General features: G+C 33.8%; 30 protein-coding genes and 1 long non-coding RNA gene across 67 annotated transcripts in view; 18 read left to right on the top strand and 13 right to left on the bottom strand.

The window, feature by feature from the left end:
• The first annotated feature begins 23,122 nt into the window (after positions 1-23,122).
• Spt4 (Transcription elongation factor subunit spt4) lies at positions 23,123-24,688 on the top strand. The gene is made up of 4 exons (XM_083038057.1): positions 23,123-23,394; positions 23,506-23,612; positions 23,899-23,954; positions 24,435-24,688. The coding sequence occupies exons 1-4, from the start codon at positions 23,326-23,328 to the stop codon at positions 24,551-24,553; spliced, it is 351 nt and encodes a 116-aa protein (XP_082894183.1). The 5' UTR covers positions 23,123-23,325; the 3' UTR covers positions 24,554-24,688.
• Positions 24,689-24,784: 96 nt separating this feature from the next.
• LOC145936155 (uncharacterized) lies at positions 24,785-28,215 on the bottom strand. Its single transcript, XM_083038056.1, has 6 exons — positions 26,605-28,215; positions 26,059-26,452; positions 25,808-25,971; positions 25,578-25,719; positions 25,355-25,497; positions 24,785-25,241 (listed from the first exon to the last, which is right to left on the bottom strand). The coding sequence occupies exons 1-6, from the start codon at positions 27,724-27,726 to the stop codon at positions 25,023-25,025; spliced, it is 2,184 nt and encodes a 727-aa protein (XP_082894182.1). The 5' UTR covers positions 27,727-28,215; the 3' UTR covers positions 24,785-25,022.
• A 499-nt stretch (positions 28,216-28,714) lies between these two features.
• Mago (mago, exon junction complex subunit) lies at positions 28,715-29,351 on the top strand. Its single transcript, XM_083037906.1, has one exon. The coding sequence runs from the start codon at positions 28,828-28,830 to the stop codon at positions 29,266-29,268; it is 441 nt and encodes a 146-aa protein (XP_082894032.1). The 5' UTR covers positions 28,715-28,827; the 3' UTR covers positions 29,269-29,351.
• A 126-nt stretch (positions 29,352-29,477) lies between these two features.
• LOC145936034 (uncharacterized) lies at positions 29,478-31,757 on the top strand. The gene is made up of 2 exons (XM_083037905.1): positions 29,478-29,633; positions 30,015-31,757. Exons 1-2 carry the CDS (start codon positions 29,505-29,507, stop codon positions 30,366-30,368), a joined length of 483 nt encoding a protein of 160 aa, XP_082894031.1. The 5' UTR covers positions 29,478-29,504; the 3' UTR covers positions 30,369-31,757.
• A 397-nt stretch (positions 31,758-32,154) lies between these two features.
• On the bottom strand, positions 32,155-37,760 carry LOC145936033 (lysophospholipase D GDPD1). 2 transcript variants are annotated; one of them, XM_083037903.1, is made up of 7 exons: positions 37,454-37,760; positions 37,172-37,214; positions 35,435-35,616; positions 35,142-35,362; positions 34,029-34,162; positions 33,824-33,941; positions 32,155-33,733 (listed from the first exon to the last, which is right to left on the bottom strand). In XM_083037903.1, exons 1-7 carry the CDS (start codon positions 37,575-37,577, stop codon positions 33,608-33,610), a joined length of 948 nt encoding a protein of 315 aa, XP_082894029.1. In that variant the 5' UTR covers positions 37,578-37,760; the 3' UTR covers positions 32,155-33,607. The 2 variants fall into 2 exon arrangements, with proteins under 2 accessions (XP_082894029.1, XP_082894030.1); XM_083037904.1 differs by lacking the exon at positions 37,172-37,214.
• A 450-nt stretch (positions 37,761-38,210) lies between these two features.
• On the top strand, positions 38,211-43,137 carry Etl1 (SWI/SNF-related, matrix-associated actin-dependent regulator of chromatin, subfamily a, containing DEAD/H box 1). The gene is made up of 12 exons (XM_083037946.1): positions 38,211-38,476; positions 38,920-39,101; positions 39,395-39,585; positions 39,748-39,976; positions 40,142-40,475; positions 40,547-40,821; positions 40,897-41,034; positions 41,160-41,477; positions 41,563-41,864; positions 41,940-42,152; positions 42,273-42,379; positions 42,459-43,137. The coding sequence occupies exons 1-12, from the start codon at positions 38,380-38,382 to the stop codon at positions 42,599-42,601; spliced, it is 2,529 nt and encodes an 842-aa protein (XP_082894072.1). The 5' UTR covers positions 38,211-38,379; the 3' UTR covers positions 42,602-43,137.
• On the bottom strand, positions 42,718-46,987 carry Nup54 (nuclear pore complex protein Nup54). The gene is made up of 5 exons (XM_083037947.1): positions 46,790-46,987; positions 44,741-45,262; positions 43,756-44,660; positions 43,443-43,670; positions 42,718-43,364 (listed from the first exon to the last, which is right to left on the bottom strand). Exons 1-5 carry the CDS (start codon positions 46,887-46,889, stop codon positions 43,242-43,244), a joined length of 1,878 nt encoding a protein of 625 aa, XP_082894073.1. The 5' UTR covers positions 46,890-46,987; the 3' UTR covers positions 42,718-43,241.
• LOC145936070 (uncharacterized) lies at positions 46,190-46,830 on the top strand. Its single transcript, XM_083037948.1, has 2 exons — positions 46,190-46,611; positions 46,706-46,830. Exon 1 carries the CDS (start codon positions 46,190-46,192, stop codon positions 46,586-46,588), a length of 399 nt encoding a protein of 132 aa, XP_082894074.1. The 3' UTR covers positions 46,589-46,611; positions 46,706-46,830.
• A 610-nt stretch (positions 46,988-47,597) lies between the features above and the next one.
• Positions 47,598-57,500, bottom strand: Gaba-b-r1 (gamma-aminobutyric acid type B receptor subunit 1). Of its 4 annotated transcripts, none has more exons than XM_083039276.1 (13): positions 56,870-57,500; positions 56,589-56,695; positions 54,735-54,833; positions 54,476-54,610; positions 54,138-54,308; positions 53,120-53,618; positions 52,889-53,016; positions 52,524-52,816; positions 52,139-52,382; positions 51,611-51,854; positions 51,146-51,540; positions 50,898-51,054; positions 47,598-50,834 (listed from the first exon to the last, which is right to left on the bottom strand). In XM_083039276.1, exons 1-13 carry the CDS (start codon positions 56,937-56,939, stop codon positions 50,821-50,823), a joined length of 2,556 nt encoding a protein of 851 aa, XP_082895402.1. In that variant the 5' UTR covers positions 56,940-57,500; the 3' UTR covers positions 47,598-50,820. The 4 variants fall into 4 exon arrangements, with proteins under 4 accessions (XP_082895402.1, XP_082895398.1, XP_082895401.1 ...); XM_083039273.1 differs by having other exon boundaries at positions 47,606-48,632; positions 56,870-57,499; XM_083039272.1 differs by having other exon boundaries at positions 47,599-51,054.
• Positions 57,501-57,809: 309 nt separating this feature from the next.
• On the top strand, positions 57,810-59,255 carry LOC145936761 (mediator of RNA polymerase II transcription subunit 22). Of its 2 annotated transcripts, XM_083039278.1 has the most exons (3): positions 57,810-57,944; positions 58,107-58,228; positions 58,716-59,255. In XM_083039278.1, the coding sequence occupies exons 1-3, from the start codon at positions 57,922-57,924 to the stop codon at positions 59,033-59,035; spliced, it is 465 nt and encodes a 154-aa protein (XP_082895404.1). In that variant the 5' UTR covers positions 57,810-57,921; the 3' UTR covers positions 59,036-59,255. The 2 variants fall into 2 exon arrangements, with proteins under 2 accessions (XP_082895404.1, XP_082895403.1); XM_083039277.1 differs by lacking the exon at positions 57,810-57,944 and having other exon boundaries at positions 57,974-58,228.
• A 145-nt stretch (positions 59,256-59,400) lies between these two features.
• On the bottom strand, positions 59,401-97,773 carry Bif (protein phosphatase 1-binding protein bifocal). 2 transcript variants are annotated; one of them, XM_083039271.1, is made up of 4 exons: positions 94,026-97,773; positions 76,946-77,119; positions 61,969-62,143; positions 59,401-61,724 (listed from the first exon to the last, which is right to left on the bottom strand). In XM_083039271.1, the coding sequence occupies exons 1-4, from the start codon at positions 97,053-97,055 to the stop codon at positions 61,522-61,524; spliced, it is 3,582 nt and encodes a 1,193-aa protein (XP_082895397.1). In that variant the 5' UTR covers positions 97,056-97,773; the 3' UTR covers positions 59,401-61,521. The 2 variants fall into 2 exon arrangements, with proteins under 2 accessions (XP_082895397.1, XP_082895396.1); XM_083039270.1 differs by having other exon boundaries at positions 61,951-62,143; positions 94,026-97,769.
• Positions 97,774-102,153: 4,380 nt separating this feature from the next.
• Positions 102,154-104,344, top strand: LOC145935984 (uncharacterized). The gene is made up of 2 exons (XM_083037829.1): positions 102,154-102,562; positions 103,083-104,344. Exons 1-2 carry the CDS (start codon positions 102,538-102,540, stop codon positions 103,910-103,912), a joined length of 855 nt encoding a protein of 284 aa, XP_082893955.1. The 5' UTR covers positions 102,154-102,537; the 3' UTR covers positions 103,913-104,344.
• Positions 104,345-109,234: 4,890 nt separating this feature from the next.
• LOC145935772 (uncharacterized) lies at positions 109,235-251,547 on the top strand. 5 transcript variants are annotated; one of them, XM_083037355.1, is made up of 6 exons: positions 109,235-109,608; positions 111,595-112,052; positions 244,251-244,461; positions 247,180-247,487; positions 248,190-248,526; positions 248,794-251,547. In XM_083037355.1, exons 2-6 carry the CDS (start codon positions 112,027-112,029, stop codon positions 248,974-248,976), a joined length of 1,065 nt encoding a protein of 354 aa, XP_082893481.1. In that variant the 5' UTR covers positions 109,235-109,608; positions 111,595-112,026; the 3' UTR covers positions 248,977-251,547. The 5 variants fall into 5 exon arrangements, with proteins under 5 accessions (XP_082893481.1, XP_082893480.1, XP_082893482.1 ...); XM_083037354.1 differs by lacking the exon at positions 109,235-109,608 and adding an exon at positions 109,784-110,531; XM_083037356.1 differs by lacking the exons at positions 109,235-109,608; positions 111,595-112,052 and adding exons at positions 212,641-212,849; positions 223,499-227,773.
• A 1,526-nt stretch (positions 251,548-253,073) lies between these two features.
• Positions 253,074-258,503, top strand: Hen1 (Hen1 methyltransferase). The gene is made up of 5 exons (XM_083037518.1): positions 253,074-253,512; positions 253,697-253,944; positions 254,080-254,262; positions 254,343-257,047; positions 257,181-258,503. The coding sequence occupies exons 1-5, from the start codon at positions 253,228-253,230 to the stop codon at positions 257,249-257,251; spliced, it is 3,492 nt and encodes a 1,163-aa protein (XP_082893644.1). The 5' UTR covers positions 253,074-253,227; the 3' UTR covers positions 257,252-258,503.
• A 1,979-nt stretch (positions 258,504-260,482) lies between these two features.
• Positions 260,483-269,531, bottom strand: Gapcena (GTPase activating protein and centrosome-associated). 2 transcript variants are annotated; one of them, XM_083037520.1, is made up of 17 exons: positions 268,795-269,530; positions 268,298-268,476; positions 268,003-268,177; positions 267,721-267,919; positions 267,445-267,628; positions 266,767-267,132; positions 266,410-266,685; positions 266,128-266,296; positions 265,808-266,049; positions 265,530-265,718; positions 265,276-265,401; positions 264,995-265,180; positions 264,581-264,755; positions 261,228-261,418; positions 261,080-261,139; positions 260,812-261,003; positions 260,483-260,720 (listed from the first exon to the last, which is right to left on the bottom strand). In XM_083037520.1, the coding sequence occupies exons 2-17, from the start codon at positions 268,466-268,468 to the stop codon at positions 260,487-260,489; spliced, it is 3,135 nt and encodes a 1,044-aa protein (XP_082893646.1). In that variant the 5' UTR covers positions 268,469-268,476; positions 268,795-269,530; the 3' UTR covers positions 260,483-260,486. The 2 variants fall into 2 exon arrangements, with proteins under 2 accessions (XP_082893646.1, XP_082893645.1); XM_083037519.1 differs by having other exon boundaries at positions 266,410-267,132; positions 268,795-269,531.
• A 2,097-nt stretch (positions 269,532-271,628) lies between these two features.
• LOC145935815 (uncharacterized) lies at positions 271,629-341,557 on the top strand. Of its 4 annotated transcripts, XM_083037436.1 has the most exons (11): positions 271,629-271,994; positions 275,276-276,062; positions 328,567-328,687; positions 329,201-329,391; positions 329,777-329,985; positions 330,189-330,408; positions 331,264-331,341; positions 331,442-332,155; positions 333,882-334,034; positions 336,724-336,929; positions 337,457-341,557. In XM_083037436.1, exons 2-11 carry the CDS (start codon positions 275,917-275,919, stop codon positions 337,576-337,578), a joined length of 2,160 nt encoding a protein of 719 aa, XP_082893562.1. In that variant the 5' UTR covers positions 271,629-271,994; positions 275,276-275,916; the 3' UTR covers positions 337,579-341,557. The 4 variants fall into 4 exon arrangements, with proteins under 4 accessions (XP_082893562.1, XP_082893563.1, XP_082893564.1 ...); XM_083037437.1 differs by lacking the exon at positions 331,264-331,341 and having other exon boundaries at positions 271,649-271,994; XM_083037438.1 differs by lacking the exon at positions 333,882-334,034 and having other exon boundaries at positions 271,652-271,994.
• A 465-nt stretch (positions 341,558-342,022) lies between these two features.
• On the top strand, positions 342,023-344,729 carry LOC145936461 (uncharacterized). Of its 5 annotated transcripts, none has more exons than XR_014425400.1 (5): positions 342,023-342,691; positions 342,769-342,952; positions 343,116-343,290; positions 343,405-343,628; positions 343,989-344,229. It is a non-coding gene; the product is annotated as an uncharacterized LOC145936461 (long non-coding RNA). The 5 variants fall into 5 exon arrangements; XR_014425401.1 differs by lacking the exon at positions 343,989-344,229 and having other exon boundaries at positions 342,023-342,171; positions 342,512-342,691; positions 343,405-343,952; XR_014425397.1 differs by lacking the exon at positions 343,989-344,229 and having other exon boundaries at positions 343,405-343,952.
• Positions 344,730-373,432: 28,703 nt separating this feature from the next.
• LOC145936758 (nose resistant to fluoxetine protein 6) lies at positions 373,433-380,079 on the top strand. The gene is given in 13 exon segments (XM_083039268.1): positions 373,433-373,993; positions 375,416-375,660; positions 376,761-376,951; positions 377,172-377,275; positions 377,521-377,745; positions 377,848-378,061; positions 378,245-378,410; positions 378,512-378,591; positions 378,681-378,776; positions 378,852-378,981; positions 379,214-379,388; positions 379,597-379,788; positions 379,791-380,079. Coding segments are annotated over 13 exon segments (2,256 nt in total). The 5' UTR covers positions 373,433-373,746; the 3' UTR covers positions 379,982-380,079.
• Positions 380,080-380,226: 147 nt separating this feature from the next.
• Mtm (phosphatidylinositol-3-phosphate phosphatase) lies at positions 380,227-384,178 on the bottom strand. 4 transcript variants are annotated; one of them, XM_083039258.1, is made up of 10 exons: positions 384,070-384,178; positions 383,335-383,569; positions 383,120-383,227; positions 382,377-382,829; positions 381,774-382,221; positions 381,517-381,692; positions 381,325-381,432; positions 381,023-381,207; positions 380,635-380,839; positions 380,227-380,544 (listed from the first exon to the last, which is right to left on the bottom strand). In XM_083039258.1, the coding sequence occupies exons 2-10, from the start codon at positions 383,458-383,460 to the stop codon at positions 380,392-380,394; spliced, it is 1,962 nt and encodes a 653-aa protein (XP_082895384.1). In that variant the 5' UTR covers positions 383,461-383,569; positions 384,070-384,178; the 3' UTR covers positions 380,227-380,391. The 4 variants fall into 4 exon arrangements, with proteins under 4 accessions (XP_082895384.1, XP_082895385.1, XP_082895386.1 ...); XM_083039259.1 differs by having other exon boundaries at positions 384,085-384,162; XM_083039260.1 differs by lacking the exon at positions 384,070-384,178 and adding an exon at positions 383,933-384,044.
• Positions 384,179-386,030: 1,852 nt separating this feature from the next.
• Positions 386,031-435,465, bottom strand: Tow (target of wingless). 6 transcript variants are annotated; one of them, XM_083039264.1, is made up of 6 exons: positions 435,279-435,465; positions 429,582-431,343; positions 420,707-421,359; positions 390,816-390,990; positions 389,250-389,307; positions 386,031-387,865 (listed from the first exon to the last, which is right to left on the bottom strand). In XM_083039264.1, exons 3-6 carry the CDS (start codon positions 420,912-420,914, stop codon positions 387,146-387,148), a joined length of 1,161 nt encoding a protein of 386 aa, XP_082895390.1. In that variant the 5' UTR covers positions 420,915-421,359; positions 429,582-431,343; positions 435,279-435,465; the 3' UTR covers positions 386,031-387,145. The 6 variants fall into 6 exon arrangements, with proteins under 6 accessions (XP_082895390.1, XP_082895391.1, XP_082895388.1 ...); XM_083039265.1 differs by lacking the exon at positions 420,707-421,359; XM_083039262.1 differs by lacking the exons at positions 386,031-387,865; positions 389,250-389,307; positions 390,816-390,990; positions 429,582-431,343; positions 435,279-435,465 and adding an exon at positions 422,808-426,714 and having other exon boundaries at positions 420,918-421,359.
• A 7,755-nt stretch (positions 435,466-443,220) lies between these two features.
• Positions 443,221-447,617, bottom strand: LOC145936816 (raf homolog serine/threonine-protein kinase Raf-like). The gene has a single exon (XM_083039407.1). It carries the CDS (start codon positions 446,437-446,439, stop codon positions 444,007-444,009), a length of 2,433 nt encoding a protein of 810 aa, XP_082895533.1. The 5' UTR covers positions 446,440-447,617; the 3' UTR covers positions 443,221-444,006.
• Positions 447,618-447,882: 265 nt separating this feature from the next.
• Positions 447,883-449,738, top strand: LOC145936828 ((3R)-3-hydroxyacyl-CoA dehydrogenase). Its single transcript, XM_083039435.1, has 4 exons — positions 447,883-448,072; positions 448,253-448,369; positions 448,560-448,935; positions 449,017-449,738. The coding sequence occupies exons 1-4, from the start codon at positions 448,033-448,035 to the stop codon at positions 449,231-449,233; spliced, it is 750 nt and encodes a 249-aa protein (XP_082895561.1). The 5' UTR covers positions 447,883-448,032; the 3' UTR covers positions 449,234-449,738.
• Positions 449,739-449,949: 211 nt separating this feature from the next.
• On the bottom strand, positions 449,950-451,340 carry LOC145936829 (deoxynucleotidyltransferase terminal-interacting protein 2). 2 transcript variants are annotated; one of them, XM_083039437.1, is made up of 2 exons: positions 451,177-451,340; positions 449,950-450,737 (listed from the first exon to the last, which is right to left on the bottom strand). In XM_083039437.1, the coding sequence occupies exons 1-2, from the start codon at positions 451,229-451,231 to the stop codon at positions 450,088-450,090; spliced, it is 705 nt and encodes a 234-aa protein (XP_082895563.1). In that variant the 5' UTR covers positions 451,232-451,340; the 3' UTR covers positions 449,950-450,087. The 2 variants fall into 2 exon arrangements, with proteins under 2 accessions (XP_082895563.1, XP_082895562.1); XM_083039436.1 differs by having other exon boundaries at positions 449,950-450,767.
• Positions 451,341-454,171: 2,831 nt separating this feature from the next.
• On the bottom strand, positions 454,172-490,194 carry LOC145936821 (26S proteasome non-ATPase regulatory subunit 5). 2 transcript variants are annotated; one of them, XM_083039417.1, is made up of 5 exons: positions 489,706-490,194; positions 485,284-489,275; positions 483,426-483,581; positions 481,917-482,054; positions 454,172-454,694 (listed from the first exon to the last, which is right to left on the bottom strand). In XM_083039417.1, exons 1-2 carry the CDS (start codon positions 489,885-489,887, stop codon positions 487,946-487,948), a joined length of 1,512 nt encoding a protein of 503 aa, XP_082895543.1. In that variant the 5' UTR covers positions 489,888-490,194; the 3' UTR covers positions 454,172-454,694; positions 481,917-482,054; positions 483,426-483,581; positions 485,284-487,945. The 2 variants fall into 2 exon arrangements, with proteins under 2 accessions (XP_082895543.1, XP_082895544.1); XM_083039418.1 differs by lacking the exons at positions 454,172-454,694; positions 481,917-482,054; positions 483,426-483,581 and having other exon boundaries at positions 485,994-487,178; positions 487,270-489,275.
• LOC145936830 (nose resistant to fluoxetine protein 6-like) lies at positions 458,840-466,928 on the top strand. The gene is made up of 10 exons (XM_083039438.1): positions 458,840-458,960; positions 459,179-459,373; positions 459,455-459,548; positions 459,909-460,203; positions 460,679-460,758; positions 460,853-460,948; positions 461,090-461,219; positions 462,091-462,265; positions 463,120-463,262; positions 466,715-466,928. Exons 1-10 carry the CDS (start codon positions 458,864-458,866, stop codon positions 466,841-466,843), a joined length of 1,434 nt encoding a protein of 477 aa, XP_082895564.1. The 5' UTR covers positions 458,840-458,863; the 3' UTR covers positions 466,844-466,928.
• On the top strand, positions 469,111-487,373 carry LOC145936817 (O-acyltransferase like protein). Of its 2 annotated transcripts, none has more exons than XM_083039408.1 (10): positions 469,111-470,050; positions 482,337-482,632; positions 483,411-483,586; positions 483,816-483,973; positions 484,765-484,896; positions 485,310-485,869; positions 486,275-486,580; positions 486,753-486,927; positions 487,026-487,168; positions 487,234-487,373. In XM_083039408.1, the coding sequence occupies exons 1-10, from the start codon at positions 469,741-469,743 to the stop codon at positions 487,357-487,359; spliced, it is 2,382 nt and encodes a 793-aa protein (XP_082895534.1). In that variant the 5' UTR covers positions 469,111-469,740; the 3' UTR covers positions 487,360-487,373. The 2 variants fall into 2 exon arrangements, with proteins under 2 accessions (XP_082895534.1, XP_082895537.1); XM_083039411.1 differs by having other exon boundaries at positions 484,798-484,896.
• An 852-nt stretch (positions 490,195-491,046) lies between the features above and the next one.
• LOC145936140 (LETM1 domain-containing protein 1) lies at positions 491,047-492,779 on the top strand. The gene is made up of 3 exons (XM_083038040.1): positions 491,047-491,870; positions 491,957-492,106; positions 492,348-492,779. The coding sequence occupies exons 1-3, from the start codon at positions 491,148-491,150 to the stop codon at positions 492,525-492,527; spliced, it is 1,053 nt and encodes a 350-aa protein (XP_082894166.1). The 5' UTR covers positions 491,047-491,147; the 3' UTR covers positions 492,528-492,779.
• Positions 492,780-493,016: 237 nt separating this feature from the next.
• Zc3h3 (zinc finger CCCH domain-containing protein 3) lies at positions 493,017-497,808 on the bottom strand. Of its 2 annotated transcripts, none has more exons than XM_083038038.1 (7): positions 497,384-497,807; positions 496,250-497,201; positions 496,075-496,175; positions 495,787-495,943; positions 495,110-495,268; positions 494,685-494,880; positions 493,017-494,202 (listed from the first exon to the last, which is right to left on the bottom strand). In XM_083038038.1, exons 1-7 carry the CDS (start codon positions 497,445-497,447, stop codon positions 493,786-493,788), a joined length of 2,046 nt encoding a protein of 681 aa, XP_082894164.1. In that variant the 5' UTR covers positions 497,448-497,807; the 3' UTR covers positions 493,017-493,785. The 2 variants fall into 2 exon arrangements, with proteins under 2 accessions (XP_082894164.1, XP_082894165.1); XM_083038039.1 differs by lacking the exon at positions 493,017-494,202 and adding an exon at positions 494,423-494,573 and having other exon boundaries at positions 497,384-497,808.
• Positions 497,809-498,278: 470 nt separating this feature from the next.
• Positions 498,279-501,355, top strand: LOC145936823 (ankyrin repeat domain-containing protein 54). Of its 2 annotated transcripts, XM_083039421.1 has the most exons (6): positions 498,279-498,426; positions 498,518-498,982; positions 499,084-499,540; positions 499,880-499,943; positions 500,177-500,387; positions 500,802-501,355. In XM_083039421.1, exons 2-6 carry the CDS (start codon positions 498,858-498,860, stop codon positions 501,229-501,231), a joined length of 1,287 nt encoding a protein of 428 aa, XP_082895547.1. In that variant the 5' UTR covers positions 498,279-498,426; positions 498,518-498,857; the 3' UTR covers positions 501,232-501,355. The 2 variants fall into 2 exon arrangements, with proteins under 2 accessions (XP_082895547.1, XP_082895548.1); XM_083039422.1 differs by lacking the exon at positions 498,279-498,426 and having other exon boundaries at positions 498,849-498,986; positions 500,802-501,352.
• Positions 501,356-502,700: 1,345 nt separating this feature from the next.
• Positions 502,701-507,685, top strand: Smo (smoothened, frizzled class receptor). 3 transcript variants are annotated; one of them, XM_083039404.1, is made up of 8 exons: positions 502,701-502,936; positions 503,189-503,503; positions 503,917-504,357; positions 504,448-504,620; positions 504,698-505,035; positions 505,229-505,430; positions 505,593-505,763; positions 505,839-507,685. In XM_083039404.1, exons 2-8 carry the CDS (start codon positions 503,189-503,191, stop codon positions 507,136-507,138), a joined length of 2,940 nt encoding a protein of 979 aa, XP_082895530.1. In that variant the 5' UTR covers positions 502,701-502,936; the 3' UTR covers positions 507,139-507,685. The 3 variants fall into 3 exon arrangements, with proteins under 3 accessions (XP_082895530.1, XP_082895531.1, XP_082895532.1); XM_083039405.1 differs by having other exon boundaries at positions 505,863-507,685; XM_083039406.1 differs by lacking the exon at positions 502,701-502,936 and adding an exon at positions 503,574-503,701 and having other exon boundaries at positions 503,363-503,503.
• Positions 507,686-507,832: 147 nt separating this feature from the next.
• Positions 507,833-521,441, bottom strand: part of LOC145936827 (androgen-induced gene 1 protein) — a 26,567-nt gene continuing 12,958 nt past the window's right edge. For 2 of the 4 annotated variants that reach the window (XM_083039433.1, XM_083039434.1), the window contains exons 2-5: positions 518,658-518,838; positions 515,270-515,407; positions 510,962-511,179; positions 509,481-509,876 (exon numbers count right to left, since the gene is read on the bottom strand). In XM_083039433.1, the coding sequence (XP_082895559.1) occupies positions 509,678-509,876; positions 510,962-511,179; positions 515,270-515,407; positions 518,658-518,816 (714 nt within the window). In that variant the 5' untranslated portion in view covers positions 518,817-518,838 and the 3' untranslated portion in view covers positions 509,481-509,677. Of the gene's footprint in view, positions 508,989-509,480; positions 509,877-510,961; positions 511,180-515,269; positions 515,408-518,657; positions 518,839-520,224; positions 520,262-521,441 lie in introns of those variants that run through there. The other 2 variants (XM_083039430.1, XM_083039431.1) reach the window with 2 other exon arrangements.

Consider the following 521,441-nt stretch of genomic DNA (forward strand, 5'->3'; position numbering starts at 1 on the left):
ATCGTATTAAAAAATTTGTACGCTGGTGTCTGTTTGGTACAAAATGATTCTGTAATCAATGTACTATTAAAATGTATAATCTATGAATTTTTGGCTCGTCTCAAAATATTAGAAATCGATACTTTTTTGACGCGGACCCTGTGCGACGCATCCTTAATTTATGTATAGCAAATGAAAAAGTTTGTACGCTGTTGTCTGCTTGGTACCAAATGATTCTGTAATAAATGTACTATTAAAATGTATAATCGATGAATTTTTGGCTCGTCTTAAAATATTAGAAATTGATACTTTTTTACCGCTGACCCTATGCGACGCAACATTATTTTATGTTTATCGTATTAAAAAATTTGTACGCTGGTGTCAGCATGGTACCAAAAGATTCTGTAATCAATGTACTATTAAAATGTATAATCGATGAATTTTTGGCTCGTCTTAAAATATTAGAAATCTATACTTTTTTACCGCTGACCCTATGCGACGCAACATTATTTTATGTATATCAAGTTAAAAAATTTGTACGCTGGTGTCTGTTTGGTACCAAAAGATTCTGTAATCAATGTACTACTAAAATGTATAATCGATGAATTTTTGGCTCGTCTCAAAATATTAGAAATCGATACTTTTTTGACGCGGACCCTGTGCGACGCATCCTTATTTTATGTTTATCGTATTAAAAAATTTGTACGCTGGTGTCTGTTTGGTACCAAATGATTCTGTAATAAATGTACTATTAAAATGTATAATCGATGAATTTTTGGCTCGTCTTAAAATATTAGAAATCTATACTTTTTTACCGCTGACCCTATGCGACGCAACATTATTTTATGTATATCAAGTTAAAAAATTTGTACGCTGGTGTCTGTTTGGTACCAAAAGATTCTGTAATCAATGTACTACTAAAATGTATAATCGATGAATTTTTGGCTCGTCTCAAAATATTAGAAATCGATACTTTTTTGACGCGGACCCTGTGCGACGCATCCTTATTTTATGTTTATCGTATTAAAAAATTTGTACGCTGTTGTCTGCTTGGTACCAAAAGATTCTGTAATTAATGTACTATTAAAATGTATAATCGATGAATTTTTGGCTCGTCTTAAAATATTAGAAATTGATACTTTTTTGACGCGGACCCTGTGCGACGCATCCTTAATTTATGTATAGCAAATGAAAAAGTTTGTACGCTGTTGTCTGCTTGGTACCAAATGATTCTGTAATATATGTACTATTAAAATGTATAATCGATGAATTTTTGGCTCGTCTTAAAATATTAGAAATTGATACTTTTTTACCGCTGACCCTATGTGACGCAACATTATTTTATGTTTATCGTATTAAAAAATTTGTACGCTGGTGTCTGCATGGTACCAAAAGATTCTGTAATCAATGTACTATTAAAATGTATAATCGATGAAATTTTGGCACGTCTTAAAATATTAGAAATCTATACTTTTTTACCGCTGACCCTATGCGACGCAACATTATTTTATGTATATCAAGTTAAAAAATTTGTACGCTGGTGTCTGTTTGGTACCAAAAGATTCTGTAATCAATGTACTACTAAAATGTATAATCGATGAATTTTTGGCTCGTCTCAAAATATTAGAAATCGATACTTTTTTGACGCGGACCCTGTGCGACGCATCCTTATTTTATGTTTATCGTATTAAAAAATTTGTACGCTGGTGTCTGTTTGGTACCAAATGATTCTGTAATAAATGTACTATTAAAATGTATAATCGATGAATTTTTGGCTCGTCTTAAAATATTAGAAATCTATACTTTTTTACAGCTGACCCTATGCGACGCAACATTATTTTATGTATATCAAGTTAAAAAATTTGTACGCTGGTGTCTGTTTGGTACCAAAAGATTCTGTAATCAATGTACTACTAAAATGTATAATCGATGAATTTTTGGCTCGTCTCAAAATATTAGAAATCGATACTTTTTTGACGCGGACCCTGTGCGACGCATCCTTATTTTATGTTTATCGTATTAAAAAATTTGTACGCTGTTGTCTGCTTGGTACCAAAAGATTCTGTAATTAATGTACTATTAAAATGTATAATCGATGAATTTTTGGCTCGTCTTAAAATATTAGAAATTGATACTTTTTTGACGCGGACCCTGTGCGACGCATCCTTAATTTATGTATAGCAAATGAAAAAGTTTGTACGCTGTTGTCTGCTTGGTACCAAATGATTCTGTAATATATGTACTATTAAAATGTATAATCGATGAATTTTTGGCTCGTCTTAAAATATTAGAAAATGATACTTTTTTACCGCTGACCCTATGCGACGCAACATTATTTTATGTTTATCGTATTAAAAAATTTGTACGCTGGTGTCTGCATGGTACCAAAAGATTCTGTAATCAATGTACTATTAAAATGTATAATCGATGAATTTTTGGCACGTCTTAAAATATTAGAAATCTATACTTTTTTACCGCTGACCCTATGCGACGCAACATTATTTTATGTATATCAAGTTAAAAAATTTGTACGCTGGTGTCTGTTTGGTACCAAAAGATTCTGTAATCAATGTACTACTAAAATGTATAATCGATGAATTTTTGGCTCGTCTCAAAATATTAGAAATCGATACTTTTTTGACGCGGACCCTGTGCGACGCATCCTTATTTTATGTTTATCGTATTAAAAAATTTGTACGCTGTTGTCTGCTTGGTACCAAAAGATTCTGTAATTAATGTACTATTAAAATGTATAATCGATGAATTTTTGGCTCGTCTTAAAATATTAGAAATTGATACTTTTTTGACGCGGACCCTGTGCGACGCATCCTTAATTTATGTATAGCAAATGAAAAAGTTTGTACGCTGTTGTCTGCTTGGTACCAAATGATTCTGTAATATATGTACTATTAAAATGTATAATCGATGAATTTTTGGCTCGTCTTAAAATATTAGAAATTGATACTTTTTTACCGCTGACCCTATGCGACGCAACATTATTTTATGTTTATCGTATTAAAAAATTTGTACGCTGGTGTCTGCATGGTACCAAAAGATTCTGTAATCAATGTACTATTAAAATGTATAATCGATGAATTTTTGGCTCGTCTTAAAATATTAGAAATTTATACTTTTTTACCGCTGACCCTATGCGACGCAACATTATTTTATGTATATCAAGTTAAAAAATTTGTACGCTGGTGTCTGTTTGGTACCAAAAGATTCTGTAATCAATGTACTACTAAAATGTATAATCGATGAATTTTTGGCTCGTCTCAAAATATTAGAAATCGATACTTTTTTGACGCGGACCCTGTGCGACGCATCCTTATTTTATGTTTATCGTATTAAAAAATTTGTACGCTGTTGTCTGCTTGGTACCAAAAGATTCTGTAATCAATGTACTATTAAAATGTATAATCGATGAATTTTTGGCTCGTCTTAAAATATTAGAAATTGATACTTTTTTGACGCGAACCCTGTGCGACGCATACTTATTTTATGTTTATCGTATTAAAAAATTTGTACGCTGTTGTCTGTTTGGTACCAAATGATTCTGTAATCAATGTACTATTAAAATGTATAATCGATGAATTTTTGGCTCGTCTTAAAATATTAGAAATTGATACTTTTTTGGCGCGGACCCTGTGCGAAGCATCCTTATTTTATGTTTATCGTATTAAAAAATTTGTACGCTGGTGTCTGCATGGTACCAAAAGATTCTGTACTCAATGTACTATTAAAATGTATAATCGATGAATTTTTGGCTCGTCTTAAAATATTAGAAATCGATACTTTTTTACCGCTGACCCTATGCGACGCATCCTTAATTAATGTTTAGCAAATGAAAAAGTTTGTACGCTGTTGTCTGCTTGGTACCGAAGGATTCTGTACTCAATGTACTATTAAAATGTATAATCGATGAATTTTTGGCTCGTCTTAAAATATTAGAAATCGATACTTTTTTACCGCTGACCCTATGCGACGCATCCTTAATTTATGTATAGCAAATGAAAAAGTTTGTACGCTGTTGTCTGCTTGGTACCAAAAGATTCTGTAATCAATGTACTATTAAAATGTATAATCGATGAATTTTTGGCTCGTCTTAAAATATTTGAAATCGATACTTTTTTGACGCGGACGCTGTGCGACGCATCCTTATTTTATGTTTATCGTATTAAAAAATTTGTACGCTGGTGTCTGCATGGTACCAAAAGATTCTGTACTCAATGTACTATTAAAATGTATAATCGATGTATTTTTGGCTCGTCTCAAAATATTAGAAATCGATACTTTTTTACCGCTGACCCTATGCGACGTATCCTTAATTTATGTATAGCAAATGAAAAAGTTTGTACGCTGTTGTCTGCTTGGTACCAAAAGATTCTGTAATCAATGTACTATTAAAATGTATAATCGATGAATTTTTGGCTCGTCTTAAAATATTAGCAATCGTTACTTTTTTACCGCTGACCCTATGCGACGCAACATTATTTTATGTATATCAAGTTAAAAATTTTGTACGCTGGTGTCTGCTTGGTACCAAATAATTCTGTAATCAATGTACTATTAAAATGTATAATCGATGAATTTTTGGCTCGTCTTAAAATATTGGAAATCGATACATTTTACCGCTGACCCTATGCGACGCAACATTATTTTAAGTATATCAAGTTAAAAAATTTGTACGCTGGTGTCTGTTTGGTACCAAATGATTCTGTACTCAATGTACTATTAAAATGTATAATCGATGAATTTTTGGCTCGTCTTAAAATATTAGAAATCGATACTTTTTTGACGCGGACCCTGTGCGTCGCATCCTTATTTTAAGTATATCAAGTTAAAAAATTTGTACGCTGGTGTCTGTTTGGTACGAAATGATTCTGTACTCAATGTACTATTAAAATGTATAATCGATTAATTTTTGGCTCGTCTTAAAATATTGGAAATTGATATTATTTACCGCTGACCCTATGCGACGCAATTTTATTTTATGTATATCAAGTTAAAAAATTTGTACGCTGGTGTCTGTTTGGTACCAAATGATTCTGTAATCAATGTACTATTAAAATGTATAATCGATGAATTTTTGGCTCGTCTTAAAATATTAGAAATCGATACTTTTTTACCGCTGACCCTATGCGACGCATCCTTAATTTATGTATAGCAAATGAAAAAGTTTGTACGCTGTTGTCTGCTTGGTACCAAAAGATTCTGTAATCAATGTACTATTAAAATGTATTATCGATGAATTTTTGGCTCGTCTTAAAATATTGGAAATCGATACTTTTTACCGCTGACCCTATGCGACGCAACCTTATTTTAAGTATATCAAGTTAAAAAATTTGTACGCTGGTGTCTGCATGGTACCAAAAGATTCTGTACTCAATGTACTATTAAAATGTATAATCGATGAATTTTTGGCTCGTCTTAAAATATTTGAAATCGATACTTTTTTGACGCGGACGCTGTGCGACGCAACATTATTTTATGTATATCAAGTTAAAAAATTTGTACGCTGGTGTCTGTTTGGTACCAAATGATTCTGTACTCAATGTACTATTAAAATGTATAATCGATGAATTTTTGGCTCGTCTTAAAATATTAGAAATTGATACTTTTTTGGCGCGGACCCTGTGCGACGCATCCTTATTTTATGTTTATCGTATTAAAAAATTTGTACGCTGGTGTCTGCATGGTACCGAATGATTCTGTAATCAATGTACTATTAAAATGTATAATCGATGAATTTTTGGCTCGTCTTAAAATATTAGAAATCGATACTTTTTTGACGCGGACCCTGTGCGACGCATCCTTATTTTATGTTTATCGTATTAAGAAATTTGTACGCTGGTGTCTGCATGGTACCGAAAGATTCTGTAATCAATGTACTATTAAAATGTATAATCGATGAATTTTTGGCTCGTCTTAAAATATTAGAAATCGATACTTTTTTACCGCTGACCCTATGCGACGCATCCTTAATTTATGTATAGCAAATGAAAAAGTTTGTACGCTGTTGTCTGCTTGGTACCAAAAGATTCTGTAATCAATGTACTATTAAAATGTATAATCGATGAATTTTTGGCTCGTCTTAAAATATTTGAAATCGATACTTTTTTGACGCGGACGCTGTGCGACGCATCCTTATTTTATGTTTATCGTATTAAAAAATTTGTACGCTGGTGTCTGCATGGTACCAAAAGATTCTGTACTCAATGTACTATTAAAATGTATAATCGATGTATTTTTGGCTCGTCTCAAAATATTAGAAATCGATACTTTTTTACCGCTGACCCTATGCGACGTATCCTTAATTTATGTATAGCAAATGAAAAAGTTTGTACGCTGTTGTCTGCTTGGTACCAAAAGATTCTGTAATCAATGTACTATTAAAATGTATAATCGATGAATTTTTGGCTCGTCTTAAAATATTAGCAATCGTTACTTTTTTACCGCTGACCCTATGCGACGCAACATTATTTTATGTATATCAAGTTAAAAATTTTGTACGCTGGTGTCTGCTTGGTACCAAATAATTCTGTAATCAATGTACTATTAAAATGTATAATCGATGAATTTTTGGCTCGTCTTAAAATATTGGAAATCGATACATTTTACCGCTGACCCTATGCGACGCAACATTATTTTAAGTATATCAAGTTAAAAAATTTGTACGCTGGTGTCTGTTTGGTACCAAATGATTCTGTACTCAATGTACTATTAAAATGTATAATCGATGAATTTTTGGCTCGTCTTAAAATATTAGAAATCGATACTTTTTTGACGCGGACCCTGTGCGTCGCATCCTTATTTTAAGTATATCAAGTTAAAAAATTTGTACGCTGGTGTCTGTTTGGTACGAAATGATTCTGTACTCAATGTACTATTAAAATGTATAATCGATTAATTTTTGGCTCGTCTTAAAATATTGGAAATTGATATTATTTACCGCTGACCCTATGCGACGCAATTTTATTTTATGTATATCAAGTTAAAAAATTTGTACGCTGGTGTCTGTTTGGTACCAAATGATTCTGTAATCAATGTACTATTAAAATGTATAATCGATGAATTTTTGGCTCGTCTTAAAATATTAGAAATCGATACTTTTTTACCGCTGACCCTATGCGACGCATCCTTAATTTATGTATAGCAAATGAAAAAGTTTGTACGCTGTTGTCTGCTTGGTACCAAAAGATTCTGTAATCAATGTACTATTAAAATGTATTATCGATGAATTTTTGGCTCGTCTTAAAATATTGGAAATCGATACTTTTTACCGCTGACCCTATGCGACGCAACCTTATTTTAAGTATATCAAGTTAAAAAATTTGTACGCTGGTGTCTGCATGGTACCAAAAGATTCTGTACTCAATGTACTATTAAAATGTATAATCGATGAATTTTTGGCTCGTCTTAAAATATTTGAAATCGATACTTTTTTGACGCGGACGCTGTGCGACGCAACATTATTTTATGTATATCAAGTTAAAAAATTTGTACGCTGGTGTCTGTTTGGTACCAAATGATTCTGTACTCAATGTACTATTAAAATGTATAATCGATGAATTTTTGGCTCGTCTTAAAATATTAGAAATTGATACTTTTTTGGCGCGGACCCTGTGCGACGCATCCTTATTTTATGTTTATCGTATTAAAAAATTTGTACGCTGGTGTCTGCATGGTACCGAATGATTCTGTAATCAATGTACTATTAAAATGTATAATCGATGAATTTTTGGCTCGTCTTAAAATATTAGAAATCGATACTTTTTTGACGCGGACCCTGTGCGACGCATCCTTATTTTATGTTTATCGTATTAAGAAATTTGTACGCTGGTGTCTGCATGGTACCGAAAGATTCTGTAATCAATGTACTATTAAAATGTATAATCGATGAATTTTTGGCTCGTCTTAAAATATTAGAAATCGATACTTTTTTGACGCGGACCCTGTGCGACGCATCCTTATTTTATGTTTATCGTATTAAAAAATTTGTACGCTGATTTCTGCATGGTACCAAAAGATTCTGTAATCAATGTACTATTAAAATGTATAATCGATGAATTTTTGGCTCGTCTTAAAATATTAGCAATCATTACTTTTTTACCGCTGACCCTATGCGACGCAACATTATTTTATGTATATCAAGTTAAAAATTTTGTACGCTGGTGTCTGCTTGGTACCAAATAATTCTGTAATTAATGTACTATTAAAATGTATAATCGATGAATTTTTGGCTCGTCTTAAAATATTAGAAATCGATTTTTTTTTGACGCGGACCCTGTGCGACGCATCCTTATTTTATGTTTATCGTTAAAAAATTTGTACGCTGGTGTCTGCATGGTACCAAAAGATTCTGTAATCAATGTACTATTAAAATATATAATCGATGAATTTTTGGCTCGTCTTAAAATATTAGAAATTGGTACTTTTTTGGCGCGGACCCTGTGCGACGCATCCTTATTTTATGTTTATCGTATTAAAAAATTTGTACGCTGGTGTCTGCATGGTACCAAAAGATTCTGTACTCAATGTACTATTAAAATGTATAATCGATGAATTTTTGGCTCGTCTTAAAATATTTGAAATCGATACTTTTTTACCGCTGACCCTATGCGACGCATCCTTAATTTATGTATAGCAAATGAAAAAGTTTGTACGCTGTTGTCTGCTTGGTACCAAAAGATTCTGTACTCAATGTACTATTAAAATGTATAATCGATGAATTTTTGGCTCGTCTTAAAATATTAGAAATCGATACTTTTTTACCGCTGACCCTATGCGACGCATCCTTAATTTATGTATAGCAAATGAAAAAGTTTGTACGCTGTTGTCTGCTTGGTACCAAAAGATTCTGTATTCAATGTACTATTAAAATGTATAATCGATGAATTTTTGGCTCGTCTTAAAATATTTGAAATCGATACTTTTTTGACGCGGACGCTGTGCGACGCATCCTTATTTTATGTTTATCGTATTAAAAAATTTGTACGCAGGTGTCTGCATGGTACCAAAAGATTCTGTAATCAATATACTATTAAAATGTATAATCGATGAATTTTTGGCTCGTTTTAAAATATTAGAAATCGATACTTTTTTACCGCTGACCCTATGCGACGCATCCTTAATTTATGTATAGCAAATGAAAAAGTTTGTACGCTGTTGTCTGCTTGGTACCAAAAGATTCTGTAATCAATGTACTATTAAAATGTATAATCGATGAATTTTTGGCTCGTCTTAAAATATTTGAAATCGATACTTTTTTGACGCGGACGCTGTGCGACGCATCCTTATTTTATGTTTATCGTATTAAAAAATTTGTACGCTGATGTCTGCATGGTACCAAAAGATTCTGTAATCAATGTACTATTAAAATGTATAATCGATGAATTTTTGGCTCGACTTAAAATATTAGCAATCGTTACTTTTTTACCGCTGACCCTATGCGACGCAACATTATTTTATGTATATCAAGTTAAAAAATTTGTACGCTGGTGTCTGTTTGGTACCAAATGATTCTGTACTCAATGTACTATTAAAATGTATAATCGATGAATTTTTGGCTCGTCTTAAAATATTAGAAATTGATACTTTTTTGGCGCGGACCCTGTGCGAAGCATCCTTATTTTATGTTTATCGTATTAAAAAATTTGTACGCTGGTGTCTGCATGGTACCAAAAGATTCTGTACTCAATGTACTATTAAAATGTATAATCGATGAATTTTTGGCTCGTCTTAAAATATTAGAAATCGATACTTTTTTACCGCTGACCCTATGCGACGCATCCTTAATTAATGTTTAGCAAATGAAAAAGTTTGTACGCTGTTGTCTGCTTGGTACCGAAAGATTCTGTACTCAATGTACTATTAAAATGTATAATCGATGAATTTTTGGCTCGTCTTAAAATATTAGAAATCGATACTTTTTTACCGCTGACCCTATGCGACGCATCCTTAATTTATGTATAGCAAATGAAAAAGTTTGTACGCTGTTGTCTGCTTGGTACCAAAAGATTCTGTAATCAATGTACTATTAAAATGTATAATCGATGAATTTTTGGCTCGTCTTAAAATATTTGAAATCGATACTTTTTTGACGCGGACGCTGTGCGACGCATCCTTATTTTATGTTTATCGTATTAAAAAATTTGTACGCTGGTGTCTGCATGGTACCAAAAGATTCTGTACTCAATGTACTATTAAAATGTATAATCGATGTATTTTTGGCTCGTCTCAAAATATTAGAAATCGATACTTTTTTACCGCTGACCCTATGCGACGTATCCTTAATTTATGTATAGCAAATGAAAAAGTTTGTACGCTGTTGTCTGCTTGGTACCAAAAGATTCTGTAATCAATGTACTATTAAAATGTATAATCGATGAATTTTTGGCTCGTCTTAAAATATTAGCAATCGTTACTTTTTTACCGCTGACCCTATGCGACGCAACATTATTTTATGTATATCAAGTTAAAAATTTTGTACGCTGGTGTCTGCTTGGTACCAAATAATTCTGTAATCAATGTACTATTAAAATGTATAATCGATGAATTTTTGGCTCGTCTTAAAATATTGGAAATCGATACATTTTACCGCTGACCCTATGCGACGCAACATTATTTTAAGTATATCAAGTTAAAAAATTTGTACGCTGGTGTCTGTTTGGTACCAAATGATTCTGTACTCAATGTACTATTAAAATGTATAATCGATGAATTTTTGGCTCGTCTTAAAATATTAGAAATCGATACTTTTTTGACGCGGACCCTGTGCGTCGCATCCTTATTTTAAGTATATCAAGTTAAAAAATTTGTACGCTGGTGTCTGTTTGGTACGAAATGATTCTGTACTCAATGTACTATTAAAATGTATAATCGATTAATTTTTGGCTCGTCTTAAAATATTGGAAATTGATATTATTTACCGCTGACCCTATGCGACGCAATTTTATTTTATGTATATCAAGTTAAAAAATTTGTACGCTGGTGTCTGTTTGGTACCAAATGATTCTGTAATCAATGTACTATTAAAATGTATAATCGATGAATTTTTGGCTCGTCTTAAAATATTAGAAATCGATACTTTTTTACCGCTGACCCTATGCGACGCATCCTTAATTTATGTATAGCAAATGAAAAAGTTTGTACGCTGTTGTCTGCTTGGTACCAAAAGATTCTGTAATCAATGTACTATTAAAATGTATTATCGATGAATTTTTGGCTCGTCTTAAAATATTGGAAATCGATACTTTTTACCGCTGACCCTATGCGACGCAACCTTATTTTAAGTATATCAAGTTAAAAAATTTGTACGCTGGTGTCTGCATGGTACCAAAAGATTCTGTACTCAATGTACTATTAAAATGTATAATCGATGAATTTTTGGCTCGTCTTAAAATATTTGAAATCGATACTTTTTTGACGCGGACGCTGTGCGACGCAACATTATTTTATGTATATCAAGTTAAAAAATTTGTACGCTGGTGTCTGTTTGGTACCAAATGATTCTGTACTCAATGTACTATTAAAATGTATAATCGATGAATTTTTGGCTCGTCTTAAAATATTAGAAATTGATACTTTTTTGGCGCGGACCCTGTGCGACGCATCCTTATTTTATGTTTATCGTATTAAAAAATTTGTACGCTGGTGTCTGCATGGTACCGAATGATTCTGTAATCAATGTACTATTAAAATGTATAATCGATGAATTTTTGGCTCGTCTTAAAATATTAGAAATCGATACTTTTTTGACGCGGACCCTGTGCGACGCATCCTTATTTTATGTTTATCGTATTAAGAAATTTGTACGCTGGTGTCTGCATGGTACCGAAAGATTCTGTAATCAATGTACTATTAAAATGTATAATCGATGAATTTTTGGCTCGTCTTAAAATATTAGAAATCGATACTTTTTTACCGCTGACCCTATGCGACGCATCCTTAATTTATGTATAGCAAATGAAAAAGTTTGTACGCTGTTGTCTGCTTGGTACCAAAAGATTCTGTAATCAATGTACTATTAAAATGTATAATCGATGAATTTTTGGCTCGTCTTAAAATATTTGAAATCGATACTTTTTTGACGCGGACGCTGTGCGACGCATCCTTATTTTATGTTTATCGTATTAAAAAATTTGTACGCTGGTGTCTGCATGGTACCAAAAGATTCTGTACTCAATGTACTATTAAAATGTATAATCGATGTATTTTTGGCTCGTCTCAAAATATTAGAAATCGATACTTTTTTACCGCTGACCCTATGCGACGTATCCTTAATTTATGTATAGCAAATGAAAAAGTTTGTACGCTGTTGTCTGCTTGGTACCAAAAGATTCTGTAATCAATGTACTATTAAAATGTATAATCGATGAATTTTTGGCTCGTCTTAAAATATTAGCAATCGTTACTTTTTTACCGCTGACCCTATGCGACGCAACATTATTTTATGTATATCAAGTTAAAAATTTTGTACGCTGGTGTCTGCTTGGTACCAAATAATTCTGTAATCAATGTACTATTAAAATGTATAATCGATGAATTTTTGGCTCGTCTTAAAATATTGGAAATCGATACATTTTACCGCTGACCCTATGCGACGCAACATTATTTTAAGTATATCAAGTTAAAAAATTTGTACGCTGGTGTCTGTTTGGTACCAAATGATTCTGTACTCAATGTACTATTAAAATGTATAATCGATGAATTTTTGGCTCGTCTTAAAATATTAGAAATCGATACTTTTTTGACGCGGACCCTGTGCGTCGCATCCTTATTTTAAGTATATCAAGTTAAAAAATTTGTACGCTGGTGTCTGTTTGGTACGAAATGATTCTGTACTCAATGTACTATTAAAATGTATAATCGATTAATTTTTGGCTCGTCTTAAAATATTGGAAATTGATATTATTTACCGCTGACCCTATGCGACGCAATTTTATTTTATGTATATCAAGTTAAAAAATTTGTACGCTGGTGTCTGTTTGGTACCAAATGATTCTGTAATCAATGTACTATTAAAATGTATAATCGATGAATTTTTGGCTCGTCTTAAAATATTAGAAATCGATACTTTTTTACCGCTGACCCTATGCGACGCATCCTTAATTTATGTATAGCAAATGAAAAAGTTTGTACGCTGTTGTCTGCTTGGTACCAAAAGATTCTGTAATCAATGTACTATTAAAATGTATTATCGATGAATTTTTGGCTCGTCTTAAAATATTGGAAATCGATACTTTTTACCGCTGACCCTATGCGACGCAACCTTATTTTAAGTATATCAAGTTAAAAAATTTGTACGCTGGTGTCTGCATGGTACCAAAAGATTCTGTACTCAATGTACTATTAAAATGTATAATCGATGAATTTTTGGCTCGTCTTAAAATATTTGAAATCGATACTTTTTTGACGCGGACGCTGTGCGACGCAACATTATTTTATGTATATCAAGTTAAAAAATTTGTACGCTGGTGTCTGTTTGGTACCAAATGATTCTGTACTCAATGTACTATTAAAATGTATAATCGATGAATTTTTGGCTCGTCTTAAAATATTAGAAATTGATACTTTTTTGGCGCGGACCCTGTGCGACGCATCCTTATTTTATGTTTATCGTATTAAAAAATTTGTACGCTGGTGTCTGCATGGTACCGAATGATTCTGTAATCAATGTACTATTAAAATGTATAATCGATGAATTTTTGGCTCGTCTTAAAATATTAGAAATCGATACTTTTTTGACGCGGACCCTGTGCGACGCATCCTTATTTTATGTTTATCGTATTAAGAAATTTGTACGCTGGTGTCTGCATGGTACCGAAAGATTCTGTAATCAATGTACTATTAAAATGTATAATCGATGAATTTTTGGCTCGTCTTAAAATATTAGAAATCGATACTTTTTTGACGCGGACCCTGTGCGACGCATCCTTATTTTATGTTTATCGTATTAAAAAATTTGTACGCTGATTTCTGCATGGTACCAAAAGATTCTGTAATCAATGTACTATTAAAATGTATAATCGATGAATTTTTGGCTCGTCTTAAAATATTAGCAATCATTACTTTTTTACCGCTGACCCTATGCGACGCAACATTATTTTATGTATATCAAGTTAAAAATTTTGTACGCTGGTGTCTGCTTGGTACCAAATAATTCTGTAATTAATGTACTATTAAAATGTATAATCGATGAATTTTTGGCTCGTCTTAAAATATTAGAAATCGATTTTTTTTTGACGCGGACCCTGTGCGACGCATCCTTATTTTATGTTTATCGTTAAAAAATTTGTACGCTGGTGTCTGCATGGTACCAAAAGATTCTGTAATCAATGTACTATTAAAATATATAATCGATGAATTTTTGGCTCGTCTTAAAATATTAGAAATTGGTACTTTTTTGGCGCGGACCCTGTGCGACGCATCCTTATTTTATGTTTATCGTATTAAAAAATTTGTACGCTGGTGTCTGCATGGTACCAAAAGATTCTGTACTCAATGTACTATTAAAATGTATAATCGATGAATTTTTGGCTCGTCTTAAAATATTTGAAATCGATACTTTTTTACCGCTGACCCTATGCGACGCATCCTTAATTTATGTATAGCAAATGAAAAAGTTTGTACGCTGTTGTCTGCTTGGTACCAAAAGATTCTGTACTCAATGTACTATTAAAATGTATAATCGATGAATTTTTGGCTCGTCTTAAAATATTAGAAATCGATACTTTTTTACCGCTGACCCTATGCGACGCATCCTTAATTTATGTATAGCAAATGAAAAAGTTTGTACGCTGTTGTCTGCTTGGTACCAAAAGATTCTGTATTCAATGTACTATTAAAATGTATAATCGATGAATTTTTGGCTCGTCTTAAAATATTTGAAATCGATACTTTTTTGACGCGGACGCTGTGCGACGCATCCTTATTTTATGTTTATCGTATTAAAAAATTTGTACGCAGGTGTCTGCATGGTACCAAAAGATTCTGTAATCAATATACTATTAAAATGTATAATCGATGAATTTTTGGCTCGTTTTAAAATATTAGAAATCGATACTTTTTTACCGCTGACCCTATGCGACGCATCCTTAATTTATGTATAGCAAATGAAAAAGTTTGTACGCTGTTGTCTGCTTGGTACCAAAAGATTCTGTAATCAATGTACTATTAAAATGTATAATCGATGAATTTTTGGCTCGTCTTAAAATATTTGAAATCGATACTTTTTTGACGCGGACGCTGTGCGACGCATCCTTATTTTATGTTTATCGTATTAAAAAATTTGTACGCTGATGTCTGCATGGTACCAAAAGATTCTGTAATCAATGTACTATTAAAATGTATAATCGATGAATTTTTGGCTCGACTTAAAATATTAGCAATCGTTACTTTTTTACCGCTGACCCTATGCGACGCAACATTATTTTATGTATATCAAGTTAAAAAATTTGTACGCTGGTGTCTGTTTGGTACCAAATGATTCTGTACTCAATGTACTATTAAAATGTATAATCGATGAATTTTTGGCTCGTCTTAAAATATTAGAAATTGATACTTTTTTGGCGCGGACCCTGTGCGAAGCATCCTTATTTTATGTTTATCGTATTAAAAAATTTGTACGCTGGTGTCTGCATGGTACCAAAAGATTCTGTACTCAATGTACTATTAAAATGTATAATCGATGAATTTTTGGCTCGTCTTAAAATATTAGAAATCGATACTTTTTTACCGCTGACCCTATGCGACGCATCCTTAATTAATGTTTAGCAAATGAAAAAGTTTGTACGCTGTTGTCTGCTTGGTACCGAAAGATTCTGTACTCAATGTACTATTAAAATGTATAATCGATGAATTTTTGGCTCGTCTTAAAATATTAGAAATCGATACTTTTTTACCGCTGACCCTATGCGACGCATCCTTAATTTATGTATAGCAAATGAAAAAGTTTGTACGCTGTTGTCTGCTTGGTACCAAAAGATTCTGTAATCAATGTACTATTAAAATGTATAATCGATGAATTTTTGGCTCGTCTTAAAATATTTGAAATCGATACTTTTTTGACGCGGACGCTGTGCGACGCATCCTTATTTTATGTTTATCGTATTAAAAAATTTGTACGCTGGTGTCTGCATGGTACCAAAAGATTCTGTACTCAATGTACTATTAAAATGTATAATCGATGTATTTTTGGCTCGTCTCAAAATATTAGAAATCGATACTTTTTTACCGCTGACCCTATGCGACGTATCCTTAATTTATGTATAGCAAATGAAAAAGTTTGTACGCTGTTGTCTGCTTGGTACCAAAAGATTCTGTAATCAATGTACTATTAAAATGTATAATCGATGAATTTTTGGCTCGTCTTAAAATATTAGCAATCGTTACTTTTTTACCGCTGACCCTATGCGACGCAACATTATTTTATGTATATCAAGTTAAAAATTTTGTACGCTGGTGTCTGCTTGGTACCAAATAATTCTGTAATCAATGTACTATTAAAATGTATAATCGATGAATTTTTGGCTCGTCTTAAAATATTGGAAATCGATACATTTTACCGCTGACCCTATGCGACGCAACATTATTTTAAGTATATCAAGTTAAAAAATTTGTACGCTGGTGTCTGTTTGGTACCAAATGATTCTGTACTCAATGTACTATTAAAATGTATAATCGATGAATTTTTGGCTCGTCTTAAAATATTAGAAATCGATACTTTTTTGACGCGGACCCTGTGCGTCGCATCCTTATTTTAAGTATATCAAGTTAAAAAATTTGTACGCTGGTGTCTGTTTGGTACGAAATGATTCTGTACTCAATGTACTATTAAAATGTATAATCGATTAATTTTTGGCTCGTCTTAAAATATTGGAAATTGATATTATTTACCGCTGACCCTATGCGACGCAATTTTATTTTATGTATATCAAGTTAAAAAATTTGTACGCTGGTGTCTGTTTGGTACCAAATGATTCTGTAATCAATGTACTATTAAAATGTATAATCGATGAATTTTTGGCTCGTCTTAAAATATTAGAAATCGATACTTTTTTACCGCTGACCCTATGCGACGCATCCTTAATTTATGTATAGCAAATGAAAAAGTTTGTACGCTGTTGTCTGCTTGGTACCAAAAGATTCTGTAATCAATGTACTATTAAAATGTATTATCGATGAATTTTTGGCTCGTCTTAAAATATTTGAAATCGATACTTTTTTGACGCGGACGCTGTGCGACGCATCCTTATTTTATGTTTATCGTATTAAAAAATTTGTACGCTGATGTCTGCATGGTACCAAAAGATTCTGTAATCAATGTACTATTAAAATGTATAATCGATGAATTTTTGGCTCGACTTAAAATATTAGCAATCGTTACTTTTTTACCGCTGACCCTATGCGACGCAACATTATTTTATGTATATCAAGTTAAAAAATTTGTACGCTGGTGTCTGTTTGGTACCAAATGATTCTGTACTCAATGTACTATTAAAATGTATAATCGATGAATTTTTGGCTCGTCTTAAAATATTAGAAATTGATACTTTTTTGGCGCGGACCCTGTGCGAAGCATCCTTATTTTATGTTTATCGTATTAAAAAATTTGTACGCTGGTGTCTGCATGGTACCAAAAGATTCTGTACTCAATGTACTATTAAAATGTATAATCGATGAATTTTTGGCTCGTCTTAAAATATTAGAAATCGATACTTTTTTACCGCTGACCCTATGCGACGCATCCTTAATTAATGTTTAGCAAATGAAAAAGTTTGTACGCTGTTGTCTGCTTGGTACCGAAAGATTCTGTACTCAATGTACTATTAAAATGTATAATCGATGAATTTTTGGCTCGTCTTAAAATATTAGAAATCGATACTTTTTTACCGCTGACCCTATGCGACGCATCCTTAATTTATGTATAGCAAATGAAAAAGTTTGTACGCTGTTGTCTGCTTGGTACCAAAAGATTCTGTAATCAATGTACTATTAAAATGTATAATCGATGAATTTTTGGCTCGTCTTAAAATATTTGAAATCGATACTTTTTTGACGCGGACGCTGTGCGACGCATCCTTATTTTATGTTTATCGTATTAAAAAATTTGTACGCTGGTGTCTGCATGGTACCAAAAGATTCTGTACTCAATGTACTATTAAAATGTATAATCGATGTATTTTTGGCTCGTCTCAAAATATTAGAAATCGATACTTTTTTACCGCTGACCCTATGCGACGTATCCTTAATTTATGTATAGCAAATGAAAAAGTTTGTACGCTGTTGTCTGCTTGGTACCAAAAGATTCTGTAATCAATGTACTATTAAAATGTATAATCGATGAATTTTTGGCTCGTCTTAAAATATTAGCAATCGTTACTTTTTTACCGCTGACCCTATGCGACGCAACATTATTTTATGTATATCAAGTTAAAAATTTTGTACGCTGGTGTCTGCTTGGTACCAAATAATTCTGTAATCAATGTACTATTAAAATGTATAATCGATGAATTTTTGGCTCGTCTTAAAATATTGGAAATCGATACATTTTACCGCTGACCCTATGCGACGCAACATTATTTTAAGTATATCAAGTTAAAAAATTTGTACGCTGGTGTCTGTTTGGTACCAAATGATTCTGTACTCAATGTACTATTAAAATGTATAATCGATGAATTTTTGGCTCGTCTTAAAATATTAGAAATCGATACTTTTTTGACGCGGACCCTGTGCGTCGCATCCTTATTTTAAGTATATCAAGTTAAAAAATTTGTACGCTGGTGTCTGTTTGGTACGAAATGATTCTGTACTCAATGTACTATTAAAATGTATAATCGATTAATTTTTGGCTCGTCTTAAAATATTGGAAATTGATATTATTTACCGCTGACCCTATGCGACGCAATTTTATTTTATGTATATCAAGTTAAAAAATTTGTACGCTGGTGTCTGTTTGGTACCAAATGATTCTGTAATCAATGTACTATTAAAATGTATAATCGATGAATTTTTGGCTCGTCTTAAAATATTAGAAATCGATACTTTTTTACCGCTGACCCTATGCGACGCATCCTTAATTTATGTATAGCAAATGAAAAAGTTTGTACGCTGTTGTCTGCTTGGTACCAAAAGATTCTGTAATCAATGTACTATTAAAATGTATTATCGATGAATTTTTGGCTCGTCTTAAAATATTGGAAATCGATACTTTTTACCGCTGACCCTATGCGACGCAACCTTATTTTAAGTATATCAAGTTAAAAAATTTGTACGCTGGTGTCTGCATGGTACCAAAAGATTCTGTACTCAATGTACTATTAAAATGTATAATCGATGAATTTTTGGCTCGTCTTAAAATATTTGAAATCGATACTTTTTTGACGCGGACGCTGTGCGACGCAACATTATTTTATGTATATCAAGTTAAAAAATTTGTACGCTGGTGTCTGTTTGGTACCAAATGATTCTGTACTCAATGTACTATTAAAATGTATAATCGATGAATTTTTGGCTCGTCTTAAAATATTAGAAATTGATACTTTTTTGGCGCGGACCCTGTGCGACGCATCCTTATTTTATGTTTATCGTATTAAAAAATTTGTACGCTGGTGTCTGCATGGTACCGAATGATTCTGTAATCAATGTACTATTAAAATGTATAATCGATGAATTTTTGGCTCGTCTTAAAATATTAGAAATCGATACTTTTTTGACGCGGACCCTGTGCGACGCATCCTTATTTTATGTTTATCGTATTAAGAAATTTGTACGCTGGTGTCTGCATGGTACCGAAAGATTCTGTAATCAATGTACTATTAAAATGTATAATCGATGAATTTTTGGCTCGTCTTAAAATATTAGAAATCGATACTTTTTTACCGCTGACCCTATGCGACGCATCCTTAATTTATGTATAGCAAATGAAAAAGTTTGTACGCTGTTGTCTGCTTGGTACCAAAAGATTCTGTAATCAATGTACTATTAAAATGTATAATCGATGAATTTTTGGCTCGTCTTAAAATATTTGAAATCGATACTTTTTTGACGCGGACGCTGTGCGACGCATCCTTATTTTATGTTTATCGTATTAAAAAATTTGTACGCTGGTGTCTGCATGGTACCAAAAGATTCTGTACTCAATGTACTATTAAAATGTATAATCGATGTATTTTTGGCTCGTCTCAAAATATTAGAAATCGATACTTTTTTACCGCTGACCCTATGCGACGTATCCTTAATTTATGTATAGCAAATGAAAAAGTTTGTACGCTGTTGTCTGCTTGGTACCAAAAGATTCTGTAATCAATGTACTATTAAAATGTATAATCGATGAATTTTTGGCTCGTCTTAAAATATTAGCAATCGTTACTTTTTTACCGCTGACCCTATGCGACGCAACATTATTTTATGTATATCAAGTTAAAAATTTTGTACGCTGGTGTCTGCTTGGTACCAAATAATTCTGTAATCAATGTACTATTAAAATGTATAATCGATGAATTTTTGGCTCGTCTTAAAATATTGGAAATCGATACATTTTACCGCTGACCCTATGCGACGCAACATTATTTTAAGTATATCAAGTTAAAAAATTTGTACGCTGGTGTCTGTTTGGTACCAAATGATTCTGTACTCAATGTACTATTAAAATGTATAATCGATGAATTTTTGGCTCGTCTTAAAATATTAGAAATCGATACTTTTTTGACGCGGACCCTGTGCGTCGCATCCTTATTTTAAGTATATCAAGTTAAAAAATTTGTACGCTGGTGTCTGTTTGGTACGAAATGATTCTGTACTCAATGTACTATTAAAATGTATAATCGATTAATTTTTGGCTCGTCTTAAAATATTGGAAATTGATATTATTTACCGCTGACCCTATGCGACGCAATTTTATTTTATGTATATCAAGTTAAAAAATTTGTACGCTGGTGTCTGTTTGGTACCAAATGATTCTGTAATCAATGTACTATTAAAATGTATAATCGATGAATTTTTGGCTCGTCTTAAAATATTAGAAATCGATACTTTTTTACCGCTGACCCTATGCGACGCATCCTTAATTTATGTATAGCAAATGAAAAAGTTTGTACGCTGTTGTCTGCTTGGTACCAAAAGATTCTGTAATCAATGTACTATTAAAATGTATTATCGATGAATTTTTGGCTCGTCTTAAAATATTGGAAATCGATACTTTTTACCGCTGACCCTATGCGACGCAACCTTATTTTAAGTATATCAAGTTAAAAAATTTGTACGCTGGTGTCTGCATGGTACCAAAAGATTCTGTACTCAATGTACTATTAAAATGTATAATCGATGAATTTTTGGCTCGTCTTAAAATATTTGAAATCGATACTTTTTTGACGCGGACGCTGTGCGACGCAACATTATTTTATGTATATCAAGTTAAAAAATTTGTACGCTGGTGTCTGTTTGGTACCAAATGATTCTGTACTCAATGTACTATTAAAATGTATAATCGATGAATTTTTGGCTCGTCTTAAAATATTAGAAATTGATACTTTTTTGGCGCGGACCCTGTGCGACGCATCCTTATTTTATGTTTATCGTATTAAAAAATTTGTACGCTGGTGTCTGCATGGTACCGAATGATTCTGTAATCAATGTACTATTAAAATGTATAATCGATGAATTTTTGGCTCGTCTTAAAATATTAGAAATCGATACTTTTTTGACGCGGACCCTGTGCGACGCATCCTTATTTTATGTTTATCGTATTAAGAAATTTGTACGCTGGTGTCTGCATGGTACCGAAAGATTCTGTAATCAATGTACTATTAAAATGTATAATCGATGAATTTTTGGCTCGTCTTAAAATATTAGAAATCGATACTTTTTTGACGCGGACCCTGTGCGACGCATCCTTATTTTATGTTTATCGTATTAAAAAATTTGTACGCTGATTTCTGCATGGTACCAAAAGATTCTGTAATCAATGTACTATTAAAATGTATAATCGATGAATTTTTGGCTCGTCTTAAAATATTAGCAATCATTACTTTTTTACCGCTGACCCTATGCGACGCAACATTATTTTATGTATATCAAGTTAAAAATTTTGTACGCTGGTGTCTGCTTGGTACCAAATAATTCTGTAATTAATGTACTATTAAAATGTATAATCGATGAATTTTTGGCTCGTCTTAAAATATTAGAAATCGATTTTTTTTTGACGCGGACCCTGTGCGACGCATCCTTATTTTATGTTTATCGTTAAAAAATTTGTACGCTGGTGTCTGCATGGTACCAAAAGATTCTGTAATCAATGTACTATTAAAATATATAATCGATGAATTTTTGGCTCGTCTTAAAATATTAGAAATTGGTACTTTTTTGGCGCGGACCCTGTGCGACGCATCCTTATTTTATGTTTATCATATTAAAAAATTTGTACGCTGGTGTCTGAATGGTACCAAAAGATGAAAAGATAAATATTATAATTATTGTATATTATGTAATTAACGTACAAGCTTTGGATCGAGAATGCGCTACGAATAATTCGAAACATCATTCTATCTTTGTTCCATATTAGTAGCACATTCTCGACCGCAGCTTATATTGTATAGTTGAAGGAAATAAATGGCGCGCGCGAAGCGCGCGCTTTGTAGTGTTCTAGTCAGTCTAAAAAGCTAATTGTAAATACAGGTAAAATAAATAAATGGCGATTTTCCTTTTGTTTTGTCGTATATACGACAATAATATAAACTCTTTACTAAAAGGTTACGGTTATATAAAACAATCGCGCGCGCATTCTTAAAATTTTCTAATATTTATTTCGTTTATATATTCATATTAATTTGCATTTCTAATGTAGAACAGAAAATGAAATGTAAATAAACAAATATCGTACCTTATTCGTTATTTATTTTTGTCAAGATGAGACTGTATTCCATAATATATTACACTGACACTATATACATTACACACATATGAATGAAAATTTATAATAATATATAAATAATTTTCCAATATACTTGCAGTCCATCGATGCGTTCTTCGACATGATATTAGTTTCGAGTAGTCTCTTTGGTCTCTGATTAATCGAATCAATCGATTAATCGAATCTATCGCTCAATCGATCAATTGCTTCGAAACTTTTGTAGAGCTAAGAGCAACGCCCAAAAAGACCAAACCTAACCTTACCTAATCATAACCACCGCAACTATCTAACCTTTTTATACAACGTAGCGTCTTGTAAATTTTAGAAAGATTTCGTACTTGAGTGATTACAAAACGGTTCAAGCTAAACTTCTTCACATTTGTAAATAATTATAAATAAAATTGTATTATATATTACGATATATAAGAATAATAATGTCCATGGAGACCGTACCGAAAGATTTGCGTGGATTAAGAGCATGTTTGGTATGCTCCTTAATTAAGGTATTTTATCTCAAGTGTTGCGTCCAATAATCAATTCTTCAACTAAGCCGATACGTACAGAGTTTATTTATATTTTCGAAATAATTGCATTTGTAATTTTGCTTCAAACAGACCTTTGACCAATTCGAGTTTGACGGATGTGACAACTGCGACGAGTTTCTTCGTATGAAGAACAATAAGGATAATGTTTTCGATTGTACGAGTTCCAACTTTGACGGGTAATACGCAATAATACATATACAATTGCTTAGAGTAATTTTTTAAACGCATATAGTAGTATATTTCTGTGAATATTTAACATCATCGGCATAAGTTTTTTTTATTTGCAAAGAATACAAAGAAAAATTATTAAAGATATGTATACAAAAAAATTGATTATAAATTATAATATATAATTTAAGTATATAAATTAACAATATACAACTTAATAAATAATTCTATTGTAAAAGATAAAGTGACAATTTTAATACAATTTATTTTCTCTGTTTACACTTTGTTTTCTAGAATGATCGCTGCAATGAGTCCAGAAGATAGCTGGGTGTCCAAATGGCAAAGGATAAGTAAGTGGATTTTGAAAATGATATTAGTTAAGAGTAACTAATATCTTCTATAATTGTACTTTTTATATTACATACTTTTTTTATTTTATCTCAAGAAACTTTTTTAAAAGTTCTATTTCAAAGTTGCATAATAAAATAAAAATATCACTGATATATATATAAGTCTCACTACATATATAATACATGTTTATAAGTTATTTATATAATATATATTTCTCTCTATAGATACTTTAATAAATATATTTATTTCTGAGATTTTAACTTAAATGTATAATACATTTATCCACATATATTTTATTCTTATATGTAAATGTCGATATATATTTATCAAGGAACATATTTATCTGCGTACATACAACTCTTTCTTACAGTCAAAATTTAGTTAAATAGAATGATGCACAGTCGTCTTTTAGGAATTGAAGTTTCCTACCTAATTTCTTCAATTATGGCCAACATTGATAGAGATTCTATTTGCTTCAGATCGTTTTACCAAAGGTGTTTACGCTATATCAGTATCAGGACGGTTACCAGCTGGTGTCATTAGAGAAATGAAAAGCAGAGGAATAGTATATAGGCCACGCGATACGAGTCAACGTTAAGTGTTCATTAGAATAATTATAAGAAATTTTGTATGTGTAAAATAATATAATAAATTAAAATCCTTTTGTAATGCTGCATTAATTGTGTGAAATGCATTATCCATCATTATGTTAAAATAAATATATAAATATATTTGTATACTCTTAAATATATAAATGTAATTCTCTTTATATGTCATTGTACATATGTTAAGAATTTTTTGAAAATATAAGAACTTAATAAATAATTGGCATAAACATTAAGTATCTTTTTTTTTACTTATGCACATGTAGATGATTTTATTAGATTAATTAAAATTTTATTTACTTTTAGAGATCTACTTTTATCTCTACTTTTAGAGATTATTTTTAATATTAATTCTTGAATTTGAATTTACGAATTTTCTATTAATAAGATATGTATGTGAAATGTGTATTCTTAATCTAAATTAGAAAATGTCGCATCTGTGTGCAGATTGGCATTTTTTTTTTAAATGTGGCTTCCTGGACATATATTTGGTTGATAAAGTAAAGAATATCGCATTACCGGCAACTGATTGTTTACGCAATTAAGCCACAAATTCGCGCATGTTACGTGATAATTATTATCATTATAAATAACTCGACCACTTGTAATAACTGTTAAACACAGGGAACAAGACACACATTCTCTCTGATGCAACGGCCAAGCTGGTAGCTCAGTGACAATCTGAAATATACAAATAGATATTCTATATAAATTTGATACAAATGGATATTCTATAATAATAGTAAAAAGTATATATAGATAAAAACATTAACATTTATATTATCAATACTTACTGGTATATTAGCGTAAAAAGGTTCCATTTCAGCCCAGATCCGATCAATATCCACCAAAAGATCATCAAATCCAATAATGTTTATGTCCAACTCTTTGTATGAAAAATTAACACGTCTACAAACAGCTGCAACTTCAGCTAATTCTAAAAACAAATTATTATATGTCTTATGTGTGTGAATAGTGATATATTGTATATTTTTAAAAATTTAATAAAACACTTACGGCAAAGAAAGTTATATCCTTGGGCTGAATTTAAAACTTCCTGCAAAACTAATTCTGATGTTATATTGGTAAATATGTTGGCTGCAACTTGTAGCAGTAAAACACAACTTTCCATATATTGTTTCCATTCCCAATACATAGTCTGTAATAGAGAAGTACTTGATAAAATATGATCAAATCAATATTCCTTTTACATTTTAACATTTTAATATTTCGATTACAGTGTGTACCTGCTGTGTAGCTTCTACAACTTGATCTTCCTCTATGTTTGAAGGTAAAAATGATTTAAGATCTAAGCTAGGCACAGATCCTGATCGTGGCAGTGCTTCGGATGGACCACTAATCAACTCTACACTATTTATCGAAATAGCATCCTCTTTCTGAACATTCTTTCCTAAGAATAATATACTACTTGATTTAAATGAAATGAGACGCAAGCAAAAATAAAATTGCAGCATGTGTTGTGAAAAAATGCACTAACCTGATTCTACCAATTGTGCTTCAATTCCGTCATCGAGTTTTAAATTATTAAACGACTCAGATACTTCAGATATGAAGTTCGGATCTACTAAATTATTGTTGTCAGCACTAGAGTACGCTTTACTAAACTCAAAATCTGCAAATATATTGTTAAAGCTCTCAGTATCTGAAGTATCTGATATGTTCGTGGGATGATTAGCAGGTGGTTGTTCCGCAGACATAAATTCTCCGAATTCGTCGGCCGGAGATTGATTATTAAAAGTTATATCTAAACTTGCATCATTCACAACAGACGTTTCCTGAACTAATGCACGCAATGCACTGTATTTATCTTCGCTTTGTTGCAAGCTCATTAAATCTTGTTGAACAGAATTAGACATATCTACTGTGACAGCCTACAGATAAATTTACACACATATATATATATTATATATATATTATATGTATATATATAAAAGCAAAAAATATATATTAACTTTCAACTTATATATAAATATATAAAGATGTATATTTGCTACAATTATGTTTAATTGACATATTTATTTACCTTTGGTATTAAGTCCACTTTAGGCAGTATCTCTTTATCGTTGCTAAGAGATATAGGCTCTATTACACTTGCCAGACTGGTAAAACTGTCATTGTAATCCTTAGGCGAATCGTTATTTCTGATCACAGTGTCTTTGAGTATTACTGTTTTCGACTGATTCTTTACTCCGCATTTAGGAAATAGATCCAATGAAGCCTCTATCGTGGACTGATCCTTACTTTGATATTGTAAACTTGCGAGTGTACGAATTTGAGTATTAATATGTACAGTTTTAGTTCCAGGAGCAGCTTTCTTGACTTTGTCGACTGTCTTCTTCACTCCTAGATTGTGATTAGCGAGTCTGCTGCCAATTGCGGAACCTTGTTTACTATCCCAGATAGGTGTGGCAGAGACACTAGAGATTGGTGCACTTTGAAACTCGGTAAATTCATCGCAGGACTCGTCAAAGGATGATGTAGGTGGAACATCGGTTTGAATACGCGGAGTTTGTTTTAGATCTTTCGACAGGTTGTTGAAACTATTTGGGACTGCACCAGACATTAGAGTCTTGCTATCGGAACATGATAATTTTCCAGGTATATTGTTCGAGAAGAGTATACTTGCATCAGACACGTGAGCTCTACCTTTAGCTTTTCCCTTAACATCAGGAATATACTTTCCCTCTACACTATTGAACTCGTCATTGCCATAATACTGAAGTTTCTGCATGTTTGTCTGTGCGCTGGGTTGCAAATTCATCAAACATTCTATGTTTAAGTACGGCGTAGGCGGGAAAGGAAGTAAATGCAGTATGTCGAGACTGTTGAAGGTGTAAGAGGTCTGCGCAGCAGCGACTAGAGCCAGCACGACGTACAGCTCTTGCTCGGTCAGCTGTCCAGCGTACTTCTGGTTGGCCAAACTCCATATGTGACCCAGCACCTCCGTGGGCAGCTGGCTGGTGAGCAGCAGCGGAAATACCTTGTTGGTGTCGACCAGCAGTTCGGCCTGCATCCCATTCGACCTGACACGATCATCCCGCACCGCCTCCCACACCATCTTGTAAACAGGCGGCAAGGTGGTCGAGTTGGTCCACAGCCAACTCGGCAGCTGATTCAGTCTCTTGTTCGTGTGGCTCTTATTCATGTTTGCGAGGAATCAGGAATCACGCCGCTACGAATCACGTCGAGGATAACGTAAACTCATCGAGCTCGCGTAAGAGGTCATTCTGGGTCAGCTGAACTACCTGACGTGTACATTATTAACATCGAAGACAATGTCGAAGGTCCATTTAAGGTCGAGGTCGCGAAGAAGAATTTATAGCGTGAATATCATTTTTTCTTTCTGCTGATGCAAACAAAAAGTGTACATACACAATTCAACCTCTACGTCAACTGACACGATTGACGTCAACTTCATCTGTCGTCTGTCGTCCCCGCCCTCAGATGAGGGTTAGATATTGTCAGATCGGGTCCAAATGTTCGTTCATCGTAATCGTTATTTAAAAAGTTTAACTATACCTTTTATCAAATAATTTTAAATCATGTAACTTTGAATCTGACATTTAATCCTCCGCACCTGTCAAACGTTTAAAAATACTGTAGACAAAGGAAACGTAAGAAATAGGTGTAATTGTACGCGCTATATTTTGAAAGACCAATGACAACCAATGACGCTTCGAGACGGCGCTTCGGTTCAACAATATGGCTTAGCCAATAGGAGCCCGCCGTTCGATCGCGTAAATAAAAACGTCGCCGAACGATATATTAGAAATGGACTTACGCTGGGTCCACAATAGGTGATTTAAGCCCTAAGCCTTAAGAAATTGATCAATCGCAGTCAAGTATGAGGAGAAAACTCGACTGTGATTGGTCAATTTCTTAAGGCTTAGGACTTAAATTACCTATTGTGGACCCAGCGTTAAGCCTAGTCTACAATAGAGTCGTAAGGTCGTAAACGTAAGAAATTGACCAATCACAGTCGATTATTCTCCTCGAATTCAACTGTGATTGGTCAATTTCTTACGTTTACGACCTTACGACTCTATTGTAGACTAGCCCTTAGGGCTTAAATCACCTATTGTGGACCCAGCCTTAAGATGATCTTAAATATAAGATCGGACTATGAATACCGGCCTTAATGTTTGGTTACGGCAGACCGGGCAGACGACGATTGTCATCGACGATCGAGACACCTCGTACCGAGAAAGCGTTGTTGAGACCCGAAGCTGAATAATCGCGGTCCAGGATGTCGACGGACTTTTACATACGCTATTACGTCGGTCACAAGGGCAAGTTCGGACACGAGTTTTTGGAATTTGAGTTCCGGCCGGATGGCAAACTGCGTTATGCCAACAACTCCAACTACAAGAACGACACGATGATCCGCAAAGAGGCGTACGTGCACCAGTGCGTGATGGAGGAGCTGAAGCGGATCATCCAGGACTCGGAGATCATGCAGGAGGACGACTCGCTGTGGCCGCAGCCGGACCGAGTCGGCCGACAGGAGCTGGAGATCGTGATCGGCGACGAGCACATATCGTTCACCACGTCCAAGACCGGCTCCCTCCTGGACGTCAATCAGTCACGGGACCCGGAGGGATTGCGTTGCTTCTACTACCTCGTACAGGATCTCAAATGTCTCGTGTTCTCTCTCATAGGGCTGCATTTCAAGATCAAGCCTATATAAGATCCCCGAACCTCGCGTCCAGATCCTATAATTGTAACGACTCTTTTCTATTCCAATAAAGTATAATATAATGTTTACTTGTACTTTGTGTTTTTTATTTATTTACGACCATCAACGAATTTGCGAGAGAGATTAAATGAACATATAATTAAATGTATTAATAATTTTTTAATTTGACCTTAGGGCGGAATAAAATGAGATAGATATATATACATTTAGAAGTTGGATAGAAAGTGATGATAAACAAAAGTGCAAGAAGTTCAGCTCGCGAAGAATTAACCTCTTATCCGAGAAAAACGCGTTCCTTTCCCGCTAAAGTAATCGGCAAATGGATAGATATATTATTGACATATACATACACCGAGGTGAGATATCGTGAAATATAATTTCAAATGAATGATAATTGCACGCGTATATGTGCTATTGTTGTAGCACGTGACAACAATGCATTGTGCATCATGTAGCATATGTCATTATTCCATTATAATCTTGTATAGCAAGTATTTTGTTGCATATATATATTTTTTAACCTTCATAAAAGGTCTATAAATATATAAATAATACTTATAATAAATATATCCTAATATAAATTCGTCTGAAAAAGCAATTTCTCCTAAAAATAAAAATTTGTCGAGATAAATTTTTTATTTTTTATATGATAAATTTCAAATAACTTAATAATTTTATTTCAGAAAATGGAATACATATAGACATATTTCGTTAATTTCGAGCAATCTTAATTGCAGATACAAGACAGCTGCAAGATGTCGAGATATCCTGCCAGGCAAGGTACGATAAACAATATTAACGATCAGGATCGTAGAACTCAAACCGACTCCATCCATGGAAGATTTCGTTCGGATTTTTATGTTTATTGTGACGATTGCAAGAACATGATTGAACCAAACAAAGTCGCTATAGAAAAGCACTATGAAAATAAATTACATCCCTCGAACAAAACTTGCAGCTATTGCAAAGGCAAAGTATTTATATATCAAAAGATAGCAAATGGTATTGTTGATGGCCAAAGTTATACATTTCATAGATGCAAGCACAATTGTTTTCCAGAAGAAAAGAGCACAGATGATGAATCATCATGAATCTCTTTATAACTTCCTCTTGTCTAAGTTTTCTGAATTCAGAATCTTTAATGAAACTGTTTCTAAAAGATCTGTATAAGTTAGATATTAGATAATTTGATAACTCTATACACAATATGAATATTAGAAAATATAGCTATTTAACATTATTTACATATTTATATTTTTAAAATAACATTTATTGTTATTTAATTCAACATTTCTCATACATTATACATTTCAAATGTGTTTTGTATAGAATAGACACAAAAAATTTAGGAGATATTCTGCATAAATTTATTAATTTCTCCTTTTGAATATGATATGTAAAAAAAGTATAATTTTATAAAAGCAAAATGTAAAAGATGTAATCTTTTATATATAATTTTATATTTTGTTTACACATACATAAATTATTTGTAAATTTATGTATTCTACATTGATATGCATCTTTATATAGAAAGTATACAATTAAAAACATAAAAAGTTATAATGGTTGTTTTTAAAAATTTTGTAAAAATGTAATATATATATATGCATATCTATAGAGGGAGAATTTTTTTACAGAATATACCACTTAAATATAATTTATAGCAACAATTATTATGTATACACAATTTCATATTTTAATAAAATAAATTAAAAAATATTAAAAGATATAACTACATATATATATATATATATATATATATATATATATATGATTTCTGGATTTTATATTCATAAGTTTAACGTAAAATTATTGTTTTTACATGCGCATGTAATCTTTTTAAAGATGTTACTTTTAGAAATTTTAGAAAATTGCGATGGATATAAAAAAAACTTATTACTAAATATATATATATATATATATATATATATATATATATATATAAAGAAAACAGTTTTCTTATTTATTATAGAATGAAAACTTATATTTTAAACTTTGAGCTTACAAATACACAAAAATCGATTTCAAGTACAAAGGTACATGAATTTGTACATAGTTTATTTTTCTATAATTAACATTCATTGTAAAACATTTCCGACATTTTAATTACACATTATAGAACTCTGATTATTTAATAGAAGCAATTTTTAACAAAATTTTTTTATTATATCACTTATTTAACCTCTTTCATTGTATGAAGTACAATTCGTAAAGTCAAATACAGACAATTTACTTAAATACATACAGCATTCCTTTCTCTTTTTGATACCTACATATATACGTGCATAAATTTAATAACATTTATACACAGTCACATTTCATATGCTCTTTTTTATTAAAATTTGAAGAAATAAATAAACTTATACCCAGGATTTATATATTTAGCATAAATAAAAGATTATATATTTAGCATAAATAAAAGATTATTGTGCTATTTAAAGACAAAAAATATTAGGTTTGTAAGTATAATAATTGTATAGTATATCTTCAAAGATTTGATACAACATAATTTCAATAAATTAAAATTACTAACTAAAAATAAATATATGTATATTACATGAATTTATATGATCCTGTCCTATTAAACAGAATATAATGTGTATATCATCGATCTTTCTTATTTTTTAGTCATAAATACTGATATCCTTCGCATCTCTTTGGTATTTCTTTGTTTATATACGCTGTTATTTTTTTATCTTTTTATCTGAATATGTATATTGCATACATATATAATGGCACATATACACACAGATCTTTTATAAAAGAAATCTAGTTGTATAAATTATATATAATACATACAAGTTAGAAAAGATGTGTTATCATTATACTTTTTATAAATGTGTGCGATGAGCTTCAGTAAATATGTTATTAACATAATATTTTTAATGTGTATATTCCTTCTACATTTAAAGGATTAGAAAAGTACATATATCCAACATATAGATATCCATATAGACAATTATATCAATTATATTAGCTGTAAAATGCCCTGTATGCAAACACATGATGTAGCTTTGTTTCAGGAATAGATTGATTCAAAGAAACTGATAAGTCCTGAAATATGTCCTACATACACTGACTTGTAGAATGTTAATACTGGTATCATACTGTAACTATCAAACATACCATACTCATCAAATACAGAATTTGCAAGTGTACATAAATTTATATCTTTATTTAATAGGACTCTAGTCACATATGATAGGGCTTTCAATTTCAATTTCTCAATAATATGAGACTGACACTACTTTTTATCACATTCATTTTACGAAAAGGGAATTCCTTATATCACACCCATATATACTAAGGACATATCACGATCAGCATAGCTCGATTTTTCTTTTCTCATACATAAAAAATTTTTTTTTTTTTTTTTTTCATGAAAATGTTAAAAATTATTTAACAAATGCACCATAGATCAGACTATTTGTTATTTCAAACCTTTGAATGCTGGGTTAAGCTAACACTGGCCCCAGAGAGATATATATTAATCAATAGATATTTTGTACTAAAAATTGGGATATGCACGCACGCACGCATATTGTTTCCTCACAATAATTTTATAAATGTGAAAAGGGAGATATCGTAAAAAGTTTTGATGAAGAAATTCTTTCATCAGATTACAAAATATTAACTTGTCAGATTATGAGGAGACAAAGCATGCCTATCCCATAAATAAATAAAGATATTCCAATATACGGAATCTGAGACCATAATAAATAGATTTATACAAATTATATACAAGTGCGTATATATGACTGTATTACATACTATAAAAAAATCTCAATTAAATTAAATTATTAATCACAAACTGTCGCTTAATTACTCATTGTGCTCAAAATATTGATCAATATTGATAATCAATATATTAGTTTAGGCTTCTAAATTAATTATAATTTAATTTTAAAAAAGCCTGATTACGCTTCATCAATAAAAAAAACTGAGAAGATGGATAAATTAGAGATTTGCGAGGCCAGAGCAATCTTATTCCGTGAATGGACGCTTGCATGATTGATGTAACAATAATATAGTAAACTACAGTGCGTGTGCAATATATTGTATATGTAATTTCACTAATGAATCGATTTGTACGGACTGTCGCAATTCTGGCAAAATTTGTTCGAGTTGGCATTTATACACAGAACATAAGCAAATAGTTCTGCTTTGCTTATAAAAAATATACTACTTTGTCCTTTCCGTATAATATAGATTATATATCTTCACACACATTATGTGGCAGATATCTCTTTATAGACATAAATAACTTTGCGAATTCCCTCAACAGTTCGTGTTATCTGATGTATAACCTTTAAAAATGTAACCATGCACTTCATTCCATTGTATGGTTCTTTAAAAATAATTTTAATTTTGTTGGATAATCTGTCATAACACCAGTTGCTCCTAACTCAAACGCTTTCTTGAATTCTTCATCTTTGTTCAAAACCCAAAAGTAAACCTATACATAGATATGTATAATAAACTCAATAGTGTTAAAAAGTTGTAATTAAGTGTATAATATAGTATTAATTGTAATGCGTATACTTACATGTATGCCTCGTGCTCTTAGATGATTAAATAAGCACGGCCTCATTAATAGCAAATTCATTGTACGTACTACAAATTTTTCCAATGGTAAAAATGTCGGACTTGGCCCGCCTTTGCGCCTAGAATAAAAACATAACAGATGTAATTCGTTTGTGTATCATAACTCCATTGTAATTATAAGGAAATATAGTGAAATTATAAATTACCGTAAATAGATTGAAGGTAAGAAAATTTCAAGATGTGTTTCCTTTAGTGGTACAAACGGCAGCAAACCAGTATACATGAGGAATATCAACATTGTCACACGTTGCATTGAAAATAACAGATTTACATTTGGATTCTATAATAAAACATCGAGATTATTAAGAACAAAATCAACAATCTATAAAAAAAACATTCTATTCAATTTTTTATACTTTAAAAAATAAATTATTAGGCTTTATCAGATCGCAATTTCTTCTGATAACACTATATAATGTAACAAATATGTCTATGACAAATTAAATGTATCAATTTGCTCATGAGTGAGTGTCTGTGAAGTTGGCACGACATTTTACGAATTTTTAAAAAATAGTAAGAGTTCTTATAGCACTTTTCATAGTTCTACAGTTCCTGATAAAAAATTAAAAAGAGTTCCGCATTTTTTTATATTAAAAAATCAAAATTGAAAAAATGTGCTAACTTCGCGAATCTAGCACGACACCTTCCCTCTAAAGTACTAAAACGCGTTGAATAATATTATTTTTGGAAAGAGTTCCCGATAGTTCTACGCAAGATTAGCATATATATGCAATTTCAGATCGACGGAAAATACTACGGAAAATCATCAGCACGACACATTTTCACTAAATGTCGTGCTGGACGTAGATATTAAAAATCGATTAAAAATTATTAATTGATGAATATCGATCTGAAATTGCATATATATGCTGAACTTGTGCAGAACTATCGGGAACTCTTCCCGAAAATGATATTATTCAACGCGTTTTAGTACTTTAGAGGGAAGGTGTCGTGCTAGATTCGTGAAGTTAGCACATTTTTTCAATTTTGATTTTTTAATATAAAAAATGCGGAACTTTTTTTAATTTTTATCAGGAACTGTAGAACTATGAAAAGTGCTATAAGAACTCTTACTATTTTTTTAAAATTCGTAAAATGTCGTGCCAACTTCACAGACACCATGAGTGAGACATGTGTAACAAATATCTTATCCTGAAAACTAAGTAAAAATTATCAAGTTTTTTATAAAATATTATCCACATTTTTTCAAAGATATATTGAATTAAATTTTAAAAGTTTGATAGATTTGTGTATCATACCATTTTATAACATTTCTGTGTGACCTCATCACTAAAGTTTCCCCAAACTGTATATTCTTCTCTATTGTATTGTTTTATAAGATTAGAAACTTTTGATATAAGCCGATCGTCATTGATTTTAATATCAATATTAATAGGGATAGTGGGAAATGCCTCAAAGACTTCTCGTAACAAGGCAAATCGTCGATCTTCTTCCCTCGCAGACCCAACATACTCCACATCTGTTCAACTACAGCTTTTAAATACTTTTGTTCAAAGGTATAATTATTTCTTAAAATAATAAATAACAATACCTGGCTCAAAATCAATTGGTAACCGTTGCTTTAAGAGTGGCAAATCTTTGTAATCCAATTCAGAGATATTTTTATTTACACCAGTGCTGCGTGAAAGATTGTGATCGTGAGAGACTACTACTTCACCATCTCTTGTAAGATGACAATCTAATTCCAACATTTGGGTTCCAATAGCCACTGCTCTGTAATTGTAAGTAAAAATGTTAATATCCTGTTGCAAGCATATGCAAGTTTTGTTGTGTTATTATTAAATTATTAATACACTTTCAAATAAATATAAGTATCAATCAATAATTAATCAAATAAATAGCTAAATCATAAGTGTTCTTATGCAGTTTTATTGCAGTTAAAATAATTTAATAATACACATAAAAAGCTGCAGAAATAAACATTAATTCAAATATATTATAGTATATTTGGTGCTATTATAAAAATATGTATTTCAAGTAACTTAACTTTTTTAATACTTACAACTATCAATTTTATCCTATATATTTAATAACATATTTGATATAAATCAATGTTAATATAATTCTTATTTTCTGTATGTCTAATTTTTTGTTTAATGTTAATATTAATATTGCATAATAATGTTAGAAACAATTACTAGAGTTCACAATGCATTTCTTGATTTTAAAATGTAAGAGTTGTGTACCAAATAGATTGTTTGTATATATGTGTTTGTGTATAAATAAAAAAAAAATATATATATACAGTGTTGGATAATATCTAGATACATTTTGTATATCTGAGCTGGTATCTGAGATATATTCGAATTGAAATATCTGTATCTCTGTATCTAAATACAAAACATAGTATCTAATTGCTTTTCTCAGATACATTTTTAGATACATTTTCACATATTTTTTGGAATTGACAACTCTTTAAAGTTTTAAAAAATCAAGACCACATAGAAACAGCTGACAATGTTATCGACATTATTCTCTATTTGTTAGATAAGCAAACAGATTGCATCAACATATCGCACGTTTTCCTCGTATGAAACATTTGTTTTTAAGTTCAAAGTTTAACAGAATTATATATTGTCATCAACACCGGTTGAGCAACTATTTTGCATTGGTGATTAAATTGTTTCGCACAGAAATAGTTTGAGTGATAATATCTTTGACACATTTTTGATGAGTTAAGACTAATGAATAAAGTCGTAAAGAAAAAATATTAATATATAAAAGATTTATTCAGTATATCTTGCATATTTATCATTATTATGATAAAATATAATTTAAAAGTATCTGATATGTATCTAGATACATGTTTTCACATGTATCTGTATCGAGATTCATTTTAAATGTATCTTACTGTATATATTATTATTATCACTATATATATATACATATATATATCTTGTGTATATAATTCTATTTTTATTGCATTACTATTATATTCTATATACAAATTTTTATATTATTTAGTTGTGCAAAACAAACTTTTAACGAGGATATAAAATCATCAATGTTAGATCATAAAAAAATTAAACATGGGAACAAAAGATTTTTAATTTTTTTATATCTCTGTTATATCAATATACGAAATATGTAAATTTTGGATAAAAAATTATTTACAAGAACGTCAAAATACGTATCTGGTGGATAATAATAAGAGATCACTATTATTCACAACTGGCAACAATCATGATGAAAATTCTCGCAGTTCTTAGATATATCATAAGCACACAAGAGAGACAGAGTCTCGAGTAAACAATATATTTTAACTAACCGTCTAAATGCGCACATCGTGTTCTCATAGCTCTCGCCCGCTCCTAAAAGGGTTCACACACAGCATAAAATTAATGAGATTGCACAGAGAGAGAGAGGACACTCATACGCGCGTCACACATATCGAAAAGAATGATCGCACGCGAGAAGAGATCCGACAAGGTAAACAAAGGGGGATGGGAGAGGAGAAGAAGGGGGGAGGAGGAGGAGGAGGAGGAGGAGGAGGAGGAGGAGGAGGAGGAGGAGGAGAAGAAGAAGAGAGAAGGAAATGACGACGACTCACCGCCCCGATGGCTGATATGCTGGCACAGAAACTTCACCCTCTTTTTCTTGTGTAACAGGGTGGGATACTTGAACAGTATCACCGAGGTGAGCATGTAGCCTCCGATCAACGTGTACAGCAACATTCTTTCTCGTTCGCGCTCGTTTTCTCTCACTCCGGCCCGCGTACAAATCTTATCTTATCCGCCGTCGAATGACATATCAGACATATCGAATGCACCTGACCGCGCGCGGCCAAACAATAGACACAAATAAACGGATGGAGCAGACGACGTCGGGCGCGAGAGAGCGAGACCCCGAATGATGCATTCTCGAGAAGCTCCGCGCGAGTTTGCGAAAAGAGCTGCGCCTGCGCACTTTTCGCGCGGCTTTTTCCTCTCTTCTTCGCGATCGGCCAATCGAAAAACGCGATAGCCTTTTTTTACTAATAAATGATTAGAGAGAAAGGGAAGTAAGCATCTTTCGAGAAAGAAAGAAAAAAGTTTAATATCGACCTGTAGATAATTTCTCTCTCTATATATATGCTCAAATGTCACTGCTCGATTCGAAATGTAAAAGAAGAAAAATAAAATTGCGTAATTTAATTTTAAAGAAATCCTCCTTTCGCGTAAGAAAATTGAACTCGGCTGTGTTATTTTCTAACAACTTTGTGAGAAGATTATTTATGATAATTTATGATAATTTATGATAATTGAAGTGTTTTGAGAAAATGTTAAAGAAATGTCATATGAAAATCAGGCATTAATATAATGGCGCGCGCGCGCGCGCGTTACTTTACACGTCTACGTTCTACATATATTTCTACGTAGAGCTCGACGCGTTCTATCTCTACATAGCGGTTCCGAATGCACCTGCCATACGTCTTTATTCTTGAAAGTTCCTTTATAAAAATGCGCTCTCGTCAGCGTCCCTTGCACGGTTGACGCGATGTCCGAGTCGAATTCGCCTAAAACGGACACCAGCAGTTCCAGCCTCCTGCGGCAATTTCGCTTTCAAAAAAAACAAACGAAAGCAATAAACATGTGTAAGATCTTCTCGCGCACGTCTCTTGTTTCTTTATCCAGTTAATCGAATGCAACCGGTATGATGCGCGTATCCTTTGGATTTGTCCTTTGGATTCTTTGTCACGTTTCTGCAAATGATAACACTCTCGGAACACGTGTGAAACGTCAATTTATTCCGATTTAGCGGTTCGATTATTTAAAAATTAATAATTTTGACTCGAATAATTTATATTGAATAATTTTCAATTTGTATATTTATCTATTATAAATTATAAACTTGTTATATAAATTTATAATAACACCGTGACGAGAAAATGACATCTAATTTGTGTGATACAGTTTTTCATTTCGTATAAATATAAATTAATTTTATTTATCATTTTTAACAAGAGAATTATATATATATAATATATAAATATATATAAATCTATGTATATTATTATTTTTTTAAATTTTATTTTAGCTGACGATGACAGTAATTTGGTAAGTCCTGATATACAAGTACGCCGTAAACCTGTAAATCGCATTGAGGATAGTGACAGTGATATTGGTAGTCCAGCTAAGCCAAGTGTAGACTGTAATGCCAAAGGTAAAGAAAACAAGTTAAAGTACCTGACAGCTTTGTATCCACAGAATGATGTATTGGTAAGTATATTCATTTTAGATAATTTATTTGATAATTCACCTAATTATATTTTATTTATTTTTTTTATATTACATGTAAACTTTTATTTTTTTTATTAGATACAGATAAATCTTCTTTCTGTCTTTAAAATACAAGCTAAATTAAACTTGATTAAAGCATAAATAGTGTAACAGTAAAATGTTAAATTATTTATTAATAGCAAAAAAATATAATTTTTAATATGCAGCATAATTTTTAATATATCTTTACTAATATATACATATATATAATAATTATATAATTTCTTTTTTAGCATATAGAGGAAGTACTTAGTAGTACCAATTGGAATGTCGAAGAGGCTGAAGAGAAACTCAAAAATAATAAAAAAAGGAGTTTGCAGGGATCTGCAAAAACTAGTAAAAAGAAAAGAAGAAAATTGAATGTAGATGAAGATGTAGATATTGATTCAGATGAAGGAAATTATAAAGACAAAGTATTCAATAGGTACATAATTTTACAATACCTGTTATTCACAATTATATCTGTTCTTTTTTTATTCATAATTAACTATTTTATTCACACACACACACACATATATATATATATATATATATATATATATATATATATATATAAAGTGCTAAGATAAATACCATTTTTTTATAGTGACGAAGACTCGGACATAGAGATATCTAATGAGCTCACAGGTGATAAAAAGTCAGTTCTAGAGTTTATGCAAACTGCTATGACTTCAGAGTTACTTCTCATGTCCCAATGTTCTCAGAAGCGGGCTAATGCTATTGTAGAAGTAAGACCATTTACAGATTGGAGAGACTTAGTGAATAAATTCCAAAATACAAAATACTTGGACACAGAATTATTAAATGCAGCTCAGGTAAATTTCTATCAAAAATAGATGTATGTATACATTTTAACAGCATTTAATTTTTAACTTCTTAAGATATAAAAAGTATTTTTTGTATATAAAATTTTGTAAAAAGTGACATGTGTTTGGTTATTATTAATTTTTTAATCCATTTTATTTTTAATATATTCAAAGGTATTATTATCTACACGTCATGTGGTGGAGAATCTATTGAAAAAATGCCTTCGTTTGTCCACTAATATGGAAAAAGCTGTGGCTGCTGGTGTGTCAGCTATAACACAACAGCCAAAAACATTATCATCAGATTTAACATTAGCTCCATACCAAATGGTTGGCTTAAATTGGCTAGCCGTTATGCATGCACAGAATGTAAATGGTATATTAGCTGATGAAATGGGTCTAGGAAAGACGATACAAGTGATAGCATTTCTAACATATCTGAAAGAAGCTCGTCTTCTCAATGAAATGGACGGACCTCATTTAATTGTTGTTCCCAGTTCAACTATGGGTAATGTGTTTTACAATGTTTAATAGTAATTTAAAAATAGGCTCTTATCATATATATATATTTTTTTATAGAAAATTGGTGGAATGAGTTAGAAAAATGGTCACCCGACTTGAAAGTCGTACAATATTACGGCTCTCAAGAAGAACGAAAAGATATGCGAATGGGTTGGCGAAACGGTGACCTCGATGATGTTGACATTTTGTTAACTACATACAATTTAATTTGTAGTACTCCAGAGGAGCGTAGATTATTTCGCGTTATGGGGCTTAACTATGTAATTTTTGATGAAGCTCATATGCTCAAAAACATGAGCACTGTTAGATACGAAAATCTTGTTAGAATTAACGTACGTATATTTATTTTATATGTACATGTGATTAAGAAAATCTTTTTTGTAACAAAATTTTAATTGCTTTTAAAGGCTAAACATCGGATTTTATTGACCGGTACACCTCTACAAAATAATTTATTGGAATTAATGTCTTTGTTGATATTCGTAATGCCTTCACTGTTTGCTGGCAAGCAAGCAGATATAAAAAGCTTATTCTCCAAAAATCCTGTAAGTCATTAATTAATTATTAAAAATATGTCACAGACATATAATCACATTATACATATATATATATATATTTTTTTTTTTTTACTATGTTATTGTAATTCATGTATTTGAAAATAAATTTTCAGAAAGGCGATAAAAAGGATAGAGAACAGCCACTGTTCGAAAGAGAACAAATTAAGAATGCAAAAGAAATTATGCAACCATTTGTCCTTCGGCGACTTAAAACTCAAGTTTTAAGTGATTTGCCTCATAAAAAAGACGAAATCATACGATGCGCATTAATTGAGAAACAGCAAAGTATGTATAACAAATTAGTCGCACAATTTTCAGCAGAGGCTAGTGGAATTGATGGCGTGAATGGAATTGGTATGATGATGCAATTTAGAAAGCTTGCCAATCATCCCCTTCTCATACGCGATTATTACGATGAGAAAAAACTTAAAGTAATTATTATTTTTATATGATTAAAAAAAGATCTACTTTTGTTTCTTTAATCCGTTTCTAATTTATATCAATGCATCATATTAGGCTATAGCAAACAGATTGGTGAAAGAACCAGGTTACAAACAGAAAAATCCAGAGTATGTCTTTGAAGAGCTGATCTGGACATCTGATTACCAAGTAAATCAATTAACACGTATGTACAAAGGTATAGCTGGCTTTGGTCTGCCCCAGGAGCTTATTCCTCAAGCTGGTAAATTAAAAGAATTGGACAAGTTGCTACCAGAATTGAAAAGAGATGATCATAGAGTGCTCATCTTTAGCCAATTTACTATGATGTTAGACATACTAGAAGAATACTTGACTATTAGGGGACACACATTCTTAAGGTTTGCAATAATTACAAGATTTTAATTGCATGTTAATCTCAATTTGATTATTAATAAATTTAACATTCAAATTAGGCTAGATGGTAGTACACCTGTGACTGAAAGACAGACTCTTATAAATGAATACACACAAGATTCAAGTATATTCATATTTTTGCTATCTACACGAGCCGGTGGTTTGGGGATCAATTTAACAGCTGCTGATACAGTTATAATTCACGATATAGATTTCAATCCTTACAACGACAAGCAAGCAGAAGATCGATGTCATCGTGTTGGGCAAAATAAGTATGTATCATTATATACGATCAGAGTACATTTAAGTTGGAAAAAATATATATTTATTATTATATATAAAACGAATTTATAATTAAATTAATTAAAACAATTCTAAATTTTTCTTTACAGACCGGTTACAATAATTAGATTATTAAGTGAAGGCACAATAGAGGAAAGCATGTATGAGATAGCGCAAGAAAAATTGCAACTTGAACAACAAATTACTGGAAATGAAGGTGAGTGCAAGATATATAAGTGCATAAGCGTTTCATCTTAATTGCAAAAAATATTAACAAGATGCATTTCTACTCACAGAAAATGATAATACAGATAAGAAATCTGTTTTAAAATTACTAAAAATGACCATAGGTCAGGATGCTCACAATAAATCTTTATCATCAACGAAAAATACCTGTAAAGCATTTGATGTAATAGCAAATAATGAAAATTGTAAATAGCTTATTACTCTATTTGTATTTAAATAGTCATAATTTTGATATATTCCAATTGTATTTATACTGAAAATGTCAAATCATCATAAACACGTACAGGGATAATAATATTTTATAAAATATCCAATTTTTTACTTATTTAATCTGATAGATTCAGAAAGTATAAAATCATGATACTTATGTAACACTAAATTTGTAGATTTTCTATTTATAATACACACTGTAGAATGTTCTTCGTGATTTTGTATATCTATTAAATCGTTCTTTTTGTATTATTTATCGATACAATGCATTTTTTATCCTGTTAGGAGTATGCTTTACACATATTCTTTTATTTGCATTGTATTTTACAAAATATAAAAATATGCAGAATGTGAAATAAAGTAAGAAACATGTTAAACAATACAATTTTCTGTATAAGCAGGCAAAAATCATAAACTGACAAAATTTATTAAATAAACAAAATTCGTCAACATTAAAGTACAAAAAAATTGTAGAATTTGCGTATAAATGAAATAAATATGGCACAATTTTGTGAAAGATATTTTAATTTATATATTAATCATATTCCCGATAATGTTGATAATGTTAATTCTTATCTGTAAGGAAGGCATGTGAAAAAGTTTTTTATTATACATTACAATCCTCAGGATATACTTTGGCTCATTAAAAGATCCGACATTCCGTCTTTGATAATTTTTAAGCTTTCTAAATCGGTATTTATTGTTGCAATAAGTTGCGCCATGCCCTGTTGTTCCATACTCAGGTACTAAAATGATAGAAAAAACAATTGTCTCTAGACTATTCGATAATATCCTATTTTGAAAATAAAAAAACATTCTCTTACCGCTTTAATATCATCCTGTGCTATAGGGTCCATTGAATATCTCTCCTGATTTTGAATATCGATATGCCGCCTCATTCTAAGCTGGGAGAGCATCTCGCTAATTCTACCTTTATATTGTGTCGGAGCACTGATTTGCGAATGCATCGCTTCAAATCTGCGCGTTAAAACTTCTTCTTCCGGTTGCAAGGACAATCCAACTTTGCGTGTAGTTTCTTGTCGAACTAGCACCTTTAAGTAGAATTTAGGCGTTAAATAGGCAAAAACGTGATACATGATTATACAATTAATGAACAATAATTAACCGTCATTATACCTGCAGAACTCGATGTTGAAGTTCCAATAATGTACGTCTATGTTCCTTGAGCCGAGCCTGCGTAGCTGTATGCTGTCTCTGCAAGCCCTGTATTTTTTCCGCTGCCATATCTAAGAACGCTCTGTGTCTAGCAGTCTCCTCTTCTTGGCATTTCAATCTGTGTTTAACTTGTTGAAAACCAATCATAGGAACTGGGATATACAGTTCTGGATTGGGATTGTCCAATTGCGCTTGCTTCCATAATCTGGCATCGATAGCGCAAGGTGGATTATCTAGGTACTCTTTCAGCTGCGACGGATCGAGTTTCATCAGTGGAAATATATCTTCAACCCCATTCTGTAGCAGCTGTTGCTTTTGCATCATCTGCGACAGATACGCGACCAATTCGTTGGCAGGAATTTTTCTGTAGCCAGTAATTCCTTTTTCCGATACATATATTGTCACTTGACTCTTATTCTCTCCCGTAGATTTAATATTGTCAATAGTTACTGTTAGATTGGACCTATTCCCCAGCAAACCACTCAGAAATACAATTAATTGTTGTTTGCCATCCTGTACGTCTTTTTCTTTTTTATTGAAGCACAACACCACTAAACCATCATTGTTGTCAGCATCAGGTATACGGCTATACCCGATGGCTTTGAATCTGCACAACGAATTTTCCTGAGTAAGATCTATAGGTGGGGCATTTACGGAATAATAAGCCTTTCCTGTACCCCATAATGCTTGAATGAGATTCCACCTGGCAATAGTATTGTCTCGCTCGTCGTTGTATAATTGACAATTGAACACAGCATTATAGAGAGCTTCCGAAACACTATTTGCAGGTGGCTGTTGTTGTTGTTGTTGCTGCTGCTGTTGTTGCTGTTGAGGTTGTGTCAATCCAGTACCAAATCCAGTGAATCCTATTTATATGCATACAAATGTACATATTAGTGAAAATATTGTAGCATCAAGAGTATCGATCTATGATAAAATAAATCACCTGTTCCAAATCCACCAAATCCAGGAGCACTACTGGTGGTGGCTGGTTTACTTCCAAATGCACCAAAACCTGTAGATGCACCGAAACCGGTTGACGGGGTACTTGTAGTACCGAATCCACCAAATAAGCTAGGGGCAGATGTAGTAGTGGTTGTGCCAAATCCACCGAAACTTCCAAAACTCAATGACGATGTTGTCGTCGCTGTTCCAAATCCACCGAAGCCGGTTGCGGGGGCTGGGGTACTGCCAAAAGTCGAAGTTGTACCAAATCCAGTGGTTGCGGAGGAAGCGGGAGTACTCCCAAAAGCTGGCGCTGAACCAAAGGCACTGGTCGATGCGGTACCAAATGTAGGAGCAGATCCAAAACCTGTGGTCGACGTACCGCCGAATCCTGTAGCCGCTGGAGTACCAAATCCCGTTCCAGTACCAAATCCTGTAGTCTGAGTCGATGGAGAACCAAACAAACTTGGCGTTGAAGTAGTCGGTGTACTAAATCCGAATGAGGGTGTCCCAAATCCTGCCACTTAAAAATTTCAACATACATTAGTGCGCTTTCAGCAAAAGCAGATTTAAAAAAATTTATTTGTAACTTAAATTATAAAAAAAATTATAAATATTAATTTTCCATTTGGCTATATATGTATAAAATAATATATCAAAATTGTATTGATGTATTTAAATTTATACAATCTGATAAATTTGAATAACTATACCAGTGAGCACACAGTATGATATTATCTGAATTTTAAATATAACAATAAATATCAAATCCATCTTCTTTTGTTTGATATGAAGTTGGATAAAACATGTCAATGTATAAAAGGTATTTGCTTTTATTTGTTACTTATTTTATGGCAACAATTTTAAATATAACACATATACATTGAAAGATATTGTATGGACATATTTAATTCTATCCCTATTATAATATAAATATCTAATAAAATTTCAATATACAAAAATTCAACAGTCAATCACATAATATACACAGTTACATAAAAAATATTAAATAAAGAATGACATTTCTAAGTCATCAGAATGAAATACAGGTAAATATTTAACGGCAAAAAAGTAAGCTATCGTACGAGACAAAATTAGAAATATAATTCAAGTCCATTCTTTTACTTTATAAATAAAATATAATTTATGTATATTAATGTAATGTGCATTTTTAAAAATCATTAACAGACTAGTTTCTATGCACAACTAGCGCGCGATTCGTTTAAGATAGGTTCTGTATCCAGCACCAATATCATCTTTCGTCGCATTAAATCAGCACAAGACTCTTCCACTCAAATTTCAAACGAACTTGGCACTACGGATGTAGCAATTGAGGTATATATATATATATATATATATATATATAATAATACAATTTTTCTCTATTTATAACGTTATATTGTGATAATTCAATCCAATTATCTTTATACAGGATGCAACCGCAGAAATTATGATTACGACACTTGGGAAGATACCAAATGAAATGTATTATTTGGAGGATACAACTTCCAATAGCAAAACTGCTGTTTACAATACCGAGTTGCACACGACACTTGACAACAGTCAAACTACGCTGGCTCCAATCGAAACTGTGAAATCTGACGAATACACAGAACGTTCGACGCTGCTACTTATTTTGCTGACTGCGCTCTTGATCATCCTATTCATGTGCTGCATCACCGCGTGCATAATCGCGAGATCCAGAAGCAGACACGCTTTCTTCATGAAGAGGAGCGACATGGAGTGCGATCCGGAATGCAGCGGCGTGAGTCAGCCCTTGCTAGGTTTAGACAGGGTGAACAAGACTTCCGATACCACCAGGACCAGCGATAATTCCAGGAAGAACTGAGAAGAGGACTTCTCCCTCTCGAGGTTATCCGCGTTAATGTTTACGTAGACGTTACAGAATGTTAGAAAAATAACTGTCATAAAATATTAATGTCATTATTACTTTTATATTCGACAGAGAGGCGAGGAGAACATTTTCGCGAAAGAGAAGAGACGAGAAACTGCGAACTTTTACAATTCGAATGTAACCATGACAGCTTACCAGGTTTAACCGGCGTCGCCGTGGAAGCCGGCGTGGTGCCGAAAGCGAACGAGGGTGCGGGCGTTGACGTGGACGTTCCGAAGCCGCTGCCGAACGACATCTCGGGGATCGTCGCGATTTGAATAATAAACACAGGTTAAAACAACGACAACGCGTCGCGTCGTCGACGACGGGCCGCGAGCTGCAACATGGCCGCCTCACGTGTGACGTGTGAGGAGCAAGAGTCGTGTTCGAGAATCTACCGCGTCGAATAAAACACGTTTGCTTCGACCAATCGGAACGTGAGAATTTTCGCCCCCTCCGTTCCGATTGGTCGGTCGAACTCCGCGACGCGTAGGTTTTACGAACGCATTTGACGCGCATGCGCGGGAGATTTCAGAGAGACCTGCGCAGAAGATCTGCGCGACGCTGCAAATTTCCCGAAATAGCGCGCATCGCATCGTTTAAAAAATAAATGTAATGTATAAACCACGTATTTATTTATATTTAGCTCTTTTTTATGATAATCCCTTACTTTTGATTTTCGGTATTTGTACCATGTATTTTAATATATGCATCCGCAATATGTACACACTATATATATATATATATATATATATATATATATATATATATATATATATATGTATAATAATAAATTATATATGCATTTCTCTTAAACACTTCTGTTGGTATTCGCGCGCGCTGATAATTATATGTTTAATCGAACGAATATAAATATATATATATGCATCGCAAAATGTATGTCAATGTAAATTCTGAGATATATATAATTCTCTCGCTCCTTGTTAAGAGTTCCTTTATTAAAATCTCAATTCTAAAAACAATGTAGAGGTGATAACGTTCGCGTTACACACGATTCGTGTCGCATTTTTTTTAATAAACAATTTCACAGAGGGTTCAATAATAGATAAAACCTTCGATATTTTTATAACGGATTTTTATAATTCAAAAACTTAAAAATAAATATCTCTCCATAATATCTAACGTACATATATGTGATACTTTCGTTCAACAGTTCGATAGGACTATCGTATATGTAATAATTATACGTAATAATGCTAGACTTATTGAAAGCGCCGTTTTGCGCGGCAGTTGATCAAATGAGTAACAGTAAAAAATACTGCACATAGGATGTAGGGAGAAGAGGAGAGGAACGAGGGAGGGAAAGAGGAGGGCGCGTGGGGTGGAATGCAGAGTAATAACGAGAAATTAATGTACATTCCATTGACAAACTTCGTCTACGACACACGGGATTTATACGGGATGATGTACGATGACTGAATTTTTTTTTACGACGCATACTCTGTTTTCCTTCTTCTCGATTTTTCTCCTTGTCCTCTAAGGCGCAGTCGAATCGCGTATTTATACACCGTATCGAAACATATAAAACAATTCCACACGCGCTATAAACTAACTTACACTTTAGGTACGTGACAATCTTTTTTTTTCTTCATTCATCGACGCGCGAAATCACATTTCGCGCGTTCTTCGCTTTTCTTTGGCGTTATTTTTTTCTTCCTTTCTTTCTTTCTATCTGAGAGATTTATTTTTCATATATAATATATAATTATAATTATAATATAGTTATAATATAATTATATTATAATTATAATTATATTATAATTATAATTATATTATATAATATATAATTATAATATATATATATATATATATATATATATATATATATATAATATATAATTCACATATTGACCGTGCACGTAGATTTAATACTAGTTTTAGAAGAGAGTTTTGTCGCAAGCGTAGCGCTCGTTTGCTTGTGTATTGCTTTGGCATCATAGTCGGTGCAGTTCGTACATTTCGGCGACGTGCTGCGTGCCTGAAAAACAGAAAGTCAAATACCATAAATCTCTCTTTTCCTCCCTCTCGAACAAACTCTTTCGCTTTTCATAGACACAATTTGTCGATCCGTCCGTGAATGATTTGGAAGTCGAGAATATTTGTACGCATCTTTTTCAGCCTAAGTAAGGGGATGAAATAATAATCTCACACGCGATAAACGATTTTCCATCAAATAATTTTAACAAACACGCATCCAGCGAGAGACAGACTTACGAAATTTATAAACTGAACAATAACGTGTGTATAAGACTTTACCTCATCAAGACTCCCAAATTATAAACGAACGACATAAGATTCGTCAGCATTTAAATCTCGTTAGCATAAATATAATTTCGCGTTTACGGTATAGAATTATTAATCCGATTGGAACCGAATTATAAACTTTTTTTGATAGTCATTTTCAAATTTGGGAGTGCGCTTCATGAGGTTCACAATTTGATACGGTATTTGATTTACTGTATACAATTAACACGACACTTTTCTAACGAGATTTAACTGCAATATAACGTATAATAATCGTAAAGATTATTTTAGGCCTAACGTAATAAATATTAAAATATTTTATACATATATATGTGCTCTGCAACAAATAATAAGCATATATTATAAACATCATCCTGAGAGCCAGTCAAGTTCAATTTGTAATTATAGTCGCAGTATTTATACCGGATTAATGATCAACTTGTCTTTATATTCCAATTAACGCATGTCTATCGTAATTATATATATATATATTGTGCGTTCTAAAATATTTTTATATTCTTTCTTATTATCTCGTTTCAAATTGAAAATATATAAATACTTTTACAAGAGAATAATATTAGTTACACGAGAAAACGTATCCGATATAAGAAGAACGTATTAATTATTATTTTCTTCCTCTCTGCTTTTCATTTATAGAAACAATATGACGATTTCGCATTCAGATACGAAGAATTTATCATTCAAACAAACACGTTTCGCATTTATATCTCTTGTATAATTCTTATTATATTATTAAATTTAAAAAAAGTATCTAGATATATTCTAACTAAAAATTATAATAAAAAGCTTCGTTCATTATGTTTTTTCCCCCGAACATATATTTTCTTTCTCGATAAAAGTTAAAAGTTAAGATATAAAATACTCAAAAGCTCTGTCCCTGAAAAACGTTATTTCATATGGGATAACTTGGTCCATAGGGTAAGATTGTATGACGCTAAGAATCTGGTTGAATACTTTCTCACAGTGCTGAAAAAATGCACCTGATAAACTCTCATAAACATTCAATATTGGATATATATATATATATATATATATATATATATATATATATCTATAAAACAGTTAAATTTTTAAACGGGAAAAATGTACTATATATAAATATAATAAATAATTATAGAAAAAAGAACACATTCATTGTGTGTGTGTCTGTGTGTCATCAAAAAGATAGGGCCAGCTTTTACATAGGCCTGATTTTAATCGATTGTGTGTATTTCTCGTATTTAAATATATACGCGCGAAATTACTAATTTGTTTTTTAGATGAAAGAGTCACTAGTTCTCGTTATTAACGACACTTGCGTATTCAACATTTAAAGAAGTACGCTAAAACTACGAAAATAATTACATTCTTACAAAAGCGACGTACTATACGAGATTATATTATCTATCGTATTATCTACCGAAAAAATTCTCTAAACAATTAGAACTAACATTTATGACATTAACATTTCTCTCATTATAATTTCGTTATTGTATTAATATAGATTACTTTTTGTCGTTCACTTTTGTGTAACAATAAAGTATCAACAAAGACAATACAATTTATTGTGCGCTGATTGCGTAAAAAAAGATACGTGCTCTCCTGTCGTTTCATCGTTTTTTTTTTAATTTCATTGTGCAAACAGAGTCGATATTTCATCGTTGTAATACACTGTTCATTTGCAACGAGACATTGTCCCGTGAGTGCATTATGAAGAAACGGAAAAGTACATACCCATCAATACTTACGACAAATAATAAATTGGAAATACGTTCGATCATAAGCTTTTAAAAGCGAAGCATATAACGATAATCATCGAGAGATCGAGTGAAAAGAACTTTAGGTCCCAAATGTATATCGCGCGGTCGCGCGAAAAGATGTCCGGCAACGATGGCACGATTTTACTCGTATTTGCGGAGAGATTATAAGTACGTCTCTGAAAACTCAACATCAGAAGCGGAAGCGCGAGATGATTTTGTACAAATGGAAATACCCCCACCGATAGCACTGTCCGACGTCCCCTCGCCGGTCGGATAATCGGCAACGATGAAGGATTGCTTGGGTTGACCTTGTCTGCAACGACTCGTCATTCCGGTTCCCTTCAAGGCATCGCGTTCGGCCAGCTTCTGCTTGATGACTTGAATCTTTTCCTCCTTCTGAATTATACAGACAAGATAGGCATCTCATATATATATTATACGCGTAATAATTAATCGAATATATTGTAGGATTGTAGGGGATCCTTACCGCGGCGATAAGCTTCTGAAGCTCATCGTTTTCGTTGAGTAGTTTCTGATACTTCTCTTCCTCCTCCTTGGACACCGCGCCGTCCGGGTTGTATCTCGACTCGGACTTGTCTCTGGGATGCCTAATCACCTCGATTACTTTCGGCACAAAGATGAGCGCCATGCTGAGGAAGCAACAAAATAGAGTGGCCAACGCCGAGAAGGCGTAACTCGCGTCCTGTTGGCTAGAGATAACCATTACCACGGGTACCGTTATTAGACACAGAACTACGATATTATATATCGACATGCCCACGTATCTGGAATCGTTGATCAGTTTGATTTTAAGGCTTCTCGTCTCGTAAGATAGAAAGAGCCCGAAAGCTAGGACAATGCCCTTGTAACCGTAGATCAAACCTGGAAGAATATTTGGATATTTACATCCGACACGCGTTTCTTCTCGGCGAATCAGGATGTATTTACTCACCGAGCCACAAGCTATTGTGCTCGCTCTCGCAATGTTCCAATTCGGGCTTGATCATTGCGTCCTCGTCTCCGTAAGGAGGCAGCTCCAGCGAGAAGGTCTCGATTCTTCTACGCAACGGATCAACCATCTGCCAAGTGAGAAGGAGGATGATATCCACCGACAGCAATCCGCTCAGCATAACGTACAGCTTCCACGGCTCAATCTTCTTCTGTATAGACGAAACTTTTTGTTTAGCCGTCAATGACTAAAAGGAATCGAGAATAGGTTAAAGATGCGGGACATACAGATGCGGGAACAGCAAACCATGCAGGATGGTTCCATCTTCGTGAAAAAAAACTAAAAATTAGTCTCATTACTAATGAGGAAAACTAAGAGGAAAAGCGGTACGATTGTAAGAGTTCTATGAAAAAGGAATATTAAAAAGCGCGTAAAATTTTTTTAAAAATATATTGCAATAGTAAAGATCCTTTCGTACCACTTTGCCGATTGAGAGACTCGACTACTATTCGCGATTAGCTTACAACTTACTTTTCCCTGATCGGCTTTGGCCTTTGTAGAGAGTCGGTGGACTCTCCAAACTTTACTAAACATAGCGCCGAACGCAAGAGTGAAGCCGATCGACATCAACCACGCTCTAGCTTGGCAGAACATCAAAAACTGCCACGGTGTCACGAACCTACCGTCGATCCCTATGCACAACACGGCCAAGAAGCAGCCTATTATTCCCATTAGCATTATCGTGTTGGCGGTGGGATGAGACGAATATATAACTCTGGAAAGTAGACATTGCATCTATCGATTGTAGACGGTGTGGCTCGATCCGCAGTACGTCGAATAACGTATTAACGAATGCGGAGCACGATGAAGTATACATATATATATATATATATAGTAGAGTAGGAGTATAGTATACCTCCGGTGTCTATTATAGACGTTAAATACGATCAATCCGAGGGCTATCACGATACCAAGCGCCGACAAGGTCGCCATACTTATAAATAAGGGCAGTGACACCGTTCTCAAAACGGTTCTTATTATCGTTCTGTCTTGCGGCACCTTCCCGCCGATCCATCGCTCCACATTTCGCCATGTCAAATTGTCGCTTTGCGTATCGTAATATCCTAACTTAACGTACTTTCCGTCGATCACTTGCTCGATCTGCGTCAGAGCGATCCTGTCGCCCTGCGAGCTGAACGCCACGTATCCCTGTACAAAAAAGAAGCGCTGTTTTCGAACGAAAGGAGCAATTTTCAAGCTGTAACGAAATAGTCTACGTACGGAAACCCCGAGAAACTGAGTCGAGTTTACCGCCGCGTATATCTCATCGGCGATCTCTTTGTTGTCGTATGTAAAGTTCTTCAAGCTCTTTCCCATCTTGTTTAGTCTCTCCATGGTTCTATTAAACGCTGACGGTAGAGACGGACGAGAAGAAAGGAGAAGAAACGATAAACCGATTATTGCAATCACCGTAAATTTGCTAAAATTCACGAGCATATCCAAGAAACTCACCTAACGCGACGGACCAGACCGCGTCGTAGGCGAGAGGCGCCTCCTGATATCCTTCAGGATATCGATTGTTGTCTATATCGTAACCGTCGTCCTTCAGCAGTTTGTTCAATCTCTTTCGGAAGTCCTCGGCCGTCATGCCGCTGATTGTCGTGTCATTGTTTTGATTCCACATGAGCGCCTCGGTGGTCAGGTGTCCTTCAGCCGCCTGCCGCATCTGCTCCTTCGTGCAGCTAATACCCTCTTTCTCCAGGTTGATCTCGAACCAGTCGTCCTCGTACCAGCCGATGAAGAACCACACATAGGTCTTGCCGTACAGTTTCTGATGATAGAGCTCGCAAAGTACCCGTCTTGCGGCGGTCACGTAGAACAGCCCGACGATTATCCGCGCGTCCTGACGCCGTAGATTCTTCACCGCGTCCGTTGGATCCGACAAGAAGCTCTGACGAGTGACTATCTCTATCCCAGCTTCTTTACACCGAGATTCTAGATCTTCGACCGTCTGCGATAAAGCAAATTCATATTCATTTTTATCTTTTATAAATAGCAACTCTTTTTATAAAACATCAATCTCCATTCCCAATCAATTTTTGGTACAAAAATAGACAAAGTGTGTATTATATATATATGCTAGATCATATAAAAAAATTCAATATATCATATAAAAAATTCATTATAAAGAATAATAAATTTATAAAATAAAAATTTGTTATAAAGCTTTAAATTTTTAATTTAAGTTTAAATTTTATTTTTGAAAAACATATGGAGTATATTTTTTTAGAAATACACGTATCTGAACAGATAAGGGTTTAATCGAGGAGTGTCTCACTCACCAAAATTTGTAATTAAAATTAAAAATTAAAATTATAAATAAAAAAAAATATCTTCGACTTGTAAATCAATGCAAAGTAATGTGAAATAATGCGTAATTTTAAAAAATGTACATTGTGACACTGAGACACTCCTCGTTTAATGACATATAAAGTGATATTCATTAACGTGTTATTATATTAATTTTTACCGATATGAACACTTCTTCGGCTTGCTGTAATATCGCTACCCGTGACCAGCCAAACTTTTGCAGCAATTTGATTCTCGTGGGATTGTGTACCGTGGCGGAAGGATGAGTCCTGAAGAGGGTCGGGAATCGATTTCGGTCGGACAACGCTGGCGACGAGGCACCGTAACAGAGCTAACAATAAAAAAAATACGTGTTTTTTCAGCTGTGTTTTTAATTTCCATTTGTTATACGCGTGCCGAATAGAATTTTGCAACTGGAAAAATTCGAGATATCCTCGGGAGAAAAAAAATAAAATAAAATAAAATAAAGTAAAATATCTTCTGAACGAAGACACTCACCACTACTAAATTCCACATCTTGGCTGCCTCGGCGACCGTAGTACAGACCGTGCTGCAACCGGCTAACAGCATTAATTTATAGGGTGGAAAGTACAGTAAGTTGTACATCACGGATGCGCCGAGACCGGGTTCGCACTGGAAGCGAAATGCAATAAATTACAGCGGTAATTTCATCGCGCCAGCCGGCGCAAAAGGAGGAGAGAAAAGGGGGATATAATCCACTATTATAATGTCATTAAACGCATCTTGGTGAATTTACCTCGCTATCGTTGGAATGAAGATGCAGTCTATATCCGCGTAACAAGTTCTTTTCGCGATTAACGTCCTCTAAGGCCAAACGCGCAGCTGGCATGCAAGCCTGTTGAATAAATGATAATGCAATTCAGTTTGATTAACTCCCTAATTTGATAAACAAATTTACATGCAGGCTCAAAAGCGGTGCCGTTCAATAAATATATATTATTTGCGGGCTAGAAGTTCCTATAGGAGCGCTATTTCTTCATTTCAAAAGACACAATCAAAGAATAAATATTTATAACAATTATCGAAAGAAATTAGATTTTATTACACAATAACGCAAACGGTCCAAAAGATATCTGTAAAATTAAAAATACATATCTTTTAGACATATTCTGTTCTGTTTGAATAAATGACAACCTCATAGTTTATTAAATTTCTTCGTGCATGCTTGTAGAAATTTTATACCATCATAAAATGATATCAGAAATAAATAAACCTTTCCGATAAACTTTTTTGGGCAGCTAAAATGAATCATTATTATTATATTATGTCGCGTATAATTTTCTTATCGCATATATAGATCAATTTATTGTGATTTTTTTATTCTATATTATTTATTATACACAATACACTGTATAAATAATATGAAAATATAAATTATTATAAATTTATATTTCAATTTATATATTTCATTTAAATATTTTATTTTTAATGTTTAGATATAAAGCCAAGTCTTTTAAATACATTTCTTTATATTTAATAAAAGTGTTGCCAATAATTTTATAAAATTTTATAGAATTATTCTGTTTTCTCTGTTCTCATGTTACTGTGATTATCTATTATAATAATAAAATACTTCAGAAAAAAATATACACGTGTATCATTAAATTTATTAAGGATTTTGCTTTTTTTTCTCTGCAAAATTCTGATATTTCAAAAAATACTTTATATTAGACTTCGCGATAAAATGCAAAGAGAAAAATATCAATAAAATCAATCAATTCAATTTCTATCAATAAACTTGTTTGTGTTCTAAAATCTGATCCCCAAAGTGAGAAGTTTCGAAGCGTCTCGCAAAGTTTTCCTGGGAATTTATTCGTTCTATCAATGTCACAGGATATCGAACACTTTGAGAGAAGTGAAAGATAGAAGATAAGCAAAATGAAGAAAGTCAACAAGTCACATTCTTCCTTGTAAATAATATTTTATTTAAGAAAAATGGAAGTTTGAACAACGGAAAACACACACACACGATATGTAAAATTCTTAACAAATCTAAAAATACTACTGCGAAATGATGGCAATAAATAAAGTAGTTTCCGCGAGTGTAAAAGTTCGGAACGAAAAGAATTATTAATCCGATCGCCAATTATTCATGATATCGCGTCACATCGCATACACATTTATTTATCTAGCGTTAAATATTTTGTTTCTATTTCAACAGAGTGTATTATTCAACTTGAGCCCTACTTTCATAATAAGAGAGGCACCTCGGAGAATTATTGTAACATACGTATATATATCTTTGCACTTTCTTGACCTAAAAAACTTTAGATGCAAAGTGTTGCCAAAATTTTATAGAATTTTATAAAATTTTTAAAATTTTCTTTGTTCTCATTACTGTGTGATTCTCAAATAATAATACTTTAGAAAAAAATATGCACGCGTATCACTAAATTTACTAAGGATTTCGATTTTTATTCTCTGCAAAATTCTCTGATATTTCAAAAAATTATATTAAATTATATTAAAATAAAAATACGAAATATTTCCGGACAATCAAGCAATTCGAGCAACAATATTACGTCACTCGTCCCTCGCATTATTCGCGTTTTCGCGGGCTTTCGGGATGAAAGAAGAATGAAATTCTTACCTGGCCTCCCTGCCAGCCGCCCTCGCCGGCGATGGGGAAGATACCGCCGATGTGCAGGACGTTGTCCTCCTCTTCTTCGGGCGGTAGCGACGCCTCGGTCCAGAGCGCTGCCATTAAAATCACAATTAAGCCCAACAACATCGCGCATTGCCGAAGAGAGCCGCTCGCCATTCCGCCAGCAGCGTCTTGCTCTCGCTAAAATCTTACGTTCCTCTCTCTCTCGCTCGCTCGCTCGCGCTCTCTCTCTCTCTCGCTCTCTTTCTTTCTCTCCTACGACATACCGGGTGTAGTGGGACACGTAGTGGCAAAATCGGTGGTAGGTAATGCCGTCGAGAAAGCGCTCACTGCCATCGTCCTCGTCCGATTGACCTCGTCGTCCGATTAATCGAACTCTTATCTCTCTCTTTCTCTCTCTCTCTTTTGGGATCGCGACCCCGGGTTACGTACGAATCTAATCTCGCCTCGCAAACGTCACGAAGTCTTCCTCGTCCTTACTCCACTTCTCGAGAATCGAGATTCCGCGATGTCAATCTTTATCTCTCTCAGAATCGCGGATTGAAGAATCTTCCACGTTGCCCGGTCGCTCTTCCGCGATGCTCTCTCTTTCTCTCTCTCCACCTGCGAGTCTTCTTCGTCGTATCTCCAAGGTCGTAATCGACGAGGATTAGAAACTATCACCCCCTCGTGTTACGTTCTCGCGTGCCCGGAGAAGATATATATTTGCGAGAGAAGTGTCGACCGCGACTCGATCCCTCCGTCCGTTTCGGCCGCGGAGACGGATGACAGATGACAGCTGACAGCTGACAGCTCGCGCGTGTCTCGCCGCGAAAATACGGAATACGCTCTGCCTTCCCGCGCGGCTCTCGCGTGGTCGGGATTTTCGCGTGCAAGCGGACAATTCAGCGACGAGCGCGCTTCGCGGGCGTATTCATATTGATTCCCAACCCTGGAAGGCCTCGCGAGTGGGGCTGGTTAGGGAATGTGGGTGGGGGATGACGACTCCGCGAAAACGGCGCTCGCCTTCGCGTTTCGCGTGAAAATCAATATGACGCGGTCAATTCGAGAACGACAAAACATAACAAATTTTTTTATTAATTCTTTTTGAAAGATTCTTTTTTTCCAAATTTTCGTGAAAAATGAGATATAGGGAGCGTTCCAACAAGGACACAATGTGACACAGAGTATCATTCTATCTTTGTTGTTCACTGGTATTGAAAGAAAATAGAATAAATAACCCTGTGTCCTTGTTGGAAAGCTCCCATATTTGGACAATCAAGGTTTCTTTACCTTTATAGAGGGAGAGAAAGAGAAAGAGAGAAGAGAGCTGCGATCGATGAACGGAGGCTCTGATGAAGGGTAAGAATATGAGACTTCGAAGTATTGTGAACTAGTATTGTGACTTACGTCAGATTTGCGCAAGCGATAGAAGTTCATCAGCTGATTCTTTCAAAATGGCCGACGCGTCTGTGCGTGAAATGTTGTGACGTGATGTATGAATAGTATTCTATGTTATTTTAGTTGTCTTGTTCGAAAAGAAATGGCCACGCAACGTGCGCTTCCGCAAAGTAAAGAAGCTTTATTGAAATCGTACACGACAAGATTGAAGGACGATGTGAAGTCGATGCTAGAAAATTTCGAAGGTACCTTAACCTATATTCTAACCTATATTTGTCATGTTTCTAATCTGAATTTTTATTTAAATCATATATTCTTCGATTTTAATGTAAAGCACCTTTTTCAATATGCGGGCTTATTTTACAGGTCAAAATTATCTTACAAAAAATGTTTACACACATGTTTATCTTCTCTTTCTGTTTGAATGTTTTCGCTTTCAATAATTATCGTACTTTCACAATTTCGATTATAATCTTCAGTTAAAAGTTGAGAAAATTTAGGAAATTCTTACTTAAATTCAAAGTTTGAATTTTTGTATTTATTTTTAATCATTCCCAACCAGTGATTGTAACAAACAAGTTAAAGATTTTGAAATATTGAGAATGATCTGAGATAAAATTGTTCAATCAATATTAAATGATGAGAAATACATGTAAATACATATAATGAATAAAATACGAGTAATTATTCTTATTCGTCTTAATAATTTTAATCCGTTTTTGTTATTTTCAGAGATAATTAAGCTCGCGAAAGGAGAAAATGAATCACAATTATCTCGGATGACACAATGCGAACAAGATACATACGAAATGCAAGTCAGAGCGGCCAATATAGTGCGCGCTGGCGAATCATTAATGAAGCTGGTCTCCGATATAAAGCAGTATTTAATCTTGAATGATTTCCCCTCTGTAAATGACGCTATAATACAAAATGGCAAGTTATTTAGGACTAAACAAGTGGAGTGTGATCAAAAGTTGGCATCGCTGAGGGATGACATGGCTGCGGATTTGTATGATTTAGAAGAGGAATATTACACTTCGATATACAAATAACATTAGTTTAGAATCTTACAATATGAGACTGTGTTATAACTTGAATCATGATTTGTTAAGATGTGATTTATCAACTTATACAGATGGAATTATTAATGTCTAACTCTTATCAATTTATGAAGTATATACATCGATGTATGCATAAATGCGCAATGCATGTTGCATTAATGACGCCATGTGTATATTACATATTTAAATAAATAAGATTAATTTTCTATAACATGTTCTTGTATCCTCTTAATTTTGCAGAGAGTTGTAGACAAAGTTCCGAATGAGGAGTAAGGAGTAATTGTCTTTTTTTATTACTTTGATATTTAGTAACACACAGACAGTACATCACACGATACTTTTACATGGTATAAGTATATTTAAAAAGGTAGTAATATATATTTATAGAGAGAGAAATATACATATCCAAGCTTCTCTCAATAATTAATAGTAACCTCACAATTGTTTCTGCTTATTATTGTTTACTCGAAAGATGGTATCTTGTGATACTGTACAATGGTAATTTACAAAACTGTTACACAGCTCTCTCCTGTATTGGAGCAAGGAGATTACAACGGATTACACAAATAATTGACAAATCTGAAAATGAAAAATACTTATACATACACGATTTGAATTTGGAATGTTGCGCAAATGTAATCTTTTCATTTCCTCCTTGCAGTATTCTCATGTATTATAATAATGAGATATACAAAGAATATCGGCGACTTATTACATATGCCTGACAAAAAATTGAATTATGTTTTATACTAAGAAAAATTAACAAAAATATCACAATGTAAGATACCACGCTGTGACATAAGAACAGGTCTTTTGAACAATGCAATTGCAAAAAATTTGACGGATACAACATCTAAATAAAGAGTAAATATATTTGAAATTTTAATACAAAAACGCGACAGCAGTTTTACTTCATACAACTTTGTAATATTTAATACATATTTGTAATAAATTAATTTTCTTATTGAATTTTTTCGCTTTAATTAGTTCACTGTCCAAGTCATAAAATTATAACCATATTAACTACATATATTGCTACAATCATACATTTTTAAATAACTACACGAAAATTTAACACTTGATGATTCAAAACAATGTCGAATATTTGTAGTAATGCATCTGAGACGCTGCAATAGACAATAGAAAGAAATTAATACAAAAAAGAACAAAGATAATACAAGAAAGCTGATCTTAAAGCAATATAATTTCTTTTTTCTCTCGAATTTTTGACTCAACTTATCTCAGATGACTTTTTAAGACCCGCACAACAATTTAGTATATACAAAATTTAATCGCTTAAAAGTAACAATTAATATTAAACTATCGTTTTCTCTTTTATGTCTCCTATGCTGGAGAAAGTTACTAGTTTCATGTATTATATATACTTGAAAAAATAAATGCAACCTTAAAATGTGAAAAAACACATATGCTGTAATGGCTTAACTTATTTGCAAGGCATACTTATAGTATGATTTGCTATATATTCGGTACAAATGACAATGTTTTGAAATTTACAATTCTTACAGTTTTGCCGAACTCTGAAACACTTATTGTACATATACATTATTAAATATACTAAGTAGACTTACGTTCTACTTTGGCAAAAACGTTTACAAATCTAAACTCGAAATGTTTCTCTTGAACTTCTTTTCCTTCCCATTGAATCTCTGAGACATTCAATCGTTCGTCTCTTTTTCTACAAAAACTCTCGCATAAAACCCTGGCCTTTTACTGGCAGCTTGAACATTCACAGCTTAACATTAAAGTAATCTCAAAAAGGTTACAAAACTCTCGATTTCTGCATTGATTTCTTTTTTATCATATATAGTGTGCCAGAAAGATAATATGCTCTCTTTCTTATTTTTTTCTCTACACAACAAAGTATCAATATCACTGAGCTTTTCCTTCCGAATGTTACTACAAAAGAGACAGCGCTAATGTTTCTTGGCAGTTTCGATGATTCATTGTCTAGGAAAAGTCCATTCATTTATAGCATAAATACAAAGTAAATGCATATACTTGGAATGATACTGTTAGTTCTTACTTAATCTAAATAAACTCGGCTTTTTCAGTATATCTTTTTCGAAGCGTTCATGAACGGAGATCGCATTTTTTATTTTCTTCGTAATCGAAGAAAAAAAAGTTCATCTATAGCTTAATTGCAAATATTTAAACTCATTTGTGGTCCAGCATATTCGTCCGATCACGAACGCGACATCTAACTCGTTTTCTACAAAAAATTTTCTTTATATAATTGTGTGAGCATTCGTCATAAATCTTTTTATTAAACTTCGGTATAACATTGATGGTTGCGTTTGTGGTTTCTCGCGATTTCGTCGACGCTAGAAAAAAAAAAAGAAAATACTTTTCAAGTCTTATAAGTTTCATTTTCGTTTCTTTCATTCTATTGCTGCGGAGAGACGTTGAGCTGTTAATGGAGTAAAGCTTGCAGAGTTTGCATTTCTTCCTTTGTCTCTTCAATAAAGAAGATCCCCGGTCGTTTCCGAACCCCACGCGCCTGCGTCTTGAGCCGGTCTCAAGTATTCCACGTCGCTCGCATTTTCAGTTTGCCCGGTTGCTGCTGTTGGCGAAGAAACTATCGGTACAGCTCTAGTGATACCCAGCTCGAAACCTTCCGATGTCAGATCCACTTTACTGGGTGTGTAACTGGCTAAGCCACCTGCAAACAATTAAATATTTATCCTCTGTGTCTATCTTTTCTATCCATCGATTATATCAAAAAGATTATTGTATGCATATTTCTGAAATATTGATGCAGATAATATAATAATATAATTATGTCTTTTTTAGCTTGCTTTTTAATCGTTAATTATTACAGTACGTATTGAAATAATTGCAAAACTGTCTTGCCAAGTCTAGCGAACGAGACTCAAGTTTGATTTTACCGAGAAGAGACGGCATACTTGTCGTCGTCGAGCTGGTCGTCGTCGAGGAGGTTTTATTGTTGCTCGGCGTAGACTGTTGCTCGATGGAACCGGAAGTTTCGCCATCCACACTACTGGTCTCGCCTTCGAGGATCGATGCTTCGCTAGGATACTCGAAAGTACGAGTCGCGGTGTCGTCGAACTGTATTCGATGCTGAAATTACGACGATTCAATTAAGATACGAGCCGAGTATTATATATATAAAACAACAATTCGCACGCAAATGTATTATAATGATCACAGCAGGTAAATTAATTCAACAGCGACGTGTGGCGTGAAAAATTGCTCCGAGCAAGAGCCTCTGTATCTCGAGAGTATATTCGCAAATATGTAAACACATGTTAGAAGTAGCCAGCGGCTTGATTTACGGCCTTTATATGCCTTTAGCGGAACAGTTATTCGCGGAAAAATTTTGCAAGGCGTCTACCTCTTGGAGTAATAAGCGTTGCTGCTGCGCGTGGTACAAATGAGATGCGAGGAGAACAAACAACAGCAAGCGCATGTAATGTAGCCTCCGTATAACAGTAACCGGTCACACTCGCTGCTTTTTCGATTGCGAGCGGTGAGCGGAGACGACCACCCGTCGTCGTCGTCGTCATCGTTGTCTTCGTCCGTCGTGTATACATACGCGAATTATCGCCGGAGAAAGCGCTTTTTTTTTTATACATTGTTGATTAAACGCCAGTCGTTTTAATATGCGACAAGAGTTGCAGGAGATGATACTTTTCGCGGTGGTTTGATTAAGTACTTTCATCTCTCTTAAAATTTTATATATCCTACTTCTCTTGCGTGATAAATAATATTTATAGAAAGCTTAGAACTCTCTCTCTTTTAGCTTTTTATGTGAAGAATATGCAATTTGCAATTAAATTATTAATTTTTTATATAAAAAATGTAAATCATCCTGAAGTAAAAAAATATTTACTTTTTGTATTTTATTTAAAAGATTATATATTTTATAAATATTTCTGGAATTGAATAAATTATCAATTTTATACATCCCAAAGTACACTGCAAGTTAAACAAATTTTTTTAACTTAAGGCTCCTGGGTGCTCACCGCGGCCATATTGGATTGTGACGTCAGAGGCGAGAAAGCACACGCTGAAAATTCTTAGATGCCATTTTTGAATGAAAAGATATTTCGATTAAACAGCACTTCAGATGGCTTTAGCACACTCTTAAAAACTCCCGAAAACTATCCTTTTCCCTTTATAATCAACATCTGTAAAATGATCGAGATGTCAGACTTTGACATGCGGAATGACTGCGCATGTGCAAAGACCAGACGGACTGGGCTTCATAATATTACATTTTACAGCTGTTGATTGATTATAAAGGGGAAACGATAGTTTTCGGGGTTTTTTAAGAATGTGCTAAAGCCATCTGAAGTGCTGTTTCATCGAAATATTTTTTTATTTCGAAATGGCATCTAAGAAATTTTAGCGTGTGTTTTCTCGCCTCTGACGTCACGATTTCGACATGGTCGGAAAGGAGCCAGGAGCCTTAAATAGAGAAAGAAATTATACAACATTGTATATCTTGTCATCTCGTATCGTGCGTGTATTATAAACCGAATAAATTTCAAACGCAATTTGACGTAAAGCAAAGTTTTGTTATATGAATCTGCGAACCTTCGCGACTACGTTAGTCTAGCAATAACAGTACCGACGATTATTTCAACTAGGGGTTAACTGCTCGCTTCGTATAATTATATATGTATACACCGTTCTCTCTTCCCGAGGCGTCGTGAGATCATTCTTAAACAAAAATCAAATCGGCAGGATTAATCTCGAACGTGTTGCAGTACATTTTCTTAGGGGAACGCGATCCTGTACTCTCAATCGCGCGCTCATGACCCTATAGGTCTGTCGATTAAATCGTCATGCGTTGCCTTCTTTCGCGAATGGTCAATAAAAGAGATTCCAAAATAAATGAACACGACGCTTAACAGACTCGAAAAGTCACTTTAAGCGTAAAAAAAAACGCGCTTTCTAAAGCGGCGCCCCACTTTTCCGGAGGAACTTCTTCTTGCACTCGTCGCAAATTGCAATTAGCATTTTCTCACTGAGCGAGTGAATGCGACAATCGTGGATCGTTCCGGCTAGCTGGTTAAGTGGCATTAACAGCAAAATTTACGCAAAGGAATGACGCGCGGGACTTTCCAGTCATCTCTTTCAAAGTTCAACTTTGAATTTAAATACGCGATACTTTACTATTTCAATTCGATTCACCTTGATATTCGTCATCGATTATAGATATAAATGTATCGAAGAGCTTGAAAATAATCATACCATTACAGTTGATAAAATTGATAATGAAAGTGGAAAGTTCAGTAAATATCTTTGATAATCAAATTATGTATATACAAGATATGGCAGAAATATATTGTTTTTTTCTATGTGTCACTGCTTAATCTAACCGATAAGATATTTTAATTAATTAATTAAAATAATTATCGCTTTCGATTTTATGATGAAATCAAATGTTGGGGATTTCAATATATTGCAATTACGTAACTCACACTGTTGCGTACTTTGCAATTATATGGTTTATTGTTGTGTATTTTTATAATCATGTGATTCATTATTTTACGTTTGGTTCTAATTCATCAAAAATACAATTCTTGAAGCTAATTATCTCGATATTTTATATTGAAAGCAAAAGTAGATTTGTATATCAGCTATTGTGTGATAAGTTAATAACGAGTAAGATATAGAGATACCATAAAGTTATTATATAATAATTCATTATATAAAGATTATTAAAATAATGAAAAAGAATATCGGAAAAAGAGATAGTCTTTGGAGTAAATATAAAATATATAGAAATTATAAATATATAATTATATTTTTTCAAATATTGTAACTTTACATGAAGAAAGTCTTTAATATATATTAAATAAAATTTGCTAATGAAAGTAAAATATTCAAAACGGAAACATATATAAATAATGATTGAAATTCTAATAAAAACAAAATTATTTTAAATTATAATTATATGTTAATTAAAATTTTGTGTAATAATTTATGTTTTTGAAATAATATAAATATATAGCTTAGAGATACACACAGAAAAATAATAACTTTAACAGTAATTAATTGATAAGTAAAACATCACTGGTTAATTATTTCACAGACAATCTAATGATAATAAGACAAGAATTATTGCTCCGGTATACTTTATATACTTTCATCTATCGACAATATTGCCGTAAAGGTGTCATAATTTTCTATCAGCATCGACATAATGAAAACCCACCCGGAGCGGCTTCATTATAGCCCGTTTTCTCTTTTAATTTGTGATCGAAGATGCTTATTTATTCGTCGGGAAAAGATGCCCGAGAATATTAAAACAAAGACGCCGCGAGAGACTTTCTTCTCTCGCATAGGAAATAGTGTTATCGATGAACGTGATGGTGATTGATTAAAAGCGGATATGAAAAATTAAAGATCCTATCTCCGACGTGCGTTAGCAGAACGAGTGTGAATAGAACGAATATGCGTGAAATTGGCACCCCAAACTGTTCCAGAAGATGCATGCAAACCATCGTGCAAAGGCGTGCATTCATTGGTCGTCGTGATATTGATTTTTTTTTTTACGAAGAACACCGTGTGGACTGTTGCCGATCGATGGAGGGGTATACTTTCGTTAGCAGTCGCACAAAGTGACCATATTTTACCCTTTCGCTGACACGGGAAATTAAAAAAATAATTCTTCATTTTTTATTGCAATTTTCGATCACAAGACTTCATTTCTTACGTCATTTATTACCACGAACAATCAAATGTTTCTTGTCAGAAAAGAAGAGATAGAAAATAATTTTTTGAAATTTATATACGTGACAACAAAAAAGTTGACAAGTCAGCGAAGAATGTTGCTTTATTAATGATCTATTTTTTATGATATACAAAAATTACAGAAAATAATCTGCTAATGATCAAATGATATAATATATGATTGCATATTAATAAAATATATAAGAAATAATAATTATAATATTTTTATATACTCTCTGTGATGATTGATGCAGATTTCGAAGATTAAAATTTCATACAATATGGTTGGAGAACTATGTAGAATCGAAACGTGAATTCTATGCGGGGAAAATATCAGGATGACCTTTAAAACAGAAGGATACAGAATTCTTGCAACAGCTATGCGATATACATATATCGTTCTTCCTGAAATACGAAGGCTTACTACAGAAGAGATAACGTAAAAGCACCAGGAAATTTATAGTCTCACGGCTTGTATCCTGGTTAGGGTCCACGTGCTCGAACTCGCTGGTATCTCTCGGAGTTTTCCACGACAGTAGTAAATGAAACGTGCGCATAAAGGTCATGTTACACGGCAAAAACTGGACGCAGACGCATCCGTTATGTCCTAATAAGATACCGGAGTACGTGCGGGTAATCCCTTACGCACTTACGTGCACGCGTTTCTGATGCAATTAAGCCGCAGCGGCAGATTGCTCGATCAAGCCGGGTCGAGCGGTTTCGAGAAATGCCAGGTGAACCACCTACTAGAATAGATGTAGCTAGAATAGATAAAGCTTTCCGTACTTTGTTTCTCGTTCCTTCTCACATCTGATTTTATATCTTTTCTTATCTCGATACAATGTTTATCTTGAAGATACTAGGTCTTCCATTCATTGGACTGTTTCGCCAATAAATCAAGCGATTCTTTTTATTACCGAAATTATTCGATTTGTAGAAATAAATCATATATATGTATATTTCGGAAATAAAGAAAATATTTAATAGATTAAATGATATATCGTAAAACCTCGTTCAAGTATCGCATCGCATATTGATTAGAAGATAACAGCCTTCTACATATAGTCATCGCGACAGGCCCTTCGACTTAATTATACTTGATAGCGAACAAGGCTATTAAAATTTATAGCCAGTTTACAGACAATAATTAATCGATGTTCATAACTTGGCGAGGCCGCAATTACGCGATCGAGCACTTAAGACGCAAAAATGACTTATTGTTAGTAAGAGAACACTGTTTTGAAATTAAATTAATTTATCATCGAAAGTCGCGATATGCCACTTTGTAGCAGGGTTTGAAAAAACCCGGGTTTTTTTTAAAAAGCCCAGCCCAGTGGGTTTTTTTTTTTAAACCAGGTTTTTTGGGGTTTATTGGGTTTTTTTGGGTTTTATTGAGTTTTTTGGGATTTTGTTGGGTTTTTTAATTTTTTTAATTTTATTTTTTATAATTCGCTAATGATTAAGAAAATTGGCTATTTAATTGGCACAATTCCTTATTATATGAATTAATTTTTATTTAATTTTTTTTATTTATTAATGTAATAGACGTATATAATACATAGTCTATAGTCTATATACTGTATAGACTTCATTTATAATATTATTAAATTTTTAGCATTTTTGGATGGGTTTTATAAATGGGTTTTTAAGTAAGTTTTTTAAAGTGGGTTTAACTCAATAAAACCCACCGGGTTTTATTGGGTTGGGCCCACTTAGTCAAACCCCGCTTTGTAGAGACAAAAAAGCTAAAAAAAATTCTGTCGTATATATATAATTTAATAATTTATAATTTATATGTGTTGGGGAATTTGTGAGAATCACGAATATATTACTCGCTCATTTCATTAAGTATTGCCAGCACACTTTGGCGATCAGAAGTCCGATAAGCAATGTCGCGAATCGCATAACATATTCGCAAGAGGCCACGTTTCAACACCTCGTTTTTACGTGACGTGAATTCGAATCAACTTATATTGAAACGCGCAGATATAGATATAGATATTGGCTATGTTAATCGTCGCAAATTTAAATGCTCGACCGAAGAGCGATCAGAATGTTTACCGCGGACAAGGCGAATTACTATATATCCCGTTATTTGCGCGCCGCCGAGATGATTACGCGCGTGTTCTATGCGTGTCTACGCACTCGCTTAATTTGCCAAATGACTTAGCCGACGACGGTGCATAAATGCGTCGTGTAAAAGGGAAGCTTTTCCGCTCGGAAGCTTTCACCGATTAAGCAAATGCTTTTACGTCGATTCGAAGAAAGCGGAATTTATTTTAACCGTGGATTTAGCGATTTCTCTCTGGTAAAATTATTCAAAAAATTTTACAGAAATGTCAATACATAACCGAATGTTAAGAAATGTGTACGAAACTGAATACGAAAATTTTTTTATTATTTTTGTGTAATATTTGCGAAATTGTGTTAATTCAAAAAATAAATCGCACAAAATTCAATCGGTTCGATCCTTGTGAAACAATCAACATGTTCCGCAACGTGACGATAAAAATTATTGTTTAAACACGCAAGCTTAATTCCTTTCCAAGGGCGCAAAACTAGATCGTTGGTATTCAAAACAACTTACGATCGGTTACGATCAATTTGTAAATACAAGCTCAACGTCGCGTCGCTCGAATTTCACTGACTCAGTGAAAACTCGTGCAGCATTACACGATCGCGAATGCGATTACCAAAAATTTACCATTAAATTAATGCAACGTCATCACTAATTGACGTAACGTTTATGATACATCTGATAATCCCATAATTATTATTATTGTGCGAATGGTAAAGACTTTCGAATAAAATATGTATAAAATAACGTACGCATTATTTTACATATAAGCATTACAATTTTTTGGAAGAGAAACAAATATGATTTTTTATTATTATATACGAGGGAAAAACAATTTCGCGATAATAAAAGATATAATTAAATTTTCAGATTAATAATAAATTAATATTATGATAAATTGTAATAAATTGTGAAAGATAGTATTTGTACTCTATAAACTATTTTGTACACGCGTTCGTATCTATCTATATTTACACGAGTTTTGAAAGCGCGAGTATTTCTTCTATCATTCCTCAATAATGACTAAAATTCAATTCAATCCGCGATATGTAAATATTTGGCACATTAAATGTCAGGTGAAGTATGATAGGAGTGATCGAAACATGGATCCCACATGTTGGAGGGATGGCACGACATAATTATAATTGCCTAAATAACCTTGCCCTCACCGTTTCCTATACTTCGCAATTTGCTAGATTTATATCTCATTCCTTATATTCTACCCATAATGCTGATAAAACGCTTATGTTACGCTGCAAGAAAAATTTCGTGACGAATTTCCTGTCTATCTATTTTACCCACAGCAATTTCGAAGGATTTACTATGTAATATATAATACAGGATGCTGTAAAATTACCATTCTGCCTCTTCCTAAATATAATATACAAATAAATTATTTAATCCTTCGAAGGAACATCACTCAACTGCACCTTACTTTACATCATTAAAGCCTATAGCACACGGTACGATTTTTCGTACTGGATCTGATAAGATTTAGTAACATACTAAAAATGCACCAATCAGAATGCAGCATTTCCAATATCTTACTAAATCTTATCAAATCCAGTACGAAAAATCGTATCGTGTGCCGTAGGCTTAAGTTTCTTCTGACATCTTACAACGTATCCTCTTACACAGAGAGAATTTTCTCTTAGAATTTACCCTGAAAATCATGGTAATCATGAAACAATATAGTAGGGAAAGAATTTTATGAGAATTTCTCTGATTAATATTTATCAATAAAAATAATATCTATTACAATAAAATATAAAATATGTTTGATAATATGATTGATTTTACTATGCAGTTTAGTTAAAATTAATCATAACACGTTTTATATTTTATTGTGATAGATATTAATCAGAGAAATTCTCATAAAATTCTTTTCATACCATATTGTCCCACAATTACCATGATTTTCAGGGTAAATTCTAAGAGAAAATTCTCTCAGAGTATGTATGCATTTGTAATGCTTTGCGTTTTTAATCTCTTTATATAGAAAATATATCGAAAACGCCGTTTAGTCCTTCCAAGTTGATAAAAAAAACTGCGATCAATTATTAACAAAAAAAGTCAGCGATTTCAAGATTTCTCGACACGACGTAAATCAATCGATCGGTTTCCCGCCAAATATTTGACATACCAACGAGAATTTCCTATTATTTAGCTCCGTGTGTGCAGTGTGTGAGTTATGAGACGTTGTGTCTTGAACTGTGAATGAAAAAAAATGTGTGGCTAACGCCGAAAGGTGTCAGTCGGTCGGATATTCGGTGTCATTCGGTATAAGAGTCGAGGAGAACAGCGTGTTGATGCGTGTGCACACACGCAACCCTGCTGGCAATGTATACATTATCGAATATTACGAATAGCGCAATATTAGTCATTATTTAACAGTCATGTACTAAGCATCTAGCCAAGAGGCTATTAATAGTCTTCATTGTAACATGGGTACGCGGCGCGAGATTATGATTTGTTTCGCGAGACTCGAGGCAAGGATTGAAATATATAGCTTGTGCAAAGTATAGGCACGAGGTATATTTCTGACGATTTAAGTCGTGTGAAAGAAAGATGCAGTCGAGTGTTTGCATCCTAATTTATTCAAATTTAAAATTATTATCAACTAAAAAAATTGAATGAGAAGAAAGATGTATAATGAAACCAAGAGATAAAATGGAAACCAAGTATCTTTTAATAATAATAAAAAAAAGTATGTTGAGAGTAAAATTTTAAAAAAGAAATTCGAGAAGAAACTTTCTCAATTATAGTATACGTAACATACTTTATATATTTTCAATTTTCATGAAGCAATAATATAATATATACAACACTCTTGTGTCATTCGAAAGTATTATCTAATGCACATAGAATTTATTATGTAAAACACGGAGGAGACATTTATGTGTGCTATATTAGATAGTACCGGCATAATATATGGCATATTCTCTGCTTCACTCCTCTCGCAATTAACTATTAACAGACACGAGCGAGTCTGTTGCGTGTGTCGTGTCACGCGCGGCGTGAAGTCGCAGAACGTCCGTAAATTATGTACGTCGCGATCCTCTTTTATTACCGCGATCCCGACGACTATTGTCTAGCGTATGTCTAAGCTTCGGATATGCGGGTATACGCCTGTTGATAAACGTACAACTACGTTTACGCGGAAAAAAGAGACCTAGACCGTAGGTCGTTTACATAGTGAGAGGCGGAAGAAAATAATTATTAACGAGTCTCTTGAATGAATGAATGAATGTATGAATGAAAGAATGAATACACTATGTTGATATTATAAGGGAGATATCAAGTTGAAAATAATTTTGCAATTTTTTTTATCGCGTGCATTCTCGATGTGAATATAAATCTTTTAAGTGTGAAAGCAGCGTAATGTGCAACGAACGTAAATATCGTTTACATTTTTTAATTGAGTATTCAAGTAAAACTACGATAAGAAGTAAATTACGATAAAAATTGTTAATGTAATTTTTTTTAAATGAATTTTGTATGAGAATTTATGAAACGAGCGTTTTGTGCATCAATAAATTTTTTTACATCATTATATCTTTTGTAATAAAAAATACAAACTTTTGTAGTGTAAATTAATAAGAGATTATCACTTTGTTAATATACATTATCAAAAAAAGATGTCCATTTGTCCTAATTTAATAATTTACAAGTTCATTATGTAGATATAGTATTATACCTTTCTCTTTCTACGAGCAATTATTATTACTATATTTTCGCAGGAAACATTCAAACTGGTCTGATAGAGAGGCACTGGAGAAAATGCTTAAGCATATAATAAACGGACGCTTTTTTACGCGGCCACGATATAGCGTGAGAGAAATTGCAAGTCGGATTACTCCCGCGCCTTGCATAACGCATTTTACATCAAACTCTCCTAAGGACTCTCCTCGCTCGCGCGAGGAAACGAGGTCCCAGTCACTCGATAAGCTTATCGTTCGGCCTTGCAGGACCTCGATTGGTCCACACGCTCTCTTCCGTCCCGATTTTCCATCGCGGCCATTTAAAAGCCGGAGGAAAGGTTTACCACTCGATGGCCGGGAATCCGCGCGTGACAAGTATTAGCTGTCCGCCCGATTGTTTGGCGAAGTGAAATTGCACGACGCACCGTAATACAAAGTGAATCGTAAAGTACACATTATCCTCGCACGACGTGCCGCAACGAATCTCGGTGAACGAGAGAAGAAAATCTTGGAGAACTCCATTCTCCGATGGCATTTTTTTCAAACATTGTGCCTTTAAGCGCTGCTTGCAAGAGGTTTTCAATTTCTCTTTGCGTTTTGTTAAAATTTCGTTTCTCTCTTTTTACTCTTTTCGCGTTTTAAAGTTAGAGATATCGTTTCCATTACATTTGTCATCCACAATAGAAATTGAAATAAAACCTCGTTGTGAATATCTTTTATTTTATATTACTTCGTAAGCTTGAGATGGGATATCGTCGTGTACAAAATGTAGCTACTTGTCAAATATATTTTTAGACTCTACTTGTGTATTTAGCTTGTTGAAAACGCAAAATAAGCGCCAATCTCGGAAACATCAACGGCATTAAATCGTATCGCGATTAAAGTACAATAAAGCTAAAACGTTGTGCATAAACGAGAAGAACGAGTTTCTTCCTATGCGAGAGCAAGATACGCGGAGACGATAGTATGTACGAAGAATTCCTTGGATATGCTTTTAAGAGAAATGTGTGGAAACCGACATGTTTTTACCTCAAGCGTATAGTTTGTGATTTGACTAAAGTTCTATTTTATTATTACTCAAATATATTTCTAATAATTATTTTTTTTAGATATATTTTTCATACATTATTCTTTAGCTTCTTCTCGAACTGACAACACATGGGTGATGATATTCGTTATTCGATAAAAATACGCGATAGTTATCTCCCATATATTTTATGGAGATCGTAAAAATTAAAATAAACGACGAATATTTGCTAAATTATTTCCAACGCGGAGCTCAAGGATAAAAGTAACGATATATCATTTTCAGCGCTTTCTATAAAATTCCTTTAGCCGATCTTTCCGCCGTCTTCTCGAAGGCGACGACGAGCCCGAGAGGTAAACTCAATTCTCTCGTCTCGATCGGTGGCTCCCAGGAGCAACGTCCGCGTTTTCTAACCGGGACTCATTGACTCGTGATAAGTCGCGGAAAGGAATTTCACGTCATTTATAATGCGCGATCGGTTATATTCCAGCGTTTTCATCAATCCGACACGGTATACGAACACTGAAATAAATCTCAGAGAAAACATGACGCGATGTCGTGCGATCCAGGAAGCACATCAAGCTCTCCTGAGACGAATAGCGTGATCTTGTAAGAACACAATGGACGATATAAAACAGAGCGATCCGAAGCTATCGGCGCTGCCTTTATCTACGAATACCGTGGCTGTTGTATCGTATCAATTTATCCGCGACAAAGAACGTCGACAGTAAACCGAATTGAAGATCTGAAGATTTTAACCGAATCGAATACGAAAAAAATATTAGCCACCATAGCTACATTTTAGCTGTCCCTATTATATATTATACCTCAAAGTTACCATGCCTAAATTTTAGCTATAGTACACGGAGAGAATTTTCTCTTAGAATTTACTCTCTTGAAAATTATGGTAATCATGGGACAATATGGTATGGAAAGAATTTTATGAGAATTTCTCTGATTAATATTTATCACAATAAAAATAATAATATCTACACACTAAACTAAAATATAAAACATGTTTGATTAATTTTACTGCATGGTAAAGTTAATCAAACATATTTTATATTTTATTGTGATAGATATTATTATTTTTATTGTGATAAATATTAATCAAAGAAATTCTCATAAAATTCTTTCCATACTATATTGTCCAACGATTACCATGATTTTCAGGGTAAATTCTAAGAGAAAATTCTCTCTGTGTAGCTAATATTTTTGTCAGTAAATTTGGAGATTTAAAAGTGAAAGTAAATTCTCTCATATTATTAATTTCCAACATGTATTAATTTATCATAATTGTAATTTTGCATTACTAAGTTTAATACTTGATGTTAAAAATAAATGCGACGCGAGAATTGCGCGATCGATTATTTACCAAGGAAAACGTCAATTTTAGATTGATTAAGCGACTGATTAATCCGTTCGGAGAAAATGCGTTATATTTTATCTCGATCAAAAGTATAGATGCAATATTATAGCCGAGACAGTATCTTTTCATATTTTTTTCGAATATTTACTTCTTTCGAGATACACGGTTTCTCTCTTCGTAGCTCGTCATTTGCGTTCCCTGTAGCAAAGAGCATAACAGCGGGATTGCTCATCCACGATTATTCCCATGATGCACGGTAGATTAACCTTGTCGACGAGGCGCTCGAAAATTATTGCTGGTCCACGGACACGATACTTTTACTTACAAATTGGCACTTTATCGGTGTCAGTAATAGAGTGGCCCCCCTCCTGCGTCGCAACATCAAATCGACGTGATCGCGTGAGAAAGTCGCGAATGAAGTGAAAACACTGATGATTGCGTGGGAATTATTGCGTCTTTAATGATTTAATGGAAACGATTGAACATTCCGCAAGAACTTTTAGGTGCAATTATGCACGGTTATTACAGAGATTTAGATTGGACGTTTGCAAAACACCACATTTATTTAGAATATGATTGTGTTGCTATACATGAAATTATATTGCGATTATTAATTTTTGTGGAAATTATTACAAAAATCACGCTCATATAAAGAATTGCAAAAATTACGATAATGTTGTTAATTATTACACAAAAGCTTTAGAGAACTTTTTAATTAAGAAAAAAGAAAAATATGTGCGATAAAAGACAGATAATAACAAAGCAATAATATTCAGATCTGTTATTATTATGAGAATTAATATCGATAATAAATAAAATAAGAGAAATTTAAAATTATGAAATAAATGTACAATTTTTTATGCTGATATACAAGAAATAGTGTAAAAATGAATAAAATATTGTATACAATATTATTATTGAGGAAATTCAGTTACGTACACTTCAATATATTATATTTTACATTCCACACATTTAATCAGCTGATCAATGTTGACATTTAGACCAGCTCTATTCTCGAACACATGTCTTTTAAAACATGAATGTTTTGCAAATTCATTCTTTTCACGGCAATATTTCCAAAGTGTTCCCTTAAAATTGCTTAAATGGTAGCTGAACGAAATATCGTAACGTTTCCAGTATTAATATCAATATTTGTACACAATTGCGTTTTATACGGAACGATTCTAAATCCCGCGATACGTTATCGGTGCGACGAGAACCTATATTGCAACGTGTAATGCACCGCGCATTATTGCATGATTCGACTATTTCCCGCACATTACGTTCGTATCTTGCATCTTTTATAAGCGACGCTTTGTTCGCTTATCTGCTTGACGTCTATCGTTAATAGATTACATCAAAGTTACATCGTGCGAGAAGATCTTAATTTTTTATTACTGCACAATTTGGTATAACGCAATAAACGTCCAGAACGTCATAAACCATAAATGATTTTAACACACACAGATGTATCTAACTGTAATATATATCTAGAACTGTAATATCTCTAAATATAGAATATATATGTGCATCTGTATAGAGCATATATATATAATTTTATTATAATTTTAAATAGAATAGAAACTCTGCTGTAAATAATATTAGAATAAACAGATGTTTGATCGTGCAGCGAAGGTATGATTCTAATAAACGTGTAACGTCTAATTAATATATGAAAGTCTACTAGTGAGTGATATTTCGAAAACAAGACAATCCTGAGAATTCTAAGTCTGAAGAAATAATATGGCGTTGAGAATTTATAGCGTTAACAAAGACAGAGATACAAAGTATGTATGCGTACAGAAAATGTCTGCGACTTTGATTTTTATATATATATAAACAATTTTTAAATACTTATCTATAAAAAACACGGATTCATGTATCTGTGAATGACATTAATAAATTGTGCGAGTTAAGTTCTACGATACGATCTTTTTTAAATTGTACGCGGACAAAGAATGTTTTCTTTAACGCATATTATAAATTATAAGCGGAACATGTTTCTGGCGCCAAGAGGCGTGAAACATTGACGTTTGTCATCTCGCGAGCTAAAAATATATTACGTGACGGCATGGATTAGTACAATCCTTTTTTCTTTCTCTCTTTCTCCCTTTTTCCTTCGAGGGTAAAAAAAATTTCCTCGAGCCACATGGGAGTCAAGCAGACACATTGTGTACATCCGATCTCACGAATAGTTATGAGGCAGGTTTTCTCACGCCGCGCGCGCGATCTTGAAAGTACATAATATTACGCTGTACGCTTTTTGATTTAGTAAGGTAGCCGGGTCATGATCCACGAATAATTGCAGTACAGTTGATTAGATTAGATAGAGACACGTAATGCCATGGGGCAAGCGGAATAAGAGATGTTGATAAGGTTTGTCGTATCAAAACGTCGATGCGTTTAAAACAACATGAATACAGACCTTTAAATGTTTCTGCTAACTGAGTTACTGATGATTGATATAGTTTGATTACACTAAATTTGTCCTATATCTAACTTTTTCATTAAAACGTGAGATTTTGAATAAAAAATTTCAAAAAAATACTAAATTATTTTTTTTTTAGATATATGTATAATAAAAATCATGATTTATACTATCATAATTATTCCTACTATTTATTGAAAACATTCGTACGTTTTATACTAAATTTTATACGCGAACCACTTTAAACGTGGCAATAATTTATTTTTTAATTTTCTGAGATAAAAATTATGTGTTCTTTTTTCTATTATAAAGTTTGTTTGTATTTTTAAATACAAATTTAATTTAAATGATAATTTAATAGATATTTTTCTTTATTACGATTTGTAGAGAAATATGTTATCAATCGTTGAAATATTTCTCTATAAAAGCTGCCGTGATTGCAGAATAAAGACACGTAGAAGCAATAATAATTTTAAACACTGACTTGAATTCTGACGCAACTTTTCTCTCTACAAAACCAGTTCGAACAAAGTGCCGCTTGGAAAAGCTACATAATCACAGCAAGAGTTCACTCACCTTATGATTTCGTGGCGTCCTCGAGAGGTTGCTGCGTCCGTTGATGAGGACATTGTCGTTGAGAAACGATACATCGCAGGGTGATGGCGGACCCCCGGAGATCTCCCACTCGGCATCGTCGGTCGTAGACGCATCCAAAGTGGCATCGAGCACTATAATACTGCCGTCGCCAACCTATAACAAAAACAAAAATAAAAATATGATGAATTTTGAAAAATATTGCCATCGCTATAGAAACAATAAAAAGAACAATAAGAAATATTGCAATGTCGAAGTTAGAGTGTTTTTTTCTGCTTATTATACAAAATCTATTATTTAAGTCAATTTACAAATTTATTTTCTGCATAAATATAATCAAATATAATAATTCTGAGCAGTTATACTATTTCTTTACAAACATATTTTTAATGATTAATAATATTATTATATCTATTAATTATATAAACACATCATTTTACTATACATTTTAATATTTAGTATTATACCTCAATTTTTTTTAAATTAAATAAAATTATTATATACCTAAAAAATATATTTATTAACAAATTCCTCAGTTTAAAATTGTTATCTTTAAAACAGTACGCATTTTTACATTATTATCTGGACATATAAAGATAAACAAGTTATTAACATACAAGATGTCGTACATTATTGATGCGAAAATATCGGTAAAGTGTTTAACTCCGTTGTTTGCTGAACTTTCAATTTAATGGAGATTTAAAGAAAACGTGGAAATATCGATATCTTAAAACGGTCTTCTCGGTGTCGATTGTAAACAGAATGTTCGTCACTTGCGCGAAGTCGATTTTTTTGCAAGTCACACGTATAAATCTTTCCTGCCTGCGAATGCACTCTAACATTTCGATAGATTGAGATATGTATTGGTGTTATATTCGAATGCAAATATAAGCGCACGTGTGTGAGCAAATACGCAATCCTTTACGACCCGAGAAATTTCCGTGGTGATTCGGGAAAGTTGTTTCTGCGTGAAAATATGAGGGTCTGCTCGAAAAAATTGCACCATTCCTACCCACATTTAATGCACACGACTGTGGCAATCTATTCTACCTCTAGTTTACATTTTGCGTTTGCATACAAACTCACAAGCTTCGTCGAGCTTTCGCTATGGGAATTTACATAGCGATCTACCTCTACGATCGTTGCTTTTATATTTTAAAAATTATTCTCTCTCAAAAATTTATATCGCGAGTATAACAGACCCCTGTAATTCTTTAAACGTGTCAAAAATAAAATATTGTTTATATATAATTTTTAGTTTTAGTTTTAAATATTTCAAAGACGCATCTTAATTATTAACAATCTCGTTCTAAATTTATACTTAAATCTCATTGTTATGCCTTTATTGATTTTATTGAAGATGACATGAAAGTTTTATTTGAAAGTGAGTATAAAAATTATGAAGCAAGAAAATAAAAAAAAATATAGATACTGAAAATATTTTTCTTTCGTTTTTTAAGAGGTAAAAAACGAAGAAATTGAAGATTTGAAGCAAAGAAGAAAGAAAATACCCCCCCATATACGAGGCAGATCCGCATAAATGTTTTTACCATTTCTTTTTGTACTGAAAAAGAGCATACGAAGAATTTACTTTTCAACCGAGCCATCGTGGATCGAAAAAATTCTTTGAAAAAAATGTTTTTATTGCCCGCACAATCGAAAACGTACGGGCTAAATTACAGCCTTGCGAATCATCTCGCGCGCTGCGGGATCTTATATTATATGTAGTGACGTTTTCTCCACGTATGTACAATTGCAAATTATCCCGAAACGATCTTCGAACAAGCCATCCTTGCTGGCCTTACTTTTCTCCTTTCGTTAACAATGGAGATGTTAACTGCGGAGACGGACTCGAAGGTGCTTTCAAACGTGCCGTGACGACGATTACATTCACGCGATACGTCAGTCGGTCAGTTACGATTACCGGCTTTCAAGACACTCGTGAATGGGACATCCTGTCGAGACGAAGAAAAGAGGGAAACGCGAAACGTGAGTGATGCAAGGCAATATGGATATAAAATACCTTCGCGCCGAGTCGCCCTTCGAGAGAGGGCGTATCTCCCCTCCGGTCTTTCTTCGCTCAAGTAGACTCCCTTGCGAAACGCGGCAACAGGATATGCGAAAAAAAAAACAACACGTCATAACTTTGCCGCGAACCTTAAACTTGTCCGACATCTGTCGCATCCGTGTTTTTTTTTATTTCTTCAAGAAAAATGTAATATTTTTTTTCTTTCATGCAAACATCCCCAAAATATCAAGCTTATAGTTACAATATGGAGACAACTAGTAATTAATGAAATATTATATTATCGAATGACCATCGATTTTTAGAAAAATATAAATAAACAGAAATATACTTTTTTTTTAGAGATATTAGATTTTTAAATTAAAAATGATTTCATTGTATATATATAGTTTAGTTTAGTTTTAATCTTGGTTTTAATCAATACGATAACATTTTTCAAAAAATAATATATGTCAAAAATAACATCTTAAATATAAATCAGTCAAAAAATTAAACAACGTTTGAAATAATATGTAAATATGTATGTCGTCTCGATAAAAATTCAATATACGCCTATATACTCTATGCTTGACAACTATCAATTAATACAGCTATATGTAATAATTTCGCTGCGAAACAATGTATAATAAATAATATTCTTGAAACTATCAATGTAAATTCCACGTTCACGCAGCGGAGATCCGCGTGTGAAATCGAATGGCCTTACAGCGGGACGACCGATTTCCGGTCCACTTCCGGCGATCGCCGCAGGGGAATCGCTCGGCGATTTTCGAAAGTGATTTTTTTAGTGGTAATCTGCCTCGCGCTACCTTTCTTCTTCGAGTCGCGCGACGATTTGGGTTGAACGTTCGTTAATCCAAAGAAAAATGCGGTCACGGATCATAAGACGCAGCCGCATTACGGACGAGCAACGATCGAGGCCGAGCAACATAATATCTGTATTTGAATATAAAACGTGGCGTGCCACGTGAAACGAGAGGAGCGAAAAAATATGTAGCGATTTCGTATCAGTCGTCCATTATTATCTCAGCGATAGTCACACTTTGACGTTATTTGCAGAAACTCTAAAAATTATATTTATGTATCTAAAAAAAATTTCTCGGCAGTGTCACTTCTTTTTCAAGGACATAAGAAATTTTCATCGAAATGACAGTTCCATTATTATTAATGCGACACAACAATAGCTTAAAGATATAAACAATTGATAATTAAATTGATAATTTAACTAATATACGTTCAAGACTATAAGTTGATGATAAAATATTAATCAAATATTTCAATGAAATTCTATTTTAACAAATTTCGACTGTTTGAGTGTCTTATCTAAAAATTTAATTTCAAAATTAAAGATTTTTTGCTAAGAAAGAACTTTAACTATATTCGTCAAAGAGTATGTCGGTCGAGAGAAAGTGCACACAATTTTTCTAAGTTATACATCTTATAATTAGTTGAAACTTATAATTTAACTTTATTAAGACAGTGTTAATAAATTTCTGATATTGATAAATGCTAATGATAGTGTATAAATTAAAATATCAATATAATTTTATATAATTTAACCGTGTTGCAGACTTGTAACGATTTCGCGAGTATGACACAAGGAGAAAGATTAATTAACTCGCACGTAAACTTTCTATCTTATATAGATCAGTAGATCTCAGATAGTAATTAGTAATTACTCGTGATTGATTGCAAAGATGGGGAGAAAAAAATCTATGTGATATATTTCTGCCAGACCGCGTTAACTGCCGCAGATTAATACTCATATAACGCGGATAATTCCTACGGATAAAATATCGTGAGAAAAAGTGCGCACTCGACACCTAGCGTATAATCTCGCATTACGTCTAAGTAAGTAAATGGGCGGATTAAATCTGACAACTTGGAATTAACGCTAATGCGGGGCACGACTTAAATAAGTTGTCGATACTACGTGCGCGGTAGAGCAATTAGAGTCTTGGTGATAAAACAATGCTTCGTCTCTACAAATTAATATATATTATCCACTTATGATTTAAGTTGCGAGCAATGATTACGTTATCTCATATAATTTTACTGTATTTATGCTCACATGTGCGTGACACCGTATCGCAGGAAAGAATCAATGTTTTATGGAGAAATAACTGAATGCTCGATACTTATATGAGGTCAATAAACGAATATAAAGGCTATTGTTGAAATATAAAAAAAATACTATCTCTTTCTTCTTGTATATTTTAATATGGTATACCAACTTATATTATATATAAATTTTCATCTGTTATAAATCCATAAATACCCATAAATATCAGAATAACATAATATTATAATTAATTTTGTCCTAATAATTTGTATTTTATTTTTCTTTATTATTTATTCTTTTGTAATTCCACAATTTTTTGCCTCTAATTTTCTAAAAGTACTCGGTTATATAAATTCGTTTACTTGTTTATTAAATAAATAATTTTAACTATATCTTTATATTTTCGTGAACCGGAAGCGAATTTTTCGATATTAAAATGTACATTTATTTTTCCATTTTTCAAGTAATTATATCAAAATTGACGTAGGAAAATGTATCTGAAAACAGAATAAAATACACGTATAACTAACTAGGAACATCTCGTATAAGATCGGGACCAGTTCGAGACCGCGTCGCGGACGCAAAGGTATCGAATAATGAAAACGGGTTATACGGCGGTTTAAAGGGACATCAAAAGAATGCAGATATAAAAGGGGGAAGTTGCGGCAATGAACCTGGGGACGCGCGGTCCCTGACTCCATGAGAAACTCCCAGGACGGTTCTTTTCATTATTCCGACCGCAGTGAAGTATCCACTCCCGCAGGTGGACCTTGAACCGCGAGGATGATGAGCAGGAGAGACCATCGACTGTCGCATGCGAACGCACTCCTCGCAGGAGTAACGCGCTTTACGCGCTTTACGCTTGCACGTGCAGCGAGTGGATCGAAGCGTAAACATCCATCCTCCTGAGAGGTAATACTTGCTATATAACCGTTAAAAAAACACGGGAAATGAATTTATCGGCATTTACAGTATTAGTCTCGTCTGTATTTCGATCGTGAGTTCAGAGAAACTGTTATAAAATGTCCAAGAATTATAATCGTTTATCTTAATTAGATGTCAGAAGACTACCTGTATAAGACAAGAGTTTTAAAACACGAGATAGAAAGTCGAAGAAGTTTTATCAAATAAATTTTATCAGTATAAAGTAGTTTACAAATTTTAAGTTATAGAGAATTAAATATGTATAAAGTTGGTGTGTGTCTAATTGAAAATTATTAGAAACTTATTGCACGACGTAATCGTTCTTATATGCGTATTTCCTTTCGATTTTATGCTCACCCCAACCGCCCTCAACGAGTTCATTTCCTCCCTCAACCTCCGATCCGATTCATGGTCGATCGTAAGTCTCTCTTAAAGTGTTAAAATGCGAAATCTTTGGAAATCATTTTAAAAATTTCAATAGCTAATTCATCTTGAATTTCAGCAAAATTTCAATATTTATTTAATTCTTTCAAAGCAAAAATTAAATTTGTTTATTTATTTAATAGACATCAAGAAAGAAAAATCGATATATATAATTTGTTAAAATTGATATCTTCAATTTATCTTCGTCAATTATTCTCACTTTCGATTTGAATAATTAAATACAATTGTTATAAACAGACAATACGAAATAAAAAAAATATAGAAAAAAAAGAAGGGTTCAGATAAATCAATTTTTTTTTCAAATTTCTCTCAATTAAGTAATTTAAATACAATAAATCTCAGTATTTTGGACTACAATGACCATGTTCTATATTTGCACGCACAGTCACCGGAATCACTTCCCGCCCACTCATGAACTTTATTAATGCATATACATGTCTCGTCAGCGAGGGATCAGTTTACATGAATCATCCTAAATTCGCTTGGTCAAACCGATCAAAGTTTTCTGCAGAGACGCGGACATTCTCATTTTTCACTTTATCGCTACCGTTTGCAAAAACTATACTTTTTTTTAATATCGTCAAAGAGGTCATTTCTTATCGTGCAAGAGATATAATAGTGCATCCTTAATGAGCTCCTTAAGTCATTCGACATCGCGTAAGTCAACTATTAAATAGACAGATAATATCGAAATTACTATAAATAGCATGCTTTTATTGCCCATTGTTTACTAATGTATCTCTATCTGCCATATGTCCGCCTGTTGTAAAGAGGCTTTTTGTAGCAGCTATGTGCGTCTATTGTTCTTATCAGAGATCAACACGGACAATTCAAACATCTACTTTATAAAGTGGATAAACTGCGGGTCGATATATGAGATTATAATTAATTGTAGTCGCGCTTGGGGATATATAATAAGAACATTTTTCGCTGATCGTACTTCAAACTGTACATCGCGAAAATAAACAATAGTTAAAAAATAATTCTCATATTTTTTGCGTAGAAATTTTTCATAATATTCTTTATTTAGATAATGAATAATTTTTAAATTCTTTCGTTTATGTATATCAAGATTTTAAAAATTTTGGATGAGATGCAGACCGTAAGATATGATGTGCGATCTCGGCAAAATTTTCGAAAAATTATTTAGATCGCTTTCGAATCAAATGGCACATAATCACAACGTAAATTCGAAAGCATTACCAATCGGTATAAGATATAAAAAATTGACAGTTGTCCTGCTGCCGTTTTGCAGGAGTAGAGTTTCGGTCAAGGTCAAAGGAGGTCAGGTATCTTGCATTTCACCGGGGAAACCCTTTCACGCCCGTTCGCGATGGAGAACGACGAGATTTCACCATCGCGATCGAAGTCATCGAGAGAGGCCTTGCCTCAGGGGTTTATTCACGCGGGAATTAATTAGCCCAATTTGCGAGAGGAAAAAAATGTAGTGGCAGGTACCATAAGGCGCGGATCATCCTAAAGTACATACACGCGCGAATAAGAAAAAATAAACCGTACACTTGTTCGAGAAAACATACATAGCATTTTTAACTTTTTTATATCTACTCTAACAAATGTAGAAAGATATTGCATATTTTGAGCTAATTAAAGTTTAAGTTATATTTTTTCATCATTATGTCATTTGATTAATATGTTGACTGACGATAGGTGATAGCTGGCTACCGTTACGTAAAGCTGATCTTAGCTTCTGATATGAGGACTAGTACCGTACACTTACAAATTATGTCAGTCGAACTGAAATATTCTTTTACATTTTAACACGTCGTCGTTTCGTACAAAACAAAAAATTGAAAATAAATTTTATTTTTCCATTGCTCTCGCCAATTTGTTAAAGTATCGAACAAAAAATGTATTAAATTAAATTAATAATAAAGCAGACGATTATATTAAAATTCTCGAATTAAAATATATATTAAAAATTATTTAAAAAATATATATTATAAATAACTATACATTTTCCAACTATATTGTAAATTACAGATACGATCTAAAGAGGAAAGTTTGTAAAGTATAGTGAACGAACTAATGGCTTATTCTGTGAATGAATATACTTGCCCAAACGTACAATAATGTTATACATAAATTTAGGTAATTATTATAGATTATTGCTAATGAAGATAATGCAACTAATATTTCAAAAATTGATACGTGATAGTTGATGCCAGCAAAATACTTTCTTAGCAAATATGTTCTTTTTAATCGTATAAAAAAATTACGAGATAAATATTTGGCGAATAAAAAATTTGTCCACTATCATGTATTATACTTTATATGTATATCAGTAACTGCGGATATGATTGCAAAACGTTAATTCGAGTGTAATATTCCTTAGAAGGCTTGAGTCGAGAAAACTTGAAAGATACTAACGGACTTCATGCTCCTCTACTAGGTGTCCTGATTGTGCTTCTCTAGGACAGCCATATATGAGAAGAGATCCGCGTATTATGTCGCGGAATGTTATCGATCTACTAGAGTTTCTCCCCTTCTTTTCTAGTTCATTCGATCTCTATCGATCCGATGTTAAATTTTTCTCAGTCAGCGAATTCGTCTACTATTACTTGTGAAATAATGTGATAAACAGAAATCAAATTGATCTATGAATTCATATATTTTTGTAATAAATATTAATAACAATCGGCCAATCGTATATAATTGAAGAAGGTCCAAAGTAGATGCAAAAAGTATAATCAGAATTCGTCAATAAGTCTGATAAATTATCAATGAACGCGATAAGATTAAACCAATTCATTCCTTCTCTGAAATCATCAAACGCACTGTAAAATGAGGTATATCTTATTTTTACAAAAAATTTCTGCCTTTAATAACATGGACATACATTTTAATCAAACTCAGATGTCAAGGATGGAGAAGTTGAGAGAGAATTATGAGATACCGTAATAATTACCGAATAAGAGGATGTCAAGGATAATCCTCTCTCCGAATGTACTCAATCCTCTGCAGTATAAAGCGAATGCATAGTGCAACAAATATTACGTTTAAACTTTAAAAAAAATATATAGTTAATTATCAAACATAATTTCAAAGAAATCGTACTATATGATTTATAATTTGACATGTTTAAATATAATTTTTTCATTTGCTATCGAGTTATTTCAAGCGTTAGCATTATTTCGTGTATAATTTCGTATATAAAAGATAAAATTAGATTTAAAAGTGAATTTTTGTAGAAACTAAAGAGGGAAAAAAATAATGTTTCAAAATAAAGATATGATTAACACTATAGATAGTCGACATCCAATATCAGTAACGTTTAATGTGGTGGGGTCTTAATTTCCAATCGATAAACCGATAACTCGATGAGTCATATTAGAGGTGCGATGTCGAGTGTGACCAATGTTTATGTAAGGATAAAGCTTACGACAGAAAATGCAACAACATTGTATTCTTTGCTGTCACAGATAGGTGAGGCTTACTCGCGTTTTTCTTTTACATGAAACGCATAAGTCTAGGAAGAGCGTAAGTTGATCGTCGAAGCTGACTCGAGAGTGCTCGTTTTCCGACTGAATTCGCTACGGTTGGCACAAATTGTGTGTCATTAAACGCTCCCGTGAATACATTGAGATGACTCGATAGAATGGAAATCAATGATTTATGAAAAAAGAAAAAGTGATTACTTCCGTCCGGCAAGCTTTTATAATATATGTGTGATACATATGAAAAAAAAATATAGATTATATAATAGAAATTGAATTTTTTCAATAACATTATATATCTTATATCTAAATAATATATCTCGCCTCATTATTAAATCATTTCCTTTAAAGTGTCTATTCATTCATTAGCCTTATTCTTATGTTTGCTTCAATCTTTCTTATTTCTCAAACGATAATATCTTGCAAGAAATAAATACAACACCAAGAGTGGCAATTAAAATTAACTAATTAATTAGCTAATAAATTAACATTTACTTATATTATTATATTTACTATTATATAAATTAAGATTTTCTTAATTTATATGATGTGCAAAAATAAATTATAAAATATTATTTTTTATTTAATTATCGGTTGTCTAGTAATCTTGTGACATTAATAATATCATGCGGTTTACGAAATTATCGCTTAATTAAAATCCCTAATGATAAAACTGATCTAATCACGCGATTTCTGTACATTTTCGAGTCTTTCACTGACATAATGAAGAGACACAAATAAAATGCATTTTAGCTATTAAATTTAATGGACATATAATATGTCTACAAATATCTATTTTTTTGCTCTACTTAATTAACAAACGGAAATTGACACGCACTTTCCCTGGGAAATTTCACGAATATTATGAAAGATGCACAGAAAGAATTTTCTCTTAGAATTTACCCTGAAAATCATAGTAATAACGGGACAATATAGTATGGAAAGAATTTTATGAAAATTTCTCTGATTAATATTTATCACTATAAAAATAATATCAATCACAATAAAATATAAAATATGTTTGATTAATTTTATTGTGATAGATACTATTATTTTTTATTATGATAAATATTAATTAGAGAAATTCTCATAAAATTCTTTCCATACCATATTGTCCCACGATTACCATGATTTTCAGAGTAAATTCTAAGAAAAAATTTTCTCCGTGTGCTAACAATATTATAAAATATATTGGCGGCTTCATTATAAGTATGATGTTAAACAACTTCTTACTTGGTTTTAATAGATGCATATAAAAACATGCATATAAAAAGTTTGCCGCCCAAAAAAAGAAGACTGACAAGAAATTATATCTAGCGAAAAAAGAGGAAAGCCGAGAGAGACGAAAGGACGTAGACGGAAGGAGGATGTGGCGTTATCAAGCGGCGTTTTAAAAATGAAACAGGACGTTGCACTAACGTTCGACCGGATGATAGCCAGCTGACGTATGTATATACGCGCCAATATACTTGTGTCGGTTGCTTTGTTTAAATTCCTCTGGGTGTCCCAGTTAATAATTATGCATATCAAACGAATGAATATATATATATATATATATATGTATATATATATATATATGTTTGTCGTAACAACCCTGCAATGACGTACGATTGGCTAATTAAAGGTCTTTGTACGTCAAATGTCTCATTAGACGTTTTCATCTGAGAGTTGCAGAATAAAAAAGGATTAATAAAAGAAACCAAACAAAAAACGCTTTCTTTCACATCATTAATAAGAATTTAAATAAATAAAATAATGTGGGAATGTGTTTCTGAAATTTCAACATATTTTCAACACATTAATTTCATCGAGATTTTACAGTAATGCATCGAATAAGCAGAATAATATTTATGGATTTTTTTACGTCAACGGATATAAATTGTACTTCCTATGATTATATACATAAATATAAACAACGAAGTTTAAGTTCAATGTACTGACTGGAGGATATAAAGACTTTCTCTAAAGAAAATGAAGAATAATTCACTACAATTCATCACCATTCTAAAACCAGCGACATTACCACATAAGAAAACATATTACGTATCATATTTTATCGTATTGTAACTTATGCGAATGCAATGCTCAAGATTATGCAATTTATTATAGGGTCATGAAGATTAATTAGACGATAGCTACGAATAAATTTGATATAATCCTATACAATTAAATAACCGCAATAATTCAATGGGAATAATTTTTTAATCATATGCACACATTAATACAATCAATGTATAAATGTAACCACTAACTTTTTTTATATTTTTACTATTTATTTTCTAAGTGACACATTTGTATGTGTATAAACTCGGATATAGTTTCTCTGTCCAGCTAATTTGTTTTTTTTTATCATTTCGAAATATTTTTTCGTGTATATATATATATTATTGCTGCATTATTTATGCGCTGTTATAAAATCAATGATATAATAGCAAGATTCATATATTAAATATGTTAGATTATTATCGAAACTTATCTTTCAAAATAACACCGATAAGGATGAGATGCAAAGTATTCTATTGCTCGTTTTAAAATAATATTCATGACATATCTTTACGCGGAAATTATTTTCGAACCAACATTCATTTACGTCAAAGACCGATGCATATTTCTCGATATCATGCACAATCTACTCTAGTTCAATCTATCTAGCTAATTAGCTAAGCTAATTATTGTCAAATAAGTTGAAACTCAAAGTGGTAGCATAGGATATAAGCGTATCACGTGCTTCTATAAGTAACGAGACAAAGTAAACTCCGCGAGATTCGCGATCGTGCACTCTTGACGTATACATCGCAAATCGAGTTAGCTTGTCGCAAAAATTTTGCTTCATGCTGTTTACGCGAACCACAGAGCTTCGCACATACACACATATACCAGTACACATTCTCACGATCTTGTAAAACCGGGTTTGTTGCGACTAACGATGTCGTGGAAGCTACATAATTACATCGCTCTGCGGATATCGGCGATCAAATCTGATGAAATCTTAATAGCAGCAAAAAATTTATATACGTCCCCGTACATTTAACAAACTCGTAACGTCATTTATGTAAACTCGACGCTAACTCGAAATATCTTGTATATTTGCATTATTAACAAAAAAAATTAAATTATTATACATAAAGATTATATACATATATATGAAAAACCGCGCGTGATCGTAAGAATTTGTATAATAAAAAAATGATTTAAATACAGCCTTCTATTATAAGACCTAACTTTATCAACAAGGTTGGTTTTAGAATTTTAAAGCCTTTTTTTTATTCATGCGAGCTTTAAAGTCAATCCAAGGCTTTTCTCGCTTATCAAACTCTTTAGGTAAACACACGGTTGAAAAATATTTTCTACGTCGCACATGGCAAGGTTATCATTGCATAATCTATATTACATCACAGAAAATGCGATCCTCGAAAATGTCGTAAAATGTTAATATAAAAAGCGATAAGCCATAGTTTTGATACAACACAAGTCGAATTTTATATTGTATCTCATGCACACCGAATCTTATCAGTCGTTAACATTAAAAGTTTAAAATCTGCTTTTTTTGCTTGAACTTGAACAAAACGGATAAACAACGCGCATTTCTCGCGATCCCCCCCGTGAACCTTTGTGCAAGTTGACGAAGATTATGCCATCCTAATGTGTGTATTCCAGTTTCTAGTTCGTTAAGCGATTGCTTTTACGTTTAGCCCAGGAATCGGGCAAGGATATTTATTCTTCCTCAGTATTCGCGGATGCACCGTTACGTCGATTAGATGGAGCAGAAGCAATTTCGCAAATAAAATATGAAAATTGTGCACGCGCATGAAAATGAAAATTGTGCAAGAAAGCCCTCGCGGCTGTAAACGTGCTTTGTCTGTATTCCTTTGTCCATAATATTATTCAGTAACGCGCGGCCATTAGATAAGGCAGAGATGTATCATTTCATAAATGAATATTAAATAACCTGAATTGTATATCTGGGAGAAAAAGACACTAACCACGATTCTAATTTACCACAATCATGTTTGTCGTCGTCAAAATGTTAGAAAATGCTTTTACTATGTTCTCATATTGCCATCTCGTGTTTACTGTACATTGATTCATTTTTCGTTAAAGTATTTTAGTACAAACCTAGCATATATACGCACAAAGACAATGATTAGTTGTCACATTGAATTAAAAATTATTTAAAATAATTGAATTTAATGAAATTTTTCTTATATTATTAAATGTCATCTCATAAATATTTTCATGGTTATAAAAGACCGTAGGCAATTTGGAAATTAATTACTCAAAAACATTCTTAATTCAAGTTTTTACTATACTTACTATGCTTACTTTTACCATATTATTTATAATTAATTCATCGATAACTTTTGAATTTTTAATTGCTTACAGTTTGTAAAAAGGCATTGTTCTTAATACTAATATCATTCAATCGCGATAAACTGGGATACCATAATAATAAAATAAAAAGACAGTTGGCTGTTCTGGTATCCATATTTGATATTAAAAAAGAAATGATTTATCTACAATATTGTACTAAATTTTATTAAAGCGTAAATAAATATATTGCTATATTTATTTTATATATTATTTAATTTTACAATCAGAGAATATCTAAATTTTGAATGAAATCCAAAAGCTTTTTTTTATAATCTTAAAAAACGGAATAAAACAGCAGACAATAATGTCCTCGAAGATTTGGAACACTTCGATTTCACAGTAATCCATTATGATATTTAATACGATAATACGTTAAGTACCGATAAAAGGCGTATTTTTTAAATAAAAACAAAACGAAGAATGATCGACAAGCGATATCATAAGGCTTTATCATAAAATTAATGTCGAAATTGATTCCATCATTATTCTGCGAAAACAATCTATCTGGGAGCAAAGGTTTAAATTGACTTGTGTTCTGCGAGATACATATAAATATTCGTTATTCATCTTTAAAATAAAAACTTAATTTTGTTCTGATATTACTCATCGCAATAATTGATCCCGGTGAAAAGCAGACACGAATTACTAATCACCAGTACATATCGCGATGTATCAAGTGTTTGCGTGAGAAGCGACTATTAGACATGTAACAGCCTCGTTCTAAACGTGTATTAAAAACGTGCAGATTAAACGTTAGAATCTTTGATTATATCGTCAAGAATAATAATAATCGTTATTCGCGCTCTCGCGCACTTCCGGATTATCTAATACGGGAAAGTAACGACCCTCGGTAAGTAAATCGCTCGCGACGATCGTGTGCTTAATTTCTCTCATTTTCCGCTGAATGTCGGACGCCTTCTTCGGTTTCACTTCGGTTCATCGCCAAGGCGCGATGATGCGTTTTATGAGAAGCCGGGAAATGAACGTTCGAGCGAGACAGACATTTTTACGTCCAACATTTTAGAAAGCGCCTTCGCAACGATTTCGGAATATGATTTCGATTTTACTTTGCGCAGTCAGCGCGATAACGATTTTATATCGAAAACCGATACAATGCTCATTGATATCTAATCGAACGATCTGATCTTACTCGACGACGTTCCTAGCGTTTTTTTTTATGTGTTAGAATTAGAAGTACTCTTTATTGCGTATCGCCGTGAGAAATAAAAAAAGTCGATTTTACATAAAGTCAAAATAACTTGGTCACGTGAAGAATATAGAAAATTGCATGAAAAGCATGTGATATGATCTTATTTACATATGATAGTCTAATTTAAAATGTAATAACTAAACTTTAGTTGGAAGAGAATTATATAATTTATCCAGCTATTGTTCTCCCGAGCTACGCTAGATGATATAGCTGTACTATACAATAAATAAACAGGTTTCATTCTACACAGAGAGAATTTTCTCTTAGAATTTACCCTGAAAATCATGGTAATCGTGGGACAATATGGTATGGAAAGAATTTTATGAGAATTTTATGAGAATTTCTTTGATTAATATTTATCACAATAAAATATAAAACATGTTTGATTAATTTTACTAAACTGCATAGTAAAATTAATCAAACATATTTTATATTTTATTGTAATAGATATTATTATTTTTATTGTGATAAATATTAATCAGAGAAATTCTCATAAAATTCTTTCCATACCTACCATATTGTCCCACGATTACCATGATTTTCAGGGTAAATTCTAAGAGAAAATTCTCTCTGCGTGTACCAAACTCTTGCTGATACTTTATCCGAACTTGTGAGTAAGCAGTATTATACATATAATGAAAAGATTAGATTATTTTTGTCATTCTGCTGAAGAAAATCGCGATAAACCCAGTGCACGTCGTCAAAGACTGGAAGCTGCTAAATCGACGCGTATCTCGAGATGTTTTCGAGAGCGATAATTAATTCATTCTAAGCGCAATTGTCTAAACGCGAACAATAGCGTTCAGCTAGGTTTAGGGCACGCGACGACACCGTTACACGTGTGTCGTACATTGCTTAACAAGGATTCTCGGAGCTCGCAACGCAAGCGGAAGCGAGATACAAAATCGAGGCCGAATAAGTCACGGAGTATACAGGATGACACGCGATTTTCCCGCGTTCCCTTTCAGCCGTGAATTTTTTGATCAACTTCGAGAGACGACTTCTTCACAAATATTTCATTTCATTCTAAATATTTTCGTCAATTGATCTACGAATTAAAATTCTTTTCAATTAAAATTTAATGAAAAATATATAAATTTTTTTAATTATTATATTTAATTAATTAATATATTTATCTCTTTTTTAATTTATAAAAACTCAAAAATAAAAATTTCTCATACTCGTAATTCCAAAATTATTGACATGACAATTGACAATTGTTTATTGGTTTGTTGGAAAAAATATAAGTCGATCAGACTTTGTAGATAAAAAGAAGACATGCGAGACACTCTGTACATGTTTAAAACGTGCGTGTTTGAAATATTTATAATCAATTGAAATTCAACAGTTGACGTCGTAGGTGCAAACAACATCCGTCTTCGTCGCGATCGACGCTTCTATCCGGCGTATTAAAGAAAGTGAAATAGCCAAACTATCTTACGCGCGTGAAAAGAAAGTTGCCGGTACTAGATTTCTATCGAACTGTATCGACCGTTGTGCATCTTCCTCGACGGCGGTAACAAGCGATTTAACGAATTTGATTTAATAAATATTAGCTCTCTCATAGATGAAAAACGTTAAGAGGGTAGGAAAAACCTGTGAGTACCTTATTAAGCGATGCTGCGGTAATAAAATTATTCGCGCTACCAGTTTTTGCTATCTCAGGCTAATTTAATTCAAGGAAAAATCTGTTCCATGCGAGATATTTCCCTAACAAAGTATTATCGTTACATATGTAATCATAATAATAAATGAATAAAATTCCACATCTTAAATGTAATATTTAAAAATCATTTTTTTAAGATTTAATTAATATAATTAAATTTAATATAACTGTATTAATTATATATTTTTTCAATGTAACGAGATTACATTCTTCTATAAATAAATGTCTATAAATCAATTTTATTATGGAATATCGCACTTTAAATTAATGGCTTGACAATCATTTTTCTATACAAATTACTCGATTTGCGTAGAAAGATCGTAAAAAAATATTTTAACTACCACTTCTTTAATTACTGCAGTTATTATGGCTATTATTTATAATATATAATTTTTATATACTTTTGTAAAAATAAATATCTATAGAGAGAGTGTATGAAAAGTATAATCATATGTATAAATGCAATCTATTATAGATAGATATTTTTTTTGCATAGTTGGCCTTTCAATAAATGAGATATTTATTTCATGCATATTATTTTATATTTATTAATTCAATAAAAATAAATTATTTATATATCAAAAAAGCGGAAATATTGCATAAACAAGCCTGATTTCTGATTCGCTTATTTATACAGATGAAAAAATTAGTTAATTAAATGTTATTTCCGTATCTATGAAACATTATATCTTATCCAACTTACACACATACTTAAAAAAATAGAGATATTACACGCACCTTTATACTAGGAAAAGGAGTCTTTAAGCATCCTAACATCCTAACAATAAAAATTGATCAGTTATCGTAATCGCGATAGATAGGTTGTAGAACTGAAGCGAGTACCTGACGCATTCCTTACATTTTTGGAAAGAATGCAATAATGGCAATAATAATAATGACTCACCTTCGGCTTGTCTCGCTTTCTCCTGATGATGAGACCATCGTTCTCGATGTAATCCGGCACGTCCTTTCGGTTACTGAAGTTGAACACCATCGTATTGTTTTGCTGGTTCCATGGCTTCGTATCCCAGAGGCCCCCGCCTCCCGCGCTCGTCTTCTTCGTCGGCTGTATCTCGTCGGCGCTCTTCAGGCTCACCACCACCTTGGTCGGCTGCTCGATGCTCTTGACCCGATTGATCAGGTTCTTCTCGAGCTCGCGATTACTTAGGCTCTGCTGCGGATGCTGCGTCTTCTGCGTGGAGACGAGCGGCCGGATGATGCCGATCTGCTTCTGGGGCGGCGAGAACTCGCTCTTCTGCGGGTACCTTATCGTCTTCGTCTCATTGTTGCTTTGCGGATACGTTTTGATCAAGCCCAGACTGCAGATGGCGCCGATAGGTTTGCTCTCCGGCACGATCAGCTGTTTCTCCTCGACGTCCTCCTTGCTATCGTCCTGCTCGAGTCTCTCCTGCAATCTGTACGTCGTCTCCGAGGTCGTCGTCAAGATGCCAGCAGACGCGTCGGAAGGAATGATCGTTTTACTCTTGGATTCCGTTTTCGTGCAGCAATCGTCCTCGGACACTCGCTCGTCCACCGATCTCTGCCCGTTTTGCTTCGCACCAGGTAGATAAGTCTTATCGGTCACGGACTTGTCGCCGAAGTTGAACTGCATCGTTATGCCGGCTCTGCCGATGTTGTCCAGGGCGAGCTTGGAGACGGTTTTCGGCCCGTCGACGATCTCCTCTTCCTCGACATCGTTGGACTCTACTCGACTCGATTCCCTGGCATCCTCTTTTCGTTCCTCTTTCGTTTTGACGGATGATTCTGGACTCTCGACGTTCGTCCTCGAAGGCTCCTTCTCGATCTGCGGACGAGGAACTTTGAACGACTCCGGCTCCGGGGTCTTGGAGGATTCCCTGACGGGACTCGGCAGTGGCGGTTTGTGGAACGGACTCGGGATCTGAACCCGAATCGAGTCTTTGACGGGAGAGGACGGACTCTGCGAGCCCTGTCGGGCTTGATCCTTGATCGATGGCGATGGCGGGCTCTGCAGTCTAGGTGATGAGATCCTCGGCGAGTGCACCGGCGTGGCTGGTGGCGACTTGACGGCGATCTCGAGAGCAGCGGTAGACTTGGACAGCTTGCACGTCTGCGGCGGCGGTTCGGGACTGTTCGCTGGCGAGAACTTGAGCTTGTAGCACGAGGGTTCCGGCGACGGCGAGGGCGAGTGCGACTTTTCGATCTGCTGGAACTTACTCACCACCGAGGACACCGATTGCGCGAGCGGTTCCGTGATCACGCCGTCCATATGATACTCCTCCTTGCCGACCTGCGTCTCGATCAGCTGCGCCGTGGGTTTGTGCGGCAACACGATCTTCTTCGGAGAACCAAGATTTCCGGGGCGAGCAGCGCCATTGACAAAAGGCTTGGGTTGTAACGGCGGCTTCGGCATCAGCTTCTTCTGCGCCTTGAACGTGTCGTTGATGGTCTTGAAAGTGGCGACCTTCGCGGCGACCTCGCCCTTGGGTCTCACCTTCTTCGCGGAGCCTTCGAAGATTCTCATCGTGGTCTTGACTAGATCAGGCGGCGGCCGTTCCGTTTCCGCCAGCACCGGCTTGATCCTCTTGGGCTTGTTGATCGGTTTCGGCCGTTCAAGTTCGCCCAGACGACTCTCGATCTTCACGGACGTGCGATCCACCAGAATAATGTGGTCGTTGACCGGCTCCTGGCGCACGCCGTTCGTCGCCGGTCGTGCAGCAACCGGAACAAGCTGGCGCGTAATCGGCTCGTCCGTCGTCACGCTGTTGTACCTCATCAAGGTTTCGACGCTACGCGCCCGCTTCATCGAGTCGTTGCCCCGCGTGGCATTTCGGTACCTGTCGGTCTTCGGTGGGACGACACCACCACCGCCGCTGTTCCGCTTCGCGTACTTCCGATTACCGATAGCGGGCTGCTTCTCCTGATGATGACCCGACGACGCCTCGTCGTCGTCGCGGTCCAGAAGATCCTCGAGGCTGGCCGCTCGCCGAAATCGCTGCACCGACGCGCGACTCTTGTTCGTCTCGCGCAGAGTTAGGTTAAGATACTTACTCTTCAGCTTGTTGACGATCCCCGGCCCGTACTGGAGCTCCTCGGAGCTGTCGCTCTCCGCGTCCTCGCTGGACACGTGGCGGCGACCACCGCCGCCGCTCGTCGACAATTCTTTCAACATCCTGATGTTTCCCCCGAGAATGTCCTTCCCGCGCCCGGTGCTCACAATGGCGCGAACCTCGTTACCGCGTTGCGACGACTCGTTGTTCGCACTCTCGTTGCTACTCATCCTCGCTCCTCTCGCACCCTTGCCAGCGTCCGGCGTTCTCGACGCCGTCTCCTCGTCTCTCTCGCCGTACTCTGAAAACTTGCGCTCGTCCGCGAACTTGTTCGGCGCGCCGTTCAAAACATCCTCCGCGTCCGAGCAGAGCGACGGATCCACCTCGAGACGCATGTTGTACGCGACTGACGACGCGAAGTCGGCAACCGTCGACGCCGCTGCTACGCCGGCGCCGCTGGCGGCGCCACTAGTCGGCGGCGGCCTTCTCGCGGAATAGGTGGAGGGGGAAGAAAGCAGCGCGCTATTGTCACCACTACCACTACTGTTACCACTACCACTGTCACCGGCACCGCAAACCGCGACGGTCGGAGCCGCGATTTCCTCGCTGCTGGTCGTTGCCGATGTTGTTATTAGACGTTGCGTCGCTCGAAACGTACCGGCGACGGGGCAATGTTCCTGGAGCGTTGGCGCGTTTTGCTCGACGACGACGTTATGATCGCACGACGCGCTTCCCGACGTGCCGATCACCGCGCTGCACAGTTTGACACTCGCGCCGCTGTTGGCGAGGACCTTGCTCTGCTGACGACGACGTTGTATCAGATCGCGCTTCCATTGCGGCACGTTGCTGCTAGCACTGTTATTCGCTGCCTCGTTGCCGGCGTTGCTGCTGCCGGTGGTAGCCATGTTGGACGCGCGCCGTCGATAGCTCTCGCGTTCTCTCTCTCTCCGTTGCTTTCTCTCCTGCCTTCTCCTTCGCCTTTCGCGACACGAGACGACGACGTGCCTCGTAGGTACGTACGTAGCTCTTTTCACGCGCGACCGTTAATCCTCTTCATAATCCCGTTCGCGATTCCTACCGGCGACACGGGTCGTACACAATCGCCGAAAAATCGATGACACGCCGAGCCATACGGTCAAAGCACGCGCGCGCGCGCGCGCACACACAAGATTCGATAGAGGGAGGCGGTGACGAGAGAGTACAAGATTACGTTCTCCGGGTGATATCTGCATGCATGCTTTCGTTCGCTGTCTCTCGGTCCGATCGCCGTGAAAGGATCCTGTTAGCCTTCTGCGAAAATCGATGTCTTTCCATTCCCACTACCGAGAGCGCGACGTTCCACCTGTCGTGGTCTCTCACTCCTAACGAGCGATTGACGTAAATCGTAGACACCTGTGCGATAACGAGCCTCACGTTCGCGTCACGCGCACGACACTCTTTGACAGCGCCGAGCCGATGCTGTCGTCCCGCGCGAGCGCGAATAATATACTCTGTCGCGCGACGAAACTACTACTGGCATGCTCGCCTCCTAGTGGAGAGCCGTCGCGCCGGCCTACTCGACGAAATCGAAAGTATATGTCCGCGGCCCGCTCGCTCGGTCGCGCGCGCGCGCCCGCTCGCTCGCTCGCGAGTACACAAAACCCCTCACGAACGAAAGCGCCTGTCTCGCGCTACCATCTGCCCCGCGATCCCGCCATCGTCGTGTCGTTCGCTAGCTGCAGATCGCCTTCTCTCTCTCTCTCTCGCGCGCGCACCAGGTCCTCCCGCCCTTCCTGCGTGCGCGCCGGATCGCCTTTCTTGCTTCCACGAACCTTGCGAACACAGTATCTTGTTCCTTCTCTTTTTCTCCCCCTCTCTTTCTCTTCCTCTTTCCCTCTTCGTCCCGCTCCAGGCGCGTTCAACCACTCCGATCCGTGACATTACTCCGGCGAACGACGGAGGCGCTTCTATCGAGTACATGAGCGAGACAAAAAATCGAAACGTATAGGGTTGCCGCGGTGACCGGACCTTAGGCTTTTAAGGGTTGATTCCTTGTACCATCTTGTAAGATGTATACAAATGGATTTCGATAATTCGCGATTATTCCTTCGTATTTTCAAATAAATAGAGGATTTGACTGATCGATTGGAACCTGTTAATAATTCATTTGTTTAGATGATAAATATGAAAGAAAAATAATAATGATAATAATGAAGTATAGAGCACAGTTCTCTTATTCGAAATGAACTTTGTAAATATTATTTTAAACGTTCCTGACCCTGTCATTTTAATTCATCTGTTCGACATTCGATTGAAACGTGATTAAAGATATATTACACGATGTTGAATGGCTTCCTCGTATTTTGTGTCTGCGCGCGTGTAATGAAGAAATATTTACAATTAAAAAAATCCTGTTCTCATTAAAAGAGTTTAATTAAACGATAACTTTTACAACGTGACATTTTAATTTTATTTTTTTAAAATTCTATCCTAAACTAGCGCTCTCACTTTTTTTAATGAGCGACCGATCGTTCGTTTTACTCGTTATACCTTGAAATTATTTCCTGCACGCCGGAAGGCGTGGTGATTGGTGATAGTGATGGCTAAGGGTGATGCAGCTTTTGTCTTTTCCGATCTGCTTTCTGCGTCCATCGTGGACTACATATTACACATCCGCGTGTAGGTGTTATTATGCCGTCCCTTCCTTCCCGTAATTTACATGCGCTCTGCCCTAGACGAGACTCGCGCGAAATGGACTGCTTCCTGCGCTGTCGGCACTCGCAATCATGACAAAGTTTATTTGCAATAATGCACACGCTGAAACGTGCAACGCACCGTGCATTACACTCCGCGAGAATACACGACAAGATAGAGATCGCTGTATTGTTCTTCCAGCTCTCAATAAATTTCCTAGAGAACAGTAGCACACAATCGCGGCTACAATAAACTACAATCCTTAAGTTTTTATATAAAAACTTGTTTTATAGGATTCTTGCTCGATTTATAAAATATATTAATTTTAAATATACATATTTTAATATTTATTATCAAAGTTACAACGTAATGTTGAAGAAATTTAGTCTGCAAAGTCTATCGAAATAACATCAAAATGTGTTAATTTCTAATCTAATATTTATTAAAATAATAATTAAATTCAATATTGATAAAAAAATGTAAAATATTCTGTTTTAAAAATTCTATTTCTTTCATACATTTTCTGTCTTCAATTTCTGTGTTTATTATGTCGTGAGAATTAAAATTATCACAATATGTATGATATTTATCTGAAGTTCAAAAAGTATTCGATATTCAAAGGGAAAGTAAATTGATGCATAACTTTTGTATGTCAAGATTGATACCTTTCCATAATCGCATAACAACGTAATATCAGAGAGCTATACTTGCCAAGGTATAATTGAACAAAATTGCTATATTGAATGCCATTTTTCGGATAAAAATAATTAAGATTATATTAAATTCGAAAAAGTTTGAATTTATACAAAAGTTTTAAGTACACACTTCAAAACGAATGCTTTTAAGAAAGAAAATATAGTGATTTAATTTGTTTTAAAAAAAACTTTGACTTAAACTTTTACATTAGAATTTTCAATTCGAAAGCTATTCTTTTCTAGAAAAATTAAATTTATTAATAATTTTTATCACATATTTAGATAATAAAATTTAAAATAAAAAATTCTAAAACCAAACTGGCAAAAAACAAAGAGAGAATTCTAATAAATAATAATTATTTGTTACTCAACTATATAAATTGCATACAAATACATAAGTTATTATTTTAATAATAAGTATTTCAGCTTTTATGCGAGTTACAATATGCCAATTTACTCTACCTTGTATCAACATTGATGTCACATGATTCACTTCCTTAATGCTACACAGTTCCGTAATACAGTTCGGCAATTGTCCGAGGTATGTTAAAGGAGTATATAATTATCAGTAAACACAGTGAAAGGTTCGTCTTGATGTGATTATCTACAGCTGATCGTTACATCGCCCGCGATTACTTACTCTTGCGTGATTCAATCGTTTTCATATTACACCAACTTTCGCGTAATCCCTATTCTTAATCTCCTTGCAATTACGTAGGAAAATACAACGGTTGTTGCTATTACGCGAATAAAAATACGATTATGCGTTTTGAAATTAAATTGCGCCAGAGAAGTGTTTCACAGATATTTACGAGATGTATCACAAAGGTACCGCATTTTATTTAAGAAAATAATTATTATATGTATCTGAACAATAAATATTATAAGCCAGAAAATATCTAAAAAGTACTTTACAATATTTATCTTTTATATATTTAAATATTATAAAAGTCATAAGATAGAGTACTAGTTTCAAAATCGAGACGTCATAAATTTACATAAATTAAAGAAAAAATAGAAAAATCAATTTATATTATAAATTAATTACACACATAAAAGATCGACATTGTAACAACTTTCTTTTAAATAAAAGAAATAAAGAAATGTAAAATTTAAAATTTATGAAAAAAAAAAATATATATATCCAATATATATATTCTCGATATAATAAAATAATATACCAGTAATATTATTATAAAAACTATTTGATCAAAAGTTTTAACTGTTAAAAATTAAATTCTCTTTGTCGAGAAATTTATATAATATAATAAAATAGATTCTCCAATACTATTTATTTATTCAAATTAATTTATACAACTATTGTTAAGAAATGCTTAAGAAATGCTTAAGAAATGCTTATATAGATATTTATTTTCCCTATTCTGTTTCTGACTGCACCGATGCGGGAATCCCGCTAACTTTATTCCTTCTTGACGAGGTACAAAAGTTGTCCTAAACCGCGAACGGTACGCGCATTCTTATGCATCCATACGTCACGTAAATTGTTTATACCGCAACTATGCATTTTCCGAACATGTTAAGGTAAAATCACTTTTATGCCCGTAAGAAACTCGTTAACGCGCATTCCGAGCGAATGTTTTGACTCAACCGGAATGAAAGTATCGAAACACGATTGATTTTTTTCACGTATGAGAAATATAAAGATAATGTAAGATTTTTCTACTTCAATTTTAGTAGAATATTTTCATCAGAAAGAATCCTTCAAGAATCTTCGTCCATCGAGTTGCTGGTTAGCGTAAGTAATGACTCTCATTGGATTGCGTCACGAGTTTTATGAAAGCATTACATAATCAAAAGTACATAAGCGAGGAATTACTTATGTTAGACTTTCAGAACGTAAATTAGTTTAAAATGTTAGAAGTGACGAGGACTTTCAAGTAACGGAAGATATGTATATCGTGTAAAATTAATATTTAGATTATACAATAAGAAAGTTACAATATAGTTTAAGCAAGTTCTCTCTTGTAGAAATTTTAATAAATATAAGGCACAATTTTAAAATTATTTATAAGAAAAAACAGTAATAAAATTGACATTTTAAAGGATCATTTAAAAGGAATTTACTCCAGATCACAATGTCTATTTTGAAAATGTAATCATTTTATAAAAAGCAAAAATAGATCAAGTTTGTAATTTGTTTATATATCAAGTTTTTTATATCTATAGAAATGTTTGAAAGAAAAATCACTATGTTAACGCTAATAATTTAATGAAAGGTAAGATTTAAATTAGTAATTATACAAATTGAAAAGATTCGTTAGTTCACGAAAATTATATATTGTTTTCGCGCTTCGCGTGCGAGCGTTAATATATAATTGAGGATCGCGCTAATCTCACTTTCTACTGATAAGAAATAAATTTATCTCAATAAATACAAAATTAAGATCCTAATTGGATGTTTAGGGATAAATACGATCATGCTCTCTTATCCGATAATAATCTTTTCATGAAATAAATATAACTCGAGAAAATTCGAAAAGTTATGCATTTATAGAGCTGCGTTACTCGATGTTTCAACTTGTATTAGAAAGTATCCCCGCCCGAACATTCGCTTTAAAAACTAGTTAGCTCGATAACAGGTTTCCATTCAAAGTGAAACAGTTTCGACGAACGGTTTGCGCAAATTCATATCTGTCTGCGCAATAGGTATATAATCTCTGCGAAACAAATGGAAGCGCATCGCCGGGTTTCCTGGTTCAGAATGCGTCCGAAACTCGTGCAAGACGATCGACGATTTCGCGCCGCATCGCGCAGATGTTCGCTCCTCGAGGAACAGGATGTGACGGAGGAAAGGGGGGAGGGACAAACATGGCCGTCATCAGTTCGTGACGCGTACGGAACCAGTTTCACAACGAGGCCGGTTTGGAACTAGTTTCCTTCGGTTTTTCGGGTCCGGATGAGAGTCGCGCACGCTGTCGGCGACAACAACTTTCACAGACCAAGTTGCTGGGTGTGATCGCAACGTCGTTGACGACGTACATGGATTTCTATTTCTATTATGGCCGAGAATGAGAAGCGAGAAGGTAAGGAAATTGTTTTTCATTTGATACTTGATACGATTGCTTAAGCTTTTCGAACGATCCGTGAACATGCTTGTCGCTTTCGTCGACCTGCATTTTCAAAGATGTCATGAGTGTACATGAGTTACCTTTGACTTCCGTAACGCGGGAGAATTCAAATCGGATAAAATTCACGGTTGTTGAGTGCGCAATGATTAGTCGATGATGAAAAGTACAGAAAACTTTGGACATTGAAATATATCATACAGAAAGTGTTGGAAATGCTTTTGCTTCCGGTTTTAATTTTATTTTTTAATCTAATGCATTGTATCTAGATATGCACGCGTTATAATTATTGGTGAAACGTATCGACAATTAATTAATATTACGAATTTTCAAATATTAATATGTTCACAAATTTGCACACATATATTTTTATATTTTTATATTTATGTGATTGTAAATATATATTCTTTCACGTTACCATTTATGCTCACTATATCTTTTCGCGCGTATAACGTTTTTTAATTATTATTTTTGACAGAAAACGAGGAGATAGAAATAAAGATGGAACCAACTGCTCAATGTTACATCGAGGAGAAACAGAATGACCTTCCAGATTTCGAGAATGTCAATGCGATATCGTCAAATGCCGATGTATCGCAGAATCTATGGACCAGCAAAGCCACTACATGCCTGATCAATCAGTACAAAAAATATCGATCGCAGGTCGGACAATCGACGCAAATTAGGAGTCTGCGAGAGATGTTCGAGATGATATCTATGGAGATGCAGAAATACGGCTTTTACTTCAGTCCGCAGAAGTGCGAGAACAAATGGCGAGTTCTGGAACGCAAGTACAAAAACCTCGTATTCCGCGAGCGACTAAAAAAACCCGGTAGAATGAGACACTACGGACAGTGGGAGCACAAACGCGCCTTGGACGAGATCTTCAACGAGAAGAAGAAATACGTATATCTGGAAAAGAATGAAGATCCGCAGTCGTCGAGCGGATCAGCGAAATATCCTTTAATTGTATTGAGACGTACCTGCGATCAGGGCAGCAATTTGTTGGTCAATCAACAACAACAAGATTCTTTGGCGCCGAAGAAAGCTACGACGAGTGAAGAAAACGAGACATTGGATTTTAAACAAACTTTGGCGATATTGTTTGAAAAATTCACCGAAGAAATGGAAAAGCATTTTACCGTGGCTGAGAAAAACAAAGAGAGGCGACACAAGGAGAAAATGGCTGTGAGACACAAAGAATTGGAGTTGAAGAAGCAGCTTGTCAAGTTGAAAGAACAGAAAATGGAATTGCAAAGATGCCAAATATTTGCTGCCGCGCAAAATTTACGTTTGAATATCCAATAATAACACGTGACGTCCAAAGTACGAAGAATCGATATCTTAAATGTTTATATAATATAATCATACATTTTTCTGTATTTTTCAAAATTTAAAAGGTTTAAAATTGATATTTCGTTTAATTTTTTATATAATAGTAATATAGTATAACTTTAATTAAATATAACTAAGAATATATTAAAATTTAAAATAAAATAAAATAAGTAAATTTTATGAAGATTACTTGTTTCTCATTCTTGACAATCATGTGCACACACTTTATTTATTATCGTAGCACATGCCTTCAAATATTTACTTTGTATTTATATCTTCAGATGGCAGTATACGTTAGAAGAAATTTCGTATGCATATATAATCATCGAAATATCATTAAAGATTTAAATTAGAATAGAGTTAAGTAAATCTGTTACGTTAATTGTTGATTATATGCGCAATAAACTAGTTTCTCGCAAATGTTTTATTAAAATTGATCAAATTGAATTTATCATCCAAATAATCAGACAAAAGACAAGATGCACTAATCAAACCAAAAAGTGCAAAATTTCAGAGGATTGCATTCAAGCGACATAATGAAAGCAACACCAAAAAGAAAGAATAAAGGTATCAATTATCAAATTGTCTCGACAGGTGAGATAAATGAAGAATCTCGATATGACCGATCGTCGATACAACAAGTATGCATGTAGTTAGCTTGTAGCTTTTTATTTTAACCCTTATTTACCAAGAGGACGTTAGTGTACAACTGTTCGAAAAGATAGACTTACCGTATATCGTATATCATATATGCAAGTTTGAATTTGGCGTCTTTTTACACCGACATACTATTTCCAACATGAAAATAAATCCGTGAGTTTGACAGGGATTCCAGCCATAGAATGTTGATATGTACTGGCCAGATGGCGAAGCCAAGGCCTATTCTTTTTTCTCAAATAAAAAAAATAAATAAATAAAAAAAGGGATAGACTTACCCGATTTGCATCGGAAAAAGTGTTCGCGTTGGAGCGAGAAGGATAGAGCTTGACGAAGTTCGCTGTCCTTTTCTGATGCTCGACACCCGTTGATTGTTCCTCCTCGATGTTCCTCCGAACACTCACTGTTCGTATATTCGCGTATCGAACACTCGCGCCACATACGAGATCGAAAAAACGCGGCTATTTTTTACGATCGCACGAAAAAAAAACAGATTAATTAGCGCGATCCGGCTTCACTGATTCACCGGCATCCACGCGCCGCCCTCTTGTCATCCCACCGCTTTGTTTTCGCGTTCATTCGCTCGCGGGATACGAATCGAATTAATATGCGACACCATAACCGTTTTTGATACTTGGCGCGATGCTCCCGATACTCCGTTATACGTGTCGGACGAATAAATCACGCGAATACGAAAAATCGCTTGTTGCACGACGCGATGCTTGAACCTTCGATAAATTTGGACCGACACGAGGGATACCAACTGTGAACGATCGAATAGTGAGAGTTTTTTTGTTGCAAAGTTACATATGATATTGCATATAATCGATTCGAGAGCGATTAATGACGTCATTGACCAATCACAGTCCTTTCTCTGAGGAGTAAATGGCTGTGATTGGTTAATCACGTCATTGATCGATCTCATTGGTCGATGAAACCTGCCTTAATCGAAAATGTTAATAGATTGACCCTAACCTGCACCGTAAGTGCAAAGTATCTGCACTAGTGAAAAGAGAAGAGCTACTATATAGAGTCAGATATACGTAAGTCATCGTCGTATCAATATATTATTCTTATATAGGTTTTAAACATTATTAATATTTCAATTCTGCAACGGTCAGTATATATTATACTACTCCATTTCAGAAGATTATTTGACGCTATTCAATGTTCCGAGTCATCGCGCACAATCGATAAGATAAAATACTTTCCGAAACTCCGTTATCATGTTAAACTATCTGTTGCAAAACCACATATACATAATAATCGGCGCAACGTAGGTCTTCGCAGGTATGTATATACATATATATGTAAAGCTGCAGTTCTGAATACAGTTCTAAATGTTTCTCAAAAGTTGATAATACATTCCACGCGAAGGCCGTATTTTACTGAACATTTCACTTTTCTGTTTTTGACAAAGAACTTGTCGACCGGATGTTTTCGAGAACCCATTTTCAAGGACATTTTGTGACGAGCGAGAAAAATTGTGGCGAGTACGCGCAAACTTTGTTTCATTTTTCAGAAGCTGCGAGCACCGACACTTTATCGTGTCGGATTGCGAGGATTATTCACACCGTAGATTATTTGCGTTATACATACGTTCCCCGTCCGAAACCTCTAACGACTCAATTTATTTAATGCAACATCAAAAGATCGCCGGTTTACCCTTCGTATACCCTTGAATATTCGTTAATGCTTCGTTCAATAACGCGACAAACAACGCACCAATAAAAATAGAAACGAGTTTAAAATCTCGAGACACTGTACCTATATATTCTTTTGTTAAAGTAACAATATTTTATCAAGAACAGATAACTCTATAAAAGATAAATAAAATTTAAAACATTGGGTAAAAATCTAGGTATTATTGAAAATCTATTTAGTGAAACTATAATTGTTCGAAATAAGCAATTTTTGTCTAAAATTTTTTGCTATCTCTTTGTCTGTTTTTAAGACGTCTACATGATAATGATTTTATTCTTAATTTAATTAAATTAATTTATATTTTATCCTATTTAATCTATTTTCAGCGTTAAATCGTTCGAAATTAATTATCTTTTGGCGCAGATATATAATATTCTACAAATCTAATTAACGATGCAATATTGAAAATTTTATTAAGAAAATATAAATTTTATTAAATACGTTGCGTTATACTGCATATACTACAAAATTTGATTGAATTAAACTCTATAATTCACATCCTATAAAGTTATAATAACAACTGATGTATATGTTAATTGTTTTCAGAAAACAACGAAATGGGATATTCACTATGACAAAATTCGCTGTCAATTATTATGCCACTGGATCTCCGTTATTGGTTCGAAGTTTCATGGAGCGTGTAAACCTTTCATCGAAATGGCTAAAAAAATTCGAAATCTAATGTTCACCGGACCGAGAATATAGTTGTGCGATATTACCAATAGTCATCGGTATCAATAATATTCGGTAAGGAAGTTAATTGTGTTCTATCGATTCAATAGAAATTGTAATGAGAATTATATAATTATATCTTATTGCATAATATGATTCAGTAATTGTTCAGTCGCGACTTTTATTGACATCATTAAATAATAGATTAGATTCTAATACTTCACTTAAATTTTCGTTAATTTATAACAACAAGAACAAAAATAAATATATGCATTGTTTGATTATTAATTGATGAATAATTACTGTTTCATAAATTTACGATTTAATCTTTTATTTACATAAATTTCTTGTATAAAATGCTTAATAATTTCCTAATTCAATAATCTTTTATAATTATAAATACTAATCGATAATTAATTATTTATTTAATATTTAATATGCATACTTAATTTTAACTAATTATGTTAAAAGATATGAAATGATATATTTATCAGCAAAAATGCATGATTATTAGATATGACTGTTATATTTACTCTCATATTACAAACATGAATTGCAGCAAAGCATAATATTACTAAAATTTTCGCTAACTTTATCTTCCTTTTTAATTATGATATTGCTATAATTTATTCATGCATTATACTTGTTCCATTATTTTATTAAAAAATTACAAGTTTCGATTACAAGCTGCTGCGAGCTTTTTGCGGCTCAACATATTTTATGCAAATAGTGTATGTGCACCAGACTCTTACAATTCTATTACAAAATTTCCTTGAGAATTTATCTTTCATAATTTCTTCAATATCGTGTATATGCTAAATTATTCAACAATATAGGTACAAATATATTAAAATATTCTGTTATTTTTTTGCAGTCTATACATTATTTCGAATAATTTTCGAATTCTGAGAGGAAAATGTTGCGGTCTTTTGAGGGATCCAATATTGCAAAAATGATGCGGATAAAGCCATCTCTTCTATATCCTTCGGAGCCTCGCAAACGTCGAAACATCGCGCTCGTTCGGGTTAAGCGTTCGAATGCACACGCATATAGCGATGTCCAACGACGACGACAAAGGGTATGTACAATTTTATAAAGCTTCGCGAGTACTTTTCGTGAAAAAATCGCGTTGGAACCGGTTACACCCGCTCACCTCACGCTCTCGCGCACAGCCTACTTTACTGTTTACGCGAGAACACGCGCAGGTATGTATACATACGCGTGCACCTCTCTCGCTTTGCTGTACCTAATAAAGATCAGCGGATCGACGTTCTAAAATTGCAAGAGTCAGCCTAAAGGAGAGTCGTTTTGAAGAATAAGATATAAACGCAGTTTATCTGTTTTCATATTATGTGTATTTACATATGTATATTTAAACGACGTTGTTTTGATACACTGTGAGAGAATATTTACGATTTCTTTTTTAAAACATCTCTAGAATCAGTATTTATTATTTATAAACGTCGTATCTAAAAATTCTTATTTTTTACATCTAAAAAAAGTCTTTTATTACAACTTTATTTAATTTAATTAATTATTTAATAATGTAATTAATACTATATATACATTCGTGTGAAGAATATATACATATATTATAATGTATTAGTTGAGAAAAGCTATAACAGAAAACTTTTCTTATTGTTAGACAAAGTAAAATTGTTTAAATATATGACGTTTATATATATAAATAATAAATATTGATTCTAGAGATGTTTTTAAAAACGAAAATCGTATATTCTTTCTGATTCTAGAGATATTTTAGAAACGAATCGTATACATTCTTTCACAGTGTATCAAAACGACGTCGTTTATTTTGATCGAGACATTTTAAGTCATTCCGAAAAGAATCATGTTCAATTCTCATAAATGTGTTTTTATTCAATATTCATTTTGTCATAAAATCACGATCGTATAAGAACAGTTTCAATTTTGCGATGTTTAATATAGTTTTTAAATTTTCCCTGGAATCTGGTCAAGACAAAGGGAGCTTTCCAACAAGGACACAGTGAGACACAGAGTATCATTCTATCTTTAAAAAAGATAGAATCATACTCTGTGTCTCACTGTGTCCTTGTTAGGAAGCTCCCAAAATTTGTCTCACGTGCCTGCTATTTAATTCGCGCGTGATTCGGGAATTCTCTTATCGTTATCGTACGATTCAAGCTCCGGGGGGTACGCGCGAGTTACGGGGGGCGCCGGCTTACGTGCTACGAGAGTGAGGCGCGACAAGGAACGGCGCGGAGGTGGTCGGTCGTTCAGTCGAGCCGCGACCGCCGAGCGGTGAATACTACATATCGCGCGCTCCGCGACAGAGTCAGTGGGTGAAAGAAAGAGAAAGAGAGATTTGTGTGGACAAGACTGCGTGCGATCCACACACGCGTGCGTACCTACGAACGTTTCCTCGTCGACGAGGTGAGAAACGAGAACGTTTCGTGGAAAGAAAAGGCGACGACGCAAGAGAAAGAGAGAGAGAGAAGGAGCAGCAGCACCGGTCGAGAGCGTCCACGTCCACCCGCACGTGTACGTGCGGGATTAAAACAGGTGGAGCGAATCCGGGATCCGCGGCGCGACGTGCCGTTACGCCAGGAGTGCGTACGTATATACGTACGATACGATACGAGTTTGGAGCACTCAAGGTAAACATTCCGAATACTCAAAACATTCGCCCGCGTGCGAGACCAAGTTTGTTTACAGACCGCAGTGGCGCCGCATTACCTTCTCCCCTCTCTTACTATTATATATCCCTTGTGTTTTCTCTAGTCGAGCGGGAAGTCGCGTTCGGTTACACGTCAAGAAGACACGATGCGAAGTCGCGCGGCGTCGATGCTCCGGAAAATAATTCCGATTTCCGTGTTTTAATACTCATGGTGATTCGTGTGTGCGTCTTTCGCGGAAAAGAGAGAGAGAGAGAGAGAGAGAGAAACGTCAAGTCGCTTATCATCCCGTAGACGCAAACGCTACCTGCCATCGCGGAACAGCTACAAATAAGATTCTCTTGTTCAAAGTATATAACAGGTGTCCCTCTCGCGCGAGTGGAAACCAGCCCTTCAGTAGGAAAGAAAACTACTTGTCCCACGAAATTACATGCAGCGCGGGTCGCGTCGTCCCGGTCCTCCCCCTCCCTCCGGGCCCCATCTAAGTAACAGTACTTGCTCGCGCTCAGTGGAATAAGCCTCTTTCCGTGGAACGGGACCCACCGCGCGCGTGCGCGCGCGCGCGCGACCGCCGCCATCTCTCTCTCTCTCTCTCTCTTCTCGCCGCCTTCAAGCAACGACAGTCGTTCTCCGTCTCGCTCGCGCGTCAGCCGCTCCGGGCGCTCGCCGTCCCGTGCTATCGCCTCCCGAAGTAGTCTGGCCGGTCGGGCACACGGGGGAGAGCATCGTCGAAACCAGTCCTCGCGTACGTATATACTCGCGCCGGAGTAGAGGAGGCTTGCGGTCGCCTCTCTACTCAAACCGAGCTCCTTCCGCACCTGTGCGACCTGCGCGAGGATTTTTCGGCGCCCGGGAAACGATTTACGGGAAGGATCTGCATAGATTGCATCGCAGGAATCGAACAGGTGATATAAATAATGTGTGAACGCCGGGAGAGAATAAAATCGTATTGAATATTGTCGTTACTTACATACGACGGAAATCCGCCGCCATATTTGAGTTTTTTCCCGGAAATCCGCGGGAATTTTTGTGAAAGATCCGCGACAGGTGTCAGATCAATCAGCGCCGACTTCGCGACTTTCGCAGTATCGACTTGAACGCATCAGTTATCGATTATCAAAGAAATTACTAAAAGGGACAAAAGTTGGAGAAAATATCGAGTGAAAAGATATCAACGATATATATCTCGCGCGTTTATGTGTGTATATATGCGCGTCGCCGGGCGAATTCGGAGAAACGAGTGCTCGCCGGTTTTCTCTCGAAATTCGTTGAAACGCGTCGAGACAGGTTAACGGCGATGTTCGCGTCGGCGCGCGACGCCGTTTCGTCGACTCTCTTCTCCGCGCGCGCATCGTGTCCACGGAACAAACGCGGGTGATGCGCGAGGGCGCGTGTGCGATCATCTTCCCGTGCCGATTCGTGCGAATTTAATCTTTAATCTCGGCGACGAAGTCGGTTAGGGAGACGGACAATCTCGACTCGTCGCGTCTTAAAGAGAGGATCCTCCGAGACGAAGGAAAGTGAGGTTAGAGAAGAGTTAGAGACCAACACCTGCGAAAACGTTGGAGAAATAAAATCACGCGATAAAAATACTGTGCTTTAACAATATATACGAGATCTGGGAAGATTGCGTAAGAGAGATAACAGCGCAGATAACGAAGATATCGTGAAATTCGGGGAGTTTAACGTGCGCGAAAAACGGGAGTAAAACTACGAAGATCGAAAGGGGGGGGGGAACGGGAAATATATATATTTTTGCAAATTCGGACGTCGACGAGCGAGAATGAGAAAAGGTGGAGAAAGATAGAGGAGGGACAGCTTGCACACGAGGCCTTTCGCCGACTCGCGACCCAAGTTTCTCGGTCGCCCGCGAGTCCCACTGATCTAATTCGCGGCGTTCCTTTGCACCTCGCGGTCGAAGCCGCGGACGAAGACGTCCTCCAGCTGTGTCTCGCATTTGTGTTTCAGAGAGAGGATCTCGGAGAAGGATGACCCGGGGACATCTTCGGTCAATTAAATCTCGAATTCCGTTGTGACAGCTCCAATAAGAGATCTAGAGGGGAGGGATACGATAATCTCGTCGTGAAAAAAGTGACGCGTCGCGAGTGTAACTTTTCTTTTTATGCAGTAGTGTTTCGCGGTTTCGATGAATGAAATTATAACACCGTAATTTTCGCGTGTGATTTCAAGTGCGGGAAATACGATCCTTTTACGCGAGTGAAGTAAGAAACTGTGTAACTGTTTCGTTCGGACACATATCGTTGGCGATATACCGCAAGAAACCTCTCGTAGTGCGACGAATCTTCGTGGGATAGCAGCTGAGAGGACAGAGCGAGACGAGGAGGAAAACGGAGTAGGAATATCAGCATTCGGAGCGAGAAGATAAGGAGCTCATCCAAGATGAAGACCACACAACGAGCTTTAAGGTGAGTCTCTCTTCTCTCTTCCTCTTTATGCGAAAATTCTACGAACAGTTCGCGGTTTCGTCTCGCTTCCGTATTCGCACCGCATGTGTGCTTGACGATAACAGTTACGTACCAACTATTCGTAATGAAGACCCGTTGTTCCGCCATAATCAGTCGCACGTGCCGAGATGAAAATCCGCCGGAGAGAATTCGGCGGTTAAACGATTTTTCATTTAAACACTATCTCAAACGACATTTTTTTCTCCTTTATTAAAATCTTTTAAATTTCAAATCAAAGTGATATTAAGATGATGAGATTCTTAAAAGACACGCAGTCATCCTTGTTCAAAATAAATATATAATATATATATATTATATATATTAGAGAAATGTAAAGTGTGTATTTATAATCTAATTTAAGAAGAACAGACATTTAAATTTTATACGATTTTATATATATAAACGAAGAGTCGTACTTGTTAGCAGTTTTCTCTATCAAAGGATTATTTCAGTATATGTATATAAAATGTATATTTTCTCTCTTGAATAATTTATCATGCGATTAGCGACGCCTCTCTCGTGTTATTCTCTCAACTTTGAAATTCGCTTTCGATGCTTATCACACATGACTTGAAGTTTAACTAGAAAAGACGGCACTAATAATTAACAAATTCAAGATGATTTATCAATGTTGCATGCCTGCCAATCTTATACATACGTATGATAGGGAATATAATAACGAATAGCGCTTCGAGAGCTTTATTTCGATAATTATTTATTTTCGTTAAAAGTAAACTAGTCACGTCGCAGTAATTGGCCGCCAATCAAAGTAATTGCGTACTGCTATATAACTATAGCATAATACTTGCCAACGATTCGCGACGCCTATGGGGCGCATTTACTTTTTCTTACCGTATGTATATAGAACTTGATTACTTACGTATGTCTCTCTCTTTTTCCCTCTTGTTGCTCAGTTAATTGAAGTTGAGCATTTAAAACGACTGAAATATCGTCGGTCGCTTTCCATCACTTTTATATTCCGGATATTTATTTCGTCATATATATCTCACTGTCGATCATTTCGCTCATTCTTCTTTTATATATGATGACGACGTAGTAGAGAGATATATAAACGTCGATCGTTTATGAGGTAAATATCGCTGGCAATTAAGAATACAGGATAATTTAATGCTGTAAAGATGCCAACAATAATAATTTTCTATTTCTTGCGAGAAAATTGTGATATATTTTATTGGATTAGTTAGTCGTGTGAAATAGAGAAACAGGTGTGTAATTAAAATACAAGAGTAGAAATTGACGAGGAAAATAATATTATAATACACGCACGTACATTTATATTCATGAGTACAGGGATTATAGCTTTCCCCATTTGTAAATATTCATGAATCAAATCGAAAATTTCTAGAGACTAAATCGGATAATTTAATAACTGCATATATCATGTGGTTTATATAATATGTTACATAAGAAATTAGATATGTTATATGAAGATATTAGGCATATTTCACACTAATTATTTCATTAATTATCTGAAAAAAGTTTTTTTGGTAATTTCTACACATTGACTCATATTATTCGAGTGTTATTATTGCTGAATATGATGTCAATGTTTAAAATTCTCAACGCACGCGGATTTCAAGATATATGACATTTTGTTTTTGGAGAAACTGATGTCATTCGTGAAGGAATCTGATTAAATCAACAAAATTATAATATTTGAGATCGTCACGAAATCAATATTCTATTTTTAGAATTTCGATTTTATTGTAAAATTTTTTATTATTATTCGTTTATTTTTATTAGAATTATTAATTGCCAGAAGCATATCAGGGATTCTAGAATTCATTAGAAATAAATCAGGATTCTATCAATATTTTAAAAATAATATGCTTTCTTCATACATGACTGACAAGTAAGGAATAATATGATTATGAAAAAATACTTAACGAAATATAATGAAAGAGTGCCGCGTTGTAACACTATGTACGTATGTACAAACTTTATTTCAACTTACGACAATGTTACTGATAAATAAATGCTACTGATAAGACGAACAGCTGTTGTAATCCCAAGACTGTTATTGAATGTCGAGGAAATTCAATGCGGATTAAAGGGAAATTCAAATCAATGTAAATCTTGTAAGTTTAGATTCCAAACACTCTCTCTCTCTCTAAAAAGCTTTGTAAAAATAAAAACACAAATATTAGATACGTTTTTTCTCGTATCTATATTCGGTAAGAAAGATAAGAGGACATTTCATTGATGTTAGCAGGAATTAACGAGAATTGAGCGATATTGATTTTAAAATACTAATCAAATATAAATCAATACTCTTGTTCGTTACTTTAATATTTATTTGTCTTTTATTTAATCAATTTTTAAATTTTGCAAAATATTTATTTTAAAAAAATATATAAAAAAGGAAGGGCACAAAAATAAAACATTATCACAATCTCTCTCACTACACACATACACAAGATCAATAATAACATTATATAATAAATAAAACATAACATTATTTTCTGTGTATTATTAGAAAAATTATTATTATATAGAAATTATTTTCTAATACTCAAATATTTTGTTCACGTTCTTAACTCATAAAGCTAGTGATTTTCTCGCGATGTAAACTTCGAGACCTATCGTCAAATTTGATTCAAACTTTCGACGAGATTCATCAGATACAATTCAGCCGAAAAATAGCGATCAAGGATTATTGGACCGTGAACTTCTCTCTCAGATACGATACGACAAACGCCGCGTGCCGGGTATATATATATATATACATATATATACAATATATGTATGTAAATGTCACGTTTTCCCCGCTTCACCGTCGGTGGCTTTGCATCGAAAATGTCAGGTGGCGGATGACGACTCGACTCTCCGGCTTCGGCTCAGCTCGATTGTTCTCGTTTGACTCGCGGCTGCAACACGCGGGACACCTGCGCGGCAAATTGAAATGCTAATTTGAAAGATGGTGTATATAGGTACGCGCGCGCACGAATGGTCGGCCATCCGTATAGTTTTCTCCCGTCGAACAAAAAAATTCCGTCTGTATTTTTGTAAATATCCATTTACGCGAGAGCGAAAGAAAGAAAGATATAGAGGAGGGGTTGGGTGGAGGAAGAGGAGAAAGAGAGAAAGAAGATTCCCCAGATAGACTGCCAATATGACGATTGTTAATACTGGAAAAGCTGCGTGGGTTTGCATCAGTTACGGGAACGTTGGAAAATCTCTATACGTAGGGAAACAAATCCGCTCGTTATATTGTTCCTTCTGCAATGTTGCGTAACGCTACATTTGCTCGCAGCTGATATTTTTTATTCAGCTTTTAAATAGATTGGATTATCGACAAAAATCCTATCATTTTATTTGAGTTATATATTTTGAAATGCATTTTTTTTCATTTAAATTTTTAACCTTCTATGACATAATGCGCACTATGATATTTGCGAATTTTACAACGCACGTCTAAAATATCATATACTATAGTATTTATAGTATTTTTATTATTTGAGGGATGACATATAGAATATGCAACTTTGTATAGGTATCATTTTTTTAAAGTTTGCAGAAAAAGAAATTAAAATTTTACATGTTATTTTACATTTGTTAAAAGTAGTAATTATGCAATCAGATTACATAGAAATAATTTTATATTGTTAAATCTTTCTTTAAATATAATTTTTTTTATATGATATTTTTTCAATTTTATTATAACATCTCACAAAATAAAGAAAGGAACGATACAACAATCGGCGGATAAAAGTCGCAATGTTTTACTTTGAATTGGAAAATGATATGTTAATGGTTAATCCCAAAGATTGACTTTATTAGTGAGAGATAGGAAGTAAGAAAAATGTTAGTAAGAATGATAGGCGTCGCAACGATCGCAATGAACGAAACTGGAAAAGCGTCGTTGAAAAAAAACTAAAAAAACGACAAGTTTTGTGTCGTGCCGTGAAAAAGTTTTCACAGATTTTTATTTCCACTCGTACATAATGGAGTATCCTTCTGCGAAACACTTTTCCATTCCAATTTTATCGTGATTCTTTTTTTTCGGAGAAAATAAAATGAACTTTGGGAAACTTGACATCGCTTCCATGAATAACTTTTCTGAAAAGTGCGAATTTATTTCGAAGTTATTGATTAATGTAAAGAGAATCTATCTTTGTTATATATGCAGAATATTTGAAAGATAATATTGAAAGATAAATTATGGGGCAACAATTTTTTCTTATCAATTTTGTAATTTTTTCGGAAAGTTTTTTTAATAATACAGAATAATATAAGCTAATATTAGTAATGTTTAGTATTATTAACGCCTTATAAATTGCTCATAGATATTTGTGCACAAGACTTTTCAAAGCAATCTTTTTTTACGGTAAAAAAGCTTATCTTATTTTGTATCAACTGACAGCATTGATAATAATTGATACAAATTGTTTTTCACATGAGAACAGCATTCTTTGACATTATAACATGCAGATACTTTTGTACTTTTTCTCGTAATAGAGGAGATTTTCTGCATCCCAATATTTTTATTGAGCATTAGTAAAATGTTTCATTGTTCATTTGAAAATGTTTGTTATGTATTTGCCATTTTAATGTAAAGTAATAGCGGTATATATTTGATGCCCCGCGACAGTCACAGGTTATCTGAATTGAGTAGATGAATTAATATTAATATATTGTAACAATTAATCAACTGTCAATTTATTTATTGACATCAATATGATTTTAAGCGTATAATATATGGAAATTATATTAGACAGTGGGAACAAATAAAATAATATGTTGATCACACTATTAAATCAATATTAACTTTGTTTATCACAATTATCGGGAAACAGATACGTATACTGAATTTGAAGTCCAATCAGTATTGCTGATATTCATCTGCATAATATTAATTATAATGTTAAACATATACTTTATAAGATTGACATACATGTTTATTTAGGCAATATATTTTCCAAATATAAATAGTCTGTATTATATTTCTCTCTCTTAGAAAAGATATAACAATTACTTTATGTAATCTGCTTCATACAATTATAGATTACATAGCTTCTTATATATAAGCAGATTTATTTTAGGAAGCAATTTTAATTTAACTTTTAATAAATCTGTATATATTAAAATTTTTTAATTTAATTATATATAATAACATATTAAATTAAATTTATATAATATAATATAAATGGATTTAAGTGTAATTTTAATATACATATTAAAATTTAAATTATAAAATGCTTATATAATAAGCTTAATTCGACTTATTTGAATAAGAGTTTTAATTTTTAAAATCTATACTTTTTCTCGGCTACATAATTTCGTCTTTCGCATTTCGCATAAGATTGCGACGGTTTTCTCTTGTCGTCATACTTTTAACGAAGACGGAGACGATAACGTCTAATTAAGCAGTCGTTCCTAATTAACGCGGGAATCGGCAGGCTATTGTGCGGGATCGATTGCGAGATATAGAGAGTACGCGTTGCGTGGTAACTTTCTTTTCTCGTTTTGAGTAAAAAAAAATAGTCTCTCCTGGAAGTCGACATAATAGAAGCTCCTTCGCTTTTGTCGTTCGCGCTCGCGTACGCAACCATATAATTAAAGCATTTCAATTAAGATCAGTTGGCCATTGTGTTTTCTCAGAAAGACCGAGAAAGATTTTCCGTCGAGTCTCGGGATTTGAGAGAATGCTATATAATTAATTAAAATTAATAATTACAGAAAGCTGTAATCTCTGTCGCCGACATTATACGAGAAGATCGCACTATATTTTCTCTTTGCGGTATTAGCTTTGAAGTTTCTGTCATTATCCGTTCTTCGTAATAAGAAGTCATACAATTACTTGTCATTACGTAGTACCGAAATTGTTTACTAATACAAGCCATATTTTATTATTTATATTTATCTGAAATTTAATCTTAAAATTATAAATCTGATTCATATTTTCAAAACATTTAAAGTTTCATTATTTCTTTTGAGAATTAAAAATTATTTTCAATGTTAATAATAATATCTCTCCTAAAATATATCTAGTGATATAATAATAGATATATTTTTTTCTAAAAATATATCTTTATTTTGTTGGAATAATGAAAAAAATCGGGGGGGGGGGGCAAAGTGCCTTTATCGCCTATCTTTTTAATGATAATTGATAATTTAGTTACTTCGAAGCTGCGATTATTATGATCGTGGGAATTATATCCGTGGGTGCATATAATGGCGATAATATCGTCTCAGATATCTCCTCGGGTCAGGTCAATTAGTAGCAGTACACAATGCAGAAATCCATTGAGCAAAACTTTGTTAATTTAATGGATAAGCATAAATTGTAGATATCGCTTTGAATTTCTGTAAATGATTGTAGATTTGCACATCCCGCATTTAAATTAATGATAAGTTTAACTATATAACGAACAAAGTTAAAACGAATGTTATACAAACAAAATTAATTAACGGATATATAATATACATAGTATCATACAAAATATATTTTGCTTTTAATTTTTTATAAATTTTTAACATTTAATTCATAATCGAGTTTTTTTTAAAATAATATGTCATCCTTTGTTGAAAATTTTTAATATTTAATATTAGTTTGTGATAATTGTAAATCTTAGTATTATAGTTTATATTCTTAGTAATATAGTTTATATTCTTATGAAAAAAAACGTTTAATTTTATTAATGTTAAATTTAATTAAATTATAACATTTTATAATTTTATTGCATTCGCATAAAATTTTTTATTTTTAATTATTCACAACTCGGACAGTATTTACAATAAAAAAATTATTTAAAAAAATCTGTTATTAAAAAAAAGAGATGAAAACTTGTAGAACGTGCTGTTTATTTATACGTGGACACAGTAAACAATAATAAACCAAAATCGAATGACTGTAGACTGAGATTTTAATTATTACAAAATTGTGTTATTGCTATCCGACAAATAATAACGATTACGTTAACGCATTAAAAATGTAGCAAACAATTTGACTCGTATCTTTTTATTATATCTGCGCAAAGAAACGTTATCTAAAATGACAGATGGCAAATGTATCGATCGTACGTGCAAAGTCCAAATAGAAAAAGAAATATACGCCATTGTTTATCGAGTCAGACTTCGAACTCGGCGATGCGGTATCGGCAGGATGCAGGAATAGGTGCTTAAAAAACACGTGCGCTCGCGATAACATTGTTTTCACACATCGCGTTTAAAGCCCGCACGCGGTCTTAACGCGGCTCGTCCATGGACGAATTAGTATCTGAGTCACGGGTGACTCATGTACTTTTCGACGGGGCAACCTGTTGGCAAAAAAACTCACGTACGAGTTCCGTGTTCGCACAAAATCTGCGACGTTACCGCGGAACGTTTAAACACGATCGCGCGTTGCTTTAAACGACAAGCTCCTTCGTCCGTTTATCTTTCTCGCGCACGTCTCGGGCAAAACACGAGCTTCATCGCCACACGACAAATTTTGTCTACATAATGGCCTGACAGAGCGGAATACAAACAAAAAAAAAAAAAGAAAAAAATTCGACGTTTGAATTTTAAATGTTGCTGTGATTCCTTTTTTTTCTCTTTTTCTTTCTTCTCGCGCACAGGAATTTTTTCTCAGTCGACAACGCGAATATTTCGCTCCTTTTCGAATTCAAGAACTAAATTCGAGAAGTAAATTCGAATTTAAAAGAGACTAAAAGCAACAATCTTCAGACGATAAATTTTACGCTGTTTCGCTTGTATAAATCTGTAAATGTGAAAATTTTACCCAAATTTTAAATAAAAATATAAATGTAAAACATTATTTTTGCTCGCATTAAAAAAATAATATATTGGATTATAAAAATTTATTTTATAACGCATGTTTTTCGAGCACATAAGCTTGACAAAGTAATTTAATATTGGAACGGATTTTAAACTATTAAAATCTCATTTCTCGAAAATTTACGTTGGATCCGGACGTTGAGATAGTGATATTTCTTTATTTTTCCCAAAAGGCGCTGATGAATAATGAAGAGTACTACGAGATTCGATGCTTCGTCGGGTAGAAAATGCGGGAGAGATGGTTTGCGCGCAGACAAAATAGTAGTGAGAAGTCGAGAACGACTTTAAAGAATTTAAAGAAGCCGCGTTCTCGACTTTTCACTACTGTTTACAGCTAAATAATTCGTTATTAATTGAAATATTTATCCATTTTCTCTTTTAAAGCCTAGTTTTTGCTAAATGTCAATTAAATTTTTGCTAAATGTTAATTAAATTTTAATTTATTTTTATTAAATAAATTTGATTATTTCTCTTGATATATGATTTTATATCTATATGAAATTGGAGCATCCTATAACTAGACTTTTTTTCCAAGAATAGAATATTATTGATTTAAGCGTCAATATAATGCTCAATTAAATATAGCGTGTGTATGTATGTGCACAGAGCATTTTCCTGGAGAGCGAACTTGCGGGTTATGATACATCCGGGTACGCATATATCTCGATCTTGTCGGTCGTTCTATGCCACAATGCCGTAAAACAATCGATCGCTCGATATTTCCGGCTTGCCTTGTACGTACGCTTCATAACTCTGTATATGCACAGCGATGCGTATATCAATGCTGATACATTTCGATTCGCGATTCAGAATAAAACAACGCAGAATGCAGCGGTGTAATTATATGTATGTTCGAAATACGGAACACACACGATATAATTTAATTTTTAATATTAAAGATCTTGTGCAGTAATTGAAGCTATAATAATTATAGTTATCTGATGCAAATAAATATATGCGAGCAAAGATAAGATTATGTAAGGTTACTAGGAGAAATATGCAGAATTTTTTTTTCAGAATAATTATTAAAAAAAAAAATGAATATTCGCTTTTGCAAGTCAACGAAAGTATATACGATTAATGTTAAATATTAATATTTAATATTAAAGATATTGTGTAGTAATTGAAGCTATAATAATTATAATTCTCTGATGCAATATAAATATATGCACACAAGTAAAGATAAGATTAGGTAAAGTTACTTGGGGAAATGTGCAGAATCTTTTTTTCAGAATAAGTCGTTATTAAAAAAAAATGAAGATCCTCTCTGCCAGGTCAAGGAAAGTATATGCGATTCTTACGATGCTTTATTTATATTACATCCCTGAACGGGACACGACCTGAGTGGGTTGCAGTGACGCGAACGAGCGAGCGGAGAGTATGTGAAGTTAGCCCCCCATTTTCTAAATTTTGAAAAAATTATTAGAGTTCTGGCTGCCCCCTCAAGAATTCTAGAGTTCTCTATCGATTTTAGAAATAGTTCCGTCGTTTAAAGCATCGAAAATATCACTTGAAGTTATGGGGGGCTAACTTCACATTTTTTCACAACTTTAAAGCCGTATAACTTTTTTATTATTAACTTTAGCACTATGGTTGATTAAGGATAATTGATTCTGGGGGGGGCTATCAGAACTCTCAATTAAATTGCCGGTTGTCGACAAAAATCGAAAATTTTCATAGCGTTTAAAAGGGATTCGCGAAACGTATAAACGTGACGATACGACACGATATGACGATGTGGCGATATGCTTGCACGGGCTTATCGGCGATTCGATTGCCGGATTAGCCTTGACATACTCGTAGAGTCCCTCGTGACAACAAAACGTTACGCGGTTAACCGGTGTCGCGATTGCTCGAATGATTGTGAGATCTCAATTTTATACCTTGGACGAACGTGTCTGATTAAATTCGAAAAATTTAAGATGCTCTTATAAACATCTTTACCCTGGTATTTAAAAAATTAAGAAAATTTCTTAGATTATGAAACGATTAGGCTCATTTATCTTCTTCTATATAAAAATAATTTATTATTATGTATAGTAATTATCGCCAAGATTAATACAATTATCTCTAAATTAATGGTTTAATATTATACGAAGAAAGCTTCGAGAAAATATATATTTTTTACAATTAATTATATATAAAATTAAATTTTATACTTTCTCTAAACTTTTTATCATCTAAAGTAATAAACATTTTTATTATTTTTATTTATCCTTGATTATGTGAGGCATTGAAGTATATATTTAGAAAATATGAAGGATATATATTTTATTCGGTGCAATCAATGACATTGATCGATGTATAATTTATCGTCACTTTCATCACATATACATATGTTGCAGTGGCATTAAAATCCGTGACGATGCATCCGCGATCGGTAATTACTTCACATAACAAATTATTTTGCGGACAGGATAAATCTCTCTGTTATCGCGATTAATATTCGTGATTATATGATTTATAATATATGCGATGCGTTGAAGCAGCAGCGAGTATTAGGAAACAATTGATTTTTTTTAATTAAATACTTTATAATTGTGTCACAAACATACACACTTTTAGATTATAACACATACGTATGTATACGTATTATATATCCGATAATTACTTCTAATCGAACTTCTAATTACATCTTTTATTAGCCATTCCTGTTATGAGAATTTTTTAATTCAATAAGATAAATGAAAGCTGACGCATATCCTTTCAGAAGAAACTCCAAGAAACTCTCTCTTTCTCTCCCATAAAGCTTTAAAAATAATATGTATACACTTCTATTAAGCTAATACCCTCGTCGTTCGGAATACAATTCAGCGAATTCAGCGAACCATAACGATGTATCCGACTTTGATCGTTCGAATGCATGACGTTGCGATCCGCGCAACACCTTATATCGCGCTACATTATCGCTTCGGGTTTGCATAGGAGCGATACGACGTATGCGCAAGTACGGAGTACTTCTACGCCGAATTGCTAAGCGAAAGAAACGCCATTTTTGCGCAACGCAAATAAAGTGCTTGCGATCTAAAAATAATAAAAAAAATAAACATTAAGAATTTAAAGGCTCCTCTATATTAAATATAAATTGAGAATTAAATAGGCTATAGGAAAAAAAATAAAATTGAATTTTTTAATTTTGCGACAAGGATGCGAATGTCGTCGAATGTTATAATACAGTCATGATATTTTTAATTTTTGAAAGAAGTTTGATACGTCTATTTTTATGAGGTTAAAGAAGATATATTATATATCCTTTTTAAATTTATAAAAATATATGCATCAAACTTTATACACATATATGTATATACAACCATATATTTATTGAACTATATTAAACTTTTATTATTTATTTAAATCTATATTTATTAATATTTATTAAACCATTATTTATTTAAATTGATTCTGAGAATAAAAGCATTAAAGATGCGTCTAAAAATACAAAATATCCTGTTACATCGTTTTACATACGGAAAGGCAGGATGCAGTTGCATAGAAATTGCAACGCATTACGTTTTCCATGATTCCGAGATGTGCTTGCTTGCGTCATATCGTGCGAATTTTTAATCGGTCTGAATCTTTGAGCGTGAGTTTTTTTGTAAGATGCGCTCCTTTCTCTCTCTCTCTCTCTCTCTCTCTCTCTCTCTCTCTCTCTCTCTCTCTCTCTCTCTCTCTCTCTCGCGTGTGTAGAATGTGAATTTTTTTTTCTTTTTTCTCTCCGGCGAAGAGACTTCTGCGGGGCTTCCCATAATCTGCATATCGAATGTCTTCTATCCGGGCACGTGCGAAAAAGTCTAGACGATGGGGTTGTGCACGCTCGCGACTTTGCGCATACTTTCGCTTTATTCCGGATGCGGAATATCGCGTACGTGCCGGAAAATACGTATATCCGTGTCACGACTCTGGCGGCGATCCACGAATCGATACGAACGTCCGTAACATTATACGGGAGATGCGCGTAAAAAGGAATCATATTAATAAAACTTTATGCCCGAAATAATTTTCGGTTAATTTACTCTCTCCTCTCTTCAGCATAATCGATATTTAAATTTCAAGTACCTTGTGAGAGGGAGATTAAATTTTATATTTTATAAATTATTAAAAGAGAAGTGCATGATTTATAATTCTCTAGGTTATTACGTATTTTTTTAGCTACTATATAATTTTAGGTGATTATTATTATTTTTATTTATTATGTGAAAATATACACATAAACAAAAAACGAGATAAAACTGAACGATTTCCAATCCACTTTGGATATACATATAACGTTATATAATTATATTAAAGATGACCTTATATATATGGGGATTAAATATAGATAAATATTTTATCACATCACTTTTTACTCATCACTGTATTATCAGAAAATTTTTATATAATTTAAATTTATGTCAAAAGAGGTTCATCAAGAGATTTATATAAAAAAAATATCTGTCTATGGCCTATATGTTATTGTTTTATTAAGCTATAACTATTATTCGCTCGTTTCACATATACTGTTAGTTGCTTTGAATGTATTTTGAATGTAGCCTCCTCTCTATATCGTCTATTCATTACATGCATTAATGACGAACGTAATGAGAAATGTATGAAGCCAACATTCCAAAATTAATCAACGCCTTGCCATGCCTATTCAGCAACTGAAATGTACACGCCTGACGTACACATCGCGGTTAATTTTAAGCTTAAAAATAGGCAGGGACGGACTTTTAGGGACCTGAAATTTGAGTTTTGTCAAAATTTCCATTTTTAGATCACTCTCTCATTAATGAGAGTGAGATAATGGTCGAAAATGGGCTTAAGGTTTCTCTTACATCGGATATCTTCCCGGATATATGTATATGTTGTAACTCATCTTTTAAAGAACGCTTGCGGTATATCGCTATCATTTTGTTTCACGTGACTCGTCGCATGCAACTCGTTGTAACGCGATTGTAACGCGGTGTAATGCGATATCGCGTGTGTGTCGTTTCGCGTGCCGATTTTATTTCCGTGTAAACGAAATATCGGTGCGTTCTGCCAATCCGCGTATGATTGTCTCGTCGAAATGTATTCTTATTCCCTGGGGGAGCATATACATACACGCACACATATGTATATATAGTCGAAACGAAACGAGATCCCGTTGGTTTTCTCATCGAGAGAGGTTTCGACGTTCGACTGTTGCAAGGCAGAAACCTGAAACCGCCGATCGATCCGCCGCCACTCGTCTCGATATGCCTTGTTTAGAGTTTCCAGCGTGGTAGTACATAATTACCGGTGGGATCGCGAAACCGGCGAGAGGCGGCTTCTTCCTCGAGCCTCCATGTCGAACTTTTGTCCGAAGCCGGTCAGGGTTGCGCGTCAGCCAGACCCGTCTTGAAACGTCAAAGTGCCCTGCTGTAACAAAGGTATCGATAAGCCGCTAACTTACAAGTGCTATCATGCGATTTATATCGTTCAAACAAAAGCATTTGAAAATAAAAAATATCAAGTGAATTATCGCTGCGTTGTTTACATCGGAGGACAGACACAAATACTTAAAATTTTATTAGATTAGATCTTAATCTGATTTTATTTAAATCAATTTTGATCGAATTTATCTTTAAGTAATTTTAATTTTAATTCGATTTCAATTTTAATTTGATCTAATTTAATTTTAGAATTTTAAATGTATCGCCCGTCTACAAAACTAAATTTAAAGAAAAATATTAGAATTATGTATATATATATCTTTAAAATGATTCGTTGTGGTCCATTTCGTCTATACGATTACGATATCCTTTATGTAGGTGAGTAAAAAGATTAGGGGGCTCTCAGGGCAAGCGGGTTTTCGGCGAGATCAATCGCGAAAGGTTTCTCGCTCTTTCCAATTTTTTTTTTGTTTTTTTTTTGGTTCTCTCTTGTCCGCCTCTCGTTTCAATCTACCTGGAACTTTATATCCGCGCGAATCCATAGGCCGTGTCAAAGCCGCGCGCGTTAGCCGACAAACCGACTTGTTATGGCTCGTTTCATCTTGATACTTTGTGTTCCAACAACAAACCGCAACGACGAGTCAATTAAGGGTCCTCGATACCTACATCAACCGGGAATATAACGTCAGAATTGAGGATGGTGCAAGAAAACGAGAATAACTTTTCAGATAAAGTTCCATTCACATCGAAACATTAATGAATCCTTCACGCGTGCTCGCAAGTCCGCCCATAAAATTATAGGAAAATAAAAAAGAATAAATAAATTACTAACCCTTGAATTTACCTCGGCGAAATCGTGAGAATAGTCGAAGTGCCTTAAGCCTTCCAAAGTAAATTTCTGTGGTCTGCCACTAGTCTATATTTTGAATAATGCTGTACCAATCATATAATCTTTTAAATTTGATGAAAATCTGGCTAGTTATTTTTGTTTATTGCGATAACAAAAAAACATTTTTTTTCTCTATTTTACATATATAAAAATTATTTTTCCTGGTTATAAAAAAAAAGAAACGATCTTCTCTATATCAATCACAATTTTAATCAAACTTATAACGAGTTTGATATAAATTCACCTTGAAAATAACTTTTTCCAATCAGCGAAACAGTTTTAAATTCATAGAAATTAATTATATCCGTATGTCGAGTATTTAAAGATTCAAATTGAATATTGTCTGAAATATTTTTACAATGCGTCAAAGTAATTAATTATATGGATTACTAGATTTCTCATTTATTATCATTTTTATTAGCTACTTCTGTGTTTTTTTTATTTGCAGCAGTGAATCGTAAATTCTTGCGATTTTTTTAAAGATCTTGCAAACTTATGACAATGAAAATTGTTTTATTGTTATATTAAGTTATACTACACGATATGCTGCAATATTTTGTAGAAAACATTTCTTAATAAGAAAAACTTGTGTGTCGACAAATGATCGTTACCGCGATAAACATTGTTGGTCTTGCAACGATGTGTTAATTGCGACCGTGAATTTCTTTCGCAAAAGCTAACGACGGCGGTGCGCCGGGAGTTAATTGGAATTCGAGTCTGACGCGGCGTCAAAAAGACACGCGACTTCGTGCGAGCGTTAACGCAAAATCGCGCGAGGTTATACTTGGCACGCGAATCTGCGCGAGGCGAGGCCTTCTCGTCTTGGAAATTTTCTTCCTTGCGAGTTTCTTTCACACGCTCCTCGCTCCCAGGCGGTTTCTTCTTTTCGTGTCTCTGCTTGCCGCCTCCCTCCCTCTCTTCATCTCTTTCTCTCGCGAGTAATAACGAAAACAACGCGCGTGATCGACGTCCCATCGACCGGCAGAAAGGATGAGAGGAAGAAAAACGAAAGAGTAGAAAACGACCCCCCTGAAGGCACGTATGTTGCTTCTCTCCGTTCTGCTCCGATCCTCGGCTGCTCTCTCTTTCTCTCCTCTCTTCGCCTTTCCTATTCCCTTTTTCCCACCCCGTCTGGAAGGGAAGAGACTTTTGCGAAGATCATCTACAATTTAAATACGTAGATTCTCCGTACGTGCATTCGCGTACTTACCCTGCGCGAACTTCTTCGTATCTTCTTCTCCTTCCTCTTCCTCTTCCTCTTCCTCTTCTGCTGCATCTTGTGCTTCGTTTATGCGAAAAATTTTATGCAAATTTATTCATGCGTCGTCTATTAGACTGGTGCTTCCCCCGCATAGTTTCTCTACCAGCGTTGCAGAAATATCTCTCTCGATATATTATTAGAAAAACTTAACTGAAGCTTTTTTCCTAGCTCTTTTTTTCAAGATGTAAAGCGTATAATATCGATAAGTTAATACTTATCGATAAGTTGAATGATCGGAGATATTGCGCAAGAAGAAATAATCTGGAAATGTTACTTAAATATTATAGAAAAACTTATTTCTTCGCGAAGCAGTTATCGCGAGCAAACGGTTTATTCATGTTGAATCTCGGTAATAGATTATCCTTGCTTTATTTTTTATATATAATCATATTTTGTCGAGAAAATGGGATGATTGAAACTGGCTTCCAGTGACATGATATGTGCAGGAAAAAAAGAAGAACCCATACATGTTCGTACAAGAATGAAATGAGTTTCTCTGTTCACGTTCGATCGATCATTCCTCCGTCTGTAGGAAAATAGCACTGTCTAGAAGCTGTCAGTTGAAATGATAAGAATCGATCGGCGAAAAATAAATTGCGCAGTATACATACAGTAAATAAGTTATTCGACATCTATTAATTTATTATTGGCTATACACACACATATTAAATACAAAGTTTGACCTTTTAATTTGAAATATGTAAGATAGAATAAATAAATATAATATTTGAAATAAAACTTATAAATTTATCTATATATGTACGCGGAAGATATAATAATATTCACTTAATTAATTATTTTTCGCGATATTACATTATATATTTCCGTTAATCTGCTCGATATCGGAATATAAATTTTATTATTATTATTATTGAAATATATTCATTCAAGTAGAATATATTTGAGAGTGCAAATTTGTAATTCGTTACGATTTTACACGAAATGTTTACGACCTAGCTATTTTTACATGCCGTTTCGGTTGTATCGTCGAAGAAATCTCGCAACCCGGAGCTCTCGCGCATTAAAATTCGCCACGCATTAAAAAGACGTCACGTCGCGAAATACTTTTCTCATTACTTACGTATGAAACTTGTCTTCCGTATAGCCCTCGACGGATCGTAATTCGAAAAAACAAAACAGGAGCAATAGGATCCCGTTGTTGCTGCTCGACCAAGTCGAAGGTCGATCTTAATGAGGGACCCGTGGCCGTAGTGCACGTAAAAGTGATATACAGCCACGAGGAATTGCTTTTAATTGTTCTTCGACGGCGGTTGCCTTCTTCCCCTCTTCTTCCGACTTTATTTTCGAGCCTCTCTTTCGCTCTGTTCGCTTCGCGCCAATTAAATTCTCATCGAAAGTTATTTCCGCGAAGGAGAAAAAAATTATTTTCTGCATATGTATGTATATCGGGATGTCCTTGTGCAGCTCGTGATAAATTTATCTAGAATTGACTTTTCTTCAACTCAGATTTTGTGAGAAGTTATCATTTCTTTGTAAAAATATTTAATCTTTCACATGAAATATTTTTATTATCAAGTCTGTGAAATATGAGATTTCTGATTCGATTAATTTGATTTGAAATTAAAAAAAAATAATTGTGTAAAGAATTATTATTATATATTTAATATTATATATAATATATATTTTAATAAAATATACATTATATATATACATATATATATATATATATATATATATATATATATATATAAAGTCTAATTAGAGTTAAGTATGTTAATGTATTATGTACTCATCCTCGCAAGCGAATACTTTTTGCAATATATATACGTATCGATCTTCCTCTTTAATACTTCAGCCGGAGCATGTATACCTACCTTTTCCATCGACGTAAATCGAAGTTGCTGTGCTCATTCATTATTACACATCGGAATTCATTGCGTTCCTTGTTTCTTTCCTTGTAAACCGCTCTTTTCTTTGATTTCGCATTTATATTTAAGTTTGTTCAGAAAGCATCGAATCTATTGACATTTTTATATAATATCTTGTCTGTTGTGTGTTTATCGAAATACGAAATATTAAAATTTATAATTTAGATTTTCATTTATTTATTGAATTTCTTAAAGGATGTAAAAAATGTTGCTAGAGTAGAAGGATTAGACAATGTATTTGCGTTGATGTGTATCTCTCTTTCGAAACTATCTCTCCTCTTCAAGTAGCAACCAACGTGTTGCAACATATACTTAGCTTTATTGTTCGACAACGCAATACAGATGCATTCGGTGTACAATCTTCCGCTTCCTTCTAGTTACAACAGAGCCCCCAATGTGAGTCGCGTATTTTCTTATGCTTGTCCCTTGCTTTTTTCCCCTCATTTTAAATCGACGGGACACGAGCGTGTCAATCGATTATCGCACTCGCAACGCTGACTATGCAGGTGTCGTGATTGATCAAAGTTGCACAGGATGCATCGGTCGTGTAAGAAGTTCCCAACGAGCGGCAATGTTGCACCTTTGTGGTGTAATATTTTTACGTTGTGCATGTTCAATTGCCTGTCGACGGATATGTCAAGATTCATTCTAGCTCTTTAAGATTTGATAAAAATGGGAATTTTACACGCTACAAAAGACTGTAATTTCGTGCGCTGGATTTTTATTATTTTTAAAAAATATTATTTTAAAATATTATAATACAAGGTGATACACTTGACATTTAGTTGTGAAGAACACATTTTGCGTAACAATTCTAAATTTGCGAAACGAAAAAGTTAAATAAAATTAAATATAAAAATAAAATTTAGAAAATGAAAACTATAAAATTATAAAGTACATAAACAATACAAGAAATTATACATTCATATTTTTCACTTTTAGTTAACTAAAAATATACATTAAAATTGTTATTGCTTAAAATTTAGTCAATTAATATATTAATATTGTTAAAAATAAGTCAGAAATTAGCTTTTTGAAGGAAGACAGTACTATGCATTTTTATCATAAATGGTAGAGAACATAAAGTATTGTTTTTCGTCGATATTGATCTACGTCGCATTTGGCACGATTTTATGGCGAAAGTAGAAATTTGCGCGAAAGAGAAAGAGAGAGAGAGAGAGATAGAGATAGAGTGAGAGAGAGAGAGAGAGAACTCGTCGGCTCTGGAAAACTTCCATTTGCCCTGGGGATAGGAAATTCCAACAAGCGCACAATGGCGATGTGCCACCGTGAGAAGTATGTACAACGATGAGCTGCGACAGACAAAAGGGGAAAAGCGGAAGAAAAGGTTGACGAAAAGGATATACATATATATATAGAGAGAGGAGAGATTGGCGGCTATTTGAAAGAGGGGCGGAAGAGGGGTAACGAGGGGCGAACAAAAAGTTTCGATGACCTAGAAAATGTGTATGAAATATGGCAACGCGCAACGAAATGGCAAAGTGTTCACTACTTTTCACATTTAGCCGAGCGATATTTTAATGCAAATATTAAGCGAGATATACATATATTTGCTAAGGAAACATCTTTGGAATTTTATTTCCGATATTCGGGAGCGGTTTGCGATTGAACGATGAAATGCTGACGAATGCGCGAGTCGAGAAAATTGAGAGTAGGAAGATTCGATGCCCAAGGGACGGAGAATAAGATGGGAGGAAAGTTTTGAGTGGCGGTAAAACGTTATGCATTAAGGATTTCTTCTCCTTGCCGGGTTGGAAGGGGAAGAGAGACGGATAAGCGCGACGTGTCCAAGGAGAGAAAAGTTCCCGAAGGCTGTCGCGTGTATTTACGGCGATCGTGCTCGATGGAACTCGGGTATACCGCCGTGACCGACAGATGGTTGGCATTCTTATAAACAATTATTACTGCGACAAAGATAATTTGCGATCTCTCGGGCAGAAGATCACGTTGACGCTAAGTGCGCTTTAAGTACACTTTTTTACGGTCGGCGACGTTCCACGCGACCCTTTCCCAACTACTTGGAGCGTATCCTTCTCTTTTTTTTCTATATCGAGCGCGGCGAACAGCTAACGAAGGTATCGGTGCAAAAAGCGAGAAGCTTAAGTAGACGAAAGAGAAATACGTGAAGGAAAGTATGGAACAAAGTGAAGAAACTGTGTTGAACAACGAAGAGAAGAAAAGGAGAAGGAGGAGGAGGAGGAAAAGGAGATGGACGACCATAAGCGAGGATCGCAGCTAGTAAGTTACACTGTAATGGTGAACCATTGGTGGAGTTATATCAGAATGACGAGACGAGTAAGAAGAGAGAAAGATATAGAACGCAAATCGCGTGAGGGAGAGAGAGAGAGGAAAGGATCGCGAGGGATGGACGTGTACACGAAGAAGAAATCGGACTCTGCAAATAGACGAGGTCTAGATGAAGAAGGGGGGCAATGCCAACTATAGGAGAACTATAGAGTCGGGAAATGACGTAGGAGGGAGTCTCGATTGGCAGATCAAAGTGATGCCGTAGTGGCGCGGACACGGGTCGGCAGGATGTATAATACGAGAGGAGCATGATGAGAAAGAAAGAGAGAGAAAGAAGAATCCTCGTAACGATCCCGAGTCGATGGACGTGAAAGGAAAGACGAGAATGACGTTGGAATATCTTTATTGGCAGACATAAAACAGTGTTCGATTAATCTGCCTGCGTTATACTCGAATAAAAAAAAAAAAAAGTTTCTTGTACACAACGATTCAATCTTGTAGATGTAGAATATACAAATGTATATTTAAAACTCAGCATCTCGTTTCCTTGTTATAAACAGAGGATTAAATTTTAATCATATATAATATTTTTATCTTTTCGAGAGAGAATTTTATAATATATGTATATTTCGAGATCTCCCTCCCCCCCCCCATTTTCCAAGATTATTAAACATCAAAAATTTGTAATAAATAATAGTATATTTTCTCTCGAGAAAAATAATCTTGAAATCTGTCGGAGAAAAAGTAGTTAAAGCTACTGGCTTCTGGGATATCTCGCATCTCTTGTTAGTTGAACTTAAAGCGCGCCCGACTCATGTTTCCAGACATAAATACTCACGAATTGACTCACTAGCAGTAGCATTATTTCTATAATACCAGTTTTACGCAAAGCTGCAGAAGTAAATTAACGTATCAAGTTACATATGCCTCTCTTGACTATTTCTTTTCGGTAAATAAGCTAACAATAAGAAGGAAGAAACTTGGCGAGCAAACTACGTAATTTTACTTGCCATAAAAATTCTTACTTAACTAGAATATTATATTAATCGCGCAACTTTTTCATATATTTTCAAATATATTTTTTTAAATTTTTTGTCTACAGGAGGGAAAATTTTTTGGTTCTCGCGGGATTAACATTGTAAGACAGATATTTCCATGTGATTACGCTTGGCTTAATAAGAAACTAAATCCTTACATTGAATGTTGCGTACTATATAATTATAATAATTAACGAAGCGCACTCTCGTACCAGTCATCTCTTCAATATGTCTCGATTCAATTGTTTCGTTCGTTAATGAGAAGGACCATTCTATGACTGCCAAAGGAAAAGAGCATGTAGAATAATTAAATTAACAGTTTCTATTTGAAAACGAATTAGTCTTCCATTACATAATTTTTTTTCTAAAAATGCTAAATTTATAAATGAAAGTTTGAGAAGGTGAACGAGATGTATTTCAAGTAAGTTTGAAAGTATCTCTCTTGTAGAAAAGCTCGCACTAAAATATATAGATATTATTATTTTTTATCCGACTGTATTTTAAAATATTTTCCGCAAATAGAATTTTCTTTGTTTGCCATTGCATGAATTGGAAATTTCCTCGCTGAAATAAAATTTGTCTTTGAATGTACCATCTTCTCGCTAGATATTCCTTTTTCTTGACATGCCGCATCTTTCTACCGCAAGAAAAGAGTAAAACGCTACTCGCAGACTCCGGTGACGACGACATTGAAATTGTTTAGACGTGGGAATTTCTTTTTTTTTTTTACAAGTAAACTTACATTTATAATTCTTAAAAATTCTTCGAAAGACAAACAAATTAAAAAGGAAAAAGTAAAAGAGTGCTATTTTTAGTCTCTTGGCTTCCGAAGCGCTGTACACGTTTAAACCGCATTTACATATAATACTCGTGTCTGAGTCAGCGAATAGTCTCTGTCTGTCCCGAAATAAGTTACCCGCATCTCAATCAGCAAATGCGTCTCCGATGCCTGTATAGCAGTGATTCTCAAAAGAACGCCGCACAATTTTACGTTATTGCAGATATATTTTTTTCAACAATTATAAACTTTTATAGATATTAAGTAATAAGTAACAATGTAGGCTCCCTGCATTGATAAATTACAAATTCAAAAGGAGGCTATATTTTATAGATATATCATAGAAACTGATTATGTATAATATATTTTCCTAATTTTGCATAATTTATATTTTATTATTATTATATTAATATGTATAATATATATATATATAATTTTATATTATTAAAATAATATAAAATAATATATATATATTAATATAATAATAATAAAATATATATTAAAATATATACATATATAAATATAAATATACTGAGAGAATTTTCTCTTAGAATTTACCCTAAAAATCATTGTGGGACAATATGGTATAGAAAGAATTTTATGAGAATTTCTTTGATTAATATTTATCACAATAAAAATAATAATATCTACAATAAAATATCTTACAATAAAATATAAAATATGTTTGATTAATTTTACTATGCAGTTTAGTAAAATTAACCAAACATGTTTTATATTTTATTGTGATAGATATTATTTTTATTGTGATAAATATTAATCAGAGAAATTCTTATAAAATTCTTTCCATACTATATTGTTCCACGATTACCATGATTTTAGGGTAAATTCTAAGAGAAAATTCTCTCAGTGTATATATAATGCAGAGTTGTTAGGAAGCTATATTATAGTATATAATATCAATTTTTGTTACATCTACGAATATTTATAATTGTTGAAAAATATATATCTATGCAATAACGTAAAATATATGTATATATAAAATAGTTTGCTAGTATATGCATCCCCGAGTTGCTTTAATGTATCCTGCTTTGCAATGAGAAATAATGTATCGTTAGCAAACAGAATGTACGAGAACTATGTATTGCTTTGCTACGGGGACACATTTCCTTAGGAAATGTATGTAGGAAGAAGTCGGAGAAGAAGCAATCTTGCGATCGGTGCGTTAAAATAATAACGACGAATGCATCGATCGATAGAGCGAGTTACGACAATAAGAGAGACTTGGTTATGAATTGTATATAACAAAGAGAGGAGACAAAGGGAGAATTAAGTAAGGAGAGAACGAACGAAACGACAATCGCGAGAAGCGCGGAAAGGCGACTTCGAGGAACTCATTTGCGAGAATCGTAAAGAGATTTGCCGCCTTCTCGCCCCGGTCGGTGGCGGCTAAAATCAAACAAGAAATTGCATAAAACCGCCGCTGGGTCTTCGGCATAGGAAGCGCCATGTGCACTTACCTTCGGCGAACGGCGAAGTGAGAAAGAGAAGCGAGAGAAAGGAGCAAGCGTAGAGAGAAGAGAGAGATGCGTTTTTTAACATACGCTCTTTGTGTTGGCGTCCGGAGCACGGTTGCGCAATGATTTCCGAACGAAGCGGAGATCCGCCTCTTCCTCTCTCTCTCACTCTGTCCGGCGAAAATAAACTATGCCTTTCTCGCGCCCGTTCATTCGGTGGCGATAAAAGTATAAACGACGCAAACGGAAATTTTGCTCTTCGCTGATACGCGGAAAAAAATCATCTTTTATCAGAATTTACCTTGCACGATATCGACCGCATAGTTCTGTATATTTGATATATTTATCGATATTTTATTAACATGAAGTATATATATATATATATATATATACGGGAGTTTATTATGTATATTTATTTATGTATTTATAAATGGAAAAATCTTTTGCATCCCATTGTTTCAACAATGGCATATTTTATATTTTGTTTCATATTTGCGTTAAAATTAAAATTATGCTTTATATGTGTAATTAAAACTAATTATTTAGAAAGAGAAGAGAGAAATATGTGTGTTAAATTTTTAGCTCGGATTTTATTTGATGTGATAGCAACAAATATGATTTAAGCAATAATATATTGCACATAATATATGAATATTTATACTTTTATAAATTGTAAGATTATCTTACAATTATAAAATATGATACTGCATTAGAGAGTTACATATTTTTTTTAATTCCAAAAATTCTGTACAAGGTAATTAATCATTTATGTAATTAAAAAAAAATATATATATATGTATAATTTTTTTTATACATGTAACATATATCATTTTCGTAAGATATTGACTTATATTTCGATTAAACAAATCTATCTAATTCTCTGGGAATTAATAATCATTAATCACGTGTAAAAGTTGCGGGAAAGTATCACAAGATTCCAATGGGCAAAATCTTTTATATTATATCGCGATTCTCGATGTATCGACGACTAACTGCAATCGCATCGATGCACGGAATACGAATGAAGGACATCGGAATTGGAAAGTAAAAGTTACGGCGAGACGTCATCTCTCTCTCGCGGACATGATAGTGAAAGACCGCGAAAAAGTGCATTCATTTGAAAATGTAAGCTAATTGTCTCGTACTTTCCCGCGTTATCATTTATGACGGGACGGAAAAGTTTCACATCGCGCGAATCAACGTGAAATTTCGTCAAAGCGTTCACGTCATGCATCTAATTTGCGTGAAGAAATTTGTGGGAACCTTTACCGATCACGTTTTCCAAGCCTTCACGATGCATGACAAAGAAATGGTCAATCTCATTTAACCAGTCCGCGAATTTGATACCTTATTAGTTGATTAACCTGCATTCTCGACAAGAAAACGTCCGTGATCTTTGATCTTCTTGAAATGCTTCGGATATCTCGATATCTAATAGAATAATTTAGAAATGAAATGAGAGAAAAAGATGAAGAGATGTGATTATACATTTTTTTTCTTACGTATCTTATTACCTACTTAAAGATTCAAGTCTCTTCGAATTATCTCATTGGAGACTCAAATTAATATTTAATTAAAAATTATATAATATATTTAAAAAAAATATTTCGACTAAAAGAATTTAATAAAAGTGTTTTATAGCTAGAAATATAATTTTTTTTAAGACGAGACATTTTTTGTAAAGATATTACCACTTCTTAAGAAACTGGGTAAACGAAATCGCAAAGAACTTTCTCTAGAAATGACTGGATTTCTTCAAAAAAATTTGTACACGTGTGTTTTTTCATACTCAAAATAATAATTCTGTTAAGATCAACATTAATTAAAAAAACCATAAAAAAAGACGCTGTCTTTTTAATTTGTGTTACTATGCGACATATCCAGGACTCATCAAGGTCGGAGAGGCGCTATTTCCTTGCAAGAGTTTCCTTGTGAGGTGGCGTCTATTGCTGGCGGTTTAATATTTCATTTAATGGAGTATAAAAATATCGGGAAAGCATTCTCTCTTTCTCTTAAGAGCAGAGCGAAGAGTTCGCGTTCTAAGACGACCTTTAACAGCTTTCGCCACGCAAGGCGTGTTTTACGATCGGCTCGTGTTTTGAAGATCACTATAATTATAAATTATTTACGCGCGTGTGTGGCTTCGTGACCCTTTCACGAGTGAAATATCTTTTTAATTCTCGAGAAAACGAGGGAAGGGAGGAACATTAAGGCAACATCGTTTCATTAGGTTGTTATATTTTTCTATTTATAACCGACTTCTGTTTCTGGATGATGATTACAACAAACTTAGCGGTTTCTATAAAAAAAAAAAAAATATTTTAAGTAAATTTAAAAAATTTATTTCAATATAAAATAAAAGTTTGTACGAAAAATTAAATAATCTAATTTCTATTCGAACATGCATATTCCATTTTGCATAGAAAGAAAATGTGTTACAATATTATATATTTAGAAAAAATCCAGAGACCGAGAGAGAGATTACAGTTAACCAATATCACGATAAAACTTACACTGTACATATTTTGAGCACATCTTTCCATCATTACTCTTAAATATAGCCGTGGCGAATCTCCTCCCTGCAACTGCACGATCATTAAGCATGTTATCTCTCGCGGAGAGAACGAATCTGAAATGTAATTTTAAAACGGCGCATCAGCGCGATTATGTATGGCAGTTCTCGGTCGTTATTTTTAAACGTAATCGTTTTCTGCCGGGGATCGACGCGAGAGAGAGAGAGAGAGAGGAATAAACGAACGCGATCTCTCCAGCACATGTGCACTCTCCCGAGTGCATCCTCTCGCTCTGACCTTTATCGTCCTTCGCTCTACGAAATAATCCTGCGCGCGGGAGGATTAATCGCCTCCACCTTCGATCTCTTCCCCTCCCTCTTCTCTCTCGAAGATACATCTCGATCGGTTGGCGAGCGAGAAAGCAAGCAAAGTGCACATTCACAGACCCGTTCCTCGCGATGCCGCGTCGTGTGTGCGGTGCAGAAACGTGTTCTAAGTCTAATGTCGATGTAGCACCTGGAACGCGGGAGGGAGGGAGGGAAGGTCGACGAGAGGAAGACGGCTTTCTCGACTCACGTCGCACGATTAACCCTCTCGAGACTCCGGAGACAATGGCTCGTATCCACCTTGCTGCTTGTCTTGTAGTTCTGGATATACCAGTCTCGGAGTTTTCTCTTTCCCGCGATCGCGACGTGTCAAGTAACAATTACCGATCACAAAGGCGGCACCCGCGCGAAGTAAATGCATTATACGCACATGATACTGGTTATTATTCACGCGCGTCTAACCATTGAATACATACAAGTGCGGAATTGGAGCTATAATAATGAGAATAACAATGAAATAACAATACTCGAAAAAAATCATTTATTCTTTTGTATGCGAATATGTTGTTATATATTTATTCATAGCAGATGCGTTAGGAATGAGAAGAAGAAAAGGATAAAATTATTCGTATGAGATATATTTTTTATCGCTGCGATGAGAAGCAGTCATTCCAGATAAAATCGTTAGCTAATTATGTAAGAAGCCCAATTCAATCTTTCTCCATTTCCAGTGTTTCTTTTTTTTCGCGCGTGAGCGGCGATTTTCTTTATTATTCACTTTAATGGGCGTGCACGTGCTGCACTTTGTGCTCCATTCGTGGGAATAAGACCGTAGGCGAGATTGAACTCGGAATATTTGCTTTTAGGATCTGGAAGACTTTGAAATATCAGCAGGGGGATGGGGACTCGCGTATACAATGCGTCCTTAGGATTCCGACGTGGAACGCAATCATCTTGTTCGGTATAGGATTCTGACATCAAAGATATCGAAGATTGCGGCGTGTATAGATTTCGAGATAGATTGGAATGTTTTTCAAAGCGATCCCGCTCTTCAATTTTCGCTATTTTTTCCTTAATCTTTTCCCATTTCCCGCTTATCATTTATTATGTACTGTGAATGATATTAATTAAGAATCTTTCTAACATCTCTGTGTGATATATGTTGCACATTTGAATTTTATTTTTTTTTACTATTGCATATTATCGCTTAAATAATAAAATTGCTAGAACAAAATTATAGAGTTTCCTTATTTAAATCAGTATTGAAGAAATAAAGATGTTTTAAATCTTAAAAAATAACAACTTTTTTAAAAATTAATAAATTTAAATTAATGAATTAAATAAAGAAAAATTACGTTCTATAAATCCTAATAATGGCATTGGATCTTTTAATAGTGTATCTCAGACTGAGACTGATTTGAATAAAGATTAAGATGCTTTTGCGCGAGTTTATTGTCGGAATAAAATCTAGCATCTCCGCATCTATCTTTAACTCTCGCGCGCATTTGCCTAATCTTCTACTTAAATTTCAAAAACTACTATGCAGTTAAGATGATTGATGCGTCGCATTATGCCGAGAGCTCTATTATATTCACGCGTACCCCTAAGAGAGATGGGTTTTTATACGATGAACATCTTATATGCTCGTGTGTCTTCGCAAAGTCCAGAACTTCTCCCCTTTTCCCTTGAAGAAGCCTCGTCGTTTCTCGCCGATCGATCTCCGTGTTCCGCTCTACCCTTCAGGCGAGCTCTCGGCCGCATTGAAGTCACCTTTTCAACCTGCTTCGCGAACCTCTTATCTGCACGCCGCGTCCATTAACCTCTGTCCCTCTCCTTCGTTACATGTAACACGACCGCGCGCACGAAAGCACGCACCGAGATGGGAAAAGGGAAACGGTGACTTCATGCCCGGCTTCTCTCCGGAGCTCGCTCTTTATATATATAAAGCGTTATTTTCAGCTGTGATCGCATATTGTTGCGTAACACAAGATTACAGGCTTCGTGTAATTCTACGACACGTGTCGGAACTGTTATAGAGATCCTGAAGGGACTTTATTTTAGCTAGACACACACCACAATATTTTTTAAAAATACACATCATCTCTCTGCAAGTGTGTATCTGCATCAGTTCCCAGTATTGTAGATTATATTAATAATTAAAAGATTAAAGTAATCATCGCGATTATTTGATGTATAAGCGTCGAAAATTATCGCACACATTTCAAATAATATATTGGATATTTATAAATTATAAGGAATTAATTTTAAGTAAATTTTTATAATTGTTTAACTGATTCTCTTTCGCATCTCTCTTCGCGTATCATCTGTGCATTATAAAATCTAATTTTTTAATAACTTTTTTCTTCAAAGCTTGAAACATTCCGTATAATTAGCAGATTTTGTCAGAAATATATCATTCTATACCGGAATAAGCATTAGTTAGTATCTTAATTATTTAAACACGCGATGTGAAATAATAATGTTTCATTTTTTAATTACGCGAAAAATGTGTCATCACGTTGACTGCCGCAATTATCGCGAGCGATATTTTTTGTATAATTCGAGATGATAAATATCTCTAATTATGGAGTAACTATCGCTGCGAGCTAAGATACGTGTAATACCCGAGACATATTTACACATTATTCTTGTATTTACGTGAACACGTTGAACAAGTGTATCCTTCATCAACGTTACCTCCCTCGGCAGACACTGAAAGATTCTGTTCTAGCCGTGCAATATCGCGGTGTCCAATTTTTATAAATCTCCGACAGGACTCCGGGCAGGAGTCATGAGGAGACACGAGTTGCTGATGAGCCATGTAGCCTTTACGACCGGCCCTTTTTTCCCCAATTACGCGCTTCGTCGCGACAAGCGGTCATAACGTCCGACCCCGGAGTATCCGGTGTCATGGGAGCGAAGGGCCACCTGCCAGGTCGATCGTTATCCTCGATCGGTCCGGGGACGCATATACACGTGTATAAGAGTGAGAGTATGAGAGGATTTTTCGCAAGCCAAGGTTTTCCTAGAACGCGTCCTTCGTTCCTATTCTCTACTCGCGCGAAACCCGAGCATTGAGATTACATTCTTTCCCTATCGTCACCGAGAGACCTGAATGTTGTCCTTGTGTCAAAAGCAACAAGGTCGTTCAGAGTTTATATATATAGTTCGATCGGATTGACCAGAATTCTTTTGGACCCTGTCTCTCATATTCACTCGGTTTCTTTTCTCTTTGCTTTCGGTATCTTCTCTCTCTTTTATATCATACTCTGAGCTCTGAGAAATGCCAGGAATCTCGTGTATGAAGCAAAGCGTGTCAAAGATATTGCCATGTACGAGCTGATGTACGCGAACGGATCTAATCCCAGTAACTTTGAAAAAAGTGAAGCGGCAGCAGAGCCGGATGTGGAATGTGCGGGGCCGAGTTTGCTTTAACGTACGATGAGAGGGGTTTTATCTATACATATATGCGGGACGAAAGAGTTCAGCGGGGAATTTTCGGAACGGCAAGAAGTCGAATCAGTGAATTCGATCCGCGATAATCTCCGCGGGATCCCGATGTTAAGAAACATATCATATATTTTGCACCCTGTGAGGTAGAACGAACGTGTTGCGATGAATTTTATAAATGATGTTATACCCCTCAAGTTTTTCTGCGCACGTGTATGTGAGATATATCTCTTCTATAAAACTTTAAAAATAGAGAAGAGATATATCTTAAAGGAAAAATATCTCTAGAGTTATAAAAAGCGGGTATATAAATTTGGCACCCCTATGTTATATGCTATCATAGTTCTGTTAAGAGTTTTGAGTTATTTAGAACCATAGGAAGAGTTCTTGATAATTTTTAGAAATAGTTCCGGTCATTACGATAACGAAAATCAGTTTCAAAAAATAGGGATGCCAACTTCACATTTTTTTACACATCGAGTTCTAATAGTTTGAACAGAGTTTTAAGGTTCTTTTAAATAGTTATATATGTAGTTCCTGATTATTTTTTGAAAGAGTTCTGCAATTTTTAGATAAAAAAAGGTACCTTCAATATCTTCGATATTTCTAAAATATCTTTGATATTGAAAGTATGTTTTTTATCTCTATAAAAATTGCAAAACTCTTTCAAAAAATAATCAGGAACTATGTAACTATTAAACAATTTAAATTTACTCACCTCACGGTTGCTCCTTTGTTGCCCGATGCCTCCCCGGGCCTCCTTCTCGTACAAGTTTCGAAACACTTGCACTCGCGTTATTTTTTTTCATTCGCGACGCGCGGCGACGCCTGGGTTTTAGCTATTACAATCTTCGACGCGTTTCGGTAAAACGCGAGACTCGCGAGAGCTTATTCGCGCGCGAATAAAACCGGACAATCGAAGAAGAGCACTGGAAGTGGAGCTAGACTGGCACTGCCAGATTCGGAACGCGCAACGACCAACGACACGTCGCGACAAGTCGTAGTGGTGGGGCATTGTAGGGCTCGCGACGCAACGTACGTGCGAGGTTCAGCGAATCACGTCGCGACTACATACCCTCATCAGGTCGTAGTGGTGGGAGTATGTAGTGATTCGCCGAGCTCCCACGTCGCGACTACATACCCTCACCAGGTCGTAGTGGTGGGAGTATGTAGTGATTCGCCGAGCTCCCACGTCGCGAGCTCTACAATGCCCCACCACTACGACTCGGCGCGACGTATCGTTGCGCGTTCCGAACCTGGCAGTGCCAGTCTAGCTCCACCTCCAGTGCTCTTCTTCGATTCTTCGTGATCAACGGTCACGCGCTTCTTGCCGGTCCGCGAAAGGACGAGTGTATTAATTAGCGTCTTTGGCAGTTAATTATCGTATAAATCCGATCGCGTCGCACGTACCGACATCGTAATCGCGATCGCATACGTGAAATTGATCTCGTCGATGGTGATGAATCGCGCTCAATGTTCGTCTCGCTGCATCCTTCGGCGACTTCAGTGCGTCGCGGCGAAGTCGCTCTCTTGATCATCTTCGTTCTTCGTTCGATAAACCCCTGCGAAAAGTGGGTCTTGGAGAAAGCGGCGACGCGAAAATGGAGCTTCGGTTTTATTCGCGCGCGAATAAACTCTCGCGAGTCTCGCGTTTTACCGAAACGCGTCGAAGATTGTGATAGCTAAAACCCGGACGTCGCCGCGCGTCGCGAACGAAAAAAAATAACGCGAGTGCAAGTGTTTCGAAACTTCTACGAGGAGGAGGCTCGTGGAGGCATCGGGCAACAAAGGAGCAATCGTGAGGTGAGTAAATTTAAATTGTTTAATAGTTTTATAGTTTTATAGTTCCTGATTATTTTTTGAAAGAGTTTTGCAATTTTTATAAAGATAAAAAAAATTTCAATATTGAAGATACGTTTTTTATCTAAAAATTGCAGAACTCTTTAAAAAAATAATCAGGAACTATATATAACTATTTAAAAGAACCTTAAAATTCTGCTCAAAACTATTGGAACTCGATGTGTAAAAAAATGTAAAGTTGGCACCCCTATTTTTTAAAACTGATTTTCGTTATCGTAATGACCGGAACTATTTCTAAAAATTATCAAGAACTCTTTCTATGGCTCTAAATAACTCAGAACTCTTAACAGAACTATGATAGCATAACATAGGGGTGCCAACTTCACACACCCATAAAAAGCTAATTTTCTAATATTCGTAGACAAAATAGTTTTTCATTCTTTTCCTTCGGTTTTTTGGATATTTTTTTATTATCCTGTGTTTTGTAATTTAGTGTGATAGATATAAATCTAAATATTATTACAAAACAGTTTAAATAAAAAATATTTTTATGATAGACTAATTTCATGTAACGCCATATCATATTTCTAAAATTACTACTCGCGAAAATATGAAAAAATGTAAAACGTATAAGTCAGAAGAGAGAAAAGCGCGGGAGGGAAAATGTAAACATAAAAGCCGGTTAAAGCAAAAAAAGGGAGCAGTGAAAAAAAATTACAAGACAATGGCAAGCAGAAAACCACGCAATTGAGTTAATATCCGTTATCAACCTTGCAAGCAATCACGGTGAACCTTTTCCCGCTAAGCGGCGAGTTTACTGGAGGAAAATTCCCGTACGAAATTTCGTAATCGTTCCTTTCACGTTTATTTCACGGACACGAATTTTCATGTATCTCATTTTTATCACAGGGAGATTGACGTTTGATCTTTCAGCTTACATATACGCGAGTACGCGAGATGAGTGAAATCGACAATCGAGATTTATGTCGAGATGAAAGATAATATGAACGAAAGTGTTTGCGAATCTGTCTTTATTGTCTTGTTCGCTTGCTTTGTAAAAGAAACGATGACAGCCTCGAGAAATGTCTGTGCTATTTTTTTTGTCGCGTATTTTCTCATTTTATTTCTTTATTATTGCCACAGAGTGATCTAGAAACTTGAAACGCGATGCGCCATTGTTTAATGAGCCGTGCTAATTAGCGCGTATCGACAACGATGCAGGGGAGCACTGTAAGAAAGTTACGTTGGATTATAATGGAGATACGTGAATTACTCATTACATTAAAAATTTAATTTCGCGTTGAATCTTTGCAATAAACCCACATTGTTTTCACGGTTCGTGATCTCTCTCCGGGAACACATAACTCATGAAAATTTTATAAAAATGTTTACTTGGATTTTTATTTCTCTCGTTTACAAGAGAAAACGTACAATTTGTGTTGTCGCCCTTTTCGTTAACAGATGTTTACATAAAGTTGGAAAATTTATTTCTCGAATTACTTGAAAAATACGTTTTACCCGATAGACCCGATGTAATCCATTAACAACTGCGGAAGATTTAAAGAGCAGCGTAAAATATTCAATGTTTATCGCTGCGCAGCAATTTGGCGACATGTGTAGATTTTTAACGCACGCTGCTTAAATGCGTTTTTATCTCTCTCTTTCTCCTGCACGATTACGCGCGTTAAAACGTGTATTGAAAAAATTCTAGCATGTATCGCGCACTGTTATGCGCAGATCGTGCAATCGTAAAACACGCACTGTAAATTGCACGTCGCACGCACAAGCTTGCAGGACCAGCTAAACGGGTTTTCCGAGATTTCGTTTCGCTAAGCGTCCTTATTATTTCAACGTATATCCTATCTATGTTTGCGCACGCACGCGTTTAGACAATCGCCTTGTTATATCCTCGCGGGAAATGTGAAAATATATAATTTCACCATAAAATCGTGATGATCTCTCTTTCTCTTTGTCTCTCTACCATTTTGGTAACCATCGTGTACGACGATTGCTTGTCGTAAACGAAAATACGCGACATAGATTCTTTGATAAATATATTTTTCTCTGCATTGTAACCATTATGACGAAGAGAAATGAAATTTAAATTATAAAGTGATATATAAATTTGAAATACGCATTCAATGACTTTTATTGTATTATAAAAAGATATAATAGCTACTCTTGTCCGAGATGTAAAAAAGACTTTTATTCGTCAAGTTTTTTTACTATATTAATGAAGATTTTATATGCGAAGAATAAACTAAATTAAGCGGTGTTGAGAAAAAAAAAAAATTATATCGGTAGCGTAATCTTTTAGTGCTACAAATTTCTCACATACATCCAGGAAGAAAAAGAGATTTATCTAAAACTTTACTTGGTGTTCTCTTTATACCAGCACCGCGAGAAAGTTTCTTTTATCGTCCAAGAGTCAAAAACTCGGGAGAAAGTATCTAAAATAGATAAAAATTCCTCCTCTTTCTCTCACTCTTCGGGATAGAGATCGACATTCGAGTACACTGCAGTACTCTGCGAGGTCTCGCCGCATGTTGACGCATGTCCTTCCGACATCCTCGTCTCACCGATCGCGCGTCCTCTCTCTTTCGTTGGCATTGCGCTCGTAGAGCGTAGGAGCCGCGTCGTCTGGGAACCGGGTGTCAAGGACGGCAGCGGACCAGAAGAGGTGTCTGCTGGGGTTGGCTCCACGGGTGCACATACAATCGATATAGCCACTAAAGTTCATGGCGCGTTAGCCGCCGCCACCCGTCGTCGTCTTCCCGCGGTTCGCCGACTCAGTTTTATATCTCCGAAGAGAGGCGAGCTTCTTTTTCCTCTCTTTTATTTTTTTCTTCTCGTACCGCATATTATTCTCCGCGTATAATGTAGAGTCAGTGCGCTGAATTTGAGAGATTTAGGGCCAATTTCACCAACGTCGGTTAACTTTAACCTCCGGTTAAACCATATCTTTCTCTCTTTTCAGATGTGTTCTTAAAAAGAGACAAAGATATCATTTAACCGGAGGTTGGCCCTTAGCCTTTTAATCGGATCTTTTATATAGGTAACTGTGCGTCACTGTGATTTATCTATTAATATATAATTTATATTACGTTGTATTATAATACATTTTTTAATAATATTTTTTTATATTTTCTTATATATATAATTTTTTTATCGAGATTTTTTTTATGGAAGAAAGATCCTATCAGGAAGCATACTTGCTAGAAATTAAAAAGATTTTCCAACATTTTTTAAATATATTCTATTTTTTATCAATATTTTAAGACCTGAACGATAGAAAAAATTCTTCATCTACTCTCTCATATAAATTTTAAATTTTCAATCATGTTTTTTCCACGAAGCTGTTTTCACAGCTTGCAATAACAATCACAGACTCCCTTTATCAGAAGGATTTCTCTTTATGATATATGTAAGTGAATATTTATGAGGAAAATTTGATTTGCTTATGATATATCGAATTGAAATTAATAGTTTACGCTCTTTTATGAATGTTGTCAATATAAAAACTAATTCGCATTTAAAATAATTTTTCGATTACATCTTTTTCAATATATTTTTCACAAATATTTAAAGTAACAATAGATTTCACTAGGTCTTTGTGCGAAATCGTTTGACCGCACCCACGTTCTGCCTTGAATTTCAAACCGTCCGCAAATTTTTTTTCCTGTTGTGGCGTGCAACGGGAGCGCAATATCCGGCTGATGAGGTGTAACCATAAAGAGACGGTCCTCGTAAAAGGTATATCGCCGAAAATAACGTGCCGACGATGCTGAAAGCTGATCTTTAAAGGTACAGTCGTAAAACGCGCGCTTGTAGATAAATTAAGTCTTCGTATATATGCTAATCTACGGATTAATGCGTAAAAGAGTGAGAGAGAGAGAGAGATAAAGAGGGAAAGACAGAGAGAGAAAAAAGGGAGAGCGAAGTGATATTTATCATGGCTTGATCTTTTCTACATAATTTATTTAATGTCGATGCGAGTAATATTCCACTATACTTTGCACTTCGTGTAACACATTTCTTGGAAATTTATATATATTTATTAATGACCTTATAAATGTATATAAAAATACTAGAAATTACATTGTAAATTGAGAAGAGTCCTTTAGAAAGCGCTTTAAAGTTGCAAATTATAAAATATTTTATGCATGCAGAGACGACGCGATGCGTATAGTGTTCTAGTACAGGGATGTGTGCAGGTGAAAATGTTATATGCGAAGAATGTTGCTTCGCATTATTAAAGCTAAGGTTACAATGGCTTGCGTAAATCCGTGTAAATTGCGTATAAATAATCATTAATTATCGAGCTATGTTCTATCTCACAGATGCTGAGAGTTTATAAAATACATTTTAATTGAGGTACATATATAAATCTATAAATCATATAAATCATAAATCCTATAAATCAATCCTATATAAATCATAAATCATAAGCTTGTACGATATAAATAGACGCTGATTGTTAGAATATAGAAATTGTTAAGCTTTATTTACAGAAATATCTCTGCTTCTGGCTTTTTCTTTAAAAACCTACGATACGTTTGCAGTATATGGGATTTTATATATAGCCAATTTTATTTCTATGTCGTATCGATGTTTATTACACTATTGAATGTGTACATAGCAAATGTAATTTATATTGATATAATTTGAAAATGTTACTGAACCTATCATTTTCTTGTGATTGTCTTTCGCATAAATAATGACGGAATTATATATATGATCGTTTAATTTATTACAGCGTTTTATAAATTATAAATTATAGAAATACAATTCCGTGCAAAATTTATGTCGAGGAGGATTTCATCCTTTAATAATTCAGAAGACATTCAAATTAATTAACTTCCTAATGCTAGGATTAGCGAAGTTAAATGATACTGTAAAGAGAGAATAGGGCAATAATAATCAGGGGAAATTAGTGTTATCGATATTTAAAAAATCACGGTTGAGAAAATTCTGTGGTTAGCACTTTAAGTTTTACTTATATCCAGTTTCTATTATTCCAAGTATATAGGCTATACGACTTTTGAGTATAAGTTCTTCAACAAATTGAATAGAAAATCGATAGATACATCGCATCTATCGAAGCATCGTAACGGATTTCTCCATCTCTTTTTATCACGCGATTGATATTTCACTTTCAACATTTGATAGGAGGAAATTGCTTGAAGAGAGAGATATATTTTCTTTTTAATTCTTCTAAGTATATCAGCTTGTCAAAGACGAGTTTCGAATCTTAGAAATTAAATATATATATATATATATATATATATATATATATATATGAGAATACACGATTACAATTTATTCGTAACACAAATAGTGAATAAAATATTACATTGGAGAAATAAAAAAAAAATTGTCGAAACTTCTCACTCTCGTCGTCCAATGTATCATTTTAAGACATTCGACTTTGCTTCCATCATTTTTGCGTATCTTTAAGGTTGAAATATAAAAGTTGATATCACAATATTTCATAATCTTGCGCGAGAGTTTCCGAATGTACCATTTTTATAGCCGCTGCATTTGTTTGAATGAATCGGGGGCGGGACGCTGCGTCGTCGGTAAGTTTATTATTTTCTCGAGCTTATCTTTATTTTTTCATTTTTTTTCTTTTTCTATTCTTCTCGCGGTGTGTATATTCATTACTGCGCCGGTACATTTTCCTTTTTCCGTTTGCATAACGAGCTGCGGCCGAGTGTTATGAGAGTCACGGAACGATATAACGTATTACAGAGCCCAGATTTACGACTGCCGTTTTTAAGCCGCGTTTAAGAGGAGTTTGCAATTATATTCTCTTTTAGTGCACGACTTTAATTCCTCTACTGTTTCAATAATGATTGCGAGCAAGGCAATATCATTTAAGACTGAGTTTTCTCAAAATTAGCATGCTTAATCCATTGTTACGCGATATTTTCGCTGCGTTTTCTAGAACGCATAGCTGTCTGCATTACATTTATATACTTTACTTTTAACAATCTATATCTCGCGTATGGCTTCCACAAAAAGATTAATGCTCATTAAGAAAAATTAAAATAGTTACGAATGAAATGTGTTTTATCTTAAGCCTAGTCTACAATGGCAGTAAGCAGTATAGAGTAAGCAGTAAGCAGTAAGCAGTATGAAATGGGAATTGCCCATTTCGTTACTCCCGGTCTTTACATCCACTAAAAACAGTATACTCTCTATTCTACAGCCTTGTTATTGCCATTGTATACTGTTTTTAGTGGATGTAAAGACCGGGAGTAACGAAATGGGCAATTCCCATTTCATACTGCTTACTGCTTACTGCTTACTCTATACTGCTTACTGCCATTGTAGACTAGGCTTTAAAAATGGCCAACGAATACTATTTAATGAAAAAATTCAATAAAAATATATCTATTTAAAAATAAATTTTGTAATTTTAAAAGAGTATAGTAAAATAACGTATAACGAGAATTAATAAACACTGCAAACTCTTTTTCTCTATTTTATCTTACGATAGGTTGTGGCAATTATAGATCAACTAGCACCTGGTCTTATATTTACAGCGATGTGTTGCCTTTAAAGCGTGTGTTACGGTAAAAAAGCACGGCAATGCCGTGATAGAGTGGGAAGATGCTTGTGACCGGAGACTCCGCGGGGAGATACGACGCGGATAAGGCTTAAGGGAACTAAATCCAGGCTTACCCATGATAGATCACGTATTCGTTGCGCCGCGGATAAATCGCGAGCGCAGGCCGTACGCTTCTTCTATGCCCCCCGGTACCTGTAGACCGAAAATAATTAACGACCTTCTTACATCATCCTCTCTAAGAGCCGCGCTCGATTCCACTTGGATATTACGCTCCCGGCGAGAGAAACACATACACCTAACAATAACGGCTGGTAATATAAAACGCGGCGGAGGGGAACATCGCGTGATATAGCGTCTCAGGGTAAACGAAGAAACGAAACGCGCTTTATGCGTTCGCAAACCTTCGTGATTCACCCTTGCTTTTTGTCAGATCGATGATCGCGACTCGATCGATGTACGCGATCGATATCTCTCGAGAAATGCATTCGCGTATTTTAATCCGAAGGATCTCTATCTCTCCGAAGGAGATTATTAGGAGGAAAGAACTGCGATTAAAAGAGCATCAATTTTCATTGGTTTGTGCTGCGCGTATATTTAATGTTTTTTTTTAAATATAACAATAAAAACGTCAAAATTAAAAAAATATTTTCTGAGCAATATACAATATGGATGCACATATTAAAAAAAAAACATTTTTCCAATGCATTGATATCGCAGAAATATTTCCGCTGAATATACAACGCTTGGTAGATTTCGACATGTGTGTAAAATTCCAAGAGAAAATTTTTATTTCGGTAAATATATATTTTTTTATTTTGTTTTGACAGAGAGTGAACATGTTTTTTTTATAACAGTACAAGCTACGCGTTTTATTGCAATGTTATCTAGTTTCAAGTTTCCGTATTTTTTAAAAACTTTTCTTTCGCACAAGGTTTGAATTTTTTACTTTTTTCACATATAGTGCAATCTCTCCATTAAAATCTTAAAAAGCTGGATAGAATTCTTAAGACAGAGATAACATACGACTTTGTAAGACGGTGAGTTTCATCGTATTATGCATTATGCAAAAGAATAATTTGATATATATTTTTTTATTATATAGTGTTTTGTTTAGATTTTTAGCTTTTTAAATATATTTAATTTAATATTTTTTGTTTTATTTTTTATTTTATTTTTGTTTACTTAATTTTTTATTTTTATTTATTTTCTATTTTCTATTATTTTATTTTTTAATATAAACTAAACGTTGAGTCGATTAAAAGTAACAAAAAAAAAAATAATATATAAAAATATTCCAGTAATCGTCCACTTTGTTCGATTATACTTCTCTTTAGCTGTAACACTTAATATTTCAGTAATTAGGGCACATTCATATTAGACACTAGAATTTTTATAATGAAATATTACTTATGCGTATTAAAACATTTTTACGAATTAGGCATAATTATTAAGAAAAACATCTTAGCTTTTCTTAATTTTCTGCGTGAACTATACTACTGTTTATGCGTACACGTAATGCATTAAAGTATGTCGATGCATACAGGAAACAAATTGTTCTCGTATCATCGCGCAAAAGTAATATCTCGCTATCAATCACACGCGCAACTCGCGGTCGATCATTCTACTCGGTAGAGCGGGGCAATTGCCATCGATTCATGACGACTTTCCGTGGAAAGCCGTCGGAATAAAGAGTCGAGCGATTGTTGATCGATCGGCCGATCGATCGATCGATCGATCGAGCGCGCGCACACGGATGCTGGGGTCGAAGTTGCGGAAATCCATTCTCACGGCTTCGCTCATAATTCTACGTTTATTCTACACGGAATTTTTATCCTATCCCAACGTGTGTATATGTGAAGCGGTAATTGAGGAAGCGTATTGCGTTACGCTTACGCGGAATTGCACTTTGCGCGCCTTTCAGTGACGTCACGACGTTGATAATCTGTCAACGTGCTTTGCATCTTGAACTCTGGATTATCGGTGGCGCGTGTAAGAATCATTAGATTACCCTTTCCCAATTTTCCATCATCTCCGAGAAGGTTTAATAATAATTCTGTCATCGCGCAAATCTCGTGATTTCGATGAAACGGATAAGTAGACAAAGCGCTGTAGGTATTTTTTCGCAACACGCGTCAATCAGCTGTAAAAGTCGAGATGAGGATTTCAGATCACGTTTAGAATAACTAATACATTCTGCCTTTCTCTTTTTTCTCATTTTAAGTCTTCTTAAAGATTCTATTAGAATCTTCTTTTTAAAAAAAACCAGTTATATGCATCGTTTTTTTAATAATTAAATTTTATGTAGATATAATTGTTACGTAAATCTTGGTAATCATATAGATTTTTTCTCTAATTATCTACAAATTATGCAAAATTGTTATTACGTATACGTATATGATTTTTAAAAATTTGAATATAACAAATGCATCATTTATTTATCTATCAAATACATAAGTTAATTTTGTAGAAAAATAAAGAATCTTGTGTCGTGTCTCACTAATTAGACGGTATCTGGTATTAATTTCCATAAGAAGCGAATAACGAATCGCGCGGCGGCGCGAGTATATCATCTCGCGCTTTTTTTCTAGAAACATTGTATCGTGTGGCGCAGCGGGGTATCAGTTTCGCGGAATGGATGCGGAAAATATAGGGACAGCTCTCTCTCGCGCGCAAATTTATCGCTCGGTGCGTTTGTCGCGTAAAGGGTGTCTGCAGTATCACTCGGAAAAGTACATACGGTCGTTACAGAAAGAAAAAAAAAAAAACGAAGATATAAAGAGAGTAATAAAAAATAGAGAGAAGGAGGGAGAGAGCCGAGATGCTAGGACCAGTTGTAACAATAATGAAAGTAACAATGTCGAACTCGATTGACTTCTCTTGGTCTCTTTTCTGCTCACACATTCTTGTTTCTTCATCTTTTCGTTTCTTGATCCCCTTCCCACCGTCTTCTTCTCCTCCTTTTTCATCCTCGTTTCGTTTCTTCGTATCTTCATTCTCGCTCGCGGTAGAAACGCTAACCTGGGAACCCCACGGGTTCTATAATAAGACGTATCCTATCGTGTATACCGTCTGGTACTTACACGCGTACCTGATTCCGTGATCGGTCCGTACCCCGCAATCTGCCTTCATACGTGATCTATGCGCCTGGCTTCGTCCCCTTTCGCCTGCCTACCTTCCTCTTTCGCGCCTAACCCCGACCCGTATCTCGTTGCCGCGCGCGAATGAAAAAGGGCGTATGCAAATCGCGACGCAATTAAGAGGAGTAAAGCTTGGCGCCGGCCCGGGGGTCTCAATATTCGATACAGTAGCGGGACTTTATCGTGTACACACATTCTCTCTCTTTCTCTCTCTCTGCACCGAGTTGCGTTGATGTAACGCTTCTAGATCGATTCAAAGGATTTCGATATTAACCTTCCTCTGTCCAACATCACCAAAATTCTAAAAGCCTGAAAAAGAAGCTTATAGAATTTCGTCGCGCATTCCTTTTTCAAGTGTCATTTATATTCGATTTTTTTTTTAATTTATTATATTTTTTAATTAACGTGTGATGTGTGCTTTATCGTCTTTAATAATCGAACTTTTTATTCGAGTGAAGTTATCTTGCACAAAATTTCCAATATTTTAACAAATCATATTTTTCTGGAGCATTTTAATTAATCGCAAAATATTTTCAGATGTCAGTTTTATTCACTTAATTTTGTGTTTAATTCTTAGCACGATTCATCATATAATATAGTAATATATGAAGTATTTATTTCGTTATTAAAAAAGGAGGAATATTTTACTTTATAGAAACCTCTCTAAAACATAAAGAGTGTAAAATATTTTTGCCTTGGCACGAAAATAGAGCGTTAAACATTTTCATGCCAGCAAACGAGTTAAAGCGGAAAATAGTAATTAATTCGTAATTCGCTTCATAGGCCGGGTATATCTCGGTTATATGCATCTTTCAGAGAAACGCGCCACTTGTCTCGAGGGATCAGCTCGTGTTGGTGGCTTGAAAGATCGAGTATTTGTCACAACGGGAGTTTGCGGAGGGAGAGATAGAAAGAAGAGCAGAAAGAGAGAGAATGAACAGATATGCGACGGTAGTACAAACATGGGGAAACGCGAGGGAAATACGAACGTCGTTGTAATTTAGTCCGGAACTTTTTTCTTTCTTTCTTTTCTTTCACTCCGCCGTTCATCGTCTTTTCTCTCATTCTGCTTCCGTTGCTCGGACACGCAAGGGATTTTATTCCCCGTGTTACACATTCGCGGGCAAGATGGAAAATGGGAAATGCCGTTACGATGGCATTTAAATTGAGAGTTGAAATGTCAGAGATGCTGCCCCCTCGAGCGACGCGAAAAATAAAGCGGCAGCGGTGCGGAAAATCTCAACGTCGCTCCGGTAATAATTCCCCGATGCGTTCCCAGAGAAAGAGAGGGAGGGAGAGAGTCTATCTCGCGATCTGCATATTGCGTAACATTCATGTGAAAATCGAGGGTTCCTGACCTTAGCACTTTAAGCGACTTTTGCAAAATCAACAGGCGCTTTCTCGGTGAGCGGCTGAAAAATTCAAATCGAGAGAAATTACATCTACTCTCTGACGTGAATCATGGAAAGGATCACTTTCCTTGCCGTTCTGCGAGGGGGGCAACGTCAACTTTTTAATTAACTTGTAGTTACACGCCGAGATTCATTCCGACAGTATAGAAATTAACAGAACGATTTATTAACTCACCTTGAGCTTAATTCAAATATGTTTATACACGTCTGTCTATAAATTTCTCCTATATCTTTCACTGGGAAAGATATATAAATGAGCTCGATGTAATTTTTTTTCTTGATTAAATTTATTCCTACAAATGTCCTGCGTTTTATCGATTGTGTATGTTTGTATTTAATTAATATTTATAACTTTATCAAAATCGAAATCTTATATATACTATATATAAGATTTTAGATTTAAATTTATGTATATTAAAGTGCTATAAAATTAGGTTAAAAATTTGCAATCAGTATCAACGATTTATGCAAAATCCGCGATTAACCGCGCCCAAAAATTTAATTTTTAATTTTCAATTAACGAAAGGAAGCAATTCTACCGACTAAGATAATGTGCAAAACAAGAGAAGCTTCGAAGAACGAGAGTACTCGGCTACTCTGCGAAGCTTCACGTTAAATTGCATGCGGAGATGTAAAGGATGGTAATGAATCTTTTAAAAGTGTCTCGAAGAATTTCGGACCTCTCCGCGAGAATATATAGGATTGAGATTCAAGGCTTAAAATTGAGAGAAGAAAGTTTTTATTTTACTTTGTAAGATGATTAAAAAAAAATTTCTTCAGGCTTTTGTTGAATTATTTATAGTAATTTGTGCGTATTTTTATTGCAAAGATTATTTGCAGGCACCCGAGTTTGCAAATTATTTTAGCGATATTTCAAGATGTTTTTCACTTTTCAGTAAATCAGTAAAATGCATATGAAATGCTGCAAAACCACCTGCAATTAGTATCTTGTTTAATGAGTAATGATGTTTAGCATAATTACACATTTATAAAGTTCTATGTGAATTACACTTAATATCGACGTGAATATTCGTAGCACAGGATAAGTTTCTTTTCCAACAGTTTATTGCAAATTTGACATAAAATTGATTAATATTACATTCGTGATTTATTATAGAATTTAATTTGAAGCATGTCTGCGCAGAATGTTTGATTAATATGATAATTCGATAGAACGATGTATATGATAATTTTATCGATTTTTAATGTTATTTTTTCCTTCTCGTTATTAATGATATCTGAATTTGATTTTCTAGCTTACACTTGTCCTAATAATCTGCTAATTTAATTTATCCGATTAGTATCTATGCGATATCGTGACATGACAGATAAAGCACTGACAAGAGAAAGGTCTTCCCTTTCCCTTGCTAGATTATCTGTAATCCGCGGCACGTGCTCACATGTTTGCTGTCACGTTCTATCTCCGCTGGCTCTAATAGCAACGAATAGGAACGATTAGGGCGATAACATATTACACACCTTTTCTTTCGTGTTTGCAGATGACCTTTGTGAAAATGCAGTTTATTCGAGATAAGCAAGAGAACACATAAAAATGAATATTATATGCACATGCAATGCTTGGGATAAAATGCATAAAAAATAATCGAGTTTCTCACAAATAATAATTTTTTCTCAAGTAGAGTCTTATTGATATAGCCGCTTACTGGTCGCTCTTAATTTTTAAAATTAATATAATAATAAAATTAATATAATATAATTTTTGAGAAAAATGTGAAATTTTTTTATTAAGTGAAATTAAAGTTAAGATTTTATCTACTTATACACTCAAAGCTATCTTAAAACGATCAAATTAAATTTGAAGTAATTTCCTCAAAAGTCCACTTAAAATTTTAATATTATTAAACATATGTTTGTTTTTCACTTTGGCATTTAATTACATGTAGTTACAAAGTCAATCACATTCCGTCGCACACACTCAGAGAGTATAAAGAAAATAATGTTTTATTATTTCATAGTATGTTAATTAATTTAAGTACGCAGTATATTGATTTTGCTGAAAAAAAAACGCAGTTACAACACAAAAGTTCAAATGTTCCGATTGTGTTGTTAAATTACAAAAGTATGAAAAGTCTTTTACACCGTTAATTAAGCTCCAATTTAGATAACGAGAACGTTACGTAACCATGTAGCGTTTTATAATACGCAAAAATTAAATCGTTTCGTCAGCGTAAGTGTAAAAATTCTGTTCCGTACAGAATAAAGAGTCGAAAAGCTACGCGAATATTCGCCTGTTTTCGTCGTAAAAAAAAAAGAAAAAAAAAGAAAATCTCTCCGGTCGCACCTTTAATCGCGTCTCGATATATCTTTGGGTTGGAATTTCTTCCGTGACAACTGTTTCGTTGCAGATTAAAGTCTCGTTTCTCCGCTCGGCATCTTCCCTTGTTGCTCTGCCGCGAACGTTAATTACTGGAGCGTTAAACGTATCGAGGGAAATCGTCGCTATCACCTCTTCGCACGGTATAAAAGAGAACGTGCCTTAATTACGATCGCGATATATAACGTTTGTAACGCGAACTGTGCGACCAGCTGGAAAATGTACGATTTCAGTTTACTCCCCCTCTTCTTTCTCTTTCTTTTTTTCTTTCTTTTTTTTTATCGCCCTTTCGCACGGTGTCGGCTTCCTTCTGTTTTGTTTCTTTTTCTCAATCCCCTTCTTCTTTCCGTTTCTCCGTTTCCTCTCAGTTAACTTTCACTCATCTCTCTCTCGATTCGTCTCTCTCTCTCTCCTCAGAAAATTCTGAAAATGTTCCTTCGAGAGCGATATGTTCTTATCTCCACGTTTCGTTATACGATCGTAGTTATGCGTCTTATGAGTTTCGTAAGAGTGCGACTTTCGCGGATGCAACTAGCAGAGAAGAAGGCGCGAAACAAAGCGCGGGCACGATTGCGAGAATCTTTGAAGTTACATTCGAACGATTCCGACTCCCTTATAAGCGCACTTGACGCGTTGAATTCGTAGTCGGTAGCTCGTATGAATGACAATGAGAGGGATATTGTTCGCGCAAAAGATATAAGGTATAAAGTCTGTTTTAAAGTGAAAACATGTACGAAATGAAAAAGATTCATATTACGAGACTAAATCTGTTGTTTATAAAATATTTGCTTTAAATTTTTAGGCAGTTGTGCTTCGAAATAAATCTTTTCGTTGCAGTAAAGAATAAAAATATTGAACAAAATATAAAATTCTATATCTGAGTGATATAATTATAATATATTCATACATACATATAGAATTCTAGAATCGTAATATGTGCACGACAGCAATTTTTATATGTCGCAATATATACATACCTTAGAAATTGTAATATTTTCTTTCCTGTTTTTTTTTGCAGTCTTTTTCATTTACGACTTGATTTACAAATATACAAGAACGCAAAAGACAGCGGAAATTCTAAAGCTACCAGAGTTTTTGCATGGCAAAGGAGTTACGTCACACAAGAAAATAATATATTATTATTAATAAATACAAAAAATGATAATTGAGGCAAATCTTTACTTTAAACTCGCTATAGAAATCTGTATTAAATTATTTTTAAATATCTAGAAATTAATAAAAGAACAATAAGATAGTAACGCTTTGTGCAATTTTCGGAGATACTGACGATGATGAGATAATTCTATATTATATATATATATTTTACTCTTGTCCTTTGATTGTGTGTCCAAAAAATCTCTTATAAGCGGACTGTAAGACTTCTTTGTTACGAACGGATGCGTGCTTAGCTTGGAGAGACCATTCTGTGATCTCGACTTCTCGTCCGAGTTATCACAAAAGCGGATTTATAATAAAAAAAATATCATTAATATCTCCGCAGAGAGGAGTAAAATCTTCTAATCTTCTTGTCACTAAGTATTGTATCATATACATATATTCATATATCTAGAATACACATTTCTCTAGAACTGTTTTCTTATTAAAGTTGTTGGAGTAATCCATGGTTGAAGGAAAGTTACGACGGCTCTCGGAGGCGTCTTGTTTAATCTTCCTGAAAGAACTGTTTCATCTTATGTTCCTTACTTACAAAATTCAGAATCTTTAAAGTGTTAAAATTAATTTTATGCAGATTTTTCTATAACGAGCTCAAAGTAAAAATACAATACATTTTATGGAACTCACAGTTTATATTTACTAACGGATTATAATTTTAGATAAGAGACTAATAAGTGCTAATTTCTATATACACAGTTGAAAAATTTGTGTTAAATTTAACAAATATCACCTGTCCCAAACGGTCCACAGAAATTTTTGTGTTAATTTAACATAATACGGATATGTTAAATGGTGACACGAATATTGTGTTAATATTTTAACATAAAATAAATGCAAACTTCAAATAAACTTAAAATAAATTTTGTGTAAAATTAACATAGTTTTAATGTAAAAATTAACTAAAAAAATTGTTAATTTTACATTTTATCACCCTCACTTATATTATAAAGTAAAATTAACATTTTTTTTCTGTAAATTTTAACAGATAAATCTTGTCACTAATAATACGGAACATATTTATTGTGTAAAATTAAAAATAGATATAGTACATTGTGTTATTTTTACACTTTTTTTTAGTTGTTTTAATAATTTAACATTTGAGTCCAATTAACATAACAGCAATATGTTAAATTAACACATGAATGTGTTAAATATTTAACACAAAAATTTTAACGGGGACCGTTTTTAACAAGAAAACACAAATTTTCAAACTGTGTACAATAAATGAGATATTAAAATTACTGAGATACTAAAATTATAATCTATAAAATTAGATATCTCTAAACTTATATGGATTTAAAGAAGATATAAGTATGTATATTTTTAAATGATTTTTTTTTTTTTTTAAGTTAATTTCTAGTAACATTATTTTTTTGATAGATAAAAAAAGAGATAAAGATAACTCAAAGTTTCATTATAATCTTTAGTCTATCTGAAAAGATGTAATAATTAAAAATTGTTCTAAAAATAAAGCTATATTCGCGAATAGGTTTTTCTCGTCTCTTAGAAATCCCGTTTTGTATGTTTGTCCGAATTTATCTACGTTCTGCCGTTTAACAAGGACACGCGAGAGAGGCTGAACAAAAGGCAAGGCTCGGTGAATGTGGAAAAAAAAGAGAGGTGTAGGAGATGTGAGGGAGATATTCCGTTGCGACATCTGCTCGCGCGGTCCATGTTGGTCCTGATATCTATATAGCCGCATGCTATGACCCAGATACAATGAATGATATTACCTAACTGTATCTCTCCTGCATTCTAATTTCATTTTTTTTTCTCGGCAAAAATCGTACGCAATGTACGCAAAATCGGTTACTACGGTGCTTTTCAAGATCTGTTCTGATCGAAAATTAAAAGTGCTTGCAAGAGCTTCGCGTATTAACAATATCTCTTCAGAATTGTATATCTAAAATTTATATATCATTCATAATTATCATTCGTTGTCGTAACTTTAAGGAATTGTTTTACAGTGAAAACAGAGGAACTTTCGCAAGTTAAGCATTACGAATGCATAGTAAGACTTTCTTTTGTGCGGTTAATTCTCGTTTCTATAATTAACAGAATTCACGTGGCAATTTGTTTTGTCCCCCCTGCAAAAAAAAAAAAAACAATGTGTGGCAAGATAAAAATACAACTACAAACAATAACTTGATGTTTTTTTACTAAAGAATGATCCAATTTATCAAAGAAAATTAAAAAATAATTTTAGTATCTCATTCTCTCACATTAATTATATTAATGTAAACAAATTCTCTCTTTCTTCTTTCTCTAACCGAGAGCTCTCGCAAATTTCTCGTGTCATTAACACAAAGGGACAGAGATCTCCGACGAGTGGTACGGCTTTCGACGTCGAAAGAAAGAGATGTGGGAGGTGGTGAGGTAAACAGAAACGGTTGCGACACATTCTCGTGGTCTACATTCGCCCCGATAGTTCAAGAGTGCAGAGTTCTCCCTCCCTTCTCTCTCCTTCTCTCTCCCACATCCCCGCCCGATCTCTCTTGCCGGTCTCCTCTTTCGTTCCCTATATACATAACATGCTATATAACAACGATCTCTCTCTATCCCCGTCGTCTCTGCATCCTTAAAACGAGATATAGTTTTAGATCGTTACGCGTCGCGGCTTTCACTTTTCTGCCTCTCGAATATCCACTCTACCGCGTCGCGCGATGTGGGTGAGAATCGGACGGCCGTTTTGTGCTGCAGCTGCAGCTGCACAAAACCGCAACGACGCGGCTACTCGTCTTCGCGTCTCGATCGATTATTTTCTTTTCTTCACACCTCATCTTACCTCATCTCTCTTCGCGAGACGTTTCGGACTTGAAGCGACGAGGTTTTCTTCAATCACGGAACACGTATAGAAATCAATCTCGCTTTGTCTCGCTAATGGCTTAATAAAGTCACGGGATATTCTCTCCATACAATTTATTACTCATTAATGTTAATTAAAGCCATATTTATATTCATGAAATTTTATAGTCACGCTTCGAAACCATAAAATGCAAATTGCATTTGCATTTTCTAAATTTTTTTTTTTTTTTGGTGTGGAATAATACTCGTGTATTTAATTTATCGAGAACAATACCGTATGCGAATGACATTTGCATTAATAATTTTCACAGTAAATGTTGATCCAATGAAGAATGACGTACAAATTTCTCAATACTCCGGCATGTTAGAAAAATCAAATGAAAACCGATAAATTACGTTAAAGAGAAGTTACAACCAGTTTTATTTTAAGATATAATATTAAAGTAGATATAATAAAGTACACATCTACACTTGAGTCGATTGTAAGGAAAGAGAGGAATATTAAAATTAATTCCTTTATCTCCAATATATATATTTCAAACGATCGACAGATTCGATTGAGATACATTTTATTTTGCGGGCACATTATTACAACTCACCATGATATAAAATTGCATTTTTGCGCTTTTAAATCGGGAACATTATCTGGCCGTCCGTAAACATGTTACGAGAAAGAGAGGGATACTTAACGATTTTATTACGTTGTTTTATTATTCCGGTATAATCTTTCTCTCGTGGAAATCGAGACTTCCCAAGAGCTATGCGTGCTCTAAAGAGATTCAACGCAAGAATCGCGTGTATCGGGATGAACCTTCCACATCTGGCGGGAGATCTAGCTCGAAATGTGAAACTTTATGTGAACGAAATCTCGCGGAATAATACAATAATTTCGCGAAATCGATAAATAAAGAGAGAGACGAATGTCCAACGTTATATAATTAACCTTTATCTCTGTCGCTTAGAAACCTTTAAAAGTCCTCGGCTAATTAATTTCGCAGCTCGATTTTGCCGTCTCACGCGTGTGCTAGATTTTACGGCGTTTGTTCGCACGAAGCGGCGGCAAGATTTAGATTTAGCGTTCGAGTGCTATTCTTACACGGCAGAGAATGCTAGGAGAGAGCGAGCTCTTGATTAATCATCAATCACACGTGTGGAGAGTAACATTAACGCTATTATTATTTACGATCAATTCGCGCGGGTATAAACACCCACGCACCGACATCACCAGGCTAAAGTAAATCAGCTGTTTCGAATTTGCGTGCGTGGCTTCGCGACGGAACACGCACTTTCTTCCAATTATCACGTACGATTTTATAGAGCCGATGTAGTTGCGCAACAAAGAGCAATAGGGAAAAAAATAATCGGATTCGTGATACGCAATCCCGTTACATCACCGAGATTATTTGTAACACCGTGCGATTTATTGTGACATTTCAGATATTGTTCGCCAAATTTGGAACTGCGTTTTGGTCTCCCTCGCGAAGATTCGAATAGACGTATAATTATAGAGAGTTCTTTATAGGAACACGTATGGGATGTTATGTTGGTTTCGTGGAAGGTAAAATGTGGGAGGCGATAAAAACGCGCGATTTCAAGTAAATTTCATTTTAATCGATTCTCGCTTTCTCCAGCAGAATCCAAGATTATCGGGATAGAGAATGAGGATGAGAAAATATCGAAATCTCGAAATATCGTGGGAAAATAGCTAACGTTTGGTGAAACTTTTTTCCTCTTGGAGAATATCTTTCAAATTTACATTAAGCAAATTAGAATACTAAGGTATACCGCGAATCTTGCGAAACACTTGGCATTAGATATACGATTTATTTTATCGCAATGTCGTGCTGATTATATTATAATAATCGTTTAAAGATATAGCAGATGTCTTAATTTCATTTATCTTTGAATTCCTTTTTATATATCAAAAAATAGAAAAAAATCCCATTTGTCGATTTGAATTGGACATGTCTTTTAATTGAATATTAGGTATATATATTCAATATATATCTTAATTAAATATATATCTCTTAATTGTGTATGAATTTGCATACTGGCCAATGATTTGCAAGAATGAATTTACAAATAATATACGCGTGTGTATGTAAAATACGAGATTCCCCCGATTTGTTGTAATTCGAGTCTCGCGTTTTAGCGCTCTGAATTGCACGTAATGCGGCTCTCTAAGACCACCCATCGAAAACCAGGTATAAGCTGCTAATTTGGCCAAAGCAGCCTACGAAGCAGTTAATTAATTCACCGGATTACATCCGCTGATTTCACTATCACGGGATCCCCGCGTCGGCGCGTCAGCGTAATCAGCCACGTAGCTTCGGTAACTGGATCGCATGTAGAGTAAAAGCCAAGACGATAAGAGGAAGTTCCTCTTCTCCTCTTCATTTTGCGCGACATCCGAGACACGTTCGACGCATTTAAATATCTCGATAATAATTTCCTTCGACGCGTTACAAAAGTGCGTAATCGTCCAATAAACGCAATCGGAAGGCTAGGTAAATAACGCACGTAATAAAGCAATAATGTATCTCATATAGGCGGAACTATAACTCGATGTAATCATTTTATACTTCGCACCTTATCGCGGGAAGAAACTTTCTATTTGCTTAAAAGATACACAACATAGTGTGTTGAAATTTTTTTTTTTAAAGTAAGTGCTACATCTGAGAATATGTCTCTGATAAAATGTTCGAATCTTTGTATAATAAAATCCGGGGAAATTACACGAGAAACGCGGCGTTAAGTAAACGATACTTATATACGCGGGGAAGAATTTTATACGACGCTTATTTATTTTATATTTTGTTCTTCGTCTCGGAGTAAATTACGCAGACGTTAAACTTTTTTATAACTGCGTGGCCGCAATTATGTTTCTTTTTTTTTTCTAACTTAAGCGTCTCATTTAGGACGCAACTTCTCTTATTTTGCACAATCTTTGAAATAAGATTCTCGTACCGCTGACAAGAAGGTAACGGAAGTTTTATCTCTAGCGGTAACTTGTCTGCGGGTTTTGAATAATTGAGAGAGAAGGAGAGAGAGAAAAGAGAGAAGGGCGAGCCACGTTGCTGTACAGTTGGTACTATAAACGGGATAGCTCACCAACCAAGTCCCACGACCGGGCAGGGCTCGCTCGCGCACTTTTCTGGCTGCAGGATGAACCGCTCGACCGTGTCGCCTTAACGAGCCGGGAAACGGAAACCCGTCCTCACACGGAGATCCGGGAACAGGTTTGCCGCGTGGCGAGTAATTGCCGTCCGCTTTCGTTGTACCGAAATGGCATCGAGATGAATCTGCATATCGTAAGTCGCCCGGTCGCGGACTCTTTGCCACTTTCCTTTCCTTCTAGGGATCTGATCGTCGCGACAAAAAAAATCAAGACTGGAGACTGGAGAACTGAATCGGATCGCTTTTTTTTTTCCATATAATCCGTCTAGATACCATGGAAACGCAAAAGTTCCGTATCCGTAGATAGTTTTGCCGCGCACATTCCAGAGAATCGAACATCTTAAAAATCCCTTAAACCTTTACAAATGTATACATATATGGCGCCATGTGATAAATTCCACTTGGGACTTTGTAAGATAACGTTAGCGTGAAAATTAATCCTCTCGCCTTTTCCACGATTAGATACGGAGATTAAAACTTTTACAATGTGCTCGTTTAATTAATTAAATTTATATTCTAAAATATCTCTTCGCGAGAACATATTTTATCTTGGAAAGAATATACAAGTTGAATTTTTTTATTCTCGAAAAATTATCAAGAACATTAAGTGTTCATTATTTTATATTTAGGTATATTTTTATATTTATATCATTTTATTGTTTTACATTTATACATCTATTATTTGACATATTTATTACTTTAATAAGTAAATATTAAAAGATGGCTGTGCCCAAAATATTGTACTTTTTGCCGAGTCATCGTGAAATGCATTTGTATAATTTTGAATAATTATTTGAATAAGTATTTGAATAATTTTCCATTCGCGAGTTATCCAATCGTTATTTCCTTGTCTTTGTCATTAGAATAATAGTACCAATCGTTAGTCGTGACGATTTAATGAAGGAGACCACTGACGCAGCGTACTTTCGTTTCGTATAGAGGCAGAGTCTCTATACGATAATGCAAAACGCGCACGCACACATCATATTGAATTGCAAATGTTGCGGCTGACAGGGAATTAATTTCCAATCGGTGATTAATGGGGGGCAAAAGAAATTGTGTATTATTCAAAAGTATTTTGATCGCAAATATCGGTTACACAAATGTCAATATGTTCATTGCAATGCGATTGCATTGTGCCGATATTATCGATCGGCTACGAATAAACCTCCGATCAAAATTGCAATATGTGCACGCCCAATCGTTTTTCTTCAACGTTATTATTAATAAATCCCGCCGCTCTTCGAAGACACGATCGGGAGGTTATCTTCGACCGGTTTCGGGAGGCCGTTTTTAAATGGAGCTTGAAGGGATTTGAAGGAAAGTGTGGCGTCAAAATATTAAATTCCGGCGCACACACATCAGGCCGCTTATTAAACAAGCTAATGACGAATGGTCGTCATTTTTATATCGTTAGCCCTCAATCATTCTCTCTCTTCATCGTTCTACATAAATTTTCATCTGAATAAGGCAAACATGATTGCCTTATGTAAAGAATTAATTATTTCTCTCTTTTTTTTTTTAATAATGGCGATTTGCTTTTGTGCATCATTCACGTAACTTGGTTTTTTTATATTACAAGCAAACATTACGTTAAGTTAAAAAAAATAATTCAAAGTCGTTTTATATAGAATCTTTTAATTTTTAATCCAAGTAAAAATAAAAACATCGAGTTTATTTTTCGAAAAAAAAAGAATGAAATAAAATATTTTATTTGTGTCTGATTAATTACAATATATTTTAAATGCTGAGTGGTATAAAATATTATTTTTTATCGTAAGGTTCTTATTACATTTTTGTGACGCATATCGTTACATTTTCTCAAATTACTTTTGTTATTATACGTTTACTAAATAAATATATGTTCTCTTTTTTCCCCCGTCTCTGTTCTTTAAGAACTAATATATTTTATCTTCATTATCCTAGGAAATGTAAATGCGTCCCGCAAATGTAAAAGTTTTTCCCGTTGATTTAGATACTTGCCGTGTAATATGCCGTAGCTACAAGATGTAAATTTTCTCTCCCGCTATTTTCTTCGCAACAAAGTTTTCGTTTCACCATCATTGTAATGTCGGCGGAATTTACTTCATGGTCGTTCTCCTTGTGCACGACTGGAAAACCGCGTTGGCGCGTCGATGCCTCTATGAGATTTTCTGGTGGAATGCACTTGCGCTTATCAACACACGTGTATTGTATTCTATACGCATTGCTGCTCTCGTATTATATTTATTTTACACATATTTTCTTTTTTTTTTTTTTTTTACTCTAAGTTTCATTTCTTTTTAATTGCAAATGACATTATATTACTTGTCACTATACAGAATATAAATATGTATATTTTTATTATTATTATAATATATAGGACAAATAATAATGTTTTGCAATGAGCAGAGTAATAGAAATTAAAAGACGGTTGCCTGTTTTACAGCTTTTTTCGAAATTTGCGTAACTTGTTACGCTCGCCACAGTGGTTAACGCATCTATTAGCATTTATAGCTCACTCGCGTATAACATTAATTCAGGATTACGTAATACAGGTAGCAGATGGAATAAAATTATATTTAAATTCTTGTGATATACATATATGCGCAAAACTGGTATATCATTATCATCTACTAAATCTACTTAAATGCGATTTTGATGGATTTTACGATGTAATAGAATATCTATTATATTATATAAGAAAATTCGATACAATTATTCTCTATTTATAGTCAACGTGCAGCGGTGTGCTTGCAGATATTTTACATTGAAAAGAGAGTAGGGTGAGAAAAAAATATAATGCGGAACAACGAGTTTCTTCTGTTCTTGATATATTGTCGGGAGGACATTCCCGCGACTTTTAAAGCGATGGTAATCGACGACATCCCCGCGGAAAGACAATATCATCGCGTCGTCATGATTTCCCTCACAAACGGTGGCCCGCTCGTCCAGGAAGGAGAGACGACGGCGATGGTGAAATATCTCGAGGTCCCCTTTTTTTTCTTCGCCATATCCCCGGACTCGCTTTAAATTCACCTCGAAACGTCACCCGACGTCATCGGGTGCTACGGTGACCAAAAAATGCGTACACGTACGTATCGCGACGGAATGCGGCGCGATTGTCGAAACATTTCGACAGTTCTTTAACCGGCTCCCCCTCTCCCTCCCCTCTCTCTTCTTCTCGCGATCGCCTCGAAATGGCATCTCTCGAGATTCTCATCGTCATTGTACGTATCGGGAGAGTCACCTGTGATAATCGGTTTTACGATTATGCGTTTGCACTGTGCGAATCAACTGATGCATGCGCAGCATCCAGATTGGATGCACATTGATGCGGGCACTATTAAATCGAGTTACGAGCAAGTCGTTCTTCCGTACTAATGGAGTAATGCATATACATACATATACATACTATACATACCTAATATTATATGTATATGTATATCTCAAGAGTTACTAATAAATTTTTGAAACTCTGCCGAATTTATATACGAAATTTATTCACATTTTTTGTACGAAAAAAAAGAAGTGTGATTAGTCTTTTGTGATTTTATTCAAGGACTTATAATCGATAATAATATTAATTTAACATCTCACTTAATTTTTAATTTATTCAAATATTAAACTAAATAATAGCATGTTTGTAGGATATAGAAATGTGACGTTTTATTTAAATGATTTATAATGCATTAGAGCAAAGATTGGATCAGAAGCGAGGCGCGCGAAACGTCCGCACTTTCTCCTTAATTGAATTTATCCATTGGAGCAAAATGTATTCCGATAAAAATGATTAGTAACGCTGACATACATGTCCTACAAACGACATTTTCTACTAATAAGATATATGTGCCTTTCTTGAGACTGTATCATAACGTACCGTTACAGAAATTCATATCATTAGTCGAAGAATATTTTTCTCATTTTTCACATGTGAAAAATATTTCAGTACATAAATGTACATCATAAAAAAAAATAGGACATCATATTCTAAAATGCCCAAAGGGACACTTTATAGTTTCTAACAAATTAAACGTGAATCGATTTATCGATAATTTCTCAGCGCCGTGTATATACGACTACATCAATTCAACGAAAACATCTAATTCCACCAGAGGATAAGATTAATTGCCAAAATGAAGTGGTTTCTACTAATCGGCTAAAGCTGCCTTCTCCATAAATGATTCCTCAAAAGCAAATCGCATAACGGGTCAAAGACGGTATACCTCGTCATACGACTAAACTGGAAATACTTCGTATTACTTGGTATTCATTTCTGGTACGCATTATTTTCAATCTCACTTAAGTCGGGCGGCAACTTAATATTAATATACGCCCGCCGGGTCTGACGTACGATGACGTCGATTGACATTCATTACATGAATGCTGTATGTACCTATATGTACCTGTGAAAATAAATATATGGAGAAAGAGAAAAGAAAGAAATGAGGGGAGGGGGGTTAAGAAAGGGGACAGAGGAAGGAAAAAGAAAGCGATAATAGGTTGAAGTTACCCACAATTCGCGTAGGCATTATTTTTCTCTCTCGGTTTTCATAAATATTTAGGAAATATTAATATGCTGATCGATCGAGCCATGTTAGGAACCGACTTTGCTAAGGATCTTCTCATCTAGATGATTGATCGGCGTGAAGAATTTCTAAATGATAGACCGCTTTTGTATCTTCCATCACGAAGAATCTTATTTGGCAGTATGATAAGTACGTATGTGCTGGTTAAGTTTTATTTCTCACGGTGACTGTATAATTTTTGTTGGACACGTTAATTGCCGAAGCAACGAGAGAAATTTTACGTCCTATTTTATTGACATGTTCTACATCGACTAGATAACTGTATTTGTAAAATAAATTGTTTCGTAAATTGTAGCGTAAAAGAGAAAATATATATATATAATTCTCGATTTGAGCGCTCGCGAACACAATATTACATCTTTGTATAAAATATTTTTTCATCTTGAATAATATTCTATTAATTCACATAGAGATTGACATAAAATTTGCTCACCTCGATTAGCAAAGATTAAATCCACTTTTAAGATAAAATATTTGTCTCACATTTGATTTAAAGTTAAAATATGATTAGGTACTCTGGAAAAAAAAAAAAAAAAAAAAGAATTTAAAGCGATTCTTCCCACTTCGAACTTCTTTATTAAAAGTTCTACCAGCTTGTAATGAAAATGCAGTACGTGCACAAATTTAGCATCTCCATATGATCGAATGCAAGTTGACATATCCATATTTTTCGATCGAATACAAGAATATAATTTTTTTTCGCTACTCGTGCTATTTTCATCAAAAGAAATTGCAAACTTATAACTTTGAGAATCGTTGAAACAATTTTGGGTCTTCTTCCTCCGAGATATCTTAATATCGAAGCCGCGCCGGTGCTTTACAAAGCAGTCGAAACGGATATTGAAGCGGAGGCGAATGAACTTCCTCCGCGATACGAATGACTTCACAAAGCCGCGCAGACAGTCGCCGGAGCTGATCGAGAGACAGAGAGAAGAAGAGAGCCGAGGCCGCGTTCCCTTTTATGTACAGTGTACAGTACACTCGATCGACAAGAATGCCTGGACGTGAAGATTCCGAGGCGGAAGCCGAATGCTGGAAACCAGGACGGGTGATGGTGTCTCTTCTCGCTTCATTGTGCGACGACGGTCACAGGGGGGAGAACCTCCCGCTGTAATTTCGTTGACAACGGCGGATTTAATTACCTCCCTGTCGTCGAAAAAGGAAAACGGAGAAGAGGCAGGGTCGACAATATACGCGTGGCTTTGCGATGCTCTATTAAAGACCGACGCGGGTGCTGGTGACTGTTTCTCTGTGATTCTCATTTCGTAAGCCGGGGGAAGGAGAACGCGTTGTACTTAATTATCGCGGTGAAACGACAAAGGATTAAACAAATACACAGAGGATGCCTGCGAATTTGATAATGAAAAGGGAGAGAGGAAGAAAGAGAGAATGTTCTTCTGCAAAGAAATGTTTAATTTGCAATATGAACAACGTTTTCGATGATAGCGACCCTTATTGCTCCGAGAATAATCAGATTGAATTTTCAAAAACGAATTTGTATAGTTAATTAAAAACGCGTTTAATGCGCGCGAAAAGTTTTTTTTTTTGCATTTAACTTTTAACTTTTCTCATTGTAATTCCCGGTTTCATAGATTTTTAAATTTTTTCGAGCGTTTGACTATATTGGCTCGTGTAAATCGGATAATTAAAATCGAAAACGCGTTATCAATTTAAAACGTCGAGTTACACGTATATAGTTGTAATTACTTTTGAACGTACCCGTAGAATGTGTACACTCCACAAATAATCAATCGACTAATCAATAATCGGAATATACGCGACAGATTACATTACTCAATCAACAAACCGTTGATATTACTGACAAATGTCGGTCGTGCGCAATTGTGTTTCCATTATTTATCAGTACAGATTAAAAAGTATCAATATAGAATAAATTATATACACTTCTCATCATTATCGAGATTATCTCTCTTTCGCTTTCTCTTTCTCTCTATGGAGAATGATGATGATGATAATGATCTTGATGATGATGATGATGATGAAAGTGGCAGATTTATAGCGAATTAAACTTCAAAATTACGAAGAAGAGTAATCGAATTTTATTTTTTAACAAGAATACATTTCTTTTTAGCAACAATGTGACTTATAGGGGGTTTGGTTATATAATTTTATATTAAAGTGAAATTTCTCTCTCGGTTATGTTTAGCAAATTCTGAACTTTACACGAAATTTTAATACGGAATGCACAAATTTTAAGTGTTACATATTTATTAAAAGACAAGTGGAGTGAGTTTGTTAAAACGCTTCAAGTTATATAAAACAGTGATTATACATATATGTGTGTATATACGTTTAATAGCTCATATATTTGGAAATACATAAAATATTGTTTAAGTTATATCAAATCGATTATTACATACGGAAATCTCCTAATTGCTTTCGCCGCGAGCGAAAAGTCGGACGGTCAATTAGCGAGCGACCGATTAAGTTATCGAAGTTGTCGCTTACACACTGACTGACCAATCTCAAAATTAGCCACTGCATTCACGTGATACGCACGCGGTAGAAACCTAATTACGCGTGGAATATTAACATAATGCATTTTCGTTTGCCTAGAATAATCGGTTATACGCAATATCAAACCGTCGCTTGATGTTCGAGCTTTGATGTCGGTCGCCTGTGCTCTAAAATTTCGATTTTACGTTAACGGACAAGAATTACAACGGCAATCAAGCGAGTAATTACGCCGAAATTTCATCGGAACACACTTATCGTTGAAACGAAATTTTTACGTGCGAAAAATCAAAAGCGAATGTCGATTATCATATTTATCGCTCGGCCGAACGAATTTTTCGATCTTATTGTACCTGTTAATTATTTTATCTCCATTGCGACGTCAAGTTTACACCCGATTGAACAAAGTAAGCGCTTTAAATTTATATACATAGGCAATTAGAGTTTGCGTTTAGTATCAATATACTGTTTATTGCACGGATCATTATTTAGCGTAACAGATTCTCCGCTATACGAGAAGAAGAAATTTCCTCTTAATAGTTTCGCCGGAAGGTTCGTCCTAACGAGAGTTTACTGCGTAGTAAGGAGCAAAAATCGTGTGTTTACGCCGTACCGCGGTTCTTCAGGAGGTTACCAAACCGGAAACAAAGCGCGCTCCGGATGAAAATTAAGTCTCTCCAGAACGGGTTTCCTTTTACGGGCGAGTAGAGGAACTCGCGTGTTATGTATTATAAAGTAACGCTTTAATTGCATATATATACACCGGTACCGGTATAATTTTCCACAACTATCATCGTGTTACGTGTATTATAACTACCGTTATGATCGGATTGTTGTTGCGCGCATTAATATCATTATTATTCAACACGAGGCACTTAATTTTTATCCGTGAAAGCCGCCAGGCTTTCGTCCTTCCAACTAAATTGCGCGATCGCGCCGAGAATGTGTTTAGAACTTTTCTCATTATCGCGCACGTCGATCGGGCCGCGGTTAATTATACAGTCGTATCGACGAGAACGCAAGAGTCCACGCGAATTCCATAATTCGCTATTCTCGATTACGACGCAGTTCGCAGTATGCGAATAGTTGTGATTTATTAACATAATACGTTTATATTTTATTTTACGAACTATTTTCGTTATAACGCATTTTACTTTCGTGATATTAAAAAATTAATCTTAAATTACTATATAGATGTCCTTTAACAGCAGATTCTTCGATTTCGAGATCATTTTTTCTTACCGAAGTGTGAAATTTTTTGATTATAAACAATTGAAAAAAAGAATGCTTATACAAGTTAAATTTTGTGGAGTCAAAAATTATATTTTTTAGTTAATTTTAGATGGAGTTTATCTTAATAGTATTTTAATTAGAAACTTGTAAAAAGTAATAATTATAACATTTTCGCCAAAAAAATCGACTTTAATTGGTTAGAAAATCTGCAAATAAAAAAGCACAAACTAGTTTTTTTTTTTAATGTTCTATGTATTTTATAAAACTAAATTTTTCAACCAATGTGGCATATGAATGGACTACAGATCCATTGTCAAAAAAAAAACTTTTATAGTAAATTCTTGTTCAATATATTTTTTATCATATAATATAATATTAAACAATAATATAATATTAAAAAATGTTTATATATTATATATTTTTTATATCTTATATATATATATATATATATATAATAAAACGTTTATATATTAATTATAATTATATAATATTTAAAAAAAAATGATTGCCAGTAAGATGAGATTAGAGGGGTTTCCTGCTATTACAGCAAAGTTGTTTACTCGTACTCGTACACGCGTAGGTAGCCGTGACGTAGGGTTAATTACTTCATTTACACGCATCCCTATAAACGCGCGGAGTCGTGCGAGTCTCGAGAAATTACGCGCCGCGTAAGAAGTCGGAAGAAACGCTGAATGAAAACGCCGGAGAGCCGTGAATGAGTGTGCGCTCTCTCGGAGAAGATGTGCGCGCGGTAGCAGGTGTTCATTCTCTTCTGCTCTGGAATTATATCCCCTGCGTTTCCATCTCGTGAAATGCCGCGCATATAAAGAATGTTATTACTGACGTCGCGCCTGTGTGTTCCCTTCTTTCGCCTCGACATCACGGCGTTTTGTGTTCCTTATTCCTCCCCCTGGACCTGGTGTGATTTTACATGTCGTATTATAAGACACGAGAAACACGCGTGTAAATTTTTTTTTTCTGCGGCGTCAAGTCTCTCGTAACTGTCTACCTAAATTCATCTTTGTGCCGAGTTACTCTAGCATGACGCGAGAAACAAATTACGTATATCTCTCGCGTATAAAATTATATATATATCTTTACGTGAATGACCGATTCATTTATTTTTTGAATACGAGTGCAATTATGAGCTTTATGATATATGTATATGTATATATATATATTTTTTTTTTCTTATTCAAGTCACGTGGAGTAATACATCGTTCGTATTTAAAGGAGAAGAGTCGGGTAGAAATGAAATTCGACCTTGATTTTCAACGATTATTCGTAAATATATTCATAGAATCGTAAAATGAACACTAATAGCTCTCCGATGCTCCAATAATTCCGATCTCACCCACGTACTTTCACTGTACTTGCTCAAGTTTCGTTTCAATTCGTTCTTCATGGCTCTCATTGCCGACATTTATGTGGACGAACTTCTTTCCAATATCGAATACCCGTTAAAGTTCGAAATGCGGGCATTAGCCATACACAGTTTGAAAATTTGTGTTTTCTTGTTAGAAACGGTCCCCGTTAAAATTTTTGTGTTAAATTAACATATTGCTGTTGTGTTAATTGAACTCAAATGTTAAATTATTAAAATAACTGGAAAAAAGTGTAAAAATAACACAGTGTGTATTTATTTTTAATTTTACCATACACAATAAATATGTTCGATATTATTAGTGACAAGATTTATCTGTTAAAATTTACAGAAAAAAAGAGTTAATTTTACTTTATAATATAAGTGGGGATGATAAAATGTAAAATTAACAATTTTTTTAAGTTAATTTTCACATTAAAACTATGTTAATTTAACACAAAATTTATTTCAAGTTTACTTGAAGTTTGCATTTATTTTATGTTAAAATATTAACACAATATTCGTGTCATCATTTAACATATCCGTATTATGTTAAATTAACACAAAAATTTCTGTGGACCGTTTGGGACATGTGATATTTGTTAAATTTAACACAAATTTTTCAACTGTGTACAATTATACGACTATTCTATATACAAGGATGACTGTAGGACTAGAAGCTGCTCGAATGTCTTTCATTGACCAAAACGTATTGTATACTTTCAACATTTCAAGTATTCTTCTGAAAAAAATATATTTTGCAGTAAAATGCAAAAAAAATTGTATGAATGGCATATGATTTTAAATTTTTTCACTCATACGTAATACTTAAATTATATTTATCCAAACAAAAAAAATTGTTTTCTTGAACATATACATGCGAACTGATATAATAAATGATTATTCTTCAATTAAAAATTACAATGAATTTGATATGCGAAGCGATTTTAAAGAAATGTGAATCTTGTCATCCGATGTCGCGTTCGCTTCCCAAACGCGGGACCTTAGAATATCGAAAAAGGAAGCGGTTTCAAAGTTAGGATCGATGGCGCTATCTTCCCGCCGAGAATAGAGCACGTTTTAACGTCGTAAAATTGATAGGTACCTTCTAAAGTGGCCTGTAAATTCATCGGTAATTTTTCGATGAAGTGCACGATGGCGTCTTATCGGAGATGGAGGCTTATTCGTCTCCTTCGTATTGATTTGCTCGTCTGTCGATCGTTCTAATGCAAAAATAGAGAACGTCGAGATGGAGGACGAGAGAGGCGAATAACGAGTTTCGATGGAGAAGATCGAGATTTTACGATCGCGCTTTAAGTCTTGAGGACCATATTTAGCTCGAGTTCGGTATTCGTTTTTTCGTCATCGTTTCCCATAACAATATGATATCCAGCTCAACCACCTGCCGCGTTGTAGATTCATTCGCCGAAGAACATATTATATTTGTATTTCGCACGTCAACGCGGAACGTAATTGAGTTAATAAACTTGCGAAATTTACGAGTACCACTTTATCTCGCAAACGTTACCAGCTTCGACATTTGTTCAGCTAATGTGTACTTTGGAAGTAAATGGCAACGGTATATAATCATACCGTTTATTTAATTACAGTTACAAGAATCGTCGTATCATTGTATATGAAATTGTCGTTGTTGACCTTAAAATCGACGTGAAAATTAATAGGATGAAATAAGGTTGGCTGTTAAGTTAAATTACCGGCTTATTTTATGTGTGTTTGGAGAAAATCATTGGCCTATTCTTTCGCAAGAGACTATAAATAACGACTAAGTAGAATAACACATATTTAATGTTGTTTTGGATTGTTTTGCAAGAGGTTTCGGAATTATCTATGAATCTATTACGCAATTTAATACAACAATATATTATAATATATAAATATATAATTATATATAATATTAATATTAATACATTAAATTTGAAATTAATAAACTTCGATATGTGTGCATATTTTAGGTAAAACATTTACCTAATAGTGCTAATAGACTATTATACATTCTATTCGTGTATGCACACGTTTATACGAGATCGTACATAAACCCTAAATTATTAGCGACATTATCGATCTGTGCCTTCGGCGATCGGCGGTGTTCGATATTTCAGGTCGACTGTTACGATAAAATATCTTGCATGTCGTTCGCCGACAAAGGACGGCCATCATAGTGTTACATCATCGGGGAAAAAGGAGAGAAAAGTTGGAAAAAGATTATCTTCTTCTTCTCGAGTCATATTCCGGGGGGACCCCTATAAAGTTGACACTTTATCTTCTAAAAAATTTTTTTAATGGCAAAATTAATTATTTTTGATACTTTTAATGTTATCGCTGATTTAGAAATTTCATTTTGTGAAGTTAGCATCCTCAAGATTCATTAATATTTTTTTTTTTAGTTTAATTTGTCAGAGAACTATTTTTAACATTAATAAGGAACTCTAAAATTTTTCGAGGTGCACTCAGAACTTAAAAAAAAAAAATTAGTTTTTTGAAAGATGAGCTGCCAATTTCACAGAGTTTTCCGGGGGTAACGATAAATACGATATGTAAAAACGCGTCTATATAATTATACGAGCGCGTGCGCACATATACATATACACACACAATGCTCTTCCTAGTTAGATATGAGCCTTTAAGTGAACGCAATCACCAGACGGCGGTATCGTGAATTATTCGCACCCCGCGCTTCCGCGACGCTTTGATGACTCCGCTGCGATGTTTCGCAGGGATTATAAATTAACGGTGATTCACGCTTGTAGTGTTTCAATGGAGAATTTATCGCGTCGGGGAAGAATGAGAGAGAGAGAGAGAGAGTGTGTCGCCCTTCGTTATCGCGCTGTAGTAAATTGACTAATTAATTTTCGCCACGCGAGTATACAGGGTGTCCGGTAATAGTCGCATCAACCGTCGTGTGCAGATTCCTGGGATCATTTGGAGACGATTTTTCCTCAGCGAAAATGTCGAAGGAGGTCATTATTTTTTGCATGTTTTCAATTTTTGCCATCATGTATCTTTGTAACTAAGCCTTAAATTAAAATTCTATTAAAGTAAACTCTACCTAAAATTAACTGAAGAATGTGAATTTATTATTATTTTATTTCCACAAGGCTTAGTTTGCGAAAAACCCTTTATTTTCAATCGCTTATAACTAGAAAATTATTGGTGTCTCGACATTTTTGCTGAGGAAAAATCGTCTCCAAATGATCCCAGGAATCTGCACACGACGGTTGATGCGACTATTACCGGACACCCTGTATATATTACGAAAAGGATTTAATTATATGTTGTAAATATGTATCATGGTTTTACTTTTATTTTTAGCAAATTTATATTTTTATTTCTTTATTTTCTTTTCTATTCTTATAGTTGTATTATTATTATTATTATTAGAAAATCTATGATTATTTTCTCAGTTATACAATCGAATTACTTTGACACTTGGCGACTAATTTTAATCCACACCTTCGGGACAAAGTTTTCTAAGTAAACTAAATTTCGCGTGGCTAAACCACAGGAATGTTAAGATTTTCCGCCGACTAACAAACTCAAGCTAGACATTTGCATAACTGCCGTTAAGGAATTTAATATTAAATTTCTTCGTCAAGAAGATGAAGTATATGAATCGGTATTCAATTCGATTATATATGTGCAATACATATTATGCTGATTAGAACTGATTTTTTATCATTATTAATAGATATGTGAAAATTGATTATGGCTATGACATAGAAATTCGAATTCATTCGAATTGCGTCATCGATGTCAAGTATCACGATAGATCGAAATTGTGTTTGAAAGGGTCAAGGTAAACGCACTCGAGGAGATACTCTACCGGAGATATATTACGTCAAGAATACACAGCGGTAATACACTCCTCGTATTATGTTGACACAGAGAATCTCTAAATCTTGACGCCGACATTCGTGACGGTTGCGCTTGAAATTCCTTTGAGACACGAGTTCCATTTCGTGGGAACGCGCACAATCACGTATCGTACTTAATTGGGCGTACAATACCTAGGTGTTACGTGTATACGGGTTCTCTGGCACCGGTTGTTGTGTTAATGCACCCTCGCAATAATGAATGGTACGCGGCCATCGTGATGTGTGCGACTCTCCTCCGCTTTCTTCCAGAGAGTCCAGTTAACGCCGTCGTGTTAATCAGTTTCGTGCAGTTTGTTTACGCTCTATGTTAACGCGACGACTGGCGAGAATCGTTCTAAGAAAATAAAAAATTTCTTTAAAATATAAAAAAATTCGAGAGCGACGCTTTTTTTGACGATCAATGGTGCAATTAATGAGATTATATGATGCTATTGTTAATTCATCTCGTAGAATAATATTGTCATATGATCAATCTAATTAATTGAGCACAATTTCATTTAAGTACCAAGTATATTTTTTAGATTTTTTTGTAGAACGATTATTTTTGAAGATTTAAGAAAAATACATTAAAAAATTAATTATTATCACAAAAAAATATATTAAATCTTATGATATAAACTTTATTTGGATTTGAATAGTTTTATTTTTTTAAGAAATATATTTTTGATGAAAGATGTTTGGAAATTTGATTGCACACGATTTCGAGCGAAATACGATTACAGCTCGCTGTTCAAATAGAGAACCAATGCCATTATAAATCATTTCCACAACTTTGTATATAACTGGTGATAAAATTACGCCGGGGAAAATTGTAACTTCAACAGTCTGGTGCATCCCCGCGGAAGATATCTTCATGCAATTGCATTCTGAAAATATCGTTGCGGAAGAGACGTCGCGGAATCAGATTTATACGACTTCGTCCGATTTATGCGATTTGCTTTCAAGCGTGCACTGTTCGTCGTCGCGATTTATGACTGATGTTATTCGTCGTCATGGCGTGTTATGTACCGATGTGTCCTCGGTATTTTCTTCGTGTCTTTTTGACTACGGAATCTTCGATCAATTTACAGATTTTTTTGTCAGAGTGAATATATTCAACCGTTATCTAGCCATTTTTTGACACAATTACGTATAACTGCAAAATTATAGTACACTGTAAAAAAATTTTGTGTAAAATTACAACTATTATAGTGGGTAATTTTAAGACCCACTATAATAGTTGTAAATTTCCACGCGTTTGTAAATTTGCAGTATATACAAGTAAAATTAATTTCTTCATTTGTAATTAAGCTGATTGCAAAAATAAATTTACAATATGTATGTAAAATTATAAAACGATAATGTAAAAATATTTTTTATAATTGTATTATTAAACATATTATTAAACATATTATTAAACACGATATATAGAATATTACTGTTGTATTGAGTAATATTACAAAAATTTAGAGATAATTACATAAAATCTTTAAAATATCATATTATTTCGTAAGTTTCCATATAAAAGAAGATATATTTACATAATAAAAGACAAATCTACATAATTTTGTGGAATTACATAATTTCTGTAAAATTACATGATTTCTTATATTTACAAGACTAATCATGCAATTTTTACACCTATTATTTGTGTAAATTTACTAAATTTTTTTACAGTGTATAGCTATCTCAACATTTACTTTTATTTTAAAAAATCTACCTTATATTAAACAAGAACTCTCACATTTCTCCTGGAAAAGGGAATTAGAGGGGATTCCGGTTATATTAGATAATATGTATAACATTTACGATCCCGCGAGACTATGTATATAAAGCTTTATCACTTAACGGGGATTTGTGCTTAATGGGCTGGAATATTGTGCAACATGGCTGTTTAGTTTCGAACCAGCGTCGAGCTCGGTGGCCTTTAGATGTATTCTCACGGCCAATCGACAGAATGCGTGCTCGCTCTTATCACTCCCGGGATTCGAAATCGCGTGTCTTTTCGATGATCGTGTGAATCACGTTCCTTCGATGCCTTCGGGCTGACAGCTCGAGCTCGTTTTTTACGAGCTTTGTTTGCCGCTCGTGATTTCGCGTCGTTACACGTGTACATACACCATCGATATGCGTTGGCGATGAAGGACACTTTGTTTTTCTGCAGACAAATTTTTTTAGGTACATATAGGTACATACAATATTTTACCGAGTCACAAACTACGTACGCAATACACGTCAATTAGAGCAATTTCTCTTTTTATATATAAATTGTTATATGGCCTTATGTGTGTTTCAGTTGATTGATATAGTTATCAAAATGTTCATGATAAAATGAAAATATCGAAAAGGTTTTTTTTTTTCAAGTAGTTTGTTATTCTCTCACAAATATTGAAAGAAGTTGAAATTTTTAATATAGATTTGTTCTAGCTCTTTTTTTTATATTAAATATTTACAAAATTTTTAACAGATTATATAAAAATGAAAAATATTATAAAAGACTGTGCTATTTTATTATTCCGTTATCATTATTTTATATGTGTATGTAAAAAGAGAAGAAACGAAGAGAGAGATGTAGACTTTTAATATAATTTTATTCCCCTGAAAAAGAGAGAAGATTGTTCTGCGAATAATAGATAAAACTGATTTTTTAAATGCATCGCATATAGGAGGATATTTGATAATAAATAATTTTAAGAAAAATATTTTTATTAAAATATTGAGAGAATTTATCAATATTAATATCTATTTCGATATAATATATCAATCCCATTTAGATTCATATTTATTTATCACGCGCAATTGTTAAATATTTCTTTTTTATATTATACAGATAAAAATTTATGTTTCGTCGAAGAGAGAATCTCTTTTTCGCGTTTTTTGAGCCATCCGTGTCGTCGAACACGCGTATCTGCCACGAAAGAAAAAACGGGTCTGCGTGGGTGCGTGTCTTGTTCGCCGCGAAGCAATGTAATTACCAGTTTGCCGGTTAAATAAAATAGCGATTAGCACGGCTCGCCGAGAGGAAAGATCGGGGCGTGTCCGGTTCCCCTACGAAATAAAGCTTCCCGACGTTTCTTTAATAATGAGCTTTGTTTCCTCATAGAATATCGAGGCGTTTCGCGAAGGTGTACGTACACATATTGTGTATACGAAGAGAGGAAAGAGATTTTATTCTGCAAATAAGAGGATGTATGAAAAGAGAATTGTGCACGATAGAGGTCCTTTTCAATTAATATACCGACTTTCTCGAAAGTGTGCGTTTTCAATAATAATTATGCAAATTGAGCATACATATATGTATATTACTTTACACTTAGCATCTTATTGCCTAGTTAATTTGAATAATTCTTAAACAAATCTCTTTAGTTGAAGATTCATATTTGAGATTGTATCGGTATACAATAATTGTAAATATTGTGATAAGACTTGATTTACAATTTTATTTTTTATAGCTGCAGTTGAGAGAAAATGTACAACTTTTGAGAGATATTTTCTGTTGAAAGTACTAATATTATCTTTGAATATAATAGAATATTAAAGCAGAACTCTTAGAAGATTAATAACTTGCTAGTGTCCGATATTATTAACTCTTTAGAGAAGAAGCAAAAATGATAAGCGCATGATTGTATATCACGTTTTTATTCTATTATTATATAATTATATATTATAAAATATTATGTAATTATATAATATTATATTATTCTTATTAATTTATTTGTTTAAAGACACTATATATGTACAAAAACTCGAGAGACTTAAATTGCGTTACCTGGAATAAAAAAAAAATCGAAATTAAAATAATGATCGACGAGTCACGTTCTACTTTCGTAAGAAAAAAGGGGAGAAAAAATTATGCAATGCACATCAGACGGAGCATCAGCTGGGATTATTAAAACGGGAGTTTTAGAGCATCTCGCGTTTTTCCGCGTGTACGATACACGGACACGCGCGACCACACGCTTGCCGACCCCACCGCTTTCCGTGTAGGAGTAGAAAGTTGCTATTGTGCTGGGATCTGGTTTTATATAAATAGCTGTACTCTCTGTGCCGGCGGTCGCGCGAGCGTCGCGACTCGCGTTTCTACCGAATGATAAAATAATACCGCCGCCAGGTGAAAAGCAGGCGGCCGCTTATAGCCCCAGCAGCCCTTTTGCCCCTTCTCGATTTTTACGGCGCACACGTTTCTCTCTGTGCGAGATCGCAGTGTTCTTTATATATTTATACCGCGCTCCCATTTCAAATGCATAAAGAAATCGACGTGTCGAAATATGCAATTGTCTTGCCAGCGAATAACTTGTATAATCGAATACATCGTGTCACATGAATTTACTCGAATGTGTTTACAGAGTATCGCATATATGCATCTACTTTATATGTATATTGCTTTGATTATATTTTAATATTGCTGATTATACATATTGCTATTTATGTGAGTAAGAGTAAGATAAAAGTAGAGAACAAAAATCGTTTATTATTATTTGATTAATCTCTTTAATTCGTAGGGGGATTAAATATATATAACGTAGATAAGATATATTTATCGTGTAACGCGATTGCATAAATTCCAGATTGTTTATATGAATTGTAGAAAGCTGTGACATTTATTGATTGAATGTGTGATAAATTCAACCGAGATATGTATATATCACAATTAGAAACAAATAAAACGTGGAAAGTAAAAAAGAGAAAATTCATACAAAAATAAAAAATAATGCGATATATTTTCTATAAAAACTACAATATTTTTACATCGATCTGTAATACAATTTAGTCTTACATATTAATTACGTTAAATTATTATTGGTACCTTATATAATATATTACGATTATTATTATAGACAATGAAAAGATAAAACGGTTTGAATGGTAATTTATTATTTACAGAAAATATTTTTTATATTTATAATTTATAATTGCGAGAAAAAGAGATTATTTTATACTTTACTATCTTTATTAATAGGAAAAATTATTTTTCTTTATTAGTCATATTATCTTTTTCTCTCTTTCTCTTTTCTGCGAAGAGAGCTTCTGGCCTAGTGAGCTTATATTGACCGCATTCGGCTAATTGGATTACTCCTATAATAATGACAATAAACATTGACTCAATTTCTCTAAAATCATTAAATTGGAAAATGATGTTATTTTAAAAACAACGCGAATTAAAGCAAAAATAGGCATATCGAGTAGTGATAAGAAGACCGAAAAACAATTTTTTACTTAACATAAAACAATTAGCATTAACTATAATAAACTAATTTTTTTTCTCTTATTTCTGTTACAGGTAAGATTACGACTACAATCTGGAGAATTAATTTGGATCGTCAGTGCATTTCTAATTTTCATCAGCATCTTTTTGGCGCAAAATGGTAATAGAGAGATTTTCTTTAAAATTTTATCAATAATTTCGCAAATTTTATTTTCAATCTCAATGTACTAATTTTACAAATCAGAATTAGACGTATGTTTATATGAACAATTTTTAACGAGGTATTATCTAGCAAAGAATAATTTTTCTCGATAAAGTAATCTTGTTTTTAACAAAATTTAATTATATCACTTCTTAATCATTCTCGAACTTTTAACATAATTTACTAATATTTTTACTAATTATAATATATTAATGTAATTTTTTTCTAAATTTAATTTGACATCAATTTAATTCCTACTTTGTAAACTCTATAAAAAGTCTCTCATTTTACTTTAATTATCATACAATTTCAATGAAACAATACTCCAATATTATAATATCGAATATTTACGTTTCTTACATTCGAAATATCCAACCGGCATTTCACGATCGATTTTCAAGACATCGCCAATCAAGTATACCCGCGTTATTCATACACGACAAGACACTTGTGCTTCTTTTTGCTCGCGCGCCATACGAGACATTAAGCGCAATTTGCTGTCATAAATAAAAGTAGAAATTCGCCGGATAAGAGCGGCGCGCCGCGCGCTCGCGGTTTCAGATCACGACGAGGCAAAACCGCTGGCTGGCTGGCCGCTGATCGTCCAGGTAATCCGTTTGAAGCGTGTCGTATGCTCGATTTCCCTTTCAGATTGGAGATCGTACATCTCCGGCGCGCCGCACCGGTTAGGAATCGTAAAATCGGCCGCGATATTCCGCGAGGCTCGCCTCCGCCGCCGATTTATGCCCGCATTTAACGTCGATCGAACGGGATTTATTCCATTTAAGACCGGTGTGATCTGTATTTTAATGAATACGTGTTCGGACTCTGCACGAGATCCTATTTCATCCAAATTATATGAAATCAAATTTCTTTTTTCACTTGAAAATTATTCGTCAACCAAGAATAAGAAATTAATATTCGCGTGTTTTGTAATATATACGAGAGAAAGGAGTATACTTGTCTATATAATTTATATAATTTGTTACGTAGCTTAATTGTGATTTTCTAATACAAATATAATAGATACTGCAAGATAGATAGATGAATGAAATAAGCACAGGACTTTTCTTTAAAAGTAGCAAAAAGTTTAAAGTTAAGCACCATTAAGTGGTGCTATTCTTGCCGTTTTAAAACGAATAAACGATAAGAAGAAGGAGAGAGTAATGAACTCTAAAACTGAATGTAATACACGACAATTAAGCATAATTAAGGTGGATTGTAGGCTGAATGGAATTAAAGGTAAAAACTCGCGCTTCAGAGAAAGTATAATGATTGGGTATGAGACTAATCGCTTCCTGGCGGTTAGGGGAATAAGTCGAAGCGAATCGAAACAAGTTGGCAGAGCGAGTTTTTAATTTAAAAATAAAAACTTTTCGTGTCAAATCTTTTTCCTTCATTCTTCTCTCTTCTGCCAGCTGTTACAATTTTACAATTTTAAACGCCGCACTTCCGTCTCCTGTTCCGTCATTTAATACTGTTGTTTCGTCACTGATTCGGTTACCGGAGTCTAACTGAAGAGCCCGTTTCAGCTACTTTATACTCTGTACTACTGCAATCGTGAATCGATTCAATTCTCTCACAGTCGTTCCCTTTAGCTCATATATTTTCAAGGTAATTTGATTTCTGTAGCTCAGAACATATAAAAGAAATCTACCAATTTCCAACGACCTCGATTTATATTTAAAAAAAAATTAAATTTATTAATTAAGACGGAAAAATGTGATAAAATATTAATCGTTAACTTTTATTTATTTATGACGATTTTACTATTCGTAGATACAATCTGTCAAGAAATATTTTATGTAAAAATATTTTATATTTATTTATCAAATTACTTTTTCTTACTAACAAGGGACATGTCACAACTGTCCGAAACCGATTTGATTCTTCTTCAAATATGTTGTTAAATACACAAATCTAAAAGACACGTATTTTTTTATATGTGCGGATATTGAGTTTTAAGGGGTGAAACACCCCTTTAAAGAAAAACGGTATTTTTCTTTAGGATCGAATATCTGGTAAACTATAAAAGGTAGAAAAAAAAGACGTATAACAAATTTTAATGGCTTGAAGAGTACTTTAAAGTTATATGAACAAAATTTTTTTATTTTTATTTTTTTTTAAATACCCCACCACTTAATTTTTTTTTTCAAAATAAAAAAATTTTGTTCATATAACTTTAAAGTACTCTTCAAGCCATTAAAATTTGTTGTACGTCTTTTTTTTCTACCTTTTATAGTTTACCAGATATTCGATCCTAAAGAAAAATCCTAGAGAAAACCGTTTTTCTTTAAAGGGGTGTTTCACCCCTTAAAACTCAATATCCGCACATATAAAAAAATACGTGTCTTTTAGATTTGTGTATTTAACAACATATTTGAAGAAGAATCAAATCGGTTCCGGACAGTTGTGACATGTCCCTTGTAAGTATATCACAATGATTTGTGAAAATATATAAATACATCTCAAATTCAACACATGTAGAGAGAGAAAGGAAATAGATATACTATTTTTCAATTATATTTTTTTCGTAGAAAATTAATATTGTGAATGATTTATATAATTTTTCTGCTTAAATTACGTTCCTTTTTAATTTTATTGTTAGTATAGATTGAATTTCATCGCTGTATCGGATAACTTTTTAGCTTACATCGATAGATTTTTTTCTGAAATAATAAACGAAGCTACGACGCGCGTCAACGTAAATTAATTCGCGTTAACGATCTCCTCGTCAGCGAATTTCAGATAGTACTCTCTCGCGTTTCTCGTTTCACTCTTGTCCATAAAAATCAAGTAACGTTACATTGCCATCATCGGAGACACGAGCATGAGAAAAAACGACATTGGCTAGCCGCGAAATCGAATACTTGTTTGATTCTTTCGCCAAATGTAACGAGAGCAGCGCGGTCTGACAGATAAATAAAAATTAAAAGATGATTATAAAAGGAATCGTTTCTCTCTTTAATCAGAAAAATATATTTTAGAAAAAAAAATTTCTTTTAATAAGATTTTTGTTATTATAACTTGTGATTCTAATAACTTTATATATAGCTTTAAAAAACTTATTATTTGAATAGAGCTACTATATAATATTTATATCACTCAATATTATCAATTTTATAGCTTTATAGAAAGTTATTTGAATAGCTATCAATATTTATATAACTCGATATTATCAATTTGACATAGCTTTATAGAAGGTCGGATAGAAAGATCGTCTTGAAAGAGATTCTTATTTTTATTTGTGCTTCCTTTCTGAAATTGAGTCTTGAAGTGTAGTGTGTTGCACATCATCGGGAATTGTTTTCTTGGCGGGAAAACAGTTTTCGTTGGATAAACTGAAATTGAGCTCGATAATCCCATTGTGATCCGATCATCCGGTTACCTCGATCGTCTTTCTCTCCGTTTATTTTCCTATTTCTACCACGATCGTGTAACGGACTTCCATCGCTCGAAGTGGCATTTAAATGCCGCGTCTTAAGTCGCGGTTTAAAAAAAAACGTTTTATTCGCGATTCGTGACGTGAGAGTGCGTGCGCGGTTTCAGCTGACGCATTCGCGAGTTGCAAAGTAATGCTCGAACCAGATAGAGCTCATTGACGTCCAGAATGAATAGACGTTCCGGGATCGAGATCCCTCGAACGAAAAAAAAGAAAACATACACGACGAGGAATATTGACATATACAGATGGAACTTGCAGAGTGATATAATTTGCTATTATAATGTACCTATATATATTTATGTATTTAATATTTGTTGAAGCGAAAATATGAAACTATGAAAAGATAAATTATATTTTTTATGGAGTAATATTTTATTCATTATAATATTTTTATATCTAAATATTTCGTATCTCAATATTTCGCTGTATGATAAAAAAAATAAACAATTATAATAATATATAATAAAAATATTTCTTAAAATTTAATTATAATAATGTATTTAAAAAAAGAAATCAATGATGTATTTATTATTCGGGAAAGTTTATTTGTATTTTACGGAAGCCACGCTCGATACGTAATCCGGCCCGAAATAGAAGGAACAATAAAAGGAGATACATAAGACGAGAGGTAAACGACCGATAAAAATGGCAAATTTCTTCGCGTCTAAGGAATCCCGCTCGGCAAGGTCGAGAAACGACCTAGCCGCTGGCTATATAAGAACTCTTTTGCTCGCATCTACACGCTCTCTCGGAACATGCGTGCGCGTTTGTATTTCTCCTATATGCGTGCGTGGAAAGAGAGATATCCGGTAATCTTAAAGTCCGACGATAACGAATATAGCGATTTACGCTCTCTCATTTTCTCCTATTGATAAAATGCATTGTACCGAAAAATGCTCTTCCTTTCGTGATTCGATCTTTCGTGTGAAACTTATCCTGCCGTTTGACAGATTTTGAGTCATTAACGACACGTAATTATGAAAGTGTATTTCTCTGTAAATATGAATTAATTTAACTTTTCTTTAATTTCTACGCAATTGATACTTTTTTTTTATAATATATAAAATATAAATATAAAAATGCTGTATATAGGATATTTTGGTTTGTAGGATACTTTATTCTTAGAAATTGAAGACAATTTTCTTTTAACGAAACAAATAACGAGAAAAGTTTGATTTTTTATTTAGTCTTTATATAAATTTAACTTTATCAGAATCTGTAGATGTGTAGATTATATACTCACAAAGGAATTAAAAGTATCGAAAAACTGCGATAATTAACGACGTCTCTAATTTTTATCGCGTGCGGAAATCTCTGTGCAGTTAAAGACTTCGTTTATAATAAAATCGATATTGACACACACACACACAGTTCTAGAGGACACTTGCATAGTAAATATAACATAGTAAATGAGAAAGATAAAAGTTTAAAATAATATACAATAAGCGAGGATAGAGAGAATGCACGCTATTGCTGTGACATAACGTATACATTCCTAAATCGACTTCGTTATCCAGTTACTCTCGCATTCCAATAATCTTACACAATAGAAAGGAAGCAGCTCTCTCGCGCAGTTCTGCGACTTTAGAAGGTAACGGTTGGGAGAGAAAGACAGCTTGGCTGGAAATGCACAGCTATTGCCGGAAGTATCTCGATCCGCTTGGATGTATCCGACTTCATTTTCCCTCTGTATATGCAATCTATTTCGTTTCGCAATGCGATCGTAATATCTTATAAATGATTGAACGTCAATTCCAATTTTATAAATTGATATACTATAACGCGTGTGTATACTATGTGTATATATAATATGTAAATATATATATATATATAATGGAGGAAACGGACGTGAGGCAGATGTCTTACCGTTACATTTCTTCGTAACGGTGAGACATCTGCTGGATTGAATCGTTTTATATTCGGTTCAGTTGTTAAAAAGGTGGCGCCTTAAGATAGATACACGCGAAGCTGGATAAAGCAAGGCAAAATAAAAGAGAATCGTACTTTTTCAATTACTTCTTACATTTCGATATTTCCGATAATTTCGACAACACGTTCAGCTTTTGATTTTTCAAATGTCTCTTATTCGTAAATTGATTCGGAATCTAATTTTAATTACACGAAGATATTAACTTTTAATACAATATGCCCTTTATTTAAATAAAGAAAATATTTTTTTATTAACTACATAAGAAAAATAATTTTTACGTTCGTGAAAATATACTTTTTAATTTTTTATGAATTATTTGATAGACTGTGTGAATTATATAATAATATTAAACTAGAGCACGTCACTATATATTGAATTTCAATACGTTCAGCTTTTGATCTTCCAAATTTCTCAATTCTCTAAATTTCGCAAACTCTAATTCGAGATCTAATTTTAATCTGCTTAATTACTCGAAGATATTAACTTTTAATACAATATGCTCTATTTAAATAAAGAATATATTTTTTTGATTATCTACATTAAAAAAAATATTCTTGACATTCGTGAAACAATACTTTTTAATTTTTTATGAGTTATTTGACAAATTGTGTGAATTATGTAATAATATTAAAATAGAACACGTCACTATTATACGTATATTGAATTTAATTTCTGATTATTATGTGGGTGCTATCCGGCATATGTCTCGCATGCTGTCGAGCGGCCGATTGCGAGATCGAGCTGCCTGGTAAATCGTTTCAATCGAGTTTGGCTCGTTAACGCTTCGGAACATCGAGTGTCGGCATCCGGCCGACGTGTCGAGTCCAAGTATCGAAAACCCGTCGAAAACTCGAAAAAGCATCACGCTCGTAGTACATAGCCGTCGGATCGGTGGCTCGATTACGATTTGCAATCGCAAGTTTCGAACTTCCGCGTGTGTAGCATCGTATGTAACTTTATATATCCACTCGCATTCCACATTCTAGCGTTACGAATTATATTACGGGGTTTTCGCCAAGAAACTTCAGAGGCGCGAGTCGAAACGAATTTTCATTAGTTTTGACTCCTTCCCAGCTGCCGCGGGACTCTCGCAAACTTCGGCAATATTGTACGAGATCTAGAAAGTTCGGTAAACGGATTAATAGAGAGAAAACGCTGGGTGGTAAAGAGAACTGTGATTAGAAAATATAATAACGCGGGAGATATAGATGATAACTAGTAAGAGAGAGAATTGAGTTTTTAAAGTTACACAGCGAGTGAGTCGAGAAAAAGAAAAAAAAAGATTATCTTATATGCATAAAAGCAATTCTAAAAGAAGAAGTTTATTTCCGTTCAGTTAAAACACTATGTTTACAATTAAAGATGCTTACTGAGATTGCAAAACGGCGCCGATCTTGCACAGTTATAACTTTTTTCATGATGTAATAAATAATAAAAAAATAAAAATATTTTTTTAAAAAGAGATATAACGAATTTCAATAATTTAATTGATCTGAGTTTTGTGTCGGAGGTATAATTAATTATATACTTTGTATATCATAAAATATATTTTTCTGCTGATAAAATATTTCATCATTTGAAAAAAGAACGTTTACCTATATAAAATAATGTATACATCGCGTATAAATAATTTTTAAATTATTTCTGCTGATTTACACGACGATAAATTTACTTACAGAAAATCGAAAAAGATTTCTTTCAAAAAGAATCTTTCTCAAAGCTACAATATTTAACGCGACGCGAACATTAATCAAATAAACATTGGCAGTTCAGGTTTGCATTTTCATCCAGAGAATGCAATTTAATCATTTATAACGATCAGACAAGTAACGATAAGTAATAATAATCGTCTTACCGTATCGAACTGGCTGCTTTAAAGAACTAATCGAAATGTCACGTTCGGGAGAGTGAAAACTTTATTCATTCCGATTAACACAACATCGAGTATTGCCACAACGTCAGTCGGCAATATTTGATCGTACAATTTGCTGTTCTTTCTCGGTCTATTTTTTTTCGCGACAACATTAAAGCCGCGATTTGCATAAGAAAGAACGGCGCGAATGGGGAAGAGCAGCGAGACGAAACTAGATTAGCTTGGCGATATGGAAATTAACAAGGAGAGAGGCAGAGAAAGACAGAGGGAGTTTACTCGATATTCTGTATCTCTCCGCATCTCACCGTCTGGTTCGCGTCTATATGCATTTAAGACCGCCACGTTGCAATGGCTAGACTGCACAGTAGCAGCGGAATGCGAAATGCGTTTCCTTTCCGTCGAATCCCGTTGCCTTTATCGCCGACGTAAATCGATGACGTTCGATATACACCACTTCTATTCCGTATACCGAGCGAATTGGAGTTCTCTCTCTCTCTCTCTCTCTCACTCTAGTTTATTTCTCTCTATATATAAATATACAGGTATAATAGCGATCACCGTTTTAATGATTAAGACATTCGTGTCTATCTCTGAATCGATAGGAACGAAATAAGCGATTCCTCTCCGGACAGAGAAATTCGAGCTCTTATAAGTTAGTTTCTGCAAAACTTCGTGAATCGGAATTTGAGCGAAGATTATTTATTATTTGTAAAAAAAATTGAAAATTGAAAATGTGAATCAAGGATCGTATAGATATAACGTAAAATCACGAAACTTTCGAATTCTATTTGCGTGGCAAATCTGACTCGATTTGACGACGACAGATTTAAATTGTCGGTGCTCGCGCTTGGAATTCTAACACACATCATTGAATAGAATGTTAACCGAATAAATTTTATATTTTTCCTAAATCACCAGAGATGATTTTCTTTCTTTTTATAAAGATTTTCTTTATTTATTTCAGCGTTTGGTCAGATTTCGTCTCATTCTCTTTAATACAACCTGCATATAAATTCTACTACTATATAGTTGCGTTTCTGCAATCTTTATTTCAAAATGATTACGATTAAGGCTTATATACGAGTCGATATCTTTAGCTTCTGCTCTTTACGTATTCTCACCGAATCTATGATGATCCTTAATCTGGTTTAATTTTCTTAATTAGAAATGCACCGCGAGCTATATATATACATATATGCTGAGACGGGAGAGTCGCGCTCCAATAAAAGTCGCCACTAATTAATGTTTCGCTCGGATAGGACGAAAAACTTGCTCGATGACGATCTTGCGACGCCGGAATGAAAAGAGAGCCGGAGCTCAAAGTACATACGTAATATCCTTCCTCGGAAGGAAAGCCATCAATGCACTCGACGGAGGTGCGCTCTTTGCGTTAGCTGATGTGCATAATGAATTACGCTAGCAACAATTTCTGACAGGTCGCGCGACGCGTATAATGGAAATATTTACATACGTCGACGTGTCAGTCCGTCGGAGCTAATTACTAGACGCGGACGATCAGATGCTAATAATCATGCCCAGTTTAATGCAGTTTAGTGCCGCGATGCAGAGATGCGCCAATTTAGCCTCGTCAACATGTTAATGCCAGATGCTATTGATTTTGGTAGATTTACGGCACGACAAATTATATTGCGTTTCTAATATTCGCTGAAAGCGATAGAGAGAGAGTTTAGAATCCGTACTAAATTTTCAGATAATTGAATGCCGAAACGAGAGATCGAATTAATCATTTTGATTGCTGCATCCTTTGCGAGCATAATTTTTCGATTTTTGAGAGAAGATTTTACATAAATTTTACTTATGGAATCGAACGTTTATTTAAAATAAAATTATAAACTTATCTTTTATTTAATTATTAATTTTGAAACAATACATTTTTTCTTAATAAATGTATGTTAAGAGTATTTGTTAAAGTATAGAGATTTTTTATTCTCTATATATGTAGATTGAGATTTTAAATTGATTCAAAATTATATCAAGAAGTTTCAATCTTTTATTCCAAGAAGCTATTTAAAAAAATTTAATATTAATTGTAAGAAACCGTACATAAAGATAACATCCAATTATATCTTTATCAAGAGGAAATGACATTGAGCTCGATCAATAAATCTATAAATTAAACAGAAGAACGCGAGAAAAAAAAGCTTACTGAAGCATCTTATATCTGTATAAGACTCTTAACGTCGTCAGAATTTAGAATGTCTATCCCGAGATTTCGTTACATCGTTCAACGAAGAAAAGCAACAATCAATTTATCGTCGATATCTTTTTCCGTCGAGAACGCGAACGATATTCTCGAGAAAGAGATTTGATCGATGTTTCCAGCCTCACCGGATCCTGTTACGCGTTAAGTATAAGAGAGAAGCTTCGATATCGCGTGTCTGCGAATCGTTTATCAATTAATCGCGCGTTAATCGTTTTTTTTTTTTTATTTTCCCAGTATATATCGCGGGCATAAATAAACAAATGCTGCGTATGTATTTTCCTTTTGCGTGTGCGCTACCGCCGAAGGGGCAACGACTTCATTACGGATGACGGGATAATACGGGGGGAGCAGGTATACGATAAATTATTCGCGGTCTGTGAAATTGAAATCGGTCGGTTTAATGACTCTCGTTAGAAAAGTAGCACGAACGCGTAATTAAGCAGCAACGTAGTAGTGGTATTAGTATATATCGCCGGTGTAACCTTGCTCGCTCTCGTGTCAGTGTAAATGTGTGGCACGTACGGCTAGCTAAATCCAGCCGCAACCTTGCATGAGTGTCAAGGTCGGGCTATCGTTCCCCCTTCTTCCTCCCCCGGTTTCTTGAATCTCGATATCCCTGTGGGAATCTCAGACAATTTCGTTCATTATGAAGCGCGTGCTCCGGTTAACCGTTCTCTCCTCGAAATAACGACGTAAGCATTAACCGAGTCACCTATTGTGTCACTGAGAAATATCGCTCTCGGGAAGATTCAGTCTCGCATTAGAGACTGTGTCACGCGCTCAATGAAAAAAAGATCGTTATAAAATATATTACTTCTGCGATTAATTTTTATTGCAAAAATTTGATCGTACACAGAGAGAATTTTCTCTTAGAATTTACCCTGAAAATCAGGGTAATCGTGGGACAATATGGTATGGAAAGAATTTTATGAGAATTTTTCTGATTAATATATTCATCACAATAAAAAATAATAATATCTATCACAATAAAATATAAAATATGTTTGATTAATTTTACTAAAAGTATAGTAAAATTTACTAAAAGTATGATAAAATTAATCAAACATATTTTTAAAATTCTTTTCATATACCATATTGTTCCATGATTACCATGATTTTCAGGGTAAATTGTAAGAAAAAATTCTTTCTGTGTAGCGGTCAATTTTTGATAGATAGTCAAGCAAGTCTATAAGTAATGCAGGGCATAGATATTAAAAAGATATTCAAGGGATATATCTATTGTACATAGTAGGTTTAGTAAGAATACAATATTATGTATCAATTTGTTACATAAATTATATTATCTCAAAACTTGATATAGCAATGTTTTCTTGGCAAAAATATCGAGGATGTTACTTTATAACATCAGTTATTCCGGATTTGATATTTCAATACCCTAGTATAATTAAATGTCAAATAAAAATTTTGTTAAACTATAATCCATATTTGGCATTGTTCGACGAATAATATAATTCATCCGCTCATTTTGATTTTTATAATATTTAGTGCATAAAAAATTCTTTATTTTAGATGAATCGTAAACTCGAAATTTTTGCGAGAAGATTGCCAGAATAAAGTATTCGCTAGGCGATTTTTTTCCAATTTCGACATCCTTTGCAGGATATCCTGCGCTCGGCGATCCTCGCGCCCTGTTTCTACATAGAATGTTGTTGCCAATCTACGCTAAATCGTTCTCAGAATCGGCTCGAGCCGTGGCCGCTCTAATTCCCGCGGTGCACGCTTGGTCGGTGCACCACGACGCGTGCACACACGCGTGCCATTCACGTGCTCGTGTCTAACATTTACTACCTCTCCATCTTTTTTTCTTTCTCTCTCTTTCACTTCCTTTCCAACATCAGAATTCGCTCTATCCGCTCTATAACGTCGCGCAGACGGATAAATGCGGACAGGAAATTATGGCGACCGCGCGAGAGCCCCTCTTCTCACTCCGGATGCGCTCGATGCTTCCCTTCCGGCGTGGCCGGCTTCGGTATCGTCGACATTGAACGTCGCGCGTCCCGACGCGGATACTACGTCATCGGACGGTCACGACGTCTTCCGGAGACCTTTCACGGCATCGCAACAGATGGCACTACGTGCCGGTGTGCGTCGCGACGCGCCAAATTTTGCCAAAAGTTACCATCGAGATCGAAACCGCTGTGTACTGTCCAAGAGAGATTTTTTTTTTACGAGAAAATTGGAAAATTTTCATAAGAAATGAATGAAAATAGCTTATCGGTAAGTTTGGTCTTGTAAGATGATTTTTGTAGAATTTTTTTAGTTGATTATTTAAATAATTTTGCCTTTAATGAAGGATTCTATTAAGAAGACGTTTAAATAATGAGCTATCAGGAAATATAATAATAAATGCATGTGATTATGTTGAATAATTCTTACGAAATTTGTTTAGATTTGTTTAAGTTTCACGAAACTTTTTTACGAATTATTCATTAAGCAGGAAATGAATTAGATGCATTTCTATTCTTGATTGTCTATATACGTGATTTTTTATTCACAAAATGAAATGGAAGAGAAACAATTTTTCAACGATAGAATCAATAGTAATTTTTTTTTATATATATACTATTATCTTTTAATGATTGTCAAAGATAAGAGAAAAGTGTTTTTTATAATTTATTCGTTCAAATCGGAAATTTATTGGCTACAATAATTCTCGAAATATGCAATCAATATGCAATCACAAGTTGAAATAAAGATTAATCGATTAACGTATAATCTATGCCAATAAGCGCATAAAATTTCATATTTATTCCGTATTCTGTCAATTCGTTACATAATTTTGATAAATGATATATTTGTACGGTATTTTTGTACATCATATTTTATTTCGTGAAGTTTATTCGTGTTACTTCCATCAATTTCGGTTTGCATTTAGTATTTAACCATCGAGAGAATGAGAAAACAAGTTATATATATTTTATTTTGATTTTCATCAGAATTATTTTTATTTGTATTGTTTTGTTTATTTTATTTATGAACGTGTATACAAATGTGTATACATATATGCATTGTCCCGTTTTATTGCAGAAAAGCGGGCAGATCTTTTATCTTCGGCGCGCGCATTTAAAAGCGAAAATATTAGTACGACGATATATGGCGAACGATAACGATTTTTCGCTTATAACGTTTCGCCGAAAGATAAATATTAACTTCATCAACATGTTTCGGCAAACACATGGATTGGGGCGCATGTTTCCATTATATGTCCCGCATGAAAATCGATCATCCGGATTTAATTCTCTCCATCCGATTATCTCTCTCTTTCTCTTATTTACAGATCTAATTCTGTGAGGTCCAACGAATATCTCTGTTAAATTGGCGCCCTATTTGCAGATTTCGATATAATCGATAAAATTCGGACCCCCCTTCCTTCCAATAAAAAATTCCCAACACATGTTACATGTCATGTTTTTATTATACGAAAATAGGATATAGTAATTTTATTTCATTTTATTTCGAGGATTGATTTGAGAATAAAGTGGTATCTAAAAAATTCAAGAAAAACGCTCGATTTCGATTATATCGAATTCATCTCAAAGTCTCAGATTGATCGTCAACCTGTGCATTCTCAAACTACTCCGAAAAACGGAATTAATTGTACCCGCGCAAAGCGGGAGACGAGACGCGCAGATGACGTCTAATTATCGCGATAGTAAAGACGGTAATTAACAATGGTCGCCCATTTCATCAACGGTACACTCGTTCCAGTTATTTGCCATTCGCGAGTTACGATCGTCGCGACCGCGTGACGATCGAATTAACAAGCTATTCCCTCCCGATATTTATTTTATTTCCGCGGCGCGAAACTCTGCGCGTTCGTTAACGCACCTTCTGCCCCGGTTCGTTCTCGGTTCGTGCCCCATCACGAAACGTTGTACAACAAATTGCTCGCAAGATCTGCTCGTTGATCGTGGGAACGGGGAGACTCGCGACACCAACATAGTCAGAGACGCCAGTGCGAGTTGTAACATTGAAAAGTATATTCGCGAGAGAGGAGCATTCTAAGAAGCTCCAGGCTGGAAGAAGTATCATTTCGCCAGGGGAATACATACGATAACGCACGATGCAATTAACGCGCAATATGCGGATTATTTTAAAAGAAATGATACGTAAATTTAATATCGTTGGTCGCATTCAGATGTATTCGATGAAAAGAATTTTCTGCAGCGAAAGAAAGAGAGAGAAAACTGATATAGTTATAATATTTCATGTCATAATTGCTGGTATCGAGGAGATATGCAGAGTAATTCGCGATGCATTTACATTCTCAAGGCATCGTTTAAATTTCCTGCAATTTATCATATACATCAACGTATGTATATATGGAAGATCTGGAGGAAAGGAATTAATAGCTTACGCATTTAAATGAACTCATTGTCGGGAATGCGAATAGCGAAGAGGCACAAAAGTCAAGTCTTTTACATAAGATCATCGTCTCAAAAAATTATCGTCGTCCTTTTTTTCAATTTTTAATGAAATTTTAAATCAGTTACGAAAAATCGATTCGTCTAATTAAATATTCAAACATCAAAAATATGATAGTAGAGCTTTTCGCGAATTGAGTTAAAACCTATGAAAAATTTGTGTTAAATTTAACAAATATCACATGTCCCAAACGGTCCACAGAAATTTTCGTGTTAATTTAACATAATACGGATATGTTAAATGATGACACGAATATTGTGTTAATATTTTAACATAAAATAAATGCAAACTTCAAGTAAACTTAAAATAAATTTTGTGTTAAATTAACATAGTTTTAATGTAAAAATTAACTTAAAAAATTGTTGATTTTACATTTTATCATCCCCATTTATATTATAAAGTAAAATTAACATTTTTTTCCTGTAAATTTTAACAGATAAATCTTGTCACTAATAATATCAAACATATTTATTGTGTAAAGTTAAAAGTAAATACACATTGTGTTATTTTTACACTTTTTTCAGTTATTTTAATAATTTAACATTTGAGCTCATTTAACATAACAGTAATATGTTAATTTAACACAAAAATTTTAACGGGGACCGTTTTTAACAAGAAAACACAAATTTTCAAACTGTGTATACTTTGATTCTTATGAATCGAGAGTAAATTTACTTATTAGAGAATATCCAATTATAAGAAAGTGTAAACGCGTGAAAAAAAATGAAAATAATAGGAAACGTGGAAAAACGTTGGTTAAATATTCGCGAAATCGAGATCGGCGGCGATTAGCGTAACTCATCTCCCTGTATTCGGTTTCACCTGTAGTTTCCACGCGGGATAAGCACGAATGTGTACATCCACCCCGCCGTAATATTCTATATTAAGGATCCGGTGGCGGCGCGTATATTTGCCAAAGTAAATAGGGAGAATCGTAAATGAATGTGTATACGTGTGCATCATGTGCGCGTGTGCGCTCGTGCACGGATAAGAACACATGTGTATACATATGCACGGTGTCCCGTTGCAGAACGCAACACGAGCGGAGGCCTCGATTGACCCTAGCCATTGTATACGAGCAAATATTGAGCGCAAGACGCATTCCATTAATTAATATCGGTAGACGCATTCTTGTCCACGTCCCTCGTTTCACATCCACCTGTGCAAATACTCATATTTCCTCTCCTGTCGTTCGCGCGTCGCAAACGCGCGTGTTTTAGCGATGGTTTCGGATTAATGCTTCAATAATGTGATCTAGAGTTTCGGATATCGTATTATATTCTCTGATGAAGAAAAACTTTTAAAAACACAAATACACATGTATTTCGAAGATTTTACACGCATCAAAAAGATTAAAGGGCTATACATAACTAAGAAGAATTGGAAAGTTTTCGAAGCTTAATAAACTGATAGAATGTGTTGTAAAAATTTTTATTTTTAATCTATATCAAATATACATTTAATCAAAATTAGTTTTTTTGTTTATTCTTTTTATTTTTATTATTTAAAAAATTTTTATTTTATTTCGTAGATATATTATAATAAATCATTGATTATAATATCGCGATATCATAATCTTATTTCCTCCTGATAAATTTTATTTAATAATACAGAAATTTTAAAAAAGTATATTTCAAATATTTATAATATAAAATTTCTTATGCGGCGCACATATAGTTTGGCAAACTAGCCACTAGTTAAAGGACAAACGTGAGCGAAATGGATCGATGTAACCTCTCAAATCCTTGCTGCGTTTCCCTACGCAAATATGTGTTCATGTAGTTCGTCGTCAGTATATATCAGAATACATTGTTTTTTTTTGTCATCTACTTTGAAAAACGTGGTGATTTTAATTATCGGAGAAAAAATTCCGACAATTTATATCTCTGATTTATTTCTTTGTGACTAGTAGATATTCTTGCCAATTATAATCGCGTAAAATTATAATATATAAAGCAGGTTTTCCTTTAAATATTGCAAATAGTAGTTTGTTCATTTTGTCCATATTACTATATTTAATTACTATATTTAATTAGAAATTATTTAGATTGAATATCGAATCAAGAATAGGTGATATGAATAAGATAATTAACTAGAGTTTTCTTCAAGTTTTGAATAAAGCGAACTAATCATTATTTATTATATTTATTAAAAGCTATTTTAATGATTTTTTAAATATATCTAGTATTAAAAATATTTAAATATTTAAACTTTTGTGTGAAAGATATCTTTAGATATATAAAAAACATGTATCTGTATACATAGAGAAAATATATTTATTTGAAACGTGCTTGTGAAGGAATGAAAACAAACATGTTGAAACTTTTTTTTTTGCAATTTATTGTACTTCAACTTTATTTCGCATTTTTTTTCACGGCAGTGTCCGTAATCGGTCACGTAAAACTAACTTTCAAGTCCTTTTTTCTCTGCGAAGAAACTTGACGGGTCTTCGATATATTCTTTCATTTTTATATTTTACAATTAGACAACTTTGATCTCTATTTTCCGCTTCATCTCTTATCTCCCCTCGTGATTGTGTTATTAACGGGCGACAAAATATGCGCGTGCTAAGCGGTGGTTCTATAATGAATGTCGTAAGTCGTTGTCATTGTCGTAAGCAGTCGGAAACATGCGATGGTCCAATGAGAGACGAAAAAGAAATTCTCTCATTGGACCATCGCATGTTCCCGACTGCTTATACGACAACGACAACGAGTTACGACACTCATTGTAGAACCACTCTAAAGAAAGTAAAATTTGAAGGCTGCAATTGGCGTAATAATTTACTGACGTAAACAACAGAGATGATAAATTCGATATATCTTTTTCCTTTTCATTTTATTTTCTTTCGTTTCCTTTTCTCCAATCCGACTTGGAAAACGTGCGATGCCGTTACTCTAACCCCACTGTCACCATCCGGATGGTGGGTTCGATATTAAAGCACCGCTGCCGACCAGACATTTGCTGCGCCATTAGTCTTGAGCACGGGGTAGAATTTCCATTGAATATCGTCAGCGCACTTGCGGAACTACCCTCCTCCCCCTTCGACCCTTCGCGGATATTTCCTCTACGGTTATTTCGCCGTTTTCGCCATTTCGCAATACGACTTCGAACCTTACGCGTTGCGTCGCGTTACTTCGTCGTCTCTGCTTTCCCTCGCGACCGAGTTGAAACATAGAAATGTTGAAAAGTCCAAAGACTCTCCCTCCCTCCCTCTCTGCGGTCGTTCCCCATCGAGAACGCCGGAATGAAATTAATTCCGATCACGAAGGGAGAGACGAATGTACTCGATGCACTCGCATGCATAGATTCGGGCCTCCTTCGCATGATAAAAACGTCGGACCAGCGCGGGACCATAGGTCGGACAAATTCCCGTTTTTCCGTAAATATTTATAGAAGCTACCTCGCCACACGTATTCATGTTTTTTTTCTGCACTTAATACCGAGCATGACGAACATGGCGAGCATATATAAATATTTTCGTATGAATGTACAGTACCGATTTTATTACGTCGAGAGCTTGCATCAGTTTACGAAATTTAGCTGTCGTTCGAAATCTAAGGCCGGTATTCATAGTCCGTTCTTATTTCAAGACCGTCTTAAGTAATGTCTTAAGATGCAAATACGGCTCTGTGATTGGTTAATCACATCTTAAGATTGTACTTAAGACATTCTTAAATATAAGAACCGACTATGAATACCGGCCTAAGAGAATTTAACAGGTAGTTTACTTGTTCACGTAATGAATTTCTTTCATGCTTGATTGGTAATTATACCAATTGGCGCAAGGTCTTAAAAAATAGCCTTCTATGGCGATTTTGTATACGTGTGAAACTTTTTTTTCCCTTGAACTTATTAAATTTAATTATAAATATTATAAGATATAAAACAATGTAATTAATAGCACATTTATATATAGTCTAATCTTTGATATTTTTTCACAATTTCCAACAGTTTTAGATATAATTCTATTTTTTTTTGTTGAAAAATATTCCTTATATAGAATTGAAAACTAATGTATAAATTATTTTTAATACATTTCTTCGTTTTTCTTTACTATATACAATATATACTAATAATTTTACTAAATAAATTTTTATTATTTGCAGAAATTGAATGATGTCTAAAAATAACGAAAGATAATTAAAGATAAGCTCCAGAATATATTCGTGCCTGTCAGATTCCAGGAAATTTTTACTAAATATATTTGTGTGTGCATGCTTAGCACTTTTAAAGATAACACTTCGATATCTTTCGCGCTTATCGTAAAATTCGATTGATATAATTCTTGTGTAAATTAAACTTAGCTCGTCGCTAAGTAAAGCGAAACGCGACCGAACGAATTGCTTCACCGACGAATAATAATAAATTAATTGTCGGTCACTTGTCGATCCGTCAAACGTCCATCTTTTGCCAAACCATCGTTAATTACGCTCGAAAAGTCTTCTATCGCGCAACCTGAAAATCGGAGCTCGCTCGTTTCAGCATCAGGGTCCGATTAACGCGTATCGGATAAACTTGTAACGCGATTTTCGGGCAGCGTGTGGATTCGCGGCTCGGTCCCAACGGAAACGTCGATATCCGATGGGCCTCTCATTTGTCATTCGTTGCGCGCGCGCGGGCGCGTTGCATTTTGCTCGATTAACCAAGTAATTTGGCGCGTTTAACGGTTTCGCTTTTCCATCAATCACGTGTGATGGATCGGCGCCGAGGCCGGGACCAGCCCGTATTTGCGAGTGATAACACGTCTCGCGCGATTACGTTCACTTGCTGCCGGCTTTGCGCGGTAACGACGCTCTGCCGCTAAAAGTTCCATAAAAAAAAAAGTGTTCCTTCCGTGAAAATTGTTGTCACCGTCGTAACACGCTAGACGCTCGGAATTAATCCCTCGGAAAAATTCGTCGTCGATGACATATAATCTTCCAATACTTTTGACTTTTATACGACAGATAACAGACTGCGAAAAATCGTAAACATCACGAGGGAGACAAATATGCATCATCTTTCTCATTCTCTCTTCCTATATAAAAATGAAGAGATATTTAATTTAAAGAAATAGTAATACTATTTATTAGTCCAAATTTTTCACAACAATTTGTTGTATGTGCAAATTTAATTTTTATAATGGGATATTTCGATTAAAATCGCGTTGAAACTGGATTTTTAATTTCTGATGAAAATTTTGCTTTAATTGTTGAAGACAATTCTCTATATTCAGATCATATTTTATAATTAACATTCTATTAACGAAATTGCATTTTTTAGGAATAAAATTGTTTAACAATTATAGGAAAATATTGTTCGTCTAATTATGAAGCTGATGCAAAAGAAACTTTTATAATATGCATTATTATATAAACTATGCTGCTGACGCATATGTGCGTATATTGTTTCATAGAAGCAATAGTACAAAAATAGATTCAATACAATTACAGCGCTTTTTGAATTTTAATTATATATATATATATATATAAAATAAAAAAAAATATATACATAATTAAAATAATTAAAGTTGTCTGAAAATGTTTAAATTCATTTGTTTAAGATTCGCCTTTTCCGATTAACAATAAATAATGCGATAGATCAGTAATATTGGGGTTTGCACAGTTTCGTTTCATTAGTAAGCATGTCTGGCCTTGCTGCATTTTGAAAGCATGCAGCCGTCGGTGCACGACATTCACGAAGAAGTTTCGCCCAATCTCCTCTTCGCATTCTATCAGTGTCATGTCACGCGTGATTTATGAATCAGTCAACCTGTCAGCGTTATCATAAATCAAAGAAAGCTTTTCTTTACGTGTGCACCCAGACCGGACGACGCCGTTATTCGGTCATCAAAATCTACTCCGTGACAAAGTTGATCGGTGGCGAATCGAAAAGACAAAATACCATCACAGTATATGTGTATACGTGTGTGTATATGGGTGGGTGGGTGGGTGGGTGTGTGTATCTATTTGTGATAATCTTCTTCGAGTAATTAATCTGCTTCGCCGTGTGTTGCGGTTAACTTTAAGCTTGTAGAACGGAAACGTACGCTTGACCGCTAGAAACTAGCATAAATTACCGATATCGGGAAAACTCTTGAACATCAACATTAAACGAATAATCGAAATAACACAAACTGAAATTATACATAAATATACACAACTTTATTTATTTTTGTGCCAACAATTATTGATTACATTTTTTTACGGCAGATATATTCAATTATTTATTATATATGTTATATATACATATATATTACACTCTTATAACATTTATCTGTTTACGTTATTATCGGCTTGTGAAAATTGCAACAATACATTTTTATAAATATCAAGTTTTATTAATTTTTTTACTTAACAAAACGTACCAGAAAATTTATCCTTTTTTGTATTCATTATTTGTCTGATTGTTATTTTTTACTGTGCTACACAATTATTAAAACACAATTATTTAAAAATATAAAATATTATTTATCTTTAAAAAAAAAAAAAATGGATTTTCCTAAAAGCTTTCGCAATCATGTTTTCCTTACGGTGCAGCTGCACATGCTATTGCCGCAATATTATAATATAATCTCTCAAAGGTTGGGTCGTCAAAATAATCCGTGACCGATTTCGATTCCTTTAAAGAAACGATTTGTAAAAAAATTTTTTTATCGAATAATGTGCCTCGTTTTCGCGAATTTACGATTCGAATTATTTGTTATGTCGACACAATTAAATAACAGCTCATTGCGAATTTTACGCATATGCGAAATAAATACAATGAATGATTAATCAACTCATTAATTGTTGCATCACTTTAGTCATATATAATTATTTATTTAAAAAATTATATATAATATATTTAAAAAAAAGAACGTAGTATTATACTGTCAATTAAACATTTTTTTAAAGAATTCTATTCATTCTCTAATTCTATTTTTTCGACATAATTATATATCAATGAGAAATGTATTGTATAGGTATATAGATATCTCGAAAAAATTAAAGCGCATAGTTCGAGCGTATTTTCTCCTCTCGATCAACGCTAAAAATTCAAAGGATAGCTTTGGCATATCCCATGGTAAATTCAACGCGCTATATAAACTGTAATAGAGCACAGATATCTTACGTCGCGCGTATGTAAAGCGAATATAAAAATCGGATTTTCGCGTGGCTCGCGGTATCGAAATCGGGCAGCTCACCGAAATCATCAGCTCACCGGTCTCAATATCTGATATATTGACCAGCATCCAGCGCAGAAACCATGACAACCTCTCTCTCGTTATGCCGCGCGCATACACGGGCGTCGATATGTCGTGTGCGAGGGCTTAATGGATACTAATCGATGTCGCGTTAGGACCCCTATCCGGTCGGTCTCCATTACGACGGACAGCGTATATTATATTTTTTAGAGCGCGCGGGAGCGATGCAGCATCAGGCACATGCGAGAGAGGGAAAGCCCGCTTTTCGCGTACAGCGTTAATTTCTCTCGCGCTTTCCCGCTTTACCCTTCATCCTCTCGTTCTCTCGACGCTGGACGCTGTTATCGGTGGAAATATCTAGCAGACGTCGGATATAGACTGCTTGTATGTCGGGGAAAAGAAAAGAGTTTCGTAATTTCGCACGAGAGACTGAAATTCGATCGATCAGCTGTTTTCTGTCAATCGAGGTATACGTTGCCGATACGGTGCGCGTGTCGCGTATGATCGACATTTTTGAGATTGCTATCGTTACCACGTCTCTTTCACGTACCATGTTCGTACCCCTTTTCCTTCTTGCCCTCCCTTCCCCCTTCGCCTTTCCTTCGTTCTCCCCGTTTTGTTAAATTTCGCTGTTTGACGTATACAAGATGACGGGCTTTACCTCTTGTCCGCTCGTGCGTCGTTATTTAAATGTCTCGGCGAAAGCAGAAAGTAGCAGTACTCGCAATAAAAAGTTAAGGAAACGTTAACAATCATCGGTATTGCATAGATACTGCGCTATAATACTTCCTTTCAAGTATTTTGCATTATTCAGAAAGAACGCAATAACGCATAAAAGATTACTAAAGGCAATTTTATTGAAATTTTAACGAATACATCGAGAAATATTATTTATTAATTGAAATAAAAGCTCGTTAGCGTAAAGAATAGTGTAGATTTTAAAAATTTTACATATTGCTCTAGAAAAAAATTCTAGATTTATTTATTTTCTCTCACTTATCTCTACTACTCTCACTATTCACACATTACTTGTTCTTTATTCATAAAAGATATATATTGTATAATTAAGGTATATCCTCGAAAGTCTTAAAGATTGTTTTTCTTTCTAAAAAGATATTTGGAAATACGCGAACACGTGTTTCCCCGCGAAAATCTTTGCGACCTTCTGTCACTTTACTGTTCATGAAAAAAAAATCATATTCATCTTTCTGCAAGACAAATCTTCGCAATGGCAGTTCGACGTTCCGGAAGCAATTTCGTTTGACAGCTTACTGTCGCCATCGCACCACAATTCGATATGTACACACACACGTGCAAAACGTTATACAGGGCATATCAGACCTCGCAGAAATTGAATCAGCAACGGTCGGAGAAATCCGTAAACGGAAACGTGAACGCGAATCAACGGCGTTCCTCTCACCAACGCACGCGATGCTTCGTTGCTAGAGATAATATCATTTCGTTCGACAAATTGGCACGTATCATGGCTGAGTATCAGAGAAGCACTCGCCTGTCCGCGCTTACGTATATATATCTTTAAAATTCGGTCGAAAACATTTCAGATAAAAAAAAGTATGTCACGTTAATAATAATCGATGATAATAATGCATATAAAATCAAATATTAAGCGTTTCATTTTATTTTAAAGTCAATTCGCGCATAAATTTGAATTAAATTTAAAGAGTAAACCATTTAAATAAATTTAAATCAAATTAAATATTAAATCTAATGTCCGTATTAATATTGTATAGCCGTATAAAATTAAAAGCGTAGTTGTTATACATTATTATGTTATATATTATCGGTTCTTACAAAAAACACACACACACGAAAAATCTATATATCAAATGTGTATTACTACTTTATTGAAAGATAAAAGATTTTTTTTTCTTCTGCTCAATATAATAACATCTGAATTCTATTCTCTGATATTTATTGATATCAACGATATCTGTTTTTTACATTTACAAAGACTCTTAATAATTTGAACACCCTAGGCATGAGTAGCCTCGATTATGCATATCGTATCAAATTGAAGAGAAAGAGAGAAAGACATAAAAAAAGAGAGAAAGAATAAAGTGCATCGTGTCCCAGACAGGGGGAAAAATGATCGAAAGAACCGAAAGGCGATTTAAAGCCACTCTCGTGTGGCATCGAAAGGGAGGGATGGGATGATCGCATACATACATACATACATATATACAGCGTTTCTTTCCATCAATGCATAACCGCAACGCTTTTGCCTTACTAAGATCTCGTTCGATTTCTTAAGGAGCGACTTCGACAGCGAAATGGGCACTCGGATAAATCTAACGAGGATGATCGCACGAAATATGACAGCGATTCAGCGAATCGGGGAGAAAAACAGTGATCATTTAGTGGAACGAGTCTTTTTAGTTTTTTTCGCTCCTCTCTCGTCTGCTCGTATATTTCACGCCGTACTTGGTGAAGGGGGGGAGGAGAGTTCAATGGATCGAACAGATTTTCTCAACATACAGTGTGTTTTCTCAAACGAATAAGAAAATACGGTGCTTTGATATACAGGGTGTCCGGTAATAGTCACGCCAACCGTCGTGTGCAGATTCCTGGGATCATTTGGAAACGATTTTTCCTCAGCAAAAATGTCGAGACACCAATAATTTTCGAGTTATAAGCGATTGAAAATAAAGGGTTTTTCGCAAACTAAGCCTTGTGGAAATAAAATAATAATAAATTCACATTCTTCAGTTAATTTTAGGTAGAGTTTACTTTAATAGAATTTTAATTTAAGGCTTAGTTACAAAGATACATGATGGCAAAAATTGAAAACATGCAAAAAATAATGACCTCCCTCGACATTTTCGCTGAGGAAAAATCGTCTCCAAATGATCCCAGGAATCTGCACACGACGGTTGGCGTGACTATTACCGGACACCCTGTATATTCAAAGATATATATGTGAATGTATACATATAAATAACAGATTCGCGAATTCTAATGAATAAATAGCCTTTTCTTCCGTTTAGAGATACAATAAATCGCGCATTACATGTGTTTCTGCAAAATCGCATAAAGTTTTCTCTCCCTAACAGTGGGGAGTGGGGTATAAAATTAATTGGGGAATGGAGTATTTGTTTAATCTAGAATAAATATCAAATACCCGGATATTTTGTAAATAATTTATTTAATTTGCTCTATACATATTTTAAAGCAAAGAGCAATAAACGGTTTGATATATGATATTATTTGCGAGAAACACATGCTATATAATCCTGTCGAATCCTCTCGCGGCACACCTGATATATTATAACGATAATTCAAGAAAGATGATTCTAACGCCATCGAAACCGGATCGTGGTTTATTACCGAAACTAACAGGAAAAAACGAGACCGGAGTTTTGACCATTCCCAGCCGTTCAATAGCGCTTTTGCTGCACCGATATTTTACATCGATGGATGGGAGGGGGCGTTGTCGATGGTCCCTTTGTTCGCGACAATTTATTGATGAGTTTGTGTCGTACATTAGTCGATAATTTCAATTCGTCAGTAATGTCTGCCGGTGCATTTATTCGACATCGGATAATTATTAAAATGTTTGGCATGCTCGCGCGATGATTGGAAGTAAGGCGATTTTTATTCGATCTCGAAAAAGGCCGGTGATCCCTTCATTTCTTAAAATGATTTTTGTTTGAAGAAGGATAACACGCGTTTATTATGACTTCTTACTTAAAAATATAACACGATAGGTTTGAAATAACCTAATCAAAATAATATTTTACAGCTAAATGCGGAATGAAATTTAACAACAATAATTACATGGGACATATTTTACGAAAATAATGTACGTAAAATGTGAAACTCTCAGTGCTCTCATATCGTCGTTTATATTACCTTTTTGCGAGAAGCAGACAAAGATCTCGCGGGATTTAAAGTCTTTATTATGGCCAAATTACGTGGCACTTAGCTTTAAACGTCGTTAAGCGTTGAGAGCGAACTCCATTCTGTTTTACTGTTCCCTCTTCGCGCAGGCAGGATTAGAATAAGAAGCAGTGACAGCGGAGAACGTAAATAGAAAGTAGTAAAAGCCCCGGCATAATTGTTTCGATGTATTTAATCCTTCTCCGAGAAATGTTCCGAGGGAGAGATAACCGAAGTCATAATGTTAATCTAAAGGAGAGTTAATAATGCGCCAGCACTATGAACTTCTTCGACTGTCATATCGTACACATTGTATCTACGAAGCGTATTTAATAACACAATAATTTTATGCGGTTAAAGCTCGCAGAAAGTCGAAATGTGTGGGATAAAAATAAAATCGTAGAAACTGGAACGCGATCATCCCAAAGTTATTATCTTCGTTCTTCCGCAGCTCGCGTTGAAAGAGCGAGAGACAAAGAAGGAGAACCACTTCTTCACCTTACTTTGGCTCGCCTCGATCCAACAAGCCGCCCTCTTATTTTGCGAGTCCTCCGTTGAATTATCTCCTCGTAAATCAATCGCGTCCGGCACCATCGTTCATATTACTCTGCCGTTATTATTATCACGCGCGTCCACACGTCGGCTATGCACCGAAATGACTGGTCACTGAATGGAGAACGCGGAAAGAATAAATGGGTTTGCGCGCAAAGAAGAAGAAGAAGATGGGAACGAGAGAGAGAGAGAGAGAGAGAGAGAGAGAGAGAGAGAGAGAGAGAGAGAGAGAGAGAGAGAGAGAGAGAGATAGGGAGGGAAGGAGGGGCCCGAGCCATTCTTAATTAACTAAAATACGCCGCAAGAATACTTCTCTTCTTTTTGTAAACTTTCATTAGAGTCCCGCTTGAGTCCCGTAGCAGGTGTTGCTCGGGTAATTTCCGGCGTTTCGCGTTTGCGAGACCCTTTATATTATATAATCTCTTTAGCGTCGCGCTAAAGAAGAAAAAAAGAAATTGATGAATTTGCATGTACGCAGGACGCGCAAAATTTTCGGCGAGAAAAATTGTTGGAAAAATTACAAGAAATTATACCCCTTTTTTTATACGTTTCTGTCCGAGACACGCGGGATAATTTATCTTCTGCGGAATATATCTCACGGAAGAGAGAGAGAGAGAGAGAGAGAGAGGGAGAGGAAAGAATTAGAGTGAACGAGTGCTTTTACGTCGAGAGTGCGGTGCTCAGATCAAAAGTTATTTTCTTTCTACGTAACACTTATATGAGAAATATCGTGTTGCGGTTCTATCTACTTTCATTTACCAAGAAAGATATATTCCCTGTGTTATAATACTATATATGTGAAAGATAATATATATGTATATATATGTGCTTAAAGATATAAATATTTATTGGACTATTTTAATTTAAAGCGACGATGGATTTAGCAACATCTAATGTCACGAGTTCGATGCTTTTTCCCCTCCCTTTAATGGACAGCAATTAAAATTGATTGCCACCGATGACGTGGATATCGTTTTGTCAAGTTCAAGAATAATACGGCTATTTTCGTTATTCGATATATTTAACGCATTCGTGGCATAACATTTTGTTACCTTTGTACCGAAATAATATATCTCACTTCAATCGAAGCGAATCATTTTTCCATCATATTTAATTAAAAACGATATATAAATCCTTGGTGTGCTAATTTTCAAAAACAGCTATATAAAGATATATGTATATTTACCAGTTTACAGACTTGATAATGTGTGTTTATTCGCGAGATCATATACGTATATGATTAAGCGAATATTTAAATTAAAAATTAAAAATGAAATAATTCTATTGTGCTTTGTACCAAACATGTTGACGTCAGAAAAATAATTATCCTGTCGACAAGATAGCTTTATTTTATACAGCGTAATATTTTTGAAGCAGATATAAATGTAAACAATTAAGTAATATATATAAAAATAAAATTCAGTATAAAAATATAAAAATATGAAACTTATATAGAGGTAAAATATATTTATTAATTATCGAGAACACCATCGAGATATCCATTACGCTTATACAACTGTTCGATTTCTTGCGATATCTTACAATGCAGCGCACTTTCTTGAATGCATAGCTTCGAAATAAAGATTTGTAAAAATTCGAATGGCACAAGATTAACTAGTTTTGGTAATATAATATTTCGATCGAGTATATTGTCGAAAAAATAATCTTATTTCTCCAAGAGAAAGAGCGAGAGAGAAAAAGGAAAGGAAATTTAATCTCAAAGGAGAGTATCGAGGGAATATCGCGAAAAAAGAAAATAATACAGTGGAAAATAATACTGAAAAAGACCCTTCTTTTATGCCACCACAAGGGTTTAAATCCGCGCATAATACACACAGCTTCTTCTTCCTCCGTTCCCGCGTCCCGCTCCAATCTGCTTATTATCCGAAGTGATGCACTGCTTTTTCACAATACGAACACATTCGCGGATTAGCTCGGCGTCGCGAATGCGACAATAATACACGTTCTTCTCCACCCATGGTTTCCCCTGATCCGCGAATACACAGTCGTAATAAAGCGTGCGAGACTCGTCTCGTCGATTATACGGTTGCCGGTCCTTCGAATTCATATGCTCTCGTTTGATCACTTTTGATAAAAACGTATATAAAAACACGTAAGAAAGAAGTGTGTAAAGCGCAACGAAAGAGTGCGTAAAATTATTTGGTGAATACATTTAGAACGTTAAACGCGCAAAATGGTAATATGCGTGCTAAACTTTCTTTAGTTTCTTAACGTGGCGTTATTACAGCGCTTATACTTGCATTGTACTGCACTGTGAATTAATTAATTATATATTATATACATATATACGTGTTATGCCAGGAAAGAATTAAAATGTATAAGCATGTACGAAAGTTTCTTCTTAAAATAATTTTCATAAAAAATACGATACAAAATAATGATAATGTATAAAAATAATTAAAATTTAAAACAAATATATACATATATATAATTATAATTAAATGGGTTTTTTTTTATTCAGCATAAGAGATTTTATGTTTAATTTTTGTAGTTGTACTTAAATTTTGTACTCAAATTTTAAATTCTTTTTATATCTCGAAACTTAGGAGCTAAAAGTTATTTGAGTTAAAGTTGTCTTCTCTTATGTTAAATTATTATTTATATTATATTTAAGTTATATATTATTTTACACTAAAATTATTTTTTATTAATTTTAATAAATATTTACTCTCTATAAACAAATATGTTTGTTTGCGTTGTTAATCTAATATTCGCTCTGAGAAAGAAGGGGACAGTAAAGCTTATCTTTCATTAAAACTTTCATATACGCTGTTATTGTACAATGTTATCATAGTAAAAATGAAGGTTTCTGTCAACACGGGCAGCTACTACGCGCGATCAGTTGAAAAGAAAAGAAAGCACGAAAAGAAAATATTAATATCCTAGATATTCAAGTGCGAGTGAAATAGCGATGATATTGCATAGGATAATCAGTCGTATCGAGTATGTCTCGTTTTTTATTTAAATCCTCATATCTCTATTAATTATCATTTTGAAACAATATTACGAGAACCAATTTTTTGAAAACCGCACAAGTATCTCACTTTATGATACGTATTCTCAAATTTATGTCAATTAAAAGCTGGGGATAGTCAGAGCACAAGAGAGTACCCCAGAACTTGGATCAATTAAAAGCACTGAGGATTCAGCCGAAAGTTCAAGAAGAAACTTTGGACAAAATGACTTTTACCGAGCGGAAGGTCGAATTACCCGGTCTGAATTATTTTGCCTAACCCGTTTCGCGTAATTGGCTTTCAGTTGAAATCGCGCGCGACATTATATCCACGTTCCGCGCCGACATTTCTGTCGTCGCGACAGGACTTCTCTTGGAAATCGTATATTTTCTCTGTTTTCTTCGAAATCCATCAGCCCGCAGTATTTCACGATTTCGGAGAGGGGGAGGGAGGGAGGGCGACGAAAATGGATGGAAAAATCGTCGTCGGCTACAACTGAAATCACGAGAGGTCGCATCTCCTTCGTCTACACTTTCCGGCAACAATAACAACCATAGCATACCGGGCGATAATGCATCACGTTATGCAGAGTGATTATTTACACTCGCCAACAAATTTTCGAGCACTTTCGTGATACATTCGTGAAAAATTATTTCGCGTTATCTTTATTATTCCTTATTTTAACGAATTATATCACCGTACGCATATCTACCGTGTTTGATTTAACGTAGACTTGAAAAAAGAATTAAATTTTCAGTGTTTAACTTTATTTAGTTTCGTTTGCATCAATTTTTTGTTTGTACTCTTTCACACAAAGAATAAACAGATGATAAAATGATTAAAAATTTGCTCGATATACTTTATAGTATATCGAATTTACAATATTCTCAAAAATTGTTAAATATAACTGTATCGCGTGTGTTTCGAAACGTTTCGAAGCGACCAATAACATTTTTCGAAATAGTTTTTTGTGTATCGATGAAAGGGTCCAATTAAAAATATTGATAATAATTATAATTGAAATTTCATCTGCTTGTCGGAGGAATATTTCGATGCTATATACGCGAGTCGAAAATATATTATCGAGTTACTCCGAAAATTATCGCTCCGAGTTGTATTTAATTACATCCGTTCGGGGCAAAAATGTTAATTAAACGGAAACTTTTTCCCGAGAGGGCGAGAGGGAAATGCGCGATATTGAAAATTTCATCGGCAAAAATCACGTTTGACATTACGCGCGAAATTCTCTCTCCAACAGGGGACACAGGGATTTTTCTTCGCAAATTTTTCGTGAGTCCCCCCCCCATTCTTTCCTCATTCCTCGTCGCGCCATTGTGTTTTCGATATTTTTTTTTTCTCTCGGAGATGACGCGCGAAGTTTTCACGGCACGACCGACGTCTACTACGGCAATCTGCATTTCGAATCGAACGCGCGTGCCTTGGATGATCGTAAGGGGGCAACGTCAAGTTTTTCTCCGCGGTGAAATTGGGGACGCATCTGCGGCGCGCGTCTCCGCGATGTTTCTCGCCCGCTGCTGCGGAGGTACACACCTAGAGAGAGACATAGAGGACGGAGACGGGCGCGCGCGGTGCACGTTGCAGCGCCGGGCCGGATGTTCCGCTGCCGCAGTTGCGTTGCGAACGTCCGCGAAAGCGCACGCGAAAACGCCTCGTGTGTGACTGTGACGCGCGAGGTCGATGTTGTATATGTGTGGGTGTTCGTTTCGTGCTTCAACTATATTTAGGCACTGAACGATGATGTCGAGCTTTGTTTGCACAGAATGCACGGGGTATCCGGTAAAAAAAAAAAAGAAAAGTGTAGAAAAGCAACGAGGTGTGATATTTCTGTTGACTTCGACTTGAAGTTGATTTATACGTTTTTCTTATCTATTCATACTAATTAAATTGTTAATCTATTTAGGATAATTTCTGGTGATTTTTAACATTAATTTAAAAATAGATCAGATAGATAGAAGTTGTCTGTTTTAATTCTTCAGCAATTTGTATAAATCTTTCTATTGGAAAGATCTGTTTCTAAACTCGTATATCGAAAGATGTAACCTTATTACGACTGTATATACATATATATACTGTGGAACACCTGGTATATCAGTATCTTGGAACGACTGATATTGCATCTTGCAAGCAGAAGAAAACAAATTACATACATATACATACATATCATTCGGCACACACATACACACAATACGATGACATTTGTTTTCGTTCCAAGATATCATTTATCAATATAGCGTCTGTTTGTGATTCGAAGTTACAGAATATCTCTTGACTTGGATTTTTGGATCAATTTTACATACGGCATATGCAATATATTATCGCGCTTAAAACGTACAATTTAGTAGACGCGTTAGTATAGAATTTAATTGCTATGTTGAATATATACTATGCTCAGCAATCTGATCCAGCTTTACGTGTACCATCAATCATATAAAATATATATTTACTAAAATTCTTGAACTCTTGACAACCATGCTCAGCGTTAAATATAGGTATAATAAAATGATCAAATACTCACGTTTCATGTAATTTAATCATATGATAAAACTGAGAATATCGTAGCATTGCGTGAACGGATGCAATTATTAGAGATATCTATCTATTTATAGAAATCTGTTGCGTAATAATTTCAAAAGAATTCTTAATCGCTCATAATAAAATAATTATATTACAATTCCGATATTTGGTAGGAAGAATTCGCGCATGATTGTGAAGAAATTAGTTTCTATTCACGTGAATCGAATTACCGATATTATCGTGCACGCGTGTGTTATAATTAATTCCGGGTATTTCTCTAATAATAATTGCACGATATCGTACAATACGCTTTGACTCTCTCCGAATTGAACATTTTGCACGTATACCGTTTCGAAAGATAATATAACGTAATGTAGGTAGTATTATTGTTATCGCGCGCATTTCTCTCTCTCTCTCTCTCTCTCTTTTCCCGGGGAAAATCGCGAACGCTGATTTTCAGTTTTGCACAAAGCAGTACTACTCCGCCGCTGTTTTCGAGATAACGATAATAATTCAACTACCGTCCCGGCGCGTTGCAAATGAAGTCGCGATGAGACTTGGATTAACTTCGCGAACGTGGGAGTCCCCTATGTTCTTCGTTCTCTCCTAGTCTCGACAAAAACGACAATCCCGCGCGCGTACTCTGTGCTCGAATAAGAGTCATCTCTTTATGAAGCACATCATCTTCTCTAAGATGCGCTTGCACAATGTGAGCATCAGATAATGAACGAGCTAAAAAGATGAAAGCGCTGATGAAATTGTTTGTGCAATTCCATTATGCAATTTTATTATATCGATGAGAGCGGTTAGCTAATAATACTTATATAGTATAATAACGTACACAGTTGAAAAATTTGTGTTAAATTTAACAAATATCACCTGTCCCAAACGGTCCACAGAAATTTTTGTGTTAATTTAACATAATACGGATATGTTAAATGATGTCACGAATATTGTGTTAATATTTTAACATAAAATAAATGCAAACTTCAAGTAAACTTAAAATAAATTTTGTGTTAAATTAACATAGTTTTAATGTAAAAATTAACTTAAAAAATTGTTAATTTTACATTTTATCATCTCCACTTATATTATAAAGTAAAATTAACATTTTTTTTCTGTAAATTTTAACAGATAAATCTTGTCACTAATAATACGGAACATATTTATTGTGTAAAATTAAAAATAGATATACATTGTGTTATTTTTACACTTTTTTTTAGTTGTTTTAATAATTTAACATTTGAGTCCAATTAACATAACAGCAATATGTTAAATTAACACATGAATGTGTTAAATATTTAACACAAAAATTTTAACGGGGACCGTTTTTAACAAGAAAACACAAATTTTCCAACTGTGTATAAGTAAAAAGTAATAAGTAAAAAGTAAAGAATAAGTAAAAATATATTTAACGCATTCTCTCTCTCTAACACGATAATATATTATAATAATATTCGCTCTATATATTTTCTGGACTTTTATTATATATTTAATTGTGTTTTTTTTTTCAAAGCGAGAATTTAAAAAATAGCGAGTAAACCATTAGACAAAAATTAGCGAATATAAGTATAGAAATTAATATTGATGGAGTTATAGTATTATATAATTTATTAATTTTGATACCATCAGTGGGGATAATACTTAATGCCAAGCTAATTCCTGTTAATTCCTCGATCTTGTATACCACAATTCCCCAGCGGTTTATCCCTCGGAACGAATGTTCGTTTGTTTGCTCGTGTTCGTGGCAGAGAAACGCGCTTACATATATCTTCCAAATTTACCGCTAGTTAAGGATACATAAGTTTTATACAAGGTATTTAGGCGAATCAAATTAACATGCATAGTTAAATATTATATAAAATTTGATATACTTGAAAGATAAAATTAATACATTAATATATATATATATTTAGCGCATTTAGTATATTATATATACTAAAGTTTTTATTGTTCCTTTTTTTGCTTTCCTCTTTAATTACACGTTTTGTAATGTTAAATCAAAAAGACCTCAATTTGTGCAAAAACTATTACTTTATTCTCGCGCTCGTAAATTATGCACTTGTGAATTGTGAGATTATATTTTTGGCAAATTTTTTTTTTTCCGAAGATTACTTTAATAGGTTCTGACAAAGGTAAATTATGTCTAATAATACCGGCGCTTTTTTTTAAATGACGATCATGAGAAGATATAGGATGATGAAACACAGTGACTGTGTACGAGGTGAATGAAGTCAACTTATTGAAATCACGGGTTAGGTATAAGTGAGATGTAGCAATTTCGTGTTATATAAAAACATAATGATTATCGGGTCTTTTCGGCGGCGCTTTGTAATATAATATTATATAAAAATACAGAGTGCTCTCTGTATCGAGTCCCTCCCCCTCCCCCCCTCCTGATGATCTCCCTGATGATTTAATTTAGTTTGATCGCGTAGATACTATCTCTCATCTCGGCGCTCCATTAAAAACTTTCTCGCGCGAAACCGTAACTCGGAATCCTCCTCGCACATTCGCGACAATTATTTCACGAAGATTTTCCTGCTTAAAATTGGTAAGACGAGGGGAAGAAGAAGACTGGTACCGCGACAATACGGATCGGCGAACGTGTTTCATGAATCTTGAATTAAACTAATTTTCAAACCTCAAAGAATCAGAGAGACGCTGTGCGCTGCAGCTTGATATTCTCTCGTCATTCCGCGAGAGAGGAACCTTTTTGTCTCTCTGTCGGGATAGCGGAGTCTAAATCTGCTTTATGGAGTTTCGTAATGTCGCTCGACAACAGGAGAAGAACTTTATTCGTGTATCAAGCCGCAAGGACCCCTTTTGCTCTTCTGACCTCGGGATTTCGGCGTGACAGAGAGAGAAGCGCGGAGAATAAGGCTTCGCGTTAGTCGAAATCTGTCCCGGCGTTTGTTAACACCGCGTCGCAGATGCAGATTACATCGTTACATCGTGAGAAAAGAGGCGAGCGGAAGCAAGTCGGCCCTGGGAATTCAACTCGTTATTAAACTTTGAAACTGGGAAAGAAATTTCGCCGGAGAAAAATATTCTTGTTTTCATCCATCTTCGAAAAACACACGGAGAGAACGATCCACTTGTTCTACGTTGATTGGACATTCTCTGATTATTTCCTTGATATATGCGGAATCTTCCAAATTAACAGCAAAACAACACAAAATGATCATGCTTATTGTTTTATCGAGGGGAAAAAGAGGAGAGATGAAGAGTATTGATTCGATTTTGTACGCAGTACTAGTATTCCTGCAGAATTTCCACGGCGTCTTCGTGAATAAACACCGAGAGAGAGAGAGAATGGCTCGACGGTGTCGATCGCAGTCGATGTCGTTCGACTTCTCCTCGTCGACGTTACTCTCTTATGGCGATCACGTGCGCTCTCGCTTTGTTCCTTCGGAAGGGTATCCGTTGGCGACGAGACATCTTTCAGGATAGAACGAAAGAGAGAGAGACAGAGAGCGGCTTACGCGCGTTCCATAATGTCGGAGCAAGTGGTCGTGACCGCATCGTCGATATCGCGAGCTAATACGCCGGATCATACGAATTGCCGGACGACGAATTTAATCGCGCGTGGTCACCAGCGACTCTGGTAAATGCGCGCGCTCTTCAATTAGCTCTCGCTTAATCGCGCCCGCCCCGCGTTCCGCTTCCCTCTCGGAAAGCTCGAGCGCGGAATCCGCGCAGCCGGCAGACACGTCGGCATCGTCGAGTACTCATCGTCCATCGTTAACCGCGCGAGAGAAAGCGAATGGCCCGTAATTAACGCGCGATTTCGCGCCCGGAGAGAGATGGCACACATTTATCGGAATTATACTAGGAGTATTAGCGATATATAGTCTCTTCCCAAGCGGGCTCGTTCTCCGGTATTTAATGTTAGGAGATAGTTAGAATGGACGATCGGCGATTATACTTGGGAAATTTTATCGATACTTTTTATGTTTGTTAAGCACAAGTAGTATAGGTCGTTATTAAGGCGCTATACTTCGCGCCTAGACGTGCGCTTATATACCCGGTATTATCCGAGTGTCGATATTGATATAGTAACGATGCAACTTGGATATTTATTTATTGAAGTATATGAAAAGTAAGAGTTAGAAGCGGAAGCGTATAGATCATAGACTGTGACAGAATTGACTCGACGAAATATCGACATTAATATTTAAAAGAAATATGGGCGCTATCCTTTTGATATGGGAAGTAAAATAAAATTCTGTTATATATGTCGCTCAAGATGTTATCGTGGTTCTTGATATCGATTGTATCTCATATTGTTGATCGAAATTTTTACAATTTTAATGATAAAAACAAAACAAAAGCATTTTTTTTTAATTAAAATAATTCAGTGCTGTGGTTAGAGTGCGTTAAATTAAGAGATCTTTTAGCAGAATATTTTCAAATACACACGGAGAAAAATAACTACAGGAGTAATTATTTTGTAGAGACTGACATATGTGATGTGTGTGCATATGTGCGTAAAATTTCAAGTATTCTGAAACGAGAAAAGTTGAGTCATGAGCTTAACCACAGAGGCTTGCTCCAGCTGTTTTTCACATTTCCCCTCTCCCCCGAAAATATTATAAAAATTCGCCGTTGTGTTAAAAATTTCTCGGAGCTATCTCGGCTATTTTTTGACGTTAAACGAGAGAAGAGCTGTAAATCAATCGCCCTTTACGAGCAGATACTCTCGATAACACAAATAGCTCGCGATATCTCGCGATATAGCGTCATGTATGGAAAGGAGGGGAGGACAATCCGCGATTCATTTCGCCGCCGGATATTTTTTCATTTCGTCCAGACCTAATCCTGCCGCTCTCGCTTTCCTTTTCTCGGTATATGTAAGAAGAATTTTTAAGTTTGGACACGTGCTCGTCGTAGTAATCACGATGATGCATATAGTATACACGGGCTTTTTGCCCGTTTCTTCACACGCGTGATTCATTATTCCCCGAGTGCGAGCGCGAGATTTCTAAGGGAGGGGGGTTGCGTTATATTCTGCATAAAAGTGCGCGAAATTATTCAATGTCGGAGCCCCGCTCGTTCCTCGACTCCGGGAGTCCGAGTTGCCGCGGAAAATGCTTTATTTGCATATCCCTTGTTAGCTCTCTTGATAACGCATGACGGAGAAAAATCTTTCTTTCCTTACACACGATCTTCATATGATTCCGTCAGACGTTGTATGAGCTCCACTACATTACTACATTTTATGCAAATTGTCTACATAAATTTTATGCAGTTAAAGCTTTATTAGTTAATGATAATAATTTATTAAGCATTTATCTCCCTCTCTTTCTGTGTTTTTTTTTTACAAGAAAGACTCACAGCTGATTATATCTCAATGTCTTATTCAAAGTTCTCTATACAACTTTTTTGAAATTGTTACTTGATTCCATTTGATGTATACTTTTATAAATGATATTTTCTGAATTATTAATTATATCTTATTTTAAAGAAAAAAATTGTGATAAAAATTTAATTTTAATCGTGTAAAGATTCAATCGAAAGTTCTTGCATACGCGATCCTGTCGAATGCATCGGTATTTTTAATTCGCGTAAAAGCGAGTTACAGCGTATTGAATAACAGGAAGAGATGATCATAATTGCCGGTTTATATTGTCGCGAGAAAGTATAACGTTGTCCTTTGTTCCCTCTTTCCGACGTGAGCTTCCGCGAAATCGTTTCACCGCAAGCCGCTTTTACAAGCTTTACAGATTCGAATTTCCGACCGACAAAGGAGCACGTTTTACTGACGTATTTAACCTATTTCTTTCTCTCGCTCTCTCGGGGAGAGAGAGAAGCGCGTTATTTCCAACGTTTCAAGCTTTCCTGCACCGCATGTCGACTGTCTTATCCGGAGTGCGGTTTTACGTTCTTGTGCTAACGAGATGAATGCTCAAAGCGCGAATGCTCCGAGCGAGCGCGCAACTCTCATAAAAAGAAAAAGAAAAAAAAAATATTGTACATCACGCTCGTATATTTGCGTGACATCGCTCTTCATTTTGCTTTTTTCCTTTGAAAAAAAATATTCAATTTTTTTACTCGTAATCCGGGAATTCAATCTGCGATGAAAAACCGCGCGGTCCTAATTACGCGAGTTATAACGCTCGCACGGCTTTGCCAACGACAAATCGTTATTTTTTAATATCCGCGGATGTATCGGATGAGGATATACGTGTATATCCGGGTCCAGCGTGTTGTATATATATATACATACACGCGCGCATCCGTAATTAATTCGTCAATAATATCTCATTCGCGCGCGCGTGTTGTCGGCTGCATTTTGCCGCACAAACATTGTATATAGGTATACGCGACCATTTGCGGTGACGTAACCGAAAAAACGCGCGGAAACTAGCCGCACATTCGCGTTTTACCGTCCCGAATAAAAACGCGCTAAACTTCTCATCTCTCGAGCGAACATCGCCCAACTATTCCGTCTACATACATCCGGTGTGTTGCTTGGGATATGGTATCTTTTTATCAAGCCTGAGCTGCAACGCTTATATATACCGAGATATAAACCTTTTTGCGAAACGAGAACAACAGTTTTTTGTAAGACGAATCGCTCGCTCGGACGTCTCTTCCTTCAGTTGTACCGAGTAATTCAAAATTAACGCGCATTCTATTTATAGAACTTGGAGATGTAGTCTCTATACAGTGTCCGCTAATAATTGGCCGCATCTCTCAAATAAAGCGGGTTAAACTGAGGAAGAAAGTCCTCTACCGCTTTGCGATCTTCGCACTAATTAATAAGAAATTAATTAAAATAGATTGGCCAATGCGAAGAGTTAAGAGGAGCAACCGCATAACTTTGGGATCACTTCTCGCCACTTATACGCGAATTGGTCAATCTTTTTTAATTAATTTTTTTATTAATTATTGTGAAAATCGCAAAACGCAGAGGACTTTTCTACTCGGTTTAAGCCGCTCTACGAGAGACAGCGACGATTATTAACGGACACTGTATAGAGACTACATCTCCAAGTTCTATAAATAGAATGCGCGTTAATTTTGAATTACTCGGTACAACTGAAGGAAGAGACGTCCGAGCGAGCGATTCGTATACATGTAGCTTGTAACCCTGTATACATGTAGCTTGTAATAAGAACAACGAATGTACCCAGGTAACTTTTCCCTGGTAGGAAAGGTATTGCAGGAATATCTGTGGAAATACTCTGTGGAAATTGGTGATTCTTCTCGGTGGAAATGTCTAACGGAGGAAAATCTCTGGATTTGTAGTTTATTCTTCCTTTCTTTCCCTCGGAAGAGCGCAATCTTGTTCGAACTGATACGCGTGGACATACACGTATAACAACGTTTATAACGCGTCGCTGCGCATTCGCTGGATGTTACCGGAAGTAAAAATCCCATACATCTTCTCGAGCTCTCGCGCGCGCATCTCTTGCGGGTGATACATGGATACTGGTCGGCGATTTTTCGGCGACGCGCAATTGAATCGCGCTTTTATGCACTCGTATACAATCGCTCGTCCAGCAATATTAATCGCTCTCTGCACTTATGACAGTTTGCCGTGCTTTTTACGCGATATTTCGCGAACGAAAACGGGAAAACAACCATGATTGTGCGCGACGACGTGAGACGAGAGAAAGAGAAGGAGATGGTGAAATATTGTTTTTGCGGACGATATAGAAATGGCCCGACTGCTCGCGGTCACAACAGAGATTAATTATCGGAATACTCTGAAAATCGCCGAGAAACTCGTCGAGATTGCGTAATCGAGGGGATCAAGATGAATTTCCATCAGGCGGGTTTAATTCTCGAGAATATAAATGACTTTACATGTGTGTGATACGTGGGCGAATAACAAGATAACAGCATGGAATGCTCGGAATGACTTTCAGAATGATTCTGAATTTAATGATTAGATTTGTTGACAAATCTCCAAAGAAAAATTTCGGAGCAACAGAAATCGTATTATTTAATTGCATTTTTAAAATTTGCGACGAATTTTTTAATTAAGAAAATTGACTTTGAAGTTATCACAACATTTGTCTTTCCTTATTAAGATTGACGCTAAAACTTTCTTGTTTTTGTACATTATAATATAATTATGATTACTTTATATATCGATATTTCGGCTGATTTTTTTCAGAGATTTTTTTTAACAGAGAAAAGAGAAGACACTTAATTTTGTTTCGAAATACCTATCTAGATATCAATTAAAATCTGCGGTTATTGGTTTACATTTTTGTCAACGAATATTTATTTAATTTGCTACGTTTATTCGCGTGACAATTTGCGTAAGATACATTTATGCAGCGCATAAAATCGAAGGAGATGCTTTAGATTAATCTGCTGTACGTCGCGCCATTAACATTTGGGAGCGCTCGACGATACGTGATAATTTGTTGGATGGGCCGCATATGCAAAGTTGTAAAATGTACTGCTCGTTATTGTCCGGAGATACGAATCATCTATTCCGGACGCGGTATGGCCGCGAATTCTCTTTCTTTTCCGTTCTGATTTCATTGGTTGCCAGAGATCGTGCATTATATATATACATACGCGCAAGTAAAGCACTCTTTCTCTTCTTCGGTAGCAATGGGATTAAGTCGATTAAAATTTATTAACTTCACAAAATTGTGTGTAAAAAATTATTCGAGTCACTTAGAATGAGAAAATAAATTTTCATATCGCCCGGCATTTCTCGATTTATTCATCCGCATCTGACTTTTCAAGTATGTATAGCTTGACGGGAGAAAACGACGTTATTAAGTCTCCTACATTTAAGCTATTTTTCCAAATTGGTCCTCGCACTCTAAAGTAACGATTTTGCAAATGCAATTTGCGACTGGTTCCATTCGGTTCGAAATGCAATATGTTTCGAAACTTGCTTGCGCGGAGGGTTCGAGCCCATCTCTGCTGCGTCTGGTTGCGATTGCGCGAGGGCGCGCACACACACGTATCCCGTGTTCACCGATGGCACGTGCTCGACTCGCAGAAGCATGTGCATGCCACTACTGCGGTCCGCGCGAATTCCGCTCGCAGTTGCATTTTGCGCGTCCGTGCAAACGGGCGCGTTTGCGTCTACGCTCGCGAGTTATTACGTATCGATCTTCTCTCTCACTCTCCCGCGTTCTTCGTCGCGTAGTTTGTCTTGCGTTGTCAAATTTGTACCGTGTGTGTATATATGCATCGCGAATTATTCGAGTCGCTTATCGGTACCTCGTAAGTGCAATTTCGAAAATTTCGTTAAAATCAATCGTCAAATTGAATTTTTTTTATATTACTTGTAAACTGAGCCTATCTATTTTTTGAATCGAGAAAATATCGACTGTATGCGAAATGCTCTTTATTAGTTATTTTTATTTGCAACATCACAGAATAATCTGTAAATACATTTTAATGACGAAATATTAATTGCCGCATGAAATTCTCAACAAATGATAGATTCTCGTTTGAAAATACTTGCAAAAGTAGTTTTTTTTTCAACTTGATGTCGTAACATTTGGAATTACAAAGTTTTCCTTTCACCTTCGGAAAGATTTGCTAGCAGACTTTTGCGTACGCATTTTTCCCCGCGTCATGCTTTCCCTAGAGATATCACGTGCGCGTAGAGACGTGAGAGATAGTGGAGAAAAGAATAAATTCTTCCGGTATTGCTCGCGAATTTTTCTATCTGGTTACGGGAGTTTGTAGCACGGCTTGAATCTATTCATATTAACGTGTCATAAATATACTGACGTGTGTTTTATAAATAAAATTTTTAAAAATACTAAAAAAAGACTCGTAAAAAAAAGGATCCATAATAAATACTTGATGCAAAGAAAATATTGCAGAAAATTGATACGCTAATCATGGTTGTCAATAATGTAAATTTAAATCGCAAACATCGCTGAGATCGATAATCTAATTTATAATCTAATAATCATCTCCTCTATTATTTCAATCAATTTCTTATGCAAATTATAGCTATTGAATAAGGACAAGAATGCACGAGATTCTTAAAAGACTGTTACAGACTATTCTCATAAAACATGCATTATGAAGACAGCGATCGATAATACCATGAATGTTGCAAACGGGACAAAAGTGCTTTTGATCGATACATTCATGAATTATTTCTGCGTACCTTCGAGATGCTCTTTCCATGACGAAAAATTTCGGAAACGTCGAGCAGGAGTAGAAAGCATCGCCGCAGGATGCAGAGCAGATGAGTACACTTTTGATAGATTAGTATTCGAATTATAATAACTCTCTAACGCTAATAAAATGAAATAATTGTTTGAAAATGTAACACGCAGTACAAATTGATTGTGTATTTGATAACTGTGGTGGAGAAAGATGTTCTTAGTTGAGAAATTTATTATCCAAAATAACAGGGAGAGGAGTAGTAGTAGTAATAGAGAGAGAAAGTGTCTGGCTTATGATGAATGAATTGTTGCGTGATTTTTTTTTTAAATTTTGTAAACTAATATTTTCTGTTTCTGTTTGACATTAATCTTTATCAAGTTTATCATTTTTATGGTTTTGAAGTTCTATGTCAAGAATGTGTCTCGAGATTATAAAAATTAAAATTTAAAAATTATGAAAATAAGAATTATTATTTATTAGCAGGAAATAATTCTAAAAAAGATCTAACTACAATTTAATGATGTTTTTTTCATTCACTCCTCTCGTTGCATCTCGACAGCTGCAATGTCATTAATCATAATTTCATTGCTAGGAATGCAAAATGTAAATCGCATTGGAGAAAAAGAGAATTTGCACTACGTGTCACATTTTCGAAAGATATCCACATACCTAAATGTAATGGATGTTATCGACTGGTAATGGACTTTCAATGTCCATAATTTGGCACAGCTATATGGCTGTATCATTGAATTAACTTTTGACGATCGACGGGATAATGCAATGTTAATTTCTTAACTAATTTTCTGAACAGCGTTATAACAAATAATTAAACAACATTTTCTTTTTTTCTTTCTGTGTGTCACCGTAGATATAATATACATAAAAAATAGTAAATATAATTAATAAGTTTTATATACCATTACTGTATCTTCTTTTATGTTTTACAGAAAAGTATAAAAACTTTCTATAAAACATAAGTAGATCCGTCATAAAATACACGTATACTTTATTGATAAAATATTGTAGCGAAGCAAAGAGAATCGAGATATAAAAATATCTTAGAAATAGCAGAGTGAAACTTTGACAGAAATTTTATCAGATAAAATGAATATCTCTCTCTTTCTCTTGCTTTTTCTGAGAAAATTTAATAAAGGGATTATATATTTGCCTCTCTCTTTCTCTCGATATTTTCATTTCAATTTTATTTCTCGACGAGAAGGAAAATATCACGGGGGAGAAAATTAAAATTTTTACGTCTTGACTATTATTTTTTTTTTAATTCCGCTTTGTTAGCCGCTAATTAAACGTTGGCCCGGTATGCAAAATACAATAACGTACAATAACGTATACGTTCCGCGGTGGATAAAACGCGAATATGCATCTCACGCCACGCCTGTTTTGTAACACGCGGGCGCGCAACAAAGGAAAGTGTAAATGGGAACTTACGAGCGACGGTGGGCTGATTTATTGCCGAATTGACTATTCATCTCCTTCACCGAGGAGAACCTCAGCGCGCGTAAGAAGCCTCGCGGTCATTAGCCCTACCGTTTGTGAGTTGAGAAAATAAGAAAAAAAAAAGAAAGAAAAAGAAACCTCCGTTGCGCTTCCGTCGGTCGTCAAAGAGTTAGCGGGCGATTCGCAAATGGAGATTCGAGGGGTCCGGTCCGGCCTCTTCTCTTCTTGTTCAGACCGTATTAGAATCGCACTTGGAACGGAACTGACGAAATTCCGGGACGAAATTAACGCTTAAGAAGGACCGGATGTTGGCGGTTCTAATTTACGGGATCGAACTTGTCGCGAACTTGTACACAAAAGGAGGAAGAGAGGGCTCTTTAAACAGGAAGATATTTTAAGAATTTTTTTTTTTTTTTGTGATTTCTGCAATACTCGTATATCGTTCGAAGGCTCATGAATATTGCAGAGTCTATTGCTGTTTAAAGAAGTTTTTTTTTTCGCGGGATCAATGGTGGGCGTAGCCAGGGAGAGAGGAGACGCAAGGCGCATTTGCACTTAATTAACGTGGCTCTCCATACTCCGTAACTTTGCACATTATTACTCTGACACGCGTGGATAAAGAATGAGAACAAATATGCATATTTAGAGTTTCTTTCAAATTTCTACTTTATTTTCATTCGCGATATCTCTTTATCGAAAATTTGATTTAGAATATTCGATATTAAATATATCCTTGTAACACACAATTTCTTAAATCAAAGTTTTGTTAAAATTTATTTAGACAAAGAATAAAATATTTTTACTTAATTTCAAATAAGCTTTAATAAAAATTTGTTTTTAAAATTGTTTATAAAAACAAGTAAAGTATCCATACGAAAGAACTCTAAGAACTCTAATTAATCATTTTCGAGAAGTTTGAAATATCTTGCACACGCATATATATATATATATATATATATATATATATATATATATATATCCACAAAAATATGGTACTTGAATTAAAAGATAAAATTATTACATTAGCAACTTAAAATCTTTATAATATAATTTGATAATATAATTCCTGGCTGCGCTTTCCTTGAATGATCAAATCGCTTCAATCTTAACATCCTTTAATATAATTATAAGGATAATATAATCCTCCGTTGCATAATTTTCTACACTTTGTATTTAAAAGTTACATATAGCATAATTTAATCTAATAATTAAATTTTAACCCAGCGAGTCGGAATTTTAAAAATGATAGGATAATCTTAACCACCGAGAGTGCATCGGAAGGTTAAAAGAGAGTGCATTACGCTGAACTCTCTCCCATCGACGAACATTGACGCGCGCGATTCAAGGGGAGCGCACAAATCGTATGCGAAGAGAAATGAAGAGAAAAAACTCCGGGTTCCGGGAATGAGAAAACGGCCGTACAAAAGGGATTTAATTGGCACTAGGCCGTGGATCATCGTCGCAAATGTCGGGTCTGCCTCGTTCATTCGCGCGCGATCGACGACGCGAGTCATCGATTGACGACCGTAAAAGCGAGCGGCACTTGGCACGGAAATCTCTCGATGTTTAATTATCGTTATCCGACCTTTCATCCGTTCCCCGCTTCATTTCCTGTCTCTTTGCTTTTCATTTCTGTGGCGGCGATTGCATTAACCGCCGGTGCTCAGTGATGGATTTAGGCTTAGAATCGTGAAACGTGTACGACCGATTAAAATAAGATATCGTTTTTTTTCGATCGTGATATGAAATGAAAGATATAATGGAAAGAAACCGGGAATGAATTCGAAAACGCGATTAAAAATAAAATAGATTTATTTCGAAAATAAATTTATATATTTGCTCAATATGCGATACTTTGGAGAATTTATTTTAGCAAAGATCTATACATATATACATTATAAATTATTATTATATTATATATTATATATATTATATATGTATATATTATAACATAATAATATATTATATAATAATAATATTATATATAATATTATATATACATATATATATTATAAATTGAGAAATTTAATATGCACATACGTTACATAATATTTTGGAGGACGAGTCTTGCGCTTCGTCGAGCAAAATTTAACTTTCGCTTCGTATGTCGCGAGTAAATTCGAGCGATCACCGGAAGAGGAAGTCATTAAAGTTCGCGAGAGCAGAGTGCGTAAATCCGTCACTGTGAATCTGTCCTCGCGATTGTGTGTAATATTCTTCGCGCACACACTGTCACGCGCGGACGCGTAAGTCTCTCTGAGGAAATCCTCCCTTCTGCGGCAAATTTTATCCTTTTTCTACTTCCCCTCCCCCGTCAGAATCGCGCGCGTTGATCGTCCTCGTCGTAGGAAGGAGAGACGAGACGAGAATATTCGCACATGATGCACTCTCTTCGTCCGAAAACTCTTCTGGCGCGCGGCTGCTTTATTCGCTCCTCCTCGAGAAGGGCGTCGGGAGGTCGAGGTCGACGCGCTCTGATAATAAATGATGTTTTATCTGTCGTGCGATGCCCGGCGGATATAGGCATGTCGACGGAGGGAAGAAGGAGGGGGAGAATTGTAACGCGACGAGGCGTCAATCTGCTTTTTCGTTCGCGCAGGGTGCGACAAATCATGTCGAGGCCGCACTGTCTGGCCACTAACGCAAGTGCAGAAGAAGGTAAAGCTCTCTCTAGTACATATCTTCAATACATATCTTCAATTTAAGAATGTGTGTGTATGTATGATTATAGAATGTATTCTTTGTATGGAATCTTTGTCAGCAACTTGAAATAGATTTTTTCCTCTACGAAAAAATGTGATTAAAAAATTATCATATCTTTATTTCTTCATATATCTTTCATTTTCAACATTAGATATTCTGACAAGACATATAATTTAATTTCTGAGGTAAAACATTTATATTTGAAATTAAATAAGGAATAAAATTGTTTATCTGCTTGCGCGCCCTAAAGATTGAGAACAATTAACTTACTTATTATTTTTTATTGATTATAAATAATTAAGAGCTTGACGTTTCTATTACAGAAAGAAAACATTGATCTCAAATTGATGAAAGATTTTATAAATGTAGCTTATATTTGCCGTGAACATTTAATGTTACATTGTAATCACACAATGTAACGAGATCTGAAGGGTTTGAGTAGATTCAAAAATTGATTCTCAAATTAGAACAGTATGGAGAAAATTTGACAATTGAGCAAGAATAATAGTTTTTTTTTTGTTAATTAGAACATACAATATATGAATTATATATTGAAGATACTATATATGAATGAAATTATAAATGTGATAGAAAATTTTTTCGATAAGAAAGGTTTTAATCTGAAATCCTATTCATCGCAGAAACGATAAGAAATAATATATATATAAAACGAGCGCGATAAATTCTATCAAAGACAAATCTGTGCGAAACGCGCGCATTTCCGGTGTTATTAATAACATTTATCAGACAGCACAATGAATATTGCTGCCTGTGGCAGAAGGGATATCTATTTCCGGGATGTATATATGGCCGAATGTGTCAAACGGTTGAGAGCTGCAATATTTTTTTTTTTTGCAATCGTCGAACGATATCATCGACGAGACGAGAGGAGAGGAGATCCTCTCTGCAGAACTTACGAGCGCTCGGCTCAATAAAAACGCGGAGAGCCATTCGCTCTTTTTTTTTTTTTCAGAAGGGTAGGTAGGTACGCGGACGATATGTTTCCTCCCGCTGTGTTAATTCGCCAATCGCTGAAAGCGAGCATCATAATTTCGCGTTGCCGCGCGCGTTTCGCCCGAAGCGATATTTCTTCTTTGTCTGCGAGCAACAAAGGACACCGATAATTGCAAAGCTTTGGTCCAGCTCGGCCGGCCGATCGTTTTCGCGTACGTTTCGCGCTCGCGAACAAACGACAATGCGCCGCGAGAGAGAGACCCGCGGTGGATATTGTTACGGACGGTGCTTAATTTTTGTGGTAACACGCGAACGGCGCACCCTTATGATTTTCCGGCTTGTTTTGAGCGGCGAGTTTCATTTTCTCCTCGCAAACCACGGTACGAAAAAATAGTACGTACGTTTACCTATTCTGCATGTTGATTTTTTTTATCGCAAAAAATTTCCATTTCAAGCCTTGATTGTATATATTTTGGGAGAAATTAATTTATAAAACAAACTTATATAAAATGCGTTACATGTTTAAAGAGGATAGCTTTTTTCCTGTAAATTAAACATTCTATTTATAGAATGTACTTGTATCGATTCAAATACCAATCTTATCGTTCATCTATATTCGATATCAAAGTAGTTGGTTTCCTTTTAATTCTGTTATTTAAATCTGTCGTCGTATATTTCAAAATTATTTACGAGTTTAATTCTACCTGTAGACTAAAAATAATTATATTTGGTATAATTACGTATCTCTGGAGCCACTAATTAAACACTGATTAAATCAACGATAGAGAACAGTACTCTAATACTAATGATCGTACAATGGTCACGTGTTCTCCCTCAACTTGTTACACTAACTCTCTTGGTTAGTTAACTCTTCTTGCTGTTGGAAGCAGTTGTAGGGGATATTGTCGGTGGCACGAGATAAGGCGATTACGGCTAAAGGATCTAAAGAACCAGGTGTTGCCATTATATGGAAGAGGGAAAGAACATAGTTGAAGACTACGTAGCACTTGTGTTGTTACCTGTTGTTTGTTTGTTTGTTTGTTTGTTCGAAACTGCAAGCACTCCTCCTTTTTCTATGTAAGCACTCCGGCAAATAGTGTATGTGTATTTTCGAAAATAAATAAACGTTAACCAGTTAATTAAGATATCTTTTTTCTTTTTTTTCATAATTTACAAAAAAAAAACTCCATATAAGACGTTTTAATTTTCTGTCTCTCGCAGATTGACTATCTCTATTTTTAAATAAAACCTCATTTCGTGCACGAAAGAAGCTTTCATAAATACGAAGCCTCGGATCCTATCTTAATTACCGATTCGGTGGGAGATTAAATCTCGGTACGACGAGAAATTTACCGAGGTTTTATTTAAACAAGCCAATTCATTCGCGTGTCTGTGTGTGTCTTCGCATACAATTAATTCCTCACAACATGTACGCGTCGGTTTTTATTTTTTTGTATTTTTTTTTTTACTCCAGAGCGCGGTGAACCCCAACGAGAACCGAGCGGCGACACGCGAACGAGTAATTTGCGCGTTAGGCCGCACCTTTATCGCGTTCTGCGTAATAATCCGTTAATATGCCGCTCGCAATCAGGCATCGGTCTATATTAAACGCGCTACGAGCCGTCGAAATGACTCGGTAAATTATCTCGACAGAACCCTAGCGCTTGCGGCCGGCAATTCGCGAGCCCCACTAATTACGACGAGCTTGCATACGCGCCGGGCGATTAATTAGACAAATTAATTTAGTAAACTGTTAAGGGCGATCATCGCGACGGTATGGTACAATCGATCGGCGATGCGCGGAAAGTATCATCTATCATAACGCGTTAATTGATGAAGTCGATAATATTGGATCCCTCTCGTATAAATTGACAAACGTTCGTTTTCAATTAATTGAGTATATCGCGAGCGATGCGATTGACCAAGAATAACGAAGCGAGACAAAAATTGCGTGCGATGTTTACAGAAATCAAATAATTAATATACTGATATCTTAATAATTTACTTTTTTTCTTTTATAAATAATATCCAGCTATCGCGGAAATAATATAACGCGACATCGCGTTTATTCGCGATCATCATCTCGTCGACTAAGTCTACACAGGAAGATATATATGTATGTGTACAACGGAGGTGGATGTGACGACAAGGTGTTATTGATTTCTGTTTGATGGTACACAAGCGGAACAATAATTGGCCGAGACTCGAATACAATCCAAATGATAAGCCGAAATGTATTACGCATCGTAATGAAAATTGGCCGTAGCGAGGATTGTCATGCGGTCACCTCAAATAAGATCACGGGATTTGTTTAACAGTTTGTTCTGGTATTGTTTCGCGAATTATCATTCTTCCTAGTACCATCATCTCGTTGATTCGTTCGCGAATTCCGGCGAATCAATTGTCATTATTTTCTGAAAAATGATCCTCTCTCTAGCGGAATAAACTAACGTGCTGCGTCTATACTATCAGTTTATTTTCAGCAGACATGATAATTACAATATTTAAATGATTATAATAAATTAATGAAAATTATTATATACATAAATACATATATGTATATTATATATATATACAGGGTGTCCGGTAATAGTCGCATCAACCGTCGTGTGCAGATTCCTGGGATCATTTGGAGACGATTTTTCCTCAGCAAAAATGTCGAGACACCAATAATTTTCGAGTTATAAGCGATTGAAAATAAAGGGTTTTTCGCAAACTAAGCCTTGTGGAAATAAAAGAATAATAAATTCACATTCTTCAGTTAATTTTAGGTAGAGTTTACTTTAATAGAATTTTAATTTAAGGCTTAGTTACAAAGATACATGATGGCAAAAATTGAAAACATGCAAAAAATAATGACCTCCCTCGACATTTTCGCTGAGGAAAAATCGTCTCCAAATGATCCCAGGAATCTGCACACGACGGTTGATGCGACTATTACCGGACACCCTGTATATATATAGAAAAAATTTTTTAATTTCTATCGAAAATTCTCTATCAAGTTATTATAAGTATATGAGAATTTATATAAATATAAATTTTCGTAGAATACTTACAATATATATTTTAATAGAAACTAAAATGTTTTAACAGAACTGTAAAGTACCAGTAAGACACGAAATAGCTGAACTTTATATCTTATTAAATAAATGAACAATTTTGTTTCCCAAAATACGATTCGTCATTTTGCCTCATAGCGAGTAAATGCACTCAATTTGCAAAGTTAAAGGAATACTCGAAAACGATCATACAACACAATGTATTTTGTTCTCTTTTAACGTCGCAACGTATGCATAACAATGAACAAACGAGCGGCGAAAAAATGCCAATCACACATTGGTTCCATTGTTTCGCGGCAGGTACGAAGCAGGTCCATGTACTGTTTGACCGCCCGGTATTTGCGAAAGGGTTGCGGGGTAGGGCAAGCGGGCAGAGCCGAGTCGATTGTTTGCCCGCTCATTTAACGGTCGGGAGGGCTCGGAGGGCGCGAAACCCGTACTTGACGTTTCAGGTGACGCAGGTGAATAAGCAACGCATAGACACGGCACAGGAACCGGATATGAGCCCCCGGTCGCCACGCGTGATAAGTCAGGCCGTCGCGGTGGCCGCTCTTCTCCTTTCTCGTATAACGACGACCCGGTAATCATTAGTGGTAATCATCGTGTTTAAAGCATGCATTTCTATCGGAAATTGAGAGAGAGACTACACAGAGTTGAATTTCGTAGAATTTATATCCGGCTATTATAGAAATGTCAAAGTGGCATAGAATATATATTCTTCGACATCTATAATAACGAAAATCTTCAATCTTTGATATTTATAGCACGCGATTAGGAGAGAGGACTGATGATAGAAAGAGAGCAAGATGAATTTGTTATCAGAGTTGCTATATAGGAAAGAGTTGCAAATTTTTTGATCTTTTCCCTGATTTCCCCGGAGAGCTTTCTTTCTAGATATTTTATAGCTTCTATAATATTCCAAACATAGCAGCCTCGTTTCCTCCTCCGCGATTTATGCATAACGAAGAGAGCATCGATCGTTAACTCAATAGCTGAATTAAACAGTATCTATAGATTGAATTTTTGATATTTATATGTTATTTATACATGATATTTTATCACAATATTGACATGACATTTTTATTATTAGATATTTATATCACGCGATTAAAAAAAATAATAATAAGACATAATTAGAGGAAGCAAGATGAATTTAAAGAAATGTAATTAGAATATAAGTAAGATTTGCAAACTTCTTGATTTTTTGAAATACTTTGCAGCTTCTGTAACGTTTCAAACATAGCAGTCTCCAATTTATGCATGCATAATCGAGAAGAGCACGCAATCGTTAATTTCACGGCTGAACCGAACAGCGAGCGTTTCCATCCTAGATTAGAACATAGTGCGAATGCACCTTTACGGTTCACAGACATCGTCTGCACAGCTAGACAACAGTGTATGTGGACACCGTACTTGTCGTTTCCGGCGGGCAGGTCTATTAAAGCTAAAATGCACTTCGGTCCGCCGTGCAGCAGTGCGACTTTATATTTCTACCCTTTATGAGGTTTATCCGTTACCGGATTTCTATCCTTTAATCTTACGAGACGCATCAGTCGCTGAAAGTTGAACCTTTCGTCTGATGTCTCATACACAGTGTCCACAAAGAACATATCTTTCTACAGAAATACTCTTTTTAGCGAAACAATTTTTAAAATTATTATTTATTATATATATGTATATAGTTTTTTTCGAGATTTCAACGAATTAATTTAATTTTCAGACAATTTTTTTCGTTTTATTTATTCTTTTAAACTTCTATAAGGCATTCTATTTCGATCAGCTTTTAAAATGTTGATTTTTAAGAAGTGTCTTACGTGGTTTTCACTAGCATGTATATTTGTTCTCGCAATTTACTAGCAATATCGATGAGTTGCTTTGATAAACTCGCTGGTGTTTACTCTCACTGGCAACCACGCGGTACTAATGATTTAATCACATCTGTGAAGCAACGCTGCCTCCTTGGTATATTGCAACGTTGTTTATGCACTTTGAAATCACATTACATATATTAAAGGCACTTTGTTTGAAGTCTCGCGTTTCTTTGTTACCTCAATGTCTGTTGTAATCGACTAATTTCAGCACAATATTTCCCTGGTTTATATATATATATATAGTATATGACCTGCTTGCGTCGCCTACAGAAGAATGTGCAAGCTGAATGTATTATTTAAAAAGGACCGTGTAGCAAGAGAATAAGTGCGTTGCATAAAGGGAATTGTTTAGAAGTAACATGTGCTACTTTCAGTATTGTAATAACTGCATGAGAATGAATATCTCGATATCGCATCAAGGTATATATCTTTTTACATTATGAGTTTCGTAATCAAATTACTTAGAGACGGTATAACCGCAAATTGCAGAATAATCTATTCAGGTGGCAGAGAGAGACACATATGGCTAGCGTATGACTAATTCTGTGCGAAGACAAATTTACATCCTGTCCTGCGAGCTAGAGCTATCGTACGCAACGTGTCTTGCAAACACAACCACGCGTATAGGCGTATATCTATCGTATATAAAATCTCTCTCTACGAAGCTCGGGCGTATATTCGGCAGATGCTATCATTTCCGGGGGGCGATAAGGGCCCCGGTCGAAATTACGCCAATTTTAAGCAAGTCCGAAAGTGGCGACCGCCATATATCGTAGCGACAGCTGCTTATTTTCACGATGTACATACAAGGTGATAGAAGGAGGGAAGAAAGAGAGAGGAAGAGGAAAGGAGGTGCGAGGGTATATCCCGGTAGAAATTATATTTCATCCTTGAGAAATTGCGGTTTATGTACCGAGAGGTCACGGTTTTTCGCTTCGCTGATGTTCCTGTCGTCCATTTTCGCCCCAGTAATGCAGCCAGAAAGTTGGAGCCGCGTAATTTATTGGTGTTATTACGACTTAAATTTTTCGCTTTATAACGAGAACGGAATATATGCATTCTGTAGGACCCCCGTAACGAATGATATTACGCTCTAATCCTATATCCACGGTGAGAGAAAGAATTTTCCTTTCCCGCGGAACATTTCCGAAAGCTATCTTACCACTGTGATTTTAACAACTTTTGGTTACTTACTCTTGATTATTTTATAAAAAGAAACGAGCGAGATGAGTGTATTACGGTTAGAACTTTTTTGCACGATATAAAATCATTCAGAGATAATTCGGACTTGGAAAGAATCGAGAAATGCATTAAATTGAATGTAAAGAAACGGTCAGCAGGACAATAATATAGAAATATAAAAATAATGATCATTTTAATTTTCTTATATATTCTTAAGTATATTTTATAGAGATATTAGTCAACTTTACATTTAAAATTTATTATGGATTTTAATATAACTATATACATCTTATACATATAGTATATAAATAAAGGATGTTTTGGTAGTTTTTTGCATATATAAAAATCTTTGATAGTAATGTATTTATAAAAAAATTGATTCTCTAATCTCTTCACGTTCAAAATTTCAAGTTTTTGAAGTTTACTAATTCGAAAACCTAAAATCTTATAAAAGCAACTTTGAAGATCGAAATATCTTTTATCTGTTTGCGTTTCCGAGACTTAATTTCGCGATATCTAGCTGTGTGTTGTTTAAAGAATTCGGATTAGAAGATCAACTCACGTAGGTACTTTTAAGAACGCGCTATATATTTTTATATATGTATATATATAAAACGCAATGTCCACCTGCGCGTCGCATGTAAACTGCACCTGCTTAGCTAAGGAATAAACGATAAAAGTTTTACGGCTGAGACAGCGCCCTAACGCTACGTGCAGCGTTTCGGTGCACGCCATCTTCGCCCCATCTCTTCGCCACCACCTGTCATTCTAATAAATTTTACCTCGTGCTCGGCTGTGTAACGTCGTCGGCTACGGTTATCGGCAGATAGCCCCGGTTATGAATCGTGGCAATTCACGAAGGTCTCTTTGTCAAAAACTTTCTGCGTTCCCCGCGCAAATTCAATTTCCCTGATCGCGAATATGAATTACAGGTCTGAGGCGTATTACTCCGCGGCATCGCTAACGTGTTGAATTATTATGCAAATTTATTAAGAGCGCGCACATCAGTTGGCGCGCTCAAATTTTCCGGTCTTCCGCTTAAAACCCTGTCTCACATCGCTGATAACTGCACTCTAAACTCTTGCTATGTGTAAAGTCCTGTTACGTTGTTATGCTAGATATGACTAAATTATCGTCTTAATTTTGCAAATATATCTCTACGTGTTTATTTTAATAATTTAAGAATCGTTAATCTAATCAAAATTTGTTTTTCCGATTAAAACATAATATTTTATGTAAATAAATCAGTAAGATAAATCAGCTTTATATGGTATTAATTTCAATATTAATCTAATATACAATGTATTACAGACTAATGTTTTTCCTGTTGGAATCAATTCTTATAAATCGTCTTTCTATTCTTCAAAGCAATTGCATTTCCATACAATTGCTCATCACGCACAAGATATGTGCGTGTTATCTTCGAATCACGATAATCGACTTCCTTCGGTAATTTGTGATTGAAAAATCATCGATCCGTGTCCTCTCGGGGATAGTTTTTCACTCGAACGAAATATACTTGCGCGAAAGACGCAAAGGGATATTCAATCAGAGACATGCATTTTGTATAATTTTACATGTTCATTTCTATAGAACATTTATTTAATCACATAAATGTACTTGATAAAATTGCTATCCTTGCAACGTATTATATTTTATATTAGAGATATCTCGTTGCAATAAACAAAATTCCTGTTGGAAGCACAGTAAAATTATTTTACTGTGCACTCACGTTTGTAATAAAAATATATGTAATATACGAGATCCACTAAAGTTTATATTACAGAGAGAAGGAAAATTCTATTTGAGATGTCACGTATTTTCGATAAAAGTTCGAGTTATACTGGTCTAATATTCACAAAATCTCGATGATATTTAATAGCTGTCGAGCGCAGAGAGTCTCTTCTTTTAAAGAACAAAACTATCTAAATGAGATTACCAGGATAGGGAGATAAATCACTAGAGAATCCTACAAACCCGAGAAAGGTATTACGGGAGATGAGTCGGTATTACTTGAGTGCAATATAACTTAATTAATGTACTAATCCTCGCATTTAAGCTCATTACTTGGCCAGCGGCCATTACAACATCAAGTTTTCCGAAAGTTTTCTTTGCTCCGTTTTACGGGGAAAAATATTTACAAAAATGTACGAATATAAATTATTAAAAAATATATATAATTACTATACTATCACTTTAATTGTGTACTAATGCATATTATTATCATATGTTTCTTTAATTAGTAGTTTATCTATTCTAGTCGAAATTTAATGTAGACAAGTCATCCGATTGAATTACATAACGTTATCGAAGGCACCCGTTATAGCTTTAACATAGTAATAACCAAAGATAGCGGTCTCTTCGAACACCTGCATCTGTTAGAGAATTAGAGTTAATCTGACACAATCCGCTATTTACACTCAACACATATATATATCAGTGTAAATAACGTAGTACATCTGTTCCTCGATTTATAAAATTATAAAAAGCAACATGAAATAAAATCGTGCTTTATGTAATCATCGGAATTGAGAGTGAAGAATGAAAAAGTAAATTAGTCAAATATAAAATATTATAAATATCTGTCCCTCGACATTCATCTTTTCTCAATGATTTAATTTTCATTGCATTTTTTTCTCTATAAATAATTTTCCGATATAAATGCGAACGATCGATATTGAAAGATTAATTCGGTTGAAAAATAGCACACTTATTGGACGAAACATTACATATACGGAATCGATTCTTATCGATCTTCGAGCTTGTCTGTCCGAGCGTCAATCCGACAACGACTTAAGCGGTCTATGCGCGTGATTCCACGACGTTCTGTCTCCCTCGCGTTTGACGCCCTCCATCTGACTATAATTCCTATTGAGCATATTATCCGTGCTCCCGGAGAGCCCGGTATTTCTGCGGCGTGTCTGCGTGTACACCATGTCGCCATGGGACGACGCGCCATGCGTGCGGATTCGCGCGCGCGATATCCACCTGGCCGCAATCGGACGTGTGTGTGTAGGTATATACGTGTATATGCGTCAGCACATAACCCTTTGTATATGTATACGTGACATGTGCGAAATACCGTATGCGGAATATTTACCAGAACCTACCTCAGATGTTTGGACCCCTTAGGGCAGCGCGCGTATCACGAAACCTGCTCCAGACAACGGATTAACTCTGTTTAATTCCCCCGGGGATGTGCAAAACAACGTATCATGTTCAACGGTAATTGTAGATACATCAAAGACAAGAACATTGTCGCGTTAAACCGTGTTCCAGGGTGAGCTTGCTCCGTTTAATCGTGTAAAAAAAAATGTGCTTCGATTCTATTTTCTAAATGCGTATTATTGTGAAATAATTGAAGCTATCTCGAAAATTAACTGATCGACGAAACTGACGATGAATGTCTTGTTTCTGCGGAAATTCCTTAATTGGGATTTCTCATAAAGAGGGAGAATTTTTCTCATAATTGTTTATTGTAATAATGAGAAAACTTAAGAAGAGGAAAACAGATAAGATATGGTATCGCGCTCTGTGATCGGAAATAAAAGAGATTCAGATACTCTTGTTAAAACATATACATCCACAATTTTTAGTAATGAGATTGGTAATAACAATTTCGAAATTTCCACGATATGTGTAAATTTCCGATTGCGCAATTGTATTGTTCCGACAACTAGTAGAGAACCGCAATAATAGGTTGACAACTTTCCTCCGGATATTTATCTCGGAATTACCATATCACGTTCCCTTGAGGGCTAAGGTAAAGCCGGACGCAATCTAGAATCAACAAACGAATAGGTAGTGCAAAATGTGATATATTCGTATATGTACCTTTTCGAGCACAATATTCGCTCACATATTAAATAAATTTTCGATCAACCGGTAATAATTAACAGTTGCGTATATAAAATCCGACAATAAATTAATTCCGCCGTTAATAAATTTTGCAATAATAATAATAATAATAATAATAATAATATATACTTTTATGTGCGATAACAAATAATAATTGATAATTAATCTATGCATTTTAATAAACATCGTATGTATATACGTGATACGAATTATAATAAACGTTAATTAATTTCTCGTATATCAAGTACACATTCCAAGTATATAATAACCGTAAAGATGAACTCGCGATTGTCTAAACTTGGTTGTCTAAACCATCTTTCATCTTTCTATATCGCATCCATATGCGTGCTTTTTTGCTATTTTATTATTTTTATTTATATAATATTATTAATATTTAATATTAAATAATATTATTAACGCGATGCAAAAGCGTATCTTATACATATATTGCAGCGGTGGTTTCGTTCTCGAGGTTTACCTGGCGGAAACGTGTGCCCTATCATATATGCGAACCACGGGGGGTATTTCCGATCTTTGGCTCTCACGTAGGGTGCCTCGCGATCGATCACCCTACAAAGGGATAGGAGAGGAGGGCGGGAGGAACGTCAAATTCACCGCCGACGCGGCGTGACTCAACCCGACGCGACTCATGCATAATTTATCTAGGCTTAATTAGTCGGGAAGAAAGGGGAAGGGGTGGAAGAGAAAAGCAGAAAAATACTTTCCATTACATAAATATCTGCCGTTAAGTATATAGACCGCGCACATCAATTTATAAATGACTCAAGTCTCTCGCTCTCTTTCTCTCTCTCTTTTTCTCTCTCGTCTTTGATTTCATGATGTAGATTTTGCGAACGTTAACAGGCCGCCCTTTTCCCCGGATTTGTCTCCGCTCGATCGGAATAAATGCGAGACGACGGGAGATGACTTTAACTAGGGAACTCTCGCAACTGTCTCTACTCGAGAGTTTGCGAAGCTTCAGGTGTGTCGTAGAGTAGCTCGCGATGAGAGACGTGTACTTTCTTACGTATGTTATAATGCCGGCTTAGAGGTTGAAACTAGTTTGATGTATCTTGCTAAATATCTCGCCGAAACTATAAGCGAAGCGACGTTTGAGAGACAAGTCGTTAACCGAGAAACGTTTTACAACCGTGTATTTAGATTTTTTTTTACATTAAAGTGGGGAGGCAGAGGGAGAAGAAAATTGCTTTCAATTCGTCTCTAAAGTTTTTTTCGAAAAATGTATTCACGTTTACATACAAAAAAAAATAAAAATGTCAAATTAACTTTATGAAAATGTGCTAAAGAACTTCAATAAAATACATATATTAATCGTGTTTTTTATACGAATTATATCACGAATATATTTACTAAAATATATATTCGTGATATATCTAAAAACCATAAAATCGTGGAAAGAGCGGTTGTAAAAATTTTCTTACAAGATCACTTTAAGATCAAACTCTCTCGAAGGATATTCGCGATGAGGGAGAAATTTCCGATACATACTCATATACATATACATACACATGTACAATCGAGAATCACTCTCGGTTATATATTCATTGCAGAGAACTTTACTGTCGAGTGGCTCTCTTTCAAAGGTTCTCTCGACATAAAAAAGGTTCGTTTACTAGCGATGAGGCAAGCAGGTAACTGTCGACATTACGACACGTGTCTCTCTACGAGTTTAAAGCCGAGTAGCTTTTACCCAAGCCAGAGGGGCTCTAGGGGCTTACGTTTTCAGCGAACGCGATAACGAGGACGGGTACACAGCCAGCCGCATTCGTGCATTCGGGCTGATTTTATTCACCCGCGAGTACCGTAGCAGGTATACATCCGTTTGATATACGGCACGATGTAAATTCCTAGGTGGAAATCGATATCAGGCTCTCACCGGCTAGTATTTTAGACCAGGTTTTTATAGGATTCGCGCAAGAGCCACTTTGCGCTAAACTTCTCTCCGTCGAAGGATGACTTTAATTTTTTTTTTTTTAGAAACCCCTATTTTTTTGCGTAGGTGCATCTCCGGTATATTATCGCCCTGTACGAAGCTTCAGCTCGATACTCTTTATTTACGAACGGTTCACCCGACCGATTAGACCGTCGCGATAAACTCGCGCAAATGTATCGTCAGCATTCGCGTTAAAGGAAAGAATAATATAAATATATATGGCGACGATTGTACAGAGCAATTTAAAAATATATATATATATAAATATAACGCGATTTTTTTCGAATATCAGTTCGGTAAAATTTTTGTTGTATCAGCTGAAAATTTATTCTAGACACAAGATAAAATACTTTGTGCATATGCGATATTTTTATATTATATTAAAATATAATCCGATAGTTTTATATTATATTTATATAATAAAATATATAAAATAAAATATAATCCTTTTCTAAAAAAGATATGTAAAATCGATACTCGCATATATCGAAGTTTATTGTTGTCGCTTTTCCGCGATGCTCATTGACTGTCAAGATTCGCATTGTGCGTTATATTAATAAAATAATAATATTATAGTTTTAAATAATATATTATAATACTTTAAACTCGATTAATATTTTTGACAGTTATCAGCTGATTTCTGTCAAAAAATATTAATCGCGGATAAAGTATTATAACATATTATTTAAAACATATTATTTTATTTTATTTTATTTTGAACAAACTGTTAAACTACTAATCCTCGCGATGACAGCCTCTTGATGCTACGAATATAACGCACAATGCGAATCGAAACAGTCAATCAGCATCGCGGAAAAGATGCAACAATACTTGCGAGAATCGACTTTACATGCCTTTTAAAAAAAGGGATGTTATAATATTTTAAATTCGATTAATATTTTTGACAATTACCAGCTGATTTTTGTCAAAAAATATTAATCGCGAATAAGATATTATATAACATATTATTTAAAATGTTACTATTTTAATATTTTCAACATATTATATATATACCTCCATATTACCGCTATAGAAATGTTATAAAATAAACAATTTCTCACTCACCGATACGTATAATAACGGAGTAGTACACAGCACACATTGATCTGAAAACAAAATATTCAAATTATGTATATACCTATGTGTGTGTCGAATATCTCATAAACAATGCAGTTTAGAAAAAATGTTTTCATATTGCATACCTCACAGTTGCCCCACTGTCGCCCGATGCCTCCCCGGGCCTCCTCCTCCTCTCTTGGTCGACCGTCATTACTCCTTCGTATAGCACTCACGGCACTCGCGAAAACACGAATAATTACGATTGTCCGACAACTTACACGGCACTTCCGACGCGCGACACTTTACACGGCACTCCCGACACGACGCGTGAATCGCACTGTGTATCGCAATGCTATCTGTAACAAATAAAATACATACATATATTAGAATAATCTTATTATTTCGCATTATAACATACACAATATATAAATATGTAAGCTAGAATATAATTAATTTGCTAATTAATTTTTAAAATAATAATATATGTTTTAAATAATATATTATAATATTTTAAACTGTATTAATATTTTTGACAGTTATCAGCTGATTTCTGTCAAAAAATATTAATCGAGGATAAGATATTATAAATTATAACATATTATTTACAACATATTACTATTTTAATTTTTATAACATTTTTATTTTAAAATTTAATTAGTAAATTAACGCTTTAATCAACTGATTTCTGTAAAAAAAATATGAATCGAGTTTAAGTAAACTTTATATTATTTTTTTTTAAATGTCATTTTTTTAATTTCAAAATCGAAGAATGGCGCGCGCTTGGATTATTCTAATATTATAAATAAAATATATATTATATATATGCATATTTATATATTTTTTTATTATATAAATATATATTTTTTTATATTATATTTTTATATTATTTTTATTATTTTTTATATTATGTTTTATTATAATGTAAGAAGAAAAATAAAAGAGATATATAGTTGGTGCACATTTTTATTTCACACGCAAATCAATCTTAGCGTGATCGTCATAGATCGTCAAGTTTTATTAAACCGAGTTGCACGGTTCTCATGATCGCTGATTTATTTGCCGATCGCGTTTCTCGATATTGGGATCGGTTTACCTACACATGCATGACACGTGCATTATGTCTCCTATCGAATTTCATTTCCAGTTGTAGCAGGATGATTCATTAGTACACTGTAAAAAAATTTTGTGTACAATTACAACTATTATAGTGGGTAATTTTAAGACCCACATAATAGTTGTAAATTTCCGCGTTTGTAAATTTGCAGTATATACAAGTAAAATTAATTTCTTCATTTGTAATTAAGCTCTGATTGCAAAAATAAATTTACAATATGTATATGTAAAATTATAAAACGATAATGTAAAAATATTTTTTATAATTGTATTATTAAACATATTATTAAACACAATATATTATTAAACATATTATTATTAAACACGATATATAGAATATTACTGTTGTATTGAGTAATATTACAAAAATTTAGATAATTACATAAAATCTTTAAAATATTATATTATTTCGCGTAAGTTTCCATATAAAAGAAGATATATTTACATAATAAAAGACAAGTCTACATAATTTTGTGGAATTATATAATTTCTGTAAAATTACATGATTTCTTATATTTACAAGACTAATCATGTAATTTTTACACCTATTATTTGTGTAAATTTACTAAATTTTTTTACAGTGTACGTCGATGAAAATGAAGGAGAGCGTGTGCGCAAGGGATATCAAAACATATCTTAGGTCGCGCGGATTCGTTTTCAAACATTAATTCATACTTCCCGTTGGAAAAAGACAGAAAACGAGTTTCACTACGACGGGATCCCGTTGTACGAGTAATCGACCAGAAAAGATGCATCGAAAAGTTCTTACGTTATCGTATTCGCGTTTGAACGTTTGCGATTTTCGCTTTGAGAACTGTTCCTGCTTCGATTAGATTTTGGTTAGAAGAAATCATGTGGAATAATCTTCTCCACATACTTGTAGAATTACGTCTAAAGATAATATCAAAATACATTATTAATATTAAAATGCAAGTTTTATATAAGAGAGAAGAAATTTAAATGTAGTAAAAACAATAAACAATAAAAATAAAACTTAACGGATTAAATATCATTAGAATAAATCATACATATGTATGATCAATAATCCCCTAACATAAGCAGATAAAATAGATAAGTATTAGACATGTAGAGATCTGTTTGAACGTCTTTTTGTACATAGTTGTAGAATTCGGTAAGAGTTCACTTGACTCTTTCTACTCATCCCAACAAGTTCTAATTAATGTTAATTAACCGGAAATTTCCAGTACAAAGTGAACTCTTACAATTCTTTTGTCATGACTCATAACTTTGCAAACCGCGATGACCGCTCTCTCGAGTTCGCGCGGGTAATTTGCTCGAAAGCGTTTCGACATATTTCGCTACCGAAGGTTTTAGCGGATGTAGAACGATGGATAATTCATCGCGCCACTTTCTGTTCGCAGCTTCGACGAGACGTCGATGGACAGCTGCATATTGGCCACCGTCGACGAGGGCCGCCGAATCGGTGACTTGTCAGGCGAGTCGATGAAGGACGGTAACGAGGTGGAAGTGACGTCATTGGAGGAAGCTAAGTCGGTCATAGCGGCACTTAGGGCGAGGCAACGGGCGCAGGCCCACCAGATGCTCGCCTGGCGGAGGACCCTTAAATTGCAGGCAAGTTTTTCAATTACGAAGAATTTCTACATGCGAAGGCAATCCCGCTTCGTCTTCGATGAAGAAACCAGCCGTGAGGGGGCAAAGGGGGGCTGGGGGGTCGCGAAGGAACGATCGATCAAAGCTATTACTTCTGAAAACCATAAAACACGCTCGGCCCGAACCGATGTTACGGACAGTGAAATATTAGATATACGGTGATCCATTTAAATGCGAGCGGCTACGTATTCAAGTGCCCAGTTCGAGACAGACGAGAAAATGTTCTAAATAAACATTGCTCGCTTCTATACCGCGGAAACTAGTAAACTGCAATTGAGATGCCTATTAAACTAACGTCGGGCGCAGTTTCGCCGACTATATCGCTGTCAATCGCATCCCAAAGCTCAATTCGCTAGAAATGTTTGATCTCCTTCCTATAGAAAAAATATTAAAAGTCGTTCCGAAGTATTCTCTCTTAAAAAACAAGTTTAAAATATAATTCTTCTCAATTTGGAGCATAACTGTAGGTATAACTCGCTTATGACGCTGATGGAGAAAGACTTTCGGTGGATGAGTAAAACGGCACTTGCTACCACGACGAGTCATTGCCATCGCGAAAGATTTCCCGTGCACTTTCGAGACATAAACCGAAGTATCTCGTGATATCCTACGATTTCGCGTCTGACTTCGCGTGACTATAGACAATTCCCTGTTTGCGAGGTAGCACTGTGCAAAAAAAAGAGACTCCCCTACTAAATTCGTCGGAGAGATCCGCAGGGGAATAATTGCTACGAAATGATCCTCTTTCTTGGATTGTCTGACGCGGGGAAGTGTACTACTGGCTGGAATGGCCGATCCAGATTATGGATAACGACTTTCCGTGTACTTTTGTCGAATCTAAACGACGAACTAAATTAATGCGTTGTGGTGTATTCATTTCGGGGCACCTTTTTAATGTGCCTACGCACGAATAGTAAAACTGCATCAAAAGGTGCGACTTTGAAAAACAAATTTTTTTTTTTACATTTTTGTTCTATTTATTTTTTCCACCAAAATTATTTTTTTTTTTTAATAATATACAACAATCTCATTGTAAATGAGATAGTTCAGCATCGCATCTTTAAATATTATTTATACACATTTATATGTGTATAGTCATAAAAATATAATTTTTTTAATATGGATAATTTTAATTTTTTGCCTAATAAATTAAAATTTATTCTTCTTATTTCAAATGGTATACTTTTTACGAAACATTAATCAAGAACGTTTAATTATCTTATTGAAAAATATATATGCATATTCTTAATTTGCGGAAAATATAGATCGAATTTCGTTCTTTTAATACGCAGAATCTCTCCTTTAAAACATTAACCGATCATTCACGTGCGATTTTTATCGGCGAAACGCGTCTCAATTATTGGGTGTGTGAAGTTGGCACCCCTATATGTTATGCTATCATAGTTCTGTTAAGAGTTCTGAGTTATAGAACCATAGGAAGAGTTCTTGATAATTTTTAGAAATAGTTCCGGTCATTACGATCACGAAAATCAGTTTCAAAAAATAGGGGTGCCAACTTTACATTTTTTTACACATCGAGTTCCAATAGTTTTGAGCAGAGTTTTAAGGTTCTTTTAAATAGTTATATAGTTCCTGATTATTTTTTGAAAGAGTTCTGCAATTTTTAGATAAATAAACGTATCTTCGATATTAAAAGTATGTTTTTTTATCTCTATAAAAATTGCAAAACTCTTTCAAAAAATAATCAGGAACTATATAACTATTTAAAAGAACCTTAAAACTCTGCTCAAAACTATTAGAACTCGATGTGTAAAAAAATTTGAAGTTGGCACCCCTATTTTTTGAAACTGATTTTCGTTATCGTAATGACCGGAACTATTTCTAAAAATGATCAAGAACTCTTCCTATGGTTCTAAATAACTCAGAACTCTTAACAGAACTATGATAGCATAACATAGGGGTTCCAACTTCACACACCCTCAATTATTTTCATTTTGCGCTCTAGCGCAATAGCATCTGGTTGTCTTACGAGATGCCATTTAGCACAGTAGCAGAATAATGGATTCTCGCGCCTCCTCTTTTTCTCGAGGAAGGAGACGGAAGGAAGAGACGCGACGTTTATGCAAAACGGTGGCCGGATATACCCGGACATACTCATATATACCGTTGGGCAAACACACAGCATCACCGACAGACGGAATGCACAGTACTTGCGTATATACTGGCAGTAGCGAGGGCATATACCCCGTAAAGCAAACAGAAACTCGAGACACGCCGCGTTCGTGCAGATGCGAGAACGGATGTGTTAGGTGTAAAAATGCGATCTCCACGATATATATATACCGTACGCGGTTCTGGTGAACGATATCGTTATTCGAACGGTATCCTCGATCGGAAGAGAAATCTCGGGATGATATTGCGTGAAATTACGAATCGTACGTACGAAGAATTAATTAACGGCGCAATAAATAAATACTAATAATAATAATAATAATAACGAGCGGCGATTGCGCTCGCTAATTAATTACTTACTTTATATGCGATGGCGCGAAAGATCGTTCGCCTCACGCGATTGCTTCGTTATTATTAATTATCCTTATTAATTATATCAATGTGAATATAGTACCTGATAAAATGCGTTTATTCGTGCGAATTAATACGCAGAAATGGAAAATGCACGATCGACGTTTTTCACGAATTACCGTAATAATTTAACAGGAGGACCTGGTGGCCCGACTAACGCGAGAAAAGGCCGAACAACTGCGGACGTTGTCATCGCAGCTTCTGCTGTTCGAGTCTAGACTCTGCAGAAAGCAGAAGGAGATCGAAGCCAGTCTAAGTCAACGAGAATCAATTATTCTACGACAACAGAGGGTGATTCGACAATTGCAGAGCAGATTGGCGGAGAGGAGCACTGGTACTAGAGATTCGCCACCCTGCGACGCCTTGGACAGATTGGATAGTCTGGGTGATAGCGACAGTGCAGTAGTGCTCGAGGAAACCGCCGACGATCCTGCTCCACCGAGGTATTTTTTTTAAATACGTTTTTTTTTTAAATAAATAATAATTTCTGCGTATGACCGCGCGTACTCGAATATACGAAGTAAATTCGACGAGAGTTTAATAAAGAATGATTAAAAAGAAAAGTGTAATAATTAAAGAATAACTCGGAAGATGAAATTGTAAATATGAGCCAAAAAATATCAGGCATTGAAAGATATAATTTTTTGAATTTAAAGAAAACATGAAAATTTTTAATAATTATATTAAATAATTAATGTAAATATATTAAATTTTATATTAAAGATTTAATATAAATATATTAAATATTATATTACAATAATTATATTATAAATTTAAAAATTTGCGATATATCCATCCATATTTATTCATATTTTTTTTATAGAAATTTATGTAATATTGAAAACAATGTTACGATTTATAATATTATTGTGGGGAAAACTAACTTCATGCAAAGAATTCGTGCGATAAGATTTCGACAGAATTCTATTTATATTTTTATACCATATTGTGCAATATAAAAAAAATTTGTTAAATAAAAAAATGTGTATTTATATATGTATATTTAAAAATGCATCTATATCTATATATAAAAATACATGTGAGACACAAAATGAAAAATAAAATTCTATTAAATTTTTTGGCGAATTATAAATTGTTTAAAGTGAGCTTTAGATCTGATAATTCTGATTTTTTGTATTCTATAGATTTCGTTCTAATATCACTGACGTGACTGTGATCCGTTCTGTATCTGATGCGGTGGAGCCGTCGAACAAATATTCGTCGATGCGACGATGCAACGGTTTCCTCAGAAGACCGGAAATCCTAGAAACCGTATATTCCGTGGAAGAGGATGGCGACAGCGAGAATAATCAGGATCCGTCCGAGTCGACGGAAAACTCGGAATACGAAGATAGGAGAGGGAAAAACTTGGGCAACGGAAAAGGCAGACTTCAGGATCTTTATGGCAGTTTCGAGAGACTGGCACAAGAAACGGATTCCCCACCTAGCGAAAGACCCAGAGACGAAAGTCAGCAGGCCCAGGTAAAAGCGAGCGATTTGAAATCTTATATGCAGCATAAGGGAGAGTTCAATTTGTCAAGAAATAGTTGTGACGTTTTTTAAATTGGAATATCCGTAATCTTTGAAGTGCAACGCGAACTTTAATCTAAAATTTATATTTTGTTTTAAGATATATTTTACACACACATTATATTGATTTTTATGTTGCTTAGTTTATTGAAAATTATGCTACTGCCGTGCACGTATAAATTGATTTTCCCGAAAAACAATCTATACTTGTGCTTTCAGGTGACATACAATAGGGTAATGAGTAACCACAGATCTGTGACAAAACCAAAAGACGTGAAGTACAAGAGGATAAACAAGGCAAAATCGAAAAGTCTCGAAGAACTCAGAGGACGTCTTAGAAATTGGGTCGAGAAAGGGACTAAAAACTATATGGCTATATCGCTGGATCAGTCATATGCCTGAGCTTACTCTACTCTGCATATGAAAGTATATAAATTATTATTTTATAAACGAGCATAATGTGACTGCTGTCAAATAATGTAACGGCTGAAATTCTATTTTTATCCGCAAAATACGCGATTATTAAGAAAAAATGGACTTCGTAAAGTCGCTACAGTATATTTAATTGATGAAATATCATTGTGCTCCATGTGATATTTATTGTAATATCTCTTCACATTAATTATGCACTTAGGTCAAAGATGAACGGATTCGGCGAGACTTGTGATATGATTTTATTGTATACAAAGGCGTAGTTAGGAAGAATTTATTATCTGGCAAAAAAGTAATTAACACTTAAGTGCCATGGTGAAAATTTGTAATATTATGATATCGTGTAAATATTTGTGTGAATTATTTGACACATACACACAGCAAGTTTTTTTTATGATCGACTATTTATTAACAAAATTTTTACATTATTTTTTAATCGAAAAGTGGACAAATAAAATAATATCAGATGCATTCAAACGTAAAACGTAACAAGCAAATAATCATGTAAGATTAAGAAATTTAGGGTCGCATACGACTCCACCATGGTACTTATGGGTTAACATAACTTAAAACGTGATATTCGTCTGTGGATGAATTTTCAAGGAAACATTTTCAATTATTTTGTTTGTACGTAAAACTTGTATTTGTTTCTTCATTCTAAAGTCAAATAAAAAATACTTTATGCGGCCTAAATTTCAAAAGAGAGATTTGAACTACGAATCTACATACAATTAAATGTATATATTTGATCGATGAGACTATTAAACACATGACATGTTTTTCCAAATATGTCTGATGACATCAAAACAAAGATACAGTTTTTATCATTAAATGGTATTTGTTAATTATTATTACACCTTCGATCGACAGATGTATTACGTCACGTTTTGTTATCGAAAATTTAAAAAACTATAATTTTTTCATTTTTATTTAAATTTATTTAGAAATATATTATATTCCGATTTCTCTATCAAACAGGGTCAAGACGCAACAATCAAATTAATCGATATACTTTTGATTTGTCAAACAAAAGAAGATCATTGATTGCTTAACGATAAATACAGCAAAGACATATATTGAATGAATTAGGGGCTTTTTTAAAATGTTATACAAAATATGTACAGCTAGAAACAAACACGTATACTATACAGATTTAATGCTCTTGTTAATCTATTTAAACAAATGTTATTTTCTGTGCCTATCGTTCTACACGCAAATATGAGAGCATATGTAAATTTCTCTATCTTGATATTTACTGGACACCTTAAGTAAACATAATAATCAGATTATGCGAAACAAAATACTCGATATTTTTAATAAAATTTCTGTCTACAAAATATAAAACTCTATATCTAATGTGCTTTGCATCTAAAAAGCCTATATCTGCAATTAAAATGCAATTGCTCGACTATTGAAAATTTGAACATAATTCTGCCGTTTTATTTTAAAAAATTTCGATAAACCATAAAAAAATTAAATAAAAAAAATATATATACATAATTTAAAAAGACTCCTATACTCCCATCAAGGCAAAATTTTATAAAATTTAGTATATTCTATTGTATAAAATTCATAAAACCTACATGTAATTTTACATTAAATGTAAAACTCTGATGTGTGTGTATGTGTATGCCACGCACGTGAGTACACAAATCGTGTGGTAACATTTTATAAAAAATATAAGCCTTTGTAAATTGCACTGTTTATATTAATATTACACGCACGCATATTTTATTGTTTTTTTTTTTTTTTCATAAAATAAGAAAGTACGCTCGAAAATATTAACTTTGTGCAAATTGCTTGTGCAAATAAATTCTCCACTTGGGATGCATCTATTTGGCTATTATTATTATTCTTTCGAGCAGACAGGTATAAGAAAGCTATCGACAATCCATATTTTTGCAAAATAAAAGAAAAGGAGGGAGAGAATGCCTTGGCGGTAATACCTTTATAAATAATTGGAAACATGAATATATGTAACGTGTGTGTATGTTGTGTATATTGTGTATGTGTGTTTATCTAAGAATGTAGAGTCTACAATATAATTATATAGATAGACCTATATTATTGAAATAAATTGTAATAATATTATATTGAGTCTTATGTTCCTGTTGGACTGATTAACAGTCATTGAGAGATCTCGTGCATAATATAGTTGCACGCATATTATAGATGAAAGAAAGAATATGAAAATATATATAAATATATATGTATAAATGTATGAATAAAATATATGTCAAAGTGTGTAATGTAATATCATTGCATCTGTTTAATGATGCGGAAGAGGTAAAACCTTCAAGGTGTACAGGCAAACCATGTGAAATTAAATGTCACATCGGCTTATATCATCATATGAGTATACACGTGCAATGGTGCCCATGTATAGAAAAAAAAAAAAAGAAATCGATAATTATTTTAATTTATATAAAATCAATCATGTAACGTGTATACTGTCGCTTTAATAGAAAATGAGTAGACTGCTATTAATATTCTGTCACGCAATTGTTTTAATTATTAAATCTCCCAAAATATAAATTATGTCGATGGAATATATTGAGAGTAATATATAATTTATTATCAATCCTATCTCTCTCCAATCGTTTCCTCTGATATATATTGTTTTTTTAAATCATATCTTTTTTGTTTGTTTCTGACATTGCGTCTTTTAAAATAAATATTTTTATTAATAAAAATTATATATATATAGCTTATATATTATATTATAGTAATATATTAAATTTGTATTTTATAAAGTTAAAAATTTCAGCTATGATAAATGTCTATTATATTGTGACTGATCATTTTAGAATTTCTTAATTATCCTTGATTTATATTTGAGGCAGTGCAATCGTTTACTGAAACTTTACTGCAGATTTTCAATATCTTATTTAATATCTTATATCTGATATAAGATATTAAAAATTTGCAGTAAAGTTTTAGTAACTATTGCATTGACGCAAATATAAATCAAGGATAATTAGGAAATTCTAAAATGATCAGTCACAATATAATAGGCATTTATCATAGCTGAAATTTTTAACTTTATGAAATTCAATATATTACTCTAATAAAATGTATGAGCTTATATATATATATATATAATTTTTATTAATAATAAAATATTTATTTTAAAAAACGCCAGAAACAAACAAAATTATGATTTGAAAAAATAGAAATATGAAGATTGTATGAAAGATTACAGAATAAACAATTACACGAATGTAAAAATAGATATAGAAATGTTAAAAATGTATTGCTTATTAAACGAATAATTGAAATGGCAAAAATGATTCAAAAATTATTCGAACGTTGCAAAAATGCAAAGATATATATAATATCGATGGAAAGCTAATTAAAATTCAAATAAAACGTGTACATACTTGACGATAATCACGCAATAATCGCACTGTCGTACTTTGGCGAAAGAATAACGGCAAAATATGCGAAGATGATTTCTCACAATTGATTCACATCTTGACTGAGAAGCAGATCCGAACCGACATCGCCGATATCGGTGTTTGTAGACAATACATGTGCGTTACGACGAATATCTAGATACTTGACGTAAGATACACTCACGATAACTTCTCGGAAGATTAACAGAAGCGCGAAAGATACGAATATGCAAATAAAATTCGAATTCGAGAGAGCTCTGCGTTTGCTCCTCACACCTCACACGACGCGATTTCACGAATGGCCGCGATTCGAAGGTGTGTCGTTACGATATTGCGATTCTCGAAGTATCGAAACAATCGATACATCTCGCGACTCTCCAAGTGTCGAAGTCACAGCGCGAACTTTTGGCGTTCATAAAAAAAAAACAAAGTAAACTTTTAAATTTTAATTTCCTATTTTTGGAGAGAGAATCTATATAAAAGTAATATTCAATATATTATTCCTTACACATCTCATTTAGCGGAAATAACAAAAAGAATAGAAAATTGATGCAGGTTCAGGAATTGATTCTGCGTCGCACATCTCGGCACGAGTCTGCGGGGATTGGTCACGTGAGCTGTCACGTGACGTCACTCAAAACATGCGCACGAGGTCCCGCCGGTGGGATTTGTGTCTCGCGAGATCCTTCTGCATTCGACCACGCTGCGAACGCGAACGTTTGTCAGTCGACGTCGGTTATACGTTGTACGTTCATAAGGAGAACGATGTGAGTTCTTGCAGTAGGAGAAAAGTATCGACAGAAAAAAAGAGTACCACTATACGAAGATGATCGTGCTGTTTCACGTGGTTTACCTGTTCGGTCAGTACATTTACAGGAATTATCGTAACAAGAGACTGAGAGCCTCGCACCAGAGATTGTACGATGGTATGAAGGACATGGAAATCTACGAAGTGCTCAGTGATCAGTCGAGCGACATTGTCGACGAACCTTTGACCTCGAATTTCAAGCCGATAGAGTCGTTGAGATTCAATCCGCCAGCGTATTTACAAAGATACGAGGCGGTGAGCAACGCACTTGAGGATCCCATATACGAGGGAAAAATACGAAAGGTATTAATAATGTGCTTCGTGTGTTTGTATATAATTTTATCTTTTTTTATGTCGCTGAATACCTTAACCTTGTTTCAAGATATCATTTGATAAACAAAATATGAAAAACTGTTGTTAGCGCGTACCAATTTCACTGTTTTTTCTTTAGATAGGGTAACTGTATTTTTGAAATATTTGTCGACAGGTTGTGGACTTTGGATGTGCAGAAATGAGATTTTTGGTACACTTGAAAAATATACAAGGCGTGGAAGAGATACTTTGCGTTGACACTGATAGAAAAGTTTTACAGTCTTACAAAGCAAAGGCGGAACCACTTCTCGTAGAATACCTAAGTCCTCGAAAAACACCACTTACAATTGAAATATATGAAGGAAGTGTAACACATAATGACCGAAAGTTGGAGCAAACGGATGCTGTAATTTGCATCGAATTGTATGTTATATTGCATGAATATTAACGTAGAGTTTATAGTCTTATTTTATTTTAATTGTTCTTTTATATGAGATGCTAAAATAATATATGTACACACATATATAGTTTTTATATATAAATATTTCTTAATTCTAGAATTGAGCATTTGCATGAAGATACATTAATGGATCTGCCCTTTAATATTTTTGGATACATCATGCCAAAAGTGGCAATAATAACTACTCCAAATGCAGACTTCAATGTACTATTTCCGAATTTCGCAGGTATCAGACATCCAGATCATAAATTTGAATGGACAAGGGAACAATTTCAAGACTGGTGAGTAAAGCTTCTTCGAGTTATGTTAAGCTTGGAACTGTAGAAAATTTCTTTTACGTTTATTATTATTTTGTTAACAGGGCACAAAACATTGTGGTGAGATATCCATCGTATAGCGTAACGTTTCATGGAATTTGTGAGGGACCTGAGGGCACTGAAGAATTAGGTACATGCACACAAATGGCAGTATTTCACCGACTTTCATCGATAAAAGAAAGCAGTAAAATAATAGGAGTAGATGAATTATTTAAACTAGTGGATAAATTTGATTATCCTATATTCGTTGACAATCGCTCAGACAATGAGATATTACTGCATGAAGCGATAAGATATATCTTCTCATATTATTATGGTCAAGAAGATGGTCAAGAAGATAAAGGAGTAATTTTAAATAATATATTATCTTACTTACATGAAAGAAATTTCACTGTTTCAATAGAAGTACTGAGAAAAGTCCTAAAAGACGCAAATTGGGTTATCAAAGATCGAGAAGACGGACCATTAGTATTAGTTAAATCTATTTCTGATTCTGAGGATGAGGACTTTGATGTGGATAATCTTGTTTCTATAGATGAAGAAAATAGAATACCACAATCGACTAATGCAGATGAACAAGATTTACGTGAAAATTCGTATACTGAAAATTGGAATGAACAACCTAGCATCATCATACCTGAAAATTGCTCTATTATCCAAGAAAATACTTATTTATTCGATGGAGAAAATTTATTAGAATATGAATCATCTGAAAAACCGCATGTAATTGACGACGATGATGTTATTAGACATTCAAAGATTAGTGATATTACAGAATCTTTAATATATCTTGAACAAGAAGCTCTCAAGAAGATTTCAAGTGCTCTGACTTCTTTCTCTTCAAATGAGACGGAAGTGGATAGCAAAGTAGAAAGGCTCAATGCTGATACGTCATCAGGTTTCGACACATCTTTGGCAAAATCCAACAGTAGTTTAGCATTAAATTATTCGTCCGGCGACAATACAGTAATAGAATCAACTCTATCACAGACTAGAGATATAAATTTAGTAGCTGCAGAATTACAAGTACAAAAACCTACTAATTTCGAACCGTACATGTCTGTTTCACGTTCATCAACGTCGCCACCACTTCTCTTGAATTCCGAGTTAAATAATTCTTTGGATAATAGCGCAAGTTTTCAAAACGAATGGTGCGACAGATTTCATCCTTTTTCATTGAACGATACTTTTCGTCAATCTGAAATAACAAATGAGCCGGCTATGAATGTAGAAGAATCTACCACAGAGAACATACTTTCCTTACCATTCAAACAAAGTTTTCCAGAAGAAGATTGTGTACAAATAAGTGAAATAAATTCTGCAATATCAATTTCAAATTATTCTAAAATAAACAATAGTTGTAATATTGAACAAGTGACTTCAGTTAAGAATCAAATTTACGAAAATAATGATACAGCAGATATAGTACCATTAAACGTTTTTGATAGTAGTCCTAATAATCAACCAAAATTTACAAGTTCACCCAAAGTTTCTACAAAAACATCCACTAATAACATTGAACGAAGCGATTCCAGATTAAAAGAATCATCTGCAGTAAATAGGAATTTATCATGTATAATAGAAGCAGCTAAGGAAAATGTGTCGGATACTGATAGTAGTTCATCAAAAGATATTAGTCAAAAATCTAATAGCACTACTACTACAGAAATATTTCAATTGTGCGTGGATCCTTTAAGCGATAATATTATCAATACTTCAAAATGTAATGTAGACTTACATCTCGTTAGCAATAATACACAGCAACATTTGTGTTTAGAGAACGAAGAATTTAGCAAGATTGTAGAATCAACAAGTGATCCTGAAAAATGTGTAGAGAAAAGCGATATAATCAATCGTGAGTCTGATATTACAGATGATGTACAAAATGTAGATGCACACCACAGCTCGTCATCGGACAAGAATATTAATGACAAAGAGGAAGACGTGTGTTGTACATTAATCAAAACAGATGATAATGATACGACAATGAAAGCGCACCAAGAAGACGTGATTAATGATTTCGCACAGTCGAATGTAAGGAAAAAGAGCTTAACTCCGCCTAAAGAATTATCGAGTTTCAAATCGCAGAACAATAGCGAATGCTCTTCTACTGAATGTGCCAAAAAACCTAGTGTTTTAGAAAATGATAGACTTATACCTAATAATAGTAATAGTAGTAGTAATAAAGATACAACTAATGTTCAATTTGTATCAGTATTGAAAAAAGGTGACGAGATTGTTGGTACAAGCAAAGATGTAAATACATCGAATATCGTCGGATCAGTAAATATCGAAGCTAAATCATCTCCGTTTGAGACTCCGCCGAACAGTTGGTCCCCCGAAATTATGGATTCCGGTTACCCGAATTCGGCATCCGTGCAAGATATAACGCCAGAATATGATTTGTCCAGTATAGCTCAGGATCATATACCGGATTCTGAATCGCCGAGCATCGCGGAAGCGCCGAGACTCGGCATTTTGGAATTGATCGAGGTGGAAAATGGTGATTTGGCGAACAATAACAGAGATGATGAGGGTAATAACATGATAGCTGTGGGTGCCGACGATATCGAAAACTTGCAACCGCTCATCGATGTACTGGAAAACGATCTCGAGAATGAAAACGATATTTATGTAATGCAAAACGGCTTTCCTATATGGTTATTGAGATTATTGGACATGGCCAATCCGCTTGAATTTGATATGCAAGCTCGGCAAAATTTGAGGGACCTCGAAGATGAAGTTGCAGGTAACTATGTGGTCTCCTTATCTTTTTGCACTGTTTGCATAGGCAAAAAATATATTTTTAAATTTTATATTTATAATTGTAATATTTAAATAATTTTAATGTTTATTAAAAAGTATTATAATATTATTACTAGATGATGCTAACTACGTGGGTCGTGACGAAGGTTTCGATAGCAGTTCTTCCGAGAATGAGAGCGATATATAAATTGGAAAATGATTACAAGCACAAAGAACAAAAAACTTTACTTACTTGGGACGTGAAAGGGAGAATGTGATGCGTGTGATATAATTAAGATATTTAAATATAATCGTACATATCATTCTTTGACGTTCCCAACAAAGTCTACAAGATATAGATTTGGAGGGTAAAGTTCTATACATTGGAGAACATTCTTGCTTATATTTGATATCTGATGAAAAATTTTGCATTTTACATTAGAATATTTGATATGCAAACAACATTTTTTTAATTTAAATGCTTAAATCATGTTGATATTTAACTACCTCTATATTTATTTTTATTTTTTATGGCGTTATGAAATTATAATATTTTGAACCTATGTGTAACGTTTTATGTAACAGTAAGGCAAATCTGATTATTAAGTAGAAACATATTTTTCTCTTTCTTTATATTTGATTAAGTATAACTTATAATTTCTATTTTTATATTGTAAATCAAACATTGCGTTTTATGTTATTCATCTCTCTCAAACTTAAGGAACGGATTGCAAGAAGTTTTTCAAATTGTAGCTTTATATCATATAAATATATCTCAGCTTCTCTATTTCATAGAAAAGATCAAACATTCTTGTTAATAGTAAACATTTCAAGAGATTTGATCTTTTAACATATATATACATTTACATATCACATGCATATACATACATATATATATATTTTCTTACGATTCTACATTTTCATTAATTGTTTATTGAATGTCAAAAGTTTTCAATGCAGTAGTTTAGATCTTAATGTAATATTGATGAAAGTTCATAAATATGTTAAGTTTCGATAAGTGTAACACACATATATATATATATATGTATATATACATATATAAACCTATAATATAACATATATATATAATATATACAATATATATGTAAATTTGTATATATATATATATGTGATATCTGGTACATTATATTATCACAGATGTGTGATATATTATGAATATTGAGTTGTTTTGTGATTATTTAACTACAATTTTCTTAAAACTTCCTAAGACTGAGACTGCATAGAGTTATGTTCGCGCTCGTGCTTTGGGTAAATAAAATTGATATAAAATCTGATAGTAGATATAATGTTCTCGATATATTTTGACCTAATACAGAAAAGCATGTACATATTGTATGGCATAAAAGTTATGAACTTCTTAATATTAAATATTTTACATGAAGACGTGCGATATCTTCCTTTATTTCAATAATAATATTGTTGAATGAAATTACAGGGTATACAGTGTGTATGTGTGGTTTATACGTAAGATTAGCCTACAACTTTACATAATTCTGTTAATAGACCATTTCGACTGTTTTGTAGTATTTACAGAAATAAAGTCTTTCATTTTTTGAGTGATATAACTGGTTATTCGCTAGAGTACAAGCCAAACGTGACATAAACTTTACTTGCAATCGTGTACACAGTTTTCCTTAATTTTATCGCATTTTAATAAATTCCTTTTTTAATCGAGAAATTAAATAAACATGAATCGTGTTTCAAATAAATCGAATTGTATAACTCAATGGCATAAATGCCATAAATGAATATGTTTGTAGAATTATAGACAATTTTAGTAATATTTCGTTGCGCGTAACAGTTTCTTTTTTAATTTTTTAAATGCAATTATACATAAATAAATATATATCATATTTGAGTAAATGGCATGACTTACAAAGTTAAGTTTGATAGTCAAGAATGTGCTATAGGGATATATTAGCAAATTTATTGTTAAAACACTTATAATACTACACAAAATTACATATATTTGACAGAATTGCGCTTTTAAGTAGTGCCTTAATGCCAGTAAGCTCTATGGCTTTTAATAGTGTGTTTGTCTTTTGCTATCAATTTTGTCAAAACAAAGTGCAAATTGCAACTAAACAAAATTCTGAGTATCTCGCATTTATTTGTTATATTTTTTTACACGCATAATCTATTTTGCTACATTTGTATGATTAATGTCTCATTACGGAACTAGAGATAAAATATATACGCTTCGCGCGAGTTTATCGGTGACGAAAATACATATAAAAAACTAAAACAGTGAAAACTTTTAATATCAATTCTAACACACTAATTGTGAATCAGTAAAAGTATCATAACTATACGTACGTATCATCATCAATTACGTCAGTTAAATTGAAATCATTGCAGAGAATAGCTGACTTAATAATAAAAAGCAATAATGGAAGAAAACGCATTCACACTATTTTGGAATGTTATATTAATCCGGATAAAATTAATTAAGAAAAAAAAGAATAACTCTTGATTGCTGTGTTACGCGATATAAATCTTGATTTATATTGTATATTGATATCGCGCATTTGTTGTGTTACTTGAAAGCACTGTATATACACGGTAGAAGTTTCTACATTTTCTCCCTTTCATACTTACGACTAGTTTCATACAAAACGCGGCATATATTACTTATTTTGTGTATTTTTTAATATTATAAATAATTTACCGTATGTTTGCGTACGTAATGCGATTCTTTTGGCGGTAAATTGTCGATTGTTAGTAGCCCGCGTAATAAGTGTAGTGTTATATCATTTTTTTAAAATTTTATCAAGCATAGAAAAGCTCGCGCACTGCTTTACATATGCTAAAAAAAAAAAAAAAAAATTAAATTAAATTAATATAAAATTAATATAAGCGTGTTTATACTCGTAGAGTATTGAAAGAAAAAGATCACAGAAATTAATCTAATTTTGAAGAACAAAAAATGTAACACCAATTTTCAATATATAATTATTAGCGATAAATAGGGCTGCCTGAAAAGCACTTTGACGTGCGAAATATGGCGGAAAGTGGTGACAGAGAATTACATCATCGACTTAACAGATCAAGTCGTACATTACATGTAACTACGAATATACGTCATGTTCACGTATTTGTGCCTGGCACATTTGACTCCATAGTGTACGTATTCTTCCTCTTCCACTGGCATTTTGTCTATAATAAAAAATTAGCGAATATAAATATGAAATATCGTTCATGCGAAAGAAAGAGAAAGAGAGATAGGAAGAATATTAAACAACATCAATGAGAAATATCGATGACTGTGTTTCTATAAAATATTTTTAAAAAATTTGAATACAGATAAAATGAGCTTCTCATTCGTACGATTGATATTTTATAAATATTACGTCTTATTTTAATATTATAAAGTTTTATTGTAAAAAAATTACTCTCTCTACTTTAAGGAAATGCTTACTGCATCACACAACTTCCTTGAGACTGTCCCGCGCGTCGCGGCTTCGAGAGTGTATCAGATGATGCAAATCGCCTCCGGGTGCGCTATCGCGTCTCAGATCTCTCAAAGCAGCCGGAGCCAGGACTTCCCTCTTGTTCGCTGCTTCCTTTATGCTGGACAAGGTTTTACTGAGCCACGGCCAGCTGTTTCGCGCGGCTTGCAGCTCGGAGGCAGTAGCGTGCAATTGATGCGTCAGATCCTGCATCGCAAACGCGATTTGTATTAAGGATTTCTGTATCTTGCGATTTCGAAAAATTAATGTAACGCAAAAAAATATATATTCTTGTCACCTGATTTCGACACTCGGCCTCGACATGAGCCAACTTGGTCTGCGCCAATTCCAATTCTAATTCGCGCACCCTTTCCTGCACTCTGTGAAGCATAGGATCTATTCGATTCTCCAAGGGATGCGCGATATCCGCTAATATATTGGACGAATCCATTATACATGTCCTGCATTTCTCACATTTTGAAACCTTCGCCTGAAACATCAGTTGTTTTATTTCTGTACACGAATAATATAACGCAAATTGAATCATAGGATGAATCGTAACGCACTCGTAATTCGCTCAACGTTGTCTTTGCGGCATTGTAATCGTCTTCCAAACGCTGACAGATCTGAAACAGTATAAATATGCGTTTCCTGCAGTTCTATGCAATCATTTGAAATCTTACTATGTGGAATCAAATAATGTTTGGCAAATACCTGCTTGTATTCGGTTATAATGACGTTGCTTCTGCGACTTTCGGCGTCTGCCCGAGCCACCTCACGTTGTAACATCTCTTTAATCTGCAACAGTTCCGCCTCCAATCTTTGCTTCTCCTCTTCGTTTCTGGCCACTGTACCTCGTAATTGTTCCACCTCGTTACTGTACTCGTCAGCATTTTCCTGTGCCTCTATACGAAGAACAAACACAATTCTCATTTAGGAGAGAGTTTAAAAAAAATATAATTAAATATAGATTATAATTATAAGAAATATATTATAAGAATACGCCGATTTTGTGTAAAAATTTTTGACATTTTATAATTATCCAAAATTTCTCACAAAAAATATAATTATATCTTACAATTATAACGTTTTAATTTATTATGCTTTAAACTACACGATTTTATTTTTGCTACAACAATTTGATATTATTTATATTTGCTTCAGGTTTCTTAAATGCTTCACATGTATCATAAATATATTTTTTTCGAATACGCATCTTTGTCTTTATCTGATATGCGCAGGTGAATATACAACGCGAAATGATTACTGAGCACTGGACACTCGAGTATTACATAAGCACGCTAATTACTTTTACTCCTCATTTGTTCTTGCACTGCACAGCTCATATTTTCACGATTATTCAAAACGGATAGTCCAGAACATGACAGATACACGATATCTCTCGTTAGCACGAGCAGCTGATTTTACTATATACTGCTGTAGAGAATGCGTTATGGCCAAATTTAAACTGCTGGCATAGCTGATATTGGATATCTCTATTTTATATCTCCTTGACAAGCGACTGACAATACACTGACAATCGAGACTTATCAAACTGCGACTTTTATCATACTTTGATATACATTCATAGAATATATCATAAAACTAAATTTGTCTGAAAAAAATCTTATATAATTTTATTTCTCATATAACTAATTAAGAAAAAATATAAAAAAATCATTAATGTAATTATTATAAATTGTATTCTTTGTAATAAAAAATTTTACAATGTACGTGCTATAATTTTTAAATACAATGATTCCTATAGGTTGAAATTTTAGAGCCAATACAATATATTTATATAAATGAGCTGTCTTTAGTATACAAGCATGCACGAAAATTCCCGTCTGATTAATCAGCGAACAGTTATGTTACTGCTTATCAGCTTACACTTCAACGATCTGGTATATAGGATCAATATGCATAGATAGTTTCGTAACACAATGCTTCTACATATTTTCTATATCATCTCTCTACATTATGTAATTTTCTTGATAAATAAAAAAAAAAATAAAAAAAAAGTTATTCTTATGACACCATAAATCATTTTATTCTATTTTGTTGTTTTTTCTTATGTTAATTATAACAATCTACAGCACTGTTGTGGATATATAATATTACTACACTACACTACTTCTATAGATGTGAAAGAGGTATAATTAGTACAGTACAAATACAAGTGCTGAAACAATATAATTTGCGTTCATGCATACCCAAATATAGCGAGAAAAAACATACAAAGATAGTATGTGCACAGATGTTTATTAAATAATCATTAGGAGCAGGATATCATCGGATAAAATAGGTAATTCACAAAACTAAAATTAGAATATTCTGAGACAATTTATTTTCAATAAAAGGAATAATAAATAATCTATAAATAAAAAGCAATACACAAGGTCCTATACACAAGCAGTACAGCTGATAAGCATGGGCTTTAATAATAAACATAATATCAGTTTTTTCAGAAATCTCGTAAAAAAATAAATAATACTTTACAAAAAAAAAATTAAACTTTAAAACGAAACTTGACAACATAAAATCTCTTTGTCTAATACACAATATTAATGTATTACATGTTCACAGCACACACTGAGATATATAAAAAGATATAAATAAAACAATAGCATAAGAAAATATAGCATGACAATTCTCTATTTGAGTATTGAGTATTTTGCATCACAAACATTGTATTTTGATCAGTTATTCATCAATTCATTATTCAATTAATGAAATTATTTAAAAAATAATTACAAATCGTTTTAATGTCTTCATGTAATTTCAACATTTCACTATGCATTTAAGTAGATTTCATAATATCATTATCAGTATGTTTTTATACATTATCATTACTATAGGTTTATAATTTATTTTTAATAATTTATAAGTTTTATAATGGGATATTAATGAAGATAAGCAGATCCTACAATCTGTCAATAAATCTGTTACTTTGAAAAAATTATCATTAATCGCTTATTGAAATATATTCGTTATATGTTCGAATTAAGTTGCATATATAATATATTAATGAATGCATTGAATAATATAATAGTACCATATTTACATTTTGAGTCGCGGACTACTACTTTATAATTAATGGATAGAAGTAAACATTTATATTTGTAATAAGATTATTTGCACGTATAAAATTAGAGTTTATAAATAGAGATATAAATTACAGTCGTCAGGCTCAAATTTTATATATAATTAAATAAAAATAATTTCAATACATTGTGATACATAGTATAAGTCGTATTAGATTTTAAAATTTTGAAAAGATGGATTAAGTCTGCCAAGAAAAGAAAAACTATTTTACATTCTTTTTTTCACTAAGTTCAATAAACTTCTCATTTTAAGAATAATTGATATTTTTCACCATGTTGCAACGTTTCATTTTGAAAAAAATATGTAGAGAGCAAAACCATCACCTGATTACAAAATATAATTGTGAAATATCTACTTTGCATTTTTAAACTATTTTCTAGAGAACTGTATATATAAAGTTTATTATATAATAAAATGTTTACTAACTATATTACTAATTTATATAATATGTATATCCTTTGAGACTAGAGACATATTTATATACTTTGGTTCAAAAAAAATATATAATCATGTTAAACATACATATACGCGCACATGTGATCTTATTATTTTTTTTATATTTAATATATTATATAATGTATTATTATATATATTTGATTAGACTGTGTTTGATTTTGAATCTAAAAATATAAAACTAAGTTCTATTACAAATAAAAAAAATATTTTATTATATGTCTCACAGTCTAAGAACTCATTATGTCTTATGTATAATTTCATGAGCAATAATCCCCTTAATATATGCAAGGATAGTTATACTTTTTAATTTTAATATATATTCACATGTGTGAGTATAAAGTTTATGCCTGAAGCTTTTACCCATTTTAAAAACAAATTCACAACCAACAGGCACTCAACCATACATGCATGTACAATATGGTGTACAATGTCCTCTAATGAACTGATGGAACATCGGGTTTAAAGGTAAACCAGGAGATGTGCTCAAACGTAGAATATGAAATTACCTTTCAATGTCATAAATTCTGCTTCATACTTCTTCAACTTCTTTAATGTCACTGAACAAGCCAACTTCATAACGTAGCGTGCCACTTCTTCATTTCGGCACCGTTTTGGTAAATGCACCCGGAAGTATTTCAATATACTTTCAAAATCTAATTGTAATAACTCCTTTTTACACAGCTAAAAAATGTCAAATTACTTTATTATTTCTCTCTTTCCATATATATATATATATATATATATATATATATATATATATATATAATTTACAGAATGGATTATAAGAAAATAATATTATATCAATTTAATTAATTCACAATAATTTATATATATATGTATATATATAATATAAATAATAAATATTTTATATATATATATAAAATATAATAACTTTGTAAAATCTTTTCATATCAACTTACCATTAACAAAGCGAGAGCAACTTGGAATAATGTGTCAAGTCCTTGTAAAAGAAATACGTCCAAGATATGAAAGACAAGATATAATGGGAATCTAGCAGTAAATAGAGTTAGAAACCATTGTGCGGCAAACATGTGCGTTTCTACGCCGCGATCACAGAAATGCTTATAAAGTTCCGGTAATTGATCCTGGAAGTCAATTGTAAAAAAAATTTATGTGTAACTGACTTGTATTTTATTATCAAACAAACGTAATGAATTTATCAACTAATTTATGAACTTACCTCTATAAAACGATTTAATTGGTAAAATCGCATGTAAAGGTTGTCAAATCTATCCTTGTATAAATCTCGTAGACCATAGTCGTACATTAATTTAACAAGAACACAGAACGCTTGTTCCTCGGGCATCTATAAGAGAAAAATCTGCATTTATTTTAGTCTATAGATGTTTTACAGAGAGTATATTATTTGTAAAGAACTATATTATTTAATACCCTTTAACAATTCTTTTACAAAATTTTACAACAATTACTTACGTGCAGTAACAGACTAGCAACTAAGAAACTAAGACCTTGACAATATCCGACTTCTTCATCGTGAACGGCATATGCTTTACTTATTCTGTATAAAGAATCTTGACCTAAGCCACCTGTTTCTTTAAAGAAGTCATGGGCCGGAAATGTTCTATTAATGTCTCTTAAAATCACACTTTCGCAGCTGCTCTCCTGTGTAATTGTTATCAAAATTTATTATATTGCAAAGAAAGAGTAATAAATACTTTGTATTATTTGAAAAGTATACTCCAAGTACTTACTTTTGTAATCAACATCCTGTATTTGTCCATCATTTCTTGCGAATTGTCACAATTACTCAAACGTTGCCAAACTTCACCACGTAGAGCTTCAGGAATTCCTTGTTTTGTGAGTTTTATAAGAAGTTTTGGACGTTGCTCGTTAACTTGCCAGCTATCTAAAACTTCAGCCCAGCTTGCCAATTCATCTGCTGAGCAATCTTTGGAAACTTCGCCTGTACCACTTAACATGGGCTCATCTCCGTCTATATATTGAAATTGTAATATTAACTAATGTATGTCTTACATTACTAAATTAGCGAGTAAATTCTTTCTGGAATTACCTGAATCTATTTCTTCCTTAGGCGTTAGTGTATCGATACTCGTCAAAGAGGGTGATCTGATTAAAGATGCCAGATTCAAAGCCAAATTTAATCTGTTTCTATCTAATTCACCAGATGTTTCTATACTTTGTACTTCATAATGTACTTCCGCACCATCCCCAGAAATTACCTGTTATAAAAAAGATTAATATATGTAATTATAGAAAATAATTTTCAACATATATAACAAGATAAATATTTATAAAATGCAATTGTTCCTAAAAAATAAAATAAGTAGCTCACCTCTTTGGAATTGAGATAAAATTGTTGCACAAGATTTCTCTTGTTAAAATACCAGAATCTCTCGTTTTGTGGAAACACTTTGACCGACGTTTCTATTACAAATCTTACTGGTTCTCGTATATCTCTGATAACGAGATCAACGGCAACAGTCATAAAAATTTTGCCTTCTCTAGGAGTTTCTATATTCAGAGTTTCCAAAGCGGGATCCTGCGGATCCCAACGTCCACAGATATTGTAACACTGTTTGTCTTGTATTATTGGTCCAGTATTAACTTGCTGCAAAATTGTTGTAATATTGCGAACATCTGAGCTGATTATAGACATAAAATTAACTTGCTGGTGTGAATCTCTCTTTACCATCTCGAGCAGTCGCATATCACTGTGCTTAACATTTCGTCCAGGGCTAACAAGCACTCCGAAACACCTCTCAACTTCAAGCGTAATGCCGCCTTCTTTACTGGACACTTGCTGGATGCTCAAACAAACTTGTTTCGCCACATTACTTCGTAATTTAAAGCAATTTCTATCCTTAGGGACCGTACTAAAAGCGCCCTTTCCATCTTCTTCTTTTATTTCCATAGTGACTTCGAAGATGAATACTCTAGAATTAACTTTTTCACTACCAGCATTGAAACCGTTGAAATCACTACCCGTCAATGAACTTGTCATTGAACGTGGTATTCTGTGGAACGCTTTTGAAAAGCAGGCTGACACTTGTCCAACCTAAACAAAATAATTAAAGAAAATAAAATTATATATTATCTTATGTATATATATATATACACACACATAAGATAATATATAATTTTATTTTCTTTTTATATATATATATATATATATATAATATATATATACATATATAAGTACATACTGACATTATAATTATCACAAGAGTATCATAGTTTATATATATTTGTCTCTTATGTCTGTATGCGTGTAATTTGGATAAAATGTAAAAAAGATAAACTAAGATGAGAAGCTATAATTTTATACGATAATAAGATGTTTACGTATGATAATAAGGTAAAAACATACCGCTTCTGGTATGTCACAGCGAAAAACATGGCATTGATAAATGGCAGATTCTAAAGTATCGCCATGTGACCACGTAAAAGCAAAACATGCTGCGCATGAACCAGCATTCTCGCCACGTGCGTAAAATAAAATACGTTGCACTTCGTAACGTGCAATAGCCTGTTGTGTTGCGGTATCATATAAACTGAAAAATTTGAATATAGATTAATTTATTGTACAATCTTAATATAATCCCCTGACTTTTCGCATACCGATTACAAATTTAAGTATACTCACATAACTGAACCTTGCGAACTACTGGGCACCGAGACAGAAATTTTTATTCCTAAATTCAAAGATTGTTCTGCATTTAATATACTCATGTTACGTTGTATTTCACACTCTGATTTTGGTGCATTTATTGCAGCTGCTCCAAGATAAGTGACACCATTGAAAATAGTACATTCTTGTTGAACATGTGATAATGTATTTAATTCTGGATCATAAACATACATTTAAATTAGAAATCTGTTTGTCATTATTATATTCATTCTTGCAATAAATATTCTTATAGCTTACCTTCCTCAAGATAATCTTCAGGTTTCATAATATCCTGCTTCTCTGATGCAACGACGCAAGAAGTAACTTCATAAAATTTACTATGGCCTACTCTCTTTGTTTTTTCCTGATTTTGTTGCCCGGCACCTGTCACTCTGAATTCACTACCTTCCATCTTCGAGTCCTCTGTTAAAATCTGCAATTGTCACACAAAGAGCATAATTAGTCATGTTCATCTAGCATTTATCTTGTCATAAATGTAGATTAAAGTCTATCTTGATTATAGCCGTGATAAGTCTGATAAATATATACAGACCTCGCGGAGATTATTTTGCAAATCCTCCAGATTGCCGTTATTAGCGATTTTTAGCATGGGTGGTTCCAAGAGAGCCTGTTGCTGCTTGCTGGTACCTTTCTCATTCACAAATTCATATTCATCGCTTGTCGCCACTGATTCCATGGATTTTACACTCATGCTATCCTCCATAACTAAGTCTGCAATGTCAATATTCATTGTTTCATTTTTACAACTAACAATGATTAAAGATATGCAGCCTCCTTTCTTTTTTAAGATGTGTATTTAACTGTATATTATATTTTATCAACAAAAATTGTCCGATATGTCTTGCGCATGTAATCTTTCAATGAAATACTTAATTAAGTTTCGAGTATAAATCCTCTCTCTGCGTATACACTTATCATCATAATTATATCAAGTTTATCTATATGAAGAACAATTTATATTCTACATGAAACTTGGAAGGCCCATATTTACAAACATTGCTCTCTGGTACAATGACAGTAAACACGTACAAGACTACGACTTTTCCCTCAGGAACACAAGTGGCTCTGTGCGTATTCTTTTTTTTTTTTTTTTCTTTTCTTTTCAGCGTAATCTCCGTGTATGTTTCTCTCTGTCTCTTACACCAGTGTTTCGTCCAGGGCAGAAACGATGATACTACGTATCAAGGCAGAAATTCCGCCTCTCCTTTCTCGCTCTCGACCCGTCACCCTCGTGTCGTATCAGCACGACCCATTAGAACGAGGGCACGGAGACGATCGGACGTGCGATGGAAAAGGAGTTCGCGGCGACGACGGCATCCGCCCGTTTCGTCCCGCGATTCCCGGGCGTATTTCAGGCGATGACGATATCGTCCAGTTTGCGTCTCGCCGCGATATCCTCCTCGACGTCCTCCTGATCTCGGCCTGTTCCCGACCCGCGAAACAATATCCCGGGGATCACCTTCTCACGGCGTGGTCGTCCCCCCTGTCCCCCGGATCGTCCGCGGTGACAACCGCGTGTTGCGTGCTTGCACGCGACTCCCCGCGTCTCTCGCGCCTGTCTTCGCCGGAGATCACCGCGATGACGTTTCGGGCCAGAAGGTTCGCGGCGCGTAACGTCACGGCTTCCGTTCGAGCATTTACATAATGCTTTTCTCGTATCCCGACGACGATTGACAGCGCGTTTGACAGAAACAACGACGGGGGTCGGCCATTCGCGCGAGTGAATCCGCCACCCAGTAAAGCTCCTTTGGTAGGGATAACCCAGCGATACCCCCCTCCGATATCGCATCGATACTTTTCGCTCTCGATGTCGAGGTATATTTCGGTATTCTGTCTCTTATTCGATAGGGAAATAAGGAACAGTTTTGGCTAATTTTTGTATTAATTATTCGGCGATTTTTATTCCCATTTCATTTGACGTTTGTCGAGATGTATACTTTTTACGTAAGAAGGCGCGCAATATTATGCAATAATAATGAGTTTTTTTTTTATTCGCAAAAAAATTTTATTTTGAGACTTTTATTTTTATGATTAACTAAACTGTCAATTAGCGCAAATAAAGATATGTATACTCTTCTCTATCTTTATGATATCAAAATCTAGAACTTATCGCGAGATATCATATAGTTTTAAAACTTTTCATAGACGGGCTTATATTATAATGAGATTGAATTTACAAAGCGAAATCTTTTAGTATATCTTGTATCAAACACGACACGTCCTTGAATATACTCCTTCCTCCCTTTAATCAATATCGTTACACAACCGTTTTGTCACGAATAAAAACTTGGTTAATAGTTTTTTTCACAAATGTTAATTATCCTTTTATTATCATGCATATATGTTTGCGAAATATCGTCGCGTATATAAGAAATAAATAAATGTGTGTTGAATATTTATATTATTATATAAAATTAAATGATATTGCGCAGCATTAGATACCGAGAAGAAATGCTTCGAAAATAATTCGTATATAATTTTTATTATACGTTCTTAAACAGATTTTTCTACATGTTATCGAAATATTTTATATTTTTATATTATTACGTAAAATAATATGAATTATTTTCGCGATATATTGGTCATTATGAATATTATTATATAATGCGTAATTTCATATTTAATTTTTTTATTTTTTAATAATTTTCATTTTTGAAAATTTTATTTATATTTTAGCTTATAAATATAGTGCTGCATTTGTATTTATAAAAGTGTCAACAATATGGCGTCTAAGTTAATGAGCAATCAAACACTACTTTCTCAATTTCGAAAATACTCGAAAGATGGCGCAAAGATATAGCGGCAGCTAATTTTAGTAGTCGAGTCGCTCATCTCAATCAACTTGTGACGTAATTCATCTTCGTGCATGTACGATCAAAGAAAAATCATGTGACAAATTCGCGCAAGCATCAACGGGCCTCAACATATTTCGCTATAATAAGAATATTCCCCGTTCTGGAAAGAAATAGAATAATAATAGAGATAAGAATAATATACACATTATTTGTTTATTTGTTCCACATGAAAAATAACGATTCTGTTTCAAAAACAAAAGGACTTGTGTTTACACGGCATATTTTTAATCAGAAGGTATTCTTTTATTTTTGAAACATTGTATATATATATATATATATATATATATATATATAAAAGATTAATATTGTGCTCTCAATATATTATTTAGTTTACTTTATATATATTAAAATATATAATAGAAAATTTAACATATTTTATATTGCATTGAAGCACGAATCTCTGGAGATTGATCACGTGGGTAATGACGTCACACGCATACGCACGAAATTCTGACGGGACTTGACCCGATCTTTCTACACTCTACACTCTGCTCGATGGCGTCAATCAGTGCAGCAACAGCAACGTATACGTGCGAGATACTATGGATTCGATAATTTGTTGCGAAAAAACAAGGTCAGAAATTAGAGGCTAAGAGCTTAAAATAAATTACTTGATTTAATATATTTTTGCATACATATATATATTTCGTTTATCAATTTATATATTTATTTATCAAAAATTGCCGATAAAATTGCGATTTTTATCGCGATTACGTTTGGCAGCGTATATATATATGTTCGAGACAGTAACAATATTTCAAAGAACACAAATACAATTATTTTATTATATTGCTTTATTATTTTACTATTCATCATTATTACTTTTTTGAATTGAGTATTAATTATATATAATATTATTATTTTTAAAATTATTATTCGTTTCTCGAACAGTCATGATATATAAGAATATTTAGAAACGAAATAACACGTCTGGAATATACATATACACTCGAAGCAACTTCACGTAGCATATCGACTTGACGGATACCAATGGCGCCTTCTTTTCCCTCGAACTAGGCACTTTACTGAGACGGCGCTCGTCGCGCATGCGCGAGAAACTCAGCCCGTATCACAACACAGTTCGTGCAGTTCGGTTCAGTTCGTAGGCGAGTCAGACGAGCTACGTTTGACTCCGTTACGTCGGACGTGACGAAGCGGTCGCAGTCTCCTCGTTCACGAAGAACTCTCGGCATTCCCGCGTCTCCGTCGCCGACGTCGTCGTCGTCGTCGCCCTCGTCGTCAATCACGGTAGTTTATATAGTGGTCGTACGTGTGGACGACGTCGCGAAGAAGCTCGATAGACGCCTGTGTGATCGTGAAAAGTGTGAGAATATTCGTGAAATCGGCTAGCGTGCTAGGACCCTACGAGTACATGTAAGTAAAAGTATCTATCTCATCTCTTCTCATGCGAATCCGAAACTCGAATCGATAATTCCGAATCCGCGACGTTTGAGGTTAAGACGCGTGAGAAAAAGATCGTTAGCGTTCGAGAGGTTATTAAATCGCACCTGCCATCGCGAGAGACGACGAGACCCATCCGGTCGCAGAATTCGCGGATCGCGTCGATCCCTCCGAGAGATTCCGCGAGATTGAAGGATCGGCTTCGATCTAGAATTCTAGAAGATTGCTCGGGTGGCGCCGAGAGACGCGCGCGAGAAAGAGGTTAATCGAGGAGGATGAGAAGTGCCTCTGCTACATCCTTCCTCGCGTCGCGTCGCTTTAATTCCGGAGTCCCCCCTCGGGGATCGATGACAATCTCTCATGCAATCTGGCGGCTCCGGAATGGATGAGCGCGCGAAAGGACGGTGTCCTGTCAGCGTCCAGCGCTGCCGATCTGTCAGCTGGTTGACGGCTGACAGATCGGAGCGATCAAACGTCGAATCTTATCGTCCTTGTCTCTCTTGTGCCACTTTCACGAGCATCTCGTGCACGAGTACAACCTGCATCTGCGAGAGACTGCGATTGAGTATTCTAGGTTAGGTCGAGCACCATCTACATTGTATGGACGACCATAAGAAATCTAATTTTGACGATGAAATATCCCGTATCTTTCTCTCGATTCATACTCATATTGTATAAATGAGGAAAGAAATTTTTCTTCTTAATGCGTTTTGGCGTGAAAAGAATGCCTTCGTAAATATAACGATTAATGATTTTTTTACGTTCGTTTTATTTAGACATGAAGAGATCAACTCCGGATTAATTCTGTCGATGGCGGATTAGATATATCTCTCGATTGTTCTTACCTTGTGATTGTTCTTCGTCCGAAAGTCGAACCAGTTAAGCGGATAGCGAGATTGTCGAGTGACCTCAATGACACTCAATGATCGGATAATCCGTCATCAATGGATATCCTCTTAATGTTTGGAGGTCACACAGTCGAGAGAGGAAGCAGCCGTGATAAAAGATTGGAAACTTTTCCGAATCAATTTCGAAATAAAAGTTTTGCGAAACGAAACTTTTTCATTTTGAAAACTGTGCTAAATGTAATTTATTTTATAGAATATATCATATTTTCAAATTGAGAGGGCAAGTGAATAATGAATAGTTGCAATTTTAAATACATAATAGATATCATTGTGCTGTTTGAAAAGATTAATTGCGTTTTTAATGTCTAATGGAATTATGTTTTGATCTTTTGACTGATGGATTTTTTAATCAATTTGGAGTCGAATTTTTTTTCTTCTTGATGAAATTTTCGCGTTAGTTATTCTCTTTCAACGCAGTCAATTTTAAATATATATCTCTCTGCATAATTGTAAATCTTTATAAAATAAATTTTATAGTTTATTTAAATATAATTATACTATTCGTAATTATACTACCTTTATATAATTATATTATATAGAAAATTATGTTATAAATTTGTTGAAAAATATATTCGCTTTCCCTTTCATAAATTTTAACCAGAGAAGTCATTTTTAGAACGACGTGGTGAAAACATTAAGTTTTCCTGCTACGTCACACGAATGAACGAAGCTTATCAAATATTTTTATCGCTCTCTCGTTGATCTCTTTGCAATTCTCGCGTTTCTCCATCTTCGCTTAAATTTTTCGTTTCGTGTAATCAAACTTTATCAAAATGTATTTTTTTTTTATTATTTCTTTTTGCCAAATTTTTCGGACGGATGGAACTGTATCTGCTCTAGACTTGCATTAATCGCTAGTACATCACGTTGGGACGCGTCATGTCACCTAGTTTACGTTCCGAAACTCGATTCCAGGAAGCGCACGGGTATTCGCGGAAATTCATTTGCATATTTCCGAGCGCAATTAGCATTTTTAAAACGTCAGTTTCTCTACTTAGCGCCATGCAGTTTATATTTGCCTTTCAGTGTTTCTCATCGCACGACAAATTGACGATTCGCAAATTTATTATAATTAGGTCAGTCAGTAATACAAGAAAAAATAACGAATGGTGAAGTTAAAAAGTGAATTAATTATTTAAAGATCGTTGAATAAAATCTTCCTCTCTCGTGCATTTGCGATCTTCCAAAACGCGAGGTGATTTTAATAATTACTATTCATTAACTATATAAATATTTAAATAATATTTTGATTACCATTTTTAATAATTATTATATTTAAAAGAAAAAAATTATTTTTTATAATAATATTAACGGAAACGCAATACATTTAAAAAGGTATAATAATCACGTTATTAAAAAACGCACAGATAACAACACAGGATATACAAAATGTTGATAAAATTGTCCTGTTATCTCGGCGACTTCTTTACTTGAAAGATAACGTTTCGCAGACGGTAGTGAGGAAGAAAAAAAGAATTAAAGAGAGAAAGAAATAGCTATCGATGTGTTTGTTTTTAAATAGATGATAGTATTTTGCTGGATCTTTCGTTTCTGTAATCACAAGAATTAATTATTTTTTTTTTATGTTTGGATCTTGTAGCACTTGATGGATATTTAATTTTGTATATGTTTATTTAATTTGAGACTGCGACATTTCAGAAATGTATTGCAATGTTAAAATATACATGAATCCAACTCTCGACTGTGCCTTAAAAAATTCACAATGCAAGAATTGATCGTATTATTATCATCATATATGTACATTGTTATTACGTATACAAGTCCATATATTTTCATTCTCTGAAATTTCAATATTCATTATCTGAAATAACTTGAATAATAATTTTTTTTTTTAATAAAATGGATGCATTTAGTTTCAACGGGCTGACAAAATAACAAAAAAGATGTTTTTAAAATAAAAATATATGGACCCGTTTTGTTACGTTTTGCAAACGAAGTTATTATTATTGTTATATATTTTATTATTTATTATATTATTATTATATATTACTTCAAAAGCTCTATTTTAGATACCTCAATATTCTAAATGAAAAGAGTTTTAAGTCATTATGCGGAAATATAAAAGCAAACTCGGCTTGTAATTTTCTCATTTACCGAATGATAATATATTGATTATTATTGATGGGGATTAATTATACCTTCAATTTATTGAGTTTGTAATGAATTTTTCTCGTGCCCCGCGTTTTTTGTCCGTAGTTAGTTTTTGTTCAACAAGTGAATTGCGCAAACGTTTTCCCTTTTCACTACGTTAAATCAATCTCGCTCTTTACCTTTCTTTCAATTTTTCCACGACCGCGCAATACAATTTCGAAATTTTGTTTACAGTTGCCGAGAACCAAAGTGGCGCTCAAGTATGTTGGCTGTACTTCTTCCTATTGAATCTCGACGCGACGTTTGACAAAGAAGCGTAGAAGCGACAGAAGTGACGTCGATGAAGCATCCGCGAAGCGGGATCACCACGAAGTCGTCGAAGTCGCTCTTGAGACGAAGTTCCTCACGCGGGGGAAAATTCACGACGGTGGAAGTACGCGATACAAATCTCCGTCGTGGTCCATCCGAGCGCTCGTGACGTGCTCAAGAAGCAATCTCGAGAAATTGGAGCACCGAATCCGAGGAGGACATACAGCCGAGGCTACCTCTCTTCCGATCTACTCTATATTTTCCGATATATGTAATTGAAAAATTCGGAAATGAATCTTCTCGCGGGCGCGAAACGCGAGACGATGGGACCGAAATAAGTGCGTGAAGTGATATATACTATATACGAACGACCGGAAGTCGCGAATCGGCCGCGAATGTATCGATCGACCGAGAGTATCATCCGCTGAATCGAAGTCAAGGTCTCTCGGGGACTCACGTGGAATCACGTTGGAAGTCACGGTTGTTAGACAGTCGTCGAGATCCTCGCTAGATATTCGGCACGTTACACGCAACAGGATTCAAAGTGCCCCGGCCTCAGGGGTGAGATGGCCTTCATGATGAAGAAGAAGAAGTACAAATTCTCGGTGGAGGTCGACCTCGAAGAGCTCACGGCGGTGCCGTTTGTCAGTGCTGTGCTCTTTGCCAAGCTGAGGCTCCTGGATGGCGGTTCGTTCGTCGATCATTCCACTAGGTGAGTGTTGCATTCTCTTTTTTATATACGTATACATATATATGACTGTCTATAAGGTTGACAAGACCCATGCGATCGTTAACGTGACTCTCAATGCCACGAGTTCATCAATTTTATAAGGCATATATACATCTTAAAGCAAGATTCTCTATATATAAAATTCGATCTTCTATATATAAAATATAATTTATTTTCAAGATATTACGAAATACATAAATATGCAAGATAATTTAATAATGCAGCGTTTGGCTGAAACAATTCAGGAATTTTGTCGACATTATTTATCACGATTATAATCATAAATGTGTATATGATACTTAGCATTTAATATTTAATTATTTATATCGGCGGACTTTTTAAACCTCTGAGCTAAATTCTGGTTTTCTCGCCGATGCACGTTGCGATGAGCGACGTTGGCGTTTTATCGATGAGGAACTTTCATGATGATTATCAAGATTTATATCGCCGTTCGTAGAACTCGAGTCTTTCCAGAAATAGATTCTCGACGGAAATAAAGACTTTAGCTATGCCCGGCGCGCTGAACTTTGCGGCGATTTTTTTTACGCCATGTAATAACATACGTCACACGTTTCTTATACACCCAGGATTATCGTTCTCACAATCAGTACATTTTATTATCTCGTTATCCATTAATTTTTGGACTTTTATTAATATTTGCTATTAATTTTACGCATTGCTGTATTGACCTTAGTAGACATAATACAAAACTCCGAACGTTTAGGCTTTGCGCACAATAGAGAAAATATTAGGAATAGGAATAAATATTAAGCATTAGGCCTACTGCACAATACAAAAGAATAGACAAAATAAGAACAGAGAATAAAAAAATATCCATGCATCAACAGAAGCAGATAGATATTATTAGGAGGTGACAATAGATATTTTTTGCTTCTATTGATGAATATTTTCTATTTTCTGTTCCTATTGCTTGTACTTTTGTATTGTGCAGGAAGTTTAATGTTTAATATTTATTCCAATTCCTAATATTTTTTCTATTGTGCGCAGGGCCTTAGAATATAACGTAAAAATTCGTTGCTTCGCGTTATAATGTTATCGTTCAGAAATATCATTTGTTGGAAACATTTGAGAGCGTTTATAAAACTTGTCGAACGCACATGTAGTTTCGAAATAACGAGAAAGTTCGGGATAATACGCGTGTCTGTAGAATAATCTCTAAACAAAATTAAAATTATTCTAACAGTTTTGTATTTTCGTCGAAAATCGCGCGATTTCGAAATATTTCGAAATGACATTTTAGGAAAAGCGCAAGCATATACAATTACATATATGCTTCAGCAGAATTTCAATCCTAAAGTTTTATCGCGCATTTATTTCGTCTCTGGAAAAGTTCCACATTCCCCGTATTTCGATAATCGAGAAAAGCCCGATTGCGGGAACTGAAAGCTTTATTCCTGGCGATGATGCGCGAGGCACGTTAGGATTCTCTTATGGCGGGGAAGCCGCAACGAGCTTGTATGGAATTTGCGAGCGCGTAATGGCCCGCTATAGTTGAGATCTATATTTAGCGGGGACGCGCACAGTTTGCTTTTTCTGATGAACCATTAAAACTTCGTTGAACCAAGCCGGAAGCTCGTTCGGCTTTAGATAGTCTCCAGCTCGAAAACCGTCCGAGGAGCTTTAACGCCTCTAAAGCGTTGATCTTAAGCTGGATAACATATGCGGCCAGTGAAACGAATATGCATACATATACGAATGTATGAAATGCGCTATGCGTATATTATCATAAATAATAAATATGGGGGAGAAGGTTTGACATCTGAAATGTTGTGGATAGAGAGAGAGAGAGAGAGAGTTCGAAAGGAGAAAATTATTTTGGAAAAATATTATCGACTTTGGTAAAATAAAAATCATAGAGATTATATATTTTAATTAAATACAATATAAATATATTTCAATATATATACATAATATTTATATATAATTATTAAATTATATATATATTTAAAATTTAAATATTTAATATTTGATATATTTGATAAAAAAAATTTGCAGCAGATATTAAAAAGAAATATAATCTTTCATATTAATTTTTAAATTATTTCCAATCATTTAGCAAAATTTTTCATTGTTTCATAATTTAATAAATATGTCGCAACTTTGCGAAATAATTCGAAATAATTGAAGAAATGATGAAAAATATTATTTCTTCTCAATATCTTTCGTGTTTTATTTTATTAATGAGCCGGAAGAGGAAACTCTATTAATCAGCCATATTGACGATCGTAAAACAGCGGTTTCGAATAATGCTCTATTCAACAAACGTTCGAGGCACAAGTGTTTCCTCGTGCGGATGAGGTAATTGCCGACGATGTTGTAATTACGTATGTGACAATGCTGTAAATGTTGGTTACGTAAATGCTCGCGGTATATATATACATATATTCGAATTCATCGATACTCGTTAGATAAATTAGCCGGATGTGGTTCACTACCGTTAAAACAATCTGTAATACGTTCAAGATTCAGATCTCTTACAAGTTATTTCGTGCGTTTTTGCCCTGACATTCTGCGATTTAACAGCTGAAAACGAGCAGCCAGGTATGCCTCGCGTGACTCTGTTCACGGTATCGTTACTTTAACTGCTGCTTTTTACTGCTACTTTCGCTTCTCTCTCCAATATATAAACGCGCATAAATATAAAGATTTCTCAGAACACAATGCGCGGTCGGTTGAATTCTTTTTCTTTGTATTAATAAACCGCGCTGCGGATACTTTAGCAGTACAAAAACTCGAGTCGCGATTTGACAGCGATCCAAAGCCACTTGAAACCAATGAAATCACGAGAGAGAAATATCGCGATAAAAAAAATCCGACGTTCTGAAATTGGGTCCAAATTTTTTTTTTACCGTCACATAGTTCACCCTGTAAAAAGAGGGTATTGAAATCTGGGGCACTCCTTGTATGTCATGAGTAAATTTTTTTTTCAGATACATGATGAATAGCTACATAAATTTATTTTTCATTTCTAAAGAGATGAAAATTCGATCATTTTTTAAAACTTTTCCATGTAGACGTTTGGACGCGATAAATGTGTGAAATGAACGAATTTAATTAAAATAATTTGCGTTTTTTCGGGGGGGTAGAATTCGACATTAAATTGCGAATCGAAAAATCACAGAGAGTCCAAAGAGAGAAAGAGAGAGAGAGAGTCCGCGTTGTTTAACAAAACAAGCTATTGTCTCGCAGCGGGAAAACTAACACCGCGATATTTTGCATCCCGTGCATTATGTCGCGTGCTTTCCTTTATAAGTAGAATAATGTTTCCACCCGGTGTGCAAATGCGTGCGACATAAATTCCACCATCATTTGCGAGCGCTTCTACTTAACGACGCATTTCACCGCATAAAAGATAATGTAGTGAAACATGAATCGTATATAATCTTTCTTTTCTCATAAGTGGAATTTCCAAGTGTTTTATTTACTCGTATATTGTGTTTCTATATTTTTGACACTACATTCTCGCTTTAAAACAAACACAGATAAACATAAATATATATAACAAAATAAATAAGATATAAAAATGCGTACGTCGTACATTTTTCACAAGAGTGACATTTTTTTCTCGCGTATTTATTTTGTTATCTCTGTATTTCCATTTGGAATATTATTTCGTTTCTTTGCTGCGTGGTTGCAATATAGATAGGTATTTTTCCGTCCCGTTCGTTATTGAATGGACGAAGTCGATAGTCAGTCGCGCAAAAATGATCCGACTCTATGACGTATATAGCGGTAGCATCCGCGTGAAACCGCTTTTTAGAACCGTTGCTTTTATTCCGGATATCGGCGTAACAGTAGCGGCATCGGACACGAGGACGACCCTGCCGTATCAGAATATAGCGTCCGTGAGAGGCATATCGTATCCTACATAGAATAGTATACATTTTTCCCAAAAAACAAAAAAAAATACTTCGTGCGAAAATAACGTCAGATTCACTAACTGGTTTTAATTCTTCGTTTAGTTAGAGTCATTCTCGAATTCTTCTAGTTTCTAATCTTTTCTCGGCATTAATTATGTCGCTAACGAACTGTGAATTCACGTCTTAGCCAAGAAATGTAAGAAATACATTGAGCTAAACGTAATTAGAATTACTCGTATGATCATAATCTATACATCAGATTGTTCATGATAATAAGGAAGGATCAGGATGATCAGGCGATATTTTTGAAATTAGCAAAATGCCTGCACAGAGAGAATTTTCTCTTAGAATTTACCCTGAAAATCGTGGTAATCGTGGGACAATATAGTATGGAAATAATTTTATGAGAATTTTTCTGATTAATATTTATCACAATAAAAATCAAAATATCTATCACAATAAAATATAAAATATGTTTGATTAATTTTATTATGCAGTTTGGTAAAAGTAATCAAACATGTTTTATATTTTATTGTGATAGATATTATTATTTTTATTGTGATAAATATTAATCAGAAAAATTCTCATAAAATTCTTTCCATATATCATATTGTCCCACGATTACCATGATTTTCAAGGTAAATTTTAAGAGAAAATTCTCCCAGTTTGGGGTTTAAAGCAGAGTTTAAGAGTCTTCTTTTTTTTAAAAAATTATTTTAATATTGCAATCTAAAAATTCTACAAATCTAGAGTAACGAGTTTTACTTACGATGCATATTAAATATAAATTTCCTTGTAGAATCCATTTTCTAGAACCGTTTTTAATCTCAATTAATTAAATCAAGGGAAATGCAAAATATATTACATTATACTTATGAGAGGAAGGATATCTTTCTACATAAAATTGTTTTATTATATTTTTATATAATTCTATCGAGAGACAGAAAGCGGTTAAGTATTTTTTTTTTTACAGAAAAACATAGTTGAAAAAGGTGAAGCAAGGTCGCACGTGACAAGGCTTCTGATAGTTCTATACTAATCCATTGGTACGTCTATCGATTAGCTATAATGACTTACCAGTTTGCTGCGCATAAGATAACTGCCAGGGTTTACAAAATGTGTCTCTTCAAGGAAAGCTCGTCAATTGACGTGAATAACTTGTAGGATTGTTTCTTGGATGCAGTCTGAATATTCACCGACCTGAAAATGCATAATGAGATAAGAGAGCGCGGTAACGAAAATAATTTGATTAATCGCGCAGAGCATGGAAAACGGCTATTCAGGCAACATCTTATAAAAGTCTTTGGCTATCGTGAAAAATTATTATTTAACGAGTTATGTTAATCGCGCGCGTATATTTTACGATATGCTTACGCTTAGCTCAGATAGCTCAGATATTATAATCGCGCTTATTAAAACACTATTTCGCTCATGGAGGACATTCTTTTAGTTGCGAATTAATTACATACATATATCATCTCATTGCGTTTTCAGTCACAACAAATAATTATATACAGTACGATAGCGTACCGCATTGACCTACTTTTTCAACACGTATTCAACACACTAAGTATGGCTGTCATAAATCTTATGCTCCCTACACAGCTCTCGATAGTTGTTAAACTCTGTGATAATTTTGGAATTAATTTTCTATTTAATTAAAAAGACAAAAGTTTTATTAAATTAAGCTGCAAAGATACAACTGCAAATAGTTAGCGCGAGTTAGCGAAATGTCATTTTCTCTTAAATACTTGAGAAAACTTCAATTAATACACTTTACACTTTAATTCCCATTTTAATTATCGAGATATTTAACTTTGAAAATTAAAAACTTTTGATCCAAAGCAGTATCAAAGCAGATTTCCGCTAATGAAATACTAACCCTGAATTCTTAAGAAAAGAATGGCGCCTCGCGATATATACATATGTCTTGTAATATATGAAAAACAAATTGAGGATACAAACATGAATTCTCAAGAGCGAATAATAAGTACAAATGGTACGAGATATGATAAAGAGGATGTATACTACTTTTGCTTTTATTTCTGGGAGAAATCTTTGTTTATTAAAAGAATAATTTTCGAATTTTTCGTGAATAATATTCTTTTGCGTAAATTTTTTCATATTACTATAATTGCTTCTCGAAATTTTTTTGTTTATATTATTTTATGGCTAATGTCCATTTGAGAGATCAATTCTGTCCAGAATCATATTTTTACAAAATAAATATAACGCTAGAAATAGTTATTCTCTTTTGCTTTAAATTCTCTGCAAAATGTCAAAATGTCATATTTTCTTTCTTTTTTTTTTTCTTTATTTATTGTCTCATTTAAAATTAATATATGACCCAAATAACAAAATTTAAATTATAACTGAAAAAATATTCGTAAAACAATAATACTAAAAATAAATAATTCTGAAGCTGAATAATTCTAAAAATGTTACATTTTCTATTATATTCCAATTTACAAATGAAATATATATACGCGTACAAATAAAATGTAAAATGAAACAGTAGCAAACGATGAATATACGAGAGAGATGATACAGGATATTTATTGAATATTAATTAGGACATTTAATAAATTATATCAATGTTAAATATTTAAAAGCAAATTATGCGTTTCAAAACGAGGATTATAATAGGCTGTGCTCTGCGCGCGACGAAACCGGCAGCAATTAGCTTCCGTTTGAAATCGAAACAAGTGGCGAGAGAAACGAGAACAAAGGTGCATCGGTATTGTGAGGGAACTCTATATTGTATTTAAGACAGAGTTCGCGCGTCACGAGGACGGTATTAATATGGAACTGGTAATTCTCATTGCGAGTTTTGTGCCGTGTAATTATTCGCGCTTAAAAACGGAGAGCTAAGTAAGTGCAACGAAAGCTCTTATTTATAGCAACCAATTCCTCTTGGTTTTTTTTTCGCTCGTAAGAACTTGCCTCGTTCTTTAAAATAACAATTCGTGTACTGCGAACAAATATATCCAAGTCACAGTACAACCATTTTCTCTACTTCGCGGTAAATATTTATAATTATTTTATATGTACATGTATTTTGTAGTAATAAAAGGGGAAGAGTTTTTGTATTCCGGAAATTTTCCTCGTATAAAAAATTTCTTTGGAAAATAAATATAAACCAATGAATAATTTAAAAAGATATCGCGTTTTTAAATAATATATATAGTTTTTCGACAAAAATAATTTTTTATAGCTTCGCTTTTGAACAATATCTTTTATTCAGTCCGCAGTATGTAGGATAGAGCTGTATTTTTTCTCATCCATATATATATATATATATATATACATATACATAAATTATTACATTGAAAAAAATTTGTTAACTTGATAAATAAATATTTCAACTAAATATTATTTTGTTAATTGAACATATAGAAATATTTAAATTAAATATAACATATTAAATCTAACAAAACGTATATTTGACTGAAATACTAATATATGTTCAATTAACAAAATAGTAATTTATTTGAAAGGTTTAGTCAAGTTAACAAATTCTTTCTTCAGTGTAGGATGATATATCAATAGAAATCAATAAGTAAAATGATAGACGTGGATATAGAGGTGGATTTATATACGACGCGAAATAATACCGTTTATATCAAGAAAAGATGTTCAGTTATCTAATATATACGGGTGTATCAGACGTCCACCCCTTTTATTTTGGAAATGGTTCAAAATTATGAAAAATCGCGAAATACGTGTTTGATTATTTCGAGGGACTACCCTTTTAAGGGGGTTTCGATAGTTGTTCCCCTAAGAAAGTATCCCAGGGAGACCCTAACTCAAAAATTTTAAATGGAATCACCCATATTGTAGTATATCGTTTGAAAGGGCATAAATAAAGAAAATTTTTGGCGCAAACCGGAGGTTGATACGTTGACCTGTTCAGAAGTTATTTAGGATCAAAGTTTAACAAAGGCCAATTAAAAAAAATCATTACTACCATTTGAAAAATTCTAAAAAGACGTTTGAGGTGTAAAAGTGTTTGCCTTTTTAAGTCCTTTTCATAAAAAATTTAGATTTGATCTTGAAGTTTTTTTTTTCAATTTGAGAAAGAAATTCAAACAAGACGTGAATTTAATAAGTTGCTTAAATTTCTTTTTTGAACTGAAAATAACATCAAGGTCAAATCTGATTTTTTAATGGAAAGAACTTAAAAAGATGAATACTTTCACACCTCAAACGTTTTTTTTAGAATTTTCTAAATGATAGTTATGATTTTTTGAAATTGGCCTTTTTCGAACTTTGATTCTAAATAACTTCTGAACGGGTCAACGTATCAACCTCCGGTTTGCGCCAAAAATTTTCTTTTTTTATGCCTTTTTAAACGATATACTACAATATGGATGGTTCCATTAAAAATTTTTAAGTTGGGATTTTCCTGGGGCACTCTCTTGGGGGCACAACCATTGAAACCCCCTTAAAAGACTAGTCTCTCGAAATAATCAAACATGTATTTCATCGTTTTTCATAATTTTGAGCCGTTTCCAAAATAAAGGGTGGACGGGAACTGATACACCCTGTATTTCGCAATAGTGGAGAATGTTACTTTACGGAATGAAAATTTAATCAGAGTTGCACATTCGTACAAATACTACAAATGCTACTCAATTTACGATGAATACAATCTCTCTAGGACGACGTGGAGGTAGACGAACATTCATAATAAGATTGAGATAAGCATTTTATGTAAGTTAGTATCAGTTGCCTTGTCGGTCGTCCTCAACTTCCGTCAGCTGTGCGTCACTTTGAACCATGACCTTCCGCGAAATCGTCTTTCAGACCCTCCACTCGGTTAACCTCGGAACGAAAATCCCACGCGATGATGCGACGAATCTCCAAGTTTACGGTCGACGAAAATCCAATAAGGTGGATGAGGCAGAAGGCAGATGAGAGAAAGTGGCGATGAAAAATTTATTAAACACGTTAATGAAACGTTCTATCGACCTTCGCTGAAAGAATCTTTGCGTGAAAAAAGGACGTTTGTAGCTTTAAACATTTTTTTTTATTTTATCCGCAAATATAGATAATCCGCAAATATTGTGATGAAGAGATATTAATTACTTTTTTTAAAGAAGTCTAAATTGTTCCAAATTGAATGAAAGGGATAAAAAGAGTATTTTTATAATTTATTAATTTTTATATAATTCTACAATTATCTCTTTTAAAACTTAAGACAAGGATTAAATTAATTTATACGTGTATTTTCGTGAAAATATCACACCGCCAGAGTAAAGACTTAAAAAAAAAAATGAATTATGATAACGAGGATGAAAATTTTAGACTCGCAAGTTTTAAAGCTCCGACAGAATTTTTCGAACATTGCGCGAGAAAATTCGAAAAAATGACGAGAGAACACTTCGCGCCTTTCCCACGACAATCGTAATAACCGAAGTATATAAGAAAAGGACCGGGTTTTTTTACGAGTCCCATCGAATCCCTGGGGGATTCCCATGTTCCCGGTTCCCATGGACCATTTACTTGGAAATCTTGACTTGGAGGAGATTTACGAGCGGCAGACGAACGACGCTGGGTTGGGAAAAAGGAGGGAGAAAATTAGAAGGAGGATAGCGTGCGCGATGATAATGGACAATGTCCTGTCCCGTCGTGTCCCTGCGTGGAAGTTGACCGGCCGACCGCGCTCGAGGACCTGACACCGCCACTTCATACGTGATGATGAGGAAACGCCCGATTACAACGCTGCGCTGCTCCGGGCGGCCGCGGCGCGTTACATTAATATTTCTGCGTGTACCAACGCCAATGATTATGTTGGTTGATGCACACGCGCGCGCCGAGACGGGATATATCGTGTTCCCGTGTACATATTTGCCGAAGGGACGGGAATTGAAAGCGTTCTGCAGAGAGGGAGATCGGATAAAGGGATCGGGACGGGGTATCCTCGTGTCCGACACATAATGTGTGTACCAATTGATTCGTTTACCACGCGTCGCCGACACCTGTAATATTGTTCTCTCTGATATCGTTTGCTTTGGTAGATGATACGCGGTAACAATCAGATTTCACTTGATCTGCGTATAATTTGTTTTCTGATTTATATATATTTTCTGTTACATTTACTTTTAACAACATTTACTTTAAACAAATGCGTTTTTCGAATGCATTTCACATCTAAAGATAAATATAATTTTGTACACAGAGAGAATTTTCTCTTGGAATTTGCCCTGAAAATCATGGTAATCGTGGGACAATATGGTATATAGAAAGAATTTTATGAGAATTTCTCTGATTAATATTTATCACATTAAAAATATATAATATCTATTACAATAAAATATATATAAAATATGATCAATTTTACTATGCAGTTTAGTAAAATTAATCAAATATGTTTTATTGTGATAGATATTATTATTTTTATTGTGATAAATATTTATCAGAGAAATTTTCATATAATTCTTTTCATACCATATTATCCTATGATTACTGATTTTCAAGGTAAATTCTAATTTTTTTTTTCAATTTTTACTTCATATTTTGTTTATGTAATTTATTGTGTAAGTGCGAGAAGGACACACTTTTCTATTATAAAAGAGGTATAAAAATGTTTAACTTTACCGAATTTTCTAATTAAATTTTTTTTACGGTTTTTGCTCCAAATTTTTCAATATTTAATATTCTTCATATTATTGCAAATTAGCGGAGAATCCGCAAATGTGATAGATATTTACATCGAGCCATATATGCATGTATACGTGCATTAAAGATGTAAAGCATTTTCCACATAGTTTGCATCACCACTCATTATCGGCGAAACGAGATTGAACATGTTTTTAGCGATTATTTCACTGTATCTGAGAGCTACGGTACAGAAATATTTTCAAGCGCGATTAAATTTTGCATCTCTGATAGGTTGCTGCGTTTTTTACTTTGGTAACATGCAACGCAAAGTGCTTCTCAGATAAGTTGCTCTTAATAATAGATTTTGTGCATCTGTGCATTTAAACGTAAACATAAAGCGTGTTTCCTGAAAATATCGTAAACACGAATTTTCTGTATAATACGATGCTCGAGTAAAAAATCCAATATAAATCTTGAAAATATTAACAATATAACGTCTAATATAGATATTATAGTATGTAATATAATAAATATTGTGTGCATAATTGGATATATGAAATATATCGAAATATCATCAACTCTTGTCAACGATTCTTATGCGTAAGATTTTTTATTTCTGCATAATTGCGTAATTCATATTGCACCTTTGAACTCGGTGATGAAAAATAAGAATTCAGTTAAACGTACGACTCGATATCTTGCAAGTCAAGTTTAACGGAATTTAAGATATAAAATTTTAAATTATATCTGTAAATATTTTTTTCCATTTTAACGTAATAGTTATTATCTTTATTGCCTCGTAAAACAATTTTTTCCCCCAATTACATCTCAAGAGCAGTTACAGTGTTTCTCCATTAGAACGTCGCGTGTATAATTTGACGATTACGTTCTCCGGGAGACCCGGTGTGTCAATTACGTAATACCGGCGGCGCTCGTTTACATTACACGAGAATCGATTGTTATGCGGCTACCGATATGCAACCAATGAAAAGCGAAAGTACCGTTGTCTTGGCTATTCGATCGGAACACGCGATTCCGCGGTACGCGAAACACATACACATGAAACCGACGTATATATAAAATTATAGGTAGCCGAAGTACGCTCGAGCTCGTTACGGCGATGTTAGCCACTCAATTATCGAATGTGCATAATTTGCCTGTGAACCGTAACTACCCCGCGTTCTGTATTAGTTGCGGGAAATTGCGAGGGATTAAATCACGCATATACACTCTATAGCCCGCGTAACTCATCTCGACGACATCGATTCAATTATCACATATGCGCGCGGCGTTGATAATTCTCGATGTTAAATATCAGCGCTACTGTAATATATAGAAGAAGGGATGGTGAAAGTTATATAACTCTGATTCAACGAGATAATACAGAATAGAATACAAAAATAATTTTTTATGACATAATATATGACAATTGTATAAAATAATATAATTAATTTATCATATACAGGGTATCCCAGAATGATGGGGACTAAATTCGTGTGCAGATTCCTGGGATCATTTGGAGATGATTTTTCCTCAGCGAAAATGTCGAGGGAGGTCATTATTTTTTGCATGTTTCCAATTTTTGCCATCATGTATCTTTGTAATTAAGCCTTATATTAAAATTCTATTAAAGTAAACTCTACCTGAAATTAATTGAAGAATGTGAATTTATTATTATTTTATTTCCACAAGGCTTAGTTTGCGAAAAACCCTTTATTTTCAATCGCTTATAACTCGAAAATTATTGGTGTCTCGACATTTTTGCCGAGGAAAAATCGTCTCCAAATAATCCCAGGAATCTGCACACAAATTTAGTCCCCATCATTCTGGGACACCCTGTATATATAATTTTATTATATGATATATTATATAATTTATATTATAATTATATGTATGTATATATATATATAATTATAATAAATTATATAATGTATTATACATAATTTGCAGAAGCATTTCTTGTAAGAAAAGAGATTGACAATTCTTATATAATATTCGATTAGGATTCAGAATCTGGTCTAAATCATTGAAGACAAGCGTATAATTTTTCTATAATTTAATATAATTTCTTCTTTTCTCTTCTCTTCCAAGAGTAGCGATTAGCGATAAAACACTCGCGGTAGCGAGACTTATTCTACTTCCTCTTCGTGAAACGACATTAGCGGGGGGACAGTTTCAAGATATTGAATTAATCTCGCGGAATCCCCGAGTTCCTGATTTTCTTCGTTATGAAATATCTCGCGATTATATGAACCTTGGCGATCTTTTCCGAAACGAAACGAGCGTTTTCCGTCGCTGACTCTTACGGTGATCTCTCGCGTGCACAAACTGGCAAGTAGTAACGGTAATTCATAAGTGGGACGACTTGTCGCGAGGGCAGGACCGCCATCTCCCTCTCTCTCTTTCTCATTCTCGTCGCGGTCACTTGATGGTTAATAATCGTAATGCCCGATGCTCCATCGCGTCGCATTCACACGCGTATCGTCGCCATCAGGAAGTCACATGTCGTATGGCAAGCAGAAATGTGGGAGCTTTTTCGCGGCCGAAGCGTTTCCGCTTCCGATTTCGAAACGTCTCGCTAAGGTCTCGCTTTACGTTCCGCATTCTTCGCAGAAGATAGTAGAACTCGCGATGAATGGAGAACTCATTATCCTTTACCCGCAGAATGCTGATAACTCGAAGTGAACTTCGCGCGGAGAATGAGTCTCTTTGCTCCTTAACTTTGTGAATTTGACTTTCGGGGAAAATGGCGCGATCTTCCTCGGGAATAATGTTCAAAGTTTTGCGATTATCAGACGCAGTCATCATGTATAATTTCACGTCTATATATGTGTATACTTCTTTGCTGAAGAAACAGATGCAAAGCAAAATGCAATTAATTCAGAAAGAAAAAATAAAACACCATAAATTGACTTGATACTTGTAATAATAATAGGGTGTTTATTATTTTAATGAAGTATGCGAATTATTTTAAATATAGATTTTTTTATTCGTATATAAAAAAATAACGTAATGAAAAGAATGTACGTTTATGTATTTTGCATAACGTAATTATATTAAATTGCGATCAAATTTGATTAAATGCAATGTTAAGGAAGGTACATATATGTTATAGTGAAAACTGCCGATAAATTGCATTAACAACGAAAGCAATTTAGTACACAAAGTTGTTTCTTGCTAAAAAGAATCAAGAGATTACGTGCTCGAAGTTTTATTTCACGCTTGCCACAGCTGAAAGATCAGATGAACCTTGAAGAACATGTTCGGTCACTTCCCATTGATGGATATCGCTCGGAGAGGCAGTAATCACGTTCGATTTCTCCTGTTTTCACCAGGCAGGTTTTTCGCCGGGCATTCGAGTTAATCCAACATAAAATCCGACCGTTTATGTACCCGACAAACATTCGAGCATTACAACATCCGAATAGCAGGGATCCCGTATTAGCAAGAGCACGAATCTATCGGGGATTTGTATCGACTACATATAAGAGTATAAAAATCGTTCGATAACGCCGATTCGTTCAGAGTTTTATTACAGTAATATCAGTTTATAAAATTAAATAGTGATTATAGATGTGTGTGTGTGTGTGTGTGTGTGTGTGTGTGTGTGTGTGTGTGTGTGTGTGTGTGTGTGTGAATATATATATTATATAATATATATATTTTTTTTAGAGTTTATAATACTTTAGAATTTCTGATATTTCAAATACATTCACTACATTTTTATTAAAGCTGAAATGACTTCTCGACGATCTTTTTCCCTTCGCACATAGATTTTCGCTTCACAGAACATTTTCCGATCTTTAGACACCGCAATGCATTACCTCTCTCAGAAGTTTGAGTAGTTGTGGCTCTCGAGACTTGAAAATTCAAGTCACTGCGCTGCCAGCACATTGAATAAAAACATATTTTTCCAGAAAATGTCCATTTACTTTTTTTTTCGGCGACCGCGTACAATTCTCTTCAATCCAGATTAATAGAAGACATTCGTGTTAATGGAAATATCGCTTTTTCAACCGTGCTAGATTCGAAATCCGCAATTTTCATCAATCACGCTTTAATTTTGCCGACCGTGAAAAACTTCGGAGGTAATGTTTATTATTTCATTTTTTTTTTCGTCTGTTTCCTTTTCGTGATTTCCGATCTTTTGCCTCAATCGTCCCCCATCTTTCGTCTTATGCTTTGTCATTTTACGACTGCTTTCGAGGTACGGAAAATCGACGGACGAATCGCCGGAAGCGAAAGTCATTTCTTCCTTCCACGCGACTTCCTGCTCGTTTGAATATATTCCATTCCGACCACAGCGATCATTTACTTTTCAAAATTGTGACTGCGACGCGGAAGTAGAGAGCAGACATCAATTTTCATGGTTATTTTATTGGTTGTATATCATACCTATAGTAAATTTTGTTGTTGAAAATTTAAAACGTTTTCCAAAATTAAATGTTTTTCACTTATTTATTATTTGTAACAGAAAAAAACGTAATATAAAAATTATAAAAAATAAGCTATTAAAGTGAGAGAACTGATATTAGAAGAATTAAAAATCATTATTCAATATATATTTATAAAAAATGTCATAATGTCAAAATGTCAAAATGTTTTTATTTACATAATTATTATTATTATTCAGAATATAAGCACAGAATTAGCTATGCAGTAAAATAATATTTGCTCTGTGCTCTGTTTCATCGAAAACGTTATGCAAATAATTTCCCGACTTTCAAAAGATGGACATGGTCGCGGTTTAATTGAGGCGTGCTCAACGTGTGCTTCACATTGGAGGGCCACGATCTCGAGAGTTCTCTGAATATTCATCAGATTATTCAGAACGCATTCCTTCGAACGATCCGCCATGGTTAGCCAAAGCTCTATTGTCCCACGAAGATTCGCGTCGATGACGTGCAACGAGCGAACACGGGTTGTGATATCGAACTCTCGAAACTTATAATTAGTTCAATGAGTAATTCAATGATTCGAATGGACACGATATGGACATTTCCTCCGAAGTTGATATTCCTAGGAATTTTATTTCCATTTCTATATACATAAATGATTTTGATATAATTTTTTATACCAAAATCGAAGGAATAATTAATTTGCACTAATATAATTTATTTTCCTAGCATTATTTCAATCTTTAATTTTTTAAATGTTTTAAAACATCAAAAATGCTAGAAAAATAAACTATATTAGTGCAAGTTAATTATACCTTCGAGTTTGATATAAAAACCCTGATATATTTCTTCTCCGAATATCGACTGTATTACTCGTAGTTTAATTTAAAAAAAAAGCGATCGAAACATGTGCAGGTACCAGGTGCAAGAGAAATCAAAACCTCGTTAATCCATTAGTAATTCGCGCGATTCGAGAGATTTCGCGAACTCTCGGGAGTTGTTTCTGATGCGCCAAGTTTAAAGATTATTATAATATTTGCCTAACTAACGACGCGATGTAAAATGGAAATTGCCCCTTCGTCCTTCGCCCCGACAGAAGTCTCGGAAAAAGAGTTCGGCGAGAGAAAAGTCGACTCTCGGTTGGGACTTTCGCAGAATATACTATCTCAAAGCATTCGCGACAAAGAAATATGCCACTTTTCCAAAAGTGGCGCGCGTTTGACGTTTCTATTTCCTTCTCCGAGATAATATAATCGAATTTTTCGAACCAATATTTCGTATAAGCGGACTTGCTGTCTTTCTTATATTGTGGAACTTTGAAGCTTTTGACGGCGAATCGAAACGAGATTAGACGCTCGAGCGAGCGAGCAAAAAAAAAATTAACCTCCATTTTTCAACTCACCATTAATCAGAATATAAAGCAGGACACTCGAGAATAGGGAGGATACAAAAGCTACGTCGATGAGCATAAGTTAGTATCAATAGCGTATTACAGCTTGCCAGGTTCCTCCGTTAAACGATAATCCGGATTGCCGGCATCGATTGCACGAAGGTTCCCTGGCATTTCCGCCACCCGTTGACCTTGAATGCCCACGCAAATTCGCCGGTTCTCTTGGAGATAAATGGCCGACACAGATAGAGAAAACAAATTGCGATAAACGATAACCGTATTTGCTGGTCCCGTTGGACTTAATTAGAATAGATACCATATTATGCTATATAGTTACTATATTAGTATATCTATATTAAATTATTATACTATATTAAAAGATATAGTAGATGATCGATTATCAAAAAATATTTCCTAGTATACCATACTTATTTCTGCAGCCAAGAAAAACGTAATACAGTTATATTTTCTTTAAAAATAAAGACAGAATGTTTTTATAAAAATACATTTTAAATTAGTTTATTATTTTAATTGCTGATAAGTTGAAACTCTAATCACTGCGCAGTGCATTTATTTGTTTTGATTGAAAATCACCGGTGATTTACTGCTCTCTTGATTGATATATAAACGATAAATATAGTGTTTCTGCTATTTCAGCTCTGTTGACTTTAAAGAATCCATAAATTAATCAACGAGTCATCGTTAAATAATAAAATTGTTTGGTTAATATCTAAAGTTAATATCTAAACGACACGAAAATAAAATTGGAAATAATATCCAGCAAATGTGAAATATATGTGCAGTTAATATTATAACAGCATTTTATTGACAAGCTATAACTTTGGTGTTCAATTAATTTCTTCAATAAATTGAATGATTTCGTTCTTTCAAGAGATAAGACAAAACAACTTTATATCTTTCTCCATTCGATTTCTGTAAAATTTATTAATATATAACAGAAATGATTATTTAACAAATTATGTAGGACTATTTGGATAATGTTTACGATTGCTTGTGCCGCAAAATAATCAACCGCATTTTGTTGACCCCCAACTCGAAATCTATATGTATATATTGAACATTACGTCACATTGAATATTGAAATATGCAATTATAATATATTGTATCGTATTTATATTGAAACGCCTATTTGGATTTATTAAGATATTATTTGCGTAGCAAATACTTATATTATATGTTGATTATGTCAAATTGTGAGATGCGATAGATTGAAACATATATTCATATTTGAAATTTCATTGGAATCCTTCTCTAAATACGATACATACACAGAGAGAATTTTCTCTTAGAATTTACCTTAAAAATCATGGTAATCGTGGGACAATGTGGTATGGAAAGAATTTTAGATGAGAATTTCTTTGATTTCTTTATCACAATAAAAAATAATATCTATCACAATAAAATATAAAATATATGTTTGATTAAAATTTTACTAAAAGTGTTGTAAAATTTACTATGTAGTATAGTAAAATTAATCAAACATATTTTATAAATAAATAAATCTGATGTTTTAGAAGTCGGCCAATAGAGCCAAGCGCGAAAATTAATTTTTAATTTTTCGGAACAGTATCTCTTGGTTTGAGATCACTGAGTTCCATTTGATTAATTATCAATTAACCTCGTACTTACAATGGAAAAATAGGCGAGAAAAATCAGTGATCTCAAATCAAGAGATACTGTTCCGAAAAATTAAAAATTAATTTTCGCGCTTGGCTCTATTGGCCGACTTCTAAAACATCAGATTTATTTATTTATTTAATATTGGGAGCCGATTGAGAGGTGTTTCTTAAGTTGATAAACATATTTTATATTTTATTGTGATAGATATTATTATTTTTTATTGTGATACATATTAATCAGAGAAATTCTCACAAAATTCTTTCCACACCATATTGTCTCACGATTACCATGACTTTCAGGGTAAATTCTAAGAGAAAATTCTCCCCGTGTATGTATGAAAATGCGATCTCAAATATGATCCCAAACGTCCTGCTGATCTCCATAGCAACGTTTAAGTTGAACTTTGCGATCTTCAGGATCGATCCAGGTTAGGAAGTCCCTGACCTCCTGACTCTTCCCTTTCCAAGTCTAGCCTTGGGACCCGTTGCGTTAGCTCTACAAATTATACTTTTTATTCGACCCGAATCGGGAACTACAATTGGATTCGACCTGAACTTAACGCACGTTTTGTATCGCGGCAAAAAAGTGCTACGGCACATCTGTCGGCAAGATTACAGATTTACTCGAGATCGCGCTGAATTTCATTTACTGGGGGTTGCTTCTTTTGTCGTTCAACTGCAACCTCCGGTGAATCCGCTTGAATACGAAATAGCAGAGGCTATCGCGCGAGAGCAAGAAATGTTTTTCTCTATAGGTCTTTTATAGAGTGACCGAGTTTTTCGCCGGTTCAATCTGTGGAACGTGTATAGATTTTCAACATTGATTAGCCGAACTTGGCCAGTCCTTCTTCAGGCTACCTTGAAACACCCTGACGGTATACTTGGCCGTAAATCATGCAGCTTTAATCGCTTCTTTGACATATAACAAGAGTTTAATGAAATTGCAATGTAGCAATATATTTTACGACTTACGATATAATAACAGGATTAAAACGATCATTTTGCATAAATGCATAATCGCGACAAAATCGCGAGAATGATGTGGGAAAGAAGTGAAAAATTTGATAAACGAAACATCACAATTCTGTCAAATTATTAATTTTAATATCATAGATTTTACGTAATTTACATATCAACGTATTGAATCTGTAGCAGAGAACATTCAGAGAATATTCCGAAAGGAAATATCCTCAATCTCAATCACATCGTATTATCGACTCGGAAAATATCGCTTGAAAAACAATTTTCTGATACAAGAGCAACATTAGTGAGAGCCAGTTGTTGAAACAGTCTTTAATATGCCGTTCCAACCTTGGCCGATTCTTTCAATCGAAAGCGGCCTTGAAATACTGCCGGCAGCACGTGCAATATGAATTCTCACCGTCGCTGGGAATTCGCACTACGTAACGAAAACTTATCGATAAAGCTCACTTTCGAACTTTCAATCGTATATCTCGAAGGAAAATCACGATTACGTAGCTCTATGTCGCGGATGCGAACTTCGTGGAGGAAGAATCGTGTCCAGAATGATAACTTGTGTTAGAAATGTAGCAGACAGGAGCTATAATATGAAAGGGAACAATTAGGATTATATTAATTGAAATATATTTGAAATAATTAACTAGTTATATAATTTACATATATACATACAATTGAATGTCAGAATTATCGAATTTAGAAAATTGCGTTTCAATCAAATTAATCGGATATATGTATATTTACACTTTTATAAGAATTATTATTAGAAATCATTAAAATCTCTATCTCTAGAATTAGTTTTTATGAGAGAGTAATATTTCTCTTTTGATTTTCTGCCTAGACTATCACATAAATCCTCCAGGTATTTCATAATCTCATCGTCTCAATTGCTACTTTCACTATAAATCGTCGAATTAAAAATAACTTTTATATTTCAATCTTCTCTCTTGTCTCTATTACCTCAATGTTTTTGCAGAATTTTTTTCTTTTGCATTGCAAAATAGGCAATCACACATAATAAAAATAATTGATAGAATTGCATGAATTAGGATAAAACGACGTAAATTATTCGCGCATTTTTTTTCCTCCTTGATATTAATATTTGCATAATTAAATTGAGAAATAATGTTTAGTTTTCATAAAATCGTGTTGAAATTGGGATGCTAATTTATGTACTTATCTAAATAAATAATATTTCGAAACTGAAATTTTTTTATACACACACATTTTTTTGAAATATATAAAAGCGGCTTATTTATATCTTACATCCTTCTTTATATTCACGCGCGCATGTTTTCCTTCCTAGTAACTCTGAAGCAACTTGTTTATTCGATGGTGTTTGCGGGAAAGTGGCGATTTGTCGTCCTGAAACGGGCGGCGTTCTGCTTCTCCTTCGAGGGCGAATCGTGCGCTCTAGACATTGTTTAGCCGACAGTCGAGAGCGACTTATTGATTACCCGTTCGCATATATACGCACGCACACGCACACGTGTGTCGCACGCTTAAGCTCTCACCCTCACGTGCTCGTTATGCACGCGCGTGGACACGGCATACGTGATACGATCGCATTTTCGATGCATCCGACGATCGATAATCGACTATGCGGGCGATAATTATTACCTGGAGTCATTTTGTCTCGTAACATGTGACACAAATCACATTCAAACCGTGTTGGATCGTATAATCATGCTTCTTGCAATCTCTTGTTATCTTATATGACATACTTTAAAGAGCTTTATATATAATTATATATATAATTATAGATATATGCGTAATCCTGAAGTTGGAAGGAAAAATTCAGATACAAGTTGAGTTATGAATATAATATTAGAGAATATGAAGAATAAAAAATACGTATATTATATTATATATTAAAAATATATGTAAATTATATATATATATATATATATATATATAAAAGATAAGAAATAAAAAATATATATATATTTTTTATAACTATATATATTTTATTTTATATATTCTACATATATACACAGAGAGAATTTTCTCTTAGAAATTACCCTGAAAATGATGGTAATTGTGGGACAAAATGGTATGGAAAGAATTTTAAAAATATGTTTGATTAATTTTATCATGCTTTTAGTAAATTTTACCATACTTAAAATTAATCAAACATATTTTATATTTTATTGTGATAGATATTATTATTTTTTTATTGTGATAAATATTAATCAGAGAAATTCTCATAAAATTCTTTCCATACCATATTGTCTTATGGTTGCCATGATTTTCAGGGTAAATTCTAAGAGAAAATTCTCTGTGTATATACATTCTATAATATATAATATAATTTACATTTACGTTATTTATTCTTAAATATATTATCTTTACATGTCATTGTGTGTCTCACAATCAGCCCTTTCTTCTAACTTGGACCATACATTAGATTCAATAAAAAGTGTTCACGATACGCAAGCCAAACTCGCCGAGTCGTGACGTGTTAACAATGCTTTCCTTATCTTCGGGTTCTTTTGACGCACTGCCTGAACGTAACAGCTGGTAAATGTCAGTCGCGGCGCGTCCGCTTCATCGGATGTAAAACACGTGCGCGCTCGCGCTCGTCTTTCTTTTAGCCGCGAAATATTTATCGTGGACCGCTTACAGCGCGTTCTCCGCGTTTTCTCTCCATGGGAATGTCTCTACGTGTTTTTTTGTGCGATGACAAAGAAAGGATTTCTCACACGAAAGTGTTTCGCTTATATCAAGCGAAGCGTCGACTTGATAAATAGTTCATAGAAAAAGGCGTTAATACACAATGACTATTAAATCTTCGTAACTGAAGTAAATTACAGTTTTTAACAAGCTTTCATCGCTGCATACAATGAAATAACAAGTTTTATATATAAAAAAATGGTTTGTTGCAATTTTAGAGGCAATTATCGGTAACGATTTTTATATGCGTGAAAAATTTTGCAAAGAAATGAAATTACGAGAGACAAATATGTTATACTTTATCAGTATCACCGACGTATCTTTCAGTTTCACTCTGTTAATTTAAAGCTTTTACTTCACTGTTCACACTTGTCTCATTTTCTATAAATCTATCTATATGTCTATAATTATATATCGTCTGCATTAAATAAATTACATTTTTATCTCAAACGAAGGAATAAATTACTTCTTTTTCATTATGTAACTTCTGACTTGCAAATTTTGCTCCCGCGCGCGATTAATAAACGTGATCGGAAATAATACCGATAAATTGCCGTCATGCGTGCATTGAAAATCTCGCAGCAATATGTGTATAATGGAGGAGAATACAAATTTCGTGCTTATACTTTGCACTTTACTGTCACGATTGCATCGACAATTCACGTTACCAACGCGTGAACGAACATTTGTGCGTCATTTTATTGATTCCACGATGATCGAACGGGACACGTGCAATAAAAATTCAAAACCAAATATTGCCATTCATTAAATATACATATATACTGTCACGATACAAAATTTTGATTACACTTTATATAGCCTCATATTTTTCAATACATCGCGAATAAAGAAGGAAGAAAGTACATTTCGAGTTTTTCTAAATATTTTATCAAATTTCGCATTTTATCTCTTGTTAAATTGCTTCTTTATTTATATATTTAAAAAATAGTAATTCTATAATAATATTATATAATATGTAATAATATTATGCATGTGATTTATTCAAACATGATCAAATTCAAATTAAGAATACAAATAAGATATAATTATTTTAACGATATATTTTTTAGCAATCGGTTATTTTTAGTTGCTTGTAATAATTGACCGTCGTTATTTTGTTATTCATAGTACGTAAGATTTCTAGTCAGCATTTTATGCCACGATAGTCTTAATTAATATGTATTATTTTTCCATTTGATAGAGCGTATACGTTGAAATAACGCGTAGTAGTATAATTATTAACGACAAAGTGCATTGCATGTAATGTTATGAAATCGTGAATTTTTTAATAACAAAATTAGTTTTCCAAATTGAGTCAAAGTTGACCTTGATGTAATAATAAGTTGTAAACTTTTATTTGAATATTATAATATTCTAGGAATATTATTATATAGAATACTATTATATGTAAGAATATTATTAAATAAAAAGAGGCAATTTAAAGAGAGATAAAAAAGAGAGATAAAGAAACTCGAAATTTAACAAGCATTAACACTGGATTTTTGGCCAATTATTTAAACAAACAATAAAATTAAACAAAAAAAGATGAATTTATAATATTTCAATTCTTTCAATTTTAGTTTTAATTTTTCCAATAATTTTAATTTATATTTTTCTTCCCTTGCAATCAGAGTTTGTTAATATAAATCCAGATTATTTCGTAATAAAAAATAAAATTTTTTTTCGCAGTTAAAGAAAATTGAAAAGGTCATGTTTCTTATAATCTCGCAATTATGCTCAATTCCAGTGAACCTGAGTATCGATTCTTATGTTCACCTTATCCTAGTGTCGGCAAATCGCGTAATGTCAGAACGTGGGCGTCGTAATATACCTTTTCTGGGAAGAGAAACGGAACCAGTGTTATTTCTCGTAGTAGTACATGGAAAATCGCAAAAACTGTAAAGATAATCGATAACCAATGGTACACTGTCGAGATACTAAACCTTCGTCAGCTGATTTATTTTACATCGCTGCAAAAGTCGGCTTAAACGCGCATCGGATATAAGTACGCATCCGTATTTTCACATCGAATTATTTCAATAACTTGCAATATTATTGTTTGATTTATATATATATATCCTTCATAAATGCATTTTGCGAATGCTTTACAAAATATATGTCGATTTGCTTATATCTGCGTGTAATTCGTTTCGCGTGAAAATATCAAAGGATTAATATCTGGCATTATGTGAAAATATTGGAAAATTTGATCCTACGATAAACATGAATATTAGAGGGAATATCAATGAGTTGATAAAACATAATAATGAAAAGCACATTACAAACAAACGTCTTGTTACGTGGTAGCGACTATATTCCAGACAATTTATGTATCTTCCAAAATATCTCTTGTTAATCTAATTATCTATCATTATGTATTTTGCTACTTAACATTCTATGATGTATAATGAAACTTGATTAGCCCGCTTACAAATTACACATACATGCGAAAGATTTAAGTATTAAAATGTCAAAATTTACATATTTAGTTTGCGTTCTGCTCCGCAACACTATTTCGTTGTTTGCCGCGTAAAAGCAGGGCACATTCTGATTAAAAATAATGAAGCGTGGCAGATTCCCCGGATTTTTCCCTCGTAAGGGAGACTCCGATGAAAAGAGAAAAATGGCAGGAAATTTTGAACGAAACGATTCGTCCGAAAATTCGTGCGAAAAATTCGTTCTGCGCTTCTCAGACAGTTTCTCTCATCCGTTTTTTCGCACCTGTCAGTTGCGCAAGCCTCGACGAAAGTATTTCGCGAGTCTCGCTCCGATCGGCCTTTCGTAATCCATTACATGTACACTTGTCCCTTAACCGAATCCAAACAAGTTCTTCTTTTTTTTTCGCGCAACGGCCTTTCGCTCGCGCGATAATAATCGGATCCCTGGCGCGTAAATATACATATACGTATATTTCCTGCACACGAGATATCGCGTGTTTGTGTGTATGTGTGCGTGTGCCTTGACACGTGTTTATTATCGTTCATTTTACACTGGCTTCTCCCAGGCGTCAGCTCGTATATATTCGAATTCGTCGACGGTGCAGTGATCCTCAATCACGATCGCGAGTTTGTCGGAGATGAATTAGAAAATATTTCGAACATCCCTAGAGAGAAGACTAATTGTATACTCTATCTGGTTACGTCAATCGACAAACTTGAAATGTGCGAAAACTGTAATAGACGAAGCCGTTAAACGCTCGGAGCTCAATGCTAGACATATGCAAATAATCATCATGTTTAATCGTGACGGTGAAAACGTTACAGTTGACGTAGGATATATTTTTCTACAGGTATTTAGCTGCAGAAAGAAGTGAATTTATCGTTATTAGTTTTTCTAAGTTTAACATGTTTAACAGCGTGATACGTTTTGCTGTTACGGATGAGCTAATTGGTTGTCGGATAGGAAACTAGGACAATTTGATATTACACAGAATTCTCTAAGGAACATTCCTAGAAATTCTCCATGGGATACTCGACACATTTCTTCAAGAAACTCATCTATGTAATCAAGTTGTATAGATATAGATATATATACATATATATCGTAACATTTTGCAGAAAAGAAAATAAGATTTCTCTCAAAGAATATGTGTCGAGCATATTAATAAGATATAATTTGTTTTAATATATTTTATTATGTTATATACACACTATATAATATTTTACAAACGATTGAAAAGATAAAGCAGTTCTCTTGTGACCGCTCTTTTTCCACGTTTTTTTTTTTAACGTTAGATATGTCATTTCGTCAGTCCAAAGTCCGATATCTTGTAGCGATACGTGAGATTTGTGCGAATATATCACATGATCATGCATTTTACATTTGACACTCGCGCGCAAAATTTCTCTTTTTCTCGTCATTAGCGTGAAGCTTTCAAGAAAGATAATCCCGTGAATGCACAATGGAGAACGCGATGTCACGCTTTTACAAATTGGTCTCGCTTTTCCCCGCTCACTCTGCTATTAATTGAGTTGGATAAAAACTGATATCGCTAAAACGGTACAAATTAAGTACACAGCTAGGTAGAAGTTAACGCGTTTCTCGCTTTTTAATTAGAACGAATTTGATTTTACCACAATGCGCTGCTATATAAGCAGGTCTCTTGGGAGCAAGAAAACCGCAAACTGCGATATTAATTATCGCTGCATACTTTGCATTCTCTGCTACTGAAAATAGTCCCATTTCACGCATTCTTGCGCTTTGTACAATTCTTGTTTCCACTTCAAAATTTGATGAAACACTCGCGGCACTATTTTCCGCAAATATCTTCATAATGATTTTATTTAATTACTTTTATATGAAGACATCTCATTTATTAGTACTACAATTTTTTGCTGTTTTTATTTTTTAAATTTTATGTTATCGAAATTAAAATTTAAAAATATTAAAATATTAAAATATTAATACTATTGAGCTAACGCAATCATACGTTTAATTTGATTGACAAAAAATTTTATTTATGTAAATTGGAAAGAGCCGTGCTTTGAAATCTTAACGCATCATCGAAATGATAATATATCTCGTGCGTCGTTTCTTTTCTCGTATATGGCAATCAAATGCACGACATATTTCGTACCTATGCGACTCGAACTGCAATAAATCACATTTAAAGACTCCTTGCACGCGTTATTTATCCACGAGGAATGACGACCGCGGTTAATAGCACTGTGACATGGCAGTATACATGCGGGCGATGCTGCTACAAAATGAACGATTTATTCGAGGTTTTTCTGGTTGCTCGTAACGAGAAATGACCTTTTTTGCGGCGCAAGAATTCGTCCTAGACGACGCGGTCTTGTAATTTTTCGTAGTGTATTTTTTTTTTATTATAGCTTTAAACTGCGCAATATATTTCTTTCCTTCAGCTATAATGCGATTGATATCCAGAATCGATTGTAGATGTTCTACCGACCGATATGACTAGACTCCCGTGAAGCGTAAATCCGGAGTGATATCGACGAGATCTTGGCAGTCAAAACTTTTGATGTTTTAAAGCGAAATCATATTTAAATCGACGCCAAAAAGACGTCAAGTTTGACCTAGAAATTATTTATGTGTCGGATTTTATATCAAACATTTAAGGAGCTTGTAATTACAGTTGAATTACATGATGGTATAATTAGAGAATATATATTATATTTTAATATCTTGATTCTTCTCCAGATTTCAGTTAAGAAATAATTAATCTTGAATTTCCTTGGAAGGATTTATTGCTAAAAGCGAGAGAGATCTAGAATATATCTTGTGTTTATAAATAAATTATATTTATATACATATATTCTCATTTTGTTTTAAATTTTACTCAAACAAAGAAACATTCGAATAGTATACAAACCGCTTGTAAAATCTTAATATCTTTTTTATTGGCTTTAATGATGCGCTTGATCGATTTACAACGTGTTATATTCCTATATGCCATTTTCTCAGATTACAGATAGAATGACTTTAAACATTGTCAGATGTGGATGATAATTAATTTCGAATTTGTAATTACGAGAGATGATTACAAGAGATGATGTAATATGTTTTGATATGATATATTGGATATAGATGAAGAACATTACTTGAATATATCACGCGTTCGTATAAATAGAATTTATATTTAGTTGTATATATACATTGTTGAATATATAAAACAACTAACATTTTTACTTTTTTTTGAGATTGCGATAAAATGTCAAATGAGTAAGCCGCTTTAAATACTCAGCTTGATGTTCGAGCATCAAATGCTTTATTTTGATTCTACAATTACGTAAATACCCCTTTATGCAATTATTTACAAATCGTATAACTTTTAAAGTTTAAAAAAAAATGCAAAAAATATTATGATTACGAAAAAAATATCACAAGACTTCCAGAGAGAAGGAGAGAAATTCCTCGAAAATATCATTTCCTTGTATCATTAAAAAAAAAATGTTTTTAAAAATATGTTAAGATATACATCCGGGAGAATTTGTGAAACATTTTGCATATAAGAATGAAAGAGACGTGCAATTCATCAATTCACGTAACTGTTTGTTTTGCAAAATTACATGCACTTTTTATGAAACTGTCTATATATAACAACACTCGCACACTGTTATACAAGCGAAATTCTATCATGTCAAACCTCAAATAATGATATCGTATCTGACAGGTGTAATTAGTGACCTACATTATATTCTTTATCGCGGCTCGTATCCCATTTGTTTATATTTATGTATTTTTTATTTATAACTGTGGAATTAATTTCTTAGGACTTTTCATTGTCAAACGGCAATTTCTTTTTTTGAACTTCTTTTTCAAAAGTATCTTTATCTATCTTATATAAACTTTGTTTAAATCAGTAAAATTAGTGGATTTAATTACAATAGATATAAATTGTGATTTATCTCACAAACTGAATCATGTAATTAACCGATATAGAGATATCGATCAAAATATAATCCTGAACGACATATAAATAGTATGTAAACACATGTTGTTGAAATTCGAATATAACAACTGAAAGGTATAATACATGATTTGTCTGTATCTGGTATACTATATTATATATAAACGCAAGTTTTTATTTTATTTATATATATTTACCAATTATTATAATTATTAAAAATATATATTAAAAATTCGTATATAACTTAGATATACGTCAACATTAGAGACGGTAACATTAATTAAGCCGATGGTTCCACATTGTAACGAATGTCAAATATATATTTTCTACTGATTGAATTAGGGTTACGGTGAAATTAAATCATCGAGTTCCTTTTGCTCGTGTCGTTTACTGACCGCATGTCGAACTCTGTGAGTTTACAAACGTCTCTCGAGCACACAATATAGCAATAGCGTGAAGCGAATAGGATGTAATTTCGACGGGCAGTTTATTGATTCAGTGTTATATTCGTCACGCAATCACGCGTACGATTGTTATAAATTCTTCGATAAGGTTGGACGTCTCGTCTCCAACGTTTTGATTTCAATATAAGAAATTAATCATTCATATATGTATACAACTACGTATTTTACTGTGATTTTTCGTTATATTATGTAAAAATTTTTGAACAATTTTTAGAAAGCTTATTGAAAAAAATTGATAAATAAAATTATATAATGCCATTTGCGTAAATTAAAAAAATTGAATAGACGCGTTGAAAGTAAATAATTGGATTCGGAAATAATTGTTCGTTTTTTTCCACTTTGATTGATTTTCTATTGATTTCTTAAAATTAGAGACTAAATACGAATAGACAGTTGAAAAAGTATAAGAAAATAGTAATTACAATTCAATTTGTAGTATAATTATTTGCTTGTTCACGTGCTCTAATCAGTTAATCACATTTAATTTTAGCACGATTGCCATTCATTGTGATCGATGCGGCGACTCTAATTGAGTCGCCTTTGTATCCGGCTTTATTCGCGCGCTGTTCTTTTAATTAATAGACTAAGCAAATTACTCTTTAAAACTCGCTACTCTCTGGTTAGCAATTTCACGATCTTTAAAAAGATCTCTCTTTTTTTGTCTCCTTCAACTAATCAATAAATCGTGACTGTTTTTCGAATGATTAACTTTCTCGCAAGGGCAGATTTATCTTCTAAAAATAAATAAAATCGTTCGTTTGTTCGTTCGTTCGTGTATTCGTTATGTTTTGGTTTTCAAATCCGGGCACGTAGTTTTTCGCACGTAGAATTCGCTCCAAATAAAAAGACCTTTGCGAAAATGAAATTAATTTACGGTCTTATAGATGTGATATTTTTGTGTTGCTTAACGAAAAAAAAAATAGCAAGCGTGGATTTTTGCAGCAAATTAACAAAATATCTATACATTCACACGTGAACAAATGCGAGAAAATAAGGAAGCAATTTTCAGTTTGAAAACTGATTCAGTTTGAAATGTCAGCTATTTGCGTAAAGAAAGAAAGCGCATATTTTCTTTTTTTCATCAATGGATACAATTACAATTATGGCTACCGTCTAAATTGGTCGCTCGTTTTATGTCGCGCCATTTTAACTCTGAAAGTCTTACATATATGCCGGCGACTTAAACTCGAGATAGCCGATCGTAAAGTTTTGCCGATAGGAGCGCCGAATCGGTAAAGTAATTTCGGCCGCACCTTGCGATACTTTCGATACGCTCAAGTATACATAGAAATATCTCGCTATTTAAGCCATTTCTACGGCCATTATTTCCAGAAATTCGTTCGTCAAGAAATTCGAGATCGGCGCAGTAATTTGGAACTGTAATTTGATGTAGATGTTTACGCTCGTTATACTTTATGCAATTTACTCCTACATTCGACAAAATGTTACTCGAATTTCCGCAAATTTTGCAATTAGTTATAAAATCGTGATCATCAAATACACAGCATGAAATAATATTAACCAACGAATGCTTATATAAACTAAATATTAAATTCTACTTATTGTTAGTCTTTGAAAAATATTAGAATATAGTTATATAATATCATGATCTTTTTTTCACGTTTACAGTTTTTCGTATAATACAATTTTTCTGATGTAATATATGAGTGTATTTTTTGAATATTTATTTTCTAATACACTCGTCAACAAAATTAACGCATATGTATTTTAAGTCAAAATTTCGCATAATTTCAAATAAGCATAACTCCGCTAAAAATGATCGGATTTCAAAAATTTTTTTTTCACTGTCAAGCTTGAAGTCTCTACTTTAAAAACCATTCGTCAGATTTTTAATTTATCCTCCTCCCCCGTACGTCACTGCTTCAAACGTAAGGACGTGTTTTGTCTAAAAAAAATTGCGTACTTCGACGCACTCCACGGGGTGAAATAAATTTTTTTCGCAAATCTTATCATAACTATCGTAAAATGTGGACTTTTTACTACAAATTTTAAGAAAAAGCAAAGTTTGTACGATTTTTTTTCGCGGAGTTATTACATATGAAAGTTACCCATACATTTTTTCCATTTACCGCCAGCATTAGTATTACCCGACACGCACCACGAGGTTGCTGGTTGGATTTGGCGCATAATGTGTGTGTACGGGGGAGGAGGATAAATTAAAAATCTGACGAATGGTTTTTAAAGTAGAGACTTCAAGCTTGACAGTGAAAAAAAAATTTTTCAAATCCGATCATTTTTAGCGGAGTTATGCTTATTTAAAATTATGCGAAATTTTGACTTAAAATACATATGCGTTAATTTTGTTGACGAGTGTAGTTCTCAAATTTGAAAAATTAGGATATGTATAACGAAATTATAAGATAAATAAAGATTGGCAATTCTGATGCAAATTTTGTCAAAAAATGTTTCGTCATCGCACGTATATATTAAAGGATATAATGTGGGAAAGGTCGAAGTGATTTACGATTACACAAACGGAGCTGAAAGTATCGAATGGGTCGGTTTTTTAGCCTTGATTAGAATATCAGAGACGCTTTGGCAGCAGTCCCAAAGTCAGTTTCTGATTTGTATTACTTTCGACGCCACCGTTACTCCACCAAGTAATTTATATGCGCAGAATATCAATTTCGATGTTCGACAGATGCCAAAACAGCGGTTACTCGCAAGCTTTCAATTCGGGATAACACAATGAATCATAAATTGATGGGACGAAATCGACGATTTATATTTCTCATATAGAGACAGAGAGGAAAAGCGATCGTTTTATCGCTTCGGTGCTTATTGTTTTATCGCATCGAGCCAATATTGATGAATATTTTTGACTCTGTAATATTTATAAAAATGTACACACTGTATGTGAAAATACAGTTTGCTAATTAACTGCCACTTTCTCCCTCGCAACAACCGGATTGATTCTCGCGATTAAAGTTATACAGTCGTACTTAAAAATTCTCGCATCGTATTCGTACCTATAATTACGTTACGTAAGCATCTACTGCGTCGAAGAAACGAAATTTCACGCAGCAGCGGTAACTGTAACCGATATATGTATATGTAATAATTGCAAATAATTTCTTACCAATCATGCGAAAGTTATTCCATTATATAGCGAAAGTCTTGTTCGCATTGTTTTATCACGTGTCGATTTTGACTGAATCGAAAAGAGCAATAAAAGAACTATAAAATGTCTAATAATAAAAGAAAATTAATTATTCAATCTTTGGTTATATTAAAAATCAATTAGAGTTATTAAAAACTATTTATCGGAGATTATTATATAATCCAATTTATTTTTAGTAACTGTACTAATAATTTGTAATCTTCGATTATATAATTTAATTGACTTTTAATGACTATAGTATAATAATTTATAATTGATTAAATTTTTATGTAGGATTTAGTTATATAAAATATGAAAAAATATATTCAAAAAGAACACTATCCTGTAATGTATATAACTATGTCCAATTTATATTTTATGACGATTTATATTATGTGATCATATATATAGTCGATTAATAAAGAAAAAAACATCGCTATTTAATAGCATACTATATTAAATACTTAGTAATTAAAAAAGTAACGATCCAATATCTTATGAATTTACTTGTGCTTGCTACTTTAAAATGCTGTATGTAACACTAATTATTACGCACGGACAGCAATTCAGTGTTACTCGGCAGTTAAATAGTGTGAGAAACATTTCTGACATATATCGCTCGTGCGAATTTGCATAACAATAAACTCTCACAGAAAGATCAGTTTTGTCAGTTTGGTTTTTGCATTAATCACATGTAACTGAGGATTGTTAATTGTTATCCGTATCGCTTGTAAATGAATGGAAACATTGTTTGATTCCTTCAGCCCGTTTCGTAAATGTAAATTTATACCAATTGAAAGAAAAAATATTCGTGATATTGTCTACATCACATATAGCTTTGCGATAAAATAAAAGTTGGCAAACGTAAAAGCGAACAACTTTGATTCGCGAAACGAATTACAAACAATTCGCGTTGCGAATAATAAGAAATGATAACGTTTTATTTTTCGATAACTTATCATTTTATCTTTCTGATTATTGCAAGATCTAAACGATATCGTAGAACAATGTGTTTTTTTTTAATTTGTAGATGACTCATAATATTCAGAGTACAGTCATATATTCATTATGATTGTATGACTATTATTAAATGGCTTAGCAAGATTCTATGTAAAGATTATTACTTCAGCTGCTTCGGGCAAGCTTGGATTATTTCCGAAAATAAGGCAAAACAATTTTATTTATCGGATATATTTATTGCCACTCTTGCATTGCACAATTTTAATTTTTTTTCATTAGAATAAAATTTAAAGTTGTGTATCTGATAAAAAATAAGAATGAATTTATATAATTATTAATAATAGACATTTAATTAACATATTATTACTGATAATTATATATAGGTATATATACATAAATGGATAGATAGATAAAATATTTTTAAAAAATTTTAACATAAAAATAAAATCAAATATATTTTTTTTATAACATTTATCATCGTTTATATATATCTAAATATATATATATAAAACAATAATTAAAGAAAAAAAAAATCTGTATATAACTTTCGAATAAAGTTCATGAACTTACTTTTCGAAGCGACGCGGTTTGCGCCTTTATATACATATATTTACGAACGCTTGGAAGTTAATTAGCATTTAAATTTAGCACAGTAATCGCACGTGTTAACTCGCCACCACTGCTACCGGAAATGATACCGAGAGCACGCGTTTAGGTTTTCATGCGGCCCTTTCGTAGCCCTTGTAACGATCGATTTCCTTTCGCGTGCGACTCGATTGAACACGTCGTAATGATCGCTCGTGCATATTACTAGATTCCTATGTCCTCGAATAATGCAAGACTTAATTTTCTTCATTCGAATCGTTTATATTCGATTATTTTAATTTGATTTTTTTTCCGATATCTTTCTCTTTCTAGTTAAGAGAAAATATTCTTTTATTCTCTAAGAAATATTCTTTCTATTTGAAAGGAAAATATTGATTTTGAGTAATTAACATGTAGATAAAATTGATTATTTATATCACACAGGTGTTTTATCATACTATTTTGAAATTAAAATTTAAAATGTGTCTGTAAAAAAAGTAAAAATAGAATTAATAATGATATTTATTTAAATGTTTATTATATAATACATACACAAAAGAAGGTTCAATTATCAGGCTTTTTAAAGTATTTAAATTATGATATGATTTAATTATATTAATTATAGATTGTTGGAAATTGTTGTGAAATTCTCTTGTATAAAGAAAAGATTAAGCATACTTTATCTCGTTTTATCTTCTTTGAAGGAAAGGAATTTTCTTCTCTTTTAAGAAAGAAAATTAATTTTGTTTTGGAATAGTTATTGTACAGATAGAATTGATTACGGACTTTATAAAAATTTTATTTACTCTTTTATTTGTATTTATATAATTTTATTTATCTGGGGGATAAATATGTATGTCTAGTCGGCAGGAAATATAACAGAATAGAACTTAATTGTGTGTGCAAATCTTATAAATTTTGCTCGATGCGCTGATCAACATTAATAAGATTATGAAACGTCCGCGAACCAGCTTTTATAATAAATGCTTTTTAAATCAAATTACTTAATACAATTTGTTTACGAAATATAAAATCAGTGAAAGTTCTCATCGCAAACACTATGCGAATTTATTCGATGGATAGGTAAATATACACGCACTTATAGGTGTTTACATACAGGCTGGCTGACTAGGTACATACTTTCTAAGGTACATATTTTCAGATAGTGCTGAGGAAACGCGTGAAAATTTCGACGCGATGATGTGAAGAAACTTAAAGCAAACAAAACTCCCAGACATTCGATAATGCACAATTTCTCGTTACACTAGCAGTATAAAAAATATTTACAATTTCGACTTATATATTTAAAGCTATTTCACGAATAATATACAAGGCATCAATTTTAATTTAAGTATATCAAATATATCGTAAAAACATAAATTTGCCCTTTATATTGTCGATTAACGATGCTGGTATTAATGAATATTCGAGATTCCTAATAAAATCCTTTATTTATACATAGTAAATTGAAATTATTATATTCTCTCTCTTGTTAATCATGTTAATAAATAGCTATACAAATTAATCATATAACTATGTTTACTAATTAATTTGTAATCAATTTGTAAACATATATAAATTGAAATTATGTTCTTTCTCTTATTAATCATATTAATAGATAGCTAACATAATTAATAGATACAAAATCTTATTAATTAGCAATTAATTTATAATATAAAATTATTTTGATTTATTGAAGCGTCACGCTTTGAAACAATATTACAATATTAACAACATTAAAGAAGAATTTTTAATTGATTAAGTGATCAATTAAATATCTGTAAAATTATATTGCATTATATGACGTTAATGTTACGTGTTAAAAAGACAGTTGATCAATTGCGAGCTCTTTCTTCGCGGATGTTTGTGACAGAGGAATAAATAAGGAATAAATAATTTCTCGCGTTGATTGAAACTTTACACTCTTAATTATCGGTAACTTGGAAGTTCTGTACTTTTCGTTAAGACTTTTTCACGTTGAATCGCCAATCATGCTTTTTCGAGCGCTTTACTAACACCCGCGTCTGCTTTTCCGCATAAAGTTGAATCAAGAGAGCGAGACGACTTGCGATTTCGTTACCGTTCGATTTGCATCTAGAACCGTAATTAAAACGAAGCACTTTGCCTTGTGTACTCACGCGTACATATATACACACAGAACTTGTTAATTTTATTTTTATTTTAATATAATATATATATATATATATATTTAAATAATAGCAATTTTATGAAAGAAATGTTAGTATCTTTAGCAATATTCTGTGAGTCATCTCTCTATAGTTTTTATATTTATATTAGAAAGAGAGAATATATATGTGTGTTTACACACAACCGACAACAGAATTTTGACAAAAATTTCCTAGAAGATTAAAAATTTACAATCAGACTATGTAAATTAAATTATTGAAGCTGAGATATTTTCAGAAATATCGATCTTATTTTATTTCGGTAAGAATGTAATGATAATGTCATATTATTATTATTATTATTATTATTATTAGTAAATGGTCATATCATTATGTATAATGAAACGTTAAGTAATTGAATTAATTCTATGATAAAAAAAAAAAATCGCATTGAAAAATTTCAAGTTGGTTAAGTTACGGTTCTGTGTGGCTGATTTCGCTTCGAGCTCGAATATTTAATCGGAGTGCAACGTGTGCAACCTCATTAATTCACGATCACGTGATTCGAAATAGGAGATAAAAAAACCGGTCGCACCGGATTAAAGCGCGACAGCGTTGAATATAGTTTTCATTTTACGAACGCTCGACATATTCGTGTAGCAATTTTACCATATTCATGATTATATTCGAATAAATATTTTCGAGTATTTTACATAATCAATATTACCGAGTATTGCAGCATGATCACCGTCGCTTTTTATCGAGATGTCGTAAGCGAGTTTACAGAATTACTCCTACCTCCCGCTTCTATACACGCTGTCTTAGGCACTCTTACGTTAGGCATATTTAAACGCGCTCGTTGCAAAACGATGCTCTGCTTTTCCTTCTGACGATGTTTGCGAATCGGATGTTTGCGTTAAAATTGCGTGCGGGAATTCGGTCGCAGATGAAGCTTTACTACCGAGTGAACATTTCCTATCAGAGCCAGAGGCGTGAACCCTTTCCACCATACGATTCGCTTATATTTGCTTACAATGATTTGAAGCGTGAATAAATTCGCGACGCGATTGTATTCGGTTGATCATACACAAATTATTATAATTTATTCATTTATTGTAATCAATTAGAGTTCTTTGTATTCATTATTCATTAATCTGCTTTATGAATAACGCACAGAATCATGAGGTTTTAAGTGTTCAGTTATAATGGAATTTTTCCTAAATGATAGAATGACTCTGTTTTGCTCGCCAACAAAAGGATTAATATAATTTAGCAAATATAACTCTACACTGTATGTATTGTTACGAAGGAATATTTGCGGGCAAAAGAACTACGTTTGCTCATTTCCGTTCTCAAATTTTTTTCGCAGAATTTTAAAGAGGGAATTACATATATCAAAGAATTCTCAGAACATATATATACGCCATGTGTGTCCCGGAATTAGTAATTTTCTGGATTACAGTTATCACAAACGATATCTATTTTAACGTTAATGAATAATATATTTGGAGAGGATATTGGAAATATGTAGATAAGAGTCGATAATACAATCTCGTCTCTCCGAAAATAATCTCCGAACGTGCATTATCTTGATAAATTACTGGTATGCTAATGATGACATTTAATTAATAAAATTATTTGCTGAAAATAAAAATTGATTCTGTGTTGATGAGTTAATATACATCAACAAGATGAGTTCTCTTGGCGATATACAAGTCGTAAAAAAAATTACGACGTAAATTCCCTTGTTAAAAAATCACGTGACAAACGCGAGATAATATCGCGACATTACACGCGGGCGTTAAACATGTCGATTGGTGGCATCATCGCCATAAGTGAATTCCCGATCAGTCTCGATCATTTCAGTAAACGCGCGTGTCTCGGCAGCGCATTCTCGATTGCGAGGAGCGCGATTATGCGAAATGACATAATAACGATGTCGGTAAAAAGAGGACGATGCGCAGGGAAGGCAAGGGAGTTCACGGTCAGTCGTCTCCCTCAATTAACCCTTCTAACAATGAAAATGTATCCAGAGTACAATTAATAAAAGTCGGAATTTGTTTACACTCGAAACAAAATACAAAGAGCTCTTTTGTATTCGGAAATCTTCTAAAATATGACGAGAAAGAATGTTCGATGCTCAGCAGCTGCTATAAAAAAATTGTGCGATATGTCGAAAACACATAGTTGGTACCCGGGTATATCCGTACATTGATAAAAAGGTGAAGAATTATGCATTGACAGAAAGGTTAATCTGGAATTTCGCGGGAGATGCGCATCACCGAGAATAAACTTCGTTTATTATCAGCTGACATCACTGTGCGTTATACCGAGGCGTTATTGTTCCTCCAACGCATCTTGCCCCTGCCCTTTTCAAGTCGGCAAACAGGATCCTCTGTGCAAACAATTAATTCCTGCCGCGTGGCAGGCACTTCGCGAAATACGATGCGAATCATCTTTCGTAGAAAAATTATCTTGAGAGGTTCCGCGTTAGAAACCCGGACAACTTCTCCGTCGCGATAAAAAGTTTATCATAAAAGTAAAAAAGTATTCCGAAATGTATTATGTGCGACATATCAAGAATAAAGGTCGCTGGAATTTTTCGTAAGTCATAAAACAATCTTTATCTCTTTGATAACGTCTTTGATATTTAAAAAAGTTTAATATATAGATGAGATAATGACAGGAAAATAGGATTTAAAAATATAATATAATATAGGTATGCAAAAATTATGTATAAGTATATAATATTTATAATATACGTATAGGCATTATTTTTATTAATTTTAAATATTGAACTGTAATAAAGCAATGACTTATTGATGAATAATATAGTAGTTAGATTGCAATCCGAAACGCTAATCTTTTACCAAGAATTAAAAAGAAACTCGACAAGAGTCGCTTCGCTCATCTGACATAATTCCACATTCCACGGCATTAAATCTTATTAATGCGACAATATCGCGCTGTTAAGTGACGATTAAAATTCAATGCACAGTCTGTCGAGACAAGGAGATAAAAATAAAAGAAACTCACTGTGGTGAATTCTCGAGTGCATTACGGTGGCTCGTTTACTGTTATCGGGGCATTATATTCTTCAGTTACAGAACGGTTTTCCTTGAGGAACACGTCGTTCTCTCGTCGATCGTGTTACGTTTACGACTCGGACACTCTGCTGCTCGAGGAAGAGGAAAACGCGATCGAAAGACATTCCTCGGACATCCGCGATACTTTGTCGTTTGAGTTGGGATATTTCCCAATGCTTTATCCCTTTATCGGGGGGTCGAGCTATTGTGTCCGTCAAAAGTCACGATCGACTTTGTATCACTTTGCGTCGCAGATTCCGGAAGGGCTACAGTCCTGTTTGAACTTTGGACAAGCTCGAAATACTTTGCGCGACATTAGTTCCGCTTCGGTAACATATAACTACGCTTAATAGTTTTATTACTATGTAAACAAGCTCGCTGTTTATCTTGAAATGCTCCTCCTGATACCGTTTAGCGGCCGTATATATAACGGAGATTATAACAGATTCTGCAATAGAATGGTCAGCAGTGACAAACCATGAGTATCGTTTTTGCTGCACGATTCTTACGAAACGGGATTTGTTTTATATCAATACACGGGAAAAAAAATATTAGCTACCATAACTAAATTTCAGGTATCTCTGTGTTACACCTGAAATTTAATTTTTCAACCATAATTTTAGCTATGGTAATTAATATTTTTAAGTTATAGTTTAACGAGAAATTCTCTATTAAATTATTAAAAGTATTAATTACTGCAGCTAATATTAGACATGATAATTAAATTTTAGATGTAATATAAAGACACTTAAAATTTAGCTATAGTAGCTAATATTTTTTTTCCATAATTGCGATGTTATAATAGAAAAGTAACAGAATATAACAGAAAAAGAGAGAAAAAAAAACACATTGCAGAGAATTAGTAAAATTGTAAATATATTTCAGCACAGAGAGAATTTTCTCTTAGAATTTACCCTGAAAATCATGGTAATTGTAGGATAATATGGTATATGAAAAGAATTTTATGAGAATTTCTCTGATTAATATTTATCACAATAAAATATAAAACATGTTTGATTAATTTCACTAAACTGCATAGTAAAATTAATCAAACATATTTTATATTTTATTGTAATAGATATTATTATTTTTATTGTGATAAATATTAATCAGAGAAATTCTCATAAAATTCTTTTCATATACCATATTATCCCACGATTACCATGATTTTCAGAGTAAATTCTAAGAGAAAATTCTCTCAGTGAAGTGTTTTGCATAACATATGATTGTCTTGTAAATTTCGGTTTCTTTTCAAGGAGAATCGTTACTTCTACATTTAATACAGCTATTAGTTCGTTCCTGTCGTTACGTCACATTCAAGGTGAAATGTGGAGAAAAATATTACAAGTATTGGCACTGCAATTAGCGCAAGCATCTAAGCAGGATATTTCGGTGTCTTTCACGTACACACGTCGCGCATCAATGTCGTATGTGGTAATTCTCCGTAAGCGGTATTCTCGGCGATTCACGCGTGCAAGGTGAGCCAAATATAGCTGTTGATTTGACGTTGAAGAATCCGACGATCGATTTGTCTACAGGTCGATCAGAGTGGTTTATACCGGTTCAACTTTATTCCACACACAGACTTATTTCTCTCCCTTTCTCTTTGCAATTCTCTTTCGAATACAGATACGTCTGCATTGAAATGCGAGATAACATGCGAAATGCAATTAACGCGACGTGAAAAAAAGAATTCGTTGATTCGATCGAAGAATCAAGAATAGTGGAGGATAACTTTGTGCTGGTAAGGGATCCCTGGTAAGGGATAGAAATCCTAAATACCAGCATACGTTATTTATACAAGTCTTTAACGGACAGTGCAGTTTTGCGGGCTGATTTAGCTCGATAAAGACGAAAAGGTCAAAGCACATAAGAAAATAGCGTATTTCAGCGATATTCGGCATTTGCCATTTTTAGATATTTATAACGCGAGAGAGAGAGAGAGACACAATTTTATTATTACTGATTTAAAACTTAATTTTTCTTAATACTCACTTATATGCTTTCTATTTCGATTCTATATATACGTGTATTATTAACTTCTCGTTTTTATTACATTCAGACTCTTTCTTAGATTGTACGCGACACGCATGTTCACCTCACGAGACTCTGCCCTCCTTACTTATACACAAGTCCGCATTGCAAAACCGCAAATGACACACAATCCCGACAGCCTTGGAACAGCCTTGCCCAAGGCTAATGCAACTGTTATAGTCACATTCGCGTTTCTACAGACCCATACCGAGTGTCGAGGGTGAGAGTGAGGTGGGTGACGCGTTACACTTTATGGATGTGTGATCTCTTGGCGTATAATATTGCGCGATTAATCAATTGCGCTTGAAGCAATATATATACGTATAATATATATACATATCTATATAACATATAACGCTCGCGTATTCCAACTAATACGAGTTATGAGTTAACGTTAATATAAAAATGAGATAAGTTGCGCTGGAAATTCGAACGATTGAATGAAGACAATTACTACTTTATATCCTAAAAATATAAAATTTTACATTTACAGTTATATATGTAACGAAATGTGTAAAGTGATCCTCATGCTTTTGATTTTATCTCTATCGGAATCGCTATTAAAACTGCAAAAGTATGAAAACTGAATACAGACCTTCAAAGACCTATTTAAGAAAGTTATTACGCATGTTTAATTTTATATATTAAGTGGATTGATTCTGAGATATAATCGTTTGGGGAGGTCGATAATTTGCATCAATTTTAAATAGATTTTGTCTAATTTTAAATCGACAACGGTTCACAATTTTCGTGTTACATGGCGTGTTACAAGCTGTTATTCTACAGTATTAATGACGATTTCACTCGGCCTTTAGAATATTGCACTATGTAGGTGTTCGTCTTAATCGCACTCTTAAATACCATCTATTAAGCAGAGAAAAAAAATAGAAATTGTTAGATCCTATATATTATCTAATCGATTTTTCAAATAATTTTGAATATACCAAGTTGTTTAGAATTTTACATTGAATTTATGACAAATAATTTGCAAAATGCAGTTGTCACTTTGAGATAATGATGATCCACATACGTTTTCGATAAAGATTAATTTTTTATTTTTAAATATACTATTTTTACATCATTTCTTTTGTGCGCTTATTCTCGATGAGATATCAAAGCTCTCACAATACTGATATTAATAATAGCGAAATTAGAATTCAAATATGCATGCGCGCATATCTAACCGCAACAGTGTTATCGGTTTGTCTCTTCATATCCGAAAGCACTAATTACGACACAAGCATTTGAACTTTAACACGCTGTGCAATTTGTCGCATGTGCGAATCTGATTGCGCAAAGGTCAGAGCGAAACGAGGTTCACAAGCGGGCTTAATAGAGCTTTATGGTTAACGTCTAATCGCAATGTGGATGTCGGAGAGACAGACGAAACTTCCAAGTTTGTTATCTTGGAAAATTAACTCGCGGTCGCGTTTCTATAATCGTGTGAAAACCCACGGACTCTCTTCGTAAAAGTATATCGTACATAATTCAACCTGAATTCCACTTCATAAATTTTAACTGCCATACTTTCGAGAATATTCTCATCTACGTTCAGCTACATATTTTTACGTATATATGTGATATTCTAAGTTATCTATGTAATTTAAATTTCTAAACAAGAAACAATTGTTGCGCTGCAGTTCCGAAGCATTAATAAGCACGTGGGAAGAATTATTTTACATTTAAAAATTGTGTTTTACAAATTAATCTGTTTTAATAAAAACGTGATATATAATTGTAAGTAATAAAACATTTAACGTTACAAAATAAATTTAAAAGGAGTATTTAAAAGAGAGAATTATTGAATGATGTAATTAATAAAGTTCAATTTTCGTAGAGAAAAGAATTTAATTACACAACAATCAATCTTTCAATGATAAAATCATAGAGAAATCTGATTAATATACAAATACGTGTGGTTTTACACGTTATTTTTCTACGTTAATCGTTTGAAAAACATTTCAAACTAAAAATTTCATAGAAAAATATAAAAGTTAAACATAAATAAAGAGAAAAATACATACGGATAAAAGGAAAATTGCATGTAAATAAAAATATTTTCGAAAGAGGATTAGGGATTATAAAATTAGCATATTTTCTTATTGGATGAAATTTATAATGTAAGAAACGCGGAAAAAACACATATAAGTATATCTTTAAATTCAGAAACTTATCTGTACAAATAGTTCCGAACTTTTGGCAAGTCATCTCCTTTAAAATTTTATAGTACGTGATGAACATTTGAATCAGCTGAGAAGGATCTTCGCGCTACTATCATCGATCCCATATACACTGTAAAAAAATTTAGTAAATTTACACAAATAATAGGTGTAAAAATTACATGATTAGTCTTGTAAATATAAGAAATCATGTAATTTTACAGAAATTATGTAATTCCACAAAATTATGTAGATTTGTCTTTTATTATGTAAATATATCTTCTTTTATATGGAAACTTACGAAATAATATGATATTTTAAAGATTTTATGTAATTATCTAAATTTTTGTAATATTACTCAATACAACAGTAATATTCTATATATCGTGTTTAATAATATGTTTAATAATAATATGTTTAATAATATGTTTAATAATACAATTATAAAAAATATTTTTACATTATCGTTTTATAATTTTATATACATATTGTAAATTTATTTTTGCAATCAGCTTAATTATACAAATGAAGAAATTAATTTTACTTGTATATACTGCAAATTTACAAACGCGTGGAAATTTACAACTATTATAGTGGGTCTTAAAATTACCCACTATAATAGTTGTAATTTTACACAAAATTTTTTTACAGTGTATGTATACACAGTACATATGTATCAGACAGCATTTTCGCGTTTTTAGAGTCGAGTCCGCACGATGCCAAGCATCGACACGGATTTGGAGCAGACGGAACGACTCGCTTAAATCGACGAGACTGCAGTGGCGATCTTTCATTCCTAGTATTTCTGATTTTGTTCCGCACGCGCTCCATTTTCTTTCCGATTCTTCTTGTATTCTCTCTTGGCAGATCATAGATCTCGGCAAAACTGCGTATACCGTGTTTTATTTAAAAAAGTTATCCGAGATGACAACGAAAAATAACCGACTATATTTCAGTCTTTATATCTTCATTAATCGTCTACAGTGGTGAGATCACAGCAGCAAAATAAAAAATTGCAAAAATATTCACGTAACTAATAATCGATTCTACCAAGCTAATTTACATTGTGTTTTCTTAAAACTTAAAATATTCAACAAATATTCCTACTAATTATTCGATTAGATTCAATTATGCAAAGATATCGATATAAAACTTGAGAAACTTGTTTCGTTGCGCAGATATGTATGTGTGCATATGTACGTGTGCATCTTTCGCAAAATCCGAAACTTGTGCACATATAACTGCATCGATGCAGCATGTGCACAATCATGATAAAAGATATATCTCGTCTTTAAATAATATTTTAATTAAAAAAATGTTACACATTGTGTGAAAATGTGCGTAAAAAAAAATCGTGCCGAACAATATCCGACTAATAGAAATCAGCGAACATATAATAGGGTGAGCGACCTGTTGACACCCGACACAATACCGGGCGTATCGCCCGGTTGTGCCTTAGGTAGGATCAACGATCAATTACGCGACGGAGAGAGGCTGAATTAAAGGCCTGCGATCTTCTCACAGATGGAATAATTCTACAACTCGTGGCTCTGATTTGCCTCCGGTTTACTGCTCGCTTAACTGATGCACGCAGAAATCCAATGACGCGTATAGAGTCGATAAGATAATTAAGCTGCATATACGCGGAGGAAAACCTGCTAAAGCTTCTCGTCCTGCAAATCATCTTTTTTTTATTCTCTCTCCTCTTTTCGTGGTAATTTGCAATTTAAAGCCAGCCACCAGGCCACTCTTTTAGCCCGGAGCGATCGTACGATCATGCGAGCTTCTTCTTCTCATGAGAATATTTGTCGAAGATCTTAAATCACTCGACTCAACGTCGGCTTATTATGGAGATTAAAACAATTTTATGGAGGAAAATAAATTTTTAATACGATACAAACAACGAGAGAGGTTTTATTCAAAAAAATTTGATAGTTATTCATACATACGAAGTTGTAATTTATTTTTCTTCGCAGATATGATATAGCACCAGAACAATAAAAAGAGAATGAAGATGGAAATAATAATAAAATTTTGGTTTTTCATCTAATTGTATACTTTATGTCATTAGCATAATCGCTGTATATCTCTCCTCTCGTTATATTTAAACGTATAGGTATTTTTCATATTTATGACAAATATGGAGATAGAAACGGAGCAGACACGATGGATTCTCTCGATTATCCGTGCTAATTTATGCCAAGCAGATAACGTATACGAACTTTTGCTAAGTGTTACGTGTAAAAGGTCTTGACTCTCGACCTTCGCGCGATAAACGGCCACGCAACTGCTTCATTAACAACTCTCTTCCTGGTATCATAATCACTTGGACAAACAGGTGCTCGTATATCGATCGATAGATTTTTCACGTGAAAAAAATGCATGATGAACACGTTTGTTGCTGCGGAAGCAGTCGAATCTATAATGACTTTCTGTATAAATAAGCTTCTGTAATAAAACTAAAAATTAGCAGATTAATCTTCGTATTTTTAAACGAGGGTTACAAAATGTATCGCAACACTAATTATCAAGTCTCGCGGATTCTTCGAATTCTGTAAAAGTAGTAGGGTGTCTTTAAAATGCGCCGCTGTTAATGAGAGAAATCAATAAATGTTATACATGGAGAACGAACTATATGTATAAGTTAAAGGAATTATCCTTGTGCGAAATGCAGGCTGAAACTCTCCGAGGATGTACTTTTGGTTTCGAACTTGGAGGGAACTGCTAACATGTAACACGAGGAAATGAATTGATCCTTGGTTCTACGAATATTCAGAGAAATTCTCTCCATCTTCTGAAAATCTATCCACGATCCAATTACAATCACAAAATTGATCTCGGAAATTATTTTAATCTAATCAAGTAGCTTCACTATATTATTTACGGAATTACAGAGGAAAAATTGACGCGAGATGAGCGTTCGTGAAACGAGGGGACATGTCCAAGTCGTTAAAGGAAAAGAAAAATTGAGTCGTAACTCATTCGAACGGAAATCCGACTATTAAATTCCGTGTTATTCGACGTCGCACAAATTTTGGGGGAGCGGGGAACAAATTTCGTCCCCAAAAAACCAATATTCCGCGCTGCAGGAATACACACACTGTCCCGATTCTCTGCTATGTAATTGGCTCGCGGTATTCGCCCCTAGTCAAAACTTTGGCAACCCCGGCGTCGCGACGCCCACGTCGCCGTTCAAATATTGACTGGTGTCCATCCCCTTACACAACCCTCCTCTCTCATCCCCATTTCGCGGATCGCTTGTGACGGTAGCGTTTCTCTGTTACACTATATGGTCGACTAATGAAATTCTCTCGAGATAATGGTCGGATAATGAGCGCCGTGATCCCGTACGAAGGAAATGTTCGCGGATATCGGTTCCGGTTCGAACGTATATAATAATAATGGATCGGCGAGAATAAATGAAAGAGAATGGGACAGGAGGAGAATTCTTGATGAGAGGTTCAGAATTCTATTCAGAAACTTTGGTCGGGACTCGACGACTTTGGTTCAACGTCGGGATTACACTTTCCGTGATTAATCTTTAAGTGTTATCGTAGCGGCTTACATGACTAGGCATCCGAATAGTTACTTAATTGGGTACATACCGAGAGAGATACTAGAATCTGATAGGTAATCGAATTGTCAACCGAGATATCGCGGTAGCGGTTAAAGGTATATATGTCGATCATAATTAACATCTCCTCAATTATTACTCTCTGTCGTTAAATAAAGATATTTTTAAAATTATAAAAATGACTCAATATTGAAGAAATGAAGAATATTTGAATATGACATTTTTTATGTTTTACTGCATTATAGATAGAATGCAGAGATTCTAATTCCATCTACTTATCTTATGTTTATTTTATTTAATCATATAATTTTTAATTCTTTTATATGACTAATTTTAATCCTTTGTCATATTATCGCTTATAAAATTCAATGTACAAAATAAGAAAAAACAACGTTATTCGCTATTCAATTCTTAGACCACCGTATTTCTTAAGAGAGCAAGAACTGCTATAAATTCGCGCGTCGATATACACTTTTCTGAAATGCATCCACGAACAGATGCAATTTCGCTAACGCTTCCTCGCGAATATGCGGGCGATAAATTATGAGGGAAGATGAATTTTTTACGTTTATATGCTCTCTCGTCCGGGACAGGATCCTCAAAATCAATTTCACGGAGATCTCGCGACAGAGCGCACAATGCTTTTTTTTTCTCGATTCCGCACGATTCGCAATCATCGGCGAAATTATCGGAACGTCATTCGGAATCGTTTTTATTAAAGCGTATTCTTTTGACGCGTATTCCATGGTATTTCCATGGCTCGCGCGCGTCATTTCTCGTTGCATTCCGCTCGTGAATACCGGAATTCAACGGGGAAGTTGCTGGAATCCCTAGTTCGGTATAGCTTTACTTTCGCTCGTGGTGTCTGGCGCATTGACGTCATGTTTTGTTCGTCGAGATAAAAATGGCCGGTAATTCATTATTGAAGAGACACCGCGTTTTTTCTTCTTCATCATGTTTCTTAGGCGATCGATACGGAACGGAAGCTCAATTATTATCTTAATATACGTTTCCGTCATACGTTGTGTATCTGTAACCTCGTTTTCAATCTAATTTTATTTTACATTAGATATAAAGTTTATGTCATTTTTTTATTCGCGGATATCAAAGAATGATTGAAAATTCTCGATTCATCGCGTGACGTATGTAATCTTCCAATCGTGCATGTGCAAAGTGCATTCTCTCTTTTTTTTTATTAATAATGACCTAACACATTACGATGAGTCGACAAGAAATTATGATGACGGATAGAAATTTAAGTTTTCTCTTGCTATTAGCACCAGAGTATTTTTATACCGCTCTAAACTGGATAACGCAAACTCTTATCACTTTCGCATTTTTGCAAACGTTCGGCGCGTATTACTTACGAGATTTAATTACAAATATTCCATTCGCGTTCATACATTTTACATCCAGAGCTGCCTGTCGGAAGTGAAATTGGTAAATCCGCGAAACGTCAAACGTTGTCACGTGGTCGACGCGACGAGTGACACCGTTAAGCCTCTGGAAATGGAAAACATTACGGAATTATGAGGAGAAGGGGAGTCAGTCTTTACAGCCGCACGTTAAATGCTGCGTTCGACAAGTCCGAGTCGGCTATGATCCTCTTTTCTATTCGCGAGAGGACAATGCACCTCGGCTGAATGGAGAAGGAAGTGTGAAAACTCGTCGTTGCATCGCCGATACCTAGTCGCGGACTCGCAGGAGCGGCTGAATATTTTCTTATTTCGTAATCCGGCGACTCGCTATCTCGTCACGTTCTCGCGTCGTGGCGAATACCTTGACGAGGATCACGACGGCTCACCTCGGGATCTCCTCCTCCTCGTCTTCCTCCTTCCCTCGGCACGATCCGGTGTTGCGAGAGATTCGATGTTGCATAAGAATGCGACGATTTCGTTCAAATGCGAATTACGATTCGGGTTCATCGGGCACTTTAAGGAGACACAAAGTCTCGCAATAACATCGAATCAACGAATGAATAACTGTCGTTTCGTTTTATATCTTCCACAATAGAGATAAGAAAATTAAAAATTAAGATGGAGAAAATATAATAAAAGATGATAGGAAGATAATGGAATAAAATATAAGATCAGAAGGATAACGAGAAAATAAAATTTCACGAAATGGGAAACGTATAATATAGATATCGTCCGTATTTAAATCGTTAACGAATCGCTATTCCACAAATGAGAGTAACGCATTAATAGTTTCGAGACACGCCACGTCTACTTTTTATCGAACGCGGAAGCTCTTCTGAATTTACGATGATTCTCGAATGAGAGCAGTATATCAGCGGTTTTTTAAAACATCCTGCAAAATGCCACGTGTTGTCACGATAAAAATCAACGCGGCCGAAACCGGATTACATGCGGAGCGTATATTGACAAGTCGACTTTCCAGCGAAATAAATTCGATCGGATTTTCTACGTGAGCGATGGCTATCTCGAGGAATGAATTTTCCTCGAATCTGCGGATTTTCGAAAGGGATCGTAAAACCGATTTCCGTTCCTTCGAGTTCTTCACATGAGCGATCTTACGTCGTGTCGAAAATGAATTTCAGCCACGTTTGATCGATACAAAAGCTCTCTTATACGTTTCTTCTCTCAATCAAACGACGCATTTTCATAGGATTTGATAGCGTATCGCTATTATACGATAATGACGTTTGATATCGCACAACCGGTTCTCTTAACCTACTGTCCTAATTCGGCCTTGGCTATCTCGTCGTTTTCCTGTCCTGCGACGGCATCATTTATTTTTCAGGATCATTATAACTTTCTACGATGCATATTGTTCTCCGCTTTCCTTTTAATGGAAAATGCTTGAACGTCGAAAAGAATAATAATTGTTTCAATCAATCATGTAAGCAATGTCGAGGAGTTAATAATTCGTTGCTTTATGATTTTAGAAATAGAAACAGATAAAAATATTTCCTACTGTTTCTCAGTTGTGTCAAGATTTTAATACAAATTTTATATATTTGTAGTTTGATATATTATTGTCAGATTATTTTAGCGGAAAAATTAAAAAGTAAACAAAATAATAAAAAGTTAACGTCGGATTTGTGCTTTCAAACAATTTCTTTCATCGTATACCTTTGCGACTATATTTCAAATTAAGATTTTATTAAAGTAACTTCCATCTAAAATTAATTGTAGAATATAATCTTGTTAATCTTTTAATTTCGCAAAGTTTAATTTGCGAATAGCTCTTCTTTTTAATCACTTATAATTCAGAAATTATTCATGTCTCAATATTCTTGTGAAAAAGAATTGTTTTCAAATTAGTCAAACAATCTTCTAAAGAAACATCCAATAGTTTTGGAACACCTTGTATATATTTAAGAATATTTACAAATATTTTCCTTAAAAATACAATTATAATTTTAAGAACTAAAGTATCCTTTTTTATATTTTTTTTTTACATTTTTATATGTATTTTTTTTTTACATCTTTATATATGTATTTTTATCTAATCAAATAAGTTTATTGATGCGTATATTTTATGTAATGTATTATATATGTAATTTTATATTATATAACCTTTGTTGCAAAGTCGAGACCAAGCACTGTCACGTGCAAACAATATGCTTCTATATGTCCATATAATTTTTTATCAGCTGTTATCAAGATACGTCATTGCAGTATGTCGTATGTCACTCTTATTACTCTTCTTCATACAAATATTTCAAGTTGAGTTGCTCTAACATTGTGGAAAATGAAGGTTGCTCTTCTCTGTTGCCTTGTGTTATCCTTTAAATTATACAATGTTTATCGGCATGCAAGCAATTAGCTATATATACAACATATATACATATATGTATATACCTTATTATTATTTGTAATATTCGTCTAACTTTAAATAGAGATCGCATTTAATCGATTTTTCATCCGAATAAAAAACCGTCGAGCAACATTTAATATTGATTGACACACTCAGATAATATTACTACCATATAATAACGAATTTGCTAAACCGCGTAATATCATTGGTGGATCGCGTAAGCACTCTATGGCAATTATCGTTTATCATGTGAGGCGTTATTAATTATTAAATATATTTTATTTTTTATTATAAAATACATTTTATTTTTTTTTTTCTTAAAACATTTTTATTTTTCATATACATACACAGTGTATACATATACCTATGTATATACCTTTTATTCTACAAAAAAAAAAAAAAAAAAAAGAGAATGAGATGAAATGCCGTTTATTTTTGTTCCTGTTTAAATCGTTTGCAATGTAAAACCGTGATATTATCAACTAAAACGTTTACTGCTACGCGCATGTATAAAACGTTTAATTGACGTCACACTTACGAAGATATTTTTAGCTTCTCGTTACAGCGACTGTTTAGAAAAAAAGGAAACAATATTTTTTTCTTCTCAAATTGTCATCGCGTTCGTTACATTTATTCTAAATTATTTGCATTGTTCATTGTGGTCTGAAATATATGTATACATCCGTTTTCTTTCTTTTTTTTCTTACTGATTGCCATCTGCTGACATTAGCTATCGATATTCCAATCCCCTTGTAAGAAGGGGTTGCGATGATATTTACGATAAGGCAGCTCTCCAGGGCTACGTGGGCGCCATAGACTGGTGGGCGTTGGGCAAGTTGGTTTATTTTAAACTCGTGTCATCACGCATTATTCGGTACGCCATGAGTCAATATCGACCTCCTGGATCGATATCTTTATGCTCGCTCATTTAGATATCCGTAAGATGAATGGGGAAAGGGAAGCAAGGACGATTTATTTGAATATATTATATCATAAATTTCACGGTCGCGAATTTTGTAAAATTTTCCAGTAGTTCCTCTTATGAACATGCTAGTTATATGTAATTGTGTGAGAATTACAGAGTTTATAGTTAGACGATTAATTATTATATAATATGCCATTTATCGTCGAATTATTTTATCATTTTTTATTTACGATGCACTTTCAATTATTCACGCATATATGCAGATATGACATTATCTATCTGTCGACCAATTTATCATGTACAGTCAGAGACAGGAAGATACTCTGTGCCGCTTCTATAGTTTAAATCAAATCAGTGATATTACAAAGTACATATCGCGATACCTAGAAATTATTTATACATGCGCGAGTTTGTACGCAATTCAAGTTTCTATATCATCGAACGAATCAGCTGCGTATGTTACGGATATGTCAACGACAAAATGTCAACTGTGCACGATTTCATTCGTAAACCATGTAAATCAATAGTAATCAATAGTAACGTTACCGCGTTCTGATGCGTGCTGCGAAGTTCAAATTATAGCCGCGACTATACAATTAGTAGTCAACGAAATTCGGGCGACTCGCCCCGCAACAACATCCCCTCTGTGAAAATTGTTATCGATCCTGTATGTGTCGTTCCTGTCCACCCCTTCGCCGGATTCCGATACGTATGTATATGAGGGAACGCGCCCCTTGAGCACTCTTACCGGAAGTAAGAATATTAATATTCACGTTTCATTAATAAGATATGTCGGTCAAGGGCCCAGGCGGTGTCATTTTGGATCATGTGACCAATGATTCATGGACGTTCTCGTGTTTCCCAACGCCAACTGAAAATGCTGATCGTGCGACATTATGCATACGCGCCAATTTGCCTTTATTTGCATTAGACGGTGTGCGTCTCTCTTCCTAGGAGAAGTTCTTTTTCTCTCCTTTCCTCTGTTTGTTTGTGTGCACACATACTTCGCGAGTTGAAATGCGTCGCCACACAGAAGATTATCTCTACGCACCCTCGGGAAATGCAAAGCGTTATTAAAAATGACGGAGAGTCGTCGGAGATGGTTTGCATACTCTTATTTCGACGATAAAAATTTTCCGAGTGTTCATTTTTCTACCCTAGTCACTGGTGAAGCGACAAACTCCTCCCGGTCTTTTTATGCTTTCGAGCGTTACTTTGCACACACATTTCCCTTAAGTATATGGGTTACCCTAAAATGCATTTCTCCTCAAGTATACGGGATGTTCCATATAGAATGCGTTTCCTTTTAGCTATAGATCTTTTCAATTCGAATACGTAATTTACTTTCCCTGAGTGATGACGCTTTGTTGGCAAAAAAAGTCGAAAATTGTCAAGAATTTTTATTTTGATGATATATATGGAAGAATTTTTAGTCATAATTTAAATCGAGAGAAAGACTGAGAAAGACTTTAGATTCATAAATTATTTATGATAATTTATATTGAAATTTAAATATTAAGATATTTGAAGATGAAGAGGCTGTTGTAGTGACGATAATAATAGTGTTAAAATAATTAATATTGTAAAACGAGAAATAAAAGAAAGAGCATCTTTCAGCAATTAGTAGACTACTTTAAGCAATAGTGAAAATATTATTGTCTGATGCAATATGCTAAATAGCACGCGCAGATATCAATCTCAAGTTTGATCCGAAACGTTCTCTATCTTGCGCAGAGAGGAAGTGCAGGAGCATACAGTGAGATGGAACGCGAAGTTCGAGTTTCTATGCAAGATGAGCGCCAATGCATCCACGGGCGTGCTCGATCCATGCATTTTAAGGATATCCGTGAGAAAGGTGAGAGCAAACTTACTTTCTGTTTGAGCTGAATAGATGAGCGACTCTGGGCAACTCTCGGAGTACTGAGCCTGAAGAGAGAGATATGGTTCTCAACTTTTTATTTTCACCAAGATTTTACTCTTTATCCGCTCTCTTGTGCGCACAAGATAAAAATTCGTCGCTCTACGAAATAATATCATGATCTCGTTTGTTATTTTTTTTGTATGTTACTTCGTTTTATATATAAAAAAAATTATATTAAAGTGAACCGTATCATATGCAGAGAGACGTATGAGAACTTTGACTATTTGAACGATTCCCTTATTTCGCCAATTCGAACAAATACGAATATGAAATTCCTTCTTTGAAGCATTCGAGAATCAAGAAAATCTGAATTTATCGGAGATTGTATTTTTGCGGAACTTAGATTGTTCTCTCATATTCAGGGGCACCGTGTTTTATTACAAAAGTAATTTTTGGAAGACTAATTAAACGTCATTCTTTTTTTCATTAATTTTTTTCATACTATAGGAGTTGAAAGGGGGCAGATCCTTCCACAAACTGGGTTTCACCGATCTGAACCTGGCCGAATTCGCAGGAGCTGGTCTCTGCCGAAGAAGATGCCTTCTGGAAGGCTACGACACGCGACATCGTCAAGATAATTCCATGCTGCGCGTAACCATCAAGATGAATATGCTCTCCGGAGATATTCTGTTCAAAGTGTAAGACGCAATTTGTCTATCCGAAGAAGCGGCTTATGTTAGCTAAAATTTTGGGAGGCTTGCGCGAAGATTAATGCCTCGGAGAGATCCTTGAGGACCTCTGTTATAACATATGCGTTGTACTATAGCAATTTATTATATCCACTTTTACAAATATTGCCATTACAACATTTTAAGCAATATTAAGCAGAGCTTTAAATTACACAAAAATTATTTTTAATATATTTTTTTAATTAAATCGCTAATCTAACATATCTTCCGTCTCTGTTTTTTTATACTGCGCGAAAGTATAATATTTCTATTGCAATGCTAACTTTGATTCGAAAATTTCTCTCGCTTCGTACAGAATCCTTTTGGTTAACCGATCGATTATTATATCCTTTAGCCCTTCCCCATCGTTAAAGCAGACGCAGCTGGCAGTGCCCGGGGGGGTACAAGGTGTACCTGGCGTTACTGGTGACGAGGTGACAGCATCCGAGAGATGCACTAATCGGGAGGATTATGTGTCTACCGGCTCGCTGGCAGGAAGTATAGCTAGTGCCAGTAGCGGTTTCGGCAGTCTTCCCAAAAAGAGGCCCGCACTCTTCACCTCCGGTATTTTTTTTTATATTATCTACATGTAAATTATTTATAAAATTGTGAAACGTAACTACACATACAGAAACACTGCACATAAATTGATGCATTCATATATAAAACTTTATATAAAATTCTAAAAAATTGAGGAGTGAATTTTGGAAGAGAGAGAGAGGGAAAGCATAGGGGAAAATCTTTTAAATAATTCGTGTGTGATCTAGAACTTCTTAGCGGAACGGAGACGTACGACCCGATGACTCTCAGCGAGATCGTACCCTCAGCGATTCCGGTGGAAGCTCTCGTGGAAGCGCACACGGAATCGGGTCACTCGCGTAACAGCAGCAACACCAGCCAACTTAGCAAAGGGTCTGGCTACGGTTCTTTGAACTCGCATAGCCAACACAGCAGACAGAGCAGTAGCGGTGACAGCGGTCACATTAGGTAAGTCTTATCGCGCGTCTCAATGACATTACGTGCTCTCTTACTTCATAGTTTTGATATCTCTTCGCGTTATATCTGGCATACATTGAATAGACCGATTTTAGGAAGGTTTATATCTCGAGAAAAGAATTTCTAAAAAAACTTCGATAAAAAATGTTGAACGTAATCAATGAAAAAATGTCCAGAGTCCTTCTAGCTTTTCATTAACAAAGACAACTTCAATTCTGCACTTTTAATATCTAATTATGTTCAATTCAAGACACGACGCTGCGTAGAAATTTAGTTGGCAATCGAAATATCTTTGAAAGATTATCGATACTCATTGTCAGTACGCCACATTTTTTCTTTCTAATCTACTTATAAATCATTTGATTTTACTGTTTCTGTGTAATAACAGCAATGTAAGCATGAATTTAAAATCAAAAAAGTCTAAAATACTGCACGAAAGAACATGACTGTTCCTTGCAAATTATTGATAGATATATTTTATTCATAATTTTACTACAACAAACTAACTAATCTTTTTTTTTTTAATATACATAACGTGAGACATTTGCCTTTATTAACAAGACACAGCTGATAGCCATTATGCTGCGTTTTGCTTTGAATATATTACAATCTATCTTGATTCAAACAAAATATCCTGTGTTTGATTTCTTTAATGACATCAATTTTTATATGCGATTTAATCAATAATAAAACTTGCTTGTTAATGCTATTTTGGTCAGCTAACTATTTTACGCTTAAATTAATAATAACATGTTGAATCGTATCTAACGGTACGAACAGTCTGACTAAATCACTAACCAAGAGAGCGGATCAATGATGCGAGAAAATCTTCTGTTTTTGCTCCAGCCTCAGGCGACTTCCTCATTCTCAGTGTCTCGACTCTAACTACGAAACTCTGGACTTTCTGTCTTTTTTTTACTTTACGTATGTCTTTCCTTTTTTTCTTTATCTTATCTATCTTTACGTATCTATGAGTTTATGATTTATGCATGCTTGTACATTTTTGTGTTTGTGATCTTTATAGGTCACCCTCCTGGCCGGTATGGGCACCACGAATTCCCAACTCCTTCCAGAACACGTCCGCACAACCGATCGACCGTCGACCCAATCCCTGTATCGAATCCTTGTCATCGCCGAACCCGTCTTCCTTATCGCACGCGGCCTCCAGAACTCGATTCTGGTCAATGTCGAGCCCTCTCTCCTCGCGTAGCGGTCTGACAGATATGGAAAATGTGTCGTCGACGGCCGGCATTATCGCGAACAATGTTTATTCGGTCGGAAAGCAGCAGCAGCAACAGCAGCAGCCGCTTTACGCGATCAGGAACGGTTTCTTGAACAACATGAGCAATTCGCGAGCAAACGATTGCGACAACAACGCGAACGCGGACGTCCTAGTGGCGCCCGGTATCTTCAGGATACCCGATATGCCGCGACACTCGCGCAAGAATTACGAGAGAGGCGGCTTCGAGACGCGGAACGAGCGTAACGCGATGATGAGCTCGATCGCCAAGGAGAATGACCGGCAACAGAATAACGTCTTTCCGATCGCGAAGCCGAGAATCAGCGCCGCGGGCTGGCGCGATATGTCGAAGACCTGCGACTGCATCGAGAAGGGCAAAACGAGCCCGGTCTTGCGACTGGTCGATCAAGCTAGAGCCGTATCCTCTCCCGATCCTCTCCATAGGCCCGACAATCAAAGAGCCTTGCTACGTCCCGCGATGACAGCTCAAGCCCTCAGGTAGGTTTCATTTATCAAGTCGAGTTTTCAGTCAGAATTTCGCGATTCTTTTCCCGAGAGACGACCTCTTCATCTCTCTCTTTTTCTCTTTCTCTTTCTCTTTCTCTTTCTCTTTCTCTTTCCTCCGGTTTCCTCGGCGTCTTTGTCTACCCCCTGTTTTAAGATCCTCATGACGATTCCACATTTCGGTCATATCTGACGTTATGTCGAATATTGTTAATATCTTCTCGGTTGAGAGAGACCGCGGAGGAGATATATTTCCGCGTACGTTTGTGACAATGCTTGAAGATGCGTTGCATTTTAAATGCCTTGCGTTAAATCGTCTCTATTCGAAGGTGAGGTCATCTCACTTACAAATCGTTAACAACGATTGTATGTCCGGCATGCCAGAGTAATTGATGATTCCGACTCCTGACGAGCAAGCTGATGCTCGAAGCAACAATTCCTTCGGCGTTTCTCTTCCCTGCGCAACACATTTTTCTCGATAAAGTTACAAGTATTCTTATATTCGAATTATATTCATTAATTCTCGCTTTATCAGCCACTTGATTTGTCTTTTTTATTTGTGTTTTTATTTTCTTGATCTTCCTTTTTTTTTATTTCCATTTGATTTCGTTTGATTTTGTTCAGAGAGTAGAATACAATGTGTGTGTGTGTGTGTGTGTGTGCGTTTAAAATAAATTAAATAATAATGATTCAATAGAAAATAGTTGAATGATGGGGTTCATTAAATGCTCGTGTAATCATTTTTGCTTAAATCTATCGCAAGAAATTAACGATATTGTACATGATTTAATTTGTTCAGAAATTATAATATTTATCAAAAATAACATGGCTCAACACATGTAACAAAAGAATATAAAATATATATATATATCAAATTTTAGGCGTACGCAGTATAATAAAAATTGATAACTTGCCAAATAGATTTTGATGTCGCTTAATTATTGTCTATTTTTATCATACGAATAAAATTACTCATATTTCATTAACCATGAAAATAATGCTGAAGCATCTATCATTCCTGTGCCTTTGGTGTAAGCTAAATATATATGCCGCATATTACATAGCGGTTTTCTAAATAAGGGAAATTATCTAGTATTGCAAGTAAGAGGCGAAACGTATAGTATAGTGCATAAACAAAAAATTGTGAAATCAAAGGATGAGTGTCATTAAAAGAGTTGATTATTACTTTTATCAATATAATATAAATATATTCCGTCTATTATACACATAAAAATTTGTCATTATAACAATCTTTAATATTATTGACTTATTGTCTCATTTATTACGTTGTCGAAATTATAATGAGACTCATCCACGTCCTTAACTATTATGGTGGAATCAAATCTAAGTATAGATAGATTTTAAAAAATAAGAAAAATGATCAGAAAAAATTTCAAAAGTTAATTAAAGAAACAATAATAAATTTTTAATTCTTCTCGATTTTTCCCGAATTTCTCTTATTTACGATAATTTTTTAAAAATTATAAAGCGAAATAAGTTAAACATAGAATTGAGAATACGTTTCATCAAGTTACACAACTTATAATTGGAATAATTGAAAATAATATAAAATAATTGGAATCATATGTGTTATTGAAATTCGGCCGTTCTAGTTAAGGAACGATTGTCTGTGCGCGTGCAAAAAATGAAGGAGTGCTGAAAAAAGGCGCGTACGCAGCGGCTATGCTTCCAGTTTGGATGGCTTTGTAAATCCTTGCAGGGGTATTGGCGGAGGTCACCGGAAGTTGCTGGACGGGGCGGGGGGCAAGCTGGCTACGGTCGCCACCAGTCCAGCGGACTCCGAAGAGTCCTCATTAGGGGTACCGGAAGTCGCTCCACCGAGCTCGCAGCATCGAAACAGCATTACCCCACCGTCAGTCCATGCTTTTGTCTTACGTACATATATCCCCCTTTCCCTCATGCACATATGTATGTCTCGCTTTTCATCTCCCATCGCAGAAATGTAAAAGCTCTCATTATCGTCGCATAAATCATGCTTAGCATCTGTCCCGGCTTGTAAACAATGTTTAATCTTAATGATTGATGCATGTAAAGATATTTTTACTGCTGCCCCTCTTCTCCTCAAGATTAGCTTCAAACTGTAGCTTACATGTTGTAGTTTACTGGGGTTGTAGTTTAAATGGGACTGATGGTATTCAGTCTAGCATGATATCAACATTTAAACGTCAACATTCGTATTATACCGTCTATGAAAATGTAATGAGCGAATTTTGCCTTTTCTGGATCACCGCGTGAGATATTTCACGAGAAAGAGACCTTGGCCGCGGATTGTTTGTTTTAATCGCGTGTCGGGATGAAAGTGTGATGAAGTGAGCCTTGAACTGACCAGTCAGAATTTCCGAGAACGGACGGATCTTAATGAGGCTTAAGTGCTCTCCACGCTCGCTGCGGGTGAGCTCTAATGAACGAAATCTAATTTCACCGTGCTTAAAATGAGATGATTTACATTTTGCGGAAGAGGAAGGGACAGGGGGAAGAGGGTTTGCGCGCACATCAACGGGACTCGTTGTTAAAATTCAGCTTTCCTCGAAAAGAAGTCGGTCCCACAGGGACGATTGTTCGCTTTGATGTTTCGCGTAGCAGGTCTACGAACTTCTTGCTCGTTACTCGCGCAATCAATTCGAAAAAACTTCTGGCTGCATGACTTATCGTATGCTAGAAACGCACGCATGCTTATTGTATGTGAAACGCCATAGAAACTCGATTCTTTCAACGATACTTTCTTTCATGCATCGCACACGCACTCCTTCAACTTTGTATTTTACAGAAATAATATTAACATTTATCGTGAATTTATCTTGTTTGTGTAGATTGTTCTGTTATTTCTATCAACCGTGCTAAATAATCTCAATGATAGAACTTTTGGAATCAGAGTCTGGAAATTAATTTTCTTTAATAAAATAATTTTTAATCAAAATTATAAAATATTTCCAGCATATTTAATTTTGATTTTCATTTTCAGAAATATATAAATAGATATCAAAATTATTTCTCAATAAAATTTAAGTAGAGAGATTTTGCTTTTATTTTATTTTTTTATGCCCAACTATAGAGATATTTAATTTTGCAAATTAAGAAATTGTAGCAAGTAATTCTTCCTTGTAATGTTAAAATATACATGATTTATTTATATAAATTATTTTAAAAATGATATTATATATTACATTTAAATCGATTAAAATTAAACAAATCTGAAATTAATCCGACAATCGTTGTATGCTTTTGCTTTTATCCCCAGAGAGACCTTTTTCTATGGCAGATCGATAATCTTCTTCTCCTTCTTCACTAAGAAAATAATTCTATTAGTTTCATCTCTCTCACTCCAATTATATCGAGTTAGCACTTAATGCATTTATGATAATCATCTCTTTTTCTCTCTCCTTCTGCAATCTATTTCTCTCGCTTAATTAATGTTCTTTCTTCCAACTTTTGCGCGTATATTTAATCGTCACACACGCGCGAATAGTCTCCCTTATATAAATTGACTTTGATTATCCTCTTACTCAACAAAGACGCATTTATCTTTTTATACGTTTATCGGACATTCATGTTGCACCGTGACGTTTCTCATTCGACCTTATCGAATGTATGTGATATACACTCTCGACGAACATTCACCTCTTTAATCAGACAGATCCGAGCACATTGGCATGGAATCTATCATTTCGTATCAAGACCTTTTTAAAATTCTGAAAATATTGAGTATATTGAACTATGCAATTATTTGCTAATCGCGCCTCTAACATTTTTTATTTATATTGCTCGTTGCTCGTGTAAATATTAAACTGTATAACATTACTTTATTATAAATTAAAAAAATATTTTTATCGGCTCTCAGTATTTAATAAATAAATAAATATGATTTTTTAAAACGACCAATAGAGCCAAGCACGAAAATTAATTCTAATTTTTAGAACTGTATCTCTTGGTTTGAGATTACTAAGTTCCATCAATTCATAATCCTCGAACTTTACAACGGGAAAATAGGCGAGAAAAATTACTTTATTAAGAAGAAATTTTACAGAGAAATCACTACGATAAAATTGAAAAAATGCGTTAGATGCTCTAAACGAATTTATTCGTCAAATTAAAATTAGGAACTCGACGACGACGAGGAAAGGAACGATCGTTGAAATCTTGCCTTCGCGCAAGATTTGATGGATCATTTCATTAAGCGTGCAACGCGCAAGTAATGTAATTACAGTTTATTTCTACCGTGTGTTGATCGGTAGAATCGCAACGAAACGAAAGATTAATTTCGCTGTAGCGGAAAATTCAAGCTTCTTCCTGAATATACGCGTCAATTTTTTATAATCTCTATAACGAGCAATGAGAGAGAGGAAAGTAAAATTGTTGTAATTAAAAGACGTGTCTCAGATTCAGTACACGTCTACCTCTTCGTATAGCTTTTTTATTTCATCGAATGGTAATATTGATATTATTTTATTTCTGCTCTCGATGCCAAGGTGTTCGCGATTCGATATGAGAGAAGATGTCGCGTAAAAATTAGTTGGGATAATTATGATCTAATTAATTCGCAGAAATCCTTCCGGCGGTTCGGGTCTCAGCGAAACTGGATCCCTGGACCGTGCTAAGGCCGCGTTGGAACGTAGGAAGAAGGCGGAGGATGGTACTGGTAATCCTATCCTCTGTAGAGTTGAAGTTACCAGGCCGAATCCTGACTCTCTCATCGACGAGCTGCTTAAAGCAACGAATCTGGAGCAGACGGATCTTGAAAGTTCCGAGAGTACGCATTTTCACGTTTTTTTCTACCAATTCATTATATAAATCGATCAAAAGAATGACTTTTATACAGGATAGAACGAAAGTTTCTCGTTTTTTTCTTCTATCAATCTAGAAAAGCAATCATCGAGAACATGAAATAATAATTTAATCGCGATCATTTTTATATCACATGCGTTTCAGTAGACGATATTTTAGTTCTATGTACAAAAGTACCCCGCACTAATCTTATGTAAAATGTATTTCAATTAAATCAGTTGGTTTTTTCATATCTTGTATGGACAATTACTGAACTATAGCCAATCAAACAGCTCGCAAAGCCGAGTTTTTCATGTTTGACTGATTGTAAATCAGTAACTGTCTATTATTTAGCTTTGAGGCTATTGCATCTTTTGTTCAGCAGGTCATAAGCTGCAACATATGAAAAAATCAGCTGATTTCCGAAATCCATTTCACATAAGATTAGTGCGGGGTACTTTTTAGGATTATAAAATGTTGCAGTTAAATTAAAAAAAAAATTACGTTTTACAGCAACTGGTCTTCAACTCTTTATCGGGAAAGACGGGACGACCGCGCTTGGCAGCCACGAGGTGAAGAGCCAAATGCCTGCCGGTGTGTTCAAGCAGGTGGTGATGGAGGAGAACAATAGGTAACACGAAGCCATCACCACGAGACGGCAATATCCAAGACAGACCAGCGCCACATTCTCGTTGGCCCTGGTGCCGGAGCTCGTCTACGAGGCCTACGAGCCGCGGTAGTCATAAGGGAGAGGACGACGATGATGTCGACGACGGACGGGAGATCGTCGACTCGGAAGAAACAGCTAAACGCGATCGTTTCTCGACTCTCGAGATTGTGTACCGGATTATTCTTTTATTAGATCGTTTTAAAATATTACAAAAAATAAAAAAAGAAGGAAGAAACACGCATCGACGAATTTTTTCGCGAATCAAACTGATATGCCTCTGAAACACGGTGGTCGTTTCATTACTTTGTACGAAATTCATTGGATGGATTCGCAGAAAACCGAGGCTAATCATTTTGTGAGCGCACGTGAATAATTATTAATAATAATAATCGGGCGACTCATGAGATATCGTTACGTGCGTTTCAATATTCGGCCGGCTCGAAGAGAAAACATTTATACAAGGATTTCGAATTTTCCCAGAATCCCGAACGAAATCTGCACGCTTGCAGCAATCCGTAATGTGCGAAACAATTAAAGATGATGACAGACACTGGCTGTTTGTAACATCGAACGAAATAGTCGCGCGTTTCCGAAACTATATATATAATTCAAAGACAAATACATATACATATTTTCTTCCTTGTGAAACGAAGCACAATGATCCTTGTCAGACGTACTTCACGCTTGACGGGAGCGTTAGTCAGTAAAGTTTAACCAAGAAGGGGGGGGGGGAGTTACAGTGTAGTAAAAAGAACTATAGTTATATTTAAAAAAATAAAAAAATAAAAAAGAAATAACGACAGGCTAAACACGGTCAAGGTCCGACGAAACTTTGCGATGGAAAATAACATCTATAGACAAAACTTAAGCGCCAACTTGATTAAACTATCTATAGCTATGCGACGACGATATCTTGTCACGTGTGTGCGATATGAAACTACACGAAGAGAATTTTCTCTTAGAATTTACCTTGAACATCATGGTAATTGTGGGACAATATGAGAAAAATTTTATGAGAATTTCTCTGATTAATTATTTATCACAATAAAGATAATAATATCTATCACAATAAAATACACAATAAAATAAAAAATATGTTTGATTAATTTTACTAAACTGTATAGTAAAATTAATAAAACATATTTTATATTTTATTGTGATAGATATTTTTTATTGTGATTATTATGATAAATATTAATCAGAGAAATTTTCATAAAATTCTTTCCATACCATATTGTCCCATGACTACCATGATTTTCAAGGTAAATTCTCTCTGTGTCTACTATCTCTGAGAGATAAGCATGAAGAAACATTAAATTGAGAGATATCTGTATCGTATGGTTACATTTTTATGTATAAAAGTATTCTCAACAGCATTTTCAATATTAGCCAAACGAAGACCGGTTGGTTTTGTTATCTCTTTTGAGAATTAATACAATATTTTACAATTTCTCTGTATTAAAAATGTATTTTTGTTTTACAATGTATAATATATAGTTTTTTTTTTTATCTTTTCTGATTATTTTCTGCTACGCTCTTTCAACATTTTTTTACGAAGTTATTGCGTGTAATTAATTAATTAATTAAATGAACGATGAGCTGAAAGATGAAGCTAACTGAGTTGAAGTAAATGAAGCAGTCAAAAAGAATAATGTAAATTTATAATTTTTTAGATATTACGCAATGTATATATATTTGTGAAACTTACAAAAGTAGATTTATAACTCTGTATGATATATTGCTTTCAAATATCTTTGCTTTGAGAAAATAGGGCACAATGTTATGATCCTTCCTGAATATAGTTTGTGGATTTTAGTAGATTTCTAGCCGATTCACTTTCTTTGGTGGAAATATATAAACATGGAGACTTTTTTCTGTATAAATGTTTCACGACTGAATATATTTTACGTAGCATTATTTTATTATTATCGTGCTCGACGAAGGATGTGGATCTCCGTTTCGTCGAACCTTCTCCAAAGGCCCGGTGAATTTTTCGATTGGCGCGTGACCGGCTCTACTTCAGTAGAGTAATCTGTATATATAGTCGTAGTAACTGTTATATAGCTAAAAATCGCTGATGTTGTATACATGCATTCTCTCCGTATTCGAATAATCTATAAGTGCTATTGTATATTGTGCTGATGTATCAAAAAGTATGCAAAAACACGTGTTGTGTGCGTGCGAGTGTGCGTATGTGTATGTACATTTGCGTGTGTCGTTTTTGGGAAGTTTTTCGTATGTCTTACAGGATGAAAGAAATGATGAAAGGCGTGTATCTGAATTGATTTGACAGAATAGCGAATACTTCCAGCGTCCGTGAGGTCCGTTTCGCAAATTAGTCTGAGCGTTTCGGTCTTTGCGGTTCGTCGCAAAGAGAAATAAAGAGAGAGAAATAACGCGGAGATGTAAAATTGTGTGCACAATGCTTCTTCGGAACGCTCTGAAGCCAATTGCCAGTACGGTTTCTCGGTACCTCGAGCTTGAAGACGAGCGATTTCCACTCGAGAATTTCCAAAGTGTTTCCCGTCAAATTTCAAGATCAAGTCCGTTAATTGCGCCAGTCTCGGAGAGACTGTAGAAGCGATGACATACGTCGGATTACCTGGCGATTCTCAGATTCGTGTACCCGATCGTAAATCACACGTTTGATAAAACGAGCGGCCATTACACGCTGTAATGTTGCTGTTTTTCTTATTAGATAGATCGATACGTTCCTTCCCGCTGCTGCGTTTTCTCTTCTTCGTTTTTTTATGTGCATATATTTCTCTTTATAAATAATATCCGAGTGCCGTTCGATGCCACTTTCAATTTTATACGATCACGTCTGTATCATGTCACTCGCAAGTGACTTCCGAGTTAACTTTTACTGCTATGGTGGGATCAAGTCCGATATTTTGTCTAATATATTTTGTAAAATAACAAAAAATTTGTATTTTTAAAAAGAAAGAGCAGAGTATAATTTTTCTTTATTATCACTATATCTCAAAATATACTGTATTATTATTATTTTTTCATATTAATTTTTTATATTTTTTTATATTTTTTGTTCAATTAATATATATTTTTTTTATTTAAATTGTTAATTCGTTAACTTGAAAAATAAGACCATTCATTAGGATTATTAAAGATTGATCCCACCATTAGTAATGACTGCATTATTCATATTCAATCATAGTGATTGCGAATTAAAATCCGAGTCGATCCACAAAAGCTTCCTTATGGACACGCTACTTTTTCATTCGATATATATGCCGTATAGAGCCTTTTATTTATAAGACACGCGCCATACCAGAAGGATTACGGTTTCTCCGTAACATTGCGCGTTGCATTCGCCGATTGACGTTAATTAATTTATCGAGCGGAGTTTCTCTCGCGAAGGAACGAACTAACTTCGCGCGCGAATTTTCCTCCCGAGTGAGAGATACACTATATTCCTCATTTTTGTACGTCACTATACGTTAAGACAAGGAGCATAGGTAGGATATATATCTTTTTTTTTACATTGCCATCCCTCGAAGATCGCGACGAGAAATGATCGCAAATAAAAAATGGCGCTATGTAAGAAATTCGTATCCCCGTTCTCGTTCGCCGAAAATTACGATTCGCAGAAACCACAATCAGAGATAGTTTATTTCATTCGCTCGGCAGATATTAATGTTGTGATATTTTACACGATACTGTAAGAATAGATACCGTTATTACCTGTATTATTATCGATATATATTGTATTATAACAAAAAATAATTTACTTTTATTTTAGAGACGGCCGCATCACACACACACACACACACACACACAATAAACAAAAAATCAGCGGTTGTGCTTCCGCGGATCGCGTGCGAGGCCGTCTTCCCTGATTTACAATTGTTGATATTTCATCTAATCTTTACTTTGTGAGATGAATACGAAACTTCCATGTGCTGATAATAACATTCTGGAAACCACTCTTGTCTCTGTTATTGAAGAACCTTCTCTTTCTTCGGAGTAAATATATACTATATTATATATATACATATATATACACACACATATATACATATATATATCAAATTTACATTTAAAAAATTTTATTTTACTTTTTAGACGAGAAAAACATATATTTTATTCTGTTGAATTCTTCTATTCTCGGTCCATCATCGATACATATCAATAAAGTTTAAAAATAAATTTTATAATTAATAATAATTTTATGTATTTCGTTTTAATTAAAATTAATGTAATACTTATATTTCCCTTTTCTAAAAAGTGCATGTTAAGTCGATTCTCGCAAGTATTGTTGCCTCTTTTCCGCGATGCTGATTGGTTATCTCGATGTGTGCTGCGTTGTATATTACTTCATATTGATAAAAGCCTGTCAAGGTTGAGCGACGCATTTTGACAGTTCAAATGTATATATTGATAGATTAATAGTGTATTCAATTTGTGAATGCAATTATTGTGGTTTATATTATGATATACATGATATTATGTGTACATATCATTAAATTAAATTAAAGAAAATATAGATAAAGAAGACGAAGAAAGGAGGAAGAGGAAGTAGGAAAGAATAGAGAGAAAGGTATGTGTAGTAAAGTATATATATTTTATAAATGTAATAAATAAAGCATTATTTAATCCAATTTACATTATTTTATCAAGAGTTTTATGCGTTATTGTTGTGTAGATATTATTAATAAAGTACTATAGTTAAATATTATTAATGTTATTTAATTTTATTGATAATTAATATTATTTAATTTACTTATAGAATATTAAAATATTAAAATATTACTAAATTATATATTACTTCGTTAATGTTTAAATATTATTAGTTTTAATAAATTTTTTTATGTTTTATTTAAAGTTATAGAAAAGACCAATTATTTTTTTAATTATACCATTAATTTTATTACTCATAGATAGAGAAGAATAGAAAGAGAGAAAAAAGAGTAGGAAAAAAAAGAGAGAAAAAGAGAAAGGAGAAGAAGAGAAGAAGGCTTTTTAATTAAAATTGAAGAGAAAGAATAAGCAAAAGAAATAAAGAAAAAGGATTGATTGAATGACTGAAGGAAAAGAGAGAAGAAAAAATATAATATTAGGTAATATTTTTATTAAATTTTTTAAATGTTTTAATATTATTATATCTTTAATAATTTTTAAAATATTTTATTTATAGTTAATATAAAGGAGAGATGCATTATATTATTAATAGACAAAAATAGAAGAAGAGAAAGAGAAAAAGATAAAGGGAGAGTAGAAAAAAAAGCTTTATTTAAGATTAAAGAAGAGGATGAATAAGCAAAAGAGAAAGAAGAAAAGAAAAGAAGAAAAAGGAAAAGGGAGAAGAAGGAATATATTAAGTAATAAAATTTTTATTGAATTGTTTAAATGTTTCAATAGTATTATAATTTTAGTAACTTTTTAATTAATTTGTTTTTGTTTTATTTTATTAATGTTAAAAAAGAACCTAATTATTAATTATTAATTATTAATTATGTTATTAATTATATTATTAATAAATAGAGAAGAATAGAAAGAATGAGAGAGAGAGAGAGAGAGAAAAAAGAGTGAAAAAAGGAAGAAGAGAAAAAAGAGTAGAAAGCTTTATTTAAAATTAGAAAAGAGGATGAATAAGTAAAATATAGGAAGAAAGAGTGAAAAAGGGTAAAGAAAAAGAGAAGAATGAATTTAAAATTAGGTAATAATATTTTTATTAGATTTTTTAAATATTTGAATATTATAGTTTTTTAAAATGTTTTATTTATAAAGTTCTTAATGAAAACATAAATTATATTATTAATTATATTATTAGTAGATATAGAAGAATAGAAAGAAAGAGACTAAAGAGAAAAAGAGTGGAAATAAAAGAGAGAAAAAAGAAAAGGAGAAAAAGAGAAGAAAATTTTATTTAAAATATAAGAAAAGGAAATAAGAGAGTGAAAATGAATAAAGGAGAGAGAAAGAAAAAGGAAAAGTAGAAAAAAGCGAAAAGTTTTATTTAAAATTAAAGAAGAGATGGAGAATAAAAGAAAAAAGGTAAATGATTGAAGGAAAAGAGAGAATAAGGAATATATCAGATTATAATAATTATTAGGTATTAATTTTTTAATTGTTCGAATATTATTGTAATTTTAATAATCCTTTAAATATTTTATTTAAAGTTAAATGGGCTACTTTCGTGACAGAATTAAAATGTTCAGTTTAAAATGATCCGTGGCAATGATTTGTTAAATTTGAAATTTTATTAGAATCATCATAATTTCAGATTTGATCAATCACAGCACACTAATCACAGCGTACAATTCATTTTAATTTGAATTATTTTAATTTTGTCGTGTAAGGGCATAGGAGACGAATTATAATTATTAATTATATCATTAATTGTATCATTTATAGATAAAGAATAATAGAAAGAGAGAAAAAGAGGGAGATAGAAATACAGAGAAAAAAGAAAACAAAGCTTTATTTAAAATAAAAGAAGAGAAATATTAAGCAAAAGAGAGGGAGAAAAAAAAGATTATAGAAAAAGAGAGAAGAAGGAATATAAAATAAAGTAAATTATCTTTAAATATTTTATTAAAGTTAAAGAGATGAATTGTATATTATTAATTATATTATTAATAGATAAAGAAAGAAAGAGAGGGGGAGAGAGAGAGAAGAAAAGAAAAAAAGATAAAGGAAAATGAAAAGGAAAAAAGGAGGAAGTTTTATTTGAAATTAAATAAGAAAAAGAGAATAAATAAAAGAGAGGGTGAAAGAGAGAAAAAGACTGAAATAGGAAAGAAGGAATATAATATTAAGTAGTATTTTTTCAGAATTATAAAATATATTATTAAATATAATTAATAAGTTTTAAATATTATTTATATTATTTATATTATTTAATTTTTTAAGGTTCCTTGGCATTTGCTGCGGCCATGTTGGATTTTGACGTCGAAGGTGAGAAAATACACGCTAAAAATTATTGCGTGCTATTTTTAGATAAAAAAATATTTTGATGAAACATAACTTCAGATGGCTTTAGCATACTTTTAAAATAGTCCGAAAACTATTCTTTCCCTTCGAAAATCAATAAACAATCGTAAAATGATCGTGATGCAGATTTTGTCATAAGAAATGCGCAGTAGAAATGAGTTTCGACATATATTACCGCGATATATGCATGCAGCCACGCATAACTCGTGATAATGGGCAGACAATGTACTGTTAAAATGTATATAAGATTAATTTTTTGCACGTTTTGAAATATCGAAAATTAAAATTTTTTAGCCACAAATCCCATACGGCGCAGATTTATATAACGTATATTGAACCAAAAAGATAGTACGCTGGTATGCTTATGGTACAAAGATAATCTGCAAATAATACATTATTGAAATATATATACGATGAATTTTTGGCTCGTCTTAAAATATTAGAAATCCATACTTTTTTGACGCGGACCCTGTGCGACGCATCCTTATTTTATGTTTATCGTATTAAAAAATTTGTACGCTGTTGTCTGCTTGGTACCAAAAGATTCTGTAATAAATGTACTATTAAAATGTATAATCGATGAATTTTTGGCTCGTCTGAAAATATTGGAAATCGATACTTTTTACCGCTGACCCTGTGCGACGCATCCTTATTTTATGTTTATCGTATTAAAAAATTTGTATGCTGGTGTCTGTTTGGTACCAAAAGATTCTGTAATCAATGTACTATTAAAATGTATAATCGATGAAATTTTGGCTCGTCTTTAAATATTAGAAATCGATACTTTCTTACCGCTGATCCCATGCGACGCAACCTTATTTTATGTTTATTGTATTAAAAAATTTGTACGCTGGTGTCTGTTTGGTACCAAATGATTCTGTAATCAATGTACTATTAAAATGTATAATCGATGAATTTTTGGCTCGTCTTAAAATATTAGAAATTGATACTTTTTTACCGCTGACCCTATGCGACGCATACTTATTTTATGTATATCATATTAAAAAATTTGTACGCTGGTGTCTGCATGGTACCAAAAGATTCTGCAATCAATGTACTATTAAAATGTATAATCGATGAATTTTTGGCTCGTCTTTAAATATTAGAAATCAATACTTTTTTGCGGCTGACCCTGTGCGACGCATACTTATTTTATGTTTATCAAATTAAAAAATTTGTATGCTGGTGTCTGGTTGGTACAAAATGATTCTGTAATCAATGTACTATTAAAATGTATAATCGATGAATTTTTGGCTCATCTTTAAATATTAGAAATCGATACTTTTTTACCGCTGATCCCATGCGACGCATCCTTAATTTATGTATAGCAAATGAAAAAGTTTGTACGCTGTTGTCTGCTTGGTACCAAATGATTCTGTAATAAATGTACTATTAAAATGTATAATCGATGAATTTTTGGCTCGTCTTAAAATATTGGAAATCGATACTTTTTACCGCTGACCCTATGCGACGCAACATTATTTTAAGTATATCAAGTTAAAAAATTTGTACGCTGGTGTCTGTTTGGTACCAAATGATTCTGTAATCAATGTACTATTAAAATGTATAATCGATGAATTTTTGGCTCGTCTTTAAATATTGGAAATTGATACTTTTTTACCGCTGACCCTATGCGACGCAACATTATTTTATGTTTATCGTATTAAAAAATTTGTACGCTGGTGTCTGTTTGGTACCAAATGATTTTGTAATCAATGTACTATTAAAATGTATAATCGATGAATTTTTGGCTCGTCTTTAAATATTAGAAATCGATACTTTTTTACCGCTGATCCCATGCGACGCATCCTTAATTTATGTATAGCAAATGAAAAAGTTTGTACGCTGTTGTCTGCTTGGTACCAAATGATTCTGTAATAAATGTACTATTAAAATGTATAATCGATGAATTTTTGGCTCGTCTTAAAATATTGGAAATCGATACTTTTTACCGCTGACCCTATGCGACGCAACATTATTTTAAGTATATCAAGTTAAAAAATTTGTACGCTGGTGTCTGTTTGGTACCAAATGATTCTGTAATCAATGTACTATTAAAATGTATAATCGATGAATTTTTGGCTCGTCTTTAAATATTGGAAATTGATACTTTTTTACCGCTGACCCTATGCGACGCAACATTATTTTATGTTTATCGTATTAAAAAATTTGTACGCTGGTGTCTGTTTGGTACCAAATGATTCTGTAATCAATGTACTATTAAAATGTATAATCGATGAATTTTTGGCTCGTCTTTAAATATTAGAAATCGATACTTTTTTACCGCTGATCCCATGCGACGCATCCTTAATTTATGTATAGCAAATGAAAAAGTTTGTACGCTGGTGTCTGTTTGGTACCAAATGATTCTGTAATCAATGTACTATTAAAATGTATAATCGATGAATTTTTGGCTCGTCTTTAAATATTGGAAATTGATACTTTTTTACCGCTGACCCTATGCGACGCAACATTATTTTATGTTTATCGTATTAAAAAATTTGTACGCTGGTGTCTGTTTGGTACCAAAAGATTCTGTAATCAATGTACTATTAAAATGTATAATCGATGAATTTTTGGCTCGTCTTAAAATATTAGAAATCCATACTTTTTTGACGCGGACCCTGTGCGACGCATAATTATTTTATGTTTATCGTATTAAAAAATTTGTACGCTGGTGTCTGTTTGGTACCAAATGATTCTGTAATCAATGTACTATTAAAATGTATAATCGATGAATTTTTGGCTCGTCTTTAAATATTAGAAATCGATAAGCAGTGGTATCAACGCAGAGTACTCGCATCCTTAATTTATGTATAGCAAATGAAAAAGTTTGTACGCTGTTGTCTGCTTGGTACCAAATGATTCTGTAATAAATGTACTATTAAAATGTATAATCAATGAATTTTTGGCTCGTCTTAAAATATTGGAAATCGATACTGTTTACCGCTGACCCTATGCGACGCAATCTTATTTTATGTTTATCGTATTACAAAATTTGTACGCTGGTGTCTGCATGGTACCAAAAGATTCTGTAATCAATGTACTATCAAAATGTATACTCGATGAATTTTTGGCTCGTCTTAAAATATTAGAAATCGATACTTTTTCGACGCGGACCCTGTGCGACGCATACTTATTTTATGTTTATCATATTAAAAATTTGTACGCTGTTGTCTGCTTGGTACCAAATGATTCTATAATAAATGTACTATTAAAATGTATAATCGATGAATTTTTGGCTCGTCTCAAAATATTGGAAATCGATACTTATTACCGCTGACCCTGTGCGACGCATCCTTATTTTATGTTTATCGTATTAAAAAATTTGTACGCTGTTGTCTGCTTGGTACCAAAAGATTCTGTAATCAATGTACTATTAAAATGTATAATCGATGAATTTTTGGATCGTCTTAAAATATTGGAAATCGATACTTTTTACCGCTGACCCTATGCGACGCAACATTATTTTAAGTATATCAAGTTAAAAAATTTGTACGCTGGTGTCTGTTTGGTACCAAATGATTCTGTAATCAATGTACTATTAAAATGTATAATCGATGAATTTTTGGCTCGTCTTTAAATATTGGAAATTGATACTTTTTTACCGCTGACCCTATGCGACGCAACATTATTTTATGTTTATCGTATTAAAAAATTTGTACGCTGGTGTCTGTTTGGTACCAAATGATTCTGTAATCAATGTACTATTAAAATGTATAATCGATGAATTTTTGGCTCGTCTTTAAATATTAGAAATCGATACTTTTTTACCGCTGATCCCATGCGACGCATCCTTAATTTATGTATAGCAAATGAAAAAGTTTGTACGCTGTTGTCTGCTTGGTACCAAATGATTCTGTAATAAATGTACTATTAAAATGTATAATCGATGAATTTTTGGCTCGTCTTAAAATATTGGAAATCGATACTTTTTACCGCTGACCCTATGCGACGCAACATTATTTTAAGTATATCAAGTTAAAAAATTTGTACGCTGGTGTCTGTTTGGTACCAAATGATTCTGTAATCAATGTACTATTAAAATGTATAATCGATGAATTTTTGGCTCGTCTTTAAATATTGGAAATTGATACTTTTTTACCGCTGACCCTATGCGACGCAACATTATTTTATGTTTATCGTATTAAAAAATTTGTACGCTGGTGTCTGTTTGGTACCAAATGATTCTGTAATCAATGTACTATTAAAATGTATAATCGATGAATTTTTGGCTCGTCTTTAAATATTAGAAATCGATACTTTTTTACCGCTGATCCCATGCGACGCATCCTTAATTTATGTATAGCAAATGGAAAAGTTTGTACGCTGGTGTCTGTTTGGTACCAAATGATTCTGTAATCAATGTACTATTAAAATGTATAATCGATGAATTTTTGGCTCGTCTTTAAATATTGGAAATTGATACTTTTTTACCGCTGACCCTATGCGACGCAACATTATTTTATGTTTATCGTATTAAAAAATTTGTACGCTGGTGTCTGTTTGGTACCAAAAGATTCTGTAATCAATGTACTATTAAAATGTATAATCGATGAATTTTTGGCTCGTCTTAAAATATTAGAAATCGATACTTTTTTGACGCGGACCCTGTGCGACGCATACTTATTTTATGTTTATCGTATTAAAAAATTTGTACGCTGGTGTCTGTTTGGTACCAAATGATTCTGTAATCAATGTACTATTAAAATGTATAATCGATGAATTTTTGGCTCGTCTTTAAATATTAGAAATCGATACTTCTTTACCGCTGATCCCATGCGACGCATCCTTAATTTATGTATAGCAAATGAAAAAGTTTGTACGCTGTTGTCTGCTTGGTACCAAATGATTCTGTAATAAATGTACTATTAAAATGTATAATCAATGAATTTTTGGCTCGTCTTAAAATATTGGAAATCGATACTGTTTACCGCTGACCCTATGCGACGCAATCTTATTTTATGTTTATCGTATTACAAAATTTGTACGCTGGTGTCTGCATGGTACCAAAAGATTCTGTAATAAATGTACTATTAAAATGTATAATCGATGAATTTTTGGCTCGTCTTAAAATATTGGAAATCGATACTTTTTACCGCTGACCCTGTGCGACGCATCCTTATTTTATGTTTATCGTATTAAAAAATTTGTACGCTGTTGTCTGCTTGGTACCAAATGATTCTGTAATCAATGTACTATTAAAATGTATAATCGATGAATTTTTGGCTCGTCTTAACATATTAGAAATCGATACTTTTTTACAGCTGATCCCATGCGACGCAATCTTATTTTATGTTTATCGTATTAAAAAATTTGTACGCTGGTGTCTGCATGGTACCAAAAGATTCTGTAATCAATGTACTATCAAAATGTATACTCGATGAATTTTTGGCTCGTCTTAAAATATTAGAAATCGATACTTATTCGACGCGGACCCTGTGCGACGCATACTTATTTTATGTTTATCGTATTAAAAATTTGTACGCTGGTGTCTGTTTGGTACCAAATGATTCTGTAATCAATGTACTATTAAAATGTATAATCGATGAATTTTTGGCTCGTCTTTAAATATTGGAAATTGATACTTTTTTACCGCTGACCCTATGCGACGCAACATTATTTTATGTTTATCGTATTAAAAAATTTGTACGCTGGTGTCTGTTTGGTACCAAAAGATTCTGTAATCAATGTACTATTAAAATGTATAATCGATGAATTTTTGGCTCGTCTTAAAATATTAGAAATCCATACTTTTTTGACGCGGACCCTGTGCGACGCATACTTATTTTATGTTTATCGTATTAAAAAATTTGTACGCTGGTGTCTGTTTGGTACCAAATGATTCTGTAATCAATGTATTATTAAAATGTATAATCGATGAATTTTTGGCTCGTCTTAACATATTAGAAATCGATACTTTTTTACCGCTGATCCTATGCGACGCAATCTTATTTAATGTTTATCGTATTAAAAAATTTGTACGCTGGTGTCTGCATGGTACCAAAAGATTCTGTAATCAATGTACTATCAAAATGTATACTCGATGAATTTTTGGCTCGTCTTAAAATATTAGAAATCGATACTTTTTCGACGCGGACCCTGTGCGACGCATACTTATTTTATGTTTATCGTATTAAAAATTTGTACGCTGGTGTCTGTTTGGTATCAAATGATTCTGTAATCAATGTACTATTAAAATGTATAATCGATGAATTTTTGGCTCGTCTTTAAATATTGGAAATTAATACTTTTTTACCGCTGACCCTATGCGACGCAACATTATTTTATGTTTATCGTATTAAAAAATTTGTACGCTGGTGTCTGTTTGGTACCAAAAGATTCTGTAATCAATGTACTATTAAAATGTATAATCGATGAATTTTTGGCTCGTCTTAAAATATTAGAAATCCATACTTTTTTGACGCGGACCCTGTGCGACGCATACTTATTTTATGTTTATCGTATTAAAAAATTTGTACGCTGGTGTCTGTTTGGTACCAAATGATTCTGAAATCAATGTACTATTAAAATGTATAATCGATGAATTTTTGGCTCGTCTTTAAATATTAGAAATCGATACTTTTTTACCGCTGATCCCATGCGACGCATCCTTAATTTATGTATAGCAAATGAAAAAGTTTGTACGCTGTTGTCTGCTTGGTACCAAATGATTCTGTAATAAATGTACTATTAAAATGTATAATCGATGAATTTTTGGCTCGTCTTTAAATATTAGAAATCGATACTTTTTTACCGCTGATCCCATGCGACGCAATCTTATTTTATGTATATCAAGTTAAAAAATTTGTACGCTGGTGTCTGTTTGGTACCAAAAGATTCTGTAATCAATGTACTATTAAAATGTATAATCGATGAATTTTTGGCTCGTCTTAAAATATTAGAAATCGATACTTTTTTGACGCGGACCCTGTGCGACGCATCCTTATTTTATGTTTATCGTATTAAGAAATTTGTACGCTGTTGTCTGCTTGGTACCAAAAGATTCTGTAATCACTGTACTATTAAAATGTATAATCGATGAATTTTTGGCTCGTCTTAAAATATTGGAAATCGATACTTTTTACCGCTGACCCTATGCGACGCAACATTATTTTAAGTATATCAAGTTAAAAAATTTGTACGCTGGTGTCTGTTTGGTACCAAATGATTCTGTAATCAATGTACTATTAAAATGTATAATCGATGAATTTTTGGCTCGTCTTTAAATATTGGAAATTGATACTTTTTTACCGCTGACCCTATGCGACGCAACATTATTTTATGTTTATCGTATTAAAAAATTTGTACGCTGGTGTCTGTTTGGTACCAAAAGATTCTGTAATCAATGTACTATTAAAATGTATAATCGATGAATTTTTGGCTCGTCTTAAAATATTAGAAATCGATACTTTTTTGACGCGGACCCTGTGCGACGCATACTTATTTTATGTTTATCGTATTAAAAAATTTGTACGCTGGTGTCTGTTTGGTACCAAATGATTCTGTAATCAATGTACTATTAAAATGTATAATCGATGAATTTTTGGCTCGTCTTTAAATATTAGAAATCGATACTTTTTTACCGCTGATCCCATGCGACGCATCCTTAATTTATGTATAGCAAATGAAAAAGTTTGTACGCTGTTGTCTGCTTGGTACCAAATGATTCTGTAATAAATGTACTATTAAAATGTATAATCGATGAATTTTTGGCTCGTCTTAAAATATTGGAAATCGATACTTTTTTACCGCTGACCCTATGCGACGCAACATTATTTTATGTATATCAAGTTAAAAAATTTGTACGCTGGTGTCTGTTTGGTACCAGAAGATTCTGTAATCAATGTACTATTAAAATGTATAATCGATGAATTTTTGGCTCGTCTTAAAATATTAGAAATCGATACTTTTTTGACGCGGACCCTGTGCGACGCATCTTTATTTTATGTTTATCGTATTAAAAAATTTGTACGCTGTTGTCTGCTTGGTACCAAAAGATTCTGTAATAAATGTACTATTAAAATGTATAATCGATGAATTTTTGGCTCGTCTTAAAATATTGGAAATCGATACTTTTTACCGCTGACCCTATGCGACGCAACATTATTTTAAGTATATCAAGTTAAAAAATTTGTACGCTGGTGTCTGTTTGGTACCAAATGATTCTGTAATCAATGTACTATTAAAATGTATAATCGATGAATTTTTGGCTCGTCTTTAAATATTGGAAATTGATACTTTTTTACCGCTGACCCTATGCGACGCAACATTATTTTATGTTTATCGTATTAAAAAATTTGTACGCTGGTGTCTGTTTGGTACCAAAAGATTCTGTAATCAATGTACTATTAAAATGTATAATCGATGAATTTTTGGCTCGTCTTAAAATATTAGAAATCCATACTTTTTTGACGCGGACCCTGTGCGACGCATACTTATTTTATGTTTATCGTATTAAAAAATTTGTACGCTGGTGTCTGTTTGGTACCAAATGATTCTGTAATCAATGTACTATTAAAATGTATAATCGATGAATTTTTGGCTCGTCTTTAAATATTAGAAATCGATACTTTTTTACCGCTGATCCCATGCGACGCATCTTTAATTTATGTATAGCAAATGAAAAAGTTTGTACGCTGTTGTCTGCTTGGTACCAAATGATTCTGTAATAAATGTACTATTAAAATGTATAATCGATGAATTTTTGGCTCGTCTTAAAAAATTGGAAATCGTTACTTTTTACCGCTGACCCTATGCGACGCAACATTATTTTAAGTATATCAAGTTAAAAAATTTGTACGCTGGTGTCTGTTTGGTACCAAATGATTCTGTAATCAATGTACTATTAAAATGTATAATCGATGAATTTTTGGCTCGTCTTTAAATATTGGAAATTGATACTTTTTTACCGCTGACCCTATGCGACGCAACATTATTTTATGTTTATCGTATTAAAAAATTTGTACGCTGGTGTCTGTTTGGTACCAAAAGATTCTGTAATCAATGTACTATTAAAATGTATAATCGATGAATTTTTGGCTCGTCTTAACATATTAGAAATCTATACTTTTTTACCGCTGATCCCATGCGACGCAATCTTATTTTATGTTTATCGTATTACAAAATTTGTACGCTGGTGTCTGCATGGTACCAAAAGATTCTGTAATCAATGTACTATCAAAATGTATACTCGATGAATTTTTGGCTCGTCTTAAAATATTAGAAATCGATACTTTTTTGACGCGGACCCTGTGCGACGCATCCTTATTTTATGTTTATCGTATTAAAAAATTTGTACGCTGTTGTCTGCTTGGTACCAAAAGATTCTGTAATAAATGTACTATTAAAATGTATAATCGATGAATTTTTGGCTCGTCTTAAAATATTGGAAATCGATACTTTTTACCGCTGACCCTGTGCGACGCATCCTTATTTTATGTTTATCGTATTAAAAAATTTGTACGCTGTTGTCTGCTTGGTACCAAAAGATTCTGTAATCAATGTACTATTAATATGTATAATCGATGAATTTTTGGCTCGTCTTAAAATATTAGAAATTGATACTTTTTTGACGCGGACCCTGTGCGACGCATCCTTAATTTATGTTTAGCGTATTAAAAAATTTGTACGCTGGTGTCTGTTTGGTACCAAATGATTCTGTAATCAATGTACTATTAAAATGTATAATCGATGAATTTTTGGCTCGTCTTAACATATTAGAAATCGATACTTTTTTACCGCTGATCCCATGCGACCCAATCTTATTTTATGTTTATCGTATTAAAAAATTTGTACGCTGGTGTCTGCATGGTACCAAAAGATTCTGTAATCAATGTACTATCAAAATGTATACTCGATGAATTTTTGGCTCGTCTTAAAATATTAGAAATTGATACTTTTTTGACGCGGACCCTGTGCGACGCATACTTATTTTATGTTTATCGTATTAAAAATTTGTACGCTGGTGTCTGTTTGGTACCAAATGATTCTGTAATCAATGTACTATTAAAATGTATAATCGATGAATTTTTGGCTCGTCTTAACATATTAGAAATCGATACTTTTTTACCGCTGATCCCAAGCGACGCAATCTTATTTTATGTTTATCGTATTAAAAAATTTGTACGCTGGTGTCTGCATGGTACCAAAAGATTCTGTAATCAATGTACTATCAAAATGTATACTCGATGAATTTTTGGCTCGTCTTAAAATATTAGAAATCGATACTTTTTCGACGCGGACCCTGTGCGATGCACACTTATTTTATGTTTATCGTATTAAAAATTTGTACGCTGGTGTCTGTTTGGTACCAAATGATTCTGTAATCAATGTACTATTAAAATGTATAATCGATGAATTTTTGGCTCGTCTTTAAATATTGGAAATTGATACTTTTTTACCGCTGACCCTATGCGACGCAACATTATTTTATGTTTATCGTATTAAAAAATTTGTACGCTGGTGTCTGTTTGGTACCAAAAGATTCTGTAATCAATGTACTATTAAAATGTATAATCGATGAATTTTTGGCTCGTCTTAAAATATTAGAAATCCATACTTTTTTGACGCGGACCCTGTGCGACGCATACTTATTTTATGTTTATCGTATTAAAAAATTTGTACGCTGTTGTCTGCTTGGTACCAAAAGATTCTGTAATCAATGTACTATTAAAATGTATAATCGATGAATTTTTGGCTCGTCTTAAAATATTAGAAATTGATACTTATTTGACGCGGACCTTGTGCGACGCATCCTTAATTTATGTTTAGCGTATTAAAAAATTTGTACGCTGGTGTCTGTTTGGTACCAAATGATTCTGTAATCAATGTACTATTAAAATGTATAATCGATGAATTTTTGGCTCGTCTTAACATATTAGAAATCGATACTTTTTTACCGCTGATCCCATGCGACGCAATCTTATTTTATGTTTATCGTATTAAAAAATTTGTACGCTGGTGTCTGCATGGTACCAAAAGATTCTGTAATCAATGTACTATCAAAATGTATACTCGATGAATTTTTGGCTCGTCTTAAAATATTAGAAATCGATACTTTTTCGACGCGGACCCTGTGCGACGCATACTTATTTTATGTTTATCGTATTAAAAATTTGTACGCTGGTGTCTGTTTGGTATCAAATGATTCTGTAATCAATGTACTATTAAAATGTATAATCGATGAATTTTTAGCTCGTCTTTAAATATTGGAAATTAATACTTTTTTACCGCTGACCCTATGCGACGCAACATTATTTTATGTTTATCGTATTAAAAAATTTGTACGCTGGTGTCTGTTTGGTACCAAAAGATTCTGTAATCAATGTACTATTAAAATGTATAATCGATGAATTTTTGGCTCGTCTTAAAATATTAGAAATCCATACTTTTTTGACGCGGACCCTGTGCGACGCATACTTATTTTATGTTTATCGTATTAAAAAATTTGTACGCTGGTGTCTGTTTGGTACCAAATGATTCTGTAATCAATGTACTATTAAAATGTATAATCGATGAATTTTTGGCTCGTCTTTAAATATTAGAAATCGATACTTTTTTACCGCTGATCCCATGCGACGCATCCTTAATTTATGTATAGCAAATGAAAAAGTTTGTACGCTGTTGTCTGCTTGGTACCAAATGATTCTGTAATAAATGTACTATTAAAATGTATAATCGATGAATTTTTGGCTCGTCTTTAAATATTAGAAATCGATACTTTTTTACCGCTGATCCCATGCGACGCAATCTTATTTTATGTATATCAAGTTAAAAAATTTGTACGCTGGTGTCTGTTTGGTACCAAAAGATTCTGTAATCAATGTACTATTAAAATGTATAATCGATGAATTTTTGGCTCGTCTTAAAATATTAGAAATCGATACTTTTTTGACGCGGACCCTGTGCGACGCATCCTTATTTTATGTTTATCGTATTAAGAAATTTGTACGCTGTTGTCTGCTTGGTACCAAAAGATTCTGTAATCACTGTACTATTAAAATGTATAATCGATGAATTTTTGGCTCGTCTTAAAATATTGGAAATCGATACTTTTTACCGCTGACCCTATGCGACGCAACATTATTTTAAGTATATCAAGTTAAAAAATTTGTACGCTGGTGTCTGTTTGGTACCAAATGATTCTGTAATCAATGTACTATTAAAATGTATAATCGATGAATTTTTGGCTCGTCTTTAAATATTGGAAATTGATACTTTTTTACCGCTGACCCTATGCGACGCAACATTATTTTATGTTTATCGTATTAAAAAATTTGTACGCTGGTGTCTGTTTGGTACCAAAAGATTCTGTAATCAATGTACTATTAAAATGTATAATCGATGAATTTTTGGCTCGTCTTAAAATATTAGAAATCGATACTTTTTTGACGCGGACCCTGTGCGACGCATACTTATTTTATGTTTATCGTATTAAAAAATTTGTACGCTGGTGTCTGTTTGGTACCAAATGATTCTGTAATCAATGTACTATTAAAATGTATAATCGATGAATTTTTGGCTCGTCTTTAAATATTAGAAATCGATACTTTTTTACCGCTGATCCCATGCGACGCATCCTTAATTTATGTATAGCAAATGAAAAAGTTTGTACGCTGTTGTCTGCTTGGTACCAAATGATTCTGTAATAAATGTACTATTAAAATGTATAATCGATGAATTTTTGGCTCGTCTTAAAATATTGGAAATCGATACTTTTTTACCGCTGACCCTATGCGACGCAACATTATTTTATGTATATCAAGTTAAAAAATTTGTACGCTGGTGTCTGTTTGGTACCAGAAGATTCTGTAATCAATGTACTATTAAAATGTATAATCGATGAATTTTTGGCTCGTCTTAAAATATTAGAAATCGATACTTTTTTGACGCGGATCCTGTGCGACGCATCTTTATTTTATGTTTATCGTATTAAAAAATTTGTACGCTGTTGTCTGCTTGGTACCAAAAGATTCTGTAATAAATGTACTATTAAAATGTATAATCGATGAATTTTTGGCTCGTCTTAAAATATTGGAAATCGATACTTTTTACCGCTGACCCTATGCGACGCAACATTATTTTAAGTATATCAAGTTAAAAAATTTGTACGCTGGTGTCTGTTTGGTACCAAATGATTCTGTAATCAATGTACTATTAAAATGTATAATCGATGAATTTTTGGCTCGTCTTTAAATATTGGAAATTGATACTTTTTTACCGCTGACCCTATGCGACGCAACATTATTTTATGTTTATCGTATTAAAAAATTTGTACGCTGGTGTCTGTTTGGTACCAAAAGATTCTGTAATCAATGTACTATTAAAATGTATAATCGATGAATTTTTGGCTCGTCTTAAAATATTAGAAATCCATACTTTTTTGACGCGGACCCTGTGCGACGCATACTTATTTTATGTTTATCGTATTAAAAAATTTGTACGCTGGTGTCTGTTTGGTACCAAATGATTCTGTAATCAATGTACTATTAAAATGTATAATCGATGAATTTTTGGCTCGTCTTTAAATATTAGAAATCGATACTTTTTTACCGCTGATCCCATGCGACGCATCTTTAATTTATGTATAGCAAATGAAAAAGTTTGTACGCTGTTGTCTGCTTGGTACCAAATGATTCTGTAATAAATGTACTATTAAAATGTATAATCGATGAATTTTTGGCTCGTCTTTAAATATTAGAAATCGATACTTTTTTACCGCTGATCCCATGCGACGCAATCTTATTTTATGTATATCAAGTTAAAAAATATGTACGCTGGTGTCTGTTTGGTACCAAAAGATTCTGTAATCAATGTACTATTAAAATGTATAATCGATGAATTTTTGGCTCGTCTTAAAATATTAGAAATCGATACTTTTTTGACGCGGACCCTGTGCGACGCATCCTTATTTTATGTTTATCGTATTAAAAAATTTGTACGCTGTTGTCTGCTTGGTACCAAATGATTCTGTAATCAATGTACTATTAAAATGTATAATCGATGAATTTTTGGCTCGTCTTTAAATATTGGAAATTGATACTTTTTTACCGCTGACCCTATGCGACGCAACATTATTTTATGTTTATCGTATTAAAAAATTTGTACGCTGGTGTCTGTTTGGTACCAAATGATTCTGTAATCAATGTACTATTAAAATGTATAATCGATGAATTTTTGGCTCGTCTTTAAATATTAGAAATCGATACTTTTTTACCGCTGATCCCATGCGACGCATCCTTAATTTATGTATAGCAAATGAAAAAGTTTGTACGCTGTTGTCTGCTTGGTACCAAATGATTCTGTAATAAATGTACTATTAAAATGTATAATCGATGAATTTTTGGCTCGTCTTAAAAAATTGGAAATCGATACTTTTTACCGCTGACCCTATGCGACGCAACATTATTTTAAGTATATCAAGTTAAAAAATTTGTACGCTGGTGTCTGTTTGGTACCAAATGATTCTGTAATCAATGTACTATTAAAATGTATAATCGATGAATTTTTGGCTCGTCTTTAAATATTGGAAATTGATAATTTTTTACCGCTGACCCTATGCGACGCAACATTATTTTATGTTTATCGTATTAAAAAATTTGTACGCTGGTGTCTGTTTGGTACCAAAAGATTCTGTAATCAATGTACTATTAAAATGTATAATCGATGAATTTTTGGCTCGTCTTAACATATTAGAAATCTATACTTTTTTACCGCTGATCCCATGCGACGCAATCTTATTTTATGTTTATCGTATTACAAAATTTGTACGCTGGTGTCTGCATGGTACCAAAAGATTCTGTAATCAATGTACTATCAAAATGTATACTCGATGAATTTTTGGCTCGTCTTAAAATATTAGAAATCGATACTTTTTTGACGCGGACCCTGTGCGACGCATCCTTATTTTATGTTTATCGTATTAAAAAATTTGTACGCTGTTGTCTGCTTGGTACCAAAAGATTCTGTAATAAATGTACTATTAAAATGTATAATCGATGAATTTTTGGCTCGTCTTAAAATATTGGAAATCGATACTTTTTACCGCTGACCCTGTGCGACGCATCCTTATTTTATGTTTATCGTATTAAAAAATTTGTACGCTGTTGTCTGCTTGGTACCAAAAGATTCTGTAATCAATGTACTATTAATATGTATAATCGATGAATTTTTGGCTCGTCTTAAAATATTAGAAATTGATACTTTTTTGACGCGGACCCTGTGCGACGCATCCTTAATTTATGTTTAGCGTATTAAAAAATTTGTACGCTGGTGTCTGTTTGGTACCAAATGATTCTGTAATCAATGTACTATTAAAATGTATAATCGATGAATTTTTGGCTCGTCTTAACATATTAGAAATCGATACTTTTTTACCGCTGATCCCATGCGACCCAATCTTATTTTATGTTTATCGTATTAAAAAATTTGTACGCTGGTGTCTGCATGGTACCAAAAGATTCTGTAATCAATGTACTATCAAAATGTATACTCGATGAATTTTTGGCTCGTCTTAAAATATTAGAAATTGATACTTTTTTGACGCGGACCCTGTGCGACGCATACTTATTTTATGTTTATCGTATTAAAAATTTGTACGCTGGTGTCTGTTTGGTACCAAATGATTCTGTAATCAATGTACTATTAAAATGTATAATCGATGAATTTTTGGCTCGTCTTAACATATTAGAAATCGATACTTTTTTACCGCTGATCCCATGCGACGCAATCTTATTTTATGTTTATCGTATTAAAAAATTTGTACGCTGGTGTCTGCATGGTACCAAAAGATTCTGTAATCAATGTACTATCAAAATGTATACTCGATGAATTTTTGGCTCGTCTTAAAATATTAGAAATCGATACTTTTTCGACGCGGACCCTGTGCGATGCACACTTATTTTATGTTTATCGTATTAAAAATTTGTACGCTGGTGTCTGTTTGGTACCAAATGATTCTGTAATCAATGTACTATTAAAATGTATAATCGATGAATTTTTGGCTCGTCTTTAAATATTGGAAATTGATACTTTTTTACCGCTGACCCTATGCGACGCAACATTATTTTATGTTTATCGTATTAAAAAATTTGTACGCTGGTGTCTGTTTGGTACCAAAAGATTCTGTAATCAATGTACTATTAAAATGTATAATCGATGAATTTTTGGCTCGTCTTAAAATATTAGAAATCCATACTTTTTTGACGCGGACCCTGTGCGACGCATACTTATTTTATGTTTATCGTATTAAAAAATTTGTACGCTGGTGTCTGTTTGGTACCAAATGATTCTGTAATCAATGTACTATTAAAATGTATAATCGATGAATTTTTGGCTCGTCTTTAAATATTAGAAATCGATACTTTTTTACCGCTGATCCCATGCGACGCATCCTTAATTTATGTATAGCAAATGAAAAAGTTTGTACGCTGTTGTCTGCTTGGTACCAAATGATTCTGTAATAAATGTACTATTAAAATGTATAATCGATGAATTTTTGGCTCGTCTTTAAATATTAGAAGTCGATACTTTTTTACCGCTGATCCCATGCGACGCAATCTTATTTTATGTATATCAAGTTAAAAAATTTGTACGCTGGTGTCTGTTTGGTACCAAAAGATTCTGTAATCAATGTACTATTAAAATGTATAATCGATGAATTTTTGGCTCGTCTTAAAATATTAGAAATCGATACTTTTTTGACGCGGACCCTGTGCGACGCATCCTTATTTTATGTTTATCGTATTAAAAAATTTGTACGCTGTTGTCTGCTTGGTACCAAATGATTCTGTAATCAATGTACTATTAAAATGTATAATCGATGAATTTTTGGCTCGTCTTTAAATATTGGAAATTGATACTTTTTTACCGCTGACCCTATGAGACGCAACATTATTTTATGTTTATCGTATTAAAAAATTTGTACGCTGGTGTCTGTTTGGTACCAAATGATTCTGTAATCAATGTACTATTAAAATGTATAATCGATGAATTTTTGGCTCGTCTTTAAATATTAGAAATCGATACTTTTTTACCGCTGATCCCATGCGACGCATCCTTAATTTATGTATAGCAAATGAAAAAGTTTGTACGCTGTTGTCTGCTTGGTACCAAATGATTCTGTAATAAATGTACTATTAAAATGTATAATCGATGAATTTTTGGCTCGTCTTAAAATATTGGAAATCGATACTTTTTACCGCTGACCCTATGCGACGCAACATTATTTTAAGTATATCAAGTTAAAAAATTTGTACGCTGGTGTCTGTTTGGTACCAAATGATTCTGTAATCAATGTACTATTAAAATGTATAATCGATGAATTTTTGGCTCGTCTTTAAATATTGGAAATTGATACTTTTTTACCGCTGACCCTATGCGACGCAACATTATTTTATGTTTATCGTATTAAAAAATTTGTACGCTGGTGTCTGTTTGGTACCAAAAGATTCTGTAATCAATGTACTATTAAAATGTATAATCGATGAATTTTTGGCTCGTCTTAACATATTAGAAATCTATACTTTTTTACCGCTGATCCCATGCGACGCAATCTTATTTTATGTTTATCGTATTACAAAATTTGTACGCTGGTGTCTGCATGGTACCAAAAGATTCTGTAATCAATGTACTATCAAAATGTATACTCGATGAATTTTTGGCTCGTCTTAAAATATTAGAAATCGATACTTTTTTGACGCGGACCCTGTGCGACGCATCCTTATTTTATGTTTATCGTATTAAAAAATTTGTACGCTGTTGTCTGCTTGGTACCAAAAGATTCTGTAATAAATGTACTATTAAAATGTATAATCGATGAATTTTTGGCTCGTCTTAAAATATTGGAAATCGATACTTTTTACCGCTGACCCTGTGCGACGCATCCTTATTTTATGTTTATCGTATTAAAAAATTTGTACGCTGTTGTCTGCTTGGTACCAAAAGATTCTGTAATCAATGTACTATTAAAATGTATAATCGATGAATTTTTGGCTCGTCTTAAAATATTAGAAATTGATACTTTTTTGACGCGGACCCTGTGCGACGCATCCTTAATTTATGTTTAGCGTATTAAAAAATTTGTACGCTGGTGTCTGTTTGGTACCAAATGATTCTGTAATCAATGTACTATTAAAATGTATAATCGATGAATTTTTGGCTCGTCTTAACATATTAGAAATCGATACTTTTTTACCGCTGATCCCATGCGACGCAATCTTATTTTATGTTTATCGTATTAAAAAATTTGTACGCTGGTGTCTGCATTGTACCAAAAGATTCTGTAATCAATGTACTATCAAAATGTATACTCGATGAATTTTTGGCTCGTCTTAAAATATTAGAAATCGATACTTATTCGACGCGGACCCTGTGCGACGCATACTTATTTTATGTTTATCGTATTAAAAATTTGTACGCTGGTGTCTGTTTGGTACCAAATGATTCTGTAATCAATGTACTATTAAAATGTATAATCGATGAATTTTTGGCTCGTCTTTAAATATTGGAAATTGATACTTTTTTACCGCTGACCCTATGCGACGCAACATTATTTTATGTTTATCGTATTAAAAAATTTGTACGCTGGTGTCTGTTTGGTACCAAAAGATTCTGTAATCAATGTACTATTAAAATGTATAATCGATGAATTTTTGGCTCGTCTTAAAATATTAGAAATCGATACTTTTTTGACGCGGACCCTGTGCGACGCATCCTTATTTTATGTTTATCGTATTAAAAAATTTGTACGCTGTTGTCTGCTTGGTACCAAAAGATTCTGTAATCACTGTACTATTAAAATGTATAATCGATGAATTTTTGGCTCGTCTTAAAATATTGGAAATCGATACTATTTACCGCTGACCCTCTGCGACGCAACATTATTTTAAGTATATCAAATTAAAAAATTTGTACGCTGCTGTCTGTTTGGTACCAAATGATTCTGTAATCAATGTACTATTAAAATGTATAATCGATGAATTTTTGGCTCGTCTTTAAATATTAGAAATCGATACTTTTTTACCGCTGATCCCATGCGACGCATCCTTAATTTATGTATAGCAAATGAAAAAGTTTGTACGCTGTTGTCTGCTTGGTACCAAATGATTCTGTAATAAATGTACTATTAAAATGTATAATCGATGAATTTTTGGCTCGTCTTTAAATATTGGAAATTGATACTTTTTTACCGCTGACCCTATGCGACGCAACATTATTTTATGTTTATCGTATTAAAAAATTTGTACGCTGGTGTCTGTTTGGTACCAAAAGATTCTGTAATCAATGTACTATTAAAATGTATAATCGATGAATTTTTGGCTCGTCTTAAAATATTAGAAATCGATACTTTTTTGACGCGGACCCTGTGCGACGCATACTTATTTTATGTTTATCGTATTAAAAAATTTGTACGCTGTTGTCTGCTTGGTACCAAAAGATTCTGTAATCAATGTACTATTAAAATGTATAATCGATGAATTTTTGGCTCGTCTTAAAATATTAGAAATTGATACTTTTTTGACGCGGACCCTGTGCGACGCATCCTTAATTTATGTTTAGCGTATTAAAAAATTTGTACGCTGGTGTCTGTTTGGTACCAAATGATTCTGTAATCAATGTACTATTAAAATGTATAATCGATGAATTTTTGGCTCGTCTTAACATATTTGAAATCGATACTTTTTTACCGCTGATCCCATGCGACGCAATCTTATTTTATGTTTATCGTATTAAAAAATTTGTACGCTGGTGTCTGCATGGTACCAAAAGATTCTGTAATCAATGTACTATCAAAATGTATACTCGATGAATTTTTGGCTCGTCTTAAAATATTAGAAATCGATACTTTTTCGACGCGGACCCTGTGCGACGCATACTTATTTTATGTTTATCGTATTAAAAATTTGTACGCTGGTGTCTGTTTGGTACCAAATGATTCTGTAATCAATGTACTATTAAAATGTATAATCGATGAATTTTTGGCTCGTCTTTAAATATTAGAAATCGATACTTTTTTACCGCTGATCCCATGCGACGCATCCTTAATTTATGTATAGCAAATGAAAAAGTTTGTACGCTGTTGTCTGCTTGGTACCAAATGATTCTGTAATAAATGTACTATTAAAATGTATAATCGATGAATTTTTGGCTCGTCTTTAAATATTAGAAATCGATACTTTTTTACCGCTGATCCCATGCGACGCAATCTTATTTTATGTATATCAAGTTAAAAAATTTGTACGCTGGTGTCTGTTTGGTACCAAAAGATTCTGTAATCAATGTACTATTAAAATGTATAATCGATGAATTTTTGGCTCGTCTTAAAATATTAGAAATCGATACTTTTTTGACGCGGACCCTGTGCGACGCATCCTTATTTTATGTTTATCGTATTAAAAAATTTGTACGCTGTTGTCTGCTTGGTACCAAAAGATTCTGTAATCACTGTACTATTAAAATGTATAATCGATGAATTTTTGGCTCGTCTTAAAATATTGGAAATCGATACTATTTACCGCTGACCCTCTGCGACGCAACATTATTTTAAGTATATCAAATTAAAAAATTTGTACGCTGCTGTCTGTTTGGTACCAAATGATTCTGTAATCAATGTACTATTAAAATGTATAATCGATGAATTTTTGGCTCGTCTTTAAATATTAGAAATCGATACTTTTTTACCGCTGATCCCATGCGACGCATCCTTAATTTATGTATAGCAAATGAAAAAGTTTGTACGCTGTTGTCTGCTTGGTACCAAATGATTCTGTAATAAATGTACTATTAAAATGTATAATCGATGAATTTTTGGCTCGTCTTTAAATATTGGAAATTGATACTTTTTTACCGCTGACCCTATGCGACGCAACATTATTTTATGTTTATCGTATTAAAAAATTTGTACGCTGGTGTCTGTTTGGTACCAAAAGATTCTGTAATCAATGTACTATTAAAATGTATAATCGATGAATTTTTGGCTCGTCTTAAAATATTAGAAATCGATACTTTTTTGACGCGGACCCTGTGCGACGCATACTTATTTTATGTTTATCGTATTAAAAAATTTGTACGCTGTTGTCTGCTTGGTACCAAAAGATTCTGTAATCAATGTACTATTAAAATGTATAATCGATGAATTTTTGGCTCGTCTTAAAATATTAGAAATTGATACTTTTTTGACGCGGACCCTGTGCGACGCATCCTTAATTTATGTTTAGCGTATTAAAAAATTTGTACGCTGGTGTCTGTTTGGTACCAAATGATTCTGTAATCAATGTACTATTAAAATGTATAATCGATGAATTTTTGGCTCGTCTTAACATATTAGAAATCGATACTTTTTTACCGCTGATCCCATGCGACGCAATCTTATTTTATGTTTATCGTATTAAAAAATTTGTACGCTGGTGTCTGCATGGTACCAAAAGATTCTGTAATCAATGTACTATCAAAATGTATACTCGATGAATTTTTGGCTCGTCTTAAAATATTAGAAATCGATACTTTTTCGACGCGGACCCTGTGCGACGCATACTTATTTTATGTTTATCGTATTAAAAATTTGTACGCTGGTGTCTGTTTGGTACCAAATGATTCTGTAATCAATGTACTATTAAAATGTATAATCGATGAATTTTTGGCTCGTCTTTAAATATTGGAAATTGATACTTTTTTACCGCTGACCCTATGCGACGCAACATTATTTTATGTTTATCGTATTAAAAAATTTGTACGCTGGTGTCTGTTTGGTACCAAAAGATTCTGTAATCAATGTACTATTAAAATGTATAATCGATGAATTTTTGGCTCGTCTTAAAATATTAGAAATCCATACTTTTTTGACGCGGACCCTGTGCGACGCATACTTATTTTATGTTTATCGTATTAAAAAATTTGTACGCTGGTGTCTGTTTGGTACCAAATGATTCTGTAATCAATGTACTATTAAAATGTATAATCGATGAATTTTTGGCTCGTCTTTAAATATTGGAAATTGATACTTTTTTACCGCTGACCCTATGCGACGCAACATTATTTTATGTTTATCGTATTAAAAAATTTGTACGCTGGTGTCTGTTTGGTACCAAAAGATTCTGTAATCAATGTACTATTAAAATGTATAATCGATGAATTTTTGGCTCGTCTTAAAATATTAGAAATCGATACTTTTTTGACGCGGACCCTGTGCGACGCATACTTATTTTATGTTTATCGTATTAAAAAATTTGTACGCTGGTGTCTGTTTGGTACCAAATGATTCTGTAATCAATGTACTATTAAAATGTATAATCGATGAATTTTTGGCTCGTCTTTAAATATTAGAAATCGATACTTTTTTACCGCTGATCCCATGCGACGCATCCTTAATTTATGTATAGCAAATGAAAAAGTTTGTACGCTGTTGTCTGCTTGGTACCAAATGATTCTGTAATAAATGTACTATTAAAATGTATAATCGATGAATTTTTGGCTCGTCTTAAAATATTGGAAATCGATACTGTTTACCGCTGACCCTATGCGACGCAACATTATTTTAAGTATATCAAGTTAAAAAATTTGTACGCTGGTGTCTGTTTGGTACCAAATGATTCTGTAATCAATGTACTATTAAAATGTATAATCGATGAATTTTTGGCTCGTCTTTAAATATTAGAAATCGATACTTTTTTACCGCTGATCCCATGCGACGCAATCTTATTTTATGTATATCAAGTTAAAAAATTTGTACGCTGCTGTCTGATTGGTACCAAAAGATTCTGTAATCAATGTACTATTAAAATGTATAATCGATGAATTTTTGGCTCGTCTTAACATATTAGAAATCTATACTTTTTTACCGCTGATCCCATGCGACGCAATCTTATTTTATGTTTATCGTATTACAAAATTTGTACGCTGGTGTCTGCATGGTACCAAAAGATTCTGTAATCAATGTACTATCAAAATGTATACTCGATGAATTTTTGGCTCGTCTTAAAATATTAAAAATCGATACTTTTTCGACGCGGACCCTGTGCGACGCATACTTATTTTATGTTTATCATATTAAAAATTTGTACGCTGTTGTCTGCTTGGTACCAAATGATTCTATAATAAATGTACTATTAAAATGTATAATCGATGAATTTTTGGCTCGTCTTAAAATATTGGAAATCGATACTTTTTACCGCTGACCCTATGCGACGCAACATTATTTTAAGTATATCAAGTTAAAAAATTTGTACGCTGGTGTCTGTTTGGTACCAAATGATTCTGTAATCAATGTACTATTAAAATGTATAATCGATGAATTTTTGGCTCGTCTTTAAATATTAGAAATCGATACTTTTTTACCGCTGATCCCATGCGACGCAATCTTATTTTATGTATATCAAGTTAAAAAATTTGTACGCTGCTGTCTGATTGGTACCAAAAGATTCTGTAATCAATGTACTATTAAAATGTATAATCGATGAATTTTTGGCTCGTCTTAAAATATTAGAAATCTATACTTTTTTACCGCTGATCCCATGCGACGCAATCTTATTTTATGTTTATCGTATTACAAAATTTGTACGCTGGTGTCTGCATGGTACCTAAAGATTCTGTAATCAATGTACTATTAAAATGTATAATCGATGAATTTTTGGCTCGACTTAAAATATTGGAAATTGATACTTTTTTACCGCTGACCCTATGCGACGCAACATTATTTTATGTTTATCGTATTAAAAAATTTGTACGCTGGTGTCTGTTTGGTACCAAAAGATTCTGTAATCAATGTACTATTAAAATGTATAATCGATGAATTTTTGGCTCGTCTTTAAATATTAGAAATCGATACTTTTTTACCGCTGATCCCATGCGACGCAATCTTATTTTATGTATATCAAGTTAAAAAATTTGTACGCTGCTGTCTGGTTGGTACCAGAAGATTCTGTAATCAATGTACTATTAAAATGTATAATCGATGAATTTTTGGCTCGTCTTAAAATATTAGAAATCGATACTTTTTTGACGCGGACCCTGTGCGACGCATACTTATTTTATGTTTATCGTATTAAAAAATTTGTACGCTGGTGTCTGTTTGGTACCAAATGATTCTATAATCAATGTACTATTAAAATGTATAATCGATGAATTTTTGGCTCGTCTTTAAATATTAGAAAACGATACTTTTTTACCGCTGACCTCATGCGAAAGTAGCTAATTTCTATGAAAAAATATTAATAAATACTTTCGTCTATAAAATCATATCTCGACGTTATGATTATCTCTATTCACAAAAGATTCTTATAGATAATTCTATTTTGTTCGCACTTCTGTTTTAGATTTAAATACTTAATTTTTAGGTATTGCATAATTAATTAATATATATTTTTCTATGCCTTGATTGCAATACATGCCTGAGAATATGTCAATTAATTTTGCAATGCATAAATATTTATTATTTATATCTTTAACAGAGAATTAAAAAAAATAGAATTTTCTACAAGAATCTTTCGAACAAAATATCTATGCTTCTATCAGATTCATGCGTCTGTACACACACATCCATCGCGCTGCACGTCTCGCGCGAAACTGACCGCAAGACTCTGTGCAGCGGTATCGCCAAACACAGCCTATACGTCTACCACGCTGCGCGCTTCGCGCGAGACTGACGATCAGTCTCGCAATCACAATGTCTCGAGAATCAGTCTCGCGCGAGATGCGCAGCGTGGAGGATGTGTAGGGTGTCGGGTGCGCTTGGCGATACCGTTGCTCAGAGTCTTGCGGTCAGTCTCGCGCGAGACTGCAGTGTGTTGGATGTGTGTGTACAGACGCATGAATCTGATAGAAGCATAGATATTTTGTTCGAAAGATTCTTGTATATAATTCTATTTTTTTGGTTTTCTGTTAAAGATTTAAGTAATGAATATTTATGCATTGCATAATTAATTCACATATTTTTATGCATGCATTGCAATCAATACATAAAGAAGTATATATTAATTAATTATGCAATGCATAAAAATTCAGTATTTAAATCTAAAACAAGTGCGAACAAAAAAAATAGAATTTTCTGTAAGACTGTTTTGATAATCGAGATAATCACAACGTCGAGACTAATTACGATTTTATGGACGAGAAGATTTATTAATATTTTTTTATAGAAATTAGCTACTTTAAACTCGGTTATTATTTTTGACAGTTATCAGCTGATTTCTGTCAAAAAGTATTAATCGAGGATAAAGTATTATCAACATTACTACTTTAATTTTTATAACGTATTATTACTCTGAAATTTAATTAGCAAATGAATGCTTTAGTAATATTTTTTGACAGAAATCAGCTGATTTAAGCGCCAATTTGTTAATTAAGTTTTTAAATAATATATTTTAAAAATTAAAATAATAATTTGTTTAAAATAATATGTTATGGTATTTTAAACTCGATTAATATTTTTTGACAGTTATCAGTTGATTCTGTCAAAAAAATATTATTATTTTAATAATTATTTTTTAAAATATGAAATCAAAGAATGGCGCGCGCGTAGCACGCGCTTGTGTTGTTCTAGTATGCGTAAATTGCGCAAAAAAAGTTTTTTGCAAAAATTAATCAAACTATAAGTCGTAGAGCAACGGAAATTAATTTTAATAGGTCTTGAAGAGACCTTTAAAACGCGCCCAAGACGAATATTGTACGACTTTCACAGGCCTTAATTTTCGCGAAAAATGTTTAAACTTTGAATTCGAAAATTAAGGCCTGTGTAAGTCGTACAACATTTGCTGAGGGCTCATTTTGTAGGTCTTGAAGAGAAGTCTTTAAAACGCGCGTTAGCTATCAAATCAGGCGCGTGCTAGTTATTAATCCCCTCTTATGTTTTTCATAATTTCTTCTTCGTATTTTTAAAACGGCTCGTTCTCGGCTCAGGAAAATCCTAGCGAGCTCGGGTTTTCGGCATATGAAAATATTAGAGTGACAACAGCTTTTTCTTTCCACCTGGCGAGAATTCACAACAGAACATATTAGTTACTTTATGAGGGGATTGGCTTCGCGGAATTGTTTTTTCCGCATTACTAGTTTTTAAATTGTTATAACACATAAACATGCTTTTAATACACTTTATATAATTTTGAAAATTTGAAGGAGAGAAAAGGAGAGTAATTTTATTATTATTACATGAGACTTTACAATCAAAATCGCTCACTTGAAATGTTCCTCGATGTAACAATACTAATCAGTTTCAACGTTCTGGAAGAAAATTTCTGGCCACTGAGTTTTAAAGAAGTATTTTATTTTTTCGAACTATATCGGACTAAAAATAACTAAAATTAAAGAAAAAAAAACATTTTATATTTTTTTGGCAAAACTCTGCAACCTTATGCCGATTATTGGAGAAGGTAAAATTCGCGTCCACTTCGACGAATGCTTTCTTGTTGGACGAGCTTGCTTTTTTACGTGAACACGCGATCAAAACGGAAGAATGGACGATGGTCTAGACAACTAGAAAAGAGTCATTACACTTTCTCTGCTGTATAGACACAGATCTATACGTTGACGTAATACATCCGCCAAAGACACGCGCTATATTATGCGCCAGTGTTATGCGAACGCTTTCACGATGTAATTTTCGTCGTTGCACTTACACCGGTGCGAAACAGATGCTATTTAATTATCCTAAAGGAACTGTGCGAGCTTGTGTTGATTATGGAAACTTGTTGCAGAAACGTAGAAACGGTTTAAACTTCTCTGAAAAATTCTCACACGATGTATCTAATGTCTATTATTATTATTGTCAGAGACCTCTATTTTGATTTGACGTCACACGCATTCTATAAATTTTTACCTGGTCGCTCATGTGCATATCTTTACGTAACACAAATAAATGTTATGTGTGTGTACATTTTTTTTACGTAACTTACCTCATTACGCATAATTTATATGAGCGAGTTTTTTTAATAATCAATTGACAAAATGCTGCATTTGCACATCATTAATCAATCGATGAATTAAAAAACTCGTCCTATTATACATTGAAAAAGATTAATTGCGTTAATAAATATTACTGATTTATTCGTAATCTATCATATCGATAAATAATAAAATATTTATTATTAAAAATTTCATCAGGAAAAGATCAAAGTTTATGGTAATTTATTATATCGCTGATATTGTACATACATAGTTCTTGGGTATAATTCCAAGGATATATTTCTAGAAGAAAAAAATATAGAAAAAATTCGTGCGTGTCACTAAATTTCATCAACCTTCCTAAACTCAACCTTTGGGCTTGCAATATTTTGCCCATCATTTCGCCGAACGAATATTTTATCTTTGCAATATCATAAGAAAAAAAAATTATGCAGAAACTATTCGGAGTTTGATATATTTTTACGAAGCTACGTAAGTGGAGAAGAAGTATTTACTATCGATTATAAATAGAATGCGGAAGTTTATAAAGTTTTACATTGCGAAAATTGTTATGCATGCTCGAAATGCGAAAACTATTTCACCGACGACGTCCATTGCAGTAATAAAGAGGCAGACGGAAGGTTTTGTTTAAATGGAACGAGACGAATGCACGCGGAAACAATTTGCACGTAGATCGCATCAACGCGCATCTCTTTCGACGAGAAAAGCTCATCGTGAAATCTCACGAACTTCCGGGTCATATAATTACGAAATATCGAGAAATTTAGAAACAACTCACGTAACTATCCAACGGATATTTTATTATGAAAAAGCAAAATATTAAAAATAAATTGAATAATATAAGAAATGAAAATTCAAATACTAATTTAAATAACGAATAAAATATATAAATAGTACACACAGTGTATTCTCGTTATATCTATATGTGTGCGATATTGTTTTTCTTAAACAAAGTATAACTTCGATATTGTACAGGTGTTGCACAATTTTTTTTTCCGTAAAATGTATTTCTGTACGATAACGAATGCATCGTATTTATTCAACTCTTCCTGTCCAATTTTGCGACTGCACTAGACTGCAAGTCACGCTACTCGCACTCTTCAAAGGATACATTGCGACTGAATTTTGTCACGATGCAGATAATTTAAATCACGCAAACGTAAATAAATCTGTTATTTTCGTTACTATTTTTCGAGTTGTTTTTTAGAGTGTATTTTAGAGTTGTGACATTTTACTTTTTTTCTTAATTTATTAATTAAATCATTCTCTTCTTATCAATTTGAAAAATTTCAAACACTTCTATTTTTTTCTGTCCTCGACATATTGATGTCCATGACATATCATCGCGATACAATTAATTTCCAAATTTTTCAAATTCAGCTTTTATGTTACTCATAAATATGAAAATATATGTGAAAATAAAACAAGAAGAAATTATTCTAAAGCTAATTGCTAATTTCAAAAATTATATAATAATTTACCTAATAATTAAATTTATATTTCTTTTATCTATTTTTTTTTTCTAATAATTTCGAATAGAAAAAATAATTCCGGATAGAAGAGATTTATTTGAATCATTTTTAAACAGAGATTTTTTTTTTAATATAGCTGGTCTTTTATGGATGTTGAAGTACACATGAAGAAAACGGAAGAGATGAGGTAAAAGAAACTATTGTGAAGTTAATTTTTAATTTCGAAAATTATATAAAAATTTACAAAAATTTTTTCACGTGACTTTTGCAGTATTTCTTACAAGATTGTCACATCCATCAAAGGTGAGCACATACATAAATAATACCATGTGTTAAATGACGTGGTGGGGTCTCGTCGCAAAAAAGTCAACCACGAGGACGTCTCACTTTCTATTATAAATTCACGTTAACTTCTCCCTATGTAAACCAGTTCTCTCCCGATCGGCGGATCTCGCTGATCATTGCGCACGCCGTCATTGTGCGAGTCAAAGGGGAGTATTCGCAAACGAAACTCCGAATGTAACGTTAGCGTTTTGCGCGAACAGCGTCCGGGCTCAATCAAGATCGACAAACGATCCGGAGAAGCGTCTCTTCGACTCTTTCATTATTCCGTTAATGAGGCGCTTATTCTCTCGTTCGATTCATCAAGACCTTATCTCGCGACGAAGAGGGCGAAAAGCTCCTAAAACCGCGCGATAACAAACCGGTAACTTTACTTCCTCGCGCCTCGAAATTGATTTCACGATCGGTGTTTGACAGTGTGATTGAAAATACAAGAGTGATTCGTTAAAGTTTACAGAGTGATTCGCTAAATGCACATCATGTTGCATCGGCTATTCGCATCATCCGTTTTATGCATTATTCTCTGCGCAAATTTCGCCACGTTGCATCGTGCCTCCGCACAAATTGACGTATCCAGGGACAATGAAATTAATAGCCGTACTTTGCCCGCATACGCGGTCGCCCTGAGGTCCGATCTTCTGAACTCGACGAGATGCGAAAAGGAATTGCAGGACTTCCGGAACGCCGTCGAGCAACGGATACTGTGGGGTTTGAAGAGTTAGTAAAATCCTTTACAGTATAATCATTATCGATCAACTCGAATGCGAAGCCGAAGGAGCTAATTGCTAGAAGAACGATCGCTCGTATATTAAATCGTTGAGAATCACTCAATTGTATATAAAGTCTGACATAGTTAGAGTTAATTGAAATTGTGGATCAATGGGATCAATGTCAAAAAAACGGAGAATCAAATTACAATTTCAATTAATTTTTTGTGTAATTATCATTATGATAAATTGTATGTCACGAAAAAAAAAAAAATTACTTCAGCATTTTCTCTATTTGTGAAACTATTGATTTAAAAACATTTAGGGGAAAAAAATTAATACATATACATTAAATTTCAGAGATTTTGCAAATTATATATAATAGACTTGACAAATTATAAATTTCGTGTAATAAATAAATGATACATTCTCCCTCTCTCTCTCTCTCTCTCTCTCTCTCTCTCTCTCTCTGTTTTTAACTAGGATATGAACTGACCTATAAGTAGAGACAACTCTACGAGATTTAAACGAGTCAATTCGATAAAAATCATCTATTACATAATCAAATCTCTCGATATGCCCTCAATTAGAGAATTTTGCAGTTATTCGAAGTGTACGAGCTGCATTCCGAAGGTAATTAGTTCAATCGTTATGCAACGCATTCTATAATACCATTATCGGCGCGATTATGTCAGGGCGCGCGATTTTTCATTAGAGCAACTCGCCGAATCAACTTTCTTCGTGTGTTACACAAGGAACACGTTTCCTAGTCACATGCGTGCCAGGGAAAAGCGTTCGTTACGCGTGCATACCGTACAATTTTCTCTCATTTCATTTCGAGGATCATGTATCTCTAGTCAATTGAAACACGTGCGTATCTATTATGTTCAGACATCGGTACATTAGCTGAGAGTGTACACACACTCTTTTCTAAATACACAAAGTTATATATCCGATAGACGTACTCCTTTTGCGTGTGTCTAGAATATCTTTTAACACTGTCATTGTTTGCTCACGTGAGAAATATTCTAGGCGAAAGTTAGTATAAATAAATCATCGTAATTCGTTAAATACATCGCCTAATCAGTATTACTTTAGTTAATAATATTATTTCGTAATAGTAAGTAAATAAGAGACCTTCCAAGGATGCAGAATAATCATATGCTATTTCTTTAGGATTATATAATTTTTTTCATAATAATTATTTACAATTACTGTCTTGTATGAATATATAATTTTATGATACAGCAACGAATAACAAACATCTAAGAAATGGTTTGGATAATGCGAGATACCTAGATTGTATTATTTTCAGCAATAAAAATATTTTATTGCTGAAATTATTGCTGATCAACTATTGAACAATACATAAAGAATAGTATTCGATATAAGTTTACGTAAAAGTAACGATTATTTATTTTTTATTTTCAAGTGTTGGACTCTAGCGGCCGATTTAGATCAGGTTTCCTTTATGGAAATAATTTTTGGCTAGGCAGCCACAACCAGTGCTTCGATACAATGAACAGAGTTCCTCTAGATCTTTTAGACAAGGATTTACTGAATAATACTCTATACCGTGATCCGCAAAAGGAGTTCCCGCCTTTTGAAGTGTCTTACTTCATTGCTTATTTCAGACATAATAGTACTCTTCAGTACCATGTGAATCTACCCAACGAAGTAAGTTTACAGATCTTTATTAGAAGAGAAAGAGAGGAAGAAAAAGAGAAAGAGAAAGACTAGCTAGGAAACATATCAAGTTATAGATTAATTTATTGGGACCAGTGAAATTATGCAGATTTTTCAATTTTTATTTTATCGTCGAGTTGCAATAAGATATCTCTGTGGTTAACCAATCCTAAGTTTCTCGTTTCTTTACGCCTTTCTGGATTATAGGCGTACCTTAATCAACGCGAGGAAATTAAAGTAATTTAAGTTGTCGTTAACCAATATTACTGCAAACGGGTTTGGACAGCCTGAATACAACTTTAGTCTAGTCTTTAGAATAGTCATTTGCTGTAATACTACAAATCGTAAAAAGAGAAAGTTAGAAATAGTGCATTAAAATTAAACATACCACTTATTAGTCGTAAACAAATTTGTCAAAATCACAACACACTGTAATTGTATGTTCACACTTGTAATCTTTCGAAGGATTAGACAAATCTTTCTGTTGAACAAATAATGCGTCATATATATACATATAGGTCTATATTTGCAAGAAGAGATTTAATTCTTAGAAACGAGAATCATATTTTTTCTTCCTCTAAATTAACATTCAATTTTTTACGCATCTTTCTACAAATAATATTATGTCACTTTACACAACATTATTTGTACAAATATAACGTAATATTAATAAAATAAACACCAATAAAATTTAGCGATTAGTTATATAACAAACAATGGTGCATGTACTTGTTGACAATTAACAATATAAAATGTTGTTTGAATATATTTAAAAAAAAAAAAAAAAAATTTATATTAACAGATTTATATATATATAAATTTTTTTTAGAAGATATGAGATATATAAATGGTATAATAAAATAACTGGAAACACACAAAAACGATAAATTAATAATAGATTTATAATAAATATTCTCCGTTGTTCAGTTCATTATATCATTCACAATTCAAGTTTTTAATATAAAAATTTTAAAAAGCGAGATACTCTCTAACACAACATATACACAAAATAGATAGGCCATATAAGAATGCACACATTTCATATATGTATATTTGATATTAAGATATCCTATAGAAGAAATTTTTTTTAGGATTTAATTACACTCGGTCTCTGTTTACCAGCATCTTGCTCTATTAGCGAACTAAGCTTCATTCTGGAAATAATATTTCGCGATAGAGTTTTCTCAATCAATGATCTCTATTCCATGGATTTCAAGCTAGTCGAAGTTAAAGATGTAAAGGACGATTTTCAATGGTTATTGAATGATGGGATACTTATCTGGTACGTCAAAGAAATGTAAACAAGCTAGAATTAACAATATAAATAAAATAATAAGACATTACACGAATTCATTACGAATATATAATAATAATATAGAGGCAAATTTTTATCTAGCTCTCAAAAAAGTATAAAAGGTAATGAAAAAGAAAAATAGAGAAATTTATATTATATATATATATATATGTATACTTTGTGTATATACTAATTTTTATGATTGTAGTATCGTTTTAGCACTTACTTTTTCCTTGATGATAATTGGAACAGTATACGATATATTCGTATATCAAAAATATTTAAATGCAAAGACTCAAACTACTAAAACTAGTGAGTATCACACATCTAAAAATTTCTTAATCTTTTTTTCAAAAGTTAATTAGTTTATATTATTTTAATAAAAATTAGCAAAACTTTTTTTCGTGTATATACATGAATATCAATAAATAATAAATATAAATAAATGTTACTTAATAAAAAAGAGATAATATAATTTTTTGATATTTCATTGTTTAATCTAAATATCGTGATATTTTTCTATTAATATATATTAAACATTGCGAATTACAATTCAGATGGCGAAAACATACCCGAGGAGATGGAAATGGCAGATTCGTCTTCGTATCGGAAAAATGGAATCATCGGAAGAGTGCTAGTGTGTTTCTCCGTTTACACAAATTCGAAAGCAATATTTAACACGAGAGCGGATGAGGAAATGGGCATTCTTCATGGCTTAAAATTTTTAAGCATGGTTTGGGTAATCATTGGCCATAGCGTATTATACACGATGGATTATCTCGGCAAGTGATTTGGAGAAAGAATCGATATTGCAATTTTTCTTCTGTAAGTCTTATTTTCTTTTATAACATATATATAACGAGATTTTTTCGTTGTTACATTAGACAATAAAACATGGACTTGGAGAATCACCAAAACCTTGCCCGTTCAGATAGTGAATAACGCAACCATCTCGGTCGACACCTATTTCTTTATAAGTGGCTTCTTGATGGCTTATTTATATCTGAAGAACGTAACGGGCAAAGAACGAATCAAACCGATTAATTACAGAGCGAAGATAAATGAATTCTTTGTCCACGTAATAAGAAGATTTATCCGGTATGTGCTCTCTCTTCTCGTTATCTTGCGATTTGCACGAACAATAAACAAAGACAATAAACGTGATAAAATAAGTAATGAGCGAAATATAACAATGAATTAAAAATCATATTCAACACATATGGATTAAATAATGTAGAATCCTTTATGTAATCTTAATAAATCTGAATTTTTCATTTCAAGGCTGTCACCGGCTTTCATGATGATGGTGGGAATACTGCAATTAAACTCGGGTTGGTACAACAAGACCTCGCAGTTTTACATGGACGAGAGACCGCATGAAACTTGCGCGAAATATTGGTGGAGAAATCTCTTTTACTTAAATAATCTGTTCGATCGCAGGGACTTGGTACGTAAAACGCGATTTGATTCAAATCGACCTGACATTATGCTCGAAAGCGTGAAAAAAAATCTTATCTAAGCATAAATTATATATATCTCTTCTTGTAGTGTATGAGTTGGAGCTGGTATCTGGCTAATGATATGCAATTCTTTATAATCAGTATAGCGTTATTAATTTTGTCTAGCATGTGAGTTAACTGACTGTTTCAACTGTATATTACACGATCACACGATATATTTTAATAAATACGGCTTGCAATTTTTTTTTTTTTTCCAGATACTTTTACGCAGCTGCAATCATATTGGTCTCACTTTTAATAGGCTCGATTGTACTCAGCGGTTATATCTCATACATCTATGAATACGTTCCGATGTGAGAGAAGTATTCTATTAATTATTTCTTTCATGAGAGTAATTAATTAAGTAAATACTCTTTTTATTGTTACAGATTAAGCGAACAGTATAGACTTGTAGATGTCTTGTACTATCCACCGTGGGTAAGAATAAGTCCATATATTATTGGAATAATTACAGCTTACATTTTAACAAGGCTAAACAAAAGGATGACTTTAAAAAGGGTAAAGTATGATTTATATTACTTATGTAAGTTTGACATAAAAAAAAAATAAATAAATAAAATCATTGAAATAGAATAAAATATATACTCAGAGAGAGAAAGAGAATACTTATCAATTAATTATTTATAAATTGATTAAATATAAAAATATATAAAAAAATTATGTTTAGCTTAGCTCTTATAATTACTCTCATTGCGCAATAATATTTTACGTAATTAAACGTAAATTTCAGCCAACCCTAATTTTATGTTGGTGCCTCGGCAGCTCTTGCAATATTTTCGTATTATTCGGTCTTTATGATCGCCGCATATCTGTTCTGTCAGCTGCTATCTATGTCGCGTTAAGCAAGACAGTTTGGGCCATAGGTATAGCGTGGATTGTCATAGTGTGCTCCACTAAGCACGGAGGTTGGTTCATTTACTAAGAAATTTTGTCAACAAATCTGCATAAACAAAGTTATCGTAATAATATATTATTCTCGCGCGACTTGCGTTTAATTTCAATTTTAATTTAAACTCTTCAACGAGCGTTGTTAGAACAAATGACACATAATAATTTTAATAATTTAGAAATATATTATTTTCTGGTCACATTTCAAACGGTCTTTATTTACAGGTATCGTCAAACAAGTGCTATCGCTCAAAGTCTGGATCCCTCTTAGCAGACTTACATATTGCGCTTACCTTTTGAATCCTTTCATCATACACTCGATTCGTTTGCACAACGAAACAGCGGCTCATATGGAGTTACTGTCCGCGGTAAATATATATAAACATCTTAAAAAAAAGAATGTTCGTCATCAGCAAAGCTTATTATCTCAATTTTTTGTTTTCAGATAACCATGTTTATGGGACAAGTTGTAATTACCTACTTCTGCGCTTATGCGTTATCCTTAATGGCAGAAGCGCCATTCATCATGCTTTTGCGAACGCTAATACAATCTCGCAGCAAAAGAAAATGTAGGGGGAACGAGATTGTAATTTCACGTATGAAATCGTGAGAAATACTATAAAATCGTTAATCCGTAATTAGCGTAAGTAGTTCAATTAATCAGATAAAAAAGAAATAAACTCGATTTTTTAGACCCGAGATATTAATCCGTTATACGTTTATGCGAAATCTCGGTATCGATGAAGCTTTGGGATAAGCCGGGTATATATAGTTTACATTGGTGTTGAAATTGCAATTGGAAGGAGCGTTGCACTTAATGCACGGTTGCGATAAATTCATTGAACTGCAGACAAATACGAGTCTAAATTTATCTTTATCGAGTGTGGGCGTATATTGTACACAGCATCCACAAGCGGAATCAGTCAAAATATTATCTTATACTGGCTCGAGTAGACCAAGAGTTTACAGCTCATTTACAAAACTACAAAGATTATCAGACGACCCAAGTTTCCAGCGGCGCTATGTGTGAACCGGGGAATGTATCCTGGGCGGCGCCGACGAAGTTACAGACCTATTCGCTCTAGACGCCTGTTCGCGCCGACCTTCCTCCAATTGTTTCTCGAGCTGCTCTTTCAAGACTAGAAGCTCCCTTGTTCTTTGATAGACCGGATCCTTGGAGCGGAGACGAATACGCGTGTTTTAACGAGGATATCTGCCCGATTTCGAAATCGTTTGTCGAAATAATCTCAGATCTTAACATACCTGCTGTCGCATACTGGGATTCCATCTGCAATATAGACTTTTCCACGGTTTGATGTACCGCATACTGGCGACTGGCATTAGGACAAGCTGATAATTCATGCCAGAACGATAAAGCGGATTCAGATAGAGAGGTAATTGACTGTTGGTATACGACCAGAGAGAGACTGTCCTTTGCTTCACTTGTTCTTGTACTCTTTCGCGTTCACTGTAAAAAATGTTAACAATGTAATTCTCGAAAAAAAATGTAAGATAAATCTATATAATATAATATCTATAATATATCTATACATATAATATAATATATAGATATAATATGATATCTATAATATATCTATATAATATAGATATAATATGTAGATATAATATATCTATATAATATGATATATACCTGCTGAACAAGAACGTGCCGAATCGGCAAGAATAGAGATGATCGACAATAGTAATTAGGAAATGTTCGTTGAATTCAAAAGCGTTAGGAAATTGACGCGTTATTTGCCAAACGCAATCGATAAATTGTAGAAACACCGGCGATCTATCCGCATCGCTGTGATGTTCATCTCCGTGGCCTATCCTCTAAAAAAATTTTAATCATTAATTATGGACATGACAGTAACATAAGATACTGTAGAAATGTTTACAAATCGTTGCATACTCAATAGAGACAACTTAAAGAGTTTGGTATCGTGATACCTGTTGAAATTTGTGCCCAAAGCTAAGCCACTCCTTTTCTATTAGTACCTCGAATCCCTTGACCGTTCTATAATATGGATCTAACATTAACATTGCGAGAGCTGTAAGCTAAAAAAAAAAAAAAGAAGTAGTGACAATATGTAATAAATACAAATTTAAAAATAATATTGCTTAGAATTAAAGAGCATTTACCTGTGCCGTTCGATCCCAACCATCGGAACAGTGAACCAGAACAGAGGTCTTGTGATTCTCGACTTTATCCACAATTCTCACAGCCCCAGCGAGAACACATTTGATATGTTTGAGCCACATTGTCGATTCTATACCCGACAACCATCGAGCTTCATCGATTGTGGGGAAACATAATTCTGAAAATTTAGAATATACATATATATGTATATGTACCAAAATAAAAACAGCGATACATTAATATAGATAAGTTCTGATACCTTTTAACTTTCTGAGACTCTCTCTCATGACGTGTATATTGTGAATATCGAGAAAGACCAATTCCGCGTTCTGATAAGCGTCTTCGCTCTCGTATCCGCCGCCCTTCGCCTTATTCGCTATCGCGTTCGGCATCGGCCGGGCGTCCATGATGAAGAGTTTGTGACTTTGTGCGTTAGCGTCCATTATCAGCTGGACGTACCTCTCGTCCTCGCGACTCCGTTTGCCGCCGACGCCTACTAGTGGCTGCGCGCAACGAGTTATCGTCGCTTGGCTCTCCGGATGAATCCACGAGAGAACCGGCAATCTACCTCTACTTCTAAAAGAGGCGGACGCTTGAAGATCCTCATCGGTCGCTGCGGCAGGAACCGCCCAGACAGCTGGATAACTGTCGCACAGTGAATACGTGTCGTTGATTTTCGATATTTTCCACATATCATTATTTACACCCTGAAATTCGACGAAAAACAAAATGTTAGACGCGTTGTTTATCAATAATATCGGATTAAATTAATGTTTTGTATTTGCAAAACGTATGTACTTTTCAAGTAGCTTCGAATTTTAGAGATCAAGCATCACATTTCTCGATATGTATTATTACATACCATTCTCTTCAACTCTGCGATAGGCTCGTAAACATTCCAACCGTTTTCAGAAAACGTCTCGGAGTATTCAAAGGCGAACAAAGGTAACTTGTGAGATAACGGAAAGGAATACTGTTGTAGCTTTTCGAACACATCTCGCCTGGAATGATTCTCCTGCTTGTGTGCAAATCTGAGATTCCTCATGTCTTTACAAAATACTTCGATCCCGTAAGAATTCTCTCCTCTACTCGACGCACCGCCGACTTTTTCGATTCGGCTAACGACGCCCAACGGCACTTCAACAATGTAAGGCGTTTCTCGATCTATACTACGAAAATGGAGCTTGTAGTTTGTAACACTAAGAATCCCCCTGGCAGGTCCCGAGTAAGGACACAAATATGTGACTTCGTGCGGAATGCCTTGCATCCGTTCTCCGTTCAGGAGTGGTGGTCCCGTATCCCCTCCAGACAAATTCTAATCAGAATAACAAAATAATTGACCAACCACACAGACATGCAATGTAAGAGTAAGGATTTTCTAGCATAACTTCAACAGAATAAAATAATGGCAAGTAAATATATCGCAAAGTAAAAGTGAAATGATAGGGAAATATTTTTTACGCAACAGAACATATTATATTTTAACACAAATGCATTTTCATCAATAGGTATCATATACAAATTAAAAATTATTTGTAATGACGCAAAAGAGAAAAAAAAAACGAAAATTGTATTCTGTGCTCGAAAACTCGCTACAAAACTCACTTTTACTTGATTATCTTTTTTAGCCTCCAGAGCAGAGACTATGTTATTATCTGTTGAAGTAGAGCTTGAGGAAAAACTTTTTGAATGTGACGCTTTATCCCAACTCTCCTAAAGAAATTGCAGATCCATTTCAAAGTTCAATAAATAGAGTGATGTATCTGTTGTATATATTATCTGTCTTAATTCTTAATCACAATTAACACTCTCGTTCATACCGATTCTTGGCCCATTTTCGAATTAAGCGAACTGCTCTTGCTGTCCGAGTTGAGGGAATCTGAACTGGCATTCTTCGAGTTAGTTTGCTCCGCACTAAGAAGCTCCGCACTGCCCCTCTTTTCCATACTTGCATCAAAGGTAGCTCCAGATTTTTCTACTTTTGTTGCAACAACATTCTTGTATTTATAGTTTCATCCACTACTAATCCGTGGGATTAGTACAATCTATTTGCACCTGTACATAATGAATTATATTTTGAAATATGATAAAAATAGACCATTAATAGTTAACTTCTAATTTCAAAAATGAATTAAATAATCAAAATAACAACGCGACACTGTCTGAACATTAAATATTATTAAATCGGACAGAGAATTTACTTATCGATTCCAAGTACAAATAAATAAAAAAAAAACATAAGCAGTTCTCTATATATAGGTGTCAAGAATTTAAACCTCTGCGAGACATAACCTCACGAAATTTGCGAAATGCGCGAGATAATATAACAGACAAGACAATTATCGATCGATAATAACTTGGAACGTTATATTAACGGGAGTATATTAAAACGCGTCGCGAGTTACGTACGAAACTTACGAAGGGAGAATTTGAGGAAACGATACGAGGAGAGAGACCGGAATCATATCGTGCCACGCCCGGAACGAGATTCGCTTTAATCGTTCCTCGAGACACGCGGAAGCCTCGATCTCCAGAGAAACGAGTCGAATACGAACCTGCCAGACACGTACTTGACGCGATTCGCATATCCTGCGACCGTCCGTCCCTCCTGTCAGCGCAACAGTGTACCTTTGACAGACGCCGCCATTTTGCAAATAATCGCCGGCAGGTGACGTCGCCGCTGCCCTCGCACCTCGATTCTCGATTCTCGATCCTCTCCATCTTTCGACTTCACGTGTATCGCGATATCGCGCACCTGTTCAGAGTTTAGAGCAAAGTACGAGAGCCGCTGCACGATTTTCCAAAAATCCTTCTTAAAGGATCGAGAAAAAGCTGGCTGAAACATTTCGCAAGGTAAGCAAACGTTTCTTTCCCCGCAAACGCGGGTTCTATTAAAACAAGACTGAAAGAACTGTAGAATTTCGATAATTTCGCGTGAGACATCTTGTCGGACGAACTCTATTAATAGAGGAGAGGTTACTTTTTTTTTTTTAACTAAATAACGATCTAGATGTATGTATACGTCACCGTAAACGAAACATGTAAATATGTATGAGGTTCGCAAATATAAACAAAAATATGTTTTATTTAAATCGGAGGATCATGATATACGAATCGCTCTAATTTCAAAGGTGACTTTAAAAATCGATAAAATTACAAACAATTGTATATACGCGATATAACGAAATATAATTCCAGCAAAATTTACAATCATATCAATGCGTTAAAGTTGACATAACTGATACTAATTCGCAACGTAATTATTTTAGAAAGACCGATTTATTAATAAAAGTAACGAGGAAAACATCTTCATGGACGAATAATTCTTCGTTAAGAAATCTCTCGATAAGCGGCCTCGATAAATGCATTTCTCGGCAAATTTCGATAACGAATTCATTTCAGTGCGACGTCATAATGCATAATGAGCGTAATGTGAAAATATCGATTCGCTTTGATTCGAAAGAAAAGAAATTTCCCACGAACACACAACACAGGAGCGCGAGCGCCTATCCACCCTTTGGCGACGCAATGCGATTACATCCGTATCGTACGGGTTCCGGGATGCCTAAATCTTATTAAGTGTCAAATCGGATTACGCGCCGAACTCTGTTCGGTGCTGTTGTTATTCGCCCTGATGGACGATCACAACTTCGCGTGAGTGCCGAACGATGAGTATTAAATTTTGCTGTCATTGTCTGAAGTCTTCAAGGTGCTACGAAAAAAATTATATTTTTATAAACCAGCAACCCTTTTCTATATAACAAAAAAGAAAAATGAAATCAATTTAAAGAGTATACGTTGCAAACGTTTGAAATATCTCGGTCATGTGTTCTATTGAATTAAATATTCATAAACGCGTTTAATTATTTATTCTTCTCGATTATTAGAATATGTTTGAAATAAACTGTACACTTCTAGTAAAAAAATTATAAAGAACATTGCTGATAAAGTATCACTAATTACGCAATTGAGATTAAATTTTCAGTGTAGATAGATAACAGAACTCTCTATTGCTTCAAATTTGAACTGGAAGAAAAAAATTTTATCTGAAGCTCGTCAAACTCTCGTTAAGTTCTCGTTAAAAGAAGCTTTTAAAGAATTTGAACTAATTTCGGCACAAAATTGTAAAAGATATATATATATAACACAATCTATATCAAAGAGAAATATATTTCAGTTAACTTCCTAGGTAGATCTAGGTAGGTAAACACGCTCAATGCAAAGAGCGATAAATTGTAACTGCGGCAATTGCAGTTGTTATAAATCTTGCATCTTTCACGCACGGTGCAACATACTGTTATTAATTACATCGTCAGCGCTAGCAGTAGCTAGATAGATAGATATATAGGTAATAATCTAACTGCGAAGTTTGTCACAATCACGTGTTGTACAACACTCGGGTTGCGACGAATTTGCGACGATGGAGTTGCAACTTCCTCTCTAGCCGCTTGAGTTATTCACCTGCAAAGCCAGGCAATAAATGTGAAAGAGACCGCAATATTGTGTAATGCATGTATAGGGAGAAATTGTGAATTTATTTGTAAAAAAGGAGGATTGTTCGACAGAACAAAAAAAGTATAAGATCGACAGTTCGAGAGTGATGCAGCGAGTTTTGATTATGTGTATATCCCATATGTGTATATAGAGCGCGTAACATGAAATATAAAATTCTCATCATCAACTATATTATATATAGTTAACTTTAAACATGGTCAACATATAAATATACAGTCATCACATTAAGTTAAACGTATCCATACAATATACGTACAGCGAATCTATACACAGAGTATAATTATAAGAATCTTTTAATTTCGATCTCTTCTTTTGCTGTTCAATCTTTTTTTAGATGCACTTATCTACTTTATACACGCACACACATGCATTCTTACATATACACTCACGTACATTCGCATATACATATATACTCTCGTCGTGTTTATAATAATAATATACATGTATTATACAAAAACGCTGGTCGCGTGGGCTTCCACCCGTGAAATAATCACGTGAGTACGTGGAGACGCTACCGGTTAGAAAAAAAGAGGAAATCAGAAACGGAATAGACGAATAAGATGTATCGCGTATATACGCACATTCTGAGTCCTCGCGTATCAGTCACGAGAGAGAAGAACAAAGTACTGTTTCGGGCGAATAGCGCAAGAGTCCCGTTTGCATCCCGCACATTCGACTCGCTTGCGTGTAAGATTTTGGCACTTGTAGCGAAGAATTATTCCATCCCCTGCGCGCGAAACAGCACTTTCGTCCCCTCTCGTTCCCCTTCCTCGGATGATATTCCGCTCGGATGACTTAGGCCACCGTCGATGCTTCCTGGGAGAGTCTTTGTAGAAATCGTTACCGAGAAAAAGATTCGAAGCGCAAAAAGCTTTAAGGAACACAAAGTAGTACGACTCGCATTCTCATTGTCCGGTTCATTGTCCTCGTTCTTATTCTTCATTCTCTTTCCCCCTTTCCTCTCCTTCTTCTATCAGTCACCACGCGGAGGAAGCGTCTCTCCGTCTCTCTCTCTCTCTCTTGAACGACCGTCCTCGCGGACGTCCGGGGTCCCCGTCTCTCGATTCTCAGCCGCAGAACTCAGTCTTATCTCGTCGATCGCTGCTCCCATCCCGGTCACGTCATCTGCGCGGCGTTGAAGCCCCGTCTCCTCGCGGGGGCGGCGAAGTGCTGGGGATTCGCGGCGATCTGAAAGTGCTGAACGTACGGATTGTTTCTGAGGACGTTGCCGCCGGCCGAGCCGGCCGAGTATTGAGGCGCGACGGTGATGATACCGGTCTGCTGCAGGTACTGTTCGCGATAGAGCGCCTGTTGCGTCACGTACTCCCCGTTCACCGGGTTCTGCCCGACGTAGTGGTGAATCTTCTTCGACTGCTGCTGCTGCTGCTCGCTCACGACCGAGCACTCCTTACCGTAGGCATCCTGAACGTATCGCGAGCCGATCGGCGACGCGCATCCAGGCGGCGTCGCCGTCGTCACGCTCTGCGTCGGGCTCTGCGTGATGGACTCGAGCACGTGTCGCGGCATATTCGGCGACGGACAGAAGTGACCGGTGTCCTGCAGGCCGTCCACGCGATTCGCGTTACGCACGAAGATAGGGGCGCTTTCCGGTCTACCGCCCACTATGTTCCTCATACCCTCGCGGTCCTTGGCGCTCAGGCTCTGCCGGGGACTGTTCAGCGCGGACGCCCGGCTCTTCTGATTAGACGGTAAGGACGTACCGTCCAGATCGGAGACGCTGGACCACGTCACGCTGGCCAACTCCCAGCGCTGGAGCAGACTGGACACTCGCTCCGCTCGATTGGTCGTGTCGAGACTCTCGTCGTAATCCGGACCCTGAAATTCGACAAAGAGCTTGCAGAGAAAGAGAGATCGGGGTGGGAGGGGGAGAATTGACGTTTTACCAGATGATTGACGGTATATTTTTAGTATTTGCCGAGGAAGAAAATAGGCCGAAGTGCGCACGAAGATCCGAGAAGCACGTTATATCGCTTATACAGTCTCTAATTAAAGTTCTTCGAAAGGATGAAAGGCTCGCGCACGATGAATAGTGGCTCAACTTTTTTCATCAACCGCGTGTATAATTTTAGCGAGCGCTAATTCACGATCGAGTGCTTCCGATTAAACTTCCATCACGTGCATCACGTCAACGCTGCGCCGAAAAGATATCCGTGCTAATAATTACGCGGAAGTTCTCCGTTCTCCGGGTGCGTTTTAAATCTTTTTCTCGATACATGTATATCTTCGGTACGACTTTTTGATTAAAAAGTTCCTCTTTCGGCTTATTCGGAGAGTTTATTGCAAATTGTTTTCGCGATGAAAAAGAACTCGGGTGAAAAGCTCATCGATCCGACGTGGCTTATAAAAGATTCTTTGCACAAAAGCGACAAAGAAGAAAGTAATCTATACTCGATGTGTGAATCTCGAACAAAAATAGACGCGAGAGGCGCAACGCAATCAATACAAAACAATAAAGATTTCAAGAAAAAGAACTATGGCAATTAGTTGAGAAAAGTCGAGTATAGATATTCGAGGTCGCGCGATACATTAATCGTGTCAATCCAAATAAAAGTAGGTATTGATGCAAAATCTTTTTGTCACGAAATATGTGACTTGCATATTTTTTTGCAAATAGTTGAGGCCAATTAAACGCACTTCAGCAAGTTTCCAAAGTTCTGAATAACCGAGTATGGCGAATAATTGATTTCAACGCGACGGTTGTTAACGTTTTCGCGCTCTTCGATTCAATATCGTCATATTTTTCTTTGAAACAAATTATATTATATAATATACTTATAATACTTGAGTAGAGAGCTTTCGCAATTTTGCGCAATTTAATTAGCAGCGCATTTTCTGCAAAATGCGGAATTTAACATTTCTCGATATTCTCGGTATATATGATTGTCTTAATTATATAAAATATACGCGTGATATAGCTAATGTAATTGTAATATATATCTAGTATATTTTATATTTAGCATTTTTTTATATTGAATGACGATACGGAAGTAATGTAAAAATATAGAAACGAACGTGCGTTCTTCTACGAGACATATAATATCGCGGAGATAATAGTCTCTAGATTTTATACAAAATCGGCTCGTATTGTTCTTTGAGAGAAGAGATTGAAGAAGGAAACAGGAAATTACTAGCGTTCCCATAAATAGAAACCATTTCTTTCCGGATAGAAGACTGATTAAGTTAAAGTATCGCGACTTACGTTCTCAATTTTCTCGTCGAGCATCTTGAAGAAATCTAGCTGGCTGGTGGATATCTCTCTGAAAAATTCACGATACATAGGAAGGTCAATCATGTGCGATAAATTATTTGCAACAAGTATAATCTCATCGATAATAAGCTACATAGGCTACTTATCGCGACGTGTCACAAGTAGATGTAAATTACATATAAAGAGGTTACAGGAATCTAGAGTCTAGAGAAACAAAGAATTGGATACTTTTTATAATGCCTATTTTTTTATCCTCTGTTTCAATCTCTTGCAATTTTTAATTTTAACAAAAAAAAAAGAGAAAGATTATATATATCTATTTACTCATATAAAAAATTGTACACAATGTTAAAAAGTATCCTAATTTAGGATTCACTAGGCTCCTGTGATCCTTTCAATAAACTACTAATTACGCACGCTTGGCGCGAGAGCTAAACTGCAATAATTAATGCGATTGCTTGATCCTTTTGCAGAAAAAGCATCAGTTTAGAATATCAACAAGTGTACATATAATTTTCGGTGCGTGTTGTTTTGACAGCTATATATATAGCCATTTTATATATATATGTATTTTATATATATATGTATTTTATATATATATATATATATATATATATATATATATATATACATTACGTAACAACACATATAGTCTTCAGTAGACGGTTATATATTTGTATAGCACTTTCTAGCGAAGACTTTGCATTGCAAAAAGTTTAAACAAGAATATATATATATATATATATATATACTATATATATATTAATACTGTAATGCTCTTTTGACAAAGCTTTCGCAACTCGAGTTATGCACGTGCTCTCTCAAAATAAGCTTTCCGCGTGCAAATATATAGTTATGCAAGTTTGTATGCAAGTTTGTGTAGCAAATGTTTGTACAGTTCTATTAATTATAGTGAATGGCATAAACTCGGTATATACACTAATGTCAATTCATCTGAATTAAGTACTATTCCACACGAAGCTCTCAATATCGCGTCCTCGTTGACGTACAATTGCAAAATAAATTCTATTAATTTTCACCAAGAGAGTCAAACCGTAAACTCTAATTTAAAAAATCTGAATTTAATATATGGTTTGTAATAAATTCTCAAAACAATTAATCGAGAAAAAAACCGAGAAAGATCTACTACATCTATCGACATATATGTACACTGACAATGAGAGGATTTTCTCTTAGAATTTACCCTGAAAATCATGGTAATCGTGGGCAATATGGTATAGAAAGAATTTTATGAGAATTTTTCTGATTAATATTTATCACAATAAAAATAATATCTATCACAATAAAATATAAAACATATTTGATTAATTTTACTAAACTGCATAGTAAAAATCAAACATATTTTATATTTTATTGTGATAGATATTATTATTTTTATTGTGATAAATATTAATCAGAGAAATTCTCATAAAATTCTTTCCATATACCATATTGTTCCACGATTACCATGATTTTCAGGGTAAATTCTAAGCCTCGAGTTTCTCGATTTAACGTTAAATGTAACCCCGAAGTAGGTATCATTTTAATCATCCTTACGCTTGTTGTAACAGAGGTCCGCCCCCAGGCGCGGTCGGTTTCTTCTTCGCTTGTCCCTTGGCATCGACGCTGCCATTTTGGTCCTCGTTTCTGTTCACCTCGACACCGTTGTTGTTCGTCTTGTTACCCTTGACGTTGCCATTTCCGTTCTTCTGCTCCACAGACGACGCGTTACCTGTGAAACACGAAGGAAAAAAAAAGATGTCAGAGAGGCGGCGAGACGAAAAGAAAAACACGCCGTTTAAGATTATCATCATATCCGAGAGATTAAAGACCGTAAATATATTCCCCGACTTGGATATATGTATAACGTCCTTCCGAGTCTCTCGACAAGTCCTTCGTTCGGTCTTACACGTTCAATAACATCCAGCCGGCGACTCGAGCAATTTCGCCCGACTATTTTTATCGTATAGATCGCGACGACGGTTAAATGTGACATAATGCCGGAAATATTATGGGCCTTAACGCGACACATTGTACGGCGCTTTGTCACGCGAACAATTCTCAAGGAGGTCGCCAATTCCTTTATTAAGGTGCGAGTAAACAGCGAGATTACGACCGTATGTAATGATATACGTATGTAAAACCGGCATACATATCATTAAAAAACAATTTATTATTACGAATCGCTGTTTTTATATTTTTCTTTTACGTCTTACAGGCAATTGAAAATTTAGCAGGCAAGCTTTAGCAAAACAGGGATGTATAGGGACATATCTTCTGTGATTCGAGTATATTATATATATATGTATAATATCATTTAGAAATGACAGCGAGAGTTTTATATTTAATTATAAGATATAATATTATATTATATTTTATAATATATTTATATATTATAATATATTGTAATATAATATTATATTAAAATATAAGAATATATAATATATTAACAAAATGTAAGATGTGATTGCCAGTCGAATTTTAAAAACAAGGTTAAGAGTATTTTATTGACCAACACTGGCTAAAGCAATAATTCTTTTATTACGACGTTTCGACCCTAAATTGGGTCCTCTTCAGGCTACAAAAATAATATATTAAATATATTTTTTTGCTATAACAGATATCTCAAGTAAGTCTTGTCAATTACGAGTAATTCTCTATCCGATAAAGATCGTGTGTAAATTTCGTAATCCCCTATTACAAAATTACCGTTCAATTTATCGCGCAATCGCAAGAAGCGTCATTATTAGCGCTTCCTCTCGCATTATTATGTTCGCTGTCGGTGTGAAAAATAATTCGCTGAATAAAAAAAATGTGTGTAAGACGTAAAAGGAACGGAGGGAAGAGAGGGATGAGGCAAAGTTCAGCCGTATACGATCTCATAAACACGTTCAATCGGCGACAAACGAGCAGCTTGACACTTTAAAGGATTCCGTCAGGCTGCCACCACCGTCGTTCATCACCAAGTGCGAGAGTGTATAGCATCGCGAACCGAAATAGACCTGTCGTTTAGCTTAGCGAGAGAACGAACCGCGTTTTAGGGAGTTAACTAAAAATAAATTGCGCCAGCGCGCGTGTTGGAAATAGAGTAACACGAGCATACAATTCTCGAGCGATCGAATCGACTGCGTTCCTGAAATAGGGGATAAACGCGAAGCATCTGGAGCACGAGAATAATTGTATCATCGCCAGTCTAGAATTAAAATTAGTTACGCGGATTGGTATGGATGGAAGAGTGAAAGATGTGTAGCTTCGTGATCGGGAGCGTGCCGAGTGCCACAGGTGTCTGACGTACGAATTTCAATATTTTATTTGAAACGAGGAAGAGACACAAGTTGGGATTCGGCACAGGTATACTATATGGCCGCGGGCCAGACATTATAAAGTGAGGAGCCCTGGATCACCTGTGGCACTTGGCCAATTGATTAAAAATTGCAAGTTAGATACTAGCCAAGTGTGGGCCAAAACTATTCGCAGTTGAAACAAAAAAGATATATGTATATCGACTCTCGTGTCCGTGAACGTTAATTAATTCCAAACCGCAATTTAATTATTTTGTACTTAAGTTATATTAAGGGTCTGAGCAGAATGATTGCTTTATAATTTTAAGACAATGTTTTATGTTTTAAATGTTTGTCTTTAGTAACGCACAATACTGTTTTTTGTCTTAAAATTATAAATCAATCATTCTGCTCAGACGTGAAGCGAATACGTAAAGACTAAAGACGTAACACAGTTATTGTGCGTTACCTAAGACAAAGACTTAAGGCATAAAACATTGTCTTAAGGTTATAAGTCAGCCATTCTGCTCAGGCCCTAAGTTATAGTTATATTATAAGTTAAAGTTACCAATGTTAAATCATTTTACCGAAGCTATATTATATATATTTTTTAATATATAACTTATCATTTAAAAATGACAGCGAGAGAATTTCATATTTTAATATATTATAAAAAATATATATATATAAAACATTATATGTATAAAATAATATATATATAATATTATATATTAAAATATGAAATATATTATATTATAAAATAAAAATATACAAAAATATAAAATATATTAAATATATTAAAATATATCAAAATATAAAATAATATATATAATCATTAAGAATTTTAATATATATATTATATATAATATTATATTAAAATATATGAAACTTGCTGTCATTTTTAAATGCTATTCTGAAACGTATACATTGTTTATCGTTCGCAAGATTAATTCTATTGCGCAGGACGAGGCTATTATTTTGTTATTAAATTTATCTCGCGGATAAAGATACACAATTGGTGATCGTGTGCGTTGGAGACATAACATATATACTTTCGCTCGCGCGTTCACGAGTGATTTCATGCGCTGGAGCGAATCTAAAAAGTTTTTTAACAGCTGCTGGCTGGTCAGTATGTCGTGGTCTCCACTCTCAGCTAAGAAAATTATTCTGTAATTTATATATGTGCACGTCGTGCGCATGATGCAACCTTTTGCGGCAAATCGAATTAGAGCGCGCTTTAACTCGGAGCGACGCGAAAAATGCTATCGCGAACCACGATAATCGAGACGCCCACATCGTCTCCATTGAAACGCACTTAATTTCTGTATGGAAAATACAGCATAATTGAGAGAGTGCATTGTTCTCCCGACCGATGAATTTAATGCTCCTACAAAGAGCGTTGTCGCTAATTACGATTGATGGTTCAAGCTCGAGTAATTGCTTATTTTGTCTCGTGTAACGAGAGTATTTTTATATAATAATAAAAAAAAATTCATCGTGCAATTTACAATTTCTATTTCGATGCAACATCGTAGCAAAATCTTTAATCGAGAAAGCGAGAAATATAATATAAAATAAAATTAAGGCGATAAGATTAAAGTCGCGGCGCTTATCCGCCACGTAACTCTAGAACGTCACCTGAACTCGATCCCCGATAACGATCTCTCTTTACGGCGATGACACTTCGGCGCGATATATCGCCGCCGCACGCAAGTAGCAGTCCTCCATTCATTGGCACGCGAAGCCGCGGCGAAAGGAGAATGAACTCGCATCACAATGAAACACAAATAACTCTGTCTCTCTCTCTCTCTTTCTTTCTGTTCGGGACGAATGACAAGATGCGTCATCGCGAGAGATGCACGTGCGCGCGAAGTCGTTAGGTGGGTGCAACAACAAAAGCAGGGACGCGAGATAGCTGTCATCTCGAATTACGATTATCCCACACAGGGCGAAATCTACGCCTCGTTGCGGTTGTCCCATATTGTATAGGATGTTCTTGCGGAGAAAGTCTCTCATTGGCGAAAAATTTGATCGAACGCGACCCAATTAAGTCGTTTTTTTTGACGATTAAAATCTTTTCTCGATCGTATATTCGAGATTGCACGATGTACTGTTAAATTAACTATAAATTATCATTTTTAACTCGAAAGAATAAGATTCTGCCATTTATAGTGAAGAAACTTAAATGTAATTTGTGCTAAAAAAATTAGATTAATTTTCACCGATTTTCGGGGTGAGAATTTACCACCAGATTTCGAAGACCCGTATATTGATATCATAAAATGCAACGGCGACGTAACAGATGCGTGCGTCAAAGTAACGTAATGCAACAACCACGTCGTTGCATCGCACGACGGAACGGAGATATTTTTAACGACACACTCGCACCCACGGGGTTATATTGCGTTTCGCGTATCAGTTGATAACGTATAGCCGCGTGGATGCGACGCCGCACCGGAAGAGAGAGAATCTCGCGTATTCGCATCGCAGTCGTAAATAAACCGATTCGCGCAAGGAAATACGTCTCTCTGGAATTTCAATGAAGAAAGAGAGAATGGGTGAACAGTTTAATTAAAAAGTACCGCTTTCGCTGCCTGCGAGAGAGTATTAGATAATAGAATAGTTTTTGCTAATATAGAATCTTTTATTATATATGCAATACGTTCTTCAAATAGGGTGTGTAAACTTGGCACCCCTATGTTATGCTATCATAGTTCTGTTAAGAATTCTGAGTTATTTAGAACCATAGGAAGAGTTCTTGATAATTTTTAGAAATAGTTCCGGTCATATAAAGAAAATCAGTTTCAAAAAATAGGGGTGCCAACTTCACATTTTTTTACACATCGAGTTTCAATAGTTTTGTGTGAGCAGAGTTTTAAGGTTCTTTTAAATAGTTTCTTATATAGTTTCTGATTTTTTTTTTAAAGAGTTCTGCAATTTTTAGATAAAAAAACCTATCTTTAATATCGAAGATATTTTTAAAATATCTTCGATATTGAAAGTATGTTTTTTTATCTCTATAAAAATTGCAAAACTCTTTCAAAAAATAATCAGGAATTATGTAACTATTAAACAATTTAAATTTACTCACCTCACGGTTGCTCCTTTGTTGTTGGATGCCTCCCCGGGCCTCCTTCTCGTACAAGTTTCGAAACACTTGCACTCGCGTTATTTTTTTTTGTTCGCGACGCGCGGCGACGCCCGGGTTTTAGCTATCACAATCTTCGACGCGTTTCGATAAAACGCGAAACCCGCGAGAGCTTATTCGCGCGCGAATAAAACCGAAGCTCCATTTTCGCGTCGCCGCTTTTTTCAAGACCCACTTTTCGCAGGGGCTTATCGAACAAAGATGATCAAGAGAGCGACTTCGCACTGAAGTCGCCGAAGGATGCAGCGAGACGAACATTGAGCGCGATTCACGATCGACGAGATCAATCTCGCGCGTGCGATCGCGATTACGATATTGGTACGTGCGACGCGATCAGATTTATACGATAATTAACCACCAAAGACGCTAATTAATACACTCGTCCTTTCGCGGACCGTCAAGAAGCGCGCGACCGTTAATCACGAACAATCGAAGAAGAGCATTGGAGGTGGAGCTAGACTGGCACTGCCAGATTCGGAATGCGCAACGACCAACGACACGTCGCGACAAGCGTAGTGGTGGGGCATTGTAGGGATCGCGACGCCAACGTACGTGCGAGGTTCAGCGAATCACGTCACGACTACATACCTCCACCACTACGACCTGGTGGGGGTATGTAGTCGCGACGTGATTCGCCGAGTTCCCACGTTGCGACCCCTACAATGCCCCACCACTACGACTTGTCGCGACGTGTCGTTGGTCGTTGCGCGTTCCGAATCTGGCAGTGCCAGTCTAGCTCCACCTCCAGTGCTTTTCTTCGACTGTTCGGTTTTGTTCGCGCGCGAATAAGCTCTCGCGAGTCTCGCATTTTACCGAAACGCGTCGAAGATTGTGATAGCTAAAACCCGGGCGTCGCCGCGCGTCGCGAACGAAAAAAAATAACGCGAATGCAAGTGTTTCGAAACTTGTACGAGAAGGAGGCCCGGGAAGAGGCATCGGGCAACAACCGTGAGGTGAGTAAATTTAAATTGTTTAATAGTTACATAGTTCCTGATTATTTTTTTTAAAGAGTTTTGCAATTTTTATAAAGATAAAAAAACATACTTTCAATATTAAAGATACGTTTTTTTATCTAAAAATTGCAGAATTCTTTCAAAAAATAAGCAGGAACTATATAACTATTTAAAAGAACCTTAAAACTCTGCTCAAAACTATTGGAACTCGATGTGTAAAAAAATGTGAAGTTGGCACCCCTATTTTTGAAACTGATTTTCGTTATCGTAATGACTGGAACTATTTCTAAAAATTATCAAGAACTCTTCCTATGGTTCTAAATAACTCAGAACTCTTAACAGAACTATGATAGCATAACATAGGGGTGCCAACTTCACACACCCCTTAAAATAAATATGCAATTTATAAAAAATAAAACAGAAACATCAGTTGAAAGAATGTTGTTTTATAAAATGTCAGAAACGGTGGAACAGTAGTTGTTAATGTATTGTTATTACATAATACATTCTCGTATAAAATAGATTTTATAAAATATAATAATCGTGATAAAAAAATCGAGTTACATTTGTAAAAAAATTTTCCATATTTAAATTATGGTAGTAGTTATGAGCGAGTTTAATTTAAATGATATTTATATTATATACGAGTCTCTTGTTGAATTGAAACACAGTTTCATTCATCCCGTTTTATTTTCACGAGCATTTCAATCTTATTGTTAGTCTGACGATTTAATTTTTCAATCGCAAAAAAAGCGATTAATTGTCAGACGTACGATTATATATTTTTAAATTTCTTTATAATAAGAATTTTCGAGATGCAGCTAAATTATTAATAAATTAATTCACATTTCTCTCAACAAAAGAATATACTATCAAAGAATTAAATATCATGCAGGTATTAATAGCGATAACGATGTATATGTATATATATTCTCCTCAGAAATTCTTTGCTGTTACCTAAATCAATTTCAATAAATGGATTAATATCATCAAATATTTTATTTTCAATTTAAAGACTATTCAAATTACTCAATATAACAATCAACTTCACGAGATATTTTTAAAAAATTTTACAAAACTTCTATTATAATAATATAATTTTTGCTCGTAATTATTGACTATTTCAAATGTTTAGAAAAATATTTATAGTATTGTCAGAAATATACCAACACATCCCTCTATCGATGTTGATTCACCGAATCTACATTGAACTGCACCATTTCTGACAAAGTGTCCAAATATTTTTCCAAACACTCGATACACAACTATATATAGAAAAGTATATTTTGAAACTTTCTCGACAATCTCACACGCGACATTTCGAATCGATCTCATCAACGAGGTATAGAAAACTGCGAAACTGCACTCGCGAGACGGCGTAAGGCATCAATTGCAAGCATGCGAGAACGAAAATAAACAAGAAGTGCACGGGACGTTATTTTTCTTCAGATCGACCTTGGTCCGTCCGAGCGTGTTTAATGCACGGCGGCCGACAAAGTTAAATTGAGACGAACGCCCTTTAATTAGAACGCGCTTGCATTTTCCGCGGACGATTTTATTTACGAGCTAATTGCCGACAAGTATATAAATGCCGCAACGAATCGGTCGAAAGTGGACGGAAAACGCTTTAATCGAGAATTCCAATATAAGCCTCTTTCTGGTAATTTAATACGCTCGCATAAAATTGCCAATTAATTCAGAAATCAAACAGATGTTGGCGAAATTGTTTAGCGCGCTCCCTCATCGGGCGCAATCTCTTAAAATAAGATTTTTAGGGTATAGGTTTTAGGGATTTATATATTTAGATGGAAATGATAAATTGTTGCGCGTATTATGTATGATAACTAAAATTGCGATAATTAAATCTTTATGTAAATACTATAGAAATTGAGAAATTTACTCGAAGAGACAGCGGACGAAATATTTTCGCGCCGCTAATTAAATTTCAATCTTCTTAACTTTTAATCGTACTGCAAATATCTGCTTTCTCTCTATTTCTGGCAGCAAAAATAATTATTTATTGGCAGCATTTATTATATTCTGGCAGCATTAACAATTATTTATATTATAATTATAATTATTGATTTCCAAATAAATAATTATTAATTTATGTGGAAGAACACTCCCAGCGAGTGCTAAATAAAAAGAAGAAAGTTTAATTTTTTTATCGCAATTTTTTGTTTTTCAATAATCACTTTAATCAATTGTAGAGTAATGATGAGAGAGATGTTTCACGTTATGCTTCATTCAATTCTAGCGCGGGCTGTAGTCGATCTTGAACCTGGCGTAATGCCGAGGGTCGACGTACATCGACCATGAGCGATAATTCGTAAATTCCTTAAACATTCGATATAGTGCCAACAAGCTCACTCACAAGTTTTACGAGAATTTTCCGCATGTATTTATAACATTTATATATACGACGAATGCAACGCATTAATATTAAAATAGATACATGTAATTTGAAATTGCGATCAATTATATATCGCAGATATATAATGTCAGATTTTAATGAATTCTTTAACAGATGTAAACTCGATTTTTTTTATTGACGATATTATATCAGCGAGATAAAACATGTAATTACAAAGAAAAAATATGCAATTCGGACAAACAGGAGTTTGTGAATAAAAGATTGTTTCTTCGCGTATTTCGAGTATAATTTTTACTTCGCAGAAAATTTTACATTTATAATTGTTAAAATATATCTAATAAAGATTTAAAATACTTATGAAAATGATCTCCTGAAATTTTTTGCCAAAACTTCTTTTCTCCAAATAATCGATCCTAAATACTTCAAGGAATTGCTAGCGAAAAGCAAAATGCGTGTGATACTCCACATAATAATAACCACATTTAATCAGGCGATCAATATAGTCTCGCAAACGCTAGATTGCTCTTCACAATACAGCCGCATTGTAAGTTTTTTATAAGCCCGAACGATTACGTGCAATATATAGGTGGGCTAAGGCTTATCACCGTGTATAACAAACAGACAGCGTCACGATCAAGAGAGAGGACGTCATACGTGCGTATTAAGCGCATGTTAAATGTATGTCGAGGATAGCATTCGTGATGGCATCGCCAAGTTGAACAGCTAAGATGAATCGGGGAAGAAATGGCCTGATAAGAGTGAACATAATATAAGTATATGACACATAACATATGACAGCGATTTTTCTTTTTTTCGGGATTTCGCGAAATTCCTCTAAAAGTTTTGCCACTTTGTCATCACCTTGAATCTGACATTTGACGAAAGCGCAAAAAATTCGCTAGCTAGGAAAAATAATTTTTGTTATTATTGATATTTTTTTACTTATATATTATTGTACATAATAAATATAAGATATACTATAGTGCGCAGAATAAATGCATATATATAAAAGAATATCGTAAAATCATAAAGGAACGTAAAGAACGTAAAATAATTGTACGAGAGAGAATATAATGTTCCCTTTTTTATAATCTTTATAATCTGAATAAAACTTTCTTCATAATTTTTCCTCTTTTCTCTCTTCTGTATTTTTTTCTTTTTTTTCCCCAAACAAATATACGATTTATTCCTACTTTACGAGGCATTTATTGTGTTGTATTTATCTTTCGAGTTGTATCTCGTGCTATCATGTCCCGAGTTTGTAAAGAGGAACGTGATAACAAGGAAAGTTTATCCTCCGTGTGAAAACGGCGGGTTAAAATGGAATTACGGGGCGAGCCGGATTAACAATAATATAAATCCGAAGGAGGTATATGAGTAACACGAGTTGTATCGGTAACTCGATTAATAAAACAAGTGAAAAGCTCGATCAAAAGCGAAGTAAATCAATTTTTTTCCAACATAAAACTCGAGTTTTATCCACGCGCTATTGTCATGCTTGCGTATAAGGGCGAGATAAGGTCTCGACTAACGATCCCTTCTACGAAACATTAATCAACGACAATGTGTGTGGAAAAACGTTAAATTTAATCGCTGGAATTATCAGCTTTAAGACACTTTTAAAAAGAATTGTCGAACGCCATATTTTAGATCGATCTGATGATCGGGCGAAATCAAAAATTAAAACTTCACTCAACTTTCCGACGACTATAATCTCGAGATTTTCATTTGCGTTTTTATTCGGATATTGTCCTTGAAGTTCATCTATTGATCCATGCAAAACATGAAATTATATGTTATAATATTAGCATTTGAGAAAAGTTTACCAAGAATTAATTATGTATCAAGAAACCTCCAAACGTTATATACTCTACAAAAGGGCACTTGCTTCGAACACTAACTTAGATATAGCTTTACACAAAATTATTTGTCTACTTGCGTTATATAAGTTCTATAAAATCCTTCTATAAAATGTAGATCTCATAATCGTAATATTTACAAATAATATACAAATGCAAATGCGCGTATATTATTGCAACAAATGATTGCAATCAATTAAAAAAATCATCTATCTAGAATTTTCGAAAAAAAATATGATTGTACTTCTTCTTACATAATTCTCCGTAAAAAAAAAGCGCGAATAAAAAAATTATTATTAACACCGTAACACGCAACTGCGCATCTACATTTATTCCAAATAGAGTAGAAAATGGCAGCCCGTGTACATGCAGACACAGTACAGAGAGAGAGAAACGTATAGTAGCAACTTTACATACAGAACTCTCGTGTGCTCCAAGTCGCTTAATTGAGGTGACACGCGACGAAGTACTGCTTGGCGTGGGCGACAAGGCGTGAGAACAGGTTGAATACGATAAACCGGATGCTCGAGAACATTAAATATAAAAGGCTGCGAAATAGCGTCTATAGGTTTAACGTAAAGCTTTCTCTCTGTGCTCGTTTACCTTATTATTATACCGTAACCTCGAAAATTACGATTGACGGACGACGCAGAACGGAATTAAAGACACGGTCCGCTATAAATACCCGACGACACTGTGCCGATTTTATCGGAGAATGTGTTCTCCATTTTGTACGTGTATATCCAAAGTTAAATATTTTTTGTATGAATATTTGAGCATGAGAGCGTCATTGATAAATAATATTAATTACAAATTTTTATACTATTTATATTCAGCATATTAAATATTCCGAAAACTATACCTATAGAATTAAAGATCTGAAAAAGTTGGATTAAATTTGAACAATAAGATTATTCAATTGCAATGTGGATATTAATTTTGCAACAAACTAATTATTAATTTTCAAAAATATCGTTATATTGATAGATTAATAATAATTCTTGATAAACACGTATATGTTCGTATTTAGATAAAACAAATTAAAATATTATCATGTTTTCCATGTATAAAATATATATAATTTATATGTATATTATATTATGTAATAAATCTAAATATATGCATAAAGATATATTTCACATAAATGCGAGAATTTATCGTCCAGTATTATGTTCAACAATAATGTTACCTGATATGAGAGCTGCGCGCATGTAATTAATTCATTCGCCTCATTAACAGATTCCAGCTGACTCTCTCTTAATTATTATCACACATATCTTGTAATACACGCGTGCTTTACGATGTAAAGAGAGATTCACCTTCAAAGAACACACGATATCGCGGTAAAGATTGCATGACGTATATAGACGCAAGTATAAGTTCACGTGACAGATCATAGGTCAACGATTTCAATGTATCTCGTAGCAATTTTCCATTAACATATAAATTGTCACATCTTCGTGCGCGCTCGGCAAGAAAATTATCCTTCATCGCGAAACGATGACGGATAGATACATAACTTCGGGCTGCTGTTTATCAACGGACCGAGGCGTGAATTCGTTTCGAATGATGGCGAAATCATAAATTACACGCAAACGCGGTCGCCGAAGGAAAGTGGCATTAGCTCGACCCCGATAATTGATCACAATCGTCCGTACCTGAAATTAATTAATCATCGCGCTGCGAACCGCGGATGCGATGCGGGATAAATTGACATCGTCCAATTAGATCGGTGGCTGAAGAATCGAAATGGGACGACAGGCATCGATGATAAATCCCCTCTTTCCCTCCCCCTTGTGTTCATCGAAAGCGGTTTTCCTTTAGAAAACTCGACTGCAATTCTCTTTATATGCGCGACAAAGTAAGATAATACACTAACGCGTCGCGAATCGACGTCGATTACCATATAAATTGCATGTAACCGTGTCAACCGCAACAATCGGGACATAATTTTATCTAACTATATATACTATTCTGCCCAGATATCGAATTGAATTGAACGGTAAGCGAGATTATTGATAGGAGGAATAATATTCTCACTCGAATTGGAATATTAGATTCGGGAATGAATTTCAATCGCGTTCATCACTCTTAATATTTATCACCGTATGTGGAGGAAATAATTCTACGATGATATAAGAGTATGACAAAATGTTGAAGAGACAAAGGTATCAGAAATTTTGATTTCTTTAACAAGCAATTATATGCTCTGTATTCCACTAATCAAAAGTAATTAAGAAAATATAATTACGTATACTTTTTTTCTTGGATATAATGGTAAAAAAAAAAAAAAGAATCACATATTTTACAAAAGAAAGTAAGAAGAAATTAATTACGCCACCACGTGTCAACGTGTTGACGTATTTATTATCTGAACGTTATTAATTAGTAATGTAACCATGAAAGACATCTCTTCGAGCGTATTCTAAGAACCGAGACTCATTGGTGCGTGATTAATGTGCACATAACGAGGAAGGTGTAATTAACTTTTGAAAGCCGCAATTTGCTCGCTCTCGACGCTACATCAATAAGTGTGTTGTGTATAGATACTGAGAGAGAAGTTAGAGCGCCGGTAAACTTCGCAATAACGTCATATGTTACATCAAGCAAACACGTCGATGGATAGGAAGTATCAATGGGAAAGCTCATATATGATATTCTCGGATTAGGAGCGCTATTCATTCAAGTAAATAGCGCTTTTTTAAGAGTACTTTTCACAGTTTTTCATACCTATAACATTCAAAAAATTCTCGTTTAATCTGATGTTTTGTATAATATTAAATTGTTAATAATAATATAACAAATTTTCCCGCTTAATAAACTTCCCTTTCAATATATAGTTGCAAAAATTATAAAATGTGATTCGCAAATTTATTAAGAAATATCATGAAATATATCGAATTATAATATATATTTGAGTATATCTTTGTATGATACATATCCATTATAAGTAATGAATCAGCAATATTCATGACATAAAGTGCATTTTCAAGGAATATATGTAGTAGCAACTTTAATTACAAATTTGAAATTAATTTTAAATTCTAAAAATTTATTAATTAAAAGCCGAGCATTTTATATGAATGTTTTTAAGACTTCATGAAGTATCATTACTGTGGAAACGAGAGTCATAAGTTAGTATGATATAAAACGGCAGAGTGCAGACGATGATATGCGACGTATGAAAAAGTATGTAGAGGAAAGTATAATTAATTAAAGAAGAAAAGAATATATATACATATATAATGTATATGTGTGTATATGTATATATATTTGAATGGCCAGAATATAAATGGTAGCATTTGTAGGAATAAGCATCATAATGCGGAACGGAGTAAGGAATTGTAAAACCAGCAAGAAGCTCGTTTACCTTGTACCGAAGGGCAAAGGGGACAGTGAAGTATGAAATCATGAAGAGTGCTGTTAAAAAGGAAAGAGATTGTCGCTAAACTTGCTCATTTATTCTCAAAGACATCCCTGAATTCTCAATTTTAATTTTAATAACAATTGTTAGAGAATTCTTTATAATTAATTATTCGATATTTTAATAGAAAAGTAGACAACAAAATGTTATAGTGGAATTTGAAATGTTATTGAAATAAAAGATTGAAATTGAGAGTTTATCCTCTGCATATATATACTCTCGCTTTGCATTCCTTGTATAATTTTAATCGGAGCCGACTTCGATTGCATCACGTGTTAGGTTAATGCATCTATTATAATGCTTAACAATTTTATTTAAACAAGGAATTTTCTATTAGAACTTGGTGTGTGTGTATGTGTGTGTGTCTTAAGTCAGTAAACTTATTTATAATGCACACGAATGACGTCATTGTAAACCATTCATGTAAATGAGAGTATAGGATGTTATGTTAATGAAGAATGAAGAGTGCACAATAATAATAGCACCATTTGACGAGCTTAATAATGCGACGAAGAAAACACATGTCACCGCTACGAAAAATTTGCGGAATGAACGTCATGGATTTTCTACATCGAGGTGCTGCTGAAAAATATCGGGATCAATGAAAATTCTATTTTCCATAAAAATTTAAGATATATATTATTTCTTAATTGATTTTGTATAATTGTTACATTATCTTAATTTTGTTCAGCAAAAATGTTATTGCGCGAATAAATGTTTTTCCTTTCATTACTTAAAAAAAAAAAAAAAAAAAAAAAATAGACGCTGTAACTCTGTTTGAAAATATACATTAAAACCCGCGGGTGAATCCTTTTGTTTCTCAGCAAAGTGCTGAGTAATCTTATTTTGCCGTTATTGTTTATAATTAAAACAATAGAAAGCCATAACAGACAATGAGTTAAATACCCAGAAAAAAATTAATTTCGTCGAAGTAACATATGAAGTATCATCGGTACCATTGTAATAAAGTAAATAAATTTGTGTATAATACGACTTAAAAAATATAATAATAATAATAATAATATACGCCCATATACGTTGGGAGAGCAATTAAGGATTAAATTTAACTACGGTAGCACAGCTGGTACGAAACAGAGTAGCTTCGTTAATTTAACGTCCGACGTAAAACGCTTTAGAACAGGTGCGACCAAACAAGTTTATGGATGAGCGAATAACCTAGAACATATTTCTCAGATTCTTAGAAACATTTCCTCAGTTCAAGGCCTATGTCGCGCGATGACGACATAAGGAAATGATTGAAGGGCGGGAATTCGCGGATCGCGCAATCAGACCGCGGGACGTGAACCAGACCGCGAGCTATAAATACAGGAGTGTTATGCATATATATATATATATATATTCCCATCCCGTGCAGCGGGGAGCAACATTATACGTTCAAGCGTATATTTCCGTTGGAGGTATAGATGCTTCCGGTCCCCGCGCGCCATCGGCACGTGCATTATTCACGAGGATGTGGGCGCGTAATAATTTTCATGGGATCGACCTGCACTCGATACCGCGTTCGTACTAGATGTGTAAATGCATATGTGTATGCGTGTGCGTCACGCGTCGTGGATTGAAACCGATCGCGAGTATCTCTACACGTGTATATATTTCTCTCTTTGAGAGAATCGTGCGAATATCCAATCTCAAAAAATTTTGTATAAATAAATATTACATATATATTCGTGTCGGTTTATATTTTCAGTCTAGAAAAGTTTATATTGCTTCTCGAAACAGTATTTATATTTTTTCTTTACAATTAATTTAGTTTGTGTACATTTGATACTCTGACGATATCAATTTTTTAATACTATTTATTTCAGCGAAAAATGTTATTATTGCATGTATTTCTGTATATTTTTTTGAGTTAATATTTTGCGTAAAAAACGCTAATAGATGTCTCGCTTTTTAACTTTGATGAAAATGTTTGCGATAATTTTCGCAATGATTGGAATTAATTGCTACAATAAATCACATACGTATATTACGTGTAAATTGTATCTGCAACTTTTCGAGTTATTTTTGATCGCGGCGCAGGAATATTGGAAATATATTAAACCCAAAATTAACTATACCTTTGATCAATTTGTTACGCACCAAGCAAATGTTATTTTTTATCCCAACCTATATTGGAAATAATTATTAATTTCAGATACGCGGAAGGATTAAAGTTCATCGACGAGTCTTTCCTTCGCTCATAGAAGAAACACAGGCTCCGATGCATCGTTATTACTACACCCGCGTCATTGCGTGTTTTGCAACATATATACCTTGACGCGGTCAATGCACGTATGTATAAACGCGCAGACACGCGCGATTACTCTAATTGCGTCGGGATGCCGGAGAAGGCAGGCGAGTATATAGGTAAGTGATTCAGAACCGCAAAAACGGCTTATTATATTTAATGAAACGACCGATTATACGGAGAGAACGTTTTCGCCCCGCGAGCGCGGAAGTCACGGCGTACTCTTACGTTAATAATAGCCGCTTGACACTTACGCGCGATTACTCAACCGGTCCGCATATATGTATATCGCACAACGAGTCAAAGTCCCGGGGACGAGTTTCGCTCGAATTCACACATTCAGCATCGGCGTCGATGAAATTCGCGAGCGCGCGGCTTATCTTGTCCAGCGCGAATTTTCATTTAATCCTCTACGACGCATTAACGCTGTCGCTGTCACACGATTAGCAGCTCTCTTTTCTGCAAAATTTTTTTTCACGCGGTAGAATAAAGGAGAATTTCATTATTTCGCGATATTTACATGTCATAAATGTGAAATATATATACGCATATATAATGTGCATGTGTGTGTGCGTAAAATATGGAATTATACAAGATATTTTTTTCCCTATATAAACATACTCTCGAAAAGACAAATACGCATCTGAAATAATTGTATAATGGACAGAGGATTAACAATATACTGACACGTGTAAAACGATGCCAAAGTTTGACTTTAAACGAACTTTAATGTCACTTAATGCGAAATATAGTCGCGACAATTATATCAGTCATCAGCGTCTAATCACGATTTAATTAACTTTCTTAATCTGTCTGCTGAGCGTTATAGTCTATATAAAAAAAATCCAAAAAGTCATCAATTAAAAATTAAATAGATACGATTTCATACACACGCCGACGTCTAGTAGATTTTGTCTGAGCAAATTAGCATATAAAGGCGATTAATCACAACTGAAAGTAATTATTGTAAAACAATTCTATTATTCATATACATGTATGCATTTATTCATGTATCGATAACTATTCAGGATTAACGTACGCTTCGCGTATCGAGATTTAATTTTCTCGCGACTGTAAAATTCCACTTTTCGATATTAAAATCTGAATAAATTTCATTCTCCGCTGATACACACATCATCAATAACAGGAAACACACGCGGAAATGCCATTGTCGAACAACGGACGCTAAATAAGCGTGTCAAATAATATATGCGCTCATTCGTCGCAATTAGTAACTGTTATTTACCGTAACCATGATCCATTGTCACTCGATAGAAGCGACTTAAAAGCGAGAATATACGCATAATTATCGGGCTTTTTACGCCATTTATACGAGCGGTTTCACACTCCGTGTGTTCGCGCACGGAACAATGCGTCCGTTTTATTGAAAGCGTACATACATTAATAGGAAACTTAATAGCCAAGAGCTGTCCAAGTAACCGCACGGTTGGGAAGAGCGATTATTCCCGGGCGCGAGTCGAAGTCATCTCTTTGTGTCGCGCGCGCGAAGTTCTGCTTCCGGAACGAGAGACAGAGAGAGAGAGAGAGAGACAATTCGTTTTGCAACACAACAAAGTCGCTGACAACGAAGTCTATTACGCATCCCGTAAATTATCGACGTCGCACGTGCGTCGTCGAGCGCATAAACCGCTGGTCTCTCTCTCCATTATTAGCATTGACAGAAGATATTCGCTCGACGTTGGCGCGAGACTCGTGTCAGCGAGTTATTGATGCCTGATAATTCATATAGCCCAACGGCGAGATGTAAATATAAGTGTATACACATGAGTCAGTCATTGTCTGCATAATGTAGTGTGTCGCCGATTGTGCTTCTCCGAAGAGAAGTCCAAAGTGTATTCGCGCTATTTCGAGCTATCGTTTAAATTTTAAGTCGCCGCTTTCGGGATAAAATTGAACGTAATATTGTATTGGATGATTGCAAAAGTTCGTGCCCGATTTGCATAGATGGTGGTAATAACTTCAAATCGGGCACGAACTTTTGCAATCATCCAATATATATATAATTTTATATTATATAATTAATTTAATTAATTTAATTATATAATTATATAATAATTATATAATAATTATATAATTAAATTATAATAAATAGGTAATTATAATCATCTTATATTATCGTATATCAATTTTATGCGTATTTTAAATATTAATTTTACTTTAAATTTTTGTAATAGAATGATACAGCTTTAAAATTCCTATACCCCACAAATATTTATTATTGCATTGCTATTTATTATTTTAGATGCTAAATATTCTTCCGCAGCCTTGTCCTCTAATCTTCGATCGTAAAATTTTGGTCTTACAATATTTCATAGTGTAAAATGTATCTAAATATATATAAATTACATAATAATTTTTTTCTCGCGCGCATCCATAGCAACTCTTGTGTATAAAAACTTTCGTGTGCTCGTCTAATATCCAAAAATACATCTCTCTTTTATATTTTATTCCCCATATACACATATATTTTCCAAAATATTACAAGACTTAACTCGCGAAGATACGCTCATTGTCAGTGAGAAACGTATCTTTTCTATATTGACACACTAAAAAGAAGAGGCGTATTACGCGGGAAATATATTTTTATTTTTTAACGGCGTCAACGTGTAAAAGACGACGTTGCACGCGTCGTCATATTTTTCTACATATATATATATAGATATTGATGATGTCTAAATTTAACCGCACGAAATTCGAGTCTTAATGGAACGTCGCGATCGCTTTAATAGGGAATCGAGTGTCGTGAGTCGATTCATCTCTCTTGCCTCGCAGACACGTGACCGAACGGAGAACTTTCTCTATTCATCGTGAGCAAATGTCCTCGAACATCAGCGGAAAAAAAAAAAAAAAAAAAAAAACGCGTGCCACGTCCGCGGAATCACTGAATCATGCCGAATGAGATTCTGTGAAACGACGCGCATAAATCCCGCGAGATAACCCGATAAATAACATCGACGCGGCCGATGGAAATATTCAGCTGGAATCTGGAACGGGGTCGACCAGAGGCCTCCCTTCATCCTACCCCCATTCCGCTTTTAATTTATACGCCGTATATTCTCTCTCTTTTTCTCTCTTTCACAGAAGCTTCAAAAAATTCGTATGCATCAGATGGTTGGTCGTAATCCCAAAGCAAAGCTCGTTCCCGCGTAAAAGAGGGGTGTCGACATCGACAAGCCTCGCTACCTAGTTTTGTACGCGTTTAAAAATATTATCCCAAGTATAATATATTTTGTATAATAACGCATATATTATTATACGTATAGAGAAGGTCGGTTCATCCGACGAGATTATTAATGTGCTAACGTGTTGAAATAAATTTTGTTTTCGTTCCTATAAATTCTCATAGTACATCACTTTCATACATCTCAATTATATTGTCATTAAACAGTTATGCAATTAAAAAATTATAATTATCATATTTATATAATTATGTGTAATTAGATAATTAAAATTTTTTTTCTTAATTTTACTTGGTTATTTTTTGGGTGTAATAGATATGTAAATTTGAATTGTGTGTATGTGTCTAGAAAAATTTTTATAATTATATTTAAAAATATGTGTGCATATTTGTTTAAAAAAATAACTAGATTGTTTTCAAATATACCTACATCACGTTTGAACAATAATATTCCTTTGTTCAAACAATACAAAAATTTAAAAAAAATATTCGATTTACGTCAAATTAGTGACTTCAATAGCGGCATTTCTTTCGGTAAACTACGACGTTATTAATTACAACAAGCTGTACTGATTATCGATGAGTCTGACAGGAAAGAAAATTATCGATGGAATAACTAGAGCACTAACAATAGAAGAAAACATTAATGTCGACAAGATCTAAGACAGCCTCTTATACGATAGCGAGAGATATCAATTCTCTGGCAAAAGATATTAATCAAAAGCCGAGTTTTTTCCTCTCCTCTTTATTTTTGCAAAGATTATCGCTTATCGGAGATCAAACCTTTATTTGGATAAGAAGTTTCTTCGCATCGTCTTTTTGTCCAATCATTTCGATCCATTATTGGAATCGCGCTAGCAAAAATATTACATACTATACACCTGCAGTTAACTCTTATAGTCGTAAACAATGATTACGCAATAAAATACTACGAGTGCTCGACACGAAGAAGTATGACAACAATTTGCAGAACATTGCCGATTTATCGCGATGGTATTTTTGAAGTTGGATGATCTATTTTTAGAGATAACACACACACACACTGATTTCTTAATAGGTCATATAAATCACGCTGTTATCTTGACCCGCCCTAAAAAGAGCTACTTTATTATGATGTGCGGCAAAACGTTATCGCACGTTATACGAATAATGAACATTAAGATCAACTATCCGAGATACAATAATATTTCTTACTACAATAATAAAATAACAAATTCGCGCACACTCATATTCCCAGTATTAGATTGTTATCTCGTCTTTCTCGTGTAAACTTTCATATTAATATCAAATAAAATTCAATATAACTCTGAATGAGATGGTGACAAGTCTAACTAACAAAATCATATTATGTGTTTAAAAAATTAAATCATTTTTTTAATTCTTAAAAAAACATTTCTTACATATCCCATATATTTATATTTTTGCGTTCGATATAAAGATAATGGTTTTCGTAAAATAAGCGCGAATGATGCACAATCCAATGAGTGACATAATAGCCATATGCACTCGAGTCTAAGAAACAGATTAGGTGTTTAGGAATTAAATCTTTTCATTTTTGTAATTCTTAAAAAAAACATTATTTTTTACATATTCCATTTATATTTTGCTTTTCGCGTTCGATATAAAAACAATGGTTCTCGTAAAATATATTAATTGCACGAATAATGCACGATCCAATGACGTAATAGCCATATGCACTCGAAACTGATTATGTGTTTAGGAAATTAAATCTCTACATTTCTTAAAATCTTTTTCAAAAAATATTTTTCATATATCCCAAAATCATGGTAATCGTGGGACAATAAGGTATGGAAAGAATTTTAAAAATATGTTTGATTAATTTACCATACTTTTAATAAATTTTACTATATTTTTAGAAAAATTAATCAAACATATTTTATATTTTATAGTGATAGATATTATTATTTTTTATTGTAATAAATCAGAGAAATTCTCATAAAATTCTTTTCATACCATATTGTCCCACGATTACCATATGATTTTCAGGGTAAATTCTAAAAGAAAATTCTCTCTGTGTATTTTTCTTTTCGCGTTCGATACAAAGACAATGGTTCTCATAAAATATATTAATTGCGCGTAGCGCGATCCAATAAATGACGCAATTGCCGTACGCGCTCGATCGGTGCAAATGCACTCGGCGCGAGACTGGGGTGCACGTGTACCGAGCCGTGAATTAAAATGCATGACCGTACCCCGAGAGAGAGAGGAATCATTTAAATTTGTGCCGGACGGATGAGCGTAGGAGTCTCTTCGCGCGACGTCGAGACTCTCGTCTTCGATCCTCGCGCGACATCGAGACAGGAATATCGAACTTTCGGCGAAAGAGAGGATGCTGCGTTTCTCCCTTTTCTCTCTCTCTTTCTTTCTCTCTTCTGGTGATATTTCTATTGTACTTTTACTATGTCGATATCTCGAGAGAAAGAGAAAGAGAGAGAGAGAAAGGAAGCTCGTCGCGAACAGGTACGAAGAGCCACAGCCGAGTCTCGAATTACGGTCGGGCGCCCCATCTTTTCCTCCCCCATTTCCCCTTGAAATCAATACCGCCGCGACCTACGATTGATAGCGTACCCCGGCAGCCCGCTTCCCATAGTGTTCATCTGTATATGTACATGTATATAAAAATGTGTGTGTGCGAGAGTAAGTAAAATAAACGAGAAAATCGTCGCGCGCCGACGACGACGATCACCATGGTCCCTATGACCTCCATTAGAGCCCGATAGACGGGCAATTTCTCGTCTGTTGAAAACGTAATGGTTCAGCCGGCGAGAGACTGGAAGGATAGTGGAACGAAGATGCGCGAGGATGCGCAGGAATAAAGGGAGAAATTTCTACTCTTCGCGATATGAAAGAGAGGGCCTCCTCTCTTCTCCTCCGATGAAAATGCACAAATGTGCACCCTCCACGCGCCGACAAAATTAACGCTCGAGCTTGAGCAACGCTTGACCTACTTAACACAGTCGAGGAAAATTGTCCTTAGACACCAGTCGCCAGACACGGTTTCGCTAATTGCATCGGAAATGGACATTAACATCGTCTGTCAGCCGCGCTGTCTTGTGGCTTGTCTACACAAATTTTCAATATAGAGAGTTATTTTTTTCTCTCTATTTAGTATATTTTTATCCGAACTCTCTCTCTCTCTCTCTACGAAGTTTCCTAACTAAAGTGTTACACCTGTTTTTGTTTGCTTAATTCAATGTAGCGTAAAAAATCTTGGCAGCCACCGGATAATAATCCCGAATTAGTTCACGAGAATTATGACATTTGTTTATTTATTGCTCTGTCGACTGCATTATATGTCAAAATTAAATGATCGAGGCAAGAAAGAGATGAAAAGAGAGAGAGTATATATTTAAAAAAATCTAATTCTATAATAATTACGCAGATAATAATTTTCGCGCAACATAGTTGTCTCTTTTTTACATTTTTTCGAAAGACACAAAAATTCAATTGAACGAATAGCTCGGTTTATATACGGAAATAACTGACGGTCACTTATTAGTACAAGATTTCCCAAAATTTTTAAGGCAAACACCAACCGGTTCCTCGACGTTTATTTTTTGCGATAAGGCTAATGTAACTTTGCAAAAAAAAAAGAAGAACGCAAAGAACAAATTTGTATATTTCTGGCCGAATACTTTTCGTCCCAAGAGCGTAGACATGATTTTTGCCTTTGTAAAAAAAAAAGAGAGAGAGAAAGAAAGATAAAAGAAATTCCGATTGTGTGCAAAAGTTAAATGAGATCGAGTTTCTTCAAGTTTCAACTACCGGCTTCAACCAGACGGCGCCAAAAAGGGAATCTCGAGGAAAGTTGATTTTTTTTGCGACAAAAGAATGTCCTTAAACGCCGGCATATTGTTACGCGAAGTATTTCGCGTTATACTCGGCGGGATATTTTTCCGACAAGACGCAGATGGTCCCAAGGATGCTGCGTCCTTGGTGGACGCTAATACGCGTCTCTTTTGACGAGCGATGTCTGTTTGAGAAGTTTCGAACAAGTTTGCGACGCAACGTCACCAGTCATCATCGAGTGTTGTCTGTCTTAAAAATTATGAACACACCGATACACAAGCAACATAATAACTTTCATAATATTAAACCAACGTATGCATTTGCACAATTTTCATAATATGTACGCGTTTATTTCCACTTACTTTATAGGGATTTAATTTTAACATGAAGATTAACAATTACAATAATTCAAGCCTATTGTCGATGAATGTAAATATTTCGATATGATTTCAGCTCGAAACTTTATTAAAATCTTTACGATAAAAAGTGAATAGAGTCAGTTCCATTTTATTTTTTATAAAGATAAAAGATATGTTTATGCTAAGAATATTTCAAATTGTATTTGCAAATGTATTATTTGTGTCGATGCATTTTGTACGAAACTTGTGTACGATTGTGATAGACAATTAATCATCGCTCTCGCGTCGACTATTTTTGTTTGTACTTGAAACCGAACAGTTTGAAACTTTTATAAAGTACAAGCTAATGGTGTTAGCAGAGTCTCGAGACGTTTTGCTTGATACGACGAGAACGAGTTTCGCAAATAGCGACGTATTTCGTATCCGCTATTTTTGTACCAGAGCTTCTTTTCTTGCACGATTTTTGATCGTGTCGAGAAATATAATTTATCGCCAAAATGTTCATACTTTTAACGCGAAAAAAATCGAAAGAAATGCACAACACGTATCGATCATAAATAACAGGAAAAATATACATCGATCATAAAATATATAAATATGCAATTTAAGCTTCTGCAGTCTGAAAATATTCTTTCAAATAAAAAAAAAGAAGAAAAAAAAATTATATTAATTTTAATATATCGTTCAAAAATTTTTACATATATTCTAACATACTTTCAAAACATTGTATTTAAAATGTTTCTACGAAATGTTTTTAAAAATAGAATGAGAATACGGAAATATCTTCCCTAAAAATAAAAACAGCATATTTACCATAATATAATATCATTATCATATACATGCAGCTTTGATAATAATCTATTCCCACGCTTCGGAAAACCGGTACCACATTGGTTAATAATATCGTTGTCGAACAGTTTGTTTGTACTACCGAAACTAGTCTTGTATGCTGGTTGCATAATAAACATTGCGCAAGTCAGCCGTGATAGTCCTAAGAAAAGATAAAGCGAATTTCGTAATGATGATCTTTTGTTAATCGACGAGAGCGAAAGTGTCGAACAAATATCATATTTTCATCTGTCAAGTTGTAAATTCCTCACTGAATTTAAATCATAAAATTTCTACGACTACAAATATCGTCTTTTAAATAATATAAATATTCCAACTCAATCTATCTTTCTCTTTATCTGAAAAACATTTCAGAATCTAATGCATTGCAGTGCATTTTCGCAAGATTGGGAAAAATAGAAAGTGAAGACTCTCATCTCTCTCTAACAATTTCATATTTGCACACTTTTGTTATCGCAACGAGATATTCGTCAAGAATAACGATTGAGGAACCGAAAAGTGTTACATCGCGAAGATGTTATCTTAATCTCGCGCGGACGGAAATATATCCTCGTTTTTTCTTCTCGCCACGTGTGAGGAAAAATGCCTGGTGCTTCGGAGAGCGAACGTCGTATTCGTCATCATCGGTAGTGAAAGAGTTAAAGTCGTATAAGAAACGATATCCCCCTTTACTCCGCGCTCCAACTTTCCCCAGCTGGTTAGTCATCGAAAGGCTGAGGAAACCGGCTGTCCGTGACTCCCGTCACGTCGCCAGATCATCGAGGCTGTGTTCCACTCGGCGAAGAATGCATGTCAATAATGCACGTATAAAACGCGGGGAAGTATTTAGAAATATTTTTATTTCCGGCAAATGTGTGCCCCAAAGAGAACGCATGAAAACTTGATCGAAAATGGCTGAAATTCTCGACGAAAAAGGGCTTTTAACGACAAGTTAGTATATTCGATTTGAATGTAAATTATAAGAGATCACATACTTGCAATTGCTAAATAATGCCAGCATTAATGACTCAATAATAGCTGATTAAATAAATAATTCGTATATGTGTGTGTGTGTGTGTGTGTGTATATGTGTAAAATTATATATCGTCCTTTAATTTGCAGTCGATTCTGTAGTAAAAGCCTCTTTATGCAAACGTAATATATTAATAATAAAAAATTCGATATCGATACATTCGTCATAAAATTTTGACACTAAATCCATCAATAGAAAAAATTGTGACAAAAATATGCATATACATATCTGTTATGTGAATCATTAATGTATTCAAACATGTATATCTTATTGTTGCATTGTTAATATTCGAACTATGTGAAAGCATATGAAATTAATTAATCGATTTATTCATTGTTAAATTTTAAAATTTTACTTAATATTAGATAAAGCAAAGCGATGATATTAATATACCTACTTTTATCAATCAAAAATGTGCAGCGTTAAATTTTAATATTTAATGCGACAATGTAACCATATTAATAAGTCATTCTACGATGGAAAATCCTACGGACATAATATTTCGTTCACAAGATTATAAAAAAAAAAAAACTTTTATCTCATATCCCTCAGTGAAATTACTCCTACACATATAATATAATACAGATTATAAAAAAAAAAAAAAAAACTTTTATCTCATATCCCTCAGTGAAATTACTCCTACACATATAATATAATACAATACATCAGTCCTGCTACGTAAACTCTAATTAAATTACAATTTAATTGTTATTTAATTACTACGTTATATTATGTCACAAAGTCGTATATATCGAAGAATGAACGCGTACTCTCAGAGCGAGTAGCCTGCAATGTGAAAAACTTGCTTAATTATTACGTTGAGGTAACGACAAGTTAAGGTGCATTAAGCTGGACTGCTATTACCAGCACCAGGTTTAAGTCGTCATCAGAGGGAAGCTCGCGATTTTTTACGACGCAGCTGATTATGTCATCTTAAATTTTTTATACACCGCCAACTCGTTTTCTCTAATAACATTCTTCTAATAATATTCGATATGAATGTGTTTTCTCATGCTCCAACAATGTTATAATATAATATATTATAATCCTCTCGCAATCTCCAGGTTTTTAGTCTTGTCTTAAAGCTCGAAGCTTCCGGGCCACACGTGCCATATTTTAACGTAGCGTTTCCTGTCATACATCAGTATGCCCAAATAACTAACGCGTCGTGTTTTTGTATCTCGCCGTATCAAGGTCGCTCTGATGAAAACTTGCCTTCGCGACTGTCGTCACGTTCATCGAATGTCTCGCGAAGTAGAGAAGCACGTAAATTTATTTCGTAGCGAGTCGACCGTAAAAAAAAAAAGAGGGAGAGAAAGAAACACGTTCACGAAAGAAACAACGACGGGAAAGAGGTTGACAAACTTAAATTGTGACGCGGGTCGATTCTTAAAATAATACCCATCGCGTGACCAGTCCGCGCCTCGTCATGCATATTCATCGGGGAATTACATAACAAAGTCGAACAACAAATTATCCACCTGGCCCCTCCGGTGCAGTAGATTGAGTTTACTCGGGTAAATGCACCCGCGCTCGACGAAAAAGCAAACGTTGCGCAAGCGCGCTCGACACGACCAATACGTCAAGGATTTTCATTATTAGGGCAAGAGGAGAAGCGACCTAGAGAGAGGCGGCGCAAGCGTGCCTTTTCCTAGTGCACAAACCATTCCTATATAAAAGCTGTTCCGAAAAGATGCACAAAATGCAGAGAAAATGTATCGATTTCTTGCAACGATAAGCGTTTATATGTAGATCTACGTTAAATTACAAGTCCATAAAGAATGTATAAATATACAGGATGACGCAATGTATATGTAATTGTTCGTTTCAATAGGATGTTAAAAAAAGATCGTTTTCGAAAAAAAAGGTTGAAAAATTCTGTAAATGAAAAATACTTATTCGCGAAAGATTCTTATAGATATCGTCGAATTTACACGGTACACAGAGTGCGGAGGAATTTCGTGATTTCTGGCGCAATCGGGCGGCTCCGGGTTGATCACGATCGGCGAAATTTAGTGCCGCAGGCGTGTGTACATACAATTACGCAGGTAAACGCGCGTGCTAGATTGCCGATTATGCGTCTTCCGCACAAAACGGGGTTAACAAACCGTCGACGATGCAGAAGCACCGGATACGCGCGGGTGTATGACTCATGTCGCGATGGCAGACGCACGTCGCGATGCACAATGCACTCCCGACACGATGCATTCCTCCGAGAGGCAACGAGAAACACGCTCTCGAATTAGGCGCCAGCCACAATATAATCACGCACTATTGTTCCTTATTCGCGATTTTATCCCGGACAAGTATTCAGCAGCCGATTTTTTAAACGTACATAATTAAGAATTTTACAGGACATATAGTATTTTTTTTTAAGCTCGAGACTATCTCTTTCGGTTTTCTATTACTCTCGTGAATTGTATGAGCATCAATATTTCCACCACAAGGTAGTAAACTACATTTTTAGTGCCCTAAACTTCCTAAATTAGAGCTCTAGCTAAATAAAATAATAGGACAACGTTAATAATTTTGCTAAACAGCCAACTCATTTTACATAAAATTTGATTTCTATGTAGGGACGAAAAATATTATCTTTTCTAAAATTAATGAAAATTGTAATAATTCCATTTAATGCCCGGGGATATAATGATCTTTAAAATATGATTATTCGATAGAGTCTATGCTTAATATTTATGGATTATTTCAAAAGTTAGCAACTTTCTTCACTCATTTATTATATATAGAAGACGCATTGTGTTATCAGAGAGAGTCCACAAGTACTTAAATATCTTAAGACGTCCCTGGACTGAGGTCGAAGCACCTTCGATCCACTTCTAACTAAGTATCTAGGTATCTTTGCACGAATAACGTAAATGCGAGTATTAGGTCATACGGCTAAATTAATCGATATAATTTCTCACGAGTAATTTGCGATTAAAAAATAGCAGTAAATATTTCCTTGCATTTTGTGAGATTTTAATGATTTGATAAATCGTACACTACGTTCAATACGTTTCAACCAACATGTAAATAAATAATTGCGCGCTTTCCCAACAACTCTCGGATTCATTATGTCAATCATATTTTTTTTTAAATTTTAATATACAATATATATTAATATATTAAAAATATATATTAAAATATATATATAAATATATATTAAAGTTTAAATATCTCAACAGTTCTCAAACATCGTAAGATTTGGCAGAGAGCGAAATTGATGTTTGTAATGTAATACGTGAAATAAATCAATAATTTTTTATCATAAGTTATGTTAATGTTAATGTTCAGCGAAATGATATTTTCCTCTTTTTCGTTGAGAATTGAGTGAAATATAAATGCGTCATATTTGTATGGACAGGCCATATGGACGTCATTCGCACTCTTTCCTTAGATTAGATGTATAATACAATTCACGTTAGAGGACAAATGTTAAGTGGAGGAAGAAATAAAGCAGCTTATTTTGATTTCAAAAACAGAACGTCGCGCGTCATTATACATGTACATACACTTCGATTTTTGACATATACAAATTCGATTTTTTTAAATATTTCAAAATGTTTCTTTCACATTTGTACAAAACAAAAATCACTAAAAAGTTTATTTCAAAATTCTGATATATGGCAAATGTAATTCGAGTATCGAACACCGAAAGAATGGTCCATTTTTTTACAACATATAACAGAATGAAAAAAAGAAAGAGATAAACATATATTGACTTATTAGAATCTATAGACTTCGAGTAAGACACTTCATAAGCTTGTAAATTAATTGACACCGCATTGTTAATTTAAATCGCGCGAAAATCATTAGCACGTGTAATGATAACAAATGGTTGTAACAACGTCTAATGGAACGTATTTTTCCAATAGCAACGTGACGATATAAATATGAAAAAAAAATATGATTGACATATCAAATCTGTGTGTGTGTGTGAAAGCTTTTAGAAAAGCGCGCAATTGCTTATTTAAACGTTCGTCGAAACGTATTGAACGTATTGAACGGATTTTAATAGAATTAAAGAGCTGTGTATAAAACTGCTCGGATGACTATTTGCAAGAGAGGCGACAAATTGTTCGCTCTCTCTCCTCTAAAAGAGTAATAACTCCTGTGTGTTAGCTCGGAGCAAAAGCGAAGAGGCGGATAGATAGCTCGTTCGATTATCGACCAAAGAGGCAAGCGTGATAAAAAAACACCTTTATTTCGCGCACACCTTCTCTGTCTCTCTCTTTCTCTCTCTCGACGAAGCTTCCCTCTTCCTAGGCGCGTGTACAACCTTAACCTTTTTAATCACGGCTATTTATTTCAAGATAAAGCTGTCTGCGTAATAAATATATATCTATAATATAGCTTATAGAAACGTGCCAAATTTTCAAGAAAAAAAAGTATTTCAAAAATACACCTAAAGGGCTGGGAAACGCGATAAATTCATAAAAGAAAGAAAAAGCTTGAAGATATACAATCTTAAAAATATTATATACATATGTTTTGAAAAATAAATACTACAGGTTCTTAGAGATATAAGAAATACTAAATATTTTATCGTAATCAAGCGCAAGAATTAAAAGTGCAGAAAGATTATCAAAATTAAATCTTATTATTATTGTGTCAACAACAGAATACGTAATTTAATTCTCCCTTTTTTTAATTCGCAATTTAAATAACACTCTTCTCTCTTTTCCTCCTTCATCTGCGCGCGCTTTAGTTTTCAGAAAATGCATACTTGCAGTTTTTGGCGCGGCGCGACGAAAATAGCAAGTGCATGTTTATTTTTCAACTCGATTGTGATTATTTTAACGATTCAAGCGGGCCACGCAGTCATTAACGCTACACATGTTTGACGCACTTCGCGCATCGACTATACATGTATAATATTCGGAGTTTCCACGTCGAAAGTAAAAGAACGAGAAGAAATAAAGCACGATCTCTCACCTTTCGCCCTGCGGGCCAGATGCGTTATATTCTGCCTGAGCACCTTGAGCCACATCCTCGCGCCCTTCTGCTTATTCTGGAAATCCGACGTACCGCCAGCGGGGAAACTCGCGCTCCGCGGTAGCACCGTTCTCGGGCCGTGGCTACGTTTCCGCAACACGTTTCTCTCACTGTCCCACTCGATCATAGATCTCGCGCGCGTATACATATGACAATTACGTCCCGCACCCGAGAGGACGCGGAAAAAATCGCGGCACACCTGTCGCGCCCGTCCACGAGAGTGTTTTCCTCGGTCAGGACGACGGGAGATGATGCGGAGTATCTCTCTCTCTCGGTGATGCGCGCTCTTGAAATCACCGCGCGAGACAGGCGTCGATGGCGGGGCGAAACGCCGCTTTTATATACTGGCGCCCACGAGCGCGTTTTACATCGCTTGCGAGAGCCAGCAGACTGCGCTCTACTACCGAGCGCGATAATATCGGCCCCGGGTCCTTGAGAGGCTCGTCTTGTTTACCCGCTCGGGATGGCGCGCGTAGGATATCCCCCTCTCGGAGGAGATCACGCTCGCGCTTATTCACGAGCGGAATATCGTATATTCATCGTTGCGCGTCAAGAAGCAAAGGGGTGCGCCCCGTCCATTGTGTCCTGCTGCACTTAAGGTGCAAAAAGGGATATGCCCTGCATTATTCCATTAAGGTCGAAAGACGATGATCTCTCTTCATATTTTTAATATTATTATAATTGAAACGTTTAATCGTAAGATGATTAATTAAATGTGTGTCCTGAGAAACGATTCGTCAAATGAAATATAAGTTTTATAGCGTATTGAGAAGAGTCTGTCCACTTTAAAAATTAATATCCCTAATTTAGCAGACTTATTTATAAAGTAATTTCATTGAGTATATATAGATACATGTGTGTGTTTTTATTGTATAGCATGCGTGTGTACTAGCGGATCCTGACGTCGATAATGGGGGGGGGGGGGGTTTGCAAAATTATTTTATTTAATATTTTTGGTTTCATGATTAGCTTTTATTCCAGCATCAACGACGTCGATAGCTCTTTAATGTTTGTTTTTCTTTACTTATATTTTTTAAACAAATTCAGCAAAACTGTTTTTTTTATTTCCAAGGGGGGGTTTACCCCCCCCCCCCCCAGGATCCGCTAGTGTGCGTGTGTATATGTGTATATTACTAAACGTAACTCTTTCTGAAATGGAAATCTATACGTTGTTTATATATAGATTTATTATATATTTATATATACAAAGTAACCTCTCTGCATATCGATGTCGATATATGTATGTATAATAATCATGAATGATTGAGATGAATTTGTGTATGTGTGTATGAGTATATTTGAAACAAAATAAACGAAATGGTACAAAATTACTTCGGCTTTTGGAAAACTATTTCATAAAAAAAATGATGGCCTGCACTCAAATGCCATATATTACTCTAACAACTTAATTTAATTTTACATCCTTTATATTGTCTTGTTTCTTTAATTCTTTGCCTTATATCAAAGAGAGTGTTATCACATTCTACATCGAGCAAACATTTGCAGTACAATAAATGTGTAGTGTGAAAGATTTAAGTAATAAGTTCATAAAGTTAAGCTTATGTTTAATATTTTAAATAATTTCTTCATGCAAAATGCATCAGATAACATGCTGATACATTTATATACTCTGAACAGAAAAATAAAAGAAAAATGCTCCAAATTAAAAGTTCGCCAAAGTTTTTAAAGTAGTACAAGTATGTAAAAAATCAGGCTGCACATGCATTTTATTGAGATCTGATTCGGACTTCGATCTTGTTATCTTCGGTAAACTGTCCAGAATTTGAGAAAATGTTGGTCGCTCATCCCGCGAAAATTTAATGCAGTCCTCCGTGAGTCTCTTGAATGCTTTCGGCGTATCAGAACGCAATTTGTTTAAATCGGGACTCAAACGGCCGCTTCCTACCATAAATAGTATCTGATCTTTATTGTTTATATTCGAATATGGTAGTTGACCAGCTAGTAACTCGAACAACACTATACCAAACGCATAAATGTCAGACCGGAAACTATACGGATTTTTTTCTTGCATTCTAATCACCTCTGGTGCCATCCATAAAATGGAGCCAATCGGCTGAGACAGCTGTTCGCAACATCGAGTTTTGACCGTTGCCAGACCAAATCGCCAATCTTAACAGTGAGATCGTCGTGCAGAAATATATTGTTACTCTTCAAATCTCGATGAATAATGTTCTTCCCGTGCAAATAATCCATGCCTTGCGCAATTTGTTTGGCAATTTTTATCAATGTCAGCAATTCAAACTTGGACTCAAATACGTGCAAATGTTTATACAAAGATGAGCCTTCGCACCATTCTGTAACAATTGCAAACGGTTTGCTGGTATAACCCATAAACAGCAAAATATTCGAATGTCGAACATTAAATAAAACGGCTAATTCATTTTTGAATACTTGTAATTGTACCCATGTCAATGTGCACATTATTTGAACATTGAATATTTTCACTGCAACAGGCCCGTGCCAATTACTCTTGTATACCGTTCCAAATGATCCTGATCCGATACATGACGAATCCGATAGTAGAATCTCATCCGCTGGAATTTCCCATTCTTCAATAGAATGCGCAAATTGCACTAGGAGAATTTTCGAAGATTCGTCGACTGATTTTGATCGTTTTGAGGTAAAATCATCATCCATTCGAGTACGTACGTATCTATACTCGCCATAAATAATCGAAGCAAAATACTTGGAGATATTACGTTTCAATTTGTAAAAAATGGAATTGGGGGACTTCTTGCTTATAACAAGGGACAAAATTCCCACTGATATTTCGTCACATTTCAACGATGAGATGTCCACATCCCAAGATATCAAATACCTGGATCCATCCATGTTTCTAACATAGACTGCGCACATTTCGGTGGTAAGATTTTGATGTTTCATTGCTTCGGCTAGTGCATCTTTCAAGGAGAGCCCCTCTTGCATTTGCACACCTTGCGGATTAGATAGACACACCCTCAGAACATTAGAAAATTTATGTATTCTCGGATCTCTAGTTACATTGTTATCTTTTTCCGATATAGAAATACTATTAGAGATTCTTGTGTCATTCAGCTGCTTAAGATTTTTGTACATAGAATCGAGCTTGTACAATTTACTCATCAATTCCCGATGTTGTAAGTACTTGGAATTACTAGGAATTCTTTCTGGCTCAACCATATTAAAGCAGATATTAGGTAGTGAACTAGATCGGCCTTGCTGGCCCAAGGAACGTGGATGTTTCTGATTTCTCGACAGAGTCAGAAAGAGAGACATATCTCTACTGAATTCGCGAACAGGAAAACAATTATTACCTTTATAAACAAAACAATCTGGCTCCGGAAAAGTACTACTGTTCTCGAACCGTGGCTACGTTTGCGTGACACGTTCCTTCGTACACTGTTTCACTCGATCATAGATCTCGCGCGCGTATACATATAATAATATCGTTGCTCTTGCAATATATTACATTCGACGCGAAAAAATTAGCACAATAGCGTTTTCTTTGATCACGACGAAGATGTGAGACTCGGTGATGTGTCACACGATGATGCACACTGTTTAAATCGCCACGCGAGATATAGGCATCGATGGTGGGAAACGTTTTTATATACTTTCGTCCACGAGCGCGATAAGCGCTTATCAGCCTATACATTGAAGATTGAGATTGACGATCTTTTAATCAATTAGAAAGAAGAAATTTTAGCTCCTTTTATATTCTGACAATCAAATTCGAAATTTAATCTTCAATTATCAATGTGTAGTCTGATGCGGACTTTACACGGTTTGCGAGCTGGCTGCGTTCTACTACCGAGCACGATAATATCGTTCCCGGCTTCCTTGAGAGATTCGTCTTGTTTACCCGGTCGGGATGGCGTGAGTAAGATACCGGAGGATGCGCTCGCAGCGTTCACGAGGAGCGTATCGTACGTATTGGCGATGCAAAGAATGCGTCATCCATTGTATCGCTACACTTACGGTGCAAGGATGGAAAGCGATGAAAAGGGATATGCTCTGCACTCTCTTATAGTCGAAAGACGGTGATCTCTCTTTTAAGCGGTGAAAAATTTAGTAAAGTATGTATAAATACACATTTTATTTTAATAATATTAATAATTGTTAAAATAAAATTATTAATTTACTAATTTTAATAGTATTCATAATAATCTTGTAAAAAATGTCACATTTCTGTTTTTTTTTAGAAATATGTAAGTATATTACTTACATATTACATCGTAGCAAAAACAAATTAATATTATGTAGCTTTTGCTAGATACGTTTCCTCTCCTCCGTCTTCTAAAATATATAAACATTACATAACCAAGTTCAAATGTTTACGCTGTTACGCATGTTATACACATAGCGAATTTAAATGAAAACAACGCTTATCATAAACAGTTCTGATGATGATATGAGTGTCATGTAGTGTATAAGTGGCTGTACGCGTTATCTATATCTAAAAATTTTAATAAAATTCTCACGAACAAATATTTATTGGGATTCGAAAATGAATATGAAATAAATCGACAAGTTAATGTTTTTTTTTTTTTTTTCATATGTTTCTTTCATCAAAGAAATGAGAGATAAGAAAATGCTAACGAGTACACAATATGGGTCAGAAAAAGACTCTCAGAGAATATATACATAAGCGAAAACATTTCAAAGATATACGAATATCAGTATATTATCGCAATGTGTATTTATAGCTCGTAGCTGGCAAACAACTAGTCACGTTCCGGTATGCGATTAAAGGACATATGCCTGTTTAGCCCTCATTTGATCAGATATTAAATCCCGAATGTTATGCGCGTACGATGTATATTATATGAATGCTTCTGTTTACACAAAACGCGTCAACAAAATATTACTACCTCTATTACAAATATGTTTATATTCGAATTATTATGTTAAAAAATGTTTTTTTCTGCATAAATAATACAACAACAAGATATATATATATATATATATATATATATTTTGCACAACTTTTTGAATGTATTTAATTATTAAGAATTTTGTCATCGATACGAATTATTGTTTTTATTGTTCAGTTATATTTTATTGTGTATATATAATGTGAAATTATAGAATATCACGTTCGATTAATTTTTCTCGATTATATTGTGACCCGTCGTTATCACATGATTTCCTTTATTTATAATCTCTTTTTAATTATTTTCACAAATGCGATATCGTATTGGCTGACACTCTTCTGCGAATAATTAACTTGATCATTCTGTTATCCCTTTTAGACACGTTTCCCGTCTCGAGAAATCATATGTATGTATGTCGCTGCATATACAAGTGTCTCAGAATGCAACTGCGGTTGCACCGAGCAAGACGCGCTTCCGAATAATGGTGCGATATGTTTTCCTCGGCGCCGATCGCTTATACGCAATTTTGTAAACACGCGAACAAATAATTACGCAAACAAATTTATCGAGCTTAAAGAGGAACGCAGAGAGCGCGTTTCTGCAATAAAAATTTCTACGCATCACGCGATAAGTTTCTCCGCGCCGCGCGTTATCACCAGTGATGTACCTATTGAAGTCTAAACATTGCGGGATTCAGAACTTTCCAATGTCATCATCAATCTTATGTGCATACATACATTGCACGTATTTATACGAATAACAAAAGATGCAAATGTTACACTGTGTTGTTTATCGCAAAAGGGGTACAAATGCAAAATTGCATATTAATAGCAAAGTTCAAAATAGTATTTCTCGTTTTACGATTCAAATTTCATGTATTTGTTTGTTAAAAAATTTAGTCTTTTTTTTTGGCACGTTTCTAAGCAAAGGTAAATCGATTAAATTTGCAGTAATAAAATGCAACCTCTATTATTATTTCTTTCACAATATAAATGTGAAGTCTTTTAAGAATATTCTATCACACTACACATTTATCAAGTCATTTAATATAATAAATATTATTTAATCGTTTAATTTTACACATGTACTTGCACATATAATCTTTTATTACATATTAAATAATATTTATATTAAATAAAATATATGGATCAAAAATATACTTATTAATAAATCTCACACACACACACACATTTGTCTATATTATGTAATAACAAATCTTTCTGACTTGCTAATTCTTAAAGAGGAGGAGACTATACGCATACCAAGTATACCTGCAACTAAATCCGCTACTGTGATTGTCACTATCTCGAGTTACCGCGAACGGCATCGGATTATTTCGCGACTCAGGACACGCTGACGATGCACGACAAGTCAAATGATATTATCAACGCGACGATACTGCGACGAACGAGATCCTATGTGCAAATCTTATCTGTCCATAATCTGTTATTTCTACTTTCAATATACTTCGATAATATAGACATAGACAATGTAGCATCGGTTATCTCTCGCTATTCGAAAATATAAGGAATAAAAAAAAAGAAATTCCTTCAGCTCGAAATACCTTATTCGTGGCTGTTTAAGAGATCGCGAAAGAGAAGAAATACACATAGATTTGTAATAAATTAGACGATTTTACGTCCAAGTGATATATTAGTTTTAAAATATCCGTCTTTTAACGCAAAAAAAAAAGAATCGATATTTTTTAGAATGGATTACCATTCATGTTTCTCATAGATTTTAAACTGCGAATGCAATCGAACTTTTTTCTTATAAAAATAGCCATTATATTTCCACAATAAAAAATTTATTCTAAATGTTATCATATTTTTTGTAATTTATTTTATCCATCATTTCTTTCTTTAGATTTCAAGATTCGACTAATATCGAAAGATAGAAATTGAAACAAGATTGATCATTAATAAAAAGATAATCATTGACTTTTGAGAAACATACTATATGAGAAAATCTATGAGAGTCTATTATGATTTCCTAGAGAATGAAATTATTTTTAGCGGCATATAACGCGAATTAAACAAAGAAAGTTTACGTGCTGTAAAATGAAAATGGAATCACGTGCACGTGTGTGGCACATGTTATTATTAAAGGATATTGTTAGACGATCCGACTTCGCCGACTTCGATAAACAAATATTATTTTATGTATCACAAATAAAGATTTAAATATCTAAATATCATTAATTTGATATAAAATACATTGCTTAAAATTAATAATGTAAAGAGTATGCAGATAATCACTAGTAAATTTATAACTATAAGATAACTGAAAATTTTTTATAATAAAATATTATGTACATCTTTTATCTTCGAACAAAAAATATTATATATAATTATATTACTTTATATACATATATCTATACATATGTCTTATCTTTACTCGTCTAGAGAATATCATTTCAGTAGAGAGAGACAAAAGAGAGACATTGATTGTTGGGCAATTAATCACTGCACCTACCGCAAATGTCAATTTGATGTCAAAAGGTAACACGCCCCTAGCTTGACCTAAAGCAACCTAACCCAGCCCCTAATCTACCTCAAGTACGTCAACGCGTTACAAATCGATCGAGGACACGCGTGCGTACGTGTACGTTATAACACATTCGCGATAAAAACCGTACTAACATAAGCTGAAACTGCCGACCTATATCTAGATCTCGTGGAATAAATTTAGTTTGATAGTAGGCTTATCAATGGCACTTCATTTATAATCAAACTATCATTAACTTGTCTAAATTAAGTTTTCTTTTTTTTTTTTTTAAGATTTTCACGTTTTGTCATATTTATATTCGAGATAATGATATTATGATAATTGATGAAGCATAAACCAATACGCGACCGTAGTTATATAATGGCTTTTTCGACAGATATTTTTAATTTATTATTGAGTGGTCTGTTTGAGAGTCAAACATATGTCATAATGTGTATTATTTGTCATTCTCTAAACATTCCGCACGAATTATTTAATACGAATATAATTTATTTTTCCGTAAAAGACATCGCGTTTTTAGCATCTTAAAAAAATTGGGATCTATTAGAAACTCAAATATGTCGAGAAAGAGAGCGTAGAATAAAATCGAAGTCTCTTGAGTCTCTTTTAAATTTACATATTTCATATACGAAATATAACAATAAAAATTAATTTAAACGCACAGAGATATTAATTTTAAAGGAAATAAATAAATATATATACATCAGTAGATATAATAATAAAAATGAGAGTATAGATACGTAATAATTAATTTTTTGCATTGCACATTTTTTTGCATTAGCAAAATTTTGCATCAGGGAACAAAATGGAATAACTATAGTCTTTTGTTACATGGTAACGTATAAGTACGCAAAGCGAACGTGGGAGTACAAAGCGCTTCAAAGGATTCCGTTAGATAGATATTCCACGGTGGACGGAATTATATAGGATATAGGAGCTTCGAATTGCACTCCAAAGAGTTGAAATTTTAATGAACTCCCAATTCATAATGGCATTCTATTTTCTAATTAAAATTTTTCCTATTTAATAAATTACCGTCCGATAATGAGGTATCCGAATTATCGAGTATGATTTCAGAACTTGCACAGTTATACATAAAATCTAATTTCTATAATGTAATTTCGTCTTAATCAATCTTATTGTTAGTTAAATTTTGAAAATAGTATCGAATTAAAATATGTTGACGAAAAGCATATTTATCACCGTATTAATAAAGATTTTAAAAATTAGTTTGTTGCCAGATATTAAGAAAATCACATTATCTTATTTTATTTTGCAATACTTTAATTTCGCGAAATGTTAATAGTAGCAATAATATACTCTGTCCAAAAAGACAAAAAGTTGAAGTAGATTATTATTATATAAAAATCCACCGAGAAATGAGTATCTTATTTCTATATAAATTTTAAACTTTAAAATATTTCTGTACTCACGGATGGAGTCGCCGTTCTTCTTCGCGCTGTTGTTTTTGTTCTTCTTGTTCTTCGGATAGATATTGCCGATTTTGCTCTGTCCACAACCCATCCTGCACCCTTACGTCCTCATGCAGGGTAACACTGATCTCACTTCGCGTCACCAAAATATCACGCGTCCGTAATATATCACGGATCGATCACTTTATCGCGACGGCTTGTCCGGCGTTATTCGCGTCATCGTCGTCGTTGATCCTGAGAGAAAATCGATGCGTCCCAATTTATACAGCCGTTCACCGAGCGACTTCCGTTATACGCCACTTCCTTCGTATACATTAGGCAACATCCGGGATCTTCTTCATTTATGCACACACATATACATGTCCTTTTCTGTATCGGTATATATCATATGTCATATCTGTATATGTATCCGTACATCGGAGCGCACATAATCCGTTTCGCGAGGGACGTACGATTATTTGCTTTGTCTCCGACAACTTCGCGTGATTCTATATGACTAATCGGATTGAGAAGATCTCGCAGGATATGTATGCGTAAAAATATGTGATCTGTCGTTCGATTTTCGATCGTTCGGATGAATTAATTCGCGGGGCAAATATAGCAAATCAGTCTTCGTATTTTTTATCAGTCTAAGCGTCTTCCAAAACGAGATTGATTACGAAAAAAGCTTTTGAACGATTCCTTTTGAACTTTGACAATAATTTCTCCAACGATCGCTTCTCAGGAGAAGATAGGAGGATAGATTAGAGAGACCAAAGGTCGACCGCGCGATTTCACGATTTCACGATGAACCTAACGTAAGCTTCAGTCTTTACTTGTGATAAATGGCGGCATCAGGTGGCACAAACGGCAGGGAGTGAATAATATAGGACAGTCTTAAAGAGTCAAGTCAATCTTTTCTCGTGTAAGAAAAAAAAAAATAAAAAGAGAAGGAGAAAGGAAGAAAAAAAAGAACTTGTTCCGAGAATATGAGACAGTCTTACGGAGGATCCGACCGGAGAGTTTAGCGGATACGGCTTATTCACGGAACGGAGCGTAACGAAGCCTTTATTAAGGATGATTCCCCTTTGGCGTTTGATTGCTGGCCGCACGACTGTCTTTGTCATTTCCTGGCTACCTGATTCGTGGTGCCCAATCCATTTTGCGATTTTTACCGATCTCGATCTACCGCCCCATCGTCACCGGTGCGCGAGATATCATCATCACCTATCCCATGTCCAGGGCGACCAACCGAGCATTCTCTCTCTCTGATTTCCTGCGCATTCGTCCCGTCGCACGGCTGGTGATAGCGCTGCCGAGGATAAATCTTGAGCTGCCTTCAGAGACACACGCGCGTTAAATCAGCCTTTACGGGAAGCCTGTGTGCTCGAGATCGATAATTCGAGGGAATTCCTCCATTTTTTCGCAATTTAAGGGACACCCGAAGAAGAGCGTCTTCGGTCAGAAAACGATAGTTTCCAACGCGCGTTTAGATTCTTCGATAAAACCCCTCGGCGGATATAACGGTCGCTATTATCATTAAGGCTCGCCGGATTTCCCGACAATTGTTTCCCTTCCGCGAGAGTTTACGATCCTGTCGGAAGTCGTCGGAAGATAAATCGTCGACGACGAATGCGCGACGTAGGTGGCAACGATGAGGAATGAAGAGAGCAGCCTTAGGATCCCCGATGATCCGCGCGGACAAAATCGCACCGGCTCGATGCTCGTCCGGATGAATCTTTCCCGGTCCGACAATAGTCAGGCCCGACTATCGGATTCGGCGCTGCAAAGGAAAATAGATAGCCGGGTTATCTCATCGATCTGACTGGAGCCAAGCCGCAAGTACGTGGTAGATAGTAACAGGGTGTGCACATGCACACACACACACACACACACACACACTGTCACAGCTGCAACGGGCAACAGCTGCGAGGGAAATTGAAAAGCGAGCTCTACCGGAAAGGAACTCCTTTTCTCTTCTCGAGAGAACGTGCGAGGATCAACGTTTAATTACCAGAAAGGGAGATAGAGGGAAGAAAGAGGCGGGAAACCTCATTTTTAATCCTTACTGTGCGTTCGGGATAAGTCCTGTCCTGGAGGCTTCAATTTTATCACTCGTAATCAGATAACCCGTCCGATTTTTTTTTATCCTCTTTGTAAAATTTTTGGAATATTATACGCCTCGCGCATGCATGGTTAATAATAACTTGCACGATAAATGAACAGAGAATCGATTTTACTATATACATATGTATATGTATGTAAATTCAGTGTCATATATCATTTTTTTCGATGGTTAAATTTCGTAGAATGGAAAGAGAAGTGTGAAAATAGAAACATTTTTTGTCTATATTTACTGCGCGCGCGCATAGATTTTTTGATTAAACTTTTATAAAGTGTCCGATTACACAGAGATATGTGAAACATTTTTTAACTAACGGAAATATCTATCAAGCTTTTGATAAAATGGTACAAACATAGAAATATATAATAAATCATATTTATAAGAAATATTTTCAAAAACAAAATATCATATCTTAATTATAAGTTATTTTAAGCTTCATATATTAAAGCAAATAATAGTCGCAATTTGATATACACTGATTATATTCAACAGCTAATTATTTTATATAAAGATTGAGATAAGGAACAATAACATTTAGCTGAAACAAAGGACAATTCTATATTTACTCTTACACGTGAAAAATTCATCTCAATGTATCCTTTAATTTTTTAATATTAGCTAATTCTTTAATATTTCTTAATAATTAAGAAATAACACAGAAAAGATTTTTAAATGTAATGTTTTTGAAAAATCATAGCATACGAATTATAGCACATAAACCAGAGAGTTCTCTTAAAAATATATAGGAATGTAAGATAAAATATAAAAAAATTAACTAGCATAGTCATTTTTATCGATAATACGTTAAGTCGTAATACGCATTATCGCTATTATCGGTATCGGTATCTTGCTAGAGTTTCATAGAAATTTTATAGAAATGACATTTTGCATTGTCGTTAGTAACGATTGTTTGTGACTTATTTAAAAAAATGATTTGCAATAAAACATGAGCGACTCTCTTTTTATATTTCAGTTTCTTCAATTATTCTGGAATATATATTATAGAGAATATATGATTTTCAAATTTACATGTTTTTTCTTTCATTGATAGACTCTGATCAACTCGAGATAAATTTTTTCGTTATTAAAATAAAGTTATAAGCGATGAAAAACTTATTTTTGTGTAAAATAAAATTCAAATAAAAACTTAAAAATAAATATAAATTAAAGATTTTACACACAGAAAATTCATATATACATAATTATAATATAATTTAAAAAGTAGATTTTATTACATTTATATATAAATACTTTCGCAGAAATATAATCCTATAATTCTTTAATATTTAATATTTAAAGTTGAGATAAAATTATCGAAAAGATATTTCATCAATTTTTTCAACAAGAAAGAGTAAAAATTCGTCAAAAAATCTGTGGTTAATGAAATAATGAAAAATTTAACGCGGTTGATTCGAAGCAAAATACAGTTGTACAAATGCACCATTGTTATTCAAACTTTGCTGCTCGTTAATGCCTGTGACATTTTTTGATAACAGAGATATCAACAAAACATGTCGTTAACGCACGCAGAATACCATAGAAAGTTGAATTAAACAAATGTCAAATTTCTCTCCGTCGCCCTTTTCATTTCCCCTCTCGTTCTCACACTCTCTCTTTCTCTCTCTCTTTCTCTTTTGACGTTTAAATTAAACAGACAATACGACGATGACAATCGGAAGCGCCTGGATAACGCTTGCGGCATTTCGGATAAAAAGCGAATGCAATTTGCATTCGTGTTTTTCACTGTCGTCGTTATTTGTCTTCGCTTCTCATCTAACGATGGAATGCACGCCGTCGTATTTGATTACGACGGAACGACATATCGGCGTTTAATGGAACGCACATCAGTTTTCTGTCGTTTAACACTTTACTCGCTGGTGCATCTTTATGTATTTATTCGTTTTTTATCGCCTACACTTGTAAATATTTCAAAATATATTTTATTATATTATATACTCACGATTCATGTGCAAGCAATTCTTTTTATTATACTTATGATTCATAAACCTTATATATGTATACATATAAATCTTTTAAATTTTATATTTAATTTTGTATTTTATTATACTTATGATTCGTAAATATATAATATTGTTTTTAAACATCTTCAATGTATATTGTCCGATCGATTTATTTATGTAAACACCGTATCTGAGAAAATGTGTTATGTAAATGAAAGATTTTGCAGTTTTTGTTATCTGCACAAGTTCTATTTGACTTTTTCCTTTATTCTTTTTCAATCATAATATTATTTTAAATTTATTTTGCAAGATTTGTTGAAGCAAGTTAATAAGATTTTAACTCTGATTGTGAGTTTCACTATTTATTTGTAAATCGACGGTTATTTGTTGTTATTCACGCAGATTCGAAGAATTTATTTATATAAGATTTTTAATAAAACTTACACTCTGTAAAGTAGTTACTTCGGCATAAAATCGTATAAACTGAAATGTCACCTTTGCGTTGTGCAACACTGATAAGTGTAGTAGAAAAAATGTTATCGACTTTCTCGGCGTTTAACGTGAAATTGAGTTAGTGTTACAAACAAACTATCGACTAGTAGATTTTAGTTATCCAATCAAAATCGGATTTATCATAAAGTGGATGAAACGTCAGTGCTTTGGATTCAACTTTCTAAATTCTAAAGGAACCGTATATTTCCGATAATGGCCGAATCTTTTTCTTCATTCGACTTTCTTCCCCGTCATTAAAGTTAATAAGATATATATAAAGTAAAACGATAACAATATTATTATTTTTACGTTATGTTTTTCCTATCGTTCCGATAAGAATGTGACCCGCTTTAACGGTTCTGCTTCGTGTTCTGGAATGTATCGATCCTCTCCGTGTCAAATTACTTTTGAGAGTTGATCGTACGATTTTTTTCTAAAAAAAGAAAACGAAAAATAAAATGTCCACAAGGATTTGTCGGAATCACGTCGAATCTCTTCGATTTTTATCTGATTAGATCAGCGTCAAGTCAACAAAAAATAAATTGACACTTAACATACGATCGATTTCTCCGAAAAGAAAAAATTTCATAGGGCAGAGAAAAACGCTATGATATTATGATGCCGAAAATAAGCTTAACCACACATTTCTCGCCACTCACCTGAATATAGAATATAGACTCGAAAAGAAAGAAGGAGAGGGGGAGAGAGAAAGAGACAGATGCCCCGATTTTTGTAAAAGCGAGCAATCTGTCATTGTCGGGCCCTTCTACTTTGATATTCAGTTCCCTCACTCGGCTACTACAAACGAGCGACTTTCCAAGCATGCTAACGCCGCTTAATAAGGTAACGGCGAACACACTCGGTGAGATTTCGTCGCGCGTTCCCGTAGGCGCTATCGAGTCTGGATATTTCGGTCAACCGCAGGGGGGAGAGGAAGGCAGGCGGTTCACCGGTTATGCTTGCGATAGCGATATCATCGAGCGCGATGTCGTTCCCCTCGAGAGAAAAAGAGAGAGAAAGCGAGAGAGAGAGTGAGAGAGAGAGAGAGGGGAAAGAGAGAAAGAGAGACACTATAGTATACGACGCGACGCGTCATCGGCCGCACCGAATTTTCTTACTCCAATAAGTAATTAAACTAACCTCGCGCACCTCCGGACCGACCCTCGCTGCTTATCGTCGTTTCTCACTTGCGGATAATCTCACTCGTGATAGCTTAACAACTCTGTCTCACATACGTATACGCGTGCGACAAGTGTACATACACGATGAACGGGGTGTGAAAGGGCGGCGAGCGCGCGAACGATCCCACCTTCCCGAGACTCCGACATCGACTACCGTCAGACCGGTTGAGACGCCAGCTGGAGCCGCGCATGCGCGCTGCGGCGCGCCGCTTTTCGCTCTGCACCGCGCATCCAGTATAAACATTCGACCACGGGGTTGAAACCCCAGGGCCGTTAAACTAACAATTTCACACACACACTTTGTCTTTTAAGTAAAAACACTTTCTTTTTTAAATAAGAATTATTTGCTTTTGCGACATATACAATATGTGTGTGTATGTGTGAATGAAACGATTTTTGTCAAACTAATATGTAATTTCAAAAATATATATCATATAAATATAATTTCAAATAAAATATTTTTGCGTACAAAAATAGCTGTCTTATATAACATTACGAAACGCATTGAAGCGTTTTAATTTATTATAATTGCTTTAAATAAACAAGTTTTAAACTTGCAAATTGAATAGCAAAAAATGTAATTTACGCTATTATATGTATGTATATTTATATTGTATCCTATAGTTTTTAAATTTAAATAAAGAAAACTTTAAATAAAGGAAACATTCAAAGAAGCTTTAAAATAGTTATTTAAATTGTGTCTCTTGCTTTTTAAACGAATAAATAATGAATTTCTCTTTTAAAAGCACAGTCATCTTTCTCTCTTATACCACAGTAAATAAAATTACTTTTGCTCCCTTTACATATTCCTTCCTACATAGAAACATGATTTGATATTCTCGCAACGAACCTGAGAGAGATTTCCGGAGAAGTCGCGTGCAACTGAATATTATACGTATATTGCGTGCCTGCGTATATTACGTAATATACATATATTACATGTTTGTTAAGTTGTGATGTTCAAAAGAGACTGTATAATATAATACATCAATGCACATTTGAAAGGAGCAACTTTCTGACATGAATAGAATTTCTGCAGTCCCAATAATTGATTTTACATGCTTAATCAATTTTACAGGGTTTACAAAATAGCTCAGATAGAAAAGCACATACTTTAATTTCCATCATAATTTGTTCCGAGCAATAATGCAATTTTACAAGTTTTTGACTTGATCTTTTAGAGTTCCAATTAGGTATTGCAAATTTCAAAGAATCATTTTAATATATGTCATATCGGATGAACCAGATCTCATGATCGTGATTTCTTTGCATCCAGCGGCAAATTTGAGACAAAAATTTTAAATTGCATTACGAACATCTATCGATATTTCGTGATATAAAAAAAAATAAACAATATATTAAGCAAAGTCTATATTTGAGATGCTGCAAGAGAAATGTGCAATATTTAAATAAAGATTGACATAAAAGAGAGCTTAGGGGGATATATTTTAATACTCGATGACTTGCGATATTTATTTCTGGATAAAAATAAAAAATTTTAATCAATATTTATTTACACGCGTGCATGCTTTTTTATCTGTGCAAAATTAATTAAAATTGCCATAAATGCGTCGCAAAATGTTCTAAAACCGCCATCTGTAAACATATCTGCGAATCTTTCAGCATAAATCTTTACTACCGATCGAATATTCAAAATGATATCGTAGGTATCTTCCGTGAGAGATAATTTTCATCTCGATATATCGAAAGGTGTATTTTGCGTTTGAAAAATATTTAAATTAAATTAACACACTATTCATTTTTAGAATAACATATATGTAAAAATATCCGCAAAGCGATGATATAAAAGTAAAAATGATAGAATTTTGTGCGTTCTATTTTAGCGCATAATTTAACGATCAATGCGTTTTAAAATCTCTTTTAAAACCCGGAGATAATTTTATTTATCTAATAATAAAAAATCTTTTTAGTTGATTAAAAATAATATAATAACCGCCGAGAGAGAAAGATGCTAGAATGCTAAAAGAAGATCAAAGAAATTGACGTGTAATATAATAATACGAAAACTCGAATTAGTTTAAGGATCATAATCAATTGAATATTTTCGTCAAATACAATTTATCTGTTTTTATAATTATATTTGATTGCAAAGTTAAAATTACACGCACAAATCAAGGTACATCATATCGTATACCTTTCTGTTTTGACACGGCTATATAAGTGTATTAAACAGGAAATGGATGATTGGACGAACGGAGTCTATATATGCGCATGTTGAAGAATAAATTAAGTCAAATGATTTAATCATCCAATGATTTATCCAGAATTATCGATGACACGGACATATATACATATATATATATATACATGTCTGTGCGGCGCGTAATTTCTTAGAAACGCGTAAACACTAGCCTTTTATATATTACGCAGACTATTTATACGTTCGCGTTCTCTTCTATTGGATTATTGATTCACTTCCGTCCGTTCGAGATGCCGAAGGATCGCTTAACGCGTATTTCGCGTATTATAGGATTTTCAATAAGCGCGCATAAAGTATGACCGCGTGGTCCCCTGTTCAGGTTTAGCGCTAAATTTGTGATCGTATAAGATATATACATATCCAGAGTGTCTCTCTACGATAATATTAAAGACGACCTCGAAGTAAGGCGCGACGAAGATCCAAATTCGGACACTAGCACTTATATTAGACACAACGATCGCGAATACGAGCTTATAAATTTCCGTCGCATATACCGTGCTAAATGTGGATGTTTATTAATTTATGAATTTTGTCGTCCACCTTTCGCAAAGTAAATTTCTCGGAAACAATGTCTCTGAAAATTCAATTATCGGAAAAATAATTAGTATTGACGTATATGTAACAAGATACTGTTTCTACGGAATATTGCTCTTCTTAAAAGCTACCTTAAAAGAATTATGAATTACATTTTTTTTAGAATTATTATATTGGAAACTTTTCAGAAAATTGATTCTTCTCTTCTCTCGGAGCACAGAGCAAAACTTAATCGAGAAAAATACGCGATTTCAAGAGTGTGACTATCATTAAATAACAAAAACATTTTAAGCGTTTAACAATAACAAGTTTGATATTTTACAAAAGCAAGTCATCCACAGTTGAATACGCAATGTTTCGCTATATCTTATTACGGAGATTAATAACTTTACACAGAATTACATGAAAAGATTAAAATAAGATAATAATATATTCAACGTAGAATGGGAATCGAACATTCAACATTTAATCGGACGAGGAGATATGAGGATTGTGCGTTTCGATCGAGCGATTCATCTTTCTTTGTTACGACAATGCCTGAGGACAAGAGTGCCGAGGCGACAATTAAAGTCAACACACGTGGGAATAAATAAGCGACGATTTGCCAAAAGCTTTGCATATTTCACACTCGCAATTTCTAGATGTTCTCGTGGACAAGTTTCGTTTATCTTTTGATGTTACATATATCTGTCACGAGACAGGAGATTCCCGGAGTTCGCACATCCCCTATTAATATAATTAATTATATAGTTAATTATACGAAATTAATTATTACAAAATTAACCAAAACAGCAAAGTCGCGAACTGCTTCGTCCTAAAATCATTTCGGAAAAGAGAGAAACGAAGTGCATCCGCTTTCAATTAACGTGAAAAACAATTCAATAAACACATTTCTCCTAATTCACAAATCGATAGTGCATAGAGAGAGGGAGAAAGAAAATTTGAATTATCATCCAAAGTCGAGCGAAAGGAGTCGGGAAGAAAAGATTCATTGGAGAAGTAAAAAGTTCGCAAACGCGTCAGATACACGAAGATAAAGTAAATTTATTTTTTGTCCTTTTCTTGTATGCGTGTGTATGTGTATATATATTTTTTGTTTCGTCTCTCTCTTTCGATTGGATACAGCGATCGATCTCTCGTCGAGATTATTACGATCGAGCATCCCATGGAGTCGCGCGAGATCTCGGGACAAAGCGATCGAGGAATCTGTTACGACGTGTTTTTTTGACAAAAACGCGTGTTCACTCGCCTGTATAATACATGTATAGCGCGCTGACTTAAGTATTTTTTTTTTTTTTTACCTTTTTCGCGCCGTCTCTATCGCAGACAGAAGTGTCTTCCAAGAGGAAGAACATCGCGCACTCTCGATCTCTCTCGTGTAAGAAGGCGCATCAAAAAGAATCAATTAGGAATTTATTCCGCGCGAAATATTGGCGAAATATATTCCTATAGATGCTTCAAAGCTAGATATAGTGGTTTCCGCAATTTGTCCCGTTCCTTCTCTATCTCTCGTTATATAAGAAAGGAAACCACTTTAATGATACCGTTGATGTACATAATACGAGTTTAAAAAATTTAATTAATTTCTCAAATCAATAGGAAGAAAATTTTATTGAAAAATAAATTTTAATATTTTAAATCGATCCTTTTGTTGTGCGAGAATCCGATATATCTAAAAAGGATGCCGATGAATCACTTAACTTAAGAGCTGGATTGTTCCGCTTCGAGATTTATAAAATTTGAATCGATTGAACGTGTAGAAATGACCGTCCTTTAATTCTCCACTCACTCTCTCTCTCTCTCTCAATTCCATTTTAATTATTCCTTTTTCTTACTATATAACGCGTGAGTCAGAGTTACTTAATCCAAACTACATATGTATATCGATGCAACTTGGAAGCCGGTTTTCGCTAACATCGGTTAGCGCCAAGTTCCGTTAACTAAATCCCTTACTTCTGTCCACGTAACATAGGTAAGAGAATTATAATCGAGAAAGGAACAGAGCGCGAAAATGTGTCGGTCAACACAGATTGTCGATTTACAACTCATTGTCAGCGAAAGGAAGCCAAAGTCTCTTATCACATCGCGTCACGTGACGGGACAAAAAAAATTCATTCAAAAAAATTCACTCTAAATTCCGTATACGTCAAATTCGAAAATCGATGACGGGGACTCCGAGGAAAGCAGATCCGCGCTCGAGAGACCGCTTAAAAATCGTCGAAATGTCGATTTTCGACGACTATTTTCTCTCCTCTCGCGAAGACGAAGTTTCGTTCTTCCACGATCGCGACTTAAATGAAGAAGCAATAGTCTTCGATACGCAGTTTGTATTCGAAACGCGTGTTAGGCAACCGCAATACGTTGGATCTGCTTTCTCACGTTGCCCGCGCTCCTTCGACGAAGAAAGAAATGCGTTTCGATATCGCATTCTCGATACCAATTCTTCGCGCACGAGATGCGATATCGAAGCGATGTGGAGAAGTGTATCTCGACAAAAGAGACTGCGATGCTATATATAAAATTTAACAGTAATGCGCGCGTAAAATCTTCAAAGGTGGAGGAAGACGGTAAACGTTAAGGTTTAGCTTTAAATAAATCTTGCAATGAAAAATAGCAAAAATTCTAATGTAACAAACTATAAAGGTGTGTTATTGGTTGTACAAACTCTCTCGAAACGGAAGATTAATTTTTTTTCTTATTAAATCTGAGATCGTTGCGCGAAATTTTCAACGGAAGACTCACGTCTATTTCCTTCACACACTTACATGTCTTCCTCCTCCTTTTAATCTTTCGGATAGATCTCGATATTCATTAATTGTCACCGTCCATTGCGTTTTCTCCTATATTTAGCAAAGTTATCGATGACGTAAGCTCTGCTTTAATTTACATTACGCGTTCACGATATACAATTTCAGTCCCCGACTCGCTTCGCTTATTACATGTTCATGTTTCGCGTTATTTAAACACGCATTCACATTCACTTCATCCCCCATCCCTCATTTTCCTTTTCTCTTTCACTCGCAATGAATTCCTTTCACGCTTTTCGAATTCGGCATTTGTCTACGGTCGCGTAAGTCGCCGCGCGAATGTGTGAATTATTGTATATAAATAAATAAATAACAAATCGGGGGTTTCATGGGAATAAAAGAAACGAGGGATTAAAAAAACCTCAATCTCGCTCTAATTACCACTCGATTTCGAAGGTTCGTTTTTAGGCCTCATTATGTGTACGCTTGTGTGCGCAAGAAGGAAGGTGCATACGACAAAAACTCTCGAGACAAAAATTCTCCAACACATACGATTAAATGCGAGTTAACATATAAAAACTTATATAAATATTATTATATATATAAGAAAAAAATAATAATTACTAAACGTTTACAAGAGTGATAATATATGAATTTTACTTCATATATTATCTGTCTCTCTCGATAAAAAATATTAAATATTAAAAATATATATATTTAATTTTCTTTTCTCTCGTTATATATATCATGCTTTTTCAGAATTATTCATTTCTATAATAAACCAATGTCTGAAATATGTTTGCCGTGAGCAAGATTAAAGAATTATGTACATATCGATAGGACGAGAGATATAGATATGTTAATTTATGAATATCTACTCGAGATTTCAATGATATATGTCGCACAACTTATCTTATTTAATTGAATATATTTTGAATAAAATATTGCACACACACACTCTCTCGCTCTCTCCTTAATATAACAAAAGAGCATTCGTGGTAATGCATTTTCCTTCCACGCATTCCTTTAATAACGCACATTTGATCGTGATAAAGATTTAAAGTGATACACAATATTACAATATTTGAATATCGCGCTAACTAAAGATTATTATGTATTGATTGATTCTGATTGACTCGAATTGATTCGAAGTGAAATTCGCGCTACTTCCTTCGTTCACAACAGCCTTGGAAGATTGTATACATATATATATATATATATATATATATATATATATATATATATATATATGTTCGTAGGAAAAGAGCACGCATATTCTAAGATACTATTTTATGTCGATTAAACGTAAATCGTAATATGAAAGCCCATGCAATTGTGTATATTCGATTGTATATCAATTATATGCCACTCTCTTTCTCTTTCTCTCGTTGTCGTATTCGAATAATTAACTGTAAAACTTAAATTTACTAGTGTGTGTATGTATATGTGTGAAATATTCGAGTTATTTAGAAAGTTAAAAGAAGCAAAGTATCTATATGGTAAAAGAACTTTTCGAAGCGCATACGATTAATCGCTTTGTTGTTAAATTTTAATACATGTATCCAATTACACTTGTGTTACCCAGCATCGATTGTATATCTATCTCTTAGGCCACGATGATTTATCTCTTTCCGCGATGTTCAGAAATATTTTACAGAAGAGAACGTCGACCGAAAACTAGTTGTTGTAAAACTAGTATTTTCAGTTCAACTATATACTTTGCTTGGACAATAGATATGTACTATATTTTATGAAATGAAAGAACAAGTAGGTAAAAAATCTATCGAAAAATTTGTTTCCCCTCCCATGTATATATTTGAGGCTTATAATATTTATAATGCGTTTTTTCTATTAAAAAGCAGAATTATTTAACTTTAAGTTTATCTTCCGCTAAATACAAATTAACTTTTCTGAAATATGTTCGTCAAACATATATTTCTCGTTAAATTTAAAGAAACAACTATATCAGATAATTGAATTACAAACGAACATAAATTTAAAAAAAAATATAAAAAAATATTTTTCAAGATTTTTTTTATATAAAACAATGAGAAATATACACATAAAATTAGTATTCTCTGTCTGTGTGCATATTGTTAATGTTAATAAGATGAATAATTAATAGTATTCTCAGAAATGATTCGTCAAATATAAGTATTTTAGCAGTATATGTTGAAAAATTTCCATTTTAAATCAATATCCCTAATTTAGCAGGCTTATTTAAAGTGATTTTATTAATGAGTATATAATGCGTATATGTGTATATGCGGTGTGTTACTTTTATAAATGTAACTTTTTCTTAAATGGAAATCTATTGTTATATATATATATATATATATATATATATAACAATAGATTTCCATTTAAGAAAAAGTTACATTTATAAAAGTAACATATATATATAAATATATATATATATATATATATATATATTTATTTATATATACAAAGCAACCTGCACCAATGTCAATATTTGCATAATAATCATGAGTGATGTGTGTGTGAAGAGTTTGTGTACGTGTATGAGTGTGAGCATATTCGAGATAAAATCAAGGAAGTAGTACAAAATCACTTCGGCCTTTGGAAAACTATCTCACAGATAAGCGACGGTCCGCACGACTTAAAATGCCGTTTTACTCTTACGACTTTAGTTTTACATCCTTCATAAGGATCGCACAAAATCAACAGATCGCTACATTGACGTGCATGCACGTATAATATAATATTATATATATATATTTATGTATATATGTACACTGCTGTATATGTGTGTATACGAGTATGTATTTATAATACATGAATGATCGTACCTAATGAAGTGAAAATTTATTTCTGTAAACGGTAAATGTCTAAAGATAAAAGCTACACATGCGTTCTCTTTTTTTCTTCCCCTTCTTTTATATACATATATATATACATATATACATATATATGTATGTATATATGTACATTGTATATATGTATATATGGATATATAAGCTTATTTTTCTTGATCTTTATCTTATATCAAAGAGAATATTATCACATTCCACATCGAGCAAACATTTGCAATACAATAAAAGTGTAGTGTGAAAGAATTATGTAATTTGTTCATAGAGTTAAGAGCTTATATCGTTACGTTCGATATTTTAAATACTTCCTTATGCAAAGTGCATCAGACTTATAATGTGTGTCAGCCGATACATTTATATATTTCCACCGGAAGGATAAAAGGGAAATCCTCCAAATTGAAAGTTCACCGGGGTTTTTGGTGAAGCACAGGTGTATAGAAAATCATCCGACTGCGGCTGCGTTCTGTTGAGATTTGGTTCGGACAACGATCTTGTTATCTTCGGTAAACCACGTAGAAGACCCTCTAAACTGGCCAGGATCTGACGAAATATTGGTCGCTCGTCCCGCGAAAATTTAATGCAGTCCTCCGTGAGTCTCTTGAGTGCTTTCGGCGTATCGGAACGTAATTTGTTCAAATCCGGACGCAAATAGCCACGTCCTACCATAAACAGTATCTGATCTTTGTTGTTTAATTGCGAGTATGGTAGTTGACCAGCTAGTAACTCGAACAACACTACACCAAATGCATAAACGTCAGACTGGAAACTATATGGATTTTCTTCTTGCATTCTGATCACTTCTGGTGCCATCCACAGAATGGAACCAGTTGGCTGATGAAATTGTTGAGAACCGGACCATCGAGTTTTTGCCGTTGCCAGACCAAAATCGCCGATTTTAACAGTGAGATCGTCGTGTAGGAATATATTGTTGCTCTTCAAGTCCCGGTGAATGATGTTCTTGGCATGCAAGTAGTCCATGCCTTGCGCAGTTTGTCTCCCAATCTCTATCAAATTCAATAGTTCAAACTTGGACTCAAATACGTGCAAGTGTTTATATAAAGATGAGCCTTCGCACCATTGTGTAACAATTGCAAGTTGTGGTTTACTGACACAACCCATAAACAGCAAGATATTCACGTGTCGAGTTTTACGTAAAACTGCCACCTCATTTTTGAATGCTTGTAATTGTGCAGACGTGGGAATTTTAACGTTGAGTGTTTTCACTGCGACAGGTCCATGCCAATGAGCCTTGTATACAGTTCCAAATGATCCTGATCCTATGCGTGGCCCTACTAGAATTTCATCCGCTGGAATTTCCCAATCTTCAATGGACTCTCTCGGCGCTAAGAGATTTTTGGAAGATTCGTCGGCTGACTTTGCTCTTGGTCGTTTCGGCCTTAAAGTACTCGTAGGACTAGCCTGCGTAGACTGACTATGCTTCGTTGGACTGCTGCCAGGTGACACAGGACTTTGAGTAGTACCAACGGGTCTACCTAAACTTTGAGATCTACTGTACTCGTCTAGATTAATAGGTTCACCACCTGGCTTAACCATATTGAAGCAGACATTAGGTGCTGAGCTAGATCGGTCTTGCTGGCCCAAGGTACGTGGATGCCTCTGATTTCTTGACGGAGCCAGAGAGGGAGACATACTTCTACTCAATCCGTAACCAGAAGGAAGTTGCAAGATCCCAGCTGTAGTCTCTGGATTATGTGCGAGTAATGCTTGGTAGTAAGCATCCTGCATGCGTACCTGATGACATAGGGCAGGCACACCACCCGCGCATCTCTGATGAAATCTGTAATTACATGTTCTGCAATAAAATCCTTGGAAGAGCAACTTCCTGCAGCATTCGCAAAAGGCTAGGGAGAAAAATGTCTTACGCACAAAATTGTGCGAAATGGAAGTGGTTATGGGAAACTTATCCAAAATCTCCATCAATATTTCGTCACACTCCAACGATGAGATGTCCACGTCCCAAGGTATCAAGTACTTGGAGTTATCTATGCCCATAACATAGACTGCGCACATCTCAGTAGTGAGATTTCGAAGCTTCATCGCTTTGGCCAATGCGTCTCTCAAGGAAAGCCCCTCTCGCACTTGCACACTTGTACGTTGCTGATTAGGTAGATACGCCCTCAGGGTACTGAAGGATTTTACCGGTGTCCTAGGTCCTCTGGCTGCATTGTTGTCACTTTCCGCCATGGAAACACTAGTAGAAATTCTTCTGGCGTTCAGCAGCTCGTTAAGCTTCTGCTCCTCGGTTTCGAGCTTGTGCAACTTACTCGTCAGTTCCTGATACTCATTGAGATAAATCGAAGGCGGATGTTGCAAGCCGGCAAAACGATTGTTCAGAGTATCGATGTTCTGCCGGGTGACATGAATGATGCTCTGAATGTTTCGCAGCTCGTAACGGAGCGGATCCGTGTCCAGGTCGTCGGGATCGCTGAACTCGCCGGACTCCAGGCCGCTTTCGCGTAAGGACGACATCTCAAGCTGCTGCTGCTGCTGCTGCGGTGGTGATGGAGACGGCGGCGGCAGAGGTGACGGCGACGGCGGCGGCGGCGGCGAATGACCCGCTGCTCCTTTCTTCCTATGCCTTCGGCGGCGCGCCAACGCCGAGGACGAGGACGAGGACGACGACGAGGATGAGGGTGACGGCAACGGGGACGTTAGCGCAGCGGTCTCGACGGCCTGATGACCCTCGACCCTGTGACACGAGAACAACTCCGTGTACGCGCTCGCACGGACCGCCGCGTGATACCTGCGTTCGCCGATCACGGCCATCTTCTTGCTACGTCGGGCAGCATCCTGGGCCGCCGCTGCTGCGCTTCGAAACACCTCGGTAGCTCGATACGCGCTACCCGTAGCTGCGAGAAGCGGCGAGCGGTGAGCTCGCACGCGAGAGAGCGCCTCGATCTCGATACGTCGATCTGGCACGCCACACACTCTCTCTCTCTCGTTCGCGCTATCCTTTTCTCTCTCTCTCTCTCTCTCTCTCTCTTTCTCTCTCTCTCTCTCTCTCTCTCCCTCTTTCTCTCTCTCCCTTTCACTCACTCTCTCTTTCTCTCTCGCACCTGCTCTTTGTCTCGCCGCGCCAAGCACGCAGCGTCGTCGTCGTTGCACGTCGCCACCTTTCTCCGCCGCGTTTCTCGATGTTACTCGCGCGTGTCGAATCGAATCGCCGCGATGACGTGCCGCGAAAGATACACGGCATGCCGCGACGTGTCTCTTTCTGTCCTGTAAATTCTCGCGCACTTGTCAAACCGACCGTGTCGAACCGAACCGACCTCGTCACCGCGATCTGCCTCCTGCCTCTTTTTCGTCGCACGACGGACCATCCGCCCCTGACGTCGCGCAACCAACGTCACCCCGGACTCGTATGTGTGTTATTAGGTATCGACGCGGCCTCGAACCGTCTCGACTCTCGACGATAAACTGACACGAGCCGCGGCGCGCTGCACCGCCGGTGCTGCCACGGTACGACGCTCCCCCCCGCCAATCATCTCGCGCGCGTGCCGGTCCGCTTTTCCCCCCCTCCTCCCTCGCCACCGTCTCGTTCGAATAGAGATAACGCGCGAGATAATCGCACCCCGGGAAATCTGCGACGCGAATTCTGTGCATCGCACAATATTCAAGTGAATTGTCAACTGTCAATGGACGAACCTGACAGTTCTGAAAATATGTATTAAGCTCCGTTTTTATGTATTTTATTTCAGACACTCACCGATCTTACGGAGCGTGTTAAAAAAATGCATATACGAAAAATGCAGCGATCAATCAATTCTTTGATGCTCTTCGAGATTTCAACGCCATCAAATGCTTAAAGAAAATTGCTGGACACTGCATTTTAATTGCGAACCGGCTTGCTCATTTAAATTTAGATCCTGCGCCAATTAAGTGACGGGTACTTTACTTACGGCTTTATCGAGAGAGTACGCGATATTTCCTCGTCATCGTATCCACCTGACCCGTCTATCCAACGACCCGTGTGCATCGCATCGTATATATTCACCGATAATTCAAGTTCAATTTTTCCATAAACACGACCACTTACGTTGCGCGTTCTCTGACGTCACTGCGGGTACGCTTTGACGTCAGCGGTATATGGTACCGTCGTCAGGACGACGGAAAGGCCGGCTCTCATTGGACGGACGCGCTCTTACGTTATTCCGCGCTTTTACGGCGTACTGGAACACAGTCGAATCATCGAGAAGGGCAAAGCTTATTTCCGAATCATCGGAATCTCTCGACAAGCGAGCGCGACTTCCTTCTTCGCGATGCTCGAGCAATTAATCGGCTCGAAACTTCAGTATCGATTGAGCGCGTTAATCAGGCGAGTCACGTTCCAATCGTTTGACCGTTCAATTTTTTTGCGAAATGTCGAGGCTCGTGGCTGGAAAGCTGGCACTTGTCACCGGTTTGTGGAGACTTTATTTATTTAAACAGTTTAATTGAATTTACTCTCTCAAGAAATAATGAAAGAAAGTATACGCATACGTGTGGAAATTTTTGTCAAATAATCATTACTCAGCGAAAATTTTAATTAAAATGTACATATAAATAAGGCGAAATCTTATCTGCTCTTTCATGTTGCTAGGTGCTGGAAGCGGCATCGGAAGGGAGGTATGTCGGGTTTTGGCTCGCGAAGGCGCAAAGGTTGTCGCAGCTGATCAGAATGTCAAAACTGCTCAAGAAACTGTTGCCACTTTGGAAGGTTTATACATATATATCTATAGATCAGAGAGAAAAATTTTTTACAATTAATATAGAGTTTATCTTGTATTCATAGTATCAAATTTTATAGTTTATTAGAATTATATTTATGTTCTTTAACTGTCTTACTCTCCAATAATTTTATATGAACATTATATTTGTTTCGCTACATAGTGCATTTCTTATTGCAGGTGCTGAACATATTGCATTGAATATTCAAGTTAATGACCGAAACAGTGTAGAAACAGCATTTAAAGATGTTGTAAAACAATTTTTGAAGCCACCCACCATCATTGTTAATTCAGCAGGCATCACACGAGATAATTTTTTGGTGAAACTCAGCGACAATGACTTTGATGATGTCATCAATGTCAATTTAAAGGGTACTTTTCTAATCATGCAAGCTGCTGTCAAAGCAATGATAGAGGGAAATGCGACCAAAGATTCTTCAATTATCAATGTGAGTTCGATTATTGCTACACATGGGAACATTGGACAAAGTAACTATAGTGCGTCAAAAGCTGGAGTGATAGCTATGACAAAGAGCGCTTCGATGGAGTTTGGACAGTATGTCATATGTACATTTTGATTAATTTGTTTCAAAAGTTTGCTAATATGAAAAATAACTATATTATGTATGTTCTACAGGTTTGGAATCAGGGTAAATGCAGTACTGCCTGGTTTTATAGACACTCCTATGACTGCAATTGTACCTGATAAAGTTAAGGATATGTTTGTGAAAAGAATACCATTACAAAGATTAGGAAAGCCACAAGAAGTAGCAGAGGTTATCGTGTTTTTAGCTTCAGACAGAAGTTCTTACATGAATGGAGCCTCTATTGAAGTTACTGGGGGAATGAGTTAAGGCTCCTGACTTCTTTCCGACCATGTCGAAATCGTGACGTCAGAGGCGAGAAAACACGCTAAAATTTCTTAGATGCCATTTCAAAATAAAAAAATATTTCGATGAAACACATGCGCAGTCATTCCGCATTCCGTCAAAGTCTGATATCTCGATCATTTTACAGATGTTGATTGATTATAAAGGGAAAAGGATAGTTTTCGGGGGTTTTTGAGAGTGTGCTAAAGCCATCTGAAGTGCTGTTTAATCGAAATATCTTTTCATTAAAAAATGCCATCTAAGAATTTTCAGCGTGTGCTTTCTCGTCTCTGACGTCACAATCCAATATGGCCGCGGTGAGCACCCAGGAGCCCTAAGTTTTCATATTCTACTATTCATATACGTACGCACACAAGGTGTTCTACATAGATAGGTTATAAATCTGATACTACCTTACGTGTATATATGCTATAAAGTTCATTTTTTATAATAATCTATTTAATTCGCGACAAACAAAAAATCAAGACAGAATTTTATTTATATCTCAATATATTTTGTATATATGCATATTTGATTTTTTTAAATGTTTGCTATATTGTACATAAAATAATATCATAACATATATAAATAAAATTCTGTTCTGAATTTTGTTGTGAATTCGATAAGATCATCTAAAGTAATATTTAAACATAGATATTCATATTAATATATATATTTTTTAAAGAAATTGATAATTGGTGTATATATATATATATATTTTGTTATTATGTACTGTTTCTATGGCATATTAAAGATATAAATAAAAGATTTGTAAACATCTTACCAAAATGTTTGTATTTCTCAAGTATGTAAGATATCTTATATATAATTGTAATAAATTACTTCTTTTTCTTTTCTTTGAGCCTCTTCGCATGCCGGTGCGCCTTGTAATGTGTCTTTTTCTTCTCTTCAATAACCTCTTTATATTTACGCTTATTGTACTTCATGAACTCCGCATCCGCCATAAGCTCTTCAACGATGGTTCTCTTACGCTCCTTCTTTGTGAGACGCGAAGAATAGAAGTCCATTGGAGAGTCGACGACTTTGCCAACGTGGAAGTGCTTCGGCAATGCTTTCGTGTCATTCTTCTTGTAGAAACGTTTGGGATCCAATACGGATCTCATTCGTAATATTTCAAGATCGCGCCTAATCTCCGGAGTTATTTTAGGTGCTCGCATGTTAAACCATTCTGCGCCTGTACCCATCTTTCGTCTCTCGCGTTGTTTGCGCACTTCCAACTGATGTTTGCTCAATTCATAAGGCGGTACAACGTGCAACTTTTCAAAACCAGGGGTGATAACGCTTCGTTTCAAAATCTTGTCCAGTGGATTCACCTCTTTTCTTAAAAGCGTTAATTCTTCCGTTGGATCAAAGTTCACTTTCGAAGATTTCCAACCCATGTCAATTTCGAACTTATCAAGATCAAAGTCTTTGCTGCTGGAAGCAACTTTCTTTTTCTTTGACTTGTCCTCTTCAATGCCGAGATAATCTGCATCATATATTCTTGTTGGATTAATATCTAATAAAAGAAAACAGAATATTTATAAGTGTTTAGTTTACAATACAATTAATTGCTAAATATTTTTTCTAGCCAAAGTTTTTACTTTTGTTCTTTTTTTACTCTTTCTTTAAATGTGGTCATGCATTTGTTTGATTACAAGTCCAAAAACCATAAAAAAAAACAATTACAGATGTACTAAGATTGATGTCAAGAGATTCGTTAGGTTACGTCTGTTTCATAATATAATCCACACGATTTAGATTAGTTTATATATTATAAATAAGACGATAATCTCTGAAAAGACTTAACGAGCTGCCACTTCAAATTTAATCTAGGCCATCAATAGTAGAGATTTAATTAGTAGACATATCGAATCCTAACCTAAATATATCTCGTGGAGATAAATAATAAAAGCGGATGTAATTACCAATAGTTTCAATCTGCACGTCCTCATCTTTGTCGTCAGTATACATAAAGTCCATCTTGAAAAAAACAAAAGCCACTTATAAACGGAAAAGAATTACACGCTAATGAAAGTATACAATTGAATCCATACGATACGCATGTTTCAATTTATAAATATAGAATAGACACGCACCTCAAGTGATGATTTTACCGACAGTGTTAAAAAGGACTGGCTATGTAATTCCACGAAGCCTCTGAATGGATGTAGATGGCGACATTAAACGAGCCTTGGCTAGAAAAAAAATGTCTTATGAAAAATGTCGAGAAATAGTCATTTTTCAGGCTCTCTTTGATATAAAAATAATTCTCATAAAAATATACGTTTACGGCTGCTTTCCCTTTAGGGAACACAATCGACATTTTTGACACAAATCGACACACGTCGCTTTCCATTTAGAATTTTATTCAAACTCAATCAACACTCTTCGACTCTGCTCGGGAGGAAAGTTGGAGTGTGTTTTTTGACTAGTGATATGTTAAAAATGAGTCCCGGTAGCATGCGCACACAAGCGTAAACAGTATATGTATACGTTTGAGAAGTTTTTTTGTTAACGATAAATCTTACGATAAATCTGTTTGAGAAGTTTAGGATAAATCTTAGGTATTAAAAGTTCGTGCACATACTGTGCATAGCGCGTTCCATTTATACTGTAACAACAGTGCTCGAGTGCGTTAACCTGTGTCGATGTGTGTCTCCTAAAAGGAAAGCAGCCTACGTCTGCAATATAGTTTTCTTTAAATTTCGCTTTTTTCGATATTAAAATACAAGTATATAATTAAATAAATGCCTGAAAATAAAATAAAGAAATCGTATCGAAATGTAATACATAATTTTTAATCTCGATAAAGCGTTTTCCCTTTATTTCTTATTATTTCTCATAGAAATTTAATGGTAAATAACTACAAATGATGAAGAAAGTAAAAAGTTTCAACTCTAAAATTAAGAATTTTTAATTTCATAGACTGGATTTCTATCCTTTTTAAGTCACTCGTCTTGTTTATTTTTTTTTTTGCAGAACTTATGTAAATGCTTAAAAATTATGAAGTTATTTAAAAAATATAAACACATTGTATTATATTCCGTAAATTGCATTGCATTAATTGCTGCATACATATTATACTATGTATGCATCTTTGTATACAAAGCTAGTTTACTGTAAATACGTATATTAAAAATACTGCTGTACAATTCTTCGTTTACTAATTGTACACGTAGACGCATAACGTAACGTAAGTTTTTTTATCGTTTTTTTCTTCAATTATTCATTCATAGTACATTAATCAGCAATAATTATTTCTTCCTGGCAAATTTATAAGTGAAAGGACTTGAAACATGCGAGAATTAGTCACAGTGATAAAGCAGCTTCACAAGATTTACAATATACATCTTGTAAATCTTCTTTACGTGCTAGATTCTCACGTACATATTATCCACTTGAATAATAATTTATAAATTCAATCATTTGAGCATATAAATTTATATACACGTGTTATATATTTTCCAAAAGTATGTGTGTGTATGTCTTGCTCGCGAATGTCGCGATAATTTTCAGCATAAACAAATGTTTAAGGAAAGTTTTAAATAGAAATTTTATATTATTATTAAATCAATGTACGAACATTATTTTTTAAAGAAAGAAAGACGAACAATTTGTTTAATCGCACGTATTATTATTCTGTGGAATCATGTATTGATAATAGTCGAAATAAGTGACGACAAAATTATCGTTTATCGTTTTCATTACATACGAGAGCTGTGTGAAAGCCAACGATGAGCCTGTACAATATACAAGGCAGACAAATTGCTACCTACCCATTTACCTACGCAAGCAATCTCTACTTTAGTACTGCCAATCCCTACTTTAATAAATCGACTTTTTCAGTCTCTTACGATCTCAAGACGTAACGCACGTTGCGATAAAAAGGAAGTATTTTCTAATGTTGTACATCAGGACTAGTCTTTTCCGTAAAGCTGGCGAAACTAATAGATCATGTAAAGATTGATAAAGTAAAAAAATTGTTTTGGGAATTTGTAAAGTTATGAATTCTAATTTTTTAAAAATGGGATTACATTTTTTTAGCTTTTTGCAATTTTTTGTTTACTTTAATTTATCTAATAAATACATTCAAATAATAATAATTTATCTATAATAAATACATTCAATAATTAGACATCAAGATTGTTATTATTATTATTATTATTATTCAAAATATTTATGTTTTAAGTGCATTTTTTAGATAAATTATAAGAAACTAAAAAAATGTTTAACTCAATTTCATTTAAAATATCAGAATTCATAATTTTACGCTATTTTTAAAACAATTTTTTTTTAATTTACATGATTGATCGGTTTACCCAGCATTACCGAGAAAACTTTTCTTCAAATAAAATTATTATGTGAGATATGTAAATTTATAAGTAAAGTTATTTATTAAAAATTATCTAAAAAAATAAAACAAATATAATTAATCCGTTAATAAGAATCAACAAATATAATAATTTAAGAAAATTTAAAAAAATTAATAAAAAAGGAAAGAAAAAATTTCTAAACTATCCCACATCAAAAACGCTTAAAGATTTAATTTCAGAAGAAAATTAATTTCTTCTCATTTCTTTCAATCCAGAAGAAATGCATCTTTTTCGAAAAGAGAAATATCGCTTGTCACGGAAGAAACATCGTTGACGAATATAAATTGCTCACGCAAACCTGAAGTACCTGAATTCATCATCCGTGCACATGCGTGCATTAATGCGATAACAATTTGTTACCTTCTAAAGTCTAAAGAATAGACATGTGTATACGCGAAGTTGATAGACGTCTAAGGGTGGGAGACGTCGGCTGGGATATATCTGAATATGCATTTGAAGGTATATGCACAGTACGACTAACGTCTTCGATCTTTATCGCTATTTTCGCTTAATACATACAACAAATTTTAAGGAATAAAACATACAATTTTCGAAGAAATATTATATCTCGTGCAGATTACATCCAATTTTTTCCACTTCATCATTTTTGCAAATTATTTTAGTTTTTGTGTTTTATTTTATTTCTACATGTAATCTAATATATTTTTTTCGGAAGTTTATTTTAAATATTTAGAAAGATTTGTGATACATTTGAAGTTACTGTGATGATTGTTTAACGCGACCAATTTTGACGTTTCTTTGGTGGAACATATTTTTGTAAGAATGTTAAACTACGGAATTTTACTGTATCTACTATTATTGCATCGATCAGTAATATCTTCCAATGTGAGTCAAACTATATTATCCTCGCAAGATCTGCTATCAGTGGAAGAATCTATCGTTAATGAAAATATCTGGAAGAATTTTACGGAGCAATTTGTTTATGATAAGAACGAATCCAAGCTTTCATTGAACAGCACGACCGCGTCAAGTGGCAAGAATGTCGAGAATGAACTTTGGGATGTTGATCAATTGTTGGAGATCTGGAACCCAATTACCATCTCGCGAATCTGGAAAAATGAGACGTACCGAGATGCAGGTATTTCGTTATCGTGTAGTGAAGATTTGACGCATTACATGATAGGCATATCGAGGAAAACAAATTGGGCTTTAAAAAGTAAGTGCAACTTTTAAAAAATATGACAATATTCATAGAGATGTGATAGTTTGTAATTAAAGTTCTTAAAGTGAGATTTTGATCCATTATTTTGGTCCATTTTAATTCTTAAAGTAATTTATCAGTTAAAATAAATTTTCTTTCTTTCCTTCCTCTTTTTATGAGACAAACATACATACGCGTTAAAAAAGCAAATTTATAGAAAAAATAAATCTATTAAAAATAAATTTTATAAGATTTATCGTATACATCTCATTACATAAATAATATGATTTTCACATAAAATGCATAAACAATCAGAGATAAAGATTTGTAAAGATTTAAATAACATTATCATGTACATATGTATATATAGTTGAAGTTTGCGACACATGTATGTCGCAAAAAGTTAAATGAATTCTAAACAATAAATTTTAGAAAGAGTTGCAAAATATATATTAATAGATGACGGAAATTATTAACATATTATATAAATATTTGATATAACTAGTTTATAAAAAAGAGAGAAATAAATAAAAAGATGAAATTATAAATTTCTAAAATAAAACGAAAAGGCTCTAATATATAAATACAAAATTCAGGTAGGAAATCTTCTCCATTGTTGCAATCTTTCTTAATGTGCAATTTTCTCCAAAACTTTTTTGGTTTGTGATTCTTAATAACAAAGTTATCTGTCTTATTATCTATTACAAATGCATTTTTCAACAGAAGTATCAGAAATTTATACAAAATTTTAGATAGGAAATAGGGGCTAATAAGAGTCAAATGCAGAAATTATTCTCCTGACAACTTTATTATTAAGAATCACAAACTGCAAACCGAAAAAGTTGTAGTTTGAAAGAGAAGATTGCACGTTAAGAAAGATTGCAACAATGGAGAAGATTGCAGTTATATTCAATAATTTGTGTGCATATTGAAGACGATTACGACATTGGAGTAGATTGCAGTTATATTCGATAATTTGTCAGCGTTGATATAATGTCGTATAATTAAACAGATTGATTAAAGATCTCTTTTCATTATTTGCTGTACACAATGGCTTTCTCTGACAATAAGATTATCTTAAGTATTCGTTATTTTACGAGAAGTCATTTGTTTTATGTCAATTTATATAACGTGAATATTGATGCATTCCTATACTTTCCAATATTTATAGCTGAAAATGCTAATTGATATTTTAATCACGTGCTATTATTGTCATCTATTAGCCGCCCCTGAGAAAATTCCCAGTGGTTGCTATTTAAGCAGAAAATTATTGATACTTTTTCAAATCCACACATTATTTGTAAATAAATATTACCTTTATTTCAATATGATGTATTAATACCCCAGTATTTTCAAATGCTCTTCGAATGTTACAGAGGAATGTTAAGGATCAATTATCATATTTTATCACATGATTATGATTTGATAGAATCATCTATAAGTTATATAAAAAAATAATTATATAAATTTAATTGTTTTTGTAAATAATTAACTCTATCATAGTTGTTATTTGATTATTATTCTAATAGACGTTATCACATGTTATTCTAATACTTAATATTCCTAATATAATTAATTATGTATAAACTTATATTACAAAGTGTTGTTAATAGATCATAATATATCATTTTTTTAATAAAAAAATAAGGAAGTGTGGTAATAATAAAATAAAATAATTAGAAAACCATGTTATGTGTGTGTAGGAATATTAAATATTTTATGACATAAACCGGATGACATCCGGATTATGTATGACACATAATGAGCATTATTATTATATAAAACAGTATAAAGGAGGAAAAGCGCTTTCTTCTGAAGCGTATTCGGTTCTCTTCAACCGTATCGCTCACTTCAAGTTAATTATAACTCGTCATTACATACATGCAAATCAAGGTTTAATTTCTATTTTTCTCCAATAAATATTTTTGCATAAAAAATTAATCGGTCAGTGTTATTTTCTCTTCTTCGTAAACATTGTGAAATTTTTGATTGCGCGTTGGTGAGCTTAATTTCCATTTTAAATATAACAAATTGTGCCAAATCTCGTTTGTCAAGTTTAGATATAAAGAATAAATGAAAATCTTTCTACACTCTTTTGCGGAACGTACTTGTAAGTCGAGAAAATTCGTGCGCGAAATGTGGAAAGCTTAAGTGCGAAAGTTTATTTTTAGTAGTCGCTTGTCCCGGGACATTGATATTAATGATTCTCTCGAAACAACCGTATCTAAGTAAGTGAAATGAGAGATGCGGTCTGATATTTCCTGTAGAAAGGGTGAAAGTAGTCTTGCGAGATATGTATATATATATGCTTTGCCGATACAGGATAAAATTTAAAAGTCTAATGGAGCAGTAAACAATTAATACATCATAAGGATGTTATTGACTAAACTATTGTAGATTAATTCTTGTGGTAAAAATGCAATAAATTATACTTGATAATCGGCTCATACTGCAAAACAGTTGTTTTATGTTATAATAGATTACACATTTAATGTGTTAAGTAATTTTAATAAATACTTTAAATATAAAATTTCTAAAAGTATATTCTTTAATTTGCATGATATTATGTTTTTTTTAACAAATCGCTAACTTTTTGTATTCTCTTCTCTTTTAGTAATGGACGCGGATGGCAAATACACATGGGGCATATTTTCTGGTAATAAATATTGGGTTGGAAACGCAGATCAATGTCGCAAAATGGAAAATGGATTCGTGGAATGGGAAAAGGATGAGAAACTCCAACGAAGCGAAGAATTGCCACCCTTCCGCGTCAGCGTGAACTCTATCAGTTTTATCCTTAAAATCCTAAAGCCTGGACTAAATGGGGTAATTGGAGTAAAAGTCTAGCAATTTTGATAATCTAATATAATTTGAATTATTTTAATAATTTCAATTATCGATAAACGAAATGTTATATATTCCTAATATAATTATAATTATGTAAAAAAAAAAAAAAAAAAAAAAAATTTCGTTATAGCGTTCTATAATGTAGCGGCAAAAAATATTATTGTATTAATATCTTATCGATTTGATTGTTATCGCAATTATATAAAAAGCACGTTTCTTTGAAAATCACGACATTTCAAAATAATGAAGGTTTTTTTTGTATTTCATTTGAATGATTAATATAGTATAAATAAAACAAATAATACAGAACTCATTTATTATCAAATCCTCATAATCCTTTAAAAAAATAAGATGCAACAATCAAGATGTTACGTAATAAAATAGAATTATATAATATTTTTTTCAATATCGCACTTTCACCGATAACATCAAAGTATTTCCTAGAAGGATACGCGTTCTTAGTTACATTACCATGTTTCATTAATGTTACATTAATCTGTATATTAATGCATTCTTTTATATGTATAATAGACTTAGAAATTTTAATAACTATTCTCTCATGAATGCACATATCCGTAAGAGTAAAAAGTTAAATGGCAAAATTATCGTTTAAACAAGAACAAATTAAAAAGACAGACTAAATTAGGAACTCTTAAGAATTTTTTATAATTTATTTTGTATAAATCAAAGAAATATATCTTTCTATCGAATATACTAATTGTAAGGTATTCTTATTTTTCAGACTTACAACATTACGCTTGGATTATGCATGCCAATCATGTGCGATACAAAGGATGTGGAGAGACTTTTGTATTTCGTACAAAATCAATCCAGCATCAATTTACCATTCAGGATTACCATCGACCACATACGAAATCTTTCGAAAGGATATTCATTTTGGGAAGATACGACATTCTACATTTTATTGTAAGTGTTAGTGTGATATTGTATATAGATTGTCATAGTTTGACGTAATAGAACTTACTTGATAGAAAGTAATATAACTTATATTGAAAATAATATACTTTGAGTACACATTTATACACAAAGTATTATTAAAACTATAATCGAAGTTTTCGAGCTAAGTCTTTATAGTTATAGAAATACATATGTTTCAGAATTTCTTTCGTCGTTGTATTTGTACTTATACTTATGGGCACTTCTTACGATATTTTACTGCGTTATAAGATCTTGCGCAGAGCAATTAAAAGAAATGACAACATTACAATCATGACGCAATCGAAATCCGTGAGATTGGACGAAAACTTCGATCGTCAAATTACAATCTCGAAATTGTGGAGTATGACGAAGCACAACGGTTCCTTGGGTATAAAAAAAAAAAAAACAATTTATATCGGTCTTTCGTTATAATTTTTCCATGCGTGATGTGAAAGAGTAAAAATAGCACAAATTTATGTTTATAAATTTCACAAAATCATGTTTTAAAAAATCTTGTTGCTTTATAATTAATAGTTAATCGAGAATGAATGGATATGCAATTTGCGGTGAAAAATTGATAATAAATGTATGTCCGAATATTTTTAGACGTTCGCAATCCGAAAATCGTGCCGAAACCTTTATCGGAGACGTTGCTGTCTTTCAGTTTATTTGTAAATATATCTAAGCTCTTTAGTTTAAATGTTGGCGCGGATACCTTAGCGCCGATACATGGGCTAAAATTTTACACGATGCTCTGGATAATTCTGGTACACACGTGTTTATTAGCTAACGAAGTTTCAGGTACGTGTAACCACACATGAAGATAATCAGTTTATGGTATTACGCGCGTGCTCGTTGTAATATTTCATTATTTTTTTCCAGACAATAAAATGTTTCGGAGCGTGGCGGAAAATGACTTTTTCTATCAGACCATCGGCAATAGTACATATTCCGTAGACACATTTTTCTTCGTTAGGTACGATTAATTATCTGCTGCATTTTCCTTAATTAATATGTTTAATTATTATATGCGATTAATTATTTGCTTCATAATAGAATGATAACCAAGAGAAGGACAAAAATTTAGGGTCGAATGCATAACTTTATAGCTAAAACTAAAATATAAAGTAAATTTATATAAACAACTTAATATACATTTTTTAATAATATATTATTAATTTAAATTAAATTTTAAATTTTAATAATATATTATTAACAATATGCATCGTACAAAATTTATTATGAATCACGTATGTAATATAGTGTATATAAAATATCGAGATAAGGTAAGAGATATGATGAAAAAAAATAATGAATCTCTTTTAATCAATTTTAGTGGATGCTTGGTAGCATTTCTCTATTATCGTACAATGGCAAATAAAAGGATACAAGAGAAAACAATAACAAAGGGATGTCGCGGTCTAGTCTTACAATTTTTGGCAATGATATGGTATAGATATTTTCGCCTGACCCCAATTTATCTCTTGGTGATCGGTCTGATTCAAGTGTCGATGAAATGGTATCACGATCATTCCGTGATCGAATTACCTGCGTTGGATTATAAAACGTGCGAGAAATTCTGGTGGCGGAATGCCTTGTACATAAATACTTATTTCGATATAGACGAACGAGTAAGCGCATCTTCGCATGATTGATATAAACCATCGAATGCATAATGTTATTAATTATCACGGTCATTAGTTACACAATAAATTTTGTACTGATTATATGTGACTTACGATCGAGAGCTATTTATATAAATTTAAAAAAAGAGAGAGAGAAAAGTGTATGCTTATAAGTGAAAAACTATCTTAATACAACAAAGTTGTGACAAATACAGAACATGAGCAGATGAATAATTTGACGAAAAATTATATTTTAGTTATAACATATAAAAATTATATATTTATAATATTTGATTTATTATTTTTTCGTTATTTTCGTCGTTGTTTCCACTGAAAGTCGAATATATAACCATAAGTTACATATTAAATTTAATTTGTAAATATAACATTATGCGTTCGAGTATACATAAAATCGCACTATCTATTTTTTTAGATTTAATATCCTATTCGATTAATCAAGCATTGATGTTTTAATCCGTAGTGCGTGGTTTGGAGCTGGTATTTGGCGAACGACACGCAGTTCTACACTGTGGGGGTAATTATTTTGATAATCGGAGCAAGGTAAGAGGGAGTAGTTGATATGAACGGAAAAACAGATGACTATAAAATAAATGCAATTGGCGCATAATGTTACCTAATCGATTTTTTTTCGCAGCTTTCTACCGGCAGCAGCGTTCATCGGAGCTTCCTTTTTAATCGTCTCGTGGATCACGACAGCGATAATTACTTTAAACACTAATCACGTACCAAGGTACGTACCAAAAGGCATACGTAGACATTCGCATCTCTTCGCTAAAATGTGTTTCGCACATCAATTACATATCTTTAACCTTGGAAGAGTGTATCGAGTACGAAAAAAATTGCATAAAAAAATAAGTAAATGTATTTCCAGTATCCACGAACCGTTCGCGCACTACGAGAATCTCTACGACAAGCCGTGGACGCGAATAGGACCTTATCTCATAGGAATGGCCACCGGCTGGTATCTCTTCAAAATCGATTGCAAGGCGAATATGAATAAAGTAAGTAATCCACTCTTGTGGATCGTATTCTTAATCGCAAACGTATTTACTCTAATTTTAGATTTGCCATATTAAACAAATACTATTTTCTATTTTTAATCAAATACTATATTTCTTTATTTCTAAATTTATTTCTTCTTCTAGAACTTATAAAGAAGATATTTGTAAAAACTCTATTGTAAACGTATAATTTATGAGATGTCAATAATTATAATACAATTATATATAATTTAATATATAATTATAATATGTTATAATAAATATATAATTATAACACACTTATATTTTTGTTATACTTTGATCAGAATTACATTATTTGTTTTATCTTGTTAGACCGATAGAGCTATTTTTCATATGATTAATAATTTTTATGTTTTATTTTTACACAATTTTTTAGGTAAATATATTCAAGTAGCCTCTCTCATAAATGTTTAAATAGTCTGTTTTGTTCGGGTAATTTTTTTCGACGAAATACAAAACCGCGCGAAAAGATTTTTTTTAATTCTTCTCTTTTCATGATAATTATGTTTCGCATACAAGTACGTTCTGCATAGATTAACTTAGTCAAGGTCAATGACTTTACTGATTTATATCTTATATATATATATATATATATATATATATATAATACTCAATTTCATATTTATGTCATAAAAATTCATAATTTAAATAAAATGCAAAAATATAATTGAAGAAGATATCGTGTATATTTAGAATAAGAATGATTTTTACGTAAGCGATTACATATACGTTAGAAAAGTGTATACGTAACTTATTATTGGATTATACGATTGACATATACAATCATAGATATATGAATAGCTCGTTGTAATAATAGCAACACGCAAATGATTGACCCTTGTAATTACAGGCTGTGGTTGCGATAGGTTGGTTTGTTTCTTTCATCACGATGATCAGTATAGTGTACGGATTACACGGAACTACATTCGGACCAATATTATCCGCGTTGTATACGGCATTATCACATTCCGGATGGGCAATGTGTCTGGCATGGATTTTGATCGCTTGCATCACCGGATATGGCGGTAAAGATTATATGTATAATATATAAATAGCGGTAATCTCGTAAATTATAGGATTTATGAAATTCATGGAATTCGAAAAATTAATATTAAAGATATTTCATTGACCTATAGACCTATATTTTTGTATCTTATATAAAATTTTTTATCTTATATAAAATTTATTATTATATTATATAAAACAATCTTATATGTATATATAAAGAATTTTAAATTGATTTTACAAAATATTTTATTTTGCAATACGTAAAAGTATAATTTATGTATCGTTCAAAACGCACTTTTTCTGGCTTAGAAACAATATGTAAAAATTCTGGCATATTTATTAATTTAAAAATATGTACAAATATTAAACAAGTCTTTTTTTATTACGATAATTATATAAATATATAAATATATATTACGATAAATATAAAAATGATCCGAGGATTACGTGCGTATGCAGGGTGAGGAAAAAGTATGGAAACCCTGAAAAATCTCGAAAAATATAATTTTACAGAAAAGTGTTTCAAACAAAAGTTGTAAGGTTTAATGTGGCGCATTACATAGCAATATTATTATAACCTTGTCAAAGTCACGTAAAGGTCATCTTCAATTTCTTAAATGGACTTAAATGGACATAATAATATTGCTATGTAATGCGCCACTTTAAACTCTACAACTTTTGTTTGAAACACTTTTCTGTAAAACTTATATTTTTCGAGATGTTTCAGAGTTTCCATACTTTTCCTCACCCTGTATAAAGAAAGTATTATATAAAATTTTTATAAAATATTTTATATAAATTCATATCATTTTTCAAACTTTTATTTTAAATATAGAAAATTTTATAGAAGATAATTTTTTCGATTTTTCAGGTATAGCGACCCATATACTATCATGGAAGTATCTGTATCCTATTTCCAGATTAACATATTGCGCTTATTTAGTGCATCCTGCACTTTTGCGCGCCATGATTCTGCAGGCTGAAAGTTCATGGCATCTTACATATGGTTTTGTGGTAATTTCTCTATATTTTATTATAAAGATACTATTTCGATGACATAATCTTTAAATTTAGAATTTTATCGATATAAAAAAATATTTAATATTTATAAGTATTTGAACGTATAAGCTTTCTTTTTACAAAAGAGAAAGTTGCCAATTGAGACAAAATATCTCAAAATACCATCGTTTTCATTTAACTTTTGATATTTCTAAACATCTCATTAAAAGTGAACTCCGTCATTCCGCATTCAATATCTTATTTATTTGCAATCATTTAAAAAACAAAGAAAAAAAAAGAAAAATGCAAAGACACAATGCCCAATCCGTTAATATACTAGGTCAAAATCATATCCCTGATATGATAAATATATTTTTCTTAATAAAATATTTGTGTAATTTTTTTAACAAAATAATATTTTAATTTTAAAAAAGGGTAATCAAAATGACAAAATAATGTTCAATTGGTATTTTACCTTACTTATAAAACCATAATTCTCGATATACAAGAGATCTCTTATATCAGCAAACTCGATTGATATAAAAGAAAATATGCACTTTATTCCAAAATAAAACTATCAATATGACAATTGCGTTAAATAATAAATATTATTCGACGCAAATTTTTAATTGACACATTTATAATAAATATATAAATGTCACTATTTTCGAATATTAAATCTTGTACTTAATGCAAACTAACTAAATGCTCTACGAGAAATAAATAATTTAATAAATAAGAAATATGAGTCAAAAAATAATAAGTTAAAAAAATTTAAATACTGGATGTATAAAATACAGTTGATTTCATTACCGATCTATGTAAAATCGGCATTTATATCTGCATATGCCGCTAGATCCCGACTCACATGCGATGAAAGTAAAAAGGGAAAGTTCTCAATACTTTTCAAAGTTAATTTAGCGTGTATAATATCTTACTGTCGTCTTTTTTTCGTAAAAGACATGTTTTTTTTTTTAAATACTAGAACAACACACAAGTGCGCGCAATGCGCGCACTATTCTTCGATTTTATATAAAAAAAAATGATATTTTTATATAAAGTTTGTTTCAACTTGATTAATATTTTTTGATAAAAATCAGCTGATTAAAGCGTTAATTTGTTAATTAAATTTTAAAATAATAGTATGTAATAGAAATTATAAAATAATATGTTTTAAATAAAATGTTATAGTACATTAAACTCAATTAATATTTTTTGACAGAAATCAGCTGATAATTGTGCGCCCTATGGGGTCCGCGATTTAAAAATATTAATTTTCAATATTTAAAGCGAGCCAAAAATTAATCTTTCATATATTTTATCAGTACATTGTCTGCACATTTTGATGGTACCATCAGCATACCAGCCTACAAACTTTTTGATTTAATATACGTAAAATGAATCCGCGCCGTAAGGGGTGCGCGATTTAAAAATTTTAATTTCCAATTGTTTAAAGCGAGCCAAAAATTAATCGTTTATATATTTCAATACTGTATTGTTTGCAGATTATTTTGATACCATAAGCATACCAGCGTACTACCTTTTTGGTCTAATAAACGTAAAATTAATCCGCGCCATATGGGATCTGCGGCTTAAAAATGTTAATTTTCAGTATTTTAAAACGCGCCAAAAATTATTCGTTTACATATTTCAACAGTACATTGCCTGCACATAATGATGGTACCATCACCATACCAGCCTACAAACTTTTTGGTATAATATACGTAATATAATTGTGCGCCTTATAGGATCCGCGGGTTAAAAATTTTAATTCTCAGTATTTTAAATCGCGCCAAAAATTATTCGTTTACATATTTCAACAGTACATTGTCTGCACATTATGATGGTACCATCACCATACCGGCCTACAAACTTTTGGTATAATATACGTAATATAATTGTGCGCCGTATGGGATCCGCGGTTAAAAAATTTTAATATTTAATTTTTTAAAACGAGCCAAAAATTAATTGTATATATATATCATTAGTGTATTGTTCTCAGATTATTTTGGTACCATAAGCATACCAGCGTACTACTTTTTTGGTTTAATATATGTAAAATGAATCCGCGCCGTATGGGGTCAGCGGCTTAAAATTTTAATTTTTAATATTATGCGTAACTCTCTATATACATATATCGCGGTAATAGATGTCGAAACTCATTTCTACTGCGCATTCGCAATTCGAATTATATTAAGATTATCGAAAAGTGTCGGACGAAATATATTTATGACTCTAATTAAGGAAATATTTATTGTCCTTAAAAATTGCTACGAAACCTTAATTGTTAATTTGGATTTATGTCTCACTTCTATTTTTAACTTATTAAATATATTATTTTATTTAATTAAATGAATAAATTAAAAAATATTAATATAGCGAGCTAATAAAATTTTAAAATAATAATACGTTATAAAAATTAAAATAGCAATATGTTGTGAATAATATGTTGTAATATTTTATCCTCGATTAATATTTTTGTTACAGAAATCAGCTGATTAAAACGTAAAATTGCTAATTAATTCTTAAAATAAGAATATGTTATAACATTTAAAATAATAATATGTTTTAAATAATGTATTATAATTCCTTAAATTCGATTAATATTTATAACAGCTATCAGTTGATTTCTGTCAAAAAATATTAATCGCAGATAAGGCATTATAACATATTATTTTTATAACATTATTATATTAATTTTTATAACATATTTTTATGTTAAAATTTAATTAGCAATGTAATGCTTTAATCATCTGATTTCTATAAAAAAATATTAACCAAGTTTAAACAAACTTTATATAAAAATATTATTCTTCTTTATTTAAAATCGAGGAATGGCGTAACGCGCGCTTTTATTATTGTAATCTTTTTCTAAAAAAGACATTAAGTCGATTCTCGCAAGTATTTTTGCCTTTTTTCCGCCAAAATATTAATCAAGTTTAAAGTATAATAACATATTATTTAAAACATTATTATTTTATTTTACTTTTTGGACTAACTGTCAAACTGCTAACTGCTAATCCTCGCGATGACAGCCTTTTAATGCTACGAGTATAATACACAACGCAAATATCAAAAATATTAATCAAGCTTAAAGTATTATCACATATTATTTAAAACATATTATTATTTTATTTTATTTTATTTTGGACTAACTGTCAAACTGCTAACTGCTAACCCTCGCGATGACAGTCTTTCGATGCTACGAATATAACACACAAATGGAAAAGAGTTTATATATTTTCATATAATTCAATATAATTTAATTTCAATTATGTGTTTTATTAATATAAATTTGGTATAGGAAAACGAACAAAATTTAGATTAATTTCACATTAAAATATCAAAGAAAAATTTTTTTAAATTTAATCAATGTAATTTTAAATATTTAAATAATATTTTTTATATAATATTAACAATTCTTCTTGCTTACAAATTTTTTTAGCTAATATCGATTTATTTTACAGGCATTTCTATTTTTCGGAGTTGTGGTCGTATCATATGCTGCATCGCTATTTCTCTCCTTGTTTTTCGAAGCACCAATGGTGTCCTTATTGAGAATACTTCATCCCATGAGAGAATGGAAATTACACTAACAATATGTAAGAGAAACCTTGCGTGTGAGTTAAACAACTATTTATGTGTTTCTGAAGATGTGAAAAATGCTTTGCATGATTTATATTCCAGTATTTCAAGAATATGTTTATTATTATAATATATTTAATGTAATAAAAATAATGTTTGAGTAAAATAAATAAATATTTATGTGTTTCTAAAAATGCGAGAAATGCTTGCTTGATTTGTATTCCAATATTTGAAGTATAAGCTTTTTATTATGATACTGCAAATGTATAAGTTACTTTATGATACAATTTAAATTAAATGCACAAGGGATGTGTAACTTAATCGAGGTGTGAGAAATCATACACTTTTTGTAAAGCATTTAAACATTTTTTGTTTATGTCATCACATAATCGTTCACTGTTATGATTAGTATCTTTGTTAATGGGAGATTCAGACCGCGAAGACATAATTTCACTTTCTTTTATGCGGAAATACTGTGTCATTACGTGATTGCTGATTGGTATTCGATAATCGAGTAAAATATACGTGTTTAATCTCATTACATGATGATCTCATTACAAGTTGATAATTTATGCATTTATAAAAATTACAATCTTTTTTTCAATTTATGCCCTGATGTAAAAATGTATTATCAATAAAAATAAAATCTGAATGTAGAAAAATAATATCTTCCATAAATCATTCCGTATTTTTTGAAGAAAAAGTTTCGAAATATTTACATGTAACCTGATGTCGATATGAAATATGTTAATTCCGTATATAAAAAATATAACTGAAAAATTGCGAAAAAAATAGCTGGCGCGCAAAAGGTTATACTATCGAGATGTGGTTTAGTTTACGTAATAATTATGTTAATGGAGCGTCAGCTTGCATCAAACTTTTCGCCGTTTCTTACGGAAGAGAGGCAATTCGCGCGTTCTCCAATTCATCAACATTTATGAAATCTCTATCAACAATTATTTTTTTCGACGCAAAATCTTCGACATTGCTTTTTCGTCTGCTTATACAACTATTGCGAGTCTCTCGGTTAGCAAGTCATTCTCGCGAAGAGCCCCGTAAGAGAAGAAAGAATTTTCAGCATGAGCGAACAACCAATGATAGTCTGTCAAAGGAATTAGCAAGAAAGAGAGAAAGAAAGAAAGAGAGAAAGAAACATTCCTCTAATAGTATGAAATTTCACGGTGAAACTTCTTCTAGACTCCGTCGTTAATCTGGCACGAACTCATGCGAAGCGACGCTGAAAGTTTTGCAATTCATTACCCGAAACAGCATAATCCTGCTCGTTGCATCCTGCTGCAGGTTGTTTCGCGCATTCGATGCGCGATTATAAAATTAAAATATGATGTTATATCAAAATTATTATTAAATTAAATTTATTAAATTTAAAATATTAAATATATTATAATATTAAAATTTGAATATATTAAAAATATACTAAAAAAATATACTAAAATAACGCGATATTAAAATTTGAATAGGTATATTAAAAATATATTAAATAATAACGGAGCTTTTGCTTCTCCGTTTGTTATCACTGCGAGAGTTTTAAAAAAATCACTATCGAAAGGAGAGACATCTTTCAAACATTTTTATCTCGTCAACACGTGATACTCCGTGGTCCATCAGTCAAAAAAAAGACGGGCATTTCTTTCTATGCTAAATGATGCTAAATGCGAAACCGGAATTGCAGTTGCGTAATGTACTTAAACGCGATAGTAATTCCACGAATATCATTAATGTTTACATTCTCGAATATCATAAATTTTAAATTCATTCCTTTCGGAGCGAAAGTTTTAAAAGCGAGGCAGCTGATTTTTATACATCTCGTTTAAAATGTTTGTAGAGGAATAAAGTATACCGCTGTCTCTTGCAAAAAATTATCCTAGGAAATTGATGTCAACTTCCTCAGAATTTTAGCGATAAGTTCGAATTAAATTCTGTGTATATATACAAACATCTTGACCACAAGATGGAAAACTTTAATGGCAGACGCTTTAACAAACATTGACTTTTTTACAAAAAAGTTTATACATTTAAACGAAGTTCTTATGCAGCAGCTATATATTTTGTCAAATTGTTCCAAGAAAAAGAGATTGTAAGATTACGTTAAATTAATTAAAAAATTAATTTATTAAAAAATTATTAAAAAAAAAACAATTTCTCTCTCCCTCTTTCTTTCCCTCTGATTATTAGACGTCCGAAGCGTATGCGGACACATGTGTCAATGAATTCCAGCTACCTTGCGCGCAGTCTAAACGTTGTCAGTTTTCACTCCACAGGAAGACTCGGCCCCACCATTCCTTTCATTATGGTACCGCGAAACATTCAAGAATCATTGGTCGGACTACAATCCACTCGTACAGTTGATCCGTGATCATCCAGCGAGAAAGAAGAGTTCACCTGAGAAAGCCCTATTATATCTTTCTCTATATTATTTGTTTTCTATTCTTGAGAACAGATGCGACAAACCGGACTTGTCGACGTGTCGCCATGAGCTTGAGAAGATCGCATTATCAGGATTTTCCGACAGTTAGGGAAATGGAATTCCAAAGATTGACATAATTTCGTTACGTAAATCGTATCAATCGTGATCAATCGAAGTCCAATTGACCGAGTGCGGAAACAAGTGAGGCACATCCTGTAACATCCTCTCTGACAATGTCACGAGCATCCTGACGGAGGATCGATACTTGATTTGCTCGTAGACTTTTCAGACGTTCGCCTGTTTTTTAGCGAAGATCCACATCGGAAGAGGAATTTTTTTTGAACGATCGATCACGAAGATCCTAATACCGTCTTGATTTCGACGACGATGCTGAAGATTCGCGATTAAGTGTGATCTCGCACGAATTTTCTTTCAAAACGCGCGCCTCGTCGCTCTTTCTTGTGAACAATTTATGAGATAAACATGAAGAGTACGATGCGTTTGCTAATTGCCACTTTGCTTATAGTGTCTGCGATCTATGCCCAAGAGATACCTACAGCTATACCAAACGATAACGCGGAAGAATCGATTCTCCGAGTAAGAAGCTTGCCAGCGACGACCAATGTGGTCGAAAAGAACTGGACCAGCCTGTCGGAAACGCTGGACGTTTTCAGTGCGCGTAATTTAGTAAGAAATTGGGCCGAAGGAAAATACGCCGTTGGGGTGCAATGCGGCAAAGACATTACGACCTATGTCGAAGCTCTACAGAATGAAGAACTGTGGGCTCTTAAAGGTAAGATTTAAGTTTCGCTAATTATTACGCTGTTCAATTTGTGTATTTTGGATTAAAGTTGAAATTCTAAATTCTAAATTAAATTCCCAATTGTAAATTTATAAAGTATTAGTTTTCTCTATTTATAAATTCAAAAATATATTTTTTATTTGTTAATAAATCATTGGCTAAAAATATGAAATTTTTAATTAAAATATGCATATCAGCATATATATTGTGTGTGTGTGTATATATATTATATTTATTAAAATATATATATATATATTATATTTATTAAAATATATATATATATATTATATTTATTAAAATATATATATATATATATTATATTTATTAAAATATATATATTATATATATATATATATTATATATATATATATATAATATATATATTTTAATAAATCTATTATATAAGTCAGAATATATCTAAAAGTTAAATATTTGAAAAATATTAAAGAATATTATGTAAGTAAATTATAAATTATTTCTACAATATTTTATTTCTACAATAATTTATTATTTTCTAATTTATTATTCTTAATAATTTATTAAAAAATAATTAAATTATTAAATAATTTATTCTTTATTATAAAACGCGAGAGAAACTGTTATTTATATAGTGGCAAATAAATCATCATCGTTTGTTTCTTTTTTTCTTCTTATAACTATATTATGAAATTGTTATACACATTGTAAGCAAAATTTGTTATATCAATAGAAAGTTTAGCCACAACAACCGCAATATTAGTATAGCAACAGTGAAGTATAGATCGTAATTGTTTTCAAGGCTTCTTATTACAAATTTTTTAAGATTACTTATAAATTTTGACAAAATTTTCATCGGCTGATTCAATGCGGATTTATTTCGCGAATTTCGGAAATAATAATATCGCTTATTAATATATTTTTCTAATCACCTTAATCACATTTTCTAAAACAATATTTTCTTTGTAATTAATAACTAATATGAATTATATTTATACAATTTTATAAATCTGTCAGCTTTAATAGGCTATTGATTAATTTGATAAATTATATTGATAATAAATTAATAAATTATTAATTTATAACACCAAAGTTTTTTTTTGATGTTTCGAACGAAAGAAGTCTCAACAAGTTGCTTTGCTAGTAGAATACGATTATAGCTAATGAACGCCTCGAGAGATTGATTATATTGAATTATACACTTTCTAGGTCTCTGTGTTTATGTAATAAGCTTCACCATTTTAAAGATTATTCAAAGTCATTCAATTTAAAGTCTTTCACGTATTAAATCATATTGTCACATAATAACTTTGCAATTTCTACTTTTATATCTTTGGTTTCATCTAGAATACAAATACACGGAAGAGGAACAAAGAGCTCGGCAAGAACCTTCGTGGTTTTTTATTATCTTTTTTATTATAATGATATCTTTTTATCATAATGAAGCTACTACAGTGGAAACACTTTCTCATTTCTTATACAAGACAAACAACCTGTCACACGTATGAAGTTCTCATTTTACTGCAACAACAAGGATGCCCTTCGTGGAATAAATGGCTTGCCTTGCAGAAAGTTGTTTTTTATCGTGCATTTAGTATCTTATTCTATAATAAAAAAAAAAGTATACATCATCGATATTTTTTTTCACGAAAATTCCTTTATTATATTCTCCGTTTTTCTATTCCGTATTTTTATTCTGCAATGCCCAAGGAAAAATAAAGATAAAACAGAGGTTACAAAGTCATTATTATATGACAATATGGCCAAGAGAGGCATAAAGATAAAGCAGAGATTGCAAAGTCATACAATATGATAATATGAGTCATTGTACGGCAACAACGAAAAATTACAATGAAAAATGCAGAAAAAAATTGCAATTGAAGAATTTGTACTTCCGAACGAATAATTTACAACGAGGCTACAGTTTATATAAGTTACATAAATATCTAAGATCTAAGAATTACAATTCGATATAAATAATATCATTTCTCTCTTTCAGAGGGCATTCATTACATAATTATTATGTTTCTCTTTTTTATGTCGTTACATATGTATGTATCTCTTATAACACGCCTACAATATTCCTTTATATAATCAGTTACGTTATACTGATATATTAGATATATGCTGATATAGATATATATATTTGATTCTTGATCTGATTACGTCGTATTCTGTATTTTGTGCGAAATAATTTTATACGCGTCATGTACGTATGTAACTTCCTATTTATGCATTGCAACTTTCTCCCTCATGCAGCTTTCTACATTACATTGCATCGCGAGATAATTGTGCTAAATCATTCGAGTGAGATGTGAGTTATTCAAACGATCCCTTTCAATTGCATCACGATCATAGAAACAAACTTGCATCCGCAAGGATGTGGAGTCATCTGTCGTTATTTTAATGATTGAATCGAGACTTGATTTCTCGAGATCAAGTTGCAATCAAATTTTTTCTATTAAAATCTAATCAACGAGACATCATTAATTGTCAGGCGGACTTTAATTTTGCATAAGGTATTTTCTAATCAGAGATTTAATATAAAATGCGATGTTTAAAGTATCAATTGAAGTCGTCAAATGACAGCTTTGTGATTTTCCTCGAATAAGTATCGATTCTGAATTCATCAAAAATTCGTTGACATTTTTAAGATTAACTGATAAACGCTGATAATTCAAAGACACTTTATCGATGTCATCCGGTTCACACTTCGGTCGAAGAAAGAAAGAATATCCCCAATAAAGTCAACGTTAACAAACCAGGAACATCCTTACAAACAATTGCTTTTCAGTATCCTCCTCCATTACCCTTCCTGGTTTGTCTACTTTAGTGATTTCGCGAAGTTTCACTTTTAGCGACGCGACAAAGAGCCGATCAAACGTGCCGGCTTCAGAAAAAAATGACGCCAGGTATAAATTGCGAGTCGTATTTTCACTTTTCTCGGTCAATATCACTTTTCACATATTCGCAATAAACGCGCATTAAACATGTGGAAATATAATCATTTTTTTCGCAAACAAGACTAACTCTTTTCTGCTGTTTCATTTAGAAAAAAATCGAATTTTCATCTGAGAGAGAGAGTAATATATTTTACAAGTCTATCTGTAGAGATTTTTATCCAAAACTAAAGCTCGATTAAAAAATGCGTAGCAATTTTACATTCCATAAAAAGTATCGCAAGAGAAAGGAGTGTCTTTTATGTTATTTCAAAACGTCAAAAATTTTATCTTAGATCGCATTAAAAAAATTTTAAGATTTATTTATGTGTTTTGTTCTCGCTTGAGAGCATTAATTAACGTAACTGAAAAGCAGATTTGAAAACATAATCCGGTTACACCGTGTTTCTCTTGATGTGCGGAACGATTACGTCTTGTTAATTTTTATATAAAATATTTTTCTTGAAAACGCCATATCGTTCGAGAGTACTCGACAAGTATCGTAAAAAGAAAAACAGTTTACATAGATAAGTGTTACGTATATTTACGATATCGCGATATCACAATATTATATAAATCGTGATATATATGCTAGAATATTTCTCTATTACATTCATGTATTTCTATATTATAGATATATGTATACGAATATTTATGGCACGCATTAAAGACACTTTAAATGTGTTTTTTTTTAAATTTTACTTTATACCATTCAAATATTCGGACATATCTGAAATGCACGTGATTAATTTCATTACTTTACTCGAAAGAAAAAACTGCTCAGACCACGAACAAATATCCTTTCTTTTTCCGTGTTCCAAATTTCTTAACCAGAAGAAACCTGAGAAGGAACCTGACGTTCAGGTAAAAGTTTTAAGTGGGCCAAGGTTCACCTTCTCTTTCTTTCACATTTCATTCTCAGATATTGGAAATTTGGGGAAAGTTATCGAAAAAAGTATCGACGCGATTCGAGAAAAAATAAACGCGAGTTAGTCGATTTTTACGGGTCAATTTTGTCATTTTCGTTCCTCTCATCAAACGATCATTACACACGTGAGACAGCGTCCTAATCGCAAAAGAAAACAAACATAATCGGCCGCTTTCACCCTCCGCGAGCCCGCGATATGCATCATCGTAGCGAAATTCTCGTGGATCTCGCGAATTTTATGCGCGTGCAAAGGTGAAAGGTGCATCTGCGGTTCGAAGAGAAATATCGTTAGAGGAAACATTACCGTTATGACACTTTAAAAAGAATCGTTTGTCTCGAACACACGACGTCGCTCTTTCGACTTTCGGAGGCGTTTATAGTTTCTCACGCGATTTATTCCACCACTCTGCCTTCACAAATTGAAAATATTACTTTCTGGTTTCTACCGTTACAAATTGCCAAAATCCACTGAAAGAAGATCGCCGTTGTTAAATTATAAAATATGCGTAAAATAAAACGTTGCGCGAAAGCGTAAAAATCACGTTTTATTTATTCGAAGAAATAGAAACAGTTTCGTAAAAGTGTGTATATAATTCTCAACCGGTTTTTTACTAGAATATTTTCTCCTATACTTAAAATATAAAAATTTAATTTTTTTTCACGTCAAAATGATTTCAGCATATTATATTTTCCCTAAAAAATGTACTGACTTGCACTTATTATTACGGTTTGACAGGAAATTATAATTATTCATGTTTCACAATACGATTATTTAATTATAAAATTAATAGACAATTAAAATTGTAATAAAAGCGAAAAAAGTTATACGATCTTCCTTATTGCCCTTGGAAAGCGCTGATCGCGATCAAGATAAAGCACCCTATGATCCTTATCCAAGAGTTACGTAAATGAATCTCTCCGACATGTGTAACCGCATCAAGATTTATACATATGTTAAAATATACACATATAGCATGATGCGCATGCTCATGTATAATTTATGTTTTACAATTGTTGTATTGTATATAAAGACAAAGACTCGTTGTGCAGAGACTCGATCGGACATTAGAAAGCGGCGAGTCCAAATCGGCATCGCGATTAGTGGAGATTATACTACTTCGAGAAGGGAGAATTACGTGGCAGAGCTGGGGATGAAATCGCAAGCTTTCGCTTTCGCGGAAACGCATTTCTATTTCCAGACGATTCGCCTAATCGAGTAGGATTACGTTCATTCGATCCACGACGATTCGCCAATTCTCCAACAAATGCGAATGTTAAATAGCTGCGTTAAATGAAGCAAAAACTACGTAAACCGAAATAAACATATCTTTATCCTACCGCGTTTAGAAACATTACACTTTCCACTATATTATTCCCATAAATTATATTAGCTGAATTTATGTTCGTAAAACTTAATTAATTTCAGCTAGAGCGCTAAAATTATGGAAATCGACAAGCATCTGATGTATATGTATTTATAATCATGATATATATAGATTTTGCAGGTATATTTCACACGCGAAGATATCTTTATAATTATATAGCGTGTCTCCGACACGCTGATTAAGTAATTTCTACGTTACAAACTTACGTCATATATATGGGGCGAGTATTAATAGCAGATCGACAGTCTACGGTGATTGGCGGTAAAATTAGGTAAAATTAGTCGCTACTAAACAACATCGTGACAGTGTCATTAAGCTATCAACTATCGGTCGCAATTTTCCCCTATATCACAGTGATATTACCTCTTTAATTGCTACGAAAATATGTTTCCAACACTTTATATCGCTTTTCTAGAATTTATCGGAAAGTATGAAAGAGTTATATTGGAAGAAAAGAGAAAATAAAGAATAATTCTTGCTTTTCGGTGATATTTCTGCGGAATAAATATCACTTATTAATCAGAGAAATTCCCAATCGCGTAAGTGCAATATAAATACCGGAATGCTGTAAATTATTACCGGATTTCGGAGAAATGAAATTAACGTAATTATATGTAATTAAAGTTGATATCATACTTAATAATCTATCTATCTGTGGTGACAGGCGACCGGTAAATGTAATAATATTTCGAATACATTGATATGAAATGGTGCAATCTACCTGATGTCTCTCTCGAAGAATAAAGTTCAAAAAAAATAATTTATCAAACTTTTTCTTCGCGAATTTAAAAAAAAAACTTCCAAATTTGGGACTTCCAATGTCCCAATTTTTCAGGAAAGTAATCGATTCCACAAATGGTTCCAGATGCTAATGAAGTGGAGAGAAACAGGATAGAGAAAGTATATGTCGTCGTGTTAACGAGCGATAAAAACTAGCAGCAAACTGTCTCTGTTTGCTCATTCTTCAGTCACATTTCCATTAGTAATTTGTTACAATCGTCGCTAAACACTTCCGTCTTTGCATTAGTCAGCATTGCACGGTGACAATTTATTGGAGTAAAAAAAAAAAAAAAAAATTGCGCCAAATTACAATCTCGAACGATCGTGTCTAAAACTTTTGCATCCGCATTTTTAGATGAACAATCAGATTTCGAATAATGTGAAAAGCAATATTTTGTTCATAATAGTAATAATATAACGCATAAAAAAATTGCTAAAACGTTGCAACTCGATCGAAGTGAGTCGGATGCACTTTTGTCATATGATCGATGCATATAAATATGTTGAGCGATTGCGTGTCGTCACGGACAGAATTTTGATTTGATCGAACGTCCACTCGAGTTGCCCAATTGTGAATAAACAAAAAGGTCAATCACACTAGGATCGACCGTTTCACTAGCGGCCTAAATTATAGGTTCGCTTCGAAACGTACCAATTTATCTGTCGCAATAACGCGGCTATAAATGACAGCTGCATTAGAAACGGGATGCGTTTCACTTTCATGTATCGGGGTTATTACATTTTCGTGCATGTCGGAAAAAAAGAAAGTCACCGCGCCTCTCTTTGGACATACGTCTTACAATTCACGTGTTCGTTTTCCTTCCTCGAATGTCAATTCAATATATTCCGTCTTGTAAAAGTAATAAGTAAGAAATAATATCGCGTAATTTTTATAATAGCTTGCCCTGTCTTAATTCCTGTATGCTAATGTTTATCTAATTTGCTAATTGAATCACTTATTGAATCTGTAAACCGCAATTTAGGAAAATTCCAACAATTTTTTGATCTTGAAAAACATTCAAAATTTATTAAAAATTTATTTTTTAATATTATTGAAATATTGATTTTTCGAACAGTATTGCATTATACATTATTTCAGCAACATATCTCTATTCAGATTAGTATTTTAGAATAAAAACTAGTCAAATGTCAACTCTTATAAATGAGAGTTTAAAAAGAAAATATTATTGTTATATATCGATGACCATCAATAAACTGTCAAGTTAATTTCACTAGACATTCACGTGACAAAGTGATTCGTAGCTGTATAAAATTAGTCGCGAAATTTCGTAGATAAATTGCGAAAGATTTTATTTGAAAACAAGAGTCATTATACATCTAATTAAAGCAACCATAAATTTCGCCTTAGACAATGTATCTCATATTTAGAAGCGTGATATATTCTGATATGAAAGAATGAGGAGAGGAGACTAAATTAAGAAAACGGACGAAACCTTATTCCAAAATCCAAATGTCAAAAGTTCAGATTGCCGGACAAGATTATGAATTCCGATCTAGATAGACCAGAGGCGCTTTCACCCGAATATATCGCGCGGGAAAGAAATTCGTACGCTCTACTTTCATATTGTTAGTCAAGGACGCCTCTCGCTCGACCTCCGTCAATTTAAGAAAGCAAACCAATGTCAGACGGACATTAATATCGTCAATGCCAGACGGTTAGACGGTAGTATTGCAACATTTAGCTTCAATCAGTATGCAAACGCGTTTCTCTCTTTCTCTCTCTCTTTCTTCGGGTTCACACTTTCTCCAATTTACGCGCTACGTATACAAATAAATGTGCGTAACAAAATAAGCAGTGAGTTTGCATAATTAAAGAAATGCGTACGCTGATGCAAGAAACTCATTATATTTGGAATTAGAGATTTTTATTTTACTCTGTACTTGATTGTTAATTGTTACTTAATTATTGTAAATACCAAACAAAAGTAATACGGAGAATTCTCAAAGTTTCTCGTCTTGAGAAAAAAAAACGCTGTATAAAACAATGTTATCTTTTTGGTAAGATCACTTTCTTTTCTTTTAGCTTTCAATGTGTCGAGTGTCGACGCATTTCCTGATTAGTCTTTTTCTTTCGAGTACATACTTGAAATTTCCGCAATCGCGACGGTAAATTGCTGTCGAATTATTTTAGCGAGTGTGTGTATATGAAACTGTCAAATCAAGATATAAAGCAAAAGAATGTAGCAATTTGCGAATTCTTTAGCCACATTCGGATGGTTAATACTCATTGTCAGTGTTGAAAACAGCCAATCAAAATTATGAAAATAATGAAACATTTTGTGCAAACATAATGAATAAAATAGCTATAACATTTCTCGCAGAATAAAGTCAATTGCTAATAATTGCTAAATAACTTAATTACACTTCACGCATCGAATAGCTCGTTATTGTATTTTTAAACTTTCAAAATAAAAAGTGACGTTATTTTCTCAGCTGTAAAATATCGCGCGTAGTTCTAATTTTATTATTAATTTTATTATTAAGTTTTAATTTTGTTATTAAATAATTATATTAGAGAAAAATAAAATTTTACTTAATCTGATATAAAATTTGTGATCGTGATAAAATTTCGAGAAATATAAGAGAATTATATAAATCAGACATTTTCGGATCATTTACCGTAAACACATTTTTTTTTAAATAGCACATATCTTCTCTTTTTTGAAGTCTTGAAGATATTGCCAATTGTTTTTTTTCTCAGGGGGGGGGGGAGTACAACAATGTACAACATATTTTAGCTAGATTGATAAGTAATTAAAAATGTAAGATGTAAATCAAAATAAGATTCTTAAAAAATTCGCCAAAAATGTAATATACAGATTATATTCTCAAAATGTGTTTTAAAATATATAGCATTAAATTTTCAATGGAAAAAAATAGTTCTATGCTAATTGAGATTAAGTTAATTGTTTGCGGTCGCTTTTTCTCTAAAACTACCTTGTTACGACAAGATTTTAACCGCGAAACGCGATATTTATGCACGTGTGTGAATGGATTATAAAATAGAACTAAGATTCCAAAGTTCAATCAAGATCGAGCGTTGCATTGACTATACTTATGTTTTTGTAGCATTGAAACGTGCCGATCGTGAACTTGACTTTAAAATCTTACAATAGAACTGTAACTGACTCACAATTCAAAAGTCATTATTATTCTAATCCGACTGTGAGCCCGCGCGTGTATCAGTCGCAAATTACCAAACATCGACAATAGTAAATGTCAATGATTGACAAGCAAAAAAATGTTTCTTTAAAGAAGATCATATTTTAGGAAGACTCATTCGAACTTATTGATTTTATTATTATTTAATTATTGAATTTTTTTTTAAATCCGAAGAGAGTCAAAAGCATATCTTCTGAAGTATATAAATACTTTTTCGATACAACTTTCACGAATTTTTATGAAATAGAACATTCTTTTTAATTATATAGAAAAGCTGTATTTAAAATTATAATTATCTAATAAATATCAGGAAAACTTTTTATATTTATCCATAATTTTCAAAAAAAAAATTATTGCATTTGTTGTCTAATATTATTAATTATTTCCATTTTATATTCTTGTGTAATAATAGTTATAAAATATTTTTCTATTTTATGAGACGATTCTTTTTTTTTTAATTTATTGCTCTATCTTTATTATTTTGTATTTCATCATTATAGGCATAATTATAATCATTCGATGTATAATATCTAATATTATGCATCTAATACGTATTGTGCGCATTTAATATTATTCCTAACATATTCACAACATAGTATCATCATCTCATCATCACCATCATCATCTTTATATAGCTATATCTAATCAATTTGGAATGCGAATACGGAAATTCTCTCGGGTCTTTTCACATAAATCTCTCGCCTACTTAAACCTGCATTACATATACCGCGAGTAATAAAGGTATATGACTTCATAGTCATTAATGTGTGGTAATTACATAATTCTTATGTTGCTTACCATAATTATCCTTTTCTGTAAATCGTGTTGATTTAGTTTTACGATTGACATATAATTAACAGACACACGCAATCCTTACATTTCACGCGAAGTAAGCGGAATAAATAAGATTAATGTAGCAGAAAGTAGAGTGCTTCTTATAGCAGCGATACGTTGCTATAAGTAGCAGCAAGTATAACAAAACATGAATGAAAATGTTATTTTTATGTGCGTTGTTAAGTGCATAAGAAAAAAGTCAACAAATCACAACGATGCAATCAAGGATGTCGATTGGCTTATGTGTTTGATCTTTACTTGATGCCCTTTAAAATCGACGTCCTCGATAGCATTGATAATCTCATTGAATGATGTGAATTATAATAGCCTTGTATCTGAAACCCTAATGCAACCATAAAGATAAAAAAAAACCTAACTTGCATCTGTATAAACTCGAAATTTCAATTATATGGTGATAGAATATTTATAAAAATTCTTTTCAATATTGAAAAATATCGATAATAGAATAAAATCATTCTATTAGTATTGCCCGATAAAAAAATTATTCGAGTAATTCTAAAATAGTTTTGAAAGACCTATCGAGTGAAAATTGTTTGGATTCTAAAAAAGAGTTGGTAAAAATAGAGTTGTCATAGAAATAAAAACAATGCAATTAATAAATTCAAAGACATATTAATTTTAAAATTAAATTAATAATTTTTTAAATTAATTATTATTCTTTTCTTTGCAAATTCTTTGTAAGTTTCAAGATTCCAAAAAAAACTAACTTAAGTAACTTAAGTCAAACCTTTTTTGCGAATCAAAACTGGGGCGGGAAATCTTAAAAAATGAACGAATTCCTCAAAAAAACCGTGATGAGCGCGAAAAACGATGACGTCGATCGCAGCCTTAAGTGCGTAACCGCAAGTGACATAACGAATCCGCGGTCAAACCGCGGCCTATGTAATACTGTTTTGTAAAGTCCTTCGTCATGCGCTGACGTGATTAGATAATATATCTTTTACTTCCTGAATAGAAAGTGCATACTTCGTCGAAGGCAAGTCTTTTCCGACGTAAGACTCGCCGTCATGACGCCTCCCCGATGACGCTCTAAAACGCCATCCGTTGCGTTAAATAATTGTTTACGCTACGATAAACGAGGGGATACCATGCCACCTCACTCTTGCAAAAAACGCGCTTGCGTGCTCTTGTCAAACGCATACGTACGAGAGAGTTACGCAGTCCGGTTATTTAATCATCAGATAGAAATCACCATATCTTGACATTTAAGTGAAGTTTACTAATTTTATGTTAGATAATAGCCAACATTGTTGGTTATATATATATAATCCGTGGACTGATTTATACCAGGTGAAGGCGAATAGATTATGATAAAATTACACAAACGATTATGAGTCAATTTTTTACTTCAATTAGATAGAAAAACACAATGTGTGTGTGTGTATATGTAGAGCTGCTATAAATTTATTTATAGCAACAGCATTAAGTTGTTGAAATCAACAGAAACTAAATAATATTTAAAAAAATAAGAAAATTAATATATAATTATTATTTAATCAAGGGAAATTATATAAAATTTCTGAGCTTGATTCCATGATTGATGAAAATTGATCAATCATTTCAATATCACGCGTAAGTTATAAAAAATAAAAAAATATATACTTTTTAAACGTACACTTTTTTTTAGTAATAAGAATAACGTAATTAGTCGAAATTTTCAGCGTTGGGAAAAAATAGAATATCGATAAATAGAACAGTTTCAAATCTAAGATTTTCAATGCATCGTCCCTCAGACTCTCAGGCTCGATTCTCGTTTTCACTCTCACGAGTCGCCGACCTACTTTGAATAAAAGTACTTTCGCCGCACTCACCTGACTGACCACTTCCGGCTCGATCAGCTCCTCGATGAAAGTGTTCTCCAGCGGTCGCTTTCGTCACGTACAAGGTGTTCCAGAACTCGTGACCTTACTTCTCGCGTCTTCGGCCAACATGCGGTTGATTTCTCCTTCCTGAAACACGTTTTGTACACACAGCTGAATTAAAAATTAATGCAACACGAATAGCACAATAATAAAATGAGAAAATGATTACTATATTTTTCTTTTCTGCGATATAAAAAAATTTTACTCTATTTTACTATATTTTTTTTATGTCTCTACGAATATATACCTATACAAATAAATATATTTACAAATAATTTACAAATAAATCATACACATTTACAAATAAACTTGAAATATGAAATGGAGAAAAATACGAAGAAAATAATTATTGTCATCTCGTTTCATCAGTGGACGACGCGTCGGGCAGATTCACCAATGGATTCTTTTGGGGTAACTCGTTCTTTACCGGATCAGCCACCGAATGCAATTACATCGGTCAAGATTACAGTCGAAAAAATCCTAAAATCGGCACGGAGTCATCGATCGAGGAGGTACGAGAATTTAATGCTGAGCCACGAAAACTCATCAACACCGGCCCCAGCGGAAGCAACATGTGGACTCAAACAGATGCCGCGGATATGCCACCTTATCCTCTAGGATTCTACATGATGAGGCTTTCTATAAACGCGTCTCGATATACAACAGTAAGTAGCATCGATGTCGTGTAAAAGATTTATTAAAATATTATTCGACATTTTTCTACTTCAACTTGTATTTTTCTTTTTATAAAAATAAAAGAAATTTATATTAATAAAATACATGTTTACGTTTTCAGTACATTATTTGTGCCATTTTCGAAATCTTAATCAAAGTCGAGAGCTTAATGCATAATTTTACAAAAAAATAGAGTAAAACATCTTTTTCAATAAATATTTTTCTAAAATAGTACTTCATGTTTTTCCATTGCATATTTTACGTAAAGCTTAATATAAAGAAAATCTATTTTTATTGTCAGACACAACATTGATTCATCTGGGTGTTTGTCACCAATGTTTACGCTTTCAAAATATTAATTATGCCATTTTCGAATGCAAATGTATTAAAGTCAAGATCTTAATGTATAATTTTACGAAGAAATAGAATAAAATCTTTTTCGATCAATTCTATTCTTAAACTAATGCTTATTTTTTTCCCATTGCGTACTATCTTACGTAAAGCTTAATATAAGGAAGATCTACTTTTATTTGTCAGACAATATTGATTCACCTGAGTGTTTATCTGCCACCAATATTTATGTTTTAAGTACATTAATTGTGCCATTTTCGAATGTACTAAATAAAATCAAGACCTTTGTACTAATGTACAGTTTTACGAAAAAAAATAGAGTAACATATCTTTTTCAATCAATTTTTTCCCCAATTGCATACTGACATACTGTCTTACGTAAAGCTTTACTATAAAGTAAATCTTATTATTTTTCAGACAAGATTGATTCACCTGGGTGTTTGTTTGCCATTCTCATGCACCGCCTTTGACGTCGCCGTGATCGGAAAACTCGCCGCAGGCGAGTTTGCGGCGAAACACTCGTTGATCGAAAAAGTCAGAGATCAGCACAATTTATACGACATGTACACAGATCCGATCTTCTGGGTCCTATCGTAAGTTTGCGAGAAAAAAAGATATTCGATTAAAATTAAGCTACAAAAACTAGACAAGTCATATTTTGCAAAAAATGAGATAGATATTACATAATACGAGATATAACATAAAATAATATAATATAATATATTATTTATTTATTTTCGAAGTAAAATGTTGAAAACTAAAGTCTCCTTTATGAATTTAATTAAATGCGCGCGAACAACGGATATGTTTGATGTGTTTTAGCGGTGTCGGCGCGGTTGTCCTGATAGTGATGATCCTCGGCACCGGATACGATTATTATCTATTGAAACAAGTAAAGAGCAAGAAAAACGTAATCTATGATTTGGAGAAGCACGGAAAACTCGATCATCTCACCAATGGCAATGGGAAAGTGCTAAACGGTAAACAACTCAACGTCCACGTTCAAGAGTTTTGTTGATCATCTCTGTCCACATACATCCCTGTTGTTTTTACAAGATCAATACATTTAGATAATGACGATTATTTTCTGCTCTTTACATGTCACAAATTCCTCGCACGAATTCTTTCAATTCTTGCATAAATTTTCCAAGTCAATGTTTTCTCATTAAAAATATGAATGACATTCTTTATCTCAATTTCTCGACATTGAACTAAATCTCTTTGTACTTAAATCTCAAATTACAAAATACATATTAAAGTTAAAACAGCGAATTAAAATTGAATAGATAATATGATTGTTATCTATTTGCCCTTTTAATTCATGTGAAAATCTTCACAATTTTAAATGTATAACTTTTATACTAATAATCTTGCCAATAAATTAGTATTTTTGTTAAAGAGGAAAAATTTATTCCGAACAAAAGCTGACTCAGTAGAGAGAGGAAAGAAGATGCGAGGAATCTGAGACGCCTTGTAGGAAACTAAAAAAGCTGAGAAAGACTTACGAAAATAATAACTAAATGAAAGGCAGGTTTCAGCATAATAGCATAATAACTGCTTTACAAAGAAAAACGCTATAGTTCGCTACACTAACTCATCTCGCGGTAAAGGATGCTGTAATCACGCAAAACGCAATTGCCTTGGAGGTACATCTCTCTCGCGAGAAATAAAGTAGCGACTAATAAACACCACGACTACCACTCACAGACTATCAAGACAAGACAAGGACAGTACCAGAAGTAGTGACACGATTTATTATTATATTCCGTAGCTGTACAAGGTAAGGTCTACCTTCCTGTTCCAGTCGCAGACTCTAGCAGCAACGGCATCCAGCCGATTAATAATAACAACGATCGTGAGAACGACTTGCAACCTACGTCTACCACGGAGGGGCGACAGCTTAGTACGTTAAATTTTTGTGTCTTATCCATATTAACCCAGAGTCGTTAAAAATATTATTAAAAAAATTAATATTAAAATAAATCAAGAATCTTCTCTGAACTTGAATATATTCAATATCATCGAAATTAGTAATTAGAGATTTTTCCTCTCGTTCTTTCATAATTTTTTAATTACTCTAATTTACAATATAACTAAAACAATAATAATTAGACGAAAATTAGAGTTTAATTAGAGAAAAAAATTCTTTTGATTTCTACATAAAAAGCATAAAAGATAAAAAAATCAATAATTAAAAGATCAATCTCTGAGAAAATTAGAAGCGCATGATTTTTATAAAATTTTTATAAATAAAATTTCTTTTATAATTGGCGAGAAGTAGTAAACTTGCCTTGACGTTTTCCATCGTTTTTGCAGGTGTTCTCGAAGAACTTTTGCTTTCGTTTTCCGCTCGCGCCAACCTGAAGATCATCTGCGACCGTAATGTGGGCGGAGACACCATCAGCACCGTGCACGGGCTCAGGGCGATATCGATGGCCTGGGTTATCCTCGGGCACACGTGCATCGTTCTCTTCAAGTACTCGGACAACATGGAGTATCGCAAAGTGGTGGAGAAGAGATTCCTCTTTCAGACCATCACAAACGGAGCCTTCAGCGTCGACACCTTCTTCTTCATGGGCGGTCTGCTCGTGAGCTTTCTATATTTCAGAACCAACGCCAAGGGTGACCTGAAGAGGCTCACGCAGGGTACACGTGGCTTCGTTGCGGGCACCTTGAAGTTCACTGGCCTTCTTATGTACAGATTCAGCAGGCTCACCGCGCCGTACATGTTCGTCCTGGGTGTGGTCGAGATCTCGATGAAGTATTTCCATGCAAACTCCGTCTTCGAGCCTCCTACGGCGGATCATGACAATTGTCCAAGCTACTGGTGGAGAAATTTGCTCTATATTAACACCTGGTTCTCCGTCGAACAAATGGTGCGTCTTGTTTTACTGGCACATTGCAAAAGATTTCAAAGATTATAATTAACAGGAATTGATTCTTGTGATAAAATATTTAATTTTCTAATTACTTCGATTACTGGTTTCTGAAGATTATTAATTTTATTTATTTAATTTTTTTTTTTTTTTTTTTTTTTTTTAATAGAATATCATATATATTTTATGCTTCTCATGATAAAGATTGAATGAATTACTTTTTAAAGCTCTTGCCTCTAATTTTTAACCATCTGTTATTTTTTAAAAATAAGAATTTTATTTCATTTGACTCTTTTAATTTGTATTGAATATTATTCTTTCTCTTCTCTCTCTCTCTCTCTCTCTCTCTCTCTCTCTCGCTATCTCCATAGATGAAATTATACGAGTCACATTGTGGTATTGCAGTGCATGCTTTGGAGCTGGTACCTAGCAGATGATACGCAGTTCTACATCGTGGGTGGTGTTATACTAATATTGGCTACAACTCACTTCAAAACCGCAGCTTTCATGTTAGTCACTCTACTAGTGAGCTCGTGGGCAACTACCGGTTATATCGCTTTAGTTAACAATCACATGCCGAGCTCGGACGACCCGTTGGCCCTCTTCGACAAGATCTATGACAAGCCGTGGACGAGATTAGGTCCTTACCTGATCGGGATGTCCGTCGGCTACTTCCTCTTTAAGACTGATTGTAAAGTGAAAATGTCAAAGGTACGATCAGCCAGTACAGTCAACAGAAAGTTCAAGAAATATACTTTAAAAAAATGCTTATTTGAAAGATCAAAAGATCTTTTGAATGTCTCTTTGCAATATCTGTACGATATTAATTCTTCTTTGATACACAAATTAGAAAGTGAAAATAATTCTTGACGTCGTTTTCTAGACTACTGTCGTCGTGGGATGGCTCCTGTCTTCCGCGTGTCTCTTGAGTTTGCTTTACGGTCTATACGAAGCGGAACTTGCACCCGTTACAGCCGCTGCGTATTCTTCATTAAGTCACAGCGCGTGGGCACTTGGTTTAGCATGGATCGTAATAGCGTGTAGCACCGGCTACGGAGGTGAGAATAATTTATTTAATAAAAAAAAATTAGACTAACGATTAAATCGATCGTTGCTGTTAATCCTTAAACAGATTAAAGAAAGATTATATTTTCAGGATATGTAAATAAAATATTGTCGTGGCCACTTTTATATCCGTTCAGCAGAGTGACTTATTGCGCTTACTTAGTCCATCCGCTCGTGATCCGTCTGACCGCTATGAATTTAGATTCGCCGTTTCATCTAGGGAAGGATATAGTGGTGAGTTTAACTGTCGAGGAAAAGACGAATAGATATAGTGTTGTATAAAATGTCATTTTTTTCAGGGTATAACATTCCTGGGACAACTAGTGCTGTCTTACTTGTTCTCCTTCATCGTGTCAGTCACCTTCGAAGCACCGGTAGTCAGTATGCTGAAGATTCTCTCGCCGAAAAAACGAAGGCGTATATAATATAGAGAGACTAAAACATATATTTAACGCACACACCGCTCGTACGGTTATTTATACAATTGTATTTACACATATTATGTATGAGTTTTGTAAAGATCTGTGAAACAATGGCAAAAAATATTGTAAACGTTATTACATATACACACTGTATTAACAATACTTGTTTCAGCTTGTTTCAAAATATGTAAAAGCGTGAATTTTTCTGTATATCACTAAATGTAAAATAAATTATTTTTCTTTGTATATATAAATATATGTATAAATTCTGACACAATGAGTGTCTTTTTCACTACGTGAGAAAAAGAATAAACGCATACATACGCATTTTAATAAGTAAAATCGATAATAAATGCAAAATAAGTAAAATTTGTAATAAGTGCAAAAGCTTGATTTTTTTCACAGTAATCAATGTTTTTGAAAAATATAAATGAGAAATAAATATTAGGCCGCATTTTATAGAAGTTGTTTACATTATATATTATGCTACAACATGTATCTTATAAAGATAACATATATCTTTGATATTAACATACATCTTTAATATTCAAGTAATAATAATGGGAAGATTTGTTCCCCTTCCTTCTCTTTACAAAGCACCTTCTATCGCGACCTCTGTATTAATATCAACAAAGTACGGACCTTCGTTAACGAATTGCTTGAATTTCTGTATAGTCTCCGCGTCGAATACATCTCGCTCCGCCTGGGACAGACGTTTCACGACTTCGTACTTGGCATCCTTGCACTCTTTGAACGATTCAATATTTCTATCTAATAGGAACTCCACCAGACCCGGATGAGTGGATATATACTCTTGTCCCCACACTTGAGAGGCGATCACCGCCAAAACCTCCAAACCAGCCTGCCTGATATCGGCAAACGGTTGTCTGCATATCGTTATAATCATATCCAACGGATCCTCGCACAACGAGTCGAACCACAGCTTCGTCAGAGACAAGATTCTGTTGTCCTGTTCGTCCCTCTTGACCTCGAGCATAAGAGCGAGATTGTTGAGGCCGTGAATTCTCAAAACGGTCGGCATCCTCTGCACTATCTCGCCGATCTTCTTGAGAGCTCCGGGCATCGCGTCTCCTAGAGCTTGCAACGCATACTTGCCCTCGACGCTCACGGACACGAATCCCAGAGTGTCCAATGCGGAAGCAAGAATATTCTGATCCTCGCTATCTATCACCTCGAATAGCGCGGAAATTATCGCAGGATATTTGGAGAACAATTCGTTGGGCCAATAACGCGCTACGTTACCAAAGAACTTCATCAGACCGGGAATTAAAAGATTTGACAAAGGATTTTCATTGGCCTGCGCTATCTTTTGAACCATCTTACTCAACACCTCCTGCTGCTCCAGGTAGCTGAGACCCTCCTCGAATATCGCTAATTGAGTCAATATTTCCAAGGCATTTAATTGAAGCAATATGTCTTCGTTCTCCAGCACATTGATTAAACTATTCAAGAAGCCTGATTGAGCGGATACTTCCAAAGCCTCTCTAGACGTCTTGGCAATGTCCACTATAACTTCGTAAACGCGAAAGCTAATAGTATCGTTCTGCAACAATCTGGCGAATGTTCTCAGGAGTTCACCTTTATACAGAATGTGTAAACCGTTTGGATTCTTTCCAACTTTCTTCACTATACTCATTGCGCATTCAGCGACTGGTAAATCATTGTCACTGATTCTGTTTATTATCGAAATCAGAAGAGTTGTATCTGCAAGCAATTGGAATATCTTTTGCGGATGCACAACTGTACGCAAAAATTCACGTAGCACAAGCAACCTTACACTGGCATTTGGATTAGTTATCAGAGCAGATACTTCAACTAAATATCTTTGATAAATTTCTCCAGGTTCTAGCACGCTAAACAGAATGGTCAGAATGTCACATATCTGCTCTATAACTTCTCTGTAATAAAAAAAAGTTGTTGAAACTTTGTTTTTAGCAATAAATTTTTGAAAGGATTATATCACACATAATAATTACATATACAAGAAGCAACATTTTATGTTACATCTTATAAGAATAATAGTCGCATGTGAAGTAATAATTTAAATCTATCTAATCGTATCTTCAGAGTATCATTGTTTACATACAAATATTTATTTTAAAACACTCTAAATGATATAATTTTCAAATATCCTATTCTATTTGAACCATTTGCAAATATAAATCTCCAAAAATAAATTATAGTATTCAAAAAATATATCGAATTATCATATTTTTTAAACGTTTATAATAACATTCTCTCATAATATCGTATTCACATTGGCGTGTTTTATGTATGTTGAATTTTAAGAAATCAATTGATTTACAGAAAAGTCACTTGTCATCGTACCTGTCACTGGAGGTTAATTGTGAATAGAGCGGTTCGTAATCCAAACCCCGGGCGATCTGTTCGGCATCTCGGTTGTTCAAGCTGCCGAATTTGATCTTGATGTCCGTTAAAACGTCCTTCTTTTCCTCGACATTGTTCAATTCGCACAGACGAAAAATCTTCGCTTGATAAAATACCGTCATGGTCGGTTCATTGACGATTCTTCCGCTTTTCTTCGACAACTTTCACTTGCACCGCAAAACAACTCTGTCGATTGTCGCGTGAATAAGCGTTAATGCGACTCACTCTTTCTCTTTTAGGTTAGGGACACCTTCGAGAAGAATGACGTTTACGCAAAATCACCGCGCGAAATCCGAACCAGTGTTGCCAATTTCAGGTCGCGCAACTATAGAATAGGCTTGTTTTTTATTTCTACAATGATGAACTGGTGCAATAAGTTAGAATGAGACAAGTATATTTTGTCTCACTCTAACTTACTGCACCAGTGTGCATAGTTTAGCCAGTGCAGGAATAGAAAACAATATAATATATAATATTAGAGCGCGTGTCGATGTGTGCGGCGCGTTCGACGTTCGACTTTGAATAGACTTTAACCTTCAAGTGGCGCTGCGTCACGCGTCACGTGGTCACGCCGGCGTCGGAATTCTATGCGCGGAGTGGGGGCGTGGTGGGGGCTGCGCGATGCGCGCGCGGCGCACCGGCGCGCGCATCCCCCACCCCACGCCGCTCCGTGTTGCGCGACTTGAAATTGACAACACTGCTCTGAATCGCGCACAAATGAAAACTGGCGATCGCGATAGATCGAGAAATCGAATGAGAATAAATCGAACGAGAAATCGAACAACGTTCGAATCATTGATATTATCAAATAAATATATTGTTTGTAAACTTACTAATTAAAATGTCAAAATAATAAATAAATAAATGGATATTAACAATATTTAAAAAAAATTAATTTAGAAGAATACACATTTTTTCTGTTACTCCTACAAATCAGCGATAAATAATTTATGTAAAAAGATAAATACATCATTATATAATCAGATAAAATATTTGTAGCCATGAATAAATGTTTATCAAATAAACTTTCAATGGAGATGTAATATATTAATATATATATAATTATAGAGAACACTGACAATGAGATAAAATCGTTGAAACAAAAAAATTTGCTATTTTTTAATCAATCATATACACATCAATAACGTAATCCATAAAACAGAAATTTAAAAATATTACTCAATTACGAATATAAGCCCAATATATATTATTAATAAAAAACAACATTTTTCAAGAACTTTTTCGGAATAATCACTAGGAACGTTCGAAAGCGAGAGATCCTTTCGGATGAGCTCGATCAGCTGATCGCGGAACAGCTGATTATAGTAGCATAGTACAGCGTTTGTGTTTGCTTTTTTCTAGCGGCGATTCGGGGTCTCAAAATGTACAAAATAATATCCAGGATGCTCGTGCGAGAGGGTACAAACGCGTTGGAGCCTTTGAAACGCGTCCCGATACAACGAGGACTTGTCAAAGCGGTGAAGAGCGCGGAGGAGCCCGGCAAAGTGGCTAACCTTAAAAAATACTGGTTCGGCAGGTACATGAATTACATCAAGAACTACGAGAGCACGCTTGAACAGAGATTCCCGCGTACGATGCAGGTGTACCGCGTGTTCAGCGTCGGGAGCAAAGACGTGTACGCGGACCTGAAGAAGTTCGTCTCCGCGATAAAGAAACAGGGGTTGAACGACACGGACAGCTTGACGCGGGAGGAGCTACAGTTGATGCACACGATGCCGAAAGATCTGCGGAAATTGTCGCCTTTGTTTCTACTGTCGGCTGTTCCGTTTACGAATTACATTATTTTTCCCCTGGCCATTTACTTTCCACGCTACCTGCTGACGTCACACTATTGGACGCTGCAGCAGAAACTAGACTTCATGCTCTCTGATCACAAGAGAAGGCTCAAGCACAATAGGTCACTGTTTAGATGCATGCAGGCGGAGCTTAAGACAATCAAAGATCAAACACTCAGGATAAAATGGCGAGATGTTATAGCCTGCTTGGGAAGCGGTACGCATCCAACTACCAAGAATATTATAGCCTGTTCCGAGCTCTTCTCGGGTCCACCATATTCCCTCAATACTTTAAAGAGGAGACACTTGGTAAATCCACGAGTTAAAATGCACTCATTACTTCTAAATTCTTCTCTGAAGCCTATTTTCACAAAGATGTTCTTTTTTCTTTTTAGAAAGAATTATTAGCAATACACGGCATGTCCTCGTGGAGGCCTTTCAAGAGGAAAAGATTGATGGAAAGGGCTATGTTAATTTTGCGAATGGATCGTGCTATTGTAAGAGAAGGAGGAGTAAAAGCAATGCCTAATGAAGCGATGCGATGGGTAGATACCTTTTGTTAACTTTATGCTTTTAGAATGCTGTAAAATAAGTATACCTAGTGTAAAAGAGAATATAATTATTTATTTTATTATCTCAAATCGAAGAAGTCATATTGTTATACTGTTATTGTTTTAATTTTTTTATCTCTGGAAATTTATAACTTATAATTATTTCAATGAAAATCTTGTTTTAGTACTATGTGCAAAAAAATATTAGTTTCTTTATAATTTATTTATTTTTCAGGCCCTATCTTTTAGAGGTCTAAACCCTGCCAACATGTCTATAGAAAATATGAGAAGCTGGCTTGAGCAATGGTTAGAGGTATCAGCATCTGTTGACAAAAGTAATATATCTTTGTTATTGCATAACCCAATTTTGTTAGCTTATAACCAGACAACAAATTGGATCCTTATATATAATTAAAAAAAAAAAAAGATGACTTCTTCGTTTTTGCGAAATCTCAGACAATTTATTTTAATATTAACTTTCATAAAAATTTATTTTTTTTTAAATTTCTAGTCAATTTAGCATTCATATTTTGCTTAAAAAATATTTTTTATATTACTAAATTTATTATTAAAGAATTAATATATTGCTCTTTCACTTGTAAATACCCAAATAAACATCGTTTTTTTGCAAATGCTTTAATATCTCTTTTTATTTCGTCAGTCAATATCTTAACAGATACATACTTATATATATAATTTTTGTGCAATATATCTGGAAAACAATTGCAATAAATTATTCTGTATATATATATTGTATAGCAAAAATTTACTATATTTCTATCTACAATTATAAATTGTTATATATTAAAAAAAAGAAAATTTAACATATACAAAATATATATACAAAAATAAGAATGTAAATTTATGCTTTTGTACTTCTTATATTGAAGAATGTAAACTTTAGTGTTAACTGTACAGTTAAATCTACTACTAGCTATATGTTTATGCAATAAAATAAATAAATAATTTATATTTATATATTTTTAACCTTCTATTTATTAAAATATATTTTTTCGAAATATGTAAAATGTTTAACTTTTAAATCTCCTCCTATGCTGAATTTCTTACATTATTTTCCCACTCCATGTGTACTAAGTAATTCAAAAAATTCATATATAATATATATATAAATGCATATAATAAAAAATTTCATCAGAAAAAAAATTTTATTTAAGAGATAATTTGTTGATAAAGAAAGATTTTAAAGATTGATATAAATTAATTTTTTTATTATATTTATAATTTATACAATAATATATATATGATCATATAATATTTTATATACATATATATATATATATATATAAATTTATAATATATATTTTTATATAATATATAATCCGAAATAATTTTACAATATTTTTGACATATCACAGCATATCAAATACTTACATTGACGGTATTGTTATATATATATATAGAAAAGTGTTATTTATTTGTAAAACTCATTTATATATAAATAGAATAATGTATTAAATAAAAATAATAAAAAATTTAATTTAATTGTTAGTCTAACTTTTTTCAATAATTGTATTGTGAAAAATCTTTAAATATAATATGATAGCTGGAAAAGGAAATCTCTCTAAATACTTTCATTTAAACGTTAGTTTAATTCAATAACGATCTAATTAACTTAAAAGATTATTTACTCTAAAAATGTTTATAAATATCAATTAAAATAAATCAATAGGGATATAACTGCCTGTAGAAACCCGCTTTTTTTTATTATTAGAACGGCAAGTTGTCTTATCTGATGTACATTCGCTTTCTTTGACTAATGACTTTTTCACTTCGTTAATTTGACTTTGTTTTGTACGATCGGTAATTGGAGTTTTTTTCTTTTTCTCAAGATATTCAGTTAAATCATCATTTATTTCGTAATACCTTAATCTGCTTTCCGTATTCGACACCTCAGAATCATTCTTTGTCGTAAGCGTGGTTTTTTGCACATTGTGCATTTTGCTCGAGTATTTAACACCTTTTTCGGAATCAAATAAATGCGATTTATGAGGATAAGGGCAAGACTCACCTTTGCTGCAGTTCCCCGACTTGTTAAATTCAGGACACAGGTACTCGTGACGCAGTTGACACTGTAGGAGAACAAATCAGTACCCTATGCTTTACAAAATATTACTACGAGCCATTATGTCGTTCACATAAGGCATTTCTGTTATGATTAAAGTATTATTTTCATCTTATAAACCTTAAATTTAATTTAAATATATTTTTTTTCCTCCTCTTATGTCAGTGGTCTCAGATTCATATCTGCACGCAGCTTGCACAACAGGTATGAGAGTCAATATCACCACATAAGAGAGACTAAAGAACTTTTTATATATAACCCCATTTCCTACAAGTCGATAATTGGAATCATCACTTTGAATTGCCTCTACCATAAGGATCTATGGACCGTATGATGTAACTAACCCTCTACAGACCCTGAGCTGCGTGTCTGAGATTTCTTACCAACAATAAGAGGAATTTGTTTATAACAAATTGTTATCTTAATTGTAAGCAATTAATAGAATAATGATAAGTGATGGACTAAAAGATAAGAATTAAGTATAGGTACCTTGGTTCCTTTAACGCAATATCCTTGTAGAAAATCTATGCAGATTGAAGTATTTGAAGATACTTTAACATGAAGATAAGGACAGTCGTCTCTTGTGCAGCAGCCGTCGAGAAAGTACTTGCACGTAGGCATTTTTTCAGGTCCGACGTCATGTGATAGAGAACATTTGTCTAAGAAACACTTTCCTTGCAGAAATCTGAATATTTAAGAAATTGCATAATTTAACCTTTATCATCTATAACTCCTATTATTATTTTTGATTTCCTAAAATTTTAATTTCCTACTATAGTATAGTTATAATACATAATAGAGTTTTAATCTGTAACATGAACTATTTATAATATATTAAATGTCTGAGTTACAAACATTAAGAAAAGATTAATATATAATAGATATATATTAGACACTTTAAAATATTTATTTACTTTTTGCAGAGTGACACTTGTTTTTTATCATGTCGTTTGGGACACTTTCCTTTTTCATGGATTGGACAAGATCCGAATCGTTGAAAAATTAAACATGGCTGGTTATTCTTGTGCATTTTATTTCTTAAAATTCGTATGCTTCTTTGTTTTGCTTTGTTGCTGCAAAAAAAAAAAATTTGAATAAAATTATTAATTGTGAACTCCAAAAATTTGTACAAAAAGAACAAGTTTCTTGCATAAACTCAATTTCCTATTTTTTAGCCTTTTCTTATTTAAAATTAATCGTTTCTTTAACTGAGTTTTTTCTTTCTATACTATTTTTTCATTAAGTTGATTGCTTATATTGTAAAATAATTGGATTTAAACATTATTTATTTTTAATTATTATTCTAATACATTCTAATATTTATAATTATTATTCTAATAAGTCAGACATGTGCTTGTAGCAAATAACTATAAGAACAGTATTGAGAAACACTTATTCATATAGTAAACAATATGAGACTGTATTCAAATTTGCTACAAGAGCATGCAACATTTTCATTTTACACATCTCATTAGAATAGAAGTGAAAATTAAAAAAAATTTAAAGAGAGAAAATATTTCTTGATTTAATGAGTTTAAGATAGACAAATTGATTAGTACAGTATTAGATGAACGTATATCATTGTACATACCTGATGCTATTTTTGTAAGTAGCTTTCGACAATGTGTTGAAGGTAAATTGTGCTTTATTACTGTTTGCTCCTAATGTACGATTTACAGTTTCTTTGCTGATTCGTTGTTTCTTGTCATGAATAAGTTTATCGTTTTTCCCATTAAGTGATCGTTTTCCTGAAATTCCACAGAAAAAAATTTAATGCATTTTTAAATGAATAATATTTATAAATAAAAAATCTATATACATCTAATATAATAAAATGCTAAATGATGCACAATGCAATGACGCAATATGATGCACATACGTTTCAACGAAGAGTTCTTCCGTATTAATTTATTTTTAGAAGCTTTGTACACGATACCACCGATAGTAACAAGTTTCTTCTCTGTGTCTTTTTCTCCTTCTCTATAAAACGTGAAAACTTTTATAAAATTTTATTTTGTAATTAATTAGATATAATGTAAGTAAATAATACTTACATTTTTTTGTTCTTTGAAAGATCGATTTTTTTAACTTTTAATCTAGTCCTGTCAATCTTATACTTGGTTATTTTAGAATTATTATTAACTTTGTTGATATATAGTTTTGATAAATTAGATTTGCTCGTAAATTGTAATGCATTATTTGCTAATGATTTAATTTTCATTTGCAATATTGTTTTATCAACTTTTTTTCCTAATAACTCTGGAGATTTTGATAACTTATATTGAGATTTTAGAGACATTCTTGACACGATTTTTTGTGTACGAGCTACTCTCACGAGTTTTCTACGTGACAAAATCACAAAACTAGAATTATTAGTCCTCTTTGTAGAAATCTTTTGATTGTCAGTATTTTTCATAGGCTTTAATCTTGAACAGACAGGTCGTTCTGTTGCGACTAATTCTTTAGAATTTAAGTCTTTAGAAATTAATTCTTTAGAAATAGATTCTTTAGATTCTGTCGATTTCTCTTTAGAGGAAGACAATTTCTTCAACAATGTTGGATTAACATATATAGCTCTCTTGATATCTGCTGACTTATTATTGTTACTTATACTTGCTTTCGCTGTACTCGCATTTGTTGTGTTTACATTATTTGGCAGATTTTGATTTGAACTAGCAATATTGTGCATTACTTTCGGATTAATATGTATTAAAGATTTAGCATAAATATTTGGATTGATATGTACAGTTGGATTTTGCGCTTTAAAGTTTGGATTAACATGAACATTTGTGGGAAGTAATTGAGATTTTACATATGCCCTTTTCAAGTCCTTGGATAATTGAGGATTCGGAAGAGAAATATGAACTGTGTTTTTTACATCTGCATAATCTCTCTTATTGTTAGAACTTTTGTTGTCTACAAACTTCAAAATTTTATTTAAACAATAAATATTTTGATTGAATTGTGAATTTAGAAGTACCTTTTGCCCATATTCCTCTATTTGATCTACAATTATATAATAAAACGGTTAATCACTTATAATTAAGGAAAAAATTTCTTTATCTTAACATTTTAACAAGCTTGATAAAATATGTAAAAACATGTCATCATACGCTTTTATCGAGATTTAAAGCAAGAAAGGTATTTCTCGAACAGATTTATTCTAATCGAGAAAATTATAAGCTTACCTTTTACAATAGGAATTTCACTTAACCTCTCGATTTCTGTAATTGCAGATGATGGAACTTCCATTTTAAAAATTTCCACAAACTGTGAAGAAAGTCTCAAAGTTTGTTTTCTGGAATATAATTACACTTTTTCCAATAGATTTTTTAACAAACAAGAATCTCGACTCTATTTTTCAATAAATACGATCAAACACAATGTCATATGTTGCCATATGTAAAGAGACAGGCTGTGCTAAAGATGTGACGTGTTGCACCCTGACAGGACATGTAATGATGACGAAATCACGCGAATCTCCACATAAATTCTTCATAAATCTATAATTTCACTTAATTATATATATTAATTATTATCCATTTGAGTACTTTAATGCGCCTGAAATAATTGCAATATATAAATCGATGCGATCGATGCAATAAAGGTGCCTTTTCATGCTGACGCTCGACGCTCATTTTTAGCGGCAAAAGACGTCACGTGACCAAAATTGACGAATTGGTATCTTTATTTTTGGTCACGTGACGTCTTTTGACGCTAAAAATGAGCGTCGAGCGTCAGCATGAAAAGGCAACTTAATATTCAATGTAAGGGTGCCGTCACATGGGGCGTAACTTGCGTAAGCGTAACCAGCGGATCGCCAATCACCGAGTTAGGGTGCCGTCACATGGGGCGTAACTTGCGTAAGCGTAACCAGCGGATCGCCAATCACCGAGTTATTCCAATAGAGCTCGACGAAGGGCTCTATCGGAATAACTCGGTGATTGGCGATCCGCTGGTTACGCTTACGCAAGTTACGCCCCATGTGACGGCACCCTTATTCCGATAGAGCTCGACGAAGGGCTCTATCGGAATAACTCGGTGATTGGCGATCCGCTGGTTACGCTTACGCAAGTTACGCCCCATGTGACGGCACCCTCACCAAGCCGCGAGTGTTTCAGTGGGCGTGCAAGAAAGTTGCACTAGCCGTACATTCGGGCAGTACCGTTGCGCACTCAGTTCTGCCCAATGAAAAACGCTATTATTACATTCGTCATATGACACATAACAAGTAAGCAATTTTGTCAAATTGTGATTGGCTGAGGGCACCCTAGAAATTCCATCCGACTTTTAATTAATTCGACACATTCAACGTTTGATAGGTGCCTTTCTATTTATGCATACGATGTCACACGTGTGTATTTTTATTTTATTAGTAATTTATACATATATTTCGTGATATATTTTCGTGGACGGAAATCGAAGTAGTGATGGACCGAGTTTATCGCGCATGCGCGACAAATTTGGTCACAGTAAAGTAGGAAGAAAAAGGTACGGACCCTTGTTGAATATTTTTTAACAATAAGAATTATCTAAACGTATTTAAACAATTAATAAAGAAAATAAATGTATATATAACATGTAAATACACCTATAAATAATAATATATATCATTATTAAATATAATAATGAGATATTAATGTAAATGTAAAAGATAAGATTATGCATTTATACGTCACTGCCACTGCATTTGACGTCACAACGTCGCGCATGTGGTCGAAGAAGTTTATTTTATATCTGAAATCCGAATACAACATAAAACTGTATAAGCAGTGTAGTTCTGACACGTACGTAAGTATACATACAATAATTAGTAATAATTATACACGTTGTAACGCGTCGTATAGAGTTGTAATACGTTCTCCGTTTTTGATGCCACTCAACCTAGAAGAAGAAGTGTAAAACGCCCTGGAAAAGAGATTGTCTCGCGAGCGAGAAGAGGTTGTGCTACGAAAAGAAAGCTGGCACGTTGCTCGCAATTTATCATGACATCGGTGGACTCGGGAGTGGAAACCGGGAACGAGTCGAATGATAGCTTGAACGTTCAGCACGAGAGCCAGCAACAGCATGTCGCTGTCTATCAAGACACCAGCGGTATCACGTCGATTAGTCCCATCAATTACAATAATAAAGAAATGGCAGAGTATAGTCTGCCGCCTGAGATACAGATAAGGAATTCGAACGATCTTTGGCGCGATCGATTTTTGGCGTGTAAGAAGAATCTAGAGATGCTCGAAAATAACAGCTTTCTGCGGAAGGAATGGCAAAATTTGTTTCAAGAAGCTATGAATACTGTCAAAAACCTGCCAAATATGGGTCCATCGAATATGGAACTCGCAGAAATGGTAAACAGTGGTTTTGTCAAACACGTGGGATGACTTCTGTTGGCTAGTGTCAGAATAATTATTTCTTTATTAATTTCAAATGCAAAGAGAGAGAGAGAGAGAGAGAGAGAGAGAGAGAGAGAATAAGACTAGATACAGAGGGAAAGAGCTTATAAGAGCCGTTTAGCAAAAAACCTACAATCTCAGCAATAGATATTAAGATCTTCTTTTCAGCTTTTTGGTACATGCTGCTAAATAAACTTGTTTACTAAGCAATTATTGTGGCAAATAAATGATTTGTGTAACTAAGAATATAACAATTGTAAATATAGAAATAAACATGTATTAATATTATTTTAGCTGAAAAGGCAAATGCGAGGACCATGTGGAATAAATAGGAACAGAACAGAGTTATTGAAAAATCGTAAGTGTTTTTACAACTTTAATTAGATTATTATTGAGAGAAAAAGATAAATATTCTTGCAATATTATATCTTTATTCAAAAGTGGTTCTTGTACTCTTATTTAAATATATTTATTCTTTGTACTCTTTTTTTTCATGTACAATTATCTTTTTGTTTTAGTTAAAATAAAGGTTGCTTTATATAATTCCTTGATAAAAATGTATTGAAATTACATAATAATTTTTTAATCTAGGATCTGATTATCGTGCTAAAATAAAATGTATGTGGTGCAAAAGTGGGACCGATAATTTGAAAAATTGGCAGATTTATAATATTGGACGAAGGATGCGACTGGCTGCTATGGTAAATAATACCGGATTGATGAGTAGGCTCTTGAATTATGGTATATCACCCAACAGTCCTGATAGTGATGGACGAACTCCACTTCATCATGCAGCTTGCAGGTAATTTATATATTTAAATAATCACAATAAACATTTCTCTATGTACATTTAAAGCTATTCCTTGTGCGTAGCTGTATGTTCTAATCTGTAACAAACAGAATTTTATATAATTTGATTTAAAGTTCGATATAGCTTTAAAGGCTTATAAATATCTCTTATGAAATACATACCGCTATAGAATGAAGTTAGAAGAAAGAAATAAAGTTAATAATTATAAAAAAGAAATTATGTTTCATGTTTTAGAGTTGTATTAATCTTTCCAAAAGTATTCTAAGAGTAAGAGCTTATTGCTAAGCAGGCTAAAGAACAAAGTTTTTCGTGAGACAATCTACTAAAAAAAAATTGTATTTATCTTGTAATACAAAATCAACTTATTATTATGACACGCATCAATATTTATGTTTTCTGTCATAGGGGTTATACAGAAATGGTCCAATTATTGTTGGAAAATGGTGCAGATCCAAATCAGCGTGATTGCATAGGCAATACTCCGTTGCATCTAGCAGCAGTTACCAGCAAAATATCGGTGGTAACGCTACTTTTAAAAGCCGGTACCGATGTTCTTGCATTAGATAAGTATGGCTACAATCCATTACAGTTAGCGAAAGCAAAATTGAGAATGTTACGACGGAATTATAACGATAATGATATGGATAATATGAAGCAGGAGATGCATAATATAGCTGAGATGATATTGACGTATTTGCTAAAGCAAAATAATATGCAAGAGCAGGTAGAAACATTAAGCAATTTCTGTTCACGACTCTCTTTATCCAGCACCTCAGATCAGGTTCAAGATGATGTGAAAGATTTATTGGCGAAAATAAACTCTCTTAGTATATAAAAGGTTAATTGCTGGTAGAATAATATTACGCTACACTTACTTTCATAAATTAAATAAAAGCTCTCCTAAAATTTTTGATAAGTATATGTATATAATAAAAGCTATTTTCAGAAGTTTATATGTGTGTATATATACACACACATAGAAACTGTGTATTTATATACTTATATATGTGTATTTATATACTTATATATAAATATGTATATACCATGTATATATATGTATATATAATATGTATATATTAATATGTATATACCATGTATATAACATGTGTATTGATATATTTATATATAAATATATTTTATACACACTATATATATATATATATATATATATATATATATATATATTGTGTGTATATACTTTTCAAGAATATTGAACACAATTTTTTTCTTCATTGTTTCATATTATTGATAGATATTTTTTTCCTTTTGCAAGTATACTTAATATACTAAAATGTTGCTCTTATAAAATAAACAGAGATCGTGATGTTTGTACAATACAGAGTAATTAGATAAAACTATGTCGATTATATAAGACAGATAGTCGGCCAAATATTACTGTAGTAAATTTTTAAGAAGCGATTATATGGAATCACAAGCTGACAGATTTACTTGGATTCAATAATTAAAGACTGAATTTTTCATCCTGTACATTGATTTTATTAAGTAATTTGATTTGTAGAATTATTTTGAGACAATAAATTTTTTTTATACTAAAATTAGATTTAACGTGAAAGATTAGAAATATAGGATTGTCCTGCTTGAAAAACGTCGGCCAATTGATTTAGGTGTTTATGGCTAATGAACCATGTGTGTCTGATTCAGAGTGTGAATAAAAAATATTTAATATTGAAACAAAATCTTACATTTAAAAAAAAAATCAGAAAATAAGCAGTTTCCCATTAATATGTATTATCTCATTAATCTTGTATTTTATCATCAGTATGTAAGTGCATACGAACTTGTAAATAGCTTTCATAATAATGCTATAAATGCTGTATACTGTATACAATTCCCTTAATAATAAAATTGTAATTTCACACACATGTGAAAAATAAAATGATCACTATATTAAAATTTTGTATTCTTTGTATTTATATAGTAAATCTGCCAATAATTCTCTCCATGATGTTTTAATTCTAGCTAACATTAAAAAAATAATTTATATTTTTAATTGTTACATATCTTGATAGCAGTATCTCGCAAATATATGAATTATATATATTTATATATAATTATTTATATATTGTAATAGAAAATTATATTTAACTGAATTAATATATTTAAATTAATTATATTTAAAATTAAATATAAATATTTATAAAAGTTAATAAAATAAATAAATATTCAATAAATTTGCTGGAAGAAACTCGCACACAGATTGACACAGATCGACAAAGGCTTCATTCGCCCTTGATCTCTCCGCGCAATATAGTGCTGCCACTGGTGAGCAATGCGCAGAATCAATTATAGCGTGCATTCAAACTTGCGAGGATATAAGGGAAGCGCATCGTGGGTGGTCCGTCGAGGACTAACGTGTGTGGTCCGGCTGGTTTGTGCGCGCTTCAAATATACGTTGTCGTGGCGAGACCGTGGAAGATGCGAGACGTTTCGGCGGAACTCAAGACCTCGTCCCGGTTGGTTAGCTGAAATCGCGTACAAGAACAACGGCCTCGACTCGACTGAGCGCGACGAGCACAAAAGTACGCGACATCTCTTCCTCTCTCCCCCGTTTCTATTGTTTATCCACGTGTTCCACGTGACTCTGTTTTGAAAAATATTAATTATCGATTAGATTGGACGATCGTGCGTGTATTTGTAAAAAAATTAAATCTTTTCTCAAGTGTTTTTTTAATAAACATAGATATTATTTATTTATTCTTTATTGTTTTTATTATTCTTAAATTTTATCTTTATTGACTCCTGAATGAAAATACTGTTTTCTATTCTCGCAGATGTTATTTCCGCTGGTGCTCTGTTTCTTGCTGTTTCACGGATCATCTTCAGAACTCGAGCATGAGCTTAACAGCAATAATGGAGAAAATAATACATGGAATGACATGGACCTGGCTCCTCGGCGTAGAATCAAAGATTCAAGTTATTTGTTGGACAGATATCCTATAGGAGAACTGTCACCGGATGTCTTGACTTGTCGCAGATCCGTCAGATGTGTTTCTCTGCAAAAAAGTACCTGCATGGGTACAAAATTGCCTTACTCCTTTACAACATTGGATCTTATACCTGAACGCGTGACTCAAGACATTATTGAGGTAGATAAGATTATTATTTAAATATTCTTTGCATTGGTAATATTTTTTCCTATTCTTTCTTCCGATAAAGCGCATGGTATGACCTTCAAAAAAACATGCATGCAAGTTAAAACCTTAGCATTATGAAGCATTCTATGGAATAAGCTGCTTCTTATTTGGAAGTTTAAGTATCAGGACTTAGATTTGAAATTATCTCAGGTATTTTCTCTTTCATTATACACACTTATCGTTCTAGCTTATCTTTCTAGAGTGGAATGTTCAAGGTGTATGCTAACACATTTTGTGATATCTGGATATATTTTTAACATATTTATTAATAACATTATTATTGTTTAATATATTAAATATTACATTATGTTACATATGTAATCTCAAAACATTATTATATTTTTTTATACGCTTTCTATTTTCAGGAAAGACTGCACTTGCTACAAGCTTTGAAACACGTACCAAAATGCTGGGCTGTTGTTCAACCGTTTTTATGCTCGATATTCATGCCGAAATGCGTCAATGGTACAGTCGAGCTGCCGTCTCAAGAGATGTGCAAAATGGTGTCAGGACCCTGCAGGATGTTGATTAATCACACGATATGGCCGAGTTTCGCAAAGTGCGACAATACAAAATTGTTTCCGCGATTATGCAAAAACGACATTAGAGAATTAAAATTTAATATCACGGGTAAATGTTTGAAACCTCTCGTGCCTACTGACAATGCCCTCGCGATTTTCGATGGGGTGGAAGGCTGTGGAACAGAATGTTATAACCCATTATACACTTCTGATGAGCACAATCAAATACATTCGTTTATTATATGGGCTGCAGGCATCTGTTGTGCTTTCAATTTGTTCACTGTTGTAAGTGTTAGAGCAAATATATATTTATAAGTGTGATATATGTTTCAACATATAATTATAATATATACATAATTATATATTATATTTCAGATAACATTTTTGATAGATTGGAGAAGCGCAAATAAGTATCCAGCTTTAGTGATATTTTATATTAATGGTTGTTTCTTGGTTTGCTGCATCGGCTGGTTACTCCAATTTACTCCTAGTGGCAGAGAGGTAATTATATGTCGCAAAGATGGAACATTAAGGATGAGAGAACCAAGGTACGTTTTACAAGTACTTTAATAATAAGTTTTGTGACTTCGAAATACGATTTTGTAAAATACTTATATATTTATAGCGGAGAGAACTTGTCTTGCGTCATTGTCTTTGTTCTTGTGTATTATTTCTTAATGGCGGCTATGGTATGGTTTGTTATATTGACATACACTTGGCATATGAGCTTTCGAGCACTTGGTACAATACAAGATCGAATAAATAAGAAGAGTGCTTATTTTCATTTAATTGCTTGGTGTGTACCACTCGTTTTGACAGTCGCGATTATGGCGTTAGGCCGAATCGATGGCAATAGCATGACAGGAATATGCTTTGTGGGTTACGCTGATCATACAGCGAAGGTTTTTGTACTAGGTCCGGTGTTAATCGTTGTGCTAGTAGGAGGATATTTTCTATGTAGAGGTAGGTGTTATTTCTCATTATGTATATTTGTGTAAAATATAGAATAGTAAAATGTGATAATATTAAAAGTTCTCGTACATCTTTTCCTCAATGCTCTCTGTATTAAAATAAATTGTGAGTATTGATTGATTCGTATTCTTTATAACGTATTAAAGGAATATCTTTTGTTTCTATAACGTTACGCTTATTTTAGGACTTTACACACTTATACGCTTAAAGATAAGCAGTCAAGAAATTATATCCGAAAGGGCAAGTTCAAAAATAAAACAAACCATTGTCAGAATAGGCTTTTTTTCTATAGCTATTCTTGCAGCGGTTGTTGTAACATTTTATTGTGAAATTTACGAAATTCAACACTCTTGGGAATGGCGACAAAGCTTCAGAAATTACATGATGTAAGGATTTTAATGTCGTAACATTGAAGCCCGGATGTATAAGTATATAATATATACAATATTAATCTTTTTTTTATCATATCTGAGCTCTTAGTTTGATGCATTTTTTATTTCACCACATGTATTATGTAACTGCTATATTGATATTCTGTTTATTTAAAGATGTGCGATAACGACGATGTATGCAGATGTGTCTGACTGCAAAATAGACACGAGGCCTAGTACAGGTAAACTGCAATTGCATTTACTTGCACTATTTGCCACTGGTATTCTTATGTCCTCGTGGGTTTGGACCAGTTCGACGGTTAACACCTGGTGCAGATTTCTGAGGAGGTAAATTTTGACACACGTTAAGTGCTCACCGTATTAACAACTTACTGTTGCTGTCATCAATGCGATTCTGAATAGTATGTGTTTTCTCTTCGTTTGCAGAATCTTCAATCGCGATTCTGACGATAAGAGCGAGCCTATAAGAGTGAGCAAGCATAAACTTATCGCACATTTTTTCGCGAAACGTAAAACGTTTAACAAGGCCGGACGTCTATCCCTAAGTTTTCCCAACGTTCACAAAGATCCGGTCGGATTGAATTTCGATCTCAACTCTGCGGCATCGCAAGACTACAGCGACTTCACGACTTGGGCAGCTGCTCTGCCTAAATTAGTGACGCGAAGAGGTGCGCTAGTTGGCGGCAATACTGGATCTGTGTCTAGTACTAGACGAAATTCAGCTGATTCTGAGATCAGTTATAGTTTTCAATGCGTCTCTATGGAATCCAGGCGAAATTCCTTGGATTCACAGATATCCGTGCAGATTGCACAGATGAAGACCACCCGGAAGGTCGCCAATCGATCGCGCGGCCGCCGCGGGAAGAACAGAAGAGATTTCGCGAAGTCCCGATCGAGCAAAATCGATCCACTCTCCAGGAGAGGCAGCACCACTTCCCAGGATAGTCAATTGATGACTCAAACGTCTGTGATGTTTCCACTCCAAGTGCCCAATATGGGCAGGAGACCGGGAAACGCCGGGCTGGATGAGCGATCTTTGGGTTTGAAAGTCATCGACACCAAAGACACGGGTATGCTGTTGCCCTTTTTGTTACGAGGACAGAGTGGCAGTGACGAAAATCTAAGCAGCGAAGAAAAGAGGCATCGAAATATGACTGATAAAGACGTCGATATAGAGGCGGGTAACATGGAGAAGGAGGATGAGCAGGATAGCGACAGCGAGGACAGTCAGCTGGAGGAGGAAGTGAAAATGCTAGACCCGGAGGAAGTGCACGAGCGTAGCAAGAATAAAAGTAGCGGTAAGAATTGTAAGACTTACGAGGATGATCGCAAAAACCGCGAAGGTAGTCACAGAAGCAGATACGTCCTGCAGGACGAATCTCTCTTGCAGCACCTGCTTCAAGAGCCTGGCGACATCAAGATGAAGAACGAAAACGAGAAGAAGGAGGTGTATAGGAAAACTGTGATGGACGACATGGATTCTAGTCACACCTCGTGTTATCCAGAATTAACGAGATTATTGCAAAACGATGGACCTACCAACGCCAGAGAAATGGCGACGCAGACCTCTTTGCCGCTCGATATATTGGAAATGGAGGAGTTAAAGCAAAGTATCGACGAGATAATCAACAATAGACATTGTAGTTCTAAAGGGACTCAAATATCGCCGCAATTGAAAAAAGGCAAGAATATTATGACATAAGACTGAGGGGGTTTTATATATATATATATATTTTTTTTTTTAAGTGTATATTGAGAAATGTGCATATAAAATAAGGTACGTGCTAAATAGTGTAATTGTTCATCTAAATAACAAGTATTGTATCGTTACACACAATTGGACTATTTATATACTATCTTCGTATTTCTTCTTATCACTCTTACCTGCAATCGTTGTAGTATTCTCTGAACAAGAGTGAGATCATGTGATTTTTGACAGATATTTTTTTACTGTTGTAAATTATATTATAATAGGTAAGGGAGAAGGCGAAAGAAATGACGACACAATCGGATGAAGTAACATCACTCGACGAGATATATAAGTACAATAATGCATATCGATATTTTTCTACGTTTTATTATTGCTAAAATAGTAATCAAATCTCCTCAGTACGAGATCGACAACTCGCACATCGCGCAAGTGCTCTAAAATAATATAATTTAATCTATGATACTAGAATTTCTTTAAATGTAACACGTCATAAACATTATTTTCCCGCAAAAATAAAAAACTATTATAGTTCTTATAATTGTGTATGTTTAAACGTTTATATAAGAATGTGTATATCGAACGCTTTATGACAGTAAGATATTCTTTGTTTATACTTATATTTGTTTTAACAAGTAGCTAATAAAATCCATTTTATATAATTCTGATTTTATATAATTCTATTACATATTTTTATATAATTCTATTACATCATTACTCTACTGTGCCTATAAATTATGGAGCTAATCTGAAAAAAAAAAAAACAATCTATTTCTCAATATAATTATATAATTTAAATTAAACGTTCGCAGAACACACAATAAAACGCTCTTCACATTTTAATATTAGATATTACATGTCATTTACTTTTGCCATATAATCACATTCTTCACAGTTGCGGAAAAGTAGTATTCAGTGGATCACTTTTTGCTGATACAAAAATCTCAAAAAATTGCGTTCTGAATATTTATGACAAAATGTCTCCATTGAAAATTGCTAAACTGTGTTTCTTTTATCATTGCTTTTCATAATATTTCATAATTCTTATTAATATATTTATGGATATGGAATATTTGTGTGTATATATATGTCGCATCTTTAAAAATTTAATTTTACTATTCTCAATATTTTCTTAAGTGTGTTTATATCTAAAACACTCTATTACTGTATATGTGTATGTAATTCTAAAATGTATAGGATATTGCTTTCTCTTTCAATGTGTCAAAATTCACTACTACATTAATAATATTTTACTTTTCCGTCTTTTTTCGAAAGGAAAAAAATTTGGAGTAAAATTATCGTCATTTACATTTTTTATTACAGAATATTTAATCACAGAGAATTCTGTGAACAATGCATACTTTTGCGTAGCTATTTCACACACGATAGTAAACGCTCTGATTTAAATACTATATTTTGGCACAAATAAACTAATATCAAGAGACTCTTCATCCACTGAACTTATTTAATAAAAAATTTATAAAAAAAATTTATAAAAAAAATCAACATTTAGGCCATATATATATATATATATATATATATCACTAAATATGCCGCTGAATTAAACCAATATATAATCATATATGGAATATATATTATTACGTCAATATCGGAAAGTTGAATCTTTGTTTCGTAAACTAATACTAGGTCTCGCCGAGGCACTTTTCTCACTTGTAGCAAGAAAATGTCTTTGACGATGTTATCTTCGGATGTGACCGGTATATTACGACAGACAGACAGACAGATAGAGAGACAGAGATATTTAAGATTCCTCTTGTGTCCGTTTCTCGGGGGTTTCTACGTTTTCAAATCCGGTTCCAAGCTCTCCGCTACGTATTTTTTTCCTACACTCGATCACAAATATATCCGGACTTTAGAACGGGCAAGTTTGTGTTGCGTTGGTACGCACTATATCGTATACATTATACATGTATATATTATACACAGTATATTCTCCGTGCACCACATTAACTTTATTTTATTGGTAGATAAACACAACAATATGATAAGATCGCTCGCTTTACGAAAGTACAAAAATAAGTATTGTCGTAGGGGACGAGGGAATATTGATATGAGAAAGGTGCGTGGAATCGTGTTTTGATTTAATAATTGGCGCGCGGGCGAAAACAAAATTAAGAAGAATACCCTTACAGGAAATTAGTCTCCCTTGTCCGTGATCACACATAGAAATGCATTGCATCTTGCACATGCGTTCGCTCACTTACATATGTTATCTCCATCCGTGCCGGGTTAACCGCGGTTCGATCCTCACCATAGTTATACCTTGATAAATGCGCGCTATATGTTCGCATGCACATACATACACAACGCAAAGATTTTCTAAAATAAGACACGTTTAATTCTCGATAAATAATACATAATGATATATACGTGCATGCTGCAACGGAGGTGTAGAAAAAAAAAGAAAGAAGATTTCATTCTGGTTTATTCACCACCACCGCATAAAGAGACGGCAGGCAAGAACATATGGTTTCACATCACCCGGTTATAGGGATCACCCGCTTGGGCGAGGCTACTTGGATTTGGCATGAGATTTTTTATGCTTAGTGTGTTCGTTACCCCAGACGATGTTGTTCAGCGTCTCCCCGACGAAGTATAGAATCGTGCAAAACATTAGCAGCACCGCGAAAAACAGTAGCCGCAGCGGCTGCGTTAAAACGTCCATCACGGGATACACCCAGACGCCGCTTTTGTAATAAATTATATGCATCCTGAAATATTTAACACATTTAATTTTTCGACATTTTCAAAATTATTAATTATAAATATATAATAAGTAAAAATAAATGAAAAAATATATAATAAACAAACTCGGTTAATTTTTTTTTACAGTTATCAGCTGATTTCTGTCAAAAAATATTAATCGCAGATAAAGCATTATAACATATTATTTACAACATATTACTATTTTAATTTATTTAACCTATTATAATTTTAAAATTTAATTAGCAAGTTAACGCTTTATTAATATTTTTTGATAGAAATCAGCTGATTAAAACGTTAATTTGTTAATTAAATTTTAAAATAATAGTATGTAATAAAAATTATAAAATAATATGTTTTAAATAAAATGTTACAATACTTTAAACTCGATTAATATTTTTTGACAGTTATCAGCTGATTTCTGTCAAAAAATATTATTCGAGTTTAAAGTATTATAACACATTATTTATAACATTATTATTTTTATTTTTATAACATATTAATATATACGCTTTAATCAGCTAATTTTCTGTCAAAAAATATTAATCAAGTTTAAACAAACTGTATATAAAAATATCTTTCTTTTTTATGTAAAATTATCTATTACTAGAACAACACAGCGCGTAGCGCTATTTATAGAACACTCTTTATATGACAGTGTCGTATCATTTACATTTATCTTTTATTTATTACTAGAACAAGCGCGCGCTTGTTCTAGTAATAAATAAAAGATAAATGTAAATGATACGACACTGTCATATAAAGAGTGTTCTATACATATAAATAAGATAGTATATATATATATATATATATATATATATATATATATATATATATATATATATAAGCACAGACAGAGAAATCTAAAAAAAAGATATTTATTTTTTAACAAGGAATACCATAATATTGGTCTGCATCCTATTCTATATATAAGGCATTATGTACATATATATTTCCTACAATGTTTTTTCTCCAGCTGATTACGTATAGAGTTATTAAAAAAGTTAAATATATAAAAATTATTAAAGTATTTCAATATACTTATTATATAAAGTGTTATTAAAGACCGGATACATAGATCCGTTTTACTTACCAGCTTAAGTATATAACCATGAAGCTCACGAGTATTCCGAGACCGCGAGATCGCTTGGGATATTGTCGTGGTGCGACAATCATTTCGAACACGGTCGTCACCATAATCATGGTGTGCATTAAATGGTTCAACCACCATGGAAAGTACGGGTCCAATGCTTTCGGTAATACTAATTCACGGTCCACGAACATCAACGCCCAGAAGGTCACGCCAACAAACTGTGCGAAACAGAAATAACATTACATTTTATGGAAACACATTATTTCGATAAATATTGTGCATCGATAGCAGATTATATTTATATAAAATCAAGCATATAGAAAGTAAATTATCCACTTATCCTTAGATGCAGGACAAATGCATAATTAGCTATACTTGTATAGAAAAGAGAGAGTAAACTTATGCCCCATTTAAAAAATGTCACAAAGTTTCGAATATTTTTTTTTCATATCTTCTAAAGTGATTAAATTAATACAAATAAATTTTTAATACAAAATTATTTTTTTAACATACTAGAATAATACAAGCGCGCGCCATTCTTCGAATTTATGTTAAAAAGAATAATATTAAAAAAAAAAATAATATAAAGTTTGTTTAAACTCGAATAATATTTTTTGACAGAAATCAGCTTACTGTGAAAAAATATGAATTGAGTTTAAAGTACTATAATATTTTATTTAAAACATATACTATTATTTTAATTTTTATAACATTATTATTTTAAAATATAATTAACAAATTAACGTTTTAATCAGCTGATTTCTATAAAAAAATATTAACAAGATGTTAATTTATTAATTAAATTTTAAAATAATAATATGTTATAAAATGTAAAATAGTAATATGTTGTTAATAATAATATATGTTATAATGACAACGCAAGAGATAAGTCATATAACATATGCAGATAAGTCATTATAACATATTATTTACAACATATATTACTATTTTACATTTTATAACACATTATTATTTTAAAATTTAATTAACAAATTAACACTTTATTAATATTTTTTGTCAGTAATCAGCTGACTAAGAAGTTTATTTGCTAATTTTTAAAATAATATGTTATAAAAATTAAAATAATATACTGAAAAAGTACATAACAGCAGTACTGATGCCTGACCTGGTGCTCGCCAGTTACGGGACGCGCAACACGTCAAGGTCGTCAAGTCGGAGATGCGCGGACCGCCGAGCCGAGCCGAGCCGAGCCGAGTCGAGCCGAGCCGAGCCGAGCCGAGCTCCGAGTTCGCACGTGCGACGTACGCCGCGACCACCGCCATTACGACTTTGCCACCTTGGCGTGCTGCACGTCTCGTAACTGGCACAAGTCTGTCTGTTGCTAGGTGTATTTTCGGTTCGCGATCAACGTTTGCGCGCTCATCGCCGGTCCGCGACAGTACGAATGTGAGTTTAGTGTTTTTATGTGCTTAATTATCATACAAATCCGATCGCGTCGCGAAATCGTGTACGACATTGTGATCGCGATTGCACGGGCGAGTCCATTACGTGGGCGAGTCTACTATGTACACGGGCGGATCGAATTACCGTTGCGCTTTCGACGCGAATTTCCGGAGTTTTTCGGCGTTGTCGATCCGATTTCTACGTCGTTGAAAATAGTGATATATAAAACATATTGAAATGTAGTGCCCATTTCTTGGAATATCGGCGACTCCTGAGTGCGTCGTGAAGTAGTCGCCGCATCATCGTCGTTCGATGAGGCCTTCCGATAAGTGGGCCTTGAAAAAAGCGGCGACGCAAAAACAGAGCATCGGTTTTATTCGCGCGCGAATAAGCTCTCGCGAGTCTCGCGTTTTACCGAAACGCGTCGTAATGTGATATCTAAAATCCGGGCGTCGCCGCGCGTCGCGAACGAAAACAATAACGCGAGTGCAAGTGTTTGGAATGGTTGCCATAACCATAAAGGAACGACGCGAGAGAGAGAGAGAGAGAGAGAGAGAGAGAGAGAGAGAGAGAGCGAGAGAGAGGTCGGAGGCCCGGGAGGCATCGGGCAACGGCGGAGCAACGATAGGGTAAATATAATTTATAATTTATTTATCTTTTCATTTGTTATTTATGAGATTATCTATTTATCTTCGCGATAATGACCTAGTTTACACCGTTCGTTTAGTCCGCCATGTCGCGATGATGTAAACACTTGTGAAGTGACCCAAACTTGCTTCGGTCAGGTCTCTTTTTCACAATCCCTGACCTAATTTAGGTTGTACGATATATCGCGTGTAAACGCAGGTGACCTAAAGACGTCTATTCGAGACGAAACAAATTTTTTCAAGATTTATCGGTGATAGCGACATTTGATGTTGTAATACATTCATAATCAGATTCCGGGATCTTTTAATTTGCAAATAAATTTTTTTCCACATTTGCTGTCTCTTGTGTATAATTTGCAATAATCTGGCAGTTCGCCGTTTATTATTTTCTGTTATAACCATTTCTACCATACTTTTAAAAAGTATTGCGTACTGTAACGCATCCATTTTAATGAAAACAAAAATACTTTTTTAGATAAAAATACAGTTAACTAACAAACGCGATGTTTGCACCAAACGATGTTTGCAAATATAACATAACCTCCAATTTGTTAATTGTACCGATTGTATGTACCTCAAATTCAAAACTTATCTCTTGTTCAATAGATGGCATTCACATGAGGACTAAATGCGACTTATATTAGGTCTAAAAGCATCATTAGTCCACATGATGTAAACATTTCCATAGAGGCCTACTTTAGGTGTATTTTAGGTCAGGGCATAGGTCAGGTCGCGCGAATCGTCACGGTGTAAACTAGGCCAATGATTCAAATTTTACATTGTTATATAATAATGAATATAAAATATCCTGGATTTTATATTTTGAAATACTTAGAATATTTAATAATAAATATAATTTTTTAAAATATTTTAATAATAATAAATATTTGTATATGTATAAAATACAATTTCTACATTGTATTATATATAAGAGATATGTAGATATAATTATTTATGTAATGCGTACCTAGATTCTTTTACTATTAAATATTTTAATTTAAATATTTTTTATAATTATTTCTATCTTTCTTTGAAAAATATTTCTTTGCAAATTATGTAGTTTTTTAATATCTTAAAGTAAATAACAAAAGTTAACTATGCGCATAATATAATTTTTTGAAACATTAAAATTAATATTTAAATTTTTAAATTAATTTTAATATTTTAAAAAATGATTTGAAATATTATAAATGATTTAAATATTTTAATAATTGTTTTATATAATATTTATACGTTTATATTTTACAGTTTAACATGGTCTACAATTCCGCACATCAAATTGGTGAGTGTTGAATTATTTAAAAAAATTTTAAGATAATGAATTTGTCCTTAATTTTCGCAAAAAACGTTTAAACTTTGAATTAAAAAATTAAGGCCTGTGTAAGTCGTACAACATTTTCTGAAGGCTCATTTTGTAGGTCTTAAAGAGACCTTTAAAACGCGCCCTCAGAAAATGTTCTACGACTTACACAGGCCTTAATTTTCGCAAAAACCGTTTAAACTTTGTTTCAGTCTTTTCTAAAAAAGACATGTCGATTCTCGCAAATATTGTTGCCTCTTTTCCGCGATGATACGCGTTGTGCGTTGTATTCGTAGCATGGAGAGGCTGTCATCGCGATGGTTAGCAGTGACAGCTATTTAATTTTATTTTGAACTAACTAGTTCAAAATAATATGTTTTAAATAATATGTTATTTAAAACTCGGTTAATCTTTTTAACAGTTATCAGCTGATAATTGTCGAAAATATTAATCAAGTTTAAAGTATTATAACATTATTTAAATATATTATTATTTTATTTTATTTTGGATTAACTGTCAAACTGCTAACTGCTAACTGCTACCCTCATGATGACAGCGTATACTTAAGTAAATTCATCACAATCGCAAATATATTTAAATATATTATACATTATTTTGTTATTTAATGTAGTTTCCGTTAAAAGTATTTCCTTTTAAATAAGTATTTTCGTAATCTTGCACACGTGCACTGCGATAACGCATAATCTATCTTTGCATCTACACAAAACACATATTGCAATATATAAATATGTATATTTTTTGTAACATATAGTATATATTGTATATTCTAACGTATAGTATATATTGTATAGATAAATGTTTTTTGTGTTTTTTCCCTTTCTAAAAAAAACATGTTAAGTCGAATAAGAAAACTATTGCTATTTTCCGTTGTGGAATTTTGACATAAATACAACATTATAGAAAAAAATACGAAAAAAAGAAATCAATTATACTTACCATGGCGACGGGAAATCCGAGACTCGCATGGAAATAATCCTTCAACTTTCGTACAAAGGGTGGTTTCTTGGGGTTTACGGCATTCGTACCGTAGAAATCGTTCAAGAGACATATTAAGAAGAATACGGCTTGTAGAATCTAGAACACAATTGGCATTTCAAACTATGCTCTGATTAATGCGTCAATAAATATTTTTAACGATCAGCCTACATAGTATATGGCTAGGATCATATATAAAAATATATCATTTAAAATTTAAAGCTAATTATGTGTGGTCCCTAAATTAATATTATCGGCCGACGAGACCGATTTAAGCGACAGTAGTCGGTTTCGTCGTTAAGATCGATTTGGATGCATTAATAAAGCGGGCTGAAAATTGAGCGTGTAATTGGTCAAACACAAAAGTCAAACAGACGTCTGTGAAAGAGTTTTCAACGGTTCTCTTTCTTACTTTTTTGTACTTGAAATAAGCAGAAACATATATGTATATGTACATAAATGAATGATGAAGACTATTTGCTTAATATATTATTCAGAACAGCATACATATGTAAAATGTAAATTTACATTTTACATATGTATGATACGTATGATATGTATGATGAGCAGTTTACAATATTGTAAATGTTTACTTTCACTTAATATATTATTTGCATAGTTTACCATACACATATGACATATACACATTTGAGTGTGCAATCTTTTTCCAATCGCTTGATAAGTCGATTGGAGAGAGATTTCACACGTTAGTGTAAATGTTGTAATTAGTAGTCATATTATAATCAACACATGTGTTTATTACACATTATTAATATATACTTATTGTACGTAGCTTTACATCTCTTCCCTTCACTTTAGATATTTTTATTTAATTTTTTTTTCAAATATCTATATATAATAGATGATAATTTTCGTTATGTAATAGATATTAATTTCTTCTATATATATTGCATAAAACATAAGCGTTGATAAGATATAAAATATCACAAACTTCTTTTTCTCTTTGTGTGTATTATTTTACACCACGTATACGATTTCTTTCAAGCGTTTATCTAGTATTGACATCTCGAACCAAATATTGATCGAAGACTTATTTTATGCCGTCCATTTAAAATCCATCATGTGTCAGTCACAAATACATGTCCGTCGCGTGCAATTCCGTTAAGTGAGGCTTTAACTCGTTGACAGCAGCACAAGAGGAAGTGTGACCTCGTTATCTGCGCGCTATCCTTCATATCAATTAAATTACTTAATATCTAATTAACATCTAATTAGCATCTAATGAAATTGAGATCCTTTGAGAGTAAAGAGCAAAAATTTTACAAAAAAATATTTTTTAATTATTATAATGTCTTGTGTGTTTGTGAATTACTTATATCGTACCTACTTTTATCATACACTTATTATAATTGCGAACTGGACAGATAAAAATCTCATTAATCTAAAAACCTTAAATTCAACGATACGGAAATTACTTTTCTTCATTTTGCCAAGTGGAAAGATTAATTCGAGTTCAAGCGAGCATTCGAGCGTAATTATCGATCGATTGACGTTGCACATAAGCAGTCTTGTGTGACGCGTGCCTCCTGTTCACTGCATAATATCAAGTGGTGCTTAAACAATTGAATTTTGCTCTTTACGATCGGCATGATAGCGGCAATTTAAGCGTGAAATGGTCGAGAGTATGTCATCTCGCGCGGCGATAAAATGCTTGAATATATAATCTCATCGAATGTAAAGTCACGCGTTTAACTCAACAGAACAAATTGAGTGGAATAAGAGCTGCTCATTTATTTGTTTTTTTTTTTTTTTCCAATAATATATTTTTTTGGAAGGCTCGATATGTCGATTAAAAAAAATCAATAATTCCAACGTATTTATTATTAAATATACGTTGCGTTCATTCATTCAGTCGTGACAAGTCTCTAAAAATTTCGAGTTTTAGTCATATTTCGTCGAATATATAATTCTTTTTTAGTATTTTACTATATATGTGGACGGAGACTTTTTCTCGCACAAGATGAGATTTCTACTAATTAGCTTTTTCGAACTATTGTAAGAATAACAAGATGACATTTTTTTGTTAAAAAAAAAAAGTTTCTAGAATTATGTAGGGCCATATTTTGAAGGAGAAATTTCTTCTATAATTACTGATTTCACCGATAATCATAGATGAGTATATCCCGTTTTCTTCTGTCTTCGTTGTCCGACTTGAAGAATATTATATCACCAGTTATTTGTGATTTTTATGATCGCGCTGGTATACTAGATGGACGTGTCGGTTTTCACTATTGCATAACGTGGCAATAAGGATACATTGCACGTGGTTACTGGATATACGATCGCGGAGAATCGGTTCTTGCGAAGAATAGTAGAATTTCTCATCATCTCCGTGCGATATTACTACATGAAAGACATGCGCCGCGTACAGTAATCTTTTCTTTTTTTTTTTTTTTTTTTTGAAAAGAACTATCGACAAATGAGCAAGATGTCTGTACTCGAGAAAAATTAAAATGATGATGTCTAATGATGAAGCTGTCGCTGGAAGCTGTATATACGTAATATTTTACAGAATTGTAATACCTTACGTTATTCGCATTGTATATTAACTATATTATGTAAGAGATATTAAATAACTAGCAATATAAATATATAATTATATATTTATATAAATGAGTCGTTCGCTTGAAGAACGACTTAAGTCGACTTAAGTTGTTGCAACAAAAATTGAATTCAAGATTCAACTGTGTGATTCGAGTTATTAATTATTATGTTATTCAGCTTTTATATATTTTAATATACACGTTCTTATTTTGCTGAGTAGCAAAATATTTAATAACTTGAATCATTTAGTTGAATCTTCAATTTTTTTGTGCAAAACTTAAGTCGACTTAAGTCGTTCTTCGAGCGAACGACTCAAATATATATTTAAATATATATAAACACACGATCCTGAGTAAGATAAAATTTAAAGACCAAGCTATAGCGATGAGAGAATAAAAAATCTCGTTGCAATAAAATCTCGTTACGACAAACTTGATCAGATTTTAAATTAAATTCGGATTGTTGCGAGATCTCGTTATACATATAGCATATATCGCGATATATACAACGCGATTGAATCCTATCAACAATCCTAATAACAATTTCATGAAAATTCCATTAAAACAGGGAAATATTTCTTTCTCTCGTCAATCGTAACAACGAAATTTCATTGTCCGTAGCAGCAAAAAGATGAATGCAAGAAATAAAGGCAAAAACACATTTGTATCTGTGTGTGTGTGTATGTATTCTGTGTGTAACGTGCATATGTAACGTGCATCCGACACCAAAGGGTGATAACTTCATTAATCAAAACGGCACACTCAGCTTGTACATCGATACTAACCGCATCCCAGAACGTTAGAAACTTGAACTTCCCACCGAAGGCGCCGTGCACCCTCGTGACATTGTACGGCACAATCGTATACGTGTAATCGTAAAAAACCGCGAAAGCGAACTGCAGGAAAGTAACCGCATGGAATCCGATTGCTAGGCCCTCTCGCATTTCACGGCTGTTCGCGAGTAGTCTGAAACCGTGTAATTATCTCTTTGGACGATCCTCGACGATATTCATCGATCGTTAAGCAAGAGCAGGAAGCAGATACGAGTGTCCGCTCTTATATGAATTTTTTTCGGTGAGATAAATAATTCTATTTCGTAATGTTTATTCGAATCATTCGGATTGCAACTTTCGTGTCCGACGATAATAAACCGCGAGAAATCTTTCACATCTGACAGCAACAAGGAGAGAGCGATATATAATACGTGTGGATTCGATAATGATTAAAACATTATTAAAATTGCAGATATGTAAGTATAGTAAAGATATTTACGAATGCATTAATTTATCGCACATAGGATTTTCTTGTCACACGCTCCTCTTGCCAATACAAACTTACGAACACACGTTTGAAAAATTTTTTTCAGCACCTAATTTGATCATTTGTATTTAATATTATTATATCATGTTATAGAATTACAATAATTACATAATTGCACTATTTTGTTAGATAATGTCAGCACAACTTTTGCATAGATTTAGCAAGAAGCTACATTCTGTAGCAGCGCCTTGTTTTGCAATATATTATGTTTTTACTTAGTTAGACAAATAGCTATGCATTTGATACATTCGGTCTATATATGCTCACCTGTTTATTATAGCAAATAGCAAATCGGATTAATAAATCTATAGACAAATGCTTCATTGCATAATCAGGACAAAAGAAAGAAACTCTAACAATTTATTATATATTTTTATGTTTTATATTTTATATAAATAATAAGGAGAAATATATTTATAGTATACTTATAATATTAAAGATAATCATTTCGTTATTATCCATCAGTTTTAATCAGTTTACATTATAACGAGTAAAAAATACAAATTGCAAATGTATCGTTAGTCTTAAACTTTGATTTTTTTTGCACGGTTAGATTTGGAATAATATGTTGACTAAACTTCTCTGTGTCTAGACTGTAATTGTAAATTCTTGCTCTCACAACCGCATTTTCCATTACCCTGGTACAAAGTGTCAGCTAATATTGCAGCAATTCCTTACCATATATTTAAGTCCTCCTCCAGAGAGCTGTTGCCTTATTGTAACACATCTTAGTTTCAGAAAATTAATATACGCCAAGAAATTGTCGCAATAATGGAAAATGCAGTTGAGAGATGGAGAGATTTAGGATTTAAGCAATTATTTAATAAACATAGTATTTCGAATCCGATTATGTAAAAATGCACAATGAGTTTTTTATTCATATGTTCGTAAGTATATATTCGCTATGTATATTTATACTCGTGATCTTGTTTTGTTCTAAATTTACTCTCTGAGAAATATTAATATACATGAGAAATTGAAAAGAAAAAATTAGTGAAAAAAAAGAGAATTAATTTATATATTTTTTCTCACATTTGTTGCACACGATCCCTTCTTGCTTGCATCAATTCTAGTTTTCATCAATTCTTATATGTATACTCTTTACAAGTGATTTATCGAAGTCGATATCGAGGTCGATGGACGCGATTTGTTATTCAATTTAATTAGCGCAGAGACTTCTTTCAATGTCGTCGAAAGTGGATTTGAGATAAAAGTGATGAATATGTAAAAAGAAAGATAAGTTCGGAGAGATGGAAAGTTCCAGTTGATAATTTCCCAACACGTGCGTACATTATGCAAGCAAGTGTATATGGCTGAGTTACATAATTTATACGTAACCAAGTACCCGGCTCTGAAAAAGACTCGACATGCATTAACGAGTCTTAATTTGTTTTTCCATTCTGTATGATTCACGAGGAAATTGCCTTTCTTTTCGCATTTATTATTGTCCTATACACGCTATGTGTATACAATTCATTCCAAATACAACTAAGCAACACACTGACCTTTTTTTCACGGTTACAGGAAGGAATGAATCGTTAAAAAAAAAAAAGATCGAATATTACGACCGTCCGTGAATTGACGATAAATGAGAATTTATTTATTTATATCGCGGATGACATTATACATCTCGATCTCCGGAAGGATTAAGTAAAGGTGAAATTTTGAGTGTCAATTAATCCAGAAAGTTAACAACTGCGGCTTTCGTTTATAATATTACGGTACGCGATTTCTCTCTTCCTCATTTAGTTTCGCATAATTTACATAAATCAATGTCACCCGGTGAGTTTCTTCTTCCCAATTTGATTTTTACACGTCCTTCAGTACACAATCTCTCGTTTGAATAAAATTTTCAAATACATAAAAATATCAAAATACATTTTATATTATATATAATTAGTGTTTGTTTTTGTATAAACCTGTCTCTTTAACGAATTCAAGAAAACATGATATTTTTTAATTTTTTTACCATTGTACTGTTTTTTATCTACATATTTCTACTTTTTTCCACGGAAAAAAGTGAAATGTTTCGCGTTCACTTTCGATAAACGAAAAAACGGGAATGAACATTATGTCACGGGGAAACTAAAATGTAAAACAATACTTGGATGAGAATCAAGAAGCATTCTCATTTTCGGTTAAATGTTGCTTGCTAATCGCATTAACGCAATGTAAAAGCACTTTGAGCAAGCGCAAAGTATATTACGAGAGACTGACATTAACAGTACTCTGCGTTGATACCACTGCTT

The sequence above is a fragment of the Prenolepis imparis genome, unplaced genomic scaffold (genome assembly GCF_030444845.1).
Source record: "Prenolepis imparis isolate NDT839.2.m4 unplaced genomic scaffold, iyPreImpa1.0 SCAF_5, whole genome shotgun sequence".
NCBI classification, from domain to species: domain Eukaryota; kingdom Metazoa; phylum Arthropoda; class Insecta; order Hymenoptera; family Formicidae; genus Prenolepis; species Prenolepis imparis.

Excerpts from the sequence above, each read along its gene's own strand:
- LOC145936821 (XM_083039417.1), bottom strand. The coding sequence starts at position 489,887 with ATGACGGTATTTTATCAAGCGAAGATTTTTCGTCTGTGCGAATTGAAC. Across the intron at positions 489,276-489,705 it reads CAATTAACCTCCAGTGACAG|AGAAGTTATAGAGCAGATAT; the intron begins GTACGATGACAA and ends TTTTTATTACAG.
- Smo (XM_083039404.1), top strand. The coding sequence starts at position 503,189 with ATGTTATTTCCGCTGGTGCTCTGTTTCTTGCTGTTTCACGGATCATCT. Across the intron at positions 503,504-503,916 it reads TGACTCAAGACATTATTGAG|GAAAGACTGCACTTGCTACA; the intron begins GTAGATAAGATT and ends TTCTATTTTCAG. Across the intron at positions 505,764-505,838 it reads TGGTGCAGATTTCTGAGGAG|TATGTGTTTTCTCTTCGTTT; the intron begins GTAAATTTTGAC and ends GATTCTGAATAG.
- LOC145935772 (XM_083037355.1), top strand. The coding sequence starts at position 112,027 with ATGAAGACCACACAACGAGCTTTAAG. Across the intron at positions 247,488-248,189 it reads GACGATCCTGCTCCACCGAG|ATTTCGTTCTAATATCACTG; the intron begins GTATTTTTTTTA and ends TGTATTCTATAG. Across the intron at positions 248,527-248,793 it reads ACGAAAGTCAGCAGGCCCAG|GTGACATACAATAGGGTAAT; the intron begins GTAAAAGCGAGC and ends TTGTGCTTTCAG.
- LOC145936140 (XM_083038040.1), top strand. The coding sequence starts at position 491,148 with ATGTACAAAATAATATCCAGGATGCTCGTGCGAGAGGGTACAAACGCG. Across the intron at positions 491,871-491,956 it reads CTTTAAAGAGGAGACACTTG|AAAGAATTATTAGCAATACA; the intron begins GTAAATCCACGA and ends TTTTCTTTTTAG. Across the intron at positions 492,107-492,347 it reads CTAATGAAGCGATGCGATGG|GCCCTATCTTTTAGAGGTCT; the intron begins GTAGATACCTTT and ends TTTATTTTTCAG.
- LOC145936830 (XM_083039438.1), top strand. The coding sequence starts at position 458,864 with ATGACGCAATCGAAATCCGTGAGATTGGACGAAAACTTCGATCGTCAA. Across the intron at positions 458,961-459,178 it reads GAAGCACAACGGTTCCTTGG|ACGTTCGCAATCCGAAAATC; the intron begins GTATAAAAAAAA and ends GAATATTTTTAG. Across the intron at positions 463,263-466,714 it reads ATCTTACATATGGTTTTGTG|GCATTTCTATTTTTCGGAGT; the intron begins GTAATTTCTCTA and ends TTTATTTTACAG.
- LOC145936761 (XM_083039277.1), top strand. The coding sequence starts at position 58,081 with ATGAATAGTATTCTATGTTATTTTAGTTGTCTTGTTCGAAAAGAAATG. Across the intron at positions 58,229-58,715 it reads GATGCTAGAAAATTTCGAAG|AGATAATTAAGCTCGCGAAA; the intron begins GTACCTTAACCT and ends TGTTATTTTCAG.
- LOC145936823 (XM_083039421.1), top strand. The coding sequence starts at position 498,858 with ATGCATTTATACGTCACTGCCACTGCATTTGACGTCACAACGTCGCGC. Across the intron at positions 498,983-499,083 it reads AAGCAGTGTAGTTCTGACAC|AAGAAGAAGTGTAAAACGCC; the intron begins GTACGTAAGTAT and ends CACTCAACCTAG. Across the intron at positions 500,388-500,801 it reads CTTCATCATGCAGCTTGCAG|GGGTTATACAGAAATGGTCC; the intron begins GTAATTTATATA and ends TTTCTGTCATAG.
- LOC145936070 (XM_083037948.1), top strand. The coding sequence starts at position 46,190 with ATGATTACGACACTTGGGAAGATACCAAATGAAATGTATTATTTGGAG.
- LOC145935984 (XM_083037829.1), top strand. The coding sequence starts at position 102,538 with ATGGCCGAGAATGAGAAGCGAGAAG. Across the intron at positions 102,563-103,082 it reads CGAGAATGAGAAGCGAGAAG|AAAACGAGGAGATAGAAATA; the intron begins GTAAGGAAATTG and ends TATTTTTGACAG.
- LOC145936033 (XM_083037903.1), bottom strand. The coding sequence starts at position 37,577 with ATGTTGCTGTACACGTTGATCGGAGGCTACATGCTCACCTCGGTGATA. Across the intron at positions 37,215-37,453 it reads GCATATCAGCCATCGGGGCG|GAGCGGGCGAGAGCTATGAG; the intron begins GTGAGTCGTCGT and ends GAACCCTTTTAG. Across the intron at positions 33,942-34,028 it reads TTACCTTCAATCTATTTACG|GCGCAAAGGCGGGCCAAGTC; the intron begins GTAATTTATAAT and ends TTTTTATTCTAG.
- Zc3h3 (XM_083038038.1), bottom strand. The coding sequence starts at position 497,447 with ATGGAAGTTCCATCATCTGCAATTACAGAAATCGAGAGGTTAAGTGAA. Across the intron at positions 497,202-497,383 it reads TGAAATTCCTATTGTAAAAG|ATCAAATAGAGGAATATGGG; the intron begins GTAAGCTTATAA and ends ATATAATTGTAG. Across the intron at positions 494,203-494,684 it reads ATTGCGTTAAAGGAACCAAG|TGTCAACTGCGTCACGAGTA; the intron begins GTACCTATACTT and ends GTTCTCCTACAG.
- Mago (XM_083037906.1), top strand. The coding sequence starts at position 28,828 with ATGTCGACGGACTTTTACATACGCTATTACGTCGGTCACAAGGGCAAG.
- Hen1 (XM_083037518.1), top strand. The coding sequence starts at position 253,228 with ATGATCGTGCTGTTTCACGTGGTTTACCTGTTCGGTCAGTACATTTAC. Across the intron at positions 253,945-254,079 it reads GCTGTAATTTGCATCGAATT|AATTGAGCATTTGCATGAAG; the intron begins GTATGTTATATT and ends TCTTAATTCTAG. Across the intron at positions 257,048-257,180 it reads CCTCGAAGATGAAGTTGCAG|ATGATGCTAACTACGTGGGT; the intron begins GTAACTATGTGG and ends TATTATTACTAG.
- Mtm (XM_083039258.1), bottom strand. The coding sequence starts at position 383,460 with ATGGAAAAGAGGGGCAGTGCGGAGCTTCTTAGTGCGGAGCAAACTAAC. Across the intron at positions 382,222-382,376 it reads TCGCAGAGTTGAAGAGAATG|GGTGTAAATAATGATATGTG; the intron begins GTATGTAATAAT and ends GTCGAATTTCAG. Across the intron at positions 381,208-381,324 it reads TTGGGCACAAATTTCAACAG|AGGATAGGCCACGGAGATGA; the intron begins GTATCACGATAC and ends AAATTTTTTTAG.
- Nup54 (XM_083037947.1), bottom strand. The coding sequence starts at position 46,889 with ATGTCGTTCGGCAGCGGCTTCGGAACGTCCACGTCAACGCCCGCACCC. Across the intron at positions 45,263-46,789 it reads GGCGACGCCGGTTAAACCTG|TGGCAGGATTTGGGACACCC; the intron begins GTAAGCTGTCAT and ends GAAATTTTTAAG. Across the intron at positions 43,671-43,755 it reads TTCAACATCGAGTTCTGCAG|GTGCTAGTTCGACAAGAAAC; the intron begins GTATAATGACGG and ends TTCTACTTAAAG.
- LOC145936829 (XM_083039436.1), bottom strand. The coding sequence starts at position 451,231 with ATGGACTTTATGTATACTGACGACAAAGATGAGGACGTGCAGATTGAA. Across the intron at positions 450,768-451,176 it reads CGTGCAGATTGAAACTATTG|ATATTAATCCAACAAGAATA; the intron begins GTAATTACATCC and ends TTCTTTTATTAG.
- Gaba-b-r1 (XM_083039272.1), bottom strand. The coding sequence starts at position 56,939 with ATGGCAGTGAGCGCTTTCTCGACGGCATTACCTACCACCGATTTTGCC. Across the intron at positions 54,611-54,734 it reads TTCATTCCAACGATAGCGAG|TGCGAACCCGGTCTCGGCGC; the intron begins GTAAATTCACCA and ends TTTCGCTTCCAG. Across the intron at positions 51,855-52,138 it reads CCAAAGCCGATCAGGGAAAA|TCATTGACGGCTAAACAAAA; the intron begins GTAAGTTGTAAG and ends GATTCCTTTTAG.
- LOC145936816 (XM_083039407.1), bottom strand. The coding sequence starts at position 446,439 with ATGGCCGTGATCGGCGAACGCAGGTATCACGCGGCGGTCCGTGCGAGC.
- LOC145936817 (XM_083039408.1), top strand. The coding sequence starts at position 469,741 with ATGAAGAGTACGATGCGTTTGCTAATTGCCACTTTGCTTATAGTGTCT. Across the intron at positions 483,974-484,764 it reads CAATGGGAAAGTGCTAAACG|CTGTACAAGGTAAGGTCTAC; the intron begins GTAAACAACTCA and ends TATATTCCGTAG. Across the intron at positions 484,897-485,309 it reads CACGGAGGGGCGACAGCTTA|GTGTTCTCGAAGAACTTTTG; the intron begins GTACGTTAAATT and ends TCGTTTTTGCAG.
- Tow (XM_083039262.1), bottom strand. The coding sequence starts at position 424,042 with ATGTCTCTCTTTCTGACTCTGTCGAGAAATCAGAAACATCCACGTTCC. Across the intron at positions 421,360-422,807 it reads TTTTATGGATGGCACCAGAG|TGCAGCAGGACACAATGGAC; the intron begins GTGATTAGAATG and ends TTGCACCTTAAG.
- Spt4 (XM_083038057.1), top strand. The coding sequence starts at position 23,326 with ATGTCCATGGAGACCGTACCGAAAGATTTGCGTGGATTAAGAGCATGT. Across the intron at positions 23,395-23,505 it reads TGGTATGCTCCTTAATTAAG|ACCTTTGACCAATTCGAGTT; the intron begins GTATTTTATCTC and ends TGCTTCAAACAG. Across the intron at positions 23,955-24,434 it reads GTCCAAATGGCAAAGGATAA|ATCGTTTTACCAAAGGTGTT; the intron begins GTAAGTGGATTT and ends TATTTGCTTCAG.
- LOC145936034 (XM_083037905.1), top strand. The coding sequence starts at position 29,505 with ATGATAAACAAAAGTGCAAGAAGTTCAGCTCGCGAAGAATTAACCTCT. Across the intron at positions 29,634-30,014 it reads TGACATATACATACACCGAG|ATACAAGACAGCTGCAAGAT; the intron begins GTGAGATATCGT and ends TCTTAATTGCAG.
- Bif (XM_083039270.1), bottom strand. The coding sequence starts at position 97,055 with ATGGCTACCACCGGCAGCAGCAACGCCGGCAACGAGGCAGCGAATAAC. Across the intron at positions 77,120-94,025 it reads GAAAGCGAGACAAGCCGAAG|GTTGGCGACGGCAGTATTAT; the intron begins GTGAGTCATTAT and ends TTTTTGTTATAG. Across the intron at positions 61,725-61,950 it reads AAGTATGCCGTCTCTTCTCG|GTGGCTTAGCCAGTTACACA; the intron begins GTAAAATCAAAC and ends AATTGTTTGCAG.
- LOC145935815 (XM_083037436.1), top strand. The coding sequence starts at position 275,917 with ATGGCCTTCATGATGAAGAAGAAGAAGTACAAATTCTCGGTGGAGGTC. Across the intron at positions 276,063-328,566 it reads TTCGTCGATCATTCCACTAG|AGAGGAAGTGCAGGAGCATA; the intron begins GTGAGTGTTGCA and ends TATCTTGCGCAG. Across the intron at positions 329,986-330,188 it reads GCCCGCACTCTTCACCTCCG|AACTTCTTAGCGGAACGGAG; the intron begins GTATTTTTTTTT and ends TGTGTGATCTAG.
- LOC145936828 (XM_083039435.1), top strand. The coding sequence starts at position 448,033 with ATGTCGAGGCTCGTGGCTGGAAAGCTGGCACTTGTCACCG. Across the intron at positions 448,073-448,252 it reads AAAGCTGGCACTTGTCACCG|GTGCTGGAAGCGGCATCGGA; the intron begins GTTTGTGGAGAC and ends TCATGTTGCTAG. Across the intron at positions 448,936-449,016 it reads GCTTCGATGGAGTTTGGACA|GTTTGGAATCAGGGTAAATG; the intron begins GTATGTCATATG and ends TATGTTCTACAG.
- LOC145936155 (XM_083038056.1), bottom strand. The coding sequence starts at position 27,726 with ATGAATAAGAGCCACACGAACAAGAGACTGAATCAGCTGCCGAGTTGG. Across the intron at positions 26,453-26,604 it reads AAGTGGACTTAATACCAAAG|GCTGTCACAGTAGATATGTC; the intron begins GTAAATAAATAT and ends ATTTATCTGTAG. Across the intron at positions 25,720-25,807 it reads TTGTAGAAGCTACACAGCAG|ACTATGTATTGGGAATGGAA; the intron begins GTACACACTGTA and ends TCTCTATTACAG.
- Etl1 (XM_083037946.1), top strand. The coding sequence starts at position 38,380 with ATGTCCGAGTCGAATTCGCCTAAAACGGACACCAGCAGTTCCAGCCTC. Across the intron at positions 41,035-41,159 it reads GCTTATTCTCCAAAAATCCT|AAAGGCGATAAAAAGGATAG; the intron begins GTAAGTCATTAA and ends ATAAATTTTCAG. Across the intron at positions 41,478-41,562 it reads ACGATGAGAAAAAACTTAAA|GCTATAGCAAACAGATTGGT; the intron begins GTAATTATTATT and ends GCATCATATTAG.
- Gapcena (XM_083037519.1), bottom strand. The coding sequence starts at position 268,468 with ATGGAGGATAGCATGAGTGTAAAATCCATGGAATCAGTGGCGACAAGC. Across the intron at positions 265,719-265,807 it reads ACAGGATGTTGATTACAAAA|GAGAGCAGCTGCGAAAGTGT; the intron begins GTAAGTACTTGG and ends ACAATTACACAG. Across the intron at positions 261,004-261,079 it reads CAACGTTGAGCGAATTACGA|GCGAAGGTTTCAAAATGTGA; the intron begins GTGCGTTACGAT and ends CTGATGTTTCAG.